This window comes from Ambystoma mexicanum, chromosome 3p, assembly GCF_040938575.1.
Source record: "Ambystoma mexicanum isolate Mex_15411 chromosome 3p, UKY_AmexF1_1, whole genome shotgun sequence".
In the NCBI taxonomy this organism is placed as follows: domain Eukaryota; kingdom Metazoa; phylum Chordata; class Amphibia; order Caudata; family Ambystomatidae; genus Ambystoma; species Ambystoma mexicanum.
In genome coordinates, this window is record NC_090925.1 from 782316352 (window position 1) to 782893067 (window position 576716).

General features: G+C 45.8%; 1 protein-coding gene across 1 annotated transcript; it reads right to left on the bottom strand.

Moving 5' to 3' along the window:
• Positions 1-22139: 22139 nt before the first annotated feature.
• LOC138579956 (vomeronasal type-2 receptor 26-like) lies at positions 22140-401199 on the bottom strand. Its single transcript, XM_069650181.1, has 4 exons — positions 400792-401199; positions 244447-244674; positions 182552-182675; positions 22140-23071 (listed from the first exon to the last, which is right to left on the bottom strand). Exons 1-4 carry the CDS (start codon positions 401197-401199, stop codon positions 22140-22142), a joined length of 1692 nt encoding a protein of 563 aa, XP_069506282.1.
• Between the last annotated feature and the right edge of the window lie 175517 nt (positions 401200-576716).

Here is a 576716-nt window from a genome sequence, read left to right on the forward strand (position 1 = left end):
GGATGGCTGGGTCAAGGGACTGTTTTTTTAGGAGGGGCAGTACCCAGGATTCTTTAAGGTTGGTGGGTACAGTGTTAGTTCTAAAGGATGCGTTAATTAGCTTAGCTATGAAGGGTGCTAAGTCTCTGGCTGCATCCTTGATGACTTGTGCAGGGCAGCTGTCGCCTTGACAATTGGAGGGTTTCAGGGAGGATATCACCTTTTCAGTTTCCAATATGGATATATTGGTAAATCTGAATGGTTCGCGTTTGATTTGGATAGCTATTCTAGGTGTATCAGACAATTGGGTGGTCTGGGTTGCAGTGGCGCTTAAGGAAGCTTTTTTCTTAGCAATTTTGGATTGGAGAGTTATAATTTTTTCCCTAGGGCATTTTGGATACTAGTGCACCATTGTTTGTCCTTGGGGGCATTGTCTATGGGAGCGATTGGATTTTCCATTTCCCGAAGGATGGAGAAGAGTTCTTTCGAATTAGAATTCGCTTTGCTGATTCTCTTGTTGAATGTGTCTTTTTTAGTTTGGATTATTTCCTTCTTGTATTGTTTAGCAAGGTTGTCGAGAAGGTGTGTGCCTCCAAATAGCTAGCAGTTTGCGTTTTTGGGTTCGTAATTCTTTGAGGTGGGGGTAAACCATGAGTTAAGGTGGGCTTTTCGTTTAATTTTGCGTTCTTTGATAGGGGCAATAACATCCAAGCCCTTGGACATAGTATTGTTAAATGTCTCTACTAACGTATTTGGGTCAGAGTTAGTCGTACTTGCTATGAGATCAGGTAGGAGAAGCGAAAGACATTTTTCCATCGTAATATCTTTTTTGTTTCTAGTAGGCATAGGTGGTACTGTTTCCAAATTGGCTGGTTTAGGGGGCTCTATAGTGGATGAGAAGCAGATGAGATGGTGGTCTGTCCAGGTTTGTGGTAGTATATTAGTGATGGTAGTGGTGCAGTTTCTGTTAGCTATCCAGTCTAGTGTGCGACCTTTCATGTGTGTGGGGGCTAAGACTTTTTGGGTAAGGCCATGATCGGGTAGGATAGATTGGATGGAGTGGGCCTGTTTATCCTCGTCATCATTGAAGCCCAGATTAAAGTCACCTAATAGAAGGAGCTGGGTGGAGTCTTTGATGATATTGCTGAGGAGGCTGGATAGGTCTTCTTTGAAGCTGCCTAGTGGGCCTGCTGGTCTATATATCAAAAGGACCGCTAGCGTGCTGTTATTCGAAATAGGAATTTTAGCTGAGAGGAGTTCACAGGATGTTCACAGGATGTGATTTCAGGATGTGGGGGGAGTCTGGTAGCTAATTTAGTTTTGGCGATAATGGCCAGGCCACCTCCCCTCGAGCTGGGTCGATCGGCTCTTAGTATGTTGTAGTTGTCAGGTATGGCAATCATGAGTGCAGGACCTGCGGCATCATGGAGCCAAGTCTCAGTGATCGCAAGAAGATCTAGATTGTCTGAGGCGAGTATGTCAGCAATTTCCGAGTTGTGTGCTACGAGGGATCTCGCGTTGATGAGGCCTCCTAACAAGGTGGAGGATGTAGTTTTTCCTTGTATGATTCTGGGAGAGGGAAGGTTAGGCTTCTTCTGGACCTGCGGGCGGTCTGTTTGTGTTTTGGGACGTCTATCTGCAGTTGGGGCAGACAGGTTGTGGTTGGGGGCAGTCAGAGTTAGACTGGAGCCTTGAGGAATAGTTCTTTTATTTTTAATGTCATAGAGACGTGGCAGTCTAGCTCTAAGCCGTGTATTTCTCTCTTGCAGGTTGCACAGAGTGGTGTTGGTCAGGGCCATTGTTGTGGTAATAGTTAGTATGGTCCAAAGGAGGGAGCAGAGTAAGTATATACGGCAAGTCTTAAGGGTGCACATAATGGATGGTGGCAGAGAGTAAGGGGGCCACTGAGTTTCACAGTATAGTAGTGCCTGGGGTGTGCGCATCAAATGGCATCAGAGTTTGGCAGTCCTAACATTGACTAAAATGCACACAGCAAGGGACATCTAGATTTGGCAGTCCTGACATTGACTAAAATGCACGCAGCAAGGGACATCTAGATTTGGCAGTCCTAACAGTGCCTAAAATGCACATAATACGAGTCATCTAAGTTTGGCAGACCTAGCAATGACTAAAGTGCACACAATATGAGTCATCTAAGTTTGGCAGACCTAGCAGTGACTAAGATGCACACACCAAGGGACATCTAGATTTGGCAGTCCTGACATTGACTAAAATGCACACAGCAAGGGACATCTAGATTTGGCAGTCCTGACATTGACTAAAATGCACGCAGCAAGGGATATCTAGATTTGGCAGTCCTAACATTGACTAAAATGCACACAGCAAGGGACATGTAGATTTGGCAGTCCTAACAGTGCCTAAAATGCACATAATACGAGTCATCTAAGTTTGGCAGACCTAGCAATGACTAAAGTGCACACAATACGAGTCATCTAAGTTTGGCAGACCTAGCAGTGACTAAGATGCACACAGCAAGGGACATCTAGATTTGGCAGTCCAGACATTGACTAAAATGCACACAGCAAGGGACATCTAGATTTGGCAGTCCTGACATTGACGAAAATGCACGCAGCAAGGGACATCTAGATTTGGCAGTCCTAACATTGACTAAAATGCACACAGCAAGGGACATCTAGATTTGGCAGTCCTAACAGTGCCTAAAATGCACATAATACGAGTCATCTAAGTTTGGCAGACCTAGCAATGACTAAAGTGCACACAATACGAGTTATCTAAGTTTGGCAGACCTAGCAATGACTAAAGTGCACACAATACGAGTTATCTAAGTTTGGCAGACCTAGCAATGACTAAGATGCACACAGCAAGGGACATCTAAATTTGGCAGTCCTGACATTGACTAAAATGCGCACAGCATGCACACAGCAAGGGACATTTAGATTTGGCAGTCCTGACATTGACTAAAAATCACACAGCAAGGGACATTTAGATTTGGCAGTCCTAACAAAGCCTAAAATGCACATAATACGAGTCATCTAAGTTTAGCAGACCTAGCAGTGACTAAGATGCACACAGCAAGGGACATCTAGATTTGGCAGTCCTGACATTGACTAAAATGCGCACAGCATGCACACAGCAAGGGACATCTAGATTTGGCAGTCCTGACATTGACTAAAATCACACAGCAAGGTACATTTAGATTTGGCAGTCCTGACATTGACTAAAATGCACACAGCAAGGGACATCTAGATTTGGCAGTCCTAACAGTGCCTGAATGCACACAATACGAGTCATCTAAGTTTGGCAGATCTAGCAGTGACTGAGATGCACATAACAGAATGTCTTGAAGAGTCTTGAATTGGCATTCCTAACAGTGACTAAGATGCATACGATAAGAAGCATCTAGCTTGAGAGACCTGACCGTGACTATAGTGCACACAGCACAGGCATCTAAATTTGGCATTCCTAGTAGTGGCAAAAATGCACACAGTGATATGGCGTCTAGATTTGGCAGGACTAGTAATCAAAGCATTCAACCACATACAATTGGATTAGGCAGGCAGGTTGCTATTATAGATAGTAGTGAGGACAAGGGTGAACAGGTGGTCACAGTCTAAATACAGTTGTAGGGGTACTCAGAGGACCATTATGGGGATAATCAGACAAGAGAAAGCTTTGCGAATATATCACTGGTATGGGCTTCAAACGTGATTTGTTAACGCAGTTAGGCAGCGTACGCTAGTAACATGCTTGGGGAATCGGGATGTCAGCAAAAAGCATGAGATAATGCACTAGTCGACATAATGCGCTGACAGGCAGTCACAGGGCGGATACGTTCCGAGTTCAGGCAAAGAGCAGGGCCTGGGGCTGAACCCTAATAGTCTCAGCCGAACAGTAGCAGCATGGGCATGGAGTGTTACCTTGGTTTGAAACGCTAAAGGTCCAGGGGGTCTGGCAGACGGCAGAGTCGGCAGTAAACAGGCAGAGAACAGGCGCCAGCCTTGTTCCCGAGGGCCTTGGTGTGAGAGGGCCGGCTTCGCCAGCCGGCGGCCAATGGCTGTAGTGGTAGTTGCAGCAGCCAATCAGCGGGGCCACGGCTACTGCTTTCATGCTAACATTTTTTTGGGGACTTTTAGGGTTCAAGTATGGATGTTACGATCTTATTCAGGCTGCTGAAGCTTTTGGAACAACCTGAGCGCTCAGTCTCTTTTTTTGGGCTACATAAATATTCTGTATTTTGGGGGTCTTGGATGCATTTAAAACCCTTTTTTAGGTTTCCAAACTTTTCTAGATTTTCGGGGGCCTACAATGCATTTCAAGGCCTTTTTTGGGCCTCCAAGGTTTTCTGGACTTTCGGGGTTCTAGGATGCATTTTTCAGGCTGAAAAAGTATGTGTGTCTTTCAGGGGTTTAGGATGCATGTTAAGGCCTTATTCAGGCTGCCGATTGTCTGCAGTCTATCTCATAAGCTAGACCTCACATTTGCTACTCAATGAGACTTAGACAGTTTGGATCGGACAATCGGCTTGGGCACACCGAATTTTCTGTGATGTTCCATGTAGTTTTCTCGATAATACATCAATTCAGTACATGTTATGTTTACAGGTTCCAGTCATACGCGCGGGTGGGTCGACTGACAAGCTATATTCCTTTGGCAACAGTTAAAGCATCACATCGGGGATTGGAGGCAACAACCAATTTTGTTCCTCCCAATGTGCTGTTCTTGAACATGAGGATATAAACACACACACACATATATTCATATCTATGTGTTCCCTGCAGGCTTGGTTCTCCAGGATAAAGACTCAGATTCTGGCACGGTCTTGTAGTGATTTCGTTCAGCTGTCCCCGATAGGCGGCACTAACAAGTATATTGGATCGGATTCAATCCCCACGCCTCCTGCCACAAGTCATGAGGTGCACCACTTTATTTGGTACGCGTTATCTAGCAATTAACTCCATATGTTTCAATGCATTAACTGACATATGTGATATCCCTAGAGTTTAACACATTGCAATTCTCAGGAGTACCTGCTTGGTTGTTGGCTTTTCTAAAACTACTATGGTCTAATGATGGAATACATGTGAGAGGTGGAAGCAAACCTTCACTTACAAAAAATTGTATCCTATATAGCAAGGTGGCCATATCGAGCATTTATTGCCTGAAATGACAAAACTTTGACACATAGTGTGCTTTGTAGAAGAATAATTTTTGTTCATCTTTCTTTATTTTTTTCATTTTAATCTTGCAACACAGACAATTGTAATTTCGAAATTATCATTGTGTCCTGACGGATTACCCAGCAGAAACTCGTGTAGACATGCTTGAAATTTCCATTGGACAATGAATGCTTGACAGCTCTGTAAAAATGAAAACGAATGAGCACTACCGTATTAAAAATGTATTGTTGCTACACCCGAGTTCTTCAAAATAACAGTGCATTCATGGTTATTATAGCACTTTGCACTTTAGGACGATTTCTTTGACCTATTATTTTTAATACAAATTCTTTTTCATCAGTGTGCACAGTATGAATGAAACAGTATGTGAATTTTTGTTGGTTGGTTTGAGTGATTGGTGCTGAGCTTACATATGTGTGTGTGCTTACTTCCTAGTAATTGTGGAGCCATTGATTTACATTTTTTATGAATGGTTTTTATATATTCACTGCGTTTTTCTATGTATCAATAAAATTGCAAAATAAATTATGTTGAGATGACAATTGGAACTTGTTATTATGTGTAGGAGATTGTAATGTTAGAGTATTTGGTAAATGCCATGCGAGGTGGCATATACTTTGAGGGATATACATTTTGTGTGTTCTACTGATGGTTTTGGGACATTCAGAACTCTCAGTCACTTTTTTCGGGCCACCAACATTTTCTGAACTTCGAGGAGCCTATGATGCATTTTAAAGCCTTTTTGCATGCTTCCAAAGTTTTCTAGATTTTCGGGAGCCTATGATGCATTTTAAGGCCTTCGGGGTCTAGGATGCGTTTTTTAGGCTGAAAGGTTTTCAGGACTTTCAGGGGTCTAGTATGCATGTAAAGGCCTTATTCAGGCTGTCGAAGGTTTTGGAAGATTCAGAGCTCTCAGTCACTTTTTTTGGGCCACCACACCTTTCTGAACTTTGTGGATCTAGGATGAATTTAAAGCCCTTTTTCAAGCTTCTAATGTTTTCTAGATTTTTGCAGATCTATGATGCATTTTAAGGCCTTCTTAGTGCCAGAAACTTTTTCTGGAATTTCCGGAGCTCAGGGGACTAGGACGCATTTTTCAGGCTGAAAACCTTTAAGGACTTTCAGGGGTGTAGGATGCATGGTAAGGCCTTATTCAGGCTGCCAAAGGTTTTAGAACCTTCAGTGCTCTCAGTCACTTTTTTCCAGCCCGCCAAACCTTTCTCAAGGTTGTGGGTTCTATGTTGCATTTCAAGGCCTTTTTTTGGGCTGCCAAAGTTTTCCTGACATTTGAGGGTCTAGGATGCGTTTTAAAGGCTGAAAAGTTTTCGGTACTTTCAGGGGTCTAGTATACAAGTTAAGTCCTTATTCAGACTGCCAATGGTTTTAGAACATTTGGACCTCTCAGTCTCTTTTTTTGGTCCACTGACACTTTCTGAACTTTGTTGCATTTAAAGCTGTTTTTTGGGCTTTGATGTTGTAAATGATGCTAGCAGAAGTATTCTCAGCCTCATCCGTAAATACCAGGATATCTCAAATGCTGGGTGGAGTACATCTAAATAGTTCTGGAATCCCTGCTCCATGCCCAGTTCAATGTATTCTCTCCCAGTCTTAAGAGTCTGGGCTTTCGCTACTAGTTGGACCCTTGATCTGTCTTTCATTGATTTTTTTAAAATCCCTAACAGATTGATTGGAAGATGCTATGCAATTTTCCAAAAGCTCGCCCACGTCAAGTGCATAAAATGTGTTCTTAAAATCGGAGCTCCCAACCCTGCTTTTTTCCTCCCTCCAGTGACATTAAAATCATCCGCGTTTCATGATAGCTCTCCGGTCCCTCATTTTGCCATAGTTTTACCCAATACAGGACAAGTTTGAGAGCCAAAAGGGTTGATAGTGATATAACATCAAGTTCTAAATATAGCATCGCCGAAACTCTACTCATCAATAATAAGGTCAGAATTAAATGTGGATCTGAGGGGTGAGCCATTGTCCTTATGGATCAATGTAAATAAAATGAGGAATGCCCCCAGCAAAAACACTATATGAACAGCTATGAGACTAATTAAATAGACCCCCACTAATCATCTAAACCAAACCCTCCATTGCCAGCGTCAAACAAGAATTAGCAGAATGACTCCTCTGCTGACAACCCGAGTAAAGACATTTTCTACAGGTTTTCCAACATGTAGATGGATTCCAATATCCCTCCAGCATACTTCATCATAGAAATTCATCTTAGCTTATTCCAGGACATCACTGACCTTTGGCAAAGAATAGCAATCCATCCCTGTTATGCCATTATTCCAGCTATAGTCTGCGTCAGAGCTCTGGACATGTTTTGAACCCAAAATATCACAGGTTCCCCCAGCCAGAGACGCAAAAGGAACACTAAGTCCATTTTGTATATTTTCCTTTTCCAACAATGTATGCTTGGAGCTCAACCACTGACTACGATATAGCTCAATTCACAGTCACCCTATATGTGATATCATGAGGGAGAAAAATATGAAATGACCTGACCAACTTAGAAACCCACATTTAATTGTGTTTATTAGGGATTTGGTACAGTGTGGGACGTATTAATGAACATGGAGGGGATAACTAAATTGTGAGAAATAGTGCAACAGTAAATACTAATTAAAATGGCAAGAAAGTTTATCTCCAGTTTTAGGCTTCCTCGAGAAGTCCCTCCCTGGGATAATTCTTGCATGTACTTTCTTCACACGCTTGCCGTTCTAGGTTGGGATTGCCTTCTGATTCAGACTTCAGAGTTTCCTGCATCCTGGCTTCCTTTGCAACATTGGACTCTTCCTCAGGCTCAGGATTTAGACCTTTCCCGACTCCTCTTTGTGCTCTCCTGTGAAAGTTAATTCCCATTTGTGGTATTCTGTGGTTGCTTGCTTTTGGTTCTCAGTTCAAAGCAAAAGGGGTTCCTCGTAGATTCCAGGGCAATTCCTGCATATGCTGGCCAAGGGAGGCAGGCAGGCTAAGAGAGTGGCCAGCTACTTTTTTTTGGTCAAATGCTTCTGATACCAACCTCTACACACAGTGACATGGCTTACCTCTTAATCTCCTGTACATCCTCAGGCGCTCTATTGTCCAGAGATCTTCCTCATGCTCTCTATCTTGTGGATGGTGTCCCCTATGACCACAAGGATTGCTTATCTGCCCTCCTCCCCCCACCATCTTTCAATTCCCCAATGACTCAAGCTCTTCCGCCCATCCTCTGAAATCTTAGCTTCTCCTCATCAGATCTCTGTGCGCCACTGGGCCACCTCTCTTAGCATGTTCTTTATCATCTCTATCCTCTAGTCTTTCTTTTTCTTCCGCCAGGCAGAGCATTAACCAAACACAGTATACAGATGACGACTCCTACAAGTGGACCAATAGTGAACCTATATATATTACATGGCCTGCGGTAGCGGCCATGTAGTTATGGTTAAGTTGCTAAACCCATAGGAAGAGCACATTTTGAGTGGATTATAACTTTGCTCCCCCTGGAAGAATTTTCACCAAACTTTGCAAACAAAAGTATATGGCCCACTCCGAATTTGTCTGCAAAGTTTGGTGAGGTTTGGTACAGGGGGGGCAAAGTTATAGGGGGATCCCAAAATGTATTTTTTTCCCATAGACTGAATGGAGAAAAAAAAATGTCTGTCGCGCCTACAGCCCAAACCACTGGAAAGATTTTCACCAAATTTGCGGTAGGAGCAGCGGCTTGGTCCCGAAAGCGTGCTTTTGTTAATTTGGTGAAGATCTGTCCAGTATTTTTTTTTTTAATGACCAAAAAGTGGGTCTAAAAAAATTAGTGATATCTATGTGTCCGCTCCGCGGACACACTTCCCTGTTCGCTCTGCGGACAGGACACCGATTGGCTAATAGGCTTGCGTCATGTCTGCGGACACGTGATATGTTAGTTGATTGGTTGGAGTGAAGCGTGAGGTGCGTCTTTGGAAACACCCGCCATCTTGGATTAGCGGACAGCGGCCAGTGTCCACAGACATCGCAGTAAAAACATATAAAAAAACACAACATTGTACTTGTCAAATTTACCAAATAATCTCTGGGGAGGTGAGGGGTGATGAGGATAGGATGGAATATGGCTGCAAGAAGCAAAAGAATTGGTGTTTTTCACTGCAAAAGTCCGCAAACAGTTCAGAAGTTCGCGGGAAGTCCTGAGAAGTTTGCGGACACCTCTGCATTACTAGGTTGGTGAAAAGCAGTTCTTGGGTGGCTTATAGCTTTGGCACCACCTAATGAAACTGCATGAAATTTTGTGATTATATTCCTGACCTCATCCCGAATGTGTTTGCAATGCTTGGTGGGATTCTGTCAAGAGGGGGCAAAATTAGAGGGGAGTCTGAAAATAATGTAAAGGCTTATAAATGAGGTGCCAATTGACGAATCTACACTTGATTTGGCAAACTGATATTACATATAGATATAAATGTGTTTGCGAAGTTTGGAGGGATTTCGTCTAGAGGGGGCAGAATTAGATGGGGGTCCCAAAATATTGTAAAGGCTTACAAATGTGGTGCCATTTGACAAATCTACACAAAGGTTTGCAAAAAGATTATAGATCTAGATATAAATGTTTTCGTAAAGTCTGAATGGATTTTGTCAAGTGGGGATTGGATATATGAAGATTGTATGTGCATACATTTGACACTTATGAAAAAATAAAACATGGATGGATTTCCAGAAAACTGGTGTAAGGAGCATTGAGAAGGAACTGAAAGCATGGTTTGGCAAATGTGCCGTGTTTTATTTTTTGACAAGTGTAATAAAGTAGGTACCAAAAATGGTGATATACCTTTGGAGATTGAGGTGTAGCCTGTGGCCATGGGCAGTGGCCAGATTGTGCGGGTCATAGAATAAGGTCATGATCCAGACAATCTGGCTACTGGCCATGACCACGAGGGACAAAACATGGGGTTAAAGTGGCCATGTCCACCTGGGACTGGCTTTGTGGTAAAGTTATTCAAAATTGGGATAGTTTTGAAAAGGAAGAAAAATATGCTTGTGGTAATATGGTCATAGAGTTCTCTTTTTGCCTTCTGCAGGCTGCCATGGAAAGCGAAGAGGGGCCCTGTATGGAACCCCGCCTTCCCTTTCCATGGTGGCCATCTTGGAAAAGGATTTTCCTTCCTACACCGGAACGCCGCAGGTGTCCCGGTGTAGGAAGAAAAATCTTTTTTTTTAGCACCCCGGATTCCCGATTTGGTAACCTAGGGTGCTAAAGGCCTTCATCCCCCATTACACGGGCTGGACTGGGGGATAATTGTTCAGAGACCTCGTTATCCACCCTTGCTTCACTTGGGCTGATAACTTGGGCTGCTGGGCAGGTATCCACCGTTCCAGTCCCTGGAACAGAGGATGAACGTCACAATATTTCCATTAGCATAACACAAAATGCAAATGGAAATGTTGGAAAATCTTATTGAGTCTATGTACTGTACTGAGAAATATAAAGTAGATGGAGTCTATAAGTTTTATTAGTTCCATTTTTTAACTGTGAAAGGTGGTTCCTAAAGGAACATTTCTTTTGTTGTTTTTGGATGTTTGTTTTTTTTGGATGTATTTTTCTCTTGGCAGGAGAGCTAAGGACGAAAGGTGGGGAGGGAAATGAGGGAAGAGGCACCAAACACTAATATGGTGGGGTAGGGGGACAGAGGAAAATGTTGCGCTTGTGTTATTTCTAAGGTAGGGGGCAGTGTTTCTCATGCTCCTTGATTACAGAATTGGTAGTGGCTCTTGGGGAGGAGGGATGGCATTAGCTGATGCCATTTTAAGATAAATAGCGGTTTTGCTAAAAGTATGTACTGTGTACTAGATTTTTAATGGATAATGAGTAGGAATAGGTGTTGGAGCGGTGCAATGGACATTTTGAAGTTAAAAGTTCCTAGATCAGTAGAAAATGCAGTTCCAAACTGCCCGCGAAGCACAGATCTTATTGTGAATTGTGGACGGGTTCCCGGACACACCATCCTGCTGCGCGCCAGCGTATGGTCACGTGGCACTGTCCGGAAAGGTCCGCAATGAAGTCAGATGTTCGTAGACATCTACGGATGCAAAACTAGTTGAAATAGTTGCAAAACGTGTATAGAAGTGTTAAAAATCATTCTAGAAGGTTGGAAATGGCAGAGTGTTAAGGTGACACTTTGTAAATTGGACACAAATATGGCTATATTGGGTAAGTATGATAGTAAAATAGCATGCACTGGTAAAAACCCATGAAATTCACTGAACATTTTTTGTTAAAGGAATGTTCTGGTTAAATTGGACTAATAAAAACCTATGAAATTCAATGCATTAACTTTGTTAAAGGGACGTTATGGTTAAGTTGCACTAATAAAAATCTATGAAATTCAATGAAAAAACTTTGTTAAGGGGACGTTATGGTTAAGTTGCACTAATAAAAACCTATGAAATTCAATGAAAAACCTTTGTTAAAGGGACGTTATGGTTACAAGTAAAACTGAAAACCCCCGGAAATTCTCCAGTTATGGTAAGCAAAGCAACCATAACTCGCGCCACCACCGTGGACTGCTAAGACTAACACCCAGGACAAAGATGACATCACAAATGTCATTGATGACATCACTGATGACATCACATATCTGGGCCACTTATTTTGTTCACTCAGGCCAGGTGGTTTTGTTCACTGAGAGTCGGAATATTAAAATTGAAAAGTTGCTATATAACTAGACTTTAACCTTGTCATATGTTCCTAAAGTACTTTCCTTAGGGTTTGGTCTCAGCTCATGGTGCACATGCATGGGGAAATGAGCAGGCCTCAAACACACAATTCATTTGTATACATGAAGATAAACTTTAATGTTATTAACATTTTCTGATGATGCTGTTTCTATCTTCTTTACTTTAGGTTCCCTTTATGTGCCTCTGATTTGTATGCATTGTGGTTCTTCATATGTATTGTTTGTGCTGTCACAAGTGTTGTAAGTTTGACTTGTTAGCTGGTTATTACATGTTTAACATTACTCAAAACTCTGATAAGGTAGCATTCATTATTGCACTATTTTTTTTATTTGAAAAAAAACTACAGTTTCGACTTAACGTAGAAACTTTTGTTTCAACTTCCTCTTATACATTAGATATTAATTCATCAATTCTAAAAAAACACATAACTCTAAAGCAAACATTTCACATAAATCAATTAAGACATGTTAGATGACACCATCGTATAATACTACATTTATATATCCTCCTGCTATGCTCTAGTCAAGGGGCAGATTTTATGAGCATATCTAAGTAGTTCACAATTGCACAGGCATGTTTCACATAATTTCCAGAGGAGATTCTCCACCACCAAACTGCCATGTCGTCATCAATAGGAGCAAATTGACCAAGATGTATGGAACGTAAATTGCGAGCTTCTTCGTACTCAGTTACTAGATGTTTTAGCGTTTCGACTGACACATGGCAGAAACGGCACCGATTATCCCTTACCATTTTGTATTTTTTTTGTTCATTGCCCAACCAGTGTGTAGAATGCAGCTTCTCACATTTCTCTGTATTAACTATCCACGCCTAGGACTCGAATTTGTTTTTTGCATGTTGTGGGCGGGTTAAAAGATCGTATTGACTAATAGCCGCTGCATCCACCAATGCTTGCACTTTGAGCCACCATTGATTTAATAAATTAACACTTTTGTCATCACAGTTTTTTGTGAATATTTGATAAGCAGGCATCGGACTCTCTACAATCATGTTTCACATTAGCAAAATTTATTTCCATACAACATGGCTATACAATGAGTTTAAAGATAATTCATGTTTTAGTATCGTTATTGATACAGATTGTGGCAGTTTAAGCACATGGCGCCAAAGGCACCCTTCCAGTGTATTCCAAGTTTTCTCGTTGATATTCCAGCCAAGTTCTGCATCACAAGTTATTATGGGGACTACTTTTTGCATATAGAACATCACAACGGTGATAAGGAAATTTTGCCATAGCTTTTGTTTATCTTTGCAGCTTATCATGCAAGCCTTGTTATCTTCAATTTCAATTCTTTCACCCACTGATGTTCACAGATGGAGTTGTTGAACTGAACTCCCAAGTATCTTATGGATGTTACCGAAACCAGAAACTGACCGCCAACCGCCCACTTGAAAACTTTGTCTCTTTTACTGGTGACATCTCCAATGGACACAATTTTTGTTTTTTCTGTATTGATTGTAAGTTCATTCTTAGACAAATAGTCATGTGAACAAGTAAGTAGGCGTTGGAGGCCAATTTGGGTTCTGCCCATCAAGACCAGATCATCTGCGTAAACAATACATCTTACTGGAACTTGATTTATTTTGGGAGAACAGCAATGCACCTGATTAAGATGTTCGGGTAGATCCGCCAAAAATATTTTAAACAAATTGGCGACAAGAGGACACCCCTGCTTAACTCCCTTTGCCGTTGGTATAGAGTCCGACAGTTCCCCACTTGTGTTAAGTTGTACACGAATTGAGGTATCTAAATGAAGAGCCATTATTAGATAAAGATTTTTTCTCGGCAGTTCCACTTTCTTTTAATTTGGCCCAAAGCAGGCCTCGATTTAAACAATCAAAGGCCTGCTTCATATCAATAAACGCTAAGTGGATTTTACTTCTAGCTTTCAGAGCTTCCAGTTTTAAGATTGTATCAAAAGATTAACATTGACACCAACGCCCTTTGTGAAGCCAGTTTGTCGTACATCTAAAATGACAGCTGACTGCGCCCATTTTACCAGATTCAATCGTAGATGAGAACCAAAAAGGTTACCAATTGAATCTAGCAGGGCAATAGGTCGATAATTGTCAGGATTGTCCCAGCTGCCCTTCTTATGAATGGGGACCACAATTGCTGATAACCACGACTCCGGCAGTTGTTTAGACAGAGCAATACTCAGGACCAGACTTTCAATAAAATGGGCCCATTCCGTCGGTTCTTCCTGAGCATTGCGTTACTGATCAGGTCTGGCCCAGATGCACGTGAGTTCTTTAGATCTTAATCGCTTGCACTATGTTGTCATGCAACATTTCTACTGCCCAAGACACATCTCTTAGATTAGATTGTATTTCTGGTTCCGTGGGCGGTCTCGCAAACATTCTAGAAAAATGGCTAACCCATATATCGCCGAGATGGTGTTCTGAGGCAAAACTGAGCTATTAACATTGCCCTTATTCAGTATGCGCCAAATTTCTCTAGTGTTCTTTGTGACTAAGAATTTCAGCATCAATTCTGCGCAATCTTGTTCGATAATGGTTCTATGTGACATAGCCCATTTTCTATAGGTTGATCTTCTTAATCTAACTGCTTCTAGCACCTTACTCTTAGGGGTATTTTTTTAATGATTTTCAAGTCTCTTCGCAAGGCTTTCTTTTTCTCGTGCATAACAATGCTGAACAGATGTGTATGACAACTTCCATATTGCCTCTGACCACTATTAACACTTATATAATCAGTTAATAGCGGTGTATAGTCAACTCCATGCAAAGACCCTGTGAATCTATTTGCAAGGGATCCAATTTGGCTGACATTTATTCTAAGTCGGTTGCCTCCGCTATTTGATTCTAGAGGCAGATTATACACAAACTCCGAGGTAGATACTTCTATTAGACAGCTAAGACTTAATAATTTATGATCGCTGTTTGTCATAGTTTGGATATGCAAGTCCTTATCTTAGATTCAAAGTTTCTTGAAGCCCAAAAATAATCAATAATGCTATGGGAAAGCTCACAATGCCACGTTGGCTGTGCCGGGAATGTCGCCACTTACTGCGCCATTTAGCATGATACAATCGTGCATTTTCATTGCATTAGACCACATTTGCCCCCTAACCGCCACATCTCTTATTGGCAGCCGCTTATAACATTGCACATTCTGATCGTACTGAAACCATGAGCAATTAAAATCACTGCAGCATATGACTGTTAGATTATTATGCACCAACATTGCATCATCAATTAGTTTACATATGGCATTCACAAAGTCCTTGGAACTGATTTTTACAGGGTTCCAATAACCATTAACAGTCAGGAGATCTTTTTTAGACGTTAAGTTACAGTTCATTCTATGCATGATTGAACCTTGAACATATGGGTTTGGATTTAAGGACACAGGCGTTGACCATCTTTGAGTTATTCTTATCATTGTTAGCAGGCCCACACTCGGCCTTCCCTGAGCATTTTTAACAGCGGGGTTAACCAACATGGTATATCCGTCTCTCATTGGGGCCTCAGGTAACCACGTCTCCTGTAGACAAATTACAAAGATGTTTTCTAAAGAGACCTCAAAATCATTAAACAAATGCTTAAATCCACGGGTGTTCTATGATAGGATGGTATGTTGTGACTCCTGGGCTTCCAATCACGGCTATTCCTGATCCCGTTGCCTCTTGATGTTTGTGTGTTTGTCATTTAGTTTCGCCATTTGGCTTTGGATTGGTGCAGTGCACATAAGTTTCCGCAATTCAGTCGCGTCAGAGTGCTTATTTGCCATCCATTTATTGTCAGCAGACTCAATAGTGGAATTTACTTTGGCTTTCAGAGGTTCTGTTGAAATTTCAAAACCAAAAAACATGAGATCATCAGCGGCCTTAAGTATCATGTTTCGAACCCCCGCTGACTCAATATGGAGCAGGATTAATCTGAGCACTGCTCAGTGACATTCACCAATTTTTATGTCATCAGAATCGATCATGCGGAGCCGTGGAACACATTTAAACAGCCTCAGCACATTTGCTCGATTAAGATTCAACTCATTATCATCGCCTTGAATATTGTGCAATCTTAATTTGCAGCTGTAGGAGGCCGCTTGGTTTGGCTTGATTTCATGGACCTGAGATTTGTAGTGAGTATGCTGTTTACGTTGATTTGAGGTACATTTTGAATTTAGCCTCGGGGCATCCAGAAGAATTTGTGCATCGTTTCCAGTTTCAGCAATTTTTATAGCTGGCTGCTCAACATGTCGACTGGGAGGCACAGTGCTGCCATAATTTTTAGCTTGGCAGTTTGACCGCCGCGGGAATGTGACCAGCACTGCGCCTGGGCTCTGTAAACTTTTGTGATCATTGGTACATTAATACGTAGATAGATCACAAAGATTGGTCGAAGCAGATAACACAGATGTAAATAATGAGCAGTCATCAGAACTGATTTCTTATACATTTCTTTGTATTTCTGTTGCCAGAGGGGGCAGCTTTCTTTGTGGGTTTTCTCATTGCATTATGGCCCTTTTTCTTCCTAGGAAGCGCCATACATTTTTCAGATGTTCCAGCAACGATCGCTTTAGGCACCGTTCCAACAGCGCTCGACTTTGCGGCCCCAGCAAAAATGCCAAACGAAGAAAATTGTTTTTCATTCGATTCCATTTGTGCCTGAGTTTGGGCTCGTGCAACAACGCCAATGGACTTTTCCACTGTTGCTAGAGCAGGTGGATCTTTTTCAGCTGAGGACAAAGGCTGTTCCACACAAGTTATTGGCCGTGAAGCCGTTTCCCCAAGCACCAATTCATTAATTGTCACTGAAGATGGTGCTACAGATAAATCACACATTTCTTGGGTGGAATGAGGGGCCTTAGCTGGATTCGTCATGGTTGAGCTATGGATTGGGCTAGTGACGCCTTCTTGTGGAGCGATTTTGTCCGAGTTAACCAGACTGGTCTTTTTCAACTTGCAGGCACATGAGTCTGCCGTTAAGTTGGCATTTTGTCTCATCCGTTTGACTGCATCCAACAAGACAGAAGTCAAGTTGTCGTTTTGACAGTGGTGGCGCGCGGCCAAATCAAAGAGCCGATGTTGCCACAACGCAGTAAGTTCATCTTCCGCTTGCATTTGTTGCTTTAAAATAGAAGTGAATTAGTCAATTTGCCCCATTTATGTTGTCAGATTCATTAGCATTGCGCCCTGGTCGCGAATGGTTTCATCCAATGCTTCATATAGCTTCACAAAAGGTATCATTGCTTGTGACGATGCTGAAAGCACATTATTATGAATTTGGATTGTAGCTGCCACTGAAAAACTTCTTCACGTTTGGAGTTACAGGATAGTCTGTTTCCATACTTGTACGGATTGATGGATCTTTATTTGGTGTTTGAGGCTTTGATAAGTTCACTGAGTCAAACATCGGTCTAAACCTTTTAGAGCCATTAAGATCTCCACTCCGTCTAGACATGTTAGGAATTTCCTGTATTTTCTCTTGTTGACCGCACAGAAGCGACAACTGGGGCGCAGATGTAAGCAAAGCCACAGATGGAGAGTTAGTTATTTTATGGCTGTATTGTTTTATGGGGGTTTGAATGTGTTTTGAGACTGACAGATCGTTAAGTCCAGGCGACTTCCGTGCTGGCAGTTTATCTCTTTGATCCTTCAGTCTTGACGCTGAAGGGGCGTCGTCATCAGTGTCCGTTAGGACAGAGTTTAGTATACTTTCAGCGAGATTCGCCAAGATCATTTTATCAGTAGCAGGATCAGCGCCACGTTGTAGTTTGCCACTCAGTGGGACAGTTTGCCCGCCGACTCCTAGTAGGCAGGACTTTTGTGAGCCGAACAGGGGTGACAACGTAGAGCTGATGCAGAGAGGCAGACAAGGAGCCTTCTGCGGCTTCAGCTGCAATATCACTGACGCCTTTGCGAGTGGCTTAGGTGTCTCAGTCGCAGTCTCTATTTGGAAGCAGCTGAAGTCTTTATCAGGGGAGAGAGGCAAACTAGTGCACCCTGACTCATAATGTAGCGGATATTTACTCAATCGGGCTTCCGTACAGCGAATGTCAAATAAAGGACATTGAGCCTCGACAATATCAGCCTGCACAACGTTCGAGGCATTCATAATCTCAGCGTCTGTTATATCAAATGGGGAAAAATAGATGTCAGGTGTTCCCACATACATTGGAGATAGTCTTTGATCATTGACAGTGTCAGATACAGGTTCAGGGTTTGCGAGGGACAATAAAGCAGCCTGATGCGCTATTAGCTCTTCGTGAGAATGATAGCATAGATTGATCATGCAGTCGCGAGTGAGGGGGCACGCCATCAGCGAGGTTCACAGGAGTCGCAGGCTGAAAAGAGACAACGTTTGGCGTAGTAGCAGCAGCCTGCAGGGGAGCAGCAGAAGTGTTTTGTTTTAGGGTAACAACTTGTTTGCTTACCTTACTGCCTAGCGTGCCTTTTTGTTTAACAGCCGTCCATGGATTTAACATGCGGCGCTGCTGGAGCGTCTTGTGGCGAGTCTGGGGGCCAATGTCAGGCTTAAAGGAGTCAACCATTCTGGCCTCACCACAACCCGAGTCGGACCCGGGCGGACTGGGCAGACTGGGACTCAGTGCCGGACTCCGTGCCGCGCTCTGCACGGGAAAGGAGATTTTATGCAGAGTAGTAATAGAACTAGAAACAGGACAGGAGTTTCTCCACACAGTAACAGTGGCAGTAGCAGCAGCTCCTCAATTGACACAACGAGCTTTCTGGGCAGACTGGGACTCAGTGCCGGACTCCATGCCACGCTCCGTGCGGGAAAGGAGATTTTATGCAGAGTAGTAATAGAAATAGAAACAGGACAGGAGTTTCTCCACACAGTAACAGTGGCAGTAGCAGTAGCTACTCAATTGACACAACGAGTGTTCTGGGCAGACTGGGACTCAGTGCCGGACTCTGCGCCTTCCACCTTTTGAAGATGATGATATAGAAGGAATACAAGATTGGGAAGAACTGCTGACCACAACTGATGCTGCCTGGAAACTGAAAAATTATTGCACTATGCAAAATTACAAGATTATAAATATTGTACTTCTATGGTGCATGCTGCAGTCATTGCCTATGTTTATATATGATTAAGTTTATGTAATAACAGCAAAACTCCAATGCAATGATTTTAGATGAGTACATTCTTTAATAGATTAAGTAGCTCATAATAGGTCTCCCGATCACCCCTGACATCTTGTTACCAACAATTTAAACACAACCCCTTGTAGGGACTTTCATCAAAATTAATTTCACATGTGATGTCATCAGTGATGTCATCAATGGCATTTGTGATGTTATCTTTGATGTCCTGGGTGTTAGTCTTAGCAGTCTAGAGTGGTGGCGTGAGTTATGGTTGCTTAGCTTACCATAACTGGAGAATATCTGGGGGTTTTCGATTTTACTTGTAACCATAATGTCCCTTTAACAAAGGTTTTTCATTGAATTTCATAGGTTTTTATTAGTGCAACTGAACCATAACGTCCCTTTAACAAAGTTTTTTCAGTGAATATATATATATTTATATATATATATATATTACTCTATCTAACAAATAAGTCATAATGATACAGTGCAAGACTGCTCAAAGAGCCAATGATAAATTGGACAAAGTGTAAAAGTATATTTAACAGTTTCCTCTAAATACAGGCAAAGTGTACTCTGGTTATTAGATGCCAAGCAGTACTCATGAACCTATTTCGATACCATATAGGAATTAAAGGAAGATAAATATTGTTAAGCACTCCAAGTATACTCCTAATTAGGCTACCCTGGGAAAAGTCAGTCACATAGGAACCTCATAGTGGTCACATGGGATTAGAATCTATCCTTCCAAACAAATGTTTTCAGATAAAAATACTGTTATCTTAATACACGAAGAGACAAGAAACATGAAACTTGTCCTTTTCAATGCCCAGTAGCTCGGTAATGTCTCCTGCATGAGAGAGCATAGAGTTCCAGACTCTGGGTGCAAGTGTCGAGAAGGCTGGTCCACTCGTACATCTTTTGCAAAATGGCAGTATTTCAAGGGTACTTTGTGCAGAAGAGTAAAGAGTGCTGGTAGGAGAATGTCTCTTTATTTTACTCTCTATATAATGGTCCTGATTCATAGATTGCTTTGAAAGTAAACCAGAACACGTTAAAGGCAGCTCTCCCTCCGCCTGGGAGTCAATCCTCATTACGACCCTGGCGCTAATGGGTCAACGACGCCGTAAAAGACTGCGGCGCCGTTAACCCATTAGGGCCTGATTACGAGGTCCCTTTGCGGGACCCGACCTTAATGGCTGGTCTACAACAGCCGTTAAAGTAGGGACCCGCAAAGGGACCTTGGTGCTAAGTACGGTACCACAATTTGCGCTACCGTACTTAGTGCCTTCCCCATTCCCATAGAGCCCTATTTGGCGAAAAGGGGAATGGGTAAGGGGCATGGTTCAATGGGGAATTACCACCCCGCCAACCTTGGAATGGGGTGGTAATTCCCCATTGAACCATGGAGTACCCGTTACAACACCGGCACCAACCATGGTGCTAATAGCGCCATGGTTTAGCACCGGTGTTTGCATCAAGATCAGGGTAGTGTAGATTCAACGTCTGTCTGTGCAGTAGGCTGGCCACTGTATTCTGAAGTCTCTGAAGTCTTGTAATTCGATGCTTGTGGCCCCCCAAGTGCAACATGTTAGCATAATCATGTCTACAGACAATAATAGCCATCATATCCGTGTATTTCTGTTCAAGTGCAAGGAAAGGGACACCTTTTCTCAGGATTTAGATGAGGATGAAGGTGCACTTAGACACCGATTTAATCGTGGGCTTTACACAAATGTGTGTGTAATCTTGCCCACACTGACAAATGTATTCCATTCAAAATGTTACTTCAAACAGAATGTTGCTAAGGCAGTGTGAGACTAATTGGGTAATAAGGGCACATATGCATTGATATTTCTTGAAGGCAGCAGGAGTAACCCTGGGAAGACCAGTGCTCTACCGTCTCCAGATAGAGACTTATTGTATTAATAAGAGGGAGTGAAGTTCTCCCCAATGTAGCATAGATTATTTTGCCAGTTGCATAAGAATCCCCTTTGCACCTGCCCTCCACACTCGCCCCTGCACTTACCCCCAGCACTTACTAGCCCCTGGACCCCCACCTCACTTCTACCCCCTTCAACCAATGTCCCCCTCACCTTCTCCCTCCCCTTCCCATCCCATGCACTTCCTTTGCTGCATGTGCACGATCCGAATGCCACAAGGCCTAGTAGGACCACTTATTGTTGTTTATGCTCCTTTGCACCCCCCCTCCATTTTGCCTTGTGATGCCTGGAAACACTTTCTGGTGCATTGGCGCCTTACAAATCTTCAAAAAATAAAATAAAATAAATGTATTGAGAATCTCCATAAGTATATAGGTTGCTGTACAGGTGGGAAGAGGGGTGCTGCCTGTTTCTTTGTTCCCTCACTGCTGCGTTCAAAGGTTTACTGAATTAACACCACCTAAGAGTTAAATGTGAATTTTAATTTCCTAGACACGTTCAAGTTTACTCCTAATATCTGCTAAATATTACAGTCAAATAAAAGGAAAGGGTCTAGTTTCCACACTCAAGCAAAATGTGCAGGAGGTACTAACTTTAAGACTAACTCAACAGGGGCATGGTAAGTCAGGCTGATAGTGGCTACTTTTGCTTTCACCAAAATGCCAGTCACTTTCAGGTTCATAAAAAATACAATCTAGTCTGGAAAATGACTTGCATTAAAACTAATATAACGAATGTTTTCTTATAGTGGTATTGTCCAATCTCCAGGCATCGGAAAGCGTTAGGCTCTGTAGAAAGAACATCAAATATAGCCTGTATTTTGGGGGGATACATACGAGGAGCATTTGTGTATCAGGTGTTTGATTGAACACCGCACCTATAACATGCTTCTCTATCAGGAAGTCAATGATTGCATCATCAATATCAGAGAGACCAAGGGAAGAGTTCATCCAAGGAAAGTAGCCATTACCTAATCTAAAGTTACAAATGTGTAATTGACCTTCTGACCTTTCTTATAATCCAAGACCCACTCTTGACATTCAATTGTTTTAATCAGCTGGACCTTTAGCCATTTCTGGGAAAGTGTGTTTACCCCACAAGACTTACTAGAACCAAAGGTGCAGTGTTCAAGTCCACAGCAAACACTCTGCAGTTCACAGACATACTTATCATTAACAGCATACTACATGCTGACGCATTTATGGAGCGCAAGCAAAAAACAAGCTTACAAAAAACAAAAATGTATATTATTTGTATTTTGATTTACTTTTCACAGACAACTTTGATTTTGAAATCAAATATTCTCGTGTATTTTGCTCTGGTTTCCAAAAAATTATAAATATTTTGGGGGTGAATATACAAAAGAGAAGACCAGCAATTGAGGACAAAATGGCAAAAATCTCAACAGCGACCAGATACTTTCCCTTTGTGCTGAGATAGGCTGGAATGAAAGAGAGCCAGACGCTGACGAACACCAGCATGCTGAAGGTGATGAACTTGGTCTCGTTGAAGCTGTCGGGTAACTTCCTGGCGAGGAAGGAGACCAGGAAGCTAATGCTGGCCAAGAACCCCATGAATGCCAACATGCTGTAGAACCAGACGATGGAGCCCTCATTGCATTCCACAATTATTTCCCGCATGGCAGAGCTTGTGATGTGCTCCGGGAACGGAGGAGTTGTTGATACCCAAATGACACCAATAAGTACTTGAATTAGCGTGCAAGCCAGCACGACAGTGTAGGCTATCTTTGGACCTAAGAACCTCTTGAGATTTGAATCTGGCTTTGTGGCACTAAAGGCGATCACAACTGTGATGGTTTTCACAAGCACACAAGAAACACACAGAGAGAAGATAACTCCAAAGATGATTTGCCGCAACATGCAGGTGACCTTTAAGGGACGACCAATGAAGATAATGGCACAGAGAAAGCAGAGCGTGAGCGAGACCAGCAGGAGGTAACTGATGGCACGGTTATTAGCTCTGACCACTGGAGTGTCCCGGTACCAAAGAAAGACCCCGAGAACACAGAGAGCATTTAGGGACAAGAAAATAGATAGTAAGGCTAAAATTAAACCAAGAGGCTCCCAGTAGGACAGGAAGACCATAGATTTTGGGATGCATCTGTCACGCAGATCACTGGACCAATGATCATCGAGGCACTTCACGCAGTCTGTGGAATCTAGAAGAGACAAAAAACGCACAGGCATTTAATAGGGAATACGTTAATGAAAGAAATGCCCTAAAATATCAGTATAGTTTGAAATAAATGAAAAACAAGACATTCAATACAGCCGTTTCTTCAAGAAGATGTGGTGTGTCACCAAATGTTGTTTTTCTTATTTTGACATTCATCACTAAATATATGCATAACAAAGAAATAAGTAAGGCGTTTCTTTTACATCCATGTCTCAACAAAAGATATTAGCTTCTGTGCACCTCAACTCATGTAACCTTATTATAATAATTTCTTGAAAGAAGGCAATACAAGTTGCAATCAATGTGAGTTTGATACTATTCCAATCTGAGTATCTGCCATGAATTTCCACTGACACCTTAACTGAAGCTAAATCCATATAACTCTTGTGTAGTATCCATTTCCATAGTACTATCAGTTTTAATAAGGATACATGAAAGTAAATGATAAACGATATAAATTAATGGATAGTCATAAATATTCAAATAAATACTTCATTAATACAGACCCCCAATCCTAACGTATCAAGTGGGCAAGAGGGAGCAAGCTTAGTCTAATGTCTAGTCTGGGTTCTCGTACCAAATATTCACTGAATATTTAAGGTTGCCTATAGTAATGGCATCTATTTGAAATGTATTAATAATTTGAACAATACATACATAGTTCTTCGAAATGAAGAGTTATCTTGTAAATCGCGAGTTTGTATTATCATCGAACAGCCACACATTCAGTGCTGAATGTTCTTAAATGTCAACCGATGTTTGTTAAGTATATTTTTAAATGATTCTCTTATTCAGGCAAGACATACTTTTTTATCGTTATAGTGTTTTATAGTTTACCAGAATCTTCTTACATTAATTTGGGTTCTTATATCGCTCTGTATGCCAGGGCTCCAGCCTTTAAAGTCTAAGCGCAAGACCGGTCAAACCAATTTGGCCCAGCGTAGTCTTGTTTCCAAGAATAGTGTGTTACCCTTTAGCTATCCTCACAGCGTCTTACACTGTTTTATCTCAATATTTCAGCATATTTAAAACCAGGAAAAAAAAAGAATTAAATTGTAGTATCCAGCGTCTGGCATGGACAGTGCTAATGATATGCAGTAGGGAATGTCATGGGCCAAAGGCTCTAGAATGGAAGGCAGGGAGGCTGGAGAGAGGGAGAAAGCCCACTGTATTGAAGGACGCTGTGCCTCTGATGGGCGCATAGATGTAACTTCTGAAGAATAAAATAAGATGTTAGAAAGCATTCCGTCCCCTCATCACTTCAGAAATCATGTCACAAACGCATAGTAATCATCTCAAATACATCCAACACTTAAATAAGTAGGTCAATCAACAAGTAGGAAATCACTTTACTGAGGAGCATTTGAGTAATACAAGGGGGCATTGACTGAATGATTTAAACAGCACAGCTTCCCTAAGAGGTCGTTATAGTGAATTGTCTAGTGCTACTGAAAGACAGGCACTCCATTGTGTGTCCTAAATCAGATTAGGAAAATCAGTGACCAGTGTTATACACACAACAAGTAACATAGAGGCTTTGTGTAGGGCATGGACCTTTATCCAATATACATGTTCTTTTTTTTACAACTTTATTTAACTTTGCACACAGATTAAGCAGTTACATTTGCGACATTCAATTTTGGTGAACATAATACATGTATTGGCAGATTCTACATTACATTTACGTCAACGGGGCAGATGAATCTGCCAGATATTGCTTATACCGTGCCCATATATTCCTAGGTTTAGAGGGGGCCATTACTGAGTCAATATACAATTCTTCGGTATCGTTAGCCCACAAAATGACACTGTTCCAGTCCTCCACAGTTGGCGGCCGAGCGTTTTTCCACCTCATCAATATGACCCTTTTTGCCAACAGCAGACTTAAATTGAGCAGTTTTCGCCAGGTTGGGTTCGCTTCCCAATCGCACCTAATATACACAACTGCGGTGTCCATTCGACCGGTTGGTCCCCCATCTTATCTAGAGCTCCACAGACCCCGGCCCAGTATTGACTCAGTTCTACACTGTCCCACAGCATATGGTATATGTTTGCATTTTCAGAGTTACATCTTGGGCAATTGCCAGAGAGAGCAGGGTATAGACGCTTGAGTTTCACTGGCGTGTAGTGGGTTCTATGGATAATTTTATAGTGGATCAATTGGAATCTAGAGTTGCATGATATCAGCTTAGTCAGTGCACAGATCTGGGACCAGTCCTGTTCTTCTATCAGCTGGTTCAAATCCCGCTCCCAACCGGCCTTTGCAGTGTGGGGTGGTTTCGGGCGTGTTTGCATTATAGTTTTGTAGAGAGTGGAGGCCGTGACCTTCTGAGTCGCCCCAGTGAATATGTAACCAAGACCCATGTTGCAATATACATGTTCTTGCATTGAATGAGAAGCTGTTAGAATGTATTGGGCCTCATTACGACCCAGGCGGTAAGTTACCGCCTGGGCCGTGACTTTACCACCATGACGTAAACTATGTTTACGCCATGGTGGTTGGCGGACTTACCGCCCCATTCCGACCTTGGCGGGGCGGTAAGTCCCCAATCCCCATTTACCCTTCCCCATTCCCATTTTTGCCCCATAGGGCATAATGGGAGTGGGGAAGGCGTTAATTACGCCACCGTAAATTACGGTGGCGTAATTAACTCCATGGTCCCTTAGCGCCATGGATTTTAACACCTGCTAAAAGCAGGTGTTAAGTCCGCCATGGCGCTAAGGGACCTCGTACTCAGGCGGTAAGGGTCGGCGCTGTTTACGCCGCCGTAAAACCCTTACCGCCTGAGTCGTAATGAGGCCGATTGACTCTTAAAAGGACCAAGATTCAAAAAAATCACAACATTTCGTAGACAATGTATGCAATAGCTACATGAATTCAATTAAATATACCTGAGAAAGTTAGTTATCTAAAAAAAAACAAAGCCTTTCAGGTTTGTATAAAATGCTCAGTGTATGAATACAAATAAATACAAACCAAAGTTTTAATTAAGTGTTACAGGTTGCCCAAGGGGCAATACAGGTGGTTATGTCCCAGGGTGGCCGACTTAGGATCCTAAACCTACGCATGGGTGCATACACAGGGCTATGGGCACACAATTGCCTGTATAACTAGCAGGGCCAGCCTATATTGCTATTAGCATCCATCCATGTTGCTAGGTTCTTGGCTCTGACCCTAATTCCGTAGAAAGAGGGCAGAAAACAAAAAACATATTTTGAAAACCTGATGCTCTCTTTCTACTGATTAGGCCAGGGTGGTTGTTTCCGGGTTCTTTCTGAGGACTGGAAATTACAAAGTCAGGCACCACGAGGAGGTGGGTATATCTTGGCAGTAATCAGGAACCGTGGCCAAGCTGGCAGTTATTCCCAGAAAGCTCCTTAATGGCTGTCAATATTCCATTGTTCCAATCTGTGTGCTAATTTAAATGAAACAGTTAGTAAATATACTCCAAAACAAGGTTTAATTTTGCCACATAATCTGGTATCCAAGATAAGAGCCACTTGCCTGTAGATGCCTTGGCCTCTTGTAGGCACATTGACATCCCTTGAGGCTGGTCTGTTGGGTAATACATGTCTTTTTTCTTTTACGATGGATCTGTCAGGTGCCATGCTAATCCTTGGGGTCTTGGAAACAGCTTTCAAATGAACTCTGCTTCAGTACACTGCAAGGGTTCAGAGATACTGCAAACTCGATACTGCAGTGTAGTTAGACTGAACATGGTGCCCCTTTCCCTTAGCTGATAGCATGTGTCTCTTCATCTTCCTGTAGCTACGGAAAGGAAATTCAATGAATCCTCACTCCACCTATTATCTTTCCTGCTCTTCATCTCATCAGTCTCCCACCGAAGAACCCTCTTCAGGGTTTTCAGCAACATTCTGAAACTGAGGTTATGGAGTTGATTCAAAATCAGGCGAGGGGTGGGGGATGAGATTCATTTTTGTCCTGTTGCTGGAGAAAGGTTTACAGCCCACTGATGACACTCTTGGAGAAATGACCAGAGATTTTGGCACCTGCCCTGAATGCTTAACACATGCTTGGTAAACACTGATAAACACTGTTTGTTGGACACGGTGGATCCATAATGACAGCAATGCAATATAGTGGTGTCCACAGTCTGCGGAACACTCATGTCCCCCTGCATACCAGATATTGTATAACAAAAAGCAATTTGAATTATTAATTCCAAATATTATCAAAATAAGTAAAATCACACATTACTATCACACAAAGAATAAAGAATTCAAATGTTTTCCACAAAATATACGAAGTGGAAATGACTGCAGTGATTACCCATCTACTTAACAGGTTGGAGATCATCTAGAATACAGTTCTTAGGAATTGAAGACACCCACTTGGATTACCCGATCCTGATTTACACCAGGTGAATGAACAAGGGATGGACTATGATAGATTTACTTTGTGATCAGATTAGCATCTATGAATATGTGAATATCCTAAACTAAAAGAGTCTATTCTCTATTTTTTTTATCTTGGACTATAGATGACCGCGAAGGTTTCTGAATGAAATACTGTGTGAATTTTTGCTCCTGAAGAAGTGATTGAGTTCCCAAAATGGCTAGAGCAGATATCTTTTACTATTTTGTGGAAAACCTTTGAATTCTTTATTGTTTATATTGTACAAATACTACATACTGAAATGCAAATATGTTGTACATCCTTGATGTTCCAATTACCCCAAAAAACTTTTTTTTGCCAAACAATGTGTGATTGAATATTTTGATAATGTTTGGAATTAATCATTAAAATAGTTTTTTGTACAATATCTGGTGTGCAGGGGATGCGAGTGCTCCATAGACTGTGGACACAGGTTGTTTACTATTATCAATATACAACACAGTGCCAGGGTTGTCGTTCTCCCCGCACCCTCCTTCCAATACATTTATTTCAGATAGATATTGTCATCTCTGACAACTTTCGTATTTAAACATAAAAAAACGGCATATTAGTACAGCACTTGTTTACATTACAAATTGAAGGATCTTAAAAAACACAGCAATAGCAATGGACATATCTCTTAAATGCCTAGAATTGTCTAAAAAATGTTGATATTGCCAGGATAACGAAGTGTCATTAGCCCATAGTAAATAAATAAATGCCATCCTATATTGGAGGATATTTCGGTTTCTAAATATGGGAAACAGAAAACATAGTCTGAGGTGTGCACATTTTGGACAAAAGAACAATACAAGAAACAAATTCTCCGGCATTTCAGGGTAAAAGAGACAGAATATTGTTGAGGTTTCCTCCTCTCCGTTATACCAAAATTGATGTCTAGTAATTAACACAAAGGGCCTCATTACGAGGCTGACTGTAAGGGGTTAACGGAACTGGTATGGATGCCGGTGCTGTTAACCCCTTACCGCCGCATTACAAGGTCCCTTAGCGGGTCCCACTAAGGCCATCCATAGCTGGAGCCGCTAAGGGACCAGGGAGCTAATAACGGGCCCGTTATTAACGGGCCCGTTATTAGCTCCCTCCCCATTCCCATTGAGCCCTATGGGGGCTCGAATGGGGATGGGTATCTTGAATGGGGATTTACCGGGTCCTCCAAGGTTGGAATGACCTGGTAAGTCACAATTCAGGGAACCCGGATACGACTTTGGAGGCAGCCATGGAGCTAATAGCTCCATGTCTACCTCCAAAATCCTAATGACCCCCAAAGTCTTTATAAGGGACAAAGGCCCTTCAAAAAAATGCTGTGATTGAGGTAGAGTTGAGGGCCACTCCAGTTTGAGATTGGTGATGAGCAATTTAGCGGGTTACCTAGCTCAGTTACCTCACAGATATTTTTGCAAATGTTTTCGATGGCACTTTGTATTTGTGAAATAGATTACTTCTGCCTCTGGGATCTTTAGACAGTGTTTGGTGAAAGCTAAACCTTGTGTGACGTCGTTTGTGTAAATTGAAGCCTGGGAATTTTCAGGTCACAGTCAGATTTAAGCAAGTTACACATGATCAGATCATTGAGCTTTGCTTATTTATTGACTGCAGTTTTGAAGGCAACATGAAGCAAGACACAGACAACAGAGTCAAAGTTCAAACAGAAATGATTTCTTAACTAAAATGTCAGGATGGTAAAAGGCCTAATTTGCTCAATACTAAGGTGGGATTTCCCTACCTGAACAAAACTAATGAAAGTCTAGGTCAAAGAGTTCAATGTAAAAGTCTGCCTGTGTCCAAAACCCATCTTTGCCCTCACAACTAAAGCTAAACAATTTTTAGGAATGTCAATAATAAAATAAATGGTGATTTACTCAAAGTTCTGAGCTTCTTCCAGCTCTTAGCTTCCTTTTCAGCTCCCGTTCCCCAAGTTCAAGAAAGTTCCACAAAAGTCAGAAGATTACCTTTCTCAAGTTCAACGCAATACAGTTCCAAACAATCCTCTGGGTTCCCTTCCCAAGTTTAAGGCAACACAGTTCAAAAGAAAAAGGTCTTGAGGCTCTGTCCTCAAAACATCATCTGCAGTTCAACAAGTCTCAGGGTTCCCTTCCCCAAGACTTCAATGAAGCAACTTGTACTTGTTTACGGTTTTCAAAGTTCAGCACAACTCCAGGTCAACTTGACCGTCCTTCTGGATTGCATCAACAGTTCACTTATAGTTCTCCTTCTTATGATGTTTCACAATGTCTCTGGTTTTCACAATTTAGGACTCCATGGTCTAGGCACAGTTGTCGGACCACACGGTCCACCCATCACAGGTCACGCAGCCAGGAACCCTAGACTCTTCAACCCACACAGGTTCTTCTGCATTTGCCCTGTGTCCCAATTCACAATCACTTAGCTTCTTTTCGTCAGCCTCTTGGCTTAATGTGCACCTTCACACTCTCGTGACTTTTCCTGGTTGGCCTCTTGGCTTTGCCACAACGGGGGTCATTACGATTATGCCGGTCTGGTAACTATAGTACCTGTAAGCTTGCCGGTCTGACCTGGCAGGCGTACCGGCACCGGCGAGCAGAGCATGTCGGATGCACCGGCACTATTCACGAATGTTGCCGGTGCATCCGGCTTCCCCATTCCCATTGAGCCCAAACGGGAAGAATATTTTCCGGCGCCCAGGAATGGGCAATTACCAGGTCCGCCGGGGTTGTAATACCCCGGTAATTGGCCATTCCTGGGCCCCGGAAAGATGCAAGTTTGGCAACAGCCTGCTGGTTTTACTGGCAAGGCTACCGCCAAACTTGTAATGAGGCCCAATGTGTTGCATGCCTTATGCCAATCTTTGGCCTTGCCACACTGTGTCTCATTACGAGTATGGCGGTAACCCGACGGTGCTACAGGCGGACTGCAGCTGGACTCGTAACACTGTTTCTGCCGCTGGAGATCCCGGTGCCACTGGGACATTACAAGTCCCAGTGGCCCGGGATATCAGGCGGTGGAAAGTGTAAGTCCATATTCCCATGGTGTCCCATTGCAGATGCCCCATGCTCTACGGTGACTCTTCACTCTGACTTCACTCACTGCGACTCATTCTCACTAACACCAACTACTGTATTGCTGTGCTGCATATCCTGTGCCATTCCTCTTAGTCTGTGACTGTTTTTATCTGTGCCTCCATCCTGCATTGAAACTGCCCGTTTGTGTGAAAATCACTTTTAGCTGTGCCTTCACCCCACTTGTTTATTTTGCACACCTGATACCCATTTGGTCTACTATACAAAGTTGATCAGTTTCAGAACTGTGCTTTGCAGCATACTCACCCCCACCTCACCTCTCTCTCTCTGCCTCGCTCTTCCTGCCTCGCTCTAAGATAGCACTCTCCATCTCCCCTATCTACTCCAACTGCTACATTATCACCCATCCTCCCTCTCTCACTAAATCTGGATGGAAAAAGCATAAAAAGACATCCTTGCTGCTAATTCTGGTCTCCCAATTGCAGACACCTATGTCCGTGCATCCTCAAGAGAAATCTTCACTGACATCCTCTTTTCCGTCCCATCTCCCGACCTATGGACCTCTCACCTCACTGCCACTCTCCCACTGTACTCTTCAACATCCATTAATGGCAGCACCATGTGGGAAGTCCTCCTTGCTGGCTTCTTCTCATCTCGCTGCTGTTTCAATGTTTACATCAGAGGCACAGTCCTGGTTCAAGACCCTCAGGCCAACCTCCTCCTATTTGACTGGCTCCTGCCTTCTCACATCAGTTTCCTTCCTTCGCCTGCCTCTTACCCTTCTACTCCCTGTACTCCAGCACTTCAGATGGATGCCCCACGTCCCAACACTCTGCCTCTAAACATTTTCAAAGGCAGCAAACTTCTCCATCTGGCCACCCTCAGCTCACCCTCATCAAACACTTTGCTGACATCTGACATCTGCCTTCTCCTTGAAGTCATTCACCTGGACACACCCACACTCATGGAAACTTGGTTCAATGCCAGCTCAGTTACTTCCCTTGACTCACTCCTCCCGGATGCCTTTAAGATCACCTCTAAACCTTGACCCCACTGTGCTGGTGGTGGAGTTGCCTTAATCTTTCCAGAGTGGATTCCTTCTTCCATCCTACCCACTCAGCACTATTCGTCCTTTGAGAGCTGACCATTGCTACCATCTACTGGCCCCCTGGCACTTCTTCTCTATTCCTATCTGAGTGAGCGGACTTCTGTTCCTCCCTACTCTCTACCACCTCCAACCTGCTACTACTGACTTCAACATCCACCTAGACTCCCCTTGCACAACAACCTCACTCTTCACTGACCTCTGCTTCTCCCTATCCCTCTCCATTCTTCCCTCTAGCCCTACCCAGTCTGCTGGACACACACTAGATGTCATCATCCACTCCAACCCCACTCTTCTCCCCTGGTCACACCCCTCTCCTAGTCTGACCACTCTCTCCTCACATCCCACTTGGGTCCCTTTGGCCCTGTAACAACTCCTCATAAAGCTCTGCCAACCTCGTTCATGAACATCCACCTGATGAAACGAGGGTCAGCTGCTGCCTTCTCTTCCAGATTCATTCCCCCCTACCCACCCAACTCAAACGCTACCGCTGATTCTGCCCTCAGCAACCTCTATTTTTCCATCACCAACACCCTTGACATCCTTGCCCCAGTCATGAGGATCCACCTGAAACCTGCCTCCAAGCGTAACACCTGGTACGACTCCAATCTCGCAGACCTAAAATGTAAGTGCAGGGCTGCTGAACAGAAATGGTATACTTCAGGCTCATGCTCTGACAAACTGGCCTGCCGCCTGCACCAGAGACACTACAGACTCTCCATCCGTGTCAGAAAAAGAGCCCACATTCAGGCAGTAGTCTCCAATGCCTCCAAGAATCCAGCTGAACTCTTCAAAATCTGCAGGGAACTTGCCAACCCATCCGCAGTATCTTCTGCCCCTACACCCTCCAGGCCCTCAGAAATGCACTCGCCTCTCACTTCACTTCCAAAACCTAGGACATACTGAACAGCCCTTTCACGCACTAAACTGAGATTCTGCCTATTGGGACACTTGCACCGTACTTCTTCCCTGCTCGCTGGTCTTCCTCCATGGAACCCCCCTCCACCTCATCTGAAGCCAGGAATCTCAAAGTCATCTTCGACTCCTCCCTTTCCTTCATCCATCATATTCAGGACATTGTCAAGAAGTCCCATTTTCTGCTCTTCCTTCACAACAGAACTCTACCCTTCCTCACCTTCCTCCAGAGACTCAATGTTACCCGTGCTCTCATTCTCTCCAGGCTAGACTACTGCAATAGCCTCCTCTTTAATCTTCCTTCATCCACCCTGAACCCCTCCAGCTTACCCAGAATAGGGCAGCAAGACTTATCCTCAAGCCCAGGGACCACATCTCTCCTGCCCTTCAAAGCCTTCACTGTCTCACGGTCTCAGCATGGATTCAATTCAAATCCCTCTGTATCATCCACAAGGCTATCTGGGGACGGGGACCCCTCTATCTTCAACACTTCCTGACCAAATAGTCCCCTTCTAGACTCCTCCATTCCTCTGGCACCAATTCCCTGCATGTTAAGCGGTTTGCTAAACAGAGAGCTGGTGGGCAATCACTTTCCTCTGCTGGCTGCCTCCTGTGGAATAGACTCCCTCTCCCTCTGTGTCTTGAGAATGATCTCCTCAAGTTCCGAAAAAGCTTCAGGACCTTTCTCTTTACCTCTCCCTTCTCCTCCTCTCTTCCCTGCTAATTTTACACTCGCATGACTGATGTGCAGGGCCCGTATGTGTCCTCGAGCCCCTGACTACCCATATCTCTCATCCCAGCCACTGTCTTTATACAGGACTTACTTACTCCCGCCCTACCCACGGGTGGTTGCACTTACATTCTTCCCCTCATAGCACTTATCCTTAGAACTTCTCCACAAGCACCATAGCACCTATCCCTCTACCCGTTCCCCTGAGCACTTCTCCATGAGCGCCATAGCAGCTATCCCTCAATCCCTCAACTCCCTATTCCCCTCTGCACTTGCACGTTCTGAACGCTCACATGGCATAGTAGGTTTGTCTCCCCTCCCTTTTTACTCTCATTACTGTTTGTATGTATTATCAATTGAACCTTCCCCTGTGCCAACTCTGTTTGCCCTGTGGGCGCTTTGAAACTGTTTTGCTAATTGTATAAGTGCCTAACAAGTAACCAATACATAAATAAATAAATGAATGAATGAATAAATGAATGAATGAATAAATAAATAAATAAATAAACAGGTCTCAAGGAATAAAATGTTGCTTGAGATGAGCTTTTTCATTTTTTCTTCCCGAAAAAATTTCTGGTCCTTCATTTCCCTCAGAGATTTGTACTTACAGCATCCTCAACAATACAGGATTTACTCGTGCTGTTATCCACTTTCACAAAAGAATTCAGCAAGATTTAGGTAGGAGATGAATGGAGATGAATGGGTGCTACCAGCCATAGGCCCTACCTCAAAAGACATGATAGAATGCCAGCACTTTAGACTCAGGATTATGTAATCAATTATAGTGCCACCAGGTGGGCTGCTGTATGTGGCTTTGTCTAGTATGTCTGGCAGAACTCTGATGAAGTGCTCAAAGGCCATTTCCCCAAAGGACTTTATGCATGCACAGGCCTAGCTTATGCATACTTATATCACTCAATATAGGAGCAAGGACTCAATATGCTTTGTCCTGGAAGTCATCCAACAATTCTTCTTAGCGGCCCATACCTAACTTTAGGGCAATATTGCCACCTATTATTTGTGTCGGACTAGTCATTGGAGAGGGGATCATGATAGACTCGACAGTGTAAATACAATTTGCAACAGAGCTTTATTTTTATGAATTGCTTGGAGCCCCATAACAGTTAATTAGCCATAATGATGAAAAATCAGCATACTTAATTTGCTTCTATATTTGCAGAGCTTAAATATTTAGATGAACTTCAACTTGGTGACAAATATACAGCTATAGCATACAACACGACCGTCCAGGATTTCTACCATGCCTACTCCGTTTGGCCAGGCTAACTATTGCAAAAATAATTCTCCTCGTCATCAAGATCATTGGAGGACTTTATTTTCTCGATAAGTAGGTGACTCACGATCAGTATGGTTGCGTTCCGGTGCTTGCACAGTGGCAACTGATAGAGGGCCAGCTTCTGGTCATAGATTGAGTATAGCTGGCATCTAAGTTTAGATTGTGACAAAACATAAACTGCAATCATTTGCATAATACACAAAATACCATACGTCCATGCATGCCTAACGTACAATACCCATGATTTAAAATACAAACATTATGCGCATGCAGACTGTAATAACGTTGCACCTATATTTCTACTCCCATGACTGGAATGACACTGCAACACTACAAATGCGGATGCATGTATAATGTTAAAGGAATTTGTACTGTGCACTGTCACCGCCCGGAGTGGTCCCCGTGTGCTCTGGCGGATCTGAAAAGAGTGGGAGTGGGCGGGGTTAGTAGGGAGTAGTGGGAATAGGAAAGTGAGAGTTTTGATGTCCTGTTGGCAGCTTCCGTTCGGTTTGCATTATTCGCTGAGCTTAAGTGTGGTTTTTGAGTCGGTGCAACTTCCCTGTGTGCTGGGGTGGCGAGTTATGTGTTGTTTGTCTGTTGTTGCAATGTGATGAAGTACGTGCGGATTGCTGTTCATAGAAGTGGTTGTGTGAGTTTTTGTATGAGAAATGTATGCAGCAAGTTGAGGTTTTAGAGTTGTGTTAGCAGATTTTTTGTTACCTTTTTAATCTTTGAATTTCTGCTATCGACATCTATGATTATCATGTCTGTTTGGTATTGTATTTTGTCCGCCTAGTTGACAGGCACATTTAGGAGTGGTCGTTTTCCTCTGTGTTACTCTGGTGGTGTGTGTATCTGGCTGATGCAGCCGTGTTCCCCGCCCTGGGTTAGTGATGTTTGAGTTAGAGGGTTCTGGTCACTCTCTGCCCGTCCTGTGTGGGGTTCTTACCTACCTAGGTTTCGTCGGTGGACTACTTGTATGGGACATGGGTGGTTGGGGCATCCTCCCCCCGCTCTCCGGTTAGGAAAGAATAAGTTAGGGGTCATGGGTTACTCCTTGGGATTCTTGTCTCCCACTGGGTCTAAGTTTCCTAGTCATTGCCTTCTGGTGGTTCCGGAGCAAAGATGCAACTTTTGAGTAGTTTTCTGAATTCCACATGATCCCTTGTGTTGCATATGTTTTTTGGTAGGCCATTCCAGTTTATTGCTACCATGTGAGAGAAAGATGATCCTCTGAATTTTCTATTATTGTACGGTTTTGGTTCTAAGAAAATGCTGTTGCTTGATCTGAGTGGTCTTGTAGGATGGTAGACAGCTATTTTCTCATTTAGGAACTGTGCTCTTTGGCCTTGGATTGCTCTGTGCGTTATGCACATCATTTTGAACTTTATTTGCTGTTTTATTGGTAGCCAGTGTAGCATTTTCAGTGCTTGTGTAATGTGTTCTCTTTGCAGTAGTTTGTGCAGGAGTCTGGCCACCACGTTTTGGAAGCACTGAAGTTTCTTTAATAGTCGTTCTGGTATTCCTAGGTATAGGCTGTTGGCGTAGTCTACTCTGGACATGAGTGCGTTGATGATGGTTAGTGTTTTGTGGATGAAAGAGCGGAATGGTAGGATCCTTTTTACCGTGTGTAGGAGGAAGAAACATTTCTTGAATACAGCATTTACTTGTGGCTCAAGTGTTAGTTTGTTGTGCATCAAGACTCCAAGGTTCTTTACTATCATTGATGGAGTCGCTGATGTTCCTGGTTCTATCAGCCATGGGATGTAGTGATTGTAGTGATTGTTTTCCCCATTTTTGGATATGATCATTATTTTCTATTTTGCCCGTGTTGAGTTTGAGGCTGTTAGTGTTCATCCATCCGTAGAGTTCTTGTAGGAAGCCTTCCAGTATTGTGTTTCCTTCCTTTGTATCTTGTATTTTGTAGATGATCTGTGTGTCATCAGCGTAGTTGTAGCATGTCAGACCGTGTTTTTAATGAGCAACAAGATGCAGTAGTCCCACCAAGGACGGCAGACCCCAAACCTTCCTACAGCTTGCAGAAAGACACATGCATGGAGCCATGCTACTAAAGAAGTGTGCTTACATCAGATGTAGAGGTCCCGAAGGATAGAGTTGTGATGACATCCCTTCCTTCGGCATGGGTCCAACTCCGGCCCTGTAACACATACCAGCATATGTTCATGCAAGGGCTCACAATACACACAGTTCATCATCGTGGGACACACAGGTGCACGTATCCTCGCAATGTACCCACCTGTATCCTGAAATGGGACATCATGTTGTCCATGGTACACCCTTTCCAGACCCCCTCTGGGCTAGAAACTGGCTCAACAGGACCATGCTCAAGACATCCGGCAAAGGACTCATGACCCCTACACAAATTCTGACGAGCCGTTGAATGCATCACAACCCCTACTCTAACCAGTAGTGCTAGGCCACAATGAACAGCGTGTCCTTTGCTGTCGCAGAAGAGCCTTTCGACCCAAAAGCTACAAGATTCCTGCAAACAAGGGCCCATTCACCTTATCGGCATAGCAGGCAAGTACAAGGTCAGTGTGCTCCCCCAGGCTGTAAGCAGGCCATGGATGATGTACATAGGACTGCATGGCACCTGACTACTTCATGCCCAATCATGCCCAATCATCCACCCTCCTGGAATACCATTTGCATGACCTATCGACTTGGGAATCCACCGTCGGTACACATATTGTCTTGCCCATACATGGGCGCCACAGAAGAAAATGCAGAACTGATGTTGATACACATCCATGGGCACGACAACCCTATGCCTGTGCATGGCAATCCCAATGGCCGAATGGGCAGATGGCCACCGGCACAGGACTACTCACCTGATACACGTGGATTCCCATGTGCATCATGAGACAGTCGCATAGATGAGCCACGCAAAGGTGCACACATCGGGGAATGAACATACATACCACCCATGTGAATGACTCACAACCCCATGTCAAAAGGCACACCTACCATGACCATGTGCAGGCACAGGACCGACAATGTCCCACACAGCATGACCTACATGGCCACATGGCACACACACACACTCCATGAATTGAACACGAGTCATGGATGGCACAAGGAATAATCATGTAATGATATGTGCAGCGGATTAGAATCGGGGAAAGGTGCAATTGTACATGGCAGTGGAGGAATTATTGAATAGGGGAATCAACTTTGACAGTGAAGGTGTACTACACAGAGGGAGTATGTGGTGACGTGGTCAACTGAAACGTGAAGGTAAGCAAACAGTATATGAGGCACACTGTGCAGGGTAAATGACATGCGATGGACACAATAGGGCAAATGGAATACAATTACAGGTCTCGCTCTGAGCCCTCATGTTCATTGTCCCTCATGACTACCACCTCCACTTCCTCCTCCTTCACCTTACCATGCAGGGGCCACTGGCTTTGTGAGATGGAGAAGAATGAGAATGAGGGACTCGCTGTGTGTCCCTGCTGGCCAACCATTAGCATAGGAGTCGTCAGGGTGGCTGAGTGTGCAGGGGACCTTTCAGACATAGGGGCTGTCTGTTTCTGTAAGAGATTATGTTGGATGACACAGGCAGCATCTTTGATCACCCTTGATTCCCCCCTGATGACAATTCGGCCCACAGCCCTGTAACCTCCTCCCTCGATGCCCTCTGTTCCTGGGAATATACATCACCTGCTTCCCTTGCCTCCCTTCCCACCTCTTGCAAGTCCACCCTGATGACCTACAGGGTCCACAGGAACTGTCTGTTGCATTCAACAGTGCCACCTCCAGGTGTGTAGACCTGAGCCATGGTGACATGTGGCTTGTCCTCTGGAGGTGCAGTGACTGTGGTCGCTAGGGTGGGGATAGCGCCCTCCATGGGTGGATGAACTGCAGTCAGCACTGTTGGTCCAGGTTGCACAATGGGCAGTGTGGGCCCCTTGCCAGCAGGTGGTCACATGCACTTTCATGTGACTTGGGGGTAGTGTTTTTTGTGGAGAGTGAGATGCGTGTGCCAGTGGTGGTGTCATGTACTGTGTTGTCTGGCGACTAGTGTGGATGTTGTCTATGTGTGATCTGTGGAAATCAGCATCCAGGCCCATTTGGGGCATTAGCGCTATGGCATGTACTCCGTGCCATAAGGCGATGTGATGAAATTATAATGAACATGGGTCGTGGCGCGTGTGCGTACATGTAGTGTTGCCTTTGTGCCGGTTTGCATGGATTGTTCTGGTGCAGGGTCTATGTCAGGGTTTGGATATGGGTGCATGCACAGGGGGTGTCCTTTCATGTGAGCACGATGCGTTTTTGCCTAGTGTGCACCTAGCTTGCTGATTGCAGGGGACACGTGTTCTTGGTTATCTGGCATTGAAAGTTCACGCATCACCGGCATACTTTCCACCGGATTTGACTCTTTCTTGTCCATGTGGTATTGGCGCTTCAGTGAGTGTGTCTGGTGATTTGTGGGCGTGTCTGAGGGTGTGTGTCTGGATTTGGTGGTTGTGTCCCTCCACTGAGCCAGGGGTGTTAGTGGGAGTGTCTAATCATTTGTGGGCATTCTACCAAACTTATAAATCTTTCTAGGAAATTCTTTACCTCCAACAACTGTCTCACCCTAGCAAGAGCCATCATAGGAAGCAAACTAGACTATTGCAATGCCATCATAACCGCGACCTCCACCAAAAACCTCAACAAACTCCAACTGCTCCAAAACAACGCCCTGAGAGCAGTCTGGGGTTTGAACCTCATCAACCACATCTCCCACATCAGACGGGAAGCACACTGGCTTCCCATCAAAGCCTGCGTCGATTTCAAACTCCTAACCATCAACCACTGCTGTTTACACAACACTGCCCCCATCTCACTAACCGTATCACCAAGAAACACAATGCGCGCAATCCCTGTTCATCCACCACATCAGCCTTGAACATACCCAGATTTGCCAGAAAGAGAGCTGGGTGCTCCAGCTTCACTGCCATCGCTCCCTCACTCTGGAACACCCTACCTCAGCATATCCAAGACGAACCTGCCTACGCTCTCTTCCGTAAGAAAGTGAAAACCTGACTGTCCAACAAATATCTGTAACTAATTTCAGACTGCCCCATCTACTCTGAACTTGACTCATGATCTTTGTTGCAAAGTAACTACCATACTGTTTATAACTCTCGACCTATGATACCATGTAACACCATAGTGTTTCCATCTAATCCGAACTATGTACTTTTAGCACCGCGATACCTCCGGGTCTGGGCGCTACCAACAAATAAAATAAATTAGTGGGTGTGTTCGTGTTTTGTTTGGCGTTTCAGGGGCGTTGTGAGTCAAAATGAGTGTGGTGTAAGTTTGGAGGTATTTACTAAGTGAACGCAGATCTTGGGAGATGTGTGTGGAGTGCTGCAAGTTAAACCATGATGTTGGTGGTGCAAGTGTGGTGCGTGGTGCAGGTATGTTTGTGGATGTACTCAGTGATGGCAGGGATGTTCGGTGGAATTGGGTGAGTGCACGGAAATTACATATGCAGGTGGTATGTGCACATGTTCGTCATGTTAGACTTAGGTTTTCCTTGATGTGTTCACTTACTCTGGCATGTGTTCCTTTGACAGCAGTTAGATGCGGTAAATTTGGACGTATGTGTTGTTTCTTACTGAATCAGCCTCGACTTGCGTTAGTTTTTGTGCACAGTGTGAGATACCCTGCATTTTCAGTAAATGTGCCTTTTTGGAAGTAACTTACTCTGCACGTAGGCCTTGTTGGTTTTTGTCATGACTTATGCACTTTAAAGTCATCATTGGTAAATCGGGCCCTAATGTATTTCAGTATCCATTAATATGGTCGCCACAAAATTGCAGTTTTTACCAGAAATGGCTGCAAAAAGGCTGTGGTGTGACCTGGTAAAAGTTTTTTCGTTATACCGCACAAGGGGAGCAGGGCTGCGGGAGTGTCCCCTAGTCCCCTTGTGTGGTAAAACGGGTCCGGAGGTTGCGTGGGTGTCCCCCCACATCCATTACATGGATTGCGGGGACCACACCACAGCCTTTTTGCTGTGATTATTTTTAAAACAGCCATTTTTGCTGCAATTTTATTGCATGGAACCTGTATTTCTAAGTACAAACTTCTCTTCAAATAGACAGACAACCTACATTGCCTATTTCCAGTGCTAGCTCTGCTTCAATAATTAAAAGTGCTGTTACACGAAAGAAAACAAAAGATTAATCTCCTAAAACTAAACATACTACTATTCCAACAGTTTAAAGTACACTAATTCCCAAAAATAACAGCAATACAAACCATATTACTACTGCTAGTACTATTTGAAAAGTACAAACTGCCATTATTGAATCATGCCAAAAAGATGAATGACCTACTTATACTGATAACATTTTAACGGTTCAGTGTTTTTTTATTCAGCCAAAAAGCAAAGCGACATCGTAGCACTTCAACTACTTATATTTGAAGAACTAAAACTTCTCATTCGTGCAGTTTGCTGTTTTGCTGGAGTTTGACTGGACCACGCTGGGAATACGAGTCTGCGTTCACTGTCTGCACCTTTGGAGGCAGTCCACCTTAAAGACTACACCTGGCGCGTAACGCACGCGGTGTGCAAGTAGTGTGCTGTTTTGCTGTTCTCTGGTCCTGCGGGAGTGAGGGAGTGTGGACTTGCAGTCTTTTGGACGGATCCATAGCCCTTCTCCTGCTCGGCTGCGCTAATTCCTCTAAGTGCACTCTGCACTTTACACTTGTTCTTTGGGTGATGAAAAAAATCAGGGCTTTTTGAATCTCACGCTTTAAATTTCTTAACTGCTTTGACTGCGTTGCAACTTCTACCACTGCTAATGTTTTAAATATGTATAACTTGAGGAGTGGGACAGTTATTGCTTTGGGATTGTCTATCAATTTGCCCCTGACCTCAGATCAAGAGATCCTTCTGGCAGTAACCCTTCCACTGCCATTGTCACCAGTGGAGAGCTCATCGGGGGCAGAAATGCACTGGAGGAAGTGTATATTTCACTGCCCACATCAGAGCAAAGATTGAGTACAGTGGGGGATTTGTCATCGAAGCGGGGAAAGATTACTAACTTCTTCCCCACCTTTAGTAAATGTCAGCAACATGTTACAACACTTGTGCGAACGGATGCCGGTACTACCGGCATAGAATCTGCAGTCCATGGGTTGGCCATAGATAATGACTCAATAAATATGATAAACATGCCTCCGTATGTTCATGGAGAGGCATGTCGGGACTCTGACTCTACATTTTCATCTTTTAATTCAACTCCGTCACATGCGCCGCCTAGGTGCTTGACTGTGGCTTTTAAGCATTCTAATGGTTAAAATGATTTATCAATCCCAGAAGCACTGTCTGAAATTAACCAAGTTTTATGTGTTTTGGTTTTGCTATACGAGGGACTAAAAACCGAAACCAAGTGACATTCGGTACTTCTTGACTCACTTCTTTTCAAATTTGAAAATATCAAGCTACATACTACAGCTAACGTCTTCTTCTGTAGATATGGTCAGGCCCTTGCACCTGATGGTCATGAGAGTGAGGTGAAAATGATACACCACTGAGATCTAGTTACTGTTTCACAGGAACCCTCCATTGGTGAACCAAGAAGGGAAAATATACATTGGGAAAGTAATCATCCTACTACATTGGTTTTGTGTCCGGCTTCTAGATTACAGAGGGAAGTCACTAACACTACTAGAACTGAACCTATGGACACGCTTGTTTGTCACTTGCCTTGTATACTGCCAATACCTGTGGTTGTTGATTAAACTTTGGGGGAGCCGACGACTTCGAGGGATGTTGTTATGATATGATATGATATGGCATTTGTAACGCGCCTATACACAAGTGTTTCAAGGCGCGACGAGGCAGGGGGGGGGAACAAGGGGAGACAGACAACGATCCTAATAGGCCAGGTGTCATTTATTTATTATTTTTTTTTTTTATTTATTTGTTTGGTTAATACAATCAACCTTTCAAATTTTCCACATACAAGAGAAAACAAAGCAAATTGCATTTCATAATTATTTACCAGTAAACTTGTACAAAAACAACAATTTCAGTAAATGAATTTAACAGTCTGGGCTACTCAGTTGGTATTCTTTTTGATGTTCAGTAGGATTTGACTACAGCTTATTGTGAACATTAGGAAATACAGCATCCAGAAATTGTATGGTGGCTATCTTTATGACTAGCTTAGGTGATGAAAAGATGAATTGCCACAGATCTTTGTGTATATACCTATTTTGTTCTTCCAAATGATTTTTGAAGTATAGCTTACGAGTCGCTGCTAATTGAGGGCAGTACACTATACAATGTTCCAAAGTCTCTTTCTGGTCTAGAACTTTACAAAATCGGCAGTAATTTTCAGCCTTCGAGATTAAATTTCTACGAGACAAAACATCTCGAGTCGGCCACAAGTTTAAACGAAAGCGAAGCAGCTTGTGACGTATTTTGGAGCATGGAAATTTGACCAAATAATCAGCCATGACACTGTGACGCTTGTGACCAAATAAATTCCGTTTGAAATCTTTGTAAGTTACGCATTTATTTTGGGTAGTACACCAATCATGCTGTTGAATTTTTTTTTTTTGCGCTGCCTTCATTTGATAATAGAAGCTCCAGCGAGATTGATGCATCAGCTAATACATTTAGAGTTAACTTACACCATTGTTGGGAGAACAATCGATCTCTGCTTAATAGATGGACAGCCACCTGACCCAAGATATCTGGGCGATCAAGAGAGAGAAGACATTTTCGAAGAAATGCACAGTATTTCCAAGTAACATACGAAAAAATAGAAAGAGAGCCCAGTTCAAACCTAATCAACGGCAGCGGAGTACTTGCCGGAACATGTAGTACTTGCTTCCAGAAAGATGCTTCCAATCTATCCCACCAAATTTCTTTTTTGGGGGCCTGGGCCTCTGACCCGTAAGTTAAGATTGGAAGGACTTTCTGCACATAGAAAGTTACTACATGTTTTGTTGTGAATTTGCCAAATTTGCCCATTAACAATTTAGCCTGGGCAACTAAAGTCTGAAGTTTGCCCTTAATTTCCAAATCTTGACTGGGGTTTGCAGGAGTATCAATGATCAAAGTCCCCAAATATTTATATGTGGGAACCTTGACAAGGGCCAAATTATGCAATTTCCATGTGAAAGGTTTGACTTTTACTCCCGTGTGCCATTTGCAAACCATTATTTGTGTTTTATTCATGTTTATATTTAGGTGGTTTGCATCCACATACAATTCCAGACCATTTAAGAGATTTTGTAAACCACTTTGAGTTTTTGAGATGAGAATCAAATCGTCTGCATACAGAAGATATTGGATTTTGGTCAAACCCATACTCGGAGAGTCACTACTTATCTGCTTAAGAGCAGTGCCCAAATCAAAAATAAAAAAATTAAATATAGAGGCGGCCAAAATGCACCCCTGTTTCAATCCTCTGTGTGTTTTGAATTTAGCCGACAGATCGCCGCCCAAAGCAAGTCTGACCTGCATGGTAGTATTTGTGTGTAGGAGAACTATTAGTGATGTCAGCGAAGAGGGGCAATTGTATTTAATTAATTTTGAGAATAAAAGAGATCTGTCGACTGAGTCAAAAGCGACTTTAAAGTCAACAAAGGCTAAAAATAAAATCTGTTTCTGGACAGTATGCTCAGAAAGAAGTGTATTTAGAGTGAAGATATTAGGAATAGTGCCTACTTGTGCCACAAAGCCTGCTTGAAAAGGATCATTAAGTCCAGCCTGCATAGTCCATTTTTGAAACTCTCTTAAAATTATACGTGAGAAGATCTTACCGGGAGCGTCCAATAATGCTATGGGTCTGTAACATGTAGGGTCTTTCCTGTTCCCTTTCTTGAAAATGGGAATGATTATTGAGTGAGTCCAAGACGGGGGGAGCGTTTGCGTATTAATAATGGTAGAAAATATTTGAAATAGTATTTTGGACCAGATGTCCGGATGGTCTTTGAACATTCTGTTAGATAAACCATCAGGGCCGCATGCACCAGAGCGACTGGACTTCTTGATAAACAGGCGAATATCATCCAAATCAAAATTTAGATGAAACTTCGTCGTGAACTTATCGGATGATGGTGCAGAGCCCCCTTTTGGAATACTATATAAAATAGAGAAATAGGAAATCCAGTCCGCCTCAGTGACTTCGTTGGCCTGTATTATAGCCTGAGGCCCATTTGTGGCTTGTGGCTTGTGGCTTGATTGAGCAGGGACCAGGTATTAGCAATATTCAGGCTTTGAATAGTAGCCAATAACAGTTGACTGCCAGGTGTCATTCAGATTGCGCAGGTGCAAGGGTAGAGGGGACTGGGAAAAAGTGCAAGGGGAAGGGAGAGGGGGAAAGTGCTGTACATGGTTAGTAGAATGTTGTTACAAATATTTCCAATGTGGACCACCCAGTCACCTTAAGGAATTCGCGCACTGCCGTTATTGAGGTAGGGATGGCTGGATCTCTTTCCCAAGCAAAACAACAGGGAAATCTTCCTTGTAAACAACTTTGAAAGACAAAAAACATAGCAATGCAGAAGAATAGACAAGTGTTGAAAAACGTCCTTTGCACACTGTTAAAGAAACCAGAGGTAAAGCCAAATTGAAAACGAAAGATGTGCTTTTTGAAACAACGGATGTCTTGGAGGTAACTCCTACTGGAGTAAATATTCCTCTGACATCAAAGGAATATGGCGGGGCTCCAGTGTTGGATTCAGTGGCACCGGGGGGACTTGTGGCTGGTATATGTCTAATGTCCCTCAGTCTATTTACACCCCGACTCTAGATACAAATGGCTCCAGTTCTGGTTTGCCTTGGGTAGGCTCTAGATTTTGTTTAACAACAGAACAAGTGTTGTAGGATAAACCCGCTGAACTACCAGAGTCATCTGGGCATAAAACCTACCATTACTATGGTAAGGGGGAGTGGGGTTGCAGTATACAACCCCATAAGATTTAATAAACAACCAGGGCAGGGATATCTAATTGGATTTCCCAAACTCTTCCTGTAATTAATCAATTGCCGCCAACAACTGTAACTTCAATGTATCCCTCATTGCTAAATCAAGTAGGGGGACAAAGAGAACCACTAGTGGTTTTCAAACCTTTTTCCTTCACTTCAGTAGTGCCTGCAGCTAAATTGTCCACAACACAAAAGGAGGAACCCCTTGCTGAAGATAGGCCCTTCCCTATACAGAACAGTAGGTCTATAGTGTTCTTTGGGGTTTGAGGGGATTAAATAACTCGGTGTATCATCTGGTCCTATATTAGGAAATGTACTAATTGCTTAGAAAAGGCCAAGGGATGCCAACAACTCATTGGCAACACAGCAGGGTGGTCAATCCCATTACCTACAAGTATTCTTGGGAAGTGTTTTACCTGAAAACAGGAATGTCGTTCTCAACCGCTCTAATATCTTAATGTTATTATGCTCCATACCATCGCTCATCGCTATTGCATCTGCCGATATTGATCATGTCCATTTCCACTACCATTATAGAACAGATTGTGTTATTTTACATCTTGAATCTAAGATTGTGTTCGATTTATTGATGAAGGAACTGCATGTTATTAGATTACTTGGTTTTGAACTTTCACTGAATAAAAAGTCTAGTTTCAGTCAAGATTGTCAGCATGGGGGACGATATGTCCCTTAAAGAAATTGCAGCTTCTCTTAACAGGGAAAATTGGCAATTACAACAGAATCAGCAATCTAAAAGTGTATTGATGTCCACTGAACCACAACATAGGTATTGGTCATGGCTCTCAGAGGCCTTAATGGCCAATACAAATGTAAACCCTACTCTTTATCCCTAATATTGAGCCTCAAAGTTTACAATGACCCCATTATCGGGGAATACCAGGGGACATGCCATCCTATTGACAAATCCTGATGTTGGGAAAATGTTGAAAAAAAATGTTTGGATAGCTCTTCAAGAAACACGGTTGCGACATTGTCCAGCATTTGATGGTAATACAGTCTGTTTTCATCCAGCTAAAAAAGGTGTTTTGGGTCCGCCATTTGGGAGTTTGCTTACTATGGTTAGATCGACTAGATTTGCATTTATTGTGAACTCCCCTTCATTAATTTTGGGATTTTAGCAACCCATTACAGGTTAAGGATTGATTTTTCTCTGGACATATTGCTCTTCAACATTAATTGGGACAATGGGTTGATTAATTTGGAGACTTTCATAGAATCAATTGTGATCTATGCTAATGACTGTCTGGATCACAATAGAGGAGGGCAGCTAATTCTCTTAGGAGATTTGAATGACAGTTGCCTATCTATTCAGTCAGTGACTAATCTCCCTCAAATCGCCCGGGGGAAAAAACAATATGGGAAAATCTTGGCCTTGGTCTTATAATGTTGAATGGCTGTATGAAAGGAGATTTTCCAAGTAAAGCCACATGGAGTAACGGGAAGTCGTCCTCAACAATTGATTACATCTTTGTGAGTAACAGGCTGTTCAATAGGTGTACCTACCTGTCTATTTTTAATAATGATTTCAGTGATCATTGCTATCTGACAACTATTTTTCTTTCAGACTCAGTAACCCATGGTACTTCTTCCCCTGTCTCTCTGCCATTAAGAGTAAATCTGGCTGGCAATCATATCAGTTGAAATCCAGTCTCTGTTCAAAGAGTCAACGAGATGGCCTCGGCATGTCTAATTGCTTCTTCGTCGGACTGGCAGTTATTCTCATTGGGAGTTGAGAGGTTTGACGTTTATGTGAAGGACCTGTTGACGTTTAGTTTAGTGAAGCACACGTTTGTCAGGAAGCCCATTAAGAAACATATGCACGCTTTTGAGTTTAATATAGTGAATAGAAAAAAATATATGCGTGCAGAAATCAGGGTTGTGAAAGCCTCAGTGAGTCTTAGTTTAGATCAAAAGAAATTCTGATTTTAAAAGTTAGACAATCTTACAGAAATTGGCTGAGGGGTAACCATACTATGCGCATTCAACAAGATGCAGAGAGCATGCTTCAGACATTGAGTAATAAAGATACTCTGCCCTTTTGATATTTAATGAATGACATGCAGGACACCCAACCTGAACACAGAATGTCTTCTGTGTCTGAACAACAGTGTATCACACATTTTGGTAACGTTTTTTCTGGCATTGGTGAGTGTGCTAACATTTCCAGGACAAGAATTAATATCAGAAATAATAATTGGTCCCTCTCTATTGACCATGAATCTATTCTGGACATGATTCAAAAGATTAGTTCCTCTTGTGTGCCTGGTCTGAATAATCTTTCGAATTTGTTATTTAAAGGTGGCCCTAATACTTTGGCCTCCATTTTGTCCATTCAATTCAAGAATATAGTAGAAACACACTATATTCCCAAAACATGGTCAACCGCTCATGTATTGCCAATTCATAAAAAAGGTTCCCGCACTGACCCACTGAACTGCCACCCAATAGCAATTTTGGGTGTGGATAGTCGTTTTTTCAGTTTTGCTTTTACAACATTTGGAATCATGGCAAAAATCAATAAATCGGATTCCAAAATGGCAAACTGATTTCTGAAAAAATCATAACACTGTGTTGAATGGCTTTTTGTTGAACGCAACTCTAAATCATGTTTGGCAGAAAATAAATAAATCTGCATACTTGGCTACAATTGATTTATCTGCAGCCTTCGACATAGTGGACCGTAATTTGCTATGGGCTAAGCTGCAAAGATGGGTAATCCCCTTTGCGTTACTTCGATTCATAACTGCCCTTCATACAAATTCAAATATGAAAGTTTTGTTAGATCGGGAAGGAACATTGTCCGGAGTATTTTGACTCTTAGAGGTCTTAGGCAGGGTTGCGGGCTCGCACCCTGCTTGTTCAACCTCTATGTGTGTGATATAGGTGAGAATCTAATGTCGGCAGCACTGGCCACACCCAAAGTCCATACTTTAAAACCTATTTGGCTTGCTTATGCTGACGACTTTCTAATTTTCTATACTACTCCAATTGGTCTCCAGCATTTGATTACTGCTTTTACTGTATTTGCTACACCTCATAATGTCAAAATCAATTCCACTAAAACTAAGTGATCTGTACAAATAAAAAAATATTAAGAGGTTTATGTGTCGAACAATAAGCGCTTGGAAGAGTCGATATTTTCATATATTTAGGATTCTCGATCTTTATTAAACAACACAAGGCTCTTTCTTGTCCTGCACACCGAGGTAAACTGGAAGTTAAGTTTAAGCGATTTGCCTCATTGCTGGCTCTGGAGTTTCTCAACACTTTTTGGCAATTTTGCCTTGCAGATCATACAACCTCCCTTGTTTTAGCGGCCACTGGTTTTATAATATCATTGAAATTTGAATGAGATTTATATTTTTTGGTGTATATCTTTTTACTGATTGAGAATCAATTACATTTTGTACAATCGAATGTGAATTAATTTTATTTTATTATAATTTTTATTATATCAATTGTGGTCTGATTGAATTATGTATTTTGATTTATTTATTAAGCTGTAACTTTTTTATTTTCTCTTACAATTTTAATATTTTTTGAAATTATGTAAATTAAATATTATTTTGTTGCATATGACAATAATAATAATAAAAAACTGCTTGTATAACTACAAATAAAATTGACATGCTAATTCCACTTCTTAAAAAATCATCAAAAAAACAACTTAAAACCTCTTCAGTTTCTTAAACTTTATTTTAACATAGTGCCATAAAAGCTACAGAAAAAACATTTCATAAACACATAGAGCTAAAATGTAACACACTTTTCCATACCAACAGTAATCAGGATAGAATATAGGTACACAATTCATTACACTAGCACCATAAACTTTAGATACTTTGAAGTACATGATAAAGTTCAAATGCTGGAATATTTGTTCAGATAGCATCATGAGTCTGCAAGGAAATATAATTACACAGTCTAACAAGGTGCTATTTTAAATGCCCCCTGTTGCAGCCTAGCAGCAGAATTTAGCATAGCAGCTGATAGAGGTGGCCCTTTTTAACAGGTAATTTCTTCTAATCCATGCTTGGTGCAAATATTTTGTCACAAAATAAACTGTATTCAAATTTGTCGTCTGTTTACACATTATGAATGTTTCCTCAATTCTGCGTAAATTATGTAAGTGCAGGAGGGGCTTCAAATAAATAGCTCTCAGCAACCTAAACCCCTCACAATTAAAAATAAAATGCTAATAGTTTCCTCCCCAGATCCTGTTAGGCAGAAACCTGTGCAGTTCCCTTAGGGATCACTGCAAAAAGTTTAAGACTACAGGAGTTAGCAGTAAACCCAATTGGTAGCAGTCTGCACCACTCAGATTTACCTGGTAGCTGTGGCTGAGTAGTCAGACTTCTCTCAAGAAGAGTTAGGCAGTATACAGAGCATACACAATAGGGCAGAAAAATACAGTAAAACAAGCAAACACTGACCAGAGCTTTGGTGTAAAAGATATATAATTATTTATTTAAAAACACATCTATGAAAACACACTGGCACTAATATCAAGCAAGTTCAAAAACACAGTCACTAAAGTATATACACTCCCTTCAAAGATTATTAGACAAGTCTAAAGTAAAGCACCACTTATTTTCAGACAGCGGTGAGCGCTTAACGCAGATGGCACTCTAATAAGTCGGTAAAAAAAGGGAGAGAAGGCAGAGCATAAATTGAAACAGATCCCAACACTTTCAGAAGAGCATAGCAAGATATAAAGGCAGAATACAACCGTGAAGTTAGAGTTCAGAAAGCCGGACCCACTTTGAGAGGATCAGAACGAAATGTGTCCAAGGTCACACGGTTTAAAAAGTGCATAAAAGTTTTGTAAATGTTCTGAAAGAAATTGGACCAAAAGAAAGAGACAAGTTAGAAGGTCAAGAGACCAATCCAGTATAGAAGGCTAAGGATCTACGGTCACCTTAGTGCAATCTGTTGCAAGGGAGGCCAGGCGGACACAGTACCTTGAAATGGTGAGAACGCTCCAGCGGGGGCAGTTGTTCCTGGCAGCGGGTGCAACTCGGTGCTTTGTCCGGGGGAAGAGAAGATCTCGTCGTGGAGGAGAGCAGGAGTTTGTTGCACTGCCAGGGAAGAAACCAGCCGCGGAGTTCTCGATTAAAAGGTACGGCCCTTTTTAATCGCGGTTCAGTGGCAAGTGGCTATCCGGTTACCGGGGTGCTTGGCACAGGCAATTCGACCACTGGACATTCTGGAAGGCGAAAAGATGGCGAACTGGTTGTCACCACCAGCTCAAGGGGAAGAGACTCTCCGGGAAGAAGATCTCCTCTGTCGTTGGGAAGTGGTGAGTCGGTTCAGCAGGGCTCCACCGGTGGTGTTGTCGTTGCAGGTCGGCTCAGCTTCTCCCTCTTTGGATTTTCAGGTACTGTGGCGACTTCTGAAGTTCCAGTCCCCAAAGCCGTGCTTTTATTCAGCAAACCCCCATTCATTCAGCCTAGCTGTCAATCAAACATGCTAAGTGGTGAGCGGGGCGGCTCACCACTTGGGCCAATCACAAAAGAGTGCGACTTGAGTTGGCAAGGCAACTTAGTCCAAGGTGCCTAAACCCCCTCCCACACCCCCTGTGGTACCCAGACAGAGTGGCACCACTTTGGAGGGCTTCTGTGTAGAAGCCTGCCAAAAGTGGAACAAAGGGCTCGACCTTTGGTTTGGAGTTATAGAGGCAAACACAAATGCCATTTAAAACCGAGTTCTGGCAAAAAGACCCTACTGGTGAATTAATATTAAATAAATAAACCGGCGGTTTCTTTAACATTGCACCAAAAAGTGGTGCGTTTAAAATACATGGGAAAATCCCATAGGACATATTCTTAAGGAATATTACGTGTGGTAACCACTACCACCAGCCAGAAACTCGACGAGGGAGGACTGCACAGTACCCCCTCGAAAAACAGACCCAGGGGCAATCAAATTACCCCTACCAGTACTTCCACATTATGATGGTTTGTACTGGTCCTGTTACTAAATTTGGCACTAGTAAAGCCAATGGTGACTTTACATGCCCTGGGAGACAGTAGTCAGTCCCAGGGTATGGAGTCTATGGTGGGGGGTCACTTAGGACACCCCTGTGTTACTGCACTGAGGGTGCTGTGTAACACACATAGTAAAAACACATGAGACCCTATGGAGTAAAAGACCCCATAGCCCATAAACCACATTAACAGTCAAAAGAACCCCTCAAATCATTTCAAGAGTGTGAGGAAAAGAGTCTCATACTTGGCAGGAGAGAAAAAAACAAACTCCAGAAATCCAGCAAAGCTGCTGGGGGACTCACTAGGTTAGGAAATTCAGACTAAACAGAGAATTCTCCCCAAACAGGACAAATGCTACTACAAGAAGATTTCCAAGAGGATGAACATTTTGCCACACTCAGAGGCCGATTCATGGAATAATTAGCGCGGCGCAAGTGGGCAAAAACGTGCGAATCGCAGTGGAATAGCGAAAATCGCAGTGCAATTGCGAAAATCGCACGAAAAGCAGCACACGTCGATTCATGGAAGGCCGTGCGCGAGAAAACCAGCGGATGTGCGATAAAAAGTGCGCGGCGCACGTTGGCGCACAGGCCATCTAACAGCGTGCGCCAGGTCACTGCGAAAATCGCACAAGCCACAGCGAAAATCGCACATAGCGCGGCGCACGCAACAAAAGTAGGCGGAACACGGGCGTAACACTCGGAATGGGGAACAACTTGCCAAAACGTGGGCGTCACGGGGGAAGTACAGGGCACAAGTGCGCGGAACGCCCACACGCTCGCCTACAACACGTATTCATGGAATAGAATAGGGGAAAAAAGCGCACGCTCAAACCAGCGCACAGGCACAAACACGACCGCCACAAGAAAGCAGGCGGTAGCGTCTCTGCGGCTGTAAGAAATGTGCGCCAAAAGGTGCGCCAACAAATCGCACCTATATACTGCCATGATGAATGTCCCATACTGTGGCCCTCCAGGAAAAATGACGTGCAAAGGGGTACCCACAAACACGGACACCCGCTGACAAAAAATACGTGTGCGTGTATACCGGGGTGCGCGGGAAGTCTAACACGCGATTTCAGCAGGGTACGTGCATCACAGGGGTTCGCGTGAAGTTTCACACGTGATCGGGTCTGGGGGAGCGGGCTACGTGTATATCAGGGGTTCGCGTGAAGTTCCACACGCGAACAGCCTGGGCGCGTGTATTTCAGGGGTGCGCGGGAAGTTCCACACGCGAACAGCCTGGGCGCGTGTATTTCAGGGGTGCGCGGGAAGTTCCACACGCGAACAGCCTGGGCGCGTGTATTTCAGGGGTGCGCGGGAAGTTCCACACGCGAACAGCCTGGGCGCGTGTATTTCAGGGGTGCGGGGGAAGTTCCACACGCGAACAGCCTGGGCGCGTGTATTTCAGGGGTGCGCGGGAAGTTCCACACGCGAACAGCCTGGGCGCGTGTATTTCAGGGGTGCGCGGGAAGTTCCACACGCGAACAGCCTGGGCGCGTGTATTTCAGGGGTGCGCGTGAAGTTCCACACGCGAACAGCCTGGGCGCGTGTATTTCAGGGGTGCGCGGGAAGTTCCACACGCGAACAGCCTAGGCGCGTGTATTTCAGGGGTGCGGGGGAAGTTCCACACGCGAATAGCCTGGGGGCGCGTGTATTTCAGGGGTGCGCGGGAAATTCCACACGCGAATAGCCTGGGCGCGTGTATTTCAGGGGTGCGCGGGAAGTTCCACACGCGAATAGCCTGGGCGCGTGTATTTCAGGGGTGCGCGGGAAGTTCCACACGCGAATAGCCTGGGCGCGTGTATTTCAGGGGTGCGCGGGAAGTTCCACACGCGAATAGCCTGGGCGCGTGTATTTCAGGGGTGCGCGGGAAGTTCCACACGCGAATAGCCTGGGCGCGTGTATTTCAGGGGTGCGGGGGAAGTTCCACACGCGAACAGCCTGGGCGCGTGTATTTCAGGGGTGCGCGGGAAGTTCCACACGCGAACAGCCTGGGCGCGTGTATTTCAGGGGTGCGCGTGAAGTTCCACACGCGAACAGCCTGGGCGCGTGTATTTCAGGGGTGCGCGGGAAGTTCCACACGCGAACAGCCTAGGTGCGTGTATTTCAGGGGTGCGGGGGAAGTTCCACACGCGAATAGCCTGGGGGCGCGTGTATTTCAGGGGTGCGGGGGAAGTTCCACACGCGAATAGCCTGGGCGCGTGTATATCAGGGGTGCGCGTGAAGTTCCACATGTGATTTGACAGTGTGGGTCCTCCCAGGTGTACCCTGTACACCCTCCACGGCCCCTGCAGGCAGCCCACACCACAGGGGACTACCCTGCATCCCTGGTCATGTCCCGCAGGCAGCCCACCCACCATGGGCATGCCCCCCAGCAAAGGCACATGTCTCCTTGAACTAATGAACACCAACTCATGTCCCCTTGCACCCCCACCCCCCAGCACTGTGGGGCACCTGCCAGCAGGCCCCCACCCATGTCCAACTCATGTCCCCCACCACCCCCACCCCCCAGCACTGTGGGGCACCTGCCAGCAGGCCCCCACCCATGTCCAACTCATGTCCCCCACCACCCCCACCCCCCAGCACTGTGGGGCACCTGCCAGCAGGCCCCCACCCATGTCCAACTCATGTCTCCCACCACCCCCACCCCCCAGCCACCAGGGTCAGCCTCCACCAGGCCCCCACTCATGTCTCCCACCACCCCCACCCCCCAGCCACCAGGGGCACCCTCCACCAGGCCCCCACTCATGTCTACCACCACCCCCACCCCCCAGCCACCAGGGTCAGCCTCCACCAGGCCCCCACTCATGTCTCCCACCACCCCCACACCCCAGCAGTGCAGGGTCACCCTCCACCAGGCCCCCACTCATGTCTCCCACCACCCCCAAACCCCAGCCACCAGGGGCACCCTCCACCAGGCCCCCACTCATGTCACCCACCACCCCCACACCCCAGCAGTGCAGGGTCACCCTCCACCAGGCCCCCACTCATGTCACCCACCACCCCCACACCCCAGCAGTGCAGGGTCACCCTCCACCAGGCCCCCACTCATGTCTACCACCACCCCACCCCCCAGCCACCAGGGGCACCCTCCACCAGGCCCCCACTCATGTCACACACCACCCCCACACCCCAGCAGTGCAGGGTCACCCTCCACCAGGCCCCCACTCATGTCACCCACCACCCCCACACCCCAGCAGTGCAGGGTCACCCTCCACCAGGCCCCCACTCATGTCTCCCACCACCCCCACCCCCCAGCACTGTGGGGCACCTGCCAGCAGGCCCCCACCCATGTCCAACTCATGTCCCCCACCACCCCCACCCCCCAGCACTGTGGGGCACCTGCCAGCAGGCCCCCACCCATGTCCAACTCATGTCTCCCACCACCCCCACCCCCCAGCCACCAGGGGCACCCTCCACCAGGCCCCCACTCATGTCTACCACCACCCCCACCCCCCAGCCACCAGGGTCAGCCTCCACCAGGCCCCCACTCATGTCTCCCACCACCCCCACCCCCCAGCCACCAGGGGCACCCTCCACCAGGCCCCCACTCATGTCTCCCACCACCCCCACCCCCCAGCCACCAGGGTCAGCCTCCACCAGGCCCCCACTCATGTCTCCCACCACCCCCACACCCCCGCAGTGCAGGGTCACCCTCCACCAGGCCCCCACTAATGTCTCCCACCACCCCAAAACCCCAGCCACCAGGGGCACCCTCCACCAGGCCCCCACTCATGTCACCCACCACCCCCACACCCCAGCAGTGCAGGGTCACCCTCCACCAGGCCCCCACTCATGTCACCCACCACCCCCACACCCCAGCAGTGCAGGGTCATCCTCCACCAGGCCCCCACTCATGTCTACCACCACCCCCACCCCCCCAGCACTGTGGGGCACCTGCCAGCAGGCCCCCATCCATGTCCAATCCATGCCCCCCTGCACCTGGGTCCCAACATTCCCCAATCATGTCCGTAATGCCCATCCTCCCCTGCCAAAAGGCCCAACCAACTATCACACCCACCCACATATCAAAGGCAATTACATGTTACACCCCCAATTTAAATAATGCAATTTAACACATGTCTGTCACACACAATGGCTGCAAGTGAATGACAAAACACCCAACATGACATGCCTGAAAGCAATGAGATGATACGACACATTGAAGATTAAAAAAATAATATGTATTTAACAGCAAGTAGAATGGAAATGAAATAAGAAAAAACACAAAGCAAATCAAACAAAACAAGATGAATGTCCAAGAAAATAAGCTGAAAAATTAAAATAAGCCAATGAAGAAGATCATCCTGGGTCCATGAGCCCTACCAAATTAAACCTAACTGACTACTAACTAAAAAGTGAACTATATACAAAAAAGTGGTGCATTGTCCAATCGCAACCAAAAAAAAATCAAAAAAACAAAGGAAACCTAACCCTAACTATACAACTATATACAAAGGCAGCGGGCTATTCGGACGGCTCACTGGTTGTTGTCATGGGCCAGGGCATCATCGAACTCCTGGTCAATGGCTTGGAGGCGGGCATGTTCCCTGGCCCCGAGGTCCCGCAGGGATAACGCAGTGTCAAGCTCAAACTCCCTGCGAAGACCCTCGAGGCACTCAGCCCGCCTCAGCGCCCTCCGCATGGAGTCCTCCGCCCTGACCATCGTGAGCCGTTCCTCCTCTGCCCGCTGCCGCTCCGCACCTATCCGCTGGCACAACCTCTCCCACACGGAAGCCACTCCCATTCCAGGGTTCTCCTGCCCTCCGGCCGATGCCTGCACCCCTGATGTTGATGGCCCCGAGCCATGATGCCTCCCACGTTGAGCCTGCTGCTGCCTCCGACGCAACTGCCTGTGCCAGCACGACGGCATCCAGGCTGATGGAAACCACCAACGCCGTCGTGCACGTGCCCTGCCCGATGATGCCGTCACATCCTCCATCTGCTGGGGTCCAGTTGCTCTGGTGTCCACCCCTGCTGGATCTCTGACTCCCGACTGTGGCAGGGATGGGATCCCCACCGAGCTGGCTGCATTGGTCGGGGCAGGTCCACAGGGGGCCCTGGTGGCATCTGGGCTGGAAGACGGCAAGGAGAACGACTGGTGGATAGCCTGCACAGAGGAGGAGAGGGCCGCCACATTGGCCAACACATGCAGGAAACCCCCGAACATGGCCGATCCCAATTGGGCCACGTCGGCACGGTGCACTTCGTGATGACGTGCGTGCTCCTCCCGGGAAGCACGCACGGCATCACGAATCACAGCCGTGCGCATCGCGACCCCAATCAGGACCTTCTCCGCACGGCCAGGGGTTCCCACGTCCGCAGGTGGAGGGGAGTCAGGTGACATGGACATCCCCTCTACCTGCGGACAGGCCTGGGACGGGGCATCCCTGCTGGTGCATGGTGGTGCACTCACAGGGTCAGGGACAGCGACATGCACAGGCCCCTCCACGGTGACCTGTGCTGCCTCCTGCCCCTGGCCCTGGACTGCACCACTTGCACCAGCAGGGATGCCCCCACCAGGCCCCATGTGTGCCCCAGTGGCGGCCTCCTCCTCCTCTGTGCAAACCACCAACCTGGATGGCTCCTCACCGTCTCCCACCGTAGCAGGCCCCTGTGGGGGCTAACCCCCTCTTCCGCTGCAGCCGTGGGGGCATCCCCGCCGCCTTGCTCCACAGCGCCGTCTCCGCCCTCTTCTTCACTAGCCGCTGCGTAGAGGGAGACAAAGAACACAAGCATCAGGGCACTGTACAATGGTCCCCTAGACAGGAAGCAATAGCAGATGAGCACCACTGTCAAAGTACACTTCCATCATGTCCCTCCACAACACATGGGTCAGTCCAGGCAAAACACACACAGTAACAGGCATGGTGCATGCCATGGACATTTCCATGCATGTCCAATGGACTCTTGAAACATTCAATGATATGTAACTCACATGCATCATGGCTCATGCCCATCACATGCACACACTTCACCTCAGTCACATCCATCTGGCCCCAAACACACCAAACACAGCGGATACAAGGGTAATTTGGCTGCTTTACTGAATCTCTGCATTGTCACACACATGTGTCATGCATCCATGGCATGCACAAGTCACAGACACGCAGGTCAGGCACACAGACATGGCTACCATATATGTACCTGGCATCAGCACCCATCCCTCACCCCCACCCATGTCCAGGTACAGAGACTGGCATGCTCTCATGTTCAAAATCTGAATAGGGCTCCCCATGCGGCATTTCAACACATGCAACAACCATGTGCATCACACATCACTGGTCGCACATGCATTACCATGATGTCCCTGCACACATACATGCATACATGGCCTATGGCACACATACAGGCAAGTATCATAGAACCAGCATACCGCAACATGCCCTGTCTCACACAGTAATGCATGGACACTTACCGCTCAACTCCAGACGGGCCTCCCTCTCAAGGATCTGGGCGTGGAGCGCTGGGCGTACGCGTTCCAGGACCCTCATCTGGATGGAACTCATGCGGCCCCGGCCCCCCTCCACGAGGCGCCGGGCCTTCACAAGGGTCCTGGACCTCAAGTCCTCCCAGCGCTTCTTGATCTTCAGGACGTCGCGGGTTGCCACCCCCTCCGCGTTGATGGCAACCACACAGTCGGCCCAGATCCTCTGCCGTCCTTCCTTGCTGGCGCGGGACGATCCAAAGAGGGCATCATACTGCCCCAGGACATGCTCCACCAGGACACCAACTTCGGTGACAGTGAAGCTGGTGCCCCTCTGCCCCTCTGGCCTGGGGTTGCCACTGGTGCCAGATGTGGAAGTGCCCGACATGGCAACCCCAGAGGCAGGTGTGGGTGGGCAACTGGGTCCTGGGGCTGGGCTGTGGAGCGATGTAATCCCAGTCGGGAGTCTTCAGTTCCAGCAGGGGTGGACACAGCAACTGGACCCCTGCAGATGGCTGATGTGCAGGCACCAAATGGCAGGGCACAGTGGCAGCAGGCAGGCAGGCAGGCAGGCAGGCAGCAGCAGATGGCACGTGGGAGGCTGCTCGGGGCACTGGGGGGCAGTAACTCGGCCTTCTGGGCAGGAGCGTGGGCTTCCGTGTGTTTTCGCGTGGCCAGCTTGATACGGAGTGATTTGGCACGTGAATATCCTGCACGTCAGCGTGAAATCCGAGGAAAGGCCCTTAGCGCGTAAGCGCGTCAGCACGCATACGCGATTCTATTGGACCAGAGTCCCTCAGCGCGTAAGCGCGTCTGTGACGTGACCCGCACGGGTGTTCCCCACTCAGCACGTGATGACGGGGCACACGTGGAGATACTGCACGTCAGAGTGTCATCGCGTGTAATTGGACAAAAGTGCGCGTACACGCGATTGGCCTATGTACGTGTATTTAATGGGTGCGCGGCCACTTACACACGCAAGTACGTCAGCGAACCTGTATCCCGTGGTGCGTGTGAATTTCTGCACGCTATTGGACTGGGAACTGGATTCCAGGGGTGCGCGGGTCACACGCTGTATCCCGTGGTGCGTGTGAATTTCCGCACGCTATTGGACTGGGAACTGGATTCCAGGGGTGCGCGGGTCACACGCTGTATCCCGTGGTGCGTGTGAATTTCCGCACGCTATTGGACTGGGAACTGGATTCCAGGGGTGCGCGGGTCACACGCTGTATCCCGTGGTGCGTGTGAATTTCCACACGCTATTGGACTGGGAACTGGATTCCAGGGGTGCGCGGGTCACACGCTCGCCTAGAACACGCGCAAAGCATAAAATTGCGGACTTTAACAATAACAAGCTCAGACGCCAGGATGAACATACCGTTCCTAGCAGCAGTGGCAGTGGGCTACCAAAGGAGGAGGAGGAGGATAGTCAGGGCCAGAATATTCACACCCAGAACCAGCCTTTTCGGGATGCCTGATGACCAGGTGTATGGGAGGTACAGGTTTCCACCACACATCATACTGGACCTGGTGAGTGAGTGGGAGGATGACCTCACATCACCCACCCTGTGCTCCCAAGCACTCAGCCCCCTGGAGAAGGTCCTCAATGTACTGCACTTCTTAGCCACTGGATCATTTCAGCGGACAAGTGCCATAGTGGGTGGGGTGTCACAGGCCACCCAGTCACGCTGCCTACACCAGGTCTTGAACATCATGACTGCACGCCCATCAGTCCGCAGGCACATATACCTGCCCAGAACACCTGCAGAAAGGCATGCTGCCGCCCTGGATTTTTACGCAGTGGCACGATTCCCCAAAGTGCTAGGTGCCATCGACTGCACCCATGTGGCTCTACGTCCCCCCAGGGCATCTGAGCACATCTATAGGAACCGCAAGCACTGGCATTCCATCAACGTGCAGGTAGCATGTAATGCCAAGGGAATCATCACCTCAGTATATGCCAACTATCCCGGCTCCACCCACGACAGCTTCATTTACCGAATGTCCACCCTAAGCCGGGACCTAGAAGCTGGGCGGCATGGCGATACATGGCTGCTTGGTGAGTATGTATGCCACTGCACATGCATGCATGTTGGATACTGAGCAAGGTCACAACCTCACCAATGATACCAATCCCCGATACCAATCCCCACCTCCACAGGGGACAGTGCCTACCCTCTCAGCCCCCACATGATGACGCCATTTCGGAACCCCACCACGCCACCCCAGGTAAGATTTAACACAGCCCACATTACAACCATGGGGCATAGTGGAGCGCACATTCGGAGTGCTAAAGTCACGCTTTCGCTCCCTTGACCGTTCTGGCGGGCAGCTGTTATACGCTCCCCCAGTAGTGTGCAGGATCATAGTGGCAGCATGTGTCCTGCACAACGTTGCAACACGCCGGGGCCTGGCCGTGGACATGGTGGTGGCCCCACATCCCCAACCACATGCACAGCCGCTGCGCATGGGAGGGGAAAGGGCACGGGGGGAGGCAGCCCGTACACAGCTAGTGGCTAATTACTTCACATAGAAATCACACCCCTGTGGAGTGCACACTGCCCTGGCACATTCCATCTGACAATCAATGATGACTCAACCTGACACTGATCCTGAATGTCTGGAGAATGAACCGGGAATTCCATGTCAGCCTGAGATTGTTCACCTGGAAGTGTCACAATGTGTGCATCCCTACCCACACAGACACCACCAATGCAGTTTTGTGAAGTTACACATTGAAGCAGCTAAAATGAATACCCACTTGCAAAATGCAACAAGAGGACAGTGCCATGTCAGCCAACCCAACCCCAGCACTGCCACACGACACACCGTGCCATGTCATGCTAATTGCAGGTAAACAAAGTAATCCCCACAACATGACATCACTCTCACTATGTACAGTGGCACTATTAGAAACCTGCAACACCTGAAATGCTCACAGCAATGCCGGACCAACAACATACTTGAGCACGTAGTACCATTAACATGACATCACAAATGTTACATATTAGTAGTCTCACCACCTGGAAATGCCTGCACTCCCACCACTACCAACTGTGCAGTGTTGGCGCCATGTAGAGTTGTAGGTGCACTGCTGCCAACATGGTCCCCATCTCCAGACTAGAGGTCCTTGTGTGGACTTGAGGAAGGGACCTGCAAATTGGGAGGTAGACACAGAAGAAGAGTTACACATCAATGCAACATGCAGTGTACAACACAACAGCAATATGCACTATGAATGTATACACAGTATTGACTACAGACTGGCCACACAGCTCATGGGAGTCCAACGTCACTGTGTAATTCACTGTCACTTGGGCACACCCTTTGCAAGCCCATGGAAACGGGAAGCAGGAGGGGTGTGTGTGACTCAAACCCAAGCATCTGAACCAAATACATTACAAGCCTGCATGTGCCCAGCCACAATGCAGCGTATGCCCACAGGAACCACGGAAGCCAACAGATCGAAGCCAACAGATCGAAGCCAAAACATCGAAGCCAACACATCGAAGCCAACAGATCGAAGCCAACAGATCGAAGCCAACACATCGAAGCCAACAGATCGAAGCCAACACATCGAAGCCAACACATCGAAGCCAACACATCGAAGCCAACAGATCGAAGCCAACAGATCGTCCCAAAAAAATTGGGAATAAAAGAAATCAAAATAAAAATAAAAATAAGAAACAATCAAAAATGGCCATTGATGGGCCCGGGGGGGTTGGGGAGGCCACCCAGGAGGTCCGAGGACAGGATGCACACCAGAACCCACCTGCGTGGATCCTGGGAAGATAAAACACCTCCATGGGCTCATGGCCCACACGGCTACCCTATTGTGGGAGTATCACTGCTGTCGCTATTATCACCCTGTGCAGCTGCATCCGGAGGTGGTTGCACTATGGGAGGCAGCCCACGCAAGGCCCTAGTCTGCTCCTCCATGGCTGCAAGCATGCGGGTGTGGTAGGTCTGGTTCTGGAGGATGAGTGTGCGGAGGTCCCCATGCAACAACTCACGGGATGCCCGGACCTCCGCCCTCGTTGCCTGCATCTCAGCTGAGAGCGTACGGGTGAGACGCTCCAGCTGCTGTTCTGTCCTTTGGTGTGTTGAAGCCTCAAGCTCAACAAGAGTCGTCCTGAGGTGTAGGAGCTCCTGCCTCAGGGCTTCCCTGTGGCCCTGGGACTCAATGGAGATGGCCTCCTGCAGAGTCGCCAGTGCCGCCCGCCTGTCCCTGTTGGACCCCAACATGTCCTCCCTGTGTGACTGGCAGATGGAGTCGGTTGCCTGCTCTAGTCGCTCCATCAGCCTTTCTGGGGGGACAATGGAAGTGGCCACCCTATCCATGGCCTGAGCCATCATCTCGGATGATGCAGCCTGTTGGGTAGCCATACCGTAAATGGATTGCTCCCATGCGGTATTGCCGGGTGGCGTACGGCCACCACGTCGGCGGGCACCACACCTGTCTGGGGCAAGGCGAACTGCGCCTTGCTGTGCCGGCACTGCCTGAGGCTGCAGGACTGCATTCCCCCTCTGATCTGCTGGCCCAGGAACAGGATCAGATGTCGCGGAGTGTGACCCTGCATCCGTAACCACCGAAGGCGTAGCTGCCAACACTGACATCCCCATGGAGGGTACTGACCCTGGTGCAGGTGGGTGAGACAGAACAGAATCCCTCCCTGGAACACTCACCTGCGACGGCACGTAGGTCTCATCCGAATCAACACCTGAGTACAGCTCGGGGGAGGTGCAGCCAGAGACACCCCTTGAGAGCACGACCTGCAGCACTTGTGGGTTCTCCCCCACCACCACACCACGTCCCTCACTGGTGGTTGGTCGGCCCTGGGACACCTCCTGGGTCTGCACCATCTCCACAACCCCAGCAGTATCAGGTGCGTCTTCCCCTGCAAAGACATGAAAACAAAGAAATGGAAACAGGCATTAGCACCATGGCACACATTGAGGGCTGAGAAGCAAGAGAACCAGTACTTGATTGACACATGTCCCACATGACTAAAACCCTCCCATGCATGCACCCTCACTGCGTATGAAGTGCAGGCAAATGGCACACACTGATGACACCAAGATGGAAGATGAACAAATTTTCTGCATGCTGCCTGGCAGTGGCATCACACATTGGCCTGTGATTGGCAGGTGAAACACACATGCCATCACACAGATGGCATGTACCATTGCTATTGAGTGAAGATGGAGAGGAGGGCAGCACCTATTCATTCAGTCCAGTTCCCGCATGTAATAGCTTTTCTAATTCTAACAGGTCAGATTTTTCACCTGGAGCTGCCAGTCTGAAATGGTCAAATTGCACAGGGACATGTGTGTACAAATGATATCCAGGTAACAAAGTCACTCCACTTTACCATACCCATGTCAGACATGTGACTAGTGGACAGCGACATGCCTAGTGAAAGTGGTGGAATGCAAACAAACTGACTGAATGAACAGTGAAAAAGAAGCAAATATGTTGTGTCAAGGTGACACTTCAAGGGCAACTGGCGTGCAGTTGTGCTAGATGTCTACTGTTGGCAGAAGGGATACTGCTATGGCCAAATGCAGCTGCGCAGGAAGGATTGCATGAAGCACATGGCTGACCCATACGACTCAGGCGCACACACTCTCACCTGGCACCCGAACAGAAGCCCTCACACACACACCATGCACATGGATGACACACACATGCATGTGCACTCACCGGACAATGCCTCGTAATCAGCCAGATCTCCCACGCCTTGGATCTGTTCCTCCGTGACGTAGGTCCCAGCGACTGACTCATGTGGAGTGAGTTCCATGTCTACTACTGGAGACCCACCTCCAGTCACTAGAGTTGCGGCATGACTTGAGGCCAGCTTACTCTTTGCCCTGCGCTTTAGGTCATTCCAGCGCTTATAGCAATCATTGGCTGTGCGCCTCACGATTCCAAGGGCACTTACGATGTCCGCAACGGTCTGCCAGTGTGCCTGGCGTTGTGCAGGTGTGGTCTTGGATCCTGCAACAATGACCATCTCGTTGTCATGTCCGGACACATACCCGACAAGTGCATTCAGTTCGTCATCCGTGAAGCTGGGCTTCCTGGACGGGCCGGACTGTGTAGCCGTGTCTGGGGCATCAGCCTGTGCCGGACGAGCACTCTTCCTCTTCCGCTTGGAAGGTGGTGGTGATCCTGAGTGTCCTGCGCCGCTCTGGACACTAGGGGCAGGAGCCCTGGTGGACTCTGTATCAGGAGTGTGGGATTGCACACTCAGCATGGGAGTTGGTGCAGGCATTGGCTCTAGTGTGATGGTGTCAGGGGGAATGTCAGCAGCATGGACTAGGACCGACACTGTCCTGGCTGGGTGTGTGAGGGCTGGGGTGGATGGAGCCGCAGCTGCCCCTGCAGCCTCTCCGCCCTGCCTCCTTGGTGCAGCAGATGACCTTGCTGCCCCAGATCCACGTGGCATGATGGCATCAACGTGCACCAGCGCACGTGTCGTAGCCCTGCTGACCTGGAAGTCAGCCATGGAGTCAGCCAGGTCTGGTGCCACAATGGGCTGGTCCAACAAGGGCTGAGCATGGATGGTGTCAGCCACTTCAGCCTCAACGGGAGGGGGGGAGGGGGGGGAGGGGGGGGGATGATGGGTGCCCTTGACTGGTCCTCCACACATGGGGGGACAGGCTCACCCTGCAAGTTACGACCACGTCCCCTACCGGATCCACCACGGCCACCACTTGTGGCTCTTCCACCTTTGCCACCCTTACGGAATCCTCGCCTCCCAGCCATGGCACTGATATTAATGTGCATATGGGAGTGGCTGTAGACAATTGTCCTGGGCAATTGGGGGTCAAAGGGGTTGGGTACCAGATGGTAATTGTACCCTAGTGCTCTAGCACGGCTGATTGTAACCCCTGGGGAAAGATGACGGGTCACGCAACGCACAGGAGGCCCAAAAAAGGGAGATGACGTGCACGCAACCCCTCCTAGACCACGTGTGCAGAAAGAAAAACCTGCACTACGCTGTGGCACCCAGTAACACAAGAATGAACGTATGCGTGTCACACGCAGCCTAGAATGACCTCTGAAGGGGTAGGCTACACACGGGGCAAGCACAGAAGTTGGATACGTGCGTGACTCACCGTCTGCCAGGTAAAAGAGCGTGAAAAATGAGCGCGTTTGGCTGGCTAAACCCCCGCCAAAAGAAGATGTGTACGCTGTCTGAGAAGACAGGACAACAGTAGAAGGGGACACTGTTTGAGGGAACAGGCCCAGGTAAACCAGTAAAAGAGAAAAAAGAGAAAAAGCTGTCAGAGGTAACAGGGAATACGAACTGGAAACGCCGTGAAGTAAATCGCGTGTGAAACGACAAGAAGTACAGAATTCACCCACTCGCTCTCCACGAAAAGCACGTACAAGGAAATGGTGTTCTACATGTACCTTATATACAGGCCCACACGTACAGCGTCACTTACGCGGCGTGTACGTTCACCAATCACACGCTTTGTCACTCCTGCGTGTAGATCCATTTTCACCAATCACACGCTTTGTCACTTCTGCGTGTAGATCCATTTTCACCAATCACACGCTTTGTCACTTCTGCGTGTAGATCCATTTTCACCAATCACACGCTTTGTCACTTCTGCGTGTAGATCCATTTTCACCAATCACACGCTTTGACACTGGGACGTGTCACGCAACAATTTCCTGCACGTGCAGGTGACTATAGGCGCGCATATGCTGTTGACGGGTTTACGCGCTAAGGGCCTTTGCTGACGTGTGGGATTTCACTCCCTATCAGGCTGTCCACGCGTTCACACACAAGAGACCACGCTCCTGGCCAGGAGGCCAAATTACTGCCCCCCAGAGCCCTGAGCACGCTCCCACCTGCCATCTGCTGCTGCCTGACTGCCTGCTGGCCACGTGCCCCACAGTGCTGGTGGGTGGGGGTGTTGGGAGACATGGGTGGGGGCCTGGTGGAGGGTGCCCCTGCACTGGTGGGGGTGGTGGGAGACATGGGTGGGGGCTTGGTGGAGAGTGCCCCTGGTGGCGGGGGGGTGGGGGTGGTGGGAGACATGGGTGGGGGCCTGGTGGAGGCTGCCCCTGCACTGCTGGGGGTTGGGGGTGGTGGGAGGCATGGGTGGGGGCCTGGTGGAGGCTGCCCCTGGTGGCGGGGGGGTGGGGGTGGTGGGAGACATGGGTGGGGGCCTGGTGGAGGCTGCCCCTGCACTGCTGGGGGTTGGGGGTGGTGGGAGGCATGGGTGGGGGCCTGGTGGAGGCTGCCCCTGCACTGCTGGGGGTTGGGGGTGGTGGGAGGCATGGGTGGGGGCCTGGTGAAGGCTGCCCCTGGTGGCGGGAGGGTGGGGGTGGTGGGAGACATGGGTGGGGGCCTGGTGGAGGCTGCCCCTGGTGGCGGGGGGGTGGGGGTGGTGGGAGACATGGGTGGGGGGCTGGTGGAGGCTGCCCGTGCACTGCTGGGGGTTGGGGGTGGTGGGAGACATGGGTGGGGGCCTGGTGGAGGCTGCCCCTGGTGGCGGGGGGGTGGGGGTGGTGGGAGACATGGGTGGGGGCCTGGTGGAGGCTGCCCCTGCACTGCTGGGGGTTGGGGGTGGTGGGAGGCATGGGTGGGGGCCTGGTGGAGGCTGCCCCTGCACTGCTGGGGGTTGGGGGTGGTGGGAGGCATGGGTGGGGGCCTGGTGGAGGCTGCCCCTGGTGGCGGGGGGGTGGGGGTGGTGGGAGACATGGGTGGGGGCCTGGTGGAGGCTGCCCCTGCACTGCTGGGGGTTGGGGGTGGTGGGAGGCATGGGTGGGGGCCTGGTGGAGGCTGCCCCTGCACTGCTGGGGGTTGGGGGTGGTGGGAGGCATGGGTAGGGGCGTGGTGGAGGCTGCCCCTGGTGGCGGGGGGGTGGGGGTGGTGGGAGACATGGGTGGGGGCCTGGTGGAGGCTGCCCCTGCACTGCTGGGGGTTGGGGGTGGTGGGAGGCATGGGTGGGGGCCTGGTGGAGGCTGCCCCTGCACTGCTGGGGGTTGGGGGTGGTGGGAGGCATGGGTGGGGGCCTGGTGGAGGCTGCCCCTGGTGGCGGGAGGGTGGGGGTGGTGGGAGACATGGGTGGGGGCCTGGTGGAGGCTGCCCCTGGTGGCGGGAGGGTGGGGGTGGTGGGAGACATGAGTGGGGGCCTGGTGGAGGCTGCCCCTGCACTGCTGGGGGGTGGGGGTGCAGGGGGACATGAGCAGGTGTGCAGGGTAGTCCCCTGTTTTGTAGGCTGCCTGCAGGGGCCGTGGAGGGTGTACAGGGAACACCTGTGAGGACCCACCCAGCCTAATCGCGTGTGACTTCCCACGCACCCCTGTAATACACGTACCCAGCCAAATCGCGTGTGATGATTCCCACGCACCCCTGTAATACACGTACCCAGCCAAACCGCGTGTGATAATTCCTGCGCACCCCTGTAATACACGTACCTGGCCAAATCGCATCCCTGTAATACACGTACCCAGCCGAATCGCGTGTAAAACTTCCCGTGTACCCCTGTAATACACGTACACAGCCAAATCGCATGTGATAATTCCCGCGTACCCCTGTGATACACGTGCCCTGGCTAATCGCGTGTGAAACTTCCCGCCTACCCCTGTAATACACGTACCCAGGCCAATCTCGTGTTAAACTTCCCGCGTACCCCTGTAATACACGTACCCTGGCTGATCGCATGTAAAACTTCCCGCATACCCCTGTAATACACGTACCCTGGCCAATCGCGTGTTAAACTTCCCGCGTACCCCTGTAATACACGTACCCTGGCTAATCGCGTGTTAAACTTCCCGCGTACCCCTGTAATACACGTACCCTGGCTAATCGCATGTTAAACTTCCCGCATACCCCTGTAATACACGTACCCTGGCCAATCGCGTGTTAAACTTCCCGCGTACCCCTGTAATACACGTACCCTGGCTAATCGCGTGTTAAACTTCCCGCGTACCCCTGTAATACACGTACCCTGGCTAATCGCATGTTAAACTTCCCGCATACCCCTGTAATACACGTACCCTGGCCAATCGCGTGTTAAACTTCCCGCGTACCCCTGTAATACACGTAGCCTGGCTAATCGCGTGTTAAACTTCCCGCATACCCCTGTAATACACGTACCCTGGCCAATCGCGTGTTAAACTTCCCGCGTACCCCTGTAATACACGTACCCTGGCTAATCGCGTGTTAAACTTCCCGCGTACCCCTGTAATACACGTACCCTGGCCAATCGCGTGTTAAACTTCCCGCGTACCCCTGTAATACACGTACCCTGGCTAATCGCGTGTAGCGCAAGCGGCTGGCGCAGAGTGTCCGCGTGCGATTGACTGCGCCAGGCACGTGCGCTAAAACCGATTTCCGCGCACAGCGTATTCATTGATTTTAGGCTCCCAAACCAGCCGTGGCGCAGAGTATCGCAGCGACCCTGCAGCAGCGCCAGTAACGCCCCCAAGAACGCCCTCGCGCAAGGAAAAGCCATCAAAATCGCTAAATCATCGCAAAGGGCTGCGCTAACCCTGGACCAGTTTACAGGGCTGCCAAACAAGGAACGCAAAGCGGGTAACGTGCATATCAGGGGTACGCGTGAAGTTATACACGCGATTAGCCAGGGTACGTGTATTACAGGGGTACGCGGGAAGTTTAACACGCGATTGGCCAGGGTACGTGTATTACAGGGGTACGCGGGAAGTTTAACACGCGATTAGCCAGGGTACGTGTATTACAGGGGTACGCGGGAAGTTTAACACGCGATTGGCCAGGGTACGTGTATTACAGGGGTATGCGGGAAGTTTAACACGCGATTAGCCAGGGTACGTGTATTACAGGGGTACGCGGGAAGTTTAACACGCGATTGGCCAGGGTACGTGTATTACAGGGGTATGCGGGAAGTTTAACACGCGATTAGCCAGGGTACGTGTATTACAGGGGTACGCGGGAAGTTTAACACGCGATTAGCCAGGGTACGTGTATTACAGGGGTACGCGGGAAGTTTAACACGCGATTGGCCAGGGTACGTGTATTACAGGGGTACGTGGGAAGTTTAACATGCGATTGGCCAGGGTACGTGTATTACAGGGGTACGCGGGAAGTTTAACACGCGATTAGCCAGGGTACGTGTATTACAGGGGTACGCGGGAAGTTTAACACGCGATTGGCCTGGGTACGTGTATTACAGGGGTAGGCGGGAAGTTTCACACGCGATTAGCCAGGGCACGTGTATCACAGGGGTACGCGGGAATTATCACATGCGATTTGGCTGTGTACGTGTATTACAGGGGTACACGGGAAGTTTTACACGCGATTCGGCTGGGTACGTGTATTACAGGGATGCGATTTGGCCAGGTACGTGTATTACAGGGGTGCGCAGGAATTATCACACGCGGTTTGGCTGGGTACGTGTATTACAGGGGTGCGTGGGAATCATCACACGCGATTTGGCTGGGTACGTGTATTACAGGGGTGCGTGGGAAGTCACACGCGATTAGGCTGGGTGGGTCCTCACAGGTGTTCCCTGTACACCCTCCACGGCCCCTGCAGGCAGCCTACAAAACAGGGGACTACCCTGCACACCTGCTCATGTCCCCCTGCACCCCCACCCCCCAGCAGTGCAGGGGCAGCCTCCACCAGGCCCCCACTCATGTCTCCCACCACCCCCACCCTCCCGCCACCAGGGGCAGCCTCCACCAGGCCCCCACCCATGTCTCCCACCACCCCCACCCTCCGGCCACCAGGGGCAGCCTCCACCAGGCCCCCACCCATGCCTCCCACCACCCCCAACCCCCAGCAGTGCAGGGGCAGCCTCCACCAGGCCCCCACCCATGCCTCCCACCACCCCCAACCCCCAGCAGTGCAGGGGCAGCCTCCACCAGGCCCCCACCCATGTCTCCCACCACCCCCACCCCCCCCGCCACCAGGGGCAGCCTCCACCAGGCCCCCACCCATGCCTCCCACCACCCCCAACCCCCAGCAGTGCAGGGGCAGCCTCCACCAGGCCCCCACCCATGCCTCCCACCACCCCCAACCCCCAGCAGTGCAGGGGCAGCCTCCACCAGGCCCCCACCCATGTCTCCCACCACCCCCACCCCCCCGCCACCAGGGGCAGCCTCCACCAGGTCCCCACCCATGCCTCCCACCACCCCCAACCCCCAGCAGTGCAGGGGCAGCCTCCACCAGGCCCCCACCCATGCCTCCCACCACCCCCAACCCCCAGCAGTGCAGGGGCAGCCTCCACCAGGCCCCCACCCATGTCTCCCACCACCCCCACCCCCCCGCCACCAGGGGCAGCCTCCACCAGGCCCCCACCCATGTCTCCCACCACCCCCAACCCCCAGCAGTGCACGGGCAGCCTCCACCAGGCCCCCACCCATGTCTCCCACCACCCCCACCCCCCCGCCACCAGGGGCAGCCTCCACCAGGCCCCCACCCATGTCTCCCACCACCCCCACCCTCCCGCCACCAGGGGCAGCCTCCACCAGGCCCCCACCCATGCCTCCCACCACCCCCAACCCCCAGCAGTGCAGGGGCAGCCTCCACCAGGCCCCCACCCATGCCTCCCACCACCCCCAACCCCCAGCAGTGCAGGGGCAGCCTCCACCAGGCCCCCACCCATGTCTCCCACCACCCCCACCCCCCCGCCACCAGGGGCAGCCTCCACCAGGCCCCCACCCATGCCTCCCACCACCCCCAACCCCCAGCAGTGCAGGGGCAGCCTCCACCAGGCCCCCACCCATGTCTCCCACCACCCCCACCCCCCCGCCACCAGGGGCACTCTCCACCAAGCCCCCACCCATGTCTCCCACCACCCCCACCAGTGCAGGGGCACCCTCCACCAGGCCCCCACCCATGTCTCCCAACACCCCCACCCACCAGCACTGTGGGGCACGTGGCCAGCAGGCAGTCAGGCAGCAGCAGATGGCAGGTGGGAGCGTGCTCAGGGCTCTGGGGGGCAGTAATTTGGCCTCCTGGCCAGGAGCGTGGTCTCTCGTGTGTGAACGCGTGAACAGCCTGATAGGGAGTGAAATCCCACACGTCAGCAAAGGCCCTTAGCGCGTAAACCCGTCAACAGCATATGCGCGCCTATAGTCACCTGCACGTGCAGGAAATTGTTGCGTGACACGTCCCAGTGTCAAAGCGTGTGATTGGTGAAAATGGATCTACACGCAGAAGTGACAAAGCGTGTGATTGGTGAAAATGGATCTACACGCAGAAGTGACAAAGCGTGTGATTGGTGAAAATGGATCTACACGCAGAAGTGACAAAGCGTGTGATTGGTGAAAATGGATCTACACGCAGGAGTGACAAAGCGTGTGATTGGTGAACGTACACGCCGCGTAAGTGACGCTGTACGTGTGGGCCTGTATATAAGGTACATGTAGAACACCATTTCCTTGTACGTGCTTTTCGTGGAGAGCGAGTGGGTGAATTCTGTACTTCTTGTCGTTTCACACACGATTTACTTCACGGCGTTTCCAGTTCGTATTCCCTGTTACCTCTGACAGCTTTTTCTCTTTTTTCTCTTTTACTGGTTTACCTGGGCCTGTTCCCTCAAACAGTGTCCCCTTCTACTGTTGTCCTGTCTTCTCAGACAGCGTACACATCTTCTTTTGGCGGGGGTTTAGCCAGCCAAACGCGCTCATTTTTCACGCTCTTTTACCTGGCAGACGGTGAGTCACGCACGTATCCAACTTCTGTGCTTGCCCCGTGTGTAGCCTACCCCTTCAGAGGTCATTCTAGGCTGCGTGTGACACGCATACGTTCATTCTTGTGTTACTGGGTGCCACAGCGTAGTGCAGGTTTTTCTTTCTGCACACGTGGTCTAGGAGGGGTTGCGTGCACGTCATCTCCCTTTTTTGGGCCTCCTGTGCGTTGCGTGACCCGTCATCTTTCCCCAGGGGTTACAATCAGCCGTGCTAGAGCACTAGGGTACAATTACCATCTGGTACCCAACCCCTTTGACCCCCAATTGCCCAGGACAATTGTCTACAGCCACTCCCATACGCACATTAATATCAGTGCCATGGCTGGGAGGTGAGGATTCCGTAAGGGTGGCAAAGGTGGAAGATCCACAAGTGGTGGCCGTGGTGGATCCGGTAGGGGACGTGGTCGTAACTTGCAGGGTGAGCCTGTCCCCCCATGTGTGGAGGACCAGTCAAGGGCACCCATCATCCCCCCCCTCCCCCCCTCCCCCCTCCCGTTGAGGCTGAAGTGGCTGACACCATCCATGCTCAGCCCTTGTTGGACCAGCCCATTGTGGCACCAGACCTGGCTGACTCCATGGCTGACTTCCAGGTCAGCAGGGCTACGACACGTGCGCTGGTGCACGTTGATGCCATCATGCCACGTGGATCTGGGGCAGCAAGGTCATCTGCTGCACCAAGGAGGCAGGGCGGAGAGGCTGCAGGGGCAGCTGCGGCTCCATCCACCCCAGCCCTCACACACCCAGCCAGGACAGTGTCGGTCCTAGTCCATGCTGCTGACATTCCCCTTGACACCATCACACTAGAGCCAATGCCTGCACCAACTCCCATGCTGAGTGTGCAATCCCACACTCCTGATACAGAGTCCACCAGGGCTCCTGCCCCTAGTGTCCAGAGCGGCGCAGGACACTCAGGATCACCACCACCTTCCAAGCGGAAGAGGAAGAGTGCTCGTCCGGCACAGGCTGATGCCCCAGACACGGCTACACAGTCCGGCCCGTCCAGGAAGCCCAGCTTCACGGATGACGAACTGAATGCACTTGTCGAGTATGTGTCCGGACATGACAACGAGATGGTCATTGTTGCAGGATCCAAGACCACACCTGCACAACGCCAGGCACACTGGCAGACCGTTGCGGACATCGTAAGTGCCCTTGGAATCGTGAGGCGCACAGCCAATGATTGCTATAAGCGCTGGAATGACCTAAAGCGCAGGGCAAAGAGTAAGCTGGCCTCAAGTCATGCCGCAACTCTAGTGACTGGAGGTGGGTCTCCAGTAGTAGACATGGAACTCACTCCACATGAGTCAGTCGCTGGGACCTACGTCACGGAGGAACAGATCCAAGGCGTGGGAGATCTGGCTGATTACGAGGCATTGTCCGGTGAGTGCACATGCATGTGTGTGTCATCCATGTGCATGGTGTGTGTGTGAGGGCTTCTGTTCGGGTGCCAGGTGAGAGTGTGTGCGCCTGAGTCGTATGGGTCAGCCATGTGCTTCATGCAATCCTTCCTGCACAGCTGCATTTGGCCATTGCAGTATCCCTTCTGCCAACAGTAGACATCTAGCACAACTGCACGCCAGTTGCCCTTGAAGTGTCACCTTGACACAACATATTTGCTTCTTTTTCACTGTTCATTCAGTCAGTTTGTTTGCATTCCACCACTTTCACTAGGCATGTCGCTGTCCACTAGTCACATGTCTGACATGGGTATGGTAAAGTGGAGTGACTTTGTTACCTGGATATCATTTGTACACACATGTCCCTGTGCAATTTGACCATTTCAGACTGGCAGCTCCAGGTGAAAAATCTGACCTGTTAGAATTAGAAAAGCTATTACATGCGGGAACTGGACTGAATGAATAGGTGCTGCCCTCCTCTCCATCTTCACTCAATAGCAATGGTACATGCCATCTGTGTGATGGCATGTGTGTTTCACCTGCCAATCACAGGTCAATGTGTGATGCCACTGCCAGGCAGCATGCAGAAAATTTGTTCATCTTCCATCTTGGTGTCATCAGTGTGTGCCATTTGCCTGCACTTCATACGCAGTGAGGGTGCATGCATGGGAGGGTTTTAGTCATGTGGGACATGTGTCAATCAAGTACTGGTTCTCTTGCTTCTCAGCCCTCAATGTGTGCCATGGTGCTAATGCCTGTTTCCATTTCTTTGTTTTCATGTCTTTGCAGGGGAAGACGCACCTGATACTGCTGGGGTTGTGGAGATGGTGCAGACCCAGGAGGTGTCCCAGGGCCGACCAACCACCAGTGAGGGACGTGGTGTGGTGGTGGGGGAGAACCCACAAGTGCTGCAGGTCGTGCTCTCAAGGGGTGTCTCTGGCTGCACCTCCCCCGAGCTGTACTCAGGTGTTGATTCGGATGAGACCTACGTGCCGTCGCAGGTGAGTGTTCCAGGGAGGGATTCTGTTCTGTCTCACCCACCTGCACCAGGGTCAGTACCCTCCATGGGGATGTCAGTGTTGGCAGCTACGCCTTCGGTGGTTACGGATGCAGGGTCACACTCCGCGACATCTGATCCTGTTCCTGGGCCAGCAGATCAGAGGGGGAATGCAGTCCTGCAGCCTCAGGCAGTGCCGGCACAGCAAGGCGCAGTTCGCCTTGCCCCAGACAGGTGTGGTGCCCGCCGACGTGGTGGCCGTACGCCACCCGGCAATACCGCATGGGAGCAATCCATTTACGGTATGGCTACCCAACAGGCTGCATCATCCGAGATGATGGCTCAGGCCATGGATAGGGTGGCCACTTCCATTGTCCCCCCAGAAAGGCTGATGGAGCGACTAGAGCAGGCAACCGACTCCATCTGCCAGTCACACAGGGAGGACATGTTGGGGTCCAACAGGGACAGGCGGGCGGCACTGGCGACTCTGCAGGAGGCCATCTCCATTGAGTCCCAGGGCCACAGGGAAGCCCTGAGGCAGGAGCTCCTACACCTCAGGACGACTCTTGTTGAGCTTGAGGCTTCAACACACCAAAGGACAGAACAGCAGCTGGAGCGTCTCACCCGTACGCTCTCAGCTGAGATGCAGGCAACGAGGGCGGAGGTCCGGGCATCCCGTGAGTTGTTGCATGGGGACCTCCGCACACTCATCCTCCAGAACCAGACCTACCACACCCGCATGCTTGCAGCCATGGAGGAGCAGACTAGGGCCTTGCGTGGGCTGCCTCCCATAGTGCAACCACCTCCGGATGCAGCTGCACAGGGTGATAATAGCGACAGCAGTGATACTCCCACAATAGGGTAGCCGTGTGGGCCATGAGCCCATGGAGGTGTTTTATCTTCCCAGGATCCACGCAGGTGGGTTCTGGTGTGCATCCTGTCCTCGGACCTCCTGGGTGGCCTCCCCAACCCCCCCCGGGCCCATCAATGGCCATTTTTGATTGTTTCTTATTTTTATTTTTATTTTGATTTCTTTTATTCCCAATTTTTTTGGGACGATCTGTTGGCTAAGATCTGTTGGCTTCGATGTGTTGGCTTCGATGTGTTGGCTTCGATGTGTTGGCTTCGATGTGTTGGCTTCGATCTGTTGGCTTCGATCTGTTGGCTTCGATCTGTTGGCTTCGATGTGTTGGCTTCGATGTTTTGGCTTCGATCTGTTGGCTTCGATCTGTTGGCTTCCGTGGTTCCTGTGGGCATACGCTGCATTGTGGCTGGGCACATGCAGGCTTGTAATGTATTTGGTTCAGATGCTTGGGTTTGAGTCACACACACCCCTCCTGCTTCCCGTTTCCATGGGCTTGCAAAGGGTGTGCCCAAGTGACAGTGAATTACACAGTGACGTTGGACTCCCATGAGCTGTGTGGCCAGTCTGTAGTCAATACTGTGTATACATTCATAGTGCATATTGCTGTTGTGTTGTACACTGCATGTTGCATTGATGTGTAACTCTTCTTCTGTGTCTACCTCCCAATTTGCAGGTCCCTTCCTCAAGTCCACACAAGGACCTCTAGTCTGGAGATGGGGACCATGTTGGCAGCAGTGCACCTACAACTCTACATGGCGCCAACACTGCACAGTTGGTAGTGGTGGGAGTGCAGGCATTTCCAGGTGGTGAGACTACTAATATGTAACATTTGTGATGTCATGTTAATGGTACTACGTGCTCAAGTATGTTGTTGGTCCGGCATTGCTGTGAGCATTTCAGGTGTTGCAGGTTTCTAATAGTGCCACTGTACATAGTGAGAGTGATGTCATGTTGTGGGGATTACTTTGTTTACCTGCAATTAGCATGACATGGCACGGTGTGTCGTGTGGCAGTGCTGGGGTTGGGTTGGCTGACATGGCACTGTCCTCTTGTTGCATTTTGCAAGTGGGTATTCATTTTAGCTGCTTCAATGTGTAACTTCACAAAACTGCATTGGTGGTGTCTGTGTGGGTAGGGATGCACACATTGTGACACTTCCAGGTGAACAATCTCAGGCTGACATGGAATTCCCGGTTCATTCTCCAGACATTCAGGATCAGTGTCAGGTTGAGTCATCATTGATTGTCAGATGGAATGTGCCAGGGCAGTGTGCACTCCACAGGGGTGTGATTTCTATGTGAAGTAATTAGCCACTAGCTGTGTACGGGCTGCCTCCCCCCGTGCCCTTTCCCCTCCCATGCGCAGCGGCTGTGCATGTGGTTGGGGATGTGGGGCCACCACCATGTCCACGGCCAGGCCCCGGCGTGTTGCAACGTTGTGCAGGACACATGCTGCCACTATGATCCTGCACACTACTGGGGGAGCGTATAACAGCTGCCCGCCAGAACGGTCAAGGGAGCGAAAGCGTGACTTTAGCACTCCGAATGTGCGCTCCACTATGCCCCTGGTTGTAATGTGGGCTGTGTTAAATCTTACCTGGGGTGGCGTGGTGGGGTTCCGAAATGGCGTCATCATGTGGGGGCTGAGAGGGTAGGCACTGTCCCCTGTGGAGGTGGGGATTGGTATCATTGGTGAGGTTGTGACCTTGCTCAGTATCCAACATGCATGCATGTGCAGTGGCATACATACTCACCAAGCAGCCATGTATCGCCATGCCGCCCAGCTTCTAGGTCCCGGCTTAGGGTGGACATTCGGTAAATGAAGCTGTCGTGGGTGGAGCCGGGATAGTTGGCATATACTGAGGTGATGATTCCCTTGGCATTACATGCTACCTGCACGTTGATGGAATGCCAGTGCTTGCGGTTCCTATAGATGTGCTCAGATGCCCTGGGGGGACGTAGAGCCACATGGGTGCAGTCGATGGCACCTAGCACTTTGGGGAATCGTGCCACTGCGTAAAAATCCAGGGCGGCAGCATGCCTTTCTGCAGGTGTTCTGGGCAGGTATATGTGCCTGCGGACTGATGGGCGTGCAGTCATGATGTTCAAGACCTGGTGTAGGCAGCGTGACTGGGTGGCCTGTGACACCCCACCCACTATGGCACTTGTCCGCTGAAATGATCCAGTGGCTAAGAAGTGCAGTACATTGAGGACCTTCTCCAGGGGGCTGAGTGCTTGGGAGCACAGGGTGGGTGATGTGAGGTCATCCTCCCACTCACTCACCAGGTCCAGTATGATGTGTGGTGGAAACCTGTACCTCCCATACACCTGGTCATCAGGCATCCCGAAAAGGCTGGTTCTGGGTGTGAATATTCTGGCCCTGACTATCCTCCTCCTCCTCCTTTGGTAGCCCACTGCCACTGCTGCTAGGAACGGTATGTTCATCCTGGCGTCTGAGCTTGTTATTGTTAAAGTCCGCAATTTTATGCTTTGCGCGTGTTCTAGGCGAGCGTGTGACCCGCGCACCCCTGGAATCCAGTTCCCAGTCCAATAGCGTGTGGAAATTCACACGCACCACGGGATACAGCGTGTGACCCGCGCACCCCTGGAATCCAGTTCCCAGTCCAATAGCGTGCGGAAATTCACACGCACCACGGGATACAGCGTGTGACCCGCGCACCCCTGGAATCCAGTTCCCAGTCCAATAGCGTGCGGAAATTCACACGCACCACGGGATACAGCGTGTGACCCGCGCACCCCTGGAATCCAGTTCCCAGTCCAATAGCGTGCAGAAATTCACACGCACCACGGGATACAGGTTCGCTGACGTACTTGCGTGTGTAAGTGGCCGCGCACCCATTAAATACACGTACATAGGCCAATCGCGTGTACGCGCACTTTTGTCCAATTACACGCGATGACACTCTGACGTGCAGTATCTCCACGTGTGCCCCGTCATCACGTGCTGAGTGGGGAACACCCGTGCGGGTCACGTCACAGACGCGCTTACGCGCTGAGGGACTCTGGTCCAATAGAATCGCGTATGCGTGCTGACGCGCTTACGCGCTAAGGGCCTTTCCTCGGATTTCACGCTGACGTGCAGGATATTCACGTGCCAAATCACTCCGTATCAAGCTGGCCACGCGAAAACACACGGAAGCCCACGCTCCTGCCCAGAAGGCCGAGTTACTGCCCCCCAGTGCCCCGAGCAGCCTCCCACGTGCCATCTGCTGCTGCCTGCCTGCCTGCCTGCCTGCTGCCACCGTGCCCTGCCATTTGGTGCCTGCACATCAGCCATCTGCAGGGGTCCAGTTGCTGTGTCCACCCCTGCTGGAACTGAAGACTCCCGACTGGGATTACATCGCTCCACAGCCCAGCCCCAGGACCCAGTTGCCCACCCACACCTGCCTCTGGGGTTGCCATGTCGGGCACTTCCACATCTGGCACCAGTGGCAACCCCAGGCCAGAGGGGCAGAGGGGCACCAGCTTCACTGTCACCGAAGTTGGTGTCCTGGTGGAGCATGTCCTGGGGCAGTATGATGCCCTCTTTGGATCGTCCCGCGCCAGCAAGGAAGGACGGCAGAGGATCTGGGCCAACTGTGTGGTTGCCATCAACGCGGAGGGGGTGGCAACCCGCGACGTCCTGAAGATCAAGAAGCGCTGGGAGGACTTGAGGTCCAGGACCCTTGTGAAGGCCCGGCGCCTCGTGGAGGGGGGCCGGGGCCGCATGAGTTCCATCCAGATGAGGGTCCTGGAACGCGTACGCCCAGCGCTCCACGCCCAGATCCTTGAGAGGGAGGCCTGTCTGGAGTTGAGCGGTAAGTGTCCATGCATTACTGTGTGAGACAGGGCATGTTGCGGTGTGCTGGTTCTATGATACTTGCCTGTATGTGTGCCATAGGCCATGTATGCATGTATGTGTGCAGGGACATCATGGTAATGCATGTGCGACCAGTGATGTGTGATGCACATGGTTGTTGCATGTGTTGAAATGCCGCATGGGGAGCCCTATTCAGATTTTGAACATGAGAGCATGCCAGTCTCTGTACCTGGACATGGGTGGGGGTGAGGGATGGGTGCTGATGCCAGGTACATATATGGTAGCCATGTCTGTGTGCCTGACCTGCGTGTCTGTGACTTGTGCATGCCATGGATGCATGACACATGTGTGTGACAATGCAGAGATTCAGTAAAGCAGCCAAATTACCCTTGTATCCGCTGTGTTTGGTGTGTTTGGGGCCAGATGGATGTGACTGAGGTGAAGTGTGTGCATGTGATGGGCATGAGCCATGATGCATGTGAGTTACATATCATTGAATGTTTCAAGAGTCCATTGGACATGCATGGAAATGTCCATGGCATGCACCATGCCTGTTACTGTGTGTGTTTTGCCTGGACTGACCCATGTGTTGTGGAGGGACATGATGGAAGTGTACTTTGACAGTGGTGCTCATCTGCTATTGCTTCCTGTCTAGGGGACCATTGTACAGTGCCCTGATGCTTGTGTTCTTTGTCTCCCTCTACGCAGCGGCTAGTGAAGAAGAGGGCGGAGACGGCGCTGTGGAGCAAGGCGGCGGGGATGCCCCCACGGCTGCAGCGGAAGGGGTGGGTGAGCCCCCACAGGGGCCTGCTACGGTGGGAGACGGTGAGGAGCCATCCAGGTTGGTGGTTTGCACAGAGGAGGAGGAGGCCGCCACTGGGGCACACATGGGGCCTGGTGGGGGCATCCCTGCTGGTGCAAGTGGTGCAGTCCAGGGCCAGGGGCAGGAGGCAGCACAGGTCACCGTGGAGGGGCCTGTGCATGTCGCTGTCCCTGACCCTGTGAGTGCACCACCATGCACCAGCAGGGATGCCCCGTCCCAGGCCTGTCCGCAGGTAGAGGGGATGTCCATGTCACCTGACTCCCCTCCACCTGCGGACGTGGGAACCCCTGGCCGTGCGGAGAAGGTCCTGATTGGGGTCGCGATGCGCACGGCTGTGATTCGTGATGCCGTGCGTGCTTCCCGGGAGGAGCACGCACGTCATCACGAAGTGCACCGTGCCGACGTGGCCCAATTGGGATCGGCCATGTTCGGGGGTTTCCTGCATGTGTTGGCCAATGTGGCGGCCCTCTCCTCCTCTGTGCAGGCTATCCACCAGTCGTTCTCCTTGCCGTCTTCCAGCCCAGATGCCACCAGGGCCCCCTGTGGACCTGCCCCGACCAATGCAGCCAGCTCGGTGGGGATCCCATCCCTGCCACAGTCGGGAGTCAGAGATCCAGCAGGGGTGGACACCAGAGCAACTGGACCCCAGCAGATGGAGGATGTGACGGCATCATCGGGCAGGGCACGTGCACGACGGCGTCGGTGGTTTCCATCAGCCTGGATGCCGTCGTGCTGGCACAGGCAGTTGCGTCGGAGGCAGCAGCAGGCTCAACGTGGGAGGCATCATGGCTCGGGGCCATCAACATCAGGGGTGCAGGCATCGGCCGGAGGGCAGGAGAACCCTGGAATGGGAGTGGCTTCCGTGTGGGAGAGGTTGTGCCAGCGGATAGGTGCGGAGCGGCAGCGGGCAGAGGAGGAACGGCTCACGATGGTCAGGGCGGAGGACTCCATGCGGAGGGCGCTGAGGCGGGCTGAGTGCCTCGAGGGTCTTCGCAGGGAGTTTGAGCTTGACACTGCGTTATCCCTGCGGGACCTCGGGGCCAGGGAACATGCCCGCCTCCAAGCCATTGACCAGGAGTTCGATGATGCCCTGGCCCATGACAACAACCAGTGAGCCGTCCGAATAGCCCGCTGCCTTTGTATATAGTTGTATAGTTAGGGTTAGGTTTCCTTTGTTTTTTTGATTTTTTTTTGGTTGCGATTGGACAATGCACCACTTTTTTGTATATAGTTCACTTTTTAGTTAGTAGTCAGTTAGGTTTAATTTGGTAGGGCTCATGGACCCAGGATGATCTTCTTCATTGGCTTATTTTAATTTTTCAGATTATTTTCTTGGACATTCATCTTGTTTTGTTTGATTTGCTTTGTGTTTTTTCTTATTTCATTTCCATTCTACTTGCTGTTAAATACATATTATTTTTTTAATCTTCAATGTGTCGTATCATCTCATTGCTTTCAGGCATGTCATGTTGGGTGTTTTGTCATTCACTTGCAGCCATTGTGTGTGACAGACATGTGTTAAATTGCATTATTTAAATTGGGGGTGTAACATGTAATTGCCTTTGATATGTGGGTGGGTGTGATAGTTGGTTGGGCCTTTTGGCAGGGGAGGATGGGCATTACGGACATGATTGGGGAATGTTGGGACCCAGGTGCAGGGGGGCATGGATTGGACATGGGTGGGGGCCTGCTGGCAGGTGCCCCACAGTGCTGGGGGGGTGGGGGTGGTGGTAGACATGAGTGGGGGCCTGGTGGAGGATGACCCTGCACTGCTGGGGTGTGGGGGTGGTGGGTGACATGAGTGGGGTCCTGGTGGAGGGTGACCCTGCACTGCTGGGGTGTGGGGGTGGTGGGTGACATGAGTGGGGGCCTGGTGGAGGGTGCCCCTGGTGGCTGGGGTTTTGGGGTGGTGGGAGACATGAGTGGGGGCCTGGTGGAGGGTGACCCTGCACTGCTGGGGTGTGGGGGTGGTGGGAGACATGAGTGGGGGCCTGGTGGAGGCTGACCCTGGTGGCTGGGGGGTGGGGGTGGTGGGAGACATAAGTGGGGGCCTGGTGGAGGGTGCCCCTGGTGGCTGGGGGGTGGGGGTGGTGGGAGACATGAGTGGGGGCCTGGTGGAGGCTGACCCTGGTGGCTGGGGGGTGGGGGTGGTGGTAGACATGAGTGGGGGCCTGGTGGAGGGTGCCCCTGGTGGCTGGGGGGTGGGGGTGGTGGGAGACATGAGTGGGGGCCTGGTGGAGGCTGACCCTGGTGGCTGGGGGGTGGGGGTGGTGGGAGACATGAGTTGGACACGGGTGGGGGCCTGCTGGCAGGTGCCCCACAGTGCTGGGGGGTGGGGGTGGTGGGGGACATGAGTTGGACATGGGTGGGGGCCTGCTGGCAGGTGCCCCACAGTGCTGGGGGGTGGGGGTGGTGGGAGACATGAGTGGGGGCCTGGTGGAGGGTGACCCTGCACTGCTGGGGTGTGGGGGTGGTGGGTGACATGAGTGGGGGCCTGGTGGAGGGTGACCCTGCACTGCTGGGGTGTGGGGGTGGTGGGTGACATGAGTGGGGGCCTGGTGGAGGGTGCCCCTGGTGGCTGGGGGGTGGGGGTGGTGGTAGACATGAGTGGGGGCCTGGTGGAGGGTGACCCTGCACTGCTGGGGTGTGGGGGTGGTGGGTGACATGAGTGGGGGCCTGGTGGAGGGTGACCCTGCACTGCTGGGGTGTGGGGGTGGTGGGTGACATGAGTGGGGGCCTGGTGGAGGGTGCCCCTGGTGGCTGGGGTTTGGGGGTGGTGGGAGACATGAGTGGGGGCCTGGTGGAGGGTGACCCTGCACTGCTGGGGTGTGGGGGTGGTGGGAGACATGAGTGGGGGCCTGGTGGAGGCTGACCCTGGTGGCTGGGGGGTGGGGGTGGTGGTAGACATGAGTGGGGGCCTGGTGGAGGGTGCCCCTGGTGGCTGGGGGGTGGGGGTGGTGGGAGACATGAGTGGGGGCCTGGTGGAGGCTGACCCTGGTGGCTGGGGGGTGGGGGTGGTGGGAGACATGAGTTGGACATGGGTGGGGGCCTGCTGGCAGGTGCCCCACAGTGCTGGGGGGTGGGGGTGGTGGGGGACATGAGTTGGACATGGGTGGGGGCCTGCTGGCAGGTGCCCCACAGTGCTGGGGGGTGGGGGTGGTGGGGGACATGAGTTGGACATGGGTGGGGGCCTGCTGGCAGGTGCCCCACAGTGCTGGGGGGTGGGGGTGCAAGGGGACATGAGTTGGTGTTCATTAGTTCAAGGAGACATGTGCCTTTGCTGGGGGGCATGCCCATGGTGGGTGGGCTGCCTGCGGGACATGACCAGGGATGCAGGGTAGTCCCCTGTGGTGTGGGCTGCCTGCAGGGGCCGTGGAGGGTGTACAGGGTACACCTGGGAGGACCCACACTGTCAAATCACATGTGGAACTTCACGCGCACCCCTGATATACACGCGCCCAGGCTATTCGCGTGTGGAACTTCCCGCGCACCCCTGAAATACACGCGCCCCCAGGCTATTCGCGTGTGGAACTTCCCCCGCACCCCTGAAATACACGCGCCTAGGCTGTTCGCGTGTGGAACTTCACGCGCACCCCTGAAATACACGCGCCCAGGCTGTTCGCGTGTGGAACTTCCCGCGCACCCCTGAAATACACGCGCCCAGGCTGTTCGCGTGTGGAACTTCCCCCGCACCCCTGAAATACACGCGCCCAGGCTGTTCGCGTGTGGAACTTCCCCCGCACCCCTGAAATACACGCGCCCAGGCTATTCGCGTGTGGAACTTCCCGCGCACCCCTGAAATACACGCGCCCAGGCTATTCGCGTGTGGAACTTCCCGCGCACCCCTGAAATACACGCGCCCAGGCTATTCGCGTGTGGAACTTCCCGCGCACCCCTGAAATACACGCGCCCAGGCTATTCGCGTGTGGAACTTCCCGCGCACCCCTGAAATACACGCGCCCAGGCTATTCGCGTGTGGAACTTCCCGCGCACCCCTGAAATACACGCGCCCCCAGGCTATTCGCGTGTGGAACTTCCCCCGCACCCCTGAAATACACGCGCCTAGGCTATTCGCGTGTGGAACTTCCCGCGCACCCCTGAAATACACGCGCCCAGGCTGTTCGCGTGTGGAACTTCACGCGCACCCCTGAAATACACGCGCCCAGGCTGTTCGCGTGTGGAACTTCCCGCGCACCCCTGAAATACACGCGCCCAGGCTGTTAGCGTGTGGAACTTCCCGCGCACCCCTGAAATGCACGCGCCCAGGCTGTTCGCGTGTGGAACTTCCCCCGCACCCCTGAAATACACGCGCCCAGGCTATTCGCGTGTGGAACTTCCCGCGCACCCCTGAAATACACGCGCCCAGGCTATTCGCGTGTGGAACTTCCCGCGCACCCCTGAAATACACGCGCCCAGGCTGTTCGCGTGTGGAACTTCCCGTGCACCCCTGAAATACACGCGCCCAGGCTGTTCGCGTGTGGAACTTCCCGCGCACCCCTGAAATACACGCGCCCAGGCTGTTCGCGTGTGGAACTTCACGCGAACCCCTGATATACACGTTACCCGCTCCCCCAGACCCGATCGCGTGTGAAACTTCACGCGAACCCCTGTGATGCACGTACCCTGCTGAAATCGCGTGTTAGACTTCCCGCGCACCCCGGTATACACGCACACGTATTTTTTGTCAGCGGGTGTCCGTGTTTGTGGGTACCCCTTTGCACGTCATTTTTCCTGGAGGGCCACAGTATGGGACATTCATCATGGCAGTATATAGGTGCGATTTGTTGGCGCACCTTTTGGCGCACATTTCTTACAGCCGCAGAGACGCTACCGCCTGCTTTCTTGTGGCGGTCGTGTTTGTGCCTGTGCGCTGGTTTGAGCGTGCGCTTTTTTCCCCTATTCTATTCCATGAATACGTGTTGTAGGCGAGCGTGTGGGCGTTCCGCGCACTTGTGCCCTGTACTTCCCCCGTGACGCCCACGTTTTGGCAAGTTGTTCCCCATTCCGAGTGTTACGCCCGTGTTCCGCCTACTTTTGTTGCGTGCGCCGCGCTATGCGCGATTTTCGCTGTGGCCTGTGCGATTTTCGCAGTGACCTGGCGCACGCTGTTAGATGGCCTGTGCGCCAACGTGCGCCGCGCACTTTTTATCGCACATCCGCTGGTTTTCTCACGCACGGCCTTCCATGAATCGACGTGCGCTGCTTTTCGTGCGATTTTCGCAATTACACTGCGATTTTCGCTATTCCACTGCGATTCGCACGTTTTTGCCCACTTGCGCCGCGCTAATTATTCCATGAATCGGCCTCATAGAGTTTCATAAAATGTGCACATGCATACACAGGAGAAACACAATCCCAAAACTCCTCATAAACCAAAATACATTTTGCTTTCCAGTTATTGAGGACCCAATTATAAATGTACACATGCAGTCTCCACCCTGGATCTATTAAAGTTAATAGCTGCCTGTTTAACTATGTTTTTAGATTTACCATCAACAGTATATGGGTTTTCCAAAGACTGATAAGACCTAGGGCCACCAACCAGCCCTTAATATGTAATAACAAAGGGAGAGAATGTCCACCTTCTAGGGACATTATGTGCATCAAGGCATCCCTATACTTAACATGTCCCTGTGTCCCCCAAATCCAGATCCAGTACATCACTGGCCTGAGGAAAACTAGAATGGTCCACAAAACAAAAAAAAGATAATTTACCTATTTCTGGTACTTTTCTTAACTTATACATCATAAAGTTCAACAACTGAAGAAATATCACAACAAATTATCCCTAATACTGACAGCAGTAAACAAATTTCAAGTATTGTTACTAGCAAAACCAAAAAACAACATCAACAAATATAAATACCTCTGGAACAATTCCATTTGCCAAATTAGGATCTTAGATTTGGGACTACTTTGACATTTCTGAACCAGATGATGTGTGAAATGTTGCCCAAGTAATTTGCACCATCTGCAAAGCAAAATTAAAAAGAGCTAACCCTCAAAAATATCACGTAGGAAACATGATCAGATATATTTAAAACATTTTCATAAAAATAAAACAACCAAACAAATTTCAATAAAAAAACGGTTCCACTGTAGTTACAAATAAATACTAAAAGAAAACATATAGAAACTGTAACTGTAGAAAAAGGACATTAATCTGTACCTTCTAAAGTTCTCAAAACATATTAAATTGGTGAATGTGTATCACGTCCAAATTTACCACGTATTAATGCAGAGTATGATTATTATTTTTTAAGCTGCTTAAAATGTGGAACAATATTTGAAGGAGGTGAAATACATGCTGGTACTTGTCTTCAAAAATTAAGTATCATCAATGTAGACATACTTTTAAAAAGTACATATTTATTAAAACCAGGTGTTTTTCTACAATGTAGCATACATTTAAAAAAACAAATTGCAATTTTAAATGTGTATGTTCTTGCCTATTCTTAAATGTGAGATTAATTAATAAATGTATTACAATAAAATATGTGTATATTAATAATACTAAATGTATTACAATAAAATATTAGTATATTTCCAAAGTAAAATCTTATTTGTAACTCTTAAAAACATAAATATGGGGTTGATTTACTAAGCTAAATAAGCGGCTTAAGTAAGACTTAATTTACTAAACTCAAACAAAATAGTGTGAGTAGAACTTAAATAATTTGTATGTGTAATTTACAATGTTATTTCCATAATAACTTATAATAATACATAGTTAAAATATCTTATAGTATAACATTAAAACATACATATATAAATTAACATATATCAAATCTGTCAATAATGTATAACTATAAAATACACTCCAAGTATGTTTTGTACATGCTTGTGTTTACTATATATGAAACATTGAATTATAGTAAACAAATAATGCAACCAAAACTAAATTATATATTTGAATACAAATCCAACATATGTACCTCTTTACGACCCTGGCGTTAAGGGTTTAACGGCGCCGTAAAAGGTGTCGGCGCCGTTAAACCCTTAACGCCTGATTACGAGGTCCCTTTGCGGGACCTGACCTTAAAGGCTGGTTTTACGGTGCCGCAAAGGGTACCGTACTTAGCGCCTTCCCCAGTCCCATTGAGCCCTATTGGGCGAAAATGGGAATGGGGAAGGGCCATGGTGAAATGGGGAAATACCGCCCCGCCAACCTTGGAATGGGGCGGTATTTCCCCATTCCACCATGGCGGACTCGTTACAACACCGGCACCAACCATGGTGCTAATAGCGCCATGGTTTAGCGCCGGGGTTGTAATGAGGGCCCATGACTTATAATAAAGTAAGATAATGTCATTAATAAATGCATAATACAATACGTAATCTATATATGAATTTAAAAATTAATGACCAATACAACAAACACACACACTCCATACCATTTAAAAAAATACATCCATTAATATTACAAATGCATAGGACACAAAATATCATTTGATATTTTGCTTTATGCTGTACAAAACATTCAAACACTTAAAATAGTTTTGACTAACTAAAATAATGTAAAACTACCAACATCAACAATCCTTCTCTTTTCATGCACCCACCCTCTGGAACTCTAGCCCTGTGTTGGCTCGGAATGGCCCCTCAATTCTCCAATTTCTCAAATCTCACAAAACATGGTTCTTTCAACAACACCTGACCAAGAACTAATTCCAATGGACGAACATACTGACGCACAGACCTCACAGTACTGTGCGATTGTTAAAAGATGCTATCCCAAATGCTGGATAACCAGACTCTGTAAAGTGCTCCACTGCTTTCAAGCTAGGCCTGTGCGTCAAACAAAAATAAAACAAAACATGAAAAATCAATAAAAGAAAAGAAAAGAACAAAATATATATTATTTTACATAAATCCGCAATCCCTGACGATTTTCATAATCATACCCAGAAAAAGTACACAAAGGTATCATATAACTTTAGTTGTTCTTTTTCAAAAAGCTATTAAACATAAAGAAAATTGAATTTTGGAACTTTTCAAAATTTTATTTGGTATTTTTAATTTGACTTTATTTCAAAGGTTCAAAGGTTCATATTAACATTGGAGGTACGGGACGGCTTTAAGGGGTGATGTGGAGGCCATCACAAAAGTTATATTTCCATTTTCTTTTTTTTCAACTTTATTTAATAAAAATATACAATACAATTAAATAACCTCAAAAATATCAGAGTGAGAACAAGCAAAAGATCACACCAAATACAGCAATTAATTGAAATGTAAATTACACACTAAGTTAACAGCAATTTAAAGAATAAAAGGAAATCATAGATCATCTCCACCCACCCAACCCAAAACAAGACAGAACAACACAAGTCAAAACTACAAAACCAACAACAACACAAAACAAGCACCCCTGCCCACCCTCCCAGTATATTTACATTTTCACTAATTTGAATAATTTACATTTTAAACAACTACATAAAAACACAACTACAACACACATTCATATATTTGAATTAAATATATTAGAACACAATACATTTCAAAATGTAGTACTACTTAAAAACATTTTATGAACAATTGCACTACTTTAAAAAAAAGAAATTATTTGCACATTTCTTTAGGAAAGAGTTAAGGTTATACCAACAATAAATGTAAAGTTTACAAACATGAGAAATAATAATGCAATATTAAGGTAACAACATTAAAATATATTAGCAAAACATTTAAAGAAATTATATTTAAACCAAATTTCAAGGTAACCTTAGCTCGCCCATGAACCTAAAAACATCAAATATTATTATATAATAAATAGAATTATATGCATATAAACAAATCATTGTTGATAAAGTAAAAGCATTAAAAACATAATTAAATGTATAGCATTAAAACATCAAACAAACCACAACAGATTTTTACAATACAAAAATACTACTTAATTCAAACATAATATACATGTAATTTATATACCCTCTTCTATTTAAACATAAACTACTGAACACATATTTTAAATAAAAAAGAAACTTTAACATCAAAATAAAAAATCACTGCATGCATACACATTTGAATTTTATTTGTATGACAAAAAATAAACAAATTACCTTTTACAATTACAAATGTACACTTCTGTAACAAGAAACCTAACAAAATATTATATGCAGTACACATAAACATAAAACATACACTAAAAAACAAAAAACACTTACAATATAATAAAGACTATTTAGCAACATTTATTTCAACAAAAAACTTCAATATATACAAAACATATATCATCTGCAAACTTGGGCCAGCATGAGGGTTCAGGGAGTTTACCCCACCTTCTGCCCTTCGTGGGGCATGTTTGTGTCATGTCATGTGACACCTGCAGGAGAGGGGCACATTCTGCCCATTGCACCACCTAGACCATCAGTGCTGGCTGCAGCTCATCCACCTATGGAGCACACTCTCTCTGCCCTAGTGACCGCAGCCACTACACCTTCTGAGGAGCAGCCGCATGCCTCCATGGCACAGATCCCCATGCCTGGAGGTGGCAGTGGTGACTTCTACCAATTGTTGCTAGGGCTCCTGCATGAGATGACCTGGGAGGTGAGGGAATCAAGGGAGAGACAGTTGCAGGGACAGAGGGCTTTGAGGTAGGAGGTTGCAGGGCTGGGTGCCGAATTGCGGCCAGACAGAGGTGTATCGAGGGCAATCAAGGATGCTGTCTGCACCATCCAATGTCATCTCTTGCAGATACAAGCAGCCTCCCCACCTCAGTGGTACTCCACACTCATTTGCCTCCATCTCGCTAAGCCAGTGACCCTCTGCAGGGGAGGTGAAGGAAGAGGAGGTGGAAATCGTGGAATCCGTGGACGTCATGAACATGAGGGGTCAGAGGTAGACCTGTTATTGTATTTCATTTACCCTATTGTGTCTGTCCCATTTCACCCTCCCTGCCCAGTGTAACCTGTAAATTGTTTATTTCACTCTTTTTTAAAATGTAATTTAATCCATGTTTTCTAGTTTACAAGAAACGTTTTCACTGACATTATCAAATTATCATACACTGTTTTTCAATATCATTACAGTACCCCGTTCTTAGATCCGCGACTACATAGAACAAATTCTTAGTTCTAGATGTACATTATCATAAAACATTTACAATTGCTTAGGTCATATGTTTTCACAACAACATTCTTGCCAGTCTTGTTCTCCTTAGTGGAGGACCTTTTCCATCTCTTTTAGAATTGTCCTCAGGAATGTTGTCAATGCTAGTATCAGACCCTGGTTAGTCATTGTCATAGGTCTTTCCCACAAGGCAGCATTAACGACTGCAAAAGTAGAGTGCACCCACGGACCTATCAGGCAAATCCTGTCCGACACAAGATTCAGACATTCCAAAACCAGATGTGTATTGCTTCCAAAGGTGCCAGTCCACATACACGGCACCTACGAAGCTACTTTGGTATGTTGAACTTAGGCCCTTTGACCTCCAATGTGGGGAGAGCATTAAGGCAGAATTTGCAGGCTCTTAATTTTTGAGAAGGGAATTTTTCTAAATGTAAGTCTCTCTAGGACCACCATATCTGTATACTTATCCCACCACGTCAGCCTCTTTTTCTTCACAAAGTCTGAATCAGTTTCTTTGATCTCATCTGATTCTTCAAAATACAGGCAATGCTTCCGGAAGTTTTCTAAGAAGGGTACAGTGTTGGACTTTATACTTAAACAGCCTTGAAGGTAATATCCTAAACTCGTTTTTTCATTCTACTTGAGTTTATACAACAGAAAAAGTTGTAATACCCAGTTCCAACTGAATAACACTAATTGGGGTTGACTTGGGCAGGCCCAGGACTGCTTTCCAGATGTTTCCTTCCAAGATATCAAGAAACCTTATATTCTTAAAGTTTATAAACTCGAATCCATATAGCATCATAGCAGTTATTTTCATGTTATATAGTTCAATAAGGGGTGTCAAGGAGTAGGCACACATTTTCCTTTTGAGGACCTCCATCAATGAAATACACTAATATTTTACCTTCCATTTTCCCTTTCTGGTTGATAACTTCCCTCTTTGTGAAAAGTGAATACCCAAAATAAGTGATTTTGGAGAACTTCCTGAACAGCAGTTCACTTAGAGGTCTTTGTTTGCATTTTCTCGTGAAGATCATTACACAGGATTTAACTGGATTTATAGTCAGTTGATGTTTGACTAGATAGTTCTCCACACCCAGCAGAAGTCTCTGTAGACCCACCTCTTTGGAATCTACCAGGACCAAGTCATCGACATAAGCGATGATATTCGCTCTGAGATCACCCAATTAGGGTGAATAGCACTTCCACGATTTGCATTCCTCCCATAGATCTGCTAGGTAGAAGTTAAACAGTGTGCGGGCAAACACACAACCCTGCCTTACACCTTTGTAAATTGGTATTGCCCTGGATAAATGACCCTGCTTATTTAATCTTACTGTTATCAAGTTATCTGTGTACAATAGTTTAATCATTCGAAGAAGCCCCATGTCTATAACCCATGACCTCAGCTTGCATCAGAGCTTCTCAATGTCAATGTTATCGAATGTTGCTTCCAGATCAATCACTGCAACATAGCTAGATTTACCAAAGATCCCACCTATGTTGGAGGTGCAAGCATGAAGTGCTAATGCGCTCAAAGTTATCCAACCCCTTTTCGAAATCCTGTTTGGTGAGGATTGAGGATCCAATCCCTATACACCCAGTTGACCCAGTCCTTCAGAACCAGTTTAGCGAAGATCTTTGTAGCCGAATATAAGAGTGCGATGGGACGGTAGTTCTGAGGTTGTGCTCTGTTGCCTCTTTTAATGATGGCGACTATCACTGCCCTTCTCCATGAGATGGGGCAAGCTTCCCCTTCTACAATATGATTAAAGAGTTTAAATAATATTTTTTACCACAGTGTAGGAATTTACCTATATATTAAACTTGATATTGCGTCAGGACCACATACTCTTGAGTGGTTTAGGGCTCCAATAATCAGGGCTGTATCGAGTTCATCAAACGAGAATGTCCATATGTCTTTGTAATTTGTAATTGTTTATTTATACAGCGCTAATACACAAGTGAAGTGCTTCAAAGCGCTTCAAGGTGAGAAAGGAGCAAGGGAATACCAGTAGTCATGCTTAGGCCTTGAAGTTTCCAAATGATCTCACAAAAAAGTAACTAGCGTACTAGGCCTGACGGCATTTCACCTTTTGCAAGGGCTTGAAGTGTATCAGGCGCAAACAGATTCCGGAGGGGATGGACAAGACAGAACTTCCTAGGCATAGTAAATTAAGGTCATCCAAGTGTGTACAAACAGAAATGCAAGGGAGGGGATGGAATAAGTGCACCCAGTCCAACCAGGCCCTGGGTTAAGTGCAGAGAGGTGTAAGGAAGGCATGGTATCAAACATAGACAGACAAAATTGATCACAGTTCAAGGGTGTTTATTAAACTTTGTAAGTAGAGTGGAAAAATGCCTAATCTAAACCTAAATCTAAGATGGGAGCAAGCTACGACCATCAAATCAAAATAAGGCAGTCCTAGTGGTGTGTTGTCAAATAAAAAGGCCTATACTAAGAAAAACTTATTGTCAATCCTTAAACTGAATACAAAAGAGTGTGTGATAGGGCTCATAAGAAAATAAAGTGTTCACAAACAATATGTCAGAATGCAGTAGTTGTGGTCTCCCTTCCCCACATTTTGACATGGGACAAGGAGGGACTCTGAAACACAGCACACACTCAAGCTTTCCCAGCACAAGACGACAGTCCTGTTTTCAGCTTTCAGGATCTTCCATGGTCAAGTCTCTTGCTTTATAAAATGTCTCTTGCCTTTGAGGGCCTGATGTATTCAACAAACAAACACAAAATTCTGTTTCATGTATACTTTGGGTGATGCCTTCACCCCTGGGTCCCCCTCTTCTGGGCGCAGACCCCTCACAAATCGTATTCACGAATCTTGTCTTTTTAAACAGGTCCAGGTGGACAACCCTCTGCCGGGTTCACGCTTGTCAACACACTGTTCTTCAGCACTCTAGACTTTGCCCCTTTCCATCGGCATCCCTCTTTGGGGTTCACTCCTGCCAATATTACAGTTCCTTCTACTTTCTTATGATGTCGGATTCACTTCCCTTATTCACAATCATCATCAAAGACTTTCGACTGTGCAGTGGATTTTACTGGACCCCCATGTGACCACTTTGACCCTGTTCTCGCCTTTCCCAAGACCTTCTGGTACTAGTAGTTCCAACAATCGGGTAATCGTCCAGAGTTTCTCGAGTGAGCACCCACATGGTGCCTGACTCATCTGCAACTGGCTTTCCCCTTTTACACCAACAGTTATTGGTACATTCTGCAATCCGCTGTTTTCTACTTTTGTTCGACACAGTTCGGTTTCTTTATCAATCCCCCCCTCGACTCACCGGTTGTGATGAACTGCTTGGCTTTCTTCGTATCTGGAATCAAGGCCGGTAGAAGGCGTCTCCCTCCGTTCTGTTTATTAGTGTAGGCACACTCCGTGTACCGTTGACCTCTGCTGCAACACACTTGTGGCCTCATTACGACTTTGGTGGTAGCCATGCCGCTATTGGCGGCATCGCTGCCGCCAAAATCAATCGGGTCTGGGTCCGGGTTCCCTGAATGGGGAATGACCGGGCCCGGGTTCCTGGAGGGCCCCAATAGTTCTCAATGGGAATGGGAGAGGGAGCAAACATTGGGCCGATTACGAGTGGCTTGTTGTTTGCTCCCTCTTCCCCTCGCGGGACCCGGTAAGGACGCCTGGTTTCACCAGGTGTTACTTACCGGGTCCCGCAAGGGGAGCTTGTAATGAGGCGGAACGGGTTTAATGGGTCCGCCTCCTTTAGCGGAGCCTGTTAACCCGTTCTGCCTCAGTTGTAATGAGGCCCTTGGTCTATTGTTTGAAGTCTTACAATTCTTTCCACGGAGGTTGCACAGGCCTTGGTCGGAAAGGACAAGGTTGCTTCTCTCCTTGTCACCCTCTTGGTTTGCGCCGTCTTTCTCCTCCTCTTGAACTGCTGTGTCTGGATAGCTGTCTCGATATGCATTCTGCCTTGCTCGCCCTGTGCTCTCATGCTCCAACTTTTATCCCTGTGGGGAAGGGAAAGGGCCATCAGGTATGTGTAATTCTGGTCAATTGCTTGAATTTGCCTAACCCTTGTATTGGGACAGGCCAGGTAAATGGCCCTGGTGTTAGTCTGTTGTATTTCATGTCGTGCGAAAGTGTTCAAGTCGGAAAAGGGGGGGTAATGTTTTGGAATATCCTACGGGGTAGGATGGGAAAAAGGGTTTGTTAGAAGGGGGATACCATGTCCAACCAATCGGTGTCCCTCTTCCACTCCCTGAGCACCCCCCCATCCAGGTGATCCTCCCTCACTGGTCCACCCCCAGGAACTGGATCCAATAGCGATGGCCGTGTCCTGGCCACCTGGATGACAGATCCCCAGGAACTAGTCAGGGAGACACTGTCAGGTTTCTCACAGAGGTTATCTCTCTCATGGAACGTATGCTGAAGTTCAGTAGGGGTTACCCCTCTCATGGAACGAAAGCTGAAAGTGCAGTAGTGCTGAGCATAGTGCAGAGGCCTGGAGACAAGTGCAAAGACTGGCGGGGGAGCCTGGGACATGTGAGGCTCTGCAAACATTGAATGAGTTAGGGGAAGAGATGGCGGAGTGGGGTGAGAGAAAAAGAGGGGAGGTTATCAAGGGAGAGGGAGAGAGAAAGAGGAAGGTCTTGAGAAGTTTATGAAACTTAAGGAGTTACGGCTCAAGGCGGAGAGAGGCAGGGAGGCTATTCCAGAGGAGGCACCTGCAGAGGATAAAGATCTGCCCTCAAATCTCTGCTTGGAAACATGGCTCACACGCAAAGAGTTGGAGGAGGCCGAGCAGAGGGCTCTAGAAGGAGAGTAGTTAGAAAGAGAGTGTTGCAGATAGTGCAGGACCTGGCCCCAGAAAGCCTTGTGGACTATGCATAGGGTCTTCAACTTGATCCTAGCAGCCACAGGAAGCCAGTGGAGGGATTACAGTGCTGGAGAGATGCGGTCCCTGGTCTTGAGGCCAAGGATAATTATTGTGGTTCTATTCTGGATGATTTGTAGCTTGCAGAGAGTAGATGTAGGAAGATTGAGACAGAGGATGTTGCAGTAGTCAAGCCTAGTGAGAACTAGGGCTCTGGAGACAGTGAGCCTTTGGGGGAAGGTCAGAAAAGGTTGAATACCTCTGCGGTGGTGCAGCTGGTAGTGGGAGTTTTTAGAGATCTCCAAGATGTGAGAAGAGAAGGAGAGAGTAGAGTCAAAAATGACCCCCAGGTTGTTTGCCTCACTAACAGGTGAGGGCGCAGGGAAATATCTGTCTTACTGGCATTGAGGCAGAGATCATTAGCAGCACACCAAGACTGAACAGCAGACAGTCAGGAATGAGTGAGGAAGAGACCGATGGTAGCCTGAAAGAAAGCTGCGTGTCATCCACATAACACTCAAAGTTAGAGGTGAAAGTAGAGATCCTGTGGGCAAGAGGGGCCATGTCGACATTGAGGAACCACTGGGATAGGTTAGATCCCTGGGGGATGCCACAAGTTGAGAGAGTGATAGAGAAGAGAAAGGACTCACATTCCACCTGGGAAGGATGACGAGAGAGAAAGGAGGCAAACCATACCAGGGCCAGATATGTGATGAACAGGGTATCACAGAGATGGGAGATCAGGATGTTATGGTTTACCATGTCAAAGGCAGAAGAGAGATCAAGAAGAATGAGGACATAAGGAGAGTTAAAGTCAAGATTTGAGAGCAGGTTTTCACGGGTGTTCACAAGAGCAGCTTCCATGCCTCTGGATGCTCTAAAGCCAGACTGATGGTCATGGAGACAACCAACAGATTCAGTGTGGAGGTTACTCTGAGAGATAGCTAATTTTTCCAATAGTTTGCCCAGGAAGGGATTGATAGAGATCGGGATATTGTCTTTAATATTAGCAATCTCCCTATTTGGTGTCATTTTACCATTTCCTGCCTGAAATATCTTTGTGAAATACTGCACCAGTCCCTTTCTGAACCACAACACAACTGTAGATGTACCTGGGTGTAATCTGCACCATTCAGGATCCTCAATATGGCTCTTGAATCTTTCTGGATGATGTGCCTAAACAAATTCTGATTTTTGGAGATATATGTTTAAATTCTATATGTCCTAAACCATTTCTGATATGCCTGTTTCATACCTAGTTTCCGCCTTTAGTAATTCCATTCAGGATAATGTTTAAGACTGGGCAGACAATGCTTTGATACTATTTGGTAGTGCCCTTTTCCTTGCATTTGTATATGGGTTAAATGTATTTCTGTGGGCCATGACAAGACCGTATAATTTATTGTCCAATTTGACTGGGACTAACAAATTATCAAGGAGTGAGAGAAAATTTTCTGGGTGGGAGGCCTTGGCCATATTTTCATCAGACAAGGATTCCCACCATTCATCTAATATGATGTTCGCTTTGTGTGTGTTTCTGGTTTGACTTATCCTATTGTTCTTCCCTGTCACTGTGAGGTTGTTTGGGGTCCCTTTCTCTACTGCTGTCTTACAGCCTATTTTACCCTCTAGACTTAACATTGCTTGGTCACTCGTTGTTGTTGGTATAATGTAAAAGGCATAGCCATACATTGGGTCCACATTCTTCAAAAAGATATAATCAGTTGTTGAGGCTTCACCTAAATTTTGCCAAGTGGCAGCATCCATAAGCTTTCCCTCAAATAAAAGATTTGTTTGTATACATCCCCACCTTACAAGAAAAGCAGACCAAGTTTTACCCAGAGATGCCGTTTTTGACCTATCTGTCTTCTGCACTGGAATATCACAGTTTGCTTCATTAAATGGCAGTAAGTCATTATGACAAAGGTGACATTCGCAATTAAAGTGGCCACCATAATAATTGGGCTGGCGGGTGCCAATCGCTGCTAGTCCAATAGAATGTTTTCAAGCTCATCCAGTGTTCTAACCAGCATGCATCTAGTTGGATTGCAGTAGATGTTTATGAATAACGTGTGAGTAGGCTTCTGTAGATTAAATCTATCAGTTCAGTTACCAGTGGAACCTCAGATAGCCATTTCCATTTAAGATTGTTCGATGCTTTGAGTTAGCGATAGCTGTTATTAAGTCCCCCGACGGGTGCCCCTCAAACCTTTCTTTGCTGGTTTGTAATCAAGTAGGAAGAAGAAAGAAGAGTCATAGGCTACCCCTAATCTAACCATATGAAAAGGTAGGCTGAGAGGGAGCAGGTAGCCAGTGTATAAATGCTGGCGAAAAAAGAGGAAAGGAGCTGAGGAGATTGCAGCAAAAACAACAATTTATTTACACACTTTTAAAACAATGGGTCTAAACACAAAACCTATTTGAGGGTTTTCTTGAGTCGAACCTCAACACAACATTGAAATTGTTTTTAAACATCACAGTATGGAATAGGTGGAGGTTAGTAACATATTAAGTGAAAAAAGAGGTTTGCATTACTACTTTGAACATATAGTAGTATTGGTTGCCGACACATGAATATGTTTCCAGTCCGGGATAGAAATGCGACTTCACTTGAGCGTAGTGGTGTAGTTTAGTGAAGGGTCCGGACTTTGATCAGGACGAGGTTTTAGGGGTTGGGTTTCTGGAAAAGGATAGGAAAGTTTAGAATAGTGTTTAGAAACAAGGGGGGGGGGGGAAGAACCTCTAAACCTGCGGGGTCGGAGCCTACCTTGTGCAACATGAACGGTCAGATTGAATAATCTTTTGAAGGAGGCCTGCGTAAAGAGCTAGGCGGAACGCTGTAGCTGGAGTCTACAGGGAAAATGGATAACAACAAGTTATCTAAGTGCAAAGAATTCCACAGGATGGCAACCATATAATAGAATTTGAAGGGTTACCTTAATCAAAAAAGGAAATACAGGTATGAGGCTGTAAGGCGGAGGCACTGGTATGCCGTGTCCGAACGTTGATGGCACTGAAAAAATGGTGACAAAATTAATTAAGGTGCTCAGCCGAAAACAATTAAAAAGTGCGCGGTTAAATGTCTACAGTGGGATGTTATCAAGACTAGCGCATAGGTGGACGGTGTAGTAAGGCCGTCCGTGAGGGATGAAAAATGGCGCTTGTTAATGGAAAGCTAGGGGGAATTCTATGTCCTAGTAAAAGGCCGAGGAACACAATTAGTGAGGCCTAGGGCTGTACAAACTTACCAACTAAAGCTGGGCTACAGGGAACAGTAGCGCTTCTGTTCGTGAGGCGGGAGCAGTGCACGAAAAGTGAGCTGTCTCCGACTGGGGTAGCTAGGAAAAGCTATTAGGTGCGCATGCGCGTAATAGGGCCGCGCGGGACGTAAGTGGGTCAAGGAACACGGATAGTGAGGCCGTAAAAACTTACCAACTAAAGCTGGGCTACAGGGAACAGTAGCGCTTCTGTTCGTGAGCCGGGAGCGGTGCACGAAAAGTGAGCTGTCTCCGACTGGGGTAGCTAGGAAAAGCTATTAGGTGCGCATGCGCGTATTAGGGCCGCAGTGAAACTGATCGCGCGCATGTGCAGTAGGTGATGCTAGTCAGCGGAGCATGCGCGATGGAATGAATCGCTAAAGAAGAGTAAGTGTTATTGGGCTAAAGGTATATCAGGTATTGTTGTTGATTCTCGCACGTGGATGTCAGTAACAAATGGTGAGATAGGGAGCTACAGCATTGATTCGTGTAGGATGTGCGAAATATTATAATGAAAACAAATTAATTAAATTTATAGACAACAATCAGGGACATTATAAGAGAGACTCTTAATGTTTTGGCACGGAATATGTTGCTTAAGGGCACAAGTCATGTCATTGTACAAAAGGGCAAGTGCAAGGTCAAAAAAACCATTATTTAGAGAAGCTACAGCAATGAATCATGTAGGTGCAGTTCGAAGCATTATAAAGAAGGCAAATTAATTAAATTGATAGACAACAGTGAGAGATATTATAAGAGAGACTCTTAATGTTTTGGCAAAAAATATGTTGCAAAAAGGCACTAGTTATGTCATCGTACAAAAGAGTAAGTGCAAGGTCTAGACGTTATTCTTGATAACAAAAACAGCAGAGGCATTGTTTGCAATTGTAGTGCTGACCTGTTTTTAGTAACACATGGTTGGATAATCTAGGTGATTGCTACTATGACCTATAGGACACTAGAAGGGGAGGACTGCTAGGTTATTTGAAGAATAGGTTCCATTCGATAGCCACGTTAAGGCCTTGCTTGACTGAATTCAGGCGATATATCCACTGTTGCTCCAATTTCCGTAGGGCCAAGTCTCTGTCTCCTCCTCTAAAAGGGTTCTTGGCTGTTTGCAGAATGAACCAAAAAATATCATTGTGTGTGTGTTTCTTTTCTTGGAAATGTGATACCATTGGTTTATCTTGAATGCCATTCCTGATACATGAGCGATGCTCACAAATGCGTTGTCGTATCTCTCGTTTACTTTTGCCAATATAGAAAAGTTTGCATGGGCACTGTATGGCGTACACGGTCCATTTGCTTTTGCAATTTGTGAAAGTGTTGAACAGCCAGGGTTTGCCGTTCAGTTCAATGGATTTCATGTCTTTTGTTAAGCAACATATGGAGCAGGATCCGCATCTGAAGTGACCTTTTACCGGGGGTAGGTGCTTTAGGGTATTTTGTCTTTCAACAGTTGTTTCAGTATATGTGTGGACCAGTCTGTCTTTTAAATTCTTGCTTCTCTTGAAGGCAAAGCGAGGTTTGAGAGGTTTGAAGGTCTTAGTGTGCAAGATGTTCTAATGACGTAAGATGCTTTTCTTGATTTGGTTACTTAGTGGAGTGAAGGTTGTGACACAGGTTATTTTTTCTTTGCCTGGCGAATAATATGGCTTGGGTATCCTCTTTCTTTTAAACGCAGTGAGAGATCTTTGCTTGTTGTGTCGTAGTCTTCTCGGGTTGTGCAGTTGCGCCTAAGGCGTAAGAATTGGCCTAGGGGTAGATTGTCTTTGAGTGCTGCTGGGTGAAAGCTTTGGAATTCCAACAGTGTATTTTTTGCCGAAGGTTTGCGATAGAGAGTGGTAGCTAGGGTATTGGTAGATGTTTTATACACTCTGAGGTCTAGAAAAGGAATTGAGGTTGTATCTGACTGTATCGTGAATTGGATACATGAGTCTTTTCCGTTCAGCCAGATGAAGAATTCTTGCAGATCTGTTTCGCTACCTTTCCACGTCATAAATACGTCGTCAATGTAGCGAACCCAAAAGCCTATTTGGTCTTTGAAATATAACGCGCACTTTTTAATTGTTTTCGGCTGAGCACCTTAATTAATTTTGTCACCATTTTTTCAGTGCCATCAACGTTCGGACACGGCATACCAGTGCCTCCGCCTTACAGCCTCATACCTGTATCTCCTCAGCTCCTTTCCTCTTTTTTCGCCAGCATTTATACACTGGCTACCTGCTCCCTCTCAGCCTACCTTTTCATATGTTTAGATTAGGGGTAGCCTATGACTCTTCTTTCTTCTTCCTATAATATTAGCCTTTTTGAGTCAGGCCCCCCTCCAACAAAAAAGAAGGCTCAAAGCCCCCCCCTGTTTCTACTGGTTTGTAATCAAGCAAGAACCCGTCTAAAAGGGGGCAATTCGTAAGTCATGTTTCCTGTAGCAGTATTTAATCATATTTCCATAGAACCTCATATTGCTGGTTTTTAGAAGCCTGGTCTACAGGCTGAAAATCCTGGTATGGAGCCAGGAAGCCATTGCCATCCAGAGGACGGTTGAGACCTTTGGAAATGCCTGCGATGTTTCTGCTCAAAGTGTTGTGTTATTGTTAGGTTCTTTCTTGAGTGTTGTTTAGCTTAAGTCCTTACCTCCATATCGTAACTCTCAAAACCTTTTAGGAGAATATCCTCTTGATGGTGGTGCACTAGATTGTTGACCAGTTTTGATGTAAAAAACACAGCACACTTCCCTAAACAAGCTCTGTCATTTAAATGTACAAAACGTAGGTCCGCGGAAACAATGCTGTTTAGAGCAGGCACAGAAGAGAGTAGTTTCTAGATTTTGGCCCTTTTAAGAGGCGTGTTTCTCTCTTCATCAAAGACCAACTTGAAGATTATCGGGTTCTGTGGTCGCTTTTCATCTCTATTTGGTATGCATCTCCGCTCTTTCATCCTTCCCTTCCAACTCAAGGATGGGCTGGGATCTACACATACCTCCTAATCTGCGTTAGTCCTTGCAGATTGAGCCTGCTTATTGGGTAGTTTAGCTGTCCTCATTGAGTCTTCATCCTCATTGTATAGTGATCGGGTCATTGTAAGCTTTCTTGCCACACCCTGACCATCAGACCATTGTTCAGTCACACTCCTACCTGCAACATTCATCGCTTGTTGGCAAATATTCTTCTCAGAATGCACCAGTTTCCCGGGGGACCCCCTCAAAGTAGTACAAGATGACACTACAGTTGTATCGGTCTGAGTCCTTGGGTGAGATTTCTTGACGTTGTCAGATGCCCACTGCGTGTTTTTTTGTTTTTTTGGTTCTGTCATTTTATAAGAAATCTGCGCTTCTAGGATTTTTCGCAGATATTTTCTTGATCCTTTGTTGGTTTGCCTAGGTGGCCACGTTTAATTCTTCATTTTTTTTCCACTGAGTCAATAAGTAGTTCTTGTGTTGGATGAGAGAGAGTCCTGAGGCTTTAAATCTTCATGGCTGTCGGTTTCCCCAGAGTCAATTATGATCACGGGCAGTTAAGTGTTTGTAGGAGGTGAGGCTCTTATTGCTTCCTTTATGTCTGTCAAAGTAATTTCTTGCTCTTTTGTGTGTTGTACAGACCTTTGCTGTATCATTAGCAGAGCCCGTAGCTCCCCCAAAGTACCCGTATTTGCCAACCTCAAAAGCCACTGTATCATATAGATAGGGTTTCTGGATTTTGAAGAATACCAAAGAAATCCAAGATGTGCCCCCCATTAATGTTATTATGTTCCTCGGGGGACTCCGATAAACCCCGGTATTTCATAATTGCAAAGTGCGGGGGCTGGCTTCGAAACCCTATTGTTCTGCGTTGTCTTATTTCCAAACAGACGTGTTGCCGATGAGCTATCCTCGTAGCTCTGTTTCAGCACTGTCTATTGTAACTGACATTGCTTCGAAGTCTCAAATGATTATCCACTATTGCTCCCTTGTGACAGAAGGTCGAATAGGCTGCCTCATCGAAAAACAAACCTCACATCACAAATGAAATGAAACTTCTTTCCATTTCCTTTTTTTTTAAAGGTGCCCTAATATGACCAGTAGTATTTGAAAAATCTAACCGGGGGTCGGGGGTGGGGGTATGGAGTGCAGGTATTTTGTATTCCTTTCCCTTTCTTTAACTGTTTGTTTTCCCCACTTCTTAATAGGATTTTACAACAGTAAGAGGTTCAACAATGTATTCACAATGTTATTCTGTATAATGGAAGACACACAACCAATTCTTCATAAGTTTTATGAGCTTTAGGGTTTACCAATGGTCTTTGTAATGTTTGCTCTTCACGCAAGTGAAATGTGAATTACTCGATCACACACAAGTGCTACTTTCCCACTGTGCCTTTGTTTAAAGACTTCAATGAACACTTCAACTCGCTTGAGCTTCTATGTGAGTGTATATTGGAACTGGATACTGTTGCGGGCAAGGCTCGCGCAAGGAATCAGAATGCCAGGCCTGACTCACCAGCTTCTGTGATCCTTTCTCTGCGGATTGCCCAACTTCTACTGCTTGTGGCTCTTCAGGGACTCGCACCCTTCCTCACTGAAAAGGTGTCTTCGTTCCAGCCACTCTCTTTTGAAGCCCCTCTCGCTCCTGGGACCTGTGACTTGACCACAGCTCCTTGCTTCGGTCTCTAACACAGATCCTGCACAGCAATCACAGCAATCAGGCTTACATGGCGAAAGACAGCCTCCCTGCACGACTTCCGCTGCGCAGCCTCTGCACTTCATAGTTTGGAAAACTAGGACCCTCTAGGAACAAGCAGGTGAAATCTGCTGAATCCATGCTCCAGCATCCCTCTGGTTCTCCCACTTCTGTTTGATGTGCCAGCACTGTGTCTTCTTCCTTCTGCCACTGTTACTATGGCACTCACTCCAGCCACAGTTCCAGCTGCCTCTCCTTGCCTGCACCCGAGGGTTCCTTTTAAGCCTCCCAGGTTCCTTCAGGTGTGGGCTGTTAGGCTTAATTGCCTGGCTACTGACATAGCATGCCTCTTCAGCCCTCTTCCTCATCCCATACTCTTGGGAGTAGGGGACATGTAGTCCCCAAGAACAAAATTAGTTCTTTTAAGTATTGGCTTGATTTTGAAGGTGAGCTTACGTCCCTCAAAGTCATTTAAAGAGGAATAATTAGAATGCATTGTTATAGGGGAAGACAATTAAGTAACAGCAGTTTTTCTAAATTTCTTTCCATTCTGCCTTTGGGGTAGTCTTTTAAGCCTCCCAGGTTCCTTCAGGTTTGGGCTGTTAGGCTTAATTGCCTGGCTACTGCCATAGCATGCCTCTTCAGCCCTCTTCCTCGTCCCATACTCTTGGGAGTAGGGGACATATAGTCCCCAAGAACAAAATTAGTTCTTTTAAGTATTGGCTTGATTTTGAAGGTGAGCTTACTTCCCTCAAAGTCATTTAAAGAGGAATAATTAGAATGCATTTTTATAGAGGAAGACAATTAAGTTACGGCAATTTTCATAATTTTCTTTCCATTCTGCCTTTGGGGTTGAGGACAGTTTTTATCCTGAACTACTTTTAATGATATTTCTATTTTATTTAAAAGGTTTTTATTGGCATTTTGTATAGAATAAGGGCAGTTAAGCGCGAATGCATCCTAGCATCCGGAGTGTTACAGGATTTAACCAATAAACATTGCAAAACAATAACAGTGAACAAACGAACATTAACTTGACCGTCCCATCCCCCACCACCATATAGTTACTTGTTAGCCCCGCTCCGGGCCGCGATCCAGGCACCGCTTGGCTGTCTCAAAGAGTCGCAGTGCCGGGGTGAGCCTGGGTGTAGTTCACCGGTTTTTTCCCATGGCAACTGTCTATGACAATGGATCTGCTCAGGGGGGCTTGAAGTCCGACGAGAAGATCATGTCTCTCAGGAGGGCCTTCCAGGATTCCAGTGCTGCACTCACATCCTCGCCTCCCCGATTATTCCCTTCTTCCCAGGCCCTGGTTTCAGCGCTGGTCCATCTCTCCATTTCCCTGATCCAGGGTTCAAATCTGGGGCCTCCGGGAGATTTCCAAGCCATTGCTATCGTCCTCTTAGTTAGAATGCAGGCCATGTCCATTAATTTCACTATATGCTTAATTTTGCTCAGTCTGGGATACGTGCCCAGGAGGCATTCCTTGGGTGTCCACTCGTATCTCTCCACTCCGGCCCCCCTGCAAGTCCTCTCGACAGCGAACCAAAGTTTCTTAGTTCTGGGGCAGGTCCAGAACATGTGGATTAGGTCTGCAGGCTCGCTGGTGCACCAGGGGCACACTGGTGAGGCTTTATCGCTGAATGTGGACACCCTATGTGGGGTCATGTAGGTCCTGTAGAGGACATTCAGCTGGATAAGCCTGAACCTGGCATTGCGGGATACTTCCTTCGGGTACATCAGGGCCCTGCCCCACTCGTTCTCTGTGATGTTGGTCTCCAGATCTGCCTCCCACCTTTCTTTCAGATGCTCACTCCTCGGGTTGCGTCTGTCGTTTAGCTGGGCATATAGCCTCGACGTGGGTTTCCAGCCATCGCTCAGGTTGTGCATCTCCTGCACCAGGGGGTGTGTTTCCGGTTCCTCGGGCCATGTGCTCCAGGTCTTCTTGGCAGCGTGTTTCACCCTCTGATACCATAAAAATTGGCCGGCGGCAAGCCCTTCTTCCGTCTGTAATGAGTCGAAGTCCCGGAATATTCCGTCCGCAAACATGTCCCCCCACGTGTAGAGGCCAGAGTTCTCCCATTTCCTCATTGCCGGTAGGTCGGTAGGTGACTTGCAGACACCGGCGAGCAGGGGGATTTCGGGCATGTATGGTGGGCTCGAGCCGAGCGATGAGCGGACTTTGTTCCAGACTTGTCTCCCCAGCTTGACCAGCATGGGGGGGTCGGAGGGCCCCACCTGTGGGTTCCATATTACTTCTTTGGGGTACATAGGTGCTATCAGTTGGCGAAGGAGGCCTGTCTCGGCTGTTGGTTCATCGGACAACCACTTGACAACGTGTGTCAGTTGTGCTGCGAGATAGTATTTCTGGAAATCGGGGAGTTGGATTCCACCCTCCCTGTGTGGAAGTGTGAGGGTGTTCAGCGAAAGTCTGTGTCTGGCCGGGCCACAGAGGAAATCTCTGAGTAGGGATTCCAATTTCCTGAAGAAGGGGGGGGGGAATGTAGTACGTTATGTTGGTGAAATAGTACAGGAATCTCGGTAGTATTATCATTTTAGTGATAGCCGCTCTGCCCATCACAGAGAGTGGGAGTCTGGACCAGAATTTGGTGGATTTGCGCACCCCTCGCATTGCTGCCTCCGTGTTGTTTTCGTGTGTGGAAGCAGGCGTGTGCGTAATGGTGAGTCCCAGGTAGCGGAACGCTTCTGTCCGCCACTGGATCCCAATCTCAGGTAGTCCATCCGTTCCCCTCCCCAGGAGCCCGGCCAAAGGAAAGGAGAATGACTTCTGCCTGCTAAACTTGATCCCGGAGTATTTCGCAAAGTTGTCTAGAATGTCTAATGCTAATGGTGCATTCATTCGGGGGTTACTCAGGTACAAAAGGACATCATCTGCGTACAGCGAAATGATGTTATCCGTCTCGCCCGTCCTGATCCCTGCATCAAAGAGCTGCTTCCTGAAATAGATCGCTACAGGCTCTAGGCCGAGGACGTACAGCATTGGCGATAGTGGGCATCCTTGCCTCGTTCCTCTTTGAATGTCCCAGGATTTTGACACCGTGCCCCCTGTCTTTACCCTCGCCACTGGGGTGTTGTAGAGCACTCTGACCCACCGGATGAAATGCTCGCCGAGCCCGAACTCCCTCAGAGTCTCAATCAGCCATTCCCAGAAAATTGAGTCGAATGCCTTAATGGCGTCCAGCGAGAGTACTGACAGTTCCTCCTCGCTCTCTGCAGTTTGAGCAATGACGTGCTGGAGCCTCCTCAGGTTGGCTGTGGTATTGCGTCCTGGGACAAAGCCGTTTTGGTCCTCGTGTACTATAGACCCTATCACCCTGGACAGTCTTTTCGCCAGTATGGTTGTTAAGATTTTGCTGTCGTAGTTCAGCATTGCCAAAGGGCGGTAAGAGTCGCACTCGTCGGCGGGCTTACCAGGTTTAAGCATCGGGATAATAAGCGTCTCTCTCATGGTGCCAGGTAATGTGCCAGTCTCGTATGCCTCTTCATACACCCCGTGGAGTATCGGGGTTATGATCTCCTCGTAGGCTTTGTAAAATTCTGGTGTGAGGCCATCCGTTCCGGGAGTCTTGCTTGTGGGGAGGGACCTGATGGCCTCTGAGATGTCCTCCGTCGTGATGGCCTCGCCCAGCATCTCTCGTTGCTCCGAGCTCAGTTTGGGGAGGCCTACTTCAGCCAGAGTGTCCCGAATGTCCTCTACTGGGACCTGTTCATCGTGGGCGTAGAGCTTGGCATAGAAGTTTGAGAAGACATCATTGATCGCCTGTTGTGCCCTCTGGGTTGCGCCATGTTCGTCCTTGATTTCCTTGGGAGTGTGCCTTGGGTGCTCCTTCCTGCACAGCCAGGCCAATATCCTGCCCGGTTTATCCGCTTCCTTGTGCGCCTGTGCAGTGCGTGCAGAGAAGTCGAATCTGGATAGCCTCTCCCAGGCGAGACGGCAGCCGTCCCTAATTTCTGCCAGCTTAGGTTCCTTCTCGCTGGTTGGGGTCGGGCTGTTTTCCAGTTGTCTGATCTCCTCTTCCATGGTCTCAAGTTCTCTTTTTAGTTGCCTCCTAATACCGCCTGCTTCTGCTATCACTTGGCCTCTGGTTACTACCTTCATTGCCTCCCAGAGTGTGCTCCATTTCTCGACCGACCCCTTATTGAGCCTCACGTATTCTTCCAGCCTTTCCCCTAGGGTGTCCCTGAAGGAAGGGTCAGCCAGAGTTTCCGTGGGCATACGCCACATCGGGATGGGGGGCCTCGGGCCTTTCAGGCTTAGTTGCATGAGCAGAGGGGAATGATCCGAGATCGACCTGCCCAGGTAGTTTGCGGAGTGCACCTGTGGGAGTAGTTCGTCGTTGACGAAAAAGTGGTCTATCCTGGTGTGGAGGCCGTGTGGAGATGAATAATATGAGTAGGATCTATCGGCTGGGTGTAGGTCTCTCCAGATATCGACCAGTGCCAGGTCGTCCACTGCTTTGCGGAGTGCCCTCGAAGCGGAGTTGTCGGAGGCTCGTGGCATCCTGGACCTGTCCAGCTCTTCGTTCATGACGCAGTTGAAGTCTCCCCCCCATAGGAAGGTGTCGTTTCTGTGGTGCGCAATTCTGGCGCATAGCTGGTTCAAGTGGGAAGGCACGCCGTGCTGGGGGAAGTATGAGTTTACAATGCATATCCTTGTGTTCTCTATCATGCCCCACACCACTACGTATCTTCCGTCCTTGTCCACATCTGTCCCCATTTGATGAAATGGTGTGTCTGGGCTCACCCAAGTATACACTCCCCGTGCGAATTTGGAGTAAGATGCGCCGCAGCCTTGGCCCCCCCAGTAGTCTGCCAGTTTGTGTGTGGTGTCTGCCAGGAGGTGTGTCTCCTGGAGGAGCGCGATCGACACCTTCTTGCGCCTCAGGTATGAGTGGACACGGTTCCTCCTTACGTAGGATCCCATCCCCCTGACATTCCATGTGATTATGTTAAGTTGTGGTGCCATCCCTTGGGTGTGGTTGTCGTCGTGGTTGGCCCCTTGTCTCGCCCCCATAAGGTCTCTTGCTACTGCGCATCATGTCTTGTTCTGCTTTTGCGGCTCGGCCAGCCTTATTTCTCGGCGTCGGGTGCTCATTAATTGCATGGGTGATTCTGGGGTGAGGGACGGTCTCAACGGGAACACAGAAGAAAAGAAGGAGAAGAAAAAAACAAAAAAAACAACTGTAACTGGTGCACCCAGCTCAGGTGAGGTACAGTGCTCAGGTGCTCTCGCGCAGTCTAGCCCCATCAGGGTTTCCGGCGCGAGCAGGTTTGTGCTGGCAACAGGCCTGCACTGATCTTCCGGGGGTTGTCGTTGCGTGCCCATGTGTGGGAGGCCCGGTAGGCCACGTAATCTTGTTGCTGTCTCTTAATATAGTGGTGTTCCAGCTTGTTTGTTGTGCCCTTTTGCAGTGAAGCCTCTGTGCGCGTCAGGAGAGAGGGACTCCAGCGCCGTGTTTTCTATCTTTGCGGGTTACAGCGCGGTTCTCGGCGGTGGGTTCTACGGGGACCTCGGCCAGGTTGTTGTGTTCCATCCACATGGTGGCTGCATCTGGAGTTTCAAGGAAAAATCGCTCTCCCTTTGTGGATCACTTTCAGCCTGGAGGGATACAGCAGCATGTACTTCAAGTTTAGCTGTCTCAGTCTGGCCTTTATCGGGATGAAGGAGTTCCTTGCTCTCTGTACCGCTTGCGTGTAGTCCGGGTATATGGTGATTTTGGAGTTACTTCTGTCTATCACCCCACCCTCTCTCTCGAGAATTTCAAGATCACTTCCCTGTCTCGGAAGTTAAGGACCTTTGCGATGATGGGTCGGGGGTGGGAACCCGGAGGGGGCCTCTTCTGTAGTGATCTGTGGGCTCTCTCTATGGCGAAGCCCTGGGAGAGCTTCTCCGCCCCAATTTCCTGCTGAATTAAGGATTCCACATATGTCGTCGGGTCGGAAGTCTCTATCCCCTCGGGGACACCGAGGATTCTGATGTTGTTGCGCCTGGCGCGTCCTTCCGCCTCCTCCGACCTCGCCTCCAGGATGCCCACCCTCCTCCTTAGGTCTGCCACCTCAGCTTTAAGGTCATTCGTGTCTTCCACCGTTTCCTTCTGGGTGGTTTCTATGTTGGTGACACGCTCTGTCAGGTTGCGGGAGTCTTGACGTATAAGCTGTATATCGGCCTTTACCTCTCCTATCTTAGTGTCTATAAACTCCCTTAAGGCCGCTATTGCTTCCAGTACCTGACTGTCTTTGGGACTTTCCTCCTGGGTAGCCTGCTGCGTCGCGCCTTTTGGAGTGGATTGGGCGACGGGGGGGGCCCTGGTCGTGAGGAAGGGTTCCATCGTGGCGGTCTTGGCCTTGTTTCTCAGGGTGGACATTGTGGTGTTGCTTGAGCCTTCCAGTTGGTGCTGGCGGCTGACTCGCCTTTTCAGGCCGTGTTTTGTGTAGGCCCGTCCAGGGCCTCGTCCCACCCAAGCTCGTGGGATGTATTGCAGTCCTCGGCGGGGCCCCGCCCCGGGTTACCTCGGTCCTGTGGCCAGTGAGCCGCCGTCAGGCGTGTGGTCCTGGGGGCTTATCCGCCCCGGAGGTGTAGGTCCCGCGTTCGTGGCGGGCAGAGGAGGCGTCCCAGCGGGGCCGGATTAGCGGTGCCGCTGGTGTAGGGCCTATTGCCGCGGTGTGCCAGATAGCTTTAGGCCCCTCCGGGGGGCAGTTCACCGGGTCCAGGCCGTCCGGGCCCAGCGAGTCAGGCAGTTCGTTACGCGCGTTCCCACAGCGCGGCGGCCTCCGGTCAGGGCCGCCCAAGGCAACCCCGCCTCCAAGGGGTCCCCCAGGCCCCCGGGTCTCCTCCGATTCTCCGGGCGATCCGGAGTGCGAGGTGCCGGTGGCGGTCTCTGCCCCGAGGCCGCCCGGGCACAGAGCGCCGCCTCCTCCCAGCTGGATCTCGCGGCACCGGACCAGCGCTTTCTTCGCCCCACCGTGCTCCTCCAAGCGGCGGCCAAGGCAGGGTCTTGGTCGGCCGCTGCTGCCGACGGATCGCCGCTTTCCTTGTTCGCGATCCCGTCTTATCAGGCGGTCATGGCGGCCATCTTGTGTGTCTCGCCCGAGGCCGGGGGGGGACGCCGAGTCGAGGCTTCGCACTCGGTCCCCAAGCTCCGATTCTCGTCGGGTGAAGCTGGAAAGTGGGCAGATTCGTCCGGGCTTCAGCTGGATCAGCTTGGTTTCGACGCCACTGATCGCAAGGATCGTTGCGCAGGATCAGATTACGGGCTCGTCCGGAGCTCGAGGTTTTAGCCTCCTCACTCCATGGGCACCAGGCCACGACCCTAATGATATTTCTATAGGTAAGGCTTGCTCAGATTTTATGGCACTCATACCCATAGCCATCGGTCTTATATGCGGGTCAGGGACGTTGTAATGACAATAAGCCATTGACTGAATTCCTCTGGAAGAAGACAGTGGTGAAGAAGTGCATTAGGACTAGGAGCTTCACTTGTGCCCTGATTGCATGTGATCATGCGGTGGTGTGGCACAAAGCACCCTCCCACTCCTTAAACCTGTCTATGATGACATGCGGATGCAAGTGATACTTTCTGTACACCTGCGTGTCTGTCTGAGGGTCAGGTGTGTCTTGTTTGCTGGCATGGTGTGTGTGTTTTGCATATGGGTTTTGTTCTTTTTTTGGGAATGTTTGTATTGGTTACAAGCATGATGTGGCAGTTTGTGTGTTTGATGTGTTCTGTGGTTTGTTACGGGACATATGTTAGGTTTTGTGTGTGCAGTCTCCTCTCTGATGGCTTAGTGGTGATTGTGGGTGTTGTGTATTTTCTGTTAATTGTTTGACAGAGATATTGAATTTTATATGTTTGGGGATAATTAAGCGTTTTCATCTTTTCCGAACTTCCTCATTTGATGGAAGCTCTGCTTTGTCGTACGCCCTTTTTCTTCTGCTTTTTTGTTTGGTCGTAAGCCATTTTCGTAAATAGATGTAAGTTACCTCCACTTATGTTGCTACTCATTTGGGGCATAAGTTAGACTTACGACTAGTATCTTCCTTCGTAAGTTTGGGCTTTATTTGTATTGGGCTGATTCACAGAACTCAAAAAAATAGCATAAGTAAAACTAAATTTACCAAACTCAAAATAAATAGTGTAAGTACAACTTAGGTCATTTTTTGGTCTACGTGTAACTTACGCTATTATTTTAGCTTAGTAAATCAGCCCCAAGCAAACATTTATAGAGCAAATTACATCACCTGCACTGTAAAAAATGTTACAACCCAAGCTAAATATTACAAAAAAAAACTGGGTGAGTAATGGTTAGCATGATATTTGTTTTCAATATAAAATTGTTTTAAATGCATTGATACTATAATTTTAGGCTGTTACCATAATGTTATTGTTTCTTATGTTTGTAGACTAAGTTGTTGTTGGTTTAACCTTAACTCACTTGTAAAAAAAATCAAATGATATATATATGTCTATACATCTATTGACACATAGATGCTCATGTTCTATGGGGTGTAACGTTAATGGAAAGTGTCAAAGCCTTGCGAAAGGCTTTCCCTCCTTCAATTAACGTCAACATCTATTTTCATTCATTTGTAATGCAGATAGGAGGGGTGAAACGTAACTTGCGTTTCCGCCACCTCCCTTCTCTCTGCAATACAAATGCTCCAGCATTTACACCAGCATGCCAGGCAGTGTTTACTCACTTTGCAAAAGGCGGCCTACAGACGTGTACTCCACCTTCACCTTGCACTTTTGCACCCCACCGTGCAAATGATGAAAATGTACGGCATGGAGCAGTTAACTGCTGAATTACGAATTTAATGAAAATCAACCCCAAAATATAGCTTTATAGCCCTAGCCCGAGGTCCATACTGGGAGTTATGGACCCTGAACACCAAGTTCATGAGGTATATACCCATAACGACAGTACTGCCGAGGTCTATAAAGCTATTAACACCCATTGCCAAACACAAACAAGTTGTTAAATATAATGGGATTTTTAAAAATGATTATATATTTTTACTGTGGACTTAAATATACCATTTGTTTTCAAAATAACATGACAAAAATATGTCCTTTTTATTGATAGTAACTTATTATTTCACAAATTTAAACTAACAAACGAAAAAGGACTGTATTTGTAGGTAAATGTCGTTTTCACTTAGACACTAAAGCTGGGTGAAGCACTGTTAGTGCTTTGCTTTTGGAGGAAAAGCAAGCGATTGTCAAATGTGCAGTCTGGATGAAAACTATGCGCTATATCGGCCTGCATAGCTCGCAAATTGCCCCATAAAGAAGGGTTACTCACCTGGCCAGGGTTCTAATTAACAATACAGACACATCATTTAATAGTGCTCAAAATATATGAACCTCGTCAAACCCCATTTGATACAAAACATTCCAAAATAGTCATAATAATGCATATCAATCTTCAACATGTTTCTTTCTCTTATGTTGAGTGTGAGCAAGGTGTCAGGAAACAACTTTATCACCAGGCCAGTTAAAACATGTGGACCACACCAATTAAAATACGTGGACAAGATTTATCCTACGGTACAACAGAGAAACGTGATGCAGCCAAGTGCTTCGAGTTCATTCCTTTTAAAAGTCTAAAAAAAATGGTATATATTCCCCTGTGTCCACTTCTGCACCACTAATGGTTAGCATAGTAGTGTAATTAAAAGGTGCTCGCATATTCTTCAGAGCTCTTGATTAAATAATGACAGCCACTTTGATAAGCATCAATGTAATAAATATCGGTGTGTAATACTATAATGGCATTGCTAGACAAAAGGTGCCAAAGAAAGTGTGTATGTGTTACCTCGGAAAGTACATCTAGCATACATAAACATGACCTAGTGACTGTCCTGCTGACATAACCCTGCACCTGAGAACATGATGCTGCAATGCATCTCCCGCTACTGCTAAGGTCAGGGGTCGGACTGGGACAAGAAATAGGCCCGGTCACCCAAAAGAAAGTGGCCCACCCCTCGTCTCAAAGAAGGGCCCACCCCTCGCCTCACGACCCTTGACCTTTGATGACATCACCAGAAGTGATGTCATTTGACCCCACCCCAAAGTGACATCCCAGGAAGCGATGAAACATGAGCTTTCACCTCTTGACAAAACAGGAAGTGACATCAAATAGCATTGTTTCTAAGTACACTAAATTACTGTGAATCCAAGCAGACGTCCAAGGCCAAATGATAATATGTTACTGTATAGCACTCATGCTTAAGCTCTTTTTTATAGAACAAATATGCATACAATATCACCCAACCTGTGTTGGTACTTATTTATCAACCTAAGAAGGATGAAAGGTTTATAGAAAAAAAAACCTTGGGAAAAAAAGTATATTTTTTTTCTATTTTTTTTTTCCAAACCGGCCCAGGCATGGCCAGAAACCGGCCCCACTCCCCGGGGACGAGGGGCCAATCCAACCCTGTAAACTGGCAAAATCACGGTTTAGACCACTCCAATCAACCTTGCAGTTCTACTTTCTCTAGAAAACCGAGGGCAAAAACCCAGATGTAAAGAAAAAAGAAATGCTAGGATTATGGTCATAAATCGGGAGCACACGAAAGATAGGGATGCTAATGCTTACCAAGAGACACAAAGGTATAACCGTGCTGCAGAAATGCACAATAACTCAAATGGTCTGTCAAATCAACCCTGTTTGCAGCATCTAAAAGAGGATAAACCCACTGTCTACTTACTAATGTATTCATGTTTGTAAACGAATTAGTAAGTACGCAGAACACGTGTAACCAAAAGCTTGCTGGTAAAGGCTGACTGCCATTGTTACTTTGGGCAATTAGGTGGTAAAGCCTCCTTAAAGCCAACATTATTACATTAGAGTACAGATAGGCGACAATGACATGAGGAGGGCCACAAAGCATGAAGGTACTGTTTGGTCATTTGCCCAGGGCCATGCTATTCCCTACGGCCATTCCCACCCAGTTCCTGCTCCACCCGCCCGAATCATCTCCTCATGGAAACTCTTTGAGCTCGCTGTAATTAAGCCTTACCCTCAATATTTGCCCTTGAAGTGTTTTATGCGTTTTTTTTCAAAGCAGTCTTCTGAAGGTTAATGACTTCATTGAAGCTCTAAACATGCTGCTGGTGTAATAACCTGTAAAACCTTGAATGCATTACCGCACGACCTCAGAAAGGAACAACCGTATCCTAAATTTGGACTCAATGTAATTAAATGGCTACGAACGAATGACTGTTAGCTTATCTTCTCGGACCCTTGCACTATTGTCTCTGCTGCATGTCTCTTACCGTGCTTCCTTCCGTATGCCATGTAACTATCCTGGCAGCATCTATTTTCCAACTGTTTTGTATATTATATGCTTCTTTGTACACATTCTGTAACCAAGCTTAAGTTGTCTTGACCTCTGCTGCACCCGGCTACCCAAGGGTTTGGCGCGCAATACCAAATAAAAAAAAAACAAACAAAAATTTCTTACCATGTCTGCCAATTGATCTGTAAGCACTATGCCTCTTCTGTCACTGAAGTTAAAAACAAGCCTTGGCTTGTTTATATATATTAGGCACTGCCATTAGATGCCCAAGTACTCGCATCATTTTGTACCTGCTACCATTGAAGTCCAGTTAATACCACTACGGCAGTGCCTGGCAAGAGCCTTTTCCAGGCCTATACAAAATCCCAAAATGTTGGTTTTACCAATGCTTGTTTTTATTTGCAGTCTTGACCTTGCCTCTGTCAGACCAAAATAGGTGCTTCGGCTACACCAAGCTGAAAGTAAAATAACCCTTTTATAAGGTTTGGAGGACATGTACACACACATACTAAACAAGAAGAAAAAGGCTCTGCATGTTTTAGCTGGTAGCAATGTGTGCCGAATTCAAAGTTGAAACTCTGCCTTCTGCTGAAGGTCACATAACACATATGTTAAAGTGGCAAAACCGAACGCCCCAAGGATTTCATACCTCAAACTCTCTAATGGTACGTTAAGGGGAAATTAGAAAGAACAGAAACACATAATTAAATCTTATATCATTCCACATTTCCATTCATCCAGTGTATATAAAGTTTAGTCAAACTAATCAGCCTTTGATTCTGCTTGGTCAATATTTGTTCTGCTGTCATCTTGCAACGAGGAGTGACATGCAAGATTCGTCCATTTCAAGTCATCAGGTCAGCGTGCTGCTTCCATAATAGGGGCAACCATTGGAACTATCATTATTTTATCTCTAATGCATCTAGGGCGCTCAATGACTCACATTTTCATATATGACAGGCCACATGTTTATAGTAAACCACCATGCAAGAGTGACCATTTGTGAAAGTGTATCAGGGGTCCTCCAAGGCAATAATGGGCGTACACCAAGCAGGAAGTATCGCTGTTTATTTAGGTTAAGGCGCAGTTGGGAAAGTACGGTTCAAACAGCACAGTGGAACAGAACTGAGTGAAGAGAGCTGTCAACAGTGCCCAACGTGGGCAAAGTTTGTATACACAAACAACATAATTTGCATTCACACAATTGAAACATTTGTTAGAACATCTCATGAATGGCAAATTTCCCTTATCTACTGAGTCCCTCAGCAGCTTTACTGGATTCCTAGGATTTATTTTTTCACCTGGTAAGAGTGTGAGCCTTTTTTTTCCCACTCTTACATGTGTTTTGCTGTGTGTTTAACATTTTCTTGTGTTCATAGACTGTGGAGCCTCACCTACTCCATAGGCATCATCTTTTTATTGTGCGTTACACAGCACCTTCAGTGCAGTGACACAGGATTGTCTTTTAGACTTCTCAACTCCGACTCCATTTTCCGGGACTGACTACTGTCTCCCAGAACATGTAAAGTTACCATTAACTTTATCAGTCTTTTAAAATCCACAGACCCTGTACACCCTATCTTACATAGAGTACTGGAAATGGTTAATACTTATAGCTTTTTGTCTGTTTCTCTTGGAGCATTGTTTCGCTCCCTTTTCATCAAGACTTGGCTGGTGGCAGTGGTAACTACCCTATTTTTCCTACCGGGGTTATCTTAAATGACCCTAGTATTGTTTTAGGCTATCTTGGTAGCCTTGAACTTAAACCCGCTGGACCATATACGTTTTTATATGGTTCCGGCTGGGTTTATTTGCCATTTCTTTGTGAAATTGTCTTTCTCGTGTTTTACTCCGCGTGTCGAAATCAGGTTTGGTTCCTTCGTTCACTGTCTTTTTGCGGGCTTCTCCAGAGAGGCCCTCCTTAGGTGCCTGAAAGTCTGGGTATGCAGGATGTGAGGGAGGGGTTTTAGGACCCCTGCCATGGGTTCCCTTGGTAACCCAAGTCACACTCCTGTTTGATTGGCTAGGTGAATGTCCCGACATGTGAATGGGGGAAAACTGCATAAAAAGCAGGTCTCTGGGATTGGAAAGGCAGAGTCGCCACTGGAACGAAAGAACCGGCGAGGAGCCGACAGAAGAGGACTCCCACAATGGCTGAACCGCCCGATGAAGCCCTGCTGCAGGGAAGATCTCCCAGGAATCTTCTTCCCCATAGCTGGTGGGACCAACCAGTTTGCCCAAACTGCAAGCCAGGACTCCCTCCTCTAGTCGAATTTGCTGTACAGCGCTACAGAGAACAGGATAGCCAGGATGGTCGGACCCTTTTGGGTTTTAAGGAGCGCACCTTTTATTTGTTGCATTGCTCTGCTGCTAGTTTCTTCCCTGGGCAGTGCAGGACCCTCCAGTCTTCCTACTTCATATCAGTCTGACAGTCGCTTTGGGAACCGTGAGCCTGCAGGAACTGCCAGGAACATCCGCCTCAGCTACAGCTTCTTCTCCATTTAAAGGTACTGTGCAAATCCGGTTGTTTGTTTCGTCCAGCCGCGGTGAAGGTGTGTGAAACCTTTCGCCAATCCGAGGGCTTGTCCTTCTCTACTCTTTAAACTAACATTTCTTCTAACCAACTTTGTCCGGAACTCTTGGCAAAGACTTAACCGCGAACTACCCTGAACTGTGTGATCTTGAGCAAAAGACTTTTGTCCGATTGACTTTGGCGCTAAGCATTTTTGATTTGATTCCATCACTGTAGTTCCTCTTTCTAGATTGCCCTGCTTACTTACCTGTTAGTGCTGCTCAATTTTTACCTAACTTTGTCTTTCCCTCCCTTTTTAAATTACTGGAGTGCCATTTTTCTCATACTTCATTTTGAGTTTAACTTGTCCAGAATCTATTGTGAGTGGTGTGGTGTATTAAGAGTGTGATTTTTGACTGCTTTACTTTAGTGAAATGTTATCTAACTGATGTGTAAATAAATGTTTATTCTTTTACTCAGAAACCTTAAGTCAGTGTTTGTTTGAATCATAGTAATTGCTGTCCTTTGTGTAACAATTGATACTGCTCACTGTGTAGTACAGGCTTGTACCAAAGGTGAATTTGTACTGTCACCTGTAATCTTAATTGTGAGTGGTGTTCCCAAAGGGTACTGCATATGATTCTACCTAACACTGGTGTACAGCGGTGAGGATCAAGTATAGTAATTACACTTAGAGTGCTGCTATTACCTTGGATCAACTAACCACAAGGCTAACATCACTAAAAATCAATATTAATCATGTCTGATATGGAAAGCTACAGTCGGGAGACCCTCCTTAGTTACACTGTAGATTACTTAAACAATGTGTGTAGAGAAAGGAATCTCTCTGTTAAAGGCAGAAAGTCTGAATTGATTGAAAGTTTGTTAGAGAAACAAAGCCTGGAGGGTGGGTCTGAAATATCTGACCCCTCAGCAAATGTGGAAAATACTGAGGATGATAATGTGTTTATTATTGATGAGTTAGAGGAAGTAGATGTGTCTCCTAATGTAGGCCTCACTGCTCCCTTAACTGCTCAACAACTTCAAGCTTTGTCCACTGGGACCCCATGAGGTCCTACACTCAGTCCTGAATTCATTGCTCTAGAAAAGATGAGGCTTGAACTGGAATTCAAACGTTTAAATGCTCAAACTAAACAAAAGCGCCAAGAATTTAAGCTCAGAGAAATGGAGTTGAATCATGAACTAGAAATGAAAAGGTTATCTCTTGAAAATGCTTCTCTCCCAGAGTCTTCTAGGTCTTCCAGTCCTAAGAAACCCCATATGCCTAAAGGAACTGTGGGTATGTATGAGGTTAAGCTTGATATTTTGGATTGGTTGGCAATGTTTGAGTATAACCATGGGATTCCAGGTCTTACAGGGAATCAATTGTTTCCTTGGCTCTTCTCTAGGCTACCCACTGTTGCATCTGATGTTGTAATGAGTTGGGGGAGGTGGATAGGATGGGTTATGAGTGTGTGAAGATAGCTTTAATTGCTAGATTTGGGAAGACCCCTTTCCAGTACCTTAAGAGGTTTAGGACCCTCAAAAAGCATGATGGTACCCCTTGGGTTACCTGGGTATGTGAATGTTTGAAAAACTTAGATGGTCGGTTTAAGGCTTACAGAGTAAACACTTATGAAGGTATGATAAATCTTGTTATGTTGGAGTCAATTTATGATGCCTGCTTTCCTGAGCCCAAACAGCACTTTGCTGATTCTAAGGAGATAGATCCAAAGAAGTTAGCTGAGGCTGCTGACTTGTGGGTTGCCAACGGGGCTACTCACAAGAATTATGGGGCGACTCAGAAGAGGGATCAGTGAAAGCAGCCAAAGAAAGATAACAAGGAGAATTCTAACACCTCCAATCCAAAAGAGGGCCACAAACAGCAACATAAGGGTAAACCACAAGGGAAACCAAATCAGGCTAGTGAACCATCTGGACCCAAACCAGATGGATGTCAGAACAAGCCCCCATTCATCAAGACATTTGGGAAATGTTATGTTTGTGAGTCAACTGACCATGTCAAAGGGGATCCCAGGTGTAAGGGTAAACCTTCAGGGGTCCACACTGTCTCCTTTGCCTTCTCAACAGAGGAATACGTACCTATGGCAAGTGGAAACCTTCACTTACTGGCTGATGAACCCATGAGAGTCTCAGCTAGTGTTTCTTTAGTGTCCCTGGGCTTGTGGGAACAACAGAATTTAGACATCTATAATTCCATATAATTCCATCCCATATAATACTAAAGAGTATTACAAAGATAGTGTTCTTGTGAATGGACAGGAGACCCCTGCCATCAGAGACACTGGAGCCAGCATAACTGTGGTGGATGAATCATTTTTCAAGGTGGAGGATGTTGCTAAGGCACCCAAACGCCTCACCAAGTTATCTGGAGGCCCTGTGCAAATGCTTCCCCAGTTACCAGCTCTCATCCAGTGTAATGGTATGACTGTCAAAATACCTGTTAGTGTGCAGAGTGAAGTGCCTGGGAGAGTCCTGTTGGGTAATGACCTGAAAACTCTTGGAGTTGTGTCTAGCACCCCCAGGCCTCCCAGTAAGAGGAGACAGGAGCTCACTAGGCCTGAAAGGGAGAGGACTTTAAGAGGCTCTCCAGAGGAGTTGATAGAGGAAGCTATCACTCCCACTCCTAAGGAGATGCTCACTGCTATTTCTGGAAAGAAAGAGGCAAAGGGGAAACCCAAGACCTCAAGGAAAAAGTCAGACAGAACCCCTATGCTACCAACAAGGACATCCCCAAGATTGTCCAAAAGTCACACCTGTGACTCCTCCACCTGCTGAGGCAGAAAGTGAGGTACAACCTTGTGTGGTTGAGCCAGTTTCTGAAGAGTCAGATCTGGAAGAAGACGCTGTTTTGGTTAGAGATCTTGACCGTGTACAGAAGGGTGGTTTTTTCCACTGACGGGCCCATAGATGAGTGCTCACCCTCGAGTACCTTTAAGACAAGATAGCTGCACCATGTGAGGAATTCACTTACTCCAACATGTCTCAATAATGAGGAGTAATTCGCAAAGGGAAGTCTGTTCAATGACAAGTACATCAAACAGGGAAACAATTGGAAATCAGCATTGTTGCGATCACCTGTCTCGCTCCAACTTCCTCGAACTTCAGTTGAAAAGTAACTTTTATACACAAAACTTATCATTATTGACGTCTAACTCTACAAATTCATCATGCAATATAATTGTTAGGAAAGGTAACTTAAGTATAGGTGCTATATCTGTATATGGTAACAGAACATTCGGATTGGATAACTCTTATCGGGTGGGCGTCTACACCCAACCCTCTACATCACGCATGATAGATGTCACTACAACTACGACGTCCGATTGGTTCTACTATCTATAGGACCTATATAACTTGGTCCATTGTGATTGGGAAGGTTATACCCCTAGACATAAATCCCCATTTTAATTAGCAGCATGCAGAATGGACACCCAGGTGCCTGGTGTCCCAAGATTCACCCTGCCTCCCTTTCATCAATCAATATCTAAGGGCTATGTGTCAATTAGTTGGCTGGGTATGGCCTCGAAACTATAGCCTCTTATCAGGAAAAGTTATGGCATCCTCGGGTTCTGGATGACATCAGGCGGTGGTACCTCTTTGCGCCTGGCTGGTCACGTGTTAGTTCACCAGCTTCAGTTTCCAGCTTTTAGTGTATTTAATTCTGTTTCGGCCTTGCCACCTGCATGGGCCTCCCTTATCTTGACCTTCACGGGGCAGGCTGGTATGCTCTGAAGTTTTGATTCCTGTTAGCTGACGCTCTCTCCTCCCTTTCTCTGGTTGACCTCGATTTCCCAGGCATGAGCTGGTCTTTGTTGAGTTTCGATTCCGCTCCTTCTCCTGGCTTTGGCTGGGATATGAAACTAGGGCTGTTAGGCCTCTGGCCGCCTGGGCATACTTCTGCTTTTACAAAATGGAGTCGCACTTGTATAGCGTGCCTTATTGAGGTAGATATAGTTGGCGCTTGCTGCTCTATTCTTCTACTATGCATTGCAAGCAGTATCGTTTTCTTAGCTTCTTGCGTTCCAAGCCTATTTAGAAGCATTTAACTGGTTGGTTACTTCCATTTTGTCTCATAGCAACATTTCCTTACGTTTTAACATCGTCTCTTTCCTGTGTCCATTACATCTATTTTCATAGCTACTCGCACTGGCGTGCTATCTTCGATAGCTGCTTTCGTTCATTCGCGAGTCTGTCCAGGCCCATGTGTCATTTCCACTGGCCTTCCATTAAGGCTCTTTGGGTCTCTTCATGGACCGTCTGTAGGTACTCTTCATTTCGTCTCAGCGGCTGGTACGGCTGTCTGATAGGGTACCGTGCTGCCCAGGGCTGTCTGGTTATGGGCGCTTCAACAGGTATGGCTCTTCTGATGTACACTGGGCAGAGTCCCTGTGCAGCTCTCTGTCGGTTCATTTGCTCTTCATACGTCACATACCTTGGCAAGCACGCTCCTGGTACCTCGAAATGGGGGGCTGGGTGCAGGCCATGTCTGGGACCTCCTCTACACTCCCCCCTCTGGTCGGTTCATCAACCACTTCCGCTTCTTCTTTTGTATTTATTTCTTTAGATTCTTCAGTGTTTTGTTCATCGTCTTCAGGGTTTGTACATGATGGTGTGAATGCGTGGGTCTTTGGAGTCCATATTTGTATCACACCCTTCAAACTTCCCGCTGTTTTTACATGTTCATCTTTGTTCCATGTCATCAGCTGGCATTGTCCGTTAGGGCTGCAGTAGATCCATTTCCCTTCATACTTTCTTTGTTTCCTGGGATATGTAAACTTTGTTCCTTTTGGCTCAAATTCACTGGCTTTCAAGTCTCTTATTTCTTCATCAGTCAAGTCTCTGGACTTCCATCCTGGTTCAACATCGACCATGATTTTCATCCCAATGGCTTTCTTTGCAGTTTTCTGACCCTGTGTGATGATTATCTTAATAACACAGAATCCTAGTAGTACCATTGCTAGTAGGGCTCCCAGAAACTTGAATATGTCTGCCATCCATTGTGGGACCCATGAGAACAGAGCTCGGAACCAGCTGTCATCGTCCACTTCATCACTTTCTTCGATCATCTGGTTTTTCAGATTTGTCAACATACTTATGGCTTCTGTCAGGGTTCCATTTTCTTCACCATGTGATGGTATAAATGTGCAACATGATTCTCCGATTTTTGCACAAACACCTCCATCCATCGCTGTGATCATGTCTGGTACATATCTATTCTGGAGGGTCATCAGTCTGATTGCTCTCAGTTCTTCTTTGATTGCGTTGAATCCTTTAATAGTAGTGTTGATTGTCTGCAATAACTCCCATCTGGTTATCTGCAGCCATTTAGCATTCACTCCAACTTGGATGTGTGGGAGGAGTAGTGTTGTGAATAATGTTGAGGTGAGGCTGAACAGCCTGTGTTCATATGGGATAGTATGCAATGCCTCTTCTGATTTGGCAGAAAAATAATTTTCCCTCTTCATCCTGGATACTAGTTCCAAAGATCTCCTTTTTCTTAGATGAGCATCTGCTTTTGGGAAGCTGTCCAAATTCAGGTCATTTTTAGGGATCACTAGTGCGGGAACGTGGACGTTCACCAGTGTACATATGCCTCCCCAGTTCTTTGGTAGTCTTATGTATGCCTTGGATCCACATGCCCAGTAATGGTCCATAATGACTGCGGTTCCTTGTGTCATTCCTGGGGCTTCAAAGATTCGGCCGCAGTTTGCATTCTCTCCCATCTTCCTCGTGCCATTACTTCTGAAGCATAGTTTTAGGCTTTCCAGTGGTACTATTTGCAGGGGTCCTCCTCTGTCTTTTACTCATGTTAGCAGCTTTACCAGTTCCGGCCATAGAGGTTTGCATAACCTGTGCGAATTCTCTATTGCTTCTCGGCAGGCTCCAAGGACCATCCAAGCTCGGCAGATCACTACTCCTTCTTCCCATCCATTAGGGGAAACCACTGTTCCCCAGATCTGCATTTGGCCTCTGTTCTTCCAGATTTGTGCCTCTTCTGCAGTCTTTCCTTGAACGTTCATTATCGGGTTTATTACCCATCGTGTTCCTGATCCTTTGACATCAGGATTCTCATATCTGATCACGTGATTCCTTGTGTGCGCCCTGTTTCTTTTTTTAATGTCCTGGACATAGCCATCTTCATCTGGGTAATCCTTTTCAGTGACCCATATCAATGAGGCGTCTCTCCCCATAAATTGTCCTCTGGTGTTGCACATTGCTATGTGTGACATACAGTGTGCTGTGGGGACATCAGTTTCAACAGCCACGAAGATCTTGGATTTTCCCATGCTGTACGGTAGAAGTGCACAGAAGAAGCATTCTGCTTCTGACTGTCTTCGTACTACTTCCTTCATGTACTGGTACCATATGTTGTTTCCGAGATGGGCTGTGCTGTCCAGGTAATCATTGGGCCTCATTACAAATCAGGCGGTCCGGAAATATTGGTGGCGGTAAACCCGCCGCCAACGTTGTTTCCGGACCGCCTGATCCCGACTCCTGTAGGCGGGAGGTGATGTTCCCGCCAGGTTTGACCTGGCGGGTTTAACACCGCCCGCCTGCAGGCGGCCGAGGAAACACCGGCAGCATTACGAGATGCTGCCGGTGTTTCCATGATCCCCATTCCCATTGAGTCCCACAGGACTCAATGGGAATGGGGATTAACACCATTCCGCCTCCGTGATTCCCGGGAAACCGGGGTTGTAATGCCCCGGTAATTCTGGGAATCACGGAGGTGGAATGGTAATACGAGTCCGACGGTAACTAGGTGGTTTTACCGCCTCGGTTACCGCCGGACTCGTAATGAGGCCCATTGAGTTCATTGTTCTCTTTGTGCGGGCTTCTCTTAATTCTTAGCGTTCTTCTATAGTTTGCTATAACTATGCCCTTGAATGCGTCTGTGCTGCTTTTCCACTCTGGGTATCTCGGTGGAGCAGGTTGCCTTGGCTGTATCGCTGTGGTAGGAGAAGGTTTTGTGTTTCCTTTCCTTCCCTTTTGTAGTCTTTTGTAGACTTCCTCTAACCACCATTGGCTCACCAACTTCCCAACACGTGGCAGTGTCATGGGCCTGGTGCTTGTTCCTTGCGTTGGAGCTGGTGTGCTTGCTGCTATAGTCCCTGAAGTTATAATTTTCAGCTCCTCATGCAGTTTCTTTGCTCTAACTATGAACGGGAACGAATGATCTATCAGCGTCAGTGTTTTCTCTGTGAGTTCCTTTGTGGTTACTTCTGTTCTTTTGAGGGATTTTGTTATGCCCTCTCTCTTTGGTTTCTCACTTGGCTCCTCTTGGTTACTTCCACTATTTTCTGGGGCTGTTAGTTCGGTAGGCAGTTTCTCCTTCTCCGTTGCCCTTGTTTGAGGCCTGTTGCCATTGACACTTGCCCTTGTTCGTGTGCATTCAGTGTGTGCGTGCATGCAGTGGTAAGCACTACATTATCACTCACTCTGTGCTGACTCTGTCTCCAGCTTTTCTCTTCATTTATCACCTCAAGTGCGTATGTACCACTGCTAATTGCATTCAATTTTAGTTCACTAACTTTACCATCAGCTTTTCCTGGAACTGGGATAACTATATAGGGTCTGGGTGCTTTTGTGGGACCCAGTGGTTCATTATCAGGCAGGTTCACTGAAATTGGGATGCTTCGTGTACCGATACAAAATGCAGTTCTGATAGCCAAAGACAGAAACACAATGATAATTACTACGCATATACACATTATAGACTTGTAGCACAGCTGGCAGCATTTCCTTCCAGGGAAGCGGGGGGGCCCCTCTGTCGGCGGTAAACCCAAATTACTGTTCCGGCCCCCCATCTCGAACATAAGTCTATTTTTCAGCGTTTACTTCTTTTTATTACTCTGATTTTGCTGCTCAATAGTTCGTGAATTACTAAAGTGACGAGTGCTTCTCAAGTGTCCCCCCTCTTGCGGGTGATGACAGTAGTCTCTGGGTATGGAGTACAGTTCTTTTGCTAGACTATGGAAAAAGGTTAGGCTAGCACCTTTGGCACGTCACATTTATTATGCATATCTATAGTAGGTAAAGTCCCAGTGCACTCCTCGAATTTGCCTTAGTCCTGAGGACATGCTGGAACCTGTTCAATGCGAAGGAATGAAAAGATGGAACTGCTCAAAATCGCACAAAAATAAAATGTCGTAAAAATAAAAACAAAAACAAAAATAAAAGTAAACATGGAAAAATAAGAATAAAAATAGGAAAAAATAGGAAAAGTTAAAAGAAAAATAAGATGGTGAACTTCCTTGTTTCTGCGCTTCTCGATCTGTCCTTCGGCGGAATATAAGGCACTGTGTCTCTTTCTCTCGGTCTGTCCCACGGCTGAAAATTAAAGAACTGTGTCTCTGTCCCTTCGATCTGTCCCATGGTGGAAAGATAAAGCACTGTCTCTCTGTCTCCTCGATCTGTCCCACGGCGGAAAGTCTCACTGGAACCTCCTTGGGTATTCTCGCTGGAAGTTAGATAGCTCCACCTGGAGCATTATACCGTGGAGGAGTGTGCCCATGTGTGAGATATTGGCTGGATCTCTGAGGAAGGTGATGACGTTAACATCTGCAGGCCTTCCCACCGTTTCTGGATAATCTGTGACTAGTCTGAACAGGATGTTGTGCGCCAGCTGGGTGTCCTCGGGTGATAGGGACATTTGTCCTGTTTGGCTTTGTCCTGGTCGCAAGCTTTTCTTTTGATTCGAACAGTCTCTGCACTTCCCTGTTGCGTGGATTGCCACTAGGTAATTTAATTTAGTCCACAGCTGGTTCAATTGTGCTAGGTTTCTTTTGTCTCCGATGAAAGTGCGTGTATCAGTTGCTCTCCTGACGAGTCCTGGGCATTTCTTGATTATTTGAAAGAACAAAGTGAAGGGGAGTTCATCAATGTCTGCCGGCGGTGGAAGCATTTGTGTTCTTTTCGCTGTGCTTGGGTAGCTCGGCGAAGGCTTCCACGATGACCGTCAGCAGTTGGGAGATTAATTTCTTGTTGGCAGGTTCTCGAATAAAGTCTGTGACACTGGTTTCTCTCCCTACGAGTGACGGATATGTTATTACCACCAACTGGAAATATGTGAGCACATTCCACTTGAGATTTCTGCTGGGAGATACCATATGTTCTGTGAACAAAGTCTCGACACTGGTTGCTTCAGGATGCTGTGTTACGCTCTCAGAAAAAGTCTTATTTGCCGTCTAGCAGAGTCTTGATTCTTTATACTACTTGAGCGTGACGCGATTTCTAAAGTTCGTTTTATCAACGTTGTTGTGACTTTGTGTGTGTAGTTCTCTTCTTCACCCTGCAACTGTGGTGCACAGAGTGTCCATATTATTGTTCTTTATCACCTTTCTCTGGTTTGAGGAAATGTCTTGTTTAAAAGCCACAATTTAAAACAGAGTTCCTTTGTCTTTATTTGGCTGCTCATGCGTCCTTCTTCCTCGCCATAGATCTTGTCTGCACGTGCTGAGGTTCTTCCCCGTTGTCTGTTGCTTCTTCACAATTGGATGCAGCTGGTGGGCGCTCTCCTATATAAGGTTTAATGTCATTCAGGAAGAGCCATGCTCTTCTGCCCTGGACCTTGACGGCTGAAGGAGTGCAGTCTTCCACGATGAAAGGGCCATTGAATCGTGGCTCGTCCCACCTTTTCTTTGTAAAGTTTCTTATAAGTACAGCATCACCAGGGAAGACGAGAGGCGCACGTAGACTTTGCTCGGTGTCTGTTTCAGTGCTTCCTGTTGTGTTAGGTGCTGCGCAGCACCCTTTTCGCTATCGCTGCAGCTGGCCTGAAATGCCAGAGACGCTGGATGTCATACAGTTCAAGTAATCCTGCATCTCTGTCCCCAAGACCTCCTTTGTTGGCTGGGCATCAAATCTAGCTCTATCTCGGGGGGTAATCATCCTTCTGCCAGTGACTATCTCGTGCGGCGTGAGATGATGGTCGGAGCCTGGTTGGTTCTGAAGTGCATACAATGCCAGTGGTAGACAGTGCAGCCATCCCTTTTTTAATGTGAGTTTCAGCTTGGCTATCCTCTCCTTTAACAGGCCGTTGAGCCGCTCACATATGCCATTCCCCTCTGGATGATACGCCGACGAGAACTTGTGCTTTATACCAAGCAACAAGCTGATCTGCCCGAACACTGAATTGACAAAGTGATCCCCATTATCTGACCTCATTACCTCGCACACCCCCCATCTAGGGAACACCTCCCTCACCAGAAATTTGGCAGCACAGGTAGAGTCTGGGTGTGTACAGGGACCTGCTTCTATCCATCTAGAGAATGGACACACCACCACAATCAAATACCTGCACAGATTGCACACTTGAATCATGTCGACATAATCGATATGCAAGTGCTGCAATGGCCCATTGGGCCGGGGGATGACTCCTCTCACTACTTTTAGTGTGTGCCCAGCGGTGAATTGCTGGCAGATAATGCAGTTCACCATGAAAAATGCAACATGCTCTGCTAAATTCAGTGTAACCAGTCTTCTGCGAGCGTTGCAACGAGATTTTCTTTTGTCATATGTATAAGGTAATGTAACTGCTCCAATGCTACCTTTAGTAAGGTGACAGGCATTACTGGTTTACCAGTGCTGTCTTGCCGCCACAATCCGTCAGAGGGGCTTAAAGAGCACCCACAACGCTTCCATAAATTCTTCTCCTCCTGAGGTGCCTCCCCCTGGAGCTCCATTAGCTGAGTCTGCCCCATGTTGCTATAGGCCTCGGGTGTGGCTCGTGCTACGATCATACGTTCATGGGTACATGCCACCTCCACGTCCATGATAGTTTCATTCTTGGATGCCATCCGTTTGGCTTCCGTCTCTGCTTCATGGTTTCCACGTGATACGAAATCTGCCCCTTTGGTGTGGGCGGCGCATTTCACAACCGCTATGCCCACTGGGAGCTGTAGTGCTTTTATCAACCTGTCCAATAAGGCTGCATGTTGCACTGGCGTGCCATCCGCTCTGAGGTAGCCCCTTCTTTTCCAGCATGCTAGACCTGTGTGCACGGTAGATGTCACATAAGTGGAGTCACTGTACACTGTTACTTCCTGGTCTGCATGATTCTCAATGGCGAGTATCAGCGCCAATAGTTCTGCAGCTTGCGCAGAATAGTGAGATGGTATTCGCGCACTGACGAGTACCTGAAACTCTCCATTCGCTAGGTGTTTTACCATGGCCACGCCTGTATACCTTAGTCCATCCTCTTGATCGATTCTTGATGAACCGTCAATGAAAACAATCTCACCACCATCCAGAGCATTTTCTTTGACCCTGGGGATTTCATCATAGAATTCCTCATAATTCGCACAGTCGTGTATGGGTTCTCCCTCTGTGACTGGCTCTGCTATGAACATAGCTGGATTTACAGTTTTACATCGAACTATTTTGATCGATGGGTTCGAGATAATCACCTCATATGCGGATGCTGTCTGAGCTGTCAACGTGCCCTTTGGCTTCTCTAGTATGGTGAATAACGCGTGCTCGACGTACAAAGTCATGGAGCACCCCATTACAATTGATGATGCGTTCTCGATGGCGAACGCGGCGGCAGCTAGATTTTGTTTGCATGGGAAGTGGCCTCTCATGACCGGGTCCAGACTGCCGCTGTAATACGCTAGAGGCTTGTACCCCAGCGAGGTTCACTGAGCAAGCACTACCGTCATAAAATTGCCATCGGTATGTGAGAACAGGTAGAATTCCTCTGCATAATTAGGAATCCCGAGAACTGGGGCCTTACAAATCGCCCCCCTTGAGTTCTGCAAACCACTTCTCCATTGCCTCGGTCCATTCAATTTTTTCTTTTGTCGTCTGAGCCTTTTTTAGGGCCTGAAGCAAGGGCTTGGTATATGAGCTGTAATAGAAGACCCATGCTCTGACATAATTGCACAGGCCTAAGAAGCTTTGCATTAGTTTTATCGTGAGCGGCTTAGCCGTGTTCATGATAGCTTCAGCCCTTTCCGGGGTTACCTTTTTCCCTCATGTGAGATTAGCTGGCCTATGTACAGCACCTCTTGTTGACAGTATTGTAATTTTTCCTCATCAACTTTATATCCTTTCTCAGCTAAGATAGTCAGTAGCTGGACAGAGTCGCACCTGCACTGTTCCTCAGGGACGCTGCAGATCAGAATGTCATCCACATACTGCAAAACAACACTGTCTACCGCAATATTGCACAGATCCATTTGCAGGACTCTGTTGAAAATGGACGGAGACTCACAATATCCCTGTGGCAATCTTGTGCTTTTCAGACGCATTTGTCTGAATGTAAATGACGTCAGATCTTATGAGTCACGGTGCAATGGGATTGAGAAAAATGCATTTTTCAAGTCAATCAACGTGAAATATTTTGCCTCAATGGGTATGTTACATAGAATTGTGGATGGATTAGGGACTAGAGGGAACTCGCCTTCAACAATATCATTTAATGCTCTTAAATCTTGGATTAAACACTAAGACCCTCCCTTTTATTTCTTGACAGGATAAATCACTGTGTTGCAAGGTGATTCTGACATCACTAGGATGCCCTGCTCCATCATGGCGGAAATTGTCTTCGCAATCCTTTCATCCGCTTCTGTGGACATGGGATATTGTCGCGCTCTTGGTAAAATTGCTCCTGGTTTCAATTTAATTTTCACCTCACCTGCCCCCTTCAGGAGGCCTATGTCATAGGGCCCTGTAGTCCATACTGTGACAGGTACTTGGGCCATGTCATCTTCAAAGTATTCTGGACGTATCAGTGCCAGCATAATTCTCTGTGGTACCTCTCTTTTGATCATTTTGACCTAGAATATGAGACACACTTCCACCCTTGTCTCTTCTAGGTCAGGGTGTTCTTCGAACAGATTGTCATCGGTGAGGTCAGTCACTCGATACCCTTCTTTGATGGCGATAACCGCACACCATTGTCTACCTTCATCATCGTATCCTTCGACCAATGCAACTTTCCCTCGCACTGCGGCAGATTGTATCATCAAGGGAAATACTTCTCCCTCTTCTTCATGCATAGGTATTCTTGGTCTGAATAGGAACTCATCAGTTGTCCTCATATTTCTATCTGCGAGGCCTGGCAATCCTGCCATGAGCACATGCACACCATACGCGAAGACTTCTGGCTCTAACGGTATAGCCCTCATGGCTATGCGTCCTTAGTATGCACTGATCATTTCACATACGTTTGAATAATGCATTCCTGGTGTGGAGCACACTATACCATTCTCGGTAAACAAAATTGTCATATCCAACTTTGTCAACAAGTCCCGACCCAGGATGTTTAATCTGGTCTGACGAGAATACAATAAGGGTACATTCATTTCACACTCTCCTACAGAGACAGGGAGCGCGTCTGTGAAGGGAACTCTACTGTGAGCTCCTGTGAAACTCTGAGTATCTATGGCCTCGCCGGACAAGGAAAACTTACCTTCTCGTATGCACGAGCGAGTTGCACCCGTGTCAACTAAGAAGAAATATTCTTGGCCCCCTATGAAGACATTCACCCTAGGTTCCCTATTAGGGTCTGGTGTCACTGATACGATAGAGCACATCAGAGTCCCCCGTGAGCTGTCCTATTTCATATATAGGTTCGGCCCGCTGTATAGTTGTGGATTTCCCCCATTTCCAGGGTTGACTCCCCCTCCGGAGTTAGTGCCCTGAGGAACTTGCGGCAGTGCCTGTTGGGATTGTCCCTGTGTCAAGTTCCCCATGTTCGTGGGTTGAACCCCTTGCTGTGCACCTTGCTGCACTGTGTGATTCTGCGCACCGCCTTGTTGTGGGAAAGCGGGCTGATTCACCATGCCTGTTCCCATTCCTTGGCCATTTTGCCACATGCCTTGGCTTCTGCACACGCGCGCCACATGTCCTGTCATTCTACACAGCCAACACACTGGCGGTGGTCGGGCCATCTGTCCATCTGGCGTGGCTGGACTGCCCATCTGCACGTTTTGAAATCCACCTTGGTTGGTCTGAAAACCTCCCTGGTTACCTCGAAACCCTCCTTGATTACATTGAAACCCTACCTGATTACTCTGCCATCCTCTTCCTCCGAAACCCCTACCCCTCGGGTAAGATCCCGCGCTACCCTGATTATTCTGGGATGGGTTAGTCGCTTGTTGCGCGCTTGGTTCAGCTGGGCTTGTCAGCATCGCTCCTTTGAGAGCATACTTTGAAAGTTTCTTTTGCACCAGCTTCGCCTCCTCACCCTTATGAGTTGCCTCCTTTTTCCGGTTCTTTTCCTGCAACAATCTACAGTAGTGTGCAATAGTTAACTGTATTTCAGCCCAAGGTTTAGCTTCTATTCCTACCAATTTCTTGAGCTGTTTTTGCACTGGTTCGGGCAACCCCTGGCCCAATATGTGGTAGAATACAGGGATAGATTTCGTCCAAGACTCATGCGTCTCGAGCACCCACGCGTCCTGAAAATTCTGGATGTAAATCAACAGATCCTTGGACTCTTTCATTTTCCGAGTCATTATATCTCCCATAACTGAAGTGTCTGGGTACAGCATTCATAGCGCTTTCAACACTGCAGCTCTACAATTATCAAATGGCGGTCCGTCATGGGAAGTGTTAATTATGGTTACCCTAGGGTACCCTGCCTGTTTCCATACATCGTCTGCTCTTTCACAGAGTATGGCGATCAGGAGGCCCTTAATGTCCCCTATGACTAAGGTGACATCCCCTGTCATTTTCTCCAACTCATGTATCCACTTTCCAGCTCCCGATATCAGCATTGGAAGCTTATTTTTCAGGTTTTCTCGATCCATGTATGGCCATGGAATATATTGTGGTCTTGCTCCCCCTTTTTCTAGTAGTGGGAATTGGAATGCGCAGTCTTCCTTCTCTCTTCCCATAGTTCTCTTATCCTCTGCTGGGGTAGCATTCCCGCCTTGCCGTCTACCTGGCAATGCCCTTAATTTGTCTGCAAAGGCAGGTGCTGATGCCCCCTCTGACTGTGGGGTGTTCCTTCATGTCGGCTGGACTGTGAGGCAGACTTTGGTGTCCTCATTGCGTACCCGCTAGCGTCTGACCATCGAACCCCTTGGTTCCTTGGGAGCCGCTGTTCGTGCCGTCTCCCTCCTTCATGTGCCTCATACTCTGTTTCCCCACCGGAGTCAGATTCTGAATGCTCCCAGTTTACACAACTCCTTGCTCCTTGCATCTTCTTCGTTCTGCCCTATCTCCAGTCTGTCTAGGGACAGTCCCCTGTTCCCACTACTTAGAGTGACATCTTCATACAGCTGAGTGCTCTCCAAGCACTCATCTTCCCTTCCCCCATGGGATATCTGTTCTAGCCCCATCTCATTGTATATCTTATCAATCATTTCCCAGAAGCTTCTGGTGTCGAAGTCATCTTCAATATTTGTCCCATTTGTACCCAGTACCAAATCATTTTCAGGAAATAATTCTTCTATGTCTTCCCATTCTACAACTGGATTGGGTTTTTTAACTTCCCGCTCCAAATATTCAAGATCTCGTGCTCTCTGTCTGTGCTTACCTTCTAGTTCCTCATCTATTTCTTTGCACTTTCTCGCTTCTTCTCTAGCCTTATGCACTTCTCTCATCCTTTCGTTTCTACGTTCCTTCGCCCTTCTAACTTCCTCGTCTTCTCTTCTCTTCACTCTCGTCTCACGTACTCTTTGCTCTTCCTCCAACCTTTGCATGTTCTGCCTGTACTTCTCGTAGGCTGCGTATTGTGTGTAACTGAGCGGTATTCCTTGCTCTTCGCGATATGGTTGTTCACGCCTCAGCCTATCCTTCCTTTTTATCCTCTAGTCCGTCAATTCCTTTTCCTTCTCTTTTCCCTTCTTTGTACCTCATCAGACCTCTCTCTCGGCCTTATATCATCACTTCCTTTGCATCAAGCTTCAGCAATATCTCACCTCCCATCCATTCGTCTTTCGCGAATGCTATCTCATCTGTTCTATTTTCACTTTCTTTCCCTCTCTCTCCCTAACGGGAGGTGCACGACTCTGTGCCTGGTCCTTCCCTTCATCATTGCGTCTCTCATTGTGGAGGTAAGATTAATTTCCTGGTCCTTCTCTTTGACTTCGTCACTACTGTATGTAGGTGACTCATATGCTGGGTTGCTATACCCCGTGGCTGCCTTAAGTTCTCTTAGCAGGTAGAGTCCCTCTGACTTACTTCCCTCGATGACTGGCTCAGGCGAGGCTGGTGGCACGGTAGGCGTCTCACCCCCCCGCCGTGCATACGTTTAATATCCAGTCTGCGGGTGGTTCTTCCTCCTTCGTCTGTTCGAACATCTTCCAAAGTTCCAGAACAGTGAGGTGTTTCTCTAATTTTTTGCCTGTGTACGTGACATGTAGGTAAGTCGTCATATGTTGTAAGACGGCTTTAGATAGGGACCCATTCTGTGGCGAAGGCATAAACAAACATCTTGTGGGCGGTACCCTTAACCCACTCTGTGCTGTACTTTTTTGAGTTTAGGTGCATGCTTAGGTAGCTGCTTGCACAGATGCGCAAGTGGGATAACTTCCTCCATCCTTAATTTCGTCACCAACAATATTTATACAGTTTTTTATCCTACCAACAGTATGAGCGAGCACCAAATACGCAAGCTCCAATCTTTTCCTGCCAAAATGTATACTATCAATTTACTCAAGAACATCAATTGACTGGTGATTTCCTCTCAGTTACGGAATCGCGTAGAACCAAATTTCATTGCAAACAATCAACGATACAGTTCTTTTTACATTCACCATACAACAGAACACATATGACAGACACTTGACAGACTAGACGGACACCAGCTGGTCACACATATGCCTGCCTTGTAATTAATACCCCACTGTGGGGTCTAAACGAACCCCCTTTGTGCCGTCTTTAATCTTCACCGTAGCCTACTCGTCCCCTATTATATGGGCTCTGGGTTCACGTTTCTTCTGACCGCTGTATTAAAGCGCAGGAACAAGACGAATCCTTACTTTTTTATCTCAGGTGTCCCTCCTGGTATCCTTCATTTTCTCTCGGGTGTCCTCCAGGTAACCATTTGTTTTCTCTCGGGTGTCCCCCCGGTAAGCATTCGTTTTCTCTCGGGTGTCCCCCCGGTAACCATTTGTTTTCTCTCGGGTAACCCCCCGGTAATCATTTTTTATCTCTTATACTTGAGTCATTAACCCTCTATATATATACAGTCTTCTCTACTATTTTATTTTTTCTCCGCCACCCTCAGTTACCTTTCCCTTACTTGTTTTAATGCCTAAAAGACATTTGCCAAAGTAATGAGTTTATTGTTTCACTCACTTTCACATCTTTTCCTCTCTGGAGCCTCGAGATCACCGCCCCTTCCTCTTCAGCCTCTTGCAGTCTTTTCGTCCGATTGGCTGCCCATGGGAATGAGAAGGGTTATGCTTGGAAAGGCGGGTTCCTTCAGACCCACTGCAGATTTCGATGAATTTACACTATCATTGTCCACGGGAAGCTTCTCAGTCTACTCAGCCGAATGGCGAAAGGACTCGTGATATTGCCGTCGGTCTATAGGTGTCTTAAAATTATAAATATACAATAAATAATGGCCGAAACCATTCTCACGCTACCAAGTGTACAGAAGGGTGGTTTTTTCCACTGACGGGCCCATATATCAGTGCTCACCCTCGAGTACCTTTAAAACAAGATAGCTGCACCATGTGAGGAATGGGGGTGCAGGATTCACTTACTCCAACACGACTCAATAATGAGGACTCAGTAATTTGGCAAAGGGAAGTCTGTTTAATGACAAGTACATCAAACAGGGAAACAATTGGAAATCAGCAATGTTGCAATCACCTGTCTCGCTCCAACTTCCTCGACCTTCAGTTGAACAGTAACTTTTATACACAAAACTCGTCATTACTAACGTCTAACTATACAAATTCGTCATGGAATATAATTGGTTAGGAAAGGTAACTTAAGTATAGGTGCTATATCTGTATATTGTAACAGAGCATGCGGATTGGATAACTCTTATCGGGTGGGCATCTACGCCCAACCCTCTACATCACGCGTGATAGACGTCACTACAACTACAACGTCCCATTGGTTCTACTATCTATAGGACCTAGATAACTTGGCCCATTGTGATTGGGCAGGTTACACTCCTAGACATAAATCCCCATTTTAATTAGCAGCATGCAAAATGGACACCCAGGTGCCTGGTGTCCCAAGATTCACCCTGCCTCCCTTCCATCAATCAATATCTTAGGGCTATGTGTCAATTATTTGGCTGGGTATGGCCTCGAAACTGTAGCCTCTTATCAGGAAAAGTTATGGCCTCCTCGGGTTCTGGATGACATCAGGCGGTGGTACCTCGTCGCCCCTGGCTGGTCACGTGTTAGTTCACCATGAATCTGCTTCAGTTCCAGCTTTTAGTGTATTTAATTCTGTTTCGGCCTCACCACCTGCATGGGCCTCCCTTATCTTGACCTTCACGGGGCAGGCTGGTATGCTCTGAAGTTTTGATTCCTGTTCGCTGATGCTCTCCTCCCTTTCACTGGTTGATCTCGATTTCCCAGGCATGAGCTGCTCTTTGTTGAGTTTTGATTCCACTCCTTCTCCTGGCTTTGGCTAGGATATGAAACCAGGCCTGTTAGACCTCTGGCCACCTCGGCATACTTCTGCTTTTACAAAATGGAGTCACACTTGTATAGCGTGCCTTATTGGGGTAGATATAGTTGGTGCTTGCCACTCTATTCTTCTACTAAGCATTGCAAGCAGTATCGTTTTCTTAGATTCTTGCGTTCCAAGCCTGTTTACACGCGTTTAACTGGTTGGTTACTTCCATCTTGTCTCATAGCAACGTTTCCTTATGTTTTAACATCGTCTCTTTCCTGTGTCCATTACATCTATTTTCATAGCTACTCGCACTGGCATGCTATCTTCGGTAGCTGCTTTCATTCATTCGCGAGTCTATCCAGGCCCTTGTGTCATTTCCACTGGCCTTCCATTAAGGCTCTTTGGGTCTCTTCATGGACCGTCTCTAGGTACTCTTCATTTTGTCTCAGCGGCTGGTACGGCTGTCTGATAGGGTACCGTGCTGCCCGGGGCTGTCTGGTTATGGGCGCTTCAACAGGTATGGATCTTCTGATGTACACTGGGCAGAGTCCCAGTGCAGCTCTCTGTTGGTTCATTTGCTCCTCATACATCACATACCTTGGCAAGTACGCTCCTGGTACCTCGAAATGGGGGGGCTGGGGTGCAGGCCATGTCTGGGACCTCCTCTACAACCCTGTTGACCATCCTGAGCTGCAGTCTTTACTGGCAGAAGGTGGACCCAACAGGGCAGACTTCAGCAGAGGACAAAGAGAGTGTCCTACTCTCAAAGGTCTTCTACAACAGGCTGCTAGCCAACTTGATGGGCAAGAAGTTGGAAATCACAGGTTAAGCTGGGGATGCTGTTGGTACTCTTGTTCAGAGGAGAATCGCCTAGCATTTCGGTGCTGGACTGCCCCACGGCAGGACAAAGACTGATATGTTTGGGATATTTCTTCTCTGTGAAAGATAGTGAGCTAAAGACTCTGGGTAAGTCTCTCGTAACCAGGACTAATGTCTGGCAGAGGGACTCCCAAGACCCCCCTTGTTAATTTGCATATTTAAGTAACTTTGGGTCTCACCCTTAGTTACTAGAGGAATCCAGACGTGGACCCCTTGCTCACTACTCTTAGAGAGGCGCAGCTCCTCCCTACTGATGAGGTCCAACCAGACCAAAACACGTGTCTGGGGATGCTGTTGGTACTCTTGTTCAGAGGAGAATTGCCTAGCATTTCGTTGCTGGACTGCCCCAGGGCAGGACAAAGACTGATATGTTTGGGATATTTCTTCTCTGTGAAAGATAGTGAGCTAAAGACTCTGGGTAAGTCTCTCGTAACCAGGACTAATATCTGGCAGAGGGACTCCCAGGACCCCCCCCCTTGTTAATTTGCATAAGCTGGGAAGATGGCCTCTTCTACAGTGAACCAACAGAGTCTATCCCTGGGGACTATAAAAGAATTATAGTGCCCCTTGCCAACAGACTCCAGTTCCTACAGTTGGCCCTTGAGATACCTAAGGCTGGTCATTTGAGTTTCAAAAAGACCAAGGAAGGGCTCTCCTTATACTTGTGGCACCCCTGGTGCCTCTCCCAGTGGTGGGAGTTCCTTTTGAGAGGGTGGGCATCAACATTGTTGGTCCCCTTGACCCTCCCACATCTTCAGGGAACAGGTTTATCCTGGTTGTAGTAGACCATGCTACAAGATACCCAGAAGCCATACCTATGAGAACTGTTACGGCCCAGGCTGTGGCTAAGGCTCTACTTGGTATTTATTACCCGAGTAGGGTTTCCTAAGGAAGTTATATCTGACAGGGATCCAATTTTATGTCCCACTACATGCAAGCCATGTGGAAAAACTGTGGTGTCTCTTACAAGTTCTCTACAGCCTACCATCCACAGACAAATGGACTGGTACAGGGGTTTAATCGTACTATGAAGAGCATGATAGGTGCTTTAGAAGAACCCCTTAAAACAAGTGGGACATTTACTGCCATGCCTTTTCTTTGCTTATAGGGAAGTCTCTCAGGAGGGAGTTGGTTACAGTCCCTTTGAACTTCTCTATGGCCATCCAGTCAGAGGTCCCTTGGCCCTGATCAAGGAGGGGTTGTAGAGTGATCCTTCCCCCAAGCCAGTCAGAGTGACTGACTATGTGATAGGTCTCCGGAGGAGAATGTCACACATGATGGCAGAAGCTAGTGATAACTTAAAAGCAAATCAGGCTCTGGTCAAACATTGGCATGACCAGAAGGCCAGCATGGTTGAGTTTACTCAAGACCAGCTTGTAGTAGTTATGGTGCCAACAAAACTGATGGCCTTGCAGGACAAATGGATATGACCCTTCAAGGTTGTGGGTAAACTTGGAGAGGTGAACTATTTGGTGGACTTAGGCAGACCTATGGGAGGCTCCCAGAGTCTTTCACACCAACCGTTTAAAGGCATTTGTCTCGAGACCAGAAGTGGGAGCTTTGCTTCTAACTTCAGCTCAAGAGCAGGAGGAGAGTGAACCTCTACCTGACCTCCTCAGAGGCCAACCTTTGGATGAGAAAATAGAAAGAGTCAATTTCTCTTCTCAACTGACTTCTGAACAGCAGGAGGAGTGCAACATTCTGTTAAATCAGTTTGCCTCCCTGTTTTCACTATCACCAGGCTTGACCCCGTGGGGCCAGCATGATATTCTCACTGGTGACTGTTTACCTTTGAAAAGCAGAGGTTACAGAATGTCAGAACATGTGAGATCCCACATCAAAGGAGAGGTCAACAAGATGCTTGATCTGGGGGTTATATAGCCCTCTACAAGTCCATTGTCTAGTCCAGTTGTTCTAGTACCAAAGGCAGGATCCAAGGAGTTGATATTCTGTGTGGACTATAGAACTCTAAATGCAGTCACTAAGACTGATGCCCATCCTTTGCCAAGAACAGATGAACTGGTGGATAGACTTGGTTCTCCCAAGTATCTCAGTACATTTGATCTGACGTCAGGCTATTGGCAAATAGCCCTGACAGACAATGCCAAGGAGAAACCTGCATTCTCAACCCCAGCAGGCTTCTACCAGTGCAAGGTTATGCATTTTGGATTAAAGAATGCACCTGCCACTAGAATCTATTGGGAGTGGTGTGGTGCATTAAGAGTGTGATTTTTCAACTGCTTTACTTTAGTGAAATGTTATACAGCTGATGTGTAAATAAATGTATATTCTTTTACTCAGAAACCTTGAGTCAGTGTTTTTTTAATCATAGTAATTGCTGTCCTTTATGTGACTATTGATACTGCTCACTTGCTCTTGAGATAAGTCTGGCTGCTCAGCTATCGCTACCACTTTACTGTGTAGTACAGGCGTGTACCAAAGGTGAATTTGTACTGTCACTTGTAGTCTTAATTGTGTGTGGTGTTCCCAAAGGGTACTGCATATAATTCTGCCTAACACATCCTGGAAAGCTGATTGGTGGGAGTACATCAGTCCTCTATATCTAAGCATACATTGAATACTTGGACCTCCATTGTCCAACACCACCCTTTGTGACATCACAGACCTTCCCACACCACCCTACAATGACATTTAAGAGTATTACGTGATGTGCTGACCACTGGAACTTTATTCTTCTGCCATTGTTAATTTCCCAAGGAACACACAAGACAACCTGAGTTTGGCAAAGGTAATACATTCACATAGCATTTGACCATTGAGGTGCCCTGCGGACACTGTTGCACTCTAGGGACACTGAAACTCTCCTCTTGATTTGCTCCCCTTGACTCAGTCCTTCGCCCATCAGCCCATTTCCCATAACCAGCTGCCAAGGGGCGATTGAAACCGCTTACCCCACCGTGATTTGAGCTTCAATTTCCTGCACATATTTTTTGATTCTCTACACTTCCCAGTGAGCACCCCCTGGATCTCAAATGGATCTTTTGGTCCCATTCCCCTGCGGCTACGGTCTCCCGGGAACAGCCAACTTGCAACATCACACTGCTGCAGCTTAGTGCTTGAGAAATTCTTGTTTGCCTAGGACGCTGTGCCTGTGGCTGCGACAATACAAATGCTTTACTTACCTGTGGCCTATACTCCAAAATGGCTGTTTTGTTGTTCACATTATGCTGCACTACCATTTATACTCCATCACCTGCACCCATTCCCAGCCCCAGCTTGCCCCTCTGCCCCATGTCCCACTTGATGCCCCGATCCCACTTTTCCCCCACAGAGTTCTTTGGCTGCGCCTGCTTACAATGAGCATAAATTACACAACGCAGCAGTCACTGATGTCCTCACCCCCAGAAGTGCCCCCTCCTATCCGTCACATAATTGATAGGTGTTCTCCACACCCGGGCAGCATTGAATTTGCACCTTTACCTCAAAGGTATGGTTTTTCCATTTGTGATGTAATCTTTCATGTCATGGGTGTTAGTCTTAGGAGTGCACAGTGGTGGCGCAAGTTTTGGTTGCTTAGCTTACCGTAACTGGCGAATTTCTGGGGTTTTTCGATCTTACTTGTAACCATAATATGGATAGGTTGTTATTAGTGCAAAGTAACTATAATGTCCCTTTCAAACCTGTAGTTAGGGAAACTGAAACATAACGTCCCTTTAACAATGTTTTTTTGTCAGTGAATTTCATAGGTTTTTAGTAGGGCAGTTTAACCATAACGTTCCTTTATCATAGTTTTCTCAGTGAAGGTGATAGGGATTTAGTAGCGCAACTTAAGCATAACGTCCCTTTAACAACGTTTTTTTTCACTGAATTTCATAGGTTTTTACAAGGATACTCTTAGTTTGTATAGATGGACTGTACAGAATACTGAAACCGGTGGCTCCACACTAATAGCCACAGAGGTTGCAAACAGTGCGTCTGTTCGCGGTCAGCGGGTAGAGTCCAAGCTGCCGAGAAAGGGAGGGGTGGTCGTACATAGTGTACCATGCAGCAAAGACAAGAAACATATATAAACAGCAGCAAGTACGTGAATTGGAAGGGAACATACAGTAGGTGTACAAACTCTGTACTCTTGAAACAAACAGTGCAAAGGCATAGGGTATGCAGCATAATGGAATGCACCAACAAGAGAAGTAACGTCTGCCTTCAACAATCTTACCGCACAGCTGCTTTACATAGGAACAAAGAACAAATAGTCAGAGTTAGGCCTGCAAACTACTGAGAGCAGAACGTCACTGCAACGTGGTAAGTACACCAAAGTTTTACTTATAATTGCACAGCTCCTGCAGTGTACAATAGTAGGAAAGCATGATGTTTTCTTTTTGTGGCAGCAATGGCAACCACCCTACAATGGCTGGAAGAGAATTCCACACATTACGAAATGAGTGAGGACGATAACCCCATTGGCAGGCACTGCAGTATGAAAAGTAAAAGAATTACTGCAATTGCAAGCACCCTAGAATGGCTGGAAGAGAATTTCCCACATGACGAAATGAGTGACCATAGTAACCCCATAGGTAGGGAACGCAGTGTGAAAAGTAAAACAATTACAATGTATTGCTTCATGTAAACCAAACACATTTGTTTTTCTTTAACAGAACATACAGGAATAGAAAGTAGTACACCACAAGTGGCACCTCTTCACAGCAAAATACAGCCACAGGAACTGAAGGAAACGCTGTAAATAGCAAACTAGACCACCTGGACGCCAAAATGGATGAATTACTGAACAATTTTGACACCTTGAAAGATTTCATACAAAGACATGTTATGGAGTAAATAAAATACCACTGCCCCACCTGCACATGCCCCCTTCCCCATTTTCCAGCCCGCCATCCTGTGAATTCTGTGTCATGAGAGATGCTTCGATGAGACCTCAATCCCTTCCTCCCTGCACGACCAACTTATAGAAATGCCAAAATCCCTGGTATATGTATCCATTTCTGATCGCCCTTCCCTTTCCTAATAGTGGCTATGAATGTATGGAAATAAAGGTTGATATGTAAATTGTTGCTTAATTGATTTGTGCCTTCTCCTTTGTTTTAATAAGGCCATTATAACTCTGAGGGGCACAGTATTTGTGGCAATGATCGCAAGTGAGGAAAATGGAGAAGTCCTACGACCGCCGCACCTGGCTGGCCTATGTGCAATCACAACTGAAGCATCCATAGGACGCCACTACAGACTGCATGTCTGCATCCACAGAACCACCTGTAAGTAGGACTGTAGGACCGTACGTTTGTCGGTCGCACAACTCTGCACGTGCATACCTCTTCCTCTGATGCCTGGTAACACCGCCCCGGGCCAAGATATGTGAAGAAACGGGTGATGTCCTTTTAGTAGGTGGCATCGCTCACCCACGTCCTGCAGGTACCTTTGCTCATGAACATCCCACCTACTGTACCATTCACACACCCAGCTTGTTTAGAAATGTTTGGGGCACGTGTGCCGTACTTTTAAGTAGGGCGGGGATCCCAAGGGTATCTGTAGGACAGCTGTGCACATGGGCACAAAATATTCTGGCCAATATGTGTCCCACGGACAGCCGTTCCAATGGAGAACATTTGCAACCTCACCATGGGAACAGAACCACGCTGCACATGGGCCCTTATTTGGTTAACAGGAACCAGACCTGTGCACATCGAAAAAGTACTATTTTCTGCAATGTATGCAGTGTTACTGCAAAAATGCACCCTTACAGAGGTCCTACACTCTCACCTCTGCATTTACTTATTTTTGGTAAAGATTTAGGGCCACTTTCCGGTTGCAAGTGCTCCACAACAGCCTTATAAAAGGCCACACCCCGCAGCTGCGCTGCAATCCGTTTTTGTCTTTCCAGAACAGGACAGCGGTGTACATTGCTTCGTGCAGAAATTGCTTTGTGACCAATTCTGTGCCCCGAAACCACCTTTCCAAGTAATGGCCACCAGGGCTGCTGCTGCTACCTCTGACTCAGCAGCACCCACACCCTCACCACCACTACCACCACCTCCTTCTGAAGGGCCTGAACAAGGGAACAGGCGTCGTAATGTAGATGGAGATCAAGAAGGAAACAAGGATAAAGTAGAGCTATTTCCCATTGCCTGCAGCCAGCGTGAGTCGTGGGTGTGGAAACTATTTACCACCATAGGAGATGTGCCTTAATCTCGTGCTAAGCAGGTGAAATGAACTGAGTGCAACATAGTACTCAGTGGCAGAAAACCTGGCTTGTACAGCTACGACACCACCTCCATGCGGCAGCACCTGAAAGAGAAGCACAAAGCATCTGTTCGGAGGGTTCTCCCCTTCAAACAAGGCAGTAGTTTAATTTCCTCTGTAGCATTTTCCATATCTGCTTCTGCCACCACTAGGGACACTCAGTTGGCCAGCGCATCCCGAAACCAGCCTTGCAGGCCATACGCACTGCAGCAGACCTGTACCATTCAAAGGTCACTGTAATGTGCATGTACTGCGATGCAGTACTGTGCAGGGGGGAACAACTTCGAAGTGCTTTTGAGGCTTCAGTCCGGGAGCATCACAAATAGTGCCCCCCCTACCGAAGTAAGGTCCACCCAACATCTTCTGCTCTCCACTTGCAGTTTCTTATCCCTGTGGTCGGTATCCTTTGCAAATCCTCCCTTCCATTCCTTTCCTTCTGTGACGTGTCGTAGAACAGCAGGAAAAATGCAGCACAACCCCAGAAAAAGGGGGGGTGGGACAAAAAGGCTCTTTTCATGGCCACCTTCCACTGTTTAAAAATAGAATTTCAATGAAAGCATGCATGTGGTCCCGCAGCCTATAAGTGCTGCGTACAGGGTGGTGAACAATGGGCGGTGCGACAGCATCAAAAACACTGTACACATTCCCAAAACTAAGTGGTGGCTCTGATAAGAGCCTTTTTTGTGCTATTTGTGTTTGTAAGGTTGGAAGTGTTGAACACCCACAGGGCAAATGCTTGCTAAACTTGCAGGAAGCGCTGCACTGCATTTTGGATATTACGCAGAAACAGCTAATTGCCAGCATCAGTCAGATGAACTCCATCTGAATGAAAAATGTTGCTACTATGAAACATAACGTTATCATTGTGGAAGGAGAACATGCCAATGTCTCGCAAAAAGACGCTAACAGCCTTGTTCACATTGCGCCACGCTTTCTCCATTTGTGGCACACACAAGGAAGAATGCAGCCACAGCTGTCTCTGGGCAATGCGAGAAAAAATTATGTGTGACTTGGGAAACATTGCCATGAGTTGCCAAAATGCCTCCTTCATCGCAAACTGCAGTGAGATGCCGCTAACATGTCCTAAACTGTTCCCTCCACAATGAACAATAATAATGTCTGGATGATCGAGCGTCACCAAACTGGCACAAAGAGGACCCACATGCAGCCACTTCATTCCACGTAATCCGTAGCAATGGACATCAACATTATAGAAACCAAGGTGTGCAGCCAGTGCACAGCGTTCAGCATAAACCTTTAACCGATGTATCCAAGAGTCACACAAAAGCCATATAGTTTGCCTAGTAAACGGCAAACCCATAGCCATGTGAACTCCTATTTGCAAACACACTTTCTAACACAATCTGTTGTCACAAACCAGACCCAGGAAATCTTATTGACTAATCCCAACTCCTGCACAGTCCCATTTCCATGACAGCCACCATGAAAATACCCAGATGCAGCACGTGCGCACATTCAAATGCTGCAGCTTTCGCGAACATATTGTTCTGTGTGGGTGGGTGGTTGTGCAAACACATTTGAAGCAGGATAGAGAATCCCCTCTTTGTTGGTGGTTGTGAAAAGTGTTTATTTCTTTTGTAAAGCGACGTGTAAAGAAACACCTTTTTCTTTGGTATTTGTTGGCGATTGCTGTCTGCTTTTCCTCCTTACATTATTACATGGGCTTCTGCAAACTACATTTTACATTGTGCAACACAAGACTATTTTCACTAGGGGAGAAAAAAAATATCAGCTCCACTGACAAACGCCACATTAGAAGCACTAAGGTTGTCATGGGCACAGAAGAACATCCCAGCATGGCACAGAAAAGCAGACATACACCTGATCCGATAATCCATAGTCCCATTTCCATGGCAAGCATATTAAGAAGGACAGCATGTAGCATGTGCGCTTTCCCAACTACTGCGAGGGCCACGCCCCAGTAAAACAGGGGCAGTCCTTCTTCCCTTTCCAGTAGTCTTTTTCCAACACTCCGTCATTGGCTACTGTTAAACGGTCACACACGCATCTACCAATCACATCCAAGAATTCTGCATCTCACGCTGTTAACTCTGTTAAACAGTCCATACTAACCATTAAACATGCAGAGTTCAAGTGTCCTGTGAATCAAAATCACCTGCACTGGAAAGTACTGTAAAATGATCTACGAGTTCTGCATCCACATTCATCAGCTTCGCCACTCATCGCCACGCCCTGCAGGTATCACTATATTTTGTACAGTACATTTGCAACTGTGTTATAAGTCCGTCGCAACAGGGTACCTGGCAGTAAATCTCCATAACATACTGAAAAGGCATACTGTTATTTCTCCCATCACCTACCATGAAATAGCTCCTACAGTGGTAGGTGCTGGCAAAGCTGGCATTTGCCCATAACAGCCATTGTTATATGCAAACGGTTACTATGTTATTTCGTTCCGTCAATTTTACGAAGCTTTCCACATTAGCGCACCTCCTATGAAATTTGATACATCGCACAGAAAAGGATCAGTCAGCATATCCCAGCAAACTAAGCCAAGTACATACATTGCATGCATAACAACAGTTTCCTGCCACTTACCTTTCACACTTTATAGATGGCAACATTACTTAAAAAAAAACATGTATGTGTGCATTGACAACAGTACCATTCATAAATGCACATAAGGAAATTTAAGCACGTAAACAAGGGCTCCACTCATGTAGCAAGCATATATATGTAGAAAAGTACATGCAAATGCACACACAAAAACATTCTGCTCTACAGTCTGTACATCTTTCCGAACCTTTTTGTCATCCTTCCACAATGAGAAGTACTCCATTTTCCAAGTGAATACTCCTACACTAAAAAACATACTTGATAAATGGGATGGCATACAATACACTTGCAAATAACCCACCTACCACCTTACCAAACATGATTCTGCTCCCAAGTCCCCATTCACATAGTAAGCCATCCATTTATGCACACACACTTTCTCTTTCTGCCAAGACATCACCCTACACTTTTAAATAATGTATTGTACAAATGCAATCACTATGCCATTAGCCAACATATTTTCTTACCATCTTCTTATACAGGTGCCGTACCCACCTCTCTCCTAAAAGCCACTGGCCTGTGCACTTCAAAATATAACCTACAATAAACCTACTGTTACCAATACGTCTTACTGGGAGAGTGCACTATTCTTGTATTGTAGAATATAGATTTGCGGCACCCCACCATACGTACTTCATTGTTACTTATGACACCTCTAAAGGGGCTCAGTGTTTATTATGTCCCCACCATTAAACCAATCACCACATAGTACGATACTGTCCCCAACCGAAAGTTAAAGGCCATTATACAGTGATACACATCCATTTATATGCCTACCCTCTTATTCAACCACTCATGCACATTGCACACATATGCACTTGAAAATCTGCACACCCACACTTCCCTTTCTTCTCCAACATCTACTACACAATGCCTACCAAACTGTAACTCTGTAGAAAGCAACGCAGAAATAGAGCCACACAACCTAAAAGCATAGAAAGTAGCCATCCACTGCAAGCAGAACTTCTAAAGAAAGTTGATAGAGAAGAGCTAATACAGTCATTAAGGAAAACGGATGCACCTACCATTAAAGAAAGTGTAATTCATCTGTCAAAATGTGACAATGTAAAGAAAAGAACTAAAAAGAGTGCAACTCACACTACTGCTAACAGAGCACATACAAATGGTAATCTAACCACAAGCAAGCATTCCAAAAAAGTTATTTTACAAAATAATTACACCACAGAGTCCTTCTGAGCCTTATAAATAGAGGGGAGAAATCACGCTCAACCCTCAAAACTTACCACCGAAAAGTAATCCTGGAAGCTCTTGTAGACAGTGCAAAGATCGTGAAACGGAAATTGTTCATAGTCATTTTAAACAGAATGAAACCACTAACACATTAATTGGTAAACTACAAGCAGTACTTTGAAACAAACGCAATATCAGCATAGATACCTTTGGCCACATCTGTACAGGTGAGTCGAGTCACACCACCAACACAGAGCCATACTTCAATGAAGAATCATAAAAACAAGAGCAAACAAACCAAATTGCCTTACATCGGAGTGGACGAGGGTATGAAAAGATGCACAATACCATAATGGAAGAAGAAACACTGCTTTCAGAAATATACCCTTCAAACTTAGATGTCACTTTCATTCCACCAAATCAACATGCCTCACCTACAAATGGCCTTGCACATCAATGTGTAACGTTCGCCAATGCTTAATCAAATCTTTGTAGCAGTTCCTCAATCACTATGTGAAAGGCAACGAGAAAGGAAAAAGAAAAATACTGCAAACTATGGACTCCTGTCCAGTGTGCAACTACATAGGAATACAAGGACATTCGTTAGCCTGTATTTCTGGACTTGCTTGCAAAAGCACCTTCCACTGTATCAAAATTTTAGCAACCCACCATTCAACTGTCAGAAATCTAGTTTACACACTGTGCTATGCAAAAAGTCCAGCTTTAGCACTGCAACATTTAAATGATATTCTCCTACACGGTACAGCCAAACAAGTGCTTGAAGAAATAGAGCACATCTAAAGGAAATATTGTGGAACTGCAGAGCACTTACAAACTCCAGCATTTTCAGACAACAGTACTGACAACATTGCAGATTTCATCTTTTTATGTCACACATACAAAAAAGAAATACAAAAATTCAAAAGCACATCTGCTGAAATGCCAAACCAAGTATTTGTGTGTTGTCGTAGAACTATCTATAGAAAGAGCACCACAACTATAGATATAATTCAGAAAATAGAAGACAATGAGGAATCCCAATGGTTTCAATTAGCTCTGTACCTCATAGCTGAAAACAAATACAAAATTACTAACACCTCCATACTGTGCACATACTGCACTGCAAAACTGGACAATAACCAAATGCCTTCATGGGCGATCAGTAATAATTTTGAAGTAGTTCCACTGCCAAACACACTGCAGTAGCTTAATTTGTATGAGAGCATTATAATCCAAACAGTGCACCCATTTCAAGCAATAATACGATTTCAACCGAAAACTGCAAAATTGCCTCCCACCGAATTACTAAGAGGCCTTCATGGCAAAGTAGTTTATTTACCATTAGATCTGAAAATAAATATAGACACTCTATGAGTGCAATGGGCAATACAAGAATATTGGATTATCCTGGTAAATGGTGTACCTACAAAAGACCAAAAGAATTGGCAGCAAATAGTGGACTTAACAAAGTTAGGGAAGCCTTGCAATACCTTAAAAAAAACAATGAACACTACAAGTAAATTAACGTTAAAGAAAAGCTCAGAGAAACCACCAAAATAATTCAGGACTCTTCAACAAATGGCCAATTTCAACATCTAGATCCTACTGGATTTTCCAATATTTTAAATTACTATACAATTCACCTTGTGCACTCCAAAGACACAATAGACGATGCACTAGAAACATATCAAATTCGGCAAGCCAAAGGAGCGCCAATCAGTATATGGGAAAAAAGTGTAGAAGCACAAGCCTTTCCACTACTCTTCCTGACTGGAAAAGGTGGAAGATGAAATATGCACACAAATAACAGAATAAGAATACTGATGTTTACGAATGTATTCTGAAGACCCTAGATTTAGACATAACATGGAATATATATTCCACCTCCTCTTTGAAAGTGAACTGGCAACACTATGTTATGGAGTTGCACACACATTGAAAATAGGTTCCCACTCAAAAAACATGTCTGCTACACAGCTACTTCAAAAGGTGCTAGAGAAGGACGAGGTTTTATAGTCAAGTATTACAAATCTCTTGGCAAACATGCATGGTACGAAAGAGTACTGTTCCTATGGCACGCAGATGTACGGTGTATGCTAAGCAACCTTGCCCCACTCACATGGTTTGTCACTTTAAGTTGTGCAGAGTATGCATGGGAAGACTTGCACACTTTCCTACGCATAGCAAACAAAAACAAAACAGGTGTAGACATGAAAATACCAGGAGAACTTTGTTATCTTGATCCTGTAAATGTTTCACTGTACTTCCATCATCGCTTCCTTGCCATGCTGCACTTCATTTGCAATAAAGCACGTCCTGCCCTGGGAGAAGTGGAGAAAAGAATATCAAGCCAGAGTAGCACCACACATCCACACGCTTCTGTGGATTAAAAATGCTCCTAAATTTGGTGAGGAGATTGATGAAACTGTTTTGCAGTTCATTCACAAACATGTCACTTGCGAAATCCCTTCAGAAAATGCACATAGTGACCTACAAGCAGAAAATGTGCAATTCGAAAGACAGAAGTGTGGCAAGTATTGTCAGTGAAAATATAAGAACAGAGGCAAATACTACACCAAATGCCGCTTTGGTTTCCCTAGACCAGTTTCAGCAACAGGACAAGTAAACAAATTCATGTCTTCGGTTCGACACAGCGTGAAAGGAAAATCTCGTGAGAACACATACTGCATAAAAAAAGGAGCGAAGCATCAAAGTACATCAATGATCACAATGCAATAATTGCCCTCCTATGGAATGCTAATGTTGATGTACAGTACATTGCAGACAATTTCACTGCAGTTGCATTATATGTCACAGCCTACTTAACCAAAGCAGAGAAAACAGAGCTCAGAGACCTCTGGGATGACATATTATCTGACAAAACACTGGCACAAAAATTGTACAGCTTTTGCATAAAAATGCTGTCCCATAGAAAATGTGGCTGCTACGATGCCGCAGACCGTTTAACCGGCACCGCCTTATATGGGAAATCTGAAAACATAGTGTGGCCAAGCCTTGGTCCAGCTGCATCCAGAAAAAGAGTACTGAAATTGTACAAAGGCATACAAACAATAGATAAAACAATTCCAACAGCCAGGACATTTTGAAGAACCTATTGGACAAATACAACCCAAACAGGAGTATTACTTTAGAAGCCATGTGCCTTTACCAGATAGCCCAAAACCTCTCATACAAAAGTAACATTGAACCAGATGAGAAAAAAGGTAGATACAGAGTGGAAAGTTGTGAAGGCAGCCTGGTGAAACTTATCAAACACAGCCTAATTAATCAAATGAAATTGTCATTAAAAACTCCTTAACACAAAGAACTGTGCTATATGGCTCTACTGCAATTTTTCAAACCATGGAGAAAAGAAGATGTATTAGCCGCCCACGCCTCCTATGAAAATGCTTTCAATGCAAGTGAAATTACTATAACAGATGGAAACTATACACGATACAAAACCATATTGGACAATGAACGCCAACAAGAAGAAGAACCTCAAGCACAACTACATGTAGACACTTCTGAGAGCAGTGAACCTTCTCTAACAGGCAGCCAAGAACCACTTAGACGGACAGCTAATCATTGCAAAGGAGGCAGAATTAGCCATGATGGAAGTAACCACCCCCATGTTTCAGTATGAGCAATCTGCAGAAGAGTTTGCTGTACTGAAATCCCAACTAAACAATGCGCAGCATTCAATTTTTCTAGAAGTAAGTGACAAAATTGAACATGGTATACAGCACAAAAGTAAAACGTGTACCTGTGACAACTACAAACCTGTACTGCTGTATGTAAGTGGGGAAGCTGGGTCAGGGGAAACATTTGTAATAAAAATGATGAGTAAATACCTCCAACAATTAACAAACAACAAGCTGTTGTAACCGCTCCCACAGACTTAGCTGCCTACAACATAGGTGGAATCACTCTACACCGATTGCTACTCCTTCCAGTAGAACACCAAAAGAAATTAGAGTACTATAAACTTTCAGCAGAAGCTGCTATGGAGCGACACAGAGTTTTGAAATAAATTAAAATGCTCCTAATAGATGAGGTGAGCATGGTTTCTAACATAATGTTAGCTTTAATTCACCTCAGATTGCTTCTTTTCAAAGACATGTATGACCACAGAAAACAGTTTTCTCTGTCACTAGCTTATGCAGTAACTATTCATAAATCGTATGGTCTAACCTTAGATCAAGCATTGTTTGATATTGGCAGTACGGTCTTTAAAGAAGGCATTAGCTACGTAGCACTGTCACGGCTATGTACACTGGAAGGACTATATCTTGTGAATTCTGATGCAACTTCAGTCAGCGCAGACATTCCTTGCATCGTAGAGTACAATATACTATGTGCACTCTACACACCCCATCTGAACATGTACCCTGTTCCTCAGAAACCCAAAGGTTTCAAAAGAAAGCTCATTCAATCAGAGGTTCTAAATGATTTGACAACAGTACCACCAAAGAAACTGAAATCAGCTCATACTCCATTAACTACCAAAAGCACAGACAAAAGGTGTAAAAAAATACAAGACATACCCAACTCCACACACAAAAAAGTGCCTCTTCAAACAAACCACGTACCCTTGCATCAAAGTACTCAGACACAGAAGTAGCTGGTCCATTCAAATTTTCTAGTACAACAGGTGTTAATTGCTATGCAAATGTAACAATGAATGTTCTATTCCAAATGCCAGTAATTATTGAAAACATTTATTTAAATGGCGCAGACCAGTTGTGTTTACAAATGCTCGTCCTTCACAGAAATGCAGTAAGTAATCCTGACAACATTTACAGTGTCTCAGCAGTAAGGCAAGAATTGGACTACTGTGCTGGAATGGTGAAGTTCACGTTAAACAGACAAGAAGATCCACAGGAATTTCTAATGTACTTACTACAAATATTGGAAAGGAAAAACATGCTCATAAATGAAATCTTTCAGATTTTCTACATGTGAAAACATACATGCAGTCTCTGCAACCATGTCATTCAGGAAAAAGTCCCTAACAAATGCTTTGTGTATGTATCACTACCTAACTGTGACTCCATTTCAGCAAACCATAGCATATTGTGTACGTCATGCAATTCTGATAATCGTTTGACTCTACATATGTACTCACATAGTCAATATGTAATTATAATGCTCTTAAGATACAATGCAGATGGAACCAAAAACAACTTCAAACTGACTGCCTTCACACATGGGCAGGTATCACTTGGCAAGAAAACCTTTACAACTGTTGCCATAATCTACGAGATAGGCTACACAACCAGTGCAGGCCACTATACCGCATACATTAGAAAGCAATGGTCATAGTGGGAATGCAATGATACTTCCATCATTCCAACGCAGAGATTACCTGCAAATCTTGCAAATGCCTACTTAATATTCTTGAAGCCAAAATGTAGTCATTGATGTACAAACCTGATATTCCCTACTCCCTAGCAAACACCAGTACCTTCGTAATTGCACAAAAAAAGAATTACCTTCCACAGTGTGGACCTAAAGCAACTTAGCATACTGCAAGTATTCAAGAAATGCATTAAAGTGTGTGTTGGACAATTCTATCCCCAATCAACCCAATGAGTACACTTAGACAAACAATACGTGTGCATAAATTACACTAGCAGTACTTTGTACATGATACGTAAAAGGGAAAGTACTAAGTATGAGGGTTCAAAACTATCCTCAATAACCTCTGAAAACAGCAAGTATGCAAATGAGACACCACCTCTCTAAGAATAGTCATACAAATACAATACATATGTAACTATCACTACGTAAACCCATAATGGTACACCACCACTTCAGAATGTACACAGATGTGAAAGTAGCAACAGGAATGCACAACTTGTAAACGTACCATATATGAATGGGACACTGTAAACAGTTAGAATATGCCACCTGGTATCTAACTGCAACCAAACACATAAAGAAACAGTGCTACAAAAAGGAAGCAGGTAAACATTTGTAAAAAACCAACTGCTATAAAACGCCCCGCATACTACCAACATGTATAGACCAGAAATCGTAAACCATTGCATTTCCTCCTACTTCAAGAGCACTCTTTAATAATTGCTATAATCACTGCAAACTTTACTGTAATTCATTTTGCACCATAGCAGCAAAGACATTCTGAAGGTTTCACTTTCTGCTCCCGTTTCTTTTTTTAAAATCCAGCATGGATTTCCTTTTCCCACAGACTCAATGATCATGCAAAGAAACACAGGAACTGCACACATTACACAGGACACTTGTTCAAAGCATAGTACTTATGAAGTACTAGTTATGAGGATCCACAAAGTAAATAAATATATGCAATGTAGTGGACTGCAAAGTAACAAAATACCTGCTCTAACATGTTATGTTCTCTTTACCCACAGATAATGCAGCAACGATTACTACAACATTTCACATTCCATACACAACAAAACAGCACAGGCCCTCCACAATCCAAACAGTAAGTATGAAACTATTGGTATCATACTTCTCTGTAATGTCCACAGTGCAATGTGTGCACATATTTCTGCAATCCACATAGCATTGCCACAATTTACAATGTACACCTACATTACACTACGCAACTTGTGCCTACACCTTACATGCTTCACTATACCCCGTACAGTGTATGGGCTCTAGCTATGCACTCAATATTGTAGACCCTGCCCACTACTACCCCAGCACAGTACAACCATGCATACAAACATCTATCCATGTACGACAAACCTCACACATAACGCAGCCATCTACCCCTTAACCCGTGCAGTTCACATTGCATGACATTTCTTCCACACAATGAATAACTTCTTTCCTACATGCACTGTTCACCTAAGCCTATAATAAGTGGACACATTGAATCCACTATAGTAAAGTAAGCTACCTGATAATCTGCACAATCACAACAGTGCAAACAGAACAATGCATCCATATGGCTTACGTAACTGTCCTATGTGCTGCAACATTTGCCTCCTCGCATGCCACTGGCATCGTTTAGGGCATTAGGTCATCTTTATGGTTATTTACACCATTTCGAAAGAAGGTATACAACACAGATTTAACTTGGCACATGGTACATAGCTCGGCCCTACCAACATTCGGAAACAAATGGTAAAATCGAAACACGTGGCCGCCTGGCTCCTTTTCTATTCCGGCATGGTCTCCGGAAAGCAAAACCTAACATACCTCTCCTTCAACAGGACAAATGCCTATTGTAAAACAGCCTTGAGTGGGAAGCATGATTAGCTCCAAGGGCAGACATTGTATGGAATTGTAGAAAAAAAGGAAAGATAATTTACAGTGAAGTTGCTCTGCCCATGTGCCCCAAAGGTAGTCTGCAACGATTCTATATGCTGTACACAGCAGTTTGTCCACCCACAATACAAGCATGGAATTTGCTGAAGTACAACTTTACATTACATGTGTATTAGGATTAAAATGTATTAGGCTGCAGTTCTGTATGCATAATTATGAAGTTACTTTACTGCACACTTTCTCTGTGTGCATTGTACGGGGGCTTGTAACGGCAGTAGTCATGTGCCGTTACAGTGCCATGTCTCCACCATTCAGCGTAAATAGCATCTAAGATTGTAGTTCATTTTGTTGCCATGCTTCTCCAGCCCCTGAAAATCCAGATATAAAGGACAAGACGGAAAGGGAAACAACTTGTGCAGTGAAACAGCACACCTTATGCTCAATCGTATACTGCTACATTGCCTGTTTTGTCCTTACTAAGCCCTTTCAAATGGTTACCAGTTCTACGCACCCTCATTGTATTGAAAGTAATAATGGCCAGAGGTGCACGCAGCAATCGACCGGTACACAAACATCGACAGGTGATATTTTAGTGTTGCATTTTTTTTAGCAAAACAGCTCCTGCATTCTCCTGCAATCGGAGGGGACCTCCATGAGGGTTTTTATTTTTTATGTTTCTTTGGACACACGCAGAGAGATTGTGCCGTGGGTCTAATGACACTCGCGAGCACTGTCATTTTTGTAAAAAGGAAACACATGAAAGGAGGGTATGTTGCCAACATTTGAAAGACATTTCGCATGTGTGGAGCCGTAGAAAGACAGTGGCCCTCATTACGAGGTTGGAGGTAACCATGCCGCAATTAGTGGCATGGTTGCCTGCTTACCGCATACACGGCCCCGGTTCCTCAAATGAGGATTTACCGGGCCATCCCAACCTTGGAGAACCCGGTAATTCCTCCGTCAAGGAACCCGGACCCCGTCCATCCCCATTCCCATTCGAGCCCCCATCGGGCTCAATGGGAATGGGGAAGGAGCTAACAACAGGCCCGTTAGTAACAGGCCCGTTAATAACGGGCCCTTTGTTAGCTCCCTGGTCTCCTCATGGGACCCGGTAAGGATGCCTGGTTTTACCAGGCGCCCTTTGCGGGTTCCGCGAGGAGACCTCGTAATAGGGCGGAATGTGTTTACCGGCACCGGCACCATTACTGGTGCCGGTAAACCCATTCCGCCAACCTCGTAATGGGGGCCAGTATCACCTACAAAGCAGAGAGCAAGGCAGCGGGTGAACATATGATGCTACTCATTAACACACAGTAGATCACCAAAAGGTCCATGAGGTAGCCGCCTACAGCCCGTTTATGACATCCTTCCCGTAAACTGTTGTCCTGTACGCTGCCACTAATAATGCCTACTTACATGTATTCTTATTCCTGTTTCTTCTCAGATACCTTGCACCTCACTGCGTGTGTCACTCCTTCCACCTTCCAACAGATGAGTGGTAGCCCAATCATTGCAAGATTACGATAAGCAACGTCTTTTCCGTCGTTGTCTGGGCTGAACGATATGTCCGTTTGTGGTTCCGGCTATAAGAACCAACCTTCAAACCTTTATTCTAAAAGGCATCACAGAGGCAACAGCTGGTACCTTTCCTACCTTGAAAAGAAAATGTGTTTTTCCACACGGCCCACAAAAGACCATAAAAAAATCCTTTTCCCACTTTGCCAGACAAAAAAAGAAGTACAGAACTGCACAAACGGCATTGGACACTGGAATCTGTTCGCAAAATAAAAGAGCATTGGTTGCAGCCACCTTGCGCGTTCTTGTGCATATTTTACAGCAAAATAAAGCACTTGCAACAATTCACAGTGTTGTTTGTAAACTATGGAAATGTTCTGGAACCGTACACTCTGTGTGCGAATCTCTGCTTTCACTTTTGTTTATGTTGTTGGTTTCCGGACCTGGGTGCTCACATGACAGAGTGGGCTACGCTGGGCACCCACGTTAGGAAAGTACCCGGAGTGCACGCCGTGAGCAATGACTCTCTACAACTAATGTCTGCTATGCAAGTGAGTATTGCGATGGGGTGTCGCGCCCACATGTAAAGGTAATGCAAGCGATGCACACAATAGGAACGCTAACTGCGTTTGTTGGCCATCTCAAAAAGTACTCAAAAGAACGCTAACAGTGATATGGCCTGCTCTCCTGTATATGGTGACACTTAACCACGTAGATGGTTTTGTCTGGTGCAAATACTTAACCAGGTAGATGGTTTTGTCTGGTGCAAATGTATGTGGGTCGGTCTGCACATTATCCATATTTCAAATGTGTGATGCTAAGTAACTCGTGTCATGTCGCAATGTCTTCCTTCACTCTCAAAGCAAAGGGTATGATCAGGGGCACACCATACCAAACACAAATGGTGGCATGTCAATCCGTGAAAGGCAACAAGTCCAATGACGTACAACATATGCAAGTCCAGGCACTTCACGCCACCTCTAGTGTTGTACCAAGTCTAAAATGTCCTGCACAACCATTCTGTAATCGTGACCACCCACAGGAGAGATGCATATTTCCAAAAGTATATGCTGGAGTTACGTATGAGTATAGGAACGGACCCAAAAAAGGCCACAATCTGAAACCTACTTCCAACCAGTGGCCAGACTGTTAGGTCCAAGGGCCCTAGCCATGCACACAAGGCAATAGGGGCTTCACAGTCACAACACAACATGGTACGCCAAATACAAATATCCCCATATCATCTGCAATGCACTCCCCATCCCCAATGGAGTCTACCTGCACTCACCACAGAAGGTAGTCGCCTGTGCAGCTACCCGACAATGAAGTATATGTGAGTAGCTGCGTAAATGGTCCATATTGCAAAGGTGTGATGGTAAAAAAAATCCTTTCATGTCGCTATGTTTTACTGCACTCCCTGAAGCAAGGCTGTGTTCACGGCCACATCATTCCAAACACAAACAGTGGCATAGCTCACTGCTGTTGCTACAACAAGTCTAACATGTCCTCCACAATAAATCTGCAAAGGTGAGTACCTTAGGATAGTTACATATTTAAAAGTGTGTTGGATGGGGCAACGTATGGTTATAATAACATACCCAAATGAGCGAAGGAAAAGGGAATGCACTCTGTATACATATATGTGCAATCCACATACCAGTAATGGCCGCATTGTGTTGTGGGTGTTGTGCCCAAGGCCTAGGTTCTTGGGTACATGCGTAAGCCTACGGCCTAAAAAATACAATGGAAATACGTTGTAACGGGGATGTTATGGTTACAAGTAAAACCGAAAAACCCCAGAAATTTGCCAGTTATGGTGAGCTAAGCAACCATAACTTGCGCTACCACTGTGCACTGCAAGGACTAACACCCATGACAGCAAAGATGATATCACAAATGTCATTGATTTACATGGTAACAAAGAACGAACGGGACTGGACAGTACTAAGACCAGAACGTCACTACAACATAGTAAGCACACTGAAGTTTGTTTGATAATTGCACAGGTGGTGCAGTATACAACAGTTGAGAAGCATAACGTTTCTTTTTTTGCGCAGCAATGGCAAGCAACTTAGAGTGCTGGAAGAAAATTTCCCTCATGACGCAATGACTTACAATAGTAACCCCACTGGTACGCACCGCAGTCTGACACGTAAAATAGTTAATATCTATTGCTTCATGTACACCTAACAGATTGTTTTACTTTAAGAGAACATAAAGGAAAGCAAGGCAGCATAAGCAGCACCCTTTTCGACAACAGCATACGGGCACAGGAAAGGAAAGAAACTCTGTAAATAGCAAACTGGACAGCCTGGAAGGCAAAATGGAGGAATTGGTGAACAATTTTGCTGCCTTAAAAGATAACGTACAAGGACATAATATGGTCAAAATAAAATATCACTGCCCGACCTGCACGTGTTCCCCTTCCCCATTTCACAGCACGCCATCTCATCAAAATCTGTGCGATTCGAGATGTTACACTGCTCCCTCAATCATTTCCTCCCCTCACAACAAACTTCTGGAAATCCCCAATTCCCCAGAATAAGTCCACTGCTGCTACCCTCTCCCTTTCCTAATGGCATGTATGAATGCGTGGAACTAAACGTTGATATGTAAGTTGTTGCTCAGTGTACATCTGCCTTTTCCTTTGGTTTTAAAATGCTGTTATGACTCAGCGGCGCACAGTACTGGTGGGAATTACCGCAATTAAGGAAAAGGGAGGTGTCCTACTGACACCGCACCTGCCCGGCCTATCCGCAATCACAATGGAGGTAACTGTACCATGCCAGTACGAACCGCATGCCTGCACCTTGTGAACCACCTATAACTAGTTGTGCGAGCTGATGTTTGTCCGTTGCACAAGTACGCACATGTGCATCTCTTCCTCTATCTCCTGGTAACACTGTCCCTGTCCAGCATATGTGAAGAAACTTGTGACGAACTTTAAGCAGGTCGAGGCGCCCACCAACGTCCTACAGGTAGCTGTACCCATAAACATCCCACCTGCTATACCCTACAAACACACAGTGTGTCCCGAAATGGTCGGCGCAAGTGTGGTGCACTATTAATTACTGCAGAGATCCCAACAGTGTGCATAGGAGACCTATGCACATGCGCACAAAATATTCCGCCCAAAACTCATCCTGCTAACAGCCGTCCCAATGGAGAACATGTGCAAAATCACCATGGGACCGCACCCACGCTGCGCGTGGGCCCTTATGGTGCGGACACGATCTGGACCCTCGACCAGTGGAAAAGTGCAATGTTCTGCGATCCACGAAGTGTTATTGGGAGATTGCACACTTACAAACTCCCCACAATGTGCCATTGCACATGTGTGTTTTTGGTTCAACGATGTAGGCCTCTTTGCCGGTTGCAAGGTCTCTGCAGCAGCCCTACAAAAGGTCACACCCCAGACCTGCTCCGCATTGTGTTTATAGCTTTTCAGAACAGAGTAGCAGCCTACATAGCTGTAACTGAGTTTGGAACAATTTCTGCTATGCTACATTACCTTTGCAAGTAATGGCAAACATGTCAGCCCGGTTCGCTATACACAGTAAAGGAAAGAAGTATTAACACCCCTTCCTTTGAAGCACACCCTCAGTACCGATAATCCCCACTATCCCATTCCCATGGGCAGCATGCTCACAACGGAAGTATGTGGCACATGCGCTTCCCGAAGTACCGCGATGGCTGTGCCCTAGTAAAGCATTAACAGTTCTTCTTCCCTTTCCACTATCTTCTTTCGAGCAACCCGGTACTGATAAATAGTCACACACGCATCCACCAATCACAGTGAAGAGCTCTGCATGTAACATTATCAGTTCTGAAGAACACTCCTCTGCGTACACACCACACCCAGAAATGTTATTGCACAATCCCTTACCCTGCACAGTCCCATTTCCATGCCCCCCATCCTCAAAATCCCCGGAAGGGGCTTTCATGCTTTGTGCAGGCGTGGGGAAAAAAATGCTACCAGGGTAGAGGATTTCGTCATAAGTGGTGGCTCTGAAAATAGCCTTTTATTTTTGTTGATTCTTCTAGAGAAACACCTTTATTTTTGCTTTTTATAGGGTTTTGTTTTCTTCTCCTCCTCACATTCTTACAATAAAATTTTCAATGCCTACTGTATATGGGCAAACAAAAGAGCATCACCAATGCGGGACAAAAAAATGCCATTTGTATGGAAGCACATTGCATTTCGAGAATGAATGCTGTCATGGTTGCAAAAGAACATCCCACAAGCGGACAAAAAAATCACTCATGCTTCTATTGATGAGACCCCTTCCAGCCTCTGGCTGGGCACAGAAAACATTACGATAGTCCCATACTCTTCTTGGGGTTATGGCAGAGAAAACCACCTGGGCAGTGGGAAAAAGCCTCTTCACTGCCTTCATCAACCTCTTCAGTTGATGAAACACATGTGAACAAGTCATGTAACCCAAATGAATGCCGCCATAATGCACAACAACAACATGCACTGTAGCAAAACTGGTCACTTGATGCAAAGGTCAAGAATAACGCCAAAACTGTGGACATCGACAGCTCACTTCAATGTGTCCACTCCTTCTAAACCGACATCACCATCAACGTGACTTTCCTGGGCATACTTGTGCAGACCTACTACAAAGGCATCACCCAAAATATATACAATGCCCTTCTCTATGTCAGCCCTCCTCACTACACATAGTAATGAAAAATAGTATTACCGCCCCTTCCTGTGAACCACACCCTCAGTACCTGATTGGAGAATCCCCACAGTCCCTTTTCCATTGGCTCGCATAGTGAGAAGCACAGACTCTGGCACGTGCGCTTCGTCAAGTACCCCGAGGACCGCCCCCGACTAAAGCAGGACAAGTCCTTCTTCCCTTTCCACTATGTTTTGTCCAGCTACTATTAAATAGTCACTTATGCATCCACCAATCACATCGAAGACGTCAGCATGTAATACTGTCAGTTCTGTACAACACTTCATATGTACTGTTGCACAATCAGAGTGAAAGTGCCATGTGATTCGAAAGCACCTCCAGTAGAAAGTTCTGTAAAACTATCCAAGATTTCTGCATCCACATTCATCCACATTAACACCCATCACTGCAAAGTACAGGTAGAAATATTTTCTGTACACTATTTTTACAACTCTGTTATAAGTGCCTCTGAGCAGGCTGTCTGCCACTGAACGTCCACAACGTACTTACAAGACGTACTGTTCTTTCTCCAATCACCTACCATGTAGTGCCACTGCAATGGAATATGCTGTCAACGTTTTCATTTACCCATATCAGCCATTCTAATATCAAACAGTAACTGTCTTCTTGCCTTCCGACAATGCTACAAATTTTGTTTCGCACTTACCCATCTTCTACAAAATTCGTAAAATAATCACAGAAAAGCAGCATTCAATGTTTCTTAGCAACGTACATCAAGTACATACAGTGCATGCATACAAACAGGATGCCTTCCCCTTACCTTGCACACTTCAACCATAGCCTTCTGCAGGTCTCTGTACAAATAGACATTCTGCAACTGTACACACCACAACCACAAACTTTGTTGAGCAATATAATGCTGGAAATGCATCGGAGGGACAGGGCCTCCGTATCCTTGTCTTTTACTGCCTTATATCGTGTGTTCTGTCATATTTTCCGCACCGGAGTTCATGTGGGACTCCTGGCGGTGCAGCTCTCTCTCTTTTGGTTTGGTGAACCGACCTGTGGGATACCCTTACGGCACCCATGGGTGGGGGTACAACCATGTGCCCCTAGTGTATGTTTTTGGGCACCTGTGGGTGGCCCGCAGAGCAGGGTATGGGCTGGTGGCAGCTCCATGCTGACTTTGACAGGTGCACTGAGTATACTCCATTTTGGGATCCCCAGGCCCTGCCATTGGAATCAGTTGATTCCTGATGGAAAACAAGATGGCCCCTGTGGCCTCTTGCTTTCTATTACCTGTTACCTTGTTTTCCCAAAGTCCTGGGAAGCCCTGACTCTGTCCCTTCCCCCTGAATGGCTGTTGGGTGGAAGTTCCATATATGGTGTTGTTGTGAAGTCCAGTCCAGACTGACTGGAGCCTTCCCAATGACTGTATGTTGTGGGTACACCCTGTGGGTGGGACCTGGGTGAATGGAGTGTGTGACCAATATGCACTTCTTGTTGTGACTGTCTGGTTTCTGGGATGAGAGACAAAGACTGAGACAGTTTTCTTAGGCACTATTGGCTGCAGCGGTTTGGTCTAACATGGCGACATTAACTTTGTTGAGATTAGGTGTTTTTCAAACGTGACTAGTTTAATGCAAATGGTCGCATCTCACCGGATTGTGGGTTTAGCCAAGGAAAACCCCCTTGAACATAAGTAAAAGTATGAATAACCCGGATGGAGACTGCGCCCAATTATCAAAAAGGTTTCTTTATTTTTATTTTTAAAGTGCCCTTTAAAAATAAAATTAAAGAAACCTTTTCAATAATTGGGCGCAGTCTCCATCCGGGTTATTCATACTTTTACTTAAAGACTGAGACAGCCCTGCCCGAAACTGACCTGAATGAAGCGTGTAGTGTTGAATGGCTGTGTACTTGTCCCAATCCACATTCCTTGTTGTGAGTATCTGAGAGGGAGGAGGATGGCCTGAATGCACTGTGTGCCTGATTGGCTGACTGACTGCATGAATGCCCTTCTGTATGATTGGCTGCTGAGAGTGACCCAGCAGTGTGAACGAGAGACAATATAGTATATCTGGGGACCTCTCACCACTGGGAATTGTTCAGAAGCTGTGTCTACACTTGAAGAGTAACTGGAACTGCTGATCCTCGACGCCCAGCTGGAAGAATTAGACTTGCTGTTGCATTTGCTTCAACCTGATCTGAAAGCTGCCAAATTCGTCAAGGACTGTTCCGAGAGAGGACCTGGTAAGGCGCCCTCTTCCCGTGCTCCGAGGGACCATCGAGCACCGCTAACCTTCGACGAAGCACCCTGGAAGTCAGACCCTCGAAAGGCTGCCGACCCGAGACGGGACCGCTGAGGAGAATGAAGCAAACAACCCAGACTTCTTTGCTGTCGAAGTCTATTGCCGTCGACCAGGGTTCGCAGGTTTGTGTAACCGCTGGAGGCCCGTCGAAGTTGTGTTGCCCAGCCGTGGGGACCACTTGATGCCATGCCGCCAACAACCAGAGCCGCCCGCTCCTTTGCCTAAGAACATTTGAATCCAAGGACTCCCTTGCCCGCAACGTCAACCGCTTTGTCCCGCCGGAGAAAGTGGAGGACGACCAACGCACCGAGGAGAATCTGCCGGTGGGTTTCCCGCCACCTAAAGGCCACAAACACTTCAACGACTCAACGCCCTTGTTGGGCCACAGTTCTTCTGAAACTCTTTGCGGTCCTGAACAATCCATCGCCGAGGTGCCCCGCACACCTCATCCTCGCAGGACGTCGCTGACGAGCACAGCCTGGATCGACACCGGGGTCTCGGCACCCTTGAACTTCTCATCCCCGCCGTCGACGACAAGTTCACCATCTTCGACGCCTCTCGACGATCCGTGGCTCCTGCTTTAAAGGGAGTCACTCAAGAAGGATCCTTCGACGCGTCTTCGAAGAACTCTACTCCACCAGGTACATTGGGGGTGTAAAACCTTAATAGGAGGAAATCAGGCTATTGAACAATATATGGACTGGGCTTGTGCTATATATCTTTATTTTACAGGTTGCCCGGGTGGGGGGATCTCCACACAGAACTGTGTCTGTCGGTATAGGCCAGCATTCTGCCTATTGTTTCAACCATCTTACGTTCCTTCCTATCTCTATTGCTGGTGTCCTCGTTATTGATCTGTGTGACATTTTAACCGTACAGTTGATGCACTTTAATGAATTTCGATAACATTGGTGATACCACTTTAGAATTTTATATATTTATCATTGTTGATTTCCGAGTACAAAGTGCGTTATTGTGATCGTTTACATACCTTTGAATATTAATTATATAAAGACTGTGTTTTCAGTAATACAGTGTGTGGACATTCCTTTGTGGGGGTTCGGGGACTACACTGTACTTAAGAAACATCCTGCATCACCTCCTGGGAAGCTAGGCCTTGATTGCTCGACTATGTTACCAATAATAGAGAATCTTGGCTTGGGTCCTCTGTGCCTCTCCTCTACCATATAGAGAGCGGAAGTACAGACAACCCCCTCCAGTCTTTACAAGCAATGCGTTAGCCTCCACAGTCCCATTTCCATGCCTGCCATCCTCAAAAGGGCCGGATGGGTCACGTGTAATCGTGGAACTACAGTGGAATCCACAGCGTTATCATGCTAGGAAGGGGAAAGAAATTTGAAACAGGGTAGGGGATTGGGTCTGTAGTGGTGGCTCTGAAAATATATATATGATCTTTTTGTTTTGTGGTTTTTTTTGATTACGTGCTTGCAAGCAACTTTTTATTTCTCTTTACATATGTTTCTGATTGCTTCTCCTCCTTACATTTTTACCGAATTCTGGACAACGCTTCTTGCACAGTGTTAAAGAAAATGGCATTGCGAATGACGGTCAAATTAGTGTCATTTCTATGAAACCACTGCATATTTTGCAACCTCATGATCTAATAGTGGGTGGAGAACATCCCAGCAGTGCGCATAAATTCATACATGCTTCTGTTTATAAGACACCTTCCGAGCTCTGGCTGAGGACAAATTACACCGGCATGGTCCCATACTCCTCTTGGTATTATGCATGAGAAAACAACCTTGGCAGTGGGAAAAACCCGAATCACTGTATTCAGCAACTTCTTCAGGTGACGGAGCAAACGTCCACACAACATGTAACCCAAATATAGACTTTCGTAATGCACCACAACAATATTAATGGTAGCCACGGAGGCCACATATCTGCAAAGTTAAACCATCCTGCAGAAACTGCACTCATAGAGACTGTCCCACAAAGCGTCCACTCCTTCCAGCCTGAAATTAGCAGCCATGCCTCTTTGCACGGCACGCCTGTGCAGATGTTGCACAAAGGTATCACCCACGATCAGCAATGTGCATCTCTCCATTTCTACCAACCTCACTACACAGAGTATTGGGCAAAAAATAGAACCGCTCCTTCCTGTCAACCACAGCCTGAACACCTGATTGGACAGTTCCATTTCCATGGCCACCTTGCTCAGATTGGCAGGATGTGGCACGTGCGCTTTCCCAGCTAAAGCGAGGGCCGTGCCCCAGTAAAGCAGGGACAGTACTTCTTCCCTTTCCACTGTTCTTTTTCCAGCACTCCCTCATTTGGTTCTGTGAAATCTTCACACACGCATGCACCAATGACAGCCAAGACCTCTGCATCCAACACTATCATTTCTGTACAGTACTCCATATTTACCGTTACACACTTCGAGTGCCCGCCGCGTGTGCTTCCAAAGCACCTCCAGTAGAAACGTCTGCAGAAGAATCCACAATTTCAGCATCCAAATTCATCCAGAGCGGCACCCATCATGCACACTAGAGTCTAGGCCTTGCCCACACCCAGCACAACATAATGGAGCCATGCATGCGAACATGTGGCCAGATACCACAATCCACAAATGTAACATAGCCAACTGCACTTCTACCCAACCCCCGCACCATAACACAGAGATGCATAGAAACATGTAACAGTTAGCAGAATCCACAAACATACCACAGCCTCCGGCACCCCTACCCACTTCCCTTCACTAAGAATTGTGTTATTGTCAACCAAACCACAAAATATTCACAACATTGGCCCTACTCCCACCAATCTCTACAAAGCAGAGTATCCAAGGACATAGACGATCCACTTCAACCCTACCCTCATCTATACTGGAAATATTCCAACACTGCACCCAGTGTCCACAATGCAGGACTTGTCACTGCACCATCTTCAGCCATACACCGACAACTGTAGGATGTTCTAACAATGACCACACCCATGGAACCAGCAATGTACGCATGTCAGCTCACTTCTGGTGCTCTATGAAGTCTAAAATGTGCTCCACAACCATTCTTTGCAGGTCGCCACCCTCTGACTGATGCAGAGTCCAAACTGCATTGCTGCGGTGGGTGTGATCAAGGCCTTGGCTCTTGGGTGCATGGCCTACGGCCTTCAGCCTTTGGCCATGCACCCAAGAGTCTAGGCCTTGGACACACCCACTGCAATGTAATGCAACCATGCATGCCAACATGTGACCAAGTTCCAGAATCCACAAACGTATCACAGCCACCGGCACTCCTACCTAACCTCTGTACCGTGATACAGTTATACAGGGAAACATGCAACAGTTAACAGAATCTACAAACATAACACAGCCTCCGGCACCCCTACCCACTTTTAGTCGCATACTATGTTGTTACTGCCAACCGACCCAAAACATTGTTCACAAAAGTGGCCCTGCTCCCAACAGTCTATGCAGTCCACAAAACCGATACTTCACAGTGAAGTACAGTAGTCAGGACTCTGCGCAATGGACACTACCCAAGCCCATAAAATATGCACTTCAACCCTATCCACTTCTATGCACACACTATTAGAACATTGCACCCAGTTGACACACTGCAGTATCCAAGCACATAGAAGATGCACTCGAACCCTACCCTCTTCTACACTGACAGTATTCCAACACTGCACCCAGTGTGCACACTGCAGTTCTTGGCACTGCACCATATCCAGCCATACACCGAAAACTGTAGCATGTTTTAACAATGACCACATCCATGGAACCAACAATATATGCATGTCAGTTCACTTCTGGTGCTCCCATCGAACCAACAACGTATGCAATGTTGACAAACCACACACACACAAGGCAACAATGTCAAACCTACTTGCAATCAGGTCCCATAGTTGTCGGTGCAAGGCCTCCAGCCATGCATGGAAGGGGCTACGGACTTACCACAAGCAACACAGCATAGCACGCGCTATGTTACAATGTTTATGTCATGTGCAATGCACTCCCCTTCTGCAATTCAGCTGCTACCAGTCACCACAGTAAGAGGTCACGGCACGAGCTATCATGCCGTATCGAAGGCTGCATGCATTCACCGCACATGGTAGTCACCTGTGCAGGGACTGGCGAATTAGTGCAGTACGCATGGATACTGCAGGCACACCACTGTCTTCGTCCACCTAATAATCACATATCTCAGATGAACCACTTCTCACTCCCCCAGCCTTTCCATCCCTTCTTCCCACCACCACATGGCATAAAGTATGTTTGTCAGTCCCTTTCGGTGCCGCACTGTCCTCTGATACACCATGGCGGCGTTTCTGAAAACCGTAGACGCACAGCACGCTTCCCTCCAGCCAACCACCGGCCGCGTCCAATGTTCGCTGACATCACAGTTTACTGCAAACCAATGAGACTTTTGTCCGCGGAGCAAACAGGGAAATGGGTCTGCGGAGCGGAGCCAGATATCACACATTTTTTGAGACGTACATTTCAGTTCTTTCCACCAAACACACAAAAGCATGCTGTCGGAACCAAGCCCCCACTCCTGCTGCAAATTTGGTTAAAATACCTCCAGCCATTTGGGCTGTAGCTGTGCGCAAAGTTTTTGCCCATTCAGTATAGGAAAAAAAGAATTGGGGACCCCCCAATACTTTGCCCCCTGCACGAAACCTCAAGAAACTTGCCGAAATAATTCAGAGTGGGCCATATACTTTTACTGCAAAGTTTGGTGAGGATTCCTCCAGGGGGAGCAAAGTTATAAGCCGCCCATAAAGTGGTCTTCCTATGAGTTTAGCAACGTAACCATAACTACACGGCCGCTACCACGGGCCGTGTAATATATATATATATATATATATATATATATATATATATATTTTTTTTTTTTTTTTTCAGTGAAACAACTTTGTTAAAAGGGACGTTTTGGTGAAGTTGGACGGATAAAAACCTGTGAAAAAACTTTGATAAAGGGACAAGTAAAATTAAATAAAAAAAACTGAAATTCGCCAGTAATGGTAATGTAAGCAACCATAACTCATACCACCACCATGCACTGCTAAGTCTAACAGCCAGGACATCAAAGATGACATCATTGATGACATCTCATATTACATGAATTCAGATGAAAAATCACTGTAAGGGGTTCTATTTACAACATGAGTAGGAACATATGAAGGGTAATCAGGAGACGTCTCACGAACTAATCCACCTATCAAAAATGTACTTATTTCATCCAAAATGTTATATTGAAGTGTTGTTGTGCGCTCAAAGGCCTTTGGGTGTAGGGCACGTTACAAAAAGAAAAGTAAAGTTAAGTAAAGTTGTTGATACAGCAATGGAATAATACATGCACATATGCAATGTCTACAGCATGGACTATCGCAGTACAGTATTTTTAATCGGGTAATATTAGCCCGTAGAATTATAAATTCAAGCTGATGAAAATCTTGACTAATGTTAAACTTGACATTAACAGCTAACAATACTACAAATACTACACACATGGGTTACTACAAAAAATACATAGGGCCTCATTACGACTAGTGCGGAATGGGTTTAACGGCGCTGGTAATGGTGACGGCGCCATTAAACCCACTCCGCACTATTACGAGGTCCCTTCCCGGGACCCGCTCTGGACATCTGGTTTATCCAGACGTCCATAGCGGGTCCCGCGAGGGGACCAGGGAGCTAACAACGGGCCCATTCATAATGGGCCCATTGTTAGCTCCCTCCCCATTCCCATTGAGCCCTATGGGGGCTCGAATGGGAATGGGGAAGGACCGGGCCCGGGTTCCCTGAAGGAGGAAATACCGGGCCCTCCATACTCGGAATGGCCCGGTATGTCCCCATTCAGGGAACCCGGACACGATTTTGGAGGCAGCCATGCCCTTATTAAGGGCATGGCTGCCTCCAAAGTCATAATGAGGCCCATAGTATTATATATAGTGCTATGCACTTACATACACTTTTCTTTTTATCAGGTGCAGGCCGATAACTAGGTATATGCATCCTTACCTTTAGTACAATAACCTGCACCCCAATGTAGTAAAGGTGATTAAAGATTGCCATTTGGCCCTTTCTCTTGCACATGTACTGCATGCAGACTTTTAGGGAGGTACGTCTAGTATGCATGCCAAATGGTGGCTACTGTTATCATTGGAAGTACTTCCAACACTGTTTTAGGCTGGGATTTTGATCGTCAATCGCACAAATGACATTCATTTCACAAGCACAGGTGCTAATTAAGTGAGGAGTTTCTTAACATGATTGTTCCATAACTGATTGATAAACAATAAGGTAATTTCTGCATTGGAGACCATTGACCGCCCTGGTTTCTTTTATAGTGTCCTGATTTGGACGGTGCGTCAGACACTGCTATGTTTAAGTGAACTCCAATATCTTAACAAAACAAATGTGGATATATGGCATGAGACTGTATCATGAAAGGATATGGAATTCCTTCCAAACTTGAGTTTAAGCCCAGTATGGTTTGTTGATTTTGGTTGACATGGTATTCACAGCAAGATGTATTGAGCATGTTGAACAAGAAGATTAATGTTTGGAACTAAGGTGTTATCTCATAAGATTAATTGAATGTTTTCTGTTTTCTTTCTCTCCAATTTTTGTTTATGTTTTTTACAATATGTTCTTTATTTTGGGTATGTTACCTGTTGTTTCTGATGGTTGGTGTTTGAATCATTTCCAATCCTTCCCTCTCCCCTCAATACAATGGATTTGCTTTCTTTCTATTTGATGTTTTTGAATGGCATATGTAACTAGAACAGTCATGGACACTTAATTGAGTGGTTTTGTGACAAGCCGTGCCTTGAAAAAGACCCAAATATGAGTCCAAACACGTGTCGGCAAAGGCAAAGAACATACTAATTAAAACTATGTTTTGAGACTCAATATGAGATTATTGTAGTGCAAATTGTGTTTCTTCTCAAATCAAACTTATGAGACAACGCATCTTCCAGGGAACAACAGCTCAATTCTCATATTCAACTAGGTTGAGGTAACCTATTGGTTCCCTTGGTTTGTGGCAGTCTTTTCATTAGTTTGGAAGAGTAATTCTTTGGCGCAAGCATGCACTCACTGCGTACCCCACCTTTCTTGTCAGTCCCTTATTCAATTCAAAATATACATAATAAAATCATAGATATACAGGGGATAATCATTATTGTTCACTAGACATGAACCATGCAGTTCTGTACACAGTGTGGTTAGTAGCAAAACAGGTGTTCTTTCATGTACTGTAAATCATTAGTAGCACATTTCTACTGTCGCACTAAGATACAGCAAGAGCACATTAGAAAAAAATCTGTCACCAAATAGTAAGTACACTTTATTTATTTCTCTATTATTAACATTCATTATACATGAAATTCTCATAAGCAAATATCATCATTCCTTTTTTGTTGTTGACTGAAATGACAAACATACAAGAGTGACTAGAAGAGTACTTTCCTAAAGGAGAAATGAGTGATGACGAAATCGCTAATAGTAAACAATATATGTTTGAATGTAAACAAATAATGCAATTTATACAGAGATTATTGAAATATAATTTTGTAATTTTTTTATAGTACAAACCACACCATACAGTAATCACGGAGAACCTAAAGAACAACAAAGACAATCCCAAACACAAATTGTACAGAATTACATCAGTAACTTGTCTTTAAAAATAGCTGAACTTAGCAATGACTTTAAAGAATTTGTAATTTATGTTAAAAATAATGTTATTAGAAGTCTGGATTATGCCCCCCTTACCCTGCGCAATCACCGCAGTCAAATCCAGAAAACATAAATGACAGACGGTTTGATGAAACTTCTCTCTCCCTCCCGTGATGATGACTTTATAGAAACTCCCAAAAATCCCATTTATGTTTCCCACTCCGGTACCCCAACTCTTTCAAAAATAAAGTTATTGGTTATACATAAATATCATGCATATTGTTGTATCATACAAAAAAAAGTTAAACTCAAATTAATGGTCCACGGACGATATGAATGTTTGTGTCTGCATACGCAATAGCCAACGTTCGCAGATGTCGAGCCTAGTCTGGCCATGTCCAGTCTTCCATGACACACTTTTAATTAGTCCATGGATGTCGCGTTCGATTGCAGACGTCACTGCGCATGCGCACGCTGGATTTCACTTCCGTGGTCCTCGAACGTTGCTCTGCGTCATGGACGTCCCAGTATGTAATTATGTGACCGCGCCTGAGCAGCATATTGACATGTTTGCGGTCGGTGTCCGGACTCCGCTGACATTTTGAAACCGCATTTTCGGCTGATCTAGGATTTTTGATGGTGAAAGTGTACCCTTTCAGAGCTCCCAGTGCCTTTATTAGTTGAACTCTCAACTTTTCACAACTTTCCAAGGCCTATTTTAAACTCCAGAGTCTGCGGACAGGAGAAAGGTCAGGGAACAGTTCCTCTGAGGGGACCCACCCTTTACTATTAGTAATTCTCAATCTGGCAGGGATCCTGAGAGGTTTTGAGATTTGGGAGCTGCAGCAAAATGTTTTCCCTGAAGAAATGGCCATCCCCCATCCCCAGGGGCCACCACCACCAGCTAGGGGGCTGGACAGGGGAGAAGGTGCACCGATGCAGAGGAGGAACAAGAGGAAGTGAAAGAAAATGTAGTTGAGGTACCTACCTCCAGGACCCCTAAGAAATTATGGATTTGGCAGGTTTTTACCACTGTAGGAGGGGTAGCAAAAGCTCCAGAATCACACTCAGTCACAGACAACATGTGCAATACTCTTTTGGTACTACCTCTATGCGCCTCCACACTCGTAAATTCCACCTGGGTGATCTGATAAAGGCTGTTCCTTTCTCAGGGTGTAGGCTTACCTCCTCTATCCCATCTTCCTCAGATGCTCCTGCCACCACACAATCAACTACTATGAGGAAGAGGATTCCTCCTGCTGGCTCGCAGGCCATACAAGAGGCTGTTGATGCTTTCTTTTGTAGGAAAACAGTTCTCTGCATGCACTGCAACACAGCCCTCTGGAGGGGGAGCAGTTTCGAAGTTCCTTCAAGGCTGCCATCAAGGAGCACAAGAAGGAATGCACCCTACCTTAGATTTAAGGCAGGCCGATCATCTTCCTCTGTCCATCTGTCTCTCCTTATCAGTGGTTGGTGCCCCTTCTCTCCATTCCCTCCTCCACCTTACCTCCTTGCCTCTGCCTTCAGGACAAATAATAATAAAAAATAAAAACCAAAACATCAAAAACTACAAAAAAAAGCTTCCATTGGGAGCACCTTTCACATTTAAAAAATAGAACTAAAAAATTAAATCTTATAGACTCCATCTACTTTACATTTTTCAGTAAAGTAGTTAGACTCAATAGTATTCTCCAAAACGTTATTTACCATTATTTCCTATGCTAATAGAAATAATGGAAGAGATGAAGAAAAAATGGCGGAAACAATTTACTGTCCCAAATACTGTTCTCTAGCATACAATAACTACCATGACTCCCTAAGCACGTTTTCTAGCCTATTTAGTCTGCAAACAGTATAATAGTCCGTGGACTCCCCAGAGAATTACAAGGGGGCAGGGGTTTAAACTCAATTAACCTTTTCTCATTCCACAATGGGGGCTCTTAAAAGAAGCTTATTTTTGTGTTTTTGTTTTTTGTGGGTTGTACATACTATACTAACAAATGCTCTACTATACTTAGGGGCCGATTCATGGAACAAACGTGCGCCGAAAATCCCAGCGCAAGCACGCGCAAGGAGGAGCAAGCGTGAGAAAGCAAGCGCATGCGCACGCGTGCGATTCAAGGAAGGCGCTGCGCTACTTTCCCAGTGGTTGTGCGCCAAATCCATGCATGGCGCACGCTGGCGCACACGTTTCCAAACAGCGTGCGCTAAGCTCACAGCGAAAGCGCACATAGCGCAGCGCACACAACAAAAGTAGGCAGAACAGGGGGCGTAACATGCGTGAAAAAGAAGGCGTAACGGGGGAAGTACTGCTGGGAAGTACACGGAACGCCCACACACACGCGAACCACACGTATTCATGGAAGCGAATAGGGCAAACCCGCGCACGGGCAAAGACACAGACAGGCCTAAACACGTCCGCCACACGAAGGCAGGTGGTAGTGTCCCTGCGCATGACAAAAGTGTGCACAAATAAAAAGCATGCGTATACTGAGTGGGGTACGTGTATTCCTGGGGTTTGTGTGAAGGTTTACACGCGAAAGGGCCCTGTGCAGTGGGGTACGTGTATTTCAGGGGTCCACGGGAAGTTTCACACGCGATTTCAGCAGGGTACGTGTATTTCGGGGGAGCGCAGGAAGTTTCACACGCAATTTCAGTAGGGTACGTGTATTTCAGGGATGCGCAGGAAGTTTCACACGTGATTTCAGCAGGGTACGTGTATTTCGGGGGTGCGCGGGAAGTTTCACACTCGATTTCAGCAGGGTACGTGTATTTCGGGGGTGCGCAGGAAGTTTCACACGCAATTTCAGCAGGGTACGTGTGTTTCGGGAGTGCGTGGGAAGTTTTACACGCGAAAGGGCAACGCCCGTGCGCGATACGTCACAGACGGGCTTACGCGCTAAGGGCCTTTGGTCCAATGAAATCGCGTACGTGTGCTGACGTGCTTACGCGCTTAGGGCCTTTCCTCGAATTACATGCTGACGTGCAATTTTTTCACGTGCCAAATCACTCCGTATGAAGCTGGCCACGCGAAAACACACGGAAGACCACGCTCCTGCCCTGAAGGCCATTTTCCTGCCCCCCAGAGCCCCGAGCACGCTCCCACCTGCCATCTGCTGCTGCCTGACTGCCTGCTGCCCACGTGCTCTGCTATTTGGTGACTGCACATCAGCCATCTGCAGGGGTCCAGTTGCTGTGTCCACCCCTGCTGGAACAGAAGACTCCTGACTGGGATACCATCGCTCCACAACCCAGCCCCAGGACCCAGTTGCCCACCCACGCCTGCCTCAGGGGTCGCCATGTCGGGGCAAACACCATCTGAGACCACTAGCGACCCCCAGCCAGAGGGGCAGAGGGCCACCAGCGTCAGTCAGAAGGAAGTTGGTGTCCTGGTGGAGCATGTCGTGGGGCATTATGATGCCCTCTTCGGAACATCACGCGCCAACAAGGAAGGACGGGATAGGATCTGGGACGACTTTGTGGTTGCCATCAACGTGGAGGGGGTGGCAACCCGCACCATCAAGCAAGTCAAGAAGCGCTGGGAGGACTTGTGGTCCAGGACCCTCGTAAAGGCCCGGCGCCTCGTGAAGGGGGCCGGGGCAGCATGAGTACCATCCAGATGAGGGTCCTGGAACGCGTAGCTCCAGCGCTCCTCGCCCAGATCCTTCAGAGACAGATCCGTCTGGAGTTGAGCGGTAAGTGGCCAAGCATTGCTGTGTGAGACAGGGCATGTTGCAGGGTGATGGTTGTCTGATACTTGCCTGTATGTCTGACATAGGCCATGTACGTATGTGTGTCTGCAGGGACATCATGGTCATGCATGTGAGACCAGTAATGTGTGAACCACATGGTAAGTGCATGTGTTACATTGCAAAATGCGGAGCAGAATGCACACATTAATGCATGCCTGTCTCTGTTATTGGACATGGATGGGGTGTGAGAGATGGGTGCTGCAGTCATGGACATGTATGGTGTCCATGTCTGTGTGTCTGACTTGCGTGTCTGTGACTTGTAAATGCCATGGATGCATGACACATGTCAGTGACAATGTTCAGATTCACTGATGCAGCCTACTCATCCTTGTATCCACTGTGTCTGGGGTTTACAAGGCCAGATGGATGAAAGTACGGTGAAGTGTGTGCATGTGATAGGCATGACCCATGATGCATGTGAGTTTCAAACCAGCATTGTATGTTTCAAGAGTCCCTTGGACATGTATGCTAATGTCCATTGCATGCGCCATGCCTGTTACTGCATGTGTTTTGCCTGCACTGACACTTGTGTTGTGGAGGGACATGATGGAAGTGATGTTTGACAGTGCCACTCATCTGCTATTGCTTCCTGTCTAGGGGACCATTGTACAGTACCGTGATGCTTGTGTTCTATGTCTCCCTCTACACAGCGGAAAGTGATGAAGAGGGCGGAGACGGCACTGTGGAGCAAAGCGGCGGGGATGCCCCCGCCGGCGACGCAAGGCCCAGTCACCCTCCCAGAATTTACCATCGTCCGGGACCGAGGGGACTGGTGCTGCGTCTGCCACTACGGCTGCAGCGGAAGGGGTGGGTGAGCCCCCACAGGGGCTTGCAATGGCGGAAGACGGTGTGGAGCCATCCAGTTTGGTGGTTTCCACAGAGGAGGAGGAGGCCGCTACTGAGCCGCACATGGGGCCTGGTGGGGGTGGTACCACTGGTGCAAGTGGTGCAGTCCAGGGGCAGGGGCCTGAGGCAGCCCAGGTCGCAGTGGAGGGGCCTGTGCATGTCACTGTCCCTGACACTGTGGCTGCACCACCATGCACCAGCAGAGATGCCCCATCCCAGGCCCGTCCGCAGGTAGGGGGGATGTCCATGTCATCTAACACTCCTCTACCTGTGGACGAGGGGACCCCTGGCTGTATGGAGAAGGTCCTGATTGGTGTCGCGTTGCGCACGCGTGACATTTGTGATGATGTGCATGCTTCCCGGGGGAGCACGCACGTCATCACGAAGAGCAGCGTGCCGACGTGGCCCAGTTGGGAGTGTCCATGGTCGGGGGTTTTGTACTTGTGTCGGCCACTCTGGCGGCCCTCTCCTCCTCTGTGGAGACTATGCGCCAGTCGTTCTCCATGGTGTCTTCCGGCCCAGATGCCACCAGGGCCCCCTGTGGACCTGCCCTGACCAATGCAGCCAGCTCGGTGGGGATCCCATCCCTGCCACAGTCGGGAGTCGGAGGTCCAGCAGGGGTGGACACCACAGCAACTGCACCCCAGCAGATGGAGGATGTGCCGGCATCATCGGGCAGGGCACGTGCATGACGGCGTCGGTGGATTCCATCAGCCTGGATGCCGTCGTGCTGACAGAGGCAGTTGCGTCGAAGGCAGCGGCAGGCTCAACGTGGGAGGCATCATGGCTCGGGGCCATCTACATCAGAGGGGCAGGCATCGGCCGGAGGGCAGGAGGACCCTGGAATGGGAGTGTCTTCCGTGTGGCAGTGGTTGGGCCAGCAGATAGGTGCAGAGTGGCGGTGGGCGGAGGAGGCACGGCTCACAATGGTTAGGGCGGAGAACTCCATGCGCAGGGCGCTGAGGTGGGCTGAGTGCCTCGAGGGAATTCGCAGGGAGTTGGAGGTGGACATGGGGTTATCCCTGCGAGACCTCGGGGCCAGAGAACAGGCCTGCCTCCAAGACATTGAACAGGAGTTCGATGATGCCTTGGCCCATGACATCAACAAGTGAGCCGTTGGACTTGCCCGCCGCCATTGTATATAGTTCATTAGTGTTAAGTTTCATTTCTTTTTTCTTTCATTTGGGGCGCATGGACTATGCCCCACATGTTTGTATATGGTTAGTAATTAGGTAGGTTTCATTGTAGGTTTCATTTATGTCGTTGGGCTCTTGGACCCTGGATTTGCTATTTGTACATAGTTTTACAGTGGATTTTTCTCCTTCATCTTTTTTTTCTTCACCATGGAGCAATGGATATTACGGTTTTCTTTCCCTTTGGATTTGCTTTCTTGGACGGTGACGTTGGACACATTTTCATTTGGATTATTTTGGATTTGCATTTTATTTATTTATCATTTATTGGGACATGCTGCATTTTGATTATTATTGGCATTATTGTGTGTTTTGATTTCATTTCCTTCATTTTGACTTGAATACATTTTTGTTTCTTACTTCAATGTGTGGTTTTCTCTCATTGGTTTCATGCATGTCACAATGTGGGTTTTCTCAGTCATGTGTTGCCATTGTGTGGGTCAGATAGACTTGTACTCATGCGCATACTGCTTATTTGTGATCTATCATGTAATGGGCATTTCAATTGGGAGTGAATGTAAAGCTTGGTTGGGTGTTTGGACTGGGTTGGCGTGGGGTGGGATTTGGGTAGCCATAAGAGCAAGGGATCTAGATTGTGATGACGTGTTGGCTGGGGGACATGTGTCGGGGCCTGCTGGCAGGTGCCTGTCAATGCTGGGGGTGTGGGGGTGCTAGGGGACATGTGTTGGGGCCTGCTGGCAGGTGCCTGTCACTGCTGGGGGTGTGGGGGTGCAGGGGGAAATGAGTGGGGGCCTGCTGGCAGGTGCCACTCAATGCTGGGGGGTGGGGGTGCAGGGGGAAATGAGTGGGGGCCTGCTGGAAGGTGCCCCTCAATGCTGGAGAGTGGGGGTGCTGGGGGGCATGTGTTGGGGCCTGCTGGCAGGTGCCTGTCAATGCTGGGGGTGTGGGGGTGCTGGGTGACATGTTTCGGGGCCTGCTGGCAGGTGCCTGTCAATGCTGGGGGGGTGGGGGTGCTGGGGGACATGTGTCGGGGAATGCTGGCAGGTGTCCCTCACTGCTGGGGGGTGGGGGTGCAGGGGGAAATGAGTGGGGCATGCTGGCAGGTGCCCCTCAATGCTGGGGGGGTGGGGGTGCTGGGGGACATGTGTCGGGGCCTGCTGGCAGGTGCCCCTCACTGCTGGGGGGTGGGGGTGCTGGGGGACATGACCAGGGGTGCAGGGTAGTCCCCTGTGGTGTGTGCTGCCTGCAGGGGCCGTGGAGGGGGTAGAGGGGACACCTGTGAGGACCCACACTGCGAATTCACATGTAGGACTCCCCGCGCACCCCCGAAATATGCGTTCCTCGCTCGGACAGCAAAATCGCGTGTGAAACTTCCCGCGCACCCCTGAAATACACGTACCCAGGCCAATCGCGTGTAAAACTTCCCTCGCACCCCTAAAATAGACATACCCTGCTGAAATTGCATGTGAAACTTCCCGCGCACCCCTGAAATACACGTCCCCAGGCCAATTGCGTGTAAAACTTCCCGCGCACCCCTAAAATACATGTACCCTGCTGAAATCGCATGTGAAACTTCCTGCGCACCCCTGAAATACACGTACCCAGGCCAATCACGTGTAAAACTTCCTGTGCATCCCTAAAATACACGTACCCTGCTGAAATCGCGTGTGAAACTTCCAGCGCACCCCTGAAATACACGTACCCTGCTGAAATCGCGTGTCAAACTTCCCCCGCACCCCTGAAATACACGTACCCTGCTGAAATCGCATGTGAAACTTCCCTCGCACGTCTGAAATACACGTACCCAGGCCATTCGCGTGTGAAACTTCCCACGCACCCCTGAAATGCACATACCCTGCTGAAATCGCGTGTGAAACTTCCCGCGCACCCCAGTAATACACGTACCCCGTTTGCCGTGCTGGTACAGGGTTAGCGCAGCCCTTTGTGCTGGATTGGGGATTTTGATGGCTTTTCCCTGTTCGAGGGGCGTTCTCGGGGGCGTACTTGGCGCTGCTGCTCGGTCGCTGCGCCACTGTGCGCCACGGCTGGTTTTGGTAGCTAAAATCCATGAATATGCTGTGCGCGGAAATGGATTTTAGCGCACGCGGCTGGCGCAGAGATTGGCACGCGCACACTGTGCGCCAGCCGCGTGCGCCACTTGTGCGCTAAATTCTATGAATTACCCCCTCAGTTGTTTACAAAAATTGCTTCAATCCTTTTTTTCTGTTTTTGCTTTTTATGTACTGCAGCTACTAACAAATGCTTCACTACATCGTTTATGTTTTCTGCTTTCATTTTTTTCACTACAACAGTTTCATGGCATTCTGAACAATAAAAATAAAAAATGAATTTCCAACAACTGTTAAATGTACTCCATCTTTTCGAAACATATTCACTCCATCAAACTTTATATTTTCATTGTAGACACATCATTCCTACATGCTGTAAAAAAAAGCACATACAGCTTTATTTGCATTCCGCCTGTCCTTTTCAATTGGTGGACAAAACAAGTTAGAATGTTTCCACATTTGCCTTTGAGTTATTTGTGAAAAAATGATATTCAAAGATGGGAACAGTTCCATTTACTTTTAAATGTATCCTTCATGGCAAACTGTAAGGATATTCCAGTCACATAGCTCAAACTGTGCCACCACAATGTCCTATAATGATGTCTGGATATTTAAACCACATTCGTGCACAACGGTAACAATTCTGCCCACATTAATCCTTGAACTCCATACCAAGAAGCTTTGTATTCTTCCAATCCAAAATTAAAAGAGATTACAAAGGGTCTGCAGGCATCTCTGATTGTCTTCTACTTCAGTTTCTTCATCTTCCAGTGGTCGACTTGCTTTTCAATCCAGGAGCCTCGCCTTTTATGCAGTTCCAGCACTCACTCCACTGCAATCTTCCTCAGCAGTTATACAAAAAGGGGAGTTTGGCTGTCCAATCAGCACAGCCAGACCCCCAGTGGGAGCTGGTCCCATTCAGGCACTCTGTCAGGCATAGAACAGGGGGATGGAACACTCCTCCCCCACTTCCTGACTGCCCTGGAGCCTAGGCGAGGACACCCAACGATTCCACCCAAAGGAAAAACACACACACACAGGCTTCCCCCACCAGGTTGGTAGAAGAAGGGCTGACAAAGAACAAGCATGCTAGCAATGGCAAAAAAAGAAGGGAGGCCCCAAGTATTGGGTGCCCCTATTGTGCACTACTGAGGCTATTGACATAGCCTGCGGTGGACAAATGACCCAATAGTTGGTAGAACACGTCCACTGCCACCAGCCATAACTAGGAGATTGTCTAGGTGACTAAGAAAGTCACAAGAGCAGAAGGAAGGGGTATACTAGGTACTCTAGGATATAGAAAAAGAGTCTCAAAGGAGGGCCCTAAGGGTCCCCAGCAACACTGCCTAGAAGGAGCTGTGTGCTGCGATATTAAAATACAGATGCCTTTAAGTGTTATGGAGGAAAATAGACTCCAGATGACAGGTACAATGCAAAGAACAGGCTTCCAAAAGGCAGAGCCCACAAGAATGAATGAGTGGAAAAGGGCTCCACTCATTCAGGATTAATGAAAAAGGACCTAAGTCCAGCAAAAAAGTGCTGGGGGTCTCACTAGGAGAGGGGATGAAGCATAACAATGCTACATCTCCCTACCAATCACAATCATTCACTTATGCTTGCTTGTTTGGTTTTGTTTGCTAGCATTACTTTAGATGTCAGTTCATAACCAATTCACTTCACTGATAGCGACGTTTCCTCTGTTTTTATCACAGTTCATTAATTCGGTGTTGTATTTATTATGCATTTTCTCCAAATTGACTTAAGTAAGGGAGTTCACGTAAATAAAGTGTCTTTCTTTTACCAGCTCGTCATTTATGGTGAATTTCCCAGGGAAACCTGAGTCAGTATATTCCCCCGGGGCTGCCCATGCTCGTGAGCAGACTCACCAGTGTTGCATGGCATGTCCGATGTATGGTGTGGTGCTGTAGCAGTGGTTGTGTTCTCCAGGAAGCGTTCCCTGTCCTGGCGATCCTACAGCAGCTTCATGTACAGTTTATCTCCCATCCGCCAGTGTAGCCTATGCACCTCACTGCCTCTGTGACTCTGCCAGAACCTTCTCTCGCTGCGGTTCATTCCGTGGTGCTCCTTTTGTTCTCACCTGTCTTCTCCAGATGCCTCTCCATTTCAAAGAGAAGCACCAGCTTTCCTCTTCCGAGCTTTCTCCTTCCGGCTTGCTTTCCACCTTATTTTCTGCTGCTCATGCTCTGAATCCCCCTCTCGTTTCTCTGGACTTCTCTGGGTTTTGCTTCCACAAGGCTGCTCTTTCATTCATGTCTCTCTTCTCCTTCCATTACTGGCCTTTAAATATCCCACAAGCTTGATTAGGTACTCGGCAACTAGACTGCGCAGGGTTAGCTCTATAGTCTGTTGTCAGTCTTGGTTGCATCTTCCTCGTCCCAGTACCAAAGTGTTGTTTGTGTGTGTAAGATTCAATAAAGAGAGGATGTATGGCTCTAGTGTGTCTCTTCCTCATCCCAGTACCTGACTGGTGTTTACTGGGAGATGATTCATGTAAAAGATAGGGAAGAGACTGGTAATAACCTACAAAGGCCTGGGGGATGTTAGATTCATTAGAAAAGGGAGATGGGGGATACCATGTCTCAACCAAGGGTGCCCAAGTCTCCTCCACCCAGTTAATCCTCCCTCGCATATCACCCCCAGGGCCATGATCCGATATCGACGGCCTATCCCTGGTCACCTGGGAAGAGGATATATTGAGGAGAGAAGTGAGGACATCCTCAGGTTCCTCAAAGGGCCCATCCACTCAGTCGGCCCTTGCTGGTGGCCACAATCCACCATGCCCATTGATGACCATCTTCGGGTATCGAAAACAGCCTAGACATTTCAAAACAAATGCACAAATCTCCATGTTCACAGCATCTGACGGTTGTCAGGGTACACAGTCCATTTCCTCAGGGTAGGCCTGCTGCGCCATCCAGCTGTTGGAATACATGGTCGCTCTAAAAAAAAGAAAATGAAAATAGAATTAGAATAGGAAATCTTTTACACAATGAAAATCACTGCGTTGTGATATTCTGATACATTTTTAAAATAAGTCTTATTTTCAAACATTAACGCATACTGTGTTACATTTACCCATTCCCACTGGTAAACACAGTCAAAAATCAACAATTCAATCAGTTGCACATGGATCTCGACTACACCTCTTTAACAAAATGCGTGATCTATGACAAAAACACACATTTCACTGTGCAAGGCCTGCCAAAAATTGGAACTTCACAAAACCCCCACATCTTGGGTCATGCCAGTATTGTATGATACATGGCTGGAGTTATAATTGTATTTTAAAAAGGCTATCACAGGGAATCACACTTCTATCTCAGAATTAACAGATAAAGCGCATTACCGCAGCTCGGTCCAGTGCCAATTGCACTAGATCCCTAGTTGCAGGGGGTGGGGGGCAGTAAACTCAAACCCCACAGTGCTTGGCCTGCCAAAATTCGGAGTTAACATAACCCTGCAACTTTCATTTAAAGCAACCGCCAAGGGTGTCAAATCAGATCATAATCAGTCTGTGATTAATATTTTGCACACTTACATTATTTTACCAGGTTTATTGGCATGGGGATTAAAACAATGCAGTGTGGGTATGTCGACCTGCAGATTTAAAAGTTTAAAAGAAACTTTAACGATGTGACTTGAGTAAGTGCAACTCTAATTTCATTTGTGAAAGACTTTTAATTTACATTGCAGACCCATTTCTGTCTGTGCCTGTTCATCACCTATGAGTTATGCTAGCCGAAATGCAAAGTCACTGACAGAACAACACTAAAAACATATATAACCAGCCTGTCTCAAAAAGGGTAAGGAGTATCACTAATTGCAGTATCAAATGTGTCTCTGCTCTTTACATTGAATGCATTCTAACTATTTCACACGTCAAAACACCTTTTAAACAAAAACATTGTCAATGCTTTACTAGTTAAAGACCACACAGCCACAGTGCTTCCAAAGCTACACCTCAAAGACAGCCCCACCCCTAAAGCCCCTGAAACTGTACATTTTTTGAAAAATACAAAAACCAATACAGTGAAACTCAAATCTTGAAATGCCCCAAAAGCACATAGATGTTTAGTTTGAAAATATAAAAAGCAGCTCACCTTTTCATCAGGGGTACACATTTTCCTGCCCGAGGCCTGCCAACAGCTACACAGGGATCCACTTAACTCCATACCATGAAGCTTCCTTGCAGGTCCTGTCAGCCCTGTCAGTTAGTGGCACACCATGGGACTTTAACACAGGGTTTTGGCAGAAATTCAGCACCAGGGTAAATCCACACAGCTCACAGAATACAGCCCTGGTGCAGTCAGAAGTGTCCCTTTTAAGGGGTAATGACCCCCACCTCGGTGCTCTTTCCTGGTCACAGAGGTCCATGCATCTACCCTTTGGCCCCAACCCCCCAGATTTCCAACTTGCGTTGCATAAAGTGGGCTTCCTGTGCTTTTGTAGCCAATCTGATTTTAGCTGATCCCTCTGGGTGCCGTTTCCTTTCGCTTTCATACCACCCAAGCATAATTCTGTCAGAATCTGAAAATACCAAGCAACATCTGTGTGGGTTTTGGGAACCCTTGCCTGTATTCTGCCGGCCTCAGCACAGCTAAATATAGAAGGCCTTCTTAACAGTCCCCATGTGCATCCTGTTGCTGGCTCAGTGAAAATGCAGAAATGCCAGTGTGAGTCATCAAAATTCCCGGGATTCCAAAGCCTGAGTCAGTGTATTGCATTATCTGTGCCTGAGCTTTGCAAAGCCAAAACCCCTCCCCACGGCAGTGCTGGTTTCACATCTGCATGTCCCTGTAAAAAGTGTTGGGGTTTCTGATGGCTGTGGAGCACCGATGTAGATCAGTGATTCTACAACTGACCTTTTCCATCTGCATTGTGTTCATTTAAAAAAGAAACAAGCATTGCCAAAGCCGATAGTTTTTATGTGAAAGTTTGACGGGTGTGCATTGAGTTCATTATTTAAAAGAAACATACATTGCCAAATGCCAATAGTTTTTATGTAAAAGTTTCAGGGTTGTGCATTGCGTTCATTTAAAAAGGAAACAAACATTTCCAAAAGACAATAGTTTCAATCTAAATGTTTAATGGGCGAAAGTTGTTTGTATTATTTAAAAAGGATTACTACTTGCCCAAGCCAAAGGTTTTCATGTAAAGGTTTCATGGGTATCAGTTGTTTTCATTATTTAAAAGAAAGATGCATTGCCAAAGCCTGTTTGGGGTCTTTTGTATTGGCACTGGAAACCACACTTTGTGTATAAACCGAATTCACATAAGGGTATTTTTGGGCTGCCATCCAAGGTCTGGGGGTGCCATGCCAGCATCTATTTATACTCTGTATAAAAACTATATCAAAGTTTGATGTAATTAGGTAATGGAGCTAACTCAACTCTGTAGCCTGTGTAAAATGTATGACATCATCTATACTATATATAGAACTTTTATATTGCGTGTATAAATTCATGATGACATCTATGCTATATATAGAATGTATATCCAGTTCACATAACATTTATATACAATACATATCAAAATTATAACATTGATGATTTTGGTTTCCCATTGTGCTAATAGACCATATAGGAATTCTGAAGATTTTGAATACTTAAATACCTTAATGTCATTAAGGTGACCCACCTGTTTGGTTGTTAATACTCCCATCCGAACATGGCACACAGTCAAAGCAGCATCGAGGCCTCCCCTTTATTGCAGACTTTCTGTATCCTGGATGACACGGTTCACTGCAGATGGAAAGTGGAACCTGAGAGTCCAACAGTTAAGTATGAAAATTAGAATATTTAACATTAGAGAAATGTATGTATTTCTCTAGTGCATATTTTGCCAGTTGTTAAAACTGATTTTCCAATATTTTCATTATGTTTAACTTCCACAAAAACATCTCTAAATCAAATAACAATAAACATGTGACTTTTAATATGAGTAATAAGAAGATGGCATTTAAAATTAGCATCACTGAGGGTACCTTAGTGATGGATGTGATGGATGGAGATAACAAGAGTAGAGAAGAGAAAGATCACTTTGTTAGGAGACATGACAATAGGCATGAAATAGAGGCAAGACACTGACAATGCTTTTTATGAGAAGTGTCATAAGGCCTCTTTTAAATCACCTTTAGAATGATGGGTTCTGTTCCTAAACTGTTGACTGCATTCCAGAACCAATCCACTAACTCCATTGTTCTTGACTTATTTGGCACTACATGTGACCCCTGATTCCCACACTGTTGTATGTGTCACAGTAATGGGATACTTTTGATGCAGATTCACCTTGATCCTGAATAACATAGATACCGATAAAGAGTGAACATGTTAATATGCAAAGCTGTGCCTGTGCACTCTTTCCTGTAGTTCTGACCCATCTGTGTGCAAAGTAGAGACTGATTGGTGAGTCACTGCACTTCTGTAGTGAAAGGCACATGAACTGGAGTTCCACCCAGGTTATTGGGCATTCATTTGCACACCTTGAGGAATATGGAGCCTAAAATGGCGGGTAGCACACAATCCATTGCAATGTCACTCCACTGCTTGTGCAGGAAAACCAGACATAATCCATTAAGTATGGTAGCACGGAGCAGTTTGTGGATGCAGGGACAACGTATTCCCTCTGCACTGTTAACCATCCCTCCCCTGGCCAGCTCTTCTTTGGGTCCTATGTCTTTTGGCCAAATCCCCTCCACCAGCTGTTCCTTCACCCAAACCCCACCCACCACATTCCACCCATTGAACCTCTCATTGGTGACCCTATTCACCAATTTGGTTCTCTGCCCCACCTAATGCTTTGACCCTTCCCTTGTTTCTCTAAATGGTGGGGTCTAGTCCCATACGCATGGCTCCTTCATTGTGCATTCTCTATCCACCTCCCTGCCCTTATCGCTTCTCATGTCTTCTCTTAATGGGAGGATGTACCCCTTATTCCCAACTCTGACAACCAGCCACATGGCCCCTCTAACATAATCCGTCACATACCTTTTCCCCTCATCACTGCCTCTGGATCGGATGACTGCTACAATCTGCTCTTGTCCCGGCATCAACCTGAACAAATCATTTGTGATGAAAAAAAGAGGTGACTCTATGATCCAGCAGTTCAGCTGTCAGGCAGTATATTATTCGAGGTCATGTCTTCAACTTTCTTACATTTAGCGAGTTGTTGGCCCTGCCCACGAATATTCATCAAAAGGATTTGTGGGCAGAATGGCATGCAAATCCGGTATCCAGTAATAATGTCCCTTGATACAAATTTGTCATGCAGGGACAAAGTATTCTCTCTGGACTGTTAACCATCCCTCCCCTAGCTGATGGGGAGCAGGTGCAAGTGGATCTAGGTCACCTGCACTAAGCCCCGTCCACCTGGTGCCTTCCAGGTTGCCGCTCTTTTCCCCACTTAGCAAGCCTCACCCGCCTGGTGCCTTCACGGATGCTGCTATTTTCCATACTTAATGAACCCTCCAGCCTATTTTCCTTTGCTGATGGGGAGCAGGTGCAAGTGGATGTAGGTTACCTGGCCTAAGGCCCGCTCACCTGGTGCCTGCCAGGTTGCCACTCTTTTCCCCACTTAGCAAGGTCTGCCCACCTGGTGCCTCCCTGTTTGCTGCTCTTTCCCTATGTAAGGAGCCCTCCAGCATCTTTTCCTTTGCTGATGGGGAGCAGGTGCAAGTGGATCTAGGTCACCTGCCCTAAGCACCAGTCACCTTCTTAGCCTTGCCTCTTCCTTCCTGCTCTTAACTCTTAGATCAAGGGCGTCTCTCACCCGGGCGTCTAAAGCAAAGGGCAGACATAGAAAAGGGCAATTCGTGTTTGGACCTGTTGGGATCAGGAGGACCAAAGACCTGGCCCCCTGCTCAGACAGCAGGAAAGCATGCACCAACATGTGTTTACTCCCTCTGTCCCCACAGGCCATCCCCACACCCACTGGTCCCCCTGTGATGTTCCCTCTTGGCCCCCTCCCTTCAAGCACACAGGTATTGACTGTTTTACTTGATTCTTCCATCCCCCTCCCCCTCTCCCCTTCAGCCTACTTCTGCGGGAGTCTGTCCTGATACATTCTGGTTTTACCATCACTGTCTTGTGGCCAATGTTGGATTTGGCCTTTATGGACTTCATTGATTCACGGTGCGTCACCCTTTCTCAACTCTAATGCTGCACTTCCTTTGCATCTTGTTGGTTGCCCTGAATCGTGCTGTTCCCATCTTCATCTTGTATCCAGGCCTGCAACATTATGTGTTACTACTGACTTCTGCAATTGTATTCACTCTCCCCTCTTGCTTCTCCACTCTTATTGACTGCTTGCTCTCTGTTCTCTCCTCCTCTCCCTTTCTCCCTTTTCCTATCTCCCTTACTTTCTTCTATGCACTTACTCTATCAGAATTGTCCCTGGACCTAGTATGATCGCAACCTTGTTGTCTTCTCCCCCCTCCCCTTACTTGTTCCCCCTCCCCTCCTCCAGCACTATCTGAAATGTTGTCAGGCCTAGTACAATAGTTACTTGTTTTGTTCCTCTCCTCCCTTTCTGCACCCCTCTCCCTCACCTTTTGTTTTTTTTCCGGCTCTACCAGAAATGTTGTCAGGCCTTGTACGGTAGTCGCCTGTCTGTTTCTATTTCCTTCCCACTCTCCCCCTCCCTTTCTTTTCTATGTCTAAGCTCTTGCACTATTCCGAAATGTCGTCAGGTCGAGTACTATAGTTAATTTCACATCCTTACTGTTCATGGCCTGTAAGAATGTCATTGTATTTTCCCTTGTTCCCTCTCTTGCCTTGAAGCACTTTGAAATACATTGTGTATAGGCGCAATATAAATAACCTATCATATTATATAATGGATAATGTCGCTGAAAAAAAGTTTCACATATTCACCTCAATTAGTCACTGTATCAGTGATAATGCTTTATCAGACGATTACTGGAGCATGTGCTAACAGTCTACCTGCAAATAACTTGTAAATTCAAAAGCAAATCACTGATTCGCCTTTACATTTAAGAACATGTGTGTGCTGGGATACGAGTTGACTGCACTGGAATGGCGACTCCGGATGAAAAACACAGAGATCCGGTTCTCGTCTTGCTGACTGGATTGAACGTGGCAACTTTAACTGTCTTGATGAATCACTGCATATTTCCAAAAAATGGACTTGTTCAGGCTAAAGTTTTCTTAAAGGACGTTATTTTTACATTTATTGATTTTCTGACACACGTCCAAGGCTCGAGAGATACAACCATGACGAGCTGAAGCGCTGCACAGGGTACGTTTATTCATTCATTACTTCTACAAATTATGCTTATATTTAAATTGATATATTGAAAGCAAGGCTTCCGACATTTTGTCCCTTTCGAAAATACTGCAAAAAAAACCCTAACAAAATAACAAGGCTTCAGTAATCCTTTACACTGTCTGCTCTGCAATAAAACAATCTTTTTATTACAAAAATGAAAATGCCAAACTCATCTTAAAAAAGATGAAAAGGCCAAACTCATCTTTTAAAGCAATTGGGCTCTTTTTCTGTGCCAAGCCTGCTGTCCTTTCTTTTGTCCCTTCAGCTCCTCCCAGGACATGTCATTGATTTGACAGCTGTTTTCTTTCACCCTTAGCTACTGACAGGTTCCCTTGAACTTGAGTGCATGTCTTCTGTAGAATTCGCTCTAATGGATAAACTCTCTCACTACACATAAATCATACCTCCAGAGGTTAACAGTCAATTTATGTTTTTACACAGAACTGCAAATCATCCCATGATTCAGACCTCTGCTATTACAGACATTAGGTGCCTCCTGTGTCATTGTGTCTGTACACCCAATAGGGGAGTGAGATCTGTTTTATGACAGCCCCGCCCACAGACTTGAAGTGAAGAAAGAGTAAATGGGACATGGGGACCATGCACAAACACACAAACACACACCCCAGCAGAAACAGCTAAACACTGTGATTCACGGTTTGGTTTTGCCGTATTCTGATGGCACAAGCCACCATATGTGCCAAAATCATTGCTGCAAGGAAAAGAGAAATAAAAGAGTAGTAGAATACTGTTAGCGGCCTTGGCAACTGAAAACACTGGAAGAATGGACTAGCAAAACTATGATGATTTACTGATTTCAGTTCAACTCTGCCACACATGCCAAAGAGTGTTTGTTTAACAACATTTAAGCCCATCGGGATCCCTGATGTTTGTTTTCATGTTACCATGGACAGGCAACGTGTGAGACAGTGAGACAAATCTACCTTTGGCCTACCCCTAGTGGGCGACCATGCATCAGTCTTAGACAATCTCCTAGGGGGCGTGGATCACTATGCCCCCCCCTGCTCTTGTATCTCAGGGCCTTTGTGCACTGTGTTACTCCTAGATTACTCCTAACAACATACTTCTATCGACACACTAAGATAAGACACAAAGTAAACACATGAATCGATTCAACAGTAGAAACACTTTTATTCATACATAGCAATGCATGATGCAAACATTACTATAATGCAAATCTCAAATTTGCACCTTTTATGCTTTTGGTGCAAATCTACCAGCAATGCAATAACTATAAGCCTTACAGGCTTCTAATGCAAGCAATGTAATAGCCACACCATTCCTCTCCATTCCATACCATACTTCACACTCTCTCTCTAAGACAAACCCTGTCTGATTACCCCATCTATCATGTCAGCCAAAGCTCTGTGTGAGAGTCTGTTCTAATTCCCCATGCACGTGTCATATTCAGCAATACTCCCCTTTTCTTGTTTTGCTCTGTCTCTCCTCTCCCGCTAACTTCTGCAACCAGTCAGTCAGTCAGGGCCAGGCCTCTCTCTGCCAGATCCCTGCCAGGTCGATCTCATCAGCGCGGCTCAGAATGCTTCCCTCGATCTCAGAGTCATCCAAACGTCTCTCCTATGCCACCACCAAACATCTCTCTTGCATCTCAGTGTCAAAACTCCATCTCCAACAACAAGAATCTTAAACTACCAACTCCCTCTCTCCTCAGAGAGCAGACCAGCAGAGAGCAGCAACTACCTCAAATCTCAGAGCCTCACCTCTCATTATACTGTTCAATGATGTATACATATCATGGTTACACTCGTTCTCTCTAAGCTAAAATGCCTCTCTTTCTCTCTGTCAGCATTTCTACATATGAGCAGTGCCTAAAGTCTGTGATGCACGTACTTTACATTTCAATCACTGCTTGTTCGGTCAACGTGACATTTTCTACATATCTATACCATATCTATCTTCTGTCTGCCTTAACAAACACGATCTCCTCATATTTCTCCATTCAAATCCTCTATCTTTCTGCACGTCTCTGCCTACACAAGCTCTCCCTCTCTCCATGGCGCTGCCTACCCCCACCTTCTTCTGTCTGCGAAGCACAACCCAGGGCCTGGTAAAGCCTCCTTCTTCGTGTCTCTACTAAAGCAGAGGCGACCTCTTATCTACCAAACTGTTTACGCATTCCTTGTACACTAACTAATAACAACTTCTTCGCACTCCGCGGTGCTTCTGTGTGTCTCATTCAGTGGAATGGCTTCATGCTTTCTCTATTCTCGGATGTAGTGCCTAACACATTCATTCATACCAAGCACTATACTCAAAGCTCAATGTTGTGTCTCTCTACAATGCATACATACTACATAACATATCTCTACATGTGTCTTTAAATGGCACTTCAAACATAACAGGCCTCATTCTATTGCAAATACAAATGGCTACATATACGTGGCAGAATAATGTGGATAGTCTAATGATGTCACTACTAATCAGAATGTATGATGGATATCTAAACAGGATGCAATGATGGATAACTGGATCCCCAAATGGGTAATGATTCTCCGACAATGGGTAATGATTCCATAATGATAACAAACCAGGCTTCTCCATACTATCAGGTTTCACAAACGCATTGATCACATTTTCTTTGTTTTCTTTGCACTCTAGCAAGCCCTGCCTGACTTTGCAGCAGCGTTGTCACACACTCTTCTGTTATCTGAGTGATCATTCACTGAAATATCTATAGGCTTATGTTACAGAAGAAGAGCTGTGACTCACAAGCGTATGTTTGCAAACGTTGCTCACTGCCAAAACACCCACTGCAACTGCACACGAGAGTTCCTCGATCTGCTGGTAATTAATGTTCATTCATCCAAAATGATGCTGCAAGGTTGTGGCTGTGAACCTCTTGAATTAATTCTGGTTGATGTGTCAGACAAAACTGTTCTTTGCAGAGAGCCTTGACATTGGCAGGTGAGGCCGCTGGAAGAATCTTAATCGGCAGCCTTTCTAGCCATGCCTTGGCTGTCTCAAATTGAGGCACCAATTAACCGTGTGCCCTCCAGTTGTTCTCTGTATATGAGGGTGTTTTTCCTTTTCCCAGCCGTAGGGAAACACCACCCATCCCCATCTACAGCAAGCATAGAAGGAATTCCAATCAGCACCTTTGTAATAGTGACAGTGCTATTCTTTTTTAGTTTGTGCTATTAGGTGACGCTTGGGACACCTATAAGCCGAAACTATTGCATTGGAGTACAGAAAGGGTTGAATGGCATATGAATGCAGATAGGGAGGAATGACACATGAGGAGGGACACAGAGCCCGTAGTTGTTGTTTGGTTGGTGTCCACCCATGGCTTGCCCATGGCCATGCTAATACCTATGACCATTCCCACCTATTCCTGACTCTGCCTGCCCCAAACTCCTCCTCAGTGCTGGAAATGGAAGACATGTATTGGGGGAACCGTCACTTCCTAGGAGGGGTGGGGCATTGGGAAGGAGGGGGCAGAGCCAAGGGGCATGGCTCCAGGCCAGGTTGTGCAACTATACAGAACCCAATCCTGGCGATTTGCATAAACGCAAAGAGCAATTATGGGAACAACATAATATCCTCAATTTTAAATGTTAAACATGTTTTATAGTGATTCATTAAGAAACCCTTTTAAACAAATAATGGACTCTTCTGTTTTGAAAGATAACAATATTCACCCCAATAAAGAGAGGCCTGTAAAATGCAGGACATAAATATCAGTTTGAAAAGCTGCAAAACAGTATGTCAGGCTTCAGCAGTTCCTGTATGCATTCTCCAGTACTGTGTGTTCTGAAAACTTGCTGAAGAATGGGTTGTATAATGAGAGCAATCTGTGCTACAACTAACAAACTGCATTGAGAAGACGCTGCATGGGTTCTCCTGAAAGCAGATCTGCTCAATGAGATACAGGATCTGCAACATTTGTCTGGGGCATGGCATTATTTTGCCAGAGCGCCGCACCGTCTTTTTTCGGCCCATTTCCTGCACTGCTCCTCTTCTTTGGAACATATTGAGCTTGCATTAATCAAACCTTACCATCAGGCTTTTCAGTCAACGTGCCTGACAGTGTTTATTCAAAGCAGTCTTCTCAGAGTTGATAACTTAATTGGAGTTGTAAACATCATGATATGAAGTTCGACTGATTGCTCAATTTTTACATTAGTATATACAAATGCTGAGGAAACACGTGCTCAAGTGGTTTGTTCTGTTTTCGTATACATGTGTACTCAGCAGTATGGACACATACACTAATCCATGAGCGAAACCTGTATTAGCCTTCTATTACCGCTTATCACATTTTCTCTCCAAGCAGAGCATTTAAAGTGGGGGTGATTTACAAGTGATGATCAATTTAAGAGGCCCATGTTTTTGACTTGACATTCGTAAGGGATTTTCATTTTGATAGCACACAGAAAGCACACGTTAGCTGCATAAATCTACGCCCTCCTCCATGTCAATTAAATTACATCACACAGAATAGTTTTAAACTAAGTATATTATTTTCAGATGTTCATGTTTAACACCTCAAAAAGCGTTTATTTTTGCTAAAATTTTATATTTTCATCACATCATATATGAAATCTGCATTTGTCAAACACTGAAACCTTTTCACACATTACATGTTGCTATAAGTTTTAAAAGTACATTTTCAAAACCCAAAGGCCATGTGTTTGCCTTTTGCTGAATTGCAATCTGGTATTTGTACTCTCCCAGTGAAGATGGTGTAATAATGCCACAATTGTACATTTTGTGCCTAATATTTGTCTTTAAGGATTTATATATTTGAGTGAGTACCTTACTATGGTATGCACATGCTTCAATTCCTCTTTATAAAGTACAGTATTCCTGGAAGCTGTGGGGTGAAAATACAGCCCCAGAGTGACAGAGATTGAGAGGCCATGCAAGGCCCTATTGTGAGAATAAAGCTGGCAGATGTTGAAACCCATTTGAATATGCAGGACAGTTCAAACATTGATTTCCAACTTGAGGCCTAGTGAATATGAAAAGTGGGCTCCACTCAACATTGCATAAATGGGAAGGAGAAGGAACACGTGCCATAAAACATGATTACAGCACAATGTTCCCAAAGCAGTTGCAAAAGACAGTTGTTCCTGAAAATGCTGTTTTCATAAAATATGAAAAGCTACAATTTCACTTAAAGAGACCGAGAGCAGCATGTTACACTGACTTCAATGCAGCACAAGACTGTGATCCAGAAATATAAAGTGAAACCAAGCACTTTGCATTTGTCAAAAAGAAAACACTTTTCAACATTCAAAATGACATAATTTAAAAGGAGAGGCCTACTTGTTATAGAAGTGAACACACGTTTCCTATGTTCACTGTGGCCCATCTGTGAATAATAATGAAAGTGAGAATCATATCTTTTTAATTATTGCATTAAAGAAATATTGAATTCTTAGATAACAGGCCCAGACGCGATACAGAATGTCATGTGTAAAATACATCTTTTCAATTTAAAATGCTATTCTGTTAGAATTATGTATGTAGCTTGTTGTCCACACTGAACTGAAAGGTCTGTGCCTCTGAAACTTTGACCTCAAGACCTTTGACTGGGCCCACCAGGAGAAGGTGGTTTGGTTTTCAGCTTAAAATGCAAAGAAATATAAAGAGTAGATCAGAATTGTTGAGGGTGCAGATAAGACAGACAGCAGAAAAGACATTTAAGGTCAGGCCTCCCCATTAACTGTGCATTAGATTTGAACAGAAACCTTTGATGACACTTAATGGCAGGGTGGAATGACATAAATCAGGCAGATGTCCATGTCATGGGACTGGGGAAAAATGTAACTTATGACAAGAGGGGAGCTGCATTTGAAACTAAGGGGCCCATGTGATGCATTGCCTACGATTAACATTGTACTGCTTTTTCCTTTATAAAAAGAAAATCGTGCGTCCCAGTGAGCTTATCCATGACTCTTATTAAAGGGCATAAAAAGCCTGCCAGTCCATGTGAATGTTAACCATGTGTGATGTATAGAATTTGAGTTAGAAAGAAATCCATGATTCTGGCTGTCTCATAATTCTGAGGAAATAGAAAGTTGGTGGGTTGATAGGCTGTGAAATTAATGTTTGAATTGTGAAGTGGCATATGTTTCATTATTTCGGCTCAGGAGCAAATCGTGAAAAAGCAGTAGCATCTCCTAGGAAGGGCTGCTGAAGTGAAATTTCCCAATTTGCCATAAAATGTAGAATCCAAAAATATATATGTTCATGCAGTTATCTGAAAAATAAAGATAGTTGCCATATAGGGAGATTTTCAACAAACCTAAATTATAAACCAACATGTCATTTTTGAGTGCTGCATTTTTCTCCTCCCTTCAGTCTCCATAATCCACAACTCCCAACTCCTTGTCCTATCAGCAGGCAGTGGGCGGAATTGGTGGGAGGGGGAGGGAGAGAGGTAGCCAATCCATACCATGAGAATATTGATAATGTGTAAGTGTCATCAGCACTATATAATACCAATTTCCTATCTGAGAGGAGATTCTAGACAGAAACAACTAACCCAAGAGGCAAGGAGAGCTACCCAAACCAGTGGGTTCCCACTTTGCCAGGAGAAAAGCTGTCTACCTGGAGAGCCCTTAAACTGTGCAGGGGAGGCAGAGACAGGGAAACCTAGAAGCTAACTGAGCCTTACAGTGGAGGAGTCAGATGAGGCCTGGGTGCTGGTGATTATCCTTGGCAGAAGCCTTTGACCAGATCTGTGGTTTCCCATGATGTGCCCAATAACCAAGGTCTACCAGGTAAGCAGATTGATTCTGATGAAAACAAAAGTGTGGGGTGATTCTTCCAGCCTTCATCTCCATCTTGCTTAGTGGGTGAAGGGGCACAACTGTATAGACCCTGCTCATATTTGACTAAAAAGATAACTCAAATAATGCCTCAGAGAAAAATCCCATATCAATTTAAATTGAATTGTGTTGGCAGCCACCTGCCTTAATCCTGTGCATGTAATTGTGGGTGAGGGGGCCAACACTGTGCAGAGCCTTAGTACATTTAATTCAAGTTAATTCAATTAATTCCCATATAGAAAAGATCATAGGATGAGTTGTGTTGCAATTTGAAACTAGCACATTTCATGCCCAGTGTGTTACAGCCATTATAGTCAATAAAGTAATTGGGTGACATTATTTTCCTGCAACCCCTGACTTCCTTACAGAAGAGGGCTGTCCTTAAACCCAAAATAAGAATCCCCCAAAATCTGCCTTTCAAGTGAATGTACTGTGTGCAAAAAATAATGTTCTCATTTATTCCCATGTATTCTCAAATCAGAAGCCCAAAGCCCTGAATTTCCAAAACACTGCCTTTCTAATTCAAAGCCAAAATGATTTTCCGACGGTATTCCCACTCCTGGTACCTTGCCTTCAAACTAAAGGGGTCATATCTAACAGATGTCTTAAGGGTGGGGGTTGCTTGGAGTAAAGATCATTGGGATAAACAAAGTAATCACTATGTGTTTTAGACTTTTTGTATCGGTTAATTTGGAAAAATCTGAAGTAAGTTGTGACTGCACATCTCCAAATTCTACCTGTGTTGTTGTTGTAACTGAAGGTCTATTAGAAATACATGTCCATCAATGCAATAAATGTGAAGTTGTTATATTGTTTTGTGGCTGCTGTCCTTGTGATTGAATGCTCTTATTCATTGTAGTAAAATTTAAATAACTATATATATTATTGCTATACTCCGGCTTGGTTCCTAGCTTATTGGTGGCACAGAGGCTATTTGTTGAATGGTATTATATAGGTTGGAGGACTCACTAAAATTGAATCTGCTAAGCGCTTTGTTGTGCGCCACCTTGCTTGGCGGATAAGGAACTCCCTGGGTTGAGAGTGACCGTCCAATAAACTGTGACAAACTGGGGGCTCGTCCAGGATTTGGCGGAAAGCTTTCACTTGAGACATTTGCAGTAGCAGCAGACTATTCAGTTGGGTGTAATTGCATTGCAGTGGATAGAAAGTTGTGTTTGCATTATTAGGGTGCCACTCAGACTTGTGACCTGCTTTCCAGGGAGGTGTACAGGGAACACAGATTTGAATAGAACTATCTTGAGTTGACATTGTGAGTAGAAACTAAGCAAGAATGGGTTGCGATTGTGCCGCTGCATAGAGGGTACATAAGGTTGCAGAACACATTTCAGAATGCGCACCGTAGAAATCAATATGTCCAGGAAGCTATTCCTATCCAAATTATTTATCAAAGGTGAATGGGTGGAGGAAGAACATGGAATGTGGCAAGCAAGAATTATGCAGGAGGTTACCTCTGCAAATGTTAACATGTGGCAGGATAATTGTCTGTTGCATCAAGCTCTCACAGACTTTCATATGACACAAACTACTAGAGATGAGAAGACTAAAATGCCTCAGCATACAGCATATATGTACTTCCAGTTTCTGATAGTGGAAGAATGACATCAGAATAGTGTGACCTTTGTGCAGAACCAGGCTGAACCTTTGAATGAAGCCCAGCAAGAGCTTTAACAATTAGAAGCGAAAGTGCAACAGAGCCACATGTTAGTGTTAAAACAAGAAAGTGTCATTGAGCAGCTTAACAATAAGTCAAAAACACAGCAATGAGAAAATGCAGAGCATGCAATACAGTTCTCAGACTGCAAGAGGAGCATAAAGAATGTGTTCAAAATCTGGGTGCACTGCAACACAAATTAAATGATCAGGTTACTCATAAGACAGCCATTTGGAGGACATGATCACAGTCCAATTGCAAATAAAACAATTGAACACCGAAAATAGCCAATTAATTATCAAAAGGATAGAGTCCCAAGGGGGTTTTTATCAGATGAACCACAATATGAACATCTTGAAATAACAGAGAAAGCAAATGATGAAAGAAAAAGACCGATTAAACCAAGAGAATAGTCATTTCTCAGGAAGTGCATCAGTTAAAGACATATGCAGAGAAAAATGAGACAGATTCTCAGGAACTGATGGGCATTATGTGAGAAAATGCACAATTAATAGAACTTGTGAGGAAAGCAGAGATTGACCTGGTGCCCAGGGCAAAAATGCACAAGAGGAAGAGATTAGTCTCCTGAAAAACAAACGCTCAGAATATGTGTGTATGATGCAAGCCTCACAAAATGAAAATTAATCCAATTATGAAGAAATCAAGGGAATACATGATTGATTAGTGGCCCAAAGTAAAGTGCTAGAAGCCACCCAACAACTTGTGTCAGACTTAAAACCCAAGGTCTCTGCATCTCACCAAGAGATAGGGACCAAGAAAAATAGGTTTGAGAGGTTGGTAAATGAAATAGCCAAATACAAACAGGCTTTGAGGCTCCCTGACCAGTCAGGTTATGGAAAAGCACCCGCTGATCATGGAGTGGTGACCTATCTACCAGGGACCTCAAGCCAATTAACCACTTCAGATGTCCAGAGTGCGGCTAAATTCATGTGTACCACTTATCAAGAACAGGGAAACATGAGGCAGCTGGACTCACCCAGGCCTAGTCCAACTGATCCAGAAGGACAGTCCTTATCTGACATCGATGAGCATTCAGGGTTACCAAGCAAAAGCGAAGGTGTTTGGACCAGTGGGCTCTGGGAAATCAAACATACCTAAGGAGTACTTCTGACCAGGAGGACTCCTATGATCAAAATCTCAGGGAGTTGGACTGGCAGAAAATGAAACTACAAAGGCACCACTTGGTCTGCTTTGCAGACAGAGAATAGCCAGAGTTTTGGCATCAAAATAGTATCTTAAAAACCTCCACACATTCAGTGAGATTAGGGGAATTCATGAGCATTCCCTGGAAGGAGGGATGATGATGATGAGTACTCTCCTGTGTGAAAAGGGTATTACAAGGGAAATGACACTGAAGGTTCACAGCACCACAGGAGAGAAGAATTCAGACCCCGTAGTTCTGGGAGGTTTTCCCAGTCTCGTAGAGGTAGGGAACACCTAGAGGACCGGGAATGGACCCCCAGCAGTAGCAGCTCTGAGTCAGAGGGTGAATTGACTCAGGTGCAGCCGAAAAGGAAGTTTGCCAAACAGAAGAAAGGTCCTGTGAAAGACCCTATTTGGCAGATAAAGGCCATGAAGAGCTTCTGACTTCCTGCCATAAGACTCTGGACCTCCTACATCTGGTGACTCTTAACGTCCGCTAAGCCAACAAACACTCTGCTGACATCTGTCACCTTTTTGAAGACATTGACCTCAACATTCTCGCTCTTACTGAGACATGGTTCAATGCCAGCTCAGTCAATGCTTTTGACTCCCCCCTCCCTGATTGCTTCAAATACATCTCCAAGCCTCGATTTCACCGCACAGGTGGGTGGGAGTTTGCCTCAATCGTCCCTGAGTGGGCTCCTGCTTCCATCTTACTCACCCAGCTCTACTATTCCTTTGAAAGCCTGGTTTGCAAGGTGGTCATCTCTCCCTCCTCCACCCTGACCATTGCTACCATTTACTGGCCTCCAGGCGTCACCGCTCATTTGACACAAAACAGTTCGCTTTTTTATACAATTCAAAGGTTTATCTGCATGTTTATAAATAACAATTTCACAAGCCTTTGTTTTGGGCATTTTTAAAGAGCTTTAAAATACAAAAGCGAATACCAGATACAATCATTTAAGATCACATCAGTTAGTATGCTCATACTTGTATATTTTCCTTAATGATGGAGGCAGCAAAGCTAGAAGCAGCCCCATTTTGCTTAATATGCTGCTATAACATTTGTTTTTAAAAATTGTCATTTTGACTTATGTGATTTGTGTACGTTCCAAGTCAGTTCTATAAAATTGGATTATTTTCTTTTATGATAAGAACTGGAAAATAACTGCAAAATAAAGTTGTAAAGTGCAGAAATTGCAGAATGGATGCAAATCCAACCATCACTTCTTAACCCATGTGTGATCCCAATCTTATTTAATCTCGTATTGCCTAACCTGTCAAAATTACTACTCCTTAAAGTGTCACACCAGAGTGATTTCATTCTCAGGGTATGATCTTCAAAAAAGGTTCACTCATGTTTTCACTGGTTATAGTCTTGCTTAGTCTATAATAATAGTGAGCATTTATATATTGCACACCACAACCACTTTCCTTGCTTCGCTCTCTATTGGAAACACTACTTGAAAACCATGTCCCTTTTCTAATCTCAGCCTTTCTGGATATGGCCTGGAATTTCCAATCCTCATGGGTGCTATTGATGAAAAGTGGCCTGTACCTATAGTAGAAAACAAATACCCTTGTTGTGGACTGCTAATGTTGCCCTTGAAATGCTACTTGTTTATCATTCTTATTACAGCAAGAATGAATAGGATAAAGGGACTGAAAAGGAGTAGCCATTCTTATTTTGATCGATGCGAGCCAGCATGTCAAGCTATGTATGGGTAGTGATCGCGACGAGCGGGGCGTACAACCAGATATTCGGATCCTTCAATCCCTTTAATTAGGTGGAGGGGGCCCCAAGGGTGTCCATGCCCAGGGCCCCAAAAGTGCTTAAGATGGCCTTGTGTCCAGGGAAAAAAGCCAGTTGTGGCAGAAAAAACCCTGCTGTTTAGTCGTGACAAGATCTGAACAGGTTGCAGCAAATCTGCATAGGGCAAAAGGTCCCAGTTCCAGTCATATCGTCTTTACACTGATCCGGAGTAGACAGTCTCAGAAGAACGTAGGTAAATAATCCTTCTCCGTGAAATATGGATGTAGAAATCCTCAAAAAAAGGTAACATATGACTGCTGAGGTGTTTCTTGATGAGCGCCGTAGTCCAGGGCTTTCGATAAGGAAGAAAGCCAAAGAAGGACAAGAACGGGAAGAACGCCCATATCGAGATAGCAGGAAGATACCACGAAAGGAACACAGTATAATGTAGAAAAGGGTAAGCAAGTACGATTACCGAACGGGTGAAGTAGAAAAGAGTACCTCGAAAAGGTAGCATGGAAAGCAGAACTGAACAGAAGTCATAACGGGTAAACCAAAAGATAGGAGTGACAAATAGGGAGATAGACAGAAAGTAGAATAAAATGCAAACAAAACTATAGTATGAACTGCTTCGGTTTAGGTGATTGTAATCCTAAAATAAGGGAACACCGATCACAGGGAAATAAGAGATAAAAGAGAAAAGCAAGAGTGAAAGCGGAATATGCAGAATACCAAAGATATATAAGAGAAGCCTAGAATAAGAATGCAAACAAACATGCCGCAAAGGCAGATGAACAGAAACAAAACAATCACAGAATAGTGAAAGCTAAGAAAGCACGAAGCGTGCAGGGAACAGAAAGCTAAGTATGGGCAGAAGAGAAAATAGGCAGAAAGCGAGCAGAAAAACAATTGCTGGTACACAGGAGTGTAGTACGAGCTAGCGCAGATCCAAGAACGGATACAACGCACCGGGTATCCAGATGTATCCGACTATATCTTCATGGTGGCCATCTTGGAAGTTGACTAGACCACTGAGAACGGTTCCAACGAACAATGCAGCATCATTTCCATCAGTTCCAGCATTTCCAGGGTCGGGACATGACATATCCTTATAGTGCCTGCATGACTGTTGTAGCCCTCACACTAGGAGGCGTGTCTCCACCAAATTTGCACATCTTTTTTTTCTAAGCTCCCATGCATGCATGAAGTAGCCCCTGCAACAAGAGGTGAGTCTCTCCAAGTATATATTGACTGTACTTATTATGTCCCTTGCATCAATTATGTCCATGTATACATGAATGATGTAGCCCCCTGTAACAAGAGGTGAGGTTTCCCTAGTATGTATTGACTACACCTATTATGTCCCATGTATGCATGCCTGAGGTAGCGCCCCGTAACAAGAGGCGAGGCTTTCCTAGCATGTTTTACCCACACTACTTATGTCCCATGTATCAATTATGTCCCATGTATACATCCCTGATGTAGCCTCCCTTAACAAGAGGTGAGGTTTTCCTAGTATGTATTGACTATACCTATTTTGTACCATGTATGCTTGCCCGATGTAATCCCCTGCAACAATGGGGAGGATTTCCTAGTATGCATTCACTGCACTAACTATGTCATATGAATATTTGGCAAATAACATCTGTAACCTATTATTTACAAGGACTTTCTGTAACTGTATGCTTAAGTTAACAGCGCCTAGATGCCTCTGGCTTTGTTCGCTATATAAATGACCAAATAAAATTAAATAAATAAATAAAGCAGAACGACAGGCAGAGGAGACCCTCATATTCAGCCCAATCAAGGGGTAGTCAGGCAGGATACCAGACCAATGACCCTTCTGATCCTGCCACCTGCCTGTTCAAAATACAAAGGTACAAGACCTATACCCAGATATATATGGACTCCCCCAGCACAAGGAGTGGAGTCTAATCAGGTAAGTACCACCACTGGCAACAGCCCTCCAAACCTCCCTCTGAAGGGAAGTAATACTCCACTTCCCAACTTCAACTTCTTTCTCAGGTACCCCCGAACCCTAATTTCCAGAATAATCCTCTCTCTACCTGCTATCAGGACAATAGATACCTGAACCCGGGAGAAGGGAGACCTAGGATGGAAAGTCATCAGGGAAACTTCCAACACCCAAGCTACTCCGGGAGAAGGGACAGTCACCCTTACCAGGAGCAGCAAAGGTATGAATCAAGACCGCCCTATCAATCAGAGAAACTGTCACAACTGGCGCAACAGGCTCAACAAATAATCCAAGACCTGGGTTGCAAGCTGAGGGCTCAGTCGAACCCTCAACTGGAACCTGCCACCCAGAATAATGCAACATCTGGGTCTGTGACCATGGGGGGGAAGTGACTGGAAGACAATTCTGACAACCAACTGAGGAGGGGTTCCGCGGGGAAGCGAGGTACGAAGCCCTAGAGGAAGCATCCTTTTCCACTGGAACAAAACCCCTGGAAACCTCTGATCCGGAATATGAATCTTCTACCCCTGAAAAGCTGGAACCTAAAGAAGAGTGTAAGTAGGAGAAAGCAAAAGAACCTCCACGAAGTATGATTCCAATGCCCATCCTCTTTGTTTGCCATTAATTAGAGAGAGGGCCCTATGGAAGGAACTGATACGCCAGGAGACTTGAGCCTTTGAGAGGATGATAGGCTCTGCAATGCTTGTGTTGGCCAGCCTTGTGTGCGGGTGGAGGGAGCCATGCCATAAAGCCAGCACTCACCTCCCTCCACACAAGGGGCTGGAGAGGAACCTCGAGGACAGAGCCCCCACGTCCAAGAAGCACATTACATTGTACCTCCTTCACACCTAAGTGACTTGTTCCTTGCCAAGAGCTAAGGAAAAAACACACACACACTACGAGACCCAATAGTTTTAATACAAAAGTATTGGTGCTGTGGTACGAGGGGATGGGAGAGCTAGTGTGCATTTTACACAGCTTCTATACAGCCCCTGTCTACATTCAGAAATACAACTCATGCACATCAACCCATGCCAAGCTATCTTTTTTATTTTCCGACCCAAAACTCTATAAATCATGACAAGCTGATATGTTTTAAAATGTTCTAACGTTAACGATGTCATAGAAACAGAAAGACGATGGCTCTTGGAATGTATGGGAGCTTTCATTGGTGCAGGAAGAGGGTTACAATTTAATTTAAGCAAGCCAACCTCCCCTTCTCTCTTGTTCCTCTCCTGTTTGACATTCTACCTCCTCCCATCATCCTTATCCCCTCCTATGATCAACGATCATCACAAGACATTCCATCTCGCGGTGTCCTCGGTCACTTGACAAAATCCTTGTGCCTAAAAGCTTATTTACAGTGTAGAAATATTTGACTATATTTGGATGGGTCGTCTGTCCCAGTTCATATATAAGAAAAGAGACTGGTGACGTCATGCAAAATAAGAACTGACGTGCCCAGAAGAGATGCCAATAAAGAAATAACGTAGACATTCTATAGAAACTGAAGATGAAGTATAGAAGTCTAGAATCAAAATGAAGATGCTCATGCAAAGAAGCACTGAAGAAAGATGCAAAGTAATTTTACACCTTCACAGATCCAGTAACGCAAGTAGGGAAAAGTAATCATAAAGGCTGGCTATGTAGTGAATTAGATGCTGCGATGCGCCAATGTGCACATATAGGAATGTGCAGAATCTGGATATTCCACGATGTACTTTAGCAAGGCTTGAAAACTCATAATTGGAGAAGATTTCAGAGTGGCGGCGTTGGATTTAAAACTGATGGTAAAGGAGAATTTTGAGAAATGCTTGGCTGGCTCAGCACCAAGAAAACGAGGCAACAGTGAATTGGGTGCCTGTCAAAAAGGCTACAATGAATGTGAGAAAAGAATATACGCTTGTTTGAAGCAGTATGAAAAAACACTGGAGGCATCAAAAGTTCATCATTAAATAAAAATTAAATGCAGCAAAAGGCTCAAAAGAGTGGTCTCCTGTCACATAGATGAGATCGCAAACAGCTTGGGTCAAGCTGTACCGAAACCAGAAGACAAAACGATGCTATACTCCCTTTATTTCTCAGGCACAAATAGCATCTGCAAGGTCGAGTTCAAAGCTTTAATTGACTGGAAGACTGTAGGATTGATGATAGATGTTGAGCTAATTGGTGGGGAGGCAAGACCACGCTAACCCTCCATGCACCTGGAATGGTAGCCTGCATGCTGCTAGCATTTGGAATATTCGGGAAGGGTACAACTGTGCCAAACCAATTCTAGAGGGCCACATAGTTAGGAGCCCTATAGTTTGTGTACCCAATTTATCATTGTGTATTTATGACAATGAAGATGACACTTCACTTGGGAGTGGCTTAATTGCCCACCTGACTTAGACACCCAATCATATTTCCTGGCTCTATAGAACGTAAACTTAGATGTTCACTGAAAGCCAACCACCGTTGCTCATTGGATTTTGTAGTTTGCCACGTAACATGACGTCAGTGATGACGAATTTTGATTATTTAAATTGTGTTTTTTCTAAACTTTGTTGAGATCGTGATTTGTGACGTCGGATGATGGCTGTTGTAACTCCCTGTTTTAGATGATTGATATTAAAAATGAACCGTACTTTACCAATTACCTGAGTCATTTCGATTTTTCGTGTTTGAGAAATTTCGCCATCCCCATCCACCTCTAAGTATTGCTGCCTCGTCTTAAAGGACTCAGTTCTCTGAGTTCACTTGGTAGCAGAGGTAGGATGGTTTAAAAGACCCATCAGACCTAGTGAGCTTTAGGGTCTCGGAATATCGAGCATTCTGCACCCTTTAGCTGGAGGATCGCGAAGCTCCCTGTGGATAGCAGCCATTAAGAAAACGTGCTAGTTACTAAATATAGGTGGGGCAGGCCCCTCTTTCACAGAATCTCCTCCCAGTTTATACAGGCAGCTGAGCAGGACGAAGGCTATAGCGGACGGTTAAGGATGAGACGATCCTGAGGGTCTGGAGCTGAAAAAAAGAATGGTGAGTAGATTGCGAAAAATGGCAAACGCAGTGCATGGGGTAAAATGATAATGGGGAAAAAGTAATGGAGAGTTGGTTTGGGGTTCAGATAATGATATAAGGTGTTTAGTAAAAGTATGTGGACGAGGGGAGATCCATAGGTTAGCCCAGAGAACCTATGTCAAGGGACGTTTAGCTCTAGAATCCAAAGCAGATACTTAGGAGACAAACAAAATAGATTTTGTTAAAGAGAACAATCTTCACTCCCTATCAGGAGTCATGTTAGGGGCAAAGAGTAGCCATGTGGCGCGTTGGCAGAGATATATGTGGGCCAGCCAGTTTGTCTGTGTGTATTTTATGTTATGTATGTATATGTGTAAAGGAAAAGTGAAATATAGAAGGGCGATGAATAAGCAGATCATGTTTTAAGATACGAGAGTAAAACATTATTTATTTATTTAATTATTGAGAGTATTGATTAAGTTGGTAGAGTGAAGTAAAGTGAGACACAGAAGGTTTGGAGCTGCGATGATTGGTGCACGCTCATATTGTATTATTTTTATGAAAAGCATATTTGTGTGAAAAGACCGGTAAGTATTGACAGTCGATGGAGACTTGTCATGATGGAGGATGTTACTCCACTTGTACATTTATGCAAACATTGCCTAAACATGCACCCAAGCTCAAGTAATACAGTGCCAAATGAGTTAAGAGCACAGCAGATAAAATGTTCATGCCATGGCCACAAGGGGGATCGTTGTCAAAGGCAGTGTTGCAACACATGACCACCTATTTACATGCTGCGTAGACAGGAAAGAAATTGGAAAAAAGGTTAGCTACTTAAGAGCTCTGGAAAATGTACCAGGAGGAAAGGAAAGATCTGCCTCCTGAAGACCGGATGCTTAACCAGTGCAAAGAGGGGGGTGTTGAGCTTTCTGCTCCTCCCACCATGCCTGAAGCAAACAGCGATAGTGCAAAAGATGAAGGAGTATATCCGCTGAGAGAACTTAAAGCAGCAGCAGGATATGGCAATCCAACGTATGGCCTGTCTGCTTATAGCAGTGACGAGAGCTCAGAGAAGGCTCCAGAGAAAGTTGTGATCTCTAAAGTCCCACGGGACAAAGAGAGAAGCGAGCAACCAAGTGTGACTCTAGATATAGAAAGATAAATTAAAAGATGGAAAGGAGAGAAAGATAAAGCTGACGAGATGGACCTCATACAGAATGAGTGGATGAGTGGTCAGATAATGCTCAAACTTGACAGGAAGAGCATCGAGGAAGTACAACAAAAAGAAGATCAGGACAAACAGGATAAACAAGACAGTGAACGAGAGAATCAATTGCTAGAAGATGAAGCTAAACAAAAGAGTAGACAAAGACGAGAACAAATGTATCAGGAAGAGCAGTTAGGAAAGGAAGAAAGAGCACAAGAACAAAGGAAATATGATAATAGACAGAGAGCAATTGAAGAACAAGATAGGTTAGAAATGAAGAGAGAAGAAGAGGAAGAACAGAATTTAAGAGAGAAAAGAGTGCAAAGACGCAAGGATGAAGCGGTACGCAGAGCAAATGGGAGGAGGGAAGCGAAAAGACAGGGGCAAGAGAGCGTCAGAAATGAAGCCAAGAATCGAAGAGCATTTGATAAAGAAATGGAAAGAAAGAGAAGACAGAGGGAGCACGACATTGATCGCATTGAGTATGAGTTACTGGAACCAAATACAGTAGTAACATGGGAGGACATAGAAGAGTTCTTCCCATCGCAAGAGCCGATGCCAGGGCCTTCTAGCATAAACCTAGAGGAGGATTCTGAGGTATGAAATACAGGAGATAGAATTGCAAAAGCATATCACGAGATGAAAACAAAAAGTGAATTAAAAAACAAAGGGAAAGATGACCAATTTAAGATTTCCCAGTCACGAGGAAAAGAGGCAAGTCCATTTAGCATAGAGCACCTAACTTTGACTTTGGACAGGCTAACTTTAAATAGGGACGAGAAAGAGGACAGCCATACAAGTTAGGGACAAGATATGTCAGACAAAGAAAGGGAAAACTTCTGTGGGAGGAGGGAGCTGGTGCATGGTGCTCCGAGGGATGTTTTTTCAGACAGACAAGGAAGTAAGGTGGTCCGATTTGGATCTACCTAAAGAAAGAAGACCAGAGCCTGTGGCGTGCACAAAGTGATCTAAAGGGTGACCTCATATTGGGAGGGCAGAATCACCACCATACGTTAGTCGATTAAGGTCATTGCCAGCATGGAGACATTCAGGAACCATTGTCCCTACTACTGATAGGCAAACAATGGGAGCCGATTGCGATTTTGGAATTTCACATTTCCATTTGCTAGAGAAAGGAGGGGCCAGACCGCAATATATACCATGGCCTCAGATGGACAAAGACAATTTAAGATGTAAGTTACCCAGTTTAAAATGGGGGTGCAGGAAAATGGATATATGAGTTAGAAAAAATTAGCAGAGGAAAAACTCTGGCCATAGGGGACATTAAGGGTCTCAAGGCAGCTATCCTTGGGGAGAGGGCTGATGACAGTTTGACAAGAGCAGGAAATGCAGGTTCACTGCACAGAACAAGCGCATGATGGTGTGCTGTTTCATGATTGTAGAGCAGCAGTTTGGAAAGCGCTTAGAGTGCAATATCCTGATACATAAGACATGGGAGCTATAATGGCATGCAAAATACAGGATGGCGAGGATTCACTTCTTTATATTCAAAGTTTTCAAGAGCAGTGGACCCTTGAAACTCGAGAACCGTGGGGGAAATCTATACCAGTATTCTATCATATTTTATGTCAGGAATTGCCAGAACAGGTACATAGGCATCTTAAGAAGCTGGTGGGTATGGAAGCAAAGCCATGGCCATAAATACAACTGACCATTGCACATCATTGCCGACTGTTCCAAGAGAAAAATAAGAAGATCAAGGAAGCTAAATTAGTGCAGAAAAGATTTTCCAAATACGCTCTAGAAGGGGCAATGCTGACTAGTGGAGAAGGGTCTGGATCACAACAGACAACAGGTACATCATAGGTCAATAACCAACAGCAGTTGGGACAAGGAGGAGACGGGTTTATATCGAGAGGCAGAGGAGGCCTCTGCAGGAGAGGAAATTTCCAGAACAATCAGGGAGGCTTCCAAAATGACCAAGGTGGTTTTCAAAATGTGCAGAATGATAACCAAGGCATGCAGGGAGGGCAGGTATGGAGATTCCCTCCTGTATGTTGGACATGTGGAATGACTGGACACATAGCACAAACATGTGGGAGCCAAAGGTATGTCCAGAATGGGCAATTCTCAAGAGGGGGGAATAGCTTATCCTCCAGCATATAGCCTGCAAAGTAGAGATGGATTCACCCAAGATCATACAGTTTATCAGACACAAGCACTGCGAACATAGCAGGCTTTACAAACATAGTACGCACTATTGAATCCGCTGAAAGGGCAGTCACAGCACTCACCCATGCAGATACAGCAAAGTGCCAACCCGGGACACTTATTGACCCCTAGACTAGGAGGGGTCACCATTGAGGGTGGGAATCCTTTCACAGGTACGGGAATAAGCATGTACCCACAATAAGCCAGCTCACTGGGTGACTTGCTGTGTTCAGTACTATCTGTGCTGCCTAATCCTCAAGAGGAACCAAGGGTTGACGTCACGATAGGAGGCAAATCCTTTTATTTTTTAGTAGGCACAGGAGCAAATGGCTCATGTATAGGAGAGGGAACATTTTCATTGTCTGTTAATGCCATGAATGCTCCAGGGTTCTCAGGAGAGTAGAGTTCATTTTACTGAGAAATTGCCATTCTCTATGGGAGAATGTGACATGTCTGTTCCATTATGTATTCGAGCCAGACTCCAGTTAACATACTGGGTAGAGATTTAATGACAAAGTTAAATATGATAATTTGTTTTGCTGATGAAGGCATGGTGTGTTCAACAACAGGAATACATCATTTAAATGTAAGTGAATTTATCATGGCATTCACAGGGCAAATAGTTTTGCGTGGAAAACAAATAAAGCCTGAGGCTTTTCACTACGGGATACGCGTCATGTTAACATGGCTACCTGGTTTAGTGGGCAAGATTATGAGGATACCGGATTAATTTTTGTTCAGACCACAGATACCTATGGACGAAGAGGAGGGACAGGTTTTTCTTTTAGAATTACAGGCAGCCATAGTGTGAGGGGCACTGGCCATGTTCAAAGGATGGGATAAGGGCAAGCTATGGAGAATCAAGATTGCCATTGGGGAAGGATATAGATTGACTGACGTCACTGACAAGGATATGTTCAAAGATGACCTGTCAGATGATGAAGTAGTGTTTGAAATGAGCATCACTTGTTGGATAAGGACAGAAAAGTGAGAGGTCCCACAGAGAATGGTGATAGTGCGGCAGCGTTCCATGTTTTTCACTGAGGACATGGGGAAAATACCAATCTCCCTATGGACTACGGGCCCCTATGACGTAGGCCTGTTAAAAGGGGTGGGAGAAGTCAAGATTAAGCTGAAGTCGGAACAATTTTACCTCAAACAAGACAGTACCCCATGTCTCGAGAGGCAGACAAGGGGATTTTTACAGGGCCTCATCACGAGTTGGGCAGTAACCCTTAAAATCGGCGCTAACGCTATCAGTGCTGATTTTAAGGGTCCGTCGGATCACAAGTCCAAATACTGCCGGCGCCATTACAGCCGGCGCAAGTACAGTCGGCTGTACAAGCGTCGGCTGTAAAAGCGCCAGTAACCATTCGCGCTAAAACATTGCAATCACGAGTCCGGCGTAGGTGCAATTAGCGCCAGAAAAGCGGCGGACAATCCGCTGAAAATACCCCTAGCAAAATGCTGGAGGTAAAAGAACACAGGCCACAGCAATAAGGGCCCAGGTGAAACCAATGCAAATCAGAGGCCTACAAAGGACCCACCCATGCACAACACACCCTCCCAACACCATTCCACCAGCAGGAGCAGGGAGGAGACATCAATAAGGGCCCAGGTGAAACCAATGCAAATCAGAGGCCTACAAAGGACCCACCCATGCACAACACACACTTCCAAACACCATGCTGCCATTTGGAGCCGGGAGCCTTGATGTGGACTTCTACCTGCTGCGCCTGGAGCTACAGAGGCCAGACAACCAGGCCAGGGCCCTGGGAGCGCTGGGGCTGGCGGGGATGAGGAGAAGGAGGAGGAGAGCAGCACCAGCAAGGCAGCCAGCCATCTCCAGGGTCAGGCCAACACCTTGGGCCCTGACTGATGGCCAGTTGGTGACTGAATATCGGCTGGACAGGGCAACCATCACCCAGTTGCTGGACACAATCCAGGCTGACATTGGCAGCCGTATAGCCATCAGCACAGCAGTACCTCCGCTAGTGAAGCTCATGTCTGTGCTACAATTCCTCGGGACAGGCAGCTACCAACACACCGTTGCCATGATGCATGGCATGGCCCAGTCCATATTCAGAGCCATGCTGGGATAGGTGCTGGATGCACTGTTGAATCATGTGAATGAGCACATCGCATTGCCAGCCACACAGGCACAGGTGAACCATCTGAAGGGTCAATTCCATGCCATTGCCCAAGTCCCGAATGTAATAGCAGCTCCGGACTGCAGACATGTAGCACTCGTACCACCCCAGGCACATGAGGCAGCCTACGGAAACCAGAAAAATTACCATTCCCTGAATGTGCAGATGACATGTGGCCCTGACCTCACCTTCAGCCACTGCTGTGCCCGCTACCCAGGATCCACCCACGACTCCATGGTCCTGCGCAACAGTACCCTGCCAGTGTACATGGAAAGGCACTGAGGGCAAAACTCATGGCTGCTGGGTGAGTACACATTTATACCGTAATGCATGTTAATCCACAACTGATGGGGCTGGTCACACACAATGAAATCCCTGAATGTCAATAGGCAGCACCATCGGTGCAGCATTTCCAATCAAGCACCTTGCACGAGAAACCTTGGACATGTCCAACACAGCAGAAGACACCCATTCAGGATGTAAAAGACATGTGGCAGCACAGTGACATATGGAAGGCCTACCACCACAAAGCCTCCTGTGTGATTAGCACTATGGCTTCCCACACTGACACAGTACAGATATCCCACCTTGCCCACCCGACAGTCATGCAAATGTAACACAAATGTCGCCACATCCACAAATGCACCACACATAAGTAGTCTGAGTAATGCCAATGTACATCCCACAAACACTTTCCCCTGAATGGCCAATGAAATGCCTGCAGAACAGTACACACTAGTGACAACCAGCAAATGCAACAGCAGCCAAAGGAAATGGCAATGACACATGAGGTAGTGACTTCTCGCATGCACAAGCAGATGGAAGGGCCCCCTTCCCCAGTGACAAGTGAATGAGTACTGTTACATACTGAAACAGAGGCGTACCAAGTTGTGAGTACCCCATTGAATCAATGCTTCTCGTAGCACAGCACACTCCTCAATGTTAGTGACCAAATGACAAGTATGGCAAAACGACACTGATGACTGAGCCCTGTGCACCCACTGAACTTACCTTGTCCCCAAACCTGCTTTCTTTCCCCTGCAAGTGATTCTGGATATCCGCAGTACAAATGGCTCATGACCCCTGTGCGTCATCCACATACTGCAACAGACCGGGCATACAACATTGCCCATACTCGTACACGGATCTACGTGGAGAGGGCATTTGGACTGCTGAAGGCACGCTTCTGGTGCCTAGACCGTACGGGAGGGGCATTGATGTATGCACCTGAAAAAGTTGGAAAAAGTGTACTGACATGTGCCATGCTGCACAACATCTGCTGTCGCAGGCATGTGCCACTGCCCCCTGATGCTCATGTGCAGCCACCTGAGGATGGGAGTGAAGATGATGACGTGCCTGAAGGTGTTGCACGTGCACAAAGGGTTGGGCTGAGGGAGGGGAGGTTGGCCAGACAGGGCTTGATTGATGTTTTTTTTTTTAAACGGGTGACGGCTACATTTTACACGTCACTTCAACATTAAAGAGCACTTCATCACAATCACTACTGTCCATGCTTTGTGAATTTTGAAACATGATTTATTCTCAGTATAACAATCCCCCCTCCCCCAGTGAACACCCAGCACACAATCCACCCTCCCCCCAGTGAACACCCAGCACACAATCCCCCCTGCCCCCAGTGAACACCCAGCACACAATCCCCTCTCCCCCCAGTGAACACCCAGCACACAATCCCCTCTCCCCCCAGTGAACACCCAGCACACAATCCCCTCTCCCCCCCAGTGAACTCCCCGTTGTGGTGATGTGGAATGCATCATGGCGGTAGCGCACGGTGCGCCGGATTTATACCCATCGAGCGCTATTTGTGCTACCGCCATGTCCCTGTGCACGTGCACGAAAACTTGTGATCTGGCGGACTATCCACCGGGGGCTTGGCATTAGCGCTATTTACGCTCGACGGGAAAACCGCTGCATTACCACCGAACCTGTGATGAGGCCCACATCAGCTATGATGGACCAAGGCATTTTAGTGACATCAGAGTCACCATGCAATACACAGTGTATCCGATAAAAAAAAATCAAAAGGGGGGGTCAGGCATTTAATTCAGGACATGATGCAGATTAACCAGATTGTAGAGGTCGAGTTTCCTTTAGTTCCTAACCCGGCGATGATTCTGTGCAGTATTCTTCCAGAGGCACGATTCTTCGCGGTGATTGATTTGAAAAATGCGTTTTTCTCAATCTCATTACATAAAGATTCCCAAGATCTAATGTCGTTTACGTTTCACCAGATGAAGCTGAAAAGCACACCTTTACCTTGGGGGTATTGTGAGTCACCAGCGATTTTTAACAGCGTCTTGCAGATGGATTTGAGCAATATTGATTTGCCAAGTGTTGTGTTGCAGTAGGTAGATGACATTTTAGTTTGCAGCATGACAGAGGAAGAGTGCAGAAGAGACTCCATTCAGTGAATGATCATCCTAGCAGACAAGGGATATAAGATGGACAAAGAAAAATTGCAGTACTATCAGGAAGAAGTATTATATACTGGACAAGTTAATTTCACATAAAGGAAAGAAAGTCACACCTGAAAGAGCTGAGGCAATTCTGAAAAGCTCAAAACCGCACACTATTAAGCAAATGCAACAGTTTTTAGGATTGTGTAATTATGTGAGACCATGGGTATTTGATTACAGTTCATATACAAGACCCTTGTTGCAAGCCCTAAAGAAGGGACAGGGGAATAAGGAAAAGATTGAATGGACTGAAGAGATGGAGGAGGGGTTTGATGATTTGAAAAAAGCTATTTGTACAGCTGCAGTTTTAGGAATTCCCAATTAATCTGAGGAGTTATTTTTATTTTCGCACATGAATGGAACAGTTATGGCAGCAGTGCTCACACAGAGAACTACATTGGGGTACAAACCCTTAGCATATTACAGTGGGATTTTAGACCCAGTAATGAGAGGCAATTTCCCTTGCAAACAGTCTTTGGTTTGCAGCCGCATTCGCGATTGATAAATCTGCAAGCAAAGTGATGGGGTGTTCCATGACCTTTATTTGCTGTTTTGGATAAACCAAAGGGTACGTTGACATCTCAAAGAGCCTCTGCTTATGAGGTGGTTATATCGAATCCTGCCATCAAAATAGTCAGGTGCAGAATAGTGAAGCCTGCCACGTTTGTAGCCGAACCTGTGGCAGAAGGTGATCATGTGCATGACTGCGCGAGTTATGAAGACTCATATGAAGATGTACCGTGTGTAAATGAAAACCTGTTACCTGATTGGGAAACTCTCTTTATTGACAGTCCTTTGAAAATTAATCAAAGTAATGGGGAAAGAATGACTGGCTCATCTGTAGTGAGATACAGAGAGAATGGAGAATTTGACATTGTGGCAAGCATAAGGCTGCCATCTTATTTTTCAGCACAGGCTGCAGAATTGGTAGCACTTATTATCGCACTCGAGAAATATGAAGGAGAGGAAGTGACAGTGTACAGTGACTCCACCTATTTGACATCAACCTTGCACGCATGATTAGCACATTGGAAAGAGAGGGGCTACCTCAGAGTGGATAGCACTCCAGTGCAACACGCCGTGTTATTGTATAGACTCAAAAGCACTACAGCTCCCAGCAGCCATAGGGATAGTTAAATGCGCAGCACATACTAAGAGAAATTACTTTATTTCATGCAGAAACCAAGCCGCAGATGAAGATGCCAAAAGAGTTGCAACTTCTTCTGATATTTCGAGTTGTGATACTCCTTATGTAAGCAAAGGAGAAATGATGGCGGTAGTAATGAAAGAAGGTTTTAATCATTTGCCAAAGACTCAGATAATGGAAATTCAAGGTTTAGCTCTACAGGAAGAGAAAGACTTGTGGACACGGAGGGGTGTTCTTTATCCCCTACCAAAGCACTGTGGTGACAAGACAGCACTGGTAAACCAGTGATGCCTGTAGACTTATTTAGGGTGGCGTTAGAGCAGCTACACTACCCTGCACATGTCACTATGGAATTCCTCGTAGCAACGATTGTGGAGGACTGGTTCGTACCAAACTTGTTGCTTTTTATGTAGTAAATTGCATCATATGTCAAGAGTTTACAGCAGGGCACACACTGCGAACAGTCAGAGGAGTTATACTCGAACGAATGGTCCATTTTAGCATTTACATATTGACTATGTTAAAATGCTGCAGATTTGTAATGAATACAGGTAAATGATAGTGCAAAAAGCGATGGCTGCGAACTATCAAGGTGGGAAAACAAACACAGAACAGGTTATCATGCCATGTTCTTTCTGGAGAGGGGCGTCTGCTACCTTTTTAATAAACATGATAGTCATAGTGTGCGCCTTCCCAAGGTGGATCAAGGCAGGTTCATGCACACACCCAGATGCCACTTGCACTGCGAAGTTCTTAGTTCGAGAAGTATTTCCTAGATGGGGAGTATGTGAGATGCTGAGATCGGATAATGGGCTCCATTTTGTGAATGAGGTATTTGAGAAAATCAGTTTATTGTTCAGTATAAAACACAAGTTTTCTTCTGCTTATCACCCGCAAGCGAATTAAATTTGTGAGATGCTCAATGGTCTGCTCGCATAGAGAATTGCCAAATTGAAATTAATGCTGAAGAAGAGGTGGCTGCACTGCCTACCCCTTGCATTATATGCATTAAGAAATCAGCCTGGCTCAGATCACCACCTCACATCCACAAGCTAGTCACAGGGAGGCTAATGAGAATGCCTCTAACTCCTCCATCGAGGACGAGGAGTGATGCCCAGACAACTGCAAAATTGTTAGGTGCTGATTTACGTGATTACTTAACATGTATGTAGGCTAGTATCTCTGTCATTTCAGATCAAGTCAAGCGGACGGGGTGTCGGTCTCAGAACACAGATGAAGACCATACAACAGCTGAACTTCAGAAATTACCTATACCAAGGCTCTTTCCAGGTGATCAGATCCTAATAAGAAATTGTACTAGGAGGTGGCACGAGCCTCGATTTAACGGCCCTTTCATCATGGAGGACGTCACTCCATCACCAGTCAAGGTCCTGGGAGGACGTCCGTGGATTTACCAAGGTGATGTGAAGGCCTATTCTTGAGAGACCGACAAACACCCAATCCATTTGGAAGCAAGTCAAGACGAAGCAGTTCAGCACGTGCAGACCAGATCGATGATGAGGAAGAAAAGACACAGAAACTATCCAGTAGATAGACAAAGAGTACTTTGGACTGAGGTTCGTTCATGAGCACTCTTACAGCTATTTAGTAGGAGTGCAAAGGAGCCATTTTTATTGAACCATAGAAATTTGGTGATATTGGACTGTGGCTTTCCTAAGAACACTCTTTGTAATTGCTACAGCAAGGATTGAAAACGTTACTGTCCTTAAGGCGCAGAAGTGTGTTGACACTAGACTTTGGAATGCAAGAGAAAAGCTAAAGATGCCAGATTTGGACATTTTATTCAACGACTGGAAGAGGGAGCAGTTCCTGGATTCTTTTCAAACCAAATTTCTCTTTGGTGGGCTACATGGTGCTCACCGATGCTGACATACACAGACTATTTCTTGATGTCTTCAAGTTTGTACTCCGAGCTTACCCTGCTCTTGTTGGCCGTCATTGTGACACACGTACTTACGTCCAAGGTCCTAACAATGGACGAGTGATAAGACGCCTTCTGGCAGCAATTTTTAACCAGATCAGAGAATTACCTGAACATCTTTCTTGAGCAAACAAATGGTCCTGTGAAGTGACGAAGTTCGCAATCTACTTGTTTTGGTCTTTTTCTATTTGCTTGAAACTCATTCTTATCTAGTCTGGCTGAACAATAACATGTATCCGTTCACACAAGATCGTATCAATCGTCCTGCAATCAGTCAGCTGCTTACGGAAATTGTGGAGCATGCTCAACAGCTACCTGTGCATTTCTTGAGATTGCCTAAATAAAATGGTTTTTCTTTCCTTAAAAGTAACCAAAGGAAGTCATGTGGTCAACACACAACTTAGCTTTTCCAAAAAGTGAGCAAAAACGACCATGAAGAGAGCCATCAAGATGGTGGAGCATAACATATTGGTGCATAATATATGTTTGCTCAATATTTATCGTGGTTTTCATAATTTTGCTGATTCATGCTGTGTATGTTGTTGGTCCAAAAAGGGAAGGGTTCCTTTCATTCTTCCCACTCCGACAACTAATGCAGAGCCAGACATTGTAAGGAAGGCAAGGCCTGGGTGATTGTCACTACTTCAGTGGTGCGTGAGAAAGCACCTAGCTCTGTGACAAATGGGTCAGGGCTTCCCTTTGGAGGGAGGTCAGCTTTAGAAGATTTTCCTGATCTTTGGCTGCCTTATCAGTACATGAGAAAGAAGTGCAATAGAAGATGATTATGAATTAAATAATGATATAGAGAGTACAGCACACTTGTTGAACAAAACATGGTACCAACATATGAAAGAGGTGGACAAACAAACTTCTGAGGAGGAATGCTATGTATGTGCACTCTTGCCTTATACTATGGGAAAGTCTAAGGTTTTTGTAGCTATTGAGATAGATGTCCAAACATCTCATTGCCTATCATATGTTGCACTCGTCCTGGCAAGAGGTCAATTTATGGGTCAAACAGCTTCATTGGTATAGGCGACAGATTGGTCAAGCCCAGATGAAGATGACTATGTTTAAGATTTAAAGACAAGAGCAAGGACATTCACCAGAAATCATGTGATAAGATATGACCAACCTGGAGTGCAAGGAGTGGGAATCAGATGGGAAGTAAACGAAGACTTGACACCCCAGGAAAGACTACGGAAGAAATTTGAAGATGGAAGGAAAGAGGACAGATGCAGATCTGGGGAACAGTGCTTTCTCCTGATGGCTGGGAGGAAGGTGTGGTCATATGCTGAGCCTGGGTAGTAATTGGCTACCGCAAGCCAACCATTGACAGAGTGGAAAATGGATGCAAACCTTTATGGCCGAAACTTGCTAAACTTGGACATGGGTCGAAGATAAAGAAGCTCCTTTACAGATAGTGCCTTTGGACAGTGCAAGGCTATGTTTCACGAAACAAAAGCACGAGATAAATTGGAGAAAATAAAAAATGTGGTTGCTTCTTTGATACACAAGGAATGAAGGGTCTGTGGATGCAGAGCTTACATGTGGCTACCCAGAAATTGGGGAGTACTATTTTCTATAGTGACTGTTCATGTTGCAGCATTGCTAATTCCAAAAAGTGACCAGAACATTGGTGAGTTCCCAAAAGCAGATGCTGACCTGAGAAGGAGGAGATCTTCTGAGCTCTTGAATCAATTGAAGAGGGAGAATTATTGTTCAGCAAAGTCAATAGAAGCTTTTGATTCCATCCCATATAAACACAGATTGTTTAGTAAGGTTTCATTAATATTCACGATAATCTTCATGTCCAGGATCCAAACAGAAGCAAACACCAAATTGTTACAGATAACCAGATGGGAGCTCCTGCAGACAATCAATGCTACAATCAAGGGATTCAATGCTATCTAGGAAGAAGAGCTGAAGGCCATACGACTGATGACTCTCCAGAATAGATATGTCCTTCATATAATCAGAGGTATGGATGGAGGTGTTTGTGCTAAAATCAGAGAATCATGTTGCACATTCACACCTTCCAACACGACGAGAATGGTACCTTGACAGAGCCCATTTTCGATGCTGACAAACCTACACGACAAGATGATAGACGAAGTGGAAGACATAGCTGATGACAGTTGGTTTTGATCAATCTTCTCATGGATTCCACAATGGATGGCAGACATTTTCAAGTTTGTTGGTGGCCTGACAGTGATGATCATGGTTGGATTTTGTTTGATCAGAATAATAATCACTCAATACAAGAAGACTGCAAATAAAGCAGTGGGAATGAAGATTGTGATTGATGTCGAGTCAGGATGTGTACCTAAAGAACTGACAAATCAGAGACTAGGTGAAGGCCAGTATTCACGCAACTGAGATGACAAAGTTCCTGTATACAGGACACCACAAGAAGTATGTGGGAAGATGGATTTACTGCAGCCCAAATGGACACTGCATGCTTATGCCCTGGAGTGTTGATGAGCATGTAAAATCAGCCAGAAGGGAGTTGTGAAGATATGGGTCCCGAAGAAGCATTTTTTCTGGCGAGGATGTCTGTATGTGAAGGATGATGACAGTGTGGTCGATGAATCGCCCAGAGTGGGGAGTGTAGAAGAGGAGCCAAATACCCCTGTCAAACGCTCTGCCCCCATGTTGACTATATGTTGGGAACAGGAGATGGCTACACGAGCAGTGCCAGTAAGAATGCCTGTACCACAAAGAATCTTCGAGGAAGGTATCCATTGAGAAAACCCTACATACATGTATAGAGAAATAGTGCTTTTCTGGCTGGGGTTCCGGAAGAAGTATGCATCTAAATGAAGAGAAGGAGCCAAGTACTCCCACCTCAAGCATCTTGCCCATATTGCCTACATGTTGGGACCCAGAGTGTGAAACATGTGCAGTACCAGTGAGAATACAGATACCAAGGAGAATCTTGGAAGCAAGGTTCCCATTGAGAAAGCCATACATGCATATGTGACAGTATGATGGCCATTTGAATGAAACCGGAGAAGAAGCATGAAAAGAGAGCAAAAGAGCAGATTGGTAACATCACACAAAGAAAGACTGACACACCTAGAATAGATGCAGAGACAAGAGAATGTAGATATTCTATCAAGCATTAAGAAAGTACCAAAGATAAGTGACATCTCGGGCTCGAGATGAAGAGTCTTATGCTACAGAAACGATGAAGATATCCAGTCATTTTACACGTGTACAGATGCAAGGAAATGCAAGCAGACAAAGTATTCTTGAGGCTAGCTATCTAGTGAATAGACTGCGGCATGTGCCAAGATATATATATGTAGGAGTAAGTGAACTATGGACGATTCAACTACTCATTATAGCAGAGCTGGACCAGAAAAGGAAGGCCTTTTTCCAGTTGTCGCAGTTGAAAAGCAATTGAATTACAGGAGTGAATCTTAGAAAAGAGAGGCTGAACTATCCCAAAGAAGCTAAGGCTGCTTAGGACTGGAATAATCAGACAATAGTTACAATCGTGTGAAAGAACAAACTCCTGTTCAGAAAACATGCATGAAAACAAGGAAGACATCAGAGGTTCATTAAATAATAGTATTTTAAATACACCAAAGCTCAGTTTTGTAGTCTTCAGTCACATGGATGGATAGAACTGGACAAACATCAGAACCACACCTATGCAAGGAGACAGAGCGTGCTAAGACTCCCTCGTATTCTCCAAAGCAAGGAACATTTCCAAGGCCAAGTTCAAAGTCTTAATTGATGTGCAGACCACTGAGGTGATGATAGATGATATGCTAATTAGTGGGAAGCTAAGGTTATGACCAACCCACCAGCACCTGGAAGTCCAGCCTGCGTGCTGCTGGCATAGGTGGAAAAGTACTGACAGGGATGAGGGTGCCAACCAATTTTAGGGGTACGCGTAGTTAAAGGCCCTAAAGTTTTTGTAACCAATGGGACATTGTGTATTTAGTGACGTTCATAGTGACCTGTTTGAAGGGAGTGCTTGGTTGCCCAACCTGACGTTAGAGACCCCATCACTTTTTTAGACTAGTATGGAACGTATATCTAGATGTTCCCTCTAAGCCTATCGCATTTGCCACTAGGTTTTTGTAGTTTTCCGTGTAGGTTGACGTCAGCAATGACAAGTTCTTACTATAAAAGGGATTTTATTTATAAACTTGCTTGAGATCATGCTGTGAGACATCCGTTGATGTCTGTTGTACTCCCTGTTTTAGATAATTGACAATAAAACAGTCAACTTTGCCAACTTTCTGAGTTAGTTTGATTATTGATGTTTGAGTATCTTCTCCATCCCCATTAATCTCAAAGTATCACTACCTCGTCTTAAAGGGCTGAGTCGGCTGTCCTGGTTCATAAATAAGAAAAGAGACTGGTGACGTCATGCAAAGAACTGACGTGCCCAGAAGAGATGCCAATGAAGAAAGAACATAGACATTCTATAGAATCTGAAGATGAAGTATAGAAGTCTACCAACATTTCGGTATCGAAATGAAGATGCACGTGCAAAGAAGCACTGAAGGAAGATGCTAAGTCTGAGAGTAAGATGCTGAGATTAGAGTAGACCAACCTTACCCACATTTTAGAAAGAACTATATTAACCTGCTCAACTCTACTGAACACTAGCCATACGAGCATAATTTGCCTCATCGGGGCTGCCTTAGTCTATCCTCGCAACCTAGTGAAATGGAGAACCTAACTTGTTTATAACCTGTACATTTGTATCCATACTTTGAGATACTGTTATGTCTCTGCAATATTGCCTTTGTAATTTTACCTGTAAATGTACTGTGTCGTACTGTGAAATATTTTGTAACCTTGTAAGCTTCGCATCATCGTACTGCTGCGCCCTGTTACCCTTGGGTTTGGTGCGCATTAGAAATACATAAAGAAACAAACAAACAAACAAGTCATTTTACACCTGTACAGATGCAGTAACGCAAGTAGGGAAAAGTAATCATAAAGGCTGCCTATGTAGTGAATTAGATGCAGCGATGTGCCAATGTATACATATAGGAATGTACCGAATCTGGATATTCCACAATGCACTTTAGCAAGGCTTGAAAACTCATAATTGGAGAAGAATTCAGTGTGGTGGTGTTGGATTTAAAACTGATGGCGAAGGAGAATTTTGAAAAAGGCTTGGCTGGCCCAGCACCAAGAAGATGGGGCCACAGTGAATTGGGTGCCTGTCAAAAAGGCTACATTGAATGTGAGAAAAGAACAAACTCCTGTTTAAAGCAGTATGAAAAAATACTGGAGGCATCAAACGTTCATCATTTAATAAAATTAAATACAGCAAAAAGGCTCAAAAGAGTGGTCTCCAGTCACATGGGTGAGATTGAAAATAGCTTGGGTCAAGCTGTACCGAAACCAGAAGACGAGATGATACTATACTCCCTTTATTTCTCAGGCACATATAGCTTCTGCAAGGACGAGTTCATAGCCTTAATTGACTGCCAGACTGTAGGAGTGATGATGGATGTTGAGCTAATTGGTGGGGAGGCAGGACCATGCCAACACTCCATGCACCTGGAATGGTAGCCTGCATGCTGCTAGCGTGTGGAATATTCTGGAAGGGTACAAGCGTGCCAAACCAATTGTAGAGGGCCACATAGTTAGGAGCCCTATAGTTTGTGTAACCATTTAATTGTGTATTTAGTGACAACGTAGTTAGGAGCCCTATAGTTTGTCTAACCAATTGATCGTCGTGTAGTTAGTGACGATGAAGATGACCCTTCACTTTGGATGGGCTTAATTGCGCACGGACTTGGACGCATATTTCCCAGCTATATAGAACGTATACTTAGATGTTCACTGAAAGCCAAGCACTGTTACCCATAGGTTTTTGTAGTTTGCCACGTAACATGATGTCAGTTATGACGAATTCTGATTATATTTATATATTGGGCGACATAGGGTGAAACACCAAGTGATAGCCGTTACACCAGAGTGCACACCTTGTCTGCAGGGGAATTACCTCTTTCAGACCATGAATGACTGTGTGAACAAGGTACACTGGACCCAGACTAACCGGCTGATAAAACTAAAACAAAGCACAAATTATGTGAGTTTGAATGGCACATGCTATGTGATTGAAGAATGGTCCGACAAAATAGAATTCCATTTCCGGAACAATCAAGTCCCAGACATCAATGTCATCTCTATAGGAGAACAAACTGGTGATGGGAACCTGTCTCCATTCTTGAAGATCAGCCTCCCTCCCAGTTTTAAGTGGCATTATCACAATATCTCGCACCAATGGCAGGGTTTGACATTTTGGCAGAAGAAGCGACATGGTGGGCGTGACTATTAGGAGGAGAAAGAACAACATGGCAAATCGCAATGGCACAAATGGTCCGACACATCGAAAGCAAATTATCAAATGAAAATGACAAGCAATAGTCAATCGAACCAGATAAATGGATGTTGTAAAGCACAGGCTAACTGCGCGAATCCAACAACGAACTTAACGACAAAAGAGAGAAAAACTCTGGCAAAGCTGGTGATGACAACGATGTTGTTGATAGAATCCATAGTCCGTATTGTAAAATCTTATTTTTTGATTAAACAATAAAAAACAAAAAAAAACAAAAAATAAAAGTGGCATTCCACAGTGCAGGGGGATACTCTGAAATTGTATACCAATCCAAAATCAGAAGATGATCCAAATCCCATGACAAAAGATGATGAAAAATCAGCTCAACGTCTGACTGACATCCAGATAAAGAGTGAAAAACTGTTTTTTCCCCATCCAGATAAATGAGGGGGAGAAGCCTGTTCTCATCAGAGTATGCCTGAATAACGTTTGAAGCTTCATCAGTGAAGCATTATTCAGGAAACTCCCAAAAGATCAGACAATTCCCACATTTAAATTGATTGATAAATTGGAAGTAGGCCTACAAAACCCAAATTCCAAACATCTCCTGCCTAACAAGTGTATGCAAAAAATATCCATTGGTGACAAAAGCATAGAACATAATTGTTGGGTCATGAGAGATGTCCCTTCTGCCTTTTATTTAGGCAGTGACATTCTCAATCGATTCGCTATTAAATTGGATCTAATTAATAATAAAGCCTGGTCCCGACTGAGGGGTAGCCACATGGGCTTTGCCAATGCTGAAAAATCATTTCAGTCAGATCAAATGCTGCCTTATGCGGTTGAAGTTCAAGTGAGAGAAGTGGTCACCATCCCAGGACACATGTGACAGTTTACTCTTCCCCTAAAAGTTAAGCAAGGACAGAACCTCAAAAATCAGGACGCCTAAATAAGTTTGAATTAGCATCTCCAACAACAAGGTTTGTATTTAATCCGACACCCTAGTTGACCTAGAAAACAACACTATTCGAATATTGGTGGATAACAGCGACTCTCGAAGTATCACTTTGGGTGCAGACACCATTATTGGAATGGCGGTTGATGCCCAGCATTATTCTATTGATTTAGGTAATGAGATCATTCGACCAATCCCAAATGGCTGCTTCAATATCAAGGACGGTATCCCTCCTGAAAAGATTTTCACCAGATAAGGGGGGAATTTCTTGGTGTACTCTTCCTGCCCTTATGGAGTGGAAGAGGTGACCTGTGACATAAGGATGAGATGGTATTCCGTGTCAACAGTGACTACCTCCCATCCTTGGAACCTCACATCCAGGCCAGAAAATAACAAGAGATCTCTCCACCCAACTGGAGGATCCCACCAAAATTGCAAAGCCCAAGGTCTTTCCAGGCTTTAAGCAGATGGCTGAAGAATTAATCAATCTCGCTGATGCCTGTTAAACCCAGGAGAAAAAACAGAAGCTGAAACAGCATGTTTCTCAATTTTCAGGACATCTTTTCAGTGGACTCATATGACTGTGGATGCACAGATATACATTCGACCACCATACCCACGGACACCGAGATGGCTCCAGTCTATGTGAAACACTACCAGTTACCGCTCACATCCATGGAGTCACTTATGGAGATTATTAAAAACCTAGAATCTTGTGGGATAATACGTAGAATCCACAGTACCTTTAACAACCCAGAACTGGGGATACTCAAACCCAACAGCCAATGGAGACTACTTGCAGACCTGAGGGAGTTGAACAAATGGGTCCACATGTGAACATGGCCACTTCCCTACATTGATCAAGGGCAGGCACAGATCCAAGGGTCAAAGGGGTACAGTGCCATTGACCTGACCAACGATTACTGGACAGTAGCCGTGAGTAGAGAAGACCAGCACAAGCTTGCCATTACCTTTGGGGGGCAGCAATGCACGTGGAACGAACGCCATTTGGAAACATAAACTCTGGCAACTAAATTAATATCCTCCTACATAGAGCATGCCCGATTTGGGTTGAAAGGGGAAACCTGGCCTATATAGATTGTCTTAATCAAGAGCTCAACTGTGGAGGACCATGTAGCAGAAATATGCTACATTCTGAACCATTTGCAGAAAGCCAGAGCAAAACTGTGATCCCAGAAGGCACAGTGGTGTAAGACACGTGTGAACTTCTTATGGCACAAAATCACCCCTGAGGGTGTCAGTCCCCATGCGAAAAAGGTGGAAGCATTATTGAAACTGACAGACCCTACTACTCTGCGAGTATTAAGAAGCTTCTTGGACTCACCAATTACGGGTAGAAAGTTCATTATTAACTATGCAGATGTCGCTCAACCCTTGGTCCATTTATTAAAGGCCAGGGTCAAGTGGGTGTGGAGTCTGAATCAATCTGAGGCAGTAAAAAAATGAAAGAGAAGCCTTTACCAAGCCCCTTGTTTGGCTTACCACATCAAGAACAAGGACTTCTTCTTGGATATGGGGTTCTCAGATACTTGCTTAACAGCGGTTTTGTACCAAAAGCATGACAAGGTCACCAAAGCAATTTCGTATGTGAGCAAGACTTTGTCCTCTGTGGACAAAAAATTCAACGATTGTGAAAAGGCACTCCTGTCAACGGTATGGGCATTGAAGAATTACCACCCATTCATCCAGGGGGAGCACATCATTGTGGAGACTCCTCACCAACTCTTGCAAAATCTCCAAAGTGACCAAATCCAAACAGGGAATGTAAGTAATTCCAGAATTACTTCTGGATTCTGTCCATGCAAGGCTTTCCGGTGGAGGTCAGATATGGCCAAAACAAGAAGAGTCCTTTAGCGCAAGGATTGGCTGACTTGAATGACTGTGCTCAAGAAAACTGTCACTAGGACGAAAGTCTAAGGACCGATGACAATATGGAGGTGTACCTAATTTCCCAGCACAAGGTCTATGAGGAAGACATGTGTTAGGGGATACCCACACTTTATGCGGATGGGTACTCCTACCATGCTGACAATAACGGGAAAAAGAACTAGTGGCTGGCATTGGGAATGCCTATGTGAATGATACCCCAGACCCCTCTGCTGGTTGCAAAATAGGACCCTGAAGTAGTCAGGTGACAGAGTTGATGGCTGTTTATCAAGCCATCCTCACTGCTGTGTATCACCAACTCCAAGCACTGGTGATAATCACTGATTCAGATGTCAGGAATGGGTTTGTGGAACACTTGAGTAACTGGAAAAATCGAGACATGTTGTGCACAAACAATAAAGCGTTAAAGCATGGTAAATTAATACAATCAATCGATGATGTTGTAACCTCTGAGTTGACCATCTTTTGGAAAAAGATCAGAGGTCACTCCAAAATGGAGGGACCAGACCAGACTGGATATGACTTGGCTGACCAGTTGGCAGAAACCAGAGCCTTTCACAGGGATCCCATAGAAAACAAATCCATGTTGGGGGAAATCCAGGTTGCTTCTGTCACCAGGTCCCAAACACATGCCAATAATGAACTTTCAACTGCCCAGTGGAGTAAAGAAACCCCAGATGCAGAATTGATTACTGCACAAAAAGAGGAACTGATTATTGGGAAACGTTATCAACATATTGAAGACCCCATTAATTTTCCTCGGACAGAATTGGATTATACCGGGAAAGAGGATCTCCCGGTGTTACGTTTTACAAAATGTTCCGAATCCAAGACAGTTTGTTGGTACGGAGATCCCTGTCTGCATGTGACCTGTGGGTGGTGCCTACCTCATTCCGAAGCCTGATGTTGAGTCACACCCATGACGCGGCCACTGCCGATCATAGGGAGTTTCATACGACATTAGAAACCTTGAACAAGGTAGCATACTGTCTCCATATGGGTCAGGACCTCGACATTTACTTAAAGGGGTGTCTTGTGTGTGCTCATTTTCAGCCAAGTTCTCTCACACGCAGAGCTGCGCTACAGAAAAGGGGAATGCACTGCCTTGGTTGGATTTGCAATTCGATTTCATTGGGATATTGATTCGCTCCCTTAGAGGGAACATGTAAATGTTGACTGTAACATGCTTGTTTACCAAGTGGGTATAATGTCTTCCGCCCCTGAACTGTAAGGCTGAGACAGATTCTGCACTAATGATCAATCACATCTTCTCTCATTCCGGCCTCCCGCGAATGATTGAGTCAGACCGAGGAAGTCATTTTAACAGCCAGGTGATGACCAAGATGTGGGAGATTCCAGGGGTAAAAAGAAAACTCCACATTGCTTTCCGCTTAGCCTCAATCAGGGGATTTGAGAATTACAATAAGACAATTGTGAGCATCTTGAAGACAGTTGTGGGAAACTCTAGTCCTAGTTGGGACTTCCAATTACTGCTTGTCCTGATGGCCATTAGGTCCATGTGGTCTTCTGCAACAAACATATCTACATTTGAGCGCATGACTGGACCAATGATGGTGCTACCTCAGCATCTGCTCTACAGAACTCAAGAGTGGACCCTGATAAACGTGTCCACTATGCATGAGTAAATTGAAAATTTATGGAAACACCTTCAGCACACTTTTGCTTATGCTCAGCGCAATTTAGAAAAGTCGGCAGAAAGAATTAAAACCTACTTTGACTTAAAAACAAGAAGGTGTATGCAGTATGGGATGGGGTCTACCTGCACAATTTTCAAAGGGACCAGACCTAGGAGCGGAAGTTCCTCCCCTCTTGGCGCGGTGCCTTTGAAATTGTTGATAAAATCTCACATTTTGCCTATAAGATCTGCATCCCTAAAGGAGAACATACAGAAGAGAAATGGTTCCATATCAATCGGTAGAAGAGCTGTCACCACAGACAGGCGCTACGACTGATTGAAGAGCGCAGTGAGGGTGCAGCCCTGAAACCATGCAATCATCTGAAGAATGAAATGAAAGTATGGAAACTTGGATGGAGAATATCACATATATACACAGGGAGTAAAGTAATTCATACTCATAAAGAATCTATAAACATCAGGATGAGAAAAATAATGTTTGTCGAAATGTTCATGTAAGGGAAATAAATGTCAATGTGTTATGTAGCGTTGTGTTTTTTTAATTGTATGTCTATAATACCTGGGAAATAAATACTGTATAATATACTTAACCTCTCTTTTGCTCCTCTCTGCAGACTCAATAACTCCTTACCTTCATAGCCTGGGGGTAGTAGGTTCCGAAAAGGGAAGGGTTCCAGGACCAAAACCCCAAAATCCAAAGGGAGGAGAGTGCAGACCAGAACACCCACTCACTCAGGATGGGAAAAAGAGCAGACATGCTCCAACAAGGAAAATCGTAAATACAAAGCAAAAAGAAAACAAAAGCCCCACTCTCCCCTGCTCTTTCCTATGAGTGGCCTGAGTTAAAGATCCAAGGGGGAAGACTTGTGGGGCGAAAATACAGCTGCAGAGTGACAGAGTTTGAGAGGCCATGCAAGGCCCTATTGTGAGAATAAAGCCTGCTTATTTTGAAACTATATTGGAATACGCAGGCCAGTTCAAACATTGATTTCCAACATGAGGCCTATTGAATGGGAAAAGAGGGTCCAACTCAACATTACCAAAATGGGAAGGCGAAGGAAAGCGTGCCTTAAAACATTAATACAGCAGAATGTTACCAATACAGTTGGGAAAGACAGCTGTGGCTGGTGAAAGCTGTTTTCATAAAATATGAAAAGCTTCAATTTCACTTAAAGAGACAGATAGAAGCATGTTACACTGACTTCAATGCAGCCCAAGACTGTGATCCCAAAATCTAAAGTGAAGTGAAGCACTTTCATTTGTCACAAAGAAAACTATTACTTTTCAACATTCAAAATTACATAATTTAATAGGAACGGCTTACTTGTTGTAAAAGAGAACACTAGTTTCCTATGTTAATTCTGGCCTATGTGTGAATAATACTGAACGTGAGACTCATATCTTTTTAATTATTGTATTAAAGATTTCATTCTTACACAACCGGCCCAGATGCGATACAGAATGTCATGTGTAAAATTCATCTTTCCAATTTAAAATGCTATTCTGTTAGAATTATGTATTTAACTTGTTGTCCCCACTGAACTGAAAGGTCTGTCCCTCTGAAACTTTGACATCAAATCAAGACCTTTGGGCTGCGCACAACAGGAGAAGTAGATCTGGTTTTCAGCTTAAAATGCAAAGAAATAAAAAGAATAGATCAGAATTGTGGAGGGTACAGATGAGACGGCAGCAGAAATGACTTTTAAGGTCAGGCCACCCCATTAACTGTGCATTAGCTTCGAACAGAGACCTTTCAAGACACTTAGTGGAAGGATGGAATAACATGAGCCAGGCAGATGTCCATGTCATGTGACTGGGGAGAAATTAAATTTATGATGAGAGGGGATCTGCTTGCGAAGCGCAGGGGCCCATGTGATGCATTGCCTATGATAAGCATTGTAATGCATTTTCCTTTATAAAAAGAGAATTGTGCATTCCAGTGAGCACATCCAGGACTCATATTGAAGGGCATAAAGAACCTGTCAGTTCCATGTGGATATTAACCATGTGTGATGTATAGAATTTGAGTTAGAAAGAAAACTATGATGATTCTGGCCTTCTCATAATTCTGATATGTCAACGGATGAATGGGAAAATCAGCCGACTATCCTGGACCAAAAATGGCAGCAATAACGGATCTGCCCCAGAAAAATGGTGGTTACACCAGAAAGGTGATCATACCTGTGCCAGAAACAGAAATGCCACCAAAACAGGAAGTACTGTGGTGGCCATCATTCAAACCCCAATCCAAAAGATGTTACAGGAGCAGAGCACCCCAGGCAAGGATTCCCGCCAATGCAAACCCAAGTTTGCTGATGCTGAACTAACAGCCCTGATGGGCACTGTGCTGCAATATGCAAATGAGTTGTTTGGAGCCAGGCAGCACAAGACAAGCGGCCAGAGGAAGTGTGTCATAGGGGGAGAGGTGGTGGTCAATGTGATGGCTGTCGGGACCGTGCCCCACACAATAAAGGACTGTCGGAAAAGATGGGACAACCTCAAGGCCAAGGCCTGTGCAGCCATATCAAAGAACAGGAGGGAGTACACAGCCACTGATGGTGGCACTGTGGAACCCTTAAGACTCATGTCATGGGAGGAGGGCCACAGCAGCATCCTCCACATGAATGGGATAGAGGGCATTGGAGGCACTGAGGCGGGAGTAGGGACCCAAGGAGATGCCAGTAAGTACAAGTGCATGTACACATGCATGCCCCCCCCCTTGCATGCATCCACCAGCAGAGCGCAGACTAATGGGCATGGTAAGTGGCATGACCCATTGCATTTCATGCAGTGCACACCCGTCAATAGCAGTGGTAAACTGAATAAATGCACATTGCACACACGCAACATGACTCCCCCCTGCATGGCAAAATTACACAAGTGAGACACATGATACCAATATCACAGAGACACACACATCATGGGATGGGCTGAATGCATGAATGAGGACATTTGTGGGAAAGTGGTGACAACCCATCTCATTTCCCCAACAGGTACCCTCTCCACGCACATCGACGAGGCAGGACCAGCATATGCAGCCACAAGGAAAGCCCCCACTCCTGCGCAGGCCAGACCCGCTGAAGGCCAAAGCAGTCAGCATGGCAATGTTGCAGGCCCAGCCTAACCACCGGTGGGAACACCTGCATCTGCCCAGCCTGCACCACCTCCAGCAGTTGCCCAGCAGACACCACCTCCAGCAGCAGCAGCTGCCAAGCAGGCACCACCCCCAGCAGTAACAGCTGTGCAGCCAGCACCGGTACAGCCTGCGGACACTGTTGAGGTGTTGAAGTGTCTTCCAGATTGAACTAAAAGCAGCTGCAGAAAAATGTTGCTTTGATTCTTATCTTGACCGAATTTTAGGCAAGGTAATTTTGTACACACCTAGATTCGATTTATTGTTCGATCTTTGGATCCTTTGAATTCTTTTCTACAGTAACAGGCTATTCATCCGCATCTAATATACTTTACGAAACGGATTGGCATCTAGATACGCTCATTCACAGTGTGCTCCCACTGATCTGTTGCTCGTTTCTGTAGTTCATTGGAACTACAAGTCCCGGAATAACCGGCTTTTATATGATGTCGGCAGCACATTAGCGCCTGCGCGTTTGCAAGGCCGGTTATTGCCGGTTTGCATCTGGGTTTACCAGGGTTGGATAGTTCTCCGCTGATAAGGTAAGAGTGTGTGCTTCTGTACCACTTACTTCCTGGGACTTGTCTTCTTGTCCATGTTGTGATGATTCCAGTAGACACGAGTTCCTTCAAAACAACACAGATTCTTGATAAATATCTAGAACTCATGCTCAAGCCTAGCGCACCATAAACAATATGTTTGGGGTTGGATTAACTACCCCAATCATCAGCAAGGATGGTTATCCGGTGGGAGACCCAGTCTCTGAGCCCACTTTACCTATTTTGTCCACGCCAATACCCAAGGCTTTACCTACTGGTAACAGAATTGTCAACTGTCATTAAAGAGCAGCCTCCTAGTACTATGGATGCCTCGTCTACTATGATTTAAAGACATTTGCAGAATGTCCCTACTGCCCCCATGACCTGTACATCAGCAGGTTTCTCAGGATATCATTATAAAGAAAACCATTTGAACCCATGTTTACACCATGCATGCTTCCGTAAATTGGACACCTCCACCACGACTGGTGCAGAGGATCTGGTGGAACAAAAACATAAGAAAGTACTCAAATACCTACTACTAAACACTAGATCACTGATTAAGCATTCCACTGCTAACTCCTTGGTTGAACACAATATTGATATCAGTGCCCAAATGAAATCTTGGTTACATGAAGCAGCAGAGCCTGCCTTATCTTTTGCACTTCCCCAGGATTATAATATTTTAAGAGCTGATGCAGGAAAGGAGGAGGCATTGCACTTATTTCTTTCCGTGAGTCATTGAATATATGCCTCATTAACACTGTGGGTATCGCTGACTGTGAAACCTTGCATGCAAAGATGATGATTGATTTCAATATCACATATCCTCCTGATATACCACCCTCCTTATAGCATTCCAGATTTTTTAATCCAATTCAGTGATTCTTTCTCATCATCACTGAAGCCTCGTTCCAAGGTATTTGTACTTGGGGATCTGAATTTGGGGTTTAATGACGGTGATGACCAATTAGCAAGATCTGTGCAAGCAACCCTGGAGGGGTTGAAATTCATTCACCACATTAAGCAACCATCACATAATGGTGGTCGTACTCTGATTGGGAAAATTCCCATGGATTAATAGAGGACAATATTAAAATAAATTTGTGACCATGGTCTGACCATTTATTCATTTTGTTTCAATTGCCCTGGATAACACCTCTTGAAAAAAAGAGAATTGCCCCAGTGAAGATCTTGTGTCGCAATCTGCGTAAATTGACTCCTTCCTCCTTGCGCCCCTTCTTCACCCCTGTAGTGGACAATCTCTCTGGCTTTGATTCTGCATCTACACTTGCATCAGTTTACGACAATATGATGTCTTTGGTAGTTAACAACTTGGCACCACTTAAACAAAGACTGGTAAATAGTCAGCTATCTAAATTATGGTGTTCCTCCGACATCCATCAGCTAAAATGCCTGAAGGATAAGGCGTTTTAGAAATGGCAGAAATCCTTCTCTGTAGAGGATAAGGACTATTACAAGTCAGCAATCAAGAGCCATAAACTGGCTATCTATAAGGCAACGAAATTGTTCTGTCAGAATAGGATTAAGAGTGCCTCGTTAAACTCAAGGATGCTCTTCAAGATCCTAAAAGAACTAGAGGAACCATGTCCACATTCCTCTTTGCTCACGAAAGATGCTAAATGGTGTTTGGGCATTCATGACTCTATGCGTTTCAAGGTAGAGAATATCAAAATTGAAATTGATTCTAATTTGAATTCATTGTTGGATAAAACTCCTGCATTGAGCACACAAAAACAAATTGCACACTCACCTTGCTTTGTTTTTTCTGAAGTGACGAATGTTGTAGTTTTAGAAACATTGGAAAAATGTATGCCGACCAAATGTAAGGATGCAAAGTCAGTGCATAGTCATATTTGCAGTACAAAATGACTTTGCATGGACTTTGCACTGCCAAAATACAGTTTGCACAGTTCCATGAATCAGGGTTTGTGTCTGAAGTGCAAAGTCACTTTTCAGCAGTTAAAAGTCACTTCGAACAGTGTAAACAATTCCATAAATCGGGCCCTTAGTGTACTGTAACTTGTACTCACCCAATGCCCGGGTACGTTGCCTTCTGTGTCCCTACATGTAGACTGGCAGCGTGCTGTTGCGCAGGACCATGGCATCATGGGTTGAGTCTGGGAAACAGGCACAACAGTGGGTGATCATAAGGTCTGCATGGTAGGTGACCTGGATTTTCAGTGAATGGTATTGCTTCTGGTTCCTTTAGACTTCCTCCTGGGCATGGGGTGTAACCAGATCAACATGCGTGCAATCCAGGGCAGCTACCACATTGGGCATGCCTGCCATGGCATAGAACCTTGCTTCGGTGGCGTTCACCTCTGTGATGGTGGCTGGGAGTGCAATGTGCTGTCCCACATGCAGCATGAGTGCATCGAGCACCTCCGCCAACACTTTTGAGAAAGTTGGCTGCACTGGTCCGTGCAGCTGACTTACAGTATGTTGGAAAGTGCCAGTTGCAAGGAAATCCAGTATGGACACCACCTTCACCAGCAGTGGTATGGCTGAGTGGATGCCAATCCTGGTCTCGATGTCTTTGTGGATCGTGCTGAGGACATATGATATGCTCTACCTTTTGAGACGGTACAGGGTTAGGATGTGCATGTCACTGAGGGTCCATGGTGTGGCCCGTAAACAGGGTATGGGTGCACACTGTGCATGGCGCTTCCTCCTCTCATTCTCCATCATCATTCTCCTGTCCAATGCATCTTGGACCCTCTGTTCCTCCTCCAGCCTCTGCAGGGCTATGTTGGCGTGGAGCAGCTGCGGGGAAATGATGACTGCAGTCAGTGGCAGCATTGTGGTGTTTGGAAGTATGTCAGTTGAAGGTGTGGCCTTTTTGTACTCTTTTTGTACTCCTCCATGCTGCTTTGAGTGCACCTGGATGTATTGGGTGCACTTTGGCATCATTCCCCACTCCTGCATGCATCTTTTGTCATTTTACTGCTTGCTTTCAGGTGGATGTTTGACCGCTTGGCATTTGGCTGTGTTACCACCATTTTTTGGGTTGTGTTACTGGAAGGGTCAGCCTTGTGATGTGGTGGGGTTGCAATTGTGGTGGTATTATTACCAACAGTTAGGGGGGCGGCCAGGACTCATAGGCACCGGTTTCAACTGCATCATTATTTGTGGATAGCTGTTTACTGGTGCTGGTGTTTCTGGTGCAAGTGGTCCATCGCACGCATTGTACGCTGGTCTGGTAAAAGTGCTGGTATCTGTTGTTACCGCCAATTCTTTTCAGGAGCTGCAGACTTAGAATGAGGATCATTATCTTTGTTTTTGATGTTGTCTTTAGATATTTCAAATCACTGGCTTAAAGACACAGGTATATGTACTTCTGCCCACTATATGGTTGGGGCAGAGGCACAGAGCAGCCCAGCCAAGGTTCTCTAATGGTAGCTATGGACAGGCACCCAAGGGAGATGATGAAGGCTGGTTGGTAGGTACAGTTAATCCCCAAGCTCCCCACAATGGAATGTCCACACACTAGGTTAGGTGATAACACAGTCCTTTTATTAAAGGATAAAAAGTCAGGTAGATATACACAAATAACTCAGACTTACTTTGCAATGGAAATACAAGCAGGTAATTTACCTTAATATTTACAGTTCTATGTGATACCACTGTTAACTTTAAGTTCTGAGTGCTGATAGTTATTAAAACACATTTAAATTATTAGGCAAGGGTTAACCTCATAAACATTACTGTAGAAAGGCAGGTAATACTTAGAACCTAGGAAGAATGATTTGTTCAGTATAAAAAGGCAATACTGTGGGACGATCCCCCCACCTGGGCAACCTGTACGGAAAGATTAATATGTACTTTATGTTGTATATTATGACCCAGTCCAAATATGTCAATTAATAGTCTGTTTCTGTTTGTACAGGTCCCCTCACTGCAAACTACCTGGGAGGCCACAGGAGAAGAGGATCCAAGATGACTCTGGGACCCCTGGGTGAATCCTGAGTTGGAAGATGCTCTTCCTCGTCACAGTACCTTGGGTGCCTTGGAAGATGAATTGGGAGAATGTCTCTGCTTTACTCGATGATGCCCCTCGAGGATGGACCAGCCCTTGGAGGAAGGAGTGCCTGGGACATTGGTGTCGAGCAGGAGAAGGGTACCAAGCAGTGTCCTAAAGGCAGCAATGCAGGTCTGTCACGGTGGTCTCCATTGTCAGGTTACTATGCCGGTTGTGAATGGCCCATGAAGATGAAACTTACTGTGGATCTCAACAAGGCTTTCATAAAGAAGATAAGACTCTTGTTGATTGTTGATGACTTTCTGTGGTGACGAGTTCAGTGTAGCTGTCGGGTTGGCCGTCTTTCACGGTTGGCCGTCTTTCAGTTCTTCAATACTGCAGCCGCAGCAAGGATGACAGGATGCCTTCTGGTGACTTGGACTCAAGAACTGGACTGAACTGTGGATCCTCACTAAGTCTGGACATCCGGAAGCCTTTCTTGAGTGTTTGGTGCTGGGAAACCCGCTGCCTTGCACTCCTCTGTATGTAGTGAGTCTGGATCTTCTCTGGCATGGAAAAGTGGACAGATATTATGGCTGTAGTGTCACTTGAAGATTTCTTGCATTACTTGGAACTTTGGCCGGTCCGGGCATCAAGCAACACCATTTCGGGGTACCCCATCTTCCAGGTTACATGACCACTTGGCTTCCAGTGGTCACGAACACGCCTCTGGACCCTAGATAATACAAATGGACTTCTTCGGCTCAAGATGTCCAGGCTCTCCTCTTCTGAACCTACGAAAGCACCTCTTCAGGATGGCAGGCACACAGGGCTGGCTTCCCAGACACTTCGAGTGAAGAGCAGCAGTTGCACGATGTCCCCTCGTAGCTACGGGAAGAGGTTGCCTCTCCAGGTCTTCTCTGAGTCAGTTCTTGAAACAGCAGAGCAGCTTTTGGATTTGATGAAGAGTTCTAGCTGGATTCAGAATACAAGCTTCTTAAGACTTCAGCTTCTGCTTTGGTTTTGACTTTTAGCCTCTGACCAGGAGGTAAGTGAGGGGTCCCTAGTTATACACACATGTTCCCCATTCACTCAGACTCATCTAGGCTCAGCCAGCCAATCACACAAAGTGCATTCTTGCAGCTACCAATCATGCTCACAAGCATTAAGGCTATTAACCCAAAACCAGACACCCATAACACAGAATGTGGATTGGAGGCAACTCTCAGCCTTTCAGAGCATTGAATGCATTCATTGAGGGATAATTAACTGCAAGACTTGCTGCTTGTTTGTATTCTTGTAAAAGTCTTGGACAAATGCCAGTTTGCAAAATAAAAAGTCTTCACACGTTTGTCTTTGAACTGGCAACTGCCTTACAAATGAAATAACTCTTTCACAAGTCTCTGTACTAAAGGCCTTAAAACGGACATTCCCTTCATCTTTTCAACAAGCTGTACAGTTAACATTCCGGGCAAACCGTGCTCCGAGGTAAGATAAAGTCAAATAAAAAGGTTTACTGCTGCATGCATGCAGTATCACGGACGGACACCAGAGGGCCATCAGAACACAAAAGCTTCATTGGAAGCGCTGTCATCACGCTTGCAGCGTTTCTGGGAAGTAAGGAAAGCAAAACTGCCTTCTGCTTTCAAAAAAGATTTCATTGCACTAGCCGCGCACAGTCAATATTTGTTCCCACACGACTGTTCGCTGCTACCATGCGCTGCAGTTACTTATATGCGATCAGTCCTTAACGCTTTCTCTTCGAAACAGCCTATGTATTTAATGTTAAACGCTGCGTCCAAGCACACACGCGCATTCATAGTCTTGAGGTAATAATATTATTTTTTTACTTTTCCACCACATTCTTTCTGATTAACTGGCTTAGATTATAAATGTACATGTAATTTTAAAAATGAAACGTAGGTTAAGTGAATAAACACCGTTCTTGAACTTAGCTGCCACAAGTTGCTATTGCTGTAAGCTTTCCACCTTCCTGCAATTGTTACTCCACCTCATTCTTCCTGATCTATTCACAGAAAAAGCCATGTTAAAGGAATTCTTGGGTCTGAAGTTGGGGACTTATATAAACATGACCTTCCTCTAGAGAATGACTAATGAAAGGCAGTTTAGAATGTTGGGTACAGTGTCTTTGTCAGGAAAGAAGCCAATCAGGGAACAGTGTCACTTCCTCCATTTTGACTAGGGAAAGCTTCCCTACTCTCTGTAGCTGAGCTAAGGCCCAACCCAAAGAAGCAAAGAAAACAATTACAGCAAAATAGTAAATTGATAGAAAAGTCCCCCAAAGCCCACATGAAAACCTCAAGAAGTTCTACTCCTGGATCTGACAGAGACAAGGAGACATTTAATGAGATAAATCCACTGAGCCCTGTCTAAATGGAAATAATACAACCCGCAGTGCTACACCATCGTATCAAACTCTAACAAGGTTAATAGAAAATAAATGACACCCTTACTTGAGAAAACACAGCACAAACTACTGTACCCCCATTTTAATCTCTTACAAGGCTAATTTAATAATTTGCAGTAAGGGAAGTGACAGAAAAGAGACAACCCCAGTAACATACCAATGGCAATACTGATGGCGTAATTCTTCCTTTCAGCTGCCTTACAAGTTATTTTGCTTTTCATGACAGGCCCCTTGCATCCCAACACTGGTCTATATTATCCATAAGGACCATTGTTACATTACGTCAAGACAAACCAACTCGTAGATAGTTCAAGTGTTTTTATTGGTTTTGTATTCAAGGGGCTCGCTAATGGCTGTTCCTCTTTCTCGTTTTTAGAGATGGGATTCTCTCCCTAACCCAGGCACCCATCAACCCTGGCATAGTCACAATAGATCAGTCACCACTACTATCTGTGATGTTTCACTAGGTGTTGTCACTTCTCCCCATGGGGGTGCCCCTTCTCATGACGCTAGAGAGGAGAGGCCGCTACCCAATATTCCCCCTAGTGGTGGTTTAATGCAGGAGGATATCATGGGGAGGGACTCCCTGACTGGGGATAAGGACGAACACCTAGTTGATAGATGGCACATCCCCCGATCCCAAACCTGCCTAAAACCACTATTGCCCTTTCACAAACCCCCTCTGACTAATACATCCATGTGCTAATGTGACATCATGTCAGTTTCCTCAACTGAGGCTAAGAAGATCATCCGAAACATAGAACTTAGCACCAATCTAAGTACTGAGAAGAGGTGGCCCCAAGGAGCAATGAAGAATCATCCATGGAATGGGAGGAGTCTTTCTAGTGCTCCACTGGGGAGTGTTTACCGAATCAACATAAATATAGAGGAACTTGCATGCAGGCCAGCCGGTAAGGAGAGCAGCATGGGAGACAATCCATCCCGGGAAAAGCAAGGAAGCCACGGAGAGCACTCCAAAGAAGCCGAAAGCCATCATCCGCTGGAGATGGAAGCAGACAGAGAGAATCCTTTGACAGTGCTGTGGAGCTCGTCAGGAACTTGGCTGGAGGCTGAGAAGTGGTGGCTGTGCGGTCCTGGAACGGTGCCTACACCGCCAGCCTGGAGGCATCCAACTTAAATATAGTAACATGTTAGAGGAAATAGTAAATGCTATAATCCTGGGCCAGGTGCACAGGAATTTGAGTGAGCTTGTGTGAGCATTGGCCCGCAAGGCATGTCACTTTTAGTTGTTTCTAAGAATGAGCTCAGACTGTACAATTTAGAGTATGTGAAGCTGGACGAAAGGCACCACAGACACAGAAAGAATCTGCCCTTCTCAATGAACTCCCTCCACCACATCACTAGCTTCTATATAATCATTGTGCAGCTAAAGCTGTCCTCCTTTCCCCTCCCACATGTTTACACCAGATCAAATGTTGAGTTCTACGGTTTGCATCCCATAAGTGTCATCAAGGTTACTTTGGTCTGTGTTTATACAGGGGAGTGGGAATCAACACCCTTCAAATGAACCCCTGCAGTAGCATGGCTCATACAAACTGAAAAATAAGTCATTTACATGATAGAATCTCTGCTGACGTGACAATGGCCCATGTGTTGATCCAACAGAGAGGTTATCAAGTGCACGTTTACTATTGGCTGAAAAAAAGGTACAGAGAAGATGAAGTCTCAATGTCTGCTCGCTTGGCTAGCCAAAGTGTGCAGGTTGTTGCAATGAATACAAGAGATAAAGAAGCTTCTGTTAAGTATTTTAATTACTTGTGAACCAAAAAGGATTTCTTGGTTCCTAAGAGCACCTCCCTTTGCATTTTGTATAAATAATGTTCTTAATAAGTTTCTGGTTTACAAACAAAGGTTGTTTAAATGTTTTATATTTTGACATCCTATTGTGAATAGTTTGGGAGATTGAGCCGGAATTTCATAGCAAATATGAGATATTCTAATACCATAAACCTACTCAAGTTTCGAGCTTAGCTCTTCCTCAGGGTTGCTATACCAATTTTCTCTACTAGTACTTCTCATTAGGTCTGCTGACTGGCTTTATACAAACTACAATCCAGGACTCTTGCACCGGTTTCACTGGATGCAGGCTATGGCATGGGCCACTTGTCGGTTCTCTAACGCGAATAGCGTTTTATATGTATTTCCTCACAGAGATTCGGCAAATCAGCTGTTTTCACAAAGTTCATTGTGAGCTCTCATCTACCAGCACCATTCTAGAACTGACCAGAGATATATGCTTCCATCATGCATATCTGTAAATCTGGGCTTTAAAGCCTACTAAAGTACTTCACAAGTCAACTGTCAGATTGCATTAAGTAACAATATTTAACATTTTTCTAACATAGGGCTAGCAGATCCAAATACCAGTAATACATATCCAGGTATGACCCAGACACACATGGGTTTTCCCGCCACCAACAGACATGACCAGCAAATTGGAAACCATAACACTGGCACTCCTTTATATATCACCCATATCACTGGGTGAAAGGTTCTTTTTATACTCTACTTAAACAAAAAATATCTCATCTTTTTAAGCAAGAGTTATCCTCTAGGCTTAAACGAACAGATGGACTGGAACATCCAGTATTTTGTCCAATTATGAGGGCTTGGTAGACCCCGCAAGGGCCTTGGATCAGATTAGACCACTTCTATGTACCCAGGTATGTATTGGCGGATGTATATTTTATTGAACTTTCCCGCCCCTGAACGACAGTACTGGGCGCCCAATGTAGGGCGTTTTGTTAGAGGCATTTCTGCAATACCAGCCGGGCACAGTGTCTCTCTCAGCATGCGCCTTTCTGAGTACGAGTCAGTCATGGAATGCGTATGGGTGTCACGTGTCTTTGATTACACCCAAGTTTGCTACTACGTAATGATGTTGAAGCATTACGCGGTGAGTTTATTTTTCGAACGGCCGCTTACCTCCTGCCCTCGGGAACACAGCTGGCGTGCTGGAGCAACGTCCGAATTGGCAACGTTGAGTGTTCTGACGAGACACACCGTTTGTACAAACACCTCACTGCAGGAGTAAGACACACACATTTTTTTGCAGTGTAGCGGTACCAGCACTAATTCTGTTGGGGGATCTCTTACCTCGTATACAATCATTGGAGCGGGATTGAAGTCGATGCATTGTGCTTTTTGTACAAAGTGACCGATCCTTACAGTTTGGTCCGGTGTGTTTGTTGTTCTTTTGACAGATACCTTACGGTGCCATTAAGTGTAACAAGACCAAACGGCTAAAACCGTCCCACTATACATATGTACATCGAGAAAGAATACAGAGTTACAGTACCATTCCTGGATGGATGTAATGCTTTTGAAACATAAGGTTAGTAGTAATCTGGCCCATGGTGTATTAGCTCCCTGAGTTGATTACATACAGTATGTACCAGCTGTCCAGAGGCAGGACACATTTGTGAATCATGGCTCCTCTCCCCTTTTTTTCTCTCTTTGTGCAATCAGATATTGTTGGTGTGCGACCACGTTATTGATCAAGTTTAATTCCTTATCAGTTGCCAGACAAAGGATATTATTGTTGTCCCTTCCTCGCTACGAGGCTGTTGGTGACAACTGGTGATTTGTAAGGGCGTGAGTATAGTGTTGTTGGATTATTGGATCAGGCACTTAGGGTGGCCACCAGCGAGTTACTCACTTTCTCCCCTGGTGGCGCTATTCTTAGGTTGCATAACTTCCCATGGATCCACATTGCTGATTGCTTGTACATGCGGTAGTCCACACATCTTACCCCAGCCTACTGCATGCGGCACCCATGGGGGTTTAAAACAAAGTGATTGTGTATCCTGGATGACAGGTCTGAATTATGGATGTCTTTCTGTCCTACACAGTGTCACAAGGTGGTGGTGGCTGTGAACGAATGAATCAATTGAGATGGTCTTTTTGTTACCACGTGTGGTTATCACATGTGACATTCTTATTTGATTAGGATGAGGGAGGGCGTTTATTTCCCCCAACCACACACCGCTTATTTATTCAGTGGTGGTGTGTTGTCTCATTTGGCTTAATTATGTACTCAGCCCGATTGAGTGTGTTTCTGTTTCTACTTATAGGTGAGTCCCTGATGTTGTCTACACGTCTATGCTTTCATATGCCTTCCCGTTTAAAACACCAGATCTACTTACCCCTGAAGAATTTCCGCAAAACTAATGGTGTACGGAAAGAAACATGTTGGGTCGGGAATCTGAATCCATTGTAGTTTGTATTTTGTAATACACAGTGATACACATTGAGCTGATCTAATGATTTGTTGATGTTGTGTTTCTCTGTGAATGTCTATCGCCATTTACTGATAGGACAACAAATTATATTTTAGAGTGCGGTCTATTGCAGACTGAGATGTTATTAGCATAATAGGTAATTGTGAATTAATGATGCTTGGTTGTTTGTGTGAGAATGAGGTAATTCTGGAGTATGTTTTCAAGCTATGCGAGTGAGTTATGTGTCTGAGTAGATAGGCTGGCTATCTGTCTCAGCTTTTCATAGGTGCAATTTTTGTAGTACTTTGATGAGTTTTAGAATTCAATTGTTATAGAAATCTTGTGTAATTTTGTATGAATTAATAAAAATTCCATGCATTTTGAAGTTGTAGTGAATTGAATGATTTTGCATCACATGTTTTTATATTTTGATCAAGGATGTCTCACGTTATGTTTCTTGGAGACATTGGTTGTATAGACATGTGTCGGTGTTCAGAGCTCACCGACTGGAACACAGGTGCTGTGATCTTTTTTGTTTATGTAGACATATCGGTACATTCCAGGTAAGATCATAGCACTGAGATAAACCTGGTATCCCCTGTTACTCTGATTTTTTGTGTCTTTTTATACTCTACCTTCCCTTCATTCACTTGAATCCTCCTCCATGCTGCATCAATTTGAATATTACACTTAGTTTTATGAGTAAGCCTAAAATGTGGCTGCATGAGGACATGCAAATTCCTCATCTGTAACTCACAAACTCCTACAACAACGCGGTGTAGATTGTTATGAGCTAACCACCCCCATGTTTTCCCACCTTGAACTGTAATCAGAGATAAAAAATACATTCAGCAATGCACTTAATTTGTGCAAAGGATAACTCAAATGTATTTGACCAAAGAATGCCTGTTTTTCTTGTTTGTCTGTTTACATGTTTATTATTTATATGTGATGACCATATCTTACTATGTTTACCAATATGTTTGCAATGTATGTACAGTAGACATTGACAGAATTTATGTTACTCGCCCCCAAACTACTCAAGCACAGCCCTGAGGAAGAGCCAAGCTCGAAACCTGTGTTGGCTAATTGCTTGCTATATATATTTTTTCTTGCAAATTTTGAAATTGCCAAAAACTGTTCTCATGTTAAATCTGCTCAATATACCTTTGAGGGTTTGCATTACTGAGTGTCTCTTTTTTTGGAGTTAAGCACAATTTCAGACTCAGTGTGTGTTGGTACTGTTCAGAAATACTTTTTCGGTTGACATCTGAGAAACGTCCCCATCAGTCTCAACTGTGACTCCAAACCCGTAACTGTGCCTGGACTAGCACAGCCCTCAGGTGTATTCCAACTTTATTCTATTTACTGTTATTTAAACCCAAACCTGCAGCTTTCATTGGGATTACTTTAAACATAGAAAAATTATCGACTACAAAGAGGTTGGCAGGATGATGCCAGGATACAATTTCTCCCAAAAGGGAGCACAGATCATGCCTTTAGTACCAATTACATGGTTCTGGTAAAACCTAGCCAAAAATGTCTAAAATTAGAATGTCTCAACAAAAAAGAAATCAGTCAATTCTGGGAAAAGATCAGGTTGGAAAAATACTTGGAGTGTGATAGGATCCTAGTAGGGACTCAGACTCTGTCTATTTACCAACATAGATGATGAGATCAGCATGGGAGGAACATGGTTAAAATGATACCAGGAAACCTAGTGAACAAATTGCCACATTACATGAGGAAATTGACAGCATAGACTTACCAGATGCAAAATGTAAACATTTGAAAATACTTAATCGATTCATAGCACAATATCAAGATGAAAATTTGTTGAAAAAAGCAAAACACTTTCAGACATTAACGCGATTATGAAGAAGGGAGGGTCTACACATTCCAAATCAAATATGATTCCAGGTGTAGCCCAAACAATAAAACTCCATCCATGTCACCTGTTAGCTCAGACGCTGAGAAAGCAATGCTGACAGATGTGAAGGGGAGACATCTACAAAAACAGATGGATCGACTACTAATTTCAAGCGCATCAACTATGTAGATGAAATCAAACGTCACAAACGCGCAAATATTTTTGAGACCAGAAATTTCACGAGGAAAAAGGTAACATTCTGCAAATATCCAGTCCAAGAATGAGATACACCAGCATACGTACAAGAGGCAAGAAAAGAAAGGGCCATGCAAACAATTCAAAGATGAGAAATAGAACACGGCATGACCACCATCAAGAAACCGCAATCGTTAACTTCTGCAGATAATCAGCCAGCTTTAATCAAGAATTTGTATAATTATGAATTACAGTGTGAAATCCATACTTAATAAGGGTCTGATAGTCTCTCTCCTTCGTCCAATCAACATTGCTGATACATACATCAACCTATATAGATTCACCAGAAACTAGAAAAGTTCTTCCATGCTAGAGAATTCCACAAGACCAATAAGGATGACACTCAGGAACCCAGCAGCATGACACTCAGTGAATTGGCAGACACAAAGCTACTATTTTCCCCAGAAGATGGTCAAGAAATTGCTATTTTCACACTACTGGGACATTTAGATATAGAATATGACCTAACTTGGCCAAGTGACTTGAAATAAAAAAATCAAAATGCTCGCCCCCAGTTCCGAAACTAATCACATTGATACCTTTATTTGAATTAGTAATGAAGGATCTGATCAACCTACAGAAAAAAAAACATAAATACTTCTCCGATAGCCTACCCCCAGAAGAAAGGTCAGCACTCACAAGCATCAAAAGAAACATTCTAAACTGTGTGCTCATGAGCCCTCAAATGGCACTGCCAGTGCTCTTGGGACTGACACAAGCCACCCCTTTATCAATCATCCCACTGCCCCATTCCCTCCCTGACACCCTGCCAACCTGACCTGATTCTTGCTCCCCTCATTACTCCCCTCATGTCAAACCTCTATCTACTTGACAGCACTGCCGTGATAGCTTCCCCCATACCACAGGAGCCCTTTGCAATGCACATTGGCAATCCCTCCTTTCAACCCCTTACACCAGTCACTCCCGAAGCTACGGTGGCCCTCTCACCCTCACCAAATGGTTCCAAGGAAGAACAGCACTTGTGCCCCATTACCAAACAACACCTTGCAAGCCATTACTTAAAAGGATGAGTAGGTCTTTTGCTAATATCTACAAAATGCCCTGTTAGAGATTGTCCCCATTCTGATCAAACACCTAATCCTGTTTGAATGGTATAAAGATTGGGAAAAAGTGCATCATACAGTTCTTTGTTCACACGTGATTCATGGGGATCACACCTGGCCCATTAATGGGAAGACAAACACATTTGTGTGGTGCTCCAACCAAAATGTATGGCCACTTTGGCCTCCCTAATGCCCTACATCGATCCCTTACCCCGTTTAGGCAGGCACTATTCTCGCATTCTTTTATTTATTGGTTTAGTTATCTGTGTAATTGTTAATTTGTGGATTCTCAATGACTGACTCTACAAATAATACTCAGTTGCAGGATGAAAGGCCTACTTCCTGCTCTCAACTGAGCACAGATAACCTCCGGTTTCAAGTCCATGAGACTGATTGATGCCCAAGTGTAGATACGCTTCAACCCCATATTCCTCATCTACGTTTTTGTACTAAGTGTTAACATGTAAACACAATGAACAAAGTAAAATGTAAGAAAAGGGCAATTAAAAAGGCATTAGAGGAGGTGAGATATGAATCTAGCTCCCACAGCTGCTAACCTTTGGGAGGTAACATCTAAACCGCTTTGCAACCCAAACCGTAACTAAGAAGCCTGTAGAATCTTTAACACTGCCAGGCACGTCATCATAAGTCACAATGTGCTCTGATTGGGCAAATGTTTGCTCATGGGCAGTGGGCTATCCATCTATGGAGAGATTGGAGATGTCTTGCTACTTTCCAGTTTCTCTGTAGGCCTATTAGCGATATACAAAAAAAGAAATGCACCACAGGTCACCACTCACTGAGTGAAACGTTATTGTACAGGGGCAAAGTCTGTTACACGTTTCAGCCAACATTACAAATATCTATGACAAGTACGGTAGTAAAATGGAATGACACACTGCAAAGATTATAGCAGACTGAGGGAGCAGCTATAGACCTTGGCGAAGGTTACAGCAGACTGACAGAATGACACACTGCTCCAATGAGGAGCAGCTATAGACCTCGGCAAAGGTTATTACAGACTGATGGAATGACACACTGCTCCAATGAGGAGCAGCTATAGACCTCGGCAAAGATTATTACAGACTGATGGAATGACACACTGCTCCAATGAGGAGCAGCTATAGACCTCGGCAAAGGTTATTACAGACTGATGGAATGACACACTGCTCCAATGAGGAGCAGCTATAGACCTAGTCAAATGTTATTACAGACTGATGGAATGACACACTGCTCCAATGAGGAGCAGCTACAGACCTCTGCAAAAGTTACAGCAGACTGACGGAATGACACACTGCTCCAACGAGGAGACCTCCGCAAAAGTTGCAGCACACTTTGGAATGACACACTGCTCCAATGAGGAGCAGCTACAGACCTCTGCAAAAGTTACAGCAGACTGACGGAATGACACACTGCTCCAACGAGGAGACCTCCGCAAAAGTTGCAGCACACTTTGGAATGACACACTGCTCCAATGAGGAGCAGCTACAGACCTCTGCAAAAGTTACAGCAGACTGACGGAATGACACACTGCTCCAACGAGGAGACCTCCGCAAAAGTTGCAGCACACTTTGGAATGACACACTGCTCCAATGAGGAGCAGCTACAGGCCTCTGCAAAAGTTACAGCAGACTGACGGAATGACACACTGCTCCAACGAGGAGACCTCCGCAAAAGTTGCAGCACACTTTGGAATGACACACTGCTCCAATGAGGAGCAGCTACAGACCTCTGCAAAAGTTACAGCAGACTGACGGAATGACACACTGCTCCAACGAGGAGACCTCCGCAAAAGTTGCAGCACACTTTGGAATGCCACACTGCTCCAATGAGGAGCAGCTACAGACCTCTGCAAAAGTTACAGCAGACTGACGGAATGACACACTGCTCCAACGAGGAGACCTCCGCAAAAGTTGCAGCACACTTTGGAATGACACACTGCTCCAATGAGGAGCAGCTACAGACCTCTGCAAAAGTTACAGCAGACTGACGGAATGACACACTGCTCCAACGAGGAGACCTCCGCAAAAGTTGCAGCACACTTTGGAATGACACACTACTCCAAATGAGGAGCAGCTATAGATCTCTGCAAAGCTTACAGCAGACTAACGGAACGACACACTGCTCCAATGAGCTCCAACGAGACACACAGGAGGTGGAAGAGTGCTGGGGAACGCTTATTTTTCAGTATAAAACAATAAGAAATAATTATTATTATTAATACTAATATTATTGTATATTTCTGCAGTGTGCCAGCACAATACCACAGCAGACTGTCCTGTCAATGTCTTCTCATGCAAAGGTACCCAGGCCATACTGTACGCACGCCTGTTGACACCATAGGCGTGTGATGTCTCTTAAAGACACTAGTCTAGCAAATCTATTTTTGCAGTTATTAAATCATTAGTCTTACCTTATGGCGCCCTCCACCCCATTCAATGGCACTGCTGTTCATGATAAACATCTGGCCCTTTGGTGCATTTGGATCATAGGAGCCCACTTTCAGAAACCTGCTTGTGCCCTTGGATGTCATCTGCCAAGTCACAAAGTCCCTCAATTGGGGGCCGTCTCCATTTTTGTCAAAAAACACCTCTTTGCCAGCTGCGTTTTTTGTGCGGACATGTTTTAAATAGTGCAAGAGCTGGAAAGATTGAGATAGCATTAAAAGAATTGAAGTTCACATATCATATACATTTGTCTTTACTCAAAAATACTAGCAAGAAAGAAGTTAAAAAGTGCATATTTCCAAGAGGCATTGAAGAAATAATTAAGTAAAGAAACACCATTGCATTCCATTCATAATCTATCTTCATTGTTTTTGACTACTATGTTATCCTTGCAGCTGGCGTGTGGAGTTTAACCATGAGTTCTATGATTATGCTTTTGCTTGCATAGCATATAGGGAACAGGATTTATGCCAGGCAAAGTAGCTATATGTGGTGTATGATGTAATTGTACAGTTAATCAAAACATTCAAGTTCCACTCGAACACTTCAAAATAAAATTAACAAATTGAAGAGCACATTTAGCATGCAGTACTTCATATTTCAGATAGGCAAAAGCTGTGGATTTGCATTACTTAAACACCAATACAAGGGTTTAGTTTGTTATGCAAGTGCAAAATCAATTTGCATTCTAGTCCTTGGAGATTTACTTCCGCGTTACCCCCTCTTGGGTCAATTTTCCCTCAATCAATGGCGAAAAATGAATGGTCAGACTTATTTGAATTCTGGATTTCACAAAAATGTGCTTCAGTCAAATAGTGCAAGTCTTTATACTTAATCACTCTCATGTGCTCTAAAATGTGAATCTTCAAAGTTGCAAATATCATACTGCCTAGAGGCCATGTACAGTTTATGCACCCATTGAATCACATACACCGGATAAGTTGAGAGGCAATTACACTATTTTCAAATGACACATGCCTTGCCAAGCATTCCATCATTACAAAATACATTGATTGTAGTCAAGCCATTATGGCAAAATTTGCAATGGATACAAGCTTTTTAAAATCTCAAAGAGTGTCTTAGTGTTATTACTTACTAGAGTTTGTTTTCAATTTCACCATTGAAATTATTTTTGTTTGCTTGAATATCCCTTCTCTGTACTGTTTTTCGGCATCCGTCCAAATAACTCTATTGTCCTCAGTCTTGTTTTTACTCCAATTCCGCTCAGCCTTCCACTTCTCCTATTTGAGCTTAAGGAGTCCTGGGGAGAACCGGGTGCAATGGTTTTGCCGGTCCCTAACCATCTTAAATTTCATGGGTGCAACTTTATTAAGTATTTCCAACAAATCTCGGTGGTACCTTGCTGCCAGGATGTCTGGGGGATCAAGATCCGTTGTGCTTTCCACGATACTACGTAAACATTTGTTAAGGTCATCCGGCCTAATTTTGTTATGTTTCTACTTGTACCGCCTTTCATTGGGTTACATTGCAGGGCTTGCTTCCCAGGCAGAGCCATCTGGAATTGAATAGCAGAATGGTTGGACCAGGCGCATGGTTCAGTTATGATGGAGTTAATCTGCATATTCCTAGATGCGACCCAGTCCAGAATATTGCCTTTAATGTGTGTAGGTTCAATATTGTGGACAACCACTTCAATGTTTTTTTAAGGTGTGTTTGAGAGAACGAGCGTCTTTATCTGCACCATTTCCTCTCCACCTGTTGATATCCTCCATCAATAGGGTAGAGAAGTTGAATTTATTAAAACCTGCCAGTATGCCGTAAGATCTTCATTGAAGTTAAGCATCTCATTAGGCGCCCGGTATACCACAATGATATGAATACAATGTACGGGGGGCAGTTAATTTTAAGGTGTAGGATTTCACAACCCTCACATCTCGAAGATGATCTGAAAAAGCATAGTGCCTCCTTGACTATGGGTGCAACTTCCCATCCCCCATTTCCTAAATCTTGGTTCTGGCCAATGAATTCAAATCCTTTTGGAGTGGCCAGTTCAATGACTGTCCGCTTGAATTTTTTAGCAATGTGTCAGTTACAGCCATGATGTCTACCTCTTTGTCCATTAGCCTTGGGCAGGGGCGGGCTGTGGGAGGAGATATGAGTGGGGGCAGGGAGCTTGTTATGAGGTTTGAGGGGAGGGAACCATAGTCCACAAGGAAGACTGGCCAAACCCCAGGTCCCCCTCTCTACTTTACCCTGCTGGCAACATCCAGTAGCTCTCCTACTCAGCCGAGTATTTGATAGAGTGAGTTGTGTGGTAAGGGACCTGGGAAAGCTTACATATAGAGTGTGCTGAGAAGAAGGGCTTGCGTCACCCTCAACGGCAAGGTTAGGAAACCCCTCTTGAATTCATGAAACTGGAACGTTTTCACTTCTGACGCATGTGGGAGACAATCGGGGTGAAATGCTGAGGGTTTCAGGCCCCTGCCCCATTATCTGAAGAAAACCTGACCAACATAGCTCTGTGCCCCAACAGGTTTTGTACTGATGGGCAGAAATCCCACCTGCTACTGCACACTGCACCTGTGCAAGTTAGAGTGATGTTTCAGGTGGGCTGACAACCAACAACCTAAGGAATGTGAAATGGGTGCCTAGGTATATTTTAAGCAGCCTTTTCTCTGAATCAAAGGTTCTTGCCTCCTTTGACCCTTACCACATAGTTTATGGTAATGAGGACTGTGTCCAGCCTGCCACGTTCATTAGCCACTTCACGTATCTTTGTTGCACATGTGGTGCAGTGTATCTACTAGAAAATGGAGATAAAGAGATAAAGATACAGTGTTTGACAGTGACAGTGTAACCAAGTGAAATTGGGCATCTCTGCAAGATACTAGGGCTAGGAGTGCAGGGGTGACACCTGGTGGTTTTGCCTTGTAAAAGTCAGATAAATTATCTTTTAAGTTGATGTAATTAACCTTTTGTTACAGTTTGTGTCATCAGGGCCTTAACATTTGTAATTGGCTCAAAAAGCTGTATCGGCCACTTCTTTTGGTGATGCGTTGGCCACAATCTGTCGGCAACGCTAGCTGTACACTGCCTTTTGTGATGGTGTTTCTCATTTCAGCACTTGGGCCCTCATTACAACCCCGGCGCTAAACCATGGCGCTATTAGCACCATGGTTGTTGCCGGTGTTGTAACGAGTCCGCCATGGTGAAATGGGGAAATACCGCCCCATTCCAAGGTTGGCGGAGCGGTATTTCCCCATTTCACCCTGGCCCTTCCCCATTCCCATTTTCGCCCCATAGAACTCATTGGGACTGGGGAAGGCGCTAAGTACGGTACCGCAAATTGCGGTACCGTAATTAGCACCGAGGTCCCTTTGCGGCACCCTACTTTAACGGCTGGTAAAATATGTTTTTTATTTTTTGTATTTTTTTTACAAACAGAAGCTCCTGGGCTGTGGCCAGCACCATGTGCCTCTTAGTTTCTGGAGTGGCTAGCTTTCTTTTTCAGACCTCTTAAAAAAACAAGGGGTTCCACAAATGTAACAGTGACCCTAAATAAGAAAGAATTGGAATAGTAAATAATTTGTCTTTCTAGAATTCTATACAATAATTGCTAGACTCACTAAAGGTTTATTTTAAGCACACTTCAGGGGTTGAATCACTGATTTTAGTCTGTTCTTGAACACCACACATTCAGAATGCAGACACAGACTTCCAAAAAGCATTTAGAGTAGAATAAGCATCCATTTCGGACTATGGGCCTCATTACAAGTGAGGCGGTAAGGGGTTAACTGTGCCAGTAAAGTTGCTGACGCCGTTAACCCCGTACCGCCTCATTACGAGGTTCCCTCGCGAGACCAGCTCTGGACGTCTGGTCAGACCATCCGTCCTTCGCAGGTCCCGCGAGGGGACCAGCATGCTAACAACGGGCCCGTCATTAATGTGCCCGTTGTTAGCATGCTCCCCATTCCCATTGAGCCCTATCGGGGCTCAAATGGGAATGGGGATGCTCCGGGTTCCCTGAATGGGCAAATACCGGGCTCTCCAAAGTCGGAATGGCCGGTATTTCCCCATTCAGGGACCACGGACCCGGACCCGAGTTATTAAGGGAATGGCTACCTCTAAACTCGTAATGAGGCCCTATGTATTTTGCTTTTCACAGGTTTCAGTTATAGCCTGTTTTTTTTTCTGCCGTTGTCTCTGTTAGGATCATCACAGGACATTCCATCTCGGTGTCCTCTGTCACTGGACAAAATCCTTGTGCCTAAGAGCTTTGTCTATAGTGTAGACAGTGATTTCACTGTGCCACAATAAATGCTTTGTTGCAATGTGTCCATCTTTCATATCTCCATGGCATGCTGTTCAGGGTGGTTGCATGTATTAGGTAATAATGAGGGCCCAGATTACAAGTAGCCGTGTGAGTGCGCTGCTTTCCCAGCGCTACTCTGAATTCGTTTTTACACAGTTATGAACCCTCCCAATGGTATGTATTTTGTCAACCTATGAAGCCTGAAAAGTAGATCCACGCAGGCTTGACATGTGGCCAAATGTGCAGCAGACCTGCAGATGAACTGGCCTGCTGTTCAGTTACCAGTTTAATTGTATCCACTATTGCACTACCATGGTTTAAAGCCCTTATTTATTTTTTATTCTTTTTAATATTTATTTATATTTTCTCTCCTCTGCTTCGCACTTTCCACTCCCCCCCTTTCCATGCACTTTTCTTCCATTTTCCTTTCCCATACACTTGCACTTTCTTAAATGTTACTGGGCCTAGTAAAATCGCAGTTTTTCTGTTTTTTCTCCCTTGTTCCCCTCCCTTTTTGCCTGGTCGCGCTCTGAAACACTTGTGTACGAGCGCGATATAAATAAAATAACATTTAATTTCATTTCACTACAGAGTGTAATTTACTTTCTGACTTTGAGAACATTCAGGCATGTAATTGCTAATGTTACTATAGCCGGTAAGATAGCTCACTGGGTTGAGGGCTCAATGCTGTGATGTTTGAGTGATCTGCAGGTTGCAGGTTAGAATTGTAGCAAGGCCAACTCAGCCATTCATCCTTCGGAGGTCGATACATGAGTACCAACACAGGTTGGGTGATATTGTATGTACATTTGTTCTACCTACTATACAATAACACATCATTATCATTTGACCTTGGGCAAGATCTTGCATTCACAGTAATTTGGTAATATGGGCCTATACACAATGATATTAACGATACATATGGTGTTCTTTTCTTGTATGAAATGTATGTCACATTACAGTGAAATCGTAAACCATATTTTTGTAGTGTACTTAGGAACAATGCTATGTGATGCCAGTTCCTGTTCTGTCAAGGGGTGGAAAGGTTGTGTGCCATCGCTCCCATGATGTCACTTCAGGGTGGGGTCTAATGATATCACTTCCTGTGATGTCATCAGAGGTCAAGGGTTGTGTGACATCACTTATGCTACCCCAGGCATTTTGGTGAAATGACATCCCTGCTCCTTTGGTGCTACTCCATGAGCATCTCTCTTTTCTGTATCCCGCAGGCTACTCTACTCCTTAGTTCCCCTACTGAATCGCCTCTTATCTTTCATGCAATGATGGGGTGGGCTTTCCTTCCATTTTCCATTCATGTTAAAGACAGTGCCTGAAAAGGGTCAGAAACCATACCAGTAATTGGTGTGGGATGGGCTAAGTCATTATACAAGTTAACTTCCATGTAATCAACAAAGCTATCAGGTTCCTGGGATAAGGAAGGATAATACATATCCCTATTTAGGGATTGCCTGTCCTTAACAGGGGTGGGTCACTCCCAGTGGGATCCCGCTCGCCCCGTCCCATAGGGGATGCTATGCTTAGCGGGCTCACCTCCCTAGTCCCAAAATGGGTGGCTCCTCCTTGGGGAGAGGGGACCAATATGTAACATCAACTAAAGTTATTCACTGAACATATGCATGCATAGAGGGGCAAAACATGTTTGTAGAAATGAGTTAAGTACTACCAATAAAAGGTTAAAGTCTTCAAACGGTGGGAAGGCAAAAGGTTTAGCCTACCATGAAACGTTAAACATAGAATAAAACCAACAGTGTTGGCACTTTAACGGATCAATAGATTGTTTTTAATATGTAGCTAATGATTTGTTTTTTGTTTCCATGTGTGCATTCTATAAATGCTTGTTTGTACTTACCATGTAAATGTTCCTTAGTGTAAAGCGAGAAATCTAGTATGAATATGTGAAAACAGTATATCTTTTTGGGAGATAGTTATTTGTGTAAGTATGAGTGTATGTTTTATGTCATTTAATGCAATGCTTATATTATGACGATTAAATTGAAATGCATTTTTTAAATGTTTGTGCTGTATGTAGGTCTATTCTTGTTGATATGTTGTTTTGTGTTGTAAAGATATGTATATGTGCTGTTTTTACATTTTTACTGGATATTAGTGAAATTGAGTTCAGAGTCCAAAAATACAAGAATTATTCTACTGTCAGTGTACATTAATTGGTTAAACTTTAACATTGCCATTTACAATGTTTTTATTCTTTATCTTTTTTAAAGGTAGTACTTTGCTTAAATCATTTTTGTTTAGCAGAGTATGGTTTGATGTGTATGCAAGCTATGTTGACAGATTTATGTTGGTTGTGGAGGATCAAGGTGTGCATTTCATATTTCGAGAAATATTTTTTATTTTGCCAAATATTTTTCATTTCAAAGAATATTTTTCATTTTCTGTTACATTTTTCATTTCTAGAATATTTTTCATTTCACATAATATTTTACACTTTGTGGAGTAATTTCCATTTTCCATTGCTCCGAATATTTGTAAATTTGCAAGAACGTTTTTTCAGTTTGCTGTATCGTTTTCAATTTGCAGAATACTACTTTCACAGTTTTTTTAAATGTTGCTCTATGTTTTTCATTTTGTTATCTGTGTGTATGTGTGTGTGCATGTTTGTGTGTGTTGAGGTCTTCCCTTTTTTATTTCACAGGCTGCTTTTTCCAACATGTTTGTACTTTATACCCTAGTGTGCATTCATGGCAGCTTTACTTTGTTTTGTGTTTGGCTAAATATTTTATGTATTTTACAGATATTTTTCATTTTGCTGAATGTTTATAATGTTGTTTTGTACCTCTGAGCCTACTGCTCATGCACAGCGGACATACTTCATGTTGGGTTCAGTTGATCATCTTGTGTGTTTCAAAGAATGTTTTTAATTATGGGGTATAATGTTTATTTCATTTCATCACGTTGACCCTAGTGTATATAACTGAATTGTGTGTGTGTAGGTAGGGGGGGGGGTGCAAGTGGTGTGCATAATCATTTTTATTCCACAAAATGTTTTTCATTTGAGCTTGTCCTTCCAACAATATGGTGCATGTACTGCAGCTTTACTCTGGTTTGGGTATCACTAATAGTTGTGTGCATGGCACAGAATATTTTTCATTTTGCTATTTATTTTTCATTTATTTATGCCTCTCTGACCCTACTGAACATGTACAGCTGCCATAATTCGTATTGGGTGCAGCTGATCACATTTTGTTGTGCCATACAATATTTGTCATTTTGGGGTATAATGTTTATTTCACTTCATTATGTTGACACTAGCCTGTATGAATGAAGTGTGTGTGTGTGTGTGTGTGTGTGTGTGTGTGTGTGTGTGTGTGTGTGTGCGCCTCTGTGTGTGTGGTATGTGCACTGCAGTCTTCATGTTTATTCTATAAAATGTTTTTTATTTCACTTTGTCGTTCTAGCCCCATGGTGCATGTGCTGCAGCTCTACTGTGTTTTGGGTATCAGTAATTGTTTTGTACATGGCACCCATAATTTTTCTTTTAGCTAAATTGGTATCATTTAGTTTTGCCTCTTTGACCCTTGTGAACATGTACGGCAGCAGTAATTCATACTGGGTGCAGCTGAACATATATTTTGTGTCATGGAGTATTTTTCATTTTGAGGTATAATGCTACTTAATTTCATCCTGCAGACTCTACTGCTCATGAATGAATATGGTATGTGTATGGGGGGTGGGTGTAGTAATGTTTGTGTTGGTTATAGTAGTGCTATTGTGGGTTTTGTGATTATTTACAATTTGCGGAATGTTGTGCATTTTGTTTTATCCATCTGACCTTAGTCTGGTTCTAGGGCAGCGATACTGAATGTCGAGTGCCGTTGATCATCATGTGCATTTTGGATTATATTTTACATGCTGCATGATGTTTTTTTCATTTCGTTTTGTACCTCATACCATACTGGGCATGATATAAGGGCAGTGTGTTGTAAATATGCAAGTTCAACATCCTTCACGTGTTCAAGTTAAGAAAGCTATTTTAGCAAGATATTAGGCCAATGGTAGTGACACAAGGTTCACATGCTTTTTGTGGTGTGATAGTGTATTTAGGGTACATGTAGTTTTGCCACACTCTTAGGAGCTTTAAGGCTGTCCGTTGCATAGTAAAACACACTTATAGCAAAGTATATATTTCCATTGTTTTCATCACACCTGTATTATTAGATAAGGTTATGTAGCTTTGAATTAATTTGGATATGTAAAGTGAGGTTTATTAAGTGTAATTGTTAGTTATAATGAGCAAGAGGTCTGCCATGTTGGAAGAGGCCATTATTAAAGGCTGCAGATGCAGCCATTTTAGTGTGCTAGGCTGCATTTTTGAGCTATTGTAATTTAATTTAATTTTATTTTATTTCTGCTGTTGGACAGAAGACTTCAAGCAGCCATGGCCAGGGTGGAAAGGGGTGGAGAACAGTTTCCAGCTAATTGTTGCGAGGGAAAAAGTTCTCAGAGGCCTGAAATGAGACTCGAGACTGCAGCCCTTCCCAGACGATAGACAAATGAATACATGATGGTTGTGAAGGACACAGTGAGATACGCAAGAAAAACCAGACAGCAGCATTGCCCAAATTTAGAACTAGGATGTGAGCAAGGGTTGTGGCTAAGGAGCCATGCAGTAGGTGACGTTTCTGAATGGCTCCTGCTGATCCGACATGATCCTGGGAGAAAACTGTATCTAAATGCTGCATTAATGCCTTCAAACAGATGTCCATGCATGTGAAAAGGCCGTACAGACAGGCGAGCGAACTGCGGGTTGGAAGAATGACGGCCCGACTGATAAATAGCAGTTGAAAGCTGGCGACCCGACAAGACGCGGGTGAAACAAGATGGTGGATGCAGAGTGACAAAGGACCGAGTGGGTGATAACGGCGGCTGTGCGGCTTATCAGTAGCGAGGCTTCGGAGGTTGCTGCATATTAAATCGAGTACTGCAGGCCGGACTGTAGCTACAATGGACCCACCAAATTCCTAAAAGCAAGTGGCCTGTAAAGGTGATGTGAACTTCCAAGAGTATCCAACTAGGAGTGAACCAAAGCGAGTGCAGTCGCCAGGGGCAGGCGCATAATCAACACTGCCAGAGCCTAGTGACATTAGCAGCTATGTGGGACAGAAGGCAGCAGTTCCAGCCTACAATCCATCAACTCCGGAAGTACTGAGTCAGCTGGAACAAGCAGACATAAAGCCATGATGAGCCGGCGGGTGCAACAAAAGGATAACATGAATGTGTGACCAGAGGACATTATTCAACTGCCACTGTGGTCCGGCCTAAACAGTACGTGTAATGAGCATAGCGTATTCTAAAAACCATTTGCGGTTTTCACTGTGGTCCAGCCCACGGTAATAAACACTGGCGTATGACTGAGCGTAACAAAAGGCAGAAGGGCTCCATCGCGGTCTGGCCCAGAATGCGGAGCAAAGCTTAACCAAGGAGTAGAAGTGGGATGCGGTTTCCACTGTGGTGCGGCTCCCAGCAAATGAGCGCTGCCGGCAAAGGACATCAATCTGAAAGATTCTATCATGGGTCCGGCCAATGGGAATGAGAGCGGCCTAAAGCACGAGTAATAATGGATGCAGGCGGTTTTCACTGTGGTCTTCGCTAGTTCAAGAGTGAACAATAGAAAACGAGTCAATTACAGTCAGGATACATCGCAGCTCGGGCCAGGAAGCAGAGAGGGGCCTGATAACTAACATGGTCAGCAAAACAAGGTTTCCACTGCAGGCCGGCCCAAACTAATGGGCAGCAGCAATTAAGTCAACACGCATGGAATGTGGGCAATTCCCATGGGGACGCGGCCAGGGCTCACAAAGGCGGAAGCTGTTGCGAGACGAGTCCCAAGAGCACTGTTCATAAGTTGCCGTGGACACAGAGGCAGCAGCAGGGGAGAATAAGAACTGTATGATTGTGACATCATGGACCTGAGGAAGCCATATCAATGCTAGTTGTACTCCGCAGATACACAAAGAAGGCTAGCATAAAGAAACTGCAGCCCGGCAGGTGTGAGGCACAAGTGGTGTGCAATTTCAACATACAGTAGACATAATAAACTTTTGAGCAGTGCCTTTATTGTAGGATGGGACACAGGGGCGCAGTGCGGAGCTGGTTCAGATAGACATAACTCAAGCACTGCCTGGTAGGCAGGATCAAACAGAAACAAGGCTGCTATGCTTATGTGCCTGGTGGGGACTAGATGAGCAGACTAACGTGAAGAACATTTGAGTGCCACCCTACTTAAACTAGTGCTATGCATCCAGGGTGAGTGAACACTGCAGGCTTCCCGGGTGGCACCCAGGCACAAACTGGCAGTCATGCAATAGCCATAGGGATAATTATGCACCCTGCAGGTCAACCCTTCACAAACACATACAGAGACATCAGATAGCAATGGAGTGCTCCAAGCAGCCATAAGTAGCTCATTGGTGGTAAGGGTGGGCAACAATAAACTCAAGTAACGCTCAGAGACATCAGATAGCAATGGAGTGCTCCAAGCAGCCATAAGTAGCTCATTGGTGGTAAGGGTGGGCAACAATAAACTCAAGTAACGCTCAGGCATGAAGGGCACTTCGGCACACATTGACGTGGTAACCAGACGCTGCCATACAACTGGTACAGTGTATCAAGCAGTAGCTGGGTCACAACACCAGTGTGAACGTGGGCCCATCTACTGGAGAGCAGTCTCATCGTAGCGAAGGACTTAACGAGTAAGGTGACACTACGTAGAACAGGTCCCCGGTGTAGAAGTGGAGTCATGGCACCCAAGCCCCAGATAAGCATGGCTAAGCAACCTATGCTGGATACTTTTACTAAGTCCACTACAACAGCAGAAACTACTGGTTCAAAATCACTCCAAAGAGAGCCGACGCTCGTGAGAGGAGATCAGCAGATCATAGAAGCCATAGCATCTCTGAAAGAATCTCTCGAAGCTAAAATAGATGCCATCAGCATAGATGTGGACCTGTTAAGACAAGATTTGAGGGCACTTAATAAACGCAAAGGATCACTTGAAAAGACAGTTACGGAGAATACAAGTGGCCTTAAAGATACCTCTGAAGAAATCAGGGTACTGCAACAAGTGCGTAATCTAGAAGACAGAGCTGAAGATGCAGAAGGAAGAGCTAGGCCCAATAACGTACAAATTATTGGGCTCCTGTAGGAGAAGAAGGAGCAAACCCGACGTAATGCAACAGCAAGAAATAGGCTCTGGCGCCCTCACACAAGGCATCACGGTCGGAAAAGAGCGCATAGATCACAGACGAGGAGACCACCACCTGGAGCCCCACCAAGGCCAATAATAGCTCGGATACTGAACTACCGGGATAGAGAAAAGATCCTTGAGCACTTCCGCAAAGGGGGGACAATACAACAAGCATCAGCCATGATAACAGCGTATCCGGATTATAACCTACAAGTGCAGAAGCAACGGGTGAACTAGATAGCAGCTAAAAAGAGATTACGAGTGTTTAATTTGAAGTACATGTTGTTGTTCCCGGCTAGACTGAAAGTGATTCACAAAGGTCGTGCCATTTTCTTTGAGAACCCTGAAGATGCACACAAATGGATGGACATGCAGAATTTGCCAACCGGAACAGAAGCTGGTCCGAGGAGCGACGAGTAGACCTATGCAGAAGACTATGTTAACTGCAAATAGCGGGAGTCTGTAAAGATAAAGCAAAGAGATGGGAAAACCCTCCCAGATGAAGCTTCAGGAAGACAGGATGGCAAATACAGGAGTCCACAATGTGGTGCTTATTTAAGAGCGCACCACGCGAGAGCGCCCTGACCCTAAGGTTGGATTTGTTTGTTCGGCTACTAGCAGTTATGTATCCTCCTGCTGCGTCCATGCACCATGACATGTCCCTGGAGCGACGGCGAGAAGTGGGGATGCGTGAGCACAAGGTACTGAGCTCTGCAATAGTTTGGTGGGGGGAGGATAAGGGAGTTGGGGTTGTTAGCTGGGAGTTAGCCTATGAATCCACACTCTATATGCTGAACTTGAACGCCTCTCTGCTAATATGTGTCAGAATTTTCAAGTGCAATGAGGGAACTTAGAAATGTGTCCTGGAATGTCAGAAGCCGTAACAGCTATATTAAACATAATAGAATCATGACTTACCTAAGGTGTCAGAAAATTGACATTGCACTCCTACAGGAGACTCACGTCACAAAACAGAAACAGACTGCACTTGCCAAGAAATGGTGGGGTATCACGCTGGGCTCATCATACTGTGCTTATACTAGGGGTGTATTAATATGGGAAACACTGTCGATACCTTTGAGGGGGCTCGAGACGTTCCAAGATAAAGAGGGCAGGATGTTCGGATTGCGAGATCGGGTTGAACACAGAGAATTCTGTATAATCAACACATACGCACCAAAAGAAGAGAGTGCGGCGTACTTTTGCACATTATATCCATTAATAAGTCCTCATATAGATGGTAAACTGATATGGGACGGCGACTTTAATTTTACGCATAACCCTACACTGGACAGGTCAGATCATAAATTCACACAATCTGCCCACTCTGCCAAAGCCCTATGCACATTGTTGCAAGCATTTAAGCTCTCGGACATATGGCAAACTCTACACCCGCAAGCCCGTGGATATTCACATTACGCTGCTCCCCAAGACATGTCAACTAGTTTACATTACATTTTGACAGGTGAGGACACCCTGGGAGAATATGTGGGGGCGCAATATAATCCACGAATGTTGTCAGATCATGCCCCGCTTGTGGTTACATGGTGAGTGTCCCCCACAAGAGCACGTATCCCGACGTGGAGACTAAGGAACGAGTGCCTGAGAGACGATGCATTCCAGGAACATTTAAAAGAAGGGATGCAAGATTACTTTACGCATACTACCAGAAGTGTGGAGTCAGCGGGCATGTTATGGGAGGCCTTCAATTTGGTGATCAGAGGGACAGCAATTGCTAAGGGTAATGGGGTTCAAGCAGCAATAGAGAATCACTTATGCAAGGCAGAAATTAAATTAGAAGCCATAAACGGTCAGAGGGACCGCCCTAGCGCGAGCACCCAAGAGGCTGTTGACCTGCAGCAGGAGCGTTTAGTGCACTGGGATAGATTAGGTAAATTGAGTTATAGGAAATATGTAAAATGGCAGCACACTGAGGGGGATAAACCTGGGTGCTTGCTAGCCTAGTTGTACAAGAGCGAGACGGGGCGTAGCATGATTCGAGCAATCAGGGCAAAGAACGGAGAGCTTTGTGAGTTGCAACAGGACATAGGCAATTGTTTCTGTGAGTTCTATAAAACTTTATATGAGGAGACATCAGAAACCTGGGAGTCAGAGATAGAAGAGGCCTTGGAGCTGATAGATCTTCCAAAGCTAGATACAAAAGAAGCAGACAAGCTTGAAGCCCCCATGACTAAAGAAGAATTGGAACACACCATAAGAGGGTTGCCATCAGGAAAAGCTCCACGTTCGGACGGACTACCTAGCAAGTTCTCTAATGAATTCATGGCAGAAATTACGCCCCCACTATTGCCAATGCTGAATGAATCCCTAGATAAAGGGATTTTGCCACTGTACTTAAGGGAGTCAATTATAGTCCCATTGCTGAAGCCTACCAAACCCAATACTGAATGCAGCTCTTACAGACCCCTCACGCTGCTTAATCATGGTGGAAAGATACTGACTGCTCTGATGGCTAACAGGTTGAAACCAGTAATTCACAAACGCGTAACAACAGATCAGTTAGGTTATGTCCCAAATAGACATATCACATGTAATCTAAGACGATTGCACCATGTCATCGACCATACCCAAGACAGCGTCCAGCCCATGGCGGTCACCTCGCTAGATGCAGTCAAGGCTTTCGATTCGGTCAGGTGGCCATGGTTATTAACAGTGTTGAAAGGTTTCGGTATTGGCCTTACATATATCAATTGGGTAAAGCTACTATACAGCAACCCGGTGGCTAGAGTTAATACAGGCACCACGATATCAGAACAATGAGAGTTAAGCAAGGGCACCAGACAGGGCTGGCCTTGGTCTCCGATTTTATTTATATTTGTATTTGTATTTGTATTTGTTTATTTATAACGCGCAGACCATCACCCCTGGGGGCATCAGGGTGCAATTTGTACAAAGTTACAGAAATGCATATATACAGACATAAAAATTACATTAACAGAAATATTAACAGGGTTTCTATCTACAAATATTACAGTGGTCTCAGTGCCGCTAAGGCTTAGCAGTGGATATCCCATAGGATGTAGGAAAAAATAGTAACGAAGGTCAGAGTGTCAGTGTAAGTAAGACAAGGGTGCTACATGTCTTAAAGCTGGTCGAAGAGCCAAAATTTGGTTATGGCCTTGAATGTGTTGAATGAGTCTTCAGCTCTGATTGTAGCGGGGAGGGAGTTCCATAGCTTAGAGGCTAGGACAGGGAAGCTCGAGCCCCCGCTTTTTGCAGTTTAAACCTAGGGATTGATAGACAGTGGGACTGGGCAGTTCTTAGTGGTCGGGAGGTCGAGTGGCGCGACAGCCGACTGCAGAGATAGATAGGGGCCTTGTTAGCCAAGCATTTGTGTGTAAGGGCGAGTGTTTTAGTGAGATTCTCTGCTTGACAGGTAGCCACTTTAGGTTGGTTCTAGATTCTGAAATGTGGTGGTTGCGGGGGATGTTTAGGGCAGCACGAATGGCATTGTTCTGAGTTGTTTGGAGTTTATTCAGGTTCTCTTGGCTGGCGCCTAAGTAAAGAGCACTACAATAATCATTTTTAGCCATAATGAGGGTTCTAGCCACTGTTAGGGGTGGTGAGGAACGGTCTGCATGCTGCAATAAGTTTGCAGGTGTATGCAGAAGCAGATCTGACTGCATTCTTTTGTCGGGATAAAGATAGGGTGGCGTCAAGGTAAAAACCTAACGTTTTAGTATCTTTCGAGACTCATATGGTGTTACCGTCTATGGTGAATGACTGATAGGACGGCTCTAGTTTGCTCAGGCGTTGTGCAGTGCCCAGGATCAGGAGCTCTGTCTTGTCGTCATTTAGGCATAACTGGTGTTGGGCCATCCAAGCTTGGATGACCAGGTAGACGCCGTTAAGGGCCTTGGTGTCAGCTAGATAATCACCTGTGATGGGAATGAGTATCTGGGTGTCGTCCGCATAGTTAGTGTAGCAGACACCCAGATAGTCAAGCACATCAAAGATAGGTTTCGTGAAAATGTTATAGAGTGTAGGTGACACGCAAGATCCCTGAGGTACGCCGCAGTGAATTGGGGAAGGGTCCGTGGCTGCGGATGGGGCAAAGACCCTCATGGATCTATTGCTCAAAAAGGATTTGATCCAGACCGCAACAGAGGACGAGAAGTTGGCCGCAGAGTGGAGGTGCCTGCATAGGATCTGGTGGTTGACCAAATCAAATGCGGCTGAGAGGTCGAGAAGTAGTAGCATTGCTAGTTTGCCCTGATCCTTCAATACCTCAATTTGGGTTTTTATGTCTATTAAAGCAGTTTCCGTCCCATGTCTGAGGCGGAATCCGGATTGTCGTAGACCTAGCAGGTTGTTAGATTCCAAGTAATCTTGGATCTGAAGGTATGCTGCGCGGTCTAAAATCTTAAGCAAAAACGGGACCGTGGTGATAGGTCAGAAATTAGTAGGTATGCTTGGGTCTAGGGATGGGTTTTTGAGCAGTGGGATCACCCAAGCGTCCTTAAGGTTGTCCGGGACAATACCTGTTTTAAAGGAGGAGTTGATGAAGGCCGTAAGGAATGGGGCCAGATCATGTGCAGAGTCCTTAATGATGGGAGCTGGGCAAGGGTCACCTTGGCAGTTGGATGGTTTAATTCTCAGGATGATATTTTCTACCTCGGTAACGGTGAGCGGTGAGAAGGCAAATGGTTTAGTGTTGGCAGTGTCTAGAGGGAAGGCCCTAGCAGGGGAGTATGAGCGGTTGTGAAGCTTCAGGCTGTCCTGCTTGTCTTTAATTTTAGATTGTAGCGTAGAGATTTTATTTAGTAAGACTGCTTGAATGTTCGCAGACCATTTACTATCTTTCGTGCAAGTGTCTGGAGGGGTGACTGGAGTTTCTAGCTCTTTTAGGATTCTGAAGAGTTCCTTTTTTATTTGAATCAGCTTGCAGAATGCGATTGTTAAGAGATTATTTTTTTTGCGGTGATGATAGCATCTTTGTAGGTGAGTGAGGCAAGAAGGAAACCATCTTTATGCTCATCAGAGGGGTGGCTTTTCCAGCAGTTTTCAGCACAGCGTTTAACTTTGTGACGCATTCTTAACTGTGGGATGAACCATGAATTAAGATGTGCTTGTGGTTTGGCCTTCCTAAGTTTGATAGGTGCTATAGAATCTATGGCCGTAAGCATAGTTTGGTTATATGTGTCTGCTAGGGAGGTGGGATCAGAGCAGGTGTTGGTGGCCGCATTAAGGGAGGGGAGTAACAGTGGGAGGAGTTTCTCCTTAGTTATGTCCTTTTTACTTCTAGTAGGGAGTGCTGGGGCTATCAGTGTCGGAGTTCACGGGGTTGCTTCAATATTAAAAGTTATGATGTGATGGTCAGACCATAAGCAAGGTGTATTGTCAAGAACCTTGATATTGCAGTTAGAGCCTGCTAACCAGTCAAGGGTTCTGCCTTTGATATGGGTGGGTTCTTGAATGTACAAGGTGAGGCCGAGATCATTTAGAACATTCTTCAGATCTGTTGCCACGGGATCTTTTGGGTCACCAAGACCTAAGTGAAGGTCGCCTAGGATGATAGTTTGTGAATTATTTTTAGTTTTGTCAAGGAGGAGAGTGGATATTTCACCGACAAAGGTCGGTGCCGGACCTGGGGGCCTGTAGATAAGGTGGAGGGTGGCCGTTTGGTTGGGCGTTAGTGATAGTTTAATTGACAATGATTCGAGATTGGAGTCATGTACCACTCTTAGGTCAAGAGCGTTTTTATGGATGAAGGCCACACCACCGCCTCTGGAATGGGCAGTGGTACGGTCACATCACGTGATGCCGTAGTCAGGCGGTAAAGCCAAGGATAGTGAGGGGCCAGATGCAGCATGTAGCCATGTTTCGGATATGGCGATGAAGTCGAGGTCAGAGGTGGTGATAAGGTCAGCGATGTCTAATGCGTGTGCTGTGAGAGATCTGGCGTTGATAAGGGCGCCCTTGAACACCAGCAATGTAACCCCTGTGGTAGTGGAGTTGCATGTGGCGGTGGATGAGGGTGAACCAGGTGGTGTATGTGAAGTTTGCTTGGTGGCGTTGTTGCGGGAGTGTCGTAGGCGGAATCTAGTGTCTAATCTTTTGTTTCTAAGAAGGAGGGGGCAAGGCTGGTTAGGTGTGGGTTTCCTGGCGAAGTGTTCCAGCCACAGCGCTGGGTCATTAAGGTATTGGTTAATATGGTTGCTAGAGTGATGTAAACCTGCGGTGGTAGCTGCAGGGCTCATTCTAGGAGTCACAGTCATAGTCGGCCGTGCCTGGTGGTGTAGGTTTGGGCAGGCCAGACTATTGGGTGGCTGATCGGGTTTAACCCAAAGGGGGAAGGTTGTTGCAGTGGGTAACTGAGTGAACTGGGCAGCCTTAGAGTCGTTAGCGGTATACTTATGGAAGGAGTACCATGAGGCTGGCATTATAATACGGGGCAACACACACCTGATCTCCTTGTATGCAGATTACATGCTTCTTCACCTACAACAACCGGAGACCAATTTACAATACATATTGGATGTGTTGGAGCGCTATGCAGACCTTTCTGTGATTACAATAAATGCACAGAAGTCAAGCTTATTCCCCCGGGCAGGGTACAGAAGTAGTCCTAGGGGGTTTACCAGTGTTACCGATTTAATGGGACACAGACAAATTTAGATACCTGGGAGTTAACATTCACCATAATCCTAAAGTAGAACATGAGCAGAATATGGTGAAGGCGGTGAATAAAATTGAGAATTCCATTCAATTTTGGGCCAGCCTGCTGCTGTCACTAATAGGGAGGGCCACGTTGCTGAAAATGGCCGTGCTTCCAAGGCTGCTTCATTATTTTGCGAATGTCCCATATAATATACAGAGACTTTTTTAAGACACTGAACACCACTTGACAGACTTTCGTATTCCATAATTCCAGGTGCAGGCTATCACTGGATAAATTGCAGAGGTCATACGAGCAAGGAGGATGAAAGTGCCGGATTTTGAGCAGTATTTTGTGGCGTGCCTACTCCAGTTTTCCACCTATTGGCGATCAGATGAACAGACCCAGAATACAGAGTTACTACAACCAGCTTGCACCCCATTCTTTCTGAAAGAGATGGTGTGGAACACGGTACAACGAGATCCCAGGCCCCCTCTGTCGCTGAAGCTGGGCATGACAATGTTGCAAAGGGCCTGCTGCTTTCTGGGCAAAGACACACCCTACTCATCTCAAATCTCACTGGTGACACTTAAGAGCAAGGATGCACAGCTTAGGCTGAATGTTTGAAAATACTGGGAGCCTAGAGGGGTGGTGATATTGGGTGATATACTGATGGAAGGACGACCGAAGACCTTTAATGAGATAGCTGTGGAATCAGGGGTACGCGTAGGGCAACACATAACCCACGCCTCACTTCTACAGAGACTGAAATTGAAATGACCAGGAACAGAGGGAGTTTTGGTAGAAGACGAAACGATAGAAACACTCTATGATATCTCCGAAGGGGGACATGCATGGGTATCACAAGAAAGTGTCCAGAAATGAGAAGCTACACTTGATCCTATTATATGTTACTCACAGAGCATATTTAACTCCGAAGAAAATTGCAAAATTTAGTAAGGCAACAGGAGAAGCTTGTCCGAGGTGTGGCCTGATCAAAGCAGACCTGCTACATATGTTCTGGGTCTGTGCGGAAATACGCCTATTTTGGGAGGGCGTGGCCCAGAATGTAGCCAGGATTGGCCTATCGGTAGATTCAGTCTCCCCCAAGGCGTGCCTGTTAGGTATTTTCCCCCAAGACCAAAGCAGACAAGACACGTCAGCAAATTGAAAGATCTAGCGTACATTTTAGCAAAACGTAAGACAGCAATGTGGTGGAAAGCACGTAGAGGCCCAGTTATAAGCGTGTGTGTGAGGGACCTCCAGAAATGGTCACTGGCAGAAACGGCTGTATGGCAAGAAGCATCCCGCCAGGGACAGGAGGAGCAGAACATGAACTTGATGGCCTGGAAACATATGACACCAGAAATGACGTCCTCTGCACATGAGGACACACAGACACACGCACCACTATACATGGCGGAATAGGGCTACGGTGAGCAGTTCAAGCAGGGTAACAGATACTGTAGGTAGACATGGCAAGTGGAAAAGGCAGGGGGGAGATGGGGGTGTGAGGAGGGTTGAACAGACTAACGACATGATGTATCATTGGATGTGATTTACAAAGTCTGTATGTTATTTTGTTTGAAAAATCAATAGAAATTGTTAAAAAAATAATAAAGCACAGCACCCCCACTGAAAGTTAAGGCATTCGGCGGAGTGGTAAAGTGCCTTGGTAAAATGAATAAATATGAGAAATGAATTTGCAAGTGCATGGTTTCAGTCATGTTTGGTTTCTAGGATTGGCAACATGTATCGAGATGGAAGTTGCAGAGTGAGCAGGTGCAAGGGGTGGGAAGCCAAGGGGGCCAATTATGGGAAAGAGATTGTTGTGTTCCATGGGATTCAACAAAGTTTTGACCTCGCTGATTTCCACAGACTGCATGATGGGTTTGTCTCTGTGGAACTCCACAGCCCGAGCTGTCTCAGGTGTGTTGCCCGCCCAATTAGGGTAGAGCTTTTTTTATCAATTGCACCATGAAGAGTGCCAGCCAATTAAACTGCTGTATTTTGTGCTGAGTATGAAATGATGTCATGTTCGAAGGGTGGTATTTTGATTGTCACAAGAAAGGAAACGTCCAATAATATTGCTTAATGTATAGTGCTCTTTAGGGGTTCAGTGACAAATAGCCAATGGAAATGTGAGAATTTGAATTAATGTTGAATTTGTAGACTATGGGCCTCATTACGAGGAGGGCGGTAAGGGGTTAACGGCGCCGGTAAAGGTGCCGGTGCTGTTAACCCCGTACCGCCCTATTACGAGGTCCCCTAGCGGGATTCGCTCTGGATGTCTGGTTTTACCAGCTGTCCTTTGCAGGTCCCGTGAGGGGACAAGCATGCTAACAACGGGCCCATTGTTAGCATCATCCCCATTCCCATTGAGCCCTATCGGGCTCAATGGGAATGGGGATTATTTTTACAGGGTCCATGGAATGGGCAAGTACCGGGTCCGCCGACAGTCGGCATAACCCGGTAATTGCCCATTCCATGGACCCGGTAAAAATTCATTACTGGAGGCAGCCGTGCCCTTAATAAGGGCACAGCTACCGCCAGGGTCCTAAGGAGGCCCTTTGTTAGTTTTGTGGTTTCTTGCATTAAATAGCCCTGAGCGGGTGCATCGAGATGTCTGATTCTCCCGGGTGTATTTTGTTAATAAAAGCTATTTCTTCTTGCAATTTGTGCACTTTATTTTTGACTATGTTTGCATTACAATTGGATTACTTTGGGGTACTTTGCCTACCTTTACATGTGGAGGCCCAAGCAAGATCACCAGTACCCCAGAAGAGCTGGGGGATGCCTACCACACATCTTGGAGGTGTAGCGCTGGCCTGCAGATACCATTTCTAGCGTGCACCAACTGAGGAGTTGAGCTGATGCCAAGTTCCCTGAAGGTGTGCCTGATCCCTGTGCTGGTGCGGCTATTTGAGAGGGGAGACTTAGCATTAAGGGGACTCAGAGTTCCCATATCACGTGAGTATAATCTGGCATGAGCATGTCGTTTTGTGGATGTTGTCTTTTGTTGGTCTAATCTATTATTATATTAAGTAGATTAAGATGAAGGGGAACTCCTCCTTTGGGGGAAAGATGACATCATAAATATAATAGAGTTGTGAAATGATGTGGGATATCCCCTTATAAGGGAATGACAGTGCGGTCTAGAAGTAGAAAGGAATCCCTCTGTCCCTCTATGGGAGGGCCGAGAGGAAGGTATTGTTCAATGTTATTGGTTCATTTTTCCAAAGCGGTGTTTTTAGAGGTTTTTGTGTTGAGATGTGGATGATTTGGTTGTCATGAGGAATGTGTGAGTAAGAGGTTGATGTATGTATGCAAGCACCCTTAAGAGAAAACCGGTTCATAATTGTATTATTTGCAAATTGTTTTTTTTTTAGAAGATATTGGATTTTTTGTAAACTGGTTTTGTGTTAATACACATTCTTTTTTGGACAAATTTAATTTGTTGCAAGTTCATCTATAATTGGGATGCAGACATTTGGGAGCATACAATGCTGTTAGAGCAGAGTTGTTAAATAATGAGTACGGACCGGTAGGGTTTATTGACATCATGGAAACTGCGATAGAACTCATGTATAAGGCACTCCCGAAGTATACAGATACAATATTAAAGTATCACACAGAGTGGGTGCAGGGGAGCACAGGAAGAATATTCAACACATGTATACATACTTATTCTTGACACACAGAGGGAAAAAGCTGAAGAATAGACAAAGCATATTGGAATTGTGAAATATTTTTGAGAAGGGGACACCCCAAATGATGGGACAGGCAAAACTAATAGGAAATGACAGTGGCTTCTGTCCTGCCCCCATGTAGGTACTTTCCTCTACAGGCTGCCGCTCTACAGCCCGTTGCAAGCTAAACCAATCCCATTATGTAGGTGTAGTTGACAACAAAAAAGGGCTGACGAAGGAACCAACAGGGGCTAGTAGCAGAACATCAACAGGGGCTAGTAGAAACAGATCAACAGGCACTGGGGATAAGACATTACTTTCAGAGATAGGAGAAACCACATAACGACAGATAGGGGACACATTGAAAGAAGCAGAGGAGGAGTTTGTAAGAGCAGCATGAGAGCAGGAGGAGGGATAGTGCACGGCAGTAACACCGACCAGTGGACGATGGGACAGATAATGTTTAAACGTAACAGTTAACGTACCAGCAACCTCCCTTCCGTAGAACAAGTAGAAGTAGATAGTTACTCAGAGTGCACTGACAGCGGGTGGGTAAAGGAAGAGAGGACATAGCTATGATGTCATGGTCTGGGCGACTTAGGAGGTGGCCCACCAGAATAGCTGTAGCAAACAGCAAGAACGGAGAGGAGACATCACCACCTCAGAAGCAGTGGACACAGTTACCCCTATTACAGAAAGGTTGAGTGGGCTCTCAGTACATACCCAAGCGAAATATGGATAAGGAAAACTTAATGAGCAGCTTGCCATCCTTGACCAAGGATTTATGACCTTAAGAAACAGATGGCAGGGACTACCCTAGCTGTATGAGATATGAAGAGCGTGTTCGCCTCTTTACTGGGTGAACAAGCGGACAGACTTTGGAAAAAGGAAGAATATGACATGTAACACTTAGCAGCAATGCCCATGCTGGTGCACCATTTAATAACTGTTGAGCACATAAATGGAAGGAACACTAGGGAAATGTACCCAGTTACATCAGACATGCAATCTATTCTAGCTAGTACATTAAACAGATACAGGAGATGTGGAGGTTAGAGACACAAGAACCATGGGATAGAAACATCCCTGTTTTTATCACACATTGTCGAGGGGTCTCCCCGCAGACGTGCAGGCAGAATTGGGGAAGGTGGTGGGCATTGAGATAAAAGTATGGCCCAAGATGCAAGCATTCATAGTACACTATTGCAGGGTGATCAAGGTTAGAAGGCAGACGCAGAATTGGTACAGAAAAAAAATAGCTAATTTCTGTATGGAAGTAGTAGCATTTAGAAACCCCACATAAGGTCAACATATGTACAACCTACTACATGGAGGGGTTGGTATAACAGGGTATGCACCACAAGGGGGAAATGCACTACAAGGGGGGTATTTACCACAAGGAGGGTACTTTCCACAAGGAGGATATCTTCCACAAGCAGGGTATTTTGCCCAAGGAAGGGGGAACTTCGGTTGGGGCAGGGGGACTGAATTTGGATATGGGGGACTAAGACCCAGGTTCAGAGGACCCTGTTTTGCTTTCAGGAGGGTGGGACAATTTGCACGAGAGTGCAGGAGCAGAAATCATGTACAGTATAACCCTGATGGTGCCCCAGCATGTCAGACCATCATCTATCCACAGCAGATGCAAGACCCACATATGCAGCCCCCACAGATGGTACCAAATGCACAAAAAAACCGACAGCAGCTACCCCCAGTTGCCCAATATATACAGAGTACTGCCCAGCAGTTGCCCCAATATCCAGAACCAAACCCCCTCCAAGCAAAGGGGCACGCCCCAGCTCAGCAATGGGACAATCATTTGTTATCCCAGGGTGCAGTATCACAATACACAGGAGTGACTGTGTTGAGAGGTAGCCCTTTTACATTCCCAGGCACAGCCTCAACTTCCCTATAGGAGAGAGGGCTCTAACATGCTCAGTTCTATCAGTCACTGCAGCCCAGAAGAGGAACCACAGGTAGTAGTGTAGATAGGCAAGCAGACATTCTCATTTTTGGTCGACACATGAGCTACCAAGTCTTGTATTAAGGAAAGAAGGTTCCTTTTGTTGGACACAAGAAAGGACATGCATGGATTTTCCGGGGCTGTTGTAACGGTTCCTTTCACTGAAGATGTACTCCTTACCACAGGCACGCAAGACGTTGAAGCACCATTATATTCAAAATAAACACTGATTAATATATGTGGCAGGAATATGAACATGCTAAACATGACAATTTCATTTACCGAAAAGGGCATAGTGTGATCCACCCCAAGCGTGCACTACACACGGTTTCTTGCATTTATGCAAGCATTCAACACCCAATGTGCTCTGTGAGGTTCACTACTTGACCCAGAGTTATTTCTTTATGAGGTGCAAGTATTGTTAGGATGAGTGTCAGGGATTGAGGATCACACATTTCGATTACCGACAGAATTGTTGTTCAGACCAGCAGTCCACAAGTATGTAGCACCAGGAACCACTCTTCAAATACACTTAGAGGCAACAATCACAAGGAAAGACAAGGTGATTTTACATGGTACAGATGAAGATGGCATTGAAAAGCAAACTGTTCTATGCATTGACCCAGCACAGCGCTTGACACACCCAACAGACAGTATTTTTTTTACAGATGATTATGACGTTGGCGAAATGATGTTTCAGATAAGTATAACATGTCAGCTGGTTGTACAACACAGAGAGGTTCCCCAGAAAGTACTTCTTACAAAACTGCCATCAGTACACTTACAAGAGGATTTGGACAGGGTGCCCAAAGTAATATAGACCAGTGGCTGCATAATGTGTGTCTTTTGTAAGGAATAGGGGCAGTGTGCACCAAGCTAAAACCTGGGGCAATATTACCCTGGGTGAAACAGTTCCCCATGTCACGGGAAGCAGATGAGGGAATGTACTACACCATTGTAGCTTTGTGCCAGTAGGACATCATACAGCCATCAGAATCATCTCCATTTAACATGGCTATATACCCAGTAAACAAAGCAAAAGGGGGCTCTTGGAGGATGGTGCTGGACCTCTGCCCTTTAAACAGCAAAGTAGAAGCAGAATTCCAGGTGGTGCCAAATCCAGCCACCATGCTGTGTAACATACCCACAGGAGCCACATACTTTACAGTAGTTGACCTAAAGAATGCATTCTTTTCCATTGCATTACAACCAGACTCACAGCACCTTACCGCGTTCACCTACCACGGACAAAGGTTCCAACACACTCGTTTCCCACAAGGGTATTCTGAATTACCAAGCAACCAAGCTTTTTTAACAGTGTTACAAATGGAACTAGGAAACTTGCAAACACAGAGTACAGTGATCCAGTATGTAGATTACCTCCTGGTGTGCAGCACCACAGAAGAGCAAAGTACAAACAATTCTGTGACACTCTTCATGGTATCCAGTCATTTTACAGAAAGCATTTTCAGAGAAGCATTTTTTAACAAAACAAATTAATCAGAAAAAAACATTTCTTTTTAAAATATATATGGGTGGAGTAAGGGGTTAAAACAGGTGGAGAGGGGGTTGGGGTGGGGTTATAAACTATGGGAAACTTCAGACTTGGGGGGACACCACAATAAAAAAAAAACTTCTGGTGATATTTTGGATTAAATTCTTTTGGTAAAAAATGCTTAGCTGAATAGGGTTCTTGGTAAAATCACATAGAACCACTCTTGACAGTATTGGCAGAAAATGGTGTAAGGGTGCAGAAGGAGGAGGCTGACACACAGGTGACATGGTTGTTGGCATAAACATTTATTATTCCAGAAAATAAAGAGAAAACCTTACTCTCCCTAACTCTAAGAGGGGTTTCCCCATCTCAACTAAAATACTCAGGATTCAGTCAGGATGTCCATGTAAATCAAGAGTCCACCATCCTGTGTCAAAACCCTACTCCTGTCCCTTACACTTCTAGCTAAACAAATGAAGTATCTTCTTGAACCAGAAGAATGGCTCCCTTCTTCTGGTCAATGGGTCACAGTTCCAATCCCTTACGTAGGATCATTTGCCTGGGGTTATGCTTCCTTTCCCCAGGTCTCAATACCTTCTCCAGGTATCTTGTTCCTTTTGGTTTTTCACCACCATGGGGAATGCTCTCTTCCCCATATTCTCTTTTCACTTGGTTTCACACTTTCACAATGCAGGGGGGGGTGACTCCCTTGCCCTTGCCTTGCTTGGCTTTTGCTCTTACACTTTCTTGGTTTTTACTTGCACAGTTCACAGCACCAGGGGAAATTATTCCCTTTCCTGGTCTGTCTTTGCTTTAATTTCACAGATCGCAATGCCAGCAGGAAGGCCTCCTGTTCCATGGCCTTTCTCAGGATTCTTATCACAGTTCACAATACCAGCGTGAATGCCTAAGTTCCCCTGTCCTTTTTTCAGTTTCTCATTATAGTTCACAATGCCTGTGGGAATGGTTCCCTTTCCTGTCCTTTCTCATGCAGTGAACAATGCCAGGGGCAATGTCAACCTTCCCCAGGCCTTTCCCATGCTTTATTTCACAGTTCACAAAAGCAGGGGTATGACTCCCTTGCCCTAGTCTTCCAAAGGCTTTAGTTTTGGCCAAACTGGTTCGCTCTCCTGTCAGGTACTGCCACAAAGAAGATGACTTTGGAGGAATCTTCGTTCTTCTTCTTGGTGCGGGACCCTTATTTCTCTGTTCTGGTAACTTGGCAGACTTAGTTCACTCTCCTGCCAAGTACTGCCACGAAGAACAGGTGGTTGGACCTCTGATTTCCCACTATTTTGGTTCGGCTCCCAAACCCTGTTCTAATGTTCCCCTTTGTGGGATAAGCCTCATTCCCACGCTCGCCATGTACTTTGATGAAAAGGAGAGTATTTCAATACTCTTTACCCATACAGGGCTTCTGCCTTCCGTGCGCCTCTGCCCATACTGCTCCCAGCGCATCACCCGTTACCTTCAGGACTAGCAGGGCACTTGGTTGGTTCTTCCCAGAGTCTGGCCTCTCTTTGGTTTGTGGCGCAGCATTCTCTGCATCTCAGTGCCTGTCTCCCCTTGGTCTAAGGCTCCGCTATCTTCTGGATCATTCAGGCGCCACCCTCACTTGGTGAACCTCTGTCCTTCAGCCTCCCTTCTCCTGGACTCTGTCTGTGCCCCTGGGTATAAGAGCTCCGGTATTGCTGTCATATCGGGCCTGGACTGTCTAGCTGGTGTCTCCTTTGCAGTTTCTGGGCTTTGCGGCTGCAGGTCCTGGTTGGCTGCTGCTCTCTCTCTTTTGTTCCTTCTTTAGTTTTTATGATGGTCAGAAAGCCACGCCGCCATAGAAGTCCATATCACTCTGGTTCTCTGGGGGCTTCACTTGTTATGCTTCCAATGTTCTTCCGCTTATCAGTACTGGTGCTACTCTGGATCTTTTCTTCATCCCAGTACTTGTTAGAAGAGCAACCTCCTCTGTTTTACAACAGTACATGGTTTTAGTCAAGATGTTATTTGATGGAAAAGAAGCTAGGGTATGTGGGGGTGTGAGGATTCTATCAGGGCCATACCCTAGATGGGAGTACCACCCCCACGGGGACTATAGTGTGGCAGTCTCACCTCCCTGGCCTCATGCGAAGGGGCTCTGCCTCGGGGAGAAGTGACAACATCTACAGGTTTGTCATATACCCTTCCCCTTAGGATGGTGGCTTCCTCTTCTAAAGCTGACAACACTGGCTTTGTTGCTTCAGCGGAGGATGGTTTTGTTGGGGTTTTAGCATCAGCCTCCCGCATTTCTGTTCTTATACATAATTGGGCGATTTGGGCCGTACATTGGTTAAATTGTTGAAACGTGCTGCCCAGGACCAATGTCGTGGGTAAATTAGGGCTCACGGCTCTCTTTCCAAAGATAGTAATGGGGATTCATGTCTGGTGCTATTTTTTAACATATCCATGAATACATCTGACCTCCTCTTTTTCCATTATCTTCCAACTGCAAGGAAGTAGTTCGGATTTTATGGCACATCCCAGGCTTCCACTATCTTGGTGGGCCCACATTATTTTTCCTTTTAGCATGGCAGGGACCATGTAGATGGTTTTATTCCCTACGTACAGCAAAGTGTCAGTGTTTTTCCTGCTCTTATTTTTCTTCCCCTTGGGGCGAGTTCTCCCCGGTTTCCCTTCCCAGTGTGTAATGATCTCACTGGTCTGGGAACAGAGGATATTAGCATAGGATTTTTCGGCACTCGATTCCTTAACTCCACCCCACCTGGTTGTGTTCTTTTAGAGATGGTATGGTGAGGAAGTCCATCCTATTCATAGAGAAATGCCTCGCATGATCCCAGATTCTTGACACGAGAGACATGGTCTGAATTGGGTAGGAGATGGGGTTCCAGAGGATGGTACTCGCCTTATGTAAGATCATTCGTATATGGTTCACTATTGATGGGCTCTTTGGGTGTTCCCAACTCTCACTAATTATGAAGGGGGTTTAATGGAACCAGGGGTTCTCCCTTCTCCTCCCATTCCGTTTGGAAGCTATGTCAAGTGTAGTTTTACCAGGAGGGATTTTGAGGGTCCCATGTCTATCGGTTGGGAAATACAAATCGGGAGCTTTTCCCTGCAACATGGGGAATTGTACTTGTGTATACAGAGTGGTTGGAAGGTAAGTTTGGATTCCCTGTTTCAATTCCTCTTCTGTACATGTTACTGTGGACATAGGGTGACTGATGCTTTCGCTGGCAGGGGCCATACCTATGATTTTATGGGTCTGGTTGGGTTGGTTGGGAGTTCTCCCTCAATTGTTTGGGTGATTTACCCTTCTCAGGACATGGAGTGGTATTCTCGGCACCCCCAAGTCGCATAATGTTGTCACCCTTGTGGGAGAACATTGAGGATTTATGCTGCAGAATTTCGAGGTTTTCAATTCCCAGCGGGAAGGAACATTTAAAAGATGTTATGGGACTTGAAAGGGCAATATTTTCCCATGAGGACCCACCCTCAGCCTGATCATAATCAGAGTTAGAGTCTAGCTCAGCCTCCCATTTCTAAATGATAGAAAACATTACTTGGGTCTTACTCTCTCCAGGTTAATTCTACGGGTGATCGTTCTCCTTCTCCCGATGGGTCTGATTAGATGAAAACTCCCATAGGATCTCATATATCAAGTGTCCCATCAACTTGTCCCTTTCAATCTTCACTGGGTTTGATTAGAAGTTCAAGAGGGCATATTTCATTACCTCTGCAGAATAGGAGGGGTAATATTTTCTGTTCCCACTTTCGGCCACTTTCCCTAGGATGCACATTTCAGAGGGCAATACCATGTGGGATGTTTACCTGTAGATCTAGAGAGATGATTATCTTGTCTCTGGGAGGAATCAGGTACTCTTGGGGACAAAAACATGTCTAACTATTACCCTCTATGGCTTTCTGCACTGGAAGATTGGCCTGGGAGGTCAATGGATAAAATATTACTCCCGTTCTAGGGCTTAGGAGATTGTGGATGACAATGTTCCCCAGCTCGATGATAATATTCTGGCTACTAGAGAGGTGAAATCCCCAGGACTTGTTGGTAGCTACATAGGTGTTAGATGTCCTATCACTTAGTTTAGAAAATGTTAGGGTCCCCCAGTTTTTTTCATCCAGTTCAGATCCCACCTTGATACCATATATAAGGGTGCAGAAGGAGGAGAGTGGCACACATGTGGCATGGTTGTTGGCATAAACCTTTATTATACTAAAAAATAAAGGGAAAACCTACCTCTCCCTAACTCTAAGAGGAGATTCCCTACCTCAACAAATATAGTAAGGATTCAGTCAGGATATCCACATATATCGAGTCCATTTTCCTGTGTTGTGTCAAAACTCTACATCTGTCCCTTACACTTCTAACTAAACTAATTAAGTAGTGAATCTTTTTTGGTCCAGATGAGTGGATCTCTTCTTCTGGACAATGGGTTACAGTTCCAATATCTTTTGTCGGATCTGTACCTGGGGGAATGACTTCCTTCTACAACAAAACAGTGTCCTTAAGTAGCTGACACTCCTGTCCCCTGCTTAAGGAGAGATTCTACAAACCTAAAGGTGGGATAGATCAAGTCATGGGTTATGAATTTTAGCCTCCAAATGATTCATCTTCATAATCTGAAACTCTACTGATTAGGACCACTAGATGGAGTGAGACTTATACTCCTGCCTATTTACTTTACAGCGTATGCATCAGAGGCACGTGCCTAATGAACAGGAACCTATCCTCATCGACATTTCAACACCTTGCCACCCAACAGGGTTAAGGTGAGTTTACCAACATTATAATTAGATACTTTCATACTTTCTATTGGATGAGATGATGCTGATTTAAGAATACTGATTGTAGAATTTTGAAGATTCCATAATGTTCCACATGTTTATCTCCAATGAGGTAAGAACTAGGACACACTGTGGGTATTGAAGATTTCTAGAGATATAAAGTTGTTAGTAAGTTTACATTTTACCCTATTACCATACAGATTGAGTTGAATGCTGAATATGGGAGAACCACTTAAGAATTTGAGACTGAACATCTAACAAACTTGCATATACCAAGAGTCAGACACATAAATGGGAACAGATCCACATTGAGTACTAATTATAGTGTGCCATAACATTATGATGACATAAAACCTATTTATGGCTATTATTTTTTGATAATTTCTCAGAAGATTGAAGCACCAAAAAACATTAGACAGTTTAAAAATGAATAATGCACCTGATGAAGGGAAACCCTGAAACGCGTTGAGCACTTTTCATTGATCTAATTTGTATTGATTATGTGATATTAAAACAAATTGTAAAACGTATGCATAATATGCATTTATAACATCAACCTCAAGTAATTGAGATTGAATGGTATGAACTAGACTAACATTTGACTGACTATATATCAGTAATCAAGGTGTGCAGGGGTCGGGAGTGTCCACTACTTAAGGTCACTGTTTTGTAGTAAATTTGCAGCAGCAGCCTACAGTACCAGGGCTGCATTTATCTCCCTGAGCACCTGAAGTACACAAATACCTACATTAACTTTGTTTGAATTGATTCTTAAATTGGAGGTGTGCGTACCACCACAGTAGATTCAGGAATGACTCCCGTCCCCAGGTCTCAATACCTTTCCAACACACAAAACAATGTTCCAGATTGTAAAGCTGTAAAGCTCTGAGTTCAATTTCAAAAGGTAAAGTTTCAGCTCAAACATCAACACTCCTTATAGTTGCTTAATTATTGGGTTCATGGAGAATGTCTCCCTTCTCCAGGTATTTATTTATTTATTTTGCATTTATTAAGCACACCAAGCTTAGAGGCATCAAGGCGCTCGTTACAGATTGAGACAAAAGGTTAAAGGCATCTGAAAGTCTTAGTCTTGTTTAATCAGCTTATTTGGCAAACAGTAATGTCTTGAGGTGTTTCCTGAAGGTCCAGTATGATTGCATTCCAGTTGTTAGCTGCAGATACCGGGAAACTGGAGCACCCCAATTATCTTATTTTGAATCTTGGAACGGTCAATTCAGGCTTCTTCTTACAGTTCACAACACCAGCAGGAATGCCTTTCTTCCTCTGGCCTTTCTCAGGCTACTTATCGCAGTTCACAATGCCAGCGGGAATACCTCCAATACCCTGGCATTTCTCCAGCAGTTGACTATGCCAGGGCGAATGACTCCCTTCTCCTGGCCCTTCTCCAGTTTCTTATCACAGTTCAAATTGCCAGAGTGATTACTTCCCTTCCCCTTGCCTTTCTCAAGCAGTTCACAATGCCAGTGGGCATACCCTCCTTCCCCTGGCCTTTCTCAGGTTTCTTATTACAGTTCACAATGCCAGCAGGAATGACTCCCTTCTACTGGCCTTTCTAAGGCTTTAGTTTAGGAGATCTGCCAGGTACTGCCACTTAGAAGATGACAGTGTATGAATCTTCTTTCTCCTTGTTTGAGTGTGATTCCCAGACCATATTTCTTTGTTCTGGTAACTCGACAGACTTAGTTCACTCTCCTGCCAAGTACTGCCACGAAGAAGAGGATGTTTGAACTCAGATTTCCCACTATTTTGGGTTGGGTCCTCTGGTCTGTTTTTCTGTCTCGCTTCATGATATAAACCTGGTCCCATTCCACTAAGTACTGTGACAAAAAAGAGGTATTTCAATTCCTTATACCCATACAGGGCTTCTGCCAGCACTTCGCCCGTTACCTTCAGGAGTTGTAGGGCACTTCGCCCATTCTTCCCAGGGTCCGGCTTCTCTTTGGTTTGTGGCATGGCATTCTCTGCTTCTTGGTGCCTGTCTCATCTCGTTCTGAGGCTCTGCTATCTTCCAGATGTTGCTGTCTTTCAGCCTCCTTTCTCCTGCACTCCGTCTGGTCCTCCAGGTATACGAGATCCGGTATCCCTGCAGTATTGGGGCTGGACTGTCTAGCTGGTGTCTCCTTTGCAGTGTCCGGGCTTTGTGACTGCTCATCCTAGTTGGCTGCTGCTCTCTCTCTTGTGATCCTTCTTTAGTTTTTATGACGTCGGGATGTTATGCCTTCGTGGAAGTCTATACCGCTCTCGTTCTCTCATGGTTTCACTTATTATGCTTCCAATGTTCTTCCTCTTCTCAGTACCAGTGTTACTTGGGATCTTTTCACTGTTCTTCGTCCCGGTAGTTGTTAGAAGATCAACATCCTCTATCTTACAACAGAACATGGTTTTAGTCAAGAAGTTATTAGATGGAAAAAAGGCTAGGATATGTGGGGTGTGAGGGTTGTATTGGGGCCATACCCTAGATCGTGGTCCTTGTCCCCAGAGGGGCACTCTCTCCCCATGAGATCAACCGGCTGAGTACCACCCCCAGGGGGACTGTAGAGTGGCAGTCTAACCTCCCTGGCCTCATGGGAAGTGGCTCCCCCTTGGGGAGAAGTGACGACATCTAAGGATTCGTCACAGGGAGTACAAGGTTGGCAAAGAGAAGCTGCAATATTGCCAGAAACAGGTAGTCTATCTAGGGCAGATAATATCATCAGCAGGGAGAAGTGTTACCCCAGAAAGAGCAGCAGCAGTGCAAAGCACACCAAAGCCAAACACTGTGCAATTACTGCCGGTCCTGGATCTTTGATTATTTTATCCACACCAAACCACTCCTACAGGGGTTGAAGGACGCACAGAATGTGAAGGCCCCTGTATTTTGGACATCTGAAATGATCGAATCATTGAAGGACTTAAAGAATGCACTCAATAATAAACCTGGTTTAGTGATCCCAGATTACAACAAACCATTTTTCCTTATTTCACCCTCAAATGGTCAGGTGATGTCAGCTGTTCCGATCCAGAAAACTTCACAGGGACCCAGCCTTTTGCTTATTACAATGGTCTTCTACACCCAGTGGTGCAGGGACATTTTCCATGTGAGTAAGCACTCGCACAATCAGCATTTGTCATCCAAAGATCATCCACTATTACTATGGGCTTCCCATTGACACTTTATGTGGTGCATGCAGTTTTTGCTATTTTAGAAAAATCAGAATCTACCCTTACCACCCAACGAGTCTTTGTGTATGAAGTAATTTTATCAAATCCCTCCATTTATGTAGTGAGGTGTCATATTGTCAATCTAGCAACATTTCTTTCAGACCAAGTGCAGCCAGGTGACTTCATACACGATTGTACTACATATCAGGACATATTTGATGACCTATCCCATGTTAGGGAACACCCCTTAGAGGAAGGAGGGATAGTTTTCATCAACAGGTCATAGACGATCAATCAGAACACTGGTTAAAGACACATAGGGGCGGCAGTGGTACACTATGAGGATGGGGAGTTTGAAGTAATGGTAAAAATGAGAATTCCATCAAACTATTCGGCACAAGCAGCTGAACTTGTGGCATTAATAACAGCAGTCGAAATGTCAAAAGAATGATGTGACACCATTTATTCAGATTCAGCATATTTCACATTGACAGCACACTCAGGGTTGTCCAGTCAGAAGAGGAGAGGGTTTACTTTCCAGTTTAATAGAAGCACTGTCCCTTCCTTCTGTATTAGCAGTGTTGAAGTGTGCAGCCCATACAAAAGGTAGATACCTAATATCTCAGGGCAATGATGCAGCAGACTCAGCAGCAAAGCGGTAGCAAATTTGCCACACGCTACAGACAAAGTTTCCACGTTTACAAACATTCAATGGCAGCAAATTTAAGGGGTGTCGAAGGTGGAGTCTGACAGAAAGGTGGCATGTTTTTGGATGTAGACTTTAATTATAGTGATGGAAGATAAGAAAAGACCTTGCTATCCCTAATTCTCTGAGGGGTTGCACTGCCTCTAAACTAGCAATAATGGGGTTGTCAGAATCTCCGTCAAAATTAATGTCCACCATCCTGTGTCGCAACCTACTTCAATCCCTCAACCGATAAATAAACAGAAAATTCAGCTCAATAGAACGTTCCTTCACAAGGAAAATGACTCCCTTCTCCTGGTGCATGGGTTTGGTCTCCAGCAGTGTTAATTTGCAAAAGGTTTCCAGGGGAATGACTCTCTGCCTGGCTTAAAGTTCCAACAAGTACTATTACCAGTAGAATGACTCCCTTCTCCTGGTATCTGTAGACACTTTCCAATATGTTTCAGCACAGCACCACGGGGAATGACTCCCTTCCCCTGATGTACAATCCTTAGCTTGTAAATATTGTTTATTTATTTTATTTGTATTTATTTTATTGGGCCTTTCTAAGGCGCTTATGCATCAAGTAAATTGTGTATCAATGCGCCCACAGAGCAAAGGGAAGGGAACATGGGAAGCAGCAATACAATGGAAAATGCAAAATACAAAGAAGCGGTCCTACTAGGCCTTGTGAACATTTGGATCATACACGTGCAGAAAGAGAGAGAGAAAGGTCAGGTGAAAGGGGTAAGAGCTAGAGGATCCACATAGGGGTGAAATGCCAGGGAGACCATTGCAAGGCAACAGGTAAGTGCCAGAGTTGCTTGTGAAGGCAACAGGTAAGTGCCAGGCACTGACCACAGGAAGAAAGAGGGGTCACCAGCCCATACAACAAGTGCATGCCTGTAGGGCAGCACAGACCAAGTGGTACCTGAAGGCAAGTGCAGGGGGGGCAGATGCTGTGGGAGATCGGACAGAAGGCCTGGACCTAGTGGACCTAGAAGGACACATACGGGCCCAGGCCACCAATCACAGCTACTGTGGGGTTTAGCAAGGGAGGGAGAGGGGGAAGGAGGAGGAGAAGAGGGAAGTCACAAGGTTATTTGCAGAACTTGAGGAGATCCGGCTCAATGCGGAGAGAAAGGGGGAGGCTGTTCCAAAGGATGGAGCCAGCTCAGGAAAGGGAACGGCCGCATGCTCTCTGCTTAGAGAAGCGCTTGACAAGCAGAGAGTTGGAGCCAGAGGATCAGAGAAATCTGGTAGGAGACTATTTGGTGAGAGGAGCAGAGGACAGGAAATCAGGAATGACAGAGGAGGCCAGAAGAAATGCAGAGGGTAGTCTGATGAAGATTTGAATGTTGTCTGCATAACACTGGAAGTGGGGTGAAAAGGTGGAGATAAGGTGACCAAGAGGAGTGAGATAAATATTGAAGAACCAGGGCAATACGATAGAGCCCCGAGGAACACTACAGGTGAAGATAGAGGTGGGTGAGGAGAAAGAACCAAGGATATCTTGGGAGGGGCAGTCAGTGAGGAAGGAGGTCAGCCAGTCTAGTTCCCACTCTGAGATACCAAGGGTATCATCTAGCCATTTTATGAGGATGGAGTGGTTAACCGTGTCAAAAGCAGAGGAGAGATTGAGTAGAATGAGAACAACAGGTGAGTTGGAGTCAAAAGATGCAAGCAATTCTTCACAGGTGTTCAGAAGAGCAGTTCTGTGCCTCTGGGGGCTCAGAATCCTGATTGATGGTAATGCAGGCAACCAACAAGTTCAGTAGGCTGTGTCAGTTGGGGGAAGATCAACTTTTCGAGATGTTTCCCATGGAAGGGAGCGAGAGAGATGGGGCAGTAGTTAGCTGGACATAAGGCACCAGAAGAAGGCTTTTAGGCTTTTTCAGGAGGGGGCGCACAAGAGAGTGCTTGAGGGAAGAGGGGAAAGACTGAGAGTGGTTGCAGAAATCTGCAAGTTCAGGGGCAAGGGAGCCGATATTGTCTTTAGTATTTCTGGAAGAACAGGGGAGACCTGTTTGGAAGAGACTTTCATAGAGCGGACAACTCTGGTGACCTCGTCCGGTGTGATAGGCGAGAAGGAGGAAAGAGTGGATGTGGGAGGAGGAGGGGCCAAGGTCTGCAGGGGGAAGGAGGAGGGACGGGGGAATGGGAGGATGAGAAAGAACTCGGGGTGTCCTGAGTTTTAGCAGTAAGTGGTTGGCCTTTGCAATGCAGAGGGCCTCTGAAAGAAGAGGCGAGGTAGAGACTGCAGATGGATTGGCTAGTTCCTTGCAGATTTTAAAGAGTTCAGGCATGTTGTTTGAAATTCCAGTGATGTGGGTCTGGATGTGAGCCCTCTTCTTGGAGCGAATGGAGAGACGATATTGCCTTTGGAGAAGGCGGCAGGCCAGTTTATCTGAGGATGAGCTTGAGGTCTGCCACTTCCATTTAGCAGCTCTGCACTTGCGTTTCAGGGCTGCTAGATCAGAGTCATACCAAGTGTTATGCTTGGAGGCAGGTTTCAGGTGGATCCTCATGACAGGGGCAAGAATATCGAGAGTGTGAGTGATAGTGAGAGCTAGATTGATGAGAGCGGAGTCAGTAGTTAAGTCAGAAATTGGTAGAGGGGGGATGAAGGTGGAAGTGAAACCAGCAACTGACACTTGCTTCATTGGATGGATGTCCGCAAATGAGGCTGGCAGAGCCGGGCGAGGTTTGGCCATAGGGCCGAGAGGTCCCAATAGGGAGGAAAGGAGAGTGTGGTCAGAACAGGATAGCAGGGTGGAGAGTGGGGTGGAGAGCAAGAGATTGGAATGGATGAAGGCATTGAGCGTGTGTCCAGCCGAGTGGATGGGGCCAAAGGGGAGAATAGAGAGGGAGAGAGAGGTGCAGAGGTCACAGAAGAGAGTGGAGGCCATGATTGAAGAGTCTAAGTGGATGTTGAAGTCACCCAGATGGAGGATCTAGGAGGAGGAAGTCAGGAGAGAGGAGCAGAAATCGGCCTATTCTGAAAGAAAAGAGGAGGCATTGCCCGGGGGCCTGTAGATAGTAGGAATGGTCAAAGAGGAAGTGGGAGAGATGCCAAGCTTGCAGACCAGGCTTTGAAAGGAGGAGTAGGGATCGGTGGATATGAGGGTAGAAGCAATCCATTCAGGGAAGATCAAGTCTACACCTCCGCCAGTGCGGTTGGAACAAGGCCTGAGGTGATCTTGTAGCCATCATGGAGAAGGGAGTCAAAAGCAGTGGCTGAGCTGGCATTGAACCACACACATGTTTACTTCAGTTTTCTGGTGCACTGGTTCCTGCCAATACAGTGTTGGGGTCCAAGACCCTTCTCCTATGCTCAGTGGGCTTATCTCTGTCACTGAAATGAATGATGTTCCATCTTAGGTTTCCCTTGTGTTGGTTGGGGTGCCCGACTCCTTTCTCATGGTTAGTTTAAATATCCTAGGAGTGCCCAGAGAGTGCTGTTGGGCTGTGGTGACCGCTGGCTTTTTCCTTTTCCATTTGGATTATTTTTATCAAAACGTCACTGGAAAGGTACACTATCTCTAGACTTGGAATTTTAACATTGTGCTTTATTGGAGGACCATTATAATGTTCATTTACGTATATAATTTCTTTTCTTGTTATACTTTTTGCTCAGTACTTGGTCTAAGTTCATTAACAGAACTAGCCCTGCTCTCCCAAAATGGATATTACAGCTGGGCACGTGCACCTGCGCATTCGCATGAATGAGTGCCCAGAGAGTGCTGTTGGGCTGTATGCGGTGTAGGTGGGGAGGTAGTTGGTTTTTGTAGGTATTGCAAAATTTTTCTTTTCTTTGACTCTATTGTGAAGGATTTGAGAAGGGCTCAACATGAGGAAGAAAATCAAAGTACTTCTTGATCCACTCACAGCACCACTAATTTTCTCATCAAGCCGTAATAACATATCTGTTGCAGTAGCCCTACCGCTTCCGTCTTCACCAGTGAGGATGCTGTCTCTTGGGAAACAAACAGGCACCACCCAAGTCCTTGACAGCAGGGAAGCGGGAGTAGTGAGAGAGATTGAGGATTGCAACTCCGTCTATATTAAGGAGGGGGCAGCGAGTTTACTACCGCAGATGAGGAATTCAATCTATGGGGGGGAGGGCAGTTGAGTGAACGTGCATTGACCCAAAATGATCATATGAATGGTTCCTATCTGAACAGGCCACTGATTTTATGTATGGGGGAGGTTTCACTACTTGCTATGCAATTGCCAAAACAGGAAGGTGTGAATGAACATCTTAGCCCCTCAGATTCCCAACAGTACGCTAGTTCATCAGTTCTAATAGAAGAGGACCCAAATCCTGTGGTTATAGCCATCACAAATTTGCACAATTCACTATGTTTCGAATTTAATACACAGACGAGACATTTATTTGACATTAGTAACAATCTTAATATTAGGTTAGCCTACTGAAGGAGTCCCTATATTATAACGCTTTGGGTTGCCCTAAGCAGGATTTGTTTTATCCTCATGATGTATGTAAAGATCCCCTGGTTCAGACTGAAGGATGAGAAATGATGAACAATAAGGCTATGGCAGAGTCGGTGGGGGGATGCTTGCTTAATGTGAAGAGTTTGGAAAAAAAACTAAAGAATAAACAAATTGTTAAAAAAAAAGGTATGAACAAAGAAGGTAAGACCCCCACGAATAATAAAGGCTCAAATAAATCATCTAGGAAAGTTTTGCAAAAACAATGGTGGTCGGAGTGCCAGGATTGGTGAAGCGCATGAGGTCGACTTGGAATGTCTGGGGCAGTTGACACCTAAGTCCAGTTTAGAGTTGAGGGGGGGGCACATTTTTCAGTGGGAGATGTTGGGTTTTTGGAAGTCAGTTAGAGGGGACCTGTGCATCCACGGATGGGAAACTTGTAGGCGCCTTGAAAAGAAAGATGAAGCCTAAATCCAGTATGAAAAAATAGCAGGGGTCTGCCAAAGCCACCTTTAACATTTTTTACCAGATTGTCTCTTTGGGTGGGAATGGTAAGAACAAGGTTAAGAAGGATTCCTGGCGACCATTTCAGTGTTGCGAACATAGGGGCGGGTGACAGCTCTTATGGTATTTCTTTGGATGCAGTACTGAGGTAGAAACTAACACAAACATTATTGGCCTTAATGGGAATATTGACACCCCCTCTTTGACAACATCCACAAACGGTCTGGTCATTAGAGACCTCATCAAATAAATTATTAGGCAGGAAATGGGTGCAGTGAGTGAATCTGAATGCAGAAAGAAACCTCCTCCCCAAACCTTGAGTGAACCAGGGCTAAAGGACACTATAATTAAAACAGTAATGAAGTCCTTCAATCAAGTTGGTGGCATGGGAAAAATAAAGGCTGGGGGTCCCATTGATGGCATGGTTGAGTTTGTGGGGCCTGTGATAAAGAGTCCACGACTAACCCAGTCAGCACGGATTGGGGCGATCTCACTAGGGATCATGCTTCCGGCCTACATTTTTGTGGGCGGGATACGCCTCATTGTACTTTGCCATCTGTGAGAGAACGTGTCGTACTTCATGTGTGTGAACATGTGAGAGATTCTTTTTTTAAAGATCCAATTCATAAAGAACTCATGAGCCTTACATTGAATTACATGTTCGAAACAGGGGGCCCGGACCATCTAAATAGAGGCACCATACTCGCATTATTTAATTAAATCCCTTCCCTATAGTTACTTACAACCAAAGACATTAAATAAGTTGACTTCCTACATTTGGGAAGATATAATTATGTGAGATTGGTAATCCCACCTAGAATGGCTTATGAGATCTTGCTGAGAGAAACTGAGAATCTTCAAATATTGGACTACGATTTGAGACTTTATCCTTCCCAAGTTGGTTATAAGGAGTCTCAGGGAGGGGATGGAAGGAGACATCCCGTTAACAAGGCAGCCTTGAATGAAGGGATTGGAATAGCCAATGTGGATTGTAATGTGGGGAATGAGTCTGAGATTGGAGGTGGCTCGCCATTTCCTTAAGAGAATCTATAGCCCAATTACAAGATTTGAAAGTGAAACTTAAGTGAGAATTTGGGGTTTACAATAGTATCTTAGAACTTTCAAGGTTTTTCTGTATTATGCACAGACATTTTCTCATGCAATTACCTTTGTACCTACATCATTGTTTTTTTGCAACAAACTTGGATCACAGGTCATCCCTTCTTTGAAGTGTAAGAAATAGGGAACCGGCCCTGCAAGGTCTGAAGGGCTGGCCCTCCCGCGGTCCCTTGATTGCCATCCAACAAGGAAGGGGACTAAGCATTACAGATCGCTCTGTTTTATGTAAGGGTGTGCTTGTGGTATCCATTAAAGTGGAGGGTATCCTTAACCTTAAGAATCTTTTACTTTTTAACATCTATTGGGGTATGAATAGTAGTCTGTCTTGGTTTTTGCGGAAGATTAACCTAAAAATTGAGGAGTGGTATCTTCTATGTCGAGGCAGTCAGGTGATTGTTCTTGGCTACTTTAATGCTGATTGTCTCTCTCCCTCTAATTTGAACTGTGGTTTAACAGTAACTGATATCCCTCTTCAGCTTTCAATGCTGGGCGGGGAAGAGGGAGGTATGGGACATAGTGCTGCCAGGTGGAAAAGTATTGAAGGAGAAATGTAGTATTTGAATTTTGAAGTATGAGATCTCCATTTGCTCCATTTTGGTAAAGAGAGAGATATAAACAAAATCAGGATATATGGTTTGGAGCATCAGCCTCTTCCTGCATTGACTATATTTTCATTTCTGCAGTCTTTTATAATATGAAGCAATCTTTTAATGTGGTCTGTAATGTATTTAGTGATCATGCAATGTTGATCACTGGCTTTGAATGTAAGAGTTCAAATGGTAATAAACTTTATTATAATTCAGAGATTAAGATAAATCCTCAAGGGAATCGTCTCATATGGAGCAATATGAAGATCTTCTCCTTCAATATGTCTATCTTGAATGATTTTGAGAGGTTGTCTCTAGAATTAAAGAGGTTTACATATAACTCATTCTCTTTTAACCAGTATTTTGAGAGGATGTTGCTTAAGATGTGTAGAAGAAGGACGTCTGGGGCCCCTGGTAAAATCCATTGTCATAAATTCGAGCCCATTGTACAATTCATGAAAAGGAGGGCCAGGAAAGAGATTAGGCAAATACAAGCTTCTGGGTCAGGAAATTGTGCATCGTTAAAGAACAAGCTAAAAGGGATCAAGCAGAGACTGAGGAACTGGTTCAAAATGTTTAGGGCAAAGCTGCTTCAAACTGATAGTGAGGCCATGATGTCATCTGTAAAAGAAGCAAGCTTGCACACTGTCTGAGGATTGCTCAATGACTTGGAATGAACTCAAAGTCTAATTCAAGCTAATCCAATCAGTGTAGAAATCTGGGACTCTCATTTTAGGGAACTTTACAAAGCTGGAATACATCCCACCCATATTTCTGTATATGGAGAAGGATACCATTACACACTCGAAGCCCAACTCTTTAACATATACATATTTAAACAGAATGTGTCATGATGCCTACCCCCGGGCATCAGGACCAAGACCATCAGCTCCGGGAGCAGGCATCCAGATACTTATTAAAACCCCAACAGCCCCGGGTGGGGGCTGTTTGGGTTCAGTCCTGGCGCCTTAGGCGCCAGGCTCATCATAGAAATCAGTCCTGGCGCCATAGGCGCCAGGCTCATAGAATTTACTTACCTGATGCAGACCATGCTGCAAGTGAGTCCAAGCCAACGTGAGGCCTGGATGGGACTATTTTATTACAGGGACTATGTTTTACTCGGGCGTGGTTCTGGAGAACTTCTTGGAGGCTATTTAAACCACGCCCGCAGTCTTATGCCACGCCCGCCTCGAATCTGGAGCTCCTAAAACAAAGAGGAAAGAAAAGGACAAGGTTAGAAAACTAACTATTTTCGAATTCCTCACCTGATTCCGGACCCATCTCGCCTCCGGACCTGGAAAGAACATCATTTCTGTACGCGTCGCATCTCCAGCTGCTGCAGCGCCGCGCCATACTCACCAGTCCTCGCAGCATCTTTCGATTCGGCGCTGCCTCCATCATTTCTTCGCCGAACTCCGGCACCTGGGGGACAAAAGAAAACAAGGTTCGCCGACAAAACCAACAAATATAACTCTTATCACCATAGACTTACCTGATTCACCACCGGAGGCATTATTCTATAACTCTCCACATCTTCATGTGCCGCACTTGCAAAGAGAGAGAAAACAACACATCGAACAAGTGCAACATTCACCGGACTGCGTCAGGTAATACAGACTCTTACCTGAGCGCCATCAGCTGCCACGAGAGCATCTTCTCACGATCTCAGCTGCAAGACAAGGAAGCAAGGGGGGACAAGAGTGAAACATCGGACATATTGAACTCTATGAACTTGATACTTACCGGATCCTGCCAGGAACCTCAGAGTCAATACTCTCCGGAACTCTCCCATGCCTTCAAATCAGTGAAGTAACTGGCATCAATGCGCCCCTGAAATCCATGCAGGATGGAGAGCTCATCTTTCAAGAATATAAGGTGAGATTGCTGAGAGGGCACTTTGGAGGTGATTAGTTGGGTGGACTGTGGGGTGCCATCACTTGAATCCACGGGTGGCTAAATCCATCTCTCCACTTGCAGGAGAATACTTCTACGAGTCAAGCAGACAAGATTAGGAGGGCCAGTCCAGTCAGTCATCTCTGCACTACGCATCACGTTGGTGGAGACCGCAGCCGTCCGGATCCGACCGACGCCCCTGTGGTGGCCAGGTGAGCGTAACAGAATGTTGACCTATGGTCAAGTATTCGCGTTCTTTTTACCGATATTGTGAAGATCCAGAAAATCCCATCTTCCTAGAAAACCTCTCATATCTTGCCAATATTTAAGAGGGGTGACAGGTTATCCCCACAAAACTGCAGGCCCACATCCATAATGGATGCAGACTCTAAAAACTTTGCTGCAATTGTTCTGGGACATATAGAGGACTGGTGTAGTGAGAACAACATACTTCACATATTTTAGATGGGGTTTCCGTAAAAGGATGGGTAATGATTGTGGGGGTCTAATTTTGACCAGTCTACAACATGCAGCTGGGAAGGTTTATCTCTCTGTTTTATGTCGCCTCAATGGACCTGTCCAAGGCATTTGATTTGGTTGATCACCATAAATTATGGCAAAAACTAAATGAGTTGTGAATGCCTGAAGGACTGTTCTTTTATGTTATTTTTAATATTATTTTAATATTTTGATTTGTTTAAATAGAGAATCCTCTGTTAGGCTGATACTCAACAATGAAGGCCTACTTTCTCAGCTAATTCCAATATCTTATGGGCTAAGACTGGGATGTCTATTTGCCACAGCATTATTTAATGTCTATGTATCTCATGTTGGTCATCAATTAACCAAGCTTCACTAGTTCCTCCTAAAATTGGTAAAATTCAGATATGCTGGGCCATTTTCACAGTGGATTTTGTATTAATGGATGCAACCCTGATTGGTCTGCAAAGACTTTTAAATTGTTTTAATGAATATATGCAACATAATTATTTGGTAATTAATCCTTCAAAAACAGTTATACTCAAATTGAGTAGAACACGCAAGACATGTTCATTCTCTTGGCTTATGAATAAGACCAAGATTCTAACTAAAGACCATATGGTGTATTTTGGCTTCCCTATTGTAGGTCACCCTAACAAAGGCTTTGTTTGATAGGGTTTACCTGAAGAACAAAGCCTTTTTTACTAGCAACACAAATGGTTAAAGTGGACAGAAAGTTTAGTTATTTTTCGCTTGTTCCAGCAATAAAGTTTTATATTGCCAAAGTTGTTCCTCGAGTCTTATATGAACTGGAATTCTTTCAAGAGTGGATCCTTGAGGAGCTGGATCTGTATGAGGCCCTAATTTGGAGGAAAGTCTTATATCATCTTCCTCGTTGTGTGACCTTCCCTGCATTAAGATACAAATTAGGTCTGCAATCACTGGTTAGTTTGATGCAGTGGAAACAACTGTTGCTTATGAGCAAATTACTGTCAAACCCTGTATCCAATATGTACGTGCGTCTTAAAAGCTGGGGTAGGGATGGTGTGAGAAGTAAAGGCTTTATTCAAGAGCTATGTACTAAAGGTATAGCTACCCTTGAAAACATTGTGTAATCAAAGGGGGTATTGTTAAGAAATCCTAGCTTTGTAAAATAAAATCATATCTTTGATTGGTCTAAAACTATAAACTCTACTGTAAAATCCAAATTATATGTGCACATAGTTTCCTATAAAAAAGAAGTTAATACTCTAGAACCGTATTTGATCCATTTCCCATTAAAAAGTGCCAGAAATAATTGTATGCGTTTTTGCTTAAATGTTCTATTAACAAATGAAATTCTTAGTACTAGGCAAGTAAATAAAACATGAGTCTTCCTTTAGGTTTTGCTAGGATAGCTCAGCATTTGAATCCTTGAGACACCTATTAATATATTTTCCTGCCTTGAGGTCCCTAAGAATTTTTTATTTTGGAAAATATGTATTTAATCTCCATTTCGTATCATTGGATTGTCTCTGGTTGAATATGTTGCATGGGAAAAATGTTTTGTTAAAAATGAGTTTAGTGAGATTTTTGAAGGACGTCTGTAAGCCGTTTTGATTAATTGGTGTTCAAAGTAAATGTATGTTTGTATCTAATATCTTCTGTTAAACCTTATTTGAGAATGTTGTCCTATTTTATGAATTTGTGAAATGTATTGTTTTTTTGTTTCCTTGTCTGTTTTATATTGTAAATCAAAATTGGATATGTTTTGATACTGTTTTAATGATTTGTAAAAGGAGTTTAGTGAGATTTTTGAAGGACGTCTGTAAGCTGTTTTGACTAATTAGTGTTTAACGTAAATCTATATTTATATTTACCATTTCCTGTTAAAACTTATCTGAGAATGTTGTCCTATTTTGTGAATTTGTGAAATGTATTCTTTCTTTTGTTTTCTGTGTGTTTTATTTTGTAAATCAAAATTAATTTGTTTTGATATGGTTTTAATAATTTGTAACGTTTGTTTTATAAAACCCTAAACAAATAAATAAATACATTAAATATTTCAGCCACTGTGGTGAGAGGTGTTCCCTCTCAGGCTCTTCTGACCATGGTAGGGATCCTCAATCCTTTCCTAGTTGTCAGTGGTTTTATCTGCACCACTGAGGTGAGAAGCGTCCCTTCTCAGGCTTCTCTGATTGTGGTAGGGGTCATTGACCCTTTCTTGGTGGTCAGTGGTCTTATCTCCACCACTAAGATAAGATGCATCCCCTCTCCGGCTTCTCTGATTGTGGTAGGGGGTCTTTGACACTTTCCTGCTAATCAGTGGTCCCATTTTGCCCACTGTGATGATTCAAATAAATCACTTCCCTATAAGGCATAACACATATATTGTCTTTAGCTTACCACCCCAAGCCAACGGTATTTTATTTTAAAAATTTATTTATTGGCATTTGTGGTTATATGCATTGTACATTTTCATTGGTCAGGTCCTTAACTCAGGTTGACTGACTTACTTGCAGTTAACATGCCATTATATTCAGAAACGGCCAACAACATTTATACAACAAAATAACATTAACTGTCTCCTTATGGGGGATAGCTGGAGGTTAGTCTGTCCCTGGAGGGGGGGGTGGGCGGTCGACCCGGCTTTGGGGGGTCATCGGGAATCTTTCCTGAGATGGCCTGGTTGTCGGGGGGCCGTATTCTGGTATTTGTCCATTCTAGTGGGTCAATAGGGTATTCGGGTTCATTGTTCAAGGGGGTTTATCATCGGAGGATCGAAGTATTTTAGACATAGTGGCCCTCATTACGACCCTGGCGGAAAGCGACTGACCGGAGCGCCACAGCGTAAATAGCGTTTCCGCCATTGCACGAAGGAGCAAAGTGCGGCCCATTCCGACCCATCGGGCACGAGCACCACGGCATGGCGGAAGTGCAAAGTCCGCGATGGCGGAAATGACCCCAAAACGGCCCACACCGCCGCCGTACGGCGCCCTAGGTGCAATACCGCCACCCCTCTTAGCGGTCACCGCAGTGTGCGCCTACCGGAAAGTACGGTGGCCGGAAATATACGGAAACGGAAGTTAAAACATGGGCCCGGAACGGGAAACATCCCGGCGTACACCTATAAATACACTAAAACCACACAACCACTAAAATCACTACCCTGAAACACACCCCAACCCGTCAACCACCCTAGCGAAACCAAGAAAAATGGGAAAAGTAGCGAAGAAAGCGTGCGACCGCAAGCGGCAGGTCCACTTCTCCCGTGAGGAACTCACCGTGCTAACAGAGACCCTCCAGGAGAATGCTGCCGTCGTCTTCTCCACGCAAATGACCAGAACGGCACTTGCAAACAAGAAGGCCATATGGGCTCTGGTGGCACAGCGGGTAAGTGCGGTGGGGACCGCACCCCGCACCCCACAGCAATGCCGCAAGCGATGGGACGACCTGCGGATACGCGTCCGCAGCATACTCTCTGCCAACCGCAACATTGCCACAGCCACCGGGGGAGGTCCTGAATCACCCATCAAGTTGACCCCCTGGGAAGAAATCTGTGCCTCCACCATCGGAATGGAGAGTATAGAGGGAGTCGGAGGGATGGAGAAAGGAGTGCAGACATCCGAAGATTCAGGTAGGTGGGCCAGATAAAACAATGCCAAATCCACACAGTCCATCCATGTGAAGTACCATGCGTCCACATAGTGCAACAGAAACACATGTCCAGGAGAACGTCCACACACATCGGCCTGCAAGCGCACGTTAAAACCCACAATAAATACATAAATAATTAAAAACCCCTAATACACGCACTACACGTGCAGCAGGCACACCCTAACTGCAGGCTGCCAGACAACTGCACCCTCACTCCACACACAAATCAAAGCACCTCCAAGGCCCCGACCCAAATCACCCTCAGGTACCACCCCAATGCATGTGATACAATGCCATTCCAATTCCCACAGACCCATCAATAACCCTCGCCCTCCTTTACTCCACCACAGGGTCCGATCCAAACGACGAGCTACAGGACACCCCTACCAGCACACCTGCAAAGAGGGCCAAGACCAACGGCCAGAGACCCTCCACCTCAGCTGCACGCATCAAGACACGGCAGCAGCACAAATCAGGTGGCAGCACAGAGGAGGGAACATCAACAGGCACCCCAGCAGCCAGCATGCCCACAACACCACCACCACAGGTCCCCCCAATGGATGCCACAGAAGGCACTGCCTCTGGTGGCAGCAGCACCATAGGTGACACCCCATTGATGGCAGCATGCTCGGACACAGAAAACGGGGATGCCGAAGTCAGATCCATCCATGACCTGTCCCAATCCCCCTGTCTGTTCCATCCCGTACAACATGAGGATACCACGCAGGGGCACCCACCAGACGACGACTGGCCATCCCCCACAAGCCCTGTGGCAAGGCAACATGAGGACAACAGCCCCTCTGTGACACCCCCGCAAATGGCCATGGCCCAGCAGAGGCAACAGTCCCTCGACCAGTTGATCGAACAACAGCAGCAACTGGCCACACTCCTCAAGGACCATGCCGATGAATGTGGGGGCACTAAGGCAGACATAGAAACATCAACTGAGACACTTAGGGCAGAAATGGAGAGAGGTACAGAGACGCTAAGGGCACAAATTGAGAGAAGCACCGAGAGCCTGAGGGGGGAACTGCATGCGACGTCCAAAGACGTATGTGCCGAACTTGCCGCAGTGCGCCGTGTGCTCACTGAGCTCTCGCAAACCCTTAGGGACATGCATGGACGTGAGCAGGCAGACACATCATCCGTTGCAAGTTCCGTCCAGGGCAGCCCCCAACGTAGATCTGGGAGGAACCTGCGCTCCACAGGCAGGGGTGCCCCTGATACCCGCAGAGGGGGCATGCAATAGCGACAGCCCACTTACAATGAGCATCTTTGGACACTGGTGTTCGGGGGGGAGGTAGGAGGGTGGAGGGGGTGTGTTGGGCTCACTTGGGTGGCGGGTCGATAGGGTGTTCAACATGATATCACATATGCCATAAAAAGTGCACGATCAACCAATGAGAAGTGTGGACATTGATCTTTGTGTACTAGGCCATCATAGGCGTACAGTCCATATTGTGCATGTCCCAGACACACGCAGTGCCACGAGTCCCGTGTCCATGTATCAGCCACCAGGCGTGAGTGCTAGAAGCATACATCAATGAGATGCTGACGAATGTCACGGGCCTCCGGTGCCTCGCAGACTCCATGAGGTGCTGCCACATCCCCACCCTCATCATGACCATCATCAGGTGCTTGCAGTTCTGCGTCAGGGGGCATGGGCACATTTCTACGTACGCACATGTTGTGGAGCATGACACATGCCATCACCATCTTTGCAACCTTCTCATGGCGGTACAGGAGTGCCCCGCCAGACCTGCTGAGGCAGCGGAAACGGGTCTTCAGTAGGCCGAATGCCTGTTCAATGACTACACGGGTACGTGAGTGGGCATGGTTGTAGTCCTCCTCATGCTGGTCCCGTGGGTTCCGGACTGGTGTGAGGAGCCATCTCTTCAGTGGATATCCAGCATCACCTGTATGTGGACGAGAAACGTATGATGTGGAATTCCATTGATACGTACGCACACCCCCCCCCCCCCCTTCCTGGCAGGTCAATGCCAATTCACATACCCCACATCATCATGCATGTAATGAGACTCACCGAGTAGCCAGGATCTGTTCCCTGCGTGTCGCTCCATGTAGCGTGGTATTGTAGAGTTCCTCAAGACCATCGAATCATGGGTTGATCCAGGGAATCGGGCACAACAATGTGTAATGATCCTGTTGGAGTCACACACCATCTGTACATTCAGGGAATGAAATTGTTTTCGGTTGCGGTACTGGGCCTCCATGGCATGTGGGACGACCAATTCAACATGGGTGCAGTCGATGGCACCAATGCAACCCGGTATGCCGGCAAGTGCATGGAATCCCACTTTTGTGTTGGTTATTTCCTGCTCCGAGCGTGGTAGAGAGATGTAGTCGTCTGCGTGCTTCAGGAGGGCATCGAGCACTTGCAATAGTGTCCGTGAGAACAGTGGCTGAGAAATGCCATGCAACTGTCCGACTGTGTGCTGGTAGGTGCCTGTGGCCAGGAAGTGGAGTACAGACACCACCTTCAGTAGGGGTGGGATGGCGGTTGGGCTATCTATCATGCTGACAAGGTCAGCCTGTGTCATGTCCACAATGGCGGTTATGGTGTCCCGGTCCAGACGGTAGAGGGTGTGGATCTGCTCATCAGTGAGGTTGAACGGATGTGCTCGGAGGCGTGGGATTGCGGGCTGCCTGCGTGGTGGTAGTGGCTGTGCTGGCAGCCCTTGCTGGCCCTGCCTTGGCCTCCTCCTCCTCCTGCGTCTCCTCCGTGCGGCTGGTTGTAGTTGGTGTTCGTCTTCTTCTTGGAGTCGGAGCGCTTGCAGTGCTATCAGGTCCCCCAGGGCCAACATCGCGAGTCCTGCCGGTAGCATTTCGGTGTGGTTGTGGGAGGAGACTGGATGTGCAATTTATGTGTTTTCAGGCTGTATGGCCTCCACCTGTGGTGATTGATTCCACCTGTGCAAACTGCTCTCCCCTTTGGCCGAGCACGTCCCGCGCACAACGCTGCAATTCGGGGAATTGTATCTTGCTATTGCAATCATGTATTTGTACCCGATGGCCGTGTAAGATTGGTTGATATGTTCATTCTGCTGTGGTCCCATTGTTTCACATACTATCTGTGCAGTCGCGAACTGACTTGTGAGGGGTCAGTGGAACGTAGTACTCGAGTAACGGTGGACCCTCATGCATCACTGCACCGAGGTTCAACGACGGGCGGGGCGTCCCATTCGTGGGTGAAGGCAGTTGCCATTTTCACACACAGCCGCACTCGATGGAATAATTAGTGATTTCAAACGGCCACAGATGCCTTTTCGACGTGATGTTGCAAATGAGGAATTCGAGGGGCGGCGCTTTCGGTTTCCAGCTAGCGGCGAGGAGATGCCCACAGGTCTGACTGCAAATGTAACGTTCTATTGTTCTATGTCCTTGAGACAGAGCCCATGGCGAGGGAGCAATGATTGATATGAATAGTTTGGGATGCGCAATAGCTACGTGGGCGATGAGGCCGTCCGTTCCCAAAAACATGTTACTTCACAACACTGGAATTACGGGCTGGGGCACTGTGGATTTAGCAGGCTGCATAACGCACGGACTCAATGGATGTTTCTAATGTTATGTGAGTAATTATTCAGGCATTTTGATCCCGGGATGAGGGAATGATGGATGGATGCATGGGCAGGTGATTTGATACAGAGTTTGCCATGTACAGGGCTTCTTGGGATCTATCCGCCTCCCCTACGCTATGTGATGCAGGGCTGCCATTGTGGGACCATCGTCCATCTGGCCTTGTTGAGCCCTCCCTGTCTCGAGGCGCCCTCAGACACTTGTGTCCATGCACGTTAACATTCCCATCTGATGGAATCTGTTTTGACAGACGCATGCACAGGTACACTCGTTTGTGATGGTGTTTGCACCTCGATATAGATGGTTATGAGTCGCAAGTGGTTTTGGGGTGGTGATGATCCTTTTGGTTGGGCTAGCATGCATATGGCTGTGGATTTCGTGTGATCATTGAAGTGAGTAGTTGGAATGTAGTTCTGATGGCCATTCTGTTCTTTTTCTTTTCTTTTGGTTGACAGGTATCTCCTCCCCTTTTGCCACTGCCATCTGTATGCCACTCCTGCAGATGGATTTTACTCCCGACACCTGCTGCTTCGTGTTAATCAGTGGAGCAGCATTATGATCTTATGGGACGATCGCCAATGGGCCACATGCCCTTACGCAGTACTGGTGGCTCGGAGCAACATTTCGGCCTTTCAGCTGGACTAGTGCCTCCCCATTGGGACGGGCCTGCGGTTCTGTGCGCTTCCATGTTGCCTTTTCGTACGTGATTGTGGCTCTGTGTACCATGGGGGAACAGGGCGACACACAGGTAGTGGCTGGTCATTTCTTGCGGAAGCAGCCCACAATGGTGATTGGTGTTTTGGAGTTCATGGCCTGATGGCTGTATGGGCTTGGTGATTTTGATGTGCATTAAATTTCTATTCGGATTTGGCCCGTGTAGCGTTTTTCTTTGCAAGTGATGTGGCATATGCCAATTTGGGGGGCGATGTATTGTGAGGAAATCTGCATCGGGTTCCGGCTTCGGGGTTTAGTTGCGTGGTACTGTACTGGCCGCATTTGCCTACGAAGCCCAGTGAGGTCAGGGATGGGGGCTGCCAATATGACAGTTTGAATGTTGTCATGCTCAGGGGCGGGGGATTGGGTTTTGTGTGACAGATGCCGGTCAGCCAGGTGGACTGGTGGAATGATGTGATTTTCGGAATATTGCTGGTCACAGGTGCCTGTGTTTGCGTGCGTTTCTTGGTGGGGGACTGTGGTCATGTCCATTGGGATGGCTTCTGTATTCGTGCCATCTGTGCCCTGCAGCTCCCATTGGCCCCTGTTGTGTTTCTTTTGTTCGTTGGCATGCATGGGTGACTTGTACATTTCAATGGTTGCATTGTGGCTTCATTGCACCTACGGGGAGTTGTACTTTGTGGGCAGGGAGCGGTGTACAGGCACTCAGTGGGGCCGTTTACGGTTGATTCGCGATGCCGTACTTCTCGCCATGGCGGAATGGTACTTTACGCCATGCCTGATGGCGTTAGGTGCATGTCCGCTAGGGTCGGAATTGGCGTACCGTTGCACCATGGTGGTGTTTGCGGTTTGGCATGGCGCGCGCGCGCGTGCTTGGTGCAGTTAGCGTTGGCGTTCACTACGGTGTCGCTAATGGCTTCGTACTTTGCGGTGACGGGTCATAGTCGCACCGAGCGCTATTCGATGGCGGTATTGCATTTCCGCCATCGTTTTTCAATTTCCGCCAGGGTCGTAATGAGGGCCAGTGTCTTTCCATGCCTCCAGTGCCATGCTTGATTCTTCAGTGGATCTGGCTATGCTGTCTTCCCAGGCTCTGGTTTCAGCGTTTGCCCACCTTTCCAGTTCGATGCGCCAAGCTTTACAACTCGGACCCGCAGGTTTTTTCCATGCCATGGCGATGGTCCTTTTGGCTGTTATACATAACAGGTCCATCAATTTCACAGCGTGTTTAAGTTTAGCTAGCCTGGGGTAACTGCCCAGGAGGCATTCTGCTAGGGTCCATTTGTATCTTGTAACTTCAGCTGCTTCGCAGGTCTGCTTTACCTTTGCCCAGAGAGTTTGTGTCTTAACGCAGTTCCATAGCATATGGATCAGATCTGCTCCTTCCGTCCCGCACCAGTTACATTGTGTTTGATTGGTCTTATTAAACTTTGCTATTTTACTTGGGGTCAGGTAGGTGCGGTACAGCACATTGATTTGTATTAATCGGAATCTCTGGTTCCTTGACACCTCCTTCGGGAACGACAATGCCCTGAGCCATTCGCTGTCAGACATTTCCTGTCCCATGTCCGTTTGCCAACGGATCCTCATTGCTTCGCTTCGAGGGTTGGGGATGTTGCGCAAAATACTGTATATCTGTGATACCACCTTCCCACCATCGTTCAGGTTGTACATCAATGTCAAGAAGGGATCAGCCTCCGGTTCTTCAGTCCAGGTGGCCCATCTCGATCGGGCTATGTTCCGGAGCTTTTGGTACCACAGGAATTGTCCGGCGTGGATCCCAAGCCAACGGTATAGTAGAGATTGTCTCAATGGCTTTCTGAAAAAATGCCTTGCGAAGATATGAGTAACACTGTAACATGGATTCTTTTACCCAAGATGGTGACAGGAATTTGGGTTTCAGAATGTTTTCTATAGGCAATGGACACAACACACTTTTTCTTTCCCAATACTTTTCCAAACCTGGGGCAGGAGATCTGTTCTTATTGACCATCTTTCATTCCGGGTCCAACTGTGCCCAAAGGGTATTTCCCTCTAGGATAGTTAGGATTCTGTTTATGGTTCTACACCCAATATATATAATAGTTTGGGGTTTACTTTTGTTCTTATTTTTCCTTCTTTTAGGGAGAGGTTTCACCTGGTCATCTTCCTTTTCTTTAGATATCGCTCTACGTGGGTGTCAGGAATGGCACTCTGTCAAGAGTGGCACAGGGTACCCAGGTAGATTTTGGGTGGCTGTGCCGAAGTAAGGTAGCAGATAAGCACACACAGCAGGGAGTTAAACAAGAAAGAAGAGTAGGAAACTGTAGCTGTGAGCCAAAAGGGGCAAAAGATACAAAGGTACAAACAAACTGGATTCCCTCTTGGGGTGTATGCTGAAATCGGAAAGAGTGTTCCACGAATCTTAGGAAACTCCAGCCTTCTGCACAGATTGCTATAACAGAGGCCCACGCTGTATGCTCATGGCTGGGAACAACAGCAGTGGGTGTCTGTAACACTGAAAACGCGACAAGGGAAGGGGCAGAGGTTGCCTGCCGGAAACCAACAGGCAAGCTCTGTACAAAGGGATTACATAAGACACATGAGAAGACAAGAACAGATATATCCAGCGAAAAGGAAGTCAATGAGCAATCTAGCAGAAGGAAATGAAGGAAAGGCAGTTAGACTGAAGTAGATAACCTAAGGTGGAGTACAGAGGACTCAAGGAAGAGAACAAGGGAGCAGCAGTCAGGAAAACAGAAGGGCTGCAAAGTAGGAAGCAGGTCTGCAGTCAAGAGTGGCACTAGGTGCAGGCAAACTGTAGTGGACTGCGGAGGACTGTAGTAGGCTGCAAGGCAGGGAGACCAGAAGAACAGGACAGAGAGAGATTAGTAGTAGGCGACAGACAGAGAGCCCAAAAGAATAGGGCCGCGAGGTAGGGAGCCCAGAGGAGCAGGGCCGTAGGTAGCTAAGTGTAAAACAGGCTGTAAGGCAGAGGAGTGTAGCAAGCCGCAAGGCAGGGAGCCCAGAGGACAAGGGCTGTAGGCAGCGGAGGGAGACAGGCTGCAAGGAAGGAGCCCAGAGGACAAGGGCTGTAGGCAGCGGAGGGAGACAGGCTGCAAGGAAGGAGCCCAGAGGACACGGGCTGTAGGCAGCGGAGGGAGCAGGCTGCAAGGAAGGAGCCCAGAGGACAAGGGCTGTAGGCAGCAAAGAGGTGCAGCCTGCAAGGTAGGGAGCCCAGAGGACAAGGGCTTGGAGACAGCAGAGTGTTGCAAGCTGCAAGGTAGGGAGCCCAGAGGACAAGGGCAGTAGGCAGCCGGAGTGAGGCAGGCTGTAGGCAGGGAGCCCAGAGGACAAGGACTGTAGGCAGCCGGAGTGAGGCAGGCTGCAGGGCAGGGAGCCCAGAGGACAAGGACTGTAGGCAGCCGGAGTGAGGCAGGCTGCAGAGCAGGGAGCCCGGAAAGGGCACTGGATCAAAACAGGATAATGCAGCAACAGGAACAGCATACAATGTAGCAGGTCAAGGCAAACAGGAGCGGGGAGATCTCCAGATGCAAGACACTGTGCTCCTGCAGGCAGCTGCTTATATACAGCCCTGCCCTGTTCTGAGCCAGGCTAATTGACAGCACCTGGGGCAGCACACCTGATGACAATCTGCCTCCTCCCTCTCTGGTCCTGAGCAGGTGGAAGCAGCACTGGCCGCTAGGGCTTCTGGGGATTGTGGTCCCAATAACGATGAATGAGAATAGCCAGGAATTGAGGACTGTAGCCAGGTGCATTATGGTAAATGTAGTTAATTGAATAAAATAAGAAAGAACCAAAGTTGAGCAAATGGAAATAAAAGACCAAGCCGTGAAAAGGAGTTGTTCAAGGAGTATTAGGAGGATAAATGAGTACCAAGTAGTCCATGATGGTTGCCAATGCGTGTGCCAGTGGCGCGGGCATGACAGTGGGATATAGGGGATTTATTTGGTTCAATGTTTTCTATCTTACTTGGACCTTCCTAGATGTTGAAGAAAGGACTTCCTTTTTATTTAAAGGACAGTATATTGTAGGGTGACAACTTCTCTACACTGAGTTAGCAAGTACTAGTTCTTTCTGTATGTCTTGCAGAGGTACTTTTTCCCTAGCATGGGTTTACAGGATATTTGTACGGATTAGCTCAGTATTTGGTTTACTTTCCTCTTCTAACTGCTGTTCAGTTATTAGAGTAAGATCTTCTGGCTCATTGAATGGACAGATCTTTATGGTGTGTCCCAACTGTTCATAGAAAAAACATCTTTGGTCTTGGGTAGAAGATGTGGACAGTTTTTACCACTAGATTTTCGGTACCTGATCTTTCCAGCATCTGAAAACTAGGTAGTATCTGAAAGTTCAAATCACATGCTTCACTAGAATAGTCACACTCTCCGCCCAACAATGGGGAGTCGTCCTCAGTACCCAGGAAACATCTGTTGTTCTGTCTGTCACAGCATCTAATAACACCTCATGTTCAGACTCCAGGTTACTTACAGAGTCCCCAATGGACAATGCTGAGACAATTAAGGGAATAGGATGTTTGAAATGTTCCCATAAAGGTATAGCTATTGCTTGTGTTTCCATTAGCTCCTCTTCTAAATTCTCAGGACAGGACGTGATATGGCCCCAGTTTCCACAGAACAGGCAATGCTCAAAGCAGGAGAAATCTAGGGAAGATACTAAAAAACCCAGGGCACAATTTTTTCCTTGCCTGCTTCAATAGGGACGTTAGTATATGATGTAGGGCCCCTGATCTATCGTTGGTACTATTTGGATAAGGGAGACTGCTGCTAGTTCTGGTGAAAGAAATGGTAATTTGAAAGATAATTTATTGGGGTCACCTAGGAGCTGATCTCCACAAAGAGGTTCCTTTGGAACTAAGATCCCTTTGTGAATGGATTGTGTCATCCCACATATTCCTCATCTTTAGACAGATATCCTTCCAGCATAGCTGCATCAGAAACTAAAATTCAGCAGAGGGTGCTGTGCATTGATGGGGTTGACTCAATTTCCCTCGAGCGCCTCCGTCTCAGGGTCACGTTATTGTTGGGATATATAGAACGCACAGCACACGTTAGCCTCAGTTCAATTTTTCTGTGATAGCTAACGCTTCAAGAAATACAGCAGGCTTCATTTTTTTGTGAGAAATACCTCCAACATTGGGTACAATGGCCTCACAAATCCACACCGAGTGTGTCTATGGCACCTTGGCGTAGGGCATAGGACGGTAGACTGTGAGTCCTGTCAGTCTATGACTGGAAAAGCTCTGAAAGAGCATAAAGGGAAATTAGCAGTGGGTATGCTTCCTACTAAATCTCCCTCAATGACTCTGACGAATAAAAGCGCAAAGTGTCCTGGCTAAGTGTTTGCTGTTGTGGACGGCGATACTTTGTCACAAGCTCTTTCCTTAGGGAATTCAAAAAGAAAAAAAAGGAAATTGACAGCATTTCTTCTGCGGCTTTTTGAAAGCTTTCCACGCCTGGCGTTCTGAAAGAAATTGACACGCTGCTTTGCTATGAGTGTTGGACTCTTCAACATGCTTTTCCTGCTATGTGTGTTGGTCCCTTTAATCTCGCCTGGTGGTGGCACCTTAAAAGCACAGCCACCTGCGCGAAGTTTCCTGGCTAAGTGTTTGGTGTTTGGCGAGCGGCGACCGCGGAACGTTGACAAAGGTCCTGTAGGTAAGAGCCCTCCTCCTGCCTCTACCTCCCATCACACATTGCGCTGCAACTTGCGGTGGTTATCTCTACCTACTATCCATTACGCAGCTGCATTTTAAACATCTATCAGCTGTAAGGTTCTGCGGTGCAGTTGCCTCATTGTGACCTAGTGGGAGTAAACGCTACGGGTATCTACTAAGGAAACTGAAAGAACCCTCTCTGTTATGCTTATCACTCAAAGCTTTGCTTTAAGTGACTTGCCCTGACATACACTTGGTAAAACACACACTTTCCCTACCCCTGCCCGGTGACTGTGGAACTTGCTTCTTTGAGCCATCAGGGGTACTTCTGTGCTGGCTTATTGTGATTTTTGGCAGCACCAAGCGTTGGATTACCCACTTAGCAACTGCTGATCTGGTATCTTTGAGCCTTGTGGGTAAATATCTATCTCTCTGGTGGCGACTGTGGAGTTTCTCTTTGAGCCTCTAGGGAGATAAGTGAGGATCTACTGTGAGCTTCATACTTACAACTGTATCAACAAGTATGAAACTTAAAAGTAAATTGAAAGCTAATAGAAAGAATGGACCTGTAAATGGCAATATGACTTCCGATGAAGTAGGTACTCAGACATTACCTGCTAAAGATCAAAAGATCACAGACTTTTTTCCCGGGCAACCGGTGGTGGTAGAAATCCATGATGAACCAGTAGTCCTTGTTGGGCATCCAATGAAGCCGCATCCATATCCGCGGAATTTGACAACAATAACTCATTGCTTAATTTGTGCTATAGCTCTGAAAGGCAAATATCTAATTTGGAACATGCTTGCTTGTCTGAAGGTGCACCTGGGGATGTTGTTGCCCCTAGTAGGGAGCTTAGCACTCCCACGATTTGCCTGAAAATGCCAGCTTACCCGCCCCTGATCGACTATGGTGCTCTCCTAGGCCGACGGGTTTGGTGGACAGTATGAGTGGCTCGTGCTCGGAAAGTAAAGAGCAATCAACCTTGTTAGACAATCATGTAAATATGAATTGTTCTTGTAGTACTAAGCTTAAAGATTTTCAAGCACATAATCTGACTACTAGCTTTGCACTGAACATTATGTTAAAACTGTCCCACAACATGGTTTGTTTATTGGAGAAGAATTCAGAGATGTTAAAAGCTATGTTTAAGGGGAATATGGTGGGCTCTAAGATTTCGCCACTACAAACTATGACTAATATACCCTCCTCTATTGATCAGGGAGGGGTACCTCCTATAAATCTCGAATTTACCCTGGTTGAGATTTGGTGGGTGATGAAGGGGAGGGAAATGAACAATGTCACCTGTCCAAAAGAGAATTGCAGACGAAACAGAAACTGACCTCTGATTTGAGAGTCAATTTGGCAATAGATGATGTGGTTTGCCCTGCGATAGTTCTCCCTGAAGCCCCCACCAAGCAATAGCTTTCCAAGCGGACGAGAAAGAGGGTGGCCAGGAAAGCAAAAAGACAAGCCCTAAAATCTGGTAATCTTACTACTTGGTTGTTATGCTCGTCATTGAAAAGAGCAAGGCCAATGAGCCTATTAAGGCTATATTGGTATCGGACGATGAGTCCACTACGAGCTCTTCTGCGATGACAAATACCACGCTTGAAAGTAGTATAGTTTCAGTCATAACGCCTGTCCATAAAGTTCATAAAGCTATGACAAGAATGCCCTCTCCCCCTGCTACTAACCAGAGGACAAGCAGGGCTGGCGATCCTAATTTAAGAGATACAAATTGGTTTCTGCCTAAGAAATCATTTACAATTCCCGCTGTTTCGAATAAGTGTAAAAAACCTACTAATCGTAGCAGATTGCTTGAGATCTTACATTCTCAATTATCATTGAGGATTGTAAAAAGCAGTGATTTTGACTTTGTAGAGCAAAGGTACACTGAGGCAGTGATTTCTCTTATTAGAAATCTCAAACCTGAATTAAAAAAGAATGGGTGTGGAGTAGATGGTGGACCTGGGTTCAACAAAAGGGACAAATGTGTGGGGAAAAATAATATGGAGTCTATGCAACAGGCTAAATAAAAAATTCTAGCCGCAAAAGAAAGTGACTGTTAAGTCCCATTGGGAGTGGCTTTGTTCATTTTTGCCCCCAATTACGAATCACACTGAGGAGATTTAATAATAAGCTCCTGGAATACCCGTGATCATAATCATCTATTTGGACCAACGGGATTCCATAGTCTACTGGAAAGCTCCAGTATTATTTTTCTTCAGGAGACCTGGCTTCTGCATTCCGCCTTATTCGATCTATATACTGCCTATTTTAATCATGCTAAGAAGGGGGAGAGGGGCAGGCCATTTGAGGGACTAGCCATATTGGTTACAAATAATATCTGTTTGTTTGAATGTACTCAAAGGACTAGTAACCCCAATCTCCTCATGGTGGAAATACAGCTGAGGATCATCTAAAAATATTGTTGGTTAACATCTATGACCCGCCGGACGATGAAAGCACTGTGATATTCAATTGAATATATTTTAATGTATTGTTGACAAATATGCCGCCTAAGGTGAGGTCAATGTCATAGCAGGGGGTGACCTTAATGTTAATATATATAAGGATGACGCCAGCTGCAAAGAACAAGTTAAAAAGGAGAGATGGAAGGCCTTCTTTGATGCTGTTGAATTAAAGGTGGTAAACAGTTTTGGTAATATGAAACCAGGTCTGGTCACTACATGGTCTAATGGAACATATTCCTCTACTCTTGATTGTGTGCATCTCAGTGATAAGCTTTTTGGCTCTGTGGCTCACTTCTACGAACAGCCTTATTCCTTTAGCGATCATTCCTTGCTGACCTGTACCTTTGCTTTAAAATCTAATGAAGTGTTACCATATGATAAGATTGGCAAAGTGGTTGTGACTGGAAATGGAAACCGCTTGTGCTGGTCTGATCAGAATCTGGCTAAATCAAATGCTTGGAGCAGGAGCTTTCACCTCGACTCCTTTGTTAAATGTTCTGCTGAAGAAATTATTGAGTGGGCCAATGGGAAAACAACTACATGCCTCTAAGTCTGATACTGATTCCCATCATGGCTCCCCATTTGATAAGGCAATACGCCAGGAAAATAAAGAAATGCGTGGAGCTCTAAGAGCCTTGGAACGAAGACTCTTCTCCCTTGATTATGTCAACTTGGAGAAGCTTAGGATCAAGAATTCCTATAGGTATTGGCTTCGCATTTATAGAGCCTCAGAAAATAATGCAAGCTGGCAAAATATGGTAGGTATTCTTACTGAAGGAGATACCAAACAAGTTTGGGCAAATTATAGGTCTGTGACAAATGGGGGTAATCGTGAACTCATTTGTTCCATTGGGCGTGAAATCTGGGTCAGATTTGTGATGGTGAGGTTGTACGTTTTGACAAAAAGCCTATTAAAAACCTTGTAATGAACTGGGAGGATATCATGGCCATTATAAAAAAGCTGAAAACATCTAGAGACCCTGGCCCAGATGGTCTATGTAACATAATTATTAAGGAAAATGCAGATATCTGGGCAGACCTACTTTTAACAATCTTTTGCAAAATAATTGATACTGGAGTCATCCCCAAGCCATGGAGTACCTCTACTACCATGCCTGTGTTTAACAATGGTCACAGAAACCTACCTCAGAATTATCGCCTACTAGCCCTCATCGATGTGCCAAGTAAAATATTTTGTACCCATATCCTTAATGAAATAAACGTCTGGATAGATCAGAATGACATCTTGGACAGAGCCCAGACTGGGTTTCGAAAGGGATATGCTACTAATGATAATATTCTATTGGTCAATACCCTTATTGAACAGGCAAAATACCCCGGTAACCTACCATTATATATTCTATTTGTGGATTTCTCCAGCTCTTTTCGACACAGTCAACATAGTAGACAGAATGAAGTTGTGGGAAAAATTCGAAGGTATGGGTATGCCAACTCATCTCTTATATGCCTGTAAGTTGATGTACGAAGATAACAGTACAAGGGTGAGGCTGAATAACAATGGCCTTATGTCTGACCCGATTGCGGTTAGGATGGGTGTTAGACAGGGATGTGTATTAGCCCCCATGCTTTTTAATTTGTTTATGGCAGACTTCGGGGATATATTCATTGACAAACGGAATGCCTTCCCTAAAATTGGTAGAAATAAGGTAGGAGGGATCGGCTACGCCGACAATCTTATCATATTTGATAATACCTACATTGGTATCTGCATAGTGCCAAGGCAATCTATGCCTATGCAGATAAAAATTGATTAAAAATAAACCTTGAAAAAACCCAATTTATGGCGGTTGGACGTAAGCAATGTAAGAAAACTAGTATATCCTGCCTTCTAGGAATAATCAAAAGGGTGTTCTCATACAAATACCTGGGCTATGTAGTCTGCCCAGGGAAAGCAAGCATGAATGTGCTATTACAGTCAAATAGGAGAATCAAGGTTATGACTATCACAGATGCAGTTGTATCTTTTTCAAAACGGACTGCGGGCTGCAGTCTGTATGGCATTCTTAATATCTATACATAGAAATTATCTGCTGCTTTTCTGCTCTAGGTTCCTCGTATATTTATTGGTCTTCTTGGGCTGACAATATTGAGGGGCAAATTTGCAGAAGACTATTAGGGTTAACAAAATGATACACCTATCAAGGCAGTCAGATTGGAGGTGGGACTAATCTCCCTATCTGCATTAGTCCAGTTTAATAGAGCTAAGCTCTATTTTAAGAATATGCATGTTGGAACCAATTCTCTCCTATCTGTCCTTCAATCAGCATTAGACAGTGGGACATGCACAGTAATGAAAAGATTTAGGGAAATAAATAAACAATCTTTTGTAAAACTGTGCTGGACTCCGCGCTGGGAACATGGGGAAGGCTCTATGCTTAAGTCGTTAACAAAATGCATTGAAAAGTATGACTGGGTGAGGAGCCATGAGAAGGTGGCTAGTATGAGCTCTTTACAACCTTATCTAGGATGTGTTTTACATACAAGCAACCTCAAACATATTTAAAGCTCTTACCCTCTCTAGCTACAAGAAGAATATTCATGAATATCAGACTGAATCGCCTAAATGTTCAGGAAATTAGAGGTGCGTGGATTGGCATACCAGTAAATGGAAGATTCAGTAGAGTTCAAGTTGAGTGCAAGAAACGTCCTAACAAAATGCCCATATATGAGATCTGTATATGAAAGCTATTTCTCAAGACATGTTAAAGATTTGAAATGTATAACCTTCGAATTATTCTGGTTACGATGTTTGTCAGGTAACAGTAGAAGTCTGACTATTGCCATCACTCAGATTTGGAAGTATGTTGATAAGCATTTGAGAAAGTTTGAAGAGGAGGTAAAATTAGTAGCTGAGCTCTAAGGTGTTGCTTCTGGATGGGACAGCGATGTAAATTATCTTTTGCTTTCTTTCCTGAGTTGTTTCTAAAGCTGTTTAGATTAGAAGGGAGCCTGAATTGCCTTATCTATAGTTCTGTTGTATATGACATTTTAATTTCTCTTGATTAATAATGAACTGATTATGTATATTATAATGCTGTTTTTTAATTATCTGTAATGAATATATGTTTTGTTTGTGTAAAGGTTTTACAACTATATATACAATAAAGAAAAAAATAATAAACGCTCATCCGACGAGTCGAGAGGTGACTCTCCTCGAAGGAAGAGATCGGAAAAGCATTCACGCTCCAGGAATGGATCACACCATTCCTCGTCCTCATCAAAGAAGATGAAGAAAAGGCGCTGTAGGTCGCCTACTTCTTTGTCATCTGATTCCTCTCCAGAGAGAAGGATACTCTGTCCAACTAAATCCTTGACACCAGTACAGTAGTAAGAATTCAGGCAGGAAAAGCTAAACATTTTTGAGCAGGAGGCCCCAACCTCCTCAAAAGAAAAAGAAAAATGCCATGCTCCTGTCGTGCCATCGAAAGCCAACAAGGAAAGGGCTAAGGATCAATTCTGCGTGCCCTCGACCCTGGGATGCAAGCAGAGACCCCTTCAGAACCGTCAAGGGCTCGACACGATCTAAAATCCCAGAAGACTCCATCGAGTCAAGGGTCAAGCCCTTCAAGGGCTTTGTCAAGCCAGGATCAATGCATAAATTGTCAAAGACATCGATGCCATAAGCATCGAGACTGTCTACGCCATCGATGTCGGAATCATTAACACCATTATTGTCGAAGAAACCCAGAAAACATCTGGTAATTTCAAAAGAAACTGAAATATCTTATAAGCCTTTGCCAAGGAAAGATTTGTTCAGATCTACTCTACATCTTCCATTTATGAGGAGCACAAGCCATCGGACCAGGACACTCCTCCATTTGGGCTGGAGTATGGCACTCATAATGTCACAGGTCATCTTATATCAGAAGAGGGTAGGTTAAAGGACTTATTTCAGAATCTTCAATCTGCTAGTGGTATTGACACATCACCGGAACTGGAGTTTGGCAAGCCAGATCTGGCAGATCATGCAGATGACTCTTATAGGCAATTTATGACCAGAGTTATCGACTTTCTGGGTTGGGGCACACCTGCTCCACCATTCGGGCAAGACAATTTAACAGACATTCTTGACAAGGGTCCGTAGAAGGATCCGGTTCTTCCATTTCATGTTGCCCTTCAAAAAAGGGTAATGGCAAAATGTGAGGTTCCTGAATCAAGTCCTGCAGTGAATAAGAACCTCACCGAGAAGTATATGCCTTCAAGCAGCAACCCTGTCTACTTGTCAAAGCACCCAACACCAGAAAGCCTGGTGGTTCAGGCGGCGATCTCTACTTCCAAACAGGCTGCATACACAACCATCCCACCAGATAGGGATGATAAGCGTTCCAATGCTTGGGCAAGGAAAGTATTTTCTGATGGGACCAAGGCTGTCTAATCTGCTAATGCCACTTGCACCTTAGAAAAAATTACATTCACCCTGTGGGACTGTATAGCTATGGCAGCTGACCATATTCCAGAAGGGGAAGAAAGAGACAGCTTCCAGAGAATTGTAATAGACAGTAAGGAGGCTATGTGTGTGTCAAGATACGGCCGTGGAAGCTATGGAAAAGATGGAGGTACCATTGATCCACTGTTTCCTGAGTAACGGTCTAGTTGTTTCTATTGCCGACTGCTTATAGCAAGACCACGCCCACCACTCATTGTGTTGCAACTTGCTACTGTGTGTCCATTTGGGCTCTCTACGTGTGTCTGCAGTGCCGTCCCTTGATTCTGTTTACCTTGGGCAGGTTCCCGTACGCTGCCCCTTCCTCTTTCTGCGGTCGGCTTTCCCGACTGCCCTTTTTTTCCTTTTCACTAGTTCCGTTGCTGTGATTTCTCGTCCCCGGACATGGCCCCTTCTTTTCTTTTTCCTATTGGACCAGGTCTGGTGTTACTCTTACTGACGTCCCTCTTTGTGACTTGTCCTTATCTTTCTTTCTTACTCACGTTGGTCACCAGCTCCCAATCCGTTTACCTAAATCCACTCACGGAGCCGGTGCACGCTCTCTCTCTCTCTCTCTCTCTCTCTCTCTCTCTCTCTCTCTCTCTCTCTCTCTCTCTCTCTCTCTCTCTCTCTCTCTCTCTTTGTCTCTCACTCTCTCTCCCTCTCTCTCTTGCTCTCCCTTTCGCTCTTGTCCTTGATCTTTCTTTCACTCTCTCTTTCTAATCATTCACTTACCTTCCGTTCACCTTGTCTTTTGCTTCTTAGCCCCTTCCTACATCTTCTCCGCCCTTACTGCTTTCTAGTCCCTTCAGTCATCACACTAACTCATATAGTGACACTCGTGCAAGATTCTTATCACACTCTACCTTCTCTGGGTCATCTGTCCCAGCCATTCCAATGCGATCCTCTTCAGCCTCAGATACTGCCGGAGTACTATCTATCCAGAGGACTTCGGCATACAGTCTAGCCTTTAAATCTTCAGCAGCTTCCTCTTCGGGCTACCAAGTTTACCTTCCACCTGCACAGGGTTTTTTCTGCCTATTTAGGCTTTCTCCCTGTTTTTGGGGGGAGGCTCCTCTGGGATCACCAGACCACTGTCCCATCCATGGTCAAGGTGGCCTCGGGCAGAGCTCGTCCCTACCTTCACGAACGAAAGAAAGACAAAAAGATAAAAAAGAAGGAAGATGACAAGGAGACCACCCTCAAGAGTAGAAGAAGAAGACCGAATACCTACATACTGGAAAATCCATTGAAAGAAACAGGTGAGGAGGTTCAGGGGGAGGAATCCATAGACACTGACAGTTCCATAGACACTGACAGTGTGAGTCACCACAATCAGGCTGGATTCGGCTGATCGCATCAGTAATACACAGGTTTGCATGGTTGAGGAAGTCAGGTTTTGCACCGTACTTGCAGTCTAGACTCCTCAACATGCCCTTTTATGGCACCCAGATGTTTGGCAGCAAGGCCTACGAAAGCCTGGAGAAGCTGGTAGCCAAATCCCTTGGTGCCACCATCAGACAGCCACAACCATCTCACTGCAGTGGATCATATTGAAGGGGTAAGTCCTTGCACTTCTACTCCTCAGTTGGAGGAGTGAGAGGACTAGCCCGTCAAAGGAGCCAAAGAAGATTCCCACCTGGTGGACAAGGGAGAGGTGCAAAGTCAACCTATGCAGCGACTTATTTACCATCAACCACTGCTTCAACCACCTCAAACCTCTCTGAGTCCTAATTCACAAGACCCTGGTGGCAGGCAGACTTTCACTGCATCTGCAAGAATGGCAGGCTATTCAGATGAGTGGGCGTTGAAACAGTAGCCCAGGGGTACTGCCTCTCCTTTCTAACAATCCCTCAGGACCATCCACTGGGGAGCAACTCTTTCAATGTTCCAGATTCGTTCCGTGTGCAGGAAATTTTGAGCCTGCTAGAGAAAGGTACTATAGAAGCAGTACACGTAACGGAGAGGAACAAAGGGTGGTACTCTCCTTATTTCCTAATTCCCATGAAGGACAGAGGATTGAGACCCATTTTGGACTTGAGATGCTTGGACATGTTCCTTGGGAAGGACAGGTTCAAAATGGTTACTCTTTCTCAGATCCTTCAGTCCCTACAGCTCCATGATTGGATGGTGTCATTGGACCTTCTGTATGCTTACTGTCATGTGCCAATCCATCGCAAGCACAGAAAGTACCAGAGGTTCACCGCTAGTGGTTCTCATTATCAGTTTTGAGCTCTGCCATTTGGGCTGACCTTCGCTCGAGGGTTTTCACCAAGTTCATGATGGTGGTGGCAGCAAGTCTCAGGAGAGGAGGGATTCATGTCTACCCCTACCTTGGACAATTGGCTGATCATGGCACATTCCCCCGAGCAGGCCCTGGCAAATCTCAACAAAGCCTGTGTGAGAAACCTGATGGTGTTCTCCCGCCCACTCTCCCGAGATCTTCCATTCAGGTGGACAGGGAAGGGCCATCGCTTTTGCATCCTGACCCTGTGGGTGGACAAACGAGGGAGGATGACCTGGGTGGAGAGTCATGGGGGATTGGGAGGAGAATGCCCTCATGTAAGGCATGGGGCCTCATTCCGACTTTAGTGGTAGTCATGGCGCTATTTGCACCATGACTGCCACCAATAACGGGCCCGGCACCGGTCTAGTTCAATGGGCACTTACCGGTGTAGTCTGTCCTTTGCGGGACCGGTAAGTCCCCATTGAAAATGCCATTCCCCATTCCCATGTGAGCCCCCATAGGGCTCAATGGGAATGGGGAGGGCGCAAATAACGGGCTTGCGTATGTCAAGTCCGTTATTTGCGCCCTGGTCCCTTAGCGGGTCCCGTCCATAATGCCTGGTCAGACCAGGCGTTACTGGAGGGACCCGCTAAGGGACCTTGTAGTAGGGCAGTAAGGGATTACCGGCACCAGTCTCCTTACCGGTGCCCAATATCCCTTACCGCCCACCTCGGAATGAGGCCCATGGTCTTTTCTGAGTCCAAAAAACACCCCCTAACCTACTCTCCCTCAGCCTTTGTGGCGTGTTTACAATCACAACTCATCTCCCCCTACCCAATTTTGAGAAATACTGAGACGAGGAGGAGGCCACTGAGATCCGTAAAGATTACCCCTAAGAATAACATGGGGAAAGCAAGGGCAACCGACTGTAGAAAACACTCACACTATCCCATTGACAGAGTCAGGCAGAGTCAGGCAACCAATACTGACTGTTTCCACCTGACTCCACTTAATAAACTGGTTCCCTATATAAGGTGAATTCATGATCAGGTGAATGAGCGAGCTGGGGAAGCACAGAGGACCCCAGAAGCCGAGAAGCTGGGAGCTGCAGGAAGAAGGATCCGGAGGAGCGCGACATGCAGGAACGCTGAACCGGTGTGTAGAGCGGGCTGCGAGGTGTTGAAGGAGCCATGCCTCCTGCAAGCCGGAGGAAGACAGCTAGGACCCTGAGGGGCAGGTGGTGAGACCCTGATCTCAGCCGCATCCCTGAGGAAGAACCCGCCAGCACCGCGTTACATGTGGTAAGAAACAGAGAACCAGTGGTGTGCTTGTGGCTGAAGCGGGATAACAGTATTGTGAAGGTGCCAGGCAGAACGGAGAGACAGTCAAGTAACACAAGATAAAAGATGTAGCAAAAAACGGAAAGCAGAACTAGTAAGCAAGAAAGTAAAAGGAAGAAAGCAATGCAAAAGAAATAGATGCGCGAAAGCAGCACAGAAACAAAGAGGACAGAAAGCAAACGGAACTGAAAGCAGCCAAGTGGCCCGAAACCAAAGTGAAAAGTAAGTTGAAAGTAAAGCCGGGCAAGTGGCCCAAAAGAAGCAAAACCGATAGAAATAAGCAAAGTGAAAGATAGGAAAGTGCGAGAGTGCACAAGGGATTCACGAGTAGACAAGTGACTCAGGAAGAGAGGAGTGAATTAAACAAAAGGTGTATGCGCACAAGCATGTGCAAGAGGTACAAAGATAAAGAGAGAGAAACAAAAGCCAGGACAGGGGCCAGACGTTCAGAGTTGTCACACCTAGGAAGAGCCAAAACACTGGCATTCTCGAAAGCCTCTGGTCCTACACCCAAGATGAAACTGTGTATGAAAGAACTGTTGAGTAAAACATATTCCAAGAGTGATGTGTGTTTAACAATTGGAACTTTAAAAAATCAGAGTACAACCCCATAAAGAGTGACTTTGTGTTTAAGAGTTGAAAGGGGCTTGCGCTTGGGAAGGGAACCTCAAGGGGCCTGAATGCTTAACATTTTGGTTGTGTTATTAAGAGATTTGAAGCCTGGGGAAGGGAACTACAAGAGGCCCAAGAAGAAGGTCCTATGAGCAGCTCTATAGTTTGACATTGACCAAGCAGCACCTCGTAAGAAGACCACCTCGAACAAACCCTGCATCCCATTTTTGTTGAACCATTATTTTCTTATTTTTAAAAGACTCCCTACCACATTTTTGCATATAGTGAGGGCAAGCATAGGTTCAGAAACAGACATACCTTTATTTTGGACAACTAGCCAATGATGGCCATAAGAAACATCAGTTAAGGGAACTGCCCCTTTAGAGTTAGGGCCAGTTAGACATTACACCAACCCAAAAGCTTTAGTAAATAAAAGTTTTTAAACTGACCCATTTTAGTCTGTGTATCTCTTGGTGCCATGCCTGTCTCACACCTGCCACTCTCTCCAAAGACTGGGCTTCTCCCTCATTTACAAGAAGTTCCACATGACACCATCTCAAAGACTCCAATTCATTGGAGCAGTACTGGATGCATCCTTGAGAAAAGCCTCCCCACATTTGGTGAGGGCTCAACACATTTTTTGAGGTTGCTCTGACTCATGGCATCCTGCATTTTCCTGCTGCCAGGAAATGGGCTCCCCTTCAATGAGCTCTTCAATGAGCTCTCGTGACACAGTGACTTCAATTCTCTGGCAAGATGTCAGATCTGCTTCAGGTTCCGAGCAGGGCAGTACAGGATCTTGTGTGGTGGGCCTGCTAGAACAATGTTCTGAAGGGAGAACCTTTTGGGCAACCATGGCCAGAGATAACAGTAGTTACAGACGCCTCACTCACTGGGTGGGGAGCCCATGTCTCCCTCAGAGCCCAAACTACACATCAACCTTTTGGGGCTGAGGGTGATCACACTCGCTCTGAAGGTCTTTCTGCCCTCTGTATGGGGAAAGAATTTCCTGATAATGATGGACAACACAGTGGCCATGTACTACCTCAACAAGAGAGGAGGTGTAGGGTCACTACAACTGTGTAGAGAAGCAATACATCTATGGTCCTGGGCAATTCAAGAGCCAATCTCTCTATTGGCAGTTCACCTAGCCGGAGAGGAGAACATGGCTGTGGATGCTCTGAGCAGGCAGAGCACAGTCTCTCATGAGTGGTAACTACCTCAGGAAGTCCTTCAAGAGATCTTCACCCTTTGGGAAAACCCCTCAAGTACATCTGTACGTGACCAGTGTCAACCAAAAGTGTAATGGGTTATGCTCCAGGGAATTTCCCCCAAGAGGAGCTCTATGAGACATGCTCGTAGTGGATTGGGAGTTTTCACTCCTGTATGTGTTTCCTCCAGTCCCTGTCATTCCTCACGTAATCGGGAGGTTGAGAAAGTTCTTGAAATCCATGATCCTAATTGCTCCAGATTGGGCCAGGAGGACATGGTACCGAGACCTTCTCGACATGTCCATCTTCCCTCCAATGCATATTCCCCAAAGAGAGGACCTTCTCTCGCGAGAGGAGGTTCTGGTTCTCCATCCAGAGGTCAAGACACTCAACCTTCATGCATGGTTTCTGAGAGGTTGAGATATAAGGATTGTGACCTCCCAGATGATGTAATGAAGATTTTGCTTTCGGCGAGGAGGCCAGCAACAAAATCCTGCTACTTCTGCCATTGGAATACATTCTGCAGCTAGTGCAGGGAAAATAATGTCGATCCTTTTCTGTGCAGTACACCTATGGTGGTGTTCTTTTTTGTTACATTTGGCAGATCTGGGGCTTCAGATTGGAACAAGTTACCTTTGATCATAACATTTCTTAAAGGGCTCCCTAACGTGCTCCATCCCAAACCTTTTCAGGTGCCGATTTGGGATCTTAATCTTGTGTTGATATTTCTGATGTGTCCCCCCTTGGAGCTCCTCCATTCATGTCCACTTAAAACCATTCTGTTAGTTGCGTTGACATCAGCCCGCAGGGTGAGTGAGTAGCAGGCCTTAACTAGTAAGCCTCCATTTACTATTTTTTACAAGTACAAGGTTAAACCTCCTTTTTTGCCAAAAATAGTTTCAGGTTTGCATTTATCCCAGAAAATTATGCCTCCCACATTCTATCCTCCTCCTTATCTGTACAAGGAAGAGGAAAGGCTACATAGGCTTGGTCCTAGAAGGGCTTTGAGCTTTTACGTTTCACGGATGGCGAAAAAATGCCAGCAGGACCAGCTTCTCATTGGGTACACTGGTGTTAAACTGGGACTTCCAGTTACAAAACAAACTTTGTGCAGATGGATAATTCTTGCTATTACGGAATGCTACAGATTGGCTGGAAAGGATCCCCCTGAAGGCCTGAGAGCTCATTCCACAAGGGGCATGGCAACAACTTCTGCTCTGCAAAGAGGGGTGCCTATAAAAGGCATTTGTGCGGCAGCCACTTGGTATGCCATCCACACATTTATAAAGCATTACTGTTTGGATTCATCCTCTAGCCAGGAAGGAGGATTTGGAAAAGCTGTCCTATATGCAATTCATGACAAATCGTAAATCTGAAAATTCTTACTCCCTCCTCCAAAACCTAACTCTGGTTTGGGAGTCTATCTAAAGATGAGAAATACATGGGAGGACACAATCCATTCAAAGAACAAGTTACTTACCCATGGTAACGTTCTTTCAATTGGATGTTCCTCCCACCTATAACTTTCACAATATTCAAATAGGTGCTCTGGGGTTCCCTTTCGCAAGCTTAAAGGACTTCTTCTGTAAAGCACAATTGGTTCACAATATCCCATGAGAGCTCAGGGTTCCCTTCCCCAAGCCTAAAATACTCCTTCATTAATGCACAGTTTTCAATTGGTGTTGGATAACGTCTTGTTCTTCAATTCCTTATAACACTGTTCTTCGGGTTGGGACTTTCTGAATGAGGCGCCTTTAACAGACCGAACGGTCCACCCACTACAGGTTGTGCAACCATTTGCCCTTGGCTTCTCACTTGGTTTATCGTCTAGCTTCTTATTTTTCCAAGTTTTGTTTATGTGTCACTGGTAGGTGATCCGCTTTCTTAATCACCCCTTTCCAATGTATTCTATTTCACTGGCTTTTAATATTAGCCTCTTTTCCTTAACCCTTGGTTCCACAGCATTACGATAGGAGTGTTGCTCCTACTTCACAGCTCCCCCTCCTGCTGTTCACTCATAGGGCCTCATCACAAGTTGGGCGGTATCCCGACGCTAATTACACCGGGATTCCAACCAACTCTATTAGTGTTACTGCTACTCGTCCGGCACAATTTGCCCCGGACCACGAGTAGCGGTATGGCTATAAATCCCAATTCTCAATTGGGTTGAGTTGGTGCAATTAGCACTGCGCTAATATCCCAAAAACAGGTGGAAAGTTTCGATTTGTATCTAAAAAAAAAAAAAGCTGGAGGTAAAACTGACATTTACCGGCCAACTCGAGATTTTGCCAACCCTTAAATGCAGCATTAATAGCATTATCGCCGCATTTAAGGGCTGAGTCAAAACTCGTGATGAGGCCCTATAGTCTCTCTATGAAGTTCACTCTTATTATTCTTGTTTCAGAAGCTTTCAAGAATGTACCGCTTGCACGCGACCACTCCGATGGATCTATGTGATTATCGCGACCCAGTTTACTGCGCCGGCTGAAAATGCTGACTTTTTTCCTTTTTTACGACCCCCTTTTCACAGACTATACATGCGGGGGGATACCCCCCGCAGCCCCCTCATACTCTCCCCAACATTAATTATTTACTTTACCCCATCCATCCCCCACATAAATATTCTGAGATATGGGGTTAAAAAATAAATAAAGTCGGCATTTTCGGCCGGCGCAGTAAACCTGGCGTAGTAATTGTATGATTCCCTCTCCAATACAATGTAATTCACTTTAACTTTCTCATGGGACTTCTTTGACAACACAGGGTTTCTTCTTGCACTTGTAGCAGAAAGAAAGGCCAAATCTCTGTGGGTTCACTTTGGCGGCTTCTAGGCCTTAATCTGCATGTACCTTTCACACACTTTCCTTTGTGGCTTTTCTTAACCATCTTGTTTTCATACTCTCTGATAGTGGTTTACTTTTCATTTGTTTTACAGTGTTCATAAATGCTGTTTCTTTAAATTCACTTTGCTAACCATTGTATATCACATCTTGCTCCATTCAACTGGCTTTACCACAACTTGCAGTAGCATTTCACCTTTTCCTTCAAGTCATAAAACAGCCTCTTTACTTTGGCAATGCACGCTTCTATTTTCTCATTCACTACAATTGGCACTGGATACAATGTATTAACGATATTCTCAGGAGAAGTCTCATGCGCAATTTGCCTTTCACTGGCGGTATGAAATAAATGCTCCGGCCCCTTGAAGCGCTCCGACACTTGCAGTGACTGTTGAAGTAAACTTTCTCGGATTCTAGCTTCACCCGGGGCTTCCCTGTTCTACTTGGGAAAATTACTAACTGTCCCCAGTTATTGACTATTAAATTCAATTGCCTGACCTTGAAGTCCTCCATTATGAGGATATGCCTGATTTTCCCAATAGTAGGTATTCATAGCCCCCTTCCACGTACCAGTACTATAGTGGTGTTTCCTATACAAAGTATACATTACTGTTTGAGTCTTCTTTGTCTTCTCAGTACTTTGTGGGAATTCATGGGGAAAACAGGGCATGAGTGGAAATAGCCCATGAAGGCTGGGGGAAGAGATAATAAGTCAGTGTTGGGGAAGGGGAATACCATGTATCGCCATCTGGAACCCTCTCCCCAATCCCCAAGGACCCTCCACCTAGCTGATCCTCCCTTGCATGTCCGCATCTAGGTTCGGGATCCAAAAGCAATGGCCCTTCCCTGGCCACCTTGGCAGAGGATCCATGGGGAGCAAATGTGAGGACACAGCTCTATGCATTTGTACCCCTAAAATGTTCTAGAGTAACATTTCAGTATGCCATGGAGGCTTGTGGAATTACAGAGGAGTAGTCAGGGCCTAAGGGAAAAGGGGGGTGTCATGTTTGACCTGATGATGTTGTGTCACACCCCTGAGGGTCGCCACCCCCATGTGATTCTCCCTCAAATAGCCAACCCCAGAGTCAGGATCAGGTAGTGGTTGCCGTCCCCAGGCCACATGAGGAGAAGCTACCACTGGGAAAGGAGGGATGACATCATCAGCTTAATCATAGTGACCAGAAGCAAAAGGGATGTTTTGAATTCGGAAATAGGATTGAGCAGCTCCATAGATGAGCATAACACTCTTAGGTAATATTTCTACAGAGCTGGTAAATCTTCTTTTCCTGGTTCAACTCCAGAAGTTTTTGATTTTCTAGTGGGATATTTTTCATTAATACCTCAGTGAGTGGGAACCTTTTTCCACACTCACCAAATCTTTAACTCTTTTTATGGGTGTCATTTTTAAGACTCTCCATAGTGTCTTTTTAAAGTTATCATGTTTAACAACTTATTGGCAATAAGTGCCTGTTGTTGCTGGGTTGCCCTAGGGGCTCCCCATTTAACTTTCTTCTGCTAACCTTGAGTGAACTACAGTTGCCAAGGGTAGAAAGGATCTTTGGTTCCCTTTTACATTTTGTTAGTTGAAACCAGCACACCCCACCTTATGTGTGGAGTGCTGGGGGGATACAATGTATCCCCTTTCACACTAAAACTGTAACAATTCTGTTACAGTGACAAGCTTACCTTTAATGGCTAGTGGCAGTGACACCTTTTACTAATTTGGTGCCCCTTTACCGCGGGCTGTGATCACAACTGCAGTAAAGGCACCTAAGGGTGCTCATTTTACCAAAATGGTCCCTGTCTTCTTTTTCTTCCATTTTAGTGTTTTTCTTTCGTTTCTTGTTCCTTCCCCTGACATCCAGGGTGGGAAATTCCTTTGTGTGAGTTTTGTCTTTGGCGGGAGTCCCCTGGACACCCCGCCCAGGCTCCAGTCACTCTGTAAGCACATGAAGTGGGGGAGGAGTCCAAAACTTCCTCATCCTTTGTCTTACGCCTTCCTTCAACTGGGACAAATCCCAGTGGGGAGCTGGCTGTCCTGATTTCTTGTAAAATGCAGGGAGAGAATGCAGAAGTTGTGCTGTAGTTCATGATAAATACTGGAACCTGGAAGCTGAAGTCATGTCGACCACTGAAACAGAAAACCGAAGAGGATGACGAAGGAAAAGCGGCAAAGATGATTTTCAGCGACCATAGAGCCTGCTATGTAACGGGAGCCTGCTGCAGCCCTTCCTTCCAGTCGACCTGGGGTCTCCGAAAACGACACTCCGAACCCAGAGACCCACCAGACTCAAGAAGACCTGCATTTTGACCCATCCCACGGGTTGCTGCGATCTTGCATTTTTGCAATACCCCAATACCCTGGGACCTCCAGCCACTGTACGGTGCACGGTCTTCTGAATTACGAATTTCACTGAAACTTCGTGGGCATCCTGATGTATCTCCAGAGACACAAATCGAGTCTAAAAGTCCCCTCACAAGAGTGCTGGACCTTTAAAACAACGAGAATTCAACCACAATATTCTGTCTTCTTCTGTGCTCCTTGAAAAGGCGCCAAAACCGCAGAACCACATTCAGCCACGAGGGAACCTTTGCCTCGAGCCTTCTTCATCGATCCCTGCTGCAAAGTCCCTTCTGAGGTCTTGTGTTCAGTCTCCAGGACAAGGAATCCACTGACCGGGTATTTGGCTGCAGACCCTGAAGTTCTTCTGCTGCAAACTCTTCTTCATTGCTGAGGTACTGTGTTGGCTGGGGTATATACTTACTTTAAGCCTTTTGGGATTTCTGTGTAGTCCTCGGGTGTTTTCTGTGATTGGGAGGTCCCTCATCCAGTGCACCCAGTCCCAATGCTAGAATCCTGCTGGGGTGTCTTCTGTGAAGCCCCTGGACCCTCTTCTAACTCTAGAAGTAAAGTACTCACCTGTTTGCCCAGTTTTCCTAAGGAACTCTGACTTTTGCTACTAAAGAACTTATTCTAACACTGCCTTTTGGTCACTAGTCCTAGTGACCCCCCTACTATCACTGAGAACACTCACGCTCCAAGAATAAGGGAAAGACTTAAAGGGATTGAGACTTCTGCCTAGAACAGAAATCAAGTGTTTTACTTACTTGTAAAGAGTTGGTTGGTAACTGTAATTTTAAGAGTTAACAGTTACAAAAGTTCTCACTGATCTTGAATGTGCACTATTCTTAAAAGTATGGTTAACATCTTTTCTTCCTTGGCCACTGTTTTGCCAGTCTAAAAGAAAGTAGATGTAAAGGTATTTTACTCTCCTCTGATTAGGTTGTGCCTCTTTACAAAAGTAATGTGTTGGTTTCACCAGATTATTGCTGAAGGGTAATTGGATGAGGTCCTCCAACTGTTGGTATCACCAGATCAGTCCTGTTAGGATAATTGTATGAATGTCCCCCAACTGGGTCCTACGTCCCCTGACTTGCTGCTAGCCTGTCCTCAATAAGTCTACATTAGGTTGTTGCCTACCTAGAATAACTATTCAGTAAAGTGTGACATTGACATTTACTTTCCCCTTCATTGTGAAGTTAAAGTATGTGGGTTTTACTTACCTTGTGTTAGCTGTGTGCCATCCAAAATAAGTTACCTGAGTTATTGTTTACCTCAATCTGGGGTTCCCTGATTTGAAAAGCATCTGTAATTGTATATTACATCCTTAGGTTTTACTCACCTGGTATAACTGTGTGTTATGACAAAAGTAGTTATAGGTTTTTACTGCACCTACTCTTCACGAAAAGTATATTGTCCAGTTGACTGTTTATGTGATTTGTTCCAAGAGTCACTGTACACGTGGAAGGGCCTACTGCCCTTGTATTACTGAATGTAATCTGAAAGTAACCATTGGTCTTTTACTCCCAAAGAATAGGCTTGGCCTATACTAAATGTGTATAACAAGGTTTTGATTTCCTTAGAACTACTGTTAGGTGTTCCAAATAAGGTTTATACTTGGGTCTGTGTGCTTTCAAGTATAGTGTTGTGTTTTATATTGTGATTTCATTTAATGTGTTAGTACTTACTTACTGTATTTAAATAAATTCTTTATTTTTTACAATACATAGTTTTTCAGTGTTTCTTTGGATCAATTGTATTACAATTTCACTTGTACTGTGTCTACTGCCCTCTCTCCCTCCTAAGATAAGCCTGGCTGCTCTGTCTACGCTAACCTTAACTCAGGTGGTACATCCTTATGCTAAGAGTGGAGTCTTGTACTGCCTCAGTTGAATGGTTTTTCTATGCCCTTAGTTGGACTTCAGAAAAACGTCCTAACACACACTGACACCGATAACATGTGGTATAACCACATGAGGGCAGTGGGAAGAGAGAAGGCAAATAACACTTATTATGTTTGCTCCCTGATTCCACATGCATCAGGCACACCCAAACTCCTTATCCCACCGAAAGTACCAGCACAGACAGCACATTGCTTGGTTCACCTGGCCCTATGCAGGATTAGGGGGTTGTTCCAGGGACACAGGGTTTGGGTACAGTGGATGGAAGAGGGCAATGTTGTTTATGGAGTTAATTACATCAAGCTAAAAAAGATGGCAGAAAAGGAAGAAACAAAATATGTTGTATTGCATTATGAAACAAAGCGACCAAGGAGAGGGGAGCTATAATTTTCGACACAACACAGGACATGTGTTGTCTTGGTGTAGGACAAGCCTACAATTACAGATAGGGGGTGCTGTATTTTATGAGGAAGAATGGGTGGAAGGGCTCATAAGATGTAGCACAGTCGGACTGGCGGGATTTTCAGAAGAGGTTGCAATGCATATGAACAAGACTTGCCTTAGCGTTTGGGAATGCAATGTACAGACACTAACATCGATAGATGAAAATAAACAACCCGTTAAAATACAGGCACTTACACAATAATCCTTGTGTTTCAGATCCAAGAGTAGTGTTAACATAGGAATGAACAAAAGGTGCACAAGAACAATGGCACTCCCGAGCCTACGAGGAGGAACAGCAGCACTAATGGACCACTATTGGGCGTGCAGCCCCCTTGCATATACCCAACTACCACAACATTTGGTCAGAGTTTGTTCTCTTGTTAACCTGCACTCACCAGCATTGGTGGTGCTGCATTTTGACCTATGCCATTTGATCAACGCTTCTATGTCATTTCATCGCAGGATGATTTTTCACAGGGTTTTTACCGCAGATTTTTCAACGAAAAAACTCATCTAATTTTTTATTTTTTATTTTTGGGGGATTCCAACCCCAATCCCCATCCCCTTTTATTTTGTATATGATCCTGAACACCCACACGCCAAATATATATTATTCCAACCCCCCCTAAAAAATTAAATGAGTTTTTTTCATTAAGAAATTTGCTGTAAAAACCCTGTGAAAAAACATCCCATGATAAAAGGACGTTATACTTGATGAACATCCTGTTATTCAAGATTTCTATCATAAGTCGACTAGGAGGTCTTTGAACTTGCAAAGAAGTGTCACAAGAATAACTATTTTTCCCAGGAATCCTCTGATACAACGGAAGAAATATCTATGGATTTTCATCTTTTCTGTAAAACTGCAACCTTTTTTTACGTCACTTCTTGCACCAGGTATACAGGCAGCGTCTAATGCCAAATTGCTTCAAATCACCCGCTGGGAGCTGTTGCAGCAGGCAAACAGTACAGAGTGGGGTTTAAATGCAATCGGGGAGGAGCTCAGGGTTGTTAGATTGACCACCCTACAGAACAGGTATGTCCTGGACCTAATAACAGCTATGGAAAGAGGAGTGTGTGTGCGAAGAACGGAAGTTCCTGCTGAAACTTATGTAAGCCTGACTGAAGTTACCAGTACACTGCATGCTCTCCACACTACTATGGAAAAAAAACAGCAGGGTGATCAAAGATGACTGATACACAACCATTTTTTCTTGGGTGCCCACTTGGGTGCACACTATCGTAAATGTGCTAGTTCCTATCCTCGTAGTGGTGCTTGTTGTTCTTTGTGTCTAACGAATTGTTTCAGGTTGTTGCAGAGGGGTTGAGGCTAAGGTATAGTCCATGATGTCGGTGACACAAACAAATTCCAATGACACTGCCACATCCCTCTCAAGAAGTGTTAACACACAGACAGATAAGTGGAATGGTGTGGTTGGACATCTTTTGGTACAGATAGGAAATTCAATTGGTCCTCAAGGAACGATTTTTAGCACCCCTCCTGAAAACTAGACTGAACAATGGATAGATTGTAATGCCGATGGTGATTGTTATTTTATGACCTGTATACCTGAGAAGTAGGCAGCACATGGGGTTTGTAAGGCATGGGGGCCAAAAGATGAGTGGGATGGGAACAAAGGAGGTGAGCTATTATTAAAAAAAAGAAACCAAAGGTGGAGGGGGGTGTAAAACATCTGCAACATGTGCACAGGTACAAGTTAAGAAAGCTATTTTAGCAAGTTATTAGGCCTATTGTAGTGATGCAGTGGTCACATGCTTTTGTGGTGGGATAGTGTATTTAGGGTAGATGTAGTTTTGCCACACGCTTATCAAGCTTTTAGGCTGTCAAACAGTAAAACACACGTGTAGCAAAGCATTTCATTTCATTATTTTCATCACACCTATATTATTAGATAAGATTAGGCAGCTTGGATTCATTTTGGATATTTAGATGGAGGTGTATTAAGTGTAGTTGTTAGTTGTTATAATGAGCAAGAGGTTTCCCATGTAAGAATAGGCCACTATACATTAAGCAATATGGAAGTTTCCTTTCTCGTGACCATCAATTTACCAACCCTCGAACATTACAAAATTTTATAGCACAAAATATAGAATTTTCATTGGCTGGCACTCTTCATGGTACAACTGATAAAACAGTCTACTATAGTTGGACAGCAGCTCCTGAGACAGTTCAGGCTGCAGCATCATTTAATTGAATTTTATTTCTGCTGCTGGGCAGAGGGCTCCAAGCTGCCAACATTAGGATGGAAAGGGATACAGAACAGTTTCCAGCTAATTGATGTGAGGAAGAAAGTTCTCAGGGGCTTGAAATGAGACTCGAGAAAGCAGGTGCCTTCCCATATGATAGACAAATGTATACATAATTGTCGTGAAGGACACAGTGAGATATGCGAGAAGGCCCAGATAGGCCCAGATAGCAGCATTGCAAAAATGAAGAACCAGGATGTGAGCATAGTACCCCCTACTGCAAGTTAATGCCCCCGGTCCAGTGGTAAAGAGCCTTGTTAAAATGAATAAATAGGAAAAATTAATTTCCAAGTGCAGGGCCTCAATCACGTTTTGCTTATAGGATTGCCAACATGTATTGAGATGGGAGCTGCAGAGTGAGCAGCTGCAAGGGGCGGGAAACCAAGAGGGCCAGTTAATGGGAAGGGATTTTAGTCTCTCGTGGGATTCAACAAAGGATTGACCTTGCTGATTTCCACTAACTCTATGATTGGTCCGTGTCAGCGGGATACTACAGCCCGAGCTGTCTCGGGAGCTGCTGTCCAACTAGACTGTTTTATCAGTTGCACAATGAAGAGTGCCAGCCAATTAAAATTCTGTATTTTGTGCTGACTATGAAATTATGTCATGTTCGAGGGGTGGTATTTTGATGGTCTCGAGAAAGGAAACTTCCGTATTGCTTAATGTATAGTGTTCTCTTGGGGTTCAATGACGAAGAGCCAATGGAAATGTTAGAATTAGAATTAATGTTGCATTTGCAGAACATGTTCATTTTGCGGTTTCTTCCTTTAAATATTGTAGCCCTGAGTGGGTGTATTGAGATGGTCCTCAGTTCAGTTCTTTGGCGCTGTCCGATTCTCCCGGACATATTTTGTTAATAAAAGCTGTTTTTTCTTGCAATTTGTGCACTCTCTTTTTGACTATTTTGCATTACAACTGGATTACTTTGGGGTACTTTACCTACTTTTACATTGTGTGTGTGCTTGCGTGTGTCTGTGAGTGTTGGAAGCTGTAGATATTTATGTGCGTTTTGAGATACATTTTCCCTTGCATTCCATTGTGTCCCGTCATGCTTGCCTACCATGTTTTGCAGCTCTCTTGCATTATTGGTGCAATGGTTCAATGTGTTTCAGAGGATATTTTTTATTTTGCGGTAAGTTGTTTATTTCATTTTCTCCATCTAAGTCTAGAGCGCATTACTAAATAGATGTGTGTGTGTTTGTGAATGGACCTAGTATTCCCTCTACATCATCCACTCTAACTAAACTTTCACAAATGTGGTTATGTGTGTTTTCTTTTACTCTTAATGTAATTCATCCAGTAATACATTTCACAAATGTGGTGATACAGGTTTTATTTTGCAATAAATATATTTTAGCAAGTAACAACCATTGCAAATTGGATTACGTGTCACAATTTTTCAGCACAACTCTATTTTTGTCACCTACTTCACACAGATACCTGTATGTGATGTGTTAGGCAGAATCCTGTGCAGTGCCCTTAGGGACCACTACACACAATTAAGACTACAGGTGGCAATACACGTTTAGCTTTGGTACAAGCCTGTAGTACTAAGTTATAGTCGTAGCAGTAGCAGAGCAGCCAGGCTTATCTCAAGAGTATATGAGCAGTAGCCTAGATTACACAAAGGGACCACAATTACTGTGACTCAAGCAAACACTGACTCAAGGTTTCAGGTAAAAAAAATAAGTATATTTATTTTTAAACCATGTTATAAACACAACACCTCTATTAAACTTTAAACAAAACCACACATTAAATATACTACAACTAACCAATTCACTTTGCACAGTATGTCTCAAGGTAAGTACCCTGTGTTTGAATGAACCGGTGTTATGAACAAAACACGATACCGCGGATACAGTTGTGATCACTTATTGACAGTTCGGTCTACTCAATAAACGCGTATCCGTGCCATGAAATGCTACCGGGGCAAAAGCACAGTTAGCACCTGAGATACCCAGAGAGAGTTGGAGGGGGTCTGCACCACACACGGATGAAGCCGGCAGCAGCGACAACGAAAAAGTTGTGCTCCTTAAAAACAGGAGAGGCTCAGCAGGTGGCTATCCGGACCACTACAGGAGTGTGCAGCGATTTCGACCACGGCGGAGATCTCTGGCTTAAGAGGATGAGCGGGTTATCCCCACCAGGCTCAAGGGAAGAAGACTCCGGACTGGATCTCCTCTTAGTCGTTGAAGGGAAGATAGCTCAGGGCTGCAGCAGGGCTTTACCGGGACGGGGTAGTTGCAGCAGCCGTCGTTCTCTCCGCTTCTCTTCGGTTCCTTGTAGTTCCAGAGGCGACTCTGACTTCTAGCCCAAGAGTCCTGCCTTTTATGCACAAAACCCCCATTCACACAGCCTGCCTGTCAATCACGCAGCAGGGGGGTTGTCCAGCCGGGACAACCACTTCAGCCAATCATGGCAAAGTGCGACTTGGGTTTCATAGGATACCCTGTGCAGGGGGTGACTACACCCTTTCCCCACATTCAGTCTACCTAGACACCCAGGCGCCAAAAGGAGGGCTTCACTGCAGAAGCCCGCCAAAAGACGGTGAACAAAGAAGGCGAACCATTAATCCACTCCTGGATGGATCTCATACCTCTAGTCGATTACAAACATCCTGGAGAGATCATTAGCTTTTTGGTGGTGACTTCCTGCTCTGTGCTCAATGGAAAAATCAAATCCTTGCAGGCAGATTGACCATCTGAGTAATTTTGGGTTTTCCCCTTTCATTTGCATCAGCCATCTCAAGGGTTGGTGGTCAGTCTGAATGATGAAGGTAGATCCATACAAGTATGGTCTAAACCTCTTCAGTGACCACACAATAGCAAAGCATTCTCTTTCTATTGTTGCCCGCCTTGTTTCAGGATCCTTTAACTTCCTGTTGATGAAACAAATGGGGTGTTCCCTGCCTTTCTCATCCAGTTGACTAAGGACTGCACCTATGCCTACATTAGAAGCATCAGTTTGTACAATGAAGGGTTGGTGGTAGTCAGGAGCTCTTAGGACTGGAACTTGACAAAGGGCTTTCTTTAGACCTTCAAAGGCTTGATTGCACTCCTCATTCCACCTGACCTTTTTTAGTAAATTTGAGAGAGGAGATGACATTCAAGGGAGAAGATATGGTCCCATAGTTCTCTATGAAGTTCCTGTAATACCCAGTGAGACCTAAGAAGGCTCTCACTTGGGTTTGAGTAGTAGGGGTGGCCCAGTTTTGTAAAGCTTGTACTTTGCTAGGAAATGGCCTTATATCACCTCCTCCTACCTCATGTCCAAGGTAGACCACTGAACTCTGACCAATTTGACATTTGCTTGCCTTTATGGTCAGATGGGCCTGTTCCAGAGCCTGCAATACATAACCTAGTGTTCAAATGTTCTTTCCATGTAGGGCTGAACACTGCAATGTCATCCAGGTATGCCATGCAGAAGTCCTCCATCCCATTCAGAACTTGATTGACCATCCTCTGAAATGTAGCAGGTGCATTCTTTAATACAAAAGGCATCACCTTGAATTGGTAGAAGCCATCTGGAGTGGAGATTGCAGTTTTCTCCTTGGCATGGTCTGTCAGGGCTATTTGCCAATAGCCTGACGTTAGGTCAAATGTGCTGAGGTACTTGGCTGCACCAAGTTTATCCACCAGCTCATCTGTCCTAGGCAAAGGGTGGGCATCAGTTGTGGTGACTGCATTTAGAGCTCTATAGTCCATGCAGAATCTCAACTCCTTGGATCCTGCCTTTGGTACATGCACAACTGGGCTAGACCATGGGCTAGTAGAGGGCTCTATAACCCCGAGCTCAAGCATCTTGTTGACCCCAATCCTTATGTGGGATCTGATATTGTCTGACAGACATTCTGTACCCCCTGCTTTTGACAGGTAAACAGTCACCAGTGTTTATGTCATGCTGGCCCCAAGGGGTCAAGCCTGGTGAAAGTGAGAACAGGGAGGCAAACTGATTTAACAGTAACTTGCACTCATCCTGCTGGTCAGATGTGAGACTGGAAGAGAGATTAACTCCTTCCACTTGCTCATCCAAAGGTAAGCCTCTGAGGAGGTCAGGGAGAGGTTCACTCACCTCCTCCTCTTGAGCTGAAGCTAGAAGCAGAGCTCCTATGTCAGGTCTAGAGACATAAGCCTTTAAACGGTTGGTGTGAAAGACTCTGGGAGCCTCCTTAGGGTAGCCTAAGTCCACCAGATAGTTCACCTCTCCAAGTTTACCCACAACCTTGAAGGGTCCTATCCATTTGTCCTGCAAGGCCCTCTGCCTTGTGGGGACCATAACAAGAACAAGCTGGTCTTGAGTAAACTCAACCATGTTAGCCTTCTGGTCATGCCAATGCTTGACCAGAGCTTGACCAGCCCTCAAGTTATCACTTGCCTCTGCCACCATGTGTGACATTCTCCTCCGGAGACCTATCACATAGTCAGTCACTCTGACTGGCTTGGGGGAAGGAGCACTCTCCAACCCCTCCTTAATCAGGGCCAATGGACCTCTGACTGGATGGCCATAGAGAAGTTCGAAGGGACTAATTCCTACTCCCTCCTGAGGGACTTCTCTATAAGCAAAGAGAAGGCATGGCAGTAGAAGGTCCCACTTTCTTCTAAGGGGTTCTTCTAAAGAACATATCATGCTCTTCATAGTTCTTTTAAACCTCTCTACCAGTCCATTGGTTTGGGGGTGGTAGGCAGTTGAGAACTTGTAGGTAACTCCACAGGTTTTCCACATGGTTTGCATGTAGTGGGACATAAAATTTGATCCCCTGTCAGATATCACCTCCTTAGGAAAACCTACTCTGGTAAAAATACCAAGTAGGGCCTTAGCCACAGCCGGAGCCGTAACAGTCCTCATAGGTATGGCTTCAGGAAGTCTAGTGGCATGGTCTACTACAACCAGGATAAACCTGTTGCCTGAAGATGTGGGAGGGTCAAGAGGACCAACAATGTCAATCCCCACCCTCTCAAAAGGGACTCCCACCACTGGGAGAGGCACTAAGGGTGCCACATTCTTGGACCCACTCTTGCCAGAGGTTTGGCAAGTGTGGCAGCTTTTGCAGAATGTGTCTACTTCTGTACCCATCTTAGGCCAGTAGAAGTGCAGAGATAGCCTTTCCTTGATCTTCTTAAAACTTAAGGGACCAGCCAAAGGTACCTCATGGGCTAACTGCAGAAACTGGAGTTGGTTCACTAGAGGTACTATCAGTCTTTTGTAGTCTCCAGGGGTTGACTCAGTTGGTTCACTGTAGAAGAGGCCATCTTCCCAGTGCAACCTATACTTCCAAGGCTCAGTCCCACTGAGCTGAGAAGTGGCCTGTTGGCGAAGACCTTCCAAGGTAGGACACTCTCTTTGTCCCTTGTTGAAATCCTCCCTGTTAGGTCCACCTTCTGCCAGTAAAGACTGCAGCTCAGGATGGTAAACAGGGTCAAGATCTCCTACCAAGATAAGATCCTCTTCTAGACTAGATCTGATTCCTCAGTATCTAGTTTGACCATACAGGGTTGAACCTCACACTCAGCCTCAGCTGGTGTGGGAGTCACGGGTGTGACTTTGGACAGTCTGGGAGATGTCCTCCTGGGCACAGGAGTGCTTGCTGGTTTCTTGCTGGCAGACTTAGGTTTCCCTTTTGTCTTTTCTTGCCCTGCAATGGCAGTAAGTAAGTCCTGTGGACTTGGGGTGAACGCTTCCTCTATCATGTCCCCAGGAGAGCCCCTTAAGGTTCTCTCCCTTGCAGACCTTGTGAGCTCCTGCTTCCTTCTGCTGTGGGGCCGGGGGATACTAGACACAACTCCAAGAGTTTTAAGGTCATTACCCAACAGGACCCTTCCAGGTACGTTATTTTGCACACTTACAGGTATCCTGACAGTCAAGTCATTACACTGGATAAGAGCTGGTAAATGGGGAACCATTTGCACAGGGCCTCCAGCTAACTTGATTAGGTGTTTGGGTGCCTTAGCAACATCCTCCACCTTGAAAAAACATTCATCAACCACAGTTATGCTGGCTCCAGTGTCTCTGATGGCAGGGATCTCCTGACCATTCACAAGAACACTATCTTTGTAATACTCTTTAGTATTGTCTGGAATTGAGTTGTAGACATCTAAGTTCTGTTGTTCCCAAAGACCCAAGGACACTAAAGAAACCCTAGCTGAGACTCCCATGGGCTCATCAGCTAGTAGCTGAAGGTTTCCACTTGTCATAGGTACTTCATCCACTTGGGAGAAGGCTAAGGAGACAGTGTTGATCCCTGAAGGTTTACCCTTATACTTGGGATCTCCTTTCACATGGCCAGGCAATCCACAAACAACGCATTTCCCAAGTGCTCTCTGGAATGGGGGCTTGCTCTGACCTCCATCTGGTGTGTAACCAGATGGGACACTAGCCTGATTCGGCTTACCTTGTGGCTTACCCTGGTTATGTTTGGGGCCCTCTTTTGGATTGGAATTATTGGAATTCTCCTTGTTGTCTTTCTTGGACTGCTTTCCCTCTTCCTTCTTCTGAGTTGCCCCAGAATCCTTGTGAGTAGTCCTGTTGGCAACCCACAAGTCAGCAGCCTTAGCTAACTTCTTAGGATCCAGCTCCTTTGAATCAGCCAAGTGCTGTCTAAGCTCAGGAGAGCAGGCATCAAAAATAGACTCCAACATTACAAGATTCCTCAAACCTTCATAAGTGTTCACTTTGTAACCCTTAACCCAACCATCTAGGTTTTTCGAACAGTCAAACACCCAGGTAGTCCAAGGGGTACCATCATGCTTTTTGAGGGTTCTAAACCTCTTAGGATACTGGGAATGGGTCTTCCCAAACCTAGCTATTAATGCTAGGTTTCTTCGGTTCCTTGTAGTTCCAGAGGCGACTCTGACTTCTAGCCCAAGAGACCTGCCTTTTATGACCAAAACCCCCATTCACACAGCCTGGCTGTCAATCACGTAGCAGGGGGGTTGTCCAGCCAGGACAACTACCTCAGCCAATCATGGCAAAGTGCGACTTGGGTTTCCTAGGATACCCTGTGCAGGGGGTGACTACACGCCTTCCCCACATTCAGTCTACCTAGACACCCAGGCGCTAAGAGGAGGGCTTCTCTGCAGAAGCCCGCCAAAAGACAGTGAACAAAGAAGGCGAACCTAGTTTGCTGCGCAAAGTAAAACACAAGAAGGACTTTAACAAAAAGAAATGGCGAATAAACCCAAACGGAGCCAAAAGAAAGACGATTTGGTCAAGCGGGTTTATGTTCGAGGCTAATATAATAGCCAAGAACAGTACCACGTTTATCTAATATAATCGCAGTAGATAAGTTAGGGTAGATACCACTGCCACCAGTCAAGTCTAAATGTTAAAAGAGCGAAACAATGCTCAGTGAGGTACAGACAGAAAAGGGGTACAGATTAGACCTTTCCAGTACTCCATGTAAGATGGGGTGTACTGGGTCTGTGGTAAAAATGACTATGTAAAGTAAATGGCAACTTTACCTTTCTCTGGGGAACAGTAGTCAGCCCCAGCGAAATGGAGTCAGGGGGAAGTCTTAAAGATAACCCTGGGTTACTACACTGAAGGTGCTGTGTAACCCGTACTAGAACAGGGGCACCTGGAGTGGTGTGCTCCAGTGCCCAAGATCACACAATGAGTAAAAACACATAGGCCAAAACACATGTAAGAGTGGAGAAAGGATGTACACTCTTACCAGGTGGAAAAAATAAACTCCAGAAATCCAGCAAAGCTGCTGGGGGACTCACTAGGTGAGAGAAATTAGCCCTAGAAGGAGAATTCTCCCTAACATGATGTTTTTTAACAGCAGAGAGAATTAGTAGGAAATTGTATTTGCTAAATGGCTCAGTTTGTATGTAGGTTATGTGAACAGATTTGTGTTGGTTGCTGTAGGTCAGCTTGTGCATATCATATTTCCAGAAATATATTTTAATTTTGCAAAATGTTTTTCATTTCAAAGAATATTTCTAATTTTGTGTTATATGCTCATCATCTGTACACACTCCTGTTATCGACACTCTTGCCTTCCCTCCCTTCCACCCAAACCCAGTAAAGTCCTTATTTGGCAGATGCTCAAACACCTACCCACCCCAACAAAACCACCCCTCCCAGATAGCAAAGCACTGCATTGTCTCACCCAATCTTATTCCCCACTCCAACCATACCCCACAACTAACCTACCCAACACCTGCCCTCGGTACAGTGCAGTTTCCACAGGAAACCCATCCACCTCTGGAAGCACAACTGGTGATACAGACAGCAGAGATATAGTTAAACAAAGCTTTATCAATAATCAGGATGGTGTAACGTCTAACTAACCCTATGCTATGGCACGATTTCCGTGACTAATGGAATCTAAGGATAGTCTGTGTCTATAAGTCAAAACCAAAAGTCTGTCTGTGTCAAAACACTATGCCTGCTCTCTCAACTATAACCAAAACTAGTGAGGAAATGCTCTGAACCACATATAGGCGTTCCAAAGTAAATGTTCAATGATAAAGGTCAACACAGTTCCAAGGTAGTTTTGTGGCAATAAAGGCTGATCAAGTTCTGAGGTTACCTTCTGCAGGTTCACAAATATCACACTTCACATCACTTGCCGGTCTCGGGTTTCCCTTCTCCAAGGTCCAAAGGTAACAAAGTTCACACAACACCGTAGTCTTGGGATTCCCTTGCCCAAGATTGATTCTCTCCATGTTTTGTTCTTAGCTTTCCCTTCCCCAAAATGTATTTTCAGCAGGTTACATGTTTCTTCTGCCTACCAGTTGTGATAGGTCATGGGATCTACATGACCCTTCCTTTGGTTAAATTCACAATGATTCACCTTTTTGCTACTTTTCAACCTTTAGTGGTTTTTGGTCTGGGCGCAGTTATCAGACCACACGGAACACCCATCACAGGTCACGCAACCAGCAACCACATGTGTTTTGAGTCTTGATTTTGGAGATGTTTGTACTAGGAACCTTTCTAGTCTAGGCGCAGTTGTCAGACTGCAAGGTCCATCCATCACAGGTCACGCAACCATAAGTTTCCCCAGAGCTGATTCTCAATAGTCCACAAGACAATGCTTTCATTTCATTGTAGGACTTTCATATGCCTTCCAAAGTGTTTTCTAACCATGGGACACTTGATTTTCCACAGACTGTTCTTGTAGTTGTTAACACTTATATTTTGTTCAAATAGGAACTTCCTTGTCATTTATATCTCTGCATTTCAGCATTTACTTAGTTTCATTCAAATATAGCTGTATGTTGTGTGAGCTCAAATAATATCTCTCAAACAATTTGGTATTCAATAGATACATGTTTTACTTATACATGCTCAGCAGTTCCTTTCATCAAGTACGGCATTCAATATTCCTAAGGTTTACTTATGCGGGCTCAGCAGCCCCTTTCAACAAGTTTGGCATTTAATATTCTGTTGGTCTACTTATGCGGGCTCAATAGCCCCCATTCATCAAGTTCGGCATTCAATATACAATTGGTTTACTTATGCGGTCTCAGAAGCCCCTTTCATCAAGTTCAGCATTCAATATATGTTACTTTTACTTTTACCTGCTCAACAGACCCACGGAGCGACCCAGAGTTCCCAGTCTCTTTGAGAGCCTTACCGTGTTTCTGCAGCTCTGCTCACTGGCTTCCCACCCACACGGGAGAGGCAACTTGCTGGTTCGCCGGCTGCTTCCTTCCAGTTACGCCGGCCTTCATGCTGGGCTCCACCACTGCTCCACAGAGGCTTCTGCTCTCCGCCTTCCTCCACGAGAGAGCTTGGTCCTGCATGATCCGCTCAGCAGGACTCCCAGGATCTTCAGCTGTTTCCTTAGCGTCTAAGCTTCCAGTCCGTCAGCACGGCAAAAACCTGGTTCTGTTCTCATTCTGCTCCTGCACTACATGCACCAATTGCACCTCTCACACCTCTCTGACCTCCACCTTTTGTACTCTCTTACATTAATAATGGGCTGCAGGTGAAACAAGGTATTCCCAATTGCCTGACCTTGTTTAAGTCCATTATTGTGACATGCCTGGTCTCTCTTCTTCATCACAGTACCAGAGTGGTGTTGGGAATAGGAAATCCTCACTGTTTCTAATTGCCTCTTTTTCTTCTCTGTACTTAAAGGAAAATCACAGGGGATGATAGAATGAGATTGACAATGTCCCATAAAGGCAAAGGGATGGAGGGTAGGCCAGTCTTAGGTAAGGGAGATGCCATATCTCGTCTTCAGGTACCCTCTCTCCAGTCCCCAAGAACCCTCCACTCAAGTGATTCTTCTTCGTAGATTTACCCTCAGCGTCAGGATCTGGCAACCATGCCTTTCTCTTGGTTACCTCAGGGGGGTTCTAAGAGGGCTAAATGTGAGAATGCCCTCAGATTTCTCACACCACCCAACACACCTGACTCTCACACAAAACCTGGCACCTCACAAACCCTCTTTTCACAATCTCCTCTCCCGTCCATACACCCCACTCACCCCCACAAAGCCTCCACAGTGGACCTCCAGCAAAAAGACATAACTCCAACCCACCTAACTCCCCACTCTGGCATCCCAGAGAAGTACCCATCCTCTCCCATCCCTAAAACTCACCTGCATTCTCATCAATGCCAGATCTGTCACCAAAAACAGACACAGCATTTGTGACTAAATCACCTCAGAAAACCTAGACCTCATGTTCATCATAGAAACCTGGTTCTCAGAATACTTACCACCCATTGCACACAAGGATTTTCCCCTTAAATACACACTCATCACTCACAACAGGTCTTACAGAGCAGGTTGAGTTGTCATCCTACACAACCCCCACCTAACTATCTCCCACTCCAAAGCACAGACTTGCAGCGCAGATTGTGAATCAAGGCCTTGTTAAACTCTCTTTCCATCCAACACACACCAACAGCTTTCTACTCATCTACAGGCCACCTGGCTATGGCAGACACTTAGGCAACACCCTTAGTGACTCTCTAGCAGCTATGCTGGTCTGCCACCCCTCACTCACCCTACTAGGAGACTTCAACATTTGGTTTGATGCTCCCAACAACCCCATGACACAACCTCTCCTAGATAACCTGGAAGCCCTCGACTTGACCTAGCAGGTAATGGGTGCCACCCACAGAGCTGACACACCCTAAATACCATATTTAGCTCTACCATCCTCATCTCCACCCTCCCCCTCTGACCACTCATATGGACAGACCACTCAGCCATTCTCCTCTCCCTTTTGTCACTTTCCCCCCCTTCATGAAGGGCTATCAACGACCCACCATCCCACGTCTAGATCTGGAACAAGGTCTAATAACCCCCAATGTGGCTTAATCACTGCTCTCCACTATCCTATCCCTGCCAAAACAAGGAGGACCTTCACCCAAATACCTCTTTGACACATGGCTCTCCAACACCCAGATACCACTCACCCCCTCAAGACCCACCCTCTCACATCAGGGTCCCTGACACAGGTGGTTTACCCCCTCCTCAAATCTCTCAAAACGCAAAACCACTCACTAGAGAGTAGATGGCAGACCAATAGAACTCCCAAAAACAACCTATGACCATCATCATCATCATATCTACACAGCTGAAATACGTACGGCCAAACAATCCTATTACAAGGATAGACTCTCCAACTCATGCACCAATAGCAAGGAACTTTACAAATTCTTTACAGAATTCATGACCCCCTGTCGCATCTCTCTGCCACCCATGCCTCTCAATCCCTCTGCAACACCCTCTCCAACCCTTTTCTCCAGACAGTGCTAGGAAGAACACATACCATCAACACGTAACTAGCAACCCTCCCACCCCATCTACCTGCTTCCTCTAATGAATCCACCGGCCACCCCAACCTGACCCCCACTTTTTTTGCTTTCTCTCCCATCTCCAGACCAGAATTTCTCAAACTGTGAATAAACAGCTGTCCATTTGGATCCCCAAATGACCCATGCCCCCACCTCCCTCCTCAAAGAAATCTAAATTTCGACCTGTGCAGGTGACATTGCTATATCTATCCTCAATGCCTCCCTCACCTCAGGCTCTTTTTTCCATAAGCTTTTAAAACAACACATGCCAAACCTCTCCTGAAAAAAAATAAACTTGACTGGCACCAACCAGCGCACTACAGACTAATCTCTAACACCCACTTCCTTGCCAAACTCATTGACCGCACTGTCTACACCCAACTCAGCACCTTTGCAGAAACCAGTCACCTTCTCTATTCTGCCCAGTCCAGCTTTAGACCTCTTCATGAAACAGAATCTTCCCTAGTCTCTATATGAGACAACCTCAAAAACACTAACAGCCCTCTTCCGGCAACCCACCCCTAGGCCACCCTCCCTAGGCCCCCCACCTTGCCACATCCACCACAGTCAGAAACCTGGGTTGCACAATGGACACTGACCTGACTCTATCCAAACACATTAACACTGTCAACTATAACTCTCCATACTTAGACACATCTTCGCTTACCTCTCCTACACCCACAGAGTGATGGCAGTCCATTGTCCTCTCTCGACTAGCCTACATAAACTCTCTCTCCTTGGGCATCCCTGCCTACCAAATTAAAAGGCTCAGAAGAGTCCAGAACTCTGCAGCCAGGTTCCTCCTTGCCATCAGCCAAAAAGAACACACCTCCCCTGCCCTCTGTAGCCTCCACGGCTCCCTATCGAATGGCAGGTTACTTTCAAATTCATGTCCATCACCCACCGAGAACTGCACAAGACAGCCACCTAAATACCTACAACAGAAAATCGCACTCTATTATCACACTAGAAACCTGTGATCAAGTACTGCTCTTCTTCTAGTTATCCCCCCTCCAAATCATCCAGAATTGGAGGTCCTAACTTCTCAGTCCTGGTCCTCACCATCTGGGACTACTTGCCACATCACATTTTACACACACAAGACCACATGACTTTCCGAAGAGCCCTCAAGATATGGCTATTCCCCTCAGCATTATGAAGGAACCATATCCACAGCTCCCACTCCCCTGTTTGCTCCCTTTTACCCATGGACGCCTGACTGAACACCCTACAACTACGACTCAGGTAAGGTGGTACGGGCGGGGTGGACAGCCATCACTGTGCTCCAGTAAAACCCTGTCACTCCACCATTACTACCATCTGCTCATAACGCAATGTAGATTGACAATGTTTAATTATTTAGTTAGCCCATTGTATCGCGCTCAGAGGGAATGTGGGAGTGGCCAAGGTACTGTACCCGGAGAAATTTGAGAGTGACCTTCGTTTTTACATTGGAAGAACTGTTGGCAGTGGCCGGAATACTGCACTTGGAGGAATTGATGAGGGTGGCCAGAATCTGGGGGACTGACATACAGCATTTGGTTGAGCCTTGGGGCACTCATTATGCTGCACATAAATGAAATGTGAAAGTAGACATATGACTGTAACAACATTGTTCTGAAGCTAGGTGACTGTGTAGCATAGCTAAATGTCTTCAAATTTTATTGAATGATGATTGTATTATATGGCTTAAGTCCATTAGTAGCTATTGTTATGTAGGTGAAAGTAGCTTGCAGCCAATGTTTGAATTCTGGGTAAACGCAGATTATAGCCAATGTCCTAAACCGGGGTTAAGGTGGAGTGTATCCGATGTACTGTACCTAGATGAATGTGGATTGTAGCCAACGCTTAAATCTACATGAATGTAAAATGCAGCAAATGTATTGTAATATGCACATGTAATATTAAATTTATGGTTTCCCCTATTTCACACATCTTGTCCATGCGCTCTACCTCGTGGACCATGGCATCCTCACCTCTCACCTATTCAGTGCAGCTCACTTCTCTCACAAAGCAAGCTCATGGATCACCTCATTTCTAGAAGCCAGGCCATGAAAGTGTACTCTGACCAGGCCAACGCCCCCCCCACCACCATCAGCTGTGGAGTCCCACAAGGGTCATGCACCGCGCCGAGCCTCTATAACCTTTTCACCAAACCCCTCTTTGACTTACTGGACTCTCTCGGCATAGCTTAAACAAACTATGCCAACGACACACAAGTACTCCTCCCCCTCACCGGAGACTATGACCAAGACACCAAAGCTCTCCTCAACATTTACACCGCTATCCAAACTTGGATGGCGATCAATGGTCTTTGCTTTAACGGCGACAAAACTGAGATCATCATCCTAGCCCCTATTGAAACTCTAACCAAGCTTAGCCAAGATTATTCACACATGACCATTGACAGCATTAACATACCTTTCTCCACTGCCATGAAGACTTTAGGAGTCTACTTAGACGCCACACTCTCCATGACAAGACAAGTCAGCGCCATCTCTTCCGCATCCACACTGACCACCAAACTCATCTATGCCATAAAACCCTATTTTACCGCACCCAACTGCCTCTCCATTGCCAGAGCTACCATAGGGGACAGACTGGACTACTGCAACGCCCTCTTAGCTGGCACGTCAACCAAAAACCTAAACAGGCTCCAAATAGTGCAAAACAATGCGCTCCGCGCTGCATTGCACATTCGCAAATTTGACCATGTATCACAGGCCCGAAGAAATGCACATTGGCTCCCAGTCAAGGAAAGAATCAATTTCAAAATACTCGCCCTCAGACACAAATACATCAATCACACGGCACCTCCCTACTTAACAGAAAACATAACCAAGAATTCTTCACTTCATCCCAAAAGAAGCCACCATGTCAACCAACTCCAAGTTCCCACTATAAGAAGAGCCAAAGCTGGCGGCATTAGGTTCCCACACATCGCACCCAAGCTCTGGAAGGCCCTACCCAACTCTCTCAGACACAAACCCTCTCTGTACTCCTTTCATAAATCTCTCAAAACCACACTATTCACATAGCCCTGTCAGTGCCCTCTCCCTTCATGACCCTCAATTGTTCCATAATGATGTATGTACTTAAAGTCATGTAACCAAATATGCTTTTGCTAAACAAATTTCCTTGTAACCATGTATGCCTTCCTCTGTAACCAGATCAAAGTTCTTTGCCACGATGTCCATGGGCTGATTGTGTGCTTTAAAAATACGAATAAATAAAATAAATACCAATGGAATGCAGCCAGCCTGAGATAAAATCCAGCCTAGCTGCACACGTAACGTCTACCCTGCTCACATATCTTGCAAAACACTTCTGCCACTAGAGTGCAGCTATTCCCCTCGATAACATCTGGCCTAGCTACACACATAATGTTCCCTGCATTCTCACATATTGTGCAATCATCCCTGCTGCTAGAAGGCACCTATCCCCCATAACAAAATTCGACCTAGCTGCACACATAATGTCTCTCCGTGCTCTTAAATCAGCACAATACCTCTGGCATTAGAAAGCAGCTATCCCCCAGGATGATAAAATGTGGTCCAGCTGCACACATAAGGACTCTCCCTGCTCTTAAATCGGCACAACACCTCTGCCATTAGAAAGCAGCTATCCCCCAGGATAAAAGGTGGTCCAGCTGCACACATAATGTCTCTCCATGCTCTTGAATCAGCACAACACCTCTGCCATTAGAAAGCAGCTATCCCCCAGGATAAAAGGTGGTCCAGCTGCACACATAATATCTCTCCCTGCTCTTAAATCAGCACAACACCTCTGCCATTAGAAAGCAGCTATCCCCCAGGATAAAAGGTGGTCCAGCTGCACACATAAGGACTCTCCCTGCTCTTAAATCAGCACAACACCTCTGGCATTAGAAAGCAGCTATCCCCCAGGATAAAAGGTGGTCCAGCTGCACACATAAGGACTCTCCCTGCTCTTAAATCAGCACAACACCTATTCCATTAGAATTCAGCTATCCCCCAGGATAAATTCAGCCTAGCTGCACACATATCTCTCAGGCTCTTATATTTTTGGACAACACCTGGGCCATTAGAACGCAGCTATCATCCACAAAAAAATTAGAACTAGCTGCATACATAACATGTCTCTGGCATAGTCTCCAGCCTGTCCTACCGGCACCCACCCACCTCCCACTTGCCACCAGCAGGGACCTGGCCACCTCTACCTACCTTCAAACTGGCCAAAATGCACACATGAATTCTATAAATCTCTGATGAATTTCCCAAACTTGGACTCCGATCCCGAAGGGCGAGCAACCTGCTGCGCGTTGAGACCATATCAATGGTGAAAGATGCTATACAAATGCCCATTATATTAAATTACATTGCATTACATTATATTTGACATTTTAACGAATATTTTTCATTTCATGTTACCACTGCTCAGAATATTTGTAATTTCCAAGAAGTAATTTGCTAAATGGTTCAATGTCTATGCAAGTTATGTTGACAGAATTGTGCCGGTGCTTTTCGTATTTTGAGAAATGGTTTTCCTTTTGTGTTATATTTCCATTGCCCAGAATCTTTGCAATTGCCAAGAACGTTTTTCAGTTTGCTGTATGGGTTTCATGTTGAGGAATACTTTTAATTTCAACGTTTTTTTAAATTTTGCTCTTTTTTCATTTTGTCAACTGTGTGTGTTTGTGTCTGTGTTTTGAGGTCTTTAGATGTTTTTGTATGTTTTGCATAATCATTTTCATTGCACAAAATGTTTTGGGTATCACTAATTATTTTGTTCGTGGCTCAAAATATTGTTACATTAGTAAAATTCTTATGATTTCGTTTTCCCTCGCTGACCCTACTGAAACGGTGCGCCAGCTGTAATTCATATTGGATGAAGGTGATACCATGTTGTGCGCCATAGAATATTATTCATTTTGGGGTATAATGTTTATTTTATTTTCGTCAAGTTGACCCTAGTGCGTGTGACTGAATTGTGTGTGGGTGTGGGTGCATGTGATGTGTGCATTCGGGTCCTCTGATGTTTTCTTTTTGTTTGGATAATCGTTTTCATTCCACAATATGTTTCATTTTACTTTGACATTCCAACCTTTTTGTGCATGTACGGCACCTCTACTTTGCTTTGGATATCACTAATTATTTTGTGCACTGTAGAGAACATGTTTTATTTCGATACATTCTAATCATTTAGTTTTGCCTCTCTGACCATACTGAACATGCATGGCAGTCGTAATTCATATTGAGTGCAGCTGATCATATTATTTGTGTCATAGACTATTTTTCATTTTGGAGTATGACTGTATTGCTAATGACTGAATAGTGTATGTGTGTGGGTGTGGTTGCATGTGTGATGGTTATTGTCAGTTTGTTTGTGATTTTTTCAATTTGGGTAATGTTTTGCATGTTGTTTTATCCATCTGACTTAAGTGTGGTTCTATGGCAGTGCGACTGAGTTTTGAGTGCTGCTGTGCATGACCAGGAGGCTCAGAGGCAACAAGGTCAACATGATCCACAAACACATAGGGCCTCATTACACGGTAGGTGGTAGGGATTTAACGTTACCGGTAGCGCTAAATCCCCATCCAAATGATGACCTTGCTCACTGCTATTTGCGGCACTGCTAAGTACGGTGCCACTAATAGCGGCCATTCCGCGGGCGCGCGACCCTCGCGTCCGTAATTTACGCCATGCCGCTATTAGCACATCATCACAAGCCAGGCGGACGTGCCAATAGCGGCATGGAAAAGCACCCAAAACCCCTTACCGGCATGGCGCTAATACCGCCATCGCGAACCAGGGGGTTAAAAGAACTGTGCAGTGTTACCACCTGCCACAGGTGGCCACAATCGGCACAGGTGGAGGCAATGGAGACTGTGGCTGCTCAAAAGGAGCACACCACACCCCTTCCCACACCCCTTCCCTTCCCACACCAAGATGGTTCCAATACTAGCAGCATTACATGGCCTGGAGGACCTGATTGCAGCGCAGCTGCAACAACAACAGGCAGCACAGAGGAGACGCAGGAGGAGGAGGAGGGCAAGACAGGCACAGCAAGCACCATCACGGGACCCAATCATACCACAGAGGCACCCACCAATTCCCAGGATCAGAGCCAGTCCATTGAACCTAACACCTGAGCAGATACACACCCTGCACCGTCTGGACCGGGATACCATCACCAGCATCGTGGACATGATACACCACGACATTGTGAGCCTCATAGACATCAGAACTGCCATCCCCCCTCTACTGAAGGTGGTGACTGTGCTCCACTTCCTGGCCACAGGTACCTACCAGAATACAGTGGGGCAGATGCATGGCATCTCCCAACCAGTATTCTCATGCACACTGAACCAGGTACTCGATGCCATCCTGAAGCATGCACCCGAACACATATACATGCCACGGACTGCCTAGGAGATTGCAAACACCAAAGTCGGTTTCTATTCACTGGCAGGCATCCCAAGTTGCATCGGGGCCATCGACTGTACACATGTGGAATTGGTCGTCCCACATCACAATGAAGTAGTGTACCGAAACATGAAGCAATTCCACTCCATCAATGTCCAAATGGTATGTGACGCCAACAAGATAATCACACATTGCTGTGCCAGATTTCCCGGATCAACCCATGATTCCATGGTCCTGCGGAACTCAACTATCCCCTGCTACATGGAGCGACAAACGGGACAACGTTCGTGGCTACTTGGCGAGTAGCAGGCCATGACAGTGTGCTTGGGGGGGGGGGGGGAGATAGATACTTCAACTGGGTGTGCTTGGGCGGGGGGGGGAGATAGATACTCGAACTGGGTGTAGCCTGTAGTCTGTCGTCCAAATGCACATACAGATGTAAGCCAATGTCCATCTGGGAGGGCCGCAACGTACTTGAGATGAACGGACATGCAAGTATATGCTACACAACACAGATGACTATCCAAGTATAGAAACATCAAACATCAAACCACATCCACACTGCACAACATTCCACGCTACAAAATACACAAATGTCATCCATGCCGTCAACCTAGTCATGCTGAATTCGTCCAGCACGACATCAATAATGCAATGTGCCCTTCAGTGCATGCTAAGGGATACCCCCTAGCCATAGCAATGCACCACAAACCCATAGCACCACTGCAGTGATGCCTCTCAGCATGGCAACGTCAATGTTGGAAGGGCAGTACAACACCAGTGTGGTACCAAATCTGCCTGGGCACAGGGACACCTAAGACCTGGACTCACACAGGACATGTCAATTACTGTTGGAGGCATTAATGGGGCATGTCTACTTGCAGGGTTGAGCCCACCTTTGCACATTGCAGTTACACAGACCATTTGCATGTATGCTGTTGATTGTGTACTTGAATCTCAATGCCAAGTCAATGTTTGTGAAATGAACAGGCCACACTTGAGGTGAACAGTAACAGGACCCCATTCCTTCCTTCATATAGGTGATGCCGGCTATCCCCTGAAGAGGTGGCTTCTCACACCTGTACGGAACCCACAGAACAGGCACGAAGAGGAATACAATCATGCAGACACCCGTACCCGCATCGTGATCGAGCAGACTTTTGGACTTTTGAAGTCACGGTTTAGGTGCATTAGCAGGTCTGGTGGCGCTCTCCTGTATGGCCATGACAAGGTGGCCAAGATCACCATGGCATGTGTCATGCTGCACAGTATGTTTATCAGACGGAATGTGCCACTGCCCCCTGACGTTGAAATGGAGGCACCTGATGAGGATGATGATGGTGATGAGGATGGAAGTGAAGGGGATGCAGGTCATGCAAGAGGGGATGGCCAGGAGGGACGTGCTGTGAGACAGCATCTGATCAATCAAATATTCTGAGTAACATGTTCTTGTACTGTCACCTGGATATGGCTAGTAATGCACTGGTGTCTGTTTGTGTGCTCACAATGGACCCTGGCGTCAATAAAGTACACAAACACAATGAAGGAGTCCAGGCCTGTGTTTTGCTCAAACACCAGTGTATTAATGAACTTAAACAGGAAAATGTGAATGTCCCCAAACATCCCACCACCCTTCCCCCCCAACCCCCCACAACAGTCCCATCACACCCTTCCCCCCACCCCCCACAACAGTCCCATCACACCCATCCCCCACGCCCCCCACAACAGTCCCATCACACCCTTCCCCCCCACCCCCCACAACAGTCCCATCACACCCTTCCCCCACCCCCCACAACAGTCCCTCATGTGTCTTCCACAATGTATGCATCCAGGCATGCACGCGGAAGCATGAACATTAACTCCCTATTGGTCATTGCCAAAACCAGCATTGGGAGGCTGCCTAGAGCTGCGCCTGGTGGTGCGTGTGGAGCGTCGGGGTGGGCTTGACTGCCGCGAACTGGCGGACGAAGAAGGGGCAGACTGTCCAGGTGGTGGTGGTGGTGGGAATTGCCGGTCCATAGCATCCGCAATACGTGTGAGGACCTCACGATCTCGGATGAGCTCCCCACACAGCCTGTCTGTGCATGCCTCCATCCCCACCCTGGACTGCCTGGATGTCTCTGCAATCTCCTCCCTGAGACAGGCAGCCTCCTCCACGTGCTGCCCAACCAGCACAGTGAGACCCTGTTGCTGCTGGCTGATGCTGGCCAGGTCAAGGGCAGTGTCGGGCTCTGGTGGTGTGGCTGGTGTACATTGTGGTGCAGGCAGGTGAACAGATGGAGACAACGGGGGGCTACTGAAAGCTCCCATGGTCTCATCACCAGTGACGTTGGAGCCAGGTGTGTGTGGTGGTGATGGCTGGGGGATTCCAGGGGGGCTTGGAGTGTGCATGCCCAGGTCGAATTCTGTTGGGTCCTCCACATCAGATAATGGAGCAGTGGCTGCCGCCTCTCCTGCCGAACTGGCTGCAGCTGATGGTGGTCCCTCAGTGGCTGTGATCGGTGGTGGTGAGTGGACCTCTGGAGGTGGGGCAGTTGGCTTTGGTGTGGCCTTGGCAGTGGCGCTCGACCGATGTTTGAGACTCTGCAAATGGAGCCTTGTACCTTTTCCCCTGGATGTTGTGGGGGTGTCCTCTGTGGGCTGTGGCCTTTTTTTCTTCTGTGCAGGGGGTGCCTAGGATGCATTCTCACCATCGCCACTGTCTGTATGTGACCCTGTCGGGGTCAAGAAGGGGGATGGCATTGGTTACGGTTCGATGTACTTAATGCAGGATACATCATCAATGCAGTTGTGGGCATTTGGACTTCATTGTGAAGGATGCAGGTGATGTGTCAGTTCAGTGGCTCATCCATGCAGTGTTGTGTGTGGCACTTGGCTCTGTTGATGTGTGCATGTGTGTGTGTTTGGGTCTGGCACTAACATGGGCAGGGTGGGATGCATGAGTGGCTGTTTGGCCATCCATGAGGTGATTCTGGGCTGACATTTGCGGGGACCAGTAGATTCACATTGCATGCTTTCATTGGTACACTTACCTCCATCCGAAGTGCCTGCCACGCCATGCTCCATCCTCCCGACTCCCTCGATGCATTCAACTCCTATGAGGTTGGCACATGTCTCCTCCCATTCTTTTAGTTTGATTGGCGACCCTGATCCTCCGGCTGTGGCAATGTTGTGATTTTCTGCCAAGATCATTCTGACCCGGAGTCATCCCATCTTTTCCGGCACTCATGTACAGTGCGGGTGCTGGTGCCCACAGCACTTACTTTCAGTGCCACCTCCTCCCAGATTGCTTTTTTTTGGAGGAGTGTCTCCCGCCGCATGTCGTTTGCGAAAACCACTGCAGCATTTTCAGGTAGGGTCTGTGTCAGCATTAGTAGCTCCTCAGTCGAAAACTTTTCTTTCCGCTGGCAGTCAGTTGTTTTTTTGAGAGCCTTGGGCATGGTAAGGGTGTTCCAGATATTTTCCAACAGCAAAGTCCTACAAACAGGTCCAGGGAGCAAAGGATGGCAATGGATTGTGTTTTTAAAGATGGCCGCTGTGCTCTTTCCCGTTCCTGTGCGATGACGCTGTTTCCGATTCCGCTATTTAACGGTGACCGCTATTAGCGGTGACCGCTATTTGCATGCTGCGTCAAGGCGGAGGTGCTATCTGCACTGTCGTCGAAGCCGGTAAGGGACTATTGGGGGAGTTTAGCGGCATGGCAGTTGGGGCATTACCAGCATGGCGCGATGCTCCTGTCCGCGTACTCATAATGGTATGCTATTAGCGCCCTCATGCGAGGGCGGACACGTTAAGGGCGCCATGCCGGTAATCTGTGATTTTTAGCGCGCAACGTGTAATGAGGCCCATAGACACCAACGCCGAAGAAAGAGTAGATGGTGGTGGATCATTTGATGGAGTGTGCTCCGGACTGCCTGATGGCTTAAAAGAGGGCTCTGCTTCCATAGTTGGCCTTGGCTATGGTGTTTTGGTAGTAGTTACCCTTAGCATTGTCAATCAGTCATCAGTGTGTATCATGGAGTTCTTGAGCAGGCCCAGTTCAGATGTGTAGGTGCATAATTTTCCAATTTCATACCTGTTCACTGCTGGTTACTTTGTTATTGAGTATTTGAGTGTATCAGAGTGCAGAAGGTTCATGCTGCAGGTGTGCCGGTTCACTCGGGCATGGTGGTTGATTTAGTTGATGAGGGTGCTGTAGAGTTCGCGGAGAAGCAGGTTGCAGTCCTGGTCTGTCAGATGTAGATCAAGCCATGTCACATGAAGTTTCCTGAGGTCTTCTGTCAGAGCTGCCACTGGGAAGTTCATGAAAAATCACAAGGCTCTTTTGCAGGCTTACCAATGGGTATGGTTGAGAGATGTTGTGTGAGTAACGTGAAACGGGATTGCCTGATGGGCCGGACAGTGGATTGGAATAGGGGAGCTGTGAAGGGGGATGTGCATGGGATTGATGATGCAGTCGAGAATATTACCCTTCATGTGAGTTTGGAATGACATGTGCTTTGTGAATTTCAGTGTGTCGAGTAGGCAGGGGAGACCTCCCTTCATTGACTTGGTTGCTAGGTCGCCAGGGATGTTGAAGTTGCTGAGGAAAATGTGGTTGGCATATGTGAGAGATATGATGAAATGTTACTGTGTCCAATCGGGAGAGCAGGAAGTGGCATGATTGTTCAACAAACGAGCCAATGGTTGCAACATCCTGTTGGGTGCATAGCCATACTGAGCTCTCAATGGCGGCAGGGAGGCCTCCAGCAACCTTGTTTGGATGGTCTAGTTGCACAAATCTGTAGCTATTGTGGTTGAGGACATCTATGATGTAGGTGAAAGTGGATGTTATCCATGTCTCAGTAATGAAGATATCATGCATGTCAATGCATGTTGATGAGGTTGTGATGTCAGCTGCATGGTTGATTGCTGAGCGGACTTGGCGAGCATCAGTTTTCATGTAGTCATGGATGCTGGAGTGATGAACGGGTGCACACTAACGTGGTCGGGCCTACTGTGATGTGGTATCCATGATGTTGCTGGTGAGCGGTGGCGATGGAGGGGGTGATCTGAAGGGAGAGATGGGTGAAACTCATATACAAAATGATACCATTAATCATCTTTCGTCCTTAGCAGGGGGCAGTGCTTGGCTGCTGTCACAATTCCTGTTGACACTGATCAGGGGTACAGCAATCCCAGGTGAGGCATCCTACAATGCAGCAGAAATAGGCACTAGGGGCATAGTGGAGTGCACATTTGAGTGCTTAAGTCACACTTCTGCTCCTTTGACCACTCATGTGGCCTATTGCTATATGCACACCCTGTAGTATGCAAAAACATTATGGCATGTTGTGTCATGCATAATATTGCCACACATCGTGGCATATCAGCAGAGGTCCAAGATCTTCTGCTGTCATCCAGAGGCACCATCCATTCCATTAGCAGGTCAACAGGCACAGGGACTGGGCACATGCAACCAGGTAGTACAAACCTATGTCACATGAATTACAACCCCTGTGGAATACACACAGTAAATCCACCAGGGGAGTTTCTAGGTCTGGAAAAGACCCAGGGCTATGCTGATGTCGGAACTGTTGGGACTGGGGGCTAGCTAGTCTTTTGGCTGTAGCTCCTGAGATTCTATCCGGGGCTACAACCAAAAGATCAGGGGCTATAGCCCCCTTAGCCCCCCCCAGCAACGCCCCTGAAAGCCACATCCCTGATGGCTTTCACTCATGCAATCGGGCTGAACCAGCTTGCCCATGTGAACACCCTGAGAATGTGTCTAATGGATTGGTGAACACTCTGTGCCCCATAACATCAATAGTACACTGCCAACTCATTGCCATCTTTCACATTAAGTGCAGAATCCATGTCCAGACTTATGTCAAGTCGTAAGAAAAGTGTCCCTGCCACTCACCCAAATTCCTGACATTGCAAAGCCAGCCCCTGGCATTATGGCTCAATCATATGTGTTCCCCTGAGCTGCATGCATCAGGTGAAACAAAAAAAGGCTCACCTGACAGCCACTGTATATGTTTACCTACACATCCCTCTCCCCACTTCCCCCAATGCCATACCTATCCCTGCCAGTTACATCTACTTACCCCATCCTCACCATGTAACTCACTTCAATGCCTTGTTCCTCCCTCCTATCATCATCATGCCTTACCCATGAAACCTTCAATGCCTCCTCATGACTCCTGTATCACCCTGTACCACTGCACACACTCCACACCCCTCCTCCACATCTCACCAGTGTGGGTTGAAATCCACACACTTCTCTGCTCCTACCTGGGCGGGTACTGGAGAACAAACTAACCTCATGCACATGGTGTGTGTGGCTATACCACTTGATGGCCCTGCTTCTGTCTCCGACCACGGTGTAGCCCCACTCTGCCTCTGTTGCCCTGCCACCCCACTGGCAGGGTCAGACCACTTTGCCCATCATCTGCAGACATCTTTGCTGCTGAAGCCCTGCTAATACACCCAATCTTCCTCCTGCTTGCCCAAGTGCACCACAATACCCTATACATTATCAGTTGAGGCATATGTGTCTACAACCCCTTAAAATGTCCTTCATAACTCCCCCTGCAGTACCTCAAGCCCTACTTCTCCCTTTATGTCCTCCTGACCCCGTGCCCCCATGCCCCATCAACACAGGACTCACAGCCTCTTTCAGCTCACCTGCACCCTGTCAAGGCAATCACTTGCACAAATCTCCGTGACAAACCCACATACTCCACCCACTCCTCTTATGTGGTCCTGTATCCATGGGTCTGCACCCTCCTCCTCTGGTGTGACATCCTACCAGTTCGGCACTCCCTGTGTCGGTGCACCCACCCCTTCCTCATGCATGTCTGTGATACCCTCAACATGTTCCTTGTCGTATCATGAAGGTGTTCTCCAAATCTTCTACAAAGCAATGTAGCCACTCACAGACTACACTAATGCGGATAAGTGATGTAAGGTCACACACCCCTCACACTCAACAGTTCTGGTACACATTTATGTAAACACAGCAGCAACATTATGCATGTGACATGAGAAAGTCATTAAGGCCTCCAACATCCGCACCAAATCAGCAAAACACAGCATACTTCACACTTCTTCCACCTGTATACTTGTCATCTGGATCATCCACTTACATGAATTGTGAGAGTCAGGTGTGTTGCATGCATCATGGAATGGCTACTTGACATGACATTTTTCAGGAGGTGGCAATCAAGGCGGACATGAGAGGAGTGTAAAATTAATGGCACACAAAAAAGAACCTACAGCATCACCCATCACCAGAAACATGTGCACTGGAACATCCTGAGTGGAGCTGTAACAAGTAACACAAAGCACATGCACAGCTGATAAAGGAGACATGCACACACACTAATATAGGACAACTCACATCTTTAATGATAGTGACCATCACCAAATTATCACCATAATGTACATTCTCAACGTAACTTTTGCCACATCATGCCTCCATTGCGGTGCATATATCTCCAGCCATGCTAATGCATGACAGTGCACAACCTTACCTGGTGGTACTGCTGTTGGTCTGTGCATCCCTTACCACCTCCACCTAACACTGGTCCTCCTGCTTGGTGCTGGAAGGGTCAGTGTCCAGCAGAGCGAGTGTGGAATTGGTTGGAAATGCGTTGTTCAGCGTGTCCTTTCAGAGAGTGTGGGCACTGTACGAGGCAATTAATCTGAAATGACATTTGTTTTTCGCTAGAGGAGTCTGTCTGACAGACTGCAACTATACACATCAATGTAGAATGGAATGTTTACCTGTATGTGGGAGTATGTAGCAATCCACGAGACCATTGTATAGCATGGCTGCATTCCTCTAGCACTAACCCCGATTATTTGTAGAGAACACTTGGGTCCCTCAGAAACTCCTAGCCACAAGAACGGAGAACTCAGCGATGGGGCAAAGTTTACTTTACTTTATTACATTTATACCATGCACCAATCAACCCGAAGGTGTGAGGGCGCATACAAAACAAACAAACATAAAACATAAAATGCAGAGCGTGTGCAGAGGAGTGAAAATACACGTAACTGTTGTTTATTAGCATAGAAACATAACAGGAATCAAACCAGAAAAGCAAGATTCATCTAGAGCTCTTATCTTCTACGCAAGTGTCACCCAGTTGTATTCCCTTGTGATGTCACAAATTCAGGTTCCATCCGAGAAACCTATCACACACTTACATTGGTCAGTTTGGGTAAAGTTACATATATAACTTCCATAGGTTAGTCTTCTAATTGGCTGGCCATAGCTTGTGGCTCCTCCTAGGACCACCTCTATTGCACCCGTCTACAATGTTGCAGGATCACTGCATAACCATTGGCCCGTACAATAAATTATATCCCCCTGAGAAAGGTGAATTTGGATTGGGCAGAATGTATCCTCCCAGCCCTGGGACCCTCGACAGTTCTCAGACTGAAGGCACCTCTTCTAGGTAATGAGAAAGAACATGGAAGTGTGAAACGTCCCCTAATGTTGCTATTCCCTGATCACCCAAGCCTGTGAGAATGCAGTCATTTGACGGAACGTGGGCAACACTTGTATCTTCTTCTCTCTTGTTCTCTGCAAACAGTCTTCTCTGTCTGGGTCACGGGTTTCGAGACCACAAAATTAAGCCCTCTTGTCTGTAATTATGAGGATTTTACCCAAAATCTCTGCAGGTGGCTCAATATCTTGGTAGCTGGAATGTTCCTGCTTCCCCTTCGTTCTTGGCTGGCTGTCCTGTTTTTCTGCTCGCCTCGAGCTGCGGCGATCATGTCAGCTTGTCTGCACAGTCAGAACCTGTCTCTCCCATCTTGTTCATTTCAGAGGCCTATAACTACTATATTATTCCTTATGGCTTCTCCATGCTAGTATCAGTTAAGCATGTGCAAGCCAGATATAACAATTCAGTGCATCTTGCGGTTTCAGCATTGGCAAAAGGATATGTTTATAGAGATATGTATGTGTGTTTGACCCCTCCCTAAATGGGTCATACGGATGTGCTTTGAGCCTACATGCAATACACTAGTGCAGGTTTGTGTAGCTTCATGTATGGATGAATATGTACTTCATGTATAAAACGTGGCTATGTCGTAATGTCAGTGATGACATCATTGGCTTCTGATTTCCCAGTTAGATAACCTGATTGTTTGGTGTCAATTTCATGTCATCCTCAATTGGGTATGGTCCGAATGGTTGTCTAAGAGAACACCATTTGTGACACCTGCGATACATCGATGATTGCAGTGATGGGCCTAAGAGCGAGGCACATTTATTGTTTCTCTGTCTTTGTGTCGAGTGCAGGGGGCATGAGGGTCAAATGTGTCCCCTCGTCTGCACCATGTCAGTTGATTTCACTGTGCATGTATGCATGTCCAGTCCCCCAGATCAACAATGTTCCCAGTATCATGTGCAGTTGACTCACTGCCCTATAGAGCACTATGTCCCTGTCATGTGTGCAAAATGCAGTCCATCTTGGACATGGACAAATCATAGAAAAATCCATGCTTTATCCACATGCTTTGGGACACCAGAGAGCATGAAGAAGGGGTGGTGGTGCCAAGAGGATAAGTTCAGTGGGGACATGGCCAATTGCATCACCTTTGTGGTTCCTTTGGAACCCCCACCCTGTTGTGGATCCTGGGATAGTGCACTCTGACCACGCAATACCAAAGCCTGTCCTTATTGGCTATGGCTACTTGTGAGAGGGATGCGTGCCCCAATTGCAACAGGTTCCTGATAATGGCTATTGTGAGTGGCCCTAGAGTGAGCATGCATGGTGACCGTGGATGTCTCCAAATGCATGTTGAATGTTTACTGCAAGGCAGACATCTTTCAGCAGTGAAGGGCGCTTGAGACCAACAACCTCTCCAGCAGAGATTGATTCAGGCAATCCATGTCTTTGACGGCAGAGTTCCATTGAGGCCAACATCTCCTCATGCCAAGTTTGTCTCAAGGAATCGTGACTTGGTGGTGGCTTACCCTGCAGTCTAACAGCTCTGTATGCAGGGTTTGCCTTGAGGTGGCCATCTCTTGCCAAGGGACCTCCCTTGAGGCCAAAACTCACACAGGGATTGCCTCAACGTAGAACCCTCCTTGTGAGTCGCCTGGCTCTGGTGTTGTATGTCCTCACTTCTCTTCTGGCACAATAGGCGTAGTTCGGCAGCATTTGAGGAGATTACATTTTCCACCAGGCATCGGATGTCCCTGGCCAACTCTTGCACAACCTCGCCCATTGGGCACTTACATGTGCAACTCCTCTTCCCACTGCTGTGCCCAGCAGGCACACGTCTGCACCTGTGTTTGGCCTACCAAGCCCGGATAACGGAGCTGAGCCCAGGCCCGTTGCAGTGAGTGCACTGTCATAGACTGGTGGTCTACAACCCGCCCACTGACATCAGCCTCTGTTGCTGACTCCATGATGGTAGGAGGCAAAGTTCCAGACACAGGTTCCACCACTCAAGCAGGGCTCTCTACTGCCAGTCCCAGGATCTCCTGGCTCTCCTCCTCAGACTCAACAACCTCTAAAACTCAAGGAGCACCATTGCATCCAGACAACTCATTGGTGGCCCCTCCACCATGTCCCTCAATATGCCTTTCACCTCTGATTCCGCAGCACCATCGGAAAAGGAGTCGGCAGGCCTGCTGATGATCGCGTGCAACATGATGGGATTCTCACCAGACACAGTACCTCGGGCTGTACCAGATGGTTGTACCTCATCCTCCCCCTCAATCGACTCCTCCGCATCCAAAACATCATCACCCGCGCAATGTCAGACAACTAACTTCAGAGGCCCACCTATCCACTTGAATATGCATATTCAAAATCAAATGCATACAGACACAAAAGGGCCTGGCACACATGCATCAGACATCGTAACTGGGCATTCTGTAATGTGGAATGCACGGGTGGATGATAATCAATGCTCTGAGCAATCTTGTTGGGGCACATTCGGTCCTGCATCAAGCCACAGATTGTAGGAGTAGGTGACCATACATACAGCCAGACATATATGAGAGTGGAAAATGTAACAGTAGACAGATCGAGTTTGTGCTTCATTGCTGAACCCATGCTCATCTTTATATATGAGTACAAGCAACACAAGCAAGTATCATGTTTTCTCCTGCTGACCTTAATTTATTACAGGTTCTTTTGTTGTCAACATTCCCATCACCGACTTTGCCAGATTGGGCAAGGCCCAAATAGTAGTTACACATGCTCCCATTTGTCTTTCCCATGTGCGAGGAGACTACTACGTGCACATGACCATTATGCACTTACATGACTAATGAAAAATTGACAACCCAAATGTGGAAGGACCATCACTTAGCAAACATCTTTTGGACAACCACAGCAACTTCTGTCTGGAATACACCCTCATGCAACTTCTCACTAACATTGTTGCTCATCCATAGCCACTGGCCACCTGGGCCAGTGCATGGATAATTCTGATATCATCCACTCCTGTTGCATGTGTGGCAAAAGTTGTGTTCACAATGCACTATCCACATGCATGACACTGTGAATATGTTTAACATGTGTCTTGCAGGCCCTTGGCAGATATAGGTGTTTTTAAGTTGCTAAATATTGTTGTATACAGTCATGTGTGCAGTGAGATCAATGTCAACTGCAAACATAGATCAAGCAGCCACCTTCTAGGATGCACAACATGTAATGAAAGTGACCATGATGCATTACGGCAGCACTCATGGATGGGTGAGAAGGACTCCGACCAACTGTGCTACAACATTTGATAGCATATCATGTGTTGAGGAAACCACACATTTGTCATGCTGATGTGGCTACATAGGTACCCATGCCTCCCAAGCCAACCACCTGCTCACCGGTGATGAGGACACTGGCGAGATTTTAAATGGAGTTAGCTCCTCAACATGTGGTGATCCACCCCCAGTAGGCTGGGCAGAGACCACATTGCTGACAAGCTCCTCTTTGCTCCGCCTTGTGAGGTCACCCATCCTCTTGTGGGCCTCTTCCTCAGTGCGCCTCTCCACCCCACAGACATTTATGAGACCTGGGACCTCCTGCCATATCCTCTACCACTGGTTCACAGGAAGGGTACTGCCGGCCCAAGTGTAGGTCTACATGGTGTTCATCCATATAATCTGTGAGGATTGTTAGCTCCTCATCAGTGAAGCACGTCTTCCTTGATGGCTCTGTCTCCTTAACTGTGCCTATTTGTGGGGTGCTACCTTTGCCTGATCAGCAGGCTGGCTCCTTTGAGCACTAGTGGGCCTTGGTGGTACTGGGGCACCTGTACCCTCACCACCGCATTTTGCTTGTGGACCCTTCTTCTGCCCTCATCCCTGCCCTCATCCTCCTCCTCTCCGTGGAGCTCTATCACTCATGGTTGTTCATGATTTGATTGAATGCGAAATGTCAGAGGCAGAGAAAAACAAAAGTCATTCAATTGCAAATGACTGTCCATTTTTTTCTCACGTGGCCCTTTCCGGTAACCCGATCCCCCCTACTTACCTTCTGACGGCACACTTCGCATTGTGCCGCCAACTCCTCCATTCCTCTGCTACTCTGGTTCCTTTCACTTATGTGTATAAGAACCGGTGCTGCAGGGTCCTTCTTTTTTTAAATACGTTACTGTTTAGGTCACAGGGGACACACCCACAATCCCTGATGCGATTGTAGTGAACAAGGGTGTGGGGGACACCCCAAAATCCCTGCTCCCCTCATTCACTATAATGGCACCAAATAGGAAGTCCAGTTGGTACCCCCAAATATCACTGCCTACCAGAGAAAGTACATGCAGGTTCAAAGCGCTTGTGAGCATGTTATTTACAGTGATGAGTGTGGATGCGTGCAGCGTGCAGTGCAGAAATTACATGCATTTGGCTCTTTCTCTGATTTTGTCACTGCTGCCGCGTGCATGAAGTGGAGACACATGTGCCTTGCTGTTCCTCCAGTCTTGTGCAATTTCTTGCCACCTTTTGCCTCCAAGCCTCTACATCTCCTGCTGCCTAGTAGTGTGTCACTGTCTACTGAGCACTAGCAGTGCATTGGAGTGCCTGGTATTCCTCCACAGCTTGTTCTTCTGTAGTTCTCCTGCCAGACTCTGTGATCACATGATCTGCCATATAAGGACTTCAAACCCCAATACCACCACCACAGCTCCACAGTATGTGTAATTAGGGCCCAGGGTCACCCCACCAGCCTCAGGTGCTCCTTATCAGCCACATATACCAGCACCCACAAGGTAGCAAGGGTGAGGCCTGTCAACTCTCTGCTGCAGAAGTTGTCATCCTGGGTGATCAGGTCCTGGTCCATTATGATGCCCTCTTCGATCTGCAGAAGCAGCTTGGGACATGTGGCCGTCAAATGATATGGGTGGACTTCACTGCTGCCATCAACGCAGAAGGGATGGCAGTCCATACAGTGGACAATGCAAAGAAGCACTGGGATGACCTTTGGATCTCGGGCCAGATGAAGGAGGCCCTTGAGGCAGGTGCTTCCATGGAGGTGCATTCTGCATGCTGCTATCGGGTGACACCTCTTCACCTCCAAATCCTGAAGAGGATCAATCCAGTGGCCTATGCCTATGCCCATGTCCTCGACCTGCAGGCCCATTTCAAAGCTGCTAGTGAGTATTCAGAGGGTGAACTGTGCCGCAGAGTTAATATGTCCTGCAAGGTAATGCATGAATTCAGCAAGTTAGTGCTTTTCACAGCATGTGTTTTGAACAATTCTGCAGGTCCGACCAATTTGACTCATGTTTAGTTAGGGTGGGGGTCAAACTCTCCACAATAGCTAAGAATTCTTAACTGGCATGCAGCCTCCTGCCGACACTGGAAGTGGGTAATGGCACACATCTGTGAATTGGACAGGAGTAGGAATGAGCACTGGCAGCTTTTGGTGACAAAGTATTCTGTTTTTCATGCAACGTGAAACACTAACAGCAAGGCCTCAGACAGGACCACTACCCAGATTGAGATATTGATGGCATGTGAGGTACATTAATGTAGACCTCTTGTATGGGTAGTTCAATTGGGTATGATGATTGTATCAACTCCACTCAGCAGTTGAGACCGATACATGTGTTTGGATGTCTGGTAATGGCAATTTAGTGCTTTTGACAATCTCGATCAACATTGGGACCTGTCAGGCCACTGAATGAGGGGGCATACATGCCATGTCATGATTACATTATTTTGTGTTAGGAGAGACAGCACTGCTGCTTGATCTTTAGCAATGTGTGAATGTACGTTTTGCAGGCTTTCATGTTGGACTGTCAGGGGTGCATGTTGCAAGATGTGCTTGGATGAAGATGTGCTTATGGTGCTACGAACACATGCGTCCAGGTGCCCTTTCTATGGCTCTGCCTGCAGGATACACTTGGGTCACTGATTCATTGTTTTTATGCTGTGAAATGAGTTGTACTGTAATGTAACAAGATTTGAAGAAAACACCAACTGAAATACAGAGCTGCACTGAACAGAGAAAAGGCAAAAAGGCATGTTCTATTAAAAAAGATGCATTTGTAAAGCTTTCTGGAAGCTTAGATGGTCGCTTATCTCTCGTAGCTGCCCGGAAAGAGAGTTCCACATAGCCGGTGCCGGAGTCGAGAATGCTCGACCCCCTCCCCCACCCTAGCACACAGAACCATGGAACAATCAAAAGATTCTGAGAAGCGGACCTAAGATTCCTTGTGGGGTCATAAGGGATTCATTTGTCCTGAAGGAATTCCGCCCCGGCATGATGATGAGTATGGTGAGCAGTGCAGAAAATCTTAAATTTCACGTGACTGTTAACTGGGAGCCAGTGCAACTGAAGAAGGCGGTCATGGGAGTGAGCCAAGCAGCCAGCTCCTAGGGCTAGCCTGGCTGCAGCATTTTGCATTAGATGTAGCCTCTGAATTAGAGCTGGTTGGCCCAGATAGATGCCGTTGCACCAGTCAATTGATTCTAAAATGGAGGCTGCTACAACTGGTGGAAGAAAAGGAAGTGTTTTTTTTCCGGGAGTTTTAATTTGAGAAACCCTGAGTTGCAGACCGTCGAGATTTGAAGGTCCCAGGAACCAGAGGGTGAGTTGTTGATGCCCAGGGTATTTACTGATTTACTGGGTTGGGGGCACAGTTCGAGGGATCCAGGCCAGAAATCCTTTGTCAGGCATCAATGTGCCATGTTCACATGTGCATGTCTCATCAATGTGACATGTCATTTTGCTTTCTCTTGTGAGACTGGATTAATTCAGACTTCTGAGCATGGGCCTGTGTGTCTGAGGTAGCTGCTTGCTGGCTAATGCGGACATCCTGCCACTGATACAATTGGGGAAGTACACATGCTTTGGCACTTATGATTGATTCTTAGGTTCTTTGTTACATTTTACACAGTTTCAGCAGCTCATGAATAGGATACAACCTGTGCTGTGGAGCTGCATCTGAGGGCCAGGGCCTCCAGACACAGGCACAAATCCCAGGAATGCCCAGTTGTATCCATCTGCTCTCAGGGCGATGGACCTGGGGGAGTGCCCCATTCTGATATCACTGCTGCTGAGGAGCAGTCCCAGGATCCCATTGTCATGGTGGACACCTCAGCAGCAGAGGGACAAAATAGTGGTGACATTGCCAAACAGGGGCACCAAGAGATGGAAACCTTATTGGAGGTATCAGTGTTGATGGGAAGGAGTAGGAGGCCATTGCAGGCCTGCCCAATGTGTCACGTGGGGGCATAGAGGAGATGTGACGGCTGCATACCTGGCCCTGAGACTGGAGGATGAGCAGTTCACCATGGAGGGGTCGGCACAACCTCCTGTCCCAGGGCCATCTGTTGCAGCATTACCAGCCTTCACTGAGGCCTCCACCCAGATAGAGCCCATACTTCCGGCCAATGAGGCCATCTGGGATTCAGTGCTGCCACTGCTTGTGGGTAGCTTGAGGCGGCAGGTGTCTATCTGTGATGCTGTGTATGCAACTCATGAGCTGCTTGTACAGCATCACAGTCAGAGGGGCTGCCTCTTGTCCCAGCTGGTAACACCACTTCTTACTGGTGGCCTCTATGGACTGGCTACTGCAATGGCCCCTCCTCCTCCTTACCTGTGCCCCAGTCAACCTTAGCTGAGTCCTCCGTGCCAGCTACTACCATCGCCTACTGTGCCCCTATCCCACCATTGGCGAGCCTGGATGTGCATGTGTTCCTTGTGGAGGTGGAAGCCAGTACCATGGCAGAAGAGGTGGTCACTGAGCCTGCCCATGAACCTACAGAAGAACAGGCTGTGGAGGAACACCAGGCAATTGATGGCAGCTCAAGTGCAGTACGACCCTGACGCAGACTGTCATCCACTTGGAGTGAGTACCTGCACCGCAGACACCTTGCCAGCCAGCAGGAGATGTTGTTCACGAGGAGGGAAATCCTGGATGGCATTGCTAGTAGGAGGAGGCAAGAAGGCGCACACATCATGCAAGTGAGGCAGGTGGCACATCGGCACCTACAGGCCCAGGTGGCTTTTGTGAGGCAGCAAGATGAGGAGAGGCAGCTGGCACATAAGGTGGTAATTGCCAGAGCCAGGCCCAAGGCTGTGCAGTGATTGGCACGGGCACAGGCTGCCATCCTGGAGGAGTCTTGCAGGGGAGCAGAGGAGATCAAGTTGAGGACGAGAGAGGCCCTGCAAGCCCTCCAGGAAACAACACAGGTCCGTCTGCGGAATCGGCCTTGGCTGGGGCATTGTCAGAGATTAGTATGGGCTAGCCTGCTGACTCTTGTATATAGATCAGTAGTTGTAGCTTTCCTTTTGCTTTATTTATTTTTCCATGATTATTAATTTATTGCATTTTTTGTACATAGTTTTGGTAATAATACATTTATATTTTAATATTCACTACTGTTTGCCATCTCTTTGTGCCATGTGCAGCATGTCTTGGCTTGCTGGTTTATGCATGCTTTTATATGCATGTGCAATTTCTTTTTGCACATAATCTCCAACTGAGTATGTTCTATGGCTGCCATGTGAATTTAGGGCACACACAGTTGCTCATAGTGGTAATGGCCTATTTGGAGGGGAACGTGTGTGCATATTTAAGGGGAGTGTGATGTTTAGCATGGTGCCTTCATCGCCAATGTATGTAAGTGGACAATGGTTGATGTAGGGAGATTACATGTTTGGAGTTGCACATGTTTGCAGTCTTTACCATACACATCTGTTGCTTGGCTACTTCCTTGCTTTGCAGTAAAGGCATGTTGGTCATTAATGAACATTGTGTGCACGTCAAACATGTATGTTGTGGTTGGCATGGCACTTTCTTTGTAAAGGTTTTCATTGTTGTTGAGTCATGTTGGGGGTTGTTTGACTTTGACTTGCCCATATGACCATGTGGACATGTGTTTCACATGTAGGGAGGGGACCATTGCAAGGGTGGGGGTAGCAAGGTATGGTTGTCTGTTGCCATTCATGGCGCAGGGGCATTGCATGTTTGCTGTCAGTATATCAGTATTGGTTGAGTATGTTTTGGGTTGTGTGTCTGCTAGTGTCAATGTGGGGAGACATTTGGAGATAAGAGGTATGTTTTATTATGATGTTCTGGGTCTCTTATTGAGGATGGGTAATCATTTGTTTAGGTGTCTGGTGTCTGGCCAGATGTTCTACAGATCAGGGATATTTGATGTATCAGGTGACAGCTCATTCACCTCTGCCCATTCATTTATCCATATTTCAGGTTCTAGTACGTTGTGCTCCTTCATACTACCACAAAATTTTAGGTGGCCCTTTGGCACTTGCTTGTCCATGTGGATGTGCTCACACTTCCACGTCAGGTATAGCTTATTGGCAGATGCGGTCTCACTTTGATTCACTGGGCTACCCACCTCACATTGTAAGTGATTTAATCCCGGCACACACCCAAGTCAAAGCCCAGCATGAAGTGCTCAACTGAAATCCTTATTTATTTCTGTCTATATGTTCAGTATTGTGAACGATATACCACTCATATCACACCCTTCTCCTGGAACCCCCCGGTCACACTGAACCAGGAATCAGGCTGGTTTGCAAAGGTAAATATGTATTTATGTATTTAAGATTTAATCACAATATATTTTAATAGGTAATTCTTCAAAGTTTATGGCTTTAGAAAACGTTGCTCTGAAGGGCGACACCTTACAATCCCATAGATTAGTTGTACACTACTGATGAGACTTGGATAAAACGTAGATGAAACTTCTTTTATAACCATCAAGAATCCGATCCAGGATGTCGCGGGTCAGCTGTATAAAGACGGTAACGAAAGCCTAACCGTCCCAGACACAGTAGAGAATCAATAAGAATACAGGACTCTGCGCCATCAAGATATATAGGTAATTTTATGTCTTGTTCCTTTGTTAACCATCAAAACGTTGAGCCCATATGTGAAATTTTAATAGGTAAACAACAATCATCAACGGGGTGACAGAACACAAAATAATATTTTTAATACACTAGGAGTAAGTAATGAGCAAAACAAATGCAGCACAGAAAATAATATTTTTGTGTTGGTTCAGATCAGATAGCACTATGGTTAGAGGTTCCCCCTGCAACACCTCTCAACCCCCCAATGTAAAGAGATAGGAGGAGAGAGCAGGTATTGAGGAATAGCAGAAATAAAACAGAATATCAGTCCCACGTTCCCCCTTTCAAACACAAAAGAAAACAGAATTGACTGTCCAGCTGTAAGAATGGCTTTTAAAATTGTCTTTAGAATGAACTGGGCAAAAACACCAAATATGGTCAAAAATACTGAAATTGTTCAAAATTCTTACGGGAGCCGCTTTGAATAGGTGCAAAAAATCACAAGCAATGATTTAGTCAGCAGAAAACATTTGAAATCTTAAGGTCCAAGTCGGAAGCAGTTAAAAGCTATTTTACATGTGTAAACCTTTCAGATTTTTAAAATCGCAGCAAACTTTTCATTGTGCAATATTCGCAATAAGGGGAGAATCACAATAACTGAGGGAGTTATGGAAGTTTTAGTAAAGGTCGTTTTTGTAAAATAGGCGCGAGAATGAAAAACAGAAATGCACTTTTGAAAATGACAAATGGGTTTGCTTACACTAGGGGATGACTATGAAGAGGCAAATACCACACAGGGATCTTACAGTCACTGGATCAGGGTGACCCATCTGCGAAGGAAACTTGACTTCTTCAGATGAGAAAAGGGTCAGCGCAAAGATTGTTCTGACAATACTGATTCTGCAGGAAAGATAGGATGGGTTGGATAGGGATAAGACAAGGCAAAGATACTCCTAACAATATTGGTTCTGAATAAAAGATAGGATGGGTTGGAAATAGGGATAAAACAATGCAATTATACTATGGAACACATTACTTCCTATTTATACTCACAGGATAAGTTTTTAAATGAGACTGTCAGTTGTGGCCATGGATTGGGTCTGGTCTAGGAAAGACAGTGCATCAGACACTGGACTGGATCCTCTAGGCCGGTCGATGGATTGGCACAGGATCTGCTCTCCTAGTCTGTGGGTATTTGGATCAGCTGGATGGCGAGTTCCTCAGGCAAGCCTAGTGGTGGCAAGCCAGAGAATTTCTGGATACTGGTTCAAAAGGCCTCACACCACACAGCGCTTTACTGAGTGGAGAGAATACAATTAAGGATTTGGGGCCTTTCTGGAAATCAATAGTCTCTATTGCTTGCAAGGGTTTTGGCATCTGGATCTGGAAGAATATTTAAAGCTGGATGTAGAAAGCTGGATCAGAGAGCTTCGCCGGAATCAGGAAAGTGGCTGGATCAGTGAGTCCCTATGTGTTGTCAGATGTCTCTATTTATGCCTTAAAATGACATCACAAAGGGGAAGTGTGTGCCGGCTTAGCTAAGCTTGCCCCTGTGACCTGGGATAGGACCACACTTCATCTTCGCCTTGCAATTTGAGTGATTGGATCAAGGCTGGGTGATGTCATGTTTTATGATTTGCTTTACAATCCTCAGAGACCTCCCTTTACCACTGGTCTCCAAATCTGATTTTATATTAAATGTACCTTTCTACATTGGTCACCTTTATACAAATCACACACAAAGATTCCATATTTTATGTAGCATCTGTTGCTGAAAATCCTGTAGCTGTGGGATCTTGTTTCAACTTTCTACAGAATTTTGCCCTTGTTGCTATGAACACAAATTTCAAATTTTATGAAAATGTCTACAAATGTGCATGTTTAACATAGGGATATGTGTGTACATTTTCTCAATTCTAACAGTAATACATTTTGAATAAAACCACATATCTTGCCATTCCTGTCCAGAACATGTCACACAGTTCTGCCGCCTCTTCACACGTGCAGCCAGAAATTAAATTAACAACTCTGCCCTTTTCATATTTTTCACCATTTTGAATAGCAAGTTATGAGTCTTTTAAAAATGTGTTCTTGTTCATGTTTAGCAACAGGTGGTCGCTTGGCTCCGCCTCTTTTTGTTTCCCTGCAGTCCAGGGCACCCCCTCCATGTTTGTTCCTTCCAGAGGCCATTTACGACCCCTTTCACACTTCCAGTTTCCTGGGCTGCAGCTTTGTCATTGTTCCTTTGTTTTCTGTAGACAAGATTCTGTTCTGACCTGCAATTAACACCTCCCAGTGAGTTTCTGCTGAGAGGAAGGCCCTCCTTCTGGGAGAAAAACCTGCTTTCCATTTCTGGCAGCTTCAGCCAAGCGAATTAACTTTTAAACCCAGCAAAAACCACGTTTGTTGCATCACATACAAATACTTTTCTTTCTTGGCCTTAAAATCTGTGGAATCAAAAACACAACTAAGATCTGTATTGCTTTTTGGCAACAATCCTGTTTATGTTTGCTAATTCAGCAGACTTTTTAGTTTTAGGTAATTTTAAAGCTTCCTCAGTACTCCTCTGACAGCTGTCATTCAGGTAGCCCCGGGTACTGCATCCAGATTTTAGCATAGAGGCCGTCAGTTTTCAGACTTTGTATGTTTCACAATGTTTCATTTGAGACCTGAATTTTAGCACCAGGCAACATTGTGATTGTTGAAAAGTGTTGTGTTATAGGCATTTTGGGCAACAAAGCAAATGTCATTTGTAGGCACATTTTGGGTTTCATTTGCAAAGTGCTGCTTCTCTCTCTGCACTCTGTTTGCTGGTCATGGAGCACACTCACATTTCTTCAGGGTGTGCTCTATTCCACTGCACATGCACCATGGGTGGCTGGTTGTGCATCCCTCTTTTTGTGTGCTGAAGCACACGGTTTTTGTAGGTTTTTGGCGCGCACAAGGGCTTTGCTGCCATCGTTGCTGTTTCTTTCCCCATAACTGGCAGGGTGATGCCGCATAGCATAGCGGAGTGAGTCAATATATCCCACAGAGCCCCCCCTCCCGACTTGATTTTGACCGCCCGTCAAGGGAAAGTCAGGAGATTGGGATGTTCTTTTCTTTTGTCCATGTGGAGAAATTCAACTGCTTCTCCCGTCAGTGCTGGAGAGACATGCTCTCCTCACCGGTTCTGGTAAAAAGTCTTGCTGGTTCTGGTTGGGAGTATGGAGCAGCACTCCGGGCTCCTTGGGACTTTCCTCCCGGTCCTTGAGTGGTCCTCCTTGGTAGTCCTTTGGAGGATTCTTAGTCCAGATGCTAGAAGATAGAACATAGCATGGTTATGGATATTTTCCCACTACTGTGTCCACACGTCATCTGGGGATGTCAGCAGTGTGAACGACACTTGCATTGGTTATAATTGGCAATATTCCCCATCTATGTTTACTAATGGTTTTAACAGGTGGATTCTACAGGTAAGTCCTGGGATAGTCACCTCTCCTCCATTTCTGAAATTCCATTAATAGCTAGGGTCCAAATTAATGTCAAGTTGGTTGAGGAGGTCCCAGCTCATATAAAAGGCAAAAGGAACACCTCACACAACCCAACATGTATCTTTTATGCTTTTGTTATTACTATAAATTTTGATCATACAACTGCTAAGCATAGGATGTTTGGAGTGGGGCGCTTCCAGGTCCCGTACCCATTGCTGCACTGATTCTACGGCAGGTAGGGCCTGGTCTTTTGGGAGTTTTTTTAATAGTGCTTCGCTGATGAAGCTTTTTTCGCTCTTCAAGTCAACTCGGGCGAGGACAGACTCCTTCCCGTCATTTAACTGAATTGCGAGGAAGAGATGTTCACCCTTTTTCAAAATGCCAGCTAAGTTCTGTGCTTGTTTGATGTCAATTTTGACTATGGACTTGGGATTTTCGAATTGTACATTAGTATAAAATTTCAATGTATCTCCCTCCAGGGTGGAATGCCACTTGAGACTGGAAGGGAGGCTGATTTGCAGAAATGGAGAAGAGTGTACCTCACCGTTTGGTGGTCCCACCGCTATAACGGTGACGTGTCATTGTTCTGAAAGTAGAACCTAATTAGGTCCGGTTTTTGCTCAACCATGTGGCATGTGCCATTTAGACTCACATGGTTGACGCTTTGCTTTAATTTAATTGGCCTGTGGGTCTGGGTCCAGAGGACCTTGTTGACACAATCTATGAGGGGAGACAGCCTGCGGAGGATGTCATTCCCTAATAGACAGGGGGTTCCCTCTGGCACCGCAACCAAGACCGGGTGCTTCATTTTGTGTCGCCCATTTTTAATTTCCAGCTCTGCAGATCCTTCAACATGAATTTCCTTCCCATCAAAGTTCTGGAGCTGTCCAGGAGGAGGGGTGAGAGGAATTTGATATTTCTCCCCCCTTCCCAGATTTAGCTGCTCAAAGACTCTCTTTGACAGCAAAGTTGCTTGGGATCCAGTGTCCACCAGTGCTGGAATTGCACATTGCCCTTGCACCTGGATGGAGGCGTAGAATCTACCTTCCTTCTCCTTCAAGGGGCAAAGGTAAAGGGTAAGCTTGACGGTCAATTTGCTTATTTCTGACTCTGACACCGGGACAGTTGGGTCAAGAGACGGTGTTGGAGTTGGAGAATCTGGCACATAATTTTGACACACCGCTATTTGGGGAGTCACAGGCTCCCCTTGTTCTGTTTCCGGGTTGCCCCCCCCTTGTGGAAGTCAAAAGGAGTGGTTGGTGAGGTTTGGGGTTCCCCTTGGGCTGGTTCTGGGTCCCCCTTCTAGGAGGCAGGCCCCCAGAATGAAGTTGGATGGTTTGGGTATCTGAGCACACAGTTTCATACTCAGTGATTTGAGGAGTCTCAGGCTCCTCCCTTTCTGATTTGGGGCCACCCCCCCTTTATGGAGGCAGTCTGCAGAATAGATTTGGGCAGGATCCTGGGTGTGAGCTTGGGGATCTGCAAAGAAAACAGGATAGTTGAACATGGGGGGAGTTTTGGGCTCCCCTGGTTCTGATTCTGGGCTGCCCTCCCCTTTTTGGAGGCAGTCACCAGAATTGATTTGAACAAGGGGATTTTCTTGCTGATCATTCTGGGGTTGATGATGGGCGGTTTTAACTCAGTCCCCACATCTACCCAGTCTTGGTCAGGATTTCTTGGGATCCATTTTTCTTTGGGAGGAGTTCCCCTATCCCTGTAGGAGAAGATCCTTTTACCAGAATCCTCTGAGGACCACTCTCCTTCAAATTGGAAGATTCACACCTCCTCCACAAAATGGGCCTTTTTAGGCTCTTTATTTCTCCTACCCACCCTCTGTTCCTGGGGTTACAGACTTTCGGGGGCAGGAGATTCTGGTTCCGGTTCCTGGGTTTCCAGGGGCTTTTCACAAGTGGGGAAGGAAGCTTCCTTTAAGGCTTTACCCACCCCTTCTCCCTGTGCCTCCTCCCTGGGAACCGGTGGGTTGTCGGGGTTCTTCCCCCGTCATTGTTCTGGAGCACCAGTGTCATGATTCCTGCCCCTCATGTCCCCAGCCCTCCAAGATGTCAATCTGGAGCCAGGCCACGATCACCTACATGGCCCTCAAGGGCCTCTACATCCCTCCAAAGACCCACTTGGAGTCAGATTTGGCGCTTGTGGCACCAGACTCACTCACTCCCATAGGATAACATTGGGGATTGGACTTGTAGTGCATTAATGGGGACAAGATGGATGCCCCCAGTGCAGTCTAGTCTTTTGGGTGTGGTTCAGCCCAGAGACACCTGGGATAAGCAGAGACTATTTAAGCCACACCCAGGCTGAGAAACATGCTTTGAGTTTTCTGCGCCTGCAGCGTGACACTCACCGTGTTTGGATCGGTCTCCAGTAGGCCTGCATCTTTCTTCTGCGCTCAGCTCCTGCAAGAACAAGAACACCGTTAGGAAGAGCCTTACCTTGTGGCGCTTCTGCCCATCATTCATCGATCCTTCTGTTCTGTGGGCATCTTCGGCAGTGTCATTCCCATCCCGGCACGCCGCTTCCTAAGGAAAAGGGAAAAGAACAGAAAAAAGTCATTAGTAAGCATTCAGCAAATCTTTACTAATTTTTAAAGACTGTACGAGCTTCAAACGCTTACCTGAATCCCAGCCGCTCTGGGGGAACTCTGTCTCTGGAACTTCTCATCCATCTGCAAGAGGGAAAAGACAGTCCAGGTTAGCGTGGAAACATCTAGAGGCGCCGCATACCGCGCTTACTCACCATAATTCTTCTTCATAACCGGCATCCACGCTGAAAACATTGCAGCACCTAAAAGACACACAAAAAGAACTCAGTTCAATACAAATATGAAAGGGTCGCATCGCACATCGCGCTCTCACTCACCTTCAGCGCTACTCATCTCAGCAGCACATCGCCATCCCTGGACGCCGGCCATCATCTAAGGAAGGAAAGGAACAAAGTTAGAGAACTGTTCAAACGACTCATTATACTTACCTGTCGGACTCTTACCAGTGAAGTAACTAGGTAGCAACGAGCCCGCATCAATAAACAGGGCTGGACTGCCCCACCGGGACACCGGGACATCCCCCGCTAGGCCTCTGGCCTGTAGGGCCTCTTTTTCAGCGGAAGGATACATGTGTTACACATCGCATGATTTTCCTTGCTCCACCTGGGTGATTTGCCTTGCATTGGCTGCCACCACTGACCGAGGCACAGTAATTTTTTTTTCTTCCCAGCAGATGGGCTGGGCCCGCGCCTGCGCAGGGCCCCCTGGGCTGGGCACCAGATTGTAACCGCACGTGCCCTGCAGAGGCACCGTCATTTTCTTTCTTTCCAGCAGCTGGGCTGGGCCCGCCCCTGTGCAGGACCTCCTGGGCTGGGCACTGGATTGGAATTGCACGTGCCCTGCTGCAGCCCAGGCTGCGCCCACAGTGCATACATTGGCAGCGCAGGCCAGGCAGGTCAGCAGGGCAGGCTGCAGGCAGCTGGCCCGGGCTGCATGAGGCCTTGGCAAGCCGCAAGATCAATGTCGATTGACTGTGTCAGGTAAGCAAGACGCTGAACGTCGCAATTGAAGGAACTTTATCACGAGACTGTGTGATCATTTGCTCGAGTCGTTCCTCGAGTAAATAACTACCCTGGCCTGTTCCTCTATTAAGTTCCCGTAGTCACTATATTAATTAGCTCCCATCAGCAGGTGGGTGCACAAACGGGGGTCTCCGAGTGACAGCATGCCAGCCTTCATTGTCAGCCTGAATGGGCCTAACTGGCATTCTTAGGGATTTCATTACTAACTAGGGAAAGCATTTGTACTCCTGAACATGGGAAAACGTTGATGTTGGTACAACAGCACTCATGTCGTGCTGTTTTATTGCGAGACACATTAGGTATGAAAAGGCTACAGTGTGTGGTGGTATGCTCATTCGACAGTCCCAGAATGCAGCATCACAAGAGAGAATGGATGAGTGGTCTCGAAGGAAGATATTCAACTCAATGGTTCCCTTCCTCGCAACTCAACCCCACTGCCCCCATGCCCTTCTCAATGCTGCGTGCATGTAGGATGCCATGCATGCTTGTGGATGCACACACAGCGGGGCCTGCCGACAAGCATATTCAGCGACAACCAATTACAATATTGTTTTTTTAACTCGAGTTCACTAACGCTTGTTTTGTAAATATAATGGTGATAAACAAAACTACAAGTTCCAGAATGCAAAGCGTGGTTAAAAGAAATGTGCGGAACTGCCTGATGTGGGACACTCTCCATTTATATAATCATAGTATTTATAAATGTCATTATACTTCTGTGAGTGCAAGGTACTCACCGCACTGGCCCTATGGTCTTAATAGTTATTTATGTCAGATGTATTGTTTTTTTCTGAGAAGTGTAGGCTCTCGGGCAGCAGGAGGGTTTACAATCTGCACTGTGCGCTCTGAAAATCAAAGATGATTAGCAGAGGAAGCACCCAGACACAGGTTTTGTGCGCACATAACGTATGTTGGTTGAGCGTTCCTTCAACCAAAGGGTGCTTCGATGCTACAGAATTGCCCATAGCCAGTGGTTTAACCAATCATGTTATGTTACCCCTAAGGGATTTGTAGAGCACCCGTCATGAATGGTTTTCTGCCTAACGTGCCAGAGTGTGATGGTTGTGAGTGGGACTGTGTGAACATAAGCTGGTGGGAGAGACGTGTGCTGGAACGTGTGCACACGATCTGTAAAGATGCTGGTTTATTTTAAAAAAGAGGTGGTTTTGTTCGCAATGTGTGCAGAGCCATACCACAAATACCAAGTGCTTACACCTGAGAGGAACCTATCAGCGGTTTATAATCTAGTGTTTCTGAAATTCCTAAAATGAAAGACTCAAGCTATGGGATTTACGGGCAAGGTTTGGGCATACCAGGAAACTCTTTGAGCTTGCTTCGTTGAAACCTTACCATCTAACTTTTCACTCAAAACAAACATTAGCAAAGTCAGCAGTCTTGGTTTGTGAATAAGTGTTAATCATTTGGCAGGCACTGCTGTTAGATGCCCAGGTACTTGCACCATTTTGCACCTGTTAACATCAATTAATACCACCACGGGTGTGCCTGGCAAGTGCCCTTGCTGACACAAAAGCCCAAACTGTTGGCATTGCCAATGCTTGTTATATATGTCAGAGTTATGCGCCCATTTGATGCAAGTGCGATAAATATCAGCAGCTGCGCCTAAATCACCCTCTCGCCGAATGGGAGGTTCCAAATTGGTTTTCCCTCCACTGTGGCCACCCCAAAAGGGGCTCTGCCATGGACTCTTCCATCCCATACCCACCCCTTTCTGATCCCCCTACGCCCCCTCACTCCGTCCTGGAAATGGAAGAGGGAACCCGCTTGGTACCTTGACTCCCAAATGCATGGTGGCCTACTTTCCATGTTTTCACATAAACAGGACCCACCGGTTGCAAGCTTGCAGAGTCCCATTTGTTCAATCTATTACTCCACCCGTACCACCCGGGGCGTTTAGCATGTGATGCTAATAACTATAATACCCTTTTCTTCTGGCCATTACCACTCAGTACAAACATCAGTATGCAGCATTATTACTTAAATAGAACACTCCCCACCTCACTCATTCTGTATGCTCTTTCCAAGGTAGTTTGCAGATAATATAGCACTAAGGGTGAAACTCTAGAACATGCCCCATACTGCAAATCCAGCACTACAATCCCAGGCACAGGCACTTTGGGTAAGTGGTGAAGCCGGGATTTGATCTGAGTCTGCAATTTAGGCACTTAACCACATCTCTAACCATCTCCAGTGAATACTGATATGTTTTAAAGCAGTGTCATCCCAGACCTAACATTATATATTTCTTTTTGTAGATTACATTAAAACATACACAAATCACATAACCAACCTTCTAAAATATATATCATTATAAAAACATGGCAAGCAAAGGAAGTGTGATTGTTGCTTTATTTGCTCCATCATAAAACAAGAAGGGCAGCCAGCAGGCCAGACATCTGTCCATGGATTGCTGGTAAAGTCAGGGTTTGGGAATGGGAGCAGGTAGTCCGGTGTACTTGGTGATCTCAGAGGAGTTTCAATCATAATGCTCCTAATGTGGCCCGCCATTGTCTGTCTGGGGCATCACTGCAGCAAGGGCAGGGGGCAGCCTGATGCTGTGAAGAACTGGCCAGGTGGCTCTATGTAGCGTAGGGTACTGTGCTATGAAGCCGGACCCCCATGCCCAGTGCCAAGCTGCCAGCGTGGGAAACCACTCTCAGTCGAAAGCAGCACCCATGCACATTTGTGAAAGCACTCCTTTTCCCTGTTTGATACTCATTTTGCCCCATCTTATATCCAAAAGCAAGGAGCCAGGACAGTCCATTAACCACCCATTTTCTTGAGGATGCAGATTGCCACCACTTAGCCTCCAAGAGTCCTTCTTTCTCATGAAAAGGAATCCCAGACAGGAAACATTCCTGCCTATTCCTTTCAATGGAAGCTGACCTCTGTGCCGATATGCCGTCTCTACACCATGACTTCTGAGCAAGAGATACTCCAGGGGCATTAGCAACAGTGTAAAGAGGGTCTTTCCAGCAACCTTTTAAGCAAGCATTGGCAATGCCAACAGGTTGGCCTTTTGTGTAGGCATGGGAAAGGCCCTTGCCAGGTACCGCCGTAGTGGTATTAACAACCCTTTGTTGGTAGCAGGTGCAAAATGGCTCGAGCACGTGGGCATCTAATAGCAGCGCCCGGCAAAAGCTTCAAACCTATGCACAATGCTTGTTTTTAACAGGGCGCCAGTGAAGGACACACAGAGTGCTTATAAACGGAATGGCTGAAGGCAGGCCTGGTAAGACATTTTTATTACACCAGTAGCGTGTTTACTGCTCCAATTAAGTAATTCCTCCCTAGCTGTACTCCAATCCAATAGTTTTGACTTATAGGTGGCGCAAGCGACCCAATAGTCCAAACTACAAATGGGAAAGCCCTCTTAAGCTAGTAGCGTAGATAAAACGCTGCACTCTTTTCACACATAGCATACTGTTATCGCTCTTAAGTCCTATGTTCTTGAGTGTGTGCCATTTAGCCTTCCTGTATATTTCTAGTTTTCGACATTATAAAGTTGTGCCTACAATGACCAGAATGCATATGATGTGAGCCTAAGAGCCAAGACTGGCTGATTATTTCAAACCTCACAAGAAAAGTCTTTTAGTCATTGTTTAATACTGCAATCTATCTTGTTTTTTAATATTATTAGTAATTTATGTAGCGCTTCTCCTAGCATCTAAGCGCTCGCAACCATGTTGTACAAAATCATCCTTTTCCAAAGGTAAGCGCCTTGCTCCCAAGCGATCTTCCCAGTTAGGCAGGACGTGAATAAAAAGTGCAGTTGTGCAACAAAGGTGAACACGTTGTTTTTATGGCAACCAATCGCACACATTGCAGACTATTCTATTGATAAGTTTAAAAGCAAGTTTTATGTTGTAACGGGCCCTTCCGAGTGAGCTGTAAAGTGCCAGAGAAATGGACTGTTCCCACTCATCATTACACACGTGTACCTGACATGATAACAGTAACGCATTGCTTATATAGCGCTACACACCCATAGCTCTCGGAGCGCTGAAATACCAGAAGACATTATTATCCCACAGAGTGGTACTTAACTTATAGACCTTGGAAGGATGAAAGGCTGGGTTGATCCTGCCGGGATTCGAACCTGCCACAGCAGGATGCACACAGATATCAAGGGTGAGCGCTTAGCTCACTGTTCTATCTGACCAGCTTAAATGGATGCCAAATAGGTGGCTTAAAATAAACAGGATGAGAGGGGGGAATTACCTACAGCCTGCAAAGGCCTGCTGGAAGAGGTGGAGTGGCCTATGGGGAACTCTGGAGATTGCCCACTAGGCCTCTCCACCCTGGGCCTCTTCTTTATGGTTATGTATTGGATTTCCACATTTTCTCAAAGGAAAAGGGTTGGACTTGCTGAAAATGTGTACTATGTGGCCACTTTGAAAATTATTTCCAGGGCCTCTTTTGGTTCCCAGTCCAGCCCTGTCAATAAATGCGCCCCTGCGCTGAAAGCAGGACGGAAAGCACACTTTCCAAGAAAACAAGGTGAGCTGTGGATCAACGGGAAGGGTTGGACCCCGGGGAAGAAGGGGTTCAAGCACACAGAGAAAATAGGGAGTTAAACTCTACCAATCCTGTGTTTCAGGCCCAGTCTCCAGTCGAGTAGACTCCAGGGAAGGGATCGAGGTCGTAAGAGCTCAGAACAGGCTGAGTGACATCCCCGTGGATACCAGGTGAGCGTTACAGAACACAAAGACTCACATCAAAATCCACCTGGGCGTCATGGAAATGTCAGAAACCGACCAGTTAGCCCACATGTTGGGGCAGCTACGTTCCGAAGTACATGCAGCCAGGCAGGAGACCAACACCCTGAGGAGAGAGCTGATAGTAGCCAAAGAACGCACTGGTGATTTAAGCCGGCAACTTCTCCAGTCACAAGGAGGGCATGCACCATTGCCGGGAAGTGTTCCTCGATGCCAGCACCATCAGCCAATTCATTCAGATAACCCTTCCTGGGGCAGTTCCCTTGGCCCCGCCCAAACGATTTATGGGGGATCCCAAGAGGTTTGCAACGTTCATGAACCAGTGCCGCCTGCACTTCCTTTGTAGACCAGGGGCCTTTCCGAATGACCAATCACGGGTCGCTTTTGTGCTATCCTACCTGAGTGGTAGCGCCGCGGACTGGTCTGTACCCTTTGTGGCCCAAGACGATCCTTTGCTGCATGACTTCAGGGGCTTTCAGCAGGAGATGGAAAAGCTGTTTGCCTGTCGTACTCATGGGCAGGCATTAGACAATGAACTTCTGTCCCTACGCCAAGGGAATCAAGACCTATTAACATACATAGCCACGTTCAATAGACTCGTAGTTGAAGCAGAATGGCCAGTGTAGAAGAGAACCACGTTATTTCATCAGGGGCTGCGGGGGGAGCTCATGGATGTTCTCGCACAAGTAGTGAACCCCCCGAAAGACTGCTCAGAATTCATTGACCTTGTTGTTCAACTGGATCATAGGTTGCAGGACCGAAGAGCAGATCGAACCAGACCGGACCCTCGCCCTATGTATGTGCGTTCAAAGGACAAAATTGCCCGCACAACGGAAGGTTCAGGAGAACCAATGCAAATCGGGGGGGTCAGATCCCCCTTGACTAAAGCGGAAAGGGATAAAAGGAGACAGCAGCAGTTATGTCTGTACTGTGGAAGGTCAGGTCATTTCCTTAGAGTGCCCTGTGAAGCCACCGAGGAGGACGGTAGGGGCCACGGACAAGGAAGATACCATCAAGGAATCGGAAAACTCCCCAGCCCGGCAAGTGTAGTGGTTCACTTGTCGAGTGAAGAAAGTGAACTACAGACCTCCCATTGTGTACTTTCTGTGGTCTTGATCAATCACCAACAACCATCTCAGATGCACGCAGTAAGAGCGTACATTGACAGTGGAGCCGTTGGGAATTACATCGACCAGGATCTTGCGGCAAAGATGGGGCTTCCGTTACGCCCTAAATCAACCACCGACACTGTTACCACTGTCGACGGCACAGAAATAGCTTCTGGTCCAGTATCCCAATGCACTGCAGCTTTAACCCTTCTGTGCCAGGATGGACACCAAGAATCTATCGTTTTCGACCTCATTAAGGCACCACAGTTCCGGTTGATTTTGGGAATGCCATGGTTGGTAGCTCACAATCCTCGAATGGAATGGCGAGCAAAAGAATTGGCCTTTCCCGAGAATTGCGCCCACACATGTTATCGCCAAGAGAAACAACCAATAGACACCAGAACCTCCACGCTTGCGACTGTGGCAATCGGCACCCTACCAAGTGAATACCAGGACTTTCAAGATGTCTTCCAGAAAGAACAGGCTAATACCCTGCCACCGCTTAGACCATACGATTGCCAAATCGACCTGATACCCGGCGCACAAATCCCTTGTGGGCGAATTTACGCCCTCACGGTACCAGAAAACCAGCACCTGAAGGCCTATCTTGACCAATACCTGGCCAACGGGTTCATCTGTCCCTCGAAGTCTCCAGCAGCTAGTCCTCTATTCTTCGTACCGAAAAAGGAGGGGGACTTGAGAACGTGCATCGACTATCGCGCACTGAACCAGATTACCGTAAAAACCGCTACCCCTGCCACTGATCCCTGAATTACTTGATCAAGTCAAAGATGCCCACATCTACACAAAACTAGACCTGAGGGGGGCATATCATCTTGTTCGTGTAAAACAGGGGGACGAATGGAAAACAGCTTTTTGCACCAAATACTGCTTGTATGAATATCAAGTAATGCCTTTTGGCCTTTGCAACGCGCCTGCAGCATTTCAATACTTCATGAACGATGTCCTACGGGAATTGATTGATGTCTGTGCTCTAGTGTACATCGACGATATTCTAGTATATTCCGCATCAAAGCAGGACCAAGTTAAACACGTCTGATCCGTATTGGAGAAACTCTGTCAACATCAGCTCTATGCCAAGCTCGAAAAGTGCTCATTCCACGTCTCAGTGGTGGAATTCCTGGGCTTTATTCTCAGCCCGAATGGAATCCGAATGGATGTATACAAGGTAGATGCTATACTGAACTGGCCATCCCCAAATTCTTTCAAGGGGGTTCAAAGTATGCTGGGTTTGCAAACTTCTCCCGCCGGTTCATCCCAGGATTTTCGCAAATCGTGCATCCCATCACGTCATTGCTAAGGAAAAGCAACAAAAAGTTCCAGTTGACAACAGAAGCCGAGGAAGCTTTCCAGGAACTCAAAGCAAGATTCACATCTGCCCCAATCTTACGCCACCCTCTCCCTGAACTCCCATACCTGGTGGAAACGGACGCCTCAAGCATGGCTATGGGAGCCATCCTCTCACAAAAGGACCCAAAAACGGGCCAGTTACACCCTGTTGCCTTCTGGTCGCGTAACTTCACACCCCTGAACTCAATTACGCTATCACAGACAAAGAACTCCTGGCCATTAAGTCAGCCTTTAAGGCATGGCGGCCCTACCTCTTGGGCGCCAGGCACACAATCAGCATAATAACTGACCACCGGAACCTCCAGTACCTAAAAACGGCAAAGGCCCAATCCTCACGACAACTACATTGGGCTCTTTTTTTTGCTGAATATGACTATGTGATTACATTTCGACCAGGGGTGAAAAATGGGAAGGCTGATGCCCTTTCCCGTATGGGGGTGGAAGACCAAGGGTATCAGACCCCGTACCCAATAGCAATCATCCTGAGTGACAAGCTCCTAGGAATCACAGCAACCATAACTCAGAAAGAATTACATGAGGAAATCCAAAACCTGATGAGTCCGGAGCAATTACAAGCGTGGAGTGCACAAGGAGAACATTACATGATAAAAGATCAGTTGCCCTACTTCAGGAATCGTTTATTCTTACCAAACCAAGAACTACGAGAACAGGTCATGTCCGGTTATCATGATTCCTTGATTGAGGGCCACCCTGGAATCGCTAAAACCCTAGCCAAGGTAAAACGAAATTATTGGTGGCCCACGTGGCATAAAGACATTATCCAATTCATCCTATCTTGTGGAGTGTGTGCTCAAAACAAGTCATCCAAGCAGAAACCGGCAGGACTATTACAACCATTGGAAATCCCACCAGCACCCTGGCACACGTTGTCCCTCGATTTTATTACTTACTTACCACCCAGTCAAGGGTTTAACACTATTCTTGTGGTCGTGGACCTATTTTAAAAAATGGCACATTTCATTCCTCTTAAGAGGCTTCCAAATGCTTCCTCTCTGGCAAAGTTATTTCTTGAAGGCATCCTACGGCTCCATGGGTTTCCTTCAGTTTTAGTCTCAGACCGAGGTACTCAATTCGTATCTAACTTCTGGAGAAAATGCTGCTCTATGGCCCAGATCGACATCGACTATCCACCAGTCACCATCCCCAAACAGATGGTCAAACTGAGAGGACAAATCAGACGCTCGAGCAGTATCTGCGTTGCATGTTACACCAAGCTGAAGGAAGCTGGTTCGACCTATTATGGGTAGCTGAATATGCTTATAATAATTCCCTACACACCAGCACTGGGCAGACACCCTTTTATACCTTGTATGGCAGGCACCCACGTACTTCTGAGTTGGACATTCCTACAACCCTGGAAATGCCAGCAGTCAAAACCTTGCACACAATCATTTCTCAAACCTTTAAAAGGGCAGCTGAACACCTACTTCAAGCTAAGAATCGCCAAAAGAAGTTTGCTGATCAACACCGAGCAAAGGCCCCCAACTACCAAGTGGGAGACAGTCTGGCTGGCGTCTAAACACGTGTCCATTAAAGGAACCCGAACCTTCCGTCCAAGATACCTGGGTCCATTCACCGTCACCTCTGTGATAAATCCTGTGGCGGTCAGACTAGCTTTGCCGTCAAACATGCAGATTCATCCTGTGTTCCACGTGTCTCTCCTCAAACCTGTTCAACCTGGGACCCGGGTAGCAACTCCACCGCAGCCAGTAGTAGTCGCCGGGGAGCCAGAATTCGAAGTCAAGGACATCCTCGATTCAAAGCACGTCAGATCCAAATTATACTACTTAGTAGACTGGAAGGGGTATGGTCCACAAGACAGGACATGGGAGCCTTGTGAGTACATCCATGCACCTCGCTTGCTTACATGATTTCATCAAAACCATGCAAACAATCCAGGACTAGACAGAAGAGCCACCTTGAGAGTGGCCTTGGGGGGGGGAGTGCTGTCATGATTCCTGCCCCTCATGTCCCCAGCCCTCCAAGATGTCAGGCTGGAGCCAGGCCACGATCACCTACATGGCCCTCAAGGGCCTCTCCATCCCTCCAAAGACCCACTTGCAGTCAGACTTGGTGCTTGTGGCACCAGGCTCACTCACTCCCATAGGATAACATTGGGGATTGGACTTGTAGTGCATTGATGGGGACAAGATGGATGCCCCCACATATTTCGGTTCCCTGAACTGCATGTGCAGTCTAGTCTTTAGGGTGTGGTTCAGCCCAGAGACACCTGGGATACCCAGAGACTATTTAAGCCACGCCCAGGCTGAGAAACATGCTTTGTGTTTTCTGCACCTGCAGCGTGACACTCACCGTGTTTGGATCGGTCTCCAGTAGGCCTGCATCTTTCTTCTGCACTCAGCTCCTGCAAGAACAAGAACACCGTTAGGAACAGCCTTACCTTGCGGCGCTTCTGCCCATCATTCATCGCTCCTTCTGTTCTGCGAACATCTTCGGCGGTATCATTCCCATCCCGGCACGCCGCTTCCTAAGGAAAATGGAAAAGAACAGAAAAAAGGCATTAGTAAGCATTCAGCAAATCTTTACTTATTTTTAAAGACTGTACGAGCTTCAAACGCTTAACTGAATCCCAGCCGCTCTGGGGGAACTCTGTCTCTGGAACTTCTCATCCATCTGCAAGAGGGAAAAGACAGTCCAGGTTAGCATAGAAACATCTAGAGGCGCCGCATACCGCACTTACTCACTGCATTTCTTCTTCATAACCGGCATCCACGCTGAAAACGTTGCGGCACCTAAAAGACACAGAAAAAGAACTCAGTTCAATACAAATAGGAAAGGGTCGCATCGCGCATCGCGCTCTCACTCCCCTTCAGCGCTACTCATCTCAGCAGCACGTCGCCATCCCCGGACGCCGGCCATCATCTAAGGAAGGAAAGGAACGAAGTTAGAGAACTGTTCAAAAGACTCATTATACTTAACTGTCGGACTCTTGCCAGTGAAGTAACTAGGCAGCAATGAGCCTGCATCAATCAACGCGCCCCTGCACTGAAAGCAGGACGGAGAGCACACTTTGCAAGAAAACAAGGTGAGCTGTGGATCAAAGGGAAGGGTTGGACCCCGGGGAAGAAGGGGTTTAAGCACACAGAGACAATAGGGAGTTAAACTCTACCAATCCTGTGTTTCAGGCCCAGCCTCCAGCCGAGTAGACTCCAGGGAAGGGTTTGAGGTCGTAAGAGGTCAGAACAGGCTGAGGGATGTCCCCGTGGATACCAGGTGAGCATTACAACCAGACCCTTGATTTGAGGAGTTCTGAGTCGCCATGTTCATTGGAGGGTTTTGCTGCACCCTCAACATGTGGCATGTTCTGGACCTGGCGCTCCAGTTGGGACACCCGCTCTGGCTGGTACGGGGTCCTCTGGTCTACCCTTGGTTGATCACGGGATTTGTAACTATCCCTTCTCCCATAATACCCCTGGTAAGGATAGTTTTGGTACCCCTCCACCCTTGGTCTCCCCTCTCCCGGATTGGGCTGTCTGGGCTCAGGAAAGTGGGGAAAGAAGGTAGGGTTGTTTTGGGGGTTGATGTTTGGTGGGTACCGGGGAAAGAAATTCAACCCGGCATTTTAGGGATTACTGCCCTCATGGGGAAAGTGAGGAGGGAAGTTTCCTGGATTAGCAGCTGTCTGGTTGTATCCCCCCCCTGAGCTGGTGGAGTCCACACATAGCCCAGGATGGGTCTGTTGTCCTTGGAACGTGGGCTGATGTAGTCAGGGGACCCATTTGTGGGGTTACCTCCCTGACTCCCAGTTTGGGATTGGCCCGAGGGCCTTCTGGGTCTGGGGTTGGTAGAATTCTGTGCGGGAATGTTTTTAGGCCCCCCCATCTCCAGATCTAAAATGGGGGCAACCTTCACCTCCGCCACCTTAGCAGCAACAGGGGTGTTGGTTGGTTTTGGGCTTTTGTTAGCACTTTTACTTTCTAGTGGCTTCTGCACTTCGTTGATGCGAGTTGCTTGTTGAATGACCCAGCCTAGTGATCTTTTCTCATGAAAGTCCCTCACTATCTGGGTCATAATATAATTAGGGAGAGCATGAAAGAAGGTGTTGACAAATTCCCTACTATTAGTACGCACCCTCCTGGTGGTCTGGTTTGTGCAAAGGCACGTTTCAGTTCTTGGACAAATTCTTGTGGGGCCTGGTCTTCCCCACATTGCAGGTTGTAGGCTGCCTGGCAGGCCTCTTGAGGGTTTCTATGAACGGAAAAATTATTTAGGATGGCCATCCTATAGGTGGACCATCTTGAATGGTTCTGATCCTCCAGCCCCGCAAAGAAGCTGGAGTATTCAGTTGAAAATGTCCACTTCACATATTGAATACAGCTTTCGCTGTCCTTCAGGTGGAAAGTCTCCATCATTTGCTCAAACAATTCGAGGTGGTCCCAAACTGAATATTTGGCATTTTTGTCGTAGGGTGTGATGACACTCCTAATTTGATTTGTTTCAGGGGATCCTTCAGTAAAGCTCTCTTAACTTTGTTGGCCTTTTTAGTTCTGGTCACCCTGGTCCACTCATCCTCTGACTCAGAGGCACTGCTACCAGAGGTGGCTGTCTGTTCCTCTAGGCTCTCCCTGATTCTGTGAGCTGGGGAATGGCTGGCAGAATGTGTGGGCCTAGTCTCTTGAGGCCTGCGGCACTCAGAAGAGTCTTCTGACTCTCCCTTGCTTCCAGGATTGATTGTGTACCCTCCCCTCCACTGTCCTACTTGGGAAGAGGTTTTTAAAATGCTCTTAGTGGGCCTATTTTCATGGAATTCCCCACCAAATTTGACTGACTGATCTCTAGGTAGGTGATATTTTGGAGGATCCAGTTCTCTGAGTCTCCCCTCACTGGAGTCTCCCTGATCAGAGAAGCTGCCCCTAGCATTTGGGAACCTGTACACAGATGCCCCCCATCCATTTCTGGTAGGCGCTGAGCTGTCAGTCCCATATTTCCCATTGTGTTGAAGTCTACCATTCCTGTGGCCCTTGGTTCATATGAGCCAGTGAACATGGGAGTGGCAGAGTCCATGGAGTTGAAGTCCCTGATGCCAGGGTTCCTGAGATTATGCTCAGGGGTTTCTCTCTCCCATCTTACCTCATCTTGTCCAGCCCCTATTTCCTGATGACATGCCAAGATCTGACCTTTTTTCTCCTATATTAAGGCCTTCTTGGTCTCTATGAGTTGTCCTTGCATGGCTATCTGTCTATGGAGCCTGCCATTCTTTTCACAGAGAGCCTCATTGTCTCTCTGTGCTTCCTGCCTGAATTGGGAGTATTGGGGCAATTTTTGGTTCAGGAGACTCACCTCTTAAATTTGGTCCTTACTGGTCTGATTATTCTTTGCCAGAGCATCCTCCACCCATCTGGTGGGCTCTAACAGGTTTTCATAATCCATTTTGATTTTCCCAAGTTTCTGAAAGGCCAGGTGATTTTCTTCTAACTTTGTTTTTAAATGACTGACTTCCTGGCCTAAGGCGTCCCGTTCCTGAGTTAGAGTGCCCCTCTGTGCAGCCAGGTCATCCCTCTGTTTTTTTAATGCACTGGCTTTCTGGCGCTCCTCAGCAAACTCTGCCTGGGATTCTAGGTCTTTAATAATTAATTTATTATTTTCCCCTTTTAATTTGTTTATCTGGTCTTGTAAAACGACCATCTGTTCTACACAGATTCTATTAAAAGTTAATTGTTGGTCCAACTTTTGTTGACTCTGTTGTAGAGAGTTCAACCTTTCCTGACACTCTTTTTGCAGTGTCTGTACCTGGGTATCTTCCTCTGCATTCTTTTGCAGTAAGAGCGTCAGTTCTTCTTGCAGTTTGGTGGCATACTGCCTAGCCTCTGTTTCAGATTCCTTGCTATCCTGGAGCCTTTGCTCTGCAGAGTCCAGATTGCTCTGGATTTTCTGCAGTGCTTCTCCTTGCCTCTTTGTGAAGTCTACATGGTCTGCATACTTTTCCTGTATGACTCCTATGTGGAGGTACAGGTAGGCCGCTATTTTGGCAATTTTGCATTGATCCTCTTTTATTTTAGGGGTCATTTACAGGTCACTGAGTGCTTGATGTAATGGCCCCTTGTCCTGCCAGATATTAAGGTAGATTTCAATGATGTTTTGTTTTATTCCCTGCAGCCATACCTGTTTGTCCTGTTCTACCCATTCACCCCTGACAAACAATTTGTGCAGTAGGTGTTCCATTGTAATATTGATTTCCAATGGGGTCGCCATTACTGAAATATTAATTTCCTTCTGGCTTATCTCAGGGTTATTTTACTTTTGCAAACAGGCCCAACTCCTTTCTATTGAACATTTCTATTGAAGGGTGCTTATACAGTGTTTCACAGTATGGTAACCCAACAAGGTGTATGTACCTCGTCAGCTAGCATGCTGTGTTAGACTGTCACGAGTGGTATGTCCAATTCAGGATCTCGCGGCAAGCCCCCAAGCAGTAAGGGATTTCAATCCGGCACACACCCAAGTCAAAGCCCAGCATGTAGTGCACAACTGAAATCCTTATTTATTTCTGTCTATAACTTCAATATTCTGAACGATATACCACTCATATCATACCCCCCTCACCCTCCCCTCGGTCACACTGATCCAGGAATCAGGCTGTTTTGCAAAGGTAAATATTTATTAATGTATTTAAGATTTAATCAAAATCTATTTTAATAGGTAAACAACAATCACCAATGGGGTGACAGAACACGGAATAATATCTTTAATACACAAGTAATGAGCAAAACAAATGCAGCACAGAAAATAATACTTTGTGTTGGTTTAGATCAGATAGCACTATGGTTAGAGGTTCCCCCTGCAAAACATTTCAACCCCCCAAATAAGCAATGCAAAGAGATAGGAGGAGAGAGCAGGTATTCAGGAATAGCACACATCAAACAGAATATCAGTCCCACCTTCCCCCTTTCAAATACAAGAGAAAACAGAATTGACTGTCCAGCTGTCAGAATTGGCTTTTAAAATTGTCTTTAGAATGGACTGGGCAAAAACACCAAATATGGTCAAAAATACTGAAATTTTTCTAAATTCTTATGGAAGCTGCTTTTAATAGGTGCAAACAATCACAAGCAATGATTTAGTCAGCAGAAACATTTGAAATCTTAAGGTCCAAGTCGGAAGCAGTTAAAAGCTATTTTACACGTGTAAACCTTTCAGATTTTGGAAATCGCAGCAAACATTTCATTGCATGATTTTTGGGTTCTATGGATAGCTATGGATGTTGGGTACAAGTAGGAGTTTAAATTTCGTTTCTATCACAAACATGGAGGTTTTAGTAAAGGTCGTTTTTGTAAAATAGGCGCGAGAATGGAAAACAGAAATGCACTTTTGAAAATGACAAATGGGTTTGCTTAAACTAGGGGATTACTATGAAGAAGCGAATACCACACAGGGATCTTACAGTCACGTGATCAGTGCGACCCACCTGCGAAGGAAACTCGACTTCTTCAGATGAGAAAAGGGTCAGCGCAAAGATAGTTCTGGTTCTGAAGGAAAGATAGGATGGGTTGGATAGGGATAAGACAAGGCAAAGATACTCCTAACAATACTGGTTCTGAATGAAAGATAGGATGGGTTGGAAATAGGGATAAGACAATGCAATTATACTATGGGACACAGTTCTTCCTATTTATACTCACAGGATAAGTTTTTAAATGAGACCGTCAGTTCTCGTCATGGATTGGGTCTGGTCTAAGAAAGACAGCACATCAGGCATGGGACTGGATCCTCTAGGCCGGTCGCCGGATTGGCACAGGATCTGCTCTCCTAGTCTGTGGGTATTTGGATCAGCTGGATGGCGAGTTCCTCAGGCAAGCCTAGTGGTGGCAAGCCAGAGAATTTCTGGATACTGGTTCAAAATGCCTTCTCACACCACACAGCGCTTTACTGAGTGGAGAGAATAAAATTGAGGATTTGGGGCCTTGCTGGAAATCAATAGTCTCTATTGCTGGCAAGAATTTTGGAATCTGGATCTGGAAGAATATTTAAAGCTTGATGTAGAAAGCTGGATCAGAGTGCTTCGCCGGAATCAGGAAAGTGGCTGGATCAGTGAGTCCCTATATGTTGTTAGCTGTCTCTTTTTATGCCTTAAAATGACATCTCAAAGGGGGTGTATGTGCCGGCTTAGCTAAGCTTGCGCCTGTGAGCTGGGATAGGACCACACTTCATCTCCGCCTTGCAATTTGAGTGATTGGATCAAGGCTGGGTGATGTCACGTTTTATGATTTGCTTTACAATCCTCAGAGGCCTCCCTTTAGCCACTGGTCTTCAAATCTGATTTTATATTAAATGTGCCTTTATAGATTGGTCACCTTTATACAAATCACACATAAAGATGACATATTTTATGTAGCATCTGTTGCTCCAAATCCTGTAGTTGTGGGATCTTGTTTCAACTTCCTACAGAACTTTGCCCTTTTCGCTATGAACACAATTTTCAAATTTTATGCAAATTTCAACAAATGTGCGTGTTTAACATAGGGATATGCATGTACATTTTCTCAATTCTAACAGTAATACATTTTGCATAAAACCACATATCGTGCCATTCCTGTCCAGAACATGTCACACAGTTCTGCCACCTCTTCACACGTGTAGTCAGAAATTAAATTAACAACTCTGTCCTTTTGATATTTTTCACCATTTTGAATAGCAAGTTATGAGTCTTTCAAAAATGTGTTCTTTGTTCATGTTTAGCAACAGATGGTCGCCTTGCTCCAACTCTTTTTGTCTCCCTGCAGTCCAGGGCATCCCCCTCCATGTTTGTTCCTTCCAGAGGCCATTTACGACCCCTTTCACACTTCCATTTTCCTGGGCTGCAGCTTTGTCATTGTTCCTTTGTTTTCTGTAGAAAAAATTCTGTTCTAACCTGCAATTAACACCTCCCAGTGAGTTTCTGCTGAGAGGAAGGCCCGCCTTCTGTGAGGAAAAAACTGCTTTTCCAGTTCTATCAGCTTCAGCCAAGCTAATTAACTTTTAAACCCAGCAAAAACCACATTTGTTGCATCACATACAAATACATTTCTTTCTTGGCCTTAAAATCTGTGGAATCAAAAACACAACTAAGATCTGTATTCCTTTTTGGCAACAATCCTGTTTATGTTTGCTAATTCAGCAGACTTTTTAGATTTAGGTCATTTTAAAGCTTCCTCAGTACTCCTCAGACAGCTGTCATTCAGGTAGCCCCGGGTTTTGCACCCAGATTTTGGCATTGAGGCTGTCAGTTTTCAGACTTTGTATGTTTCACAATGTTTCATTTGATACATGAATTTTAGCACCAGGCGAGATTGTGAATTATGAAAAGTGTTGGGTTATAGGCATTTTGGAGTTTTTGGGAAACAAAGCAAATGTCATTTGTAGCCACATTTTGGGTTTCATTTGCAAAGTGCTGCTTCTCTCTCTGTACTCTGTTTGCTGGTCATGGAGCCTACTGGCACATTTCTGCAGGGTGTGCTCTATTCAACTGCACATGCACCATGGGTGGCTGGTTGTGCATCCCTCTTTTTGTGTGCGGAAGCACACAGTTTTTGTAGGTTTTTGGCGCGCACAAGGGTTTTGCCGCCATTGTTGCTGTTTCTTTCCCCATAACTGGCAGGGTGATGCCGCATAGCATAGCAGAGTGGGTCAATACATCCCACAACCTAAGGACTGTGTCACCTGCGCATCAAGGGACTAAAGGGTAGCTCCAGGTACAATAAGGTTGGCTGTTGTTGTGCAGCTAAGTGTGATCCAAGGGGACATCATGGAAGAGGTGACTGTCCTGGATTCACCAGCACTGCTCTCAAGTGATCATGCTGGAGGAGGATGTCCACCAGGTGTTGGTCATGGAAGACACAGGCCAGAGGAGTTGAAGAAAGTAAATTCACCACAGTGAACTGGGCCATGGGTGTTCAAGATGCAAAGCTAGCAAGTGCTGTTGCAGTTATGATTGTAAGGCTAACACCACCATCATACCGAACGTGGCATGCAGGCCCATTTGTCACCTTGTGGGGACAGTGAATGAATGTTGGTATCCATTACTTTTGGGTATGTGACTGTACACGTTTCCCAACCGACCAATCCGTGTGTGCAGCATACTGTTCTGCCTGATCAGCAGCCAGCAAGATTTGTAACTCTGTGTGTGAGTCCAATTGTTGTGTCCCTATGTGCAAGGGGTAAGGAGGGGATATTCAGTGTTGTTGCCAAATTACATGGGAGTGTTTGTGGTCTACTAAGGCGGACTGGGGATTCATCATGGACCTTTGCAAGCAGCATGGTTTAATGGATTTTCACTCAGACATTTAACATTTCATCCAACTCCTGGTGGCAGTACTGTGCACTGAAAGAGTAAGAGTGGGTATTGGGCTGATGTATATTTGGGTGCATTATTGTGATGTGGCACCTCGGTGGGGCAAGTACTGGCTGGGTGAAGAGTGGGCTTAAAGTGATGCGGATTTGGGGCAGAGTAGTGGATGTACTGGGATGGAGAGGACTTGTGGGTGCTGCTTTAATATAGGGTGTTGGGGCACAGATTCGTGGAGGTACTGGGAGGGGAATTACGTGTGGGTGCTACCTTAATGTAAGGTGTTGCAGCATAGATTAGGGCAGGTATTGGGACATGGGATAACTTGTGGGTTTTGCCTTAATGTAAGGTGCTGGGGTGCAGATTAGTGGAGTTGCTGGGATGGAGAGGACTTGCAGGTTGTGCCTTAATGTAGGGTGTTGAGGCACAGTTTAGTGGAGGTACTGGGATGAGGGAGGATGTGTGGGTTGGGCCTTAATGTAGAGTGTTAGGGTGCAGATTCGTTGAGGCACTGGGAAGGCGGAGGACTTGTGGGTGCTGCCTTAATGTTGGGTGTTGGGGTGCAGATTAGTGGAGGTGATGCGGCAAGGGAGGACTTGTGGGTTTGGCCTTAATGTAGGGTGTTGGGGTACAGATTTGTAGACATTGCGATGGGGAGGACTTGTGGGTGCTGCCTTAATGTAGGGTGTTGTGGCACAGATTAGTGGTGGTACTTACGTTCTCAGAAGAGGAGTGGAAGTAATTTCGATTGCTGGTAAGTAATCCTTGATTATTTCTTTTCCATGGGCTTGGTGCAAAAGTTGTTTGACAATGCTATGTTCATTTCGGCCTGAGGGCGTGTTGGGGGACGTGGTGATCGCTACTCATTTTTCTTTGCGCTGGAGGTTTCTGCAAGCATTTCATTCCATGAATGAGCTCCCAGTGCGGTAATTAAGGCAGAGCAATGTTTGCAATAGCGCTAACTACTTTGGGCAGACAGGGTTTTTTTGTAAATTAGGCTCCTAGTATTCCCCCTACATCATGCACGCAAACTAAACTTTCACAAATGTGGTTATGTGAGTTTTCCTCCAAATGTAATTTATCCAGTAATACATTTCACAACTGTGGTTATGCACGATTTATTTTCCAATAAATGTATCCCAGCAAGTACCAAACATTGCAAATTGGGTTGTGTGTCTCAGTTTTTCAGCACAACTTTTGTGAATTACTTCGCACATATACATGTGTGATTTTTTTTTTTTTTGCTGCAGAAAGAATTAGTGGGATATGTAATTTGCTAAATGGTTCAATGTGTATGTACGTTTTTTGACAGATTTGTGCTTGTGCATTTCGTATTTTGAGAAATGTTTTTCCTTTTGTGTTATATTTCCATTGCCCAGAATCTTTGCAATTGCCAAGAACGTTTTTCAGTTTGCTGTATGGTTTTCTTTTTGCGGAATACTTTTAATTTCAACGTTTTTCAAATCTTGCTCTGTTTTTCATTTTGTTATCTGCGTGTGTTTGGGTGTGTGTGTGTTGAGGTCTTTCAGATGTTTTTGTGTGTTTTGGGCAATTTTCCTTTCACAAAATATGTTTTCAATATATTTTGTCCTTCTAACCCTACTGTGCATTCACGGCAGCTTTGCTTTGTTTTGGGTTTGGCTAATTATGTTATGTGTTTTACAGAATCTTTTTCATTTTGCTGAATGCTTATCATGTTGTTTTGCGCCCCAATCCTACTGCTCGTGTACAGCAGATATACTTCCTTTAGGGTACATCTAATCATATTGTGTGTTTGAAAGACTATTTCATTTCATCAATTCGACTCTAGTGCGCTTGACTGAATTGTGTGTGGGTGTGTGTGGTGTGTGCATTGGGCTTCTGATTTTGTTTTGTTTTGCATATTCATTTTCATTCCACAAAATATTTTTAATTTCACTTTGTCCTTCCCACCCTACTGTGTTTTGGGTATCACTCATTAGTTTGTGCATGGCAAAGAACTTTTTTATTTCACTAAATTCCTATAATTTCGTTTTGCCTATCCGACCCTACGGAACATACATGGCTGCCGTAAATCATATTGTGTGAAGCTAGTAATATTTTTTGTGCCATGGAATATTATTCATTTTGGGGTATATTTTTTTTTTAAACGTGTTTATTTTAAACAGGCAGGTTATGGCAATACAAAGCTTAATCACTTGTGACATGTAGCATACAGTAATACCATTTGACGCTCCTCCTACTCCATCCTTCGGTCTCAAGTTCCTTCTTCACTTCCCTGTAGGGGGTCTCCATCCTGAATAGTTCTCCTGGCCAGTTGGGGCTTGAAAGTCAGGGCTGGGAACCTTTGGTTAAACTCCAATACCGGACCCCAGATGTTGCGAAAGCGATGCAAGGTGCCTGCTCCGGCAGACGTCACCTTCTCGGCGATCAGGACGTCCCAGACTTTCATCCACCAGAAAGGCATGAGAGGGCCTTCCGTCGTTTTCCAGGTGCGGGCTATCACATTCCTACCCGCAAGAAGGCATTGTGACAATAGTTTGGCCTTGGGGCCAGACCTGGGGTAGATCTCGGTGATCGGTGCTCCAAGGAGGACAGGTTCGGGGGCCAAGGGCAGTCGCACCTGAGTGATGTCCGCTATCGTCGCCAGGCATTGTTTCTAAAAGGCTTGGGCCTTGGGGCAGGACCACCACATGTGGAAGAAGGAGCCTATTTGGCCGCATTGCCTCCAGCATTGAGGGTTGGTCGTGGAGTTCATGTGGTGGAGTCTTAGGGGAGGGTAGTACCACCGGAGGAGGATCTTGTAGGCACACTCTCTATTCGTGATGCATGATGAGGAGGTGTGAGCCCGGGACCAGATGTCAACCCACTGTTGGTCTTCAATCGGATGGCCCAGGTCCGCCTCCCATAGGGCCATATACCGGGTCTTGGAGGTTAGGAAGTCCGTTTGGAGTTGCTTGTATAGAGTGGAGATTCTTCCTCGGGGCGGGAGCTCCTTAAGGGTCAATTAGATGGCTGTGGGGGGACGAGTAGCCACCTTGCGAGTCTGTGGATGAGTGCACCAGTGGCGTAGCTGGGTATATGTGAACCTATCTCGTTCCTGGATCCCAAAGAGATCTTTGCATCGCTCAAAGGTGCAGGGTCGGCCCCCTTCAAAAAGTTGGCCCAGGGTCTCTGGGCCTCCTGCAATCCAGGCCTTAAAATTCCGGGGAGACAGACCAGGAGAGAAGGTCGGGTTCATGAACACTGGGGAGAGGGGGCTGAGCCCCGTCGGGATCCTCTTCTGTTTCAACGCCTTGTCCCACACCGAAATGGTGTGTTTGGTGGATGCCAGGAGATTCCACCCTGTCGCCATTCCGGAGGGGGGACATGTGGGAGAAAGCATAGCGGGAGGCGCAACTGCGCTTGTTCGAGGTCTACCCATCTAGGGCGGTTGGTGAGGACTTGCCATGATTGGATACAAGACAGGTGAGCCGCCATTTGGTATTTCTGCAAGTCAGGGACCCCGAGCCCACCCAATTTCGCATTGCCCAGCATCGTAGATTTAGGGATCCTGGGCTTTGCCCCCTCCAAATAAACTGCAGCATTTTCTTCTGTAAGCGTTGAAGGGCTGGTGCCGGGATCGGGAGTGTGGAGCATGCATACAGAAATCTCGGTAGTAAGTTCATCTTACAGGCTGTAATACGGCCCATCAGCGATATCTCCTGTGTCGCCCAGCGTCTCAAATCTGCCTCCAGGTTTGTAAATGATGGGGGAAAATTAGCCCAATAAGTCTCGCTTGGACTTGCCGGGATCTGAACTCCCAAGTAGCTAATTCCTTTGGTCGACCATTGTATTGGGCACAGCGGAACCAGGGCTTCTCGGGTCAAGCCCACTCCCATGGCGACTGATTTCCGGTAGTTGACTGTGAAGCCTGTGACCCTGCCATAGCTCGTCATCTCAGCCAGGGCTTGAGGGAGGGAGGAGCGGGGTTTCGTGATAGTCAGGAGGACATCATCTGCATAGAGGGCCAGCTTGTGGTGCGCCGGGCCTGATTGAAAGCCTTCGACTGCAGGATTCAACCTGATCTGCTGGGCAAAAGGTTCCATAATTAAAGCGAAGAGAAGTGGCGACAGCGGGCATCCTTGTTGGGTTCCGCAAGTTAGGTTAATGGGGGAGGAGAGGATGCCGTTAACTCTAAGAAGGGTTTTGGGGGCTTTGTAATTTGCCAGCGTCATGGCGCAGAACTCCGGGCCAAATCCAAAAGCCTCCAGGGTTAGCCTCATGAAAGTCCAATCCACTTTGTCAAACGCCTTGGTCGCGTCCAGGGCCAAGAGCACCAACACCCAGGAATCTCGGAAGGCGAGTTCCACCATATCCAAAGCTCTTCGAATGTTGTCGGCCGTGGAGCGGTGTCTGAGGAAGCCACTCCGATCCGCACTGATTATCTCCGGCAAGAATCGAGACAGACGAGACGCCAGGATTTTAGAGTAAATATTGGCATCTATGTTGAGCAGGGCAATGGGTCTATATGATGCAGGGTTCTTCGGAACGCCCCCAGGTTTAGGTAGTAGGACCGTAATTGACTCCTGCATGGACGGGGTTACGGTGCCCGTGGTCCTGAACGAGTTAAACAACTGTACCAAAGGTGCTAATAGTTGGGGTTTGAAAATCTGGTAGAACCTGGTTGTATAGCCATCAGGGCCAGGGGCTCGGGATTTAAGAGCTTTTATTGCCTCGTCCACTTCTTCGTCAGTAATCGGTGCCTCCAGAGAGTCACGGGCTGTTCTTTTTAGCCGGGGAAGTGCTGCACCCCGTAAGTATTCCTTCTGTTCCTCCATGTCCCGCGCTGGAGCGGTCATCACCTGAGTCAGGTGGGCCGCAGCGAGCTGCAGTTTGTCCTGGTCAGCGTAATGGACCTTGCCTCGTTGGTCCCGCAGGCCCACAATTGTATTGTTCCTCTTCGCCTTGGCAAGTTTGGCCACTAGTAGCTTATTTGCTTTGTTGTTTTTAGCATAATAAAACTGTTTTGCTTTTGCCATTTGGTGGGCAGTGTGTTCAGCATAGTGGGCCTCAATCTTTTTCTGTGCTATCCGGATGGCCCGCTGGGTTTTAGGGGTCCAGCCCTTCTCCTTATGGGTCCTTTCTGCATTTTTAAGATCTTCCTTAAGGCCCTGGCGAGTTTGACGTTTATGTCTATGATAGGCCACTCCTTGCGCAATCAGTTCACCCGCACTACTGCCTTCATTTTGTCCCAAGTGTTGGCGATAGAGGTGTCCTCACTGGGGTTCTCCTTAAAGAAGTTGGTGATCGTGGTTGCGATTGCGTCCCTGAGTGGCATCTCGTTGAGAATCAGATCATATAGAGTCCATCTGCGCTGTTGCGGGTTAGCTGGTTCCTGCACTCGGATTTCCAGGGTCACCGGAGCATGATCAGACAAGATTCTGGAGCCAATTGTAAACGTAAAGATTTGTGTGGACACTAGGAGAAGATCTATCCTGGAGAAGGTTCGGTGGACATAAGAATAAAAGGAAAAGTCTCTTTTGGATGGGTGGAGTACTCTCCATGAATCCACCACCCCCAAGGTTCTGAATAGTTGTAGGAGAGCCAGGGCTATGGTGAGGTCTCCAGCACTGGGTGGGTGTGATTTGTCTTTCGAGGGGTCCGGGACCCCATTGAAGTCCCCTCCAATCACTATCTGGCCTTCCAAAAACGGGGAGAGGGTTGTACTCAGGGATTCATAGAACAGCGCCTGGCCTGAGTTGGGTGCTTATACAGAGATTATAGAATAGAGTTGTCCTAGTAATAGGCATTTCACCGCCATGTACCGCCCCTCCGGGCAGCTTATAGAGCTAAGAATCTAAGGGTTCAGGCCCCTCCCGAATAGGATAGCTGTGCCACCCCTCTTGGAATTCCCAGATGCGAAAAGTTGCTCCGGAAAGCGCAGGCGGCTGTCGTCTGCCGGCAGCAGATGGGTTTCCTGTAGCATAGCCACAGCTGCACCGTCGTTCTGAAGCTTCTGTAGGATAGACTTGCGTTTGGCGGGTGAATTTAGTCCCTTAACATTCAGGGAGACGAACCTTAGAGTTCGATGTTCCGGGGCCAGGTCCGGGGAGGTTGACGAGTCCTGGGGGAGAGGGGGAGATGTAGAGGAATCAGCCATCATGTCGCGGAGTGTGTAGCCATTCCCCAACCTGCCTGTGGGGTTTTTTTCTCGGGCCGCCAACGGGAGGACTGAGTTTTAACTGAGGGTAGCTGACCTTTTGTGGGTCTAATGCCTCCCTTGGCCAACAGGGCCATCGAACATTGTGTAGCCAACATGGCTAACCTTATGAGTAATATTAGTGGTTTGTTCCAAGGACTCGTAGATGGATTGTGCCTTGGAACCGGGCATGGGCCGTGGAATAATGCCCGCTGATTAAAGAATAAAGCAATAAAGCTTATCTGTGTTCCTGAGGGTGCAGATTGGATCATGGCGCCGGGCTGCGAACCGGGATCGAGGTGGAAGCTCCATCATGGGGTTGCATCTGGCTATTTCCTCTTCCGGAATCTGGGAACCCTCGACCAAGAGTTTTGTGAGGGATTAGGGGAGGCCACCAGGTTTGAATCAGCCGCTGCTTCGGAGGGTGGGAGAGACGAGGATTTTGAAGCATCTGGACGTAGGATATCGGTAGCATCTTCCAGGTGGCTAATTTTCCTGAGCGAGCCCTTGTAGGAAAATTGCAAAGCTGTGGGAAAGAGCCATCTGTAGCGGATTTTTTGAGCCTGAAGAAGGGCGGTTAAAGGGCGAAGGGCTCGCCTCTTTTGAAGAGTACGCGGAGAAAGGTCCTGGAGAGAAGTCCCTTGGAATGTACTTTCGTCTTTGGAGCGGCTTATTGACGAGATGGCTTCCTTCGTAGTAAAGAAGTGCACCCTAGTAATGACGTCGGGGGGGCCATCCAATTCCACTCCGCATCGGGGGTTCAGGCTGTGGGTGCGATCTAGGAGAAGCAGTGAATCTTCGAGGTCGGGGAGAAGAGATTGGAAAAAGAGGCCCACATCTTCAGCTAACCCCTTGTCTGGGATTGAGGTGGGAACTCCCCGAATGCAGAGGTTGTTGCGCCGGGCCCTATTTTCGAGGTCTTCTTGCTTGTATTCCAGGATGTCGCACCTGTCCTGCAGTAGTCCGATTGAGCGTTGGACCTCCGTTAGGCATGGTCTTGGATATGATCCTCAACAACTCCTACTCTTTGTTCAACCTCCGAGACCTTTTTGTCTGTGCTTTCCAGTTTAGTTGTGAGTTCCGCCATACAAGAGCGGAATTCTGATTTGATATCCGCCATGAATTCACGAATATCTTCTTTGGTCGCCAAAGGTCCCTTGTTATCTAGGGATTCCCGTGATATAAGGAATCTTGTTTTTTAGCTTTGTCGGAGGCGGTCAGCAGAGTTGCTATGTCCGAAGACTTGGTGGTCTTTTGTTGCTTGGACATCGCGCTAGTTGTTAGAGGCAGGACAATGGCCGCTGGGAGCGATGTAGTGGTGAAGAGGAGTAGGGCCGTGGGCCAGGGCGCCCCAGGAAGAGCTCAGGGAGAAGCGTATGCGAGCTAGGCCTACCTTAAATCTCTCAAGGGGCTCCCGCCGAAGGCTCCCATCGCCAACCGTTGGGGGGAGGGTCTCTCATCTTCGCTCCAGGAATTGAATCGCCTCCAGGGCTGTTACTTGTGTCCATGAGCCGGAAGGTAGGCCCCACCGAGCATCCAGGTGGGTCACTAACGCAGCCGCGTAGATCTCTGTACGCTGGATGTGTAGCCGTAGGGCAGCGTGGGCCGGGGCGCCACAGGAGTAAAAGGGAGGGGGTGCACAAAACGGGGCCGATGTATGCGGGGCTCCTTGCCGGTTCCAGGGGGGGGCCCTCGCCAGCCGATGGAAATAGTCCCCGTTTGTCTGGATATCCGGATGTCCGTCCGTCCCCTCTGGCTCGAGTGCTACGGGGAGGATCGCCTCCGACTCCTGACTGTGGCCGCCATCATACGTGTGCCCGCCATCTTGGATTCTCCGAGCCGCCGAGGGGGGGACCGGGATTCAGGCGACGAGTACGGACATAGTGTTCCCTCTCCCAGCTTTCATCTTTGAGCCGCTAGTGCCCCATCGGTTCCGATCCACATAGCTGGCGTCGATGGATCGTATAGGCCACAGGAACCGTGCAATTTTAGCTGAAGCAGCGGGCCGTCCAGGGGCGGCTTTAGAGGAGCGACTGCATCACGTCAGCTCCAAGCCACGCCCCCATGGGGTATAATTTTGATTTCATTTCATCACATGGACCCTAGTGCATATGACTGAATTGTGTGCATGTGTGTGTGGTGTGCCGTTTTGCAAAATCATTTTCATTCCACAAAATGTTTTTTATTCAACTTTGTCCTTCCAACCCTTTTTTGCATGCACGGCAGCTCTACAGTGTTTTGGGTATCACTAATTATTTTGTGCATGGTACAGGCTATTTTTCATTTTGCTAAATTCTTATCATTTAATTTTATCTCACTGACACTAGCAAACATGTAAGGCAGCTGTAATTCATAATGGGTGCAGCTGATCATATTTGTGGTATTATAGAATACGTTTCATTTTGGGGTATAACGTTTATTAACTTTCATCCCCCATATCCTACTGCTCATGACTAGATAAGGTGTGTGTGGTTGTGTGTGTGTTGGTTATTGTAGGTGGTATTGTGTGTTTTGTGATTTTATTGCAATTTATGGAATGATTTGCGTAGTACCAAAAGAGAAGCAGAAGCGAATTGGAAAAAACACCCAACTGTCTCGAACAAAGAGAAGTTCACTAATGCCTGTAACAACTATAAAGCAGCCATCCTCCAAACCAAAAGTGCCACATATAACGAAAGAATTACAAATGCCAACTCTGGTACCAAAGAGCTGTTTGCGATCCTTCAAGAACTAGAATCTCTTGTGCCACCACAGGAATCTTGCCTCAAAAACTCAACATGGTGCACAAACATCCAAAAAGCCCTGCTTGACAACATTTCATTAATACAAACGAAAATTGAAGCTACAAAGTCTAGCTTGTCACCTGACACTCAATTCTTAGAGCCAAGGGATTACCCTACGAAACATCACACACGATTTGACTTTGCCCCTGTCTCTGTAACTGAAGTAAAAAAAATAAGTCTCAAACCGTCCAGATGTCAAGGTGATATCTGCCCAGCTGCAGTCATCAAAGACGCGTTGGAGGAGTTTGCTCCATTCATCATGTCCCTAATAAACGCTCCTTTGAAACAAGTACCATCCTGATCAACCTCAAAGATGCCTTGGTCCTTCCGTTACTCAAAAAACCCACGCTAGACCCTAACAATCCCACTAATTATTACCCTATAACAACTGTACTATTCTTACTCATAATTTTGGACAGGGCTGCCTACTTGCAAATTCAAAACCATTTAGAATCTAATAACCTCTTGGGCCTTCCTCAGGCAGGCTTTAGAGTGGGTCACAGTAATGAATCAGCTCTTATAGATTTAAAAATCCAAATGGACGAGCTTAAAGACAATGGCAACTTAGCGCTCCTCCTCCTACTAGATCTATCAGCGGCCTTTGACCTGGTCAACCATTAAGTATTCTGTAAACATCTGACCTCGGTGGCCCACTTCTCCACTAAAACCTCTTTATGGATACAGTCCTTCCTCTCCAACAGAACTATGAGGGTATTCACCCCTACGGCAGCTTCTGAGCCTGCCCCAGTCTCTAGTGGAGTACTGCAGCGTTCCTGTGTTTCTCCTACACTTTATACAATTTTTACTAAGCCACTTTTTTGACCACTTGGACGACTCAGGTGTCACTTACACTAACTATGCTAATGACACCCAAATCCTGATTCCTATCGAATGTTCGTACTCACTGATTCCAAACTACTAAATGATATAGGCTTGGATGGCTATCCATGGCCTATGTCTTAACGACAATAAAACAGAGTTACTCCTTATTGGATCGCAAAACGGACTAAGCAAACTAGACGACCAATTTAAATCATTCAACTTTGACAACATTACTATTAAAGTTTCCAAAGAAGTGAAAACATTAGGCATTTACCTGTACTCGGCCCTTACACTAACAAGACAACTTAATGTGACAGTCTCTGCGGCGGCTTACACAGTGTGTGTGTGTGTGTGTGTGTGTGTGTTTTTGTGTGTGTTTCAAGCTGTGGCTCTGGTTATGGGATTTTAATATACCTGGGTTTGATGAGCATGTTAAAGTAACTGGAATGATGCAGTATAGAACACTCAGTTCTCAGCATTCAATTGTTCCCCCCAGTTTCCCTATTAGAACGCATAGTTTGGGGCATTGATGTATGGATATTCGTGGTGTGATGTATGGATATTCATGGTCTTCAAGGCCAGAGTGACATGGGACATGTATCAGATAATGGTGCAACCGTTATGTAGTTCTTACCTCTCATCAGCTTAGTGGGGTATGCAGCTCATTGCTCTGTTTGTGATTCCCCTGGTATTATGGCAAGGGTGCCCTGCTTCCCTGGGGTGAGCAACTGTCGAGTGTCATCAGAGCGGCTACCTTCGTCTTCTATCGTGAGGATCCTGAGCTCCTTAGACACCACACGTTCCCTTTCATTGTTTGATTTTTTAAATAACGCTTGAGGAACAGGGCATTCAGCTCCTTGACTACCCTTTCCCAGAAGCTGACCCTCTGGCTGAAAGAGGCATGGTGTCCTGGCAGATTGAGGAGTTTGGTGCTGCAGAGGAATCAAAAGCATAGCAGTACCTCTGATTCTTCCCGAGTATTATGGCTGTGAGGGATGGGGGAGACACAGGTCACAGAGGAGTAACTTTGCTGAAAATGCTGGGGGGGATAGGGCTGGGGTGGAACGAGGGCGGATGGTGGCTCTTAGGGATAATTTCGGCCAAACTGATCAAAAAAATGTGGTCGATTGGTAGATTTGACTGAATTCCGTCACCAACATTAGTTCAAAGCCGAAGATACTGAACAGGAAGAGCTGGAGTTGCGGGGGTGTCTCCCGCTCCCCATGTTTGATATTTTTGGCCTTGGTGGTTGTGGGAGTGTCCTCCACTTCCACAGCATTGGTGGCAGGGGACCCAACAACAAAAAAAGAAGAAAAAGGAGACCCTGCAGCGTCAGATCCAACCCGCATTAGATGGATGGATCTGCCGCTGCAGGGTACACGAGAGGCGGTGGATGAAGAAAAGGTAAGTAGGGAGGTTTATGTTTAATTTTTAAATGCCATATATCTCCAAACGTGGGTTCTGCACAGAACCTTATATGTGTACGTGCTGATCGAGTTTTTCTACAAGATTCTGACTGATTAAAATTAAGGTATGCTTTCCATTCTTCAAATGGCTCCAAGCAGTGGAGTACCGAGCTGGTGAAGCGGGGGGGTCTGCCCCCATGGCTTTTTTAAGAGCCAGACCGGGACATTTGTCATTGGGACACCTCTCCCGTTTGGCACATCAAAGAGGGTGCCCAAAGGCAAAGGCGTCCCGCTGGCAGGAAAATGTGTGCTGAGCAATTCCTGCTCAGCATGCTCATTGTCCTGACAGCAGGACACCCTACCCGTTCCGAATGGTAGAGGTGTCCTGCTGCCAGGACAATGTCCCAAGGAGCTCTGAGTAGCAAAGGGTCCTCACGTTGCTCTGTATCAACAGAGCATTACAATGTGAGCCGTTAGGCACTAATAGGAGGGAGGGGGGTACTATTAGCCGGGACCTTTGCCCCTTTAGAAATGTGAATGGGAGGGAGTGATCAGAAGCGAGAGAAGGGTGCATAATGTTGCATGCTTTATGAAATAATGACTATGGCTTTAAAACCCAAGGGGAATTTGTTAAGCTCACATTAATCTACGTGATTCTATTGTGACTTAGCATGCAGAATGGGGAAGATAAAACTAAAGCCATACTCCCATTGCTCAAAATATTTCTATGACAATGTATATAGTGAATGGTTAGTTTACTATGAAAGGCTAGTTTATTATGTAATGTGGTTTGCTTCCAAGGCCTTGCTATAAATAATTATTTAAGCACATGAAATGTAAAGCAAAACCTTAATACATATCCATATCAACTAAACCTGGAAAGATGTGCGCGGTCGCTTAAATTGTCCATATCCCAGTGTGTGATCCTGAGCAAATCGTTTAGTCACATTGTGCCTTATCTGCAGCTCTGCAAATGACTCTGATTCACTTCAAAGCTTATGTTAATTTATCAATGTATTATAATGGAAAGGCCTAATGACTATAGATTTGCCCCACATATAACAAAAGTGCAATTTAGGTATTTTGCCCCACAAAGTTATTTATCACTTGGCTTATTTATGGCAACTTATTCTAAACTCACTTCCATGGCGTCTCCAAGTATCAAAGACTGATGATGCGCCTTGCAATGTACTTTTCTGTGAAGACACTTTTGTTGGTGCAATCCATACAATAATTAGGAGGTTTGCATGTATTTTGCTTCGGAGGGCTTGGACAGAGCTCTAATATATGTTTTTTTTTTTTTTTTTTTTTTTTTATTCGTTTTGGCTCGATGAGCCTTCACAAAAAGACAAATAAACAAGCAATTGACAAAATTACTTTACAAATATAGACATTTTTTTCTAAAATAAGATGTTCCCTTTCTTTGCCAACCCTGTCACTTTTCACATGCGTATGAATTTCCTGCATCTGGAATGATCCTGCCGTTTAATTTTTTTGTTGTGTGCTAAAATGCCATTTCTAAAAAGTAGATTGGGGCAGGGGTGGGCGGTTTGGCCGTGTCAATGAGATCATGTGAAATTCCACACACTGCATTTTGTTGCTGAGCCCCCCCTCCCCCCACACACACACACTCTTACAATGCTGGATACTCCCCGGCTTAGTTTGGTAAGTGGAGCAGTTTTTGGTGGCCTGTAACTTGAACCATGAAACCCATTTACTAATTTACACCAAACTGTCCTGAAAAAGTGTCTACAAAACTCGAAATACTTTTTGCCAGTTTGGTGAAGATTATTTTTGGCGGCAAGGGGAAAAGTTATACAGGTCTCCTAAAAGTGTGCTTTTAACACAAAATCCCATACGGTTCCTTCTGCGCACCCAGAGCAAAAACTGCTTAACAAAGGTTCACCATGTATGGAAGGCGTATAACACTCAAATTCATTTCACAGAATTTGCATAGTGGACAGTTTTGGGTCACAGGTTTTCTCAGCTTGACTCTTTCCACTTTACTTGGGTAGGAAGCACCTTCCGCCAACTTAATTTTGAAATTAGGATGGTGGTGCTTTCGTAGCATCTGAAAAGTGGGCAGACTCATTTTAGTGGTGTTGCAGAGCTGTGGCTTGCCACAGAGAATGCACCATTTGTTGTTTTTAGAATGTCTTCATACCTGGGACCTTAATGTGTACTGTGAGCTCTGCTCACATTGTCCAAATGTGACATGCACCCTCACTAGGGTCAGCCTGTAGCCCAGCCCCTGCAACAAACATACACACAATTCAAATATATATTTTTTTTAAGTACCTGTGCTCTGCTTTCAAATGCCGTCTGGGCCACCTCTCATGTTACACCGACCTAATCTCTTCGCACTCACGCACCTCTAGACAGAAACCAGCAAGCTGAATGAGCTTCATAGTTCCTGTGTGTGTGTGTCACACAAACACAAAGCCGGAAAGCGATTCTCTGTACAAAGGCCCCTGAAAGTGCTGCTGCTAGCGTGGACGCAAAGGCTCTAGGCCCTGCAACACCCAGTCAGGAATGAGGGACTGAGCCACGCAGGGCATCCCGGCCCTGAATGTGTTGCAGTGCGGTAGCCAGGCATCACAGCATTATGTAATTAGATAGCGCAAGGCTTGCTGGGCACCCCAGCCAGGCTTGCGTTGCACACGTACATAATTGATGATTGCGGCCCCCCTGCCCTCCTCCAAAAGATGGGGGGGGGACAAAAAGGCATGCCACAGAAGTTGGGGGGGGGCTAAAACCCCCTGCCCCCCTATAATGACGCCCATGGGTCGACACACGTTTGGAGACAGGGTAAGGTGAACATGAGAAATGACGGGCTCTGAGGAGGCTTTCAGGGGACTGATGCAGAAAGCTGAGGCTTGCAGGAGTGCAGGGTAGATGAGATCCAGCAATCCAACGAATGTGGGCATTCCTAATTAAAAGACATCAGCAAAAAAATGTAGCGCTAAATCAGGTTTTGTTTTTAGTTAACATCGGCCGTGGAAGCTGCATGTATTTTGAACAGAGCTTAGGGAAGGGGCACGCTGAGCTCCTGATTTCTTAACTTATAGACACTTTGAGAACCAGAGCAGTGTTTGAGTGCTCTTACACAAAATAGAAGTGAGTATCTGAAACCACAGACTTTTATTTACATTCAAAATGTTGTTAGAATATCTCGGGAGGATAGCTCAGTGGCAATGTGATCGCTTTGGAAGCAAGGCGACACTGAGAATCACAGGTTCGATCCCCGGTCCGTGCTTAGAAGGCTGCTATAAGAAGCAAGCCATGTGCTGTGGTTAAAATGCTAATTCAGTTTGGATATAGCAGCACATTAACAAAACCGAATGTTGAAAGGGAGTGGTTTGCTTGAAAAAATATTAAACAACAGTTTTGCCTGGAAGCCGCTGGGATTTTAGTGCATGGCCACGGGCTGTAAAAGATAGAGAGCTTTGTGGAAGCAGGATGGTTTTGAGAGGTTTTGTTCTCTAGGATCTAGCCAGTAGCATAGAACATATTGCAAGCATTACAAAGTTAAGCTAATGTTGCTTTGTGAATTCTTAAAGCAATGTTATGAGTGGGACAAAAAGCCAAAATGAATATGTGAACCCTGTAGTAACACGATTATTTGCACATTTTAAGCTACGCTCAAAAGTAATGTGGAACACATTGTAAGAATTACATGGTTGTTAATGTAAGAAAGAAAATCTCGAGCTGATGTTATGTTGAGGAAAGAATTAAGATGTAACTAATGCAACACTGATTGTACATTGCATAGTAGATATTTCGATAAGCTAAAACGTTTGGTTTTAATAAGTATTTCAAATATAAACAACCAGTGTTCTTTTGGCCTTTCAAAGCTAGTTGTCAATGTCACAATTCATTACGACTCAGGCGGTAAGGGTTTTACGGCGGCGTAAACAGCGCCGACCCTTACCGCCTGAGTACGAGGTCCCTTAGCGCCATGGCGGATTTAACACCTGCTTTTAGCAGGTGTTAAAATCCATGGCGCTAAGGGACCATGGAGTTAATTACGCCACCGTAATTTACGGTGGCGTAATTAACGCCTTCCCCACTCCCATTATGCCCTATGGGGCAAAAATGGGAATGGGGAAGGGTAAATGGGGATTGGGGATTTACCGCCCCGCCAACCTCGGAATGGGGCGGTAAGTCCGCCAACCACCATGGCGTAAACGTAGTTTACGCCATGGTGGTAAAGTCACGGCCCAGGCGGTAACTTACCGCCTGGGTCGTAATGAGGCCCCTTGACTCATAATATTGCTTATGATTTGCTACAGGACAGTGAGAGCAAATGCAAGGTAGACGGATGTGTCATTTCATTTATGTTACTTACCTACACAAGAGTAAATAGACAGTATTCCAAAGCATGGTGAAAATAAATGCATGCTTTTGAGTCTGTAAAGTTAATTACCTCTCTTAAAGTCGAGCATGAAGATGAAATTAAGTATTGCACGGTTTCTGGCAGTTTTAAACGCACCCAGTTCCAGATTTGTCTAAGTGTCAAATATGCCCATGGCTAAACCAAAGACATCTTAGTATCTGGTGACGTGTATCCCCTACAGAACAAGACCATAATAGTTTGCCAGGTGAATCCGAAATTATAATTTGTGTCAAAACCTTCCATAATGCCACCCAAAGTCTAGCTAACAACAAATGTTATGTTACCCCAAATTCAGAGCCTTCTATCCTCCATTTTATAAAGTGTATTTTCTAATTCAAAGTTAATTACATTTTGCAGAAGGTAACATAGTACATGAGGAGTTACTTTTTCTTCATTGAAAGTCTATAACTAACAACAAATGTTGATATGTTAGCCCCAATTCATGTCCTTGCCCCTTTACACTGGAACTCCCAACCTCTTTCTATCCACTCCATCCCCACCTATTCCACCTTCCGCACCTCCTTGAAATCACTCCTTCTTCATTCCCCCCCTGACACCTTATTCCCCTTTTACCTTTCTCTCTCTCCCTCTAGTTCCCCCGCCATAGTTTTCTTTATATTTCCCGTCTTTCGTAAGATCTCCTCTCTTCCTACCACTCACTTTACTCCCTACTCTCTCTCTCTCTCTCTCTTCCTCCCTTCCCCACCCCCTCCTCTCCTCTTCCATCTCATGTAAATTGTTCTACATACTGTTTTTCTGGTTTGATTCATGTATATTGTTATTGCTTCTATTGTTCCGTGTTTGATGTATTCTTGTTAAAATGTAAAGCACTTTGGATTAAAGCACTACATAAAAACAAGAAATACAAATACAAATACAATTCAGAGCCTTCTATCCTTCATGTTATAAAGTGTATTTTGTAATTCAAAGATAGTGAATTGCATTTTGCAGGAAGTAATATAGTACACGAGGAGTTACTATCTTTATTGAAAGTCATTCCTTTCAAAATTGTGTATATACATTTTATGAAATGGGGCATGGCAATAAAAAAACCAAAATGGCCACACTAAGAAATATATTTACAATATTCTGACCTGCCAAGGTTGAAAATCAGGATAATCTGCACAGGTCCTGTTGGCAAAGGGTCCATTCCCAGGTGTACAAACCTTCACATTGTGCAGTGCTTGTGCTAAGGCATAGATGGCATTATACGCTGTATACGTAAACCGGAAGTTATTCACATCATATGCCGACACATCAAGGGTTTCCAATGATTCCATTTGAGTGCAAAATCTCTTTCCTTCTGGTGTCTTTCCAGTGGCTGTGCTGTTTAACTCCTCTGTCCATTGGCAGCTAAATACATGTTCCCAGAACTCTTTCATAAAAATGTCATTGGGAAATTTGGCAGGGTGGATGTTGTAGAGAAATTCTTTAAACATTGGCATCTCTCCACTGTGTGCTGCAATCCCCACTGTGTTATTCAGTGTTTGCCACAAGTCCATTATTGAAAATACAGTAGAAGGGAACCAACTGTTATTTGCAACCCACACCTTACCAGTGATGTTCTGTAGAGCGATTTCTTTTAAAAGTAGAATCATCTGAGCTGGAAAGGTCAAGCAGACTATGACCGTTGATGAAGATTGTCGTATGACATTAACGGCATGAGATAATGACTTCTGTGTCATCTGTATGGGAAGCATTTCATAGTATTCAATACATATACCCCTATTTTGAGCCTCTACAAGGAGTTTTTGACTATTGTCAAGCCCATAGTCATTGTTTGAAGCCAAAATACCTATCCACGTCCAACCAAAATGATGAAGCAGCTCTGCAAAACTTTGGCCCTGAGATTCAGTACTTGGACAAGTGCGGAGAAAAGACGGAAATTGCATTTTATCACTCAGAATGGGCAGTCCTGCACCAAAGCTGATCTAGTAGGAAATGAAGATGCTATCATTATTGAATAACTTTTCTAGCACATTTTACATTACTAGTGTACTGTGTTACATAACTTGCACCAGCTCGTACGGAAGACCCCTATATGGGCTTCCAATAAGAGAAATGGGACAATTATGTTTATGTTTATATAACGCTTTAATCCAAAGCGCTTTACAATAAAACAACAGGATGAAATAATGGAAGAAGCAAGTTAACAAACATGAGACAAACCAGCGTAACAATATGTAAAACAGTTTCCTTGTATATTGGAGATGAGAGAAAAATAGGAAGGGAGAGGGTGTAGAGAAGGGAAGGGGAACAAGATTCAATTATGTGATATAGTGTCAAGTGGATGTGAGAGGAAGGTAGGGGAGGTAAGGGGACAGGGCAGATGGGAGGAGAGAACGTAAGGGTCAAGGGGGGAGTGGAGAAGAAGGGCTTTCAAGGAGGTGCGGAAGGAGGTGTATGTGGGGGTGGAGCGGATAGAGAGAGGCAAGGAGTTCAAATGTAGGGGAGGCCAGGAGCTGAAAGGAGCAGAAGCGAGAAGCAGCACAAGGAGACGGGGGTACAGTAAGTAGAAAGTGGTTGGCGGAGCAGAGAGAGCGAGAGGGAGTGTAGAAGGAGAGGAGAGAAGAGAGATAGGGGTTAGCAAGTTCATCGAGAGATGTGAAGACCAAACAGAGAAATTGAAATTTAAGTTGAGAGGGGAAGGACATAAAAGACATATGGCTTTTTTCACAAAGCCCTTAATGGCTGCACTCCTGAATTCCTCTCCAGAATCGTTGAACTTTACCAGCTCTGGAGACGCCCTATATCTGCCCAACAGAACTTACTCTATATCCCACTTCCAGATTCATGAGAAATAGCAACTTAACAGCTTAACCACCTGTAACAGAAATACATAAGCCAGATGCTGGATCGTTTGGCAACCCCAACACACCACTGCATAAGCTCTAATAGACATGCATGAGCATATGAGCCATGAGGTTGGGGAGAGACGGACCTACTCTGCTCAAAGTCACGTAAAGGAACAAAAGATAACAGCAAGCAGTAAAACAAGCAAAAAAAATGAATGCACACAATGTTTTTGTACATTTTGAAAAGGTTTTAGTACTTTGTACATTCTTTGTGTCCTTGTGCTGTTAATTCATGCACCTTACTTATGTTTCCAAGCCATAAGTGCCATAGAACTGCATTCTAAAAAACACAACGCTATGTATAGTTTTGCTTAGTTCACAATTCCACCATGTTCATGCGGCAAATGCGAAATATGTCATGCAGAGGGAATATGTCATACAGAGGGAATATGTCATACAGAGGGAATATGTCATACAGAGGGAATATGTCATACAGAGGGAGTAAACATGTGTTTAATCAAAGTGCTCTGTTCAAGGTCCCCAAATCAAATGGTTAATATTTAATGTAAAAGAGTATTGTGGGGAAAAGTAAGAATGATCTCAAATATAATTAAGTCAGACTCCAACTAACTTCAAATGGATCTTATGGCAATAGAAAAGCAAAACCAACCCGTTTAGGTGTGTTGCCATTTGTGGCAAACGTGGCAACTGAAGAAATACTGTGCGTTTTTTGTTTTTAGAGGAAATAGTAAAAGAGCATCAGCATGCATAGATGCATGTCATTACCTGACAAACACATTTATTTAGATGTATGATGCAGTTCCAAAACATTGTGTTATGCAAAGGCAGTCAGTGCAATACATGACGTTGTTTGTATGCAGGTTTGCATGTAGGTGCATTGTGATGGAGATAACATAACGTGTGTCATTCATGGAAAATGTGCATGCACCAGAGATGGCACTTTTTTAGTCCTGTTATGTAACTGGAAAATCAATTAGTATTTTTAATGTAATTGGAGATGATTGGCTGGAACAGAGTTTTAGTTCAGGAGTAGGGACTTTTTGTTCATGGCCGATACATGTTTTTCATGATGTCTTTAAGAGCTTCATCTCAACAAAGAATATTCCATTGTTGGCCATGATTGTGGTTTATACGGTGTTAGGAATATGATTGTTTCATCAAATCATCTATGTTTGTTCTTAGACATTACTGGTTCTTCCCCTGTCTTGTTTATACATGTTAGTGCTATCTTACATGACTTGTTGTGCTGTTTTTTTAACCAAACCATTACTTATTAGCCCTGTTAATTTCATTGGGACCCATAGCAGGCTGCATAGAACCGAAGCAGGGTTCCAAGCATTCCAGATCCCCAAGGTAGCTGGAAATCCTGCAGACATCCCTCCCCAAACCCTTCTACCATAGTCTAGCTCTGGATCAGGACTATCTCCCACTCAGTCAACGAGCCTACTCTTAAAACCTGAAAATCCACAAAGCCCACTGTCGCGGTCAGACGGAAGAAGGTCTGATGTATTCCATGTATCGACAATGCTGAGCCCTGTGACGTTTGAAATGGATTGAGACCTGGTTATATGCTATTCCTGACAGTTATTTCCTTTGCTTCCACCTAAGACTTGGCATTAGCAATCAAAACCCTAGTTTACTGTATATAATCAATCTACCACAATCTAAGCAAAATCAAATATGTAAACCACACCATTGTCTGGGGAGGCCTACAACCCCTATGAACAAGTGAGCTAACGGCAGACCACACAGCAATGCTTGTATATCGCAAATGATGTTCTTTTTGTATCAGCTCAAAGCAAAACCTGTCCACCCGACAAGACTTAGGCAGGTCTTGAGATGATTCAAATTTCAATTACCAGCAGCCACACCTGTGTGCGTTGACCTTGGCTATAAACCAAAGGTCACTTACTAAATCAAACAATCTCAAATCATCACAAATTCATTCTGCATAGTGTGTTGGCATTACCAATGACAAGTGCATAATGCCTGCAACAATACCTGTAATCTGGGTAATAGTAACAGCATTGTTTTTCTGGTGCTTCCAGTTATTGTACACCCCTCACATTCCCCTGCAAGCAAAACATTCAGCACCATTGGTGTGCAATATTACTTAATTAGAGCAAAGCTGAGGAAGTGGCACATACATTTTGTCTGATGTTATCCCACCCTGCCATAACAGCCCCTATGCACCCAACAATTGAACGCATTCGCCTTTCTATCTCTGAATACTGTTACAGAAAATAGGAGCATTCACATCTGACTTTAATTTCCTCTTATGGCCCTTAAATAGTGGAAAGGTATGGGCCAGGCACTGAAAATCTTGTATCTCCTGTGTGCTGTCAGTTGGTATCAGTCCTATGCCATTAGTTTGGTGTGCCTTGAAAGAAATCATAAACATTACTCTGCCCCTGGCCAGGTGACAATAGTTTCCAATATTTTTCTCAGCTCCCTAACTGATGTTTGGTGGCTGCTCTCAGCAAACCTCTGCGATTACGGGGGGGGGGGTTAGATCTAGGGTGCAGAGCAGGTGGGCAGCTGAAGCAGTAGGCTGATTCGATCAGAAAAAAGTGAGTAGCCACATAAGATACAAACTACAGTGGGCCTCATTAGGGGTGTGGCGGCCACGGAATGAACGGTGCTGGTAAGGGACCGGCACCGTTCATTCCAGGCCACCACATTACGAGTTCTGCAGCGGGTCCCGCTCTGGATGCCTGGCCAGAACAGACGTGCAGAGCGGGACCTGCTAGCAGTCCAGAATGGTAACAATGGGCCCGTCATTAACGGGCCCGTTGTTAGCATCCTACCCATTACCATTGAGCACTATGGGGGCTCAAATGGGAATGGGGACGTACCGGGTCCGGGTCCCGCAAAAGGGAATTACTGGGCCCTCCAAGGTCAGAATGGCCCGGTAAATCCCCTTTTGCAGGACCCGGACCCAAGTTTGGAGGTAGCCATGCCGCTAAAAACGGCATAGCTACCTCCAAACTCCTAATGAGGCCCAGTGTGGTTTGTTAACAGGTGCCCCTATTGTACTTTATTTCCAGTTACATACAATATAACGTTAAAAGTTGATAATCTCTAACTGAGTGGCTATCAGGCACAACTGATGTTGCTTCAAAAGAAAAGGTGACCATAGTGAGTTCAATTGGCAGATTTATGGCCACTGCATAGCAGAACATGCTGCTTCTTGGTTTATGTTATGGTGACCGATCATGAGCATTGCAGACCAAAATAGCTGGAGAGTCGCAGTTTGCAGACTCTACACTACTGTAACTCATTTTCCTTTTGGGATTCCTTAGCTGTGTATTGTACCATATCTAAAAAATACAAATTATTGTATTGGGCATTTCTATACTGACCTGGGAAAGGGTCATAACAGTAGAACCTGCACATACCCAGGTCCTCCACCTCCCATAAAATGTATACCAAGAAAATCTCTCCCACTTTAGGCCATGCCCACTACACTTCCTCCTTTGTTTACCACTACCACTTGTTGCTGCTCCCCACCCAGGCATATAAGAAGCATTTTCTGAGGCCATCTCTTATACTGGAGCTCTTCAGGCATGGAGAAGGAGGCACGGGACTGGAGAGTATCTTAGGCAAGCTGCTATATTGACAGGTTCTAGTTAGGGTAGTTTGAGGTAAGGACAAAGAGACCATGACCTAATACATCCACTAAACAGCAATAATGGATCTAACTGGCAAACACAGAGCATTAACAGAGAACATTCAGGCTATCACCTATGCCACAGGCCACAGGGCAACACTATTGCTGGACAGGCACTGGTAGAAGGAGAAACATAGGACAAGATATAAAGAATCCTCTTACTTTAACAAACAAAAGAAGGAGGCATGAGCAGACAATCAATTTGAGAGGAACAAGTAGGTTATAGAATACCTGCTGAGAGTACAGCAGCTTGGGCCGAGAGCTCCTGTCCTCCAACTGGTTACAGATCTGTCAATTGATTTGAATACAAGGCCTGGTTGGTGAAAACCCTAAAATGTGCAATATTTCCATGAAGAAATCTGGAGCACTTGAGAACCCAGTCCCCAGGAGGTCTAAGCAGTTGCGCCCAATTCCAGTGGCTGAAATGTTGGAAAAGGGTACGGCATAACCACTTGGGGCCCGCCATGGCTACACACATACACCCGATGAGATGCCAGATGCGGGGACGGAGACACACCAACCGGTAGAAAGAGATTCTCAAACCATGCCAATGTTTAATTTGGCAAATATAGAACTTTCTTCGGCCCAAACTTTCATCTTTTCCAAAGATTTATCATATGTACCATCACAACAGACTGATTGGTTCTCTCTGGAAATTAAAGTCTGAAGATTTTTTCAGCCATACAACTAAAAACCTTCTTTAAGGACTCACCCAACAGCAAAAAGGAACCGGATTCAGGCCTACATGTACCATGTAACTTTATTCCACAGAACAGTCAAATCCCCAGGGACATCATTATATTTGGGAAATGCACCTTGAAAGACCCAAATGCACTACAAGGCAAAAAAACTTTCTAAAACACAACATCTCCAAAGTGGAAAAAAAAAGCTTTGAACAGTTTATCGAAAAATCCAAGTGTAATCATTAAACTAGCAGACAAAGGCACAGGGATTGTTATTATGACAACCTCCCAATACCGGCAAATGGTAAACACGTCGCTACAAGACATGGATAGCTACAACATTTTGAAAAAGATCCTACTAAGGACCTTCAAAAAAACATTGAGGAAACAGTTAAGTTTGGATTTGAACGGGGATGGATCACAGATAGACAATCTGAGTTTCTGCAAATCACTCATGGATGGATTCCTACCTTTTATGCCCTACCTAAAATCCATATATACCTCGTTAACCTGCCTGGCAGACCTATAGTCTCAGGTTGTGATTCAATTCCTGAACGATTGTGCAAATTCGTAGACACCTTTCTAAAAACCCATGAGTATGTTGACAGAAACATACCAGAGAGACACTACCCATACAATCCAACCCTTCTAAAACCAAGAATCTGACCCACCAGGACAATGGCTTGTCACAAATCATTATATACAAGCATACCTCAAAATCTGGCGATTGAATGTATGAGAGATCACCTCACGAGTTATAATCTACAAAACCGAGTTCCCCATAACTTTTTAATTGAGCTAATGACTTTGGCTCTCTGTCAAAACTATTTTGAATTTGATAATCAATTTTACTTGCAAACGAAAGGCACAGCAATGGGGGCAGCATTTTGCCTCGAGGCTGGAGATCTTATTCATGGCTAATTTCAAATCTACTCACATTCTTTCAGATAATAATACATTCCGCAATTACATCAAGTGCTGGAAGAGGTATATCAATGACATTGGGCCTCATTCTGAGTTTGGAGGTAGCCATGGTGCAATTTGCGCCATGGCTGCCTCCAAACCCGGGTCCGTGTCCGGTCTGGGTGAATGAGGACTTACCGCGACATTCCGACCTGTGCAGTCCCGGTAAGTCCTCATTCACCCGACCATTCCCCATTCCCATTTGAGCCCCCATAGGGCTCAATGGGAATGGGGAAGGTGCTAATTATGGGCATGCTAATAGCAGGCCCGTAATTAGCGTCCTGTTGGGACCCGTAAGGGACGTGTGGTCCGACCACACGTCCCTGCGGTTCCCACTAAGGGACCTCGGAATTGGGCAGTAAGGGACCTCGGAATTGGGCAGTAAGGGATTACTGGCACTGGTCTCCTTACCGGTGCCCGGTATCCCTTACCGCCCACCTCGGAATGAGGCCCATTATGTTTATCTGGGATGGTTGTGAGGATCAACTTCTTTCATTTTCAACATGGTTGAATAATTTAGACTAAACAAAACACAAGGACTGTTTATGGGATTACCAACTGTGAGTTGCCCAAAATCATAGTCCCACTGAAAAAACACAGTTTATCGAATGGGAATAGGTTTCAAAGGACGAGATTCTCTGACTGGGCTTTCCACTTCGTCTCTGGTGCACTGTGCTGTGCTAAAAAACACATGCTAGTCCACCTCAGTCTTTTGCATGCATCTGCTGCCTTGCAGATGAAAGATATTGTTTACTTTAATAGGTTTTCTCTGTATTGGCAGGTGCAGGTTTTTCTAAAAACAAGGAAGATAGCATTCTTCGATAGGTTCCTCTCATGAGGTTTTCTTCTGAGGTTGGACCCCTGGTTAATTAGTGTGGGGGTCCTTTCTAGGAACGAACTGGACCTGTGCAGATAGAGATTTGCACTAGGTCCGGTCGTTCTACAGCCGACCGGTTTCTGTGGTGCTAGGTGGGTGGGCCACATTCATCAGGGCTAGAATAGGGCACCATCGTGTGCGCCCGCTGGTATTCACAATAAACAGCGTTGTCTGCGTTAATTCAATTCCTCTCCACATCGGGATGACAGGAGGGAGGGGCAAGAGATGGAGCAGGGATCACTATCCGTATTGCAACCTCTAATATAGGCATGTTTCAAAACACTGCATTGTATTGTTAGTTATACAATGAGAGGTGTAAAGGCTGACCCTCTTCGTGTGGTAGGATTGTTCTCTCCACGGGGGGTGAGGTTGACTGGGACCTAGGGGCCAAACAGCAGTCATTACTGTCAAGCTCAATGCACGGGTACATCGAGTCGGGAAAGCAAAAACAATGGAATTACAAGTCTATTCATTTTAACCAAATTGAGCTTTTTACACTGTTAAGCTGCACGCTCTGAGCGTTGCAGCTTGGATTTCAGCAAGTACACTATAATCATTGTATCCCTTCGTTCGCTCGACGGTCCGCGTGCCTGTCTCTCAACCCCACGTGTGGGGGAGTGACTAGCCGCGTGCCATATCTACAATGTGCGCTTACCTTGAGCGAACGTCTGTGGTGGTCTTGCGAGCTGCGCGCGAGAACGTTTTCTTCGCCGCGGCCCGCATCACTGCTCTGCTTCTTGTAACCATGGCGCTCCAGGGCGCGTGGTCACGTGGTCCTGACTCCAACATGGATGCCCCGCATGGGGTAGGCGGCGGCCATAATGGAGTCAGGCAAAAAAAACAACAGCATTGTGAGTTAGAAAATTCTGTATGCACGGAGGGCCGCTTGAGAGTGTGGGGGCCCTGCCCGTATGTGACAGCTCTGGGCCTTCACCTGTAGATACAGGCTGCATATTAGCCATACACTAATGGACCCATCTGTGATGGTGCCATGTATATCAGATAAATTACTTTAGCAGCGGGGAACCAAAGGTACTGGAGGTGTAGAGGCACACCTAGGATGGTTGCATTGCGTCAGTGTAGAATGTTGTTACAGGTGTAAGGATCACAATTTCAAAGAACACACAGTTGCAAAAAGGCACAGAACACATTCATATCGACAAGCTGGCTACCCAGGAACCCAGTGTTAGTGTTGTCACAGGGTGGCCAAGGTTTGCCAAGTGGTGGCTTCATTGAGCTCAAACTTGTCTGTATGTAGACGGAAAATCCATAGTTGTTCGCGTCTGAAAAGCAGGTTGTGGATGTTCCCTCCCCTAATGGGGGTGGCCATTTTCTCAATGATTGTCCACGTAAAGTCTGTCAGGTGTGTTTCTGTGCTAGAAAGTGTTCCACCATGGGTGCTGTAATCTTCTTGGTGCGTATGCATGATCTGTGCTCCGCAAGGCGTGTTTTTATCGGGCGTGTCGTCATGCCTACATAGTGCTTGTTGCATGGGCATGTAATGATGTAAATCACGTTGCAGCAGTTACAGTTCGTTAGAGTTTTTGGGTCCACGGGAAATGCCACCCTATATCAATGGAAGTGGATCTCTTGGTGCTGGAGCATGAACTGCATGTACCACACGGGGTGTGGCCAGTTGCTTGGTTGTGTCCGCAGAGTGTATTGGGCTTGTGCTCTCTGTCTTTGTAGGAGTGCACAAGTGAATCTCGTAGATTCTTCCTTCTTTTCAAAGCAAACCTCGGGGTAACTCAGTTTAGGGTGCCGACATTCAGGATGGGCCATAGCTTCAAAACCTCTTTCTTGATTTTGTTGGTCAATGGCGAGAAACTCAAGACCGCTGTGATCTTGTCATGAGGTTCCTTCTGTTTGACATGATGTTCCAGAGTGACTTCTCGCGGGATGTTCATGGCTCGTTTACGTGCCTGTTTGAACATGCGTTTGGGGTACCCCCTGTTTGTTAGTTTCGTAGCAAGACATGCTGACTGCGAGTTGTAGTCAGGCAGTGTTGTACATTTTCTACGATACCTGCGGAATTGTCCGAAAGGTAGGTTTCTTCTCAGGCTTGTGGGGTGGAAGACGTTTGCTCAAGGTTAGCGCACATTGTAGATACGGCACGTCTGTGGTGGTCTTGCGAACCGCGCGCGAGAACGTTTTCTTCGCCGCGGCCCGCGACACTGCTCTGTTTCTTGTAACCATGGCGCTCCAGGGCGCGTGGTCACGTGGTTCCGACTCCAACATGGCCGCCCCGCATGGGGTAGGCGGCGGCCATCATGGAGTCAGGCAAAAAAAACAACAGCATTGTGAGTTAGAAAATTCTGTATGCACGGAGGGCCGCTTCAGAGTGTGGGGGCCCTGCGCGTATGTGACAGCTCTGGGCCTTCAGTTGAGTTCAGTTGGGACCTACTTGAAAAGGGACTCTCATTTGTACCTTCGGCAGATCACGACCCATTCCAGACCCGGATCGAAATAGCTCAGCTAATTAGAAAAATCTGACTCAAAGAATACGTTGGGCAGGCCACTATTGCAGGAGAAAAGAGGAACTCATTCGCTCAAGGTAAGCGCACATTGTAGATACGGCATGCGGCTAGTCACTCCCCCACACGTGGGGTTAAGAGACAGGCATGCGGACCCTAGAGCAAACAAAGAGATACAATGATTATAGTGTACTTGCTGAAATCCAAGCTGCAATGCTCATAGCGTGCAGCTTAACAGTGTAAAAAGCTCAATTTGGTTAAAATGAATAGACTTGTAATTCCATTGTTTTTGCTTTCCCGACACGATGTACCCGTGCATTGAGCTTGACAGTATTGACTGCTGTTTGTCCCCTAGGTCCCAGGCCGCCTCACCCCCCGTGGAGAGAACAATCCTACCACACGGAGTGGGTAAGCCTTTACCCCTCTCATTGTATAACTAACAATACAATGCAGTGTTTTGAAACATGCCTATATAAGAGGTTGCAATACGGATAGTGATACCTGCTCCATCTCTCACCCCTCCCTCCTGTCATCCCTACAGGGAGAGGAATTGAATTAACACAGACAACGCTGTTTATTGTGAATACCAGCGGGCGCACACAATGGTGCCCCTATTCTAGCCCTGATGAATGTGGCCGACGCACCTAGCACCAAAGAAACCAATCGGCTGTAGAACGACCGGACCAAGTGCAAATCTCTATCCGCACAGGTCCATTTCGTTCCTAGAAAGGACCCCCACACTAATTAACCGGGGGTCCAACCTCAGAAGAAAACCTCATGAGAGGAACCTATCGAAGAATGCTATCTTCCTTGTTTTTAGAAAAACCTGCACCTGCCAATACAGAGAAAACCTATTAAAGTAAACAATATCTTTCATCTGCAAGGCAGCAGACGCATGCAAAAGACTGAGGTGGTCTAGCATGTGTTTTTTAGCACAGCACAGTGCACCAGAGACGAAGTGGAAAGCCCAGTCAGAGAAGCTGGTCCTTTGAAACCTATTCCCATTCGATAAACTGTGTTTTTGAATAATTTAGACACCAACAGACTAGATAGTTCAATCAGTGCAGCCGGGAGCCAGGAGCCGGAACCTGACCACGAAGGCCCGCATTGAGGGATATGTTTCACTTCAGCCTTGCTTTTCTACACTGATGCACCTGCCTTGCCGCTACTGCAACCATCGTCCTGCCAGCAAGCCTCTCTGGCCTCTCCCACTCTCAGCCAAGGTAAGCCTGGATATTGTGGGATCTAGTACAACTGATGCGCATTTCTGTGCATATTTTGGATAAAATAATTGGATTGTGTAGGAGACATGATGATTGCACAAGCACAATCTATCTTCACGATTTAAACCCATTTTGCAGGTTTTTTTTCTACTTCTTCTGATACATGTGCGTTGTGCTCCTCTTGCATTTCGGCCAGTCCAAGATGGTGGACTGGTTTACTTTGTGTGCCTTCTCTGTGGCCTGGCCCCAGCTCCCTCTCCCATTGGCTGCCTGGTCTAGATAGGTCATTCAGTGCAGCCGGGAGGTGGGAGCCAGCACCTGACCACGAAGGCACGCAACAAAGGCCCCTGTCTACTACCTGTCCACTGCCAGGCTAATCCAGGGCGATTACCCTGCTGTAACACCAACATTTGCCCACTGAATTTGACTCTTGCATCTGTGTGTGCTGCCGCCATGGAACATGGGGTATGCTCCATGTTTATTCCATATGAATTTGACTCTTGCATCTGTGTGCGCTGCCGCCCTGCAACATGGGGTAGGCTCCATGTTTATGCCCTCTGAATTTGACTCTTGCATCTGTGTGTGCTGCCGCCCTGCACCATGGGGTATGCTCCATGTTTATGCCTTCTGAATTTGACTCTTCTATCTGTGTGTGCTGCCGCCCTGCACCATGGGATAGGCTCCATGTTTATGCCCTCTGAATTTGACTCTTGCATCTGTGTGTGCTGCCGCCCTGGAACATGGGATAGGCTCCATGTTTATGCCCTCTGAATTTGACTCTTGCATCTGTGTGTGCTGCCGCCCTGCACCATGGGGTATGCTCCATGTTTATGCCCTCTGAATTTGACTCTTCTATCTGTGTGTGCTGCCGCCCTGCACCATGGGATAGGCTCCATGTTTATGCCCTCTGAATTTGACTCTTGCATCTGTGTGTGCTGCCGCCCTGGAACATGGGGTAGGCTTCGTGTTTATGCTCTCTGAATTTGACTCTTGCATCTGTGTGTGCTGCCGCCCTGCAACATGGGGTAGGCTCCATGTTTATGCCCTCTGATTTTGACTCTTACATCTGTGTGTGCTGACGCCCTGCACCATGGGGTAGGCTCCAGGTTTATGCCCTCTGAAGTTGACTCTTCTATCTGTGTGTGCTGCCGCCCTGGAACATGGGGTAGGCTCCATGTTTATGCCCACTGAATTTGACTTGTGCACCTGTATGTGCTGCTGCCCTGCAACATCGGGTTAGGCACCATGTATGTCTATTTAAGCACTTAGGTAACTAAGTACGCCTTCTGTAACAGTGCCGCGATGCCCAGGGGCTGATTGTGTGCTTTATAAATGCAAATGAATAAACATACAATATACAATAGAACACAGTAACACAGAGATCCACTTCTTGGACCTCAAAATTGAACATCAACAAGGCAAGTTAGAATGTTGCCTATACTGTAAACCCAGTGACAGAAATACACTATTACACTTTACCAGCAACCATCCTCGACACTTGAGGGAGATGCTACCCTATGGCCAATATCTCTGAATAAGGAGAAATTGTACATCATTGTAGAATTTCTATAATCATGCAGAAGGCTTGGATTCCAGACTAAGAGAACGAGCATACCCCAAAAAAAATTTAAGCAGATCAAGAAAACAGGCAAGCTTTACAGATAGAGATGACTTGCTTATTTCCAAATCTCCTTCCAATGAAGGACGTGACGAACAGATGACGTGTGTGATCACACAATGCCTCCACACATTTCAAGTAAAAAAAGGATCACAAAATACTGGCCCCTTGCTAAACTGTGTCTACTGCACAAACCAACACCATGATTTGCATTAAAAAGGGCACATAAATTGTGTGACAAAATAAATAAAAAATAAATGAATAAAATAAAACTGGTGCCCTCACAATTTACGAAACACACACCCCTGACTGGCATCTGCAATTTAAGAACAGTCACGGGACACTCCCCATGTGACAATTGTGTTGCATGTAAATTCACAAAAAATATGAGTTCCTTCAATATAGGAGAATGCACATGGACACTGTCCAATCTTACCAACTGCAAGACAACACAAGTTGTTTACTGCATTGAGTGTCCGTGCAGCCTTAGATACGCGGGACAGAGTATGAGGCCTATCCACACAAGGATCTCAGAACACAGGTTCAGAATTTGTTGCAAAAACCTCTCAGCACTCTTAGTGAAACATTATATTGAGCATCAACACTCAACCAATCATATATTATGGTGGGTGTTAGACACAGTTAGAGAAACACTCAATATCACAAGGAGCCTCCTAGTTAAAGAAGGTTGTTGGATCGATCGACTAGATACTCACCAAAATAGCCTCAACTAAGAATTTCATTTATTGCCATGATTCTCTAAAATATCTCTTCCAACAGGCAAAGAGAAGTGACACCACACTTATGTCCAGTGAGGCCTTGTGACCTTAGGTCACGGAGGCAAATATCCCATAGATCGGGGAAGCCCACCAATATTTTTTGTCCGGCACTATGGCAAATCTTATACACATATCACTCAAATATTGCCCCACTCAACGTCAAATTCCTTTGGACACAGCTTCCATTACCTCGCCACATTAATCGTAAGCTCCTTCCAACTAAAATTACTTGTGGATCTACACACAAGCTCCCTGAAGACCCATACCTGAGCTTCGGTCTTTACACCTACAGGCTCATTCATTTCCGCGAGAGTCACACGGGCACAACCTATATCCAGATCACGTGACCTCTTGTTTACCCAGGTTTCCATGACACCAAGTACACATACATCAGGATTACATGTCGCCACACCATGTCACCACGTTAGTTGATGAGACGTGCCCAATCCATAAAGTCAAAGAGGTTGTCATAGAGACGGCTTCGTCAACAAACCTGCACTTTCACTCGAGACGCAGCCATTAACGATCAATGCCTGACTGCACCCCAATTCCTATTCAGGTAAGCTCACAAGCATTTACCTGTTAGCTCGAATTACACAGCACTGTGAGCCACATATTCACAGACACTTCCCCTTGTCACCTCCACCCCTGTTCTTTTTTTACAGCCGTATTGAGAAGGACTTAATCCCACTAAGCTGCAAGGTCGCGTACCACTTGATGTGCCCCCGCCACTAACATAGTGACTCTGAAATTGACAAATATCAATAAAAGATACCTCCATTTTTTCAATAAAAGGGGACCCCTTTCTTCATACACTTAACTCAGATGTCTCACGGCGAGACAGACTGTCCCAGAATCATTCTGTCATCAGAGGCTTCCTCAGCTTGTTCATTTATTGTGGCCGGTTTATCTCCAACTTGGTCTCTTTCACAGAGCCGCTACGGTGCCTAAACAAGTTGCTCGGTTTGGGGACCTAGGGACTGCTGTTTCAGATCATATTCGACCATAAGCAGCTAAATTCCAAGTAGAGTATTGGCTTGTTCTTTCTGGAACACGTCTTTAAAATCGAGGTATTCATTTGGTAGAGTACTAGTCACACCTTGTACGATTGCCGCCGTACTGGCAGTAGCAGATGTACATAAGTCTGTTTTCCCCTTTTGTTGGTAATAACAGGTGCAATCACAATCATCGGAAAAGGCCAACTTCTTGGCACGCCAATCTATTAGAGGGTTGTGAGCTACCAACCATGACATCCCTAAGTTTAGTCGAAACTGAGGAGCTTTGATGAGGTCGAATGCAATAGATTCTCGGTGTCCATCCTGGCACAGTAGGGTTAGTGCTGCTGTGCATTGGGTTACTGGTCCGGAAGCAATTTCTGTCCCATCAACTGTAGTAACTTTTTCAGTAGTCGATTTAGAGCATAAGGGAACCCCCATCTCTGCTGCCAGATCTTGGTCTACATAATTCCCAACTGCTCCGTTGTCTATGTATGCTTCGACAGCATGCATCTGAGACAGTTGCTGGTGATTGATCAAAATTACTGGTAATGCAAAGTGTGAGGTCTGTGGCTCATCCTTCTCGCTCGACAAGCGGACCTCTATGCTTGCCGGGCTTGGTAGTTTTCCAACTCCTTGTTATTATCTTCCTTCTCTGTGGCTCCAACAGTTCGTCTTGGTGGTTTCACTGGATATTCTTTGAGGAAGTGGCCTCATTTTCCGCAATATAAGCATAATTGCTGTTGCATTCTCTTGTCTCTTTCAGTTTTATTTAAAGGGGGCCGTACACCTCCGATTTGCATGGGTTCTACCGTGTTTTCCAATGTACGTGGAATATTATCCTTTGACCAGACATAAATAGCTCAAGTGTCTAACTTTATCCGGTCCGCTTTCCGGTCTTGTAATCTGTGATCTAATTGCACCACAAGGTTGTTGAATTCTCCAGTCTTTAGGTGGGTTAACCACTTGAGCAAGGACATCCTTTAGTTCCCCTCGTAGATCCCGATGAAATAGTGTGGTCCTTTTTTCCTCAGACCACCCAGCTTCAACGACTAGTCTGTTAAATGTTGCTATATATGGATGTAAGTCTTGACTTCCTTGACGGAGTGACAAAAGTTTGTTCTCTAATGCTTGGCCTTGGGTATGACGAGCAAAGAGTTTTTCCATTTCCATCTGGAAACCCCCAAAGTCATCTAACAACGGGTTATCCTGACTTAACAATGGTACCGACCAATCCGCAGCACTGCCGCTCAGATATGACAAGACAAAAGCAACCCGCGCTTGGTCGTTAGGAAAAGCCCCAGGTCTGCAAAGGAAATGAAGACGACACTGGTTCATGAACGTTGCATACTTCTTGGGGTCCCCTGTAAATCGTTCAGGTGGAGCTAAAGGAACTGCCCCAGGAAGGGTTATTTGTACTGGATTGGTGGAAGAAGTTGGTACAGGTGCTGGCGGAATGTTACCAGGCAATGGGGTCTGTCCTGCCTGTGATTGGAGCAATTGTCTACTTATTTCGTCGGTATGATCCTTAGTAACAATCAAATCCCTCCTAAGAGCGTTGGTTTCTTGCCTGGCTGAATGTACTTCAGCGCGTAATTGTCCCAACAACTGAACTAACTGGTCAGTCTCTGAAGTCTCCATGACGCCCAGGTGGATAATATTATTGAGGCTTTGCATTCTGTTACGCTCACCTGGTATCCACAGGGAAGCCACCCAGCCCTGGTTGGATGATTTTGTCATGATGCATATCCCCGGGCATCCAGACCATGTCCATCAGCCCCGGGAGCAGACATCATGTCGCCTTGAGAAAACCCAGCAACCCCTGCTAGGGGCTATCTGGGTTCAGTCCTGGCGCCTATGGCGCCAGGCTAATGCCAGGCTCATAGGTGCACACATACCTGATGCAGACCATGCTGCAAGAAGATCCAAGACCATGTGAGGCCTGGAAGGGACTACTTTACCTTAGGGACTATTTTGTTACTCGGAGTGTGGTCGGGGAGGAATACCTACCTGGGACTACTTTGGAGGCTATTTAAACCACGCCCAAAGAGCAGCACACGCTTCGCGTTATTCTGCATCCAGCAGCGTAACGCTCACCGTGCCAGCAGCAGCATCCAGCCTTCTCCCACACCCGCCTCGAACCTGGAGCACCTAGAAAGAAGGAAAGAAGCAAAGGTTAGAACAAGAGTATTACCTGATTTCTTACCTGATTCCGGATTCATCGCATCTTCAAACCAGAGGAAAGAATTTGTTTTAAACGCGTCGCATCGCCAGCAGCAGCGCCGCGCCATACTCACCGTTCCACGCAGCAGCTCTTCGATCCGACGCTGTCTCCATCTTTACATCGCCGAATCCCGGCACCTAAGGGGGACAAGAAACAACAAGGTGAGCTGAGAGAACAGACAGAGACAATCTCTTTAGCCGCCATATGCTTACCTGATTTTACCGCCAGAGGTATAATTCTTCAGCACGCCACATCTTCTAATGCCGCACCTGTAAGATAAGGAGAAAGCAGCAAGTTTAACCCTTGCCATTATTTACCGGACAGTTTTGGGTAACACAGACTTTTACCGGAGCGCTTTCAGTTGTCAATCTTCTTATTGGGTCAAAGCTGCAAGATAAAAGAGGAATTGGACAGAAGTGAATTCCAGACATTTTGAACTCTTACGAACTATATACTTATGGCTCTTCACCAGGACCTTTTGGAGTCAGGATTCGTCTACAACTCTTCCAATATCTTCAGGCCAGTGAAGTAACTGGTCATCAACGCGCCCCTGCATGCTTCGCAGGATGGAGAGCTCATCCTTCAAGAATATAAGGTGAGATTGCTGAGAGGGCGCTTTAGAGGTGATTAGTGGGGAGGACAGTGGAGGTGCTATCACTTGAATCCACAAGTGGCTAAATCTATCTCTCCACTTGTAGGAGAATATTTCCACGGGCAAAGCAGACAAGATTAGGAGGGCAGATCCAGTCAGTCATCACTGCACTACGCATCACGTGGGTGGAGGCCGCGGCAGTCCGGGTCCGACCGACACCCCTGTGGGATCCAGGTGAGCGTAACAGAATGCAAAGCCTATCTACAAATCCCCACCCGGGAGTTATGGAAACCTCAGAAACCGACCAACTGGCACAACTACTGGGGGCACTTAGGGCGGAAGTGCACTCCGCTCGCCAAGAGACTAATGCCCTCAGAAGAGAACTAATTGTATCGAAGGAGCGCACAGATGATCTCGCTAGACAACTGCTGCAAACTCAAGCTGGACAAGCACTCCTACCTGGTTCCGGGGGATACCCAGCTCCTGTGTTATCGAGTAACCCTGTGCAAATAAACCTACCAGGAAATATTCCATTAGCTCCACCCGAACGCTTTGCCGGAGATCCCAAAAGGTTCGCCGTGTTTATGAACCAATGCCGCTTGCACTTTTTATGCAGACCAGGAGCCTTCCCAAATGATCAAGCCAAGGTAGCCTTTGTATTATCATATCTCAGTGGCAGTGCAGCTGATTGGTCAATTCCACTAGTTACTCAGGATGACCCAATTCTTCGGGATTTTTAGAGCTTTCAAATGAGCATGGAAAGACTATTTGCCCAGCACTCCCAAGGACAGGCCCTGGATAACGAACTTTTGTCCCTACGACAGGGTAACCAGGATCTGCTAACCTATATTGTACCCTTCAATAGATTGGTAGTGGAAACCGGATGGCCTGAGGAAAAACGAATTACATTGTTTCATCGTGGACTTCAGGGAGAACTTAAAGACGTCTTGGCTCAAGTTGTGAACCCACCTCAGGATTGCGCAGAGTTTATAGACTTAGTGGTCCAGCTGGATCATCGACTCCAGAATAGAAAGGCTGATCAAGCTAAGTTCGAAAATCGGGTATTGGTTAAATCCAATGTTGCCCCCAAAGGAACAGATGCATCAGAGCCTATGCAAATCGGGGGGGTCAAAGGACCCTTAACTCAAAAGGAAAGGGAAAGAAGAAGACAGATGCAATTGTGTCTGTACTGTGGAACCTCAGGACATTTTCTAAGGGATTGCCCTATAAAACCACCCAAGAAGGTGGTAGGAGTTGCTGATAAAAGTCCAAAAGAGCCTGATTCGGAAAACGACCACGCCCGACAAGCGTAGAGGTCCACTTGCAGAGCTTAAAAAAGGACACTCAGACCTTGCATCTGATCATATCAATGGTCCTAATTGATCCTAGACAACCCTCACGTATGCACGCAGTAAGGGCATACATTGATAGTGGGGCCGTAGGGAACTATATGGACCACAAATTGGCTTCCAGGATGAATCTACCTCTCTGCCGAAAAACCACCTCAGATGTCATCGCCACAGTCGATGGAAGTGAAACCAAGGGGATACCTTGGTTGGAAACACATAATCCTTGTATTGATTGGCGAGAGAAGAGAATAACCTTCCGGATTGTGCACAAACCTGTTACCCAAAGAAAAATCAGAACTCAGCCCTGGCCACAGTAACCACAGCAGTCATTCAACTACCTCTAGAATACCATGAATTCCATGATGTCTTCAAAAAGGAACAGGCAAACACCTTACCTCCTCACAGATCGTATGATTGTCAGATCGATCTCATACCCTTTGCACAACCCCCTTGTAGCAGGATCTATGCCCTTACGGAACCTGAGAACCTTCTCCTACGACAATACTTAGACCAGTACCTTGCCAATGGCTTTATTCGCCCTTCCAAGTCTCCTGTATCCTCAGCTTTGTTCTTCGTGCCAAAAAAGGAAGGTGACCTTAGAACGTGCAAAGACTACCGCGCACTAAATCAGATTACTGTAAAAAAACGGTACCCATTGCCTCTGATCCCCCAACTACTAGACCAAGTAAAGGATGCTTGTATCTACACTAAGTTAGATCTCCGAGGGGCATATCATCTGGTACGTGTAAAGAAAGGCGACAAATGGAAGACGGCCTTTCGCACCAAGTACGGTTTATTTGAGTATCAGGTGATGCCCTTCGGGTTGTGCAATGCACCAGCAGCCTTCCAGTATTTTATGAACAATGTCTTTCGTGAAATCATTGACGTCTGTGTTGTCGTATACATAGACGATATCCTTGTGTACTCCTCCTCAGAATCAGACCATGTTAAGCACGTACGTGCAGTCCTTGAGAAACTACGGCAGCACAAGTTATATGCAAAATTGGAAAAATGTGTTTTTCATGTTACGGAATTTGAATTCCTTGGATTTATCTTTACTCCAAAAGGAGTCCGTATGGACTCGCGAAAGGTGGATGCAATTCTCAAGTGGCCATCACCTAGTTCAGTTAAAGGGGTGTAAAGCATGCTCGGATTTGCCAATTTCTACCGCAGATTCATTCCGGACTTCTCACATGTTGTACATCCCATCACAGCACTTTTACGAAAGAACAAACGTTTCTTGTAGACCGAAGAGGCTGAAAAGGCCTTCCAAGAGCTGAAAGCGAAATTCATGTCTGCGCATGTCTTAAAGCATCCACGCCCAGAGCTTCCATACATAGTGGAAACTGATGCATGCAGTTTAGCCATGGGAGCTGTCCTGTCCCAGAAGGATCATGAAACTGGTCAGCTTCACCCAGTTGCATTTTGGTCCAGAAAGTTCTCGGCACCCGAGTTAAACTATGCAGTTACCGATAAAGAGTTATTAGCCATCAAATCCGCCTTTAAGGCTTGGCGACACTACCTTCTCGGTGGCAGGCATACCATTACTGTAATCACCGATCACCGGAACTTGCAGTATCTAAAAACAGCCAAAGCCCAATCATCGCGCCAACTTCGATGGGCATTATTCTTTGCCGAATTCGATTTTGTGATCACTTATCGACCAGGCTGTAAAAATGGCAAGGCAGATGCCTTATCCCGAATAGGAATGGAAGAAGCATATGCGAACCCGGAGCCGGTGCCTATAATTTCTGACCAAAGAATTCTTGGCATAACTACTTTACAGACACTAGAAGAAATTCATTTAAAAATCCAACAACTCTTCAATCCAGCAGCTCTGCAGGACTGGGTAAAGAAAGGCCGAGATTACTCAGTCATCAATGACCTACCCTACTATCAAGGACGACTATTTCTAACACACAAGGAATTAGAGGAACTTGTCATCTCCAATTATCATGATTCCCTAATGGAAGGTCACCCAGGTATAGCAAAAACCGAAGCCAAAATATAGAGACAATTCTGGTGGCCCACCTGGCCAAAAGATATTAAGTCATTTGTGATGTCTTGCGGCATTTGCGCCCAAAACAAGAGTCATAAGAAAAAAACAGCTGGCCTTTTACAACCTTTGGATATTCCACCTACACCATGGCACACCTTATCTTTAGACTTTATTACTGATCTACCTCCATGTAACGGATTTAACACCATTCTAGTTATCGTGGATCTTTTTTCCAAGATGGCCCACTTTATTGCTTTGAAGGGATTACCTTCTGCCTCAGTCCTGGCCAAGGAGTTCCTCGAAAACATCGTTTGAATACACAGGTTTCCTTCTGTATTGGTCTCCGACCGAGGTAGTCAATTCATTTCACATTTTTGGAAGAAATGCTGCCAATTGGCGCAAATCGACATAAGGTTATCAACCAGTCACCATCCCCAGGCTGATGGTCAGACGGAGAGGACCAACCAGACCCTTGAACAGTACCTTTGTTGCATGCTTCACCAGACCGAAAGTAATTGGAAAGATATTTTATGGATTTCCGAATATGCATACAATAACTCGGTACATTCAGGAACTGAACAAAGTCCCTTTTATACCATAGATGGACACCACCCTCGAACCTCAGAACTCGATTTGCCTCAGCACTTAGAAATGCCTGCAGTTAACCATTTGCATTCTACTATTACACAAGCCTTCAAAGAAGCGACAGAACATTTGAAGCAAGCAAAAGAGAAATACAAGAAAAATGCTGATCTACATAGAAGTGAAACTCCACAGTACCAAATTGGAGATCAGGTGTGGCTAGCTACAAAACACATACCTCTGAAAGGAACTCAGACTTTTAATCCTGGATATTTGGGACCTTACACCATTAAGGCCATTATCAACCCGGTGGCTGTCAAACTGGAATTACCCTCCAATATGCGAATTCATCCTGTCTTTCATGTTTCACTTTTAAAACCAGTTCAACCAGGAACAAGATTAACCAAACCACCAGATCCTATCTTGATAGATGGAGAACCTGAATTCGAGGTGAAAAACATCCTGGACTCCAAGGTGGTTAAATCAAAACTTTTTTACTTAATCGATTGGAAAGGTTACGGGCCACAGGAAAGGTCGTGGGAGCCTAGTGACCACGTTCATGCACCACGATTAGTGAAGAGATTCCATCGGGACTTCCCAGATAAACCAGGACCAAGGGGAGGAACGGCTTTAGGAGGGGCCTTGAGGGGGAGTGCTGTCATGATGCATACCCCCGGTGCATCATGTCCTCTTGAGAAAACCCAGCAACCCCTGCTAGGGGCTGTCTGGGTTCAGCCCTGACGCCTATGGCGCCAGGCTCATATGGGACATCAGTCCTGGCACCATAGGCGCCAGGCTCATAGGTGCACACTTACCTGATGCAGACCATGCTGCAAGAAGATCCAAGCCCATGTGAGGCCTGGAAGGGACTACTTTACCTTAGGGACTATTTTGTTACTCGGAGTGTGGTCGGGGAGGAATACCTACCTGGGACTACTTTGGAGGCTATTTAAACCACGAAACCCGAAGAGCAGCACACGCTTCGCGTTATTCTGCATCCAGCAGCGTAACGCTCACCGTGCCAGCAGCAGCATCCAGCCTTCTGCCACACCCACCTCGAACCTGGAGCACCTAGAAAGAAGGAAAGAAGCAAAGGTTAGAACAAGAGTATTACCTGATTTCTTACCTGATTCCGGATTCATCGCATCTTCAAAACAGAGGAAAGACTTTGTTTTAAATGCGTTGCATCGCCAGCAGCAGCGCCACGCCATACTCACTGTTCCACGCAGCATCTCTTCGATCCGGCACTGTCTCCATCTTTACATCGCCGAATCCCGGCACCTAAGGGGGACAAAAAACCACAAGGTGAGCTTGGAGAACAAACAGAGACAATCTCTTTAGCCGCCATATGCTTACCTGATTTTACCGCCGGAGGTATAATTCTTCAACACGCCACATCTTCTATTGCCGCACCTGTAAGATAATGGGAAAGCAGCAAGTTTAACCCTTGGCAATATTATTTACCGGACAGTTTTGGGTAACACAGACTTTTACCGGAGCGCTTTCACCTGTCAATCTTCTTATTGGGTCAAAGCTGCAAGATAAAAGGGGAATTGGACAGGAGTGAATTCCAGACATTTTGAACTCTTACGAATTATATACTTACGGCTCTTCGCCAGGACCTTTTGGAGTCAGGATTCATCTACAACTCTTCCAATATCTTCAGGCCAGTGAAGTAACTGGTCATCAACGCACCTCTGCGTGCTTCGCAGGATGGAGAGCTCATCCTTCAAGAATATAAGGTGAGATTGCTGAGAGGGCGCTTCAGAGGTGATTAGTGGGGAGGACAGTGGGGGTGCTATCACTTGAATCCACAAGTGGCTAAATCTATCTCTCCACTTGTAGGAGAATATTTCTACGGGCAAAGCAGACAAGATTAGGATGGCAGATCCAGTCAGTCATCGCTGCACCACGCATCACGTGGGTGGAGGCCGCAGCAGTCCGGGTCCGACCGACACCCCTGTGGGAGCCAAGTGAGCATAACAGATTTGCACTCTTGAACCCTCTCACGGTCCCTTCGTAAGGCCTCTGGTTAAAGATGGGTCTGCAATATAGGAGAGCTGGATTCAATACCAGATTGTCTTTATGTTTTCCTACCTCCCTTGGCCTTAACTCCTTCGTCCCCCTTGGGCCCTCTCTTCACCTTAAAATTGTAAAAGGTGGCTTCTCCATCCTGCTCCTCGTGGCAGGGGCGCGTAGATGTGGGGGCGAGCAGCAACAATGTTACTTCACTGGTGCAAGCCCCCTGTGGGAATCCAGGCCCGCTGCGACTCCATAGGTTTGATGCTTTACAGTCTTTATATGCAGTTCTTATGTTCCGCTTAGTTCGAATAATAATGTCTTGCTTCTTTCCTTTTAGGTATGGAAAGGTAGTTTGGTGTTGTCATGCAGTTAGAAGATGAGCATGAGCCGATAGGCGAAAGCGTGGTGTGCGCGATGCCGGTTGGTGAGTAATGCGCGAAACGCAGCGCTGTTTCGCCTTTTATATTGCTAAACTGTGTCTTTTCTCTCCTTGCAGGTTGCGATATTCCTCGCCGAGCCCTGTAACGTTCCAGCAATGATACTGAACAGGAGATGACTACCCAGGTAAGAATTGTGTGGCTTTCTTCATTCAGGAGGAAACGTGAGTAAACGCTTACTAATGCTGTGTTTCTTTCTCCTCTTTCTAGGTTATGGTATTCCAGGATGCATGCAGTGCCGGATGATGGAGTTCGTACCTTCAGGTGAGTGGAAATGAAGTCGGCAATGGATTGAAGATAGGATACTGTTCCAGGTAAGTTTTGTAGTGTTCTTTCTCTCTCTGCAGGTCCTTGGTTTCAGGTAAGCTGGCATCTAAGAACTGGACACGGTGAGTGCTACGCTGCCCACAGCAGAATAACGCAAAGCATGGTCTGCTGTTTGGGTGTGGTTTAAATAGTCTCAGGTAAAGTAGTCCATGTAAAATAGTCCCAGGCCTGCCACACCCAAAGGACTAGACCGCATAGCTCAGTTCCTTGTAACTGAGCTATGTGTGCGCCTCCATGTTGGCTGAACCCCCACCCCCCCAAGTTAAATAGTCATATTCTAATGTTGGTCTTGGGTGAGGTTTTAAGGCCTTTGACCTGGCCCTAACTGGAAGGCTGACTTGCCTGTGAGGGCCAGGGGCAAGGGTCATGACACTTACAAGTTCTCTACTGCCTACCACCCACAAACCAATGGATTGGTGGAGAGGTTTAACAGAACTATGAAGAGCATGATAGGTGCTTTAGAAGAACCCCTTAAAAGAAAGCGGGACCTTCTACTGCCATGCCTTCTCTTTGCATATAGAGAAGTCCCTCAGGAGGGAGTAGGTTACAGTCCCTTTACAGTCCCTTTGAACTTCTCTATTGCCATCCAGTCAGAGGTCCATTGGCCCTGATTAAGGAGGGGTTGGAGAGTGCTCCTTCCCCCAAGCCAGTCAGAAGGACTGACTATGTGATAGTTCTCCGGAGGAGAATGTCGCACACGATGGCAGAGGCAAGTGACAATTTGAGGGCTGGTCAAACTCTGGTCAAACATTGGCATGACCAGAAGACTAACATGGTTGCGTTTACTCAAGACCAGCTTGTTCTTGTTATGGTACCCACAAGGCAGAGGGCCTTGCAGGACAAATGGATAGGACGCTTCAAAGTTGTGGGTAAACTTGGAGAGGTGAACTATCTGGCGGATTTAGGCAATCTTAAGGAGGCTCCCAGAGTCCCATACCAACTGTTTAAAGGCTTATGTCTCTAGACCTGAAATAGGAGCTTTGCTTCTAGCTTCAGCTCAAGAGGAGGAGGAGAGTGAACCTCTGCCTGACCTCCTCAGAGGCTTACCTTTAGATGAGAAAGTGGAAGGAGTTAATCTCTCTTCCAGTCTCACATCTAACCACCAGGATGAGTGCAAATTACTGTTAAATCAGTTTGCCCCCATGTTCTCACTTTCACCAGGCTTGACCCCTTAAAGCCAGCATGATATCCTCACTGGTGACTGTTTGCCTGTGAAAAGCAGGGGATACAGAATGTCAGACAATGTCAGAACCCACATAAGGAATGAGGTCAACAAGATGCTTGACCCTGGGGTTATAGAACCCTCTACTAGTCCATGGTCTAGCCCAGTTGTGCTTGTAACAAAGGCAGGATCCAAGGAGTTGAGATTCTGCGTTGACTATAGAGCTCTAAATGCAGTCACAAAGACTGATGCCCATCCTTTACCAAGGACAGATGAGCTAGTGGATAAACTTGGTGCAGCCAAGTACCTCAGCACATTTGACCTAATGTCAGGCTATTGGCAAATAGCCCTGACAGACCATGCCAAGGAGAAAACTGCATTCTCCACCCCAGCAGGCCTCTACCAGTTTAAGGTAATGCCTTTTGGACTAAAGAATGCACCTGCTGTATTTCAGAGGATGGTCAATCAAGTTCTGAATGGGATGTAGGACTTCTTCATTGCATACTTGGATGACATTGCAGTGTTCAGCCCTACATGGAAAGAACATATTGATCACCTAGGGTACGTTTTGCAGGCTCTTGAACAGGCCCATCTGACCATAAAGGCAAGTAAATGTCAAATTTGTCAGAGCAAAATTGTCTACATTGAACGTGAGGTTTGAGGAGGTGAAATAAGGCCATTGCCTAGCAAAGTACAAGCTGTACAAAACTGGGCCACCCCTACTACTGAAACCCAAGTGAGACCCTTCCTCAAGGCTGGACTACTGTAACAGCCTCTATCTTAATCTCCCTGCCTCCACTCTCCGCCCTCTGCAACTTATCCAGAACAGAACTGCGAGACTTGTCCTTGGCCTCAAGCCCAGGGACCGTATCTCTCCAGGACTGAAATCTCTTCACTGGCTCCCAGTGGCTGCGAGGATTAAGTTCAAAACCCTCTGCATTGTCCACAAGGCCTTCTGGGGCCTGGGGCCTAAATACCTTCAACTCTCTCTTCCTAAATATCTTCCTTCACGAGCCCTTCGCTCATCCATCTCTAACTCCCTCATGGTCAGCCGCTTCTCGAAGCAACGTGCTGGGGGTAGATCTCTCTCCGCAGCAGGGGCCTCCCTCTGGAACAGCCTGCCTGCCTCCCTGAAACTTGAGGAGAACCATCTCCGGTTCCGGAAGCACCTCAAAACCTTCCTCTTCGCTTCTGCCTTCTCTCTCCCTCTCCCCTGCTAAACCTGCTTAACTCCCCACTGAATTCTGCACTTAACCTGCATCTGGGCCACTCTCAGCGACCTCGGTCCAGGGCCCAGCCACTCTCCACTTGCACTGCCCCCCTGGCTCCCCCTGCACTGTGGGACTGTCACTGTATCCCTACAGCCCCCTACCCAGCACTTGCTCTGCACTTACCTCGCACTTGCCACCAGCTGGCCCTTTTTATTTATTATTTATCATTTATTATTTTATTACGCCACTTACCTTGTACTGCACTTTTCCCCCCACCTCCTCCCCCTGCACTTTCTCCTTTTCCCCTTACCTCCGCACTTGCGCGATCTGAATGACACCTGGCCTAGTAGGATCGCTTGTCCGCCTTCCCCTTGTTTCCCTCCCTCCCTGCCTCGTCGCGCCTTGAAACACTTGTGTATAGGCGCGTTACAAATACCATATCATATCATATCATATCATTCCTAGGTCTCACTGGGTACTACGGGAACTTCATAGAGAACTATGGGTTCATAGTTTCTCCCTTGAATGTTATCTCCTCTCCCAAATTTCCTAAAAATGGACAGGCTGTCATGATGCCTACTCCCGGGAAGCCAGTTCAGGACCAGCATCCCCGAAAGCAGACATCATGTCCCCAGGGAGGGACCCAGCAACCCCTTATAGGGGCTCTTTGGACATTGTCCTGGCGCCTTTGGCGCCAGGCTCATAGAAGGCATCAGTCCTGGCACCATAGGCGCCAGGCTCATTATGGGAGTGCTTGGATGGACTTACCTGATGCAGACCATGCTGCCGGATCCAGACCTCCTTGAGGTCTGAAAGGGACTATTTTACCTATGGGACTATTTTACCACTCGGGCTTGGCTGAGGAAGAATACTTACCTGGAACTACTTTGGGGGCTATTTAAACCAAGCCCAGACAGCAGCTCACGCTTCGCGTTGTTCTGCATCTAGCAGCTGGACGCTCACTGTGTCTGCTCCTGCATCCTGGCTACAGCCACGCCCGCCTGCAACCTGGAACACCTGAAAAGGAAGGAAAGGAGAGAAAGGTGAATAATTGAACTTTACCTACCTCCATCCGGAGTCCGGAACCATCACTCCGACGATCCTGAGAAAAGACATTATTTTTAGAATCGCATCGCATCGCTCGCTGCAGTGCCGCGTTCCACTCACCTTCACGAGGCACCCTCGGGCTCTTCAGCGACCATTATCACCATCCGTCGCCTTTCAGCGCCTAAGGAGAAAAAGAGACAAAACAAAGGTAAGCGAAGGAACAGATTGAGGAAGGCCTGATTCTTCCACCTTAAGACTTACCTGATTATTGTTGGGACAATCTTTCCTCACCTCGGGTAGGCGCCGCTTCTTTGGCACTTCCGTACCCCGGGCCCTAAGGGGAAAAAGACACACGCATTAGTGGGTGAAAGCAAGATCACTAAGGGAACCATCCATCAAAAAGACTCACCAGAGTTTACCTTCGGCGAATCCATTCCTCAATGCGGATTCTTCATCCTGCATCTGAAATAGAGAAAAGGACAACGGACAATTAAGGCTTGAACTTTACTTACGGCCTCATATCGGAAAAGTCAAGCGGAGTTGAATACTCACCAAACCCGAGATCCAGTGAAGTAACTGGAAATCAACGCGCCCTTGCATCGGAAGCAGGATGGAGAGCTCGTCCTTTCAGACTCTAAGGTGAGACTCTACGGGGAATCGCGGAGGGGGTTCGAGGAGTGTGAGAGGGGGAGGAGGGGAATCCGACACATTATCTAGCAGACAGTTAATCCCCTTTTCCATCTACAGAAGGATTCTTCTACGGGCCAGAAAGGCGAGGTTTGGGGGTCCGGTCCAGCCCGTCTTCTGAGTCCTGCGCATCACCTTAGAAGAGGTCATAGCAGTCCAGAACAGGTCGGCGCCTCCGTGGGAATCAGGTGAGCGTTACACAGATGGAATGAGGAGTACACTCAAGCCTTTGAAGGCCTGAAGAAAGCCCTTTGTCAAGCTCCAATCCTAAGAGCTCCTGACTACCACCAAAACTTCATTGTACAAACTGATGCTTCAACTGCAGGTATAGGTGCAGTCCTTATTGAACTGGATGAGAGAGGTAGGTAACATCCCATTTGTTTCATCAGCAGGAAGTTAAAGGATCCTGAGACAAGATGGTCAACAATAGAACGTGAATGTTTTGCTATTGTGTGGGCACTGAAGAAGTTGAGACCATACTTGTATGGATCTACTTTCATCATTCAGACTGCCCGCCAACCCTTGAGATGGCTGATGCAAATGAAAGGGGAAATCCCTAAACTACTAAGATGGTCAATCTGCCTGCAAGGGTTTGATTTTACCATTGAGCACAGAGCAGGGAGTCACCACCAAAATGCTGATGGTCTCTCTAGGATGTTTATAACCGACTAGAGGTATGAGATCCATCCAGGAGTGGATTCAATCCTATGATCCCTTAGTCTGGAGGGGGGGCGAGTAGGTTAGGGAGAATTCTCCTTTATGGCTAATTTCCCTCACCTGGTGAGTCCCTCAGCAGCTTTGCTGGATTTCTGGGGTTTATTTTTTCCACCTGGTAAGACTGTGAACCTTTTTCCCACTCTTACATGTGTTTGCCATGTGTATTTCTACTGTTTGTGCGATCTTGGGCTCTGAAGCTACACCACTCCATGAGCCCCACTTTTTGTGTATGTTTCACAGCACCTTCAGTGCAGTGACACAGGGTTGTCTTTGAGACTTCCAACTGACTCAATTTTTCTGGGGCTGACTACTGTCCCCGAGAAACATGTAAAGTTGCCATTAACTTTATATAGTCATTCAAACTGCAGACCCAATACACCCCATCTTACATGGAAGTATTGGAAGGGGTTAATTCCTACTCCTTTTTGTCTGCACCTCTTGGAGCTTTATTTTGCTCTCTTAACACTAAGACTTGGCTGGTGGCAGTGGCATCTACCCTAATTTTTCTACTGCGATTATACTATTTAAACATGGTACTATTTTAGGCTATTGTATTAGCCTCGAACTTAAACCCGCTTGACCAAATACTTTTTATTTTGGCTCGGGTTTTATCACCATTTCTTTTTCTTAAAGTCCTTCTTGTGTTTTACTTTGCACGGCAAACCAGGTTTGCCTTCTTTGTTCACCGACCTTTGGCGGGCTTCTGACCAGAACCCCTGCTTTGGCGTCTGGGTGACTAGGTGGGCTGAATGTGAGGGAGGGGTTTAGACACCCCCTGCACAGCGTCTCCTTGGAGACCCAAGTCACACTTTGTGTCGATTGGCTGAGGTGGTTGTCCGGGCCAGACAACCCCCCTGCTGAGTGATTGATAGCCAGCCTGTGTGAATGGGGGATTTTGGCATAAAAGGCAGGACTCTTGGGCTGGAAGTCAGAGTCGCCACTGGAACTGCAAAGAACCGAAGAGAAGCGGAGAAGAAGACGGCTGCTGCAACTCCCAAGTCCCGGTGAAGCCCTGCTGCAGTCCTGAGCTATCTACCCTCCAATGACAAGAGAATATCCAGTCCGGAGTCTTCTTCCCTTGAGCCTGGTGGGATCAACCAGCTCACCTTCCACAGCCAGAGGATCCTCTTCTTGGTCGAAATCGCTGCACACCGCTGTAGTCCGGTGGTCCGGATAGCCATCTGAAGAGCCTCTCCTGTTTTAAAGGAGCGCACCTTTTATTCACTGTTGCTTCGCTGCTGCTGGCCACATCCCTGGGTAGTGCAGATCACTCCAGACGTCCTCCTTTTTGTCCCCACGACTGAAGCTCCAGGTACCGTGAGTCTGCAGGAACTACCAGGAACAACTGCCGTAGCACCAGCTTTTCTTCAAACGAATAAGGTACTGTGTACGACTTCGAGGAATTGGGGTGAAACCTTTCTCCTCACCCAAGTCTTGCCCTTGTCTTCCTTCCCTCTTATAACTTTTGCTTCCCTTGTGACAATATCCATGTACTCCTGGCATCTCGAATCGTGAACTGTTCTAACCTTGTGATCCTCGACAACAGGACCCTGTCCCATTCGACACTGGCGTAGGCGTATTGAGTTTTATCTACGTTTTAGAAAGTGTCCTCGGATTCTAACTATCTTGACAAAAGTATTGCCTATAATTTTTATCCCCTATTCTCTTGTGTTAATTCATGTGCTAAGTGTGTTTGACTACGGTAACATTTCTTCTCGCGGGTACGCCTTTCTGTGGTAAGACCAAACTGTCATTACTGTCAAAAAGTGATTGCGTATTAACCCCCTGCAACGTCTTTGTTTCACAACACCGGTCTGTCAAATCCAAAGGTACTTACCTTGAATTGTTCTGCACAAGGGGAATTGGTTGTGTGTAGTATATTTGAAGTGTGGTTTTAATTTAGAAGTGAAGTGTTTTGTGAACAGATGGTCTAAAAAAAATGTACTTTTACTTTTTAACCAGAAACCTTGAGTCAGTGTTTGCTTAAGTCACAGTAATTGTAGTCCTTTATGTAATCTCTACTACTGCTCATTTGCTCTTGAGATAAGTCTGGCTGCTCAGCCATTGCTACCACTTTTTCTGTGTAGTACGGGCTTGTACCAAAGGTGAAAATGTACTACCACTTGTAGTCTTAATTGTGTGTGGTGGTCCCTAAGGGCACTGCACAGGATTCTGCCTAACACAGCTTATAGGCCTATACTATGGCCAGCCTGACCAATCGACTCAAAGTTGCAACCCAAGGTTTCAGATTTCAGGTTTTTCTAAAATTGAAAAAAAGGTTAGCGTATTTCCTCTATGATTTATTTTCTCTACATGTAAATGAACACAGCTGTGTTTACATCCTATTATTGCCGAGTATCTTTTCCATATTGGCCAAACCAACCCAGCGCTAGAAGAAACACCCCCTGGCCTAAGTTAGTTTCAGATATAAGTTTGGGCGGAGACCCTGGCTTCAGTCCAAGAACCAAGTTCTCAAGTGACACTTTAAACTAAGGGCCACTGTAAAATAGCACACGTACATCTGTCAATCTCCTGGTATACAAGATGGCCACTACAAACAATGTCTGATAGGAAAGCAATTGCAGACTAGTGTAGGGAAGGGGCTTAAAGAGTACACACTTTAATGCTGCACCAATGGCAGATGTCATGCCGGGAAGCATTTTCCAAAAAGGATTAAGAAAGAAACAACCTCCTAATAGTTAGGTGATAAGTGGTTCAACCACCTCAAGCGCCCCTAGTAACTTGAACACTTTAATGGCCTCCCATTGACCCTTCAGTGTAGACTTAGCCAAACCTTTGTGAAAGATGTGAAGCAAGAGGTTCAAGTTCTGAGGGCTGTCTCATTGGAAGAGATGGATTCTTTGTTGCCAAACATCACTTTTGAAAGCAGACTTTATGCCAAGTATGAGCTTTCCTGGTAGCAGGGTCACAGAAAAGGTGTTCTGCACTCATCACTTATTTATACAGTACTTGACATTGGAGATCCCCCCTTTCAATAACCAAATTGACAGTTTTAACTGACACAATGTCCAGGTAGGGAATACAGAGAACCTCCTGGGGGACAATCTTCAAAATCAAACCTTTGTTTACTTCCTAGTTCAGTAATACTCAGAACAATAGACATCTGGCCAAGAAGAGACCCACAAGTAGAAAGATCAATTTTTGTTCAGGGATCTTCACCAAAACCTTGGTTATCAGAGGGAAGTTGGGGAACATGGAGAAGAATCTCCAGTGAAGCGAGCAAAGAATATGGCTTAGTGAAACAAAGGGCCTTGGTGAGGGCTGTTGGCCACTACCGCCCATGTCTGCCCCCACCCGCTGGGGAATGAAAGCCATTTGCATTTGGGGTTCATCTGGGGTACGATTGGCTTTCTTTTTTTTCCTGCGCCAATTGGCCGTTGTAAGTGACACCAATCTCTTAAGAATGAAAATGAAACCAAGATTGCTGCTGTCATAGGACAAGTTGGCCAAGTCCCTTTTCCATTTCTACGACACTGGCTAGAGCGGGAGGTGCGCTGGAACGGAGCATAAAGCATAAAGCTTCGGTCCTACAGATAAGTGGGGAGGAAAGAAGGGGGTGGGGAGGAGATTTGGGTTTGATTTGGGGGGTGAGGGAGTGGGGAGGCAACAGGGAAAGCCTCCCAGGGACGGGTCTCGGGTGGCTGGAACAGGGGTCGGAGAATTTATATTCTCGCCCGCTGTTCCAGCCGCCTGATTGGCTAATGGCCCTTCCCCCGGTGCGAAAACCCATGTTCCAAGATATGGGATCTGGCTCTTGGGCGCAGAACTCAGGTAACAGAGTGTTCTAAGTCCAGTAGGGAAATTATTCTCCATCTCATGTAGACCAAGTAGAAACACTTCTGTGACAGGCATACATTCAGGGAAGGAGAGAACTCTGCTGATATGATCTGTTTCCTGTTATACTACTATTACTTGAATATGCAAAGCTTTCATGAACCAGAGCTTCGTTTTGGCCCAATTAACATCAGATCTGCTATTTCTGCAAGGGCCCATAACTTGGTACCGCCCTCCTGAATTATGTAAGCCTTTGTCTTTTATGTCTGTCCTTAACAAGACAGGACTGTCCTCCCTTACCAAATTCGAATAATGCATGTCGTTTAACTTGTCTTTTGATAGTATTTGAAGACTAAAAGAAGTCTCTTTTTACTATTCAATATTATGCTTTTTGAGCAGACTATTATATGAACACTATTCGGCGTGCTGAATACTAAATGAATACTAACAGAATAGTAAACAAATACTTATATTCTAGTCTGTTAGTCGTCATTTAGTATTCAATACTACATTATCACTATTGACCACTAATGACAAGACAAAAAAAAGATGAAAAGATTACCTTCCATTTGGGTGACACCCCCATACAAATATGTAATGCATTAAACTCTGCTTGAAACTCTCTCCGGTTGGAGGAGATTTGGATTTGATCTTGGGTCCATCTTGCTTGAACCAATATTTCCACACAGCTAGCACCTCATCCTTAGTGGGTGGAAACAATGCCTGCAAAAGTGGGGATACATGGTCAGAGGAAAATCCCTATCCCCAATTTACCTGTAATAATAGACCACTGAAGTAGATTTGGTGGCAGACTGGAATCAGTGAGTGTTGTAAGGTCTTTGACGATGTGTGCCATAAGAACAGAAGATGTCCCTTAAGAGTCTGACTCCTAACCTTCTCCAGACAACCTATCGCAGTGGATAGCAGTGGCAGGTAGCAGCACGTCCCAGAGGATTAACGCAAAAACCCGACCAATAAAGAACACAGTGGCCAAGAAAGAGGTATCCAGCAACCCTTTCTGCAGTTTCTACATGGCTCTGCTCACGATGACACTGTCGAAGGCTGAAAGTCGGACCATAAGCACTTTGCACACAAGCCTAGGGATTGGTAACTATGGCATAAATGAGGAAACCATACATGTGGGGAATTTATTTCCTTTTCGACGAGCTTTTGCAAACTTGGCCAATTAGGATTTCTGGCATAGAACCTCTCCCAAATGTTGCTGGGGGTCTAGGGAAGTAAGTGTAAGGGCTCTGCTGCATGTGTTTTCTTGGGCATAGCTTTAACATGCCCAGGCTCACCATGCAGTAAGCAATTTCCAGACATACTCCCCTTGCGCAGGGAATCCCCCTTCTCCAGCTTTCTTTCCTGTCGGCGCTGCACCCCATGGAATACAAATTTGGTCCAATTGTACACATATTTATTTATTTCACTTGTAACACGCGAACAAGCCCTTAGGCATCAGGGCACTAGACCGCTCCCCTACCTTTTCCTTCTCATGCCTTCCTGTCCATGTTATCTATCCCTCGCCCTCATCCCAACTATCTGCCGACTGTGTTTCTCCCTGAAAATACTGAATGTTGTATCATGCTCCTCATTTGCCTCTCTGACAGGCAAAGTGCTTTGAAGTAATAAACTATTGCAGGAGACGCTATACAACGCTAAATGACATAAGATAACATAACATAACTTTAAATATCCCTTAAACTGTAAATGACTCTTTAATCTAGGAAGGGTTGCACAACCCCGAACTAGAGGAAAGGAAAGATTTAGCACTGCAGTCCTCAAAAGAATAGAACTACAGCCTGAAACCTTATCACTTGTTATTTTGCTCCCATCCACTAACTGGTTTGCCTAGATATTCCTACTTTTCAGTTTACCTTCTGCAGGCAAACTGTGTGTGTCTTTCTCTTTCCTTTGTCCTACTGTAACTGAAGTAAAGATACAAATGCTAAGATTCTACCAACATGTAATAGTAGTAGTAGTCGTCATTAATATAGCATCTTTTCCCATTCATATGATCTCAACGCGCTTATGGTGGGAACGCCCTCGAGGACCGCAGTCCAGCGCATGGAAAAATTCTCAGAAAAGGCTTGGAATGCATGAGTGCATTTGGCCAAGATAAGGAATTAGGTGTGCTGCCTGGGCTTCAGTAAGCATCCCAAGAAATCCGGCATTTGGACGGGTGCTGAGGGAGGTCAGGAGAGTGTGCGAGTGTCAAACTGGACCGAATCTTTGTTATTGGTTGTCGCTGTATTCTGATGGCAGAGGTGTTGAGGCTTAATCTGGTGTAAGGAGGTGTAGAGGAGCAGTTAAATGCCTCTGCAGGAAACCCCACCCCAACCTCCTATATGTTGGAAGCCTGAGATTGTGTCATGCTTGACAACTGCATGTGTGCCAATTCCACAGCAAATATTCCAGAGAAGATATGCTCTGAGAAAACCCTATCAAATGTATCCCCAAAGAGACGATAATCTTAGGGAGGAACTTCCTCAAGGAATATGAGAATATGAAAAAGAGTGAAAGAGGAGTCGGTGACATCACAAGAGATGAGCGTGACGCTCTGAAGAATACTGACTGAGGAGAATGTATGGATCATTCAGATACTGATGACCAAGTTAAGAGTCGAGTACATTTTCATATGCAAAAAAGATTGTATGTGTGCGAAGCATTGAAGAAAATGCAAGTTGTTCAATAACTGTACAGATGCTGTAAAGCAAGTAGACTAAGTGATCTTAGAAGCTGGCTATACGTAGTCAATAGACTGCAGGCAAAGCCGCTATTGTATAGAAACTGGACATCAGTGTCATGATAGCATAACATAACTTTAAATATCCCTTAAACTGTAAATGACTCTTTAATCTAGGAAGGGTTGCACAACCCCGAACTAGAGGAAAGGAAAGATTTAGCACTGCAGTCCTCAAAAGCTCAGATCCATGGAGAGAAAGGTTGAGAGTTGTGTTGCAGCAAGAATTAGCTGAGATCGTGGGTACGAATGGCGAGGCTGTCTGGCCTGGTGTTAAAGCTGAAGCAAGCCAAGGCCGGTTATCTATTCTTGAAGGCAGTGAACGTGAGAAGCTGAATCATCCCTTGTTAAGGTGCAAAGAAAGAACAATAAGCGTGTCAAGTTTTATTAATTTAATTTATTATTTTTTATTTAAATACATATAGCCACACTGGGCTTTGTACATAACGTACAACACATAACCACTTATACGCATAACTCATCAATTAACAACTGGGGGTAATCATAGAATCAATTAAAACCATTCTGTCTCAAAAATAGAGAGTTATCAATCTCTGAATAGTTCATACATGTAACAGTTTAAAAAAGTCCATAATCTCTTTAAACAAGCACATAACATGATACATTAAGATATCATTTCCACACATCAGATCAAACCAAATGGCTGTTGGAAATGGAAAATCACCTCTGTTTGTGAATGCTCGCATAGTTCTTGCTTGCAGGATTACCAAACTCTCAGAACTACATAAAATATGTTCTACAGTTTCAAAACATTATTGCCACAAAGGCAACAAGTACGCTCTTCACGTTTCAGGTGTTTTCGTGCTCCTGTGATTTCCATTATTTCAGCCTTATTGAACTTACACAGCAGATAATTCCTCATACTTTCACTATTAATGTAGGCGTCAACAGAGATACCTTGATTTGGTCTCTCCAGCCAATAAGTCATAAAAATAACACTAATAGACAGGGATGCTAAGTGTTCCATGTCTCTCTCACGATGATGGTCGTCTATCATGTTTTTGCAGCAATGTTTTTTTTACCTAGAGACATTGGCCCTCATTCCGAGTAGGGCGGTAAGGTATACCGGGCACCGGTAAGGAGACCGGTGCCGGTAATCCCTTACCGCCCTACTACAAGGTCCCTTAGCGGGTCCCTCCTTTAACGCCTGGTCTGACCAGGCGTTATGGACGGGACCCGTTAAAGGACCTGGGCGCAAATAACGGGCTTGACATTCGCGATCCCGTTATTTGCGCCCTCCCGATTCCCATTGAGCCCTATGGGGGCCCAAATGGGAATGGGGAATGGTTTGGTGCATGGGGACTTACCGGTCCCGCCAAGGTCTGACTAGACCGGTAAGTCCCCATTGCACCAAACCGGACACGGTACCGTTATTGGTGGCAGTCATGGCGCAAATAGCACCAATGCTACCACCAAACTCGGAATGAGGGCCATTGGCCCTCATTACGACCCTGGCGCTAAGTGAAAAACGATGGCGGTAAATGGTTACCGCCATCGTTTTCCACTAGGTCCGATCATGACCCGTGACCGTTAACTACGATGCCATTAGCGGCATCGTAGTTAACGCTGCCGCTAACTGCGCCAATGGCACGCGCACGCGACCTCCCACACCGTACTTAGCGCCATGGCGTAAAGGTACGCGAATGCCGACCCAAGCGGACATGCACCTAACGCCATCACCCAGCCCGTTAAGTACCTTACCGCCATGGTGCTAATTACGCCATCGCGAACCAACCGTAAAGGGCCTTGTGCAGTGAATCCAGCTGCCACAGGCGCACAGAATCAGCACAGGTGGAGGCAATACAGAGTCAGGAAGTACAAAAAGAGCACACCCAACCCCTTCCCAGACCCAGTCACACTCCACAATGATTTCAATAGGACTAGCAATGTTGGGGCTGGAGGACCTGATAGCAATGCAAGTGCTACAACTTCAACTACAACAACAACAACAATAGGCTGCACAGAGGAGACGCAGGAGGAGAAGGAGGGCAAGGCAGGGCCAGCAAGCCCCACCAGCACAGCCAGTGGCACCACGCAGGCAGCCCACAATCCCATTCATCAGAGCCAGTCCATTCAACCTCACCGCTGAGCAGATCCACACCCTGTACCGTTTGGACCGGGACACCATCAACACCATCGTATACATGATACACAAACAGCATGATAGAAACACCAACCGCCATCCCACCCGTACTGAATACCCCACCTGGCTGTGAGTAGCAGAGACAACGGAGCCAGATCATACCCTAAAGCAGCACAAACCTCAGCTGACACCACTAAACCTAATGCCCGATGTATGCAGCCCCACCACGTGAATGAAGGTGTGCCCCAACATTGACACAACCATCTGCAAGTGCATTGTACCAATTCACACCACATTGACCTCAACGAAATGCACCTACATGCACGTCACCAGACACCATCCACTGAAAGGCCTGTCCCCATAACTGCGCAGGAATGAGGCACATGACGGACAGAAACATCAACACACCATCACACAGACAGCAAGGCCCACAAAATGTCCCTATCAACATCAGTATTGCTCACTGGGGTCATGATGATGCTGACAGCAATGTTGCAATGATGTGAGCGTTGACCTCACAGGACACGTGCCAGGCCACCAAAACAAACGGCATGAACGAACACAGTGGATGGACACTCACAAGGCACTTGACCCCCCTGCATACATTGGTTGATGGCATGCACCACATTCCATAGGAGCCATGAGCATATACTGGTCGCATAGTGTGAATCAATTAGTGCATTCAAAAGAGGTCCGAAGCAACAGTTGGATGCAAGCCATGGTGGCACGTCATGTTTTGAAATAGACGTCATGACTGACACATACATTCTCGCCCACATACAGGTGATGCAGGCTATCCCCTGAAGAGATGGCTCCTTACACCAGTCCGGAACCCACAGAACCAGCACGAAGGAGGACTCCAACCGTGCACATACACGTACCTGTGTGGTGATTGAGCAGGCTTTTGGCCTATTGAAGGCACAGTTTCGCTGCCTCAGCAGGTCTGGTGGGGCACTCCTGTACCGCCATGAGAAGATGGCAAAGATCGTCATGGCATGTGTCATGCTACACAATATGTGCGTCAGACGCAATGTGCCCCTGCCCCCTGATGCTGAACTGCAACCACCTGTCGATGAGGATGATGAAGGTGGGGATTCGGCAGCACCTCATGGAGGCGGCGATGCACAGGAGGGGCGTGAAATGCATAGTACTCTGATCAACCAATTATTCTAGCACACGCGAATGGGGGGTGTCACCTGGAGATGACGATTGTGGCACTGTGTGCGTCTGTTATATGGACACTGGGGACTGTTTACCAATAAATCACACATACGCAATGAGCAATGTCCACACATCTGATTTGTGCAAATATGAAAAGTGTATTGTGAAAGTGATTTTGTTGAACACACCCACTCCCCCCTCCCCCCTGAACTCCCCAACACACCCACTCCCCCCTCCACCCTCCCCCCTGGAATCCCTACAAAGGTGAGAGTAAGTCTGTGCAGCAGTGTCTGATGTAGGATTTCTCCACTGTCCGGCCACTATTGGCAGCCCCCTCCCCTGGCCCCCGGGGCACCCCTGCCTGTGCTGCGCAGGTTCCTCCCCGATCGGCGGATGGGGCTGCTTGGTGTCGAGCTGGCAGCCGAGGAGGTTCCTGCCTGCTCATTTGGACGCATGTCCCAAATTGTCTGCACAAGTTCAGTGATGACGTGCCGCACAGCGGCGAGTTCTGCGCAGATGTCCTTTGTGGAGGACTCTATAGCAGCCTTCACTGTCTCCGCACATTTCTCCATTGCTGCCGTTGACCCCCCACATTCTGCAACATGCTCATTGAGGAGCGAGGATAGTTGCTGCTGCCGGGTGACGATCTCCTCCAGGCTTAGTTGTTCTTTCTGGCCCATAGCTAATGGCAGTGGTATTCCCATTGGGCTGCTCACCTCCTGCAGCGGGGATGGAGAGCCTGGCCAATCGTCATCCTCTGACTGCCCCTGTGTAGCACCCGCATGCGGGCTGCTTAGGGACAGGTAGGGGGAATGAGGGTGGGCAGTGGGGCTTCCGACATCAAACTCCTCAATGATCCCTGCTTCGCTATCGGAGGAGGCTGCGATGGCAGCAGTTTCCCCAATAGTGCTGCTTGCAGCAGAGCCTGTCCCTTCTGTGGGCACGATTTGGGTAATGTCTGCTGCTGCTGCTGCTTCTGTGCTGCCTGCTGGGGTGGCTGTCAGTGCCCTGTCCTGTTTTCCTGGCATGGATTTTGGCTGCTGTGGGGTTTTCCTCGGGACGGCAGAGGTGGAGGGTTGTGGTGTTGGCACAGTTGTCCTGGCCCTCTTGGTGGGTGTGGAGGCAGTGGTGTCCTCATCCTCAAGGTCGGAATTTGAGCCTGTGGTGGAGCAAAGGAGGGAAAGTGTTATTGATGGGTCTGTGGACATTGGGCGGGCATTGTGACGACTGACATCTTATCAGTTAGTACATGCGGCACATTTGAGGCAGGGGAAAACAGGTTGTCTCCCTTTTGTGTGGAAGTAGCATGGAGGTATGTGGGTGCCTGCAGTTAGGATGTGCATACTGCATGTGTACAGGGTGGAGATCGGATGTATCTGTGGGCAGTCTCCTGCTGATGTGTTGCATTTACACTATGAGGCAACATTGTACTTCACATTAATGGACTTTGGTGAATTTTGCATGGCTTGATTTGAGCCACCTACCTGCATCGCCTGATGTCGGGGCTCCTCTCTCCATTCCTCCTACTCCTTCTATTCTCTCCATTCCGATGGTGGAGGCACAGATTTCCTCCCATGGCTGCAATTTGATAGGGGACTCCGATCCTCCCCCGGTTGCCGTGGCCAGGTTTCTGTTTGCCGATAGTATGCTCCTGACTCTGAGCCGGAGATCGTCCCACCGCTTGCGGCACTGTCTCACATTGCGGGGTGTTGTTCCCACGGCACTAACCCGCTGAGCTACCAGTGCCCATATGGCCTTCTTCTTGGCTATGGCCGGTCTGGTCATTTGGTTGGAGAATACCACTGCGGCGTTCTCCTGGAGGGTCTCCGCAAGCATGGTGAGCTCCTCTCTGGTGAAGCGGTCTTGCCGCTGGCGGTCACAGGCTTTCTTAACCACTTTAGGCATTTTCTTGCAGGAAGAAGGTTGATGATGGTATTTGCCGGGTCCCAGGCTCGGATGTCCAGTGGTTGCGGAGGATGGCAATGGATTGTGTTTTTAAAGATGGCCGCCGTGCTCTTTCCCGTTCCGCCGCGGTGACGCTACTTCCGGTTCCGCTTATCTACGGTCACCGCTAATTGCGGTGACCGCTAACTACGGTCACCGCTATGAACGGTGGTCGGGGTGGCGGTGGTGCACCTTGCGCAGCATACGTTGCCGGTAGGTGCCGTTTTGGGGGCATTAACGCCATGGCGCAGTTTACATTACCGCCATGGCATAATGCTCGTGCGCGATGGGTCGTAATATGGCGCTCTTATCGCCATCGGACCATGGCGTTAACGCTCATTACGCCATGGCGGTAATTTCGATTACTTACCGCCTGGGACGTAATGAGGGCCATTGTGTTATTAATAGACAGGTTTTCGGTAACCCATTTCTTATATAGCACATAAAGCAAACCCAGAAGTCCCTGTCTGAGCAGGGATAGACATTTTCTTAAAATAATCCATCATCACATTCATAATAGTCTTGTTGTTTAGACAATGTAATTTCTCATACATCATGGATAATTTGTATTCAAACACTCCAGTGATTGTCATAAGAGACATTTCTAATAGGAAGAATTCAATAGGAAGAGATGGAGACATCCGAAAAGGCAATCTCATGATTTTTGCTTCCAGTTTACCTAAATCGTACATGCATTTGTGCCCCTATACTTCGCTGCCATATAACATACAAGACGCTATTTTTGAGGAGTATAACTATAGTGTCGTCTTAATTGAGATACCACTTTGGCGACCAATGAAGTTGCTCACTGTGTGTGCTATTGACATACATTTACTCTCAGTGGCTTGCAGTTCCTTCCATCATAATCCCTCATCTATTATAACTCCCAAGTAACGGTAGCTTTTTACATGTTCAACAACTTTCTTATCTATTTTCCATGTTGCCTTAAGATTTTTCTGCAGCATCCCTCTAGGCAAGAAAGCTACAATTTCTGTTGTTTCTATGTTAATACGCAGCCCATTCAGCTTCGAGTAAATGCTCAAAGCGTCCAACAGAGCCTGTAGTCCCTGGGGCGTATAGTCTGTTATGAGCAAATCATCTGCGTAGCCTAGCCAACTGTATTTCATAGTCCCAAACTTAATCGGGCATACAATCAAACAGTTAAAGATTGTCACTAAGTCGGCTAGGTATAAGTTAAAAAGTGTCGCTGCTAATAGGCAGCCCTGTTTTACTCCTCAAACTGATTTAAAGGGATCAGAGAGATGATCCCGATTATCAGTCCTCACTATGGTGTAGGTGTACAGCAGCTGGATCATTTTTAACAGGCCATGAGGAACATTCCATCCAGCAAGTTTGTTCCACAGCCTGTTCCTCGTGGCTGTGTCAAATACTGCACTAACATCTGCAAATGCAGCTTGCACTGGAAGTTAGCGGCGATTCCATGCATATTCTATTGTGGAGACTAGACATATCAGATTATGACTTGTGCTGGAATTTCTTCTACAACCTGTTTGGTTGATGGGAAGAATAGAATTGGTATCAATCCACTCATTAAGTTCTTTGAGTAGGACACGAGCGAACATTTTTGCAGGAATGTCTAGCATAGCTAGCATTCTGTAATTTGAAGGAGATTTCCACAATCCTTTTTTATAAACGGGAAGGATGATACTTTCCTTCCATGACACAGGTATTACACCGCTACTTCCTATTTTATTAAACAGTGGATGAAGCGCTGTCGCCCATACAACAGGTGACTGTTTAAGAAGGGCGTTACATGTCCCATCAGGCCCCATAGCACGGGAGGACGGGAGTGTGGCCACCGTTTTTGAAAGTTGTTCAACTGACCCCGTTGAGCACCATCTGGCATCCCGCTGAATTTGACTGTTGTCGCAAGGCAACTCTGATCCCAGAGTATTCTGTATATGATGTTTCCAGCTATCTGCTGGGACACAATTTATGTGGACCGTTCTTTAAGTGTGTTCCATATCTCTGTGTTGTTATTTTCTCTCGCAAGAGGTGTTCTTGTTTCTTCTTATAATTACATAAGAAGCTTCTAAAATGTTTTTTTATTTCTTTCACCCTTTTAGGTATGTCAGTATTCTTAACATTACTCTCAATGCTATGGGTGACTTTTGCGAAATCTTTTCTTATCGTAACTTTCGCTACTTGGCTGTTTTTATCATGTATAAGATATTTTGTAGCTGATTTGGTCCAGTATTCGTCTGGCCTCTGATATGTGGGTTTTTTCTTTGTTACATCACTAATGTGCATAATTAGTTGCAAGAACTCGTGCATGATGTGAAATGAAGGGTTAGACTTTGTCTCAATTTAGCTAACAAGCTGTTCTAGTCATTCCCTGGCGACACAGCTTGCTGCCGCCAGGTTAGAGGTATTCCACTCAATTTGGTTTCTCGCAGTTTTAAGAACTACGTCACCTGTTTCTAAAATAATCGGTGACATAGCTATTATCCTAAGCATCACACATAACGGCAGGTGGTCACTTTCTTCTCGATAGATTACTGACATGTTGCTGGTAATAATCTTGGCAGATTTGTTTGTGAATACATACAGGCCGATTCATGGAAATAATGTGCGCGGAAAAACCGGCGCACGTGTGCGAAAACGTGCGATTCGCAGTGGCACAGAAAAAATCGCAGAAAATCGCACAGAAAACAGCGCACATCCATTCATGGAAGCACGGGCACGCGCGAAATGTGGGATGTGCGTTGAGAAAGTGTGCGGCGCACGCTGGCGCATGCTGGCGCACAGGTCAACGAACGCCATGCGATAAAGCCACAGCGAATTCGCACATAGCGCAGCGCACAGAATAAAAGTAGGCGTAACACGGGGCGTCACACGCAGAATGGGGAACAACTCGTGAAAATGTGGGCGTCACAGGGGAGGTCCTGGAGGCAAGTGCGCGGAACGCCCAGACGCTTGCCTACAACAGGCATTCATGGAATCGAATCGGGTAAAACAGCGCACGGCCAAAGACGCGCACAGGCCCATACCCGTACGCCACAGAAAGCAGGCGGTAGCGTCCCAATACATGTGCGCCAAAATGTGCGCTTACCGTATACACAGCTCAGCGATTGTGCCTGGGGGAGCGTGTGCGTGCATTTCAGGGGTGCGGGCGAAGTCACACACGCGTTTTGGCTGGGTGCGTGTATATCAGGGGTGCGCGAGAAGTTTCACACGCGTTTTGGCTGGGTGCGTGTATATCAGGGGTGCGCGAGAAGTTTCACACGCGTTTTGGCTGGGTGCGTGTGTATCAGGGGTGCGCGAGAAGTATCACACGCGATGGGGCCTGGGGGAGCGGGGTGCGTGTAATTCAGGGGCCTGCGGGTGGATTCACACGCGATGGGGCCTGGGGGAGCGGGATGCGTGTATTTCAGGGGCCTGTGGGTGGTTTCACACGCGATGGGGCCTGGGGGAGCGGGGTGCGTGTATTTCAGGGGCCTGCGGGTGGTTTCACACGCGATGGGGCCTGGGGGAGCGGGGTGCGTGTAATTCAGGGGCCTGCGGGTGGATTCACACGCGATGGGGCCTGGGGGAGCGGGATGCGTGTATTTCAGGGGCCTGCGGGTGGTTTCACACGCGATGGGGCCTGGGGGAGCGGGGTGCGTGTATTTCAGGGGCCTGCGGGTGGTTTCACACGCGATGGGGCCTGGGGGAGCGGGGTGCGTGTAATTCAGGGGCCTGCGGGTGGATTCACACGCGATGGGGCCTGGGGGAGCGGGGTGCGTGTATTTCAGGGGCCTGCGGGTGGTTTCACACGCGATGGGGCCTGGGGGAGCGGGGTGCGTGTATTTCAGGGGCCTGCGGGTGGTTTCACACGCGATGGGGCCTGGGGGAGCGGGGTGCGTGTAATTCAGGGGCCTGCGGGTGGATTCACACGCGATGGGGCCTGGGGGAGCGGGGTGCGTGTATTTCAGGGGCCTGCGGGTGGTTTCACACACGATGGGGCCTGGGGGAGCGGGGTGCGTGTATTTCAGGGGCCTGCGGGTGGTTTCACACGCGATGGGGCCTGGGGGAGCGGGGTGCGTGTATTTCAGGGGCCTGCGGGTGGTTTCACACGCGATGGGGCCTGGGGGAGCGGGGTGCGTGTATTTCAGGGGCCTGCGGGTGGTTTCACACTCGATGGGGCCTGGGGGAGCGGGGTGCGTGTAATTCAGGGGCCTGCGGGTGGATTCACACGCGATGGGGCCTGGGGGAGCGGGGTGCGTGTATTTCAGGGGCCTGCGGGTGGTTTCACACGCGATGGGGCCTGGGGGAGCGGGGTGCGTGTAATTCAGGGGCCTGCGGGTGGATTCACACGCGAGGGGGCCTGGGGGAGCGGGGTGCGTGTATTTCAGGGGCCTGCGGGTGGTTTCACACGCGATGGGGCCTGGGGGAGCGGGGTACCACTCACCGTCTGCCTTGCATGTAGAAGAACGCGTAGCCAACACCCGCTGCGAAGTAATAGCGAGTGAACCTCAACGGATGGAAAACACACGCACCGCACGAAAAGCACGTACAGAGAAGCCCTGCCAGGGCAACGCCCGTGCGCGAAACTGCACAGACGCGCTTACGCTGTAAGGGCCTTTGGTCCAATGAAATCGCGTACGCGTGCTGACGCGCTTACGCGCTAAGGCCCTTTCCTCGAATTTCACACTGACGTGCAGGATTTTCACGTGCCAAATCACTCCGTATCAAGCTGGCCACGCGAAAACACACGGAAGACCACGCTCCTGCCCAGAAGGCCGAATCACTGCCCCCCAGTGCCCCGAGCAGCCTCCCACGTGCCATCTGCTGCTGCCTGCCTGCCTGCCTGCCTGCTGCCACCGTGCCCTGCCATTTGGTGCCTGCACATCAGCCATCTGCAGGGGTCCAGTTGCTGTGTCCACCCCTGCTGGTACAGAAGACTCCCCACTCGAATAACATCGCTCCACAGCCCAGCCCCAGGACCCAGTTGCCCACCCACTCCTGCCCCTGGGGTTGCCATGTCGGGCACATCTACATCTGACACCAGTGGCAACCCCCGGCCAGAGGGGCAGAGGGGCACCAGCTTCACTGCCACCGAAGTTGGTGTCCTGGTGGAGCAAGTCCTGGGGCAGTATGATGCCCTCTTCGGATCGTCCCGCGCCAACAGGGAAGGACGGGAGAGGATCTGGCCCGACTGTGTGGTTGCCATCAACGCGGAGGGGGGGGGCAACCCGCACCATCCAGAAGGTCAAGAAGCGCTGGGAGGACTTGAGGTCCAGGACCCTCATGAAGGCCCGGCGCCTCGTGGAGGGGAGCCGGGGCTGCATGAGTTCCATCCAGTTGAGGGTCCTGGAACGCGTACACCCAGCGCTCCACGCCCAGGTCCTTGAGAGGGAGTCCCGTCTGGAGTTGAGCGGTAAGTGGCCAAGCATTGCTGTGTGAAACAGGGCATGTTGCAGTGTGCTGGTTGTCTGATACTTGCCTGCATGTGTGACATAGGCCATGTACGCATGTATGTGTGCAGGGACATCATGGGAATGCATGTGCGACCTGTAATGTGTGAACCGCACGGTTGTTGCATGTGTTTGAATGCGACATGGGGAGCCCTGTGCAGATTGCACACATGAGAGCATGGCAGTCTCTGTTCCTGGACATGGGTGGGGGCGAGGGATGGGTGCTGATGCCAGATACATATGTGGTATCCATGTCTGTGTGCCTGACCTGCGTGTCTGTGACTTGTGAGTGCCATGGATGCATGACACATGTCTGTGACAATGTACAGATTCACTGATGCAGCCTAGTCATCCTTGTATGCACTGTGATTGGGGTGTACGGGGCCAGATGGATGTGACCGAGGTGAAGTGTGTGCATGTGATAGGCATGACCCATGATGCATGTGAGTCCCATTACATTGTATGATTCGAGAGTCCATTGGACATGTATTTAAATGTCCATGGCACGCACCATGACTGTCACTGTGTGTGTATTGCCTGGACTGACACATGTGTTTTGGTGTGACATGATGGAAGTGTACTTTGACAGTGGCACTCATCTGCTATTGCTTCCTGTCTAGGGGACCATAGTACAGTACCCTGATGCTTGTGTTCTATGTCTCCCTCTACACAGCGGCTAGTGAAGGAGAGGGCGGAGACGGCGCTGTGGAGCAAGGCGGCAGGGATGCCCCCACGGCTGCAGCGGAATGGGTGGGTGAGCCCCCACAGGGGCCTGCCACGGCGGTAGACGGTGAGGAGCCATCCAGGTTGGTGGTTTCCACAGAGGAGGAGGAGGCCGCCACTGAGGCGCACATGGGGCCTGGTGGGGGCATCCCTGCTGGTGCAAGTGGTGCAGTCCAGGGGCAGGGGCAGGAGGCAGCACAGGTCACTGTGGAGGGGCCTGTGCATGTCGCTGTCCCTGAACCTGTGGGTGCACCACCTTGCACCAGCAGGGATGCCCCGTCCCAGGCCCGTCCGCAGGTAGAGGGGATGTCCATGTCATCTGACTCCCCTCCACCTGCGGACGAGGGGACCCCTGGGCGTGTGGACATGGTCCTGATTGGGGTCGCGATGCGCACGGCTGTGATTCGTGATGCCATGCGTGCTTCCCACGAGGAGCACGCACGTCATCACGAAGAGCACCGTGCCGACGTGGCCCAATTGGGATCGGCCATGTTCGGGGGTTTCCTGCATGTGTCGGCCAATCTGGCGGCCCTCTCCTCCTCTGTGGAGACTATACGCCAGTCGTTCTCCTTGCCGTCTTCCGGCCCAGATGCCACCAGGGCCCCCTGTGGACCTGCCCTGACCAATGCAGCCAGCTCGGTGGGGATCCTATCCCTGCCACAGTCGGGAGTCAGAGGTCCAGCAGGGGTGGACACCACAGCAACTGGACCCCAGCAGATGGAGGATGTGACGGCATCATCGGGCAGGGCACGTGCACGACGGCGTCGGTGGTTTCCATCAGCCTGGATGCCGTTGTGCTGGCACAGGCAGTTGCGTCGGAGGCAGCAGCAGGCTCAACGTGGGAGGCATCATGGCTCGGGGCCATCAACATCAGGGGTGCAGGCATCGGCCGGAGGGCAGGAGAACCCTGGAATGGGAGTGTCTTCCGTGTGGGAGCGGTTGTGCCAGCGGATAGGTGCGGAGCGGCAGCGGGCAGAGGAGGAACGGTTCACGATGGTCAGGGCGGAGGACTCCATGCGGAGGGCGCTGAGGGGGGCTGAGTTGTGGAGGGTTTTGACCCATGTGGAATCATTAGACGGGGTGAATGTGGGGATTAAGCTGTCGCTGCCCATCATTTTATCCCAGAACAAAAATAAATCATTGGAGTGGGTAAAGATGGGGATGCGCTGTCGCCGCCCATCATTTCATCCCAGAATCCAGGAGAGCTGCGCAGTTGTGCGCACACCAAAATGGTTACCTAACTTGCCACCCACCAGTGTAAAGAAAGGTCTTTGTGACTCATTGGACCACTTTAAAGATTCAACCCTTTTTGTGGGGTTCCACATAACCATCTTACTGTAAGGAGCCCCATCAAAACAATGTTAAGCAAGGATTTACTACCATGTAAGAACCATTCCTGTTTAGAATGCATTAATCCAAGAAAGATCCCAAAATTGCATGCAGTACCAACAAAATCCTCAAGGCGGCACTAGCGGTCTAAACTCTGACAGGAGAGCTGTCTTGCAAAACTGTCTAAGTGCAAAGAAAGGGGTCTCATGTCATTAAAAGTTCAAAGGGGTTGCCTGTCCTGAGAACTCTTGACACTTCAGAACTCAACACAAGGAGCCAGGAAATCACAGGGTTCTGTTAATTAAATGCAAAGTGGCTCCCTGGCCTCCTGATGTCAGCTTGCCAGACACCACACAAAGGACCCTTTCCTCTGAAAGGAATATGTTGATTTTTACTATTTTACTGTCAACAAAGGCCTGCCTGCCAGAGGATGCATGTGTCTGACCCACCCAAGTCTTGGAGGCGGACTCCAACACTCTGAGGACTGAATTGAAAGTAAAATATATATTTTACAAAAACACTGATAACTCTTTGTAATCAAATGACAGAAATGTATAACTTTGAGAGACTTAATTAAAAAAATGTACCTTTAATTCAAGCCCAAACTCCAAATTGTGGGATATTCTGGGACAAAACCCTGCTGTTTATTACTATTACAGACTCCCTGTTTCAGCTAGACAAACGAAAATGCATTGGTGTGTGGGTAGATATGTGAGGAACAGTTGTATAAAATTTAATGAAGATCCAATGTTGTTTAGCACATTAAAAAGTGCTAAAAGTTGCCATTTTTGAATGCAAGCTCTTAGAAACAGCAGATCTGGGACAGAGTATACCTCATGTGATATGTGACATGGGTATGTAATTTCAAACAACTGTGTAACTGTGAAATATGTATTTTGATCAGATATAGATTTGGGTGCACAGATGACAGGGGAGTTTTTTCAAGAGATCATAAATGGCTGACATCACTCTGACACAATTTAGCTCCCCCAATCAGGGGAGAAATGAAAGCTGGACCAATGACAAGTGAGAGGGGCAAGTTTAGTTATGACCAACACACACACCCACTTGCAGAACATATAAATGGACCACTGAAACTTAGGTGGAGGGCTTCATTTCCATCTGCAGCTGGAAGCTCTGCCGGAAAAATCCATACTTACCTCCATCAACCTTCAAAGAGCCAACACTTGGACTCCAAGATAAACAGAGACTTCAAATCCCTCAATCTCCCGAATCCAGAAGCAGTGCTGTACCCAGAGAGAGAGAGTGCTGACCCCGATGCTGTGAGCAGTTCCAGAGGCCAGGCGCTGTGAGCGGAACTCGGGAAGACCTGACCAGACTGAAGTCCGTGACCAAGTCGCTTTCCGGTTCAAAATCTCTTGTGAGTACTCGGCAAAACTCAGAACACATCTCTTAGTTAAAATCATATAATTCAATCCATTTTTAATCTAAGTAGAACTGCAGCTTAGAAATTGTGTTATTCTGCCATCATTTTTAAAGCTGAAAAAGTGTTGCGGTTAAAATTTGCAAAACTAAAACGACCTCTACTAAATCGGTCATAACTCTGTAACCGTTTGGGCTAGAGACTTGCAGTAACTTTCATCTGAAAGCTTAGAATCTTAGCTTTTAATCGCACCAAGAACCACATTCCTACCCCTTATAGTTTTACCGCAATCACGGAACACGCATTCGCGAATTTTGCCGCGATTTGCAAATTTCTCCACGTGTAAAAATCTGATGCTGCTTGCCTTCCATTTGCCAGAAATTCGTTTAACCTGCTAATCATCCCTGAATCATTGCTAGTGTGAGCCTGGACTAATATTAACTAGATACCACTCACCCTGAACCTCTACGGGGAATTAAAAGCATTTTAGCATATTTTTCACTCCATTGCCAGCACATATAGAAGCATTTTGGGTTGTGTTTTAAACTTCTGTTGTCTAAGCTTGCTGGGGTGAACTGAATCACATTTGATTGCATTTCTGAGAACTGTGTGCTTTTCCTTCCATTTCCTTGCATTGCATAAAAGGGGGGGGTGAATTGTACAAGAAAGTGATTACATTGTTTTTGCTGAAATCCTATCAAGTTATTTTCTTTACTGCATTTCATTCCACATTGCATCCATTTGAAACCATAAAAGTATTCTTGCTATCTTATCCATTTCATGTCAACTCCTTAGTGATTATCAAGAAGTGTGCTAGTGCCAGATTCTCCGTTGTTAATCTTTATCATATCAGATTAAGTGTGCTATTCAATTATTAATTTATTATAAAGTGTGATATATATATCTATATTGTTTAAAGTCTCAAATCAACCTTTTAACTTGCAAAACAGAACTACTTCTTGGCTCAGTGGGGTCAGGGGGATTCCAACAGAGGGGTGTTATATAGGGGTAGTCATCCAGAACGCATGAACTGGACATAAAGATATATCAATAAGGGTTTTCATTCAGTATTATAGACTAGGCGTTGACTTAGCTGTAGTGTTGAATTGAATCCTCTTACAAATTGGGGGCTCGGGCCAGACGTTTGGGTTAGAATACCACTTGTGCAGCTTAATACAGTGTGCTAACTGACGGGATACATACATCCAGTCGGATCACCACGCTGCATTACGCTGTGAAGCATTCCTCAAAAGGGACACTCCAAGAAAAGTTCTGTTCTGCAAAAATAAAATACTAACTTCTGTAAGTCAGGACAGAGACCAATCTCTAGAATGACGACCTTGGTAGATATGAAAATAGCCAGAGAGCACTTCTTACATAAACTATTTGTGAGAGGTGAATGGGCTGAGCAGGGCCAGGATGCCTGGTTGCAGGCCATCACGCGACAGGTCACTGAAACAGGGTCAGATTTATGGAGAGATCAGGGTCCATTACATGTGGCCCTGAGTGAACTATATATGGCTCCTAAGGCCAAAGATGAACACGACAAGATTGTTAGGATAGCGGCATATTTATATTTATATATGGGGGCCATACAGAATAAATGTGCTGAAGGCCATGATCTGGCAAAAAGACAACAGATGGCGTTAGAGAAGGCCCAATCTGATCTGGACTCTTCTGAGCAAAGGCTGCACAGGAGCCAGGAGTCAGAAAATGAGACCAGACAGTACATCACTAAAATAAAGGAGGATATGGATGTGCTGCAAAAGGAAAAGTCAGAACAGGATACCAGATTTCGGGCCTTGCAGAAGGAACACCAAGAAGGTTTGGACTCCCTACTGCAAAGCCAGAAAAAGCTGGAGCAACAACTGGACTTCAACAGGGTATGTGCTGAGCAGGTAGTCACCCTGCAAGGCCACCTAGATAGGGAAAAGGCAGAAAGCAATAAACTGATTCTGAAAGACCTGGATACCCAGGCAGAGTTTGATGAAGAGCGCCGGAAAGCTGGTGCCCTTCAAAGGCAGAGGGACGACCTGGCAGCACAGATGCAGGCTCTCAGTCAGGAAAGAGACACTTTAGGCCAGAAAGTCTGCCACTTAAAAAAGGAAATTGAAGAAAATCACCTGGCCCTCCAGGGGCTGGGTGACCTCCAAAAAGAAAACCAGAACTTGGTAGAGCACACCAGAAGGGTGGAAGATGCTCTGGCAAGAAAGGAGCAGGCCGGTAGGGATGGGACTCAGGAGGTAAACCTCCTGCAGCAAAGACTGGCCCAGTTCTCCAGGACCAACCAGGAAGCACAGAGGGAAAATGAGGCCCTCTGTCAACACAATGATAGGCTCCAACAACAGGTAGCGATGCAGGAGAGACTGATAGAGTCTAGTAAGGCCTTGACTGAGGAACTGAAAGCACAAATGCAGGCTCTTGCATTGCAACAGGGAGCAGGGGCGGATAGAGATGAGGTCCGCTGGGAAAGAGAGACTCCTGACCATAACCGCAGGAGCCCTAACATCAGGGGCCTTCATCTCCCCCAGTCCCTGGACTCTACCACCCCCATGTCCCCTGGCGCACATGAGCACAGGGCCACAGGGATGGCAGATTACTATCCAGCTAAGAGTATGGGGCTCATAGGCCAGTACCACTCAGGAATGGAGGGGTGGGCATCCGGGTATGGGCACCCAAGTACAGTACAGTTCAATGGGGAACCCCAGGAGAGTAGGCCCATTAAGGGCATCCTGAAAACCTCTGCCCAGTTAGGTCAGTGGAGGGGGTACCCATCAAATCCTGGCAGCAAGGAGGAATCTGAAGACTCCTCTGAACTGCGCAGGACACAGGAGACCAGGTCCCCACATTCTGCCAGCCATTCCCAGGCTCGCAGAATCCGGGAAAACCTGGAAGAACAGACGGGAACCTCTGGGAGCAGTGCCTCTGAGTCCGAGGACGAATGGACAAGGGTTACCCGAACCAAAAAGGCCAATAAGGCAAAAAGGGCCTTGCTTAAGGACCCCTTAAAGCAGATTAAGGCGATCAGGAGCGTCATCACGCCTTACCATAAGAACGCTAAGTATTCTGTTTGGGAGCACTTAGAGTTGTTTGAACAAATGATGGAGACTTTCCATTTGAAGGACAACCAAAGCTGTATTCAATATGTAAAGTGGACCTTCTCCCCGGAATACTCCAGTTTCTTTGCGGGGCTGGAGGACCAAAATCATTTAAGATGGTCCACCTATAAGGCGGCCATTTTGAAACATTTTTCTGTTCACAGAAATCCTCAAGAGGCTCGCAAGGCAGCCTACAATTTGCAATGTGGGGAGGATCAGGCCCCACAAGAATTTGTGCAGGAGTTAAAGCGTTTTTTTTTGCACAGACCACAAGAAGGGTGCGCACGGATAGCAGAGAATTTATAAATACGTTTTTCCATGCCTTGCCCAAATATATCATGACCCAGCTCGTGAGGGATTTTCACGAGAAAAGATCTTTAGACTGGGTCATTGAACAGGCTACCCGGATCTATGAGGTGCAGAAACCGAAAGATAGCAAAAGTAATGCCCAGAAAAACCCCAAAGCCAACAGCACCCCTGCTGCTGCCAAGGTGGCAGAGGTAAAGGTCACCCCCGTTTTGGATTTGGAGATGGGGGGGCCTAAAAACCTACCTGCACCTAATAATGCTAGGCCCAGGAGGTCCTCGGGTCAGTCACAGACAGGGAGCCAAGGAGGCAGCCCCACAAATGGGGTCCCTCGCTCTCCTGATTATGTAAGTCCCCGTTACAAGGGAAATCGACCCATCCTGGGTTATGTGTGGACTCCTCCAGCCCAAGGGGGGGGGGATCCAGCCAAGCACCTAACCCAGGGAACTTCCCTCCAAACTTCCCACAGGAGGGCAGAAATTTACCAAACCCTGGGCAGAACTTTTTCCCCAGATATCCACCCGACTTTCAGCCCCAAAACCATCCATCCTTCTTTCCCCAATTCCCTGAGCCCAGACCACTGAATCCGGGAGAGGGGAGGCCAAGGGTGGAGGGGTACCCAAATCTTCCCAACCCGGGGTATTACCAGAGGAGGGACAGCTACCCTTCCCGGGATCAGCCCAGGGGAGAAAACAGGGCCCCGTATCAGCCTGAGCGGGTTTCCCAGTTAGAGCGCCAGGTTCAAAACATGGCGCGGGATCTGGGTCACATACTGAGGGCTCAGCAGAACCCTCAGATGGGTGTGCCGGCGCAGAACGCACCCAACTCTGGACCTGGTGCTCCAGAACAATGACGGGGGCAGCACCCCGATAACTCACCGGTTCCCAGGGAGGCGGCACAAAGGGAAGGGGGGTGTAAAGCCTTGGAGGAAGCTTCCTTCCTCACTTGTAAACAGCCCCTGGAAACCCAGGAACCGGAAACAAAATCTCTTGCCCCTGAAAGTCTGCCTCCTAAGGAGCAGAGGGGGGGTAGGAGAAACAAAAGACCCAAACAGACTCAGTTTGAGGAGGAGGTACAGATCTTCCAATTTGAGGGAGAGGGATCCTCAGAGGATCCTGGGAAAAGGATCTTCTCCTTCAGAGAGGGGGGAACTCCTCCCAAAGAAAAATGGGTCCCTAGGGATGCAAATCCAGACTGGGGAGATGTGGAGACGGAGCTACCGCCGCCCACCATCTCATCCCAGAACCAACAGCAAGAAAATCCCCTGGTTCAAACCCATCCTGGTGACTGCCTCCAAAAAGGGGGGGGGCGGCCCGGAACCGGAGCCAGGGGAACCCACAATGGCTCTGATCTCCAGTTGCCAACTTTTTCTTTCAGATTCCCAAGGCTCTCCACAGAATTCCGCCCAAATCTCTTCGCTAGCGATGTCCAAAACCAGAAAGTTAGCCCACCAGTTGTCCAAAAATGTGCATTATCTGTGCCCCCTTGAGGAGAAGGAGGGAAGATACTATGCCCCGGTACAAGTACAGGGGCAGGGGACAATTTTGGCACTGGTGGACACGGGATCTCAAGCTACCCTTCTGTCCAGAAGGGCCTTTGATGAACTGAATGCAGGAAGGGGAGGGAATTACCAAATTCCTCTCACCTCACTTCCTGGACAACTCCAGAACTTTGACGGGTAGGAAATTCCCGTCGAGGGGACGGCAAATTTGGACATTAAAATTGGGCGACATAAGTTGAAACACCCGGTCATAGTTGTGACCCCAGAGGGCACCCCTTGTTTACTAGGGAATGACCTCCTGAGAAGGTTGTCACCCCTAATAGATTGTGTAAACAAGGTCCTCTGGACCCAGACTAGCCGACCAATAAAATTAAAACAGAGTGTCAACCATGTTAGTTTAAACGGCACCTGCCACATGGTTGAACACAAATCTGACCAAGTAGAATTTCACTTCCAGAATAGCCAAATTCCAGACGTGACAGTAATAGCAGTAGGACAACAGACTGGTGATGGGGGGTCCTCTCTATTTCTGAAAATCAACCTTCCTTCCAGTTTAAGGTGGTATTCCACACTGGAAGGAAACACTCTGAAATTCTATACTAATCCACAATCAGAAACTACCACTTCTATAGTCCAGGAAGATGTGAAATCAGCTCAGAGCCTGGCTGATATTCAGCAAATTGGAGAGCAGTTGTTCATCCCTGTCCAGTTAAATGATGGGAAGGACTCTGTTCTCGCTCGAGTGTATGTGAACAACGGTAAGAGCTTCATCAGCGAAGCCATGTTCCGCCAACTCCCAAAAGATCCAGCCATTCCCACCTTCAAACTGATAGACAAATGGGAAATGGACCTGGAAGCACCTAATTCCAAACATCTCCTGCCAAGCAGGTGTATGCTCAAAATCTCCATTGGCAACAAGAGCATAGTCCACAATTGTTGGGTCGTGCGAGACGTCCCTGCCGCCTTTTACTTAGGCAGTGACATTCTCAATCGCTTTGCCATTAGTTTGGACCTAATAAACTTCAAAGCTTGGTCCCGATTAGCGGATAATCCCATGGGCTTTGATGATCCAGAAAAAGCATTTAGGTCAGCCCAATTGCTACCTTATGCAGTTGAAATTCAGATTAAAGAGGAAGTCACCATCCCAGAAAGGACCCGACAATTCTCCCTGGAAGTGAAAGTTAAAAGAGGACAATATTTGCAAAACCCTGATGCTTACATACATCTAAATGCTTCTCTCCAACAGCAAGGGTTAGGGGTAAACCCAACACCATTAGTCAACATAGAACATGACACCATTCCAATAGAGGTGGATAACAGCGACTTAAAGAGTATTACCCTAGCCGCAGGCACCATTATTGGAATGGCGGTTGATGACCGACATTTCTCCATTGATCTTGGAAATGAACTGTTAGGACCAATCCCCAAGGACTGTTTTGACAGTGACAGGGATGACAATACAACACCAGAGAGGATTTTTACCCGGCATGGGGGGAACTTCCTGGTGTACACTTCCTGCCCCTATGGTAAGGAAGATGTGACTTGTGACTTCAGGAGGGATGAGGTGATTTTCCAAGTCCATGAGGGCTGCCTTTCCCACCTGAAGCCTCCAGTCCAAATCAGCACTCTGACCAGGGACTTCTCCACCCAGCTGGAGGAGGCCGCTGAAATAGCCAAACCAGAAGTCTTTCCAGGCTTCAGGCAGATGGTGGAAGAGAGAGTCAACCTAGCTGATGCCTGTGTGACTCTGGAACAAAAGCAAAAGTTGAAACAAGTTTTCTTGGATTTCCAAGATCTCTTTGCGGTAGACTCATATGACTGTGGTCGCACTGACATCCACACAACAACAATCCCCACGGACCCTGGCATGACTCCTGTGTTTGTGAAGCAATATCGCTTGCCTCTTGCATCAATGGAGTCCCTTACTGAAATAATTAAGAACCTTGAGTCCCGGGGAATAATCCGTCCAGTCCACAGCACCTTCAATAATCCGGTGCTGGGAATATTGAAGCCAAACGGCCAGTGGAGACTCTGCGCTGACCTCAGGGAGCTCAACAAACGGGTCCATACTTCCCGATGGCCTCTGCCCTACATTGACCAAGGGCTGGCCCAGATCCAGGGGTCACAGGTATTCACTGCAATAGACCTGACCAATGGATACTGGACCGTGCCTGTCAGTAGGGAGGACCAATACAAACTGGCTTTTACCTTTGGGGGCCAGCAGTATACATGGACCCGGACTCCCTTCGGATACCTCAACTCCGGTAATGAGTTCAATATTTTCCTACATAAGGCCATGCCCGACCTGGGTGCGAGGGGTAACCTGGCTTATGTAGATGATGTCCTCATCAAAAGTTCATCTGTGGAGGAACACATAGCGGAGATCCGTTATGTTCTGACGCAGTTGAGGGCCGCCGGAGCAAAACTTTCCTTTCAGAAAGCACAGTGGTGTAGAACCCGTGTTAATTTCTTGGGGCATGAGATTACTCCTCAGGGTCTCTGTCCCCAGGAAAAGAAAGTGGAAGCACTTCAGAAACTGAAACCCCACAACTCTGCGAGAACTAAGGAGCCTCCTTGGACTGACTAATTACAGCAGAAAGTTCATTGAGGGCTACGCAGAGATTACCAGACCCCTGATTCATCTCCTGAAGGGGGGGGTCAAGTGGGAATGGGGTCCAGAACAATCCGAGGCAGTAAGAAGACTCAAAAGAAGCCTCTCACAAGCGCCTTGCCTAGCTTACCCTGTCAGAAACAAGGAGTTCTTCCTGGAGACGGGGTTCTCTAATAACTGCTTGACGGCAGTATTATACCAAAAGCATGACAAGGTCAATAAAGTAATCTCCTATGCGAGCAAAACTTTATCCTCTGTGGAGGAAAAATTCAACGATTGTGAGAAGGCACTCCTGGCAACGGTGTGGGCATTGAAGAATTACCGCCCGTTTATCCAGGGGGAACACATCATAGTGGAGACTCTACACCAGCCTCTGCAATATCTCCAAAGTGACAGAATCCGGGCCGGAAATGTGAGTAATTCCCGAATTACTTCCTGGATTCTGTCAATGCAAGGCTTTCCTGTGGAGGTCAGATATGGCCAAAACAAGAAGAGTCCCCTCGCGCAAGGTCTGGCTGACTTGCATGATTGTGCCAGAGAAAACTGTCTCGAGGACGAAAGTCTAAAAATAAAGGACAACATGGAGGCATACCTTAATTCCCCCACAAAGTCTTTGAAGAAGACAAGTGTAAGGGAATGCCCACTGTGTATGGGGATGGATGCTCTTACCATGTTGACACCAACGGGGAGAAAGAACTGGTGGCCGGCGTAGGGAATGCATGGGTGAATGAGTCCCCAGAACCCTCAGCTGGATACAAAATTGGTCCCCGAAGTAGTCAGGTGGCAGAATTGATGGCTGTGCATCAGGCCATCCTCACTGCTGTCCAGCATCAACTCCACGAACTGGTCATAATCACAGATTCGGATTATGTACGGAACGGGTTCGTGGAGCACCTGGTTAATTGGAAAACCAGAGGCATGTTATGTGCTAACAACAAACCCTTGAAACATGGGAAGTTGATCCAAAACATTGATGATCTGGTCACCTCGAATGAGATGACCATCTATTGGAAAAAGATCAAGGGTCATTCCAAAGTAGAGGGACCAGACAAAACTGGAAATGACTTAGCTGATCAGCTGGCCAAAACCGGGGCCATCCAAGGGGATCTAATTGAGATTGAGTCCCTGTTGGGGGAAATCCAGGTCACTGCTATCACTAGGTCCCAGACAAATGCTCACAACGACCTTTCAATTGCACAATGGAGTAAGGAGACCCCTGATGCTGATTTACTTACCGCTCAGAAGGGGGATCCAATAATTGGTAAATTTTACCAACACCTTGAGGACCCTGAGAACTTTCCCCTGACGGATACCGATTACATTGGGAAAGAGGACCTAAGAGTGTTGATGAAATGTCCAAAAATGTTCCGGATCCAAGACGGTTTGTTGGTAAGGAAATCCAAAGCTGGCCATGACCAGTGGGTGGTTCCTACCTCATTCCGAAGCCTGATGTTAAGTCACGCCCATGATGCGGCTACTGCCGGTCATAGGGGGTTTCACACAACATTGGAAATCTTAAGAGAGGTTGCATACTGGCCACACATGGGGCAGGACCTCGACCAATATTTGAAGGGTTGTCTTGTGTGTGCACAATTTCAGCCATCATCCCTCACGCACCTCGCGCCTCTCCAAAAGAGGGGGATGACACTGCCATGGTCAGATTTACAAATCGACTTTGTAGGCCCTGTGATTCGCTCGGCTAGGGGGAATAAGTACATGTTGACTGTGACATGCTTGTTTACCAAGTGGGTGGAATGTCTCCCAGCCCCAAATTGCAAGGCAGAAACTGCAGCTGCCTTGATGATTAACCACATCTTTTCCCGTTTTGGTCTACCTCAAAGGATTGAGTCAGACAGAGGTAGCCACTTCACCAGTGAAGTAATGACAAAGATGTGGGAGATACTGGGGGTCAAAAGGAAGCTGCATATTGCTTATAGACCAGCTTCTTCTGGGGCAGTAGAGAGATATAACCGAACCATTGTGAGCGTATTAAAGAAGTTTGTGGCAGATTCTGGGCCAAGTTGGGATATCCGATTACCTCTGGTCCTAATGGCTATCAGATCTACCCCTTCATCTGCAACCAAAATGTCACCATTTGAGTTGATGACTGGACGCAAGATGGTGCTTCCCCAGCATTTTCTCTACAGGACCCAAGAGCAGACACTGATAAATGCCTCCACTACTCATGAGTATGTGGAGAATTTAAGGAAACACCTCCAACATGCTTTTGCTTACGCTCAGCGGAATCTAGAAAGATCGGCTGATAGCATGAAGACCCACTATGACCTGAAGACTTCCAGGAAGGAATATCAGGTGGGGGACCGGGTCTATTTATACAACTTCCAAAGAAACCAGGCAAAGCAGCGCAAATTTTTGCCTACGTGGAAGGGACCCTTTGAGATCATCGACAAGATCTCCCCGGTGGCCTACAAAATCCACATCCCCAAAGGTCCTTTGGCAGCGGGGGAAGACAAGTGGGTCCACATAAACCAGTTGAAGTGTTGCCATCCCAGGCACACTCTGCAACAACTGGAGGAATCCTCTGGAATCCTAGCGGGTACTGTCTCAGACTAATTCAGTTCCAACCATAAAACATACCACATCTAGTCTCTTAAATATTGTGATTCGCATGAAACTGTCTCTTAGTTATACTGTTTTTTTTGTTTTTTTCAAAATAACAATGTAATGTTTCGTTATGATGAAATGCATATGCTGCCCCACTATCTCAACAGTGGTGGAAAAATGTCTATGGATAGGTATTGCCGCTCTTCCTTTGTCGTCCTAGGAGAAAGAAAACCGGGAGACGGGCCAAGGAGGACGATCCGGAGACCGGGAGCAGAGACGCAACGGGCCCGGGGTACCGCCCAATCTTCCTATCAGGACCGGCGAGGAGAACTGATCGATCTGACCGGATGGAGAGGAAGATGCTGAACTGTGCCATCTACAGAATTGGAAGAAGATAATGTGGACATACCAGCGCCGGGGTTCAAAACCTCCCTTGCAACCGACTCCCCCTCGGCTCAAGTCAAAGCGCAGTCGGGCGGTGGGGTTTGTGGAGGGTTTTGACCCATGTGGAATCATTAGACGGGGTGAATGTGGGGATTAAGCTGTCGCTGCCCATCATTTTACCCCAGAACAAAAATAAATCATTGGAGTGGGTAAAGATGGGGATGCGCTGTCGCCGCCCATCATTTCATCCCAGAATCCAGGAGAGCTGCGCATTTGTGCGCACACCAAAATGGTTACCTAACTTGCCACCCACCAGTGTAAAGAAAGGTCTTTGTTAACAAAATCCACTGTTACTGATGTCAAAAAGTTGCTGAAATCGTGACTCATTGGACCACTTTAAAGATTCAACCCTTTTTGTGGGGTTCCACATAACCATCTTACTGTAAGGAGCCCCATCAAAACAATGTTAAGCAAGGATTTACTACCATGTAAGAACCATTCCTGTTTAGAATGCATTAATCCAAGAAAGATCCCAAAATTGCATGCAGTACCAACAAAATCCTCAAGGCGGCACTAGCGGTCTAAACTCTGACAGGAGAGCTGTCTTGCAAAACTGTCTAAGTGCAAAGAAAGGGGTCTCATGTCATTAAAAGTTCAAAGGGGTTGCCTGTCCTGAGAACTCTTGACACTTCAGAACTCAACACAAGGAGCCAGGAAATCACAGGGTTCTGTTAATTAAATGCAAAGTGGCTCCCTGGCCTCCTGATGTCAGCTTGCCAGACACCACACAAAGGACCCTTTCCTCTGAAAGGAATATGTTGATTTTTACTGTTTTACTGTCAAGAAAGGCCTGCCTGCCAGAGGATGCATGTGACTGACCCACCCAAGTCTTGGAGGCGGACTCCAACACTCTGAGGACTGATTTGAAAGTAAAATATATATTTTACAAAAACACTGATAACTCTTTGTAATCAAATGACAGAAATGTATAACTTTGAGAGACTTAATTTAAAAAATGTACCTTTAATTCAAGCCCAAACTCCAAATTGTGGGATATTCTGGGACAAAACCCTGCTGTTTATTACTATTACAGACTCCCTGTTTCAGCTAGACAAACGAAAATGCATTGGTATGTGGGTAGATATGTGAGGAACAGTTGTATAAAATTTAATGAAGATCCAATGTTGTTTAGCACATTAAAAAGTGCTAAAAGTTGCCATTTTTGAATGCAAGCTCTTAGAAACAGCAGATTTGGGACAGAGTATACCTCATGTGATATGTGACATGGGTATGTAATTTCAAACAACTGTGTAACTGTGAAATATGTATTTTGATCAGATATAGATTTGGGTGCACAGATGACAGGGGAGTTTTTTCAAGAGATCATAAATGGCTGACATCACTCTGACACAACTTAGCTCCCCCAATCAGGGGAGAAATGAAAGCTGGACCAATGACAAGTGAGAGGGGCAAGTTTAGTTATGACCAACACACACACCCACTTGCAGAACATATAAATGGACCACTGAAACTTAGGTGGAGGGCTTCATTTCCATCTGCAGCTGGAAGCTCTGCCGGAAAAATCCATACTTACCTCCATCAACCTTCAAAGAGCCAACACTTGGACTCCAAGATAAACAGAGACTTCAAATCCCTCAATCTCCCGAATCCAGAAACAGTACTGTACCCAGAGAGAGAGAGTGCTGACCCCGATGCTGTGAGCAGTTCCAGAGGCCAGGCGCTGTGAGCGGAACTCGGGAAGACCTGACCAGACTGAAGTCCGTGACCAAGTCGCTTTCTGGTTCAAAATCTCTTGTGAGTACTCGGCAAAACTCAGAACACATCTCTTAGTTAAAATCATATAATTCAATCCATTTTTAATCTAAGTAGAACTGCAGCTTAGAAATTGTGTTATTCTGCCATCATTTTTAAAGCTGAAAAAGTGTTGCGGTTAAAATTTGCAAAACTAAAAACGACCTCTACTAAATCGGTCATAACTCTGTAACCGTTTGGGCTAGAGACTTGCAGTAACTTTCATCTGAAAGCTTAGAATCTTAGCTTTTAATCGCACCAAGAACCACATTCCTACCCCGTATAGTTTTACCGCAATCGCGGAACACGCATTCGCGAATTTTGCCGCGATTTGCAAATTTCTCCACGTGTAAAAATCTGATGCTGCTTGCCTTCCATTTGCCAGAAATTCGTTTAACCTGCTAATCATCCCTGAATCATTGCTAGTGTGAGCCTGGACTAATATTAACTAGATACCACTCACCCTGAACCTCTACGGGGAATTAAAAGCATTTTAGCATATTTTTCACTCCATTGCCAGCACATATAGAAGCATTTTGGGTTGTGTTTTAAACTTCTGTTGTCTAAGCTTGCTGGGGTGAACTGAATCACATTTGATTGCATTTCTGAGAACTGTGTGCTTTTCCTTCCATTTCCTTGCATTGCATAAAAGGGGGGGGTGAATTGTACAAGAAAGTGATTACATTGTTTTTGCTGAAATCCTATCAAGTTATTTTCTTTACTGCATTTCATTCCACATTGCATCCATTTGAAACCATAAAAGTATTGTTGCTATCTTATCCATTTCATGTCAACTCCTTAGTGATTATCAAGAAGTGTGCTAGTGCCAGATTCTCCGTTGTTAATCTTTATCATATCAGATTAAGTGTGCTATTCAATTATTAATTTATTATAAAGTGTGATATATATATCTATATTGTTTAAAGTCTCAAATCAACCTTTTAACTTGCAAAACAGAACTACTTCTTGGCTCAGTGGGGTCAGGGGGATTAGAACAGAGGGGTGTTATATAGGGGTAGTCATCCAGAACGCATGAACTGGACATAAAGATATATCAATAAGGGGTTTCATTCAGTATTATAGACTAGGCGTTGACTTAGCTGTAGTGTTGAATTGAATCCTCTTACAGAGTGCCTCGAAGGTCTTCGCAGGGAGTTGGAGCTTGACACTGCGTTATCCCTACGGGACCTCGGGGCCAGGGAACATGCCCGCCTCCAAGCCATTGACCAGGAGTTCGATGATGCCCTGGCCCATGACAACAACCAGTGAGCCGTCTGAATAGCCCGCTGCCTTTGTATATAGTTGTATAGTTAGGGTTAGGTTTCCTTTGTTTTTTTAATTTTTTTTTGGTTGCGATTGGACAATGCACCACTTTTTTGTATATAGTTCAGTTTTTAGTTAGTAGGCATAGTTAGGTTTAATTTGGTTGGGCTCATGGACCCGGGATGATCTTCTTCATGGCTCTTCATTTTTCTTTTTTTTATTTTTCAGATTATTTTCTTGGACATTCATCTTGTTTTGTTTGATTTGCTTTGTGTTTTTTCTTATTTCATTTACATTCTACTTGCTGTTCAATACATATTATTTTAATTCTTCAATGTGTCGTATCATCTCATTGCTTTCAGGCATGTCATGTTGGGTGTTTTGTCATTCACTTGCAGCCATTGTGTGTGACAGACATTTGTTCATTTGCATTATTTGAAATGGGGGTGTAACATGTAATTGCCTTTGATATGTGGTTGGGTGTGATAGTTGGTTTGCCCTTTTGGCAGGGGAGGATGGGCATTACGGACATGATTGGGGATTGTTGGGACCCAGGTGCAGGTGGGCATGGATTGGACATGGGTGGTGGCCTGCTGGCAGGTGCCCCACAGTGCTGGGGGGTGGGGGTGGTGGGGAACATGAGTTGGGCATGGGTGGGGGCCTGCTGGCAGGTGCCCCACAGTGCTGGGGGGTGGGGGTGGTGGGGAACATGAGTTGGACATGGGTGGGGGCCTGCTGGCAGGTGCCCCACAGTGCTGGGGGGTGGGGGTGGTGGGGAACATGAGTTGGACATGGGTGGGGGCCTGCTGGCAGGTGCCCCACAGTGCTGGGGGGTGGGGGGGTGGGGAACATGAGTTGGACATGGGTGGGGGCCTGCTGGCAGGTGCCCCACAGTGCTGGGGGTGGGGGGGTGGGGAACATGAGTTGGACATGGGTGGGGGCCTGCTGGCAGGTGCCCCACAGTGCTGGGGGGTGGGGGGGGTGGGGAACATGAGTTGGACATGGGTGGGGGCCTGCTGGCAGGTGCCCCACAGTGCTGGGGGGTGGGGTTGGTGGGGAACATGAGTTCGACATGGGTGGGGGCCTGGTGGTGGGTGCCCCTGCACTGCTGGGGGGTGGGGGTGGTGGGGAACATGAGTTGGTGATTATTTGTGCAAGGAGACATGTGCCTTTGCTGGGGGGCATGCCCATGTTGGGTGGGCTGCCTGCGGGACATGACCATGGATGCAGGGTAGTCCCCTGTGGTGTGGGCTGCCTGCAGGGGCCGTGGAGGGTGTACAGGGAACACCTGGGAGGACCCACACTGGCAAATCACATGTAGGACTCCCCGGCACCCCTGAAATACACGCACGCAGCCCAATCGCGTGTGAAACCACCCGCGAGCCCCTGGAATCCACGCATGCAGCCCAATCGCGTGTGGATCTTCCCGCGCACCCCTGAAATACACGCACGCAGCCCATTCGCGTGTGATACCACCCGCGAGCTCCTGGAATACATGCGCCCAGGCCAATCGCGTGAGAAACCACCCGCGGGCCCCTGGAATACACGCGCCCAGGCCAATCGCGTGTGGATCTTCCCGCGCACCCCTGGAATACACGCACGCAGCACAATCGCGTGTGGATCTTCCCGCGCACCCCTGGAATACACGCACGCCGCCAAATCTTGTGTGGATCTTCCCGCGCACCCCTGAAATACACGCGCCCAGGCCAATCGCGTGTGGATCTTCACGCGCACCCCTGGAATACACGCACGCAGCCCAATCGCGTGTGAAACCACCCGCGAGCCCCTGGAATACACGGGCCCAGGCCAATCGCGTGTGGATCTTCACGCGCACCCCTGGAATACACGCACGCAGCCCAATCGCGTGTGAAACCACCCGCGAGCCCCTGGAATACACGCGCCCAGGCCAATCGAGTGTGGAACTTCCCGCGCACCCCTGGAATACACGCACGCAGCACAATCGCGTGTGGATCTTCCCGCGCACCCCTGGAATACACGCACGCAGCCAAATCGCGTGTGGATCTTCACGCGCACCCCTGGAATACACGCACGCAGCCCAATCGCGTGTGAAACCACCCGTGAGCCCCTGGAATACACGCGCCCAGGCCAATCGCGTGTGGAACTTCCCGCGCACCCCTGGAATACACGCACGCAGCACAATCGCGTGTGGATCTTCCCGTGCACCCCTGGAATACAAGCATGCAGCCCAATCGCGTGTGAAACCACCCGCGAGCCCCTGGAATACACGCGCCCAGGCCAATCGCATGTGGAACTTCCCGCGCACCCCTGGAATACACGCACGCAGCACAATCGCGTGTGGATCTTCCCGCGCACCCCTGGAATACACGCACGCAGCCAAATCACGTGTGGATCTTCCCGCGCACCCCTGTAATTCACGCACGCAGCTCAATCGCGTGTGGATCTTCCCGCGCACCCCTGAAATACACGCACGCAGCCCAAACGCCTGTGAAACCACCCGCGAGCCCCTGGAATCCACGCGCCCAGGCCAATCGCGTGTGGGACTTCCCGCGCACCCCTGGAATACACGCACGCAGCCCAATCGCATGTGGATCTTCCCGCGCACCCCTGAAATACACGCACGCAGCCCATTCACGTGTGATACCACCCGCGAGCCCCTGGAATACATGCGCCCAGGCCAATCGCGTGAGAAACCACCCGCGGGCCCCTGGAATCCACGCGCCCAGGCCAATCGCGTGTGGGACTTCCCGCGCACCCCTGGAATACACGCACGCAGCCCAATCGCATGTGGATCTTCCCGCGCACCCCTGAAATACACGCACGCAGCCCATTCGCGTGTGATACCACCCGCAAGCCCCTGGAATACACGCGCCCAGGCCAATCGCGTGAGAAACCACCCGCGGGCCCCTGGAATACACGCGCCCAAGCCAATCGCATGTGGATCTTCCCGCGCACCCCTGAATTACACGTACGCAGCCCAATCGCATGTGAAACCACCCGCGCACCCCTGCAGTACACACACACGCTCCCCCAGGTCGCGTGTGTTACTTCTCGCACTGGTACAGGGTTGCCGCAGCCCTTTGCGATGGTTTTGCGATCTTGATGGCTTTTCCTTGCGCGAGGGCGTTCTTGGGGGTGTAACTGGCGCTGCTGCAGGGTCGCTGCGATACTCTGCGCCACGGCTTGTTTTGGAGGATTATTCCATGAATACGATGTGCACTGAAATGGATTTTATCGCATGCGGCTGGCGCAGACATTCGCACGGGAACGCCAGCCGCGTGCGATACTTTTGACTGTATTTCCATGAATCGGCCTGATAGTCTATGGTTGAAGCAGATACAACACTAATTCTAGTGAACGCTCTAGATGAATCTCCATTGCTATTTCCATTAGGCATAGTGACATTGGAATCAATCCTCAAGGAGGACCACATCTTCCCTTGCAGATCGGTCTTTATTGTGGGCACTGGACCTGTCTCACAACTATTTTCAGGCCTACCGCTGTCATCCAGTATTTTTGGATTTAGATCACCAACTACGAACACTGGAATATTTTTCTTGTTGGAGTTCAATATTTGCTTTACGAGGCTACAGTTTCTTTTTGTATGCACTAGATTCTGGGGGTCATATATATTTACGATAATATAATAATCTCTGGTGTAATAGTGTTCTCAGTTTTGGCTACAAAAGCTAGAATCATTTCTGACGAGTGTAGTGTAATTAAGGACCAGGGCTGGCGTACTGAGATAAGTAGACCACCCTCTGGTCGACCTTTCGGTCCTTTAGTCGCTAGGACTTGTATACTACTACGCCCGTCAATCTCACAGAAATCTAACATCCATGTCTCCTGTAACGCAATGATTTGAAAGAGGTTACTGTTCTCTAATAGTCCATCATCTTTAGATAAATGACTAAAACCTCTAGTATTACAGGAACACAAAAGACAGCACTCAGGGTAGAATGCCTGAGAAGTGTGATTTAAAAATAGCTGGAAGCCATTGCCAATACCCTGTAGAGGTATCTGGTACACCTATCTGCATTATTCTTTGTGCTGACATGATAGCTGAACTATCCTTACTTGTTGTCTCTGTGAGAGGTGGATGTTGCGGGGAATGTTCTTTTTTATACCTTGTTGATTTTGGGCTATTATTTTCCCTTTTGTATTGTCAAGTGGGTATTTATTTCTCAACATGTCAGTTTCCTTACACTGATAGCCTATTTTGAACAAGTCATTTTCATATTGTAACATGTAGGCTATTGTGTGGTTAGATTTAAAGGTCACGTGCACGTTTACATGGTGTTTATCTTCAAGCTGATCTACTATCGAGATGTCTTCTGATGAGATCATTCTAAGTGGTATTATGGTATGTAGAATGCGCAAAAAAGTTGTTCTACTTAAGGGTGGATGACTCTCAATACCTATGTCCGATTTAATATCGAGTGCTTTTACTTTATCGGCAAGAATAAGGGTGTTGTCTTTGTTTACAGCATCTTTATTCAATATTGTATTTCTGTCTGCCAAGACATTGCTCGTGGTATTAGCTGTAACAGCATTACTGATGGGGATATTCATAGGCCCATTATTCATTGCAGTTGGTACTACTAAGTGTCCTGTACCGAGTATTGGGGGACTTTTATTGATCTTGGCTGGTGTGTCGTCACTGATATCAATTATATCAGTTTGATCCTGGTTTGTTGTTTGCGCCTTCCCGTCTCTCTGTTCTATATGTCGGTATTGTGTTTCATCAAAGAGTTCACGTAAAAAGTTACGAACATCTTTTTGATTAAGGATGTCTTTATCAGGATTTCTCAAGCGGACACTTCCCAACTGGTCAGGTTCAGTGTTTATGGTTGGGTTGGCTTGTGAGGAACTATTCGATTTATCATCAACCACTGTTTCAATATCAATTGTCTCTACCGCTTGATTAGATGACGCGTCAGTAATTTCTATTTGCAGACTAGCAGTTGTTTTTTTCCCTGATTTCTTTGAGGTGTACACGAAGGCCTGAGATAGAACCGTTTTTTTCTGTTTGGATTCCGGTTTCGTTTTATGACGAGTTTTTGTCGATTTATTCTCCAGACAGGTTGCCTCATTTTCTACAGGAGGTGGGTCTGTATTAGTTGCGATGTCTTTATATACTATTCTGGTGTGATTCTTACTTGTATGTAATAGTAAGGATTGTAGGTCGATTCTTTTCTCCAGACTCTCACATTTCTCATTTAGTCTAAAAAGGAGGTTCTCAACGATTTCAAACATTCCATCAGATGAAATGCTGCCTGCACTGGTGTGTCTGGCATCTAGGTCTATAGTAATATGGCCAGTCTGTGTAGTTGGCGATGCATCCGGTGACTTGTCATTGGACATGGATTTGTCCATCTCATCTGTTGCTCCATATACATCTTCATCATCACTCCCAGTTATATCACTAGCTGGAGGTTGAAGTAAAGATGTATTGCCTATTGTTGCAATGATTTCCTGATTGTCAGTCACTGGCCGAGGCATCTCGGTTGTTGGCGGAGTCCCAGGGGTACCATTGTCCAAATAGGTGTTACACACGGCTGGGATTGTATTGATATGTGCTACTATGGTTATATTATTAGTTTGATCACTCTGATTATGCTGCAACATATTAGTTGGGGCAGACTTCTCATTGGATTTACTAGCAGGTAGAAAAACATTCTCATTAAGCTTGCCTGTTAAGCATGGTGGTATTGCATTGAGCTCTTGCTCTATTTCTCTGGCTGCGATAGCTTTTTCTTTATACGTAATCATATCACTATGTTAGTTTCAATAGCTCGATTTGAGTTACTGCTTTTATCGTTGAGGTTTGTTGGGGTACTCACAGCGATTTTAGGATAATAATTTGTCATTACTTTCATTTTTGGTTTGCCGCTTTCAGACAGTCATTCGACTATCTGTTTTACTAGGGTTTCTTTCACCCCACCACCTTTTTTTTGGAGTCCTATGGTGGTAATCGTCTTTGGAATGCAAGTCTGGTTTCCGCGGCGCGGGTAGTGTCTAGTGGGGTAAATAGCTGACATTAAATTTATAATGGTGGAGGGAGCTTTTGTTAGACTCGCTGGTTCTTGATCAGCGGGTGTAGACAATATACACTTATTGTTATCTGCGACACCATGTGTTCACCATGTCATCGCGGGGCCTCAAGCTCTGGTTCTCTCCAGGCTGGACTACTGTAACAGCCTCTTTCTAAATCTACCTGCCTCCACTCTCCGCCCTTCACAACTAATCCAGAACAGGGCTGCAAGACTTGTCCTTGGCCTCAAGCCCTGGGATCGTATCTCTCCAGCTCGGAAATCCCTTCATTCGCTCCCAATGGATGTGAGGATTACATTTAAAACCCTCTGCATTGCCCACAAGGATTTCTGGGGCCTGGATCCAAAATAACTTCAACTATCCCTCTGTAAATATCTCCCCTCTCGAGGCCTTTGCTCCTCTTCTTCTAACTCCCTCATGGTCAGTCGTTTTTCAAATAAACGAGCTGGGGGTAGATCTCTGTCTTCGGCTGGGGCTTCCCTTTGAAACAGCCTCCAAAACACCTTGAAACTTGAGGAGAACATCTCCGGTTCCGGAAGCAGCTCAAGACCTTCCTCTTTGCTTCTGCATTTGCCCCTTTTCTCCCCTGCTGCTCTGCTTTCTCTCTCGGCACCGTGCACCTGGCCACCCTCTGTTCTTTGGGCCCAGGTACCTGCTCACCCTGCCTCCCTCCTGCACTGCCTACGGGCCACCCCTTGCACTGGGGTCTGTATCTGTACCCATACAGTCCCCCACCCACTTTTCTGCTGCACTTATCAGATACACTCTATCTGACTAACCTAGAACTTTGCCACTTGCTGGCTGCACTACCACTGTTTATAGCCTTTATTTATTTATGTTCCTTATTATTACTTATTCTGTTCTCTCCTCTGTTCCGCACTTTCCACTTCTCCCCCTTCCATGCACTTTCCCCCTTTCCCCTTTCATATGCACTTGCGCGCTCTTAATGTCGCTGGACCTAGTAAGGTTGTTTTTTTTGTTCTCCCCTGTTCCACTCCCTTTGCCTGGTCGCGCTCTGAAACAATTGTGTATGAGCGCAATATAAATAAAATATCATTTGATTTTCATTTCCTGAGTTACAGCGGTTGACTGGACTTCGGCTTACCTTACCTTGTCTGGTAGCCAGCTATTGTTCATTACTGGCGTATCGATAGTCTGTTTTGGAAGTCCCACTATTTCTGAGGGACTGCCAAGGGGTGCTACCAGAACCTCGGCTTCCATATAGTCCTGCATATTATGGCCACAGCGGGGCCTCACCGAGACAATTCTAGCTAGTGTGTCTTTGCGTTACTTATAATAGGAAGTGCGGTTAATGTTTTCGTGCTGCTGTATTTACTATACACTTTCAGGCACACTCGCCATCCTATGTACAGTAACCGAAGGAAAGCTGGAATTGGCGGTGTGTAATAACCCAATGCAGGAGATTGCAAACTCTTAGTTATAAATTTGACTGCTTAGAACTAGGACTGAGACTGTTATAACGACAGCCCTTATGTTGCATCTAGTTGCCACAAACTGCATCTATTCTTTTAGACAGTGACACAACGATTTACGTGCTCTTAAAGTGCAAAAGAATATATTATCCATGCAGCTACAGGGAGTAAGGAGTATAAGAAAGCCCTTTGCCTGCTTAGGAGAGCAGTTCACAAACTGGAGGTGACACAGGGCGGTAAACCTGTGTTAAGATCGTGTGAATATACTTCCGTATTCTCTACTCTCTATGAAAGAGAACGTCACTACAGACAGGATTGAAAGTACTGTAAATATTGGTCAAGCTGGGGGAGTGCTTCTGGAGTTTCCAAACTGGGACGACATGAGGATATATCGCGTGGAAAGTGGAGGCTATAATTCGTTCACAATTAGGTGAGTTACTAAAAAGTAAACTAGAAGGTATACAGGACTAACAAACATGAAGCGCCAGATATGATTCTATAGCCCGTTTACCTGCAATTTGTTTGACGGCAGATTATTGACTCTTCATGTGAGGGAGAGGTTATACTTAACACTAATGTTTACCTCTGACTATCCTGCAATCGCCGATGGCTTGCTTATTGCAGAGAGCGTTACCAGGGACCAAATAGTATGGAATGAAATGGAGTCTACCTCAGCCCTTCAGCCCTTGGCACGCAGGACAGCAAGACAGCGCTTCAAAGCACTTCTCGGTGCGCATGCACTGGTGCGCGTGACCACGAGATTAAGTAGCTGTGATGCGTCAGAGCTTCACAATCATTGATTATCTACTGAAACGTTCTCCACCATATTTCAAGTAGCAGCGTCAGGAACAGAGTGGATGGACAGCAAGATAGCACTTCCATGCATTATGGGATTTCCAATCCTAGTTCACCTCAATTGAACACAGTAGGTCCAGTGTTCGGGATCTGGACCGTAAAGAGCTTGCTCTGCTGGCTTGTGGGCTATTTGCCTCCGACACTCGGTGCAGTCAGCAGCCGTGCGGTGTCACTGGGAATTGGTGCATGTGTGTGAAGCATTGAAGAAAATGCAAGTCGTTCGATGACTGTACATATACTGTAACGCAAGTAGACTAAGTGATCTTAGAAGCTGGCTATACGCAGTCAATAGACTGCAGTTGAAGCTGCCATTTTATAGAAACTGGACATCAGTGTCATGAGTTTAGTAATCTTATACCCATGGAGAGAAAGGTTGATAGTTGTGTCGCAGCAAGAATTAGCTGAGATCGTGGATACGAATGGCGAGGCTGTCTGGCCTGGTGTCAAAGCTGAAGGAACCCAAGACTGGTTATCTATTCTTGACAGCAGTGAACCTGAGAAGCTGAATCATCCCTTGTTAAGGTGCAAAGAAAGAACACCAAGCGTGTCAAGTTTTATTCATTTAAGACATTTAAATGCAGAAATATTGACCACATTGTGGTCTCTTGTCATGTGAGCTAAGGATGGAAATAGTCGGGCTTGGAGTCCTAGATCAATGTCAGGATTCGAGCCAGGACAGGACATACCAGAAGCTCCAGCACCCGGGCTGCAAGAGCACTTGAAATGAATGGATATTCTTGTTCACGATCTGGGCATAATTTAGGAGATTCAAATTCCCACGTTGCCAAAGAAAATCAAAGGCTACTGTTCTCTTCCGTTCCTGATACGGTGAGCGAGCCGCTTGGAGGTTTCCATGGTGACTGTGGTGTCTGTTGTGTTCTCAATGCAACGTATGACGCATTGGAGGCAGGCTCTCTGGTTCCCATGGAACAGCAACTTGAGCTTACGGGTCTCAGGGAACGCTGCATCCGATTTTGAATTATCAAGACGCTACTAAGATTCCTATCTTGCTGTTTTCCTCGCTCCCGTTTTCTCTCTACCTTGGTTCCTGATTCCTAGCCCTTGTACCTCTTGAATTGATCTCCTTTACTAACGACGAACATGGAACGAAAACGACCTGCCTACTTCTTGCTGATTTTGTCCTTGTTGTGCCTCGCTCTGCAAGCAGACACAGACTGCTTGCACGACCAGCTGCTTTCTTGCCGATTTTGTCCTTGTTGTGCCTTGCTCTGCAAACAGACTTGGACCACAAGACCTACCAGCCCCCTGTGACAATGGTTACTCTTGCTACGTATCAGAATTGTCATTTCCATCCAACCCAACAAGTGCCCTAAGTGTGTTTTGCCTAAATCAGTGCAGGAACTTAAAGACTTCCATCCCTGGCACTTAAGTATCATTAGGTGTCCTCGTTCCATTGTGACAGGTGGTCCCTTGGACGTGCTCTCGTGGTGAGATCAGTTGGGCAAAACACATTGGGTGCACGCCCTGGACTGGTCCTCCATATCCTCTTGGATGGTGTCTCTCTGTCCTTTGTTCATTAGTAGATCATTACCCCTGGGTCACTGTGTCACAGTGTTGTTGTCATTCTTTAGGAATTCCTTCTGCCCACCTGAGAAAAGTGACAATTAACTAAGAGGGGGTCCTCTGACTTTACTCCCAGTGGAGACTGTTGACGTTCAAATTCAGGTTAGCCAATATACTAAGGTGTTGGATAATACTGATACTTTCATTGTACCTTTTACTGATTATCCTTATCTCCGTTACAGTTCCTGAGTTCAGCTGGTGTCATCCTCTCCCACCTAACAGTTCCTGGGTTTGGCTGGTGTCCTTCTATCTCAACTAATAGATCTCTCTGTGTGTGTGTTTCATTCAGAGAGTTACATTGGTAGAGAGAATTCTTTGCCTACACTACAGGGACAAGAACTCTCGCCTACACCACGAGGCAACATCAGGTATCTGACAAACAATGATGGTGTGTGCTCACACTCCCTTATATTCCCAGAGACAAGAATAATCTGCAAGGCCAAGTTCAAAGACAATCTTCATGGCAGAAGGCATGAGGGATGAGAGACGTTGGACTAATTGGGTGGGGAGGTAGAGTCAAGTCCACCTCTTGGCACCTGGGTATGAGCTTACATGCTGTTAAATTGACCGAGTGTTCCAGACATGGCACGAGCATGCCAATGAATTGCAGAGGGCCGTAAAATGAAGGGCCTTATAGTTTGAGAGCGATTGATATATTGTGTACTTGATAGTGTTGAAGATGACATGTTGTGGAGGTAGGCATATGTTGTCCACCTGAAAGTAGATATCCAATCACAATCCCACCCCTTATAGAAAGTAAACTTAGATGTTCCCCTTGGACCTATCACAATCCCTCGTAGGTTTTTCTCATTTGCCACGTAATATGATGTCATCTATGATGAATGTTTAGTATATAAATGTGTTTTTTATGTGAAATAACTTGGCATCTACTGGACGTGTGTATGTGTTCCTCTTACATAACCTATAGTAAATTGCATGATGAAAATTAGGTCAGGGCGCCCCTCTGCAAGAAAGAACACGGCATGGTTACCTGTTCAGTGGGAATATACCCACTCAAAGTCTGCAGCCACATGTTTTAGCTCACTGTACTTTTCAAAAAGAGGGAATACCCATTTGCATATCAGTCTTTGTCCTGCCCACTTGAGCAGTCCAGCAACCAAATGCCAGGCAATTCTCCACTGAACAAGAGTAACAACAGCAACCCCAGACACGTATTTTGGCCTAGTCGGGCCTCCTCAGTGAGGAGGAGCCGTGCCTCTCTGAGCACAGTTAGCAAGGGTCCACATCTGGATAACCCTGGGTAATTTAGGGTGACCAACCCCAAGTTCCTTTTACATTCAAAAAGAGATCTGCATGATGTTTTACCTCATTTCTCACAAAAAGAGTGTTTCAAAATGCATAATTTCAGCACATTATCTTAAAGAAATCTCATGTTGAGTACCCCCACCAAACCGCTCTTGGTTGATTAAGGGTTCTTTGCTACACTCAGTCAGTTTCACACATCCCTGCACAATATCTACATCCCCACAATGAAAAAACTCACCAGCCACCACTGGAAGAAGGAAAAAGAAAGGAGAGATTGATGAAAGAAGAAGGAAAATTGAGGGCAAAGAAGGAGTGTAAGGAGGCAAGATCAGAAGGATGAAAGAGAAGATCATCTGGCAGTAGGATTCAGGAGCAGGGCTTCTAATTTATAGGCCCAGATAAGGGGCAGGGCTAAAGGCCAGCCTCAAGTCTGAAGAGCATGATGTTTTCTTGGTATACATCTGTCAGGAGGTGGAAGACCTCGGGTTGTAAGGACTGTGCCATTGGTGATGGTCATGGGTAATTTAAGGTCATATAAACAGTTATGGGTGCACACTAGATATATATAACACATTACTACGGATTATGGGTTGATATCGAACAATGTACACATGTCTGCGTTTCATACCTGTGGATACCTGCTAAGACCAAGGAGTCTTGCCATAGGTATAGTTGTTGTTGATGCTACTTCACCAATGATGGCAGCTGCTCTTAACTTTGTGGTGCAGCTGTAATTTGGGACAGACTTCTGATGTCCCGAAAGTAGCCAAAATGTGCCCTCCATGGCAGGTGGTTCAGAATAACAAGAATCAAAGATCCTGAATCCCAGGGTGGTATCAGGTAGAATATTAGGATTCCTATTAATTTCCCGGGTTGCAAAAACCATGGCGAGGACACTTTGATAAAATTCAGGATAAAGTCTGTTGAAGAAAAACATGATTCTCCTATTACAATTATACTGCTGATAATTTTCCATTCTAAAACTCAGATACACTACTGCTCAGGTATTTTCTGAGTAGCAAACCAAAATACAGAGACGGTGTAGTGAAAAGGGGTGCAAGAGCCATTTTGGGCACAGCCCACACACTTTAGCACACCTCCCACCTCCCACTAACAGGTTCGACTCTGCGCGACAGCCATGAACACACTACTGGAGAGAAGACACCTTCAGCATAAAACTTAGCATTTATTTGACAGAAAACAACATATAAGGAGAAACACTCATTTTAGCAGCAATTGGAAAAATGTAAGTTAAAGAAATCACAAATAATTAGAACACAGCCTCACGTTCCTTGGATATTTAGTACTGGGGGACCCTGGCCATAGACGACAGCACCACAAGGAGCCCAGGACAGGAGCACACCAAACTCCGGGCACTTGCTCGAAGCGAGTCAACGGAAGAATCCCTCCTGGGTCATGTGTGCACGCGTTCTTGTACCTTCGTGCTGTCATTCAGCGTGACAAAATATTCTAGAAATGTCTCAGGAAAGCACAGGAATGTCTCTTATCAGTAATGGCCGGGTCGAGGCAGCAATTTCTCATGCAAAAGAGGACCTGTTTAGGGAATCTGGCAGTGCCGCGGTTGCAAAGAAAGAGCATTCCAGTAGAATGTGAAGCAGTATACATTGCATTAACCCCTAGTGAGCAAGCTTTACTGGGCCTGCACTCTGATAGCTAGTGTCTATAATACTACAAGACTGCCTATCTAAATGCCATAATACTTTAAACACTCAGATACAGGTCTATATTAGCTTCTAAACTCGGGCCTCTGCCCTGCTTTTTGCAAGTTATGAATGTAACCTTCCACCCCTTTGATGCCTGCACGTTCAATGTAGCTCACTATGCTGAATATGTAGGCACTACTAAGCATTACTAATCCATCTATAAAGGTCTATTTCAGCATTTAGTACACACTTAGAATAAGCTATTAGTCTTAGCTGTTAATGCAGCCATCTCAGGACCTAACATGTAATATGGTTAGCTCAGCAGGCTAATGCACCCAAGGAAAATGCAACTTCCTTCACACTACAGACGGTCTTTAATGTGATAAGCAGTAGAACACAGAGTATCTTATTCTTTGCATTGTAGAAATAGGAACACTTTAGTAAAAGGCTGAATTCTGTACTTTCCACTGATTTATAGTGATCATTTCGAATTACATTATGTCGAAAGTCATAATGTCTAAAAAAAAAGTTGAAATTTTTTTTTCGAATTTCTATTTTTGTTTGTTTTTTGTTCGAAATGGGGGGCTTCCCCCAACCCCCTTTTTTGTATTTTTTTTTGTTTTACCTCTTTTTTTTACTTGCAGAACCCAAAAAAACGTAAATAAAAAAATAAAACATTTTTTTTTAAAATTTGTTTTAATCAATAAGATTTTTACAAAAAGAAGACATTTGATTTTCAGTCTAGCTGTGGCGGTAAGAAGATAAAAGCCAAAAGAAGACTGCAACAGGACGAGGGTAGGAGACGCAGCCAATGATGAATGGTGAATGAGAGAGACCCGGGAGCGTCGCGGGTCATTTTGGGCACCTTTAGACTGGCATTGGCCTGCTAAGAAGTTCAGTATTTATATAGTCCAACATTTTGTAGGCGGCCAGTTGCCACGAGGGTCTATCACCGGCCATCAGTCTAGACCAACATACGTCTTGGTCACTTAGTATGTGATCCGAAAAAATCCTTGTCAGGTTCTGATCCTGGCAGTGCTGGAGCATGTCAAAAGCAGGTGCCGGATTGTCTCTGTTACTGCTGGTGCTTTGCAGAATCGGCACTTGTTCGATGAAGGGAGCCCTCTAATTTCCAAGATTTCATTTGTTCGAAGCAGGTTCAGTCGTGCTCTCATAATTAGGTCTCGGGCTTGTCTCGAAGGAAACTTTTTGATATATGGTTGTAACTCATTGAATCTTCTAATGTTAGGCGGTAGGTGCTGTGTCAGTTTGTTCTTTGAGGCTGCCTCACATTAAAAAAAAATGTTTCACTGCACACCCTTTCCACTATTTTCTCTCTAACCTTGCAGGTCTGCATACTACATTAATGGAAATAGTACATGCAGTTCACATACCAGACAATCATTTTGATTCTTTCCAGACATGATTGCGTTATAATCCCATCAACATTCTGCACTGCCCCGTACAGTCTGCATATGTTAGGGAAAATTCTCAAGAATGGCTAATTTCCCTTACCTACTGAGTCCCTCAGCAGCTTTGCTGGATTTCTAGGATTTATTGTTTTCACCTGGTAAGAGTGTGAGCCCTTTTTCCCACTCTTACATGTGTTTTGCTGTGTGTGTTTAACATTTTCTTATGTTCATAGACTGTGGAGCCTCACCTACTCCATACGCATCATCTTTTTATTGTGTGTTACACAGCAGCTTCAGTGCAGTGACTCGGTTGTATTTTAGACTTCCCAGCTCAGACTCCAATTTCTGGTACTTACTACTGTCTCTCAGAACATGTAAAGTTGCCATTAACTTTATTAGTCTTTTAAAAGTCCACAGACCCAGTACACCCTATCTTACATAGAGTACTGGAAAGGGTTAATACTTATCCTTTTTTGTCTGTTTCTCTTTGAGCCTTGTTTCGTTCCCTTTTCATCAAGACTTGGCTGGTGGCAGTGGTAACTACCATATTTTTCGTACTGCGGCTATCTTAAATAACCTTGGTATTGTTTTAGGCTATCTTGGTAGCCTCAAACTTAAACCTGCTAGACCATATATGTTTTGATGCGGTTCCGGTTGGGTTTATTTGCCATTTCTTTTTGAAAATGTATTTCTCGTGTTTTACTCTGAGCGCTAAACCGGGTTTGGTTCCTTTGTTCACCGTCTTTTCGCAGGCTTCTACACATAAGCCCTCCTTAGCCGTCTGAAAGTCTGCGTTGGCAGGATGTGAGGGCGAGGTTTTAGGACCCGTGCCATGGGTTCCCTTGGTAACACAAGTCACACTCCTGTTTGATTGGCTAGGTGACTGTCCCGGCGGGACAGCCACCCTCCTGTGTGATTGACAGCCAGGCTGTGTGAATGGGGGAAAACTGCATAAAAAGCAGGTCTCTGGGTCTGGAAAGGCAGAGTCACCACTGGAACGAAATAACCGGGTCAATGGAGCTGTCTGTTGCTTGATGGGGCCTGAGACGAGCGATGAACGTCAACAGCTTGCACAGGTTCCGGTCGTCGTTTGTTCAAAATGGGTAAGTTAAGCGAGGCGGCGAGGGCTATGTCGACGTAGTTCCCCGTGGCCCCTGAATCGATCGCCAAGTGAACCTGATGTGGAGTGTTGCCGGGAGAAAATAAAAGGGCCTGAATATGCATGGGTCCCGCTAATGTTGCAGGTGAGGAGGAAGAAAAGGGAGGACCCGTCCGAACCCCCTCACTTAGGGACGGGCTTTCCGAAAAACCTCCGCTTTAGGTTTAGGACGTCGAGGACATTCCCGGACATAATGGCTGTTCAACCCGCAGTAAAAACATGCGTTGCAGGTTCTACGGCGTTCCCTTTCGGTGGCCGTGATGGGACTATGGACCCCACCGATTTGCATAGGCTCAGTAGGGGAATCGCTGGTACTGGGATTCGAAAAGGGAACAGTTCTTTTAGCCTCAACTCTTCTCTCAGCCCTTCGGGCATCGACCTGAAGTGCCAGATCCACGAGTTCAGGATATTGAGCTGGCAGCAAAGGTACTACTGCCAGTGCATCTTTCATAGCCTCATTTAGACCACGATAAAACACCACAGCCTTTTTATTCTCCGGCCATGCTGTCTCTACTGACAATTGGTTGAAGCTAGTAATATAATCCACTAGTGGACTCTTACCCTGAACCAATTCTAACAATTCTAGATCCCGTGTCTGTGCTTTGTGTCGGGTATCAAACACTCTTGTCATTTCCGTGATTAACAAATCGAAATCATATAGTACAGGACTGTTTGTTTCTAGCAATGGGTTGGCCCAGGCGGCTGCTATGCCTCCCAGGTGTGAGAGTGTGAATGCCGCCTTCGTTGTGGAATCGGGAAAGGCGAGGGGGCGGCATAAGAAATGAAGTTTGCACTGATTAATGAACGTACGGAATTTGCTGGGGTCTCCGTGAAACTTTTCAGGAGGGGCCAAGGGAAACGGTGTGGGAACGTAGACCGGGGCAGGAGTCGGAACAGGGGCTGGTGGGTTTATCTGGGAAGTGCTATCCCCAAATTCTGGATCAGGAGGGAGTGCATGACGTTCGCTTTGTATAGTGTCAAGTCGCTGATGAATTGCGGCCGTGGCAGCAGACATATCAGCTCTGAGAACCGTAATGGCCTGTACTAGAGCAGCCACTTGGTCCCTGGCGGCGGCATCCATAGCCAAGGCAGAGAGGGCTTCTCAGTGTGTCACAACGAACCTCTGCGATGTCTTTCGGTACCTCCGTCCCCAAGCACCAGTGAAGGAGAGAATGATTTACTCCCTCACCAGTTATTGAGGCCACAGGTGTAAAGAGTCGGGAACACGGGTACCAGGTGCTGCAAAGAAAAAACAGGTGAGTGTGAGTACAAGGCAGTAACTTGGGAATGACCAATAATCAAGACAATGGAGTGGGACCTACCTAACATGGAGAAGAACCAGGACGGGAAGACAGATGGGGGAGCTGGGGTTCAGAACCCCCTCACTTAGGGACTTGACGTGGAGTTGAACCGAAGTCCAAACAAAACAACCTTGAGCCAAAGGGGAGTTCCAGAAACAGTTCCAAGAAATGTCCAAAGCCAAAGGGTCCAGGATCCGACGAAGGTAAACTTGAAAGTTCCAAAAACCAAGTCCAAAATCCGTAAGAAGCAGGTCCAATGATGCAAGCCAAAGAGTCCCAAAATCCAGTAGGCAAAGTTCAGGCAACCAAATCCGAGGAGCAGGCAAAAACAGTCCAGAAACAACAAAAGCCAGGGTTCAAAAGCCGGAGGGTCAAGATCCAGGAAAAACACAACGCCACTCGAAATGCTGAAAACAGCTGAGAAGCGCGGAAGCTCGGTTTCAATGTCCTTTTAAACCAGTGCTTGGGTCACGTGATCGCTTCTTCACTGGGTCACGTGAGTGGCGTTGCGTATCACGTGACCCTTGCAACCGGGAAGTGGCAACATCATTGGTTGGGCGGGCTGCTCCTACAGCAATGAGGATCGATCCACCCCAGCGCAATCGCGGCCACAGTTTCCATGACGCCGTGCGCCGCCTCCCTCTTGCGGGGAGCCCGGCGCCACGGCCTCTGAAGGGGCGCGCCCGGGAAAGGCCACCGCCGCAGGTAAGGTGTCGCTGGGAGGTGGGCGGTGTTGCGTGGCACATAACACTTACCTGCTCAACAACCTCAACCATTGTCCACTGGGACCCCACCATGTCCTACACTCAGTCCTGAATTCATTGCTCTAGAAAAGATGAGGCTTAAATTGGAATTCAAACGTTTAAATGCTCAAACTGAACAAAAGCACCAAGAACTTAAGTTCAGAGAAATGGGGTTGAATCATGAACTAGAAATGAAAAGGTTATCTCTTGAAAATGCTTCTCTCCCAGAGTCTTCTAGGTCTTCCAGTCCTAGGAGACCCTGCATGTCTAAAGAAATTGTGGGTATGTATGAGGTTAAGCTTGATATTTTGGATTGGTTGGCAATGTTTGAATAGACCAATGGGATTCGAGGTGTTACAGGGAATCAGTTGCTTCCCTGGCTCTTCTCTAGGCTACCCACTGTTGCATCTGATGTTTTAATGGAGTTGGGGGAGGTGGATAGGATGGATTATGAGTGTGTGAAGCTAACTTTAATTGCTAGATTTGGGAAGACCCTTCCTAGTACCTTAAGAGGTTTAGGACCCTCAGAAAGCATGATGGTACCCCTTGGGCTACATGGGTAATGTGAATGTTTGAAAAACGTAGATGGTTGGGATAAGGGTTACAGAGTGAACACTTATGAAGGTATGAGAAATCTTGTTATGTTGGAGTCAATTTATGATGCCTGCTCTCCTGAGCTCAGACAGCACTTGGCTGATTCTGAGGAAATAGATCCAAAGACGTTAGCTAAGGCTGCTGACTTGTGGGTTGCCAACAGGGCTACGAACAAGGATTCTGGGGCAACTCAGAAGAAGGATGAGGGAAAGCAGCCAAAGAAAGATAACAAGGCAAATTCTAATACCTCCAATCCAAAAGAGGGCCACAAACAGCAACATAAGGGTAAACCACAAGGGAAACCAAATCAGGCTAGTGCAGCATCTGGACCCAAACCAGATGGAGGTCAGAACAAACCCCCATTCATCAAGACATTTGGGAAATATTATGTTTGTGGGTCAACTGACCATGTGAAAGGGGATCCCAGGTGTAAGGGTAAACCTTCAGGGGTCCACATTGTCTCCTTAGCCTTCTCCCCAGAGGAAGAAGTACCTATGGCAAGTGGAAACTTTCATCTACTAGCTTATGAACCCATGAGAGTCTCAGCTAGCTAGTATTTCTTCAGTGTAGCTGGGCTTGTGGGAACAACATAATTTAGATGTCTATAATTCCATCCCAGATAATACTAAAGAGTATTACAAAGATAGTGTTCTTGTGAATGAACAGGAGACCCTTGCCATCAGAGACGCTGGAGCCAGCATAACTGTGGTGGATGAATCATTTTTCAAGGTGGAGGATGTTGCTAAGGCACCCAAACACCTCACCAAGTTAGCTGGAGGCCCTGTGCAAATCCTCCCCAGTTACAAGCTCTCATCCAATGTAATGATATGACTGTCAAAATACCTGTTAGTGTGCAGAGTGAAGTGCCTGGGAGAGTTCTGTTGGGTAATGAGCTGAAAACTCTTGGAGTTGTGTCACGTACCCCCAGGCCTCCCAGTAAGAGGAGCAAAGAAAGGTTGTAGGGGTGCACTCGTATCCCATAAATTCAAAATGAGTATATCACACTATTAAATCAATAATTAACAGATTCTCGGTGCCTACCTGTTAGACCTATGCTAGCAGGTCTGCAACAATTGGAAAACAAAAAATGGTGTCTCAGAAACACGCTGAGACACAAATAGGTGCACTGCTATTGCAATAAATATTGCAAAGGTGTTCCTAATCTTAGTAACTCTTAATCAATTTCAGAAACATAACACATAGATATAAGACTTTATAAATTCCAAATCAATAAAGGTTCTTCACAGTCGATATAGACTCTATTAATCATTGCAAGTTCATACAATAACACAATTGGTTTACATAAATTCATGCAAAACAAATTCACATGATACAAATTGTTTACAATTTATTTCATTTATTCATAGGGAAATTGAAAACGATATCATACCTGAAGAAGGGCAATTGGCCCAAAACGCGTAGTAGTGATAGACTAAGTGAAGTTTGTCAGAATCAACATCAGCGACAGACTTCTGGTCCAGATATCATATCATGAGCGTTAAGTTTAATTAAACAACAGAAATTGTTTGGAGTTTTTACTTTTTAAGTGTTTGGGGTTAATCTGTGATTGTAAACAGTTTCTATCATGTGAATTTGTTTTGCATGAATTTATGTAAACCAATTGTGTTATTGTATGAACTTGCAATGATTAATAGAGTCTATATCGACTGTGAAGAACCTTTATTGATTTGGAATTTATAAAGTCTTATATCTACGTGTTATGTTTCTGAAATTGATTAAGAGTTACTAAGATTAGGAATACCTTTGCAATATTTATTGTGATAGCAGTGCACCTATTTGTGTCTTGGCATGTTTCTGAGACACCATTTTGTGTTCTCCCAGTAAGAGGAGACAGGAACTCACTAGGCCTGCAAGGGAGAGGACCGTAAGAGGCTCTCCAGAAGAGTTGCTAGAGGAAACTATCACTCCCACTCTACAGGAGTTGCTCACTGCTATTTCTAGAAAGAAGGAGGCAAAGGGGAAACCCAAGACCCCAAAGAAAAGGTCAGGCAGCACCCCTGTGCTACCAACAAGGACATCCCCAAGATTCTCCAAAGTCACACCTGTGACTCTTCCACCTGCTGAGGCAGAGTGTGAGGTACAACCCTGTGTCGTTGAGCCAGTTTCTGAAGAGTCAGATCTGGAAGAAGACACTGTTTTGGTTGGGGATCTTGACCCTGTTGACCATCCTGAGCTGCTGTCTTTACTGGCAGAAGGTGGACCCAACAGGGCAGACTTCAGCAGAGGGCAAAGAGAGTGTCCTACTCTCAAAGGTCTTTGATAACAGGCTGCTAACCAACTTGATAGGCAAGAAGTTGGGAAGCACAAGTTAAGCTGGGAGGATGGCCTCTTCTACAGTGATCCAACTGAGTCTATCCCTGGGGACGGCAAAAGAATTGTAATGTCCCTTGCCAACAGACTCCAGTTCCTACAGTTGGCCCATGATATACCTTTTTCTTACCATTTAGATTGACTTACCACGCACAGCCCAAGATCTATGCTTTAGGCAAACAAAGCATCTCTTCCAGTTTGCTTGCTACCAGTGCGCCTTCAGATAACAACACTGTCATCTCTGTGTACTGCAGAGCATGACCTAAAGGTACTCCCCTTTTTTTTATTACTTTTGGGAATTCCTGACTTATTGATTTCTAACAGACTTGCATTGGTGTCCTTTTGGGGCACACTACAGGCATACACAGACCGATATATCTCTTTCCTTCTGCCCTGTTATACAGCTTTACTCTGAGAATACTTGAACCAACACTACCCCATTGATGGTTCCATCCAACTCCTAACGTCAGCCATTAGGCTTCCACCCAGGACCCAGCCCTGTGAAAGGTCAGTGTATGACCATGAATCTGTGAAAATTAGAGTTTTTAATAGTCTTGTCCTATTCTTGTCTGTGTATACATGTTCAGTACATGCTATTAAACTGACTGCGCTTTGTAGTCTACTCTTCCAACCCCGTTTGGCTCCCCTTAATTTTCCACTGGCGATTTCATGCCTCGGCTCCAGAAGAAGGCTGTGACCCACTGAAAGCTGAAACGTCCTAGGATCAGTGCACCCATAGGTGCCATTTGGTCCTTGTTGTAAAAATATATTTGTAGATTTATGTCAGTGACGTCGACCTACCACTTGGTCACCCTTTAGCCTGGCAATGTCAGACCTACCCAAGGTCTTCCACCTAGAGTAATGACAAAAATTTAAGCTCTATCTGGTTGGTAAAACTTTTTAAAAAACCATGTTGTACAATTAGGACACCATCATGTACTAGAAGAATTTTCATGTATGTGTTTCTTTGTTCCTTTTATTTTACTATGAAGTATATCCTTGTATCAATTTGTTTAACTTGGTGTATGCTTGTTACATAGTTCTTGTACTTAATGTTCACGAATTTGGTGTGTGGAATAATTTCACTTCTGCACAGACTGTAACAGTTGTGTTACTCCATGAATATGTAAAAAGAGTATAGAAGAACTAATAGGTGAGCAATATATTAAAAGCTGTACCTAACTTCACTGAAAAAGAAAGCGCATGTTGTGTTTTTCTGATGTACACCTATCCATGAATAGGCAAAAACTAGCGCCATCAATGGATGATTAATACACAGAAGATTCAATTTGCATTTAAATAAGTTGCAAAATGTTTTGACTACTACAGCCAGGACACACCCCTGTTCAGTATATATCTAGTTACAGCCCTAAATCCTGTGTCTGTTTTGGGCAATCCCTCCAATTACTCCCATGATATACCTTTGGCTGGTCATTTGAGTTTCAAAAAAGACCAAGGAAAGGCTATCCTTATACTTCGACTGGCCTAAGATGGGTTCAGAATTTGACAAATTCTGAAGGAGCTGTCACACTTGCCAAACCCCTGGCAAGAGTGGAGCCAAGAATGTGGCACCCCTGGTGCCTCTCCCAGTGGTGGGAGTTCCTTTTGAGAGGGTGGACATCGACATTGTTGGTCCCTTTGAGACCCTCCCACATCTTCAGGGAACATGTTTATCCTGGTTATAGTAGACCATGCTACAAGATACCCAGAAGCCATACCTATGAGAACTGTTACGGCCCAGGCTGTGGCTAAGTCTCTACTTGGTATTTTTACCAGAGTAGGGTTTCCTAAGGAAGTGATATTCAGTAGGTGATCTAATTTTATGTCCCACTGCATGCAAGCCATGTGGAAAAAAATGTGGTGTCACTTACAAGTTATCTACAGCCTACCATCCACAGACAAATGGACAGGTAGAGAGGTTTAATCGTAATATGAAGAGCATGATAGGTGCTTTAGAAGAACCCCTTAAGAGAAAGTGGGACCTTCTACTGTCATGCCTTCTCTTTGCTTATAGAGAAGTCCCTCAGGAGGGAGTTGGTTACAGTCCCTTTGAACTTCTCTATGGCCGTCCAGTCAGAGGTCAATTGGCCCTGATCAAGGAGGGGTTGGAGAGTGCTCCTTCCCCCAAGCCAGTCAGAATGACTGACTACGTGATAGGTCTCTGGAGGAGAATGTCACACATGATGGCAGAAGCTAGTGATAATTTAAATGCAGGTCAGGCTCTGGTCAAACATTGGCATGCCCAGAAGGCCAGCATGGTTGAGTTTATTCAAGACCAGCTTGTATTAGTTATGGTGCCAACAAGGCAGAGGGCCTTGCAGGAAAAACGGATAGGACCCATCAAGGTTGTGGGCAAATGTGGAGAGGTTAACTATTTGGTGGACTTAGGCAGACCTAAGGAGGTTCCCAGAGTCTTTCACACCAACCGTTTGAAGGCATATGTCTCGAGACCAGAAGTGGGAGCTTTCCTTCTAGCTTCAGCTCAAGAGGAGGAGGAGAGCGAACTTCTACCTGACCTCCTCAGCCAACCTTTGGATGAGAAAATAGAAGGAGTCAATCTCTCTTCTCAACTGACTTCTGAACAACAGGAGGAGTGCAAAGTTCTGTTAAATCAGTTTGCCTCCCTGTTTTTAATATCACCAGGCTTGACCCCTTGGGGCCAGCATGATATTCTCACTGGTGACTGTTTACCTGTGAAAAGCAGATGTTACAGAATGTCAGAACATGTGAGATCCCACATCAAAGTAGAGGTCAACAAGATATGCTTGATCTCGGGGTTATAGAGCCCTCTACCAGTCCATGGTCTAGTCCAGTTGTTCTAGTACCAAAGGCAGGATCCAAGGAGTTGAGATTCTGTGTGGACTGTAGAGCTCTAAATGCAGTCACTAAGACTGATGCCCATCCTTTGGCAATTACAGATGAACTGGTGGATAGACCTGGTTCAGCCAAGTACCTCAGTACATTTGATCTGACGTCAGGCTATTGGCAAATAGCCCTGACAGACCATGCCAAGGGGAAAACTGCATTCTCAACTCCAGCAGGCCTCTACCAGTTCAAGGTTATGCCTTTTGGATTAAATAATGCATCTTCTACATTCCAGAGGATGGTCAATCAAGTTCTGAATGGGGTGGAGGACTTCTGCATGGCATACTTGGATGACATTGCAGTGTTCAGCCCTACATGGAAAGAACATATTGATCACTTAGGATATGTTTTGCAGGCTCTTGAGCAGGCCCATCTGATGATAAAGGCAAGCAAATGTCAAATTGGTCAGAGCAAAGTGGTCCCCCTTGGTCATGAGGTAGGAGGAGGTGAAATAAGGCCATTGCCCAGCAAAGAACAAGCTGTGCAAAACTGGGCCACCCCTACTACTCAAACCCAAGTGAGAGCTTTCCTAGGTCTTACTGGAGACTACAGGAATTTCATAGAGAACTATGGGACTATAGCTTCTCCCTTGAATGTGATCTAATCTCCAAAATTTTCTAAAAAGGTTAGATGAAATGAGGAGTACACTCAAGCCTTTGAAAACCTGAAGAAAGCCCTTTGTCAAGCTCCAATCCTAAGAGCTCCTGATTATCACCAACCCTTCATTGTGCAGACAGATGTCTCCAATACAGGTATAGGTTCAGTCCTTAGTCAACTGGATGAGAAAGGTAGGGAGCACCCCATTTGCTTCATCAGTAGGAAACTGAAGGAACCAGAAACAAGGTGGGCAACCATAGAGCATGAATGTTTTGTCATTGTGTGGTCTCTGAAGAACTTTAGGCCATATTTGTATGGATCTACTTTTGTGATTCAGACAGACAACCAACCCTTGAGATGGTTAATGCAAATGAAAGGGGAAAACCCAAAACTTCTGAGATGGTCAATCTGCCTCCAAGAGTTTGGTTTCACCATTGAGCACAGAGCAGGATGTCTCCACCAAAATGCTGATGGTCTATCAAGGATGTTTTTAACCGACTAGAGGTAGAGATTCATACAGGAGTGGATTAAATCCTCCTGTCCCTTAGTATGGGGGGGGGGGGGAGTGTTAGGGAGAATTCTCAAGAATGGCTAATTTCCCTTACCTACTGAGTCCCTCGCAGCTTTGCTGGATTTCTAGGATTTATTGTTTTCACCTGGTAAGAGTGTGAGCCCTTTTTCCCACTCTTACATGTGTTATGCTGTGTGTGTTTAACATTTTATTGTGTTCATAGACTGTGGAGCCTCACCTACTCCATACGCATCATCTTTTTATTGTGAGTTACACAGCACCTTCAGTGAAGTGATACAGGGTTGTCTTTTATACTTCCCCACTCAGACTCCATTTTATGTGACTGACTACTGTCTCCCAGAACATGTAAAGTTGCCATTAACTTTAATAGTCTTTTAAAAATCCACATACCCAGTACACCCTATCTTACATAGAGTACTGGAAAGGGTTAATGCTTATCCTTTTTTGTCTGTTTCTCTTGGAGCCTTGTTTCGCTCCCTTTTCATCAAGACTTGGCTGGTGGCAGTGGTAACTATCCTATTTTTCCTACCGTGGTTATCTTAAATAACCTTGGTATTGTTTTAGGCTATCTTGGTAGCCTCAAACTTAAACCTGCTAGACCATATACGTTTTTATACGGTTCCAGATGGGTTTATTCGCCATTTCTTTTTGAAAATGTCTTTCTTGTGTTTTACTCTGCGCGCCAAACCAGGTTTGGTTCCTTTGTTCACCGTCTTTTCGCTGGCTTCTACACAGAAGCCCTCCTTAGGTGTCTGAAAGTCTCGATAGGCAGATGTGAGGGAGGGGTTTTAGGACCCCTGCCATGGGTTCCCTTGGTAACCCAAGTCGCACTCCTGTTTGATTGGCTAGGTGACTGTCCCGGCGGGACAGCCACTCTGCTGTGTGATTGACAGCTAGGCTGTGTGAATGGGGGAAAACTATATAAAAAGCGGGTCTCGAAAGACAGAGTTGCCACTGGAACGAAAGAACTGATGAGGAGCTGACAGAAGAGGACCCCTACAATGACTGAACCGCCCGGTGAAGCTCTGCTGCAGGTCCGAATCTTCAAATTCCAACAACAGAGAAGATCTACCAGGAATCTTCTTCCCCAGAGCTGGTGGGACCAACCAGTTCGCCCAAACTGCAAGCCAGGACTCCCTCCTCTCGTCGAATTGGTTGTACAGAGCTACAGTGAACCGGATAGCCAGGAAGGTCAGACCCTGCTTGGGTTTTAATTTAAAGAGCGCACCTTTTATTTGTTGCTCTGCTGCTGGTTTCTTCCCTGGGCAGTACAGGACCCTCCAGTCTTCCTACTTCATGTCAGTCCCATAGTCGCTTCAGGAACAGTTAGCCTGCAGGAACTGCCAGGAAAATCTGCCTCAGCTACAGCTTCTTCTCCATTTAAAGGTACTGTGCAAATCCGGTTGTTCGTTTCGTCCAGCCGCAGTTAAGGTGTGTGAAACCTTTCGCTTGTCCTTCTCTACTTTTTAAACTAATTTTTCTGCCTGCCAACTTCACCTGGAACTCTTGGCAAAGACTTAACCGCAAACTACCCTGAACTGTGTGATCTTGAGCAAAAGACTTTTGTCCTATTGACTTTGGCCCTAAGCCTTTTTGATTTGATTCTATCACTGTAGTTCCTCTTTCTAGATTGCCCTGCTTACTTACCGGTTGGTCCTGCTCAATGTTTACATAACTTTGTCTTTCCCTCCCTTTTTAAATTACTGGAGTGCCATTTTGCTCATACTTCATTTTGAGTCTACTGGGAGTGGTGTGGTGTATTAAGAGTGATTTTTCAACTGCTTTACTTTAGTGAAATATTTTACAACTGATGTGTAAATAAATGTATATTCTTTTACTCAGAAACCTTTAGTCAGTGTTTGTTTGAATCATAGTAATTGCTGTCCTTTGTGTAACTATTGATACTGCTCACTTCCTCTAGAGATAAGTCTGGCTGCTCAGCCATCGCTACCACTTTACTGTGAAGTACAGGCTTGTACCAAAGTTGAATTTGTACTGTCACTTGTAGTCTTAATTGTGTGTGGTGTTCCCAAAGGGTACTGCATAAAATTCTGCCTAACAGCATCCTCCCTGGGAAACCCATTTGTGAGGTCAACTAAGTCCTCATAAATGGATTACTTGAAGGATCATCTCTATTGTGATTGGACAGCTTTGCACACGTGCATTGTGTGTTCCTTCTGCCATGCAGAGATTCAGCACAGCAGCAAGAATACTAGGACTCTGTACATATGTAGTAATCCTCACGAAGGACCCTAAAGGACCATAGAGAAAGGATTCTGATAAGAATCTGCCCATGAAGGCGGAAGCAGAGGAGCCCTTGGCAGAGAATATGCTAGTGAATGCGGAATAACAATCTGCAAACACTCAAATACAGAGCAACTCAAACTCTAGTATTAGATGTGCCTTATCAATTAAATGTAATTCATGTGCAAATTAATAAGATGGTAATAATGCCACTGGCAAAGGGTGTACAGAATAGTAATGGCCCACCATTATGCGCCCAGGAGCATTTGGGTTAGGTGCGCTATGCAAATGAATGAATGAATGAATGAACGAACGAACGAACGAACGAACGAACAAATAAATAAATAAAGCGGCAACAGCTTAATCAAATCCAGGCCATTACAGGGGCTAGCGGCAGTTACCATAAAGCACAGCACCGCTGAAGGCCAATATCACCATAAGCACCCACAGGGTGCTGGTGAAGTGGCAGGAGAGCCATTGTGGGGAAAGTAAAGAGACCCACAAAAGCAGTGCCTGGCGGGCAGACAAGTGGGATGCGTGCAGCGCACCCACAGAGCAGCCAGGACTGTGTGACCAAATGAGCGTAGAGAAGGAAAGGCGGTGTGAGAGCGGGCCGCAGCTGAAAGAGAGGTGGTGGGTTAAAGGTGGGCAAATGAGAACATGGCAGTGGCAAAAGGAGTGGAGAACGTAACCCTGTGGCTTCAGGCATACACCTGCAAACACATCCAACCTTCCTGGCAATTTGATTAGGGCACCAACATTCTAAGGTAGAAAAGGATGAGGCTCACAATAGACTAGAACATGTGAGCAGTTAAAGCTATATGAAAGTCAAAAGAGTGCGAGGAGGTTGTACCCAAGCAACATAGCAAGGAGAGGCCGAGAAGTAAAAGTGCCACATACTTATCAAGAATACTCTTTTGCCCTCCACAGTATACAGTCAACATTTTTGTCAGACTTCTCAAATATATAATTCAGTGTAACATAATAACACAACTAATTAGACAGCTAAAGGTGTCACAGTACCAGAAATAACCGAGCGTCTATGTTTAGTCTTCAAAAGAAGGACATTGAGGGGGTGTGGCCAAGATGTCAAATGAGTACTGTAAACAAAATGGCTGTGGTTTGCAACATAACAACGCAATGTTCGATCAGCTCCTTGGCTCTATCCCTGTTACTCCAGCCCAACTGGGGGCTTCCATGGACCCTGTAAAGTGGAAACATTTATTTCCTAACCATTAGGGTAAATTGCAGTAGTGCTGTTTCAAATGGCCTGTGGATCAAGGACATAATTTCACCAAAATGCCAGAGGTAGCGAACGTGACATCACATGACCCTTAACCTCTGATGATATCACAGGAAGTGATGTCATTTGACCCCTCCTGCCCAGTGAGATCACGAGAAGTGATGGCACACGACATTCAGATGTTTCAGATGCGTCTAACCCCGTGTTTCCAGGTGCTCTCATTTCAGTCAGATATAAGAACCAAGGCACGGAGTGAGGTGTGATTTGTCCACAATCACACATTTTGGGAATACCATTTTCCAGATTTGACGTGGGGCCTATATGTAAAACCTCCCAGTTTGAGTCTCTTGTCACAGTTGCCTGGTTCCAGTGCCTTGCTACAAGTTTCCTCAATCCTGTTTCCAGCGTGCCTTTTCTGAATTCTTGTCACTGTAAACCTTTCTTCTCTATTTTGCCTGACCTGTTCCCCTCTTGGGCTTTTAGTGCCTGGTAAGTGTGTGTATGCCTTTGTACAGAGATTGGTTCCTATACCCTAGAAGGAAATCTCTTCCCCTTCCTTGGCATGCCTTACCTTTCATCTATTGTGTAACTGTGTGTTGATTGCTGTCTTCACAAGGGGCATCCACAGTAAGTGCCTCCTGGACCCACATAGGCTTGTCTCATGTAATTCCACTCCTTGTTTATGCCCTAGGGTCCAGACACAGAAGCCCCTATTTGCTGCCCCTCTTCCATGGCCTTGCAGAGCTAGCAGGGCCGGTCTTTGTGTCAGACAGCTCAGGCGGCTGCCTGACGTCAGTCAGCCTCTAGGGGGCGCTGCAAGCAATGATTGGCTGATGGGAAATGGAGCAGGAAAAGGTGAGGTTCTCTGATTTTACACACCTCGTATTCTGGGATGGAAGCACATGTCCTGCTTACCTTGATTGGCGCTCAGAGTATGCACGGATCAACACACCTGTCTAATCATTGGTGGGGAATTTATACATATCAGATTATGCGGCATACTATTTGTAAGAAGCAATATTTGTCACATGCATGACCGCTTGGCACTGGTTATAGACGGTGCACACTCATGCAATATACTCCAGTTGTGTCCCCCTCCCCTCCAATGCACTTCTCCGATGGGCAGTATATCCAAAAAATACATGTGTAATTCGGGTGAAAGGAGCACTGTCTGCTTCAGGCTACAGCCTTTGCCCTCAAGGCAGCAGCAGCAATTGACTATAGATTTGCAATTAGCAACATTTGTTTGTTGCTTTTTCACTTCCCGGCCCTGGCCCCGGTGGCGGTGGCGCCAGCCAGGCCCATGGGCGCATGTGCGGCGTGCCCTGCCTCAGGCTATTTGTACGCACACTGGTAGCTTGGGGCTGGCTGACTGGCGTGCGTTGTTGTTGTCAACCCCGCCCCGCCCTGCCATTCCGAAGACAGGAGCGAGTGTGGATGCATGCACTTACAGCTAAGTAAGTAGTGTGTACACATACTTGCCAACCCTACCGATTTAGGCGGTAGGATACCGCTTTTTAAGCAGTCCTACCGCCTACCGATTTTTTTACACCAAATACCGATTTTTTGTGGTAAAAAAAAAAAAAATTTTTTTTTTTTTTTTTTTACATTTCTTTTTTTTTTTGCCCACGCCAGCTCGGGGGAGTCTTTCAAGGGCTCCCCCGAGCTGGCGTACCGGGAGAATGCCCGGCATGCAGGCTTTTAATGTCAAAGACACACACGGCGGTGGGCTAAAGGGCCCCTCCGCCGCGGGTGCCTTTGGCAAAAGGCGCCATTAGTCCCCCACCACGCCAGCTTGGGGGAGTCTTTCAAGGACTTCCCCGAGCTGGCGTAGCGGGAGAAGGCGTGGCATGCAGGCTGTTAATGTCAAAGGCACCCACGGCGGTGGGCTAAAAGCGCCCCTCCGCCGCGGGTGCCTTTGGCAAAAGGCGCCATTAGCCCCCCACCACGCCAACTCGGGGGAGTCTTTCAAGGACTTCCCTGAGCTTGCGTAGCGGGAGAAGGCGCAGCATGCAGGCTTTTAATGTCAAAGGCACCCACGGCTGTGGGCTAAAAGCGCCCCTCAACCGCGGGTGCCTTTGGCAAAAGGCGCCATTAGCCCCCCACCACGCCAACTCGGGGGGAGTCTTTCAAGGACTTCCCCGAGCTGGCGTAGTGGGAGAAGGCGCGGCATGCAGGCTGTTAATGTCAAAGGCACTCGCAGCGGTGGGCTAAAAGCACCCCTCCGCCGCGGGTGCCTTTGGCAAAAGGCGCCATTAGCCCCCCACCACGCCAACTCGGGGGAGTCTTTCAAGGACTTCCCCGAGCTGGCGTAGCGGGAGAAGGCGCAGCATGCAGGCCTTTGATGTAAAAGGCGCCCACGGCGGTGGGCTAAGGGCGCCCCTCCGCCGCGAGTGCCTTTCACAAAAGGCGCCATTAGCCCCCACCACGTCAACTCCGGTGAGTCTTTCAAGGGATCCCCCGAGCTGGCGTGATGGCAGAAGGCGCGGCAGGCGCCTCATTGTTATTGAATGCACCCGCGGCGGCGGGCTCATTCAATGACAATGGGCTGCTGACGCGCCCTATTCCTATCATTACCTCCTCGCCTGACTATTTTTGAAACTTTAAGATTCCTACAGATTTTTGGTCACAGAATGTTGGCATGTATGTGTACAGTCTGTGCGTTTGGGGGTTTGGTGCGATTTGGGGCTTGGGAACACACTTGAAGTGATATGCGTGTGATTGCAGCCTTCAGACTCTCAGGCATGTTGTTCCATTAATGCAGTACCCGGGCCGAGCCGCAAGACACGGCCCGGGTACTGTATTAATGGAACAACATGCCTGAGAGTCTGATGGCCGCAATTACGCATATCACTTCAACTGTAAACATTTGAAGTGATATGCGTGATTGCGGCCGTCAGTCTCTGAGTCAGGCATGTTGTTCCATTAATGCAGCACCCGGGCCGAGCCACGAGACACGGCCCGGGTGATGTATGGAACAACATGCCTTAGAGTCTGACGGCCGCAATCACGCATATCACTTCAAGTGTACACACATGCGTCTGACATCTGGTTGCCAATGCTGTTCCCATTGTAGGGCAGGTCAGATAAAAACGTCAGTTGTTTTCTTTTGGGCAGGCGCGTTTAAACATGTTACTAGATTGTACTGTTAACCATATTAAATTTGCATAATGACATTGAGTAGGTCATTTTCGTTATATTGACATATTCATCATAATGAGCCGAAATGTATTAGAACTCAATATGTTTGCCCAAGAAATAGGAAATTGTTACTTGGAGAAGGTAGGACTACCTGAGGGCTAGATCGGGTATAGCACTCGCAGGACTTTGGTACGAGGCACCTGTGAGATATGGCTTTACAGAATGACTGGCAGCAGAGATGTTCTTATGGGAGGGCAAAAGGGGCACTTGCCCAGGGCCCCCACTTTGGAGGGAGCCCCCACAAGGCTTGCTGATCTGAAGAAGTAAGATTCCATTGTTCACCAGTCTTAAATAGCACACATTTATGGGGTGCTGCTGAGGCTCTAAACCCATTTCCTTTCTGTTTTGGCAAGTGCATTCTGCCTTCATCAATTCATCATGTATTGCTTGCTGTGTTCACTGTGGTATACATAGTTTGTGTGTTCCTTATGGCACAACTCCGTAACATTCTTTCTGTCCTGTAAGAATTATGTTGATCATGTGCAATAGGCAACGGTGAAATGCATATTGATAAATTAAGTGCCACAGTGGTTCAGAAGTTAGCTCAGTGTGTGAAGCACCCATTGCAGAGATATGTGTTCTTATGCAAAATTAGAATATCACGTTCCAGCAAGGCTGGCTGAGCCTTTTCTATGTCTGAAGATTATAAACCTGCCTGCATGTGTACTTGGTTTTGCAGAACAACATCTGCTATTATCAGCAATGTACCTGTACCAGGTAGGGGTTGCAATAAAAACTAACATATATTCAGTATGGTGATGGTCTATACATTGGTTTGTTCAGATGGCGTGTTGTAAAACCTATGCAATCAGCTCCAATGATGGCATAAACGGTTAGTCCAAGAGGTGACTAAATATCCAAATTCAAGACTATGGAACGACAGCATTCATGTTTATATCCTGGATTTGCCAGCAGACGATACAGTGATCCTGGTCAAATCATCTAATATATCTTACATTACTGTGCTGTCTTCTGTGAGGTTTGCCTTCTTGCATGCTGCTGGTATCGTTTAGCCCATTACTTGATCTTTCTTCTTATGTAGGCCATTTGGGTGGAAGGGTTGGTAGACAAAATGAGGAGCAAGAAGCAATAAAAAGCACAAGGACTAGACCAATCACGCATATCACTTCAAGTGTGATACGCGTGATTGTGGCCGTGTCCACACCTCGGGTGACGTCGGCACATGTATGGCGTGTTTGCACATCTGTCCATGTTACGTATCTTATTGGGCCACCAGATACGTAACATGGACAAACACGGCATGTGCCGACGTGTGGGGTTTCCTATCCTCTATATAACAAAAAGCTAAAGGTGAAATGTCCCATTTCAGTACTGCAAGTTCCCGGGAAAACATTTGTATTGGTTCTTAGAGTTTAAAACAGGCACACCTTTTAATGTTTTCAAAAACACTATTAGAAGAAAATATCCTCTCTTGGTTTTGTGTGTGTTGATTTTATGAAAAGGCAATTGTATGCATTTTCTATTGCATTTGTATTTCTATTTGGTTCTTAATGAAGTACCCTATTTACAACACTTGTAACACATTTTTTGGTTGTCATTTTTTGGGGTCGGGGTGAGGGGGCGCCATCGATGCTTCCCGCCTGGGGTGCAATCTGGTGTAAAACCGGCCCTGAGAGTAAGTACCTGTTAGCCTAAACTATGCAAAGTCATTGCGATGCCCTTGTTTCTGCAGGTAGTCTCAAGTCCAACCTTTGTACACCCCAAGTGGGATTCCAGATTGTTTCTCTAGAACAAGGATCCCATAACTACTTCTTCACCATCTTGGTTGGCCTTTTTTTCCCTGTTCCCTTGATCTTATTTGTCTGGCCTGTTCTTCGTCCTTATTCTCTCTATTGTTGTAATCGCTTGCATGTCCCTTTTCATCAAGTCAGCAGTTGCCAAACCTAGCTAGTGTCGCACCTGTGCACCCCCTGATAGGAAAATATAATGATCTATTGGCAGTTAGGATTAAGATACAGTTTCAGATCCAGGCAGACCCCTCAGCCTTTCAGTGATTCGAGGACTCCAAATTGAGCGGGGTTCCATCTCCCGTCCCATGGCAATCAATCACCTCGGCCCTTCCGCCAGTGCAGGTACCGAGTTTATCCATTGGACCTTTCAGTTGCAGCCCACTTTGACTTATGTCCATGTCCTCCTCAATTGCCGGCCTGTGGAGCATGTGTACTCAGAAAAGGAAGGGCGTCCTCCTCACACCTCGCCCAGGGTTGAGGATTGGCAACCAGGAGGGGGGCTTTTGCCATTTCTGATCCAGTGGAGCCCAGCCGCACCACACATCACATCTGCTACCACCCTCAATGGCGGTCATGATGAAAATCGGGCAGTTTGCATCATCACTCAGCATGGTGCCAAGCTGGCAGTGGAGGGATGAAACATGCTGAACCACCCCATTTGCTACTGCGCGGATTTAGTGTCTGATTGACAAAAATGTTTTCAATAGGACTTTCCCATGTTAACATTTCTTTTCATCAGGGCCTTAGACTCTTATTTTTAAATGGTCTGCTTAATATGCATTTAAATGTTGAAGTTTGCACTTAGGCGGCATGTTTGTAAAATCAAGGAATGGGATGGACATTGCAAGAATACAAATATTTAGAGCTTCAGTGCTGTGCACACTAACTGCCTCATCACGAGTTTGGCGGTAACCCTTAAATGCGGCGGTAACGCTATTACCGCTGCATTTAAGGGTCCGCCAAATCACAGGCTCTGCGGTTTAAACCCCAGCTCTGAGCTGGGGGCAAATCTGCATCGATTTTGCCAATTTTCGGCACTATTACCGCTGGCGGTAATAGCACCAAATATTCCCCATTGAGAATGTCACACATGATGGCAGAAGCTAGTGATAATTTAAATGCAGGTCAGGCTCTGGTCAAACATTGGCATGCCCAGAAGGCCAGCATGGTTGAGTTTATTCAAGACCAGCTTGTATTAGTTATGGTGCCAACAAGGCAGAGGGCCTTGCAGGAAAAACGGATAGGACCCATCAAGGTTGTGGGCAAATGTGGAGAGGTTAACTATTTGGTGGACTTAGGCAGACCTAAGGAGGTTCCCAGAGTCTTTCACACCAACCGTTTGAAGGCATATGTCTCGAGACCAGAAGTGGGAGCTTTCCTTCTAGCTTCAGCTCAAGAGGAGGAGGAGAGCGAACTTCTACCTGACCTCCTCAGCCAACCTTTGGATGAGAAAATAGAAGGAGTCAATCTCTCTTCTCAACTGACTTCTGAACAACAGGAGGAGTGCAAAGTTCTGTTAAATCAGTTTGCCTCCCTGTTTTTAATATCACCAGGCTTGACCCCTTGGGGCCAGCATGATATTCTCACTGGTGACTGTTTACCTGTGAAAAGCAGATGTTACAGAATGTCAGAACATGTGAGATCCCACATCAAAGTAGAGGTCAACAAGATATGCTTGATCTCGGGGTTATAGAGCCCTCTACCAGTCCATGGTCTAGTCCAGTTGTTCTAGTACCAAAGGCAGGATCCAAGGAGTTGAGATTCTGTGTGGACTGTAGAGCTCTAAATGCAGTCACTAAGACTGATGCCCATCCTTTGGCAATTACAGATGAACTGGTGGATAGACCTGGTTCAGCCAAGTACCTCAGTACATTTGATCTGACGTCAGGCTATTGGCAAATAGCCCTGACAGACCATGCCAAGGGGAAAACTGCATTCTCAACTCCAGCAGGCCTCTACCAGTTCAAGGTTATGCCTTTTGGATTAAATAATGCATCTTCTACATTCCAGAGGATGGTCAATCAAGTTCTGAATGGGGTGGAGGACTTCTGCATGGCATACTTGGATGACATTGCAGTGTTCAGCCCTACATGGAAAGAACATATTGATCACTTAGGATATGTTTTGCAGGCTCTTGAGCAGGCCCATCTGATGATAAAGGCAAGCAAATGTCAAATTGGTCAGAGCAAAGTGGTCCCCCTTGGTCATGAGGTAGGAGGAGGTGAAATAAGGCCATTGCCCAGCAAAGAACAAGCTGTGCAAAACTGGGCCACCCCTACTACTCAAACCCAAGTGAGAGCTTTCCTAGGTCTTACTGGAGACTACAGGAATTTCATAGAGAACTATGGGACTATAGCTTCTCCCTTGAATGTGATCTAATCTCCAAAATTTTCTAAAAAGGTTAGATGAAATGAGGAGTACACTCAAGCCTTTGAAAACCTGAAGAAAGCCCTTTGTCAAGCTCCAATCCTAAGAGCTCCTGATTATCACCAACCCTTCATTGTGCAGACAGATGTCTCCAATACAGGTATAGGTTCAGTCCTTAGTCAACTGGATGAGAAAGGTAGGGAGCACCCCATTTGCTTCATCAGTAGGAAACTGAAGGAACCAGAAACAAGGTGGGCAACCATAGAGCATGAATGTTTTGTCATTGTGTGGTCTCTGAAGAACTTTAGGCCATATTTGTATGGATCTACTTTTGTGATTCAGACAGACAACCAACCCTTGAGATGTTCATAAAAAACCCTTGGCTTGGAAGGTTTGGTCTAAACTGGCGACATCCGATAGTGGTAAGAAACTGAATGTCATAGATGAAAGTAGTCCAATAAGTCCTTAAAGTCGCGTCCCACCAAGTCGGGGGTTTAGCCAAGTACAAGACCCCTTGCTGAATAGTGTAAAGTATAGGTGACCTGGAAGGAGACTGCGCCTGATTCTTGCACACGAGACTTATTTTTTTAATTTTATATTTTTTATTTTTTATTTTTCAGAAAAAATTGCCCTTAACGTTGATGACACGTGTTTCGGTCCTCCAAGGACCTTTCTCAAATCAGGGCTATTGATTAGTCTTAATCATAATAAAGTCATACAAAAACAAAAAATAAACACATAAATAATCACAAAGAAAAGTATGTGCATGTATCCAAAACATTAAAGTAACGGTTTGAGTATTGAAGTTAGATCAGAATGGAAAAATAAACATTTTTAGGTGAGATGCATACATACAAAAGTACATAGATGTAAAAATAAAAAATAAAAATAAAAAGCCAGACAATAAATGGATGGGAAAAAAGGGTAGGAGAGAAGGGGTGAGATTCAAAAAGAAGATAAATACAAAATCTCAATTAGTTATTGTACACAATAAATTACTAAAACAAGCAGTTTGTAATGGTCATTGTATGTCTCAGAAACAAGTGGAAACATGTTACCTTATGGTCATGTAAGAGGCCCCTGTCACAAGATGTGAAAGATAAGCTTCCATATATCATTGGGATAAATCCCTGAAAAAGCAAAAATAAACAAAATAAAAATAATATAAAGCTCAAAAAATGAATATTGCACTGGGTATTAGGTTACCAAATGGCGTATGTTCTTGAATATTAAGGATTATTGGTGGAAACCAAAATTACACGTGAAAAGATTAGCTTCGCACTCCTAATAACTGGTGGTACGCTTTCGCGTGTGAAAATATACGTGGAAAGACATATTACACGTATGGATATTTGCAAGGTAATCCCGCGTGAGAAAATATGATACAATGAAAGGATCCTAGTGCCTCGCGTGAGAATGTCAACCCGTAAAATCGTATTGCTGGCTTGCCACGTATACTGAACTCAATGCGCACAAACGCGTGCGTGATAATCCATGTTGGAGCGTAAAAGTACATCTCTACAATTATAGTACGCACATTCGCGTGCGCGTGAAAAAATGCTCTTATCGCATCTGACCGCGTGAAAATGTGATCGCGTGAAATCGTAAAAAAGGATATGGACGTGTTCTGTACTGAATGCGTACGATCGCGTGCTGGCTTGCCACGTATACTAAACTCAAAGCGCACAAACGCGTGCGCGATAATCCATGTTGAAGCGTAAAAATACATTTCTACAGTTATAATACGCACATTCGCGTGCGCGTGAAAAAATGCTCTTATCTCATCTGACCGCGTGAAAATGTGATCGCGTGAAATCGTAATTATGGATAGAGACGTATTCTTTACTGGATGCGTACGATCGCGTGCGCCTAAAACATGATAAAGCGTGCGAGTAGTTTTATACGGTGTAAGTATGCACAATCGCGTGCGCGTGAAATTACAGAGTCTTAGCGTGAAAAACTTGGTAGTCGATTCACACGCGTTCGCGTACGCGGAAATCGCATGAGAATGTGGACGCGTGAAAAATTCAGACGCTCTCTTACCTGCTGTTCAGATTAAGCGCGTACAATCGCAGAATTGCTACAAGTCTCAAGGGGGCGCCATTATGCGTCCTCCCTGTTGTTTTATATGTTGCTAAGGGAACAAGTCTCATAGAATGTCCTTCCTTCATGTTTAGTCATATGTTTACTGGTGGCCATATTGTAATGGAGTGAAAATACGATAAAGGTATATGTTGAGTGGCAAATTGAGAAATAATATGTATTCAAATAAAGTCTGCACGTCATGTACTATTGATAAATTATCAAAAAAAGGCAGAATTGCATAGAAAAAACATGTGTGTAAATATATGAATGAGAAAATGTCTTAATGAAGAAGACAATAATATGGAATAATGTGCATAAACTGGTAAGAATGTTTACTCTTCATTATAGTTACCACAAAGTTGTAACTATAAAAAGGACACCATTTCATTATCAGAATTAAGTCCGAGTACTGTTGAATTGAATTTGCAAATCATTTTCGCCTCAGTTTGTCTGAGTCTCTTTTCTCTGTCACCTCCACGTCTTCCAAGGGTAACTTTTTGAAGGCCGATGAACTTGATGTCAGCTTTGTTATCCAATTGATGTTTCTCTTGCCAATGACAGGCAAGAGGCAGTCTAGGGTCCTGGCTTCCAATTTTGGCAAGATGTTCACGTACTCTAGTCCTGAGTTCCCTAATAGTGCTTCCAATATATATTAATTTGCACACACATACAATCGCATAAACCACATATTTTGTCCTACAGTTTATAGATTGCTTGATTTTTATAGTCTTGTTATTGCTGCCCTTGAAACAATCTGTTTTTTCATGTGCATATTTGCAAATGGTGCAAGTTCCACATTTCCTGAAGCCATGGGTAGATTGTAGCCAATTCGATGTTCCCTCCGGTAGGTCTGGTAAGTCTGAAGGGCTTAGTTTGTTTTTGAGTGTTTGTGCTCTCTTAAAGATGATTCGTGGTTTGTTGTCAATAAAATTGGAAATATGGTCATCCAATTTCAAGAGATTCCAGTGTTTGGCCAGTATTTTTCTCACATGTTTGTGGTCGTTACCAAATTTCGTGATGAATCCTATGGTGGATGGCTCCGCAGATCTGTTCTTACTAGCTAGAGTCTGTTCCTGAGTTAATTGTAGACTTTTGTCCAATGCCTTAGCGACACAATTGTTCGAATATCCTCTTGCCAGAAATCTTGATTGTAGAAGCCCACATTCTTTCTCAAAGTATTCTTTAGTCTGACAATTTCTTCTTGTTCTTATGAATTCACCTGCTGGTATGTTGAGAATCGTTGTACGATGATGGCAACTGGTAGCATGTAAGGTGGCATTGACCTCCGTAGGTTTACGAAATGTACGCGTTTTTATCTGGTTTTGTTCAATATATATTGTAAGGTCCAAAAAATCAATACTATTAGCATCGCAGACACCCGTGAATTGTATACCCATTTCATTAACATTGATTCTGTTTAAAAAAGCCTGGAATTCTGGTTCTGTGCCTTTCCATAGTATCAACACATCATCAATGTATCTTAACCAATACATAAGATCCTTCTGATACACTTTGTCCTTGTATATGACTGAATCCTCAAACAGTCCCATGAAAAGGTTTGCTAGGGCAGGGGCATATTTGGTGCCCATAGCAACCCCTCTTAATTGTCTATAAAAGACATTGTTGAAATTGAAAATGTTGCATTGTAGGGAAAGCTCTAACATTTCCTTGATCATGACAATTTGATGGTACATCGAGGCTGACTCCTCCCTGAAGGTATAATCAATGGTTTTCAGAGCCCATGTATGTTGAATTGAGGTATATAATGCTTTCACATCCATAGTTGCTAAAAGACAATCATGTTCCCAGTTCCAAGATTGTATCTTAGTGATGACATCTGTAGTGTCCTTAAGGTATGCCTTTAGTTGAGTTGCCCTGCACGTCATGTACTATTGATAAATTATCAAAAAAAGGCAGAATTGCATAGAAAAAACATGTGTGTAAATATATGAATGAGAAAATGTCTTAATGAAGAAGACAATAATATGGAATAATGTGCATAAACTGGTAAGAATGTTTACTCTTCATTATAGTTACCACAAAGTTGTAACTATAAAAAGGACACCATTTCATTATCAGAATTAAGTCCGAGTACTGTTGAATTGAATTTGCAAATCATTTTCGCCTCAGTTTGTCTGAGTCTCTTTTCTCTGTCACCTCCACGTCTTCCAAGGGTAACTTTTTCTCAGTTTCACTTCATCTTGATAATTCTTTAGAATGTCATGCATGGTATTATAATTTTTCTCCTTTGTCGTTTCTTGTGATTTTTTATCTGCGATTTCTTTTTTGGTTTTGTCAATTAGTTCGATCGTCCTCTTGTGTTCTCGCGTTGCATGTTCAATAAGAAGTTCTATCATCTTTAGGGAACTTCCATTTAGGTTTTGTTCCCACTTCTCTGCTAAATCATTATCTAAATCATTGTTGAAGTTAGGGAAGATCAGAATGCGTAATCCTCTGGGTATTAGTTCATTTTTAGTATAGTTTTCCAAGGAGACTATCTCCCAGTATTTGTCGATTTCTTTTTTAGAAAGTCGTTCCAATTTGAAAAATAGTGCTCTCAAGTCTTCATGCTTCTGTATGGGATTGAAGAATGCGTGTTTATTGCTGCCCTTCGGTGTAAAAAGATTTTCCGTTTCTTCCTGTCTGTTCCTAAGATATTCTGCCATTGCGTTCTATGTAGAGTCAGCCGTTGACCACAACCAATGTAAATATATTCATAAAAAACCCTTGGCTTGGAAGGTTTGGTCTAAACTGGCGACATCCGATAGTGGTAAGAAACTGAATGTCATAGATGAAAGTAGTCCAATAAGTCCTTAAAGTCGCGTCCCACCAAGTCGGGGGTTTAGCCAAGTACAAGACCCCTTGCTGAATAGTGTAAAGTATAGGTGACCTGGAAGGAGACTGCGCCTGATTCTTGCACACGAGACTTATTTTTTTAATTTTATATTTTTTATTTTTTATTTTTCAGAAAAAATTGCCCTTAACGTTGATGACACGTGTTTCGGTCCTCCAAGGACCTTTCTCAAATCAGGGCTATTGATTAGTCTTAATCATAATAAAGTCATACAAAAACAAAAAATAAACACATAAATAATCACAAAGAAAAGTATGTGCATGTATCCAAAACATTAAAGTAACGGTTTGAGTATTGAAGTTAGATCAGAATGGAAAAATAAACATTTTTAGGTGAGATGCATACATACAAAAGTACATAGATGTAAAAATAAAAAATAAAAATAAAAAGCCAGACAATAAATGGATGGGAAAAAAGGGTAGGAGAGAAGGGGTGAGATTCAAAAAGAAGATAAATACAAAATCTCAATTAGTTATTGTACACAATAAATTACTAAAACAAGCAGTTTGTAATGGTCATTGTATGTCTCTGAAACAAGTGGAAACATGTTACCTTATGGTCATGTAAGAGGCCCCTGTCACAAGATGTGAAAGATAAGCTTCCATATATCATTGGGATAAATCCCTGAAAAAGCAAAAATAAACAAAATAAAAATAATATAAAGCTCAAAAAATGAATATTGCACTGGGTATTAGGTTACCAAATGGCGTATGTTCTTGAATATTAAGGATTATTGGTGGAAACCAAAATTACACGTGAAAAGATTAGCTTCGCACTCCTAATAACTGGTCGTACGCTTTCGCGTGTGAAAATATACGTGGAAAGACATATTACACGTATGGATATTTGCAAGGTAATCCCGCGTGAGAAAATATGATACAATGAAAGGATCCTAGTGCCTCGCGTGAGAATGTCAACCCGTAAAATCGTATTGCTGGCTTGCCACGTATACTGAACTCAATGCGCACAAACGCGTGCGTGATAATCCATGTTGGAGCGTAAAAGTACATCTCTACAATTATAGTACGCACATTCGCGTGCGCGTGAAAAAATGCTCTTATCGCATCTGACCGCGTGAAAATGTGATCGCGTGAAATCGTAAAAAAGGATATGGACGTGTTCTGTACTGAATGCGTACGATCGCGTGCTGGCTTGCCACGTATACTAAACTCAAAGCGCACAAACGCGTGCGCGATAATCCATGTTGAAGCGTAAAAATACATTTCTACAGTTATAATACGCACATTCGCGTGCGCGTGAAAAAATGCTCTTATCTCATCTGACCGCGTGAAAATGTGATCGCGTGAAATCGTAATTATGGATAGAGACGTATTCTTTACTGGATGCGTACGATCGCGTGCGCCTAAAACATGATAAAGCGTGCGAGTAGTTTTATACGGTGTAAGTATGCACAATCGCGTGCGCGTGAAATTACAGAGTCTTAGCGTGAAAAACTTGGTAGTCGATTCACACGCGTTCGCGTACGCGGAAATCGCATGAGAATGTGGACGCGTGAAAAATTCAGACGCTCTCTTACCTGCTGTTCAGATTAAGCGCGTACAATCGCAGAATTGCTACAAGTCTCAAGGGGGCGCCATTATGCGTCCTCCCTGTTGTTTTATATGTTGCTAAGGGAACAAGTCTCATAGAATGTACTTCCTTCATGTTTAGTCATATGTTTACTGGTGGCCATATTGTAATGGAGTGAAAATACGATAAAGGTATATGTTGAGTGGCAAATTGAGAAATAATATGTATTCAAATAAAGTCTGCACGTCATGTACTATTGATAAATTATCAAAAAAAGGCAGAATTGCATAGAAAAAACATGTGTGTAAATATATGAATGAGAAAATGTCTTAATGAAGAAGACAATAATATGGAATAATGTGCATAAACTGGTAAGAATGTTTACTCTTCATTATAGTTACCACAAAGTTGTAACTATAAAAAGGACACCATTTCATTATCAGAATTAAGTCCGAGTACTGTTGAATTGAATTTGCAAATCATTTTCGCCTCAGTTTGTCTGAGTCTCTTTTCTCTGTCACCTCCACGTCTTCCAAGGGTAACTTTTTGAAGGCCGATGAACTTGATGTCAGCTTTGTTATCCAATTGATGTTTCTCTTGCCAATGACAGGCAAGAGGCAGTCTAGGGTCCTGGCTTCCAATTTTGGCAAGATGTTCACGTACTCTAGTCCTGAGTTCCCTAATAGTGCTTCCAATATATATTAATTTGCACACACATACAATCGCATAAACCACATATTTTGTCCTACAGTTTATAGATTGCTTGATTTTTATAGTCTTGTTATTGCTGCCCTTGAAACAATCTGTTTTTTCATGTGCATTGAAAATGGCCGGCACTCATCTCAACACCCCAGGTTGTTATGAGAAATTACCAGTCAACCCTACAAATGAGTTCACACAAAAAGTGGAACTCTACATTTCGGAATGGTATCGAAAAGGTCTCATTTCGGACAATGAAAAGAGCTTTCTTACTATCAAGAACCCAACCATACCTATAATATATTTCTTACCGAAAATCCACAAGCAATATGATTCAATACCAGAGGGCCGTCCGATTGTCAGTGGGATAGGTTGGGCAACAGAGAATATCTCACAGTATTTGGACAATATTTTGAGACCCAGGGCAACTCAACTAAAGGCATACCTTAAGGACACTACAGATGTCATCACTAAGATACAATCTTGGAACTGGGAACATGATTGTCTTTTAGCAACTATGGATGTGAAAGCATTATATACCTCAATTCAACATACATGGGCTCTGAAAACCATTGATTATACCTTCAGGGAGGAGTCAGCCTTGATGTACCATCAAATTGTCATGATCAAGGAAATGTTAGAGCTTTCCCTACAATGCAACATTTTCAATTTCAACAATGTCTTTTATAGACAAACAAGAGGGGTTGCTATGGGCACCAAATATGCCCCTGCCCTAGCAAACCTTTTCATGGGACTGTTTGAGGATTCAGTCATATACAAGGACAAAGTGTATCAGAAGGATCTTATGTATTGGTTAAGATACATTGATGATGTGTTGATACTATGGAAAGGCACAGAACCAGAATTCCAGGCTTTTTTAAACAGAATCAATGTTAATGAAATGGGTATACAATTCACGGGTGTCTGCGATGCTAATAGTATTGATTTTTTGGACCTTACAATATATATTGAACAAAACCAGATAAAAACGCGTACATTTCGTAAACCTACGGAGGTCAATGCCACCTTACATGCTACCAGTTGCCATCATCGTACAACGATTCTCAACATACCAGCAGGTGAATTCATAAGAGCAAGAAGAAATTGTCAGACTAAAGAATACTTTGAGAAAGAATGTGGGCTTCTACAATCAAGATTTCTGGCAAGAGGATATTCGAACAATTGTGTCGCTAAGGCATTGGACAAAAGTCTACAATTAACTCAGGAACAGACTCTAGCTAGTAAGAACAGATCTGCGGAGCCATCCACCATAGGATTCATCACGAAATTTGGTAACGACCACAAACATGTGAGAAAAATACTGGCCAAACACTGGAATCTCTTGAAATTGGATGACCATATTTCCAATTTTATTGACAACAAACCACGAATCATCTTTAAGAGAGCACAAACACTCAAAAACAAACTAAGCCCTTCAGACTTACCAGACCTACCGGAGGGAACATCGAATTGGCTACAATCTACCCATGGCTTCAGGAAATGTGGAACTTGCACCATTTGCAAATATGCACATGAAAAAACAGATTGTTTCAAGGGCAGCAATAACAAGACTATAAAAATCAAGCAATCTATAAACTGTAGGACAAAATATGTGGTTTATGCGATTGTATGTGTGTGCAAATTAATATATATTGGAAGCACTATTAGGGAACTCAGGACTAGAGTACGTGAACATCTTGCCAAAATTGGAAGCCAGGACCCTAGACTGCCTCTTGCCTGTCATTGGCAAGAGAAACATCAATTGGATAACAAAGCTGACATCAAGTTCATCGGCCTTCAAAAAGTTACCCTTGGAAGACGTGGAGGTGACAGAGAAAAGAGACTCAGACAAACTGAGGCGAAAATGATTTGCAAATTCAATTCAACAGTACTCGGACTTAATTCTGATAATGAAATGGTGTCCTTTTTATAGTTACAACTTTGTGGTAACTATAATGAAGAGTAAACATTCTTACCAGTTTATGCACATTATTCCATATTATTGTCTTCTTCATTAAGACATTTTCTCATTCATATATTTACACACATGTTTTTTCTATGCAATTCTGCCTTTTTTTGATAATTTATCAATAGTACATGACGTGCAGACTTTATTTGAATACATATTATTTCTCAATTTGCCACTCAACATATACCTTTATCGTATTTTCACTCCATTACAATATGGCCACCAGTAAACATATGACTAAACATGAAGGAAGGACATTCTATGAGACTTGTTCCCTTAGCAACATATAAAACAACAGGGAGGACGCATAATGGCGCCCCCTTGAGACTTGTAGCAATTCTGCGATTGTACGCGCTTAATCTGAACAGCAGGTAAGAGAGCGTCTGAATTTTTCACGCGTCCACATTCTCATGCGATTTCCGCGTACGCGAACGCGTGTGAATCGACTACCAAGTTTTTCACGCTAAGACTCTGTAATTTCACGCGCACGCGATTGTGCATACTTACACCGTATAAAACTACTCGCACGCTTTATCATGTTTTAGGCGCACGCGATCGTACGCATCCAGTAAAGAATACGTCTCTATCCATAATTACGATTTCACGCGATCACATTTTCACGCGGTCAGATGAGATAAGAGCATTTTTTCACGCGCACGCGAATGTGCGTATTATAACTGTAGAAATGTATTTTTACGCTTCAACATGGATTATCGCGCACGCGTTTGTGCGCTTTGAGTTTAGTATACGTGGCAAGCCAGCACGCGATCGTACGCATTCAGTACAGAACACGTCCATATCCTTTTTTACGATTTCACGCGATCACATTTTCACGCGGTCAGATGCGATAAGAGCATTTTTTCACGCGCACGCGAATGTGCGTACTATAATTGTAGAGATGTACTTTTACGCTCCAACATGGATTATCACGCACGCGTTTGTGCGCATTGAGTTCAGTATACGTGGCAAGCCAGCAATACGATTTTACGGGTTGACATTCTCACGCGAGGCACTAGGATCCTTTCATTGTATCATATTTTCTCACGCGGGATTACCTTGCAAATATCCATACGTGTAATATGTCTTTCCACGTATATTTTCACACGCGAAAGCGTACCACCAGTTATTAGGAGTGCGAAGCTAATCTTTTCACGTGTAATTTTGGTTTCCACCAATAATCCTTAATATTCAAGAACATACGCCATTTGGTAACCTAATACCCAGTGCAATATTCATTTTTTGAGCTTTATATTATTTTTATTTTGTTTATTTTTGCTTTTTCAGGGATTTATCCCAATGATATATGGAAGCTTATCTTTCACATCTTGTGACAGGGGCCTCTTACATGACCATAAGGTAACATGTTTCCACTTGTTTCTGAGACATACAATGACCATTACAAACTGCTTGTTTTAGTAATTTATTGTGTACAATAACTAATTGAGATTTTGTATTTATCTTCTTTTTGAATCTCACCCCTTCTCTCCTACCCTTTTTTCCCATCCATTTATTGTCTGGCTTTTTATTTTTATTTTTTATTTTTACATCTATGTACTTTTGTATGTATGCATCTCACCTAAAAATGTTTATTTTTCCATTCTGATCTAACTTCAATACTCAAACCGTTACTTTAATGTTTTGGATACATGCACATACTTTTCTTTGTGATTATTTATGTGTTTATTTTTTGTTTTTGTATGACTTTATTATGATTAAGACTAATCAATAGCCCTGATTTGAGAAAGGTCCTTGGAGGACCGAAACACGTGTCATCAACGTTAAGGGCAATTTTTTCTGAAAAATAAAAAATAAAAAATATAAAATTAAAAAAATAAGTCTCGTGTGCAAGAATCAGGCGCAGTCTCCTTCCAGGTCACCTATACTTTACACTATTCAGCAAGGGGTCTTGTACTTGGCTAAACCCCCGACTTGGTGGGACGCGACTTTAAGGACTTATTGGACTACTTTCATCTATGACATTCAGTTTCTTACCACTAACGGATGTCGCCAGTTTAGACCAAACCTTCCAAGCCAAGGGTTTTTTATGAATATATTTACATTGGTTGTGGTCAACGGCTGACTCTACATAGAACGCAATGGCAGAATATCTTAGGAACAGACAGGAAGAAACGGAAAATCTTTTTATACCGAAGGGCAGCAATAAACACGCATTCTTCAATCCCATACAGAAGCATGAAGACTTGAGAGCACTATTTTTCAAATTGGAACGACTTTCTAAAAAAGAAATCGACAAATACTGGGAGATAGTCTCCTTGGAAAACTATACTAAAAATGAACTAATACCCAGAGGATTACGCATTCTGATCTTCCCTAACTTCAACAATGATTTAGATAATGATTTAGCAGAGAAGTGGGAACAAAACCTAAATGGAAGTTCCCTAAAGATGATAGAACTTCTTATTGAACATGCAACGCGAGAACACAAGAGGACGATCGAACTAATTGGCAAAACCAAAAAAGAAATCGCAGATAAAAAATCACAAGAAACGACAAAGGAGAAAAATTATAATACCATGCATGACATTCTAAAGAATTATCAAGATGAAGTGAAACTGAGAAAATTGAGGAAACACTACCGGGACGAAAGAGATTACCGAGATGATAGGGTATATACTTTCCAGGCAAAATACAATTCAACGACGAAATTTGGGTCTAAAACCAGCACACCCAACACATCATCGGCCAGTTCGGATGCTGATTCGGAACCTGAAACACAGAACACAGAAGAACTAATCAATATAAGTGATTCATTAGGGGTTAAAGCGAGTTCAAGTGGAAGATCATCCTCGGGATTCATGAATCAAATCAAGAGATACAAAAAAGGCAATAGAAATCCCATATTGAAACAGGTCCGTTTTCAGTTGCCACAGAATATTGGAGCAACACCCAGCACACCAGGAGGAGAGGAAGGAGGGGGGGTTCAAGATCTAACCAGTCAAGAATCACAAGAAAATGTAAACAAAAGGCTTACAAGAGCAACCTCAAGAGAAGTGAACAGAGTGAAATAGGATCAAACTTAATTCTTAATTTATCATCTAGACCGATTTCAACTGAAGAAAGTATGCTTCTTAACAAAGGACTTTCGTTTGCGCCATTACAATTCATAATGAGACAGATCTACATATCGATCTTTTCAAGTTTGTTCGAAAATTGAAACTAAAAAAGTTCTTTGCCACTAAGGCACCAGGCATGTACACACATCAACCCAAAGCCATTCATAGTGACCTAAGCATTAAAGAGATTGAAGAGATTTACTTACTAAGATCAATCGCAGAACCTATGGATTACGACATCACCAATGTATTAAGAGACTTCAATGTGCAACCCGATTCCTTATCAATGAAGGAGCTGAAACCGACATCTAAATTTGTACCTCAATTAGCAACTGACAATGTCATTGACACCTTTTACAAGGCAGTATCTCAAGATCTGTATAAAATGGATTTTAAAAATCCTCAATCCAAAACTAAACCCAATCTTACCTTCAGGGAACAAGAAGCATTACATCAATTGGAAACCGACCGCTCAATAATCATCAAAGAAGCGGACAAAGGAGGGAACATTGTTATTATGGACCGAGATGATTATTTGAAAATGGCCGGCAATCATCTCAACACCCCAGGTTGTTATGAGAAATTACCAGTCAACCCTACAAATGAGTTCACACAAAAAGTGGAACTCTACATTTCGGAATGGTATCGAAAAGGTCTCATTTCGGACAATGAAAAGAGCTTTCTTACTATCAAGAACCCAACCATACCTATAATATATTTCTTACCGAAAATCCACAAGCAATATGATTCAATACCAGAGGGCCGTCCGATTGTCAGTGGGATAGGTTGGGCAACAGAGAATATCTCACAGTATTTGGACAATATTTTGAGACCCAGGGCAACTCAACTAAAGGCATACCTTAAGGACACTACAGATGTCATCACTAAGATACAATCTTGGAACTGGGAACATGATTGTCTTTTAGCAACTATGGATGTGAAAGCATTATATACCTCAATTCAACATACATGGGCTCTGAAAACCATTGATTATACCTTCAGGGAGGAGTCAGCCTCGATGTACCATCAAATTGTCATGATCAAGGAAATGTTAGAGCTTTCCCTACAATGCAACATTTTCAATTTCAACAACAATGTCTTTTATAGACAAACAAGAGGGGTTGCTATGGGCACCAAATATGCCCCTGCCCTAGCAAACCTTTTCATGGGACTGTTTGAGGATTCAGTCATATACAAGGACAAAGTGTATCAGAAGGATCTTATGTATTGGTTAAGATACATTGATGATGTGTTGATACTATGGAAAGGCACAGAACCAGAATTCCAGGCTTTTTTAAACAGAATCAATGTTAATGAAATGGGTATACAATTCACGGGTGTCTGCGATGCTAATAGTATTGATTTTTTGGACCTTACAATATATATTGAACAAAACCAGATAAAAACGCGTACATTTCGTAAACCTACGGAGGTCAATGCCACCTTACATGCTACCAGTTGCCATCATCGTACAACGATTCTCAACATACCAGCAGGTGAATTCATAAGAGCAAGAAGAAATTGTCAGACTAAAGAATACTTTGAGAAAGAATGTGGGCTTCTACAATCAAGATTTCTGGCAAGAGGATATTCGAACAATTGTGTCGCTAAGGCATTGGACAAAAGTCTACAATTAACTCAGGAACAGACTCTAGCTAGTAAGAACAGATCTGCGGAGCCATCCACCATAGGATTCATCACGAAATTTGGTAACGACCACAAACATGTGAGAAAAATACTGGCCAAACACTGGAATCTCTTGAAATTGGATGACCATATTTCCAATTTTATTGACAACAAACCACGAATCATCTTTAAGAGAGCACAAACACTCAAAAACAAACTAAGCCCTTCAGACTTACCAGACCTACCGGAGGGAACATCGAATTGGCTACAATCTACCCATGGCTTCAGGAAATGTGGAACTTGCACCATTTGCAAATATGCACATGAAAAAACAGATTGTTTCAAGGGCAGCAATAACAAGACTATAAAAATCAAGCAATCTATAAACTGTAGGACAAAATATGTGGTTTATGCGATTGTATGTGTGTGCAAATTAATATATATTGGAAGCACTATTAGGGAACTCAGGACTAGAGTACGTGAACATCTTGCCAAAATTGGAAGCCAGGACCCTAGACTGCCTCTTGCCTGTCATTGGCAAGAGAAACATCAATTGGATAACAAAGCTGACATCAAGTTCATCGGCCTTCAAAAAGTTACCCTTGGAAGACGTGGAGGTGACAGAGAAAAGAGACTCAGACAAACTGAGGCGAAAATGATTTGCAAATTCAATTCAACAGTACTCGGACTTAATTCTGATAATGAAATGGTGTCCTTTTTATAGTTACAACTTTGTGGTAACTATAATGAAGAGTAAACATTCTTACCAGTTTATGCACATTATTCCATATTATTGTCTTCTTCATTAAGACATTTTCTCATTCATATATTTACACACATGTTTTTTCTATGCAATTCTGCCTTTTTTTGATAATTTATCAATAGTACATGACGTGCAGACTTTATTTGAATACATATTATTTCTCAATTTGCCACTCAACATATACCTTTATCGTATTTTCACTCCATTACAATATGGCCACCAGTAAACATATGACTAAACATGAAGGAAGGACATTCTATGAGACTTGTTCCCTTAGCAACATATAAAACAACAGGGAGGACGCATAATGGCGCCCCCTTGAGACTTGTAGCAATTCTGCGATTGTACGCGCTTAATCTGAACAGCAGGTAAGAGAGCGTCTGAATTTTTCACGCGTCCACATTCTCATGCGATTTCCGCGTACGCGAACGCGTGTGAATCGACTACCAAGTTTTTCACGCTAAGACTCTGTAATTTCACGCGCACGCGATTGTGCATACTTACACCGTATAAAACTACTCGCACGCTTTATCATGTTTTAGGCGCACGCGATCGTACGCATCCAGTAAAGAATACGTCTCTATCCATAATTACGATTTCACGCGATCACATTTTCACGCGGTCAGATGAGATAAGAGCATTTTTTCACGCGCACGCGAATGTGCGTATTATAACTGTAGAAATGTATTTTTACGCTTCAACATGGATTATCGCGCACGCGTTTGTGCGCTTTGAGTTTAGTATACGTGGCAAGCCAGCACGCGATCGTACGCATTCAGTACAGAACACGTCCATATCCTTTTTTACGATTTCACGCGATCACATTTTCACGCGGTCAGATGCGATAAGAGCATTTTTTCACGCGCACGCGAATGTGCGTACTATAATTGTAGAGATGTACTTTTACGCTCCAACATGGATTATCACGCACGCGTTTGTGCGCATTGAGTTCAGTATACGTGGCAAGCCAGCAATACGATTTTACGGGTTGACATTCTCACGCGAGGCACTAGGATCCTTTCATTGTATCATATTTTCTCACGCGGGATTACCTTGCAAATATCCATACGTGTAATATGTCTTTCCACGTATATTTTCACACGCGAAAGCGTACCACCAGTTATTAGGAGTGCGAAGCTAATCTTTTCACGTGTAATTTTGGTTTCCACCAATAATCCTTAATATTCAAGAACATACGCCATTTGGTAACCTAATACCCAGTGCAATATTCATTTTTTGAGCTTTATATTATTTTTATTTTGTTTATTTTTGCTTTTTCAGGGATTTATCCCAATGATATATGGAAGCTTATCTTTCACATCTTGTGACAGGGGCCTCTTACATGACCATAAGGTAACATGTTTCCACTTGTTTCTGAGACATACAATGACCATTACAAACTGCTTGTTTTAGTAATTTATTGTGTACAATAACTAATTGAGATTTTGTATTTATCTTCTTTTTGAATCTCACCCCTTCTCTCCTACCCTTTTTTCCCATCCATTTATTGTCTGGCTTTTTATTTTTATTTTTTATTTTTACATCTATGTACTTTTGTATGTATGCATCTCACCTAAAAATGTTTATTTTTCCATTCTGATCTAACTTCAATACTCAAACCGTTACTTTAATGTTTTGGATACATGCACATACTTTTCTTTGTGATTATTTATGTGTTTATTTTTTGTTTTTGTATGACTTTATTATGATTAAGACTAATCAATAGCCCTGATTTGAGAAAGGTCCTTGGAGGACCGAAACACGTGTCATCAACGTTAAGGGCAATTTTTTCTGAAAAATAAAAAATAAAAAATATAAAATTAAAAAAATAAGTCTCGTGTGCAAGAATCAGGCGCAGTCTCCTTCCAGGTCACCTATACTTTACACTATTCAGCAAGGGGTCTTGTACTTGGCTAAACCCCCGACTTGGTGGGACGCGACTTTAAGGACTTATTGGACTACTTTCATCTATGATATTCAGTTTCTTACCACTATCGGATGTCGCCAGTTTAGACCAAACCTTCCAAGCCAAGGGTTTTTTATGAATATATTTACATTGGTTGTGGTCAACGGCTGACTCTACATAGAACGCAATGGCAGAATATCTTAGGAACAGACAGGAAGAAACGGAAAATCTTTTTACACCGAAGGGCAGCAATAAACACGCATTCTTCAATCCCATACAGAAGCATGAAGACTTGAGAGCACTATTTTTCAAATTGGAACGACTTTCTAAAAAAGAAATCGACAAATACTGGGAGATAGTCTCCTTGGAAAACTATACTAAAAATGAACTAATACCCAGAGGATTACGCATTCTGATCTTCCCTAACTTCAACAATGATTTAGATAATGATTTAGCAGAGAAGTGGGAACAAAACCTAAATGGAAGTTCCCTAAAGATGATAGAACTTCTTATTGAACATGCAACGCGAGAACACAAGAGGACGATCGAACTAATTGACAAAACCAAAAAAGAAATCGCAGATAAAAAATCACAAGAAACGACAAAGGAGAAAAATTATAATACCATGCATGACATTCTAAAGAATTATCAAGATGAAGTGAAACTGAGAAAATTGAGGAAACACTACCGGGACGAAAGAGATTACCGAGATGATAGGGTATATACTTTCCAGGCAAAATACAATTCAACGACGAAATTTGGGTCTAAAACCAGCACACCCAACACATCATCGGCCAGTTCGGATGCTGATTCGGAACCTGAAACACAGAACACAGAAGAACTAATCAATATAAGTGATCCATTAGGGGTTAAAGCGAGTTCAAGTGGAAGATCATCCTCGGGATTCATGAATCAAATCAAGAGATACAAAAAAGGCAATAGAAATCCCATATTGAAACAGGTCCGTTTTCAGTTGCCACAGAATATTGGAGCAACACCCAGCACACCAGGAGGAGAGGAAGGAGGGGGGGTTCAAGATCTAACCAGTCAAGAATCACAAGAAAATGTAAACAAAAGGCTTACAAGAGCAACCTCAAGAGAAGTGAACAGAGTGAAATAGGATCAAACTTAATTCTTAATTTATCATCTAGACCGATTTCAACTGAAGAAAGTATGCTTCTTAACAAAGGACTTTCGTTTGCGCCATCTACAATTCATAATGAGACAGATCTACATATCGATCTTTTCAAGTTTGTTCGAAAATTGAAACTAAAAAAGTTCTTTGCCACTAAGGCACCAGGCATGTACACACATCAACCCAAAGCCATTCATAGTGACCTAAGCATTAAAGAGATTGAAGAGATTTACTTACTAAGATCAATCGCAGAACCTATGGATTACGACATCACCAATGTATTAAGAGACTTCAATGTGCAACCCGATTCCTTATCAATGAAGGAGCTGAAACCGACATCTAAATTTGTACCTCAATTAGCAACTGACAATGTCATTGACACCTTTTACAAGGCAGTATCTCAAGATCTGTATAAAATGGATTTTAAAAATCCTCAATCCAAAACTAAACCCAATCTTACCTTCAGGGAACAAGAAGCATTACATCAATTGGAAACCGACCGCTCAATAATCATCAAAGAAGCGGACAAAGGAGGGAACATTGTTATTATGGACCGAGATGATTATTTGAAAATGGCCGGCAATCATCTCAACACCCCAGGTTGTTATGAGAAATTACCAGTCAACCCTACAAATGAGTTCACACAAAAAGTGGAACTCTACATTTCGGAATGGTATCGAAAAGGTCTCATTTCGGACAATGAAAAGAGCTTTCTTACTATCAAGAACCCAACCATACCTATAATATATTTCTTACCGAAAATCCACAAGCAATATGATTCAATACCAGAGGGCCGTCCGATTGTCAGTGGGATAGGTTGGGCAACAGAGAATATCTCACAGTATTTGGACAATATTTTGAGACCCAGGGCAACTCAACTAAAGGCATACCTTAAGGACACTACAGATGTCATCACTAAGATACAATCTTGGAACTGGGAACATGATTGTCTTTTAGCAACTATGGATGTGAAAGCATTATATACCTCAATTCAACATACATGGGCTCTGAAAACCATTGATTATACCTTCAGGGAGGAGTCAGCCTCGATGTACCATCAAATTGTCATGATCAAGGAAATGTTAGAGCTTTCCCTACAATGCAACATTTTCAATTTCAACAATGTCTTTTATAGACAAACAAGAGGGGTTGCTATGGGCACCAAATATGCCCCTGCCCTAGCAAACCTTTTCATGGGACTGTTTGAGGATTCAGTCATATACAAGGACAAAGTGTATCAGAAGGATCTTATGTATTGGTTAAGATACATTGATGATGTGTTGATACTATGGAAAGGCACAGAACCAGAATTCCAGGCTTTTTTAAACAGAATCAATGTTAATGAAATGGGTATACAATTCACGGGTGTCTGCGATGCTAATAGTATTGATTTTTTGGACCTTACAATATATATTGAACAAAACCAGATAAAAACGCGTACATTTCGTAAACCTACGGAGGTCAATGCCACCTTACATGCTACCAGTTGCCATCATCGTACAACGATTCTCAACATACCAGCAGGTGAATTCATAAGAGCAAGAAGAAATTGTCAGACTAAAGAATACTTTGAGAAAGAATGTGGGCTTCTACAATCAAGATTTCTGGCAAGAGGATATTCGAACAATTGTGTCGCTAAGGCATTGGACAAAAGTCTACAATTAACTCAGGAACAGACTCTAGCTAGTAAGAACAGATCTGCGGAGCCATCCACCATAGGATTCATCACGAAATTTGGTAACGACCACAAACATGTGAGAAAAATACTGGCCAAACACTGGAATCTCTTGAAATTGGATGACCATATTTCCAATTTTATTGACAACAAACCACGAATCATCTTTAAGAGAGCACAAACACTCAAAAACAAACTAAGCCCTTCAGACTTACCAGACCTACCGGAGGGAACATCGAATTGGCTACAATCTACCCATGGCTTCAGGAAATGTGGAACTTGCACCATTTGCAAATATGCACATGAAAAAACAGATTGTTTCAAGGGCAGCAATAACAAGACTATAAAAATCAAGCAATCTATAAACTGTAGGACAAAATATGTGGTTTATGCGATTGTATGTGTGTGCAAATTAATATATATTGGAAGCACTATTAGGGAACTCAGGACTAGAGTACGTGAACATCTTGCCAAAATTGGAAGCCAGGACCCTAGACTGCCTCTTGCCTGTCATTGGCAAGAGAAACATCAATTGGATAACAAAGCTGACATCAAGTTCATCGGCCTTCAAAAAGTTACCCTTGGAAGACGTGGAGGTGACAGAGAAAAGAGACTCAGACAAACTGAGGCGAAAATGATTTGCAAATTCAATTCAACAGTACTCGGACTTAATTCTGATAATGAAATGGTGTCCTTTTTATAGTTACAACTTTGTGGTAACTATAATGAAGAGTAAACATTCTTACCAGTTTATGCACATTATTCCATATTATTGTCTTCTTCATTAAGACATTTTCTCATTCATATATTTACACACATGTTTTTTCTATGCAATTCTGCCTTTTTTTGATAATTTATCAATAGTACATGACGTGCAGACTTTATTTGAATACATATTATTTCTCAATTTGCCACTCAACATATACCTTTATCGTATTTTCACTCCATTACAATATGGCCACCAGTAAACATATGACTAAACATGAAGGAAGGACATTCTATGAGACTTGTTCCCTTAGCAACATATAAAACAACAGGGAGGACGCATAATGGCGCCCCCTTGAGACTTGTAGCAATTCTGCGATTGTACGCGCTTAATCTGAACAGCAGGTAAGAGAGCGTCTGAATTTTTCACGCGTCCACATTCTCATGCGATTTCCGCGTACGCGAACGCGTGTGAATCGACTACCAAGTTTTTCACGCTAAGACTCTGTAATTTCACGCGCACGCGATTGTGCATACTTACACCGTATAAAACTACTTGCACGCTTTATCATGTTTTAGGCGCACGCGATCGTACGCATCCAGTAAAGAATACGTCTCTATCCATAATTACGATTTCACGCGATCACATTTTCACGCGGTCAGATGAGATAAGAGCATTTTTTCACGCGCACGCGAATGTGCGTATTATAACTGTAGAAATGTATTTTTACGCTTCAACATGGATGATCGCGCACGCGTTTGTGCGCTTTGAGTTTAGTATACGTGGCAAGCCAGCACGCGATCGTACGCATTCAGTACAGAACACGTCCATATCCTTTTTTACGATTTCACGCGATCACATTTTCACGCGGTCAGATGCGATAAGAGCATTTTTTCACGCGCACGCGAATGCGCGTACTATAATTGTAGAGATGTACTTTTACGCTCCAACATGGATTATCACGCACGCGTTTGTGCGCATTGAGTTCAGTATACGTGGCAAGCCAGCAATACGATTTTACGGGTTGACATTCTCACGCGAGGCACTAGGATCCTTTCATTGTATCATATTTTCTCACGCGGGATTACCTTGCAAATATCCATACGTGTAATATGTCTTTCCACGTATATTTTCACACGCGAAAGCGTACCACCAGTTATTAGGAGTGCGAAGCTAATCTTTTCACGTGTAATTTTGGTTTCCACCAATAATCCTTAATATTCAAGAACATACGCCATTTGGTAACCTAATACCCAGTGCAATATTCATTTTTTGAGCTTTATATTATTTTTATTTTGTTTATTTTTGCTTTTTCAGGGATTTATCCCAATGATATATGGAAGCTTATCTTTCACATCTTGTGACAGGGGCCTCTTACATGACCATAAGGTAACATGTTTCCACTTGTTTCTGAGACATACAATGACCATTACAAACTGCTTGTTTTAGTAATTTATTGTGTACAATAACTAATTGAGATTTTGTATTTATCTTCTTTTTGAATCTCACCCCTTCTCTCCTACCCTTTTTTCCCATCCATTTATTGTCTGGCTTTTTATTTTTATTTTTTATTTTTACATCTATGTACTTTTGTATGTATGCATCTCACCTAAAAATGTTTATTTTTCCATTCTGATCTAACTTCAATACTCAAACCGTTACTTTAATGTTTTGGATACATGCACATACTTTTCTTTGTGATTATTTATGTGTTTATTTTTTGTTTTTGTATGACTTTATTATGATTAAGACTAATCAATAGCCCTGATTTGAGAAAGGTCCTTGGAGGACCGAAACACGTGTCATCAACGTTAAGGGCAATTTTTTCTGAAAAATAAAAAATAAAAAATATAAAATTAAAAAAATAAGTCTCGTGTGCAAGAATCAGGCGCAGTCTCCTTCCAGGTCACCTATACTTTACACTATTCAGCAAGGGGTCTTGTACTTGGCTAAACCCCCGACTTGGTGGGACGCGACTTTAAGGACTTATTGGACTACTTTCATCTATGACATTCAGTTTCTTACCACTATCGGATGTCGCCAGTTTAGACCAAACCTTCCAAGCCAAGGGTTTTTTATGAATATATTTACATTGGTTGTGGTCAACGGCTGACTCTACATAGAACGCAATGGCAGAATATCTTAGGAACAGACAGGAAGAAACGGAAAATCTTTTTACACCGAAGGGCAGCAATAAACACGCATTCTTCAATCCCATACAGAAGCATGAAGACTTGAGAGCACTATTTTTCAAATTGGAACGACTTTCTAAAAAAGAAATCGACAAATACTGGGAGATAGTCTCCTTGGAAAACTATACTAAAAATGAACTAATACCCAGAGGATTACGCATTCTGATCTTCCCTAACTTCAACAATGATTTAGATAATGATTTAGCAGAGAAGTGGGAACAAAACCTAAATGGAAGTTCCCTAAAGATGATAGAACTTCTTATTGAACATGCAACGCGAGAACACAAGAGGACGATCGAACTAATTGACAAAACCAAAAAAGAAATCGCAGATAAAAAATCACAAGAAACGACAAAGGAGAAAAATTATAATACCATGCATGACATTCTAAAGAATTATCAAGATGAAGTGAAACTGAGAAAATTGAGGAAACACTACCGGGACGAAAGAGATTACCGAGATGATAGGGTATATACTTTCCAGGCAAAATACAATTCAACGACGAAATTTGGGTCTAAAACCAGCACACCCAACACATCATCGGCCAGTTCGGATGCTGATTCGGAACCTGAAACACAGAACACAGAAGAACTAATCAATATAAGTGATCCATTAGGGGTTAAAGCGAGTTCAAGTGGAAGATCATCCTCGGGATTCATGAATCAAATCAAGAGATACAAAAAAGGCAATAGAAATCCCATATTGAAACAGGTCCGTTTTCAGTTGCCACAGAATATTGGAGCAACACCCAGCACACCAGGAGGAGAGGAAGGAGGGGGGGTTCAAGATCTAACCAGTCAAGAATCACAAGAAAATGTAAACAAAAGGCTTACAAGAGCAACCTCAAGAGAAGTGAACAGAGTGAAATAGGATCAAACTTAATTCTTAATTTATCATCTAGACCGATTTCAACTGAAGAAAGTATGCTTCTTAACAAAGGACTTTCGTTTGCGCCATCTACAATTCATAATGAGACAGATCTACATATCGATCTTTTCAAGTTTGTTCGAAAATTGAAACTAAAAAAGTTCTTTGCCACTAAGGCACCAGGCATGTACACACATCAACCCAAAGCCATTCATAGTGACCTAAGCATTAAAGAGATTGAAGAGATTTACTTACTAAGATCAATCGCAGAACCTATGGATTACGACATCACCAATGTATTAAGAGACTTCAATGTGCAACCCGATTCCTTATCAATGAAGGAGCTGAAACCGACATCTAAATTTGTACCTCAATTAGCAACTGACAATGTCATTGACACCTTTTACAAGGCAGTATCTCAAGATCTGTATAAAATGGATTTTAAAAATCCTCAATCCAAAACTAAACCCAATCTTACCTTCAGGGAACAAGAAGCATTACATCAATTGGAAACCGACCGCTCAATAATCATCAAAGAAGCGGACAAAGGAGGGAACATTGTTATTATGGACCGAGATGATTATTTGAAAATGGCCGGCAATCATCTCAACACCCCAGGTTGTTATGAGAAATTACCAGTCAACCCTACAAATGAGTTCACACAAAAAGTGGAACTCTACATTTCGGAATGGTATCGAAAAGGTCTCATTTCGGACAATGAAAAGAGCTTTCTTACTATCAAGAACCCAACCATACCTATAATATATTTCTTACCGAAAATCCACAAGCAATATGATTCAATACCAGAGGGCCGTCCGATTGTCAGTGGGATAGGTTGGGCAACAGAGAATATCTCACAGTATTTGGACAATATTTTGAGACCCAGGGCAACTCAACTAAAGGCATACCTTAAGGACACTACAGATGTCATCACTAAGATACAATCTTGGAACTGGGAACATGATTGTCTTTTAGCAACTATGGATGTGAAAGCATTATATACCTCAATTCAACATACATGGGCTCTGAAAACCATTGATTATACCTTCAGGGAGGAGTCAGCCTCGATGTACCATCAAATTGTCATGATCAAGGAAATGTTAGAGCTTTCCCTACAATGCAACATTTTCAATTTCAACAATGTCTTTTATAGACAAACAAGAGGGGTTGCTATGGGCACCAAATATGCCCCTGCCCTAGCAAACCTTTTCATGGGACTGTTTGAGGATTCAGTCATATACAAGGACAAAGTGTATCAGAAGGATCTTATGTATTGGTTAAGATACATTGATGATGTGTTGATACTATGGAAAGGCACAGAACCAGAATTCCAGGCTTTTTTAAACAGAATCAATGTTAATGAAATGGGTATACAATTCACGGGTGTCTGCGATGCTAATAGTATTGATTTTTTGGACCTTACAATATATATTGAACAAAACCAGATAAAAACGCGTACATTTCGTAAACCTACGGAGGTCAATGCCACCTTACATGCTACCAGTTGCCATCATCGTACAACGATTCTCAACATACCAGCAGGTGAATTCATAAGAGCAAGAAGAAATTGTCAGACTAAAGAATACTTTGAGAAAGAATGTGGGCTTCTACAATCAAGATTTCTGGCAAGAGGATATTCGAACAATTGTGTCGCTAAGGCATTGGACAAAAGTCTACAATTAACTCAGGAACAGACTCTAGCTAGTAAGAACAGATCTGCGGAGCCATCCACCATAGGATTCATCACGAAATTTGGTAACGACCACAAACATGTGAGAAAAATACTGGCCAAACACTGGAATCTCTTGAAATTGGATGACCATATTTCCAATTTTATTGACAACAAACCACAAATCATCTTTAAGAGAGCACAAACACTCAAAAACAAACTAAGCCCTTCAGACTTACCAGACCTACCGGAGGGAACATCGAATTGGCTACAATCTACCCATGGCTTCAGGAAATGTGGAACTTGCACCATTTGCAAATATGCACATGAAAAAACAGATTGTTTCAAGGGCAGCAATAACAAGACTATAAAAATCAAGCAATCTATAAACTGTAGGACAAAATATGTGGTTTATGCGATTGTATGTGTGTGCAAATTAATATATATTGGAAGCACTATTAGGGAACTCAGGACTAGAGTACGTGAACATCTTGCCAAAATTGGAAGCCAGGACCCTAGACTGCCTCTTGCCTGTCATTGGCAAGAGAAACATCAATTGGATAACAAAGCTGACATCAAGTTCATCGGCCTTCAAAAAGTTACCCTTGGAAGACGTGGAGGTGACAGAGAAAAGAGACTCAGACAAACTGAGGCGAAAATGATTTGCAAATTCAATTCAACAGTACTCGGACTTAATTCTGATAATGAAATGGTGTCCTTTTTATAGTTACAACTTTGTGGTAACTATAATGAAGAGTAAACATTCTTACCAGTTTATGCACATTATTCCATATTATTGTCTTCTTCATTAAGACATTTTCTCATTCATATATTTACACACATGTTTTTTCTATGCAATTCTGCCTTTTTTTGATAATTTATCAATAGTACATGACGTGCAGACTTTATTTGAATACATATTATTTCTCAATTTGCCACTCAACATATACCTTTATCGTATTTTCACTCCATTACAATATGGCCACCAGTAAACATATGACTAAACATGAAGGAAGGACATTCTATGAGACTTGTTCCCTTAGCAACATATAAAACAACAGGGAGGACGCATAATGGCGCCCCCTTGAGACTTGTAGCAATTCTGCGATTGTACGCGCTTAATCTGAACAGCAGGTGAGAGAGCGTCTGAATTTTTCACGCGTCCACATTCTCATGCGATTTCCGCGTACGCGAACGCGTGTGAATCGACTACCAAGTTTTTCACGCTAAGACTCTGTAATTTCACGCGCACGCGATTGTGCATACTTACACCGTATAAAACTACTCGCACGCTTTATCATGTTTTAGGCGCACGCGATCCTACGCATCCAGTAAAGAATACGTCTCTATCCATAATTACGATTTCACGCGATCACATTTTCACGCGGTCAGATGAGATAAGAGCATTTTTTCACGCGCACGCGAATGTGCGTATTATAACTGTAGAAATGTATTTTTACGCTTCAACATGGATTATCGCGCACGCGTTTGTGCGCTTTGAGTTTAGTATACGTGGCAAGCCAGCACGCGATCGTACGCATTCAGTACAGAACACGTCCATATCCTTTTTTACGATTTCACGCGATCACATTTTCACGCGGTCAGATGCGATAAGAGCATTTTTTCATGCGCACGCGAATGTGCGTACTATAATTGTAGAGATGTACTTTTACGCTCCAACATGGATTATCACGCACGCGTTTGTGCGCATTGAGTTCAGTATACGTGGCAAGCCAGCAATACGATTTTACGGGTTGACATTCTCACGCGAGGCACTAGGATCCTTTCATTGTATCATATTTTCTCACGCGGGATTACCTTGCAAATATCCATACGTGTAATATGTCTTTCCACGTATATTTTCACACGCGAAAGCGTACCACCAGTTATTAGGAGTGCGAAGCTAATCTTTTCACGTGTAATTTTGGTTTCCACCAATAATCCTTAATATTCAAGAACATACGCCATTTGGTGACCTAATACCCAGTGCAATATTCATTTTTTGAGCTTTATATTATTTTTATTTTGTTTATTTTTGCTTTTTCAGGGATTTATCCCAATGATATATGGAAGCTTATCTTTCACATCTTGTGACAGGGGCCTCTTACATGACCATAAGGTAACATGTTTCCACTTGTTTCTGAGACATACAATGACCATTACAAACTGCTTGTTTTAGTAATTTATTGTGTACAATAACTAATTGAGATTTTGTATTTATCTTCTTTTTGAATCTCACCCCTTCTCTCCTACCCTTTTTTCCCATCCATTTATTGTCTGGCTTTTTATTTTTATTTTTTATTTTTACATCTATGTACTTTTGTATGTATGCATCTCACCTAAAAATGTTTATTTTTCCATTCTGATCTAACTTCAATACTCAAACCGTTACTTTAATGTTTTGGATACATGCACATACTTTTCTTTGTGATTATTTATGTGTTTATTTTTTGTTTTTGTATGACTTTATTATGATTAAGACTAATCAATAGCCCTGATTTGAGAAAGGTCCTTGGAGGACCGAAACACGTGTCATCAACGTTAAGGGCAATTTTTTCTGAAAAATAAAAAATAAAAAATATAAAATTAAAAAAATAAGTCTCGTGTGCAAGAATCAGGCGCAGTCTCCTTCCAGGTCACCTATACTTTACACAACCCTTGAGATGGTTAATGCAAATGAAAGGGGAAAACCCAAAACTTCTGAGATGGTCAATCTGCCTCCAAGAGTTTGGTTTCACCATTGAGCACAGAGCAGGATGTCTCCACCAAAATGCTGATGGTCTATCAAGGATGTTTTTAACCGACTAGAGGTAGAGATTCATACAGGAGTGGATTAAATCCTCCTGTCCCTTAGTATGGGGGGGGGGGGCGAGTGTTAGGGAGAATTCTCAAGAATGGCTAATTTCCCTTACCTACTGAGTCCCTTGCAGCTTTGCTGGATTTCTAGGATTTATTGTTTTCACCTGGTAAGAGTGTGAGCCCTTTTTCCCACTCTTACATGTGTTATGCTGTGTGTGTTTAACATTTTATTGTGTTCATAGACTGTGGAGCCTCACCTACTCCATACGCATCATCTTTTTATTGTGAGTTACACAGCACCTTCAGTGAAGTGATACAGGGTTGTCTTTTATACTTCCCCACTCAGACTCCATTTTATGTGACTGACTACTGTCTCCCAGAACATGTAAAGTTGCCATTAACTTTAATAGTCTTTTAAAAATCCACATACCCAGTACACCCTATCTTACATAGAGTACTGGAAAGGGTTAATGCTTATCCTTTTTTGTCTGTTTCTCTTGGAGCCTTGTTTCGCTCCCTTTTCATCAAGACTTGGCTGGTGGCAGTGGTAACTATCCTATTTTTCCTACCGTGGTTATCTTAAATAACCTTGGTATTGTTTTAGGCTATCTTGGTAGCCTCAAACTTAAACCTGCTAGACCATATACGTTTTTATACGGTTCCAGATGGGTTTATTCGCCATTTCTTTTTGAAAATGTCTTTCTTGTGTTTTACTCTGCGCGCCAAACCAGGTTTGGTTCCTTTGTTCACCGTCTTTTCGCTGGCTTCTACACAGAAGCCCTCCTTAGGTGTCTGAAAGTCTCGATAGGCAGATGTGAGGGAGGGGTTTTAGGACCCCTGCCATGGGTTCCCTTGGTAACCCAAGTCGCACTCCTGTTTGATTGGCTAGGTGACTGTCCCGGCGGGACAGCCACTCTGCTGTGTGATTGACAGCTAGGCTGTGTGAATGGGGGAAAACTATATAAAAAGCGGGTCTCGAAAGACAGAGTTGCCACTGGAACGAAAGAACTGATGAGGAGCTGACAGAAGAGGACCCCTTCAATGACTGAACCGCCCGGTGAAGCTCTGCTGCAGGTCCGAATCTTCAAATTCCAACAACAGAGAAGATCTACCAGGAATCTTCTTCCCCAGAGCTGGTGGGACCAACCAGTTCGCCCAAACTGCAAGCCAGGACTCCCTCCTCTCGTCGAATTGGTTGTACAGAGCTACAGTGAACCGGATAGCCAGGAAGGTCAGACCCTGCTTGGGTTTTAATTTAAAGAGCGCACCTTTTATTTGTTGCTCTGCTGCTGGTTTCTTCCCTGGGCAGTACAGGACCCTCCAGTCTTCCTACTTCATGTCAGTCCCATAGTCGCTTCAGGAACAGTTAGCCTGCAGGAACTGCCAGGAAAATCTGCCTCAGCTACAGCTTCTTCTCCATTTAAAGGTACTGTGCAAATCCGGTTGTTCGTTTCGTCCAGCCACAGTTAAGGTGTGTGAAACCTTTCGCTTGTCCTTCTCTACTTTTTAAACTAATTTTTCTGCCTGCCAACTTCACCTGGAACTCTTGGCAAAGACTTAACCGCAAACTACCCTGAACTGTGTGATCTTGAGCAAAAGACTTTTGTCCTATTGACTTTGGCCCTAAGCCTTTTTGATTTGATTCTATCACTGTAGTTCCTCTTTCTAGATTGCCCTGCTTACTTACCGGTTGGTCCTGCTCAATGTTTACATAACTTTGTCTTTCCCTCCCTTTTTAAATTACTGGAGTGCCATTTTGCTCATACTTCATTTTGAGTCTACTGGGAGTGGTGTGGTGTATTAAGAGTGATTTTTCAACTGCTTTACTTTAGTGAAATATTTTACAACTGATGTGTAAATAAATGTATATTCTTTTACTCAGAAACCTTTAGTCAGTGTTTGTTTGAATCATAGTAATTGCTGTCCTTTGTGTAACTATTGATACTGCTCACTTCCTCTAGAGATAAGTCTGGCTGCTCAGCCATCGCTACCACTTTACTGTGAAGTACAGGCTTGTACCAAAGTTGAATTTGTACTGTCACTTGTAGTCTTAATTGTGTGTGGTGTTCCCAAAGGGTACTGCATAAAATTCTGCCTAACAGCATCCTCCCTGGGAAACCCATTTGTGAGGTCAACTAAGTCCTCATAAATGGATTACTTGAAGGATCATCTCTATTGTGATTGGACAGCTTTGCACACGTGCATTGTGTGTTCCTTCTGCCATGCAGAGATTCAGCACAGCAGCAAGAATACTAGGACTCTGTACATATGTAGTAATCCTCACGAAGGACCCTAAAGGACCATAGAGAAAGGATTCTGATAAGAATCTGCCCATGAAGGCGGAAGCAGAGGAGCCCTTGGCAGAGAATATGCTAGTGAATGCGGAATAACAATCTGCAAACACTCAAATACAGAGCAACTCAAACTCTAGTATTAGATGTGCCTTATCAATTAAATGTAATTCATGTGCAAATTAATAAGATGGTAATAATGCCACTGGCAAAGGGTGTACAGAATAGTAATGGCCCACCATTATGCGCCCAGGAGCATTTGGGTTAGGTGCGCTATGCAAATGAATGAATGAATGAATGAACGAACGAACGAACGAACGAACGAATAAATAAATAAATAAAGCGGCAACAGCTTAATCAAATCCAGGCCATTACAGGGGCTAGCGGCAGTTACCATAAAGCACAGCACCGCTGAAGGCCAATATCACCATAAGCACCCACAGGGTGCTGGTGAAGTGGCAGGAGAGCCATTGTGGGGAAAGTAAAGAGACCCACAAAAGCAGTGCCTGGCGGGCAGACAAGTGGGATGCGTGCAGCGCACCCACAGAGCAGCCAGGACTGTGTGACCAAATGAGCGTAGAGAAGGAAAGGCGGTGTGAGAGCGGGCCGCAGCTGAAAGAGAGGTGGTGGGTTAAAGGTGGGCAAATGAGAACATGGCAGTGGCAAAAGGAGTGGAGAACGTAACCCTGTGGCTTCAGGCATACACCTGCAAACACATCCAACCTTCCTGGCAATTTGATTAGGGCACCAACATTCTAAGGTAGAAAAGGATGAGGCTCACAATAGACTAGAACATGTGAGCAGTTAAAGCTATATGAAAGTCAAAAGAGTGCGAGGAGGTTGTACCCAAGCAACATAGCAAGGAGAGGCCGAGAAGTAAAAGTGCCACATACTTATCAAGAATACTCTTTTGCCCTCCACAGTATACAGTCAACATTTTTGTCAGACTTCTCAAATATATAATTCAGTGTAACATAATAACACAACTAATTAGACAGCTAAAGGTGTCACAGTACCAGAAATAACCGAGCGTCTATGTTTAGTCTTCAAAAGAAGGACATTGAGGGGGTGTGGCCAAGATGTCAAATGAGTACTGTAAACAAAATGGCTGTGGTTTGCAACATAACAACGCAATGTTCGATCAGCTCCTTGGCTCTATCCCTGTTACTCCAGCCCAACTGGGGGCTTCCATGGACCCTGTAAAGTGGAAACATTTATTTCCTAACCATTAGGGTAAATTGCAGTAGTGCTGTTTCAAATGGCCTGTGGATCAAGGACATAATTTCACCAAAATGCCAGAGGTAGCGAACGTGACATCACATGACCCTTAACCTCTGATGATATCACAGGAAGTGATGTCATTTGACCCCTCCTGCCCAGTGAGATCACGAGAAGTGATGGCACACGACATTCAGATGTTTCAGATGCGTCTAACCCCGTGTTTCCAGGTGCTCTCATTTCAGTCAGATATAAAAACCAAGGCACGGAGTGAGGTGTGATTTGTCCACAATCACACATTTTGGGAATACCATTTTCCAGATTTGACGTGGGGCCTATATGTAAAACCTCCCAGTTTGAGTCTCTTGTCACAGTTGCCTGGTTCCAGTGCCTTGCTACAAGTTTCCTCAATCCTGGTTCCAGCGTGCCTTTTCTGAATTCTTGTCACTGTAAACCTTTCTTCTCTATTTTGCCTGACCTGTTCCCCTCTTGGGCTTTTAGTGCCTGGTAAGTGTGTGTATGCCTTTGTACAGAGATTGGTTCCTATACCCTAGAAGGAAATCTCTTCCCCTTCCTTGGCATGCCTTACCTTTCATCTATTGTGTAACTGTGTGTTGATTGCTGTCTTCACAAGGGGCATCCACAGTAAGTGCCTCCTGGACCCACATAGGCTTGTCTCATGTAATTCCACTCCTTGTTTATGCCCTAGGGTCCAGACACAGAAGCCCCTATTTGCTGCCCCTCTTCCATGGCCTTGCAGAGCTAGCAGGGCCGGTCTTTGTGTCAGACAGCTCAGGCGGCTGCCTGACGTCAGTCAGCCTCTAGGGGGCGCTGCAAGCAATGATTGGCTGATGGGAAATGGAGCAGGAAAAGGTGAGGTTCTCTGATTTTACACACCTCGTATTCTGGGATGGAAGCACATGTCCTGCTTACCTTGATTGGCGCTCAGAGTATGCACGGATCAACACACCTGTCTAATCATTGGTGGGGAACTTATACATATCAGATTATGCGGCATACTATTTGTAAGAAGCAATATTTGTCACATGCATGACCGCTTGGCACTGGTTATAGACGGTGCACACTCATGCAATATACTCCAGTTGTGTCCCCCTCCCCTCCAATGCACTTCTCCGATGGGCAGTATATCCAAAAAATACATGTGTAATTCGGGTGAAAGGAGCACTGTCTGCTTCAGGCTGCAGCCTTTGCCCTCAAGGCAGCAGCAGCAATTGACTATAGATTTGCAATTAGCAACATTTGTTTGTTGCTTTTTCACTTCCCGGCCCTGGCCCCGGTGGCGGTGGCGCCAGCCAGGCCCATGGGCGCACGTGCGGCGTGCCCTGCCTCAGGCTATTTGTACGCACACTGGTAGCTTGGGGCTGGCTGACTGGCGTGCGTTGTTGTTGTCAACCCCGCCCCGCCCTGCCATTCCGAAGACAGGAGCGAGTGTGGATGCATGCACTTACAGCTAAGTAAGTAGTGTGTACAGTCTGTGCGTTTGGGGGTTTGGTGCGATTTGGGGCTTGGGAACACACTTGAAGTGATATGCGTGTGATTGCAGCCTTCAGACTCTCAGGCATGTTGTTCCATTAATGCAGTACCCGGGCCGAGCCGCAAGACACGGCCCGGGTACTGTATTAATGGAACAACATGCCTGAGAGTCTGATGGCCGCAATTACGCATATCACTTCAACTGTAAACACTTGAAGTGATATGCGTGATTGCGGCCGTCAGTCTCTGAGTCAGGCATGTTGTTCCATTAATGCAGCACCCGGGCCGAGCCACGAGACACGGCCCGGGTGATGTATGGAACAACATGCCTTAGAGTCTGACGGCCGCAATCACGCATATCACTTCAAGTGTACACACATGCGTCTGACATCTGGTTGCCAATGCTGTTCCCATTGTAGGGCAGGTCAGATAAAAACGTCAGTTGTTTTCTTTTGGGCAGGCGCGTTTAAACATGTTACTAGATTGTACTGTTAACCATATTAAATTTGCATAATGACATTGAGTAGGTCATTTTCGTTATATTGACATATTCATCATAATGAGCCGAAATGTATTAGAACTCAATATGTTTGCCCAAGAAATAGGAAATTGTTACTTGGAGAAGGTAGGACTACCTGAGGGCTAGATCGGGTATAGCACTCGCAGGACTTTGGTACGAGGCACCTGTGAGATATGGCTTTACAGAATGACTGGCAGCAGAGATGTTCTTATGGGAGGGCAAAAGGGGCACTTGCCCAGGGCCCCCACTTTGGAGGGAGCCCCCACAAGGCTTGCTGATCTGAAGAAGTAAGATTCCATTGTTCACCAGTCTTAAATAGCACACATTTATGGGGTGCTGCTGAGGCTCTAAACCCATTTCCTTTCTGTTTTGGCAAGTGCATTCTGCCTTCATCAATTCATCATGTATTGCTTGCTGTGTTCACTGTGGTATACATAGTTTGTGTGTTCCTTATGGCTCAACTCCGTAGCATTCTTTCTGTCCTGTAAGAATTATGTTGATCATGTGCAATAGGCAACGGTGAAATGCATATTGATAAATTAAGTGCCACAGTGGTTCAGAAGTTAGCTCAGTGTGTGAAGCACCCATTGCAGAGATATGTGTTCTTATGCAAAATTAGAATATCACGTTCCAGCAAGGCTGGCTGAGCCTTTTCTATGTCTGAAGATTATAAACCTGCCTGCATGTGTACTTGGTTTTGCAGAACAACATCTGCTATTATCAGCAATGTACCTGTACCAGGTAGGGGTTGCAATAAAAACTAACATATATTCAGTATGGTGATGGTCTATACATTGGTTTGTTCAGATGGCGTGTTGTAAAACCTATGCAATCAGCTCCAATGATGGCATAAACGGTTAGTCCAAGAGGTGACTAAATATCCAAATTCAAGACTATGGAACGACAGCATTCATGTTTATATCCTGGATTTGCCAGCAGACGATACAGTGATCCTGGTCAAATCATCTAATATATCTTACATTACTGTGCTGTCTTCTGTGAGGTTTGCCTTCTTGCATGCTGCTGGTATCGTTTAGCCCATTACTTGATCTTTCTTCTTATGTAGGCCATTTGGGTGGAAGGGTTGGTAGACAAAATGAGGAGCAAGAAGCAATAAAAAGCACAAGGACTAGACCAATCACGCATATCACTTCAAGTGTGATACGCGTGATTGTGGCCGTGTCCACACCTCGGGTGACGTCGGCACATGTATGGCGTGTTTGCACATCTGTCCATGTTACGTATCTTATTGGGCCACCAGATACGTAACATGGACAAACACGGCATGTGCCGACGTGTGGGGTTTCCTATCCTCTATATAACAAAAAGCTAAAGGTGAAATGTCCCATTTCAGTACTGCAAGTTCCCGGGAGAAAATTTGTATTGGTTCTTAGAGTTTAAAACAGGCACACCTTTTAATGTTTTCAAAAACACTATTAGAAGAAAATATCCTCTCTTGGTTTTGTGTGTGTTGATTTTATGAAAAGGCAATTGTATGCATTTTCTATTGCATTTGTATTTCTATTTGGTTCTTAATGAAGTACCCTATTTACAACACTTGTAACACATTTTTTGGTTGTCATTTTTTGGGGTCGGGGTGAGGGGGCGCCATCGATGCTTCCCGCCTGGGGTGCAATCTGGTGTAAAACCGGCCCTGAGAGTAAGTACCTGTTAGCCTAAACTATGCAAAGTCATTGCGATGCCCTTGTTTCTGCAGGTAGTCTCAAGTCCAACCTTTGTACACCCCAAGTGGGATTCCAGATTGTTTCTCTAGAACAAGGATCCCATAACTACTTCTTCACCATCTTGGTTGGCCTTTTTTTCCCTGTTCCCTTGATCTTATTTGTCTGGCCTGTTCTTCGTCCTTATTCTCTCTATTGTTGTAATCGCTTGCATGTCCCTTTTCATCAAGTCAGCAGTTGCCAAACCTAGCTAGTGTCGCACCTGTGCACCTCCTGATAGGAAAATATAATGATCTATTGGCAGTTAGGATTAAGATACAGTTTCAGATCCAGGCAGACCCCTCAGCCTTTCAGTGATTCGAGGACTCCAAATTGAGCGGGGTTCCATCTCCCGTCCCATGGCAATCAATCACCTCGGCCCTTCCGCCAGTGCAGGTACCGAGTTTATCCATTGGACCTTTCAGTTGCAGCCCACTTTGACTTATGTCCATGTCCTCCTCAATTGCCGGCCTGTGGAGCATGTGTACTCAGAAAAGGAAGGGCGTCCTCCTCACACCTCGCCCAGGGTTGAGGATTGGCAACCAGGAGGGGGGCTTTTGCCATTTCTGATCCAGTGGAGCCCAGCCGCACCACACATCACATCTGCTACCACCCTCAATGGCGGTCATGATGAAAATCGGGCAGTTTGCATCATCACTCAGCATGGTGCCAAGCTGGCAGTGGAGGGATGAAACATGCTGAACCACCCCATTTGCTACTGCGCGGATTTAGTGTCTGATTGACAAAAATGTTTTCAATAGGACTTTCCCATGTTAACATTTCTTTTCATCAGGGCCTTAGACTCTTATTTTTAAATGGTCTGCTTAATATGCATTTAAATGTTGAAGTTTGCACTTAGGCGGCATGTTTGTAAAATCAAGGAATGGGATGGACATTGCAAGAATACAAATATTTAGAGCTTCAGTGCTGTGCACACTAACTGCCTCATCACGAGTTTGGCGGTAACCCTTAAATGCGGCGGTAACGCTATTACCGCTGCATTTAAGGGTCCGCCAAATCACAGGCTCTGCGGTTTAAACCCCAGCTCTGAGCTAGGGGCAAATCTGCATCGATTTTGCCAATTTTCGGCACTATTACCGCTGGCGGTAATAGCACCAAATATTCCCCATTGGGCCCAATGGGGAATGGAGACTTACCATTCCGTCAAACCTGTGATCCGGCACTAATAGCGTCGGGGGGTTTGGCGGTGGGGCTAATAACCCCGGTAGTAATACCGCCGGTGTTAGCGCCCAACTCGTGATGACGCCCCTTACAGTAAAAACAGGAGCCACTTCAATTGCAGACAGATATAAATTGTGTACATGGACACGAGGGAAAATGGTTTCCAACGGGAAAAAACACCATCTTTTGATAAACGACCAAAACAAAATGGTGCTCTCTTTGGCGTACAGAACATTCTTAAACGTTATTCGCTGGTGAGCACGCGATATCCACCCAAGGAGAACAGTCTGCAACTAAACAAACTTTCCTCACAAGCCCTATGAAACATCAGACCTGCATCACTGAGACAGATTTACTGAGGGGAAAAGAAACACCTGCCTAAGTCAGCATTATACCAGCACAGCTCTTCAAATCAAGAAACCGCCACTCCACGTGGACACCATTAATCGCAGAGCCATTATCGCCTCAGACAGAATCCCGCAGTCGCCAGTCATTGATAGCCCTCCATTTCCCCACAGTGCAAATCCCACTTTTTGATGCAGTTTTCAAAAATTAGTGCACAGTAGCCCCCAAATACCATATTATTCCCACGCACGTAATAGCCCCGATGTTAGCACACACATTTCCCCATATAAGCAAAAAATAGCAGATCCAAAAGCCATGGGCTGCTTGCACTTTTTTGGAAAACGTTTTGTAGCGGGGGTGCTTGAACATAGTGGATACATCTCTCGCTCTGCAGTTTTTTGAGTTACGTTTCTCTTCCTTTGTAGGGGAGCTGTCGGATAAATGCTAGAGGACTGGAGGCAAGCAGCAGAAATTCCCTATGGAGGATGTGGAATGATGCAAATGTCGGTGCATATTTGCCACATTCCATTCCCAGGCAGCACACAATCTTAGAGCATGCTAACGCCGGTACCAAAACCTAGCAGCACTCACCTGTACACTATGGGCCCAATTCATGGAATTATTTGCGTGGAAAATCAGGGATTTGGACGCCATTCTGCGTACAAAACCCTGTTTGGCGATTCATGGAATCAACTGCACGGCACTTTTTCGTAACTTATAAGGACTTTGCATTGGCTCGGCACATCTCTGCCAGTGATTGAGTGCCTTGCGTGAGACACCACGCAGAACATGGGCAAGGCCTGCACAGAGGGCAGATTAAGGGGCAGAACTCGGAAAATGAGGAAGAACAAGGGGAAAAAGCGGGCGTTATGAAGGACAGGCCGCAGGCAGACAATAGTACGCCCACAAATGCGCACAACAAATTTTATTTATAGATGTGACCGCGCAACCTCTCACATGCAAAATGCCTACGCAAATCCCTCCATCTCTCTGCCACCCGAAGGCAGGCCTTGCGCATAGGAATTGCAGCACGGGAGTGGGTTGGCATGTCAGATTTAGGGGTGTCTATACGCAGCCTGGATCCGATCAGACTTAGGCATGCATTTACGCAGTGTAGTGTGGTGCAGGAACAGTTTGTGGGGGTTTGCGTGCATATTTTCCAAGTTTTACCCGAGTTACAACACATCGTACGCATGTTAGGGTGCGGGGAACAGTTACGGGGGAACTCGCGCAAGCTCCCTGAGATGCAGGCCGCTTGTGGGGGACCCCGCGCACTGTTAGAAGGATGCATGTATTCACACCCGGTGGAACATGCAAAGGTAGCTGTTCTGGCTGTTTTTCCTTTGTGTGGAGGTGTGTCAGGGGCGTTGCGGCCGCGACTTGCGTATATGGTTACTTTGCGCAAACAATTCCATGAATAGGCTGGGCGCGCATTTTTTATTCTTCACGCAGGCTCGCGCAGTGTCATTCTTGGCACACTCCCTTTGCGAGAATAATGCCCACTTTTCGATGAATCAGGCCCTTTATATAATCAATTTGAGCAATAGTTCAATAATACACATATTTTAAGGTTCACGGTGCCACAGTAAGGCACTTTTTTCCAGTCATCCACAAGGCCGCAGTATATTTTTCCCAGTGCCAACAATGCAGCAGCAGTGCATACATTGTGCTGCATTTTAACATTCCAAAGTAATGCCCATATGTGCTCAGTGTGCATTGTGCATTATTCCGCATGAAGGCCCATATTTGTAAAATGTTCACAATGAACAGTCAAGAATCATTGCTATTTTCACACCAGGCAGCACACAAATCGATACAGAGACACGTCTAGAAGCAGATAAACATGCATAGGTCGTCGGGCAGCCAAGGAAGCAGGCACATGCACAAGGGTACGGTCGTGAAAAGCACAGGCAACCACACAGAGACAGGCCAGTCACAGAAACACTGAGGCCGAGGCCCAGATCGGGGCAGGCACACATGCACATGAAGTAAATAAATAACCTAAAGAACCTCGCCCTCTCCCCAACTTCTCAGCAGCACCCAGCACAACGATGCCAAAGGAATGACAACTGTGCTCTCGTTTCAATACCAAACTCTGGCCTGAAGACCTTCGATAGAGCAGGACCACAGCTGGCTCAGTCCCATACATTGCCATGCACACAGAGCCTGTGGATGGCTGGTGTGTGTCTGGGGTGCGGTGGGCTCGTGTGGCTAAGGTAGGGCTTGCCTCTCGTCTAAGCTGCGCATGCGTGCAGCGTATTCATACAACAAAGCGTAAGGCAGGCGAAGGCAGCCCTGCCTGACCCTCACGGCCTCATCTCACCCTGCTGTTGCTGTGTCTGCTGCCCGCGGGGGCAGCGAGTGCCCGGGACCCTGCTTCCCCACTGGCCGCAGGCCAGGAATGTCCACTTAAAAAAGAAAATTAATATTGGGGTTGCAAGGGAGGACGCAAGGGTTGCAACTGTGGCCACAGGGGTCGCAGCTGCATCCCCTAGCAAACCCCAAATGATGTCCATGGTGTGGATGCGGCTCCTGCCGCAATCAGGGAAGGAACATGTATTCCATAAGGACACTTGATGATGATTCAGAGGGATTGAAACATGTACATGTCGTGGCATGTTATGCGCGTTGGCAGTCTTAACCTATGATTTCTTTACCTCATGTGATGACCATTTCAATGGAAAGCAAATGAAAATGTAATACATTCCAGCAAAAAAGCTAAGTGGTCCGTCACTTACTGCATGTAACAGAACGGTTTCTTTGCTCAGGAAGTGGTTTGCGTCGAGTACTCAGTACATGTTAAAATTACCAACCAGGATTCACGATTGAGACAGAACCCAACACTCTCGAAAATGGAGTGTGAGTGATCATTCATGTTTGATGTCTCTGGTTTGATCAGGCCCTGCCCACCCCAATCCAGACTAATAGTATACCCTATTGTTTGTCTTTGCGTTGAAAGTGTGATGAGCTCAAAAACCCTTTTCACTTGCGTTGTCAATAGAAATATTTCAGCCAGAGAAATCACAGGTCTGGTGTACTCCACGGTTTCCCTCATGAGTTCAATGCAAAAACAGTTCTACTCCACCGTGGGCCAATTCTGCCAGAGATACGAACCGCCCTAGTAGGGTGCTGTGTTCACCTCCCTGCACCAGGGTCTTGGTCCCACTGCCCAAACCACTCTCCTGCGGACTACTCCTGGCTTACTCTACCTGACCCCCAGTGACATTGGACTGTATCGTTCCTCCTCCTGCCTGTAATATTGACCTGGCCAGAATTCTCCCAGGCTGCTGTCAACTTTGGTATCTAATGAAAATGTAGCCAACAGAAATGTAGTCAGTAAAAAGTCGCGTTGAAAATACCTCTGCAGTGAAAAAGTTGCCAGGCAAATAGTAGTCAATAAATGCAGCTGTAAAGTAGTCAAAAATGAAGTGCTACTAGGGTAATTGTTAGGGTTAAGGAAGGTTTAGTGGGTGTGTGTTTGCCTGGTTTAGGGTTATGATGGGGGTTAAGGTAAGGATTGGGGTTAGAGAAAAGAAATCGGGGTTTGGTTAGTCGTTAGGGTACATTAAGTTCCAGGGTTAGTGCAAAGGTAGGGGTTACTGTAAGTCTATGGCTAACAGAGTAAGGGTTTGCCTAAGTGTTAAAAAAAAGGTATAGGGCGGTTGAAGAGAGCTGGTGATGTTGGAGTAGGATAGCGGTCAGGACAAACCTAGTGGTTAGGGTAAAGTAAGCATTAGGGTAAGTGGTAGAGTTGCATTTAGGGTAAGGCAGCACTTTCCAATTGATGTAGTAGCCGTAAGAACTCATAACAAGCAGAAGACGATGAAACTACTTCCCCCTCCCACTAACCGACTATATGTCCCAGTAACATAAGTTGCCACAACATCAGATTGGACGGTACATTATCCCAGGCTGGGCTTTTCAAGGTAATGTACAGGGCAAGGAGAGCCAGGATGCTTTCCTAGTGCCGAACTACAATAGCAAAGAATGTGTCTTTTGTGCCTTCTGACATGCAGATGGAAAACAGATAAGGTCTCATGTTGACCAGCCAGCCAGAGGTACACAGAAAAAAGAAAGTAATTGCTGCAGGGCTGAGAGATAGACACACATGAACTCGAAGACAGGGCAAGTTTACAAAAGGTGGAAGCAAAACAATATTAGGATGGAAGCTATTCAGACACAATATTTTAGCTATTTTACAATGGTACATATTGCGCAAAATCCATTCTGCCCACCACATTATCTAGCATGGGCATAACCTGGGTGAACTGGGGGAGTCGTCCCAGCCCTTTAAGACGAGGTAGCAATAATATGAGATGAATGGGGATGCAGAAGTTACTCAAACATCAATAATCAAAACAACTCAGGTAGTTGGCAAAAAGGTTGACTGTTTTAATATCAATTATCTAAAACGTAGTACAACGGGCATCAAAGGATGTCTCTCAGCATAGTCTCAACAATTCTCATAAAAAAAATCATACTTATAGTAAAAACTTGTCATTGATTACGTTAACCTACGTATTTACTAACGTCATCCTACGTGGTAAACTGCAAAAACTTAGTGGCAATTGTGATTGGGTCTTAGTGAACATCTAAGTATACGTTCCCTACTAGTCTAACAAAGTGATAGGCTTCTTACATCAGGTGGGGCAACTAAGGCCTCCCCTTAAACAAGTCACTACAAATGTCTAAATACACAATGTCCCATTGGTTACACAAACTACAGGGCCCTTAATTACTCGTCCCCCTACAATTGGTTGGCACTCTTACATCCGTCAGTACTTTTCCACATATGTCTATTAGCACACAGGCTGGCCTTCCAGGTGCTGGTGAGCTGGTCATAACCATTGCTTCCCACCAAATAGCACATCATCTATCATCACCTCAGTGGTCTGCTGTCAATTTAGGCTTTGAAATTGTCCTTGGAAATGTTCTTTGCTCTGGAGAATTCAGGTGAGTGAAGGCACACTCTGCCTTCATGCGTAGGTGTGGTTCGTCATGTTTGTCCAACTTCATCCTTCCATGTGACTGAAGACAAAAATTTGAGCTCTGGTGCATTTAAAATACTTTTTTTCAATAGACCTCTGACGTCTTCCTTGTTTTCGTCCATGTCTTCTGAACAGGAGTTTCGTTCTTCCACACAATTGTAACTAATGTGTGCTCATCCAAGTCCGAAAAGACCGTGGCTTCTTGGGGCTGATCTAGCCGCGCCTTTCTGAGATTTGCTTCAGTAATTCAATTGCTTTTTCAACTGCGACACACTGGAAAGGCCTTCCTTTTCTAGTCCAGCACTGCTATAATGCATAGTGGAATCATCCAAACTTTACTTTTTCCTATATATGTATACATTGGCGCTTGCCACAATCTATTCACAACTTAGCTAGCCTCAAGAATACTTCATCTGCCTGCGTTTCTTTGCATATTTACACGTGTAAAATGACATGATATCTTCATCATTTCTAGCATAGGTTTCTTCAACTTGAGCCCAAGATGTTTCATATATTTGATACTTTCTTGATGCCTTATAGAATATCTTTATTCTCTTGTCTCTGCATCTCTTCTATGTACGTCAGTCTTGCTTCGTGTGACGTCACCATTCTTCTCTTTCATTCATTGTTCCTTCTTGTTCTGGAATCTCATTCAAATGGCCATCATACTGTCGTATATGCAGGTATGGCTTCCTTAATGGGAACCTTGCTTCCAGGATTCTCCTTGGTATGTGTATTTTCGATGGTACTGCACGTGTCTCACACTGTGGTTCCCAACATATAGTCAATATGAGCAAGATGGTTGAGGTGGGGGTGCTTGGCTCCTTCTCTACACTCCCCTCTGGGCAATTCATCGACCACTCTCCCATCATCCTTCATAACCAGACATCCTCTTCTGAAGAAATGCTTAATTGGTATCCATATCTTTATGACTCCTTTCAGGCATCCAGCTGATTTCACATATTCATCCTTGTTCCAAGTCATGGGCATTCGTTGTCCACTAGGACTGCAATAGATCAATTTTCCCACATACTACTTCTGATTCTTTGGATACAGGAACTTCGTTCCCTCAGGTGCATAGATGCTCGCCTTCACAAAGTGTCTGATTTCTTCAACTGTCCGATCTCTGGCCTTCCATCCTGATTCAACACTGATCATGATTTTGATCCCTATGGCTTTCTTTGCTGTTTTATTGCATTGTGAGATTATTCTCCTAATCACACAGAATACAAGCAACACCATCACGATCAGGGCTCCAAGGAACTTGAACACGTCTGTCATCCACTGTGAAACCCAAGAAAAGAGCGCTCCAAACCAGCTATCATCAACAATGTCTTCCACTTTGTCTACTATATGGACTTGGATCTTCGTCAGCATCTCTATGGCCTCTGTCAAGGTGCCATTCTCGTCATCATGAGAATGTATAAATGTGCAACATGATTCTCCAATTCTTGCACAAACACCTCCATCCACAGCTGTAATCATGTCCAGGACGTATCTGTTCTGAAGAGTCATCAATCATATGGCTCTCATCTCTTCTCTGATAGCATTGAATCCCTTTATGGTAGTGTTGATTGTCTGCAGCAACTCCCATCTGGTAATCTGCAGCCATTTAGTATTTGCTCTAACCTTGATACTCGGCATAAAGATCAACGTGAATATTGATGAAGTCTGGCTGAACAGTCTGTGTTCATATGGGATGGAGTCACAAGCTTCTATTGACTTGGCTGAGAAATAGTTCTCTCTCTTCATTCGATTAATCAGCTCCACAGATCTCTTCTTCCTCAGGTGAGCATCTGCTTTAGGAAAGCTGTCAAGGCTTAAGTCACTTTTAGGAATCACCAATGCTGGAACATGAACGTTTATGTCATGATCACCGCCAAAACTCCCAATTGCCATTCCAAGAAAACCTGGTCCAGGGTATATCATTCCTGGATTAAGGGCAGACTCAATATTGATTAAGCAAGCGAGGAGTCACTTCCTAACTTCCTAACATGGCCGCCTCCTAATTCCCAGAGGTTACAGTGTAGGTCTAGTCATCTCCACTCTTTCCCTACTTAAGCCCCGCCCCTCGAGTGCTCCGCGCTTCGCGTCTTTTCTGCCTCGGCAGTTAACGCTTATCGCGGTCCGCTCTGTTAGGAGATTAGCAGCTATATTCTTTCCACAGTTCCACAGTATCCAAGTCCTTGTATTTTTCCCGTTCTTGTTAGTTTAATTCAGACGTCCTAGTGAGAATTTCAGTTCCCAGTGTTTTGGTCAGGAGTTCTGTCAGTCAGCTGTTTCCTGTCATCATTGCCACAGCATTGCTCCAGGTGGTCTGTGAAGTGCGTAGCAGGATACGGAGCTAATTTTAGTCAAAGCACTTATTTCACAGCAAGTATATTCGTACATTTGGCAGCTCAGCAAAACTGTTTTACGCTCGGAGGTGGTTATGTAACAGTATGGTGGGATGTTAGTACAAGTGCGCAAAACATTGCAGAGTAGTCTTTTAGCTCCGTTGTTGAACTCTGTTACATGCATTGAGCGCTCGCAACCAGATTCCTGAAACTTCTCTCAGAAGTATTTGTAGCATTCCTCCACATTATCCTCCATATTAGAATTCATTCAGGAACATTGGGTAGAGAGAAATAAGGTTCTGCTTTCTAACCTTTTTCATATTGTCAAGTGGCATTTACCTAAAATTGGGCATTTTCTTCAGGGTATTGTTTGTGACCTGTGTAGTACTAGGTGGCACTTCATTATTTGTTGGGGTTCCTATTTGTCGTGTCCTCAGGGTAGATTGCCATCTTATCATACTACTCAAGTTTTACCCTCCACTCCTCTCCACAGTAGTTTCAGTATTCCTTGTGCCCGTTCCATTATTCACCATCACTACCACACACAAAACCTTAGCTTCTTCATTGCCCATTCTTCAGAACAAGCGCCCCTGCACAGATGCAGGATGGAGAGCTCACCATATAAAAGCAGAAGGTAAATAGGAAGAACGTTTATCATATATTCTCACATTGAATCAGTGCCCATTGATTTCCCCTGAAAACATTTGAATCCTTGTTCTAAGAGGAGCCTTCTGTGTTTTAACAGGAATTCCATTGCAGTAGGGAGGCCTCTAATTAGAAGCAACGTCACTCTCTAAGAAGAGTCCTTGTGGTGTTCCTGCAGAGTTCAGGTAAGCGTTACAAAACACAAAGCCGTACTGAAAACACTCTGCCTGAACACCATGGAAACTCCTGAGGTGGATACCTTGATGCAACTATTGGGGGAATTAAGGGCTGAAGTCCATGCAGCCCGCTCAGAGACCAATGCTCTTCAAAGAGAATTAGTGGCGAATAGAGATAAAACTGAGGAACTAGCTCGCCAACTTTTACAGACCCAAGCAGGACAGGTTCCACTCCCCACGAGTAACCCACAGGCTTCAGCGTCCACTCCAGCTCCAATTCCTATTCAAGTGGTGGTACCTGGAAATATTCCGTTAGCGCCTCCGGAGCGTTTCACTGAAGATTCGAAGAAGTTTGCGGTGTTTCTTAACCAATGCAGATTGCATTTTCTGTGCCGACCAGGAGTATTTCGCACAGATCAATCTAAGGTGGCCTTTGTTTTATCTTACCTGGGTGGCTATGCTGCTGACTGGTCCCTTCCCTTAGTCAACAGAGATGACCCCGTGTTGAGAAATTTCCACAAATTCCAACGAGAAATGGAAAAACTCTTCCCTCATCACTCCCAAGGACAGGCCTTGGATAATGAGTTGCTTTCGCTTCGACAAGGCAATCAGGAATTACTTGCATATGTCACAACCTTTAACAGGTTGGTTGCAGAAACCAATTGGCCTATGGAGAAAAGAACAACCTTGTTTTATCTTGGCCTGAGAAGTGAGTTAAAAGATGTTTTGGCACAGGTTGTAAACCCGCACGAGGGCATCTCTGAATTTATCGACTTGACATTCCAATTGGACCATCGCTTACAGGATCGAAGAACCGATCGCTCTCGTCCTGAGAATAAGACGTATTTTGTTCGTGCCAAGGAACCTGCAGGAAGACCTGGAACCGATGCTCATCCTGAACCCATGTAATTGGGTGGAATACTAGGCCCTATTTCGCAGGCGGAGAGGGACAAGAGGCGTCAACAACAGTTGTGTCTATATTGTGGGAAGGCCGGACATTTTTTAAAGGATTGTCCAGTGAAACTGTTAGGAAAGATTTCGTAATTGTAGGTAATTTTCCTTCCCTAAACCTTTTGCTGTTGTTTTTCACCTTGTTCTTGACTTTGCCAGAGAAGTGCAGCCTTCTGCCGCACTCCTCTGGGCTTTCGCTCCTTTCTTACGGGGAAACTGACATGCCCTTAAGACAGTCAGTACCGGGGAACGCTGTTTCCCGTAGTTTCTTTTATCATGTTGCGGCTTGCGTGCAACATGACACAAGAGGGCACTGTAAGCTAAGTTACAGCTCTCTTGGGTCTCTAGCCTTCTACAGGCCCTAGATACTCGTTTAGGATTGTATCTGATCGGTGCAAGTGATTCAGGGACGGGAATGGTGGCAGCGATCGTTTCTTGTGTTTTGAGCTCCTTTTGGCGTTCTAAGCGCGTTTCTCGCGCTTAACCCAAAATGGTGGCCTGGCTCCCAAAATGGCCAGACCACGAGGCTCCTTTGTCCTGTCCGCTGACCGTCTTGCTCCCTTCACCTTCCCCAGGTCGAGCCGACCCGGGGCCTTCCTTATTTGGGCATGTACTTTCCCGCGAAACACGGATGCTTTCGCGGGCTTCTACATGTCTTGTGTGTGCCTCCAGGATGTGGACTGGGATGTCTGGTCCCAATACACATCCTGGGTGCCAGAGAGTCTAGGGTGGTGTGAATGCCTGGGACCACCGTGGTCCGTGATTGGTCCACGAATGGTGTGAGTGTTGATGAGCGGATCTCCCATTGGGTCCCCTCCGTTTTGGCGCGAAGGGAACCGTGGATAAGAGGGGGCTGGAAACACCACTACCAGGTCGATCTCCTGAGTTCTCACGAACGAAGGAATACAGGAGCCAAGTATCCTGCAACCAAGAGGCTGGACCGAGGAATCACTGGTGACCCGCTGAAGGACTTCTCCTCTGCACTGCTGTCGCCTTGTGAAACCCTTTTCACCTTTGATCGAACCAGAAGGCCTGTACTGGTACTTCGACCCTTGGAATAGCGGGAACAGCTATTCTCGGCATCTTCACCATCTCCTGCCAGTAAGCTTTCGGAAGCGTCTCTGGGCCATCCAGCTGACTGACCAGCTTACACGGGAGTCTTGCTCTGTAACCGCCGCCAGGTTGTGTAGTATTTCGAGCCCTTGTCACTCTCACACGCTTTGTACACTTGGCGTTCCCAGGTCTGAAGTGAGTAGTGTACATTTGGCTCAGATACACACGGCCGCTCCGTTGCTCTGCTGTGATAACAAACTGTGCGGGTTTCTTCGATTGGGACGTCTTTTTACTCAACATGACGACAAGGCGTTCCCTGCTCTTCTGAACCTGCCAGCTGCTGAAACTGACGCGGAGAAGCCTGGGCCTGCTTGCATCGGGGACCGGTGAGTAGCATAGCTAGGATGTGGTCGCCCTCCTGCAGGAGCCCATTGCTTTTCCCCGCTGTGTCAAACAGCACCCTTTTCCGTACTCGCGCTCTGCTTCTGCCCACTGTGGAGGCTGCGCTTGAGTCGCGGAACTTGTTCTTCTTTTGTGCACTAAACTGAACTGCCTGATTTCCCTCGAAGAGCTTCTCCTTTTGCCCGTTGGCACCAGCGCGTGCAGGTACTTTTGAGCACAAGGCTCCACTCTTCGCAGGGCTCGGACTTCCATCTAGTTAGGTGCCTCTGAAGGTGAACTGGGTCTAAGCATTATTGCGCACTGCCTGTTTTCCCTCCCTTTTAGGTGGACTACACATTTCGTGCATATAACGCTTGAGACTGGTTGTATTTGTATATATATTGTGTTGATATGGTATTTGTTGGTTTACTATCGTTATATTGTGATTTTCACACTACGGTCATTGTTTTAAAGGCCTTGAAATAAATGTGTATATATTTTTATTATAACAACTGTTTGGAGTAGTTTGTAAGTGATCTTGCTTTGTGTGCTCATTGCGGGCTTTCAGTCACCCTCACCCCTCTTGAGACCTAGTCTTCACCGCCGCGATCGCTACCTTGATTGGTCTGGCTCGTCCAGAGGTTACACTGTTCCAAGTAATTAGGTTGGCCTTCTGAACTTCTGCGCCACCAGGACAGAGTTCAGAAATCCGTCTTAACAAATTGGTGTACAGCGGTGGGATACGACTGAAGGTATCCAGTGTTGCGCACGAACTAAGGCATTTCAGGTTACTCCAACCAGGACACGTAGTGAATTGTTGTAGTATAACTTTAAAAAGGCCATAGTCCTATCTAACAGTATGGAAACAAATACCTTGTTAACTTTAAATGCTTCCAAATCAGAAACATTGAAAAAGATGTGTGCGGAGAGAGGTGTTTCCTCTCAAGGCACGAAATTGGAAATGATCCAAAGAATCGTGGCGTGGCAAGAAGCGCAGCTTGACGCTATAACTTCTGAGGACAGTGCGGAAGGAAGTGGGGCTGCTCTCACTGGTAGAACCGACGGTTCTGCCGCTGCACTGATCCATCGTGACCACGAGGACAGGGAGGACGAGATGTCTAAATGTTTCCTCTGCCAGTGCTGATGGGGAGGCTATGCTTGAATTCAAGAAGCAAGAGCTGCGGTTTAGGCAGCAGGAGCTTGAATTCAGCATAGCCAAACTAAAAATCGAACAGGCAGAAAAACAAAAAGACAGGGATCACCAGTTGGAACTGGCCAAGCTTCAGTTTGCAAATGGGTCCAAGGGTCCTGGACATGGGTCTGGGGCCTCCTCTCATCCACGGTTTCCGAAAGATCTGCTCAGTGTGTATGAGGAAAGGAATGACATTATGGACTGGCTGAATGCGTTTGAGTATGCATGCGAAGTTCAACAAGTTGACAATGCTGATAAGATTGCCTGGTTACTCAGCAGACTGCCCCATTCTGGCTGTAGTGCCATTATGGAAATGTCGAAGGCTGAGCGAGCTGATTTCGCAATGTTAAAGCAAACTCTCATTTTAAAGTTTGGGAAGACTCCGGCCCAATATTTGAAACGTTTCAGAGAGTATAAGAAAAAGCAAGGTGGTACTTGGGTATCTTATATCACTGAGTCCTTGAAAAACTTAACTGGCTGGGTCGAAGGTTATAAGGTTTCTACCTTCGAAGGCATGATAAATCTTGTCATGCTGGAACACATTTTTGCATCTTCTTCCCCGGAGCTTAAGCAGCATTTGGCCGATTCGAAGGAGATAGATCCTAAGAAGCTGGCCATTGCAGCAGACTTATGGGTGTCACATCTAGTGTCCCATAAGGACAAAACTCATCCTGGTAAGCAGGAGGAAGGGAAAAAGTCCAAAGATAAGGAGGGTGGAGAATCTGATAAATCTTCTTCTCATAAGGGCCACAAAAAGAAAAATAAGGGTAAGACACAAGAGAACTCACAGGGTAGTGGAGGTCAGCCTCCGAAACAGAACTCTGGTTACAATAAGCCTCCCTATGTAAACAGACCCAATGGATCTTGTTTTGCTTGTGGAGCAACTGACCACATGAAGGGGGATCCCCGGTGTAAGGTTAGACCTTTGGGGGTCCACTCCGCTAATCTGGCCTTCTCCTCCTACGAGGAAGAAGAGATTACAGGAGCATCCTTCTCATCAGACTCATTTCCCAGCGGGATAGAGGCTGAGGTAGTTTTAGTTTCCCTGGGTTCCTGGGAGCCTAAAGTCACAGAGGCTTATGCTAGGATTCCGGATAATACCAAGCACTACTTTAAAGACAGTGTGCTGATCAATGGAGTAGATACTCCAGCTCTTAGGGATAGTGGGTGCAGTCGCACTGTAGTGGATTCTACCTTGGTAGACTCAGAGGAAGTTGCCAGAGCTACTCTGATGCCCACTAAGTTGGCTGAGGGCCCACTCCGTATGTTCCCAGTAATACCTGTAAATCTTACTTTAAATGGTACAGCAGTCAGGATTCCAGTGAGCATTCAGAGAAACGTCCCGGGAAAGGTCTTGTTAGGTAATGATCTCAGAGCTTTAGGGCTTGTAGGAGACACTGCCGAAAGACCCTACACACGGTCTCAAGCAAGGGCAGCATTGGCCAAGACCAATACACCGCCCCAGCCGAAGGGGAAACCCAAGGCGAAAGGAGTCGACAAGTCAAGACGAGGGAAAGAGAATATTCCCCCAAGCTCGCCTACTACTGCGGTGGAGGAAGTTGGTCAATCGCCCGGGCCTGACGAGGAGGTGGCGATGCCTGAAGTATTTGACCCCAACGATCATCCTGAACTAAAAGACTTGTTAGTTGAAGGAGGTCCTGATAGGGACGAATTCAGTAAAGGCCAACATGAGTGCCCATCTCTGGAAGGCCTAAGGAGACAGGCCTGCTCCCAGCTTGAGGGTGAACCTCCTGGGACGCATAGGATTTATTGGGAAGGTGGACTCCTGTATAGTGAGCCCACAGAGTCTACAGAAGGAGACCATAGGAGGTTGGTGGTTCCCCTTGCTGTTAGGCCCTTCCTCCTGCAGTTGGCGCATGAAGTTCCCCTTGCTGGCCACCTTGGTATGAAGAGGACCAAGCAAAGGTTATCCATGCACTTCTACTGGCCCAAGATGGGGGTGCAAGTAGAAAGTCACTGCAGGAGTTGTGCCTCCTGCCAGTTGTCTGGTAAGGTTGGCGCGACAATCCAAGCTCCGTTGGTACCGCTCCCAGTTGTGGGGGTACCATTTCAAAGGGTAGGGATCGACATCGTTGGTCCCCTTGACCCGCAAACATCCTCGGGCAATAGGTTTATCCTGGTGCTGGTCGACCATGCAACCAGATATCCTGAGGCCAACCCATTGAAAACTGTAACTGCCAAGTCAGTTGCAAAAGCTTTACTTGGCATATTTACTAGGGTTGGCTTCCCTAAAGAAGTTGTGTCGGATCGTGGCAGCAACTTTATGTCGAAGTATATGCAGGCTATGTGGAAAGAATGTGGGGTCACCTACAAGTTCTCTTCTGCATACCACCCCCAGACCAATGGTCTGGTGGAATGTTTCAACAGAACGTTAAAGAGCATGATTGGGGCTCTGGAGGAACCTCAGAGAAGAAAATGGGATCTTCTTTTACCATGCTTACTGTTTGCCTACCGAGAGGTACCACAGGAGGGTGTTGGCTTCAGCCCCTTCGAACTTCTGTTCGGTCATCCCGTACGGGGACCCTTAGCCAACGTCAAAGAGGGATGGGAGATGCCCACTCCCCCTGTTACTACCAACGTAGTTGATTATGTGCTAGGGCTCAGAAAACGGATGGTACTTCTGATGGGCTTGGCTAGTGATAAATTGAAGGCAGGACAAGCGCTGGTGAAACATTGGTACGACCAGAAAGCTTCCCTCATCAACTTTACACCTGGTCAGCAAGTCCTGATCATGAATCCCATAAGGCCTCGAGCTTTACAGGACAAATGGTCAGGCCCTTACACAGTGGTGGAGCCCCTGGGTGAGGTTAACTATTTAGTGGACCTTGGAAGGCCTGGACAGGCTCCAAAAGTGTTTCACATGAATAGGCTGAAGGCTTTCGTCCCAAGAGTCGAAATCGCAGCACTGCTACTGGCTTCAGACATTGAGGAAGAGGAGTCTGAACCTCTCCCCGACCTGTTCCAAAGCGGTCCTTCAGATAGCTCCTTTGAGGGTGTCCGAGTGGCCCCTCACCTGACTTCTGATCAGCAGGCTGAGGTGAAAAGTTTGCTTAGGCAGTTTTCCCCCCTGTTTTCACAGTCGCCTGGTTTGACACCTTGGTGCAAACATAACATTGACATAGGAGACAGTGTACCTACCAAAAGTAGGGGATACAGGATGTCAGACAAAGTACGGTCTTATATTAAGACCAAGGTCAACAAGATGTTAGACCTTGGGGTGATTGAACCCTCTAGTAGTCCTTGGTCCAGCCCTGTGGTTTTGGTTCCAAAGGCAGGCACTTCTGAATTGAGGTTCTGCGTGGATTACAGGGCTCTGAATGCTGTCACCAAGACAGATGCACACCCCTTGCCTCGAACAGATGAGCTGGTGGATACTTTGGGTGCCTCCAAGTACCTCAGCACGTTTGACCTCACTGCTGGCTATTGGCAAATAGCTTTAGCAGAACATGCCAAGGAGAAGACAGCATTTTCTACTCCAGACGGCCTTTACCAATTCCGAGTAATGCCGTTCGGGTTGAAGAATGCACCTGCCACTTTCCAGAGGCTTGTGAATCATGTGTTGAATGGGTTGGATGAATTCTGTCTTGCATATCTGGACGATATAGCAGTTTTCAGTGCCACCTGGGAAGACCATGTGAAACACCTCGGGATTGTGCTCCAGGCTCTTCAGAAAGCACACCTGACCATAAAGGCTAGTAAATGCCAGATTGGACAAGGCTCAGTGGTTTACCTTGGACATGAAGTAGGTGGAGGGAGGATACAGCCTTTTCCCAGTAAAGTACAAGCAGTACAAGACTGGCCTACCCCCACTACGCAAACCCAAGTGAGAGCCTTCTTAGGACTCACGGGGTATTACCACAATTTTGTGGCAGACTATGGCACCATAGCTGCCCCTCTGACTGCCCTCACAACTCCGAAGAAACCCAAGAAGGTAACTTGGACCGACGAGTGTGAGAAGGCCTTCAATGGCTTAAAAGACTCCTTGTGCCAGGCCCCTGTCCTCAGGGCCCCTGATTATCAAAGACCTCTTATCGTGCAGACGGACGCCTCTGACACTGGGATAGGAGCTGTACTATCACAAGTAGATGAGAAGGGTAAGGAAGACCCTATTGGTTTTATTAGCCGCCAGCTTAAGGACAGAGAGCTCAGATGGTCCACGGTAGAGAAAGAATGTTTCTCTGTTGTGTGGGCCCTAAGGAAGCTGAGGCCCTACCTTTAAGGGACCCACTTCACTGTGCAAACTGACCATAAGCCCTTAAAGTGGCTAATGAACATGAAGGGGGAGAATCCAAAGTTGCTTAGGTGGTCCATAAGTCTACAAGGCTTCGACTTCACTATTGAGCATAGGCCAGGTGTCCAACATAGCAATGCTGATGGGTTGTCCAGAATGTTTAACCGAACTGAACAAGAGACTCATCCAGGGGTGGATTAGTTCCCCCTGTCCATAGTCTGGGAGGGGCGAGTGTTAGGAAAGATTTCGTAATTGTAGGTAATTTTCCTTCCATGTGGCAACCCCTACACTTTTTGCTGTTGTTTTTCACCTTGTTCTTGACTTTGCCAGAGAAGTGCAGCCTTCTGCCGCACTCCTCTGGGCTTTCGCTCCTTTCTTACGGGGAAACTGACATGCCCTTAAGACAGTCAGTACCGGGGAACGCTGTTTCCCGTAGTTTCTTTTATCATGTTGCGGCTTTCGTGCAACATGACACAAGAGGGCACTGTAAGCAAAGTTACAGCTCTCTTGGGTCTCTAGCCTTCTACAGGCCCTAGATACTCGTTTAGGAGTGTATCTGATCGGTGCAAGTGATTCAGGGACGGGAATGGTAGCAGCGATCGTTTCTTGGGTTTTGAGCTCCTTTTGGCGTTCTAAGCGCGTTTCTCGCGCTTAACCCAAAATGGTGGCCTGGCTCCCAAAATGGCCAGACCACGAGGCTCCTTTGTCCTGTCCGCTGACCGTCTTGCTCCCTTCACCTTCCCCAGGTCGTGCCGACCCGGGGCCTTCCTTATTTGGGCATGTACTTTCCCGCGAAACACGGATGCTTTCGCGGGCTTCTACATGTCTTGTGTGTGCCTCCAGGATGTGGGCTGGGATGTCTGGTCCCAATATACATCCTGGGTGCCAGAGAGTCTAGGGTGGTGTGAATTCCTGGGACCACCGTGGTCCGTGATTGGTCCACGAATGGTGTGAGTGTTGATGAGCGGATCTCCCATTGGGTCCCCTCCGTTTTGGCGCGAAGGGAACCGTGGATAAGAGGGGGCTGGAAACACCACTACCAGGTCGATCTCCTGAGTTCTCACGAACGAAGGAATACAGGAGCCAAGTATCCTGCAACCAAGAGGCTGGACTGAGGAATCGCTGGTGACCCGCTGAAGGACTTCTCCTCTGCACTGCTGTCGCCTTGTGAAACCCTTTTCACCTTTGATCGAACCAGAAGGCCTGGACTGGTACTTCGACCCTTGGAATAGCGGGAACAGCTATTCTCGGCATCTTCACCATCTCCTGCCGGTAAGCCTTCGGAAGCGTCTCTGGGCCATCCAGCTGACTGACCAGCTTACACGGGAGTCTTGCTCTGTAACCGCCGCCAGGTTGTGTAGTATTTCGAGCCCTTGTCACTCTCACACGCTTCGTACACTTGGCGTTCCCAGGTCTGAAGTGAGTAGTGTACATTTGGCTCAGATACACACGGCCGCTCCGTTGCCCTGCTGTGGTAACAAACTGTGCGGGTTTCTTCGATTGGGACGTCTTTTTACTCAACACGACGACGAGGCGTTCCCTGCTCTTCTGAACCTGCCAGCTGCTGAAACTGACGCGGAGAAGCCTGGGCCTGCTTGCACCGGGGACCGGTGAGTAGCATAGCTAGGATCTGGTCGCCCTCCTGCAGGAGCCCATTGCTTTTCCCCGCTGTGTCAAACAGCACCCTTTTCCGTACTCGCGCTCTGCTTCTGCCCACTGTGGAGGCTGCGCTTGAGTCGCAGAACTTGTTCTTCTTCTTTTGTGCACTAAACTGAACTGCCTGATTTCCCTCGAAGAGCTTCTCCTTTTGCCCGTTGGCACCAGCGCGTGCAGGTACTTTTGAGCACAAGGCTCCACTCTTCGCAGGGCTCGGACTTCCATCTAGTTAGGTGCCTCTGAAGGTGAACTGGGTCTAAGCATTATTGCGCACTGCCTGTTTTCCCTCCCTTTTAGGTGGACTACACATTTCGTGCATATAACGCTTGAGACTGGTTGTATTTGTATATATATTGTGTTGATATGGTATGTGTTGGTTTACTATCGTTATATTGTGATTTTCTCGCTACGGTCATTGTTTTAAAGGCCTTGAAATAAATGTGTATATATTTTTAATATAACAACTGTTTGGAGTAGTTTGTAAGTGATCTTGCTTTGTGTGCTCATTGCGGGCTTTCAGTCACCCTCACCCCTCTTGAGACCTAGTCTTGACCGCCGCGATCGCAACCTTGATTGGTCTGGCTCGTCCAGAGGTTACCCTGTTCCAAGTAATTAGGTTGGCCTTCTGAACTTCTGCGCCACCAGGACAGAGTTCAGAAATCCGTCTTAACAGAAACCATCAAGAAAACCATTGGGAGGAGTTAACCAAGATAAGAAGGAGCATGTGACGGAAAACTCAAGTGCCCAACAAGTGTAGAGGTCAGCTTGTCGAGCGTGGAGAAGGGTTCTGTGACCTCACACTTTGTGTTCCCAATTATCCTTTGTGATTCAGAAATTCCCACAAAAAGGTTTGCATTAAAGGCTTACATAGACTTTGGGGCTCTTGCCAACTATATGGATCTTCACCTGGCAAGTATATTGGGATTTTCTGTAACTGAGAAGTTGAAGGCAGAGAAGGTTTCCGGCGTGGATGGCACTCCATTAGTGTCAGGCCCGGTTACACAGTGTCTCAACAATCTAGTCATGACTTGTCAGGAAGTACACAAGGAGAGGATTTCCTTTGACCTAATCCAAGCCCCCCAGTTTCAAATAATTTTAGGAATACCCTGGCTAGAGAAGCATAACCCAACCATTGACTGGGGTTCCAGAACATTAACCTTTGTGGCAGATTGTGAGAACTCATGTTCGAGTGTGGAAGGTGCTGTGGAAGCCCTACCCGCCTGCACATACTACTGAAATCACCTTAGGCGCTATTGTGTTCTTGCCCCCTGAATACAGGAAATTTCAGGATGTTTTCCAGGAGGAGAAGCAAGATGAAGTGTTGCCCCCTCATAGGTCCTATGATTGCCAAATAGATCTGGTTCCTGGAGCTTCACTACCCTGCAGTAGGATCTACGCAGTAACAGAAAAAGAAAATGGTCATCTGAAAAGGTACCTTGATAAATACTTGGCCAATGGATTCATCAGGCCATCTAAATCTCCAGCAGCATCGCCGCTTTTCTTTGTTCCCAAAAAAGAAGGAAACCTTGAACATGTATAGACTATCGAGCCTTGAATCTAATTACTGTAAAGAATCGATACCCACTTCCACTCATTTCCACACTGTTGGACCAAGTAAAACAGGCGAAAATCTTCACTAAGCTCGATTTGAGAGGGGCCTATCACTTAATCCGCATCAAGCAAGGAGATGAATGGAAGACGGCCTTTCGAACGCGTTATGGGCTTTACGAGTACCAAGTGATGCCTTTCGGATTATGCAACGCCCCTGCGGCCTTTCAGTCTTTTATGAATGACATTTTCAGGGAGTTGTTGGACATCTGTGTGGTGGTCTACATGGATGATATTCTCATCTTCTCTGCCAATCCTCTGGAACATATGAGACACTTGACCTCTGTTCTACAGATACTTAAGGAAAATTCCCTATATGTGAAGTTGGAAAAATGTCAATTCCATGTTTCAGAGGTAGAATTCTTGGGATTCATCTTGTCATCGCAGGGTGTTAAAATGGATAACAGAAAGGTTGATGCAATTCTCACCTGGCCAGCACCCACCTCGGTTAAGGGAGTTCAGAGCTTCCTGGGATTTGCAAACTTCTACCGGCGATTCACGTCAGACTTTTCGCAACTAGTTCATCTTATCACTTGTTTGCTCCGAAAGAATAAAACCTTTAATTGGACTAAGGAGGCGGATGAGGCCTTTCAAAGGTTAAAGGAGAAATTTACAGCAGCACCGGTTTTACAACACCCAAGACCAGATCTACCTTTTGTAGTTGAAACCGATGTGTCAAATGTGGCCATGTGGGCGGTCTTGTCCCAGCGCAATCCCAATTCACAAGAATTACATCCGGTCGCATTTTGGTCCAAGAAATTCTCCCCAGCAGAATTGAATTACACTGTTACGGCAAAAGAGTTGCTAGCCATCAAAAGTGCCCTAAAGGAGTGGAGGCATTATTTGCTGGGAGCAAGACACACAGTCATCATATTCACAGATCACAGAAATCTACATTACCTACGTTCCACCAAGGCTCAATCTTCGAGACAGTTGAGGTGGGCTCTTTTCTTTTCAGAATATGATTTCATCATTACATTTCGACCAGGTATTCGAAATGGAAAGGCTGATACCCTGTCGTGAATTGGGAAGGGGGAAGAAGCTTACGTTGCCCCTCCCCCAGTGGAAATCATTTATGGAGAAAAAATGTTGGGAGTTGTGGACATCACAGATTCAGCATTCGAAGAGTTGAGAGAGGAAGCCAAGCTCAGCATGTCTAAGGCGGATCTGCAAAAGTGGGAATCTGAAAAAGAACACTGTAGTGTGCAAGATGGCCTGCCATTTCATCAAGGACGTCTGTATTTGCCCACAAAAAAGTTGCAAGGTCAAGTAATTGCCAATTATCACAGTGCCCTCATGGAAGGTTATCCAGGAATCACCAAAACCATGGAAAAAATCAAAAGATTCTATTGGTGGCCAACTTGGCGTCGAAACATAGCAAAATTCATCCAAACTTGTGGTAACTGCGCACAGAATAAATCACAGAAGAAGAAGAAGCCTGCTGGGTTCCTCCAACCATTGAGTGTGCCATCCAATCCCTGGCACACACTCTCCATGGACTCTATCACAGATTTACCTAAATGTGAGGGTTTTGATACCATTTTGGTTGTTGTGGATCTTTTTTGCAAAATGGCACATTTTGTGGCCTTAAAGGGACTCCCTTCAGCTCTGGTTCTAGCGAGAACATTTTTAGAAACTATAGTGAAATTACATGGATTTCCTTCAGTTGTGGTTTCCGATCGAGGAAGACAATTTGTGTCCATATTTTGGAAAAAATGCTGTGAATTAGCCCAGATCGATGTGCGGTTGTCCACTAGCCATCATCCACAAACTGATGGGCAAACAGAGCGCACAAACCAAACGCTGGAGCAATACCTGAGATGCATTCTCCATCAAAATGAAGGTACCTGGCTAGACGTTTTGTGGGTGGCTGAATATGCCTACAATAATTCAGTGCACTCCTCCACTGGATTGACCCCTTTTTTCATCCTGAATGGCCACCATCCAAGAACTGTGGCTTTGAATCCACCAGAATCCTTGGAAATGCCAGCGGTAAAGAATCTGCATGACAACATTGCCACTGCCATGATCAAAGCAATAGAACAAATGTCAGTAGCAAAAGAGTCACAGAAAAATGTGCTGTTCTCAAAAGAAGGAGTTCCCCAGACTACAAGGTTGGAGACTCTGTTTGGTTAGCCACCAAGAATTTGGCATTGCGAGGAGCTCGGAAATTCCTTCCACGTTTTTTGGGACCCTTCACTGTGGAAAAGGTCATAAACCCTGCAGCTATGAAGTTAACTCTTCCAAGGAATATGAAAATTCACCCAGTTTTTCATGCATCTCTGTTGAAAGCAGTGAAACCAGACACGCGCATTCAAGAGACTCCTGCTCCAGTGGAAGTGGAAAACGACCAGCCTGAATTCGAAGTCAAAGCCATTCTGGACTCCAAGATGGTTCGCAATAGGTTATTCTATTTGGTCGACTGGAAAGGATATGGTCCGCAGGATAGGTCTTGGGAGCCCCTGGAGAACATCCACGCTCCAAGACTGTTAAAAACCTTCCATCGAAACAACCCGCACAAACCAAAGAGGGGAGTTTCCGACTTAGGAGCGGTTTTGGGGGGGAATACTGTCATGATCACCGCCAAAACTCCCAATTGCCATTCCAAGAAAACCTGGTCCAGGGCATATCATTCCTGGATTAAGGGCAGACTCAATATTGATTAAGCACGCGAGGAGTCACTTCCTAACTTCCTAACATGGCCGCCTCCTAATTCCCAGAGGTTACAGTATAGGTCTAGTCATCTCCACTCTTTCCCTACTTAAGCCCCGCCCCTCGAGTGCTCCGCGCTTCGCGTCTTTTCTGCCTCGGCAGTTAACGCTTATCGCGGTCCGCTCTGTTAGGAGATTAGCAGCTATATTCTTTCCACAGTTCCACAGTATCCAAGTCCTTGTATTTTTCCCATTCTTGTTAGTTTAATTCAGACGTCCTAGTGAGAATTTCAGTTCCTAGTGTTTTGGTCAGGAGTTCTGTCAGTCAGCTGTTTCCTGTCATCGTTGCCACGGCATTGCTCCAGGTGGTCTGTGAAGTGCGTAGCAACATACGGAGCTAATTTCAGTCACGGCACTTATTTCACAGCAAGTATATTCGTACATTTGGCAGCTCAGCAAAACTGTTTTACACTCTGAGGTGGTTGTGTAACAGTATGGTGGGATGTTAGTACGAGTGCGCAAAACATTGCAGAGTAGTCTTTTAGCTCCGTTGTTGAACTCTGTTACATGCATTGAGCGCTCGCAACCAGATTCCTGAAACTTCTCTCAGAAGTATTTGTAGCATTCCTCCGCATTATCCCCCGTATTAGAATTCATTCAGGAACATTGGGTAGAGAGAAATAAGGTTCTGCTTTCTAACCTTTTTCATATTGTCAAGTGGCATTGACCTAAAATTGGGCATTTTCTTCAGGGTATTGTTTGTGACCTGTGTAGTACTAGGTGGCACTTGATTATTTGTTGGGGTTCCTATTTTCCGTGTCCTCAGGGTAGATTACCATCTTATCATAGTACTCAAGTTTTACCCTCCACTCCTCTCCACAGTAGTTTCAGTATTCCTTGTGCCCGTTCCATTATTCACCATCACTACCACACACAAAACCTTAGTTTCTTCATTGCCCATTCTTCAGAACAAGTGCCCCTGCACAGATGCAGGATGGAGAACTCACCATAAAAAAGCAGAAGGTAAATAGGAAGAACGTTTATCATATATTCTCACATTGAGTCAGTGCCCATTGATTTCCCCTGAAAAAATTTGAATCCTTTTTTCTAAGAGGAGCCTTCTGTGTTTTAACAGGAATTCCATTGCAGTAGGGAGGCCTCTAGTTAGAAGCAACGTCGCCCTCTAAGAAGAGTCCTTGTGGTGTTCCCGCAGAGTTCAGGTAAGCGTTACAGCTTACCAATGAAAATTGTCCTCCTCAATCCTTGGGTAGCTTCATATAAATTCTGGACCCACAAGCCCATTAGTGATCCATGATTACTGCTGTTCCAATTTTCATTCCTGGTACATCAAAGATTTGACCACAGTTCTGGTTCTCTCCGCCTATACTTGTGCCATTGTTTCTGAAGCACAGCTTTGCACTTTCCAAAGGCACTATCTGCAAAGGTCCTTCTTTAAACTATCAACCCAAGTCAGTAGTTTAGCAAGTCTTGGCCATAGAGGCTTGCATCATGTTCCACGATGCCAATAGTGAATTCAGGATGGCCAATTATCAGCCATAGTCTGCAGATGACCACTCCTTCCCATCCATCAGATGAAAGCACTGACCTCCAAATCTGCATTTGGCCTCTGTTCTGCCAACTACGAGTTTCTTCTGCAGATTTTCCTGGATTTTCAAGACTTCTGTTTACTTCCCATCTCATTTCAGCTCCTTTTACTCCAGGCTTTCATATCTGATCACGTGATTCTTGGTATACACCCTTTTTCTTGTCTTTGTTTCTTGATCATGATCATCTTCATCTGGATCTGTCCATTCAGTTGCCCATTTGAAATAGGCATCTTGGCCCATGAACTGGCCTCTTGTACGGCAGAGTGCTATGTGTGATGGACAATGTGCTGTCTGGACATCTATTTCAGTAGCTATGAAGATTTTACACTTACCCATGCTATAAGACAGGAGGGCACATACAAAGCGAATTCCTCCTTCAATGTCCTCCTCACCACTTCTTTCATATTCTGATAGCATATGTTGTTCCACAAGTGTGCTGTAATATCCAGGTAATCGTGTGGCTCATCATCATCCGCCCTAGCACTTCTCGTAGGTCTCATTCTTTTCTTTTGAGCTTCTATAATCATCTCATGAAGTATATCAGCATACTTCCTTCTTACTGGACCAATCATAGGAACATGTGTTAGTGGGCTTGGTGTTTTTACATGTGCTACCTGTGTAGGTTTGCTCATAGACAATCCCTTTCTTTGTCTTTCCCTTCAAGCCTGTTTCTGTTGCTCAAGAACAATCTCTATAACACCTTTTTCTAAGGCTAGATGTCTGGTGACATTTGTCATATACCCAGTTACTTCTATACGGATTACATGAGAAGGGACAATTACATAAGGTCTCGGCTGTCTTGTAGCTACCACATCTGTGCCCTCCTTCTGCGTGGGAAGGGACACAGGAATCCTTTCTCTATTTGGATTCCCATAGCAAGCAGTGTGCACTGCAAGTGAAAGAAGTATCACTATAAACAATCCGCATGTGTAAATAACATTCAGGTAAGCCCATTTCTTACAACATTAGCTTCTTGCACATTGTGGAGGTCTCTCATTGTTGGCCATTACATTGTTGCTATTGACACTGCCCATTTTTTTAAAAGAATGTAAGGAAGGGAAAACGGGCCTCATTACACGGACGGCGGTAAGGGTTTACCAGTACCGGTAAGGGTACCAGTGCTGGTAAACCCTTACCGCCTTACTATGAGGTCCCTTTGTGGGACCCTACCTTAACGGCTGGTTTTACCAGCCGTTAAGGACGGGAGCCGCAAAGGGACCTAGGAGGTAATTACGGTACCGCAATTTGCGGTACGGTAATTACCGCCTTCCCCATTCCCATTGAGCGCATGGGGGCAAAAATGGGAATGGGGAAGGGCCATGGTGAATAGGGAATTACTGCATCCACACACCTTGGAATAGGGTGGTAATACCGCCATTCACAATGGCGGACTCGGTAAAATACCGGCGGCAACCATGGCGCTAATAGTTTGTCCTGCAAACGCCATAATAAACTCACTCACATTTAAATAATGCATTCCTGGTGTTGAACACACTATGCCTTCATCAGTGAACGAAATCATCATGTTCAACCGAGTATATTGACAGGTGTCTGTCTTGAATATAATAATGGCACAGACATGTCACATTCTCCTATAGAGACTGGCAATTTTTCAGTGAAAGGAACTCTACTTGTAGCTCCTGTGAAACCTTGAGTATTCATGGCATTTCCAGGCATTGTACATTTTCCCTCTCGTATACATGAACGTGTTGTACCCGTGTCTACTAAAAAAGAAAAGGATTTGCCCCCTATATTGATGTCAACCCTCGGTTCCTCTTGAGGATTGGGCATCAGAGATAGTATTGAACACATCAAGTCTCCCTGTGAGCTGTCCTATTGTGGGTACATTCTCATCTCTTTACCGGTGAAAGGATTCCCTCCATCGACAGTGACATCCCCTATCCTAGGAGTCATCAATTGTCCTGTGCTTGTGCCTTGCTGTATCTGCATAGGTGAATGCTGCGACTGCCCTTGTGGTGGATTCATTATTGTCTGCTGCTTCTGTAAATCTTGCTGTACTCTTGGCTCTTGTGATTGCTGAACCGTCTGATTTTGAGCAAACCCATCTCCATTCTGTTGAGTGTATGCAGTCGGGTATGCAGTGCCCCCTCTTACAAACCCTTGGCTTCTACACATGCATGCAAGGTGCCCTGACATACCACATGTCCAACATACAGGAGGTCTCCTAATCTGCCCGGCCTGCATGCCTTGACTATCATTCTGCGTGTTTCGAAACCCACCTTGGTTATTCTGGAAATTTCCCTGATTATTCTGGAAGCCTCTGCTTCTGAAATGTCCACTATCTCATGGTATGAACCCACTATTACCTTGATCATTCTGCCTTTGCTTATTCTCCTGTGGCATGCCTGCTGCTTGCTGTGAACTTGACCCTTCTCCGCAAGTCAACATTGCACCTTCAATGGCGTACTTTGATCATTATTTCTGCACTAATTTTGCCACTTCACTTTTCCTAGTATCGCCTTTTTTTCGATTCTTCTCTTGCAAAAGTCTGCAATACTGCGTAATAGTCATCTTATTTTCTGACCATGGCTTTGCTTCGATGCCCACCAATTTTTTGAGCTGCTTCTACACTGGCTCTGGCAGCCCTTGGCATAGTTTATGAAAAAATACAAGTATAAATTTCCCCCAAATCTCTTGCGTCTCAAAGGTCAATTTCTCCTGAAAATTATGAACGTAAACAAGAGGATCATCTCCTTCCTGCATCTTTTTCGTCATTATAGCTGCCATATCTGATGTCTCTGGATAAAGCACTCTAAGCGCTTTCCAGACTCCCGCCCTACAGTTGTTAAACGGTGTTCCATCATGAACAGTGCTCAACGCGGTAACACTCGAATATCCTGCTCGTGACCGAACATCATCAGCTCTCTCCCCAAGGATAGCGACTAGGAGGCCCTTAATGTCACCTACAACTAATGTGTTTCCTCCTGTCATTTTCTCTAATTCATGTATCGATTTCCCAGCGCCAGATGTTAAACTCAGGAGTTTACACCTTAAATTATCCTTATCCATCTGTGGCCAAGGTATATACTGTGGTCTGGCTCCCCCTTTCTCTAACAAGGGAAACTGCGAAATCCCAAACTCACATTCGTCCCCCATCATCTGTCTGTCCATAGCAGGGACAATGGCTCTGCAACGCCTTCTTCCTGGCACCAACCTTAACCTGCTCACATAAGGTGGCAAGTCCCCCCTCTCACCATGGGATCGCCCTTTAGGTTGATCGAGCTGTGCCAGAGATTCTGATGCCCGAGTTATAGGTAGGTCTAGACCCGACCATCTTACTTCCTTGTCCATTGAAAAACATACTTCAGGACCACATGCGTTACCTGCCTCCTCCCCACGGAAGGTTTCTCTGTCCTTGTCTGACATATCCTGTCCCCAACTTGTGTGACTTCTCTCCTCTTCATCTCTTTTCAGAGTCAGTCGATCTAAAGACAGCTCTTTAGGCCCAAAACTACACAAGCCTCCCTCTCTGTCATACAGCTGTGTGCTCTCCAGTCGATCATATTTGCCCTTTCCCTTCAGTTCTTTTTTAGTCCTCATACCATGATAGACTTTATCGATTGCGTCCCCAATGCTTCTAGAGTCAAACTCATCCTCTAGATTTGCTCTAGACGGACCTGCTACTAGTGTGCTGGGAAGAATTCTTCTATGTCCTCCATTCCAATATTGGATTAGGCTCCATTAATTCCTTTTCCACACATTTAAGATGGTGTGCTCTCTGCCTCCTCTTTCGTTCCATTTCATCATCATGCTCTCTTCGAACCTTGCTTCTTCTCTCACCCTGTCTTCTTCCTTTCTTTTCATATCTCTTCTCTCATTTGCCATATGTATCTCCTCGTCTCTATGTCTTTCCATTCTTTTATCCCTCAATTTCTGTTCCTCCTCTTCCTCTCTCTTTCTTTCTAGTCTTTCTCATTCTTCGATTGCCCTTTGTCTGTTGTCATACTTTCTTTGCTCCTCTGCCCTTTCCTGCTTTTTCTTTTGTTCTTCTTGATGCAACTGTTCCCTTCTTTGTCTATCCTTCCTTTTCGCCCAATGTCCTTTTAGTCGTTCTTCCCATTGCCTGTCTTTTATATCTGATTCCTCTAGATCTTCCCTTTGCCTTACGTCCCGATGCTCTTACCATCAAGTTTGAGCAAAATTTGATTGTTAGGGAGAATTCTCCAGAATGGCTAATTTCCCTTACCTACTGAGTCCCTCAGCAGCTATGCTGGATTTCTAGGATTTATTCTTTTGACCTGCTAAGAGTGTGAGCCTTTTTTCCCACTCTTACATGTGTTTTGCTGTGTGTTTAACATGTTTGTGTTCATAGACTGTGGAGCCTCACCTACTGCATAGGCATAATATTTTTACTGTGTGTCACACAACATCTTTAGTGCAGCGACACAGGGTTGTCTTTTTCAGACTTCCCACTTTAAACTCCATTTTCTGGGACTGACTATTGTCTCCCAGAACATGTAAAGTTATCATTGACTTTATTAGTCTTTTTAAATTCACAGACCCAGTACAACCTATTTTACATAGAGTACTGAAAAGGATTAATAGTTATCCCTTTTCGTCTGTCTCCCATGAAACTTTATTTCGTTCCCCTTTCTTTAAGATTTGGCTGGTGGCAGTGCTATCTACCATATTTTTTCTACCGCGGTCTATGAAAATAGCCTTGATACTGTTTTAGGCCATGTTAGTAGCCTCGAACTTTAATCCGCTCTACCCCAATTACCTTTATTTGGCTCCGTCTGGGTTTATTCTCCATTTCTTTTTGTAAAGGTCTTTCTCGTGTTTTACTCTGTGCACCAAACTAGGTTTGGTTCCTTTGTTCACTGTCCTTTGGTGGACTTCTGCACAGAAGCCCTCCTTAGATGCCTGAGAGTCTGGGTAGACAGGATATGAGGGAGGGATTTTAGGACCCCTGCACAGAGTTCACTTGGAAAACCAAGTCACACTCTTGTTTGATTGGCTAGGTGACTGTCCTGCCAGGACAGCCACCCTGCTATGCGATTGACAGCCAGGCTGTGTGAATGGGGGAAAACTGCATACAAAGCAGGTCTCTGGGACTCTGGGAAGGCAGAGTCGCCACTGGATCGAGAGAACCGAAGAGAAGCTGAAAGAAGAGGACCACTACCACGACTGAACATCCCGGTGAAGCCCTGCTGCGGGTTCCAATCTCCAGACTTCGACGACAGAGAAGATCTGCAAGGAATCTTCTTCCCTTGAGCTGGTGGGACCAACCAGTTTGCCAATCACCACGCAAGGCCTCCCTCCCCTGGTCGAATTTGCTGTGCACATCTGCAGTGAACCGGATAGCCAGGAGGACCGGACCCTGTTTAGGTTTTAAGGAGCACACCTTTTATTCATTGCTTTGCTCTGCTGCTGGTTTCTTCCCTGAGCAGTGCAGGACCCTCCAGTCTTCCTTATTTGTGTCAGTCCGACATTCGCTTCAGGAACCGTGAGCCTGCAGGATCTGCCAGGAATTTCTGCCTCAGCTACAGCATCCTTCTTCTTCTAAAGGTACTGTTCAAACCCGGTTGTTCGTTCCGTTCGACCACAATGAAAGTGTTTTAAATCTTTCGCCAATCCGAGGGCTTGTCCTTCTCTACTCTTTTAAGTAACTTTTCTTCCGACCAACTTCGTTTCAAACTCTTGGCAAAGACTTAACTGCGAACTACTCTGAACTGTGTGATCCTCTGCAAAGACCCTGAACCATTAACATTGGGCCAGGCCTATTGATTTGAATCCTCATTGAAGCAAGCCTTTTCGACATTGCCCTGCCTACTTACTTGTTGGTGCTGCTTAATTGTGTATAACCTTGTCTTTCCCTCACACTTCATTTTGAGCTTAACTTGTGCAGAATTGATTGGGTGTGGTGTAGTATATTAAGAGTGTGATTTTTCTGCTGCTTTATTTAGTGAACTGGTTTACAAATGAATGTGAGAATAAATGTATATTCTTTTACTCAGAAACCTTGAGTCAGTGTTTGTTTGAACCATAGTAACTGCTGTCCTTTGAGTAACTTCTGATACTGCTCACTTTACTCTTGAGATAAGTCCGGCTGCTCAGCCATCGCTACCACTTTACTGTGTAGTACAGGCTTGTACCAAGGTGAATTTGTACTTGCACTTGTAGTCTTAATTGTGTGTGGTGTTCGCAAAGGGTACTGCATATGATTCTGCCTAACATTGACCACCCATCCATTTGTTCTGTATTACTGCTACCTCATCACCCTTATCTCTCTTTCCTTGCCATCTCTTTATTTTCCTTCCTATATCGAAGGATGTGCTTGGCCGGTCACTTCTCTCCTTGTCACGTCTCTCTTCGTCCCATGGAATATTCTCTGGGCCTTCATCGCTGCTTTTGCGCAGGCGACTCATATGCTGGATTGCTGTACCCTGTTGCTGCCTTAAGTTCTCTTAATGGGTGCAATCCGTCACCTTTCCCATTATCGCCAGTTACTTCAGGCACAGCGGGGGAGAAGAAGGCTCCTCACCCCCCTTTTTGCATATATTAAGTATCCAGTCTTCAGGAGGTGGCTCTTCCCTTTCCTCCTGGTACATTTTCCAGAGCTCTAAGCTCGCTAACCTTTTGTCTAACTTCTTTCCTGTGTATGCTGCATGCAAATATGTCGTCATGTGCTGCAAAACTGCCTTCGATAGTTATCCCCCTTGTGGCCATGGCATGAACATCTTGTCTACGTGCCCTTAACCCATTCCGCACTATACTGTTTAAGCTTCGGTGCGTGTTTCGGCAACTGTCTGCAGAGGTGTACAAGTGGAGTAATATCCTCCATTCTGACTCATCACACTTGACTGTCAATACTCACCTTTACACTTTACACATTTCAAAGAATACTATTCAGAAAAAGAAAACAATATGAGCGTGCACCAATCATCGCAGATCCAAACCCTCTATATCACGTTTTACTCCAGTCTACTTTATTCGTTAAACACCATCAATTCAAGTTGAACAAGTGGATGTAACTGGACAGAGTGGATGGAATTGTTGCCATATATCTGTATCCCCCTATATACGCTGTATATCTGTATCTCCGTACATATTGGTATCCCCATATAAGAGAGCTCATATCCAAGCCTGCGTCTCTGTGGCATCTAACAACTCGGCTGAACTCCTGCTGCAGTCTCTATACCTCTCCTGTCCCTTCGCAGGACCTCTGCACGCCACCAGCTTCTCACTTCATCTCCAAAACTCAGGACATTCTGTCCTCACTCTCCTCCTACCCCCTCCACCTACCACCTGCTCTTCCTCTGGCACTTCTGCGGCCACCTCTCCTCCCTCCTTCTCGGCCTTTCACCAGTTCTCCGCAGATGAGGTTTCTAGACAAGTCCAATCTATGAAAGTCTCATTGAAACAGGTTCACCCCTGTTCCTCCAAAACTATCAAGGTCACATCAACTCACTGGCTCCTGACCTGGCTGATTTCTGCAGTCACTCCTTTGCCACTGGAGTCTTCCCATCCCCCCTGAAGCACTCCCTTGTGCACCCTCTTCTTAAGAAACCCTCTGCCGACACCAACTTACCTGGGCCAACTATCGCCCAATCTCCATCACTCCCTTCCTGGGCAAGCTCCTGGAGAGACTGGCCATCTCCCTGCTTAATCTCCACACTGAAGCAGTTGGTTGTCTTCATGAACATCAGTCTGGCTTCAGGGCTGCCAGAAGCATGGAAACTGCTCTTCTGAACATCCGTGAAGACATGCTCTCCAACCTTGATGCTAACAATCCTTGGTCCTTATCCTGCATGATCTCTCTTCAGCCTTTGACACTGCCAACCATGCCATCCTGCTCAACTGTCTCTGTGATAACCTGGGTCTCACTGGTCAGGCTCTGGCGTGGCTGACTTCCTTCTTCTCTGACCGCCCCTCTCAGGTCCAACTTGGGACTTTCCTCTCTGCTATCTTTTTCTCTGTGTGTGGTGTCCCCCAGGGGTCTAACCTCTCTCCCAGGCTGTTCAACCAATACCTGGCACTCCTTGCCCACCGCATCACCGCTCTCTGCCCCAACTTTCAGTGCTATTTGGATGACACCTAGCTCATTTTCAGGCTACCCTCGGCCTCCTCCTCTCGTTCCCTCATCTCTGACTGTCTGTCTGCTATCCAGGAGTGGTGTGCCACCAACGACCTCTGCCTTAATGCCAGTAAAACAGAAATTCTGCTTTAACTGTCTCTCCCTAAATATCTCCCTTCTCGAGCTCTCCGCTCATCCACTTCCAACTCCCTCAGGGTCAATTGCTTCTGCAAGTAACGAGTTGGTGGTAGAGCTCTTTCTTCGGCTGATGCCTCCCTCTGGAACAGCTACCCCTGCCTCCCTCAAACTTGAGGAGAGCCATCTCTGGTTCCGGAAGCACCTCAAAACCTTTCTCTTTGCTTCTGCATTTTCTGCTCTTCTGCTCTACTGACCCCCTGGCTGTGACCAAACTGCACCGGCTACCTGGACACCCTCTGATCTCGGGCCCAGGTCCCTCCCCTGCCAGTGTCACACACCTGCACTGCCCACCTGGAAAGCCCCGCACATGGGGACTGTTTCTGAATCCCTGAAGTCCCCCTACCAGCCCTTGACACCTGATGTCTGCACTTACCCATGCACTTGCCAATTGCTCTGGCCGTTACTTACTTGTTATCTATTCTTAATTGTTATCTATTCCCATGTACTGCACTGCCCCAGCCCCCCTTCAGACGCACTTGTGCCATCTGAATGACACCTGGCCTAGTAGGATCACTGTCTGTCCTCCCTTTGTTCCCCTCCCTTGCCTCATTGCACCTTGAAAACGTGTGTATAGGCACGTTATAAATGCCATATATTATCAAATCATATATACCTGTATCGAACCTGTCGCTATATATCTGGATGTCGCTATGTATGTCCCCACCATCCTGTCCATGTGCCTTGTCTCAGGCGCTTCTACTGATAACCACCATATCACACCACTACGCTTACTGTCTACTACACACCATCATTCAACTAGAACACAGCTATACCCCTGATAATTCGGCCTAGCTGTACACTTACGAATACGACCCCATGAACACCTCATCACGCTAATAAAATGCAGCTAGCTGAGCACATTTCAGCCTTGCTGTTCACATAGGCGTTCCTCAGGCCTAACGCAGCCAGAACCCAGTCTGAGTGTCCACCCACATTCTGCACACATCCAGCTGATGCCTTCACCACCACACCTATCGCTAGAAAGCAGCTTGCAGCAACAACTACACCGGCTGCACACATATCTGGTGCACCAATGCACCATACAACACTATGGGCCTCATTACGAGTCCGGCGGTACCTGCCAGTTTTTCCGGCTCGGTTACCGCCGGACTCGTATTAACATTCCGCATCCGTGATTCCCGGAATTACCGGGGCATTACAACCCTGGTAACCCGAGAATTCCGGAGGCAGAATTCGGTAAATCCCCATTCCCATTGAGTCCCATAGAACTCAATGGGAATGGGGACCATGGAAACACCGACACCATCTCGTGATGGTGCCAGTGTTTCCACGTCCGCCTGCAGGCGGGCGGTGTTAAACCCGCCAGGTCAGACCTGGCGGGAATGATACCTCCGCGTGCAGGACTCCGAATCACCTGGTGTGGAAACACAGTGGCGGCGGGTTTAACACCACCGTTATTTCCATACCGGGTGACTCGTAATGAGACCCTATGTCTCTCTACTGACTTGAACTACGGTTCCCGAGGGTGTTCAATCTACCAGTGCTTTGAGGTCATACCAATGATAAATAAGGCGCTATGTAAATGCCAAGTAACATAACTGTTGGGCAGAATTATATGCAGTACCCTTTGGGAACACCACACACAATTAAGACTACAAGTGATAGTACAAATTCACCTTTGTTACAAGCCTCTACTACAAAGTTAAAATGGTAGCAGTAGCAGAGCAGCCAAACTTATTTCAAGAGTAAGTGTGCAGTATTTTCCGCACATCCCTTAAATCTCTCCTTCTCCATCCCCCACCTTGAGTCCCCTCCCACTTCCTACCGCCCCCCTTGCCTTATCAACTTCCTCATCTCCCTCCCCTCCCCCTCTCCCCCACTTTCTCACACTTACCCCTTCCTTCCCTCCTCCTTCTCTTCCCCACCCCCCCCTCCCCCTCTCACGTCTAGTGCACTACACTGCTCTTCCCTTCATTTTAATTGCTCTATTTACTGTTTTATTGGTCTGATTCACAATTGTAAATCCCTTCTACTGTTACCGTTATATTGTTAATGTTAAATGTATCCTGTGGTTAAAATGTGCAGCGCTTTGGTGTAAAGCGCTATATAAACTAAATAAATACAAATACAAGTACAGTATCAGATAGTTACACGAAGGACAGCAATTACTATGATTCAGGAAAACACTGACTCAAGGTTTTCAAGTTAAAGAATATACATTTATTTCACTCTTCAGTTGTATAACATTACACTATTATAAGCAGTTCAGAAATCACTCTCTTAATACACCACACCACTTCCCTTAAATTCCAGACAAGTTAAGCTCATAAAAAGGAAGTGGGAGAAAAATGGCACTGCAGCAATTTAAAAGGGAGGGAAAGACAAAGTTATTAGAAATTAAATCAAACCAACAGGCAAGCACTCAGGGCAATTGAACAAGAGGAACTACAATGATAAAATCATGTAGAAAAGGCTTAAGGCCAAAGTCAATGGGTCAAAAGTCTTTTGCTCAAGATCACACAGTTCAGGGTAGTTCGCGGTAAGGTTTGTGGCACGGTTTCCGGACGAGGTTGGTTGATACAAAAGTTAGTTCAAAGAGAAGAGAAGGACAAGCCCTCGGATTGGAGAAAGATTTCAAACACTTTCACTGCGGTTGAACAAAACGAGCAACCGGATTTGCACAGTACCTTGAAACGGAGAGGAAGCTGTAGCTGAGGAGGACGTTCTTGGTAGTTCCTGCAGGCTCACGGTTCCTGAAGTGACTGTCGGACTGACACGAAGTAGTAAGACTCAAGGGTTCTGCACTATCCAGGGAAGAAACCAGCAGCAGAGCAAAACAACGAATAAAAGGTGCGCTCCTTAAAACCCAAGCAGGGTCCGACCTTCCTGGCTATCCGAAAACACTGTAGCTCTGTACAGTGAATTCGACCAGAGGAGGGGTCCTGGCTTGCAGTTTGGGCAAACTGGTTGGTCCCAACAGCTCAAGAGAAGAAGTTTCCTGGAGCATCTTCTCTGTCATCGGATTCTGAAGATTCGGACCTGCAGCAGGGCTTCACCGGGCAGTTCAGTCGTTCTAGGGGTCCTCTCCTGTCAGCTCCTCATTGGTTCTTTCGTTCCAGTGGTGAATCTGCCTTTCCAGTCCCAGCCTGACTGTCAATCACACAGCAGGGTGGCTGTGCTGGCAAGGACAGTCCCCTTAGCCAATCAAACAGGAGTGTGACTTGGGTTACCAAGGGAACCCATGGCAGGGGTCCGAAGATCCCTCCCTCACATCCTGCCTACCCAGACTTTCAGGCGCTTAAGGAGGGCTTCTGTGCAGAAGGCTGCGAAAAGACGGCGAACAAAGGAATCATTCCCGGTTTGGCACGCAGAGAAAAACACGAGAAAGACTTTAACAAATAGAAATGGCGAATAAACCCAGCCGGAGCCAAAATAAAATGTATTTGGTCAAGCGGGTTTATGTCGAGGCTAATATAATAGCCTAAAACAATACCACGTTTATATAAGATAACCGCAGTAGAAAAGTTAGGGTAGTTACCACTGCCACCAGCCAAGTCTTGATGTAAAGGCAGCGAAACAATGCTCCAAGAGACCCAGACAAAAAAGGATGAGAATTAACCCTTTCCAATACTCCATGTAAGATGGGGTGCACTGCGTCTGTGGTTTAAAGTGACTAAAATAAAGTTAATGGCAACTTTACCTTTTCTTGGGGATAGTAGTCAGCCCCAGAAAATTGAGTCAGTGGGAGGTCTCAAAGACCACCCTGTGTCACTGCACTGAAGGTGCTGTGTAACACACATGCAAAATATGAGGCCCTGGAGTAGGTGAGGCTCCAGTTCTCAAGATCACACAAAGGGGGTAATTACGAGGTTGGAGATAGCCATGGCGCTAATAGCGCCATGGCTGCCTCCAAATCCTTACCGACTCTGCCCTGGTGAATGGAGCTATTACCGCCCCATTCCAAGGTAGGCAGGGGCGGTAATTCCCCATTCACCATGATCCTTCCCCATTCCCATTTGAGCCCCCATAGGGCTCAATGGGAATGGGGAAGGTGCTAATAACGGGAGCGCAAATTGCGGTACCGTTATTAGCTCTAAGGTCCCTTTGCGGGTCCTGTCCTTAACACCTGGTAAAACCAGGTGTTAAGGGAGGACCCGCAAAGGGAACTTGTAGTAGGGCGGTAAGGGATTACTGGTACCAGAGCCCTTACCAGTACCGGTAATCCCTTACTGCCCGGGTGGTAATGAGTCCCAAAAAGTGAAAACACACACAGCAAAACACATGTGAGAGTGGGAAAAAAGGCTCACACTCTTACCATGTGAAAAGAATAAATCCTAGAAATCCAGCAAAGCTGCTGAGGGACTCATTACGTAAGGGAAATCAGCCATTTATGAGAATTCTCCCTAACACTCACCCCCATAACCCCCAGACTAAGGGACAGTAGGATTGAATCCACTCCTGGATGAATCTCTACCTCTAGTCGGTTAAAAACATCCTAGAGAGACCCTCAGCATTTTGGTGGTGAAATTCTTTATTTGTAGACTATATGACCTACAAACCTGTTGAGGTACATCACTCTTTTTGAATGTATAGGGGATCTGATCTATCAGTCCCTCAGAAGTTGTAACAACTCCTGAACCTGCAATAGGCTTTTTCAAGGGGTCATTATAAAGAGATCCCTTAGGTCTAGAGGAGCATCTATGGTTCCTCACCACCTCTCTCACCAGAGCAGGTTGGGTCTCATGTATCTTGGTTGGAGGGGATGTGGTCAAGCAAGGTGCATGCTACCACTTCCTCTGAGATCTGACCTTACCTATTTTAGAAGTTTCCCACCTAACATTAGGATTTACCCTGGAGTCTTCAGTAGAAGCTCCAATAGTCTTAAGGTTTTTAGCCTTAGACCTATTGTTCCTGGTTTTCCACCAGCTTTGAGAATGACCAGTTCTCACAGGCCTAGAGAAGGGTCCAATTTGTCTAGCCACCTCTTCCTCAGAAGCAGGGGGAGTCAAAGACTTTACAATTGGATGGGCAATGAAGGAGCTTGGTTTGGGCTCCCATTTCCCTACTATACTAGCCTCAGAATTGCCTGGGTTAGAGGTCAATTTACTAACACCAGCGCTTGCAGTGGGGTTCTCAGTAAAGGTTCCCAGAGACTCAGAGTGGTTTCTTAAGGTTGCATCTCTAGCCAATTTGGTTTGGTTCTGTTTTCTCTTACTGGGAGGCCTGGGGTTACTGGATACTAATCCTAGAGCTTTTAGATCATTCCCCAACAGGACTTTCCCAGGCACCTCATTTTGGACACTGACCAGGATCCTCACTGTCATATTATTACACTGAATGAGAGCTGGCAGAATTGGAACCAACTGGACAGGGCCTCCATAAAATGTAGTGGGACCTTTGGGTGCCTTAGCAACATCCTCAGGCTTGAGAAAGCTTTCATCAACTACTGTTCTGCTGGCTCCAGTGTCTCTCCTGGCAGGAGTATTCTGGCCATTGACAAGAACACTACCCATATAATATTCTCTAGAGTTTTTTGGAATGAAGTTATAGACATCTAACTTCTGTTTCTTACCCAGACCCATGGACTCTAAGGATACAGTTGCCTGAAGACTCAAGGGTGCTTCAGCAAATAGTTCAAAGTGAGCACTAGCCATTTGTACTTCTTCCTCTGGGGAGAAGGCTAAGGAGGCAGTGCTGATCCCTGCAGGTTTACCCTTGCACCTGGGCTCACCTTTGATATGGTTAGTTGACCCACAGACTTAGCATTTACCAAATGCTCTCTGGAATGGGGTCTTCTGCTGACCTCCCTCTGGTTGAGCACCAGAGGATTCACTAGCCCTATTTGGTTTCCCATGTGGCGTACCCTGGTTATGTTTGGGGACCTCTTCTGGATGGGAGGTATTTGAATTCTCCGTATTGTCTTTCTTTGGCTGTTTCCCCTCATCCTTTTTCTGAGTAGCCCCAGAATCCTTGTGAGTGGCGCTGTTGGCAACCCACAAGTCAGCAGCCTTAGCTAGCTTCTTTGGAACTATCTCCTTAGAATCAGCCAAGTGCTATCTGAGCTCAGGAGAGCAGATATCAAAAATAGACTCCAACATAATATGTTAATCATTCCTTCCTAAGTGTTTACTCTGTAACCCTTAATCCAACCATCTAAGTCTTTCAAACACTCACATACCCCGGTAGCCCAAGCGCATCATGCTTTTTGAGGTTCCTACACCTCTTAAGGTACTGGGAAGGGGTCTTCCCAAATCTAGCAATTAAATCTAGCTTCACACACTCATAACTATCCATCTCCCCCAACTCCATTACAACATCAGATGCAACAGTGGGTAGCCTAGAGAAGAGCCAGAGAAGCAATTGATTCCCTGTAAGACCTTGAATACCATGGTTATATTCAAACATTGCCAACCAATCCAAAATATCAAGCTTAACCTCATACATACCCACAATTTCTTTAGGCATATGGGGTCTCTTAGGACTGGAAGACCTAGAAGACTCTGGGAGAGAAGCATTTTCAAGAGAGAATCTTTTCATTTCTAGTTCATGATTCAACTCCATTTCTCTGAGCTTAAGTTCTTGGTGTTTTTGTTCAGTTTGAGCATTTAAACGTTTGAATTCCAGTTCAAGCCTCATTTTCTCTAGAGCAATGAATTCAGGACTGAGTGTAGGACCTGTGGGGGTCCCTGTGGACAAGGGGTGAGGTTGCTGAGCAGGCAAGGGGGCAGAGAGGCCTACATTAAGAGGCACATCTACTTCTTTCAACTCATCATTAACAGACATAGGGCCTCATTACACGGATGGCGGTAAGGATTTACCGGTACCGGTAAAATACCGGTACCAGTAAATCCTTACCGCCTTACTACGAGGTCCCTTTGCGGATTGGAGGATTTAACGCCTGCTTTTTGCAGGCATTAAAATCCAACCCGCTAAGGGACCTCGGAGCTAATTACGGCACCGCAAAATTGCGGTGCCGTAATTAGCGCCTTCCCCATTCCCATAGAGCCCTATGGGACAGAATGGGAATGGGGAAGGGCAATGGTGGAAGGGGGATTTACCGCCCCTCCAACCTTGGAATAGGGCGGTAAATCCCCTTTCCGCCAAGGCGGTGCCGGTATTTTACCGGCATGAGCCATGGCGCTAATAGCGCCATGGCTCACCACCTACCGTGTAATGAGGCCCACAGTATCATCCTCAATACTTTCCACATTTGCTGGAGAGTCAGGTATTTCAGATCCACTCCTCAGACTTTGGTTCTTTAACAACTTTTCAACTAATTCAATTGTTTTGCCTTTGGCAGAGAGTTTCTTTTCTTTACACATGTTTCTTAAATAATCAGCAGTGTAACTCAGGAGGGCCTCCTGACTGTGGCTTTCCATATCAGACATGATTAATATTGCTTTTTAGTGATGTTAGCCTTGTGGTTAGTTGATCCAAGGTAATATCAGCACTCTAAGTGTAATTACTATACTTTGATCCTCACCGCTGTACACCAGTGTTAGGAAGAATTATATGCAGTACCCTTTGGGAACACCACACACAATTAAGACTACAAGTGATAGTACAAATTCACCTTTGTTACAAGCCTCTACTACACAGTTAAAATGGTAGCAGTAGCGGAGGAGCCAAACTTATTTCAAGAGTAAGTGTGCAGTATTTTCCGCACATCCCTTAAATCTCTCCTTCTCCATCCCCCACCTTGAGTCCCCTCCCACTTCCTACCGCCCCCCTTGCCTTATCAACTTCCTCATCTCCCTCCCCTCCCCCCTCTCCCCCACGTTCTCACACTTACCCCTTCCTTCCCCCCTCCTTCTCTTCCCCGCCCCTCCCTCCCCCTCTCACGTCTAGTGCACTGCACTGCTCTTCCCTTCATTTTAATTGCTCTATTTACTGTTTTATTGGTCTGATTCACAATTGTAAATCCCTTCTACTGTTACCGTTATATTGTTAATGTTAAATGTATCCTGTGGTTAAAATGTGCAGCGCTTTGGTGTAAAGCGCTATATAAACTAAATAAATACAAATACAAGTACAGTATCAGATAGTTACACGAAGGACAGCAATTACTATGATTCAGGAAAACACTGACTCAAGGTTTTCAAGTTAAAGAATATACATTTATTTCACTCTTCAGTTGTATAACATTACACTATTATAAGCAGTTCAAAAATCACTCTCTTAATACACCACACCACTTCCCTTAAATTCCAGACAAGTTAAGCTCATAAAAAGGAAGTGGGAGAAAAATGGCACTGCAGCAATTTAAAAGGGAGGGAAAGACAAAGTTATTAGAAATTAAATCAAACCAACAGGTAAGCACTCAGGGCAATTGAACAAGAGGAACTACAGTGATAAAATCATGTAGAAAAGGCTTAAGGCCAAAGTCAATGGGTCAAAAGTCTTTTGCTCAAGATCACACAGTTCAGGGTAGTTTGCGGTAAGGTTTGTGGCACGGTTTCCGGACGAGGTTGGTTGATACAAAAGTTAGTTCAAAGAGAAGAGAAGGACAAGCCCTCGGATTGGAGAAAGATTTCAAACACTTTCACTGCGGTTGAACGAAACGAGCAACCGGATTTGCACAGTACCTTGAAACGGAGAGGAAGCTGTAGCTGAGGCGGACGTTCCTGGTAGTTCCTGCAGGCTCACGGTTCCTGAAGTGACTGTCAGACTGACACGAAGTAGTAAGACTGGAGGGTTCTGCACTATCCAGGGAAGAAACCAGCAGCAGAGCAAAACAACGAATAAAAGGTGTGCTCCTTAAAACCCAAGCCTGGTCCGACCTTCCTGGCTATCCGAAACCACTGTAGCTCTGTACAGTGAATTCGACCAGAGGAGGGGTCCTGGCTTGCAGTTTGGGCAAACTGGTTGGTCCCAACAGCTCAAGAGAAGAAGTTTCCTGGAGCATCTTCTCTGTCATCGGATTCTGAAGATTCGGACCTGCAGCAGGGCTTCACCGGGCAGTTCAGTCGTTCTAGGGGTCCTCTCCTGTCAGCTCCTCGTTGGTTCTTTCGTTCCAGTGGTGAATCTGCCTTTCCAGTCCCAGCCTGACTGTCAATCACACAGCAGGGTGGCTGTCCTGGCAAGGACAATCCCCTTAGCCAATCAAACAGGAGTGTGACTTGGGTTACCAAGGGAACCCATGGCAGGGGTCCGAAGATCCCTCCCTCACATCCTGCCTACCCAGACTTTCAGGCGCTTAAGGAGGGCTTCTGTGCAGAAGGCTGCGAAAAGACG

Bases quoted from the DNA above. Each gene is read 5' to 3' on its own strand.
- LOC138579956 (XM_069650181.1), bottom strand. From the start codon at position 401,199: ATGGACTTGTGGCAAACACTGAATAACACAGTGGGGATTGCAGCACAC. The intron at 244,675-400,791 runs GTCAGAATATTG...CAATCTTTCCAG, and splicing joins CTGATTTTCAACCTTGGCAG to CTCTTGCACTATTTAAAACA. The intron at 182,676-244,446 runs GTAAGACTAATG...TTGGACTCTCAG, and splicing joins GGGGTGGAGGGCGCCATAAG to GTTCCACTTTCCATCTGCAG.